The 535025-nt window shown below is 43.6% G+C and overlaps 1 protein-coding gene across 2 annotated transcripts; it reads left to right on the top strand.

Annotated features, from left to right (window-relative positions):
- The first annotated feature begins 57960 nt into the window (after positions 1-57960).
- LOC128824953 (transmembrane protein 132B-like) lies at positions 57961-425718 on the top strand. Of its 2 annotated transcripts, XM_054006928.1 has the most exons (9): positions 57961-58443; positions 166309-167197; positions 220719-220865; positions 313456-313642; positions 361518-361661; positions 404800-405005; positions 417550-417823; positions 419054-419245; positions 420736-425718. In XM_054006928.1, exons 1-9 carry the CDS (start codon positions 58362-58364, stop codon positions 421885-421887), a joined length of 3273 nt encoding a protein of 1090 aa, XP_053862903.1. In that variant the 5' UTR covers positions 57961-58361; the 3' UTR covers positions 421888-425718. The 2 variants fall into 2 exon arrangements, with proteins under 2 accessions (XP_053862903.1, XP_053862904.1); XM_054006929.1 differs by lacking the exon at positions 220719-220865.
- Positions 425719-535025: the final 109307 nt, after the last annotated feature.

Here is a 535025-nt window from a genome sequence, read left to right as displayed (position 1 = left end):
CTGGGCACGTGGCACATTACTGAGATGCGTGTTCATGCATGGGGTGTGGCGCATATGAACAATGTGGAAGCAAGCCTGCCAGGAATGTGCCCCTCTGCTTTACATCTACTGGCACTGTAGTAAAATAGTATGTCAGGCTATATTGGGGTCCCCAACGCGGTGCCCACGGGCATCTAAGTGCACCGGCAGACAAGCATCCGCCAAAATGCCTTGTTGGCGGCATTTCAGCGGATGCTCCTCTGCCGCCACGGTCCTCCGTGGCTCATCGTCTGGCGCCCGCCAGATGAAAAAGGTTGGGGACCACTGGGCTAGCACTTCACTGCAAAAAGTGTGTTACTATGGAGACAGCAAACACAATGTAAAATGCTAGTGGAGATAAGTAACTGGAGTTTTTATCTCAGTGGAGCTAGTAGAGGTCAATCCTGTCTCCCCCACATGTCTGGCATTTACCTCCCGTAGCTCTGTCCAGTATAAATTCCAGTGCCTGGTCTCCATTAGCATTTTACATTGCGTTAGCTGTCCCACTGTAAATATACACCTTCTGCAAGGAAGAACATCTCAGGTCTGTATTACTGCACCTCTCATTCGTTGTCAAGTTGTAACTTGAATTGAACTTCTAGTTAATGTGCTATCAGAGCTAACCAAAGCTTTGATCAAAAAGGGACATCATAAGGAAGATCTAGAAAAAGGTGGCTTGAGATGCTGAAGGGAGACCAGAAGAAGCTTGGTGTCAGTTTGGAAGATGTGCTTGAGATGAACAAGAACTGTTGCCCCATCTTGATGGGATAAGACAACAAAGAAGAAAACGCTTTCCAAGGGGGGGGGGATAAGATGAAGAGAAACATCATCATCCTAGGGACAGTGACTTTTTGGGGGGGGGGGTCAAATCCTTCTCCAGAGAGAGAGCCTAATAGGCAACACTGGGTGATATAGTAGGCTTGCTTCAGGGAGCTTGCTTAAGGGGTCCACACCTTTGGAGTGCTGCACAGCTTTCTCTAGGGTCTCCATCTGCCCTAGCATTCAGGGAGGTTGCAGGATCATGGCCATCTGAGACTGTATCCCTGTGTTCACCCTTGTTACAAGACTATAATGGATTTTATACAAAGTATACCTTGTGAGGTTTCATTTGAAAACTCATAATGTGCTGATCATTATTGCCCTGGTAAAATATGTGGCAACATTGTATGTTTATGATTTTTTTTAAAAGTAAAATCTTGGGTTTTTTTAAACATTTTGAGACTTTTCCAATCTAGAAAAGCAGCCACAAACCGGTTCCTCGAAGACAAAAGGCAAACTGATGCCTCAGCCAGGTGTCATCAAAATCAAATGGACCATCACCTGGTTAAGCAGCCATTCTTTGGCAGGAAAAAGGGTGAGCGTGAGAAATGTACATGTTGGCAAAGAAACAGCTGGAAGTTCCCATCTCACAGACTGTCTCGTGAACCCCAGCTGGAGATGATTCTCAAAGGGAAGAAAAAGATTTATTTATGTATTTATTTGTTTTATTATATAAAAAAAGGGGAACAGATGCTCCAAAAGATCTCTGCCTTCATCACTACTCATGGCATCAACACCACCTGAAGGACAAAGAAATTAACACTGAACTAGGAGAGGTCCTGGCTGAAAAGATTCCAGCCAGTAAGACTGCTAAAGCATATGGTGAGAGAAATCTTCGCTTTGAATTCACTTAGCTTGTTAACTGAAACGTGGTGGAATGGCAATCACGACTGGAACACAGGTATGGAGGGGTATGCGCTGTTTAGGAAAGACCGGAACAAAGGTAAAGGGGGCGGGGGTGGCATTGTATGTCAATAGTGAAATAAGCTGTAAAGAAATAATAGTGGATGGAATAGATAAGAGTCCATCTGGGCAATACTCACACTGGGTAAAAGGACTACTAGAGCCTCTCCGGGGATAGTGCTTGGGGTGTGCTATAGACCGCCGGGATCAACCCAGGATATGGATAAGGAACTGTTTAATGTATTTAGAGAAGTAAATACTAATAGAAACTGTGTAATTATGGGGGACTTTAACTTCCCGGATATAGATTGGGGAACAAACGCTAGTAGCAATAATAGGGCTCAGATGTTCCTAGATGTGCTTGCTGATCAATTCCTTCATCAAGTGGTAGCTGAACCGACGAGGGGGGGGGGCATTTTAGATTTGATTCTGGTAAGTAGTGAGGACCTCGTTGAGGAAGTGGTAGTAGGGGACAACTTGGGCTCCAGTGATCATGAGCTAATTCGGTTTAAACTAAATGGAAGGAGTAACAGAATTAAGTCAAAGACTAGGGTTTATAATTTTAAAAAGGCCAATTTTAACAAATTAAGGGGACTGGTAAGGGAAGTGGATTGGGCAAACGTATTAATGGATCTAAAGGCAGAAGAAGCCTGGGATTACTTTAAGTTAAAGATGCATGAGCTGTCAGAGGCCTGTATCCCCAAAAAGGGAAAAAGATTATTAAGCAAGAGATTTAGACCGAGCTGGATGAGCGACCGACTCAAAGGGGCAATTAGGAAAAAGCAGAAAGCGTACAAAGAGTGGAAGAGGGGAGGGATCAGTAAGGAAACTTACCTTAGTGAAGTCAGAGAATGTAGAGAGAGTGAGAAAGGCCAAAGGCCGTGTAGAGTTGGACCTAGCGAGGGGAATTAAAAGCAATAGTAAAAGGTTTTACAGCCATATAAATAGGAAGAAAGCAAAGAAAGAAGAAGTAGGACCGCTGAAGACTATAACCGGAGAGGAGATTAAAGATAATCTAGGCATAGCGCAATATCTCAATGAATATTTTGCATCGGTGTTTAATGAGGCCAATGAAGGTATTAGGGATACTAGCACCATTACAGAGGGGCACACAGGATGGGGGATTACAGTATCCGAGGTAGAAAAAAAACTTGAACACCTTAATGGGACTAAGTCGGGAGGACCGGACGATCTTCATCCGAGAATATTGAAGGAATTGGCATGGGAAATAGCAGGCCCATTAGCGATAATATTTAATGAATCTGTAAACTCGGGGGTGGTCCCGTTAGACTGGAGAATAGCTAATGTGGTTCCTATTTTCAAGAAAGGGGAAAAAAAGTGATCCGGGTAACTACAGGCCTGTTAGTTTAACCTCTGTAGTGTGCAAGGTGCTGGAGAAAATTCTGAAAGAGAAACTAGTTGAGGACCTTGAGGCAATTGCGATAAATTACAACATGGTTTTACGAAGGGCAGATCGTGCCAAACGAATCTGATCTCCTTCTTCGAGAAAGTAACGGACTTATTAGATAAGGGAAATGCGGTGGACCTAATATACCTGGATTTCAGGAAAGCATTTGATACTGTACCCCATGAGGAATTATTGGTTAAACTGGAAAACATGGGGATCGATATGAAAATCCAGAGGTGGATAAGGAATTGGTTAATGGGGAGAATGCAGCGGGTCGTATTAAAGGGTGAACTGTCAGGTTGGAGGGAGGTTACTAGTGGAGTGCCTCAAGGTTCGGTTCTGGGACCCATTTTATTTAATCTATTTATAACTGACCTCGGAACCGATTGCAGGAGTGGGCTGATAAAGTTTGCAGATGATACAAAGGTGGGAGGCGTTGCAAATTCGGAAGAGGATAGGGATATTCTGCAGGGAGACTTGAATGAGCTTGTGAATTGGAGTATCAGAAATAGGATGAAATTTAATAGTGAAAAGTGTAAGGTGATGCACTTGGGGATAACTAACAAGAATTTTAGTTACAAGATGGGGACTCATTGGTTAGAAGGAACGGAAGAGGAGAAGGACCTAGGGGTCCTTGTAGACCGCAGGATGACTATGAGTCGACAATGTGACGTGGCGGTAAAAAAAGCCAATGCGGTCTTGGGATGCATTAGGCGAGGGATATCTAGTAGGGATAAGGAGGTCCTGCTTCCGTTGTATAAGGCGCTGGTGAGACCTCATTTGGAGTACTGTGTGCAGTTCTGGTCTCCCATGTTTAAAAAAGATGAACTCAAACTGGAACAGGTGCAGAGAAGGGCGACTAGGATGATCAGAGGAATGGAAAACCTGTCGTATGAAAGGAGACTAGAAGAGCTTGGGTTGTTTAGTCTGACAAAGCGAAGGCTGAGGGGGGATATGATTGGTATCTTTAAATATATCGGAGGGATAAATACAAGGGAGGGAGAGGAACTATTCCAGCTTCGTACTAATGTGGACACGAGAACGAATGGATATAAACTGGCCGTGGGGAAGTTCAGGCTTGAAATTAGACTAAGGTTTCTGACCGTCAGAGGGGTGAAATATTGAAATGGCCTTCCGAGGGAAACGGTGGGGGCGACGGACCTGTCTGGTTTTAAGATTAAGTTAGATAAGTTTATGGAGGGAATGGTTTAATGGTAAAACATAGTAGCCAAGGAAAACCAAGCAATGGTACGTAAATAGTATAATGGCCAACAGGGGTCAGACTAGAGACTCTTGCCTACATGCTCGGGGTCTTACTGATCGCCATATTTGGGGTCGGGAAGGAATTTTCCTCCAGGGTAAATTGGCTGAGCCTCTGGAGGTTTTTCGCCTTCCTCCGCAGCATGGGGCAGGGATCGCTAGCAGGAGGGTCTCTGCCGATTGAAGTCACTAAAACACAGGATTGGGGACTTCAACGGCAGAGTCCAGGGAAGGGTTTTGTGGCCTGCAGCATGCAGGGGGTCAGACCAGATGATCATAATGGTCCCTTCTGACCTTAAAGTCTATGAGTCTATGAGTTAAGTTAGGTATTAGTTTGTGTTTTACCTTTTTATTTCTTCGTAACCTATTCTGATTTATGCCTCATTACTTGTAATCACTTAAAATCTCTCTGTAGTGAATTATACCTCTTAACGTTTTATCTAAATCAGTGTGTGTGGGGAAATGTCATTTGGGATAATATTTGTGCATATTTTCTATTAATGAAATGTCAGACTTTATCTGAGCGTGTGTTGTCCAGGAGGGTACTGAGCAGTAAAAGATGCACATTTCTGTGGCAAAGTCTGGGACTGGGAATTTGCTGGTGGTGTTCTGTAATTGAACACACTTGATGGGTTGGTGGCCAGTCTAGGGAGGGGTGATTTACATGGTGGAGGCTGTGTGGGGGGCAGGCCAGGAGTGGTTGATCTCACAGCAAAGCAGTGTAAAAGGCACCCCAGGTTGGAGAAGCGAGGACACCACTGTCCATCAGTCCAGATTATAGCCTGGGTAATGTCACACCATCCCAACACACAACCATTTGTGGAACTCTTCTGCAACTGCTAATCTAGCTCTCTTCATTTCAGGAAGATGCGGGCCTGGAAACACCTTCCCGGCTTTTGGGGGTCCATAGAGCACTATTGCTAAGCCAAATCCGTTGTCTCAGTGGAATTTTTCTTTAATGGCTTTGAAACTTTAAACAAAAAAAAGCGTAACAGGATAGTACCCCCAAAATCTTAGCCTTTGTAGCAAAGCGTTTGTGCAAGTGCTTAACCTTTATGTATAAGAACAGTCCCGCTGACTTCACCAGGGATAATGGCGCTTAAAGTTGAGTACGTGCTTGCTTGTGCCTTACACTTCAACTCCCCTAGAGCAATACATAATCCCTTTAATTGTCCGTTATGAACAAGCAAAGGGCTGTAGCAAAAATTAGTCAGGTGTTGAATATGCAGTTAGCAGTGGCTATTGTATCAGTGCCCTAATAGCCAGGCAGTCCTGTCTTCATGATTTGAACTGAACTATTGATCCCACTGTGAGGTAGCCCTTTTCTCAAACCGGCCCTGCCTGAGCTGGGTAAGTGAATAATGCAGTCATTGTGGGCAACAGCTTCAGGGCCACTGCGGATTGCAGAGATCTTTCATTGCCAAATGAGATTTTGAAACAAGCCAGTTTCCATGTGACTTTGAGCTGTGGCAGGGTAGACAGTTTGTCGTGCTAATATGATGCGCGCTTCCATATAAAGGCTATGCACCCTCTAGAAATGTAGAGAAGTGAGTTGCTGAGCTGCCAGTAACCTATGATTAAAAGTCCCTCCTATGTACTTTGAATTCCCTGCTCCTCCAGCATGCTAAATATAAATTTTATATTAACTGTGTATATGTAGTCATTAAAACTTCATTACACTGTTCTTTAATTCATGCAAAACGTCTGGAGTTTATCGAGCACACAGATCCGTATAAGTAATTTTGGACTACTTCATTTATAAAAAACAGATGGTTTGGAGACACAGATATGTTGATCACACACACACACACACACACACACACACACACACACACACACACACAATGCCTAGAGGTTGGTGTGTGTGTGTGTGTGTGTGTGTGTTCAATCATGTCTCATATCAAATGCACAGTAGAAAGTTTCTGATTAACAGATGGAATTCAATTTCTTACAAATTTCAGATTTAAAAGTAGTTTGGAAATGGCTTTAGTGCATAAACCCAACACTTGATGTAGGATAATATGCTGTTTTGCGTTTGTATAGTGCTGCTGATCTAAGGAATGCAAAGAACTCTAGAATCATTGAATTACACCCTGGCAGGTAGGCAAGTATACCTGTTTTACAAATAACCTCTTTCTGCCTCAGTCGATTTAAGGGTCTTTCATAAGGGCTGAACATCTGCAACTCCAGCACTCACAAATTCCACTGACTTCAACTGAACAGCTCTGAAAATCAAGCACTGATATAACCTACCTAAGGTCACCTAGGAGAGGCTGTGGCAGAGTTGGGAACAGATCTTCGATTTCCTGAGTCCCACTCCCTCATTCGAATAACTTTTTATTAAAACCACCACCCCCTAAAGCTAGGCAAAGGTAAATGCAAATTTCTTAAGTTAGTTACGTCTACAAGTCTGGGTGCACCGGCTACATTCCACCCTATTGGGGAAAATACAGTACCAGGATAAAGCTGGTATGTGGTGCAGGGACAGACTGACTGGCCCTTGCATGGGAATGCAGGAGGAGTAGAGGGCTCAAAGAGCTTCTTTCCTTCAGGTCTCCATCCCCCTGTGCTCCCCTCTTAGGAGCTGGTGCATTGGGAGTCTTTGCACTCTGGGAGATGAGGACAGTGCTGCCATTTGCAATAGCCTCCTTCAGTAGCCCTGTGCCCTGGGAGGAAGAATTGGCTGGACATCAAGGTGGGTTGATGCTGCAGCCTTCGCCAGGGTGGCACAGCAGCCATGTGTTCCAGAGTTTGCAGAATGATTCCTGCTGGTGCTGCAATTCTGCACTACTGTCAGCGTCTGAGCAGCAGAACAGCCTTTGCAGCAGACTCAGCTAAGCTCTTTTGACCACAGCATCATGCTGGGAGCTCATGTTCTGCTGATTATCCACCATGACTCCCAAGTTCTTTTCGGAGTCCCTGCTTCCCAGGATTGAGTCCCCCGTCCTGTAAGGTACAGCCTGCAGACTTTGTTCCTAGCTGTATAATTTTACATTTGGTCATTTAAAATGCGTATCGTTTGCTTGAGTCCAGCTTACCAAACAATCTAGATCACATTCTAATGGTGACTTGTCCTCCTCATTATTTACCATTCCCCTAGTCTTTGTGCCTTCTGCAAACTTTATCAGTAATGATTTAATGTTTTCTTCCAGGCCATTGATGAAATTAACTATCAGTGCCAAGAATTGACCCAAGGGGGACCACACCAGCAACACTCCAGCTCAGTGATGATTGGCTGCTTACAGGTACATTTGTGACCTATTAGTTAGCCATTTTTTAATCCAATTAATGTGTGCCATGTTGATTTTTGTATTCTAGTTTTTTACTCAAAATGTGTGGCACTATGTCAAATGCCTTATAGAAGTCTAAGTGTATTTCATTAACAATATTACTTTTATCAACCAAACATGTAATCTCATTTAAAAAAAAATCTTTCTTTTCTATAAACTTTAATTGGCAGTAATTATATTATTCTCCTTTTTTAATTTGTTGAGTCCCATATCAGCTACTCCATTATTTTTCTCAGGATCAGAGTCAGGCTGACAGGCCTGTAATTACCATTTACCCTTATTGGAACAACATTAACTTTTTTCCAGTCCTCTAGTGTTTCAAGACTTGTTGAAAATCAACATTAACAATCCAGAGGTCCTCGGCCAGCTCTTTTAAAACTCTTGGATGCAAGTTATTTGGAGCTGCTGATTTTAAAAACATCTAGCTTTGTTTTTAAACATCTGTTTAACAGCCTCTTTAGTTATTGTGGGAATGGAGAAAGTATTTGATCATCATAAATCATATGACTACATCACTTGTCTTTCCCCTTCTCCCCCCCCCCAACACCGAACAGAATATTTATTGAACACTTCCATCTTTGCTCCATTATTATTATTAATTCTACCATTTTCATCTAGTAATGAAGCAATGTCATTGTTAGGTTTCCTTTTGTTTCTAATAATATACATGAAAATCTCCTTCTGACTGTTAACCATAGTTTTCTCTGAGGCCTTTTGCTTCCCTTATGAATTTTCTACACTGCCTGGCTTCTGAATTTATATTCATTATTATTAACTTCCCCTTTCTTCTTTTTGTTATATATGGGGTTTCACTTCTTCCCTTCTAAGCCAGGTTGTTTTTTAACCCGGGTGGCCTTCTTTCTCAGCTGTGGGATTGTGGCTTTTTGACACATAGTAAAATGTTCTTAAACCATTCCCAATTATCATTCAGATTTTTCTGTTTAAATTCTTTCTTCCAGCTAGTTTGGTTCATAATTAATGCATAACTCATCCAGTTGTGCATTGTTGTTTTATCATGCCCCTACTTTTGAATCCCTCTGCTTTTGTCCTTTTGGTTTAAAACACGTACTTCCCCTCATGTTTACTTTTTAAAAAATTAATTTCCCTTTAGTGGAAGTTCTCCAAGAGGAAATAAAAGTAGGAACACAACAGCCCCTACTGGCTACAGCTGATAAAATTTTATTTGTATGTGCGAGAGAGAGATTGTGTGTTATCTCTTCAGTGACTTAAAAACACAGGTAGTTGCCTGATGGAGTGGACTTTCCCTGGAGCCACTATTGTCTTTCAGGTTAATACATACAATTTTAAAAGTATATTATTTACAAGGCAGCACCGTAAGGGTCGAATAGGTAAATCGGTGCTAAAATAAAACTTGAAATGCATCAGAGAGAAGTATTAACACTTTAGATATGGTTTATTATGTTATGGAGCGAGAGAATCCCAGAACACAATGGCAGTGTTAAGTTTCTTTAATGCTATTTGCTATATGGATGGCTCGAAGAGAGATCCAGCCAAGTCCTTGCTAAAGGTGCACACATGTATCATCGTCACAACCGTCACTATCTCTTACACGTGTCGGAGTCCTGGGCCTGGTCTCTTGACATAGTCGTCATACTGACAAGGTGAGGAAGTGGCATGTCTGAGTGACAAACACTCAGATTCTTTAGCGTCACCAAATATTGAGGTTATGTTGCTAACTAGCCCCATTGTTCTGGACTGTTCTTTGGCATTCAGCAATCGCACATCAGGAGCTGAAGTGAGGAGGATATAAGAACGGCCATCCTGGGTCAGACCAATGGTCCATCTAGCCCAGTATCCTGTCTTCCGACAATGGCCAATGCCAGGTGCCCCAGAGAGAATGAACAGAACAGGGTAATTTATTGAGTGATCCATCCCCTGTTGTCCAATTCCAGCTTCTGGCAGCTGGAGGTTTAGGGACAACTAGAGCATGGGGCTGCATCCCTGACCATCCTGGCTAATAGCCATCAATGGACCCATCCTCCATGAACTTCTCTAGTTCTTTTTTTAATCCAGTTACACTTTTGGCCTTCAAAACATCCCCTGTGAGGTTGACTGTGTATTGTGCAAAGAAGTACTTGCTCATGTTTGTCTTAAACCTGCTGCCTATTAATTTCATTGGGTGACCTCTGGTTCTTGGGTGACCTCTGGTTCTTGTGTTAATCAGTGGTATTTACCCATTTGCATACTTTCTCCACCCCATTCATAAGTAAGGTGGGCAGCATAGGACAGGGACATCCTCCCTGAGGAGCATTGCGTCCTTCCTATTCATTCAGGAGAAGACAAATAAACTTGTCAGACAGAACGAACAAGCCCTAATGAATTTGTTGTAGTCCGGCACTTGGACTCGATGATCTGCACTGCTAGTCACGAAGGAGAAAGTGCCTTAACACAGTGGGGTGAGGAGAGACACTGACTCTGGCACCAGCCTAGCAGGGCTGGTTTGTTTTATTTGAAAGCACTCTGTCTGCTTTGACTCAGTTTAAATGTAGATTCACCACTCTGATTGGGAGGAATTTAAGTATTTATTCAAAGTAGTATTCTCTCTCTCCTGGCACCAGCAACTCCTCTCCTCCCATTGACTGCTCTTTATTCAGTTTATAAACCATGGTGCACTCTGTGACTCTGCCCACAAAGGTTCCTGTCTGACAGAACCGATCTAGTCTGCAGTCTCTCTGCACTTGTGCTTTGTCTTCCTTTAAATTTTTTGGTCTGTGGCAAGCAGTTTGTCTGGTTCAACCTCTCATCTCGTTACTGACAAAAACAACTTCCCTCAATATTTTAGTCACCGTCTAGTTCTCAGCTGTCTCCCACAGAGCTGAGATCTTTATTTCACCTGTGCCTGATTCTCCCTCCAATTGTGCTGCCTTCTTGAAGATGGAGTATTTCTAGCTTTAAAGGACCAGAGTTTAATACATAAAGAAGATCTAATTTCCTTTTCCTCCGGTTTGTATCTTTTAGTTCTCACTAAAAAAACATCTGGTCAATTGTAACTTACTGGAAAAATATCCGTGCATGCCTGTAAATCTTCATGGAGCTACAGTCACACACTGCAAAATATGGTGGCCATAGATATTTGGAGAGTGTACATATTTTTCCTTGCTGGGAATTGGGGCCTTTTTAGATTCAAATGATAAGATAATCAACATCAGTTCAAGCATCTTTCTCTACATGATCTGTTTGAGAAGTGGAAGCGAATGTTATGCAAAGCAGAGGGCGACACTCTCTCAAATGCCACGAGGGAGTCAGAGTGGTTCAGATAGAATAATTTTAGTCACAGAACAATAAGAAGTCATCAAGTTTTGATGTAGCAGACAGCAGCCATCTGCACAAACTCTCATCATTACTTCTGATGGTGTCGGGAATTTTCCAAGCAACCCGACAGATGTATTTCACTGTACAGATGTTGGAGGGGCGATGGGGGTGGGGAATCCCTAGCATGCCATTTATAACTGGGTTATGTAGCACATTAGTGAACGTTTAATTGGATCTAGTACTTCCCAATGAGAAGATTTTAAATAAGTCACGTCTCTCTTACTACTTTAGGCAGGCGCTTTTTGCAAAGTTCAAGGGCATTATCACGGCTCAGTTTGAGGTTAAGCTGAAATCCTAGAAGATTAGGCTTAGAAGAGACCTCAGGAGGTCTAGTCCAACCCCCTGCTCAAAGCAGGACCAACCCCAAATGACTGAGTCCCTTGGAAGAACCTTAATTTACAGTAATTAACAGTACTAGACAATAGCAAATGTAACAGAACACACGTAGTCAATTAATGTAACTACTATGGAGTTTGCTCAAACTCCCCATCTTGCAGCTTAGTTCTTTCATTTGGCACTCTAGCAATAAAAAAAAAGGGGGGACAATCAAATCTACTGGGGAGAGAGGGTGGGAAGTTCTACTGGTGAAAAGTATATTCCAGCATGATTTCTGTTTTAGTTTTTACAAAGAGGCCACTTATGGCAGTACTAGGATATTAAGATTCAGGCTACAAATTATCCAGAGGTATGAAAACATTCTTTCCTTTCATCATAAATCTTCACATACAACTACAAACAATTATTTAATTATATTTGATGCTCTCCAAGATGGTACTGGGTATCCTCTCTGGTTACTGCAGTATGGAAGGAGTGAATCGGAAGGGATAGGTTCATAGCAGGCATATGCACCATGTTAGGCATGAATGTGTACAGTGACCTCTAGGCAGTAGAGGGCGAGGAGAGGTACATGTGTCTGTGTAAACAAGAAACAAAGATCATGGTGTGCTGGGTCTATGTAATCTCTGCTGCACAATGCAATCCGTGTGAACAGTGTTCACAAGGTCTCAGCTCAGCAGTAAAACCAGCTGAGGAAGGCACTCAGGTTGGTATTATTGCCGAGATCCAAGAGCAGGGTAGATAAGACATTAGCAGTGTTCCAACTCTCATGATTTTGTCATGAGTCCTTATGATGATTGTTTTCCTGAAAGTCCCAGCTCCTGGGGTCAAGTGGATATGTGATGATTTCAGCCTTTGTTCTTAAAGAACAAATAAGTTTCTAACCTTCATGGCTGTGGAGAAAGCTTCAAAATGTGACCCCAGTGGCCCCTAAAGACCCAAAAAGCAGAAGACAAATTAAAAACACCAAATCTATTTCTACATAATCTCATGATTTTTAAAGCCGATTTCATGATTTTTGGTGAGCCTGACTCATGAGTTTTTGAACACTTGGAGTTGGCAGTAAAGAGGTTGTGGGGCTCAAGCAATTAGGTGCCAGGGCTCAAGCCATTTTTAAAATTTCATAATTGATGCAGCAAGCCCAGAGCTGCCAGGGATATGAACTACCAAGCGTAGAGCTGCCGGAACTCAGCACTGGCCATACTGTGTTACTGAGAAGGATGCCCTGGCAGTAGGTCTGTGACAGGCAGGGGGTCAGAGTGGATGATGGGAGTCTGGTATTGTTCGTCCTACTGTTCTTTGACATGGTGACTTTCATATAATGTGGTTTAACTGACCTATCCCCGTAATCTTCGCCCAGTGGCTGGAGAACCCTGTTTGCTCTGACTCCGATATTTGGGAAAGCTTCTAAAGTTTTGTGAACTGTGGGGTAAAGCCTGGTCTCACTGAAGGACTAACTTTTGCTGGACTATAATAGGACCCAGAGGCAACTAGTGACATAGAGTACTCAATAACCAACCTGCCTTTGTTGGGTTTTCTGGTTACTTGCTTTGCTTTCTCTTCCTTCTCTACAGTTCACGCTCTCCTCTTTGCTTGAGTCCCTGCTCTTTCCCCTTTTCAGAACAGTTTTTACTTAAGAGTCCGTGACATCACACAGGAATTCGGTATGACGGAAGGATGCAGAGCACTATTAGGGGAGTGCAAGCACTCGAGTAGGCATTTGGAATTATACACGCACCTAGAACTTTGTCTGGGAGCTCGCCAGTGCCAGAGGTTGGCCTGAGCTCTGCAGACTCTTTGGCCAGATTTCAACTTCCCTTCCCACCTAGACTTCAAGGACACTTGGATGATCCAGAAGTTTGGCCGGGCCTATTAATATTGGCCAGCAGTGACCTTTGGATCCAGATCTGGGTTTAGAGTCTGATTTCCCCTCTCTAAAGAGCAGAAGCGTTTGGCTTAGTAGTTCTCTGCTGAGTACTCAGCTAGGGGTGATGCTAGCTAGGCGGTGAGACTCTGTTGTTAAGCTCTATCGGTTCATTGTCTGCAAAGGAGTAGGTAGGATGCTTTATACCCAGTGAAATGCTGCTGCCTAAGAGCTCATCTACATGCAGAGTTGCTTCAGTTTAAGGTGTGAGATATATATATATTTTTAAACGAATTAATTTAAACTGGTGCAACAGTCCGCATGGGCACTCTCATTTTAGTTTAAACCTGGCTTATTTAATTTAACTTAAATTGGTTAGGAAGAAGTTAAAGCTAAAATGAAATAAATTGCTCTTAAACCAAGCTAAGAATGTATACACAGAATGTTGCACTGGTTTAAATAAAGAGGTTTAAAAATAGATTTTGGTTTAAATGGGTGCAACTGTTACATGTGTAGACAAGCCATAAGGAGCCAGTCCCGAGTGTACCTAATGATATCCATCCAAGAATTTTAATTCTCCTAGTTCTCATGTCTAATAAAATATGCTAGATACATGACGCTTCAGGAATTAATGCAAGTGTATAAGGCATGAAGAGAGATTCTTATACAGGATTAGTTCTTGTAGTGCAAATTCAGAGTGAGGTTTATAAATTGACCTGGTTATCTGGGATCACAAAACCTATTTCACGCTTCGTGTTAGGAGTTTTGTTCCTGTTTCTTGAGCCATTTTATTGTCACAATGTGTGGGGTGGGCTGGGGAGGAGGGAGACGCACACTCCCGTGTGCGCACACACACACGCATGTGAACTTTTAACCCATCTAGGGTCTCAGTAGGCTATTACCAACCTGTGGAATTGTTGGAAAGTAGCGATGAGCGAGATCAATGTGTCAGATTGCTATCCTCCATCTTCAGGAAATGTGTTAGGGAAAGGCATTATTAAACTCCGCTGGTGTGAATTGGATTACAAGTGCTGCTGAGGCAGGGGAAAAGAAGGCTTGATAGCTACACTACATGTGTTTCTACCTCTCTGGCAGGGTGAGCATGCAGAGGGAGATATATATATTTTTAATTTCACCAAGGAACAAGCCCTCCCCCATCCCCCCTCCCCCCCAAAAGGGGGAAATGCCAGGGTTTGGGTAATAGGCAATGCATGTGGATTATTCTTATGAGAAAGGGCCTTTTCTTAGAGACTGCTCTGGGAAGACAAGTGCATTTCAGCTCAGTCTTGGTGGTTTTGTTCTGCAAACTCAACAGTCACTGGCTGCAGTTATGGCAAGGTGCCGGGTGCGAATGATGCTGTAGAATCAGGCCTGAAACTCGTACTCCGGTAAACCTCCTGTTGACTTCCATGGGAGTTTTGCAGGCTGAGGAGACCAACTGAATGAGTTCTAAGGCACCCAGGTTGCTTTCACAAACCGTTATGTGCTCAGTTCCCTGATCGCCTAAAGTTTAAACTACTGCACTGGCAGCACAGAATGGAGCGACAGGGGGAGACACCGGGTAAACATTGTAAAACTTCCTACCAGTTTTACCTGTACTGGCTTGGGGATGACAGATCGATTTAAAGAAAAGATACCCCTCCCACTCCCAAAATCTCCAAACAAAACAAACCCCATGGAAACGGATGAAATGAAGAGATTGCTGCATACCATTTCAAATCCACGTTGACACTAGCCTGTTCTCACATGCACGGTGAAACCTGTAATTAGATTGAAAAGACGACTTTCAATTCCCCTGTCCTAAAAATATTGAGACTTCACCACAAGAATGGAATTTTCTATTACCGTAGCTCTATTGAAATGTTGCAGGAGGCAAGTGAAGGTATTTTTTTTGTAGCCCTCAAGGCGAGCAGGTTTCCCCCCCAACTATTCCTTAGCTTGTTCACTTTAAAAATCAAACTGTAACTTAAGTGGAAAGATGAATTGGCTTAGGACTCTCTGCTGGAACTAGATCACATTGTGGTGCTGCCACAGATGTCCCATCTGATCATGGGCTAGTCACTTAATCTCTCCTTGCCTCAATCCCCATCTGTAAAATAGGTCTAGTATTTCCTTTCTCCCACCCTTCGTCTAGGCTACTTAGAATGTAAGCTCTTCAGGCCAGGGGCTGTCAGCACAATTGCTTTGCACTGATCTTGGTTAGAGCCTGCAGTTGGTACCCAATACAAATAATGTCCAGACTTTTAGAAGGGAGGCTTGAGTATTTTTCCTCTGTGAATTAGGGTGTTTGTCTTTTTTCCCTGATGCAAAACCCAACTTCCCGCCAGGTTATGTATTCCATAATTACTGTCATGTACAAACTTGAGGAAAGAACTTTTAAAACTGTGCAGATTCTGATATGACAATTCTATTAGGTTTCAGTGCGTACCTGATTGACCCTGTAAATTGAAACTCTGAAAGGTCAGTGCTTCTGTCTTATCACTGTATTTAATTTTCCTTGCCTAGACTCCGGGGAGAGAGGGGAAAGAAACTGGAAAAGGTTTATTTAAATCTGTGTATGGATTGAGTGTGGGGACAATAACACTGTTTTTTCTAAATGGCTCTAAACACAGATAGTGATGGTTTGCTTTATTTCTCCTATTTCTATCTCCCTGGGTCCTGAAATGGAAACATGGTTTTGCAATGAAAGAATAGCTCAGCAGACCAATGTGGCAATGTTGTTTTTCATTTGTTAGGATCATAAAGCCGGCTTCATATAGATTCTACATTATTTAATTATGACTGTTAAAAATATGTCTGAGCTGCATCTCTAGCAGGTATTTCCCAGAGTTAGGGGCATTGTAAGATGGTGCTGTATGTGCATTAATAGCTGAGGGAAGAAACCTCTGAGTTGACATCAGTTGGAACTAGACTACACAACAATTTCAGGTCACAGGAGACATCACTTCAAAAGAGGAGAATTTAATCATCTGCTGAAATCTTCAGGGTTCCCCCCCCTCCCCCCGCTCTAAATCTCCTGTACCATTTTTTATATCTTAAATGTTCTCACAGCATGTTTTTCCAAGGGTCTAATTATAAACTTCATTATAATTGTTCATTAGTTTTATTTTGTTCAATTAGTTTAACAAGTTGCCAAATGAAATACAAGGCAGGCAATTAGCTTGATATAATTGTAATGAGCCACTCAAATTGGGTTACCAAATATGTTCTTTTATAGCACTTTTTTTTTTCAATCCGTGAATGCTATCGTAAATGCTCAGTGTCTCCTGATCTTTCTTAGTGGAAATTTCCCTCTGCTGTTTATTAAAGTGGAGAACAAGACCAGAAGAAAAAGAGAAATGGAAACATCTGTTATCTTCAGCAGGAAAGGCTTCAGTGTTATTGGAGACCCTATAAAAATTCAATACACTGAAGACTTTAAAAAATATCTATCCTATTTTGCAGTACATGACAAACCTTACCATGCCCCTGTTATGATCTCAGAGGACCCTGACTGTGACCATTTGAGGTAGGAAAGGAAAGTTCTGGGGGGAGGGGGAGGCAGCAGGACAGATGGGTGAAATGCCCCTGTAAGTCTGAGTTAATCAAACGTAATGGTCCAACCACAGTTAGTCAAACTTGACTGTGAGCTTCTTTCCAAGAGTTAACATTATGTAGCTCCCTTAACAGGGTGGGGTGTGATCTCCATTTTACAGGGAAGTAAACTGAGGCCCAGAGCAGTCAGGGTCCTGATCCTGTCATGAGCTCTGTGCTAGTGTAGGGATCTAGAGCAATGAATAAGATTACAGGTCACTACAATTATTAGAGGTCACTTAGTCTCTCGGTGCCTCGGTTCCCCCACTGTAAAATGGGGCTAATACTATGTCCGGTCTCCCATGCTTTCTCTGTCTTGTCTGTTTGGTCTGGCAGGGACTGTCTCTCATGGTAGAGAGGGGCTCTGATTTTGGGTTGGGCCTCTTGGAGCGAATGTCCTATAAATGATTCCCATAAATATTTGGCTGGATCCATTATAGGTGTGTGAAACTTTCCACTAAGCCATGGGGAGTGGTCTCCTGCTAGAGGTAAGTTACTAGGCTTGATGGACTGACGGTCTGATCCTATTTGGGAAATGCAATATTCCTGCGCTGTAACGTAGCAATGGGAGTTGACCATGATGAACCTGGGTTCTGGGTTACTGAATGCAGCCAGTCAGTAAATCAGAGGATTAACATACAAGCTCCAGCCTTGGATCCGACTTGTTGGGACATAGCGAATGAGACCACAGCCCTTTTTCTTCCATTGCATTTGCAATTCACTGGGGGAAACCAGGAGGAAACTTCCTGTGACAGCTGAGGTCTGACTCGGGCACTTTTGGGGAGCTCTTAATTGGGGTGCGCAAAAAAAGTGCCCATTCCAGACTAAATGGTTTTGCATGTCTTGCTGAAATCACAATGGAGAATATTCTGTGTGCAGCCAAACAGAAGGTAAAGAGCCCGTTTCTGAAGAGCACAGCAGCCTTCAAATATCCATCCAGAACCATTGTATTCTTTGCCATTCCTTTCCTTTTAGAACTTGTGTGTTAGATGAATAAGTGATCTCAGTGGGAGAAAATCTGTCTAAACTCTGCGACATTAGACACTTAAAAACGCCGCCTACAGTAAGCTTTGTGTCAGCTTAGTCTGAGAGCAGGGAGAGTCACCGGCTGAGAAGAAAGAAGGGTCAGGACCACTGGGGCCACGGATATTACAGAACTGTATTTCTCTCCTTGTCCAACAAGCTTGACCTAGAGTGACACAGTAACTCCTTCCCTCCATCGAGGGAGGTGGGTAGGCTCCTGAGAGGCGTGTTGGCTTCTCTCAACATCACTTACATTGGACATGCAGGATGTTAGAAATTGGGCTCCCCGCCCCTCCAAAGGCCTTGTCTCTCTGCAAGCTGTGTTCATCCCCTTATCACAGCAATGGGCGTTCTCTCAGAATGGGTGTGGGATTCTTCGACTGCTGGTTGCTGTGTGAATTCCACATGTGGGTACACCTGTGGCCGGAAGTTTTCCCAGGCAGTGCCCGTTGAACTGCTTGTGAGCAATATCTTCCCTTGTGGGCTTGACCAAGGGTAGGGTGGGTCAACATCACTCCAGTTCCTTCTGACCGCCATGTGGCCTAAGTCAGAACCCTGTTCTCCCTCGCTCTTCTAATCTCTAAAGCAGCTGTAGATATTCGTTGTAAATAGTCATCCGGTAGTTTAGAAATTGTAGTTTACATAGTTCGGTCCAGTCTAGTCTAGTATAACATAGAAACCTCCCTGTCCCCAGTCAGGGAACCCCGTTTTTATCCTGGGGACCATGACCAGGGTCTCGGTCTTCAAGAACTGCCTCTCCTGCCCTTGCTCCTTTTCCATCAGCGATGAGCCTCCATGGTGCCTCTATTGTCTGGGTGAGGTGCACCTCTCTGCAAAACGCAGCATCTGTAAGTCCTTCCCTCCCAGAACCAGAGAGCAGTAGCGTAGCCAGGTGGAGGGAACGGGGGGAGCATAAAAAAAAAAGCACCACCCGCTGCAGTGCTTTTACTGAAGGGGCAGTGATTTTACTCACCCGGTGGTGCTCCAGGTCTTCAGCGGCACCTCGGTGGCAGGACCTTCACTCGCTCCGCAGATCTTCAGCGGCATTTCCTTCAGTGCCGCTGAAGACCCGGAGCACCGCTGGGTGAGTAAAAATTAAAAAGGCACCAAGATGCTCAGTGGGGGAGCGGCCTCTGCCCCTCTCTCCCCCAGCTACGCAACTGCCAGAGAGGCCTGATAGCTCAGGCTGAGGAAGGACCTGATGGAAGAAGCTATGAGACTTTCCTCTGATCCTGGCCAGGAAGATCTCCCACTTGACAACAGCCTCAGCCAGCCAGCAGTGCCTCTCCGAGCACAAGCCATGGAGTGGAGCCACTGGCATGGAAGCTCATTACAAGATACGGTGGTATAGTAATTGCTAGAATTAAGGATAAGGTGGTGGTTGTTAGGGGGAAGAGGAGGAGTGGTGGGATGATGGTACCTAGAGGTGTCAATTAAGATCAGGGCCCCATTGTATTAGGTGCTCTACAAACACCTAGTAAGAGACAGCCTGTACTCTGAAGGGCTTACCATCTAAATGGACAAGGCAGACAAAGGAAGTGCTAGCATCCCCATTGGACAGGTGGGGAATTGAGGCACAGAGATTCTTCAAGGTCACCGTGGGTGTCTGCACTGCAGTTAGAGGTGTAGTTGCAGCTTGGGGAGGCATATCATGCCAGCTTTAAGACCTGGCAGCCTGGGCTTTCAAGTGGGCTGGGCACACCCGCCCAAAACCCTGGGGCCCATGTCCTTGCATCCCTACTGCTAGCGCTAGCTGTGCGTGGGTCTGTCTACCGTGCAGTCCCATCTTTGATTGGAGTGTAGACCTGCCCCTACGAAGCCTGTTACAAATTCATAACTTCCCAAGACATTTCCCTTCTGGGCTGTCGTCTGTCTTGCTTGGTTTCTGCCGGGAGGGGCCACTGAAAATTGAACAAAACCTCTTCAGCAGCTTTTGAATGATGAGAAGAGTGGGGAGGCTTGGAGTGACCGTATACAATTAAAAAGGTTCTAATTTCTATTATTTCAGGAAAGGATAATGCAAAAATGGGTAAATCTTTGCTACAATGGAAAGCAGCATTAACGTTTAAGTGGCGTTCTTCAACTTGGCTGTGTGTGCATGCTGCTCCTTTCCTAGACAGGGAAATGCCTCAGCTGATCTAAACTGAGAATGACCTTTTAAAGTAGCTGGTGACAGAATCCCTGGGGTTTATGAGTCAATCTATAGGGAGGGCTGGGGAGTTTTTTCTAGCCCCGTCTTCACTGCATGCTAACTGGGAGTTAGTCAAGCCTAACCCGCGACCGTACGACCACGTTGTTGATAACGTGGTGCTGTCATGCCCCACATCCGCGGCGGAGCTGTAGCTGGCCCTCTCTGGGCAAGTATCCTGCGATTCAGAGTGTCGCAACTCACTGCCTGGCTCTGTGCTCGCATTCGTAGGGTGCGGGGGGCAGCTTGTCTGCCCATGCTTGGGATTGGGGAGGAAATGGCCTAGACCTTGGTAGGACTCAAAATGGTATGGCTGTGTGCTGCTGCGTGCTGAAGGTATGGGTCCCACTCGCCCATGCCGCTTCTCATAGAGGGAGCGCGTAACATAAGAATGGCCATACTGGGTCAGACCAAAGGTCCATCCAGCCCAGTATCCTGTCTGCCAACAGTGACCAATGCCAAGTGCCCCAGAGGGAGTGAACCTAACAGGTAATAATCAAGTGATCTCTCTCCTGCCATCCATCTCCACCCTCTGACAAATAGAGGCTAGGGACACCATTCCTTACCCATCCTGGCTAATAGCCATTGATAGACCTATCCTCCATGAATTTATCTACTTCTCTTTTAAACCCTGTTATAGTCCTAGCCTTCACAACCTCCTCAGGCAAGGAGTTCCACAGGTTGACTGTGCGCTGTGTGAAGAACTTCCTTTTGTTTTAAACCTGCTGCCCATCTTTTCCTTGCCTCTTCAGAAGCTGCTGCCAAGAGAACAGTGGCAAGTGTTTCAGAGGCAGCTTTTGGCCTGCAGAAGATGGAGACAGCGGCTTGCAAGCAGAAGCACAATAAGAGGAGGAGAGGATGAGGCAGTGGGAGCGTGGACTGAGTTGATGCTGTTTCTCATGGCAGATCCCCTGCTATGCACATGGGCTGCTTCTGGACCAGGACCACAAGCGCCCGGGTGGGACTACGCTGTGATGGAAACTTGGATGCCCTGCAGTGGGCCCAGAACTTTGCCATGAGGAAAGCCACATTCCTGGAGCTGCATGAGGAGCACGTGTATGGCAGAATAAGCTAGACAGGAGAGCCAATACTGCTCAGCAAGTGTGTTGCTATTGTGCTGTGGAAGCTGGCAACCTCAGATTGCTACAGACCCGTTGGCAATAAGTTCAGGGTTGGCAAATCCTCGGTTGGCACGGTGGCCATGGAGGTTTGCAAGGCAATTAATGCTGGGTTGTCCCACAGGGCTGCAAAAATTGGAAACGTTCCTGAAAATTGCAGTTTGAACAGATGAGGTTCCCAAGCTGTGCAGGTGTGATCGATAGCACACGCTTGAAATGGTGGCCTAGGATGCTGCAAGTCCAGTAACAGGAAAAGATAGAACTCCATTATGCAAGCTCTTGGGGACCATTGTGATGATCTAGGGGTGCACTGGTAGGGTGCATGATACCTGGTTATTCTGGAGGTCTGGCCTGTTGGAACGTGGGCAGGCTGGTATGTTGTACCCCTCACCCCTCCGCCCCCCACACCACAGCCATCAATGGGGTGTCTGTGCTAACTATGATTTTACATGACTCAGCATAGCCTCTGCTGCCCTGGATGGTGAAAGGCTTTTCCTGACTTGTGCCAGCCAGACAAGACGCAATTTAATGACATGTGGAGCAAGCGCAGCTGGCGGTGGAATAGGCAGTGATCCACTGAAAGCAAACTGGTGCTGCTTCCTGCCTCATTTGGAGGCTTCAAACTGCAGCTTGTCAAAGCAACTAGAACTTCCCTAGTATGCATCAGAACAGCCATGCAGACACTTAGTGTATGGCCTTCTGGAACTCCAGATTTACACGGCTGGCTCGCTGCATGGCAAGTGTACATGTAGACACGCCCTCACCGGCTCTCCTAGGCATGGTTGGGAATATGCATATGGATTGAGGATGCTGAACAGAGGTATATGAAGGTAGAACCCTTCTGGTCAGAGCACAGGTGGCAAGAAAGTACAAAAAAAAAGCTGCCTGGGGGGCTTGTGGGAAGGGGGTGAAGGACTATCCGGTATCCATTGTACGATTGGCCATAGCTGCATGCTTCTGCTGCAGTTACCTTGGGTTAGCATCACGCAGCATAAGCTAACCAGAGGTCTGCCCCATACCTCAGGGCATGATGGCTCTCTCGCCCTGTGGCACTAATGGAGCTGTGTGGATGGTGACCACAGAGTGTATTAAGGGGAAAGCCTGTGTTGAACCCAATTGAAGTCTGCAGTAAAGACAAGGCCCAAGACTGGATTTTACCACCAGGCAGGGCTGCCCTAGAGAGATTCTGTCCAGCTTATCCAGAGGGATTCCCTTAGGGAGAGGATGGCTCTTTGCTCTCTTAATGGGAGGCATGGATAAGGGCTACAAAGGAGTCATGGACCTTGCTGGGAAGAGTTCGGCTAAGGGAAGTCAAGAGAGGCTGGTTGTGCGGTTATCGCACTAGCCTAAGGCTCAGGGTTCAAATCCTGGCTCTGCCACAGAATTCCTGTGCGACCCTGGGGGAGGCACACTCCATGCTTCAGTCCCCTGCCTGTAAAAGGGGGTGAAAAAATGTACCACCTTTCTCCTGTGGCTGGTCTGTTTAGACTGTAATCTCTTCAGAGCAGGGTTTGACTCTGTGTCTGCTTTTTGGGCTGCTAGGTAATGCAACACTGCAGTAAAAATACTAATGAATAATAAGAGAAGCTGCCAGCAAGAGTCTGTTGTTAGTCAAGCTTCTCTCTTTGTTTGTGCTATGGTGACTCATTAGACTGTGTCAATGTTTTTGTATGAGTCTAGGAAAATGTTTAGTTAGTCAAAATCTCTTTTAATTCCTGTACTTTTGCATTTTTGAGAGGATACCAATTAAAGCACCGTGTTCTTTATAAACAGCCAATCCCTCCAAAAGGAGTAGGAATAATAATAAAAACGAGTTATTTTAACGAGTTTCAATTTGCTGACTTTAACCCTTCAAAGCTGACAGTTTCCAAATGTGGCTTGTCGATCTCAGTCAGACCTGATAACCAAGACAGCAAAGCACAAGCAGAGATACTCTGCGCGCTGTAAACTCTTTGAAAATTGGCTGCGACATTCTGGTTCGTATTGTGGTTTTACAAGGGCGATTCATAACGGTATCAACACAACCTGAAGTTTAAGGCATTAGCACAAGGGGTCGGAGATGAGGTTGATCATCCAGTCCCAATTCCGAGGGCTTGATTTGTCTGTTTGAACAGTGAAATAATGCTGGTTTTTGGCCTAGTAAAGTTACAGTGAGGTCCTATAAACTGTGCGACAGATCAAGGAATGACATGGGACTCTGTTCTGCTCTGTGGGGCAGTGAGAATCGGCCAAATCCATTTGGAAATTCTGCTGTCATGACGCCTGGTACCAATGGGGCAAACCCGATGGACCTTTCTCAGGCCAATTCCTACTGCAGGAAGCACCCAGGATTTGGGCCAGTGACAAGAGTGGGCGTGTAGGTCCCTATCCTGCAATGAACTCTGCATGGGCAGAGCCCCATTGACGTAGTTGGAATTCTGCACGGGGCCAGGGGTCCACCAATGCAGAGCGGATTGCTGAAATGGGGCTGGGCAAGGAATGCTTAATCAGCCCCCTGTCACGTCCGCTCCAATTAAGGGGAGTAGATTGGAGCAGGCTGAATAGGCCTGTGCCTGCCTGGCAACTAGCAACAGCTGCCAGCCTAATTAGCCGCGGGCTATAAAAGGGCTGGGAGGACCGGTGGCTCTGGTCGGCTGCCTGTAAAGCCTGGCTGGGAAACAAACCTGTATATAGATGGGGGACAGGGCAGGCTCCAGGCACCAGCTTAAAAAGCAGGTGCTTGGGGCGGCCAAGGGAGAGGGGTGGCACCAGCGGCAATTCGGGGGCGGCAGGTCCCTCACTCCCTCTAGGAGCAAAGGACCTGCCGCTGAACTGCCGCCGCCGATCGCGGCTTTTTTTTTGCTTGGGGCGGCAGAAATGCTGGAGCCGGCCCTGATAGCTACAAAGACAGTGCACTGGTGATTGCATCAGCCTGAGGCATCCCTGACTGGTTTGTGAGGGGCCCAGCTGTGCCTTGCTACAGGGGCCTTAAAGAATCTGTATTTCTAAGAGTTAATTAACTAACAGTTCTTCTCTTGGCAAGTCCTTCCGGAACCTCTCGCCTTCCCCTGCCCTTAGAGTATCCGTTTAAAAGGATGGGAGGGAAACGTGTAACACTTCTGCCATCAGCGGGACAGACTCGCTCCTGCAGGTACGTGCACGGTAAAGCTGCATCTCCTGTATTTTATCTCGGCAGCCGAGGCTCATCCATTAAGGTCTAGAGGGGCCAGGTTCAATCCCCACTATGAGGTGCATGGGTTGGCGGCAGCAGAGAACCCCTGGATCTAAATAGGGGAGACTTTACTGCCTGCTGGCCACGCCTGTAGCAGGATCATCAACCTCTGTCAATTGCTCATCACTAGAAGAGGTACAGCTTGCCACACTGAGCGGCTTCAGCCACTGGAGAAACTGCACCAGAGTGGGGAGGAATTCATCCTGGGGGAGGTTCAGGGGCAGCCCTGCCACCACTGGGATTTCCTCTGCTTTCAATTCCAGCTCGGGACTGCCCACCAGCTGTCTCTGCTAGGGATAGGCACTGACTCGGGGCTGGAAGGAGGAGTTTCCTTCAATTCTTCCATGTCCCTGATCTGGTGTATGCACTTGTCCTGGCCTCCATCTGGAAGCATTGCCTCTTCTGGGGGGGAAAAGGAAAATCACTGCTTGTAAGAACAAATAGGAATATTGGATCCTCTTCCTTGTTATAAATCGTTCTAAGGAAGGTTATGGATGCACGCACTCATGGAGAGCAGCTGTTTCTGCTGAGACTTTTGGATAACCAAAAAAGAGTGCAGAGATTCATTCTCCAGCTGCAGAGCTGAGGCACTCTGGTTTGTCTAGCTGCTTAGAAAAAGCTCTTGCTTGCATTGTCTGATGAAATTGCTGGGCTCTCTACCAGAAGAACAGCATGTCAAATTCCTGCAAGGTGGCTGCACGTCCGATCTGAAGAACAGAGGAGACAACACACGTGGCTTTGTTTTTTGGCCTCTCAGATAGTGGCATTTCTGTGGCTCTGTGCTGGACTTTGACTTCTCTGTGATATTGTGCTGGGTTTTACTTAATGAAAAGATGAAATATTAAACTGAGCTGAAGATGGAGAGTTGCCGGTAAGTAATTTATAAAATGGTATTTTGATGGCAAGCACAGAAAGACTTACTGCAGGGCCCCTTGGCAGGGCGAGATCACCTGGCAGCCCTGAGATGAGCGTGTGCTGCAGACCCTGGGATCAAGATTTTTCAAGAGTGACCAGTGACTGGAAGTGCCTTAAAGGGGCTTGATTTTCAGAGGGTGGGTGCTCAGTACTTTCTGAAAATGAGGCTCCTTTAAGGAGGCCTTAAATTGGGCAGACAAAGTCACTAGTTACTTTTGAAACGCTTGGCTGTAATTTTTAAGTCACATTTTTGCCACTTGGTCCCACTGTTGATCCTGATCATCCAGATGTGCAATCACAGCTCTGCTGTTCAGCTCAGTTACTCTTATTGATTAGATTTATAGAGCGTTCATGGTGCTGTACAGTCCCAGCCTTGAAAAAACAGACCATCTACAGGCCCGTTTCTGCCTGCCCATTATGTGCATGAGGGCAACGTTGTGAGGTGGGTACCAAGAGGCGTCCTCCCCACCTTGCACAGCCCTTGTCGGGCTTGGGCAGACTTCCTGCTTCCATTCCCCTGGGGGCACATAGTGCCCTAAAAGAGGGAGGAACCATTCCCCTTCCCCTCTCCACCCTGCACAGCAGGGAAAGTAAGCTGCATCCCATGAAGAGTAGCAGCACGTGCGGCGTGCTCTGGAGTGCTGCATTCCGCTCCAGGTCTCCAGCTGCTCTCCCTGGAGAGATGTGGCTCCATAATACACCCTTAAAGATATGTATCCTCAATCCAAGACCCCTCCGCCTCAGTCATCATTTCCTGTGGAAGGGGAAAATGAGGGTGTCAGTAGGTGGCGTTCCCACCCTGCTTTGTACAAATGTGGATGGTCCAACCTTCACCGTTTCCTGGGGTTTGGCCCTACTGGTAAGTCAGATTAAAGCTCCGGCTAAGCTTTCTTCCCAAGCTGGGCCCTGCAGGCCCTCTTCCGTCCTAGCTCCCTCAGCTGGTGGGAGAGGCTAATATCACACCAGTGGCTTCAATGGGTTTACGCTAATGTGAATTCAGAATCCGCCCAAGTGCCTGTGAAGTTGACAAGAGCAGGTTATTAATCTGGGGAGTGAGGCAGAAGTAAGTAGCGCTAGAGCAAAGTTCAGTCATGGAGAGTCGTGCTAGCCTAGAGAAGCAGGCATTGAAGGAGGGGATGTTATCTAGTGATTAAAGCAGGAGACTTGAAGACAGGGCTCTGTGATTCTATTCCTACCTCTGTCACTGACTCACTGTGCACCTTAGGGGCAGCCACTTGACCTGCTTTGTGCCTCAGTTTACAGTTTCCCCAAATGACTGTAATACCTGCCTCCTTGGATGAAGCAAGGCTTAATTTATGATTGTAAAGTTCTCTGAGGTGCTCTGGCAGACGGTGCTATATCAATGCAAAGTGTTATCAAAGGGAAAATCTATATTCATTCCTCATTGTTGGCACCTTTCCTCAGCGTCGCTGCCTGACAAACCCAGCGCTCTGACAGATGGATGAGTTTTGTGCTCTTTTAATGGGTTTCCTTTAAAGCTCTTATAATTTCACGTGGGGATCTTGTTCCCATGCCGAAAGGGGGAGAGAAATGATTTGTCTCATCTGAAAGACTAACACCTCCACCCAAGATAGTTTATATGCTTTTTTTTTTTTTTTTTTAAATCCCTGGCAAAACCCCTGGAAAGCGGCATTATGTCTCAGTACCGTCTCTAATTAGTCTCTGTTTTCCAGATGGAGTGCGGGCTGGTGTCAGCAATCTGTTTGCTTAGCAGGTTGAGATTAAAGACTCTGATAGCACGGGATGGAGGGAATTTCACACCTCTGCCTCTCACACTGAAAGCAGCTCTTACATCAGCTAGTCAAATATTATCTCCAGGCGTTGCTTAGCTTAATGAACACACTTGGCGTTTACTTTAAAGTCTGGGCTTCTGCCTAAACGCGTGTCCTGACGGTGCTTTTCTCCCCAGCTCCCCCTCTTCTCCTGCGTCCTCCTCAGGAATGGAGGGTGAGCCCACACCCAGGACGGAAGCCATTTTGCTCACTCTAGTTCAGAGAGCAAGGAGCACTTCTGAAGGGAAAGCCTTAGGCCTTTGCTGACGCATGCTGCGATGACGTGGAATGAGAAGGTGCTTGAACGGTTTCCGCGTTATTCCCGCGGGGAAAAGGCTTGTTTGGCTGTAAGGAGAATCCGTTCTGATGAGCCATTAGGTCCCTGGGTCGTCTCCTTCCCACGTAGGGTGGGTCTGTTGTGGAAACTGCTCCACGAAGCAGCCTGGACCTGTTAACGTGGAGCTGTTAACTAGGCAGCCTCTAGCCAGGCCTGCTCCTGTGCTTTGACAAAATGAACGTGGCCGCTATTGGTCCCTTTTGTGCACTGGGGACAGCGAGTCCGGCTGAGAGACTAAACAAGCCTGGGTCTGAAAAGGGGCAGGTCATGCGGAGAACAGCCCCCGTGGGATTCAACTTGCTTGTAATTCACTTCAAAGCTTCATTATTCTCTGTGCCCTTCCCTGCCTACGTTTGACCCCGGAGGGGCTGGCTCACTTCCTGGATCTGAGGGGTCTCAGAGCAGGGAATACCACTCGCTCCTGGTTCCCCTGAATCCAGGAGTAGCAGGATCAGGAGTCTGCCAGCACGGCTCTCAGTGCAGCGTTGAGGGCTGCAGTTTGGACAGGTCACAGTTAGGGCCTCTCTACTCTTATTTCTGTTTAAACCAGGCTTACTTCTGTTTGATCAGGGACAGGTTTAATCTAAACTGCAGTAAGCCACTCGGACTTAAGACGCTCCCCAGGGGGTTGCACTGGTTTAATGAAACCAATGCAAGTGTGTGTGATACAAGAGTGGCCATACTGGGTCAGAACAATGGTCCATCTAGCCCAGTATCCTGTCTTCTGACAATGGCCTGTGCCAGATGCTTCAGAGGAAACGAACAGAAGAGGGTAATCCTTGTGTGATCTACCCTCTGTTGTCCAATCCCAGCATCTGGCAGCTGGAGGTTTAGGGATACCCAGAGCATGGGGTTGCATCCCTGACCATTTTGGCTAATAGCCATTGGGGGACCTATCCACCTGGATCTTACCTAATTCTTTTTTGAACCCAGTTATTGAGGGAAAACGATGTGTGGATAAACCCCCAAACCGTAATTCCAGCCTTATTCTTTGAACAGAGTTTACAAATCCTGCTGAATCAGACTGAATTGTGACTGTTCTGTGCTAGGAACAAACGTCCTCCCAGTTCAGGACCATCTGACTCATTTGCCCTGGCCCTAGAAGCAGCTTTGAAGCCACACCTCCAAAGGCAGAGGGTAGTCGAGCATTCTCAGTATGGTAATTACCTGCCCGGGAGCCTGGAGGCTCCACAAGGATCTCCTTACTGAGGTCTTGGAGCATTTGTTCCCTGGGGGGAACAGGGTTTGTCCCTATCGATTTAAGTAAGAAGGTCCAGCCCACTCCCAAACCAGCAGGTTTTTGAGAGCTGCAAAGTCCCTATGTATTTACCAGGACTCCAGCTACGCCTTGTCCCCTCTGGCCCCCTGACAACACGTCTCCTCTAGAGCAGTGGTGCTCAACCTTTCCAGACTACTAGACCCCTTTCAGGAGTCTGAGTTGTCTTGCGTACCCCCAATTTTCACCTCACTTTAAAAACTACTTGCTTACAAAATCAGAGATAAAAATACAAGTGTCACAGCGCACTGTTACGGAGAGTGCTGACTTCCTCCTTTTAACCATATCATTGGAAAATAAATGGATTGGAATACAAATATTGCACTTACATTTCAGCGTACGGTATATAGAGCAGAATAAACAAGTCATTGTCTGTATGAAATTTTAGTTTGTTCTGACTTCACTAGTGCTTTTTACGTAGCCTGTTGTAAAACGAGGCAAATATCCAGATGCGTTGATGTACCCTCTGGACGACCTCTGCGTACCCCAGCGTTACACATACCCCTGGTTGAGAACCACTGCTGTGTGGGGGCTCTAACCCATGGAAGGGGAAGCTAGAGCCAAGCCAGGGCTTGCACTAACTTACCAACAAAAGACCTCTGGCCTTAGGAGGGAGGAAGAGAGTTGCAGAGAGCAGCTGTCCTTCCTGCTCCAACCTCTCCCACCCGTAGCCAGCTCCCTCCCAAGGTGTGCGGCCTGGGCTCTGTGCAAGGGCTTCTGCAAAGTCACTTGGTGGAGGAACAAGGCATCATTTCCTCCTTCCTGCACCCCAAGAAGGGAGCTGCCAGCCCCTTTCCCCAGGCACAGGTGGCGAGGACGACTTGGCCCTAATTAGTTTGTCTGGCACCAAGCCTCCATCCCCACCCCATTGTAAAGGGGCCATCGACTCCTAGGACTCTCCCCTACTTAGTGAGCTGCTCTGTGTGAATACAGCCCCCCAGCAGGTGGCGAATAGCAGAGGAGATCGTTAGTCTTCCTTTAAGGCTATTTCTTAAAGCCCCATTCCCTGAAACTCCGGCTAAGAATATCTACAGAGCGATATTGGGTGGGGAGGGAGGAGATGGTTTAAAAATAGTGGTTTTGGGAAGCCTGTCTTAATGTAAAGGTTGAGGCAAAGCAGATTTGCAGATAATTCTTCAAAGCCAAAGCATGAATGCCATTCAGGGAGTGGGTGGGTGGGGGGATGGATGTGTTCTCCATTCATTTGACTAGGAAGGCTTTTTATTTGCCGGCTTGTTCCGTTTCTGTCTGCAAGGTACCTTTGAAACAGCCTCTTTGAGGCGTTTCGCAGGAGGTGTGTGTGTGTGTGTGTGTGTGTGTGTGTGTAGAGAATGTGCAAACTTAGGAGAATCAACCTGTAAGAATGCTGTGAGTGTGTGTGTGTGTATACACACAGTAGACAGCTTAACTAAAGGGCTCCTCGGATGGAATTAGCTGATAACTTTTCAGCTGTGATGTCTGTCATGAAAACACGAGTGTTTCCCCCAAAATGCCAAGTAATCAATATGTGAAAGAAATAGACCCAGCGAGTTAATTTGGGACGGGACCGGCACTAGGAGCTAACCACCTGCGTAGCCTTTTTTGATGTGCACAATCACGAATGTCTGTGTTGACCATTGACCCACTGTTGAGAAAACCTGTGTGGAAAAGTAGATGCGGTGGGGGATCGCCAAGTCTGAAACTGCCTCTCCTGATAGGGCCTGAAAACTGAACTGCCTAGGACCAGTGCTACATACAGAATTAAAACATTTATTAAAGTTAATGTTTAAAATCAAATATACACAAGTTCAGAGGGAAGGTACTGTACCTCTGGGGTCAGGCTTGAGTTATGAGGGATTACCGGTATCAGTTACAAGGATGAAGAGAGACATATATAACCAGCATAGCCCTAGATTGGGGTGTGGGAGTTTTTAGAGTGTCAGTGGATAAGTGGGCTCGTGGCTTAATACACCCATGGAATGTATTAAGAGTCTAAGTCCGCATTGGTGTAGCGAATAAGTACATGGGTGGGGTGCGTCCCTTGGTTCGTCAGGGAAGGAAATGGGTTATTTCCCTGGTCGGCGGTCTCGATTACTCAATGTGGTATTGACGGTGTCCTGTGATGTGTTCCGTATAAATGTCTCTGGGCCACCTGATGGCATCAGACACCATGAGCTGTCTCATGAGCCGGGCGTAGCGTCGACTGACTCCGCACGCTGTCAGTACCGGCTTGTTGTGGGGGTCTCACAAGCCTGGGGCTCCCACGATCAGGGCGTGGATCTGGACCTCGTAGCCCTGGGCTCTCAGGGTCTCAGCCAGCGGGGTGTACTTCCGAGCCTTCCGTGCGCGGGCCTCGTGGAAGGCTGGTGACCTGTTTTCAAATGGCACCATGACGTCTACATGAGGACCATCTTTTCTGCATCCGTCACGACGATTATGCATCCTAGCTGCTAAAACACAAATCTTGTTTTCATAGAAAAGCTTCAGTAAAAAGGAAAAAAACACATTACTACTACTACTAATAATATTATGACAGTGCCTAGATGCCCCCGCTGAGATCTGGGCCCATCGTGCAAGGTGCTGTGCAAACAAATAGCAAGAGACCGTCCCTGCCTTGGAGATCTTACAGTCTAAATAGACAAAAGAGGGGAGAGAGAAAATACTAAGCCCATTTTAGAGATGGCTAGCTTAGGCACACAGCGCTTAAATGATTCACCCAACATCCCAAAGCCAGGAGTTAAATCCAGAACACCCCAGTGCCACTCCAAGGCCTTCTCCATAAGACCATTTTTTCCTTGATGCAAATCTTTGGCTCTTCTCTCTCACCAAACACCCTGACCCAAGTGAGTGCTGTGTACCAAAGCCTCTAGTTGTCATGTTTTCAGCAAGCGTGTGAGAGTTGCACGGAGCCAAATAAAATAAAGGCCACTCCACAAATAGCAATAACAACAAAAAGCCCATAAAATCATAATTATACACTTCCCGTCCAGCTCTGAACAGAGCTATAGTTAAAGCTTTTCAAGCAGTCTCCATCTGTCTGCCATGTTGTGAGAAAGAAGCCATTCCAGATGGCATTCAGGATTATAGCGGATGGCTTGGTGTGCTAATGACTGAAAGCTAATTCTTAATAATGATGTAGCTTTGTAAAAGGAACATCTGGATCGGCTCAAGGTGGCGTGTTAAAATGTGCCTACCTGTGTACAGAACCGGAATGACATTTTGACACTGGGACAGCTGCTGTAGTATTAGAATTAATTTTCGTCCTGAGCTCTGCTACCCTCCCTGGGAAAGCACGCTCGAGTTTAGGCAAGCTGCTTGATTTCTTTCCATTTAAAAAAAACAAAACCAAAACCACCCCAAACTTTGCATGGGGCACACAAGCCTTACCTGTCCTGGCATGTTGCAGGAAATCTTTATGCCTTGCATTAGTGCCAGCCCAGCTCTGCTGGTGGCAGCAACATTGGGAATGCAAAGGTAAGCATGGCACAGATGTTTAGACCACCATGCCGCCGAGAGGAGACCAATCAGACAACATGGCAGTAAAAATGCCCACGGCCTCTGTATGCTACCACAGCCTCAATCACTGTTGTCTGGCCAGGTGCCCTGCTGGTGGTCAACGCTGGGACTTTTCCTGAAAATGCCACTGTAAACATGAGCCCAGAAATGCTCTTTGATGCCTACAAAGGGCATGCTGGAGCCAAACTCCATGGAAAAGAGGATTTTAACCTTGACTTTAGCAGCCTATGGGCCCAGTCTGGCTAGGTTCTGAGGGGCTCTCAGCTCCCACGCACCTCAATGGGAGTGGAGGATACTCAGCACCGAGCCTGGGGCTGCTCAGGACTCTGCAGGATTGGACCCTATGTGCCCAGCTCTCCTCAGGAGAGAGGGGAGGTGACCTGTCTAGCGCTATGAGATTTCCAGCATTATTTCCTTGGCCAAAGAGGTGTGGATAAGCTACTTAACCTTTCACATGCATCCCAGAACTGAAGCAAAGATCCAAACCTGTTGCTAATTTAAATGGCTGGGTTATGAAAGCCACTGAACGCCAGAACAAGGTTAAAAGGCGTAAATGGAGAAGAGCTCAAAGAGGAGTTGTCCAGGTAAAGAGCAGCGTTTGGATTCCCAGCAGCAGAGACAAGCTTCAATTCCAGGGGGCAGTGCTGGCCGCGGCCACGCCCCCGCCACTCCGCTGCAAAAGCAGGAAAAAGACAAGCTGTGTACATCACCTATTAAAGTAAAGTGCTAACTAAAGACTGTGGGGCCAATCCTGTTCCCACTCACGTCAACGGACGTTTACTCCAAGGGGAAGAGGGATTGGGCCGTATAAACTCTGGCCCCTTAGCCTCAAGTTAATCTACAGTCCAACATTTTCAAATGCGACTTGTGATTTTGTGCCTCCCTTTCTGGGTGTCTGGCTTGAGATGCCGCAAAGGGACTCGCATTTTTTTTTTTAAAAGGGCTTTGAGCACCGGTTCTTAGAAAATCAGATTGTCTAAGATGTCTCAAGCTGGAGCAGCCAAAATCATTAGTCACTTTGGAAAACCTTGAGCACCGTATTTTATTGTACAGCACTGCTTGGTGCAAAGGAGTCAAAACCCAATGGAAAATATGCTCTGGAACACCAGAGAGCTGAGGATGGTGGAAAAAAAATTCTCTTTGAAGGCAATGGGAGCTTTGCCTGCCTAAATGGGGGGAGGGATAGCTCAGTGATTTGAGCATTGGCCTGCTAAACCCAGGTTTGTGAGTTTAATCCTTGAGGGGACCCTTTAGGGATCTTGGGCAAAAAATTGGTCCTGCTAGTGAAGGCAGGGGACTGGACTCGATGACCTTTCAAGGTCCCTTCCAGTTCTAGGAGATAAGTATATCTCCATATATATAGACTTTAAGGTCAGAAGGGACCATTATGATCATCTAGTTTGACCTCCTGCACAACGCAGGCCACAGAATCTCACCCACCCACTCCTGTAACAAACCCCTAACCTATGCCTGAGTTATTGAAGTCCTCAGATCATGGTCTAAAGACCTCAAGGTGCAGAGAATCCTCCAGCAAGTGACCCGTGCCCCACGCTGCAGAGGAAAGCGAAAAACCTCCAGGGCCTCTGCCATGTTTGGGGTCAGGAAGAAATTTTCCTCCAGGGCAATCAGTTAAACCCTGAGCATGTGGGCAAGACTTATACTAAAAAAAAAGGACTGCAGCACCAGGCTTTTCATTTGCAGCCGATCCACAGTACCATTCCATAAACAGCAATCTGATGACGAGTAAACAAACACGCCGGTTTTATCCGAACTGAGGAAGCTCGCCGTTTTGATCAGCCGAAAGCCATCAGAAAATGATGCTTTCAGAATATGGTATGAAATTATTTCCCTTTATTTTGGCAAAGCTAAGAGATAAAATCAGGTTCCCTGTAATTATGCAAATAATGGCATCTGTGTGGTATACAAGTGGTGTGTGTTTATATGCTGAATTATCTCTTTTTTTTTTTTTTTAATGGTTTTTATTTCCGGCTATTAGCAAAAATAAATAACTACTTGAAGGAGGCTTTATCTGATCAGCTTCCACAAGTCCTTGGGCTCCTATTATCTTCCTGCAGACATTGTTTTCAAGGCATATAGAACATGCTTAGAAAAGCATGCACCGCCTGCAGAAGAGTTTTGCAAATTTTATGTCTTCATATGCTGTGCAACTGCTGAGGCACCCAAAATGAATGACTGAGCCATATTTACATGTACATTTCAAGCCTGGCTATACACATTTTGCAGTAAAGATAACGTTTTCCCAATAAAAATATAATTGAAGCGGTTTCCTTTAAAGCTTTCTTTACCTACCCATAAAAATCTCTTTTCCCTAGCTGTATGTAATACAAATTTTAGAACCTAATCCTGCTCCTCTTGAAGTCAATGGTAAAATTCCCATTGATTTCAGGTGGAGCACGATCAGGTCTTTGGCTTGGTTAACAGTGTTGTTCCTTCTATAGCAGTGGCCTGCTTATAATACCAGTGTTTCCCCTCTGATGAATGATAGCAGATGCCCAGGGCCTTGTAGATGTGCTTCCCTATGGAGGAGAAATCAGCGATGCAGAGCCGTTTGGGTGTATTCTAACTGTAACTTACTTTCATGTGTACAGTCTTCCAGAAATCTCAGCCCACATCCCCATGCCTGGTTCCCAGGAAGCTGTCCCGTCTGAAGAATTGAGAGAGAGCAAACGACAAACTACAAACAACTAACAACGATACACATTTTTTTAAGTCTTTGAAGCTTACTCACACACTAAGAGCGAACTTGTAAGACTGTGTGATAGTGCCAGCTGGTGACACATGTCATAACAGAAGAACAGGAGTACTTGTGGCACCTTAGAGACTAACAAATTTATTAGAGCATAAGCTTTCGTGGACTACAGCCCACTTCTTCGGATGCATATAGAATGGAACATATAATGAGGAGATATATATACACACATACAGAGAGCATAAACAGGTGGGAGTTGTCTTACCAACTCTGAGAGGCCAATTAATTAAGAGAAAAAAAAAAAAAAAAAAAAAAAAAACTTTTGAAGTGATAATCAAGCTAGCCGAGTACAGACAGTGTGATAAGAAGTGTGAGAGTACTTACAAGGGGAGATAGTCAACGTTTGTAATGGCTCAGCCATTCCCAGTCCTTATTCAAACCGGAGTTGATTGTGTCTAGTTTGCATATCAATTCTAGCTCTGTAGTCTCTCTTTGGAGTCTGTTTTTGAAGTTTTTCTGTTGTAATATAGCCACCCGCAGGTCTGTCACTGAATGACCAGACAGGTTAAAGTGTTCTCCCACTGGTTTTTGAGTATTTTGATTCCTGATGTCAGATTTGTGTCCATTAATTCTTTTGCGTAGAGACTGTCCGGTTTGGCCAATGTACATGGCAGAGGGGCATTGCTGGCACATGATGGCATAGATCACATTGGTAGATGTGCAGGTGAACGAGCCCCTGATGGTATGGCTGATGTGATTAGGTCCTATGATGATGTCACTTGAATAGATATGTGGACAGAGTTGGCATCGGGGTTTGTTACAAGGATAGGTTCCTGGGTTAGTGGTTTTGTTCAGTGATGTGTGGTTGCTGGTGAGTATTTGCTTTAGGTTGGGGGGTTGTCTGTAAGCGAGGACAGGTCTGTCTCCCAAGATCTGTGAGAGTAAAGGATCATCTTTCAGGATAGGTTGTAGATCTCTGATGATGCGCTGGAGAGGTTTTAGTTGGGGGCTGAAGGTGACAGCTAGTGGTGTTCTGTTATTTTCTTTGTTGGGCCTGTCTTGTAGGAGGTGACTTCTGGGTACTCGTCTGGCTCTGTCAATCTGTTTTTTCACTTCAGCAGGTGGGTATTGTAGTTTTAAGAATGCTTGATAGAGATCTTGTAGGTGCTTGTCTCTATCCGAGGGATTGGAGCAAATGCGGTTATATCTTAGAGCTTGGCTGTAGACAATGGATCGTGTGGTGTGTCCTGGATGGAAGCTGGAGGCATGTAGGTAAGTGTAGCGGTCAGTAGGTTTCCGGTATAGGGTGGTATTGATGTGACCATCGCTTATTAGCACAGTAGTGTCCAGGAAATGGACCGCTTGTGTGGATTGATCTAGGCTGAGGTTGATGGTGGGATGGAAATTATTGAAATCATGGTGAAATTCCTCAAGGGCTTCTTTTCCATGGGTCCAGATGATGAAGATGTCATCAATGTAGCGCAAGTAGAGTAGGGGCGTTAGGGGACGAGAGCTAAGGAAGCGTTGTTCTAAGTCAGCCATAAAAATGTTGGCATATTGTGGGGCCATGCGGGTACCCATAGCAGTGCCGCTGACTTGAAGGTATATATTGTCCCCAAATGTGAAATAGTTGTGGGTGAGGACAAAATCACAAAGTTCAGCCACCAGGTTAGCTGTGACATTATCAGGGATACTGTTCCTGATAGCTTGTAGTCCATCTTTGTGTGGAATATTGGTGTAGAGGGCTTCTACGTCCATAGTGGCCAGGATGGTGTTTTCTGGAAGATCACCGATGGATTGTAGTTTCCTCAGGAAGTCAGTGGTGTCTCGAAGATAGCTGGGAGTGCTGGTAGCGTAGGGTCTTAGGACAGAGTCTACATAACCAGACAAGCCTGATGTTAGGGTGCCAATGCCTGAGATGATGGGGCGTCCAGGATATCCAGGTTTATGGATCTTGGGTAGCAAATAGAATACCCCTGGTCGGGGTTCTAGGCATGTGTCTGTACGGATTTGTTCCTGTGCTTTGTCAGGGAGTTTTTTTAGCAGATGGTGTAGTTTCTTTAGGTAATCCTCAGTGGGATCAGAGGATAATGGCCTGTAGAATGTGGTGTTAGAGAGCTGTCTAGCAGCCTCCTGGTCATATTCCAATTTATTCATGATGACGACAGCACCTCCTTTGTCAGCCTTTTTGATTATGATGTCAGGGTTGTTTCTGAGGCTGTAGATGGCGTTGTGTTCAGCATGGCTGAGGTTATGTGGCAAGTGATGTTGCTTTTCCACAATTTCAGCCTTTGCACGTCGACGGAAGCAATCTATGTAGAAATCCAGTCTGTTGTTTCGACCGTCCGGAGGAGTCCATGCAGAATCCTTTTTTTTGTAGTGCTGGTAGGGAGGATTCTGTGGGTTAGTATGCTGTTCAGAGGTATGTTGGAAATATTCTTTGAGTCGGAGACGTCGAAAGTAGGATTCTAGGTCACCGCAGAACTGTATCATATTCATGGGTCTGGAGGGACAAAAGGAGAGGCCCCGAGATAGGACAGACTCTTCTGCTGGGCTAAGAGTATAGCTGGAAAGATTAACAATATTGCTGGGTGGGTTAAGGAAACTACTGTTGTGGCTGCTTGTGGCATGTAGCAGTTTAGATAGTTTAGTGTCCTTTTTCCTTTGTAGAGAGGCAAAGTTTGTCTTGTAAATGGCTTGTCTAGTTTTTGTAAAGTCTATCCATGAGGAAGCCATCTACAGCCTCAGAAACAACCCTGACATCATAATCAAAAAGGCTGACAAAGGAGGTGCTGTCGTCATCATGAATAAATTGGAATATGACCAGGAGGCTGCTAGACAGCTCTCTAACACCACATTCTACAGGCCATTATCCTCTGATCCCACTGAGGATTACCTAAAGAAACTACACCATCTGCTAAAAAAACTCCCTGACAAAGCACAGGAACAAATCCGTACAGACACATGCCTAGAACCCCGACCAGGGGTATTCTATTTGCTACCCAAGATCCATAAACCTGGATATCCTGGACGCCCCATCATCTCAGGCATTGGCACCCTAACATCAGGCTTGTCTGGTTATGTAGACTCTGTCCTAAGACCCTACGCTACCAGCACTCCCAGCTATCTTCGAGACACCACTGACTTCCTGAGGAAACTACAATCCATCGGTGATCTTCCAGAAAACACCATCCTGGCCACTATGGACGTAGAAGCCCTCTACACCAATATTCCACACAAAGATGGACTACAAGCTATCAGGAACAGTATCCCTGATAATGTCACAGCTAACCTGGTGGCTGAACTTTGTGATTTTGTCCTCACCCACAACTATTTCACATTTGGGGACAATATATACCTTCAAGTCAGCGGCACTGCTATGGGTACCCGCATGGCCCCACAATATGCCAACATTTTTATGGCTGACTTAGAACAACGCTTCCTTAGCTCTCGTCCCCTAACGCCCCTACTCTACTTGCGCTACATTGATGACATCTTCATCATCTGGACCCATGGAAAAGAAGCCCTTGAGGAATTTCACCATGATTTCAATAATTTCCATCCCACCATCAACCTCAGCCTAGATCAATCCACACAAGCGGTCCATTTCCTGGACACTACTGTGCTAATAAGCGATGGTCACATCAATACCACCCTATACCGGAAACCTACTGACCGCTACACTTACCTACATGCCTCCAGCTTCCATCCAGGACACACCACACGATCCATTGTCTACAGCCAAGCTCTAAGATATAACCGCATTTGCTCCAATCCCTCGGATAGAGACAAGCACCTACAAGATCTCTATCAAGCATTCTTAAAACTACAATACCCACCTGCTGAAGTGAAAAAACAGATTGACAGAGCCAGACGAGTACCCAGAAGTCACCTCCTACAAGACAGGCCCAACAAAGAAAATAACAGAACACCACTAGCTGTCACCTTCAGCCCCCAACTAAAACCTCTCCAGCGCATCATCAGAGATCTACAACCTATCCTGAAAGATGATCCTTTACTCTCACAGATCTTGGGAGACAGACCTGTCCTCGCTTACAGACAACCCCCCAACCTAAAGCAAATACTCACCAGCAACCACACATCACTGAACAAAACCACTAACCCAGGAACCTATCCTTGTAACAAACCCCGATGCCAACTCTGTCCACATATCTATTCAAGTGACATCATCATAGGACCTAATCACATCAGCCATACCATCAGGGGCTCGTTCACCTGCACATCTACCAATGTGATCTATGCCATCATGTGCCAGCAATGCCCCTCTGCCATGTACATTGGCCAAACCGGACAGTCTCTACGCAAAAGAATTAATGGACACAAATCTGACATCAGGAATCAAAATACTCAAAAACCAGTGGGAGAACACTTTAACCTGTCTGGTCATTCAGTGACAGACCTGCGGGTGGCTATATTACAACAGAAAAACTTCAAAAACAGACTCCAAAGAGAGACTACAGAGCTAGAATTGATATGCAAACTAGACACAATCAACTCCGGTTTGAATAAGGACTGGGAATGGCTGAGCCATTACAAACGTTGACTATCTCCCCTTGTAAGTACTCTCACACTTCTTATCACACTGTCTGTACTCGGCTAGCTTGATTATCACTTCAAAAGTTTTTTTTTTTTTTTTTTTTTTTTTTTTTCTCTTAATTAATTGGCCTCTCAGAGTTGGTAAGACAACTCCCACCTGTTTATGCTCTCTGTATGTGTGTATATATATCTCCTCATTATATGTTCCATTCTATATGCATCCGAAGAAGTGGGCTGTAGTCCACGAAAGCTTATGCTCTAATAAATTTGTTAGTCTCTAAGGTGCCACAAGTACTCCTGTTCTTCTTTTTGCGGATACAGACTAACACGGCTGTTACTCTGAAACATGTCATAACAATTGCCTTTTGTCCAGTTCATATTCTGACTTTTGTGTCTGTTATGTAATTTCTTCGCCCGCTCCACTCTGTCTCTGGCAGTTTCCTGTTTTTCCCCTGCCTCTTTTATTCCACTGAGGACTAGAGTTCACTGTCCTATCTACTCCTATCAGGCATCTACAGTTTAAGGCAGGGAATATGTTTTAGAGTACTGTAGTTAAAGCAGCAGATTGTGATGTCCTGAGTTTTTTCCCAGTTTGACCACTGACTTGGTGTACAATGTTGAGCGATGACCTTGAAGGCAACGGCAGTTTTGGATGTTCAAAGAACACACGCACCAGCCCCTTATGTAAATCACTTTGAGCCAGATTTTCAGAATTGTTTAGCACCTGTAGGTCACAGGGCAACACTGGCCCTTTAAGCGGGGGGAGAGAGAGCTACCTCCCCACGGGAAGGCACCTGGGCCATAGAAATGGGGAGAGAGTGAGACAGAAGGGGCAGCCAGGACAAGGGCAGGGGAGAACTGTCAGAGCCCAGGAGATGGTAGGAAGTTCCTGGGGGAAGGTAGGAGAGCAGGAGAGGGGTTTGCTGGCTGAATTCCCCAAGCCACAGACTGCAGGTGAGAGGGCTGAAGGCCAGAGAGCTGAAGTTGAGAGCCGGAGAGGGATGAAGGCAGGGAGCAGCGGAGGCACTTAGCAGTTGATGTCTCCACTCTGCAGAGCGGGAACAGAGGGCTGAGGGCCAGGCAGAGTGAGGGGTGCTTCCCTAGTGAGGACAGGCTCCCAGGAGAAAAGCTGTGGAGGTTCCCGGTGGAGGGGCGGGGTTGCACTCCATCGGGAAGAGCTGCAGTGATTGTCCTGGTGAAAGAATAGGAGAGGGCAGGTGTGGTGGAAGATGCTAGAATGTGCTATGACGATGGGCTATGTCTGATGGGATTTTAAGGACTGGGGGGGGGGGGGGGGAGTGAGAAATGGGATATGTTTGGGACTATTTGCACTACATTTGGGTAATAAACCTGCCCCAGTGAGGGGGTCTGTTGAGGCAAGGAAGCTATTCTGGAATTACTGGGGACTCTGAAGGATGGAAACAGAGGCAGGTACATTGGCTCTGCTGTAGCCCGTGGCAGGCACCTGGCCCCTTTAAGACCGAATGGGGCCAGTCCCCTGTGATTCATTATCTACCTCTCAGTCAGGACGATGTAGCTTACCTGGGGCCAACTCCATCAGCCCCAACTGAGGATGGACTTGGAGCCTCTCCTAAAGAAACGAGCTGGGATTGGAAGGAGGCAGGGAGACTTGCTGGGTTAATGCTGCTTGGAGCAGGGGAGCTCAAGCCAGGGCAGCCAGATTCCCCAGAGGAAGGAAGAAGCAGGAGCGAGCTGCTCAGATTCCCCTGTGGCAGGCTGAGAGTTCCCTGGGAAGGGAAAGAGACATGCCATTGAGAGCCTGAGGGGGGAAAGGCTGCAGGCAATGGGCCTGCGGCTTGCTCTTCTGCATGAAGGACAGACTACCTGGGGGCAAGCCCTGGCTGGATTTAAAGAGAGGAGCCCAGGAGGTGTGGAGACTAATCCTGTGGGATTGGTGTTTAACCCTAGGATGGGGACACTGAGGCAATCTGGTGGGCCTCCTGCTGGAAAGGTGAGCTGCACGAGATGGGAGGAGAGTCTGGGTGGACAACGAATCACAAGAGTCAGGTGAAAACTCCCAAGTTGTGACACTTGGACTTTTCTTTAAAGAGGACGATGGGGTGGGGTTGAAGCTGGTATGTAAATAAAGGAGCCTTCAGCAAGGGTGGGTTGGGTTGAAAGACTGTGGAGTGGTGGGACTTGCAGGGGCACAAGAGAGTGTCAGGAGGCCCAGATATGTTCCAGGTACCTAAACTGGGAAGTGGGCTCAGTTGAAAACCTGGCTGCAATTGTGGGTGCTGAGCACTTTAAAACGCTGGGCCCATAGGTGCTGGAACTAAGGTTGCTACCACACCCGCTGGCTTGAAGTGGTTTCCATCACACACCGGGTTTACAGTTTGGTTCAATGGCTCTCCGCACCCACACTATACAAACTGTTCCAGCCCCCCTGGCTGGCCCTACGCTCTTCTGAAAGTATGACCGCCCCCCAATAGCTCTGCCTCTATTTCCTTTGCTGCACAATGGGTTTGCTAACACTTGCCTGTTTAATAGGGGGTTGTAACAAGGCTGAAGGATTGTTTGCAAATAGGCTTGCAGAATTTGTTTTTTGTTTTTATAATTTCAACAGCTAACGATGGTTTTGAAACATTTTTAATGTACACTTGCAGGAATTTTTGGGGGGAGGCTAAGACAATGGGGGTAAGACAATCATTATTTAATGACCCTTGACATAAAGCCTAAAGCTTTGACTGTTAAAACACACATTGTGAACATCTCGTGTCAAAATATACAAAGCAAATATTCTAAAAGTATAAATATACAAATCAAACGCTAATAAATTCTTAAGCAGCATATTTCTTACTTTGCCCATCTGTAAATGTGGATTATCAATGGATCTATTTGTTCATGGGCTTGCATGTATGGTAAATGTCGATTTCATCACTTAAAAATCAAATTCTTCCAAGGCTGTTAGTAATGCCCTGTGAAATTTGTGGAGGAGAGACGCCCCAAGAATTAGCCCTGTTAGTTTTGTTTTGTTATGCCTATTGAGAGTTTGTTTATATATATATATATATATATATATATATATATATATATATATATATATATATATATATATATATAAATCTGTCAGAAGAGAATAAAGCAGCAAAAAACACACCAGGAAAAAAATACAAACTGATCCTAATAATTGCTCCACATAAAAGCTAAGTGCTCCAGGCCAAATGCCAAGACATGGGCTCCCAACGAAATCAGACTGTGGGGAAAGCTAGAGAGGTTTTGGCCCTCAGAATTTATCATGCAGATGTTCTTCCATTCTGAGATGGTGATGGATGTGCTGTTTTGCCAGAAATAAAACATGAGGGCCCAGATTCTCAAAGGATTTAGGAACCAAATGCCTATTAACATCCAGGGGAGTTAGATATCTGAATACACCTCTACCCCAATATAACGCGGTCCTGGGGAGCCAAAAATCCCTTCCGTGTTATAGGTGAAACGCAATTAGATTGGGGTAGGGCGGCAGGGCTCCAGCGGTGATTTAAAGAGCCCGGGGTTCTGGTCACGGGGAACCCCGGGCCCTTTAAATCGCCGATGAGCCCCGCTGCCGCAGCCCCAGTGTAGCAGCGGCAGGGCTCCAGCGGTGATTTAAAGGGCCCGGGGCTCCCCGCTGCTACCGCGCTATATGCGAACCCATGTTACATCGGGTTGCCTTATAGCGGGGTAGAGGTGTACCTTTTGAAGATCTGGGCTCAGCTGGTTTGGGAATCATATGGGAGAGAATCCATCGCTCCAGGTCTTTGAGAACTCTCTGGTTTGGAGCTTGGAGTGCGTGACTCAATAAGGAATCTGGTCCTCTAGTCTGAGCAAGTGGTAGGAGGGGAGTTACAGGCAGGACACTTTAGGACTGAGCTCATCGGCATCCAGTTCAGTGACAGAAACCAAGCAAAATACTCAGAAGCAAATAAGCTTCTGGTGATCACAGTCCCACAGAAGGGATGGGCCGAGGGAACTGTTATGCTACTCGCTTTCTACCAGTTTATTTCGCTTTGCACTTAAGCTGATTCTCTGTCCCCTGTGAGAGCTGTTAACATGGAAGCCACATAAAAGCGAGTGCTTAGGAGAACGTGGCATGGCTGCCCTGTACGTAGGCAGAAACACTTGCACTGAGGTTTCTGTTCAATTTTTCACTGAGAACAAAAGTTCAGTTCGTGTTGACCTGTTCTTGAAGGATGGAATAATAACTCCGTCTCTCTTTGGAAACTCTGAACTGCTTATTGTCAGAACACTCGGCGTATTCCAGCTTGGTATTAATAGACCCCGCCTGTCTTATTTCGCACTTAGCGCCTGTTTGTAATTCTAAGAGCTGGCACTCATTTTTTGACAGCTCATCCAGTGGCTTTGCCTTCAGCACACTGGGCTCTTGCATCTCCTTCGGGAATCAAGGTTCACAGTCCTCAAACTAATCGGTGGACAGGCCTGGAGGCAGCGGGTGTCACTGTCTGGCTTTGTGTAGCGTGACCTTGCTTGATAGAGACTGGTTCACAGACAGGGCTATGGGACTATAAGCAGGTGAGGATGATAGCTTGCTGCAAACAGCTGCATAGTTCACGGTCCTTTGCTCAGGGCTTTATCTGACTAACTTGGAAGCAAAGATTTCAAGCCGAGCAACCCGAACAGTTTCACTGCTCTTCAGGGCTTGTTTCAGCCCTGGTCTCCAGGGCTACGCAGGCCTCTGAAGCTGGCTCCAAGTCCCTGCAGGCCTTCCCTCTTCTGTCCGCTGGGGTGAAAGCTAGATCTGAGTGGAGAATGAGAATTTTTCATAACAATTGTTGAGGTTTCAGGTTTTCGTTAAGCATTGGAACAAAACCCAAATCTTTAGAACAGCATCACAAAAGCAAAATTGCTTCAGGAAGGCAGGGGAAAGGGTGGGGGAGGAGCAGGGGAAGGTGTGCGCATGAAGGCAGGGGAAGTTGCGTTTGCATACGCATGGTTAGGGCTCTGGCCTGAAATGTTGGAGACCCAGGTTCACATCCCTGCTCTGCCTGATCCGGAGCAGAACTTTTAATTCCCGATCACTGTGTATCAGACAGAGCCGGGTTTCCAACATCCCAGGACAGGGCCTTAACCTGCCAGTCAGCAAGTCTGTCTGTCACCCTCCTTCCCAACTCCGACTTTGCCAACAAAAGTTTAATAGAAAGCGATCTGAAACTTCATTTTGTCAAAAAAGTTCCCACGTGCTCCAGTGAAAACCTCTCTCTCGATACTCGGTCTCTCATCTACTCCGATGCCTAGGAGGTGGAAAGCCTTCCGTGTGCTTTCCTGTAGGGCATGCGGCAAGGAGCAAGCATGTGCCCTCAACTACAACTGCTGGCTTTAAAGTCCCAAGGGTCATACTAAGTGTACATGTGTCCCACAAAGCCCAGTGCCCTGGTTCAAGGACCTACTAATGCCGGCAGGAGTTCAAGTGGAGACAAAGGGCCAGGAATGGGTTATACACTCCAGAGACCATAATGGAGGGGTGGGCGGCAGCTGGTCTTGACACACACTCAGTTTGTGGCAAGTTGGGGTTTAAATTTAGTCCGCTGGACACCAAGTGTCCATGGAATCCTGCTGTCGGGCAGTAACAGTTCCCTACTGCAATTTCATCTAGTCCTTGCTCTGGACACAAGGTACCACACGGCTTCCGGAAGGACGGGGCTAGTGATACCCGGACTAGAGGGCGGGCGCTGTCTGGCAGAAACAGGCTGCTGTTAGGGGTCAGAAAATACAGGTGAAAATGTGACCCAAACCATGAGATCTAACCTGCTCCTGGCCTGACCAGCCTCAGAGGAGCTGCCTCTCTCTGGTTGTATGCGGCTGAGGGGGCCCGATGGTGGAAATGGAGCCAGGCTATGCACACGCTTCTTTCTTGTAAAGATTTTATGGTGTGGTGGCGTTGAGCAGTTCTAAGGTTCTTCTCTTCTTCCCTGTGATTGTGGGCGTCGGTCAGAGAGCCTTGATCCTGAACCGTCTTATCGCTCTAATGCTCAAGCCTGAGGCAAGATGAGCATGTGTCCTCCAGCCTCTGTTTCCAGCTTGCTTTGGTGCCTGAGGAACGGGCAATCATGTTCTCTGGCTCACGGCAAGATGTTCCCTGCCAGTGCTTTCCTTGCTCACCTGCTGAGTGGTACAAACAAAGCTCTGTTGAAAACCTTCTTCCACATCTCTTCCCTGCTCAGCGTCCACTAAATAGAGCCTCATGAGCAAAGAATCTTCCCTTTCCAAAAAGGAAATAAATAAATCCCACGGGCTGGATCCTGATCTTGCTTGCTCTGGTTTCTCCACAGCCAGGAGGCTGTTGTCTATGGAATCGCTCCTAATATATGCTGACCGAACCGAATGCAGAATCTGGCTGCGTATGATGCGCCAGGACAAGGACTTTAATTCTCTTCCAAGCAATTGTGAATTACAGTTTCAAGCCGTTATGTTCTGTCTCTGTCTGTAGCTGCTTGTGTTTGCAGCAGCGGGGAAGGCAGCCGCTAACCTGAGATGGAAATATTAAAAGTGACTTTAGGGTTGGCAGGGGGTAGGAGTTGTTCATTAAGGAATCTCAAAATCCCCACCTACGTTTTTCTTAAGCTGATGATTTCTTCAGGAAGATCAATAGAGCAGTCTGAACTCTGCCTCCTTGTCAAACTGTGCCAGTAGATGGTGTAAGAGAGGGGGATATGGGAGAGGTTGGTTTTGTTGACAACTGGGACAGTGCTTTTTAAAATTGCTCTTATCTATAAATATTTGCATTTGATAACTTCTGTTTTGAACTGATATATGTGCATGGGTGCTTTGACTGATTTCTTTTTAAATTTAATCTTCTGTCAGATCTGCCTTCAACCTCTTGTATGAAACAGGTGCAGGAGGGAATGTAAATTGCAACAATATACCACCCTTTAATCTTCTCAGGCACTTCTAGCTAATCAGAGCACAGCAATTCACAGACTCCAGTTTGTTTTGGGGGCATAGAAGGTGACGTTATTAACTCTTTACCTGCTGGATTACAACACTATTCTAATCAAATATCTATCAGAGGCAGAGAGATGTCAGATTGAATAGAGTGAGGAAGGCTGATTATGGGGTTAAGGTACTTGAGAAGGACTGAAGAAATCTGGGTTCAGTTCCTGGCTCCACTATAGACTTCCTCTGTGACCTTAGGCAAGTCACTGAATCTCCCCTGGTTTCCGTTCCCCAGCTGTAAAATAGGGTTAATATTTTCCTTTGTCTATTAGATTGTAAACTCTTCAGGGCAGGGATTGTCTCACTATGTCTTGGTGCCGTGCTTAGCACGCTTGGGCCCTGTTTTCGGTGCTCCTGCAATACAAACGGACAGTGACATACCAAGAAAAAGCTTAAGAGGATTAAATATCCCCGGTCTCTCTAACTCTCAAAATGGAGGCAATGTTTTTGCATGATTTAGGCCCTCTCTCGCATGGCTCTAGCCAGCTAGCTCACGACTTGTGAGCTAACACACAGACGTGGTCTGAGGGGACCACCTGATTTAATGAAGATCTAAAATGAACCGTGGTTTCTAATGGGGACCATCTGGCACCCTGGCACAACTTCCTGCCACTATCTCTCCACAACACAGCCCTAAGGCTGCTTCTTACAAGGAAACTGGCTGACTGATTTGCAATGTCCAGTTGGTGCCTATTAACAATCCAGGTTAAACAGACTGGCAGCATTAAATGTTTTAATTCCATCAGTTCTCGGATCCCAGTGTTACATAATTGGAATGTGTTGCTAAATTGTTGCAGGGTACGAGAGACCCTGATGCTGACATGAGTCTTATGCTCCCTCTCAGTTAAGGTGGACACGGGTGATCTGATTCCAGGCACCGGAGAGGAGACATGAATAAATCCCAAACCACACCCAACTCTAGAGCAAAGTCTCTTCTTTGGTGGGGGGTGGATCCATACGGTTTAAACAAGGAAAGGCCAATGCAGTGAGGGGCCTCTTCCTTGATCCCTGTCAAATCCCCTCTCTGCCTCAAAGGTGGAAGCAAACACAGAGCCAACATCGATGAAAATGCCCATAGAGTTCTTGCAGGGCTGTGTAGCTCCAGATCCTCAAAGGTAGGTAGGCACCTGACTCCCATTGATGGCAGTGGAAGTTGGGAGCCTAAAGGTAAAGTCTGAGGAAGCGGGCCTTAGCCAAGCACAGGGCCTGAGGAGATGAGCTGGGCTGGCTTGCAGGAAGCAGTGGCTCTGAATAGCAGCAGGTCCATCAGCCCACTTCCCCCTTTCTGTCCCCATGTGAAACAGCACTCGGGGAATGGCCATGGAGCACAGATCTCCGCTCTTACTGCCTCCTGCCCTGCCTTGATCAGCAGCAGAGAACTCCACTGACTCTGGAATCGCTGCAGCGTGGACCCATCTCCTCTTGGGTGTTTTTTCTTAACCATGCAGGCTTTATATGAGAATCTTGCTTTTAAAATACAGGGAAAGTTTACAGTGCTTGGTGTTGTGGAGCAAAGCCTGAAACCGCTACTCTGAAAGGCTCAATAACCAGAAGGCAAATAAAATTGAACCCAAAGTATGTGTGTGAGAGTGTTTTGTTTTTTTGTTTTTTAAGCCAGTCTCATGACTTTTGAAGGCGTAGGGTTGGCCCAACAGAGGTAGCAGGCGTCTTCCCTCTAAAGACCATGAAAATCCTGGGCCCCAGCTTTTTAAGCTTGAAATGCTGTGTAATAAACCAAGATTTGGTCCTGCTGCTCACAATTGAATCTGATGACCAAATGCTGTAGGAAGCTTTCAACTAGTATAATGTACCTTAATGGGTAATTAAATGTTATTCTTTCCATTCGTTATGAATCAGCGGCAGAACAAAGCAGGGATGAGATAATATTCACTGGCTGCTCGCCTTACCTTACAATTTCCTAAGGTAGTGTTGTTTCTGTTCTGCTCATCAGAACTGGGGCCTGCTTGCTTTGTCAAAAGGAAACCCTCCTGAATTCTCACTAGCCATCGAAGTTCAAATACTGAAAGTAATAATTACCAGTACTACGGCTCTGCAATTCTACAGCACGCTTCCTCCAAGAATCTCAAAGCACTTTACAAACACTAGTTCCTTAGGCATCACAGGATTATCCCCATTTAAAAAAGGGGGTAAATTGAGGCACAGAGGGATTAAGTGACTTGCCCAAGGTCACATATTGACTCTGTGGCAGAACTGTGAACAGAACCCAGGAATTCTGACACCTAATCCTCTTTTCTGTCCACCCAGACAACACTATTATGATTTTGAAACTGTGGATTATGTTGAACAGGTGCAGTCCTGATCTTATACCTGAGTGCCCAAACAATGTCACTTTCCCTTTATTTTGTTCCTCCTTGCAGCTGGGCTTAGAATGAAAGCACAGAATTTAATTAGGAGCTCTGTCCTGATTATGAGAGAAAATTTTAGGCATGAGCTCTGATTGGTTCAGATCCTGGCTGGAGCCCAAAACTCAATTTGTACTTTTCTGAAGTTTGAAAAAAAGGTCCTTTTACTGTCTCCTGCCTGTTGTTGTTTTTCACTGCCATGATTCCTCCAGGTTCCAGAGGACCAGATGACGTACTGAAAGACAGAAGCATGAGGGAAGGTACTGGGTACCCTATGAGAGAGCCTTTTCTCTTTAGATTTCCGCCCCAGTTGGCAGAGCAAAGAGGGGGTGGAAGTGGATTTTTGACTGATTAGATCAGATTTTGTTCAGACACATGGTGACATTTCTCACACTCTCCCATCATTAATGATATTCAAGCTTACAGCTAGGTTCCAACATTTTCTATTTATTGGACATCCAAAGAGTGCATGAGTTTAGGCTGGGATTTTCTAAAGTGCTATGAGAATTGGTGCCTAACTCCCATTGACTTCCAATGGGACTTGGGCGCTTAACACCCTCAGCCCTACTGTTTACTTGGGGCATTCCTAAAACTATATTCTGAGATTCAAGTGAGTTAAAAACCCCAGACTTAGTGATGTTCCAAATTCTTCCCCATCATTCATATACAGTTTGCTTATGAGTGTGAAAATCACTTGGGCACAAGGAACACTCAAGCCACAGTCTACCAGCATCATTAAATAAAACTGTCTCGGGAAAAGATTTATTTCAAGAACCAGGTGTGGGAAAAGCCAGCTCATGGCAGCCACAGTTGTGTGTGTCTTGGCTGCTTCCACAGCGTCTCATCCGTGAGCTTGTGCTGCTCTCGCGCCATAAGAATGTGAAAAGACAAGACTCTCTCTAAGCCAGCCAAGGTGCTTGAAGGCAGCGCAGCCACTGATACAGAAACCAGAAGCTCAGATAAATTGAGCAGGTTCAGTCAATAAGCGTTCATTGTTTGGATGCTTTGATGAGAGTGCCCACGTTTTAGCATCTGTAACTATGTATTGCATTGATTCAGTTGCAACACTTCCTGGGGCGTTTTATTCCCCAATAATCCCCTTCTGGTGGTGTCGCTGATGTCTCACACCTACTGCTTTAGACTTAATGAGGAAAATAAATCCAGACTGCCCCTGTACTTAGTGACTCGCTGGATTCTCTCTATCACTTTGTGCTCTGATGCTGAAAATGCCTGAAACAATCCCCAATAGCCCCTATTATAGAAGTAACTTCGCTACCAGAGGATCACCAGGCACAGTGCATTCTGTGTTGAAAAGCTCTTTCATTCTGATGCCCTTTATCTCTGATAACATCTAGTTTTCATCTGTTGATTTGTACAGAATCCCTAGCGTTTGGTGACAAAATCCTCCAAGGTCTGCCTTCCTGTCATTCTTTTTCTGTTTTAAGATTTGTCTGTTGCAAGACAAATATGTTTGCCCACAAGAAAATGAAAGCGTCGTGTTAATGGGGGAAACCCATTTCACAATTTGTAAATACAAATAAGGCAATTTCCCCACTTATTAGCTAGCCGAATGGTTTTATGTTGCAGTCAAAGGTCTCTGTAGAAGAAATTTAAAATAAAAGCATTATACTTACAACAAGGAAGTTCATGACTTCTTGAGAAATCAACTTCAGGGGTAGTCAATTATTTTTTGTCAAGGTCCAAATTTCTTGGTCAAGGTATAGTGAAGGTCCCGGCTGCAGAGAAAATAACAACAATTAGTAAATAAAAATAATTAAGAGTCCATTCAAAAGCATCTGTCAGTCCAGATTTGGTCCGCGGTCCATCTATTGACTACCCCTGGCCTACATATTTAATGTTTATATTGTCCCTCAGATATGGGAAGACACAGACCAAAAGAATCATGTGTGCAACTAATGGAATCCCACTGATCACTATCAGCCAGTTACATTGTTACATATATAAGTTGGTGCTTCCTGATCAAGTCATCAGAGGTTTTCAGAATCTCTGGATCTGTCTTGCCTCTCAAATACTAGTTAGGGGTTTTTTTAGTTGAAAAATTCATAGCAATAATGGGAGGATTTCCAGATACCCTGCTCTTGTCCTGTCTTGCTATTTCTCCTATGTAAGGTCCTTGACTTATGTGGGTTACTATTTTGGAGGGGGCTGGAAAAAATGAACCTTTTAAAGGGATTTGAATAAGAAGATGAGGTGGGGTAAAAGGGGAGGTTAGAGCATTAGGATTGGAAGGTTGCTCACAATATTTTGGGCAGCATAGAACAAGGCTCAAAGATAGAATTAGGAGAAGCTAATGAAGGACGTGGAATTATGTTGGTCTTTGTAGGTAAGGGGTAGACTGTGGAGAGGTATGCTAGTAACCTCTTTGGGGCAGGGGAATGCATTTTCGTTTGTACAGCACCTAGCGCACGTGAGAGTTAATAAATAACTGTTGACTACTTCTAAGGGAAGGGGAAAAATGTTGTTGAAAGCTTTACCTTTGTAGGTGCTTCAAACAGATATTCAGGGAAGAAAGCTGATACTTAACCTAATTCCAAAGAAACAAGAATTGGTTCCTTTCTTCTCTGTTTTAACTCAAGGAAGCCTTGGTCATTGAGGGAATCCAGGTCAAGGACAATTTTACCTTAGGTCAGTAACATTAGTTTCCTTATCACCACTTGACTAGTTGCCAGCAGCTAGTCTCTTTTCTGGGAAAGAAACAGGATGTTGAACAATGTGCATCATATCCAATTAAACTTATTTGGGGTCCATTAAAGCTGAGTTAGCAGCTAAATGTGCCACATAGTATTTTATTATAGTGAGTAAAAGAGAAGAGCGCAAGGTGATCTTCATTATTGCAGTGAGTTCTTTTAATTAACCTTATGTTTCCTTAAGGAAATTTAAACCCCTGAGTTTCCTTTTACTTGCCTTGGCCTAATTCTTCCTGAATGAATTGGACTTCTTTTATTTCTCGAGTCTCACAATTACATACCATTTCATTCTCCTCTTATGAAAGATAAGCATTTATTCATGTTTCCATTTGCATGGAGCGGTAAATCAGAAGACTTAAAAATTTTATGACAATAATAGTTGTTAAGGAGGCAAACAGGATTACAGGAAGTGCTACATAAAAGCTGGCTCATGTGAAAAGGGGAAAAGAAAAAACCCAGAGACATGTTTACAAAAGCACGGAAGAACCCATGGGCATAGATTTAGTTAAACTCCTCTTTCCTTTTTCTCTCCCAGCAGTTTTGTTGTAATCGCATTAAAAACGCAATCCTTAAAGGACTCAGGTTTGCTTTTTAGTGAATATTGAAACTTTTGTTCCTGCAGCAGATTTTTGGATGCAGGGGATAGAGCCAGTGAATTTTGTTAAAGGGCAGTTCAGGAAATATCTAGTAGTTCGATTTTTTTTTTTAAATTGAAACATTTGAGGGAATTTATGATTAGTTTTAGGATTTTTTTTTTACTCTGTGTGTGTGTGTGTGTGTGTGTGTGATTTTTTTTGCACATGTATGTGAGAGTCTTTTCCCCCACAGATGTCTCAGCTTTTTTCCTCCCAGCAATAATGAGAATGACCGCAAGAGGGGAATCTTGCTCTTTCATCAATAGGCAGTAACTTGGCCAGCTGAGTAAGGACAGATGCACTGGAAAAGTTCCGGTCCTGGACTGTGACTACCCAGACGCTGCCTTTTAGCCTGCAAGAAAAAAATCATCAGTTGCTGGGGAGTCTCTAGGTAATTAAAATATTTTAAATGATAATCAAAGCAAAAATCAGGAGCTGTTTTCCCAGGACCCCTTGAGCACTGCAACTGCATCTAGGACATGTTGCAGAGGTGGTCATTTTGCCTTTTCTGCACTTAAGCAGTATGGATGGACCATTGATATTTATTCAGATGAAGAAGTGTAATCAACACACCCTATTCCCTCCCAAGGCCCCCAGCTGGACTGTGGAAATTTGCAGTGCAGGATGGACCCGTGTCTCCAGCTGTATCCCAAAGTACTTGTTAGCTTCTGAGTGTAACCTCTTATAGATAGCTACTGCATCCTGCTGGGGGAAGGGAGGGGGAACCTGTTGATCTGTATTTAGGTGCTGTGTGGGACTGAGGCGTTCTTCCATCTCCAGAAAGGGAGCCCTTGTGAAAGCAAGGAACAGGGAGGGACCCAGACCAAATGCAGAGCAAGGCAGGTTATGCAGAGCACAGCAAAGCAATACATGTGCAGAGAAACCAGTTCAGCGGCTCCATCTGGTTCCAAAGAAGATGCTGCCCTATGCCATTGAAGGGCTGCCCATTGCTTTTCTTACCTTGTGTGGCTGTACTATGTCAATAACACTCATTCCAAGACACATGACCATGCAATCCCCTCTGGCTCCAGTTTTGTAGGGGCAAATGGCGCACACATACATTATGGATCAGTCACAGGTGTGACAAATTCTGCCCGGGAACTGGGGATTCCGAATAATTGTTATATTCTCTTGCACGGAGACAAGAGTGATATTGTAGAGAACAGAGAGTTGGATCCTTAGTTTTTTTGTTGGTTTTTGTGTTTTTTTGCAGTGAAGGATGATTGCAGTGAGGATCTGCATTAGTCAGTCCAGAGCTGGAGGAGATCAGTTGCAGATGTCATCTATTGTTTCCACTATCTGAGCTAATTTTAATTTTGCATTAGGGTAGGTCATTTGGTGACCCAGTGGGCTAATGCACTAAAACCATTTTACTGCTACTGACAGGAGCTCAGTACTACTTAGGGCTCAGTGAAATCAGTTTGGTGGTCTCCACCTAGGCCCTAGGAGATGGTTGTTTCACAAACGCACCAAGTTGGCCCAGTCTGACAAAAGTGGGATTTTCTACTGGCATGGATCCAGGCTGGGATTGCACAGCCGGGCTGTCTTGCTCAGCTAAAATTTACAAAGCACCTGGCTGTGTAACCAGTGAAATCAGCACCTCCTTCTCAAGAGCATCAAATTCATAGGCAGTAGTTTTCCCCTTTTTATCCCAACTGTTAAGTATTGTTTCCAAATAGATCCCAGGAGAGGGGGATTTTGTTATATTTCCCCTTTCCGAGCAAAGCCCCTCGGAAATAAAACTCTTTATTTTATCTTGAAATAAAAATGAAGCTTTGCCAAAATGTAGCAACCCTCAGACAAAAAAATAAAAATAAAGAAAAAATGTTTAACCACAAAAGCTGTGCACAAGGAAAGGAGAATGATGTTTATGCACAAAACAGGTTGAATCAAAAATCCACACCAGTTTGCCAGCTGCTTCTTGGAAACCTCTGCTTAATTTATTGAACTGAAAAACAACCTGGCTTGGATTTAGTGACTAAAGTTAGGATTCAAAATACAATGCAGCCTATTGTATCCCTGCATCACAACCAAAATTTGTATAAGTAAATCCTGTGCTTTTAAAATTCAGACTCACTATCAGAGCCTTTCCCTCTAGTGTGTTCCTAGGTTCGCATTTGGAAGCGTTTGCAGTTTTAAATGCATGCTTAGGAAAGAGGCAACGTGCATAAATACAGCACTTCCCAAAAGCCTGTTGTCAGAAGAAGCCCTGTTTGAAACTGCAGCAAAATGATTCGTAGGGGGAGCCGTTATACGTTTTAACTGCTGTAGTTAAAAGATGGGTAAGAAATCTTCTAGCTTCATGCATAAAATGAGACTAAGTAGTAAGAATGGAATATGCAGGAGGTCAGACTCTGACTCAGAATGTAATCTCAGTTCTGTGCAGCGTTGCCTTGGGTAGTTTGGCCATCCTGCCACCAGTAGATTAGGGATGTGAGGTTTCTTGCACTGTTCTCATGGAAGGAAGCTCTTGTTTCTCTGCCTTTTCTGGGTAAATGAACATGCTTCAAAAACAAAAATCAATCAGGCGCCATTGACTGTGCTCAGCTGTCAGTGTGCTGTTAACACACATTCTCCTCCAAGTGGAGTGGCAAATTCTTTTGTCTGAAACTTAGTTGGGCATCTATTAACAGTGGCTCTGAAGATGCTCATGGCCAAATGGAGTGTTTTAATACATGGTTTAGTATTTTATGTACGGAAAGCAAAGCAATTATGCTAGCAAATGCCCCAAATTCTCTTAGAATGTAATCTGACCCTTTTTACTTTTGAAATCCACATACATATTTAGTTATAAAAAATCCAGTGGATGTCATTTCATCGGTTTGTAGGAAGGGGATGTTAATTATATTTTGGCTTGTATGGGCTGGGAGAGACCATCTGAAAAACAAAACCGCTCTTGATAACCAGCGTTATGAGCTGGGTGACACTGTGTTATGGGATTGAGGTTGATAGATATGAACTCATCCTTCAGTTATAATAACTGAAAACATAACCCCCCACCTATATACTAGGACATGTGGGCCTGCCCACAGTATAGGCCCACCCCCTCCACTGAGGGGGAGGAGCTATTGGACCTAGGCTGCAAGTGAGCACTGGGGACAACAAATGAAAAAATAGGGAGGGGACTGGGGATTAAAACTCAGGGATCCAGGGGGGGACACTGAGCAGAGAAACCCTGACAGTACGCACTTCTCCTCAAAGGTGTCTCAGGAGTCAATGGACATTGCCCCAAGGAACTCTGCCCAGGGGCATGATCGGATGAGGGATGGAAACAGGCCCCACACCTTAGACACAAGGAGTGTGTGAAGCCATGCTGGAGCTCTGATTGAATATTGTTTTGGGGGTGCGTGCAGGATGGCAGAACATGAAGAAACTGAGATCAGACAAGAAAAACAGGCAAGAGAGAGAGAAAGACTGCCTAAAGGAGCAGCTGAAAGGAGGATGGCTGACCCTGCAAGAAAACTGGGGAGAGATTTTTGTTTCAGGAGTGCAAGCTGAAAAGCATGCCCTTGCTGTAAACAAAAGACGCCATTTCCTGCTACTTGATTCTCTTTGCTTCAGAGACACAGGACTTTGTCATTTCTTTGAAAATAAACAACACTACATCAAAGAAATATCGGATTACCACCAATTTCTACTCCCAATTGGAACACCCATCAGGCCCCAAACTTTGACTGGGTGCTTGTGTCAAAAGGGGCAACGCCATAAAAATATGGCAAAATGAGCAGGTAGTTTTTAAACATAGGAGTGGCTGCTATGGATCGATGGAGTTTAGCTTGGGGTGAATTTTTCAGGGCGATGCTGATGGTGGAAAAACAACTTCAATATGTGAAAGTAGAATTCTCTCTCTCTTCTCCCTCTGGAGAAAACCCTTTGAGAATAGAAGCTTTGTGCTGTGGGCAGCCACTGTCCCTTGTTTCTCTTCCATTGTAGTGCTTGATATTCTTGCAATGAGGGTGTGCAGCTGTGAAGCCAGAGGAACCGAAAAGCGCAGAGGATTGATTTGCCATTTTGTGTAGTTCTTAAGCAACTTGCATCCATTCTACAGCGCACAAACTCGGTGGGAGCGTGGGGCACCCAAGGGAGGCAGGGAGCGTTGCCCTTTGCTTTGCTTTTGGGGGTGGAAGGCAAAGTTACGGGCTGCGGGTGGCTGCAGCTTTTGGACATTCCCTTACCATGCTCCAAAGCTGCCTTTGAATCCTTGCTGAGGTTGGCGGTGCCATGCAAAGGCCCCGTTGGCGGGTCACACCATGCACTTGATATGCCCTGTCAGGCACCCAGGAAAGGAAAGCCAGGCCCAACAGAGGCTTTGCCTTCATTCATTCTTGCTGCGCTCTGGAACATGCCATTCTACACTCCTGCACCACAGAAGCGCTGCCACACGTTTAGCTAATAAAAGGCTTCTTCAGAAACGTCAGTCCTTATCTCTGAGGCGTCCACTCAATCTAGCGTGACCACAATGAAAAGGGTGGGGGGACAGTCACCCAGAGAAATGAGAGCAAAAAACCAGTTGGGGTTAGCTCTTGGTATTTTCCATCACCTGCTGATTATTGGGTACAGATTGTATCTCTGGGGGGGCAGGGGCTGTATTTTGCTACATGTCTGTACAGCCCTATCCTGAGTGCTACTCTCCTGTTAATAAAGAATAGCTTCAATCCTTCTGCACTAAGTTCTGTTTGGCTGCAGCGAGACAGCTTGTCATGGTGGCTGAGGACCTTCTGAACAGCTAGGGACTGTTCATTATGTACAAAGAGCCAGTGTGACAAACATATCTATAATTAAGGAGGGTTCAAAGGAAGCACTGGCTCTACTCCCCTCCATTTGTTTTTAAAGCAGGACCTGCCTTAACTGCGCTCTGCCTAAGGAGCTGGTTTGAAAACAGCCCTGGGCCCAGGTGCTCTATGGCCCAGAGGAGTTTCCTGACAATAGCGGAATGGGAAAAACCTGGGCCTTGTTTGCGCCTCTCTCTTGCACCTGTTGAAACACCAGGGAGTGGCTCCTGCTGGGAGGGTATCCGGCTTTGCTGGGAAGTGGCCTGGGCCCCCACAGTAGTTTTAAGGGGACAGAGACGGGAGAAAGGCAACCTGGAGGGAAACCAGCCTCAAGCTGATACTGACTGTCCCCTAAAACCGCCTCCCGCTCCCTAAGAAATCCTCTCCTCGGTCCTGCCCTATGGATCTCAGCTCCTCAGGGGAGCCTGGGCTGGATTTGGCTTCTCCTACCGCAAACCACTCCGCACCTGCTCAGGAATCAAACCTCTCGCCCGGCAGCGAGCGGCGAAGAGCCCAGCCGGGGGCTGGTATGAAACCACCGAGCGCTGCCCTTCCTCCGGCCCGGAGCGAGCGGGTCAGAGGGAGCCCCGGCCGGGTACGGTCTATGCGCTTCCCCCCGGCAGAGGAGGCGCGCTGAGGTGTCCCCCACCCCCTGCACGGTGGAGTTGAACAACTTCCCGAGCAGCCGCTTCTCCCGGCCTCCCCACGGTTGTTCTCCTGGCTGAGATCCTCCTTCCCCCCAGGCTGCTCCTCCTTCGTACCCCCCCATCCTGCGCCCTCCTCCCGCGGGGTGAGCTAGAACCCCCCCCCCCGCTTCCCCGAGCCAGAGCCTCGTTGCCTCCCCCCCCCTCCCCTTCGGGCTGCAGCCCAGGCAGGTAAAAGCGATTCCCCGCCCCCGCAACTCCTGGGGGTTCCCGGGGTGTCCGCCCGCTGCCCCCCCCCCGCCTGTCCCGTTTCCCAGCCCACCCCCCTTCCATTGGCCCTGCCGCCTTGTCACTCGCCGCCCCCCCCGCGCTGTAGCACTGGAGTGGGGGGGGGGGAAGAGATCCTGCCGCCGCTCGCAGATGCGCCCCGCTCGGAGGTGAGACGGGCGCGCCGCGGTCCCCGGCTGGAGCGCAGCGGTCGCCCGGGCTGGGCTCCGGCCGCAGGCGGGGGAAGAAGCAGGAAGCAGCCGCCGGGGTGGAGCCGGCCGCCGGGGAGGATTTGCAAGCACTCGCGGTGCAGGAGATTCCGGCCGCGGCGCCCGGGGATGGGCGAGGGTTTCCCGCGGCGCTGGGATGAGCGGAGACCGCGGGGCCAGCCGCCTTGCGCCGAGGATGACGGGCTGCGGCGCCCCGGCCCTTCCCCAAGGGGCTCGGCTTTCCCGGGGGCTGTGATGATCGCTGGCGGGCCGGAGCCGGTTCTTCAGGGGGGGTTGGTTTAACCGCAAGGGGAAAAGAAGCGGGGGAGGGGGATCTGTTTACTCAGACCCCCCAGACACGCGCCCCTGCACATAACTCCGCACCATGACTGCTGGGGATGGAGCAGAGAGGATGGAGCCCAGGTGCCCGGTGCTGGCGCTGGCGCTGGCTGCCCTGCTGTGCAAAGGTAACTCCCCCCCCCCCCCTGCCGAAGTTTTCCTCGTTGTGGCTCCCCGAGGCTGCGGGCTGGACACAGGGGGCGCGGTGCGGGGGTTTCTCGTGTGACCCGGGGAGGATGGGGCTCGTTGGCGTGTCCATTCCCACGCGTGTCCCCAGCCTTCCGTCTCCTGGCTCGCAGCGTTGGAGAGGAAAGATCCGGGCAGCGCAAAGTTACGCAAATAAACTTAAGGCGGACCCCCCCCCCAGGTCGCAAACTGTCCGCAAGGGACTGAGGATGCTGGGTACCTGGCTGGGGGCCCCCCGATCTCTCACTCGGGGAGGGGGGGGGTTGTAGCGCCTCCCACACTGCCCACTGTGTGACAGTCCCTTCCTGGACTGGCCCTTCTTTCCCACTACGGTCCTGGGGTTCAGTCTCCTGGGGGTGTGTGCCCGAAATAGCAGCCCCCCGTTCAGGTCCCAGCTGTCAGCTCTGGGGCGACCCCACAAGCCCTGCCTGACCCCTGGCAAAGCTCGCTCCAGCTGCTGCGGGGGAGCTCCAGCTTTCCCGGTCGGGAACGAGGGGAAAGGGTTTTCTGACAGCTGCTGCCTCCACCCACCTGCTGGGCTCCCTCGCCTTCGCTCCCAGCCCTGCCTCTCTCTCCCGGCTCGGGTCATGGGAATGCTTTATAGCCTCTCCTCCCCTATGGCTAGCTGGCCGATTCCAGCTTGTGACCCCCCCCCCCCGGGACACCCACAGGCGGAGGTGGGTGGCCAGAGGAGTGCTGCCAAATGGAAAGTCTGGCGGTGCCTCCGCCAGCACTGGGGAGATGTCAGGGATGGCTGTAGAAAGTCTGAAGCCATCTGTATTTCTCCTGCTTTGCAGCCCTAGATTTGCATATCCCAGTGACAATGGGGAACTCACCGGCACGAGGTGAAATGTCACCGCAAATCCATGTGCCGGAGGGCAGCTTTCTCTCCCCGGGTTTGCACTGATTGCTCCCCGGTGCCTTCTTATGCCATGCAGTCACTCGAGATGAGCAGGTGCTCAACCAACAGGTTCCCTGATGGTCGCACAATTGCGTTTATTCCCAGGTCCTCGGCCCCTGTCCGGAACCATCCCACGGATCGGTGGGGACAGCCCCGAATCTGAGGGCTTTGCAACTTTCTGGAGGAAAACTTTACCGCTGTGTGTTTACAAGAAATCCAGGGGGAAAGTTACTCCGACTTGCTGACTTAACAGCCCTGGGGCAAGGGCAGAGTTAACAAAAAGCGAGTGAACAGAAGTGTAAAGATCCCGACTGTCCCGGGGGGGTTGTCGCTGAGTGGGAAATGCTCACCGGACACACCCCCCCCCTTTTTTTGCAGTTTCTTTGAAAGAAAATCCAGGAATTCCAAACGCGTAGGTAAAAGGATGCTAGTGCCACCTTTCCTGGATGTAAGGAGATTGGCCAGGACGCAGTGTGTTACATGCTCTTCTTGGCTTGATAAATAGCAACAGGGATTGAGGAATAGCTGGGAAAGAAAGGTCCCCGTCCCACAAACCCTGTCTTTAACTCAGGCGGACTAGTCCCCTTGGACCGTATCCCGGCATTAATAGATCTTTGCAGACAATGGGGTTCTGCTTTAAAACAACGGATGCCCTGATCGGACCCACTGAGTCTAGTGGGACCACTCTTGCAGGACTAAAGACTCTGTAGTTTCGCTGGCATATTTAGGACCTGCTCCTGCAAGCTTCACTGAGTGGGGAGTTGAGGGCTCTGAGCATCTCCCATGCGAATCTCAGCATCTTGCAGGTTATCAGGTCTATAGTAGATGAGCCAATCGAGTCATGTTTTGAAAGCAACCGATTTTAAACGATATGATATACCTGCGTTATGTTTGCAATTGAGCGCGAGAGCAGCGTTTTATTTTGGGTCTGGGGAAACGGTCCGATTTCCTCTTTAGGGCGAACATTACATCCCCTGCTCTTGCAGAAGTCTCGAAGGACCTTCTCCGGGAACATTAGAAGTCCCCACTAGGAGCGTGGGCTCCCGCCCAGCTGTTTAGAACTGAACAATGGTAGTTTAAAAACAAGTTTAATGTAGATGCGCCGGTGCTGAAATTGCGCGGTCTTGCTTCTGTTTTTATTGACCCTGGAGCAGCGTGGCTGTCACAGTTGGTTGTAGATATTTAGCTTGCGCGGAGTATGGAAACGCTCACACTGAATAGTTTGTGATTGAATGATTTCAGATTAAACACGAGTGACCCTCGTGATGTGAATTTAGTAGCCCAGTTATCACTATTAACTGGGACACCACGAGTCTTTGTATGCCGATAGGACAGATTTCAATAAAGGTCCTTAAGTTATGTGTGCAGAGAATGGAAAAAAAATGCTGCAAACTGGTAGCGAGAAAGGAGTCAATTTTCAGTCCGTCTGGATATGTCTTCGGGGGGGGAGCGGAGAATAGGAAGTGTCAGCCAGAACTCGAACCAAATAGTCCAAGAGCACAGAAAAACTCAGCAACGTTCTCCAAGGCATGTTTACCTTTCCGCATCTCTGCACTTAAACCTTCCTCTCAGTGGCCTGTCCTGGGAGAATCAGTTGGGGAATTTTTTCTAATCCCAAATCCTGCTGCCAGTGCACGGATAGCGAGGCACAAATTCCATTTCCCTCCCCAGCAACGCGAGCAAATGTGTTTTATCAGCTCGCCCTGGGGGATGTGAGAAAACAAACCTGGGACTCTCTACTTGCCAAAGCTTAACACCCCTCACCCCCATTAATAGACATAGTGCGAGTGGGGAACGCCTGGGCAGTGTCATTGTGTTTGTTGACATGCAATAGTCCTTTACAAGCTGTTGACTTTTTGAAATATTAATTGCCTGAGTAAGACCCAGCATTTGATTTCATGATAGTTAGAGCTGGAGACCAGTGGTTTGCAACCGTTTTTCATTTGTGGACGCTTTTAAAAAATTGCAAATGGAGATGTGGCTCCTTTTGGAAATCTTAGATATAGTCTGCGGACCCTCGGGGTCCGCGGACCACAGCTTGAAACCCACTGCTGCTGCGTCTGTCTAAAGTAGTAGCAATGGAGTGGGTTGTTTTTTTCTTACTCATTGTAATGTGCATCTCCTTTCTGACTTGTTTTTACTGCCTTCTCCCCCCACACTTCTGTGGGTAGCTACCATGGTGAGAGTAGGTTGTGGGTGTGATTCCTGCAACATTCTGAGTGCTTATATGTATGGAAACCCTCTTTGTTGCTGGAAATGTACCTTCTTAGCCGCCTTCTGTAATGTTCTACCTCTGCTCTTCAAACTACTCTGTGCACTTTGGGAAGGAGCAGTGCAGTTGCAGTTCGTGCTGGTGTCTGGTGAACACCTCCAGAGTCCCACTCTTCTCTTTGGCCATCTAATCTAGTGCAACTGTTCACCATGCACTAGAGCTGGCCTGTGTCATGCCCATCGAGTATGGCAGGGGTGGCCAACCTGAGCCTGAGAAGGAGCCAGAATTTACCAATGTACATTGCCAAAGAGACACAGTAATACATCAACAGCCTCGCATCCGCTCCCCAGCACCTCCCACCCACCGGCAGCCCCGCCGATCACTACCTCCCCCTCCCTCCCCACACATCCCGATCAGCTGTTTCATGGTGTGCAGGAGGCTTTGGTGGGGGGAGGAGTGAGGGCATGACAGGCTCAGGGGAGGGGCCGGGAAGGGGTGGAGTGGAGGCAGGGCCAAGGGTTGGGCAGTGAGCACCGCCTGACACATTGGAAAGTTGGCGCCTGTAGCTCCAGCCCCGGAGTTGGTGCCTATGCTAGGAGCTGCATATTAACTTCAGAAGAGCCGCATGTGTCTCCAGAGCCACAAGTTGGCCACCCCTGGAGTATTGGTTGTAGATGACAGGGCAGTGTATAGTCTGTGAGCTGAGGGGGTTAGAAAGAGTGAAAATCTACTTTAGAAATTAGAGACTAATCCAAATCCTGTCTAGTAAATGTCTTCATTCTGCATACTTGTTGTAGACTGCTAACAATACTAAGGGGTTTCCTCATCTCTTGCAGTTTGGCAATGAAGGTGGGAATGAGTGGTGGCCCCAAGTTACAAAAGTCATGTCCACTCTGGATTTCAGAGATTGCAGAGTTCAGGGCTGTTGAGATCCGGGGTTTGAGTTTGGACCATTGGGAAGACAGGAGCCATTTGTGCCTACCATACTCTGTTCTAATATAGCCATTAGTAAGCTGAATTTAGTACGCAGCCCTAGGGGAGTCTCACGTGGAGGATTCTCACTCTGTACCTTTTTTGTTTCTTGCCTGCTCTCCCCATTGGTCCCTGCGACTGAGCTTTAGAAAATGTCCTCAGAGCCCCCAATGAGGCCATTAAAACTGGTGACAACCCAAGCCAGCTCTGGGGATTTTGGAAGCTTACGGGTGGCCTGTGTACTTTACTCCTCTTGGGACTTTTCCATGTCCTCCAGTTCTCGTCTTTGCAAATGTGGTAAGTACAGGGGTGAAAGTAACTTAAAGGATTTACTGGTATGCTGGAGTCCTGAGCGGGGGCGTGGCCTCAACCAGGAGAGGCGTGGCCTCAACTGGAAGAGGCGGGGCCTTTAAATCATCCTAGATCTCCCAGCTGCAGAGGCAGTTGGGAGCTCAGGGGCGAATTAAAGGGCCCGGGGCTCCGGCCACCGCGGAGCTCCTGGCCCTTTAAATCACCGCAGGAGCCCTGCTGCTGCCATCCCGGGGCGGCAGGGCTCCAGTCGTGATTTAAAGGGCCCGGGACTCCCCATAGTGGCAGGAGCACCGGGCCCTTTAAATCACCGCCGGGGAAGCCGGTCCAGTCCGGCACAGCGTACCTGCTCTTGCCGGTACGCCAGACTGTACCGGCTTACTTTCACCTCTGGGTAAGTAGCATCGTCTGAAAATCTTGCATGGCTGATACCTTCCAGAAGCAGCACTTTCTGGGGCATCACAAAACTTCACCCAAAGTTCAAACTTTCTGTGAGGCTTTGAAATATTCAGAACTCCTCCCCCCCCTTTGTTATATCTGATGGGTATCTTTTCTTCTGCGTCTGCTGGTTCTGAGTAGAAGCAGAAGGTGAAATGCCAAAGGGCTACAAGAAAGTGGAGTTTGTGCACCTTTCTGACCTGCTCAGAAGCCAAAGGGAATTTGATGAGCAAGCCTGTCAGTCTGAGACTACCAGCCCTGGTTCTGCAGAGCCAAGAGGTTCAGATCCTGTGCTTCGGAGAAGCATGCAAAGGTTTGGGTCCTTTTGCGAAATAAACTCCCAAACTCTTTAATGTTTACCCATAATAGGGAGAATATTTTAAAATGATCCTACTCAAAGCATCTGGTGGCTCTTCTTTACTGCTAGGTAATGAGAATATTCCACATCTCCGCTCTATAATGAGGAGGCAATGCAATATGTCTGCTTGAGGGAAATCTGTTTGTCCACTCTTTGCCTTTTACCCTTGCCAGCCAGAAGATGGGGAGCATTGCAGAAATTTATTCAATTTCAGCAGCAACGTGGTTCCCCTTCCTGTTTTTCTGTTCCTCTCCTCACTTCTAATGAGCTCAGTTTATACCAGTGATACTCGGACCTCAGTGGTTCAGGAGACAAATTAGCGATTAACATTATTCAAAAGAGCCACAGTCATGTGAATTCATTGTTTCATTTACTATAGTACCATATATTCATATTTAAATATTTAGTTTTATATAAAAAGAGAGAGAGAGTGTGTGTGTGTGTGGATTTAGATATAAAATTCTCCCAGCAAAATGCCTGACCAAGTATTTTATCAACTACTGTTGGTTAATATCACAGTAAAGAACTGATTGGTTAATAACTTAGATTAGTTAATAATTAAATCACACAGTGGTTTAATATTGTGCTGCAAAGACCTGCAAGAGACACATTAAAGAGGCACTCCTTGCTCGAGAGCCGCAGTCTGAGTATTACTGACTTAGACAGTCATTCATTTGCGAGCATGGAAGTTGGCATGAGTAAGGGCCAGATCCTGCAGGTTTTATTCTATGTACAGTCTCCATTGGCCTCCAGGATACAGGTGAAGGCCCAATGAGGAGGTTTAAGGGGCTGGCAGGCTGGTGGACAGTTTGGTTTCAGGGTAGGCTCATTGCTTTCTCTTCAGGGGGAATGCTGCCCCCGCACAACCAATAGCTCCACAGGGCAGCAGCAGCAGCTTCTGTTGACCTACGCTTGAGCAGTGTTGGAATCCTACAGGGATACGCTGATTATTTCTTCCTGATTCATTAGCAAGTGTGGTATGTTAACTCTCCTCTGGATATAAGGGTGCATGGCTCTTGGTGAAAGGGAACATAAGAATGGCCATACTGGGTCATACCGATGGTCCGACAATGGCCAATGCCAGGTGCTTCGAAGGGAATGAACAGAAAAGGTATCAAGTGATCCAAGTGTCTTTCTGGGTGCAAGAGCTGAGGTCTAGGATAACATGGTCTTTGCAGGGAAGCCCTGGGAACAGCCAACCTTGAGGGAGGAAATGCTTATTCCGGTGTTATTGCTCATTGCTACTAAACTCAGCCTGTTGGAAGGGGGTCACTTTGGATGAAATACAGGGTGTGCGGTAAAGCAGCTGGAGTTCACACCCTGCTCACAAACTCCCACAACACATGTTTGCTCATCGCCTGATAGGCTTTGAGTGCATTTGCTTGTGGACCAGAGAGGTGAGGAACAGTGAAAGGCAGGGAAATCTTCCCAAGGTTTCCGTCTGCAAGGTGGTAGCATTTTAACAAGCGCCTTTCGGGAATCGTCTGTGGTACGTTACTGATCACCCCAACCATTTCATCTATTTAATACCCCCAGAGCCATGGCAACCTGGGGCTTTATTCAGACAGCTCTGTGGGCACCTCTGTGTCTCGGACCAGTTGTTCTGCTCTGTGTTCGCCTCACCCTGTTCTGGACAGCTTTCTGAAGTGCACTCGACTTGTTTGTTCTCCAGTGCGTTGCCCAAATCACGTTGTGAGGCTCCAATAGAGAGATCAGTCTCCTGTCTCTGGTGGCACAATTACTGGAGCTCATGGGGCTTTAAGCCTGGATGCTAGTGGCCCCATATGCTATGCTCTGGAGTTTATCTTCCTGGTGGTGGTCCTTGGTCAGTTGCCATGGCTCTGCCTGGCAGCAGTGAGGCTGTCTCTAAGGTTCTGTGAACAGGTATCCTATGGATGACCTGGACGAGTTACCCGACTTTTCACATGCCTGCCTGATTCCACCTGGAACCCTTCCCATCCTTAAGGCATTGCAATTAGCCTCCTTGCAGGTAGGAAGAGCTGAATGGGACTCTCTTTAGAATCCCTCCAGGTAATTTCTCAACTGGTTGTAGTGGTCACTTTTGATCAACAGGAGGTACTGTCGTCTCCTGTGCAGGTGAGCATGCATCAGTGCTGTTGTCTGCTTGTTGGGTGAGACGTGGAGAGCTCAGGGCCCTAGTTAACTCACTTTTGGTTTAATGACTTTACTGCCTTAAAAAGAAGAACAGGAGTACTTGTGGCACCTTAGAGACTAACAAATTTATTAGAGCATAAGCTTTCGTGGACTACAGCCCACTTCTTCGGATGCATATACTATGCATCCGAAGAAGTGGGCTGTAGTCCACGAAAGCTTATGCTCTAATAAATTTGTTAGTCTCTAAGGTGCCACAAGTACTCCTGTTCTTCTTTTTGCGGATACAGACTAACACGGCTGTTACTCTGAAACTTTACTGCCTTAATGGCTGTAAAATGTACACAGGCCATGAAGATCCCTGTGTGCAAAAAAAGCGCTTGGAATGGAAGAGGTGGAGGGGGATTATAGATGTGTGTATCTACCTATTACTCTAGCTACAGAATATAGGAGCATTTTTATGCAGAGCCATCTTTGAAACTAAAAACCCAGAGTATCTGTTGTACAACAAATTTCTAAAATGTGATCGCACAAGAAGTTTAAAAATGCAGATTATTTTTTACACATTAGTACAGCATCCGCTAGATTTAAATATTTCCTCTAATAAGGTTTCTTTTCACAATGGAGCTTTGTGTGTGTAGAATCATATGCTGCCTCCTGCTGAAAGATCCACTAAAGGAATGTATTTCAAACGCTCTGATTTCACATCACACCAGTATAAATCTGGTGTAGCTCCACTGAAGTAAATGGAATTACTCTGGATTTATGGCATTGTTACTGAAATCAGAATCTGGTCCAGTGAGAGTACAGTGCTGTCCTTGCTCAATAGTCTTTAGTCACTGATATGGCAGCCTGGTTTTATATATTTCAAACAGTAGAAAATCCTTCAGACTGAGCGTGTTTCAATTTTTGATCATTTTCTTCAATTTGTCAAGGTTGGTCTCAATGCTCCATTCACTGAAATCAGACTTTTTAGCTGATCGATAGTCTCTCTTTAGGTTTCGACTCCAAAATAGTTACATACAAAAATCCATACAGTACAATTAGATTTGGTGTATTTTATTACTGGGCACGATCCAGGCTTCGAGACGCTCACTCGAAACACTGCTGTCCCAGTGACTAAACCGGCGTTAACACTGCTTACTCTTTATAATGGAACCATCTAGGGCCAGACTGGCCCCGCTGCAGGAATTCCTGAGGGAAGAGGGCCTGGGGGAGGGGAAAACTCCCTGAGGTTCCACTTGCCGAGTTCCCTCCAAATGAATCTTTTGGGACATCAGGGTGACAGGATTTGCTTTCCCATGGGAGTAGCAGGGTGTCCCCAGCGTGTCATCGGCATGGAGATGTTAGGTGAAATCCTACTGGCTCTGCTGAAGTCTCCCATTGACTTCAGTGGGGCCAGGATGTCACCCTTGTGCCTCCTGTCCCATCCTCTAGCTCCCTAGACATGTGCCTGCCAAAGAAGCCATGCTGCCGCTAAGGACTTGCTTGCTGATTGTTGCCCCTGGTTGTTAAACGGGGTTGCTCGCAGGGTGGCGTGAGTGTGGGTACAGATATGTATAGCTTCAGGCTGCATTAACTCATCAAACTGCTCCCACTGATGTCAATTGTAAAGCTCTCCGGGGAAGCAGGACTGGGCACAGAATGGTATTGGCATCTGCAGATGGGTATGTGCAAAGATACAAGTTTTGTTCACGTAACTGTATTTGGCATGTGTGAAGGAGCCATGCATATTCTCAATCAGCTACGTATCAGCCACTCAATGGACCCTGTTTTCCAGAGAGACGCATGCCTGTGAATTTGCCATGTTTACTGTTTAATGAGCCACATTCTTTTCTTGCTACGTTAGTTGTAAATCTGGACTAACTCCTCTGACCTGAATTGTTTACATAGTGGTGTAACTGAGATCAGAGTCTGTGCTTGCCTGTTCTTCACTTTCTAACTTACTGATGATAGCGGGCCTGATTCTGCTCTCTCATACAAATTTTAAGTGAGGACCAACTTTGCTGAAATTGACTGTGTAAGGGAGATTAAAATCAGTCCCATTGAACTTTCACCAGACACTTGATGCTATTAATGACAGGCAGTGGCTGGAATGTTTTTTCACAGAAAGATCGCACTAACCTTTGACAATTGCTCTGCTGGTGCATTGGAATGTGATTATCGCACATCAACACTCTCCAAGTACAGCCTTCAAATATTCTCACTTTAAGGCTTTTCAGTGAGAATTACCACTTGTTAATGTCCCTCGGTGCTTTTTAGGTAGTGGAAGATGCTTCTGTTCCACATTGTCAGGAATTTTTCCAAACGGTCCCTCAGTGGAGGCTGTCGACATCTGAAAGCGAAGAGGCAAAACTGACATGCAAAGACGTCCTCTGAGGCGAGTTACAGCAGTGGGTAAAGAGCATACTGTATCTGACTCTGTCTAGGTCCTTATGTGGCTCAGATTGCTGTAAGATTTGCTGCCCTGCCTATCCTGGAGGGTGACCACTGGGGTATATTCAGAGGAAGATCTTTGGGGAAGGGGCTATATGTTTGCACCGAACGCAATGGGATCCTGACCTGGCTGGCTTCTAGGCACAAGTGCAATATATATGATAATCCAAAAATACTCTTGCAACACTTCCAATTCTTTGGTTACAGAAGTGGGTGTTAGAGCTGGGAAAACTTTGTTAATTTATGAGGTACTCCAGATTTTGTGTGGAAACTGCTTTTCTTCCAAATTTTGGTGATGAAATGAAGGCAGGTATGCATATTTCAGGAGATCAGTTATTGAAAGGCAATGTAGACACTATCTTTCACGGAAAACCAGTTTGTTCAAGTGCAAAAGCAGCTGAGACTTGCCACTTGATCAATTTGGCTGTCATTTAAGATCATTTTAAAAGTGTTGATGACACCCCTCACTGTCTCTTGCCACTTCAGGCAAAGACAGAAACTAAGTGTGGCATCAGATTTCTCACTCTCTCTCTCTCACTCACACACACACACACACACACATATTTTGCAGAGCTTGGGGAAGATGTTTCACTCACTTCTGTTCTCATGAAAGGGCTCTGCTGCGGGAGATACATATGCCAGGAGCAAACATGAGTCTTCCACTAGGCCAGAGCCTACTGCATATGCGTGGTTTTTTTTTTTCTTCCCCTTAATGCAGTTTCCAATATCTTCTATTTGTACAGCTGTGTTCCTCTCAAATTGCTTTGCAGATTCTCTGTGTGATCACTTCCCCCACCATTGAGATTGAAAACAGCAACCAGAGAGAGGTCTGATGGTTAGGGCACTACTCTGTGAGTTGGGGAAACCTGAGTTCACTTCCATGATGCTGCCACAGACTCCTGATGTGGCTGTGGGCAAGTCACTTAGGGCAGGTCTTCACTACGGGGGTGGGGGTCGATTTAAGATAGGTCAAATCCAGCTACGCTATTCGCGTAGCTGAATTTGTGTATTGGCGCCAACTTACCCCTCTGTGAGGACAGCGGCAAAATCAACCTCCGTGGCTAATTTTTAGGTACCCTGCCACCTAGTGGAATTCTCAGCTCTGCGTTAGGCCCCCTCGGTTCCCTGTACAAGGCATGGGGACAGTTAGGTGCCTATGAATGGGATTCTCAGACGCCAGCAAGCTGAGCGGGGAGTGGCCTAAGTCAGCCAGTAGGAAATGCTGAGGAGAAGGGTGGGGCTCAGGCCCCACCCCTCTAAGGTGCTCAGGTGCCTAACTCCATTTGGGATTCACAGCTGTGACGCCCCTCCTGGAGGTAGGTGCCTCACCCGGGCCTGCCCTTTCTTGGGAAGAGAGTGTGACCTCCACGCAATGATAGCCAACAGCCCACCCAGTGATTTAGTGCAGGGTCTTGATCTCCAGTTTCCCACGTCCCAAGAAGTGCCCTGACCACTGGGCTACAGCGTCAATCTTTCTCTCTGGCCCAGTGAATATTTATTTATATGAAGTAGAACAGGATCAATATGACAGACTTGCATCTGAAGAAGTGAGCTTCTTACCCACGAAAGCTTATGCTCCCAATACTTCTGTTAGTCTCAAAGGTGCCACAGGACTCTCTGTTGCTTTTTACAGTTTCAGACTAACACGGCTACCCCTCTGATACACGACAGACTGAGACACACCCTCCCCCCGCACCCAGAAAGCCAAATAGTGCAGGAGCCCGGAAGCTCCCCTGGGATGCAGGCGTCCTGGGTTCATGTCCCTGTTCGAAATCAGGCAGAGCAGGGATTTGAAAACGGGTCTCTTGCAACCTGGGGCTGTGCCCTAATCACTAGGCTATTGGGTATTCTGGGACATGCACACACCCCAGCCCCAGCAAAGTACATTGCTGAGCTGGTCACTGCTGGCTTTCTCTTGTGTAAGGCCTAGCCCAATAGGCATGCTCTGAGAACACCCGCGGGCTCAGGCCCCTCAGGCAAGATAGGCAGGGCAACCTCCAAAGCCCCTCTGGAGACTTGGGCATCAGCTAGGGTGCCAAGGAGCTCGGTGTTGTCAGGACTTAAGCAGTTTTGTGCCTGCCCACTGATAGAAATTTTGGGGCCTAGGGGCTTTAGGCACCTGCAGGGTTAAGCAGCTAAGATAAGGGTTTTGAGGGTCTGTGGCACTTCAGGTGTCAATTAGATGCCAAAGTCCCTTGGTGGATCTAGCCCTTAGTCTCTCTGTGTCTCACTTCCCTACCTGAAGATTGGGGCCCATAGAACTCCCAGTAGCCCTGCCTCACATGGGTGTTGAAGGATTAACTATAGAGGTATCTGGATGGAAATTAGGTGCCACTAGATGATGGTCCCTTCTGGCCTTAAATGCTATGAAGCTGGATACAGTAAAGAATGCGAGACCTTCAGACATTATGGTGGTATGTACCAAAGTTAGAATGGGTGTAGGGTTTTTTTTTTTTTTTTAAACAACAAACGGCAATGCTACAAAGCTATACAGAACGGGAAAGGGAGAAGAATACAATTGAAACCACTGGGAAATTTAAACAGACCAAGGTAATTACCTAAATCAGAGTCTAGTTAAGACTGAGTCTAAAATCCCTACTCCTGTGAAAAGGGCCCTGGGATCTTAAGGGATCTCCCCCAGCCTGTGGCGTGAGTAGCGCTTGCTTATTTGAGTTGGTCCCTAATGAGGGACTTTACCTCTCACAGGACAGATACTCCCTAGTATTGAACCACTGTTTTAGCCTGGTGCTAAGTTAGGGGTAGTGTGTTAAGGGAATCTCACCACCTCTAAGGGAACTCCGGGAGGAGTTTGCCTGTGGAAGATAATGTTTTTCATGCAGGAAGAAAAGTCCTTCTTCTTACCAAAGAAAGAAATCAAGATCCTTTCGAAGATTCCATTAAAGGTGCCTTTGGTCTCTTTTGCTAATATGGAAACATTTCTAAAACCGGTAGCAAAGCAGAGATTCATCTCTTGTTAAGTGCAGATGGCTGGTGCATGGGGCTCTTATCTTCTTGCTGGCCATGTAATAAACCTGCCAGCAGATGATTTTAATCTAGTTTCTCTGATTGGGAGAGCAGTGGAAGCAACAGCATTTATGATATTTATGCATTTTATGTGCAACGTTGGATTTTTAGGACACCGGCAGGATCCAGGCGTTGCCTTCTCTGAAAGAAGACTCTGACATCTTTCATAAAGAATTTCCCAAGTTGGAAAAAAGAACCATTTTACGTCATTTAGTAGACTCTTAGTTGGACTCCAGACCCCAGCCACGTGCACGAATGACACGCATGCTTAATGTATATCTTTGTTTAGGAGCTGCTATCATTTAGTTTGGCAGCTGCATGTTTGCCATGGGGTAGGAGTGGGGAGTAATTACATTTAACGGAATACGCTGCTTTGAAAGGAACAACTGTGGTACCCAGAACTTCCTACAGAAAGATACAGGCAGAGTCCATAGACTCTAGGGCAGGGAATCCTTGAGCACACTGGAAACGCAGCAGTCGCGGCTGCCAAACAGAAACAGTCTGTTTTCTACTCACTCGGGGGTGACGTTTTTGATTCGGAGAAGAGGAGAACCCCACATTAACCTTAACTGGAGGAGGGGTGTTCTGGGGCTTGAATCACAGAAGTACAAGTTGGGAGATCTGGATTGTATTCTTGCTTCTGCCATGAACTTCTCTGGTAACATTCGTCAAGTCACTGAATGCTCAGCAGCTCTGGAAATCAGGCAATGAGTGTGTCTGTTCCTCAGTTCTCCACCTGTAAAATGGGGATGCTGCTGCTGTCCCAGCTCACAGGGTGTTGAGTGTAAATGTCACAGGTGTTTGAAAAGCCCTTGGGAGGAAGAGCGCATCGAAGAGCAAAGTATTATTCAATTATTTCATGGCTTAATGGTGGAAATAAAGATGAAAATGTGCATGTGCATTAGTGAATTAGATTTTATAATTCGAGAAGTTGAAATCTAGGGTCTAAAACGTTTGATCTAATAGCAGCAGCTCTGTGGCTATGCAGACCGAGACAGATCATGGGCTTCTCTGCGCTCTCGTCGTTTTTTAATCATGGGACACTCCGCTACCCCCATGCATCAGTCACACAGAATCATAGGAATTATAGATGGAAAAGACCCATTAAGTCATCTTTTCCATTCCCTCCGACAATGCTGAATTGTTCAGTACAGGCTATTCTTAAGCACTTTTTAGTCCATTTTTAAATGACTCCAGCAATGAGGCTTCTATTGTATCCTTTGGCAGATCATTTCACAGTCTATTAGACCTCCCTGATATTCGGCCGAAATTTCCCCTTTCCCTCAGTTGCATTCCATGATTCCCAGCTCTGTCCCTTGGACGACCCTAAGCTATTCCTCTTCTTGTTCAGTGCTTACACCCTTCAGATCCTTGCATTGGCTGACGGAAGAGTCGGTAACAAAAGGAACTATTTAAATGGTGGCTGGACAGTGGCTAGAAAAATGAGTTCTGTGCAGGTGGATAAATATGATAGTTGTAAGTTATCTGTAAAATAAAGGATACTGGGAATTTAGTTGAACATGGTGAAAGCACACTCTGTGGCTCATCAAGAAGCAAAAGGAGGAAGGTATGGTCCCACTATCTCTAAAAACATCATCGTGCACTAAGACATTCTCTTCCCTGTTTTGCAATGATGGAGTATATTAGTTATCAGCATTATTATATGTTCATCTCTGGCAGCCGTTTGAATTAATATAAAAAGGTTTCTTCCTTTTTTTTTTCTTTTTAACCAAAACGATATGCTCTTATTCACTGACTGTATTTCATTTGAAAAGAATCCATTGAAATTTGTTAGCGTCAGTGAATTTGGGCCAGAAAACTCATCTCCATTAAAAACAAGTTGTATAAATGTTAATGTCGTCTGAAGTTGAGACACTTTCCCCTCCCAAATACAGTGGGCAGAGCTAGAACAATACCACCTCCTAGCTCTTATTTAATGCTTCTCCCCTGTAGATCTCAAAGTGCATTAGAAGTACGGTCATGCCCATTGTATAGCTGGCCACTGTGCACAGGTCTCCATGACTATACAGGGGGCAAGGCAGTGGAGAACTGGGATCTTGGGTGTCTCCCGTCTGGGCATCCAAAATTAGAGATCACTTCTGCATCTTTGGCCTATGGCTTTCAACCTTTTTGAGCAGTTGTACAGGATTACCAGCGCGTGCCCTGATCCCACAACCTCCTGGGAGGTACGGCATGCTCTTAACTTCTGCTGAAGTCATTGAACTGAGGGTGCTCAGTGTTTTTCAAGAGACAGTCAGCCTCTGCAGGATCAGGCCCTTGGAGCTGGGTGATTACGTGTGTGCTCTAAAATGCCGTATAGGTCATGAGGGTTTCAAGTGCACATGGCTGAATGGCAGCACTATAAATCCAGCACAGACTTACCAGCGAAGTAGGGAGGGGGAAGCCTGAAGGACCCATGGCAGGAGAGGTGTAAGCCCACTAGTGTCTGGGAATTGCTGTGTCAGGCTTTGGTACTGGGAACTTTATAATCTAAGTGGTTATCTACAAAGTGTGGTGTCAACCCTCCATTGGAAACTATCTCTTTCAGCGGCACATCCGCATTTATTTACTGCCCAGCTTTTCCCATTCGCATAATCATTACCCTTGGCCTGGTTTGAATTTGGAGCATCCAACAGTGGCACTTAAAAAAATTAATGACAGCAATGAAAGACTTCCTCTCCAGAGTTCCACGCATTGGTCTGGCTGAAGTGTTTTAGCCTTGCTTCAATTGGTGCGGCTCTTGTCAGAGGATTGTGAGAACACGCATGGGTCAGTGATTTAGATTAGACAAATTAAGTTAGGAAAAATTGATTTGATTTAGAAAGTGAGCTTTCAGATCAAGGGGAATTACCTGCGTCTTACTCTGCTGGGCTTCCTCTCTCTGAATGAAGACCGGCATAGGCAGGTGATTTAGGGTTAAAATAAATGGCTGTTTTAAAGGGTATCTCTGAAAGCTGAAGAAAAATGAGTTGACACGTTTCGTCAGATAAACAAGTATTGACCCATATATCAGAAAGTCAACTGGAGATACGGACGAGTCGGGATACTTACAAACTAGGCTGCCAGCCTATTCACAAAGCTTGCTAAGAAACGGGTGGGTAAGTACTTTGGAGTTTTAACACTGTGTTTAGCTTTGTTCAGAAATTGCTTTCATGCCTTTTGAATCTGCTTGTTGTAATCTTGGAGTTTGCTCCAGAGGTTGGCTGCAGCCAGCATGAGGCTCTGGTTTGCACTGATATATGCAGAGCCATTTTTACGACTGGGGAATTTGCTATTCACGATAGTTTCTCATGAGATCAAAATTAGTATTTCTTTTGTCTGTCCCTTTTTCCTCAGCTTGAAAGAGACGCTGTTGACTGCAATCCATTATCTTGAATGGGCTTGTGCCCCATAGCAAGCACCATGTCTGGCAGTAAATGCAGGCCAGCTCAGGCCCTAAGAAACACCATCTGAATTAATCCCACTTCCTGCAGCCGCAAGGAGCTCTTTAGAGAGGAGCTGCCCCTCCAAGTACTGGCCTAGCCCACCCTTATTTTGCTTGTGAGCGTAAAAAGGGCAGCAGAACAAGGGTTGCTGCTGATGGGCAGATCCTGAAGATGCTTGTTGCTGTACTGAGTCACTACAGCAAGTAGTCTCACTGAACTAGTCAGGGTAGTCAGTATTTCAGGATTGGGCCTTTACAAGTTTTTTTTTTTGAGAATGCAGTATTCTTTGATTTTTAAAGAAACGGATCATTTCCTTGAGAGGAAGGATGGTCTGGTGGTTGGTGCACTGACCTGGGACATGGGAGACCTGGCTTCAAGACCCTGCTTTGCCACAGACTTCCTGTGTGAGCATGGGAAAGTCACTTAGCTCTCTGTGCCTCAGTTTCCCATCTGTAAAATGAGCTGAGACTTGTGGTGGCTGGCAATCTAGGTACCAAAGCCAAGAAACCAACAGAAGCTGTCCCTACCCAACTTGGGCATTGGAAACAGGTGGTGGTGATGAGCATTTCCTTAGAATTTCAAGTTCTGCTACTTAAAAATAATACTTAATGAGACTTAAACTTGTTTTGCCTTAAAAGAGCTCCTCTAATTTCCAGTCTGCTTAGTGTCACCCATACACCAAACCTCTGCAAGACAGTGAATTTGAACAAAGAAGCGAGGCTGGAGAAATTCCCAAATCGGAGACCTCTGCCAAATTCCACACTGTACCTAGTTTAAAGTAGCAATCCATCTGCCCACTTAGTGGGAGAAATGGAGATTGTTCCGCAGTAATCCGCCCCCTAATGTTTTTTAAAAAAATGTTTTTAGCTTTAATGTGTTTTACTGGGCAGATCTGAAACACACTTGAGTGTGCTCAGAAACCATGAGGCTTTATTAATCCTTTTGGCAAATCAGAGCTACCACATCAAATTAAAAAACGTGAGGAAAAAACTGCTTGCCTTTGCTTTTTAGATACCATGTTGTAACGCCCATAATGTTTCAGAGGTATTCTTCCCTCCCTGAAACGTTCCAGTTAATTACCAGCAGAGTTATCAGCAAGTGAATATTTTTCTGACCCTCCGGTAGAGTCGGGCAGTAAACATTGTCATCTTCCCATATCTCGCAATAATACAGACTCAAGGTGATGCATTATGCAACTGTATTCCCATATGTTATAGTCACTCAGTTATATCAGCCTTTCCATTAAAATCCACAATATGCAGGGGTTTTTAATCTGGTTGTAAAAAATTTGCTCCGGGCTCTAGCTCAGATGACAAAGTCTTCGTCAGGGAGTGATTTTATTTTCTGAATGCATTTCCCAGTGTTTTGAGTTGTAAGAGTGTCAAGGAAATGAACTCCAAAGGCACTTTCAATTTTGTAAAGCAAAATTGACAGATAGTGAGCTGGACTAAATAGAGTTTCTCTTTTAATGTATGTATAAAAGATAAGAAACTAAATGCTACCCCCGCATTTAACTAATTATTCTTGGTTTTGTGTGCTCATCTCTGACATGTTGTTTCCCATCTCTGGGGCCTAACAGATGGGGCTAAATGTAGGAGTAAGGTGAGCAGCATTCAATCTTTTTGGGCTAAATTAAGACCTAGTGTGCAAACTTTTACTCTCAGGCTGAGATTTTAAAAGCCACCTATGGGATTTAGGCACTCAAGCGCCATCCAGTTTTAATGGGAATTGGGTGCCCAAATCTCCTAAGTGCCTTTGAAAATCTCAGCCTGTCTGTGTGAAAACTGTTACACAACTTAAAACGGGGAGTCATTTCTAAGGGCGAAGTTTGAGTTCTCCAGGTCTGCAGGTGCAGAGTGGTACAGGAGTCCTTAGGCAGCCTTGCTTATACAGCCCAGGAGAGGAGAGAGGGTGGGTGAAGGCAGTTTTAAGGACAGGCCTTCCTTTGCTGGAGAAACAGTAAGGAGGCTAGATAGTCCCTTGTAGCACCAGTGTCTGAGATGCTGAAATCCCAGAGATGTGTTCGTGGAGAGAGCCCCCAGTAAATGATGCAGTGGGAACATGGGCATGTTGGCACATTCAGAATGTGGGTTTCCATGTTTGTGTGTGGGGAGGAGGAAGGAGGTGGTTGATTTTTGGCACCCATAGGCTTGAACAGCGTGCACAGAAATGTCAGAATACCAGGTCTTCTGCGCATCGGGACCATAGCCACTAAATCATAGCAGATGCTTTGCCTGTGCACACCAATTTGTAATTAAAACACAACTTGCCATCCTGATTAGATTAAGCAGTTACATTCATTTGCAATAGTTTTTTCCCCCTCTGCATTGTGTAATTAGTAACATATGATGCTTACATTAGCTCAATTAAAAGTTATAATGATTAATTTGCATTTCAAAGCCTAACCATGAATCAACTGGTACAACACGCTGGAACAAGTTCAGTTATATGGTGACTGTGTGAACTGCTCACGTGAACACTTCCCTCTGCTCATGCCAGGGCGTTTATGTAGAAAGTTTCAGAGTAACAGCCGTGTTAGTCTGTATCCGCAAAAAGAAGAACAGGAGTACTTGTGACACCTTAGAGACTAACAAATTTATTAGAGCATAAGCTTTCGTGGGCTACTGCCCACTTCTTCGGATGCATAGGTTCTGTGTTCATCACTATGGTATCTGAGCGCCTTCCAACAGTGCATTAAGCAACGTGACTGATATCTGCCACATGGGGGTTCATACGTTCTTTCAGAATCAGGCTCTAGAGACTAATATTTTCAAAAGCACCCGAGTGATTTAGGAATTGATCATCATCCTATTTTCAAGGCCATGTCTCTGCTGCAGGTACTACATAGCAATGGCATGGGAGCAATGCTTGTGTAGGCTCGATGCATAGATGCAGACTACAGCCATGGAAGGGGCTTTTCCATCGCTGCAGGAACTCCGCCTCACTGAGCGATGGTAGCGAGGTTGATGGAAGCGTCTACCCCAGGGGTTAAACTGGCACAACCACGGTGCTCAGTCGTGTGGTTTATCATACCCCCGTAGTGCAGTAACTATGTTGATCTATGTTTTCCGCATAGACCGTGCCTTACACAGTTAAGAGCCCAAGTCTCATGGAAAGTCCGAGGGACTGAAGCTCCTAAATCGCAGGCGTTTTTGGAAATTTTTATCCTAGGTACTTATTCAAGCCCCGTGTATGTAAGGTATAATTCTGAAATGTTTGGGCCAAATTGAGAATGCTTTCCCCAGGCAAGTCTCCCACTGAAGCTGTAACAGGAGATTTGCCTGAGAAAAGGCTTTGGGACTTAGGCCCAAAATTATTTACATAACTTCGTTTAAAAAAATAATATTGTAGGCTAACTGTAACAAATTATTTTTCTTTACTCAGTCAAAATGTTTTCTTTTTCTCCACCTTCTGCCAAACTCTTAAAAGACAAAAAAACCCTACAAAACAATGTTTTGAGACGTTAGAAAAGTACACTCCCATCAACAATATTTCCATTTGTTTGCCGGAGACAGACTCCATAACAAAAGAGATCAGTGTTTGAAAAGTACGTCAGCCGCAGATGGTTTATACAAAATCTGCTCAAACAGCAGTGACATCGGATGAGTTATGGCTCCAAACGAAGATGAAACACAAAAGCAGTTTCCAATCTTTCCGAGAAATGGATGGGACAGGCTATAATAACGGATTGCCACTTTCACAATGTATGGGTTTTAAATAAAAAATCTTAGTGGTGAAAAGTCTGGGGGCGTTAGAATATTCATTTATTGCTTAAGTTACTGTATGAAGGCAGAGATAAGATTTCCCCCCCTCCCCCAATCTTTTTGACAGCCCTATGGGAACGATGGACACTTATATGGTGCCTCTGTGAACAGATTGCAGTGTTGCGGGAAATTAGTCCCCAGCCTTTGGGGGAGTGTGTGTGTGTGTGTGTGTGTGTGTGTGTTTATGCTGATGTTACATTGACAGGATGTTAAATGTTTTACTTTTCCAGCCATCAATTTCAATTGAATTTCATACAGCCATTAAAGTTCTATGCTGTTTTCTTCGCTGTTCCAGTGATGTGAGCTCCAGCCATTTATTCGCAATTCCTGCGGCATGATTGCTACCCAGAGCAGCAAAAGTAAATTGGTTCCCAATGTTAATTTTTTCTTTAAATGTCTCTAACTGTCCATGAGCGATATCCTGGGCTGACTACATGCCTCTTCAGCTGGTTTTTCCAAAATGCTTCTTTGACTCACCCGCTGGTAGATGGAGTGTGTTGAAGGCCCTTGAACGTAGAGTTTAATAGCTGGGTCTCTTGTTTTTTCTGATGATGGTGACAGAGCTGCCAAGCTGCTAGACATTTCCCCTCCCCTCCCCCCCCCCCCCGCCCCACCCCAGGCTTGCAATCTTGTTAAGAATTATACTTGTTTGGATAAATGAAGGATTTCTAACCGTCTCCTGCTGACCTCATTTCAGTACTAGCAGTGTGGCAAGTAGCTAAAAAGCAATCATTTTCCTGTTCTGCTCAGGGTAAAATTAGTCATTAAGATCTTTGTGCTAAAACGAAAAGTTGCACATGGCTCTTAAAAATTAAAAAAAAAATCTATAACACTTACCTTTTTAATAGCTGTGATTTTGATCCTTTCTCTCCGGTTTGCATGCTGTCCTCTTTGTTGCCAGGCTAAAAGCTAAACTCCGAGTCGGAGGGGACCTTGTAGGCTGAACTTCATTTATATTTCAGGAATCCTCTACAATGCCATGATGTAGACTGTGGTCTAAAAATAGCCAATGGCTGTAGTAGTCTATGTAATTTAAACGACTGGAATTGTGGTCTCTAGGCCACCAATAGTTTTCCTAGTGGTTAGTGGAATGAAATGCTTATTTTTTCCCTCCCCCAGAACCAAGCAGTGGGAGCCAAGGGAGTTGGAAAGGGAGATGAATACACTATTTTGATCTGTAGCGAAGTGGCTCATAAAACAGGGAAACTCTGAGATCCGCGAGGGTCCTGATTCAGCAGTTCATCCCTGTTCAGCAAAGCATCTAAGATTTGACTGGGACTAAGGCACGTGGTTAAAGTTAAGTGACTGCTTAAATACTTTGCTTAATTGGGGCCTATATGAGAGGAGTCAATATTTGCCACATGACTTAAAATAGTTAGACTAAGCCTCTTTGAAAAGTTTGCTCAGCCAAACAAATATGCTAGACTGGAGGAATAGAGCTGGGCTGCTAATTCCAGAAAACTGGCTGTGGCTACACATGGAGGGAGTTTGGCATAGCGGACAGAGCGTTGGACTGGGAGTCAAGAGAGCTTAGTTCTATTCCTGCCTTTGCCGCTGACCTGCTGGGTGACCATGGACATGTCACTTCCTTGGGGTGCCTCCATTTTCCTATTAATAAAATGGGAATTAAGATAGTGATGTCCTTTGTATAGCACATAGAGATCTAGTGATGTAGATCTAAAGGCTGGTCCACACTAAGCTCCCAGTTCGAACTAAGATAAGCAACTTCAGCTACGTGAATAACGTAGCTGAAGTCAAAGTATCTTAGTTTGAACTTAAAGGTACTTACCGCGGGTCCACACGCGGCAGGCAGGCTCCCCCGTCGACTCCATGTACTCCTCTCGCGGAGCAGGATTACCGGTGTCGACGGCGAGCACTTCCGGGATCGATTTATCGCGTCTAGACAAAACGCGATAAATCGATCCCAGAAGATCGATTGCTTGCTGCCGAACCAGCGGGTAAGTATAGACGTACCCTAAGAATGAGGTGGTATTCTAGTGGTTTATAAACACAGGAGGATGTCCACGTGTATTTTGCAGAAGTCTTACCTATTGTTCCCTTTTCTTCCTTTCCTCACTTATGCTACTGCTTATGTGAGCATGGATTCTGTGCATTTGCTTTCTCAGCCCAAAAGTTAAACTGTACGCTTAGGATTAGATGACCTACTACTCAAACTGGGGTGAAAATGCATTTGAGACACTGACAGAGTGGTTCAGGCTCTCAAAAAAACCTGTAATTCTGCATTTTTAAACATTAACCTGCATGGGTTAGTGTTTTAACTGAATTTCCTGGGGTTGTAATCCTTGTTTTGGGGAAAAAGGGTTTAAAACAAAAATGACAAGAACGTTCCAATTAAGTTACTGATACGTGTTCCTGACCGTAACTCCCGTTTAATACGGGTTTGTGTCTGGGAATAATAGTTATAAAAATGCATTGTCCTGCCTTTTAAACACATGGAGGCCGACCATACTGTACAGGCCTCATTCTTTCACAGAGGCGACGTTTCACCCCATGTCTCCAGCTATCTGGGACAAGCTCTTCCAAGGAATTTGGAAGCGGTTCCTGTGAGGCCCTCTGACTAGCAGCTATTACTGCAGGCTGTTGTATCAGCAAAGAGGGCAGGGGAACAGTTTCCTGTGTAATTACAGTTCATGCTGCCAGAGGGCCTGATTCTGTCACACTGATAGTACCTGACTGGGACTACTCGGAGAGCAAAGTGTCCCTCAGCGTGGTAGAACCCTTAGAGCTTGTTCCAGGATACATCTCCTTCCATAAGATAGAAAAACATCCCACTCATTCCATCACCTTTACGCATGATGGGTAGTTCCATTAAAGTCAATAGAGTTGCTGGCCTGAACAACAGTCCTGGCTGCGGTCTCTTTCTCTCCGTGTTTGCTAGGCAAGTCAAAGTTCTGCTGGGCTGACGTCATTTTCAGAGCCAATGGTACACAAGGGACTGATGTAGTAGCATCATGTCCCTGCCTTTGACTGCCCATTTTGCAGCAGGGTGAACTGGAGATGATCTTTCAGTGTGAGATCGAATGAGACTTTCAGGAATGCAGTCGAGTGTCTTAACTACTCTGCCACTGCGTCTCTGTCTTCTGTTCACTGTCTGCTACCTTGGCATCCGTATATTCTGGGCAGAGTGAGTGATAAAAATATGACTGTCCTCGTCCATCAGTGAGGCAACTGCTGGCTTGTGTTAAAAGAGAGAGAGGCAAAACAGCGAGACAAAGGTTTGTTACAGAATAATGAAGGTGAACTTAGAGTTTTGCCCTTTGTTTTCTAGTGGGGGGGGGGGGGGGGTTGAACCGTGATTTTGGTTCTTTAGTTGAAACCTGCCTCAAGTTGAGTCAGCTTTTGCTGACGCCAATATGTGTGTTGTTGTTGACTTCCCTGATAGCAATATTGGGTCCACTGAGTCACCTTTGTGTCTCTCTCTGAGAAGAGCCTTTTTAGCCTCCTCATAGGCATTTGCAGCTGAAATTGAGGTTTAAAAATGTGTTACTTAGTGATAAGCCAGCTTTCTGTATGTGCTCTGCTGGGCCGGGCCACTGAAATTCCAGGAGACTTAGGCAAGCCAGTGGCTTGGGAAACTTCCCACGACATCACCCGCACTTGTCTCATCTCAGATTCAGCACGATACAGTTTCATGTCAGGAAGTGATCGAGCTCGCTAGGCAATGGGGAGAAATCTCCCTGGAAAGAGCCAGTTACGGGGGTTGGGAAATCAGAGCTAGAGGAATAAATGGATTTTTATGTTGGGAGATTGAAGGCTGGATTGTGCCTGACACAGATCAGAATGCAAGGAGTAGAGGGGACAAGGAGCCTGCACTTCATACCCTGTGTTTAAGGGCCAGAGAAAATATCAATCTTTGTGCTTGTAACCCTTCTGCTAGTCAGAGTTGGCAGCAACGAGGGTCGGGTTCAGTACCTAGGGGTTCCTTTTCGATACTACAACATAAAACAGGCTTGAGCCCCACCCAGTGATCTGGGACAATTACACACCACCCCTGGGCACCTCTGAGAGGCAATACTTCCCCTCTCACAAGCACAGAGTCTGAGTGTAGCAAAAAAACTTTTAATAAAAGGAGGGAAATAATGTGGCATTAATTTGGGGAAACACTGCAAAAAGGGTTTATAAACAAACCATGAGCAAAAGACTCACCACCAAGTAAGTTGGGCCGTGTCCTTTTCCCCTCAGGGTCTTAAGTCCAGTAACCCAGAAGTCCCTTTAACGTGCCCATCCCTTCAATGCACCCCACTCACAGTTGCTGTCCTTGGACAGTGCAGACCCAGAGTTCAGAGGTGCATCTGCAGAGTTCACCTCCCATCCTTGGTGGGGGTAAGGAGGCCCTTTACTCGCTCTGCTCCTCAGGCCCTCACTCACCACGCCTTTCCGCCAGCCGCCCTGCTGGCCATGCCAAGATGGCTTCACAGCTCCCCCCTTAACACAGCTCTCAGTGATTTCAGCTGTTAGTGGGGGAGCCTCATTGCTGATGCACACTGGGCAGTCTCTTGCATCAGAGACAGTGTCCCAAAGTAGGTCTAATACTTAGACCTAGGTATCAGTGATTTCAGCTCTGCAGCGTGTAATAAGACTCTCAATTGAGTCTAATTTAACTCTGTTATTACACAGTGGAGAGAGAGGGTCAAATGGTGTCTGGGGCCCTTAGGCAGGGCCCACACCACCAGATACAAGTACCTGTCCTCACCCTCTCTCAACTGGGCTTTGGAACCCATGTTCCCTACCTAACGAGTACCATTTAGTTGAGGGTGAGTCCCTCAATCAGGAAATGCCAAGTACAGTTCTGCTGACCTTGATTCACACAACAAGGATAACAACCTGCCCCAATAACAAGGAGACTGGGGATCCCACACCAGCCCAAAGTGACCATTTGGACAGACAATCCCATCGTGCTGAGCACCGAGGCAGGGTGGGTGTGCCCATGCAAACAAGATCAGCTCCTGAAGTCCTTTTCCATAGCTCACAACTAGATGTCAGGGGAGAGCTCATTCAGACTCTGCTTACATACTCAAGGGAAATAGGGATTGCTCCCCCCAGCTCCCTGAATGGGATTATGCAAATCCAAAGGGGGTGGGTAGTAGTTGAGGCCATGGCAAGTACCTATATTGATGTTGGCCCACTAAGCAGACCAAGCATGGGGCTGTACTGTTCCAAAGAGGGTGGCGTGGAGTAAGCCATCATGTTCTTACTATACGTTCTCTTCATGCAAGTGATCCCACTGAGGTCAATGGGAGAAGTCCCATTAATAAGGCAATCAAGATTTATCACTTGCACTTCTCAGTGTGAGCATCAGCCCTGTGCTGGACTGAAGGCGGGTTGCCGTACACCTCACCACTTTGCTGCAAAGTTTAACTGGGTTACAAGAGAACACAATTTACTTTGATTCAGTCATTTCTTAAACAAGTAGATTTAATCAACATGTATTCTAAATTAATTTGATCTGGGCATGGAGCCAGCAGTGATAGGAAGTGAAGATGAATACTCAGCCTGTCGCTTCCTCCTTTTAAAAGTACATTGAAGGAGGTCAGAAGTCACGGCGGAGGCTGGCGGTGGATATTTTTCCGAGTGGCGTGTGGATGAATTCTGTTGGTTGTACACAGAGCTGCTGAAGGTAGCACTCTAACAACACCTCCCTTAACTCTAACGCTTCTAAGCAGGTTGTTTTGTAAATATCTTACTGTAAAAATTGGAGCTCTACCAAAGTTGTCATATTGTTATTTAACTGTATGCCAAATGCTCCTTCACAGCCACCTCTCTGTGTTAGGGACTGGTTTAGGGGATTGTTAAAGGCACATGGAACTCTTGACCTCCAGGTCATCAGTTTGTATCTGGCCCTAGTTGTGGCCAAAGATTGTTCTCATCTAATCACCACTCAATAGCGTACATGCGAGTTGGTGTCTACCTGTCACAAAACTTCCTATCGCTAATTGGGATCTTTAGTCAGAGAAGCCAAGAATTTAAGAACTGGATTATCTTGGCATGCTGGGAAGAGGTTTCTTCAGGCCAAAGATAGGTAGCCCTGGAGGTGGAGGTCCTACACATCTGCCATGTTTAACTGTCTTTGAAGTCACGTCATGTTAAAAATCTCTCTGGATCAGTGTTGCATGCAGGCTAATAGGCAGCTTTGGGCTTCGTATTTTTCAGCAACGTTGCGTGGCCCAGCACTTGTCATCATGAAAGGAGCCACTCCACCCTGAAGCCTTCAATTGGGCAATTTCTGGGGGAAGGGATGAACCATTTCATCCACAGCCAAAGGCTGCAAAGCCAAGTGCTGTTGGGACGAGTTCTGAAAAGAAAATCTTGTGCATGTAATTTTTCAGGCTGTTAGAGGGGCTGGGGATTAGTAAAGTACCTCATGTGCACTGGAATCTAGGAAATAATGTACCTAGAGTAGGTGGTAGCACCTACTGCCACAAAAATAATCGAAAGTACGTGAAAGGAATAATAGAGAGATTCTAATCTGAAGGGAAAAGAATGGTCCGAGTCCGGTGTCTGAAGAGCAGCTCGCAGTTAAAACGGATGGCCCATGAAGACGAGAGAGGCTGCTACAAGTCAAAAGCAGCTAAACCATGAGGCAGATCCAGTGACCGTTTTAAAGCTATAAACATAATTGCCTGAGGAGTCTGCCAAGGAGCCAGATGCTGTAAATGAAAGAATCACTTCACAGCTTGACATCTGCTTGGAATCCAAAGTGGGGGAGCAGCGGTGGTGAATGCGCGTGGAGCTGGGCCACTCTCATTCTGACAGCCAAATATATATATTTTAAATATTTGGTCTTACTGAGATTTCTGGTCTGATCATATTGACAACCGTGGATTCCTCAAAGAGAGGCAGGCGGGGGTGTTGATCGTGAGTTCGTGCGTCGTCTGGATTGTGATGCCCAAACGGGTTGTGCGTGTGTGAGGATCAACCAGTTGTTCCACTGCTGTGAAGATTTTGGTGCTGCTTTCACATAAAGAGGCTGGGGTAGTTGAGAATGATGCTTCAAATTCTAATCTTTGGGCTGGGTTTCCAATCTCCCGTGGCTCGTATCAGCATCTAACTCCAGAAAATCAGCCGCTTTCCATGCACTGTTAAACTCAGGAACTGATTTTGCGAGACAGGTGGCTATGTCTGACCTGGTGTTTACAGTCAGAAGGGCCTTTACTTTTGAAAACAGAAGAGGAAAGTTCCTTTGATCTCTCTCCAATTTATTTTTACAATTCAGAATAATCACAAACATAGTAAAATACACACCTGAGATTGCCACCATCATTTTAATCAAAACCATTAATCACTTGTTTGGTGTGAAGAGTCCACAACGAGAGACATTGTCAAGGCAGTTTTGCTTTCTTAAAAACACATACCTTAATGAGAAAAATATTTTATCAGGGATGGGGGGTGGGTGGGAATTAATCAGCTGTAGTTCCATTTTTGCACTCTGAGACCCGGCACACCTGGTTACCAACATCTGTGTTTGTAACGGAGACCTGGATCCTTTTTGTGTTTGGTTGAGCTGTCTATCCCAAAAGATGGTGGTAGTAGCAACTCTGAACTCTGCTATGGTATGTTGCATCTTCAAAGAACATAAATAGCCAATGTTTCTCAATATAACCTTCCTTCTGCACCCCAGGGAAACTGGCAGAAAGCCGTGGTTGAAGTAGACTGAAACAGCAGAGGGAGCTCTTGCCATGCCAGAGAGACATGGGGGCAGCTCTTTCCCTGCTTTGAGTATCCTCGCTTCTCTTTAATATAATCCATAGAAGAGAGGTTAAGAGAGTTGCCCAGAACTACAGAGGGGAGGCAGTGTCAAGAATGAGATTAGAACTCAGGAATTGTTAGTACCTAGTTTTCAGCTCAACCAATAGACCTGTGGCCCCCACTCGGGAAAACTTACAGCAGGTCAGGTAGAAGTAGGCGTGGCAGAATTTTTATTTATTTATTTATTTTATTTTTTAAAATAATTTCAATGGACAATATCAATGTTTATTTTGAAGCATTTTTTAGTTTGACTCAAGTTTTCAGTTGTGCAAAATTCTGGATCTTACACATTTTTTTTTTTTTCAACTTTTACCAAATGATCACAGTTGTGGGAAAGTAAAGGCGTGTCAGACAGGAATTAATGACCGACACGGAGAGTCAAAAAAGTTGACGCTTTATAACTGTTAAAGCACAAATTGTCAACATCACATCTCAAAATAGACACCGCAAATATCCTTAAATCAAACTCGATAAATTCCCAAGCAGCATTTTTTCCTACTCTGCCTATCTGTAAGTTTCAGTTATCGATAGAAATATTTCTTGTCTGTTTGTGTGCATGGTAAAATTGATATTTACTGATAATCTAATCCTTCCAAGTCGAGGTAAAAGATATTTACTGACGGGCCAGTGGAAGGTCTGTTTAAGTTAAAATGGAGGGTGGTGGCTAACACACACTTTGTCACCCCCCCCATTTTGTTGCTTTTCCTGTTGCACCTCTCCGTCCCATCCCCTCTGTGTGTAAGTTTGTGTGCATATTTATATGTGTGTGTGACATTTAGCTAATGGTCAAAAAGCATTTTAGTAAGGGATGGAAATACATCCACAGTTCAGGGTTAGAATTGCATGTAAGCTCTCTCTCTACTATCTCTTCTCTATTCTATGCTAGTTAAAATAAAAAATTGCTCTCATGACAAGCGCTACAGCATGAGTACATAGGATTCCTCTCTAACCAAACCTTTATTAATGCTTTCACCTTGGAAATCTGTCCATCACCTGTAAATTGCACTCTGTGCGCGTTAAGAACACTGAACAAGGGCTTGCGTGAGCTTTTATGCACATTGTGGCTTGGAGAACGGTGCTCTATTCTCTGTTTATGTACCCTGCTCATCACCATGGTGTCAGAGTTCCTTGGATATAGGAGGTACCAGAGTGTTGAGCCTTTTTCCCCCCTTCATTTTCAAGGTGAAATTTTATCCTGAGAAGCATTTGGACTAAGTGTTTTTCCTCAGATATGTTACATAAAGAACCATTTGTCTTATTCCCAGCTCCAGAAGCACAAGTGTGTGTGTCTGCTCCCCTCCCCCCACCCGGTAATGGAGAAATTCACCTTCCTCACCTGTGGTCTTCCACAAAAAATGAGCTCTCATGGCAGTGGAGGATTGAATTCACCCTTTGGCCATGGCAGGAGTGAACGGGGCTCTAGCCCAGCCAGAGGCTGAAGTAATGGCTGCTGTCCATCTGCACCTACTCCTTAAAGATGTTGGACCACTGGAGCTGTATAAGCACGCCTGCCGTATCCCCATCCCTGCTCTGCCCCCAAAGGATTCCTCTCACTGGTCTTTTCAGAGCTATTTGCAGAGCCTCTCCTACCAATGTGCCTAGGATGCCAGTGGTAGCAGTTTGAATGGAGGCCACTGCAGGGTTGAAAATGGTTGGATTGGCCTTTGCATGGGCCTGGTGTATCTGGGTGAATTTCACTCGCCTGGAATCTAGTGCTTGTGAGAGGCTAGCAAGTGAAATCTTTTCCTTACCCTCAGAAGAGGTACAGCACAGATAGTAGCACCATCAACACCTCCCAAGGTATCTCTGCCCTGCTGTGTAGAGGAACCACCTTTTGGTTAAAGGGGATAGACAGATAATGCCCATCTAGACTCCGTTGTGGACACTGCCAATGTAGTGACAATTGGGGTGGTACTTTTGCATGATGCAGGAACTGGACTGAGAATACCCACCTCATTATGCAGCTGCTAAATGGGGGCGAGGTTTGGTCACTACCAGCCGAGGTCACGTTTGAACTGATGATCTTGGAGGGGCATTGGAGTGGGGGCAGACAACATGTAAATAGATTGCGGGCCTGATTCTTCCTCTGTGTATGCTGATCTAAATCAGGAATCACTCCATTATAAGCAATGGAATTACCCTGGTATAGATGTGGTCTGAGAGCAGAATCAGTCCCGTGTATTTCTTTAAAATACTGTTCTGCGTGAATTACAAGAATCAATTACTGTACAAATTTTCTATTTAAAAATTTACTTGTATTTGATCTCCCTCCTTTCCTGACTGGAATCTTCCTTTCTTCACTGAGCAGTTTTGAATCTCCCTGCTTCCCCTAATAGACTTCAGGCATCTGTGTTGGGTTTAATTCTCCTAACGCAGGTGGTGTTGATTTTATATTAGTATCTCTATTGCAGAGTATTGAAATGACTCAGTTTCCATGGGGCTATTTGGTTTGGTGGCTGCTTTGTCTCTAAAAGGAAGAATATTCTAACCCAGGAAAGAAACAGAAAGAGAAGTGAAAACAATGTGAACAGAGTCCCCATCAAGATTCTTCTTAAGTGTTTTGCGTCAAACTAATGAACGTTGACTATATTAGGCTGATTCATGTTGTCTCTATCCAAAGAGGTGCTATAATGAATGAGCACGAAGGATTTAATGTTCTTCTGCTCATACTTTGCTGACTTGTGGCTAAAAATAGGACACATTTCTAGTATTTCTTAGTATTTGCTTGCCACATCTGCAGCCTTTCCCTCTAATTAGGGGCAGGGTTCAATACACAGGCTGAAATATTTTTTTGACCCACTAGGGGGGTTCCTTTAGGTTATAACTGAGACACTCATTTAACAGCAGTGTAGTGTTACCTGTGGAAAGCAGAGAGAGATTTTTTGAAGCTATTTTCAGCACAAGCTACATCTATTATAAATTAAAGAGATTGAATAATAAGGGGAACCTGATTGTTCTGGATTTTTTCCTTTTAGATATTTAAATAAGTTTTTACTCTGTACCCCCTTCCCCCACTCTCTCCAGCTCTCTCCCACCAATGCCATCTTACGTGGATGATCCTTTAATGTCACCTAACCTGCCACTGCAAGATCAATAGATGAGCAATTGTGAGTTCTTGGTTGCATCACAACAAGCAACTAAAATCCCCTTTAAATGACCCTGAAATGCAATTTACTTTTTTTAGTTAGTGTTTGAGGTTTCATTGATGTCTACAAAAAAAAATGAGAATTTATGGTAGCCCCAAATGTAATGCGACACACACCTTGAACGCTGACAAGAAATCTTTAAGGCCAAGATATGAGGATTTCCAAAAGAGGAGCAGGTTGTTCCCAATTCTCAGTTTTTCACGTCATTTTAACACAAAAAGCTTCAAACACACTTGCAATTTTTTGCATGCTCCTTTAGAGCAATACATCTTTAGGGGGTAAAATAGACCATAGAATTCTTATTTATGTTGCTCCAGTTTTAAAGATTCATCATCTTATTTCAGTAAAATACTTCAGGTGTACAGGTTTTTTTATTATTAATGATGCTTTGCTCATCTTTTTTTTTTATTTGCAAAATCTCAGTGTTTTTTTTTTAAAAAGGCAGTAAATACAATTATCCCAATTTTACAGGTGGGGAAACTGAGGCACATAAACTTGGTCAGTGGCAGAGCCAGGAATAGAACTGAAGTCCCATGATCTGTCCATTAGACCACACTACCTTTTATTTTTTTAAAGCACCTGTGATATAGTTATAGCACCTTATTAGAATGTCTCTACGCCACCTGTGGCCCTTATTCCCCATTGTGGTCTGTTAACTTTGGGTGCAGGGATCCACGTTTAATGAGATTCCATGCAGATGCGGGGGTTCACACTAGCAGATTCTCTTGCAGGGTCATGGTCCATGTTGCCTCAGGCCTAACATTAATATAAACTAGTATAAAGATGCTCACTCACCACTAACGCACTGCATCCCCTTGTGGCAGCCTCTGGGGCTAGAAATCAAGAGATTAGCTGAAATTCTCCTGTACCCTTAAAAAATGTTTTTTTCTGGCCCTCGTGATTGCAGAGGAAAGCATGACCCAACTGTGCTCTAAGGGCTCAGAAACTGGAAGGCAAATAAAATGAATCCCAAATTTATGATTTTTAAAAAGCCAATCTCATGAATTCTGGGGGGCCTGACTCATGGTTTTTGAATGCTCGTGGTTGGCAGTGTTGACAACTCTGATGCATAAATTTGCAAGCAGGAATGTATAAAAGATATGGCAACACTGTTCGACATTTACAGTTTTTGCAGTGTTGAAAATAGTTTGCAGACTGGAAATGGTAGGTGTCTTAAGATCACCCGTACTCTTCTCAGAGCCATCTCTGAAAATCAGACAAAATAAACGCTTCCATTTCCAGGGTTGTCAATCTGATGTCTATTGCCATCCACATCGAATGCACTCAAAAAAATTTGTTTTTTTTTTTGCTTTTAAAAAATTAAACACAGAGCCCAAACTTCCATGACTTTTGATTTTAAAAAAGTACGGCCCCTTTCGGCTGATCAAGGGGGGTACAATATCTATCATTATGCCTATTCTTAGACACTAATCTTGCAAACACAGTTAGGCATATGCTTAACTTTAAGCATGCACCTAAGTGTTTGCAGGATTGGAGCTGTAGACCAGTGGCTCTCAACTTTTCCAGACTACTGTACCCCTTTCAGGAGTCTGATTTGTCTTGCATACCCCCAGGTTTCACCTCACTTAAAAACTACTTGCTTACAAAATCAGACCTGAAAATGTCACAGCACATCGTTACTGAAAAATTGCTGACTTTCTCATTTTTATCATATAATTATCAAATCAACAGGAATATAAATATTGTACTTACATTTTAGTATATAGAGCAGTATAAACAAGTCATTATCTGTATGAAATTTTAGTTTGTTCTGACTTTGCTAGTGCATTTTATGTAGCCTGTTGCACAACTAGGCAAATATCTAGATGAGTTGATGTACCCTCCTGGAAGACCTCTGCGTACCCCCAAGGGGTTCATGTACCCCTGGTTGAGAGACACTGCTATGGACTGTAAGTTCCTGAGGCCAGGAAGAATGTCTGTAATGCCCCATGCGTAAATAAGTAATAGTTTCTTCAGGATTTTCAAGCAACTGGCATTATTGCACACTTTCATTTATTTAAAAACAAGTGTTCTTATTTTGCCACCTGTAGGATAAAGTTTAAAAACAACTTAAAAAATCCTCCTGTGCAGTATTGTAAGTAAATGTTGATTGACAGCTGGATGTTTCCGATATAACTGGACTGACATTCTGCTTAATGCAAAGGGATTTCCAATCAGTAACCATGAGGCATCCCTTCGCGCACTCGAGAAGACTGTCAAAACCGTCACAACACAATTGGCCACTTACTTTGTCCCCACCGGTTAACTTTAGTTCCCGGAGCAGTTCCCCAGTGGGTTTGATTTACCAGCACAGCAGAAGCCTGGAATGTGCAACAGGTCTGGACATTGTGAACTGGAAAAGCAATGGCGCATTTTAAATACACTGTGTTCCTCGTTGGGGGCTTCAGCAACACACACTAAATTAAATCCTTATTTGAAAGGTTTCATTTGGAGTGTGACCGAGAAAACAAACAGCATGTTCATATTCAGTTGCTTTGGCAGTCACCATCTCTCTCTCACCCAACCCACCAGTAGTCATTGCAGGCCAAGAAGCTCTTCTTTTCTCGCTATAAGCAGTACCTATACTGACCTATGAATTTTGGCCCCATGAGTGCTGGCTCGACCACATTCATTAACGGCTCAGTGCATGCCACGTTTAGCAATATACAACACAACTCTGAAGCACTGTCATGTCCAGCATATGTAATTTCAGCCCTTTAAAATACAATGGTTTTCATTTGTCATATCTATCAATGACCTGAGTCAATCTCCGCTCAAGTTATTCCAGCCTGAGTGGAAATTTGCTATCTGCAGACAATTTGCAAACAGAAGGAGAGACAAAACTGATAGAATATTGCAAATTATTTGCTGAGCTCTACTAACTTTGAAATATATCCCTCTCTGCAGCTCTGCTTCTGCAAGGGGATGAGCACTTATCACTGTCACTGAAGTCACTGGGGAAAACTAGGGAAATCTGTGAGGGCAGTTTTCCTCCGTAAAGCTGCGGTGAGCCATAATTACCTACCTCTTGCAATGTTATGGTGATGAAAGAGTTAAGTTTTTGTAAACTATACTGGAAATGCAAAGTATATGCGCTATTATTTACTTCTCATGCAATCACTCCTCCTCTTTCTCCTCCGCAGCATTCCTATTGCTTTTGAAAAATCTCCCTTCTCCCATGGTGGGGTAGTCAGCACTGTGTGAATTGCTTGGGCTTCATTGCTAAGCAACGCTGAGCAAGCACCGTACAGCTCAGGCTGTGTTGCAAAATGGATGTGATGTGTGTCTTCTGTGGAGCAGGCATGTTTCCTGGCCGAAGTCTTTGCTACATTTCAATCACTCAGGCGTATACTTGGTCTGCACTAGGGAGGGGGGGATCGATCTAAGATACGCAACTACAGCTACAAGAATAGCGTAGCTGAAGTCGATCTATCTTAGATTGACTTACTTTGCGTCCTCGCGGCGCGGGATCGACGGCCACCGCTCTCCCGTCGACTCTGCTTCTGCCTCTCACCCTGGTGGAGTTCCGGAGTCTACGGGGAGCGCGTTCGGGGATTAATGTATCGCGTCTAGACGAGACGCGATAAGTCGATCCCCGATGGACATATCCTCATTGATATGGGGAGATTACATTGATCGTAAAGTTAGGCAGAAAGTGGCATCGGCAGTAGCTGATGTGAGACTAACAACATCGACATGTTCTGTGTGAATTGATGCTCATGGCTATTGACTGGCATATGCTTTGCATTGAATTGAAAGTCAGTCTAGTTGGTTCATAAATGTATGGATGTCCGTTCTTCATTTGACACTAAACTTTCCTGCATCCTGTGTCATTCCTTGAAAGTTTTGACTATAGATAAGACAGAAAATATCATATTGGCCCCCTATATAAATCCATGGTATGCCCACATCTTGACTACTGTGTGCAGATGTGGTCGCCCCATCTCAAAAAAGATATAGTGGAACTGGAAAAGGAGCAACAAAAATGATTAGGGGTATGGAACCGCTTCTGTATGAGAAGAGATTAATAAGATTGGGACTTTTCAGCTTGGAAAAGAGATGTCTAAGGGGGGATATGATAGAGGTCTGTAAAATCAGGACTGGTGTGGAGAAAGTAAATAAGGAAGTGTTATTTACTACTTCTTAGAACACAAGAACTAGGGATCACCAAATGAAATGAAAAGACAGCAGGTTTAAAACAAGCAAAAGGAAGTATTTCTTCACACAATTCACAGTCAACCTGTGGAACTCTTTTCCAGAGGATGTTGTGAAGCCAAGACTATAACAGGGTTCAAAAAAGAACTAGATAAGTTCATGGAGGATAAGTCCATCCCTGGCTATTAGCCAGGATGGGCCGGGATAGAATCCCTAGCCTCTGTTTGCCAGAACCTGGGAATGGGCGACAGAGGACGGATCACTTGATGATTCCCTGTTCTATTCATTACCTCTGGGGCACCTGGAATTGGCCACTGTTGGAAGACAGGATACTGGGCTAGATGGATCTTTGGTCTGACCCAGTATGGCCATTCTTACGACTAAAATGGCAACTCAATCTGTTGTCATGAACAAAATGGAAATACGGGGATAAGATCTTGGTTGTATATTTACTCTTTTTATACCTTGGAGAGGACAGAGTTTACCACACCTATGCTTTTTAAAAAAACCACAAATTTTGCACCTATTTTTGCCATCCTGATGCAGATGACAGAAAGTGGAGTTCTGTGCTGATATCAGGATATTATTATTTGTGCAATTGCATTTGGAGGCTGTGTTATTAAGTAATTTACATTTCTTGTGCATGAATGCACAACGTTTATTTAATGCTTTGGGGACAGTTTGAGCTTTTCAAATGTAAGCCGGGTAATAGAAAACAAATGTTCGCTGCTTTAAGATCGCTTTTCACAGTAGCCATGGTGTGAAACGCTGATTTCTCCCCCCCCCAGTTTAGTATTAGTTTGCGATGAATTAAATGTTTGGATTCTTAAATCCTACCTGGCTCAGAGAGATGTGTTCATTGTCCTTTTGTTTCCAGAGATAGACAATCTAGACTCTGCACACTATAAAGTCCACAGTTAGCTCCCTCTGCATCCTGGCCACCTCCGATCAGGTGCATTCTTCACATCTCTCAGACTTTCCCAGCGGTGATTAGGTAAGCACCGTAAATAACTGGGGCTCTGCTATGGTGCTAAGAGCCTGAGTCATGCTAGTGAGGAGCTGGAGGTTCACCCAAGCAGTGGTGGTTGGTGGTGGTATGCCAGTGGTGATTGGTAGTATAGAACAAGTATAACTTGCTGCCTCCTGCACTTGACGCTGCCTTCTTTGTGGTGGGAAGGGTCCCAAGCCACATCGCCACTCTATTTGCCGTGTGCCTCTGACAGCGTCAGCATTGTCAGCAGCCCTGCCAGGGCTCAACGTTGCACTCAGGTGGCATATGCAGTCACGCTGTGGCTGTTTCTTGTGAGCACTGGGCTAATGGCTTGCCTTCACTGCAGAGTTAATGCTTCTCGCATTAGCCTCGCTCCAGTGAGAGTGCCCATGCTCGGGAATAAAACTTAAGCAGCACAGAGCGGCTGTTTTAGCAGCTGACACATTGTGCTAGCCCAAGTTTAGCTTATGCCCCCTGCAGGAGTGCCGCCAGCTTTTTTGCCACCCTAGGCAGTGAAAGGTCCCGTCCCCGAAATGCTGCCCCCGACCGGGGCGGCAGAAGATGCAGTCGCCGCCCCCCAAATGTTAGCACCCTAGGCGACCACCTAGGTCGCCTAATGGGTTGCGCCGGCCCTGGCCCCTTGATGGGCCAGCCAACTTGAGTTAAGGCACCGCCACATTCGAATGACAGGTTTATGTGTGTGGATGGGACCTTAGGGGCCACGCTTGAGTTATAAATAGAGTTAACTTTGCAGTGAAGACAAACCTTTAGATCATGATCACATTATTTCACTCGGCTTACCAAACAGTAGCTAGCTAGTAATGCCTTTCCATTACAGTTGACTTGGGTTGGATGCAGACCGATGACCTAGAGATGGACAGTGTTGTGTGTTCCATTACCAGTTCCTAGAGCAGTGGTTTTCAACCTTTTTTCATTTGCGGACCCCTAAAAAATTTCAAATGGAGCTGTGGACCCCTTTGGAAATCTTAGACATAGTCTGTGGACCCCTGGGGTCCACAACCCACAGGTTGGAAACCATTGTCCTAGAGCCATCCAAGAGTTTCCTTATTTTTCTTTATTTTCTTATTTTTGAAAACACTCCCTGTGCTGATATAGGATCAGTAAATTTACCTCTTTCTGTCTGCCAACATGGGGAGATGAGTATACTTGCACACCTTTGATTCACGGCACCTCTTTTTTGTTTCCAGCTAAACAAACCACTCCTGAAGGATAAGCTTAGACTTAATGAAGGGAGTTTAGAATGTGGTTATTCGTTGAAAAGAGAGTCTACAAATAACACCGTGAAGCTCAATGTTTTTGTGTCTGTGACATTCAGATCAAAGTTAGCCCCTTAACAGTGCAAGGATGTTTTTCGAACTGCCCTGGGAATTTAAAATCCAGCGACGTTCTTTGACTTGTCTATCATCACCAATAGTGAAGATACTGCAGTGTGACCAGCACTCAGGTGGTAATTCTGTTGGTGATATGCAAAGCAGAATAAAGTCCATCTTGCTTTCCTCGTGTTGTGCTGTCTTTTGGTGCTGCCTCAAAGAAGAAGAAATAATTAGTAAAAAGCCCTTGCTAAAGTCAGCAGTTCTGACTAAATACACATGGGTAGCAGATTGTCTGAGGAAGAAGGTGACATGTGTACATGAAATAACAGAAATTTAAGTCCTTATTGACCCTGGCCATAGTCTTTTTAGATACGCTGGGGCTCTGAGGAAGAACAACTTCCTTTGTAAGGCAGGTATACCGAGAGGCCATCCCTACTATGCTGTATAGTAATGCAAATGAAATCATTTGTAAAATAGTTAAAATGAAAAGGAGCAACTCCAACCTCTAAGATTGACCATTTCACAGGTCCAAATGAAGTCACATTTTTCCTTCAGCTGATCTTTGGGTGATGGAATCAGTCACTGATGCTTGGGCTCATTTCTGTTTGAATCCGCCCACCAGGGACTTCCTTTTACAGGAAATGGTAGGCTCCTGACTTGTCATCTTATCATAGAAATGGAAACCAATCCTGATGTCGCTTGCCCCATATCGTCAGTCTCTCTAAATTTGCTCCAGTCCAGAGTAATTCTCTAACTGGCAAGAGCAAAGTTTTTGAAAAACAATGTAACCTCTTCCTTAAAACATACAAAGCTGAAGATTCGTCCTGCTAAATAAAACCAGCAGAGACAGCTGAAAATTCAAACCACTGAATAGCTGAGATATAGACACATGCTGTTGACTCATACAAATATGTCTCCTTTGGGAGAATCCCTAGTGTAGGAAATGTCTGAGCACTCATCCTATACGGTTATTAATGAGGACTGTTTTTTACCTTAGTGGATCTATTTAAAAACTGATCTTAATTCTCCTATGATTCAAAATATGTCAAATTACACAAATCAAATATCTGACATGTTAATAGCTGAGGCGGTTCAAAGAGGTGATACTGAAAATATAACCTGAGGAAATACATTGCTTGATCAGTGGCATTTTTTTTTTCTGCTTCTGATCTATAGTACTGTAGCTTGCACTTCCTTGGTAGCAGTTTCCTATATGTCTGTTAACTGTAACCTGCATAATGCAAAATGAAGCTTGCATGCAGTAGGTGGACACCTACAGTGTGTGGAAATGAAATGTGGAGTGAGCAATTATTTTTCTTGTAAAGGACGTGTAAATACACCCTTATTTTTCAGACCATATACCCAATCTGCCACCTAACGTGCATTAAAAAAATAAGTTCCCTTCGGAATCGGCTATTCCATACTGGTTCACTATGGGATTTCTTGCATCAGTAAAAAGAAGAACAGGAGTACTTGTGGCACCTTAGAGACTAACAAATTTATTAGAGCATAAGCTTTCGTGGACTACAGCCCACTTTTGCGGATACAGACTAACACGGCTGCTACTCTGAAACCTTGCATCAGTGTTAGAGAAGATACTGGACAGGGTTCTGATACAATGTGGGAATTGTTATCATCCTGACTTTAGGGACATGGATTGCACATAGTCCTTTCCGTTAAAGGACTCTGTAGCATAGAGCTTTTGTATTTTGCTTTCTAATTGAATTATAAAATTATAACTGTCCTTGTCAGAATAGCAGCTCTAACATCTTATCCACTCAAAAAATTTGGCTCCTGAGAATCATGATCAAGGGAGAATGGATCATAATTTCAGGATATGTACCACTCCCAGTCGACCTTTCTAAAGAAATTCTGACTTCCAGCAAGGATGTGTTAGTAGAGTATTTCAGCAAAAGTTGTCAAGCGTCTGCAGACTAGATCAATATGCTGTGCTAGCGTGTGTCTGCAGGGGATGGGGCAGGAGAGGGGCTCGCTAAACTGGATTTGATCTTAGGAGGATTAGTCTAAATGAAGATGAAGCATTTCAAATCCTCAACCAAATCCATTTCTCCCCCACCCCATGCTCCCCTTCTGCCTGAGGGAATTCATCATTTTAGCAAGGCAATTTACAGCTGTTGTAGTCAATTGTGCAAGAGGATCGCTCAGCAGAGGGTTAGCTCAATGTGTGGTGTTCATGATTTTGAAGGTTCCAGTCATATGCATAGTGTTGCACAACAACAAGAAAGTTGGTTGGAGCATTAGTTGCGAAGGGCATAACAAGAGCTAAAATCCATTTAGGGTCAGCCTGAAATCCCAGTTACATATTTACCAGTGACTCGGGAGAACACAGGAACCACTGGTCCATCAAGTTTTATATCTTTCCTTCAGCAAGGCCCAATACCTTCAGAAGAAGGCTGAAAGCTCTGCATGATGCCCCTAGACCATTGTGCAATGCTGCACGTGAGTGCACCATGAGCTAACAAAGTCTTCAATCACATACAGGTAGGTCATTCCCCATTTCACATAAGATCTAAACTGGATTTCTATGGCCACTTAGTGCCTGAGCCGCCATTCTTTATGCACCCCCAGTCTCCGCGTGTGAGGTTATCAGGTGTCGAGTCTGAAAGGAATGCAGGATCAGGTGTACACCGCACAACAGATGCTGGATGTATTGCTCAAGGCCAGGCCGTATCGCTGGCCAGCGATAAGTGGCTATTCTGCGAGCCTTTTATGTTTACTTCCTTGATTTTTAACAATGTGATGCCTTTCTGGTTATGGTTTTTAAGGTATTTATAGAGAGAAGGTGGAGTCTTAACGCCGATAGAATTCCCCCTGAAGGCAAGAACTGCAAGGGAGGTTTACCTGAGTGAGGATAGTAAAGACTAAAGTCAGCATGGTGCTGACTCTCCTACTGTTCCCATTGAAACTGCCTCACAATAACTCCAAAGGCCAGATGTCCAAGGGCTCAGCACCCACCACTGGGGCCAGATTTTCCAAAGCCGCCTTCTCCTGCTTCAGCACCTAAACGAGGGCCAGAATTTCAGAAAAGTGTTCCCCACCCAGCGACTGCCACTGTGATATTTATAGTCAGAAAAGCTTGGAGTATTGGGTACATAGTGGGTGCAAAGCTCTTTTGAAAATTCTATTTCAAGAATCCACTTGCCAGAAGATAGACTTTTTGGAAGTGTAGATCTAACTTATTACAAAGCATACCCTTGCTGGATGCGTGGGTGTGGTGGATCATTAGGAAAAGGCTGTTAGTTATTCTCTTGGTTCAAATGGACAAGAAGTCTGCATGCTTTTATTTCAAGATCCGTGGCTATGTTGCTGTTCTGAGGTTATGAAAAACTGTGCAACACGCACAAATTGGAGACTTAGCAAACAATCTCTGATGCAGGAAATTCAGGTTTTGAGAGTTCTGTTAGGCAGATGGGGGTGGGGACAGTGCTGTGTTTTGCCATGGATTATGAAAGTTCGGGAATGGCAAATTTTGAGCTTTTCGCTGCAGTGTTTTATGTCGCATCATATACTTTGGCAGAACAAATTGGGTCACTGTTTTTACTGTTTGCTTGTGGAATGTGTGGGACTGAAGGGCAACATTTTAAAATTTGCACAGAAATTGGAGTTTAGCTGTCAGGATTTGAGATACTTATTTTTCTTGGATTATGCTTCTATTTATTGGCATTTGGAGGTGCTTGAGAGACCTAAAGCGGGAATAGAAAAATTGGATTCTCGGTTTTGCAGGTTTTTTTTTTTAATCCTGCTAAAATTATGTTTTCCTTTGAGAGTTGGATATTGAGTGATCTTACTCTCCTGTGTCTGTGGAAATATGTCAGGAGAAAGGTGAACTACCATATGTATTCCTAGAAGAGAAACAATAATAAAAAAAATTAGTTAAAAAGGGGTAGGGTGAACTATTCCGAATCTGCAACATTGGACTCTGACCCCAAAGAGGCGTTCTGAAACAGTTTGGATTTGTGCTTTTCTTTGTTCTTTAATAGAAAAAAAATAATTGGGCCAAACTAATGAAAATCATACTCCTTTAAAACCCCAAATCAAGAGTTGGTGGGAATTTTCCTGAATAAGGGATGTATATAATGAGCAAAGTTAGGATTTGAACCTTTGACATTGTCAGTTTGTATGATGGGAACTTTAAATATTATCCATAGCTATTCCTATTCATGTTGTTGCAAAGCATTTCATTTTCACTCTTTGTCCTTTAAATTTTAGCATTTGCTGTAGGGGAGGGCAGAGAAAATGAAGATTCTGAATTAGAAATAATGTTTGTTTTTGACAGGAACATATTTTCAGGATGATATTTTTGTGGTGGTGGGAAGGGAACTCCAATTTCCTCACCCTTTAAACTGGATTTGAAATAATTGGTGTATGCATGGTGGCTGTTGTGACCTTTATGTAATGCTGCTGTATTCCACCCTCGACTTGGCCATATTTCACTGGGGTGAAATAATTCCTGTTTTACATAAGGGCTAAATTCTTCCATCTACTATGTGCATGCGCCTCCAGTTGATATCAAAGTTGTACAGAAGAGCAGAATTTGGTGCAAAGTTTGTCAAGTATTTTGGGCTCTTTCAGAATGGACGACACTGTCACACTTGCAAGCTAATTCTTCTTCTAATTTTGTTTAATTTTTTATGTCTTATTCTACATAGACTTGGAGACTTAACTCCATCCCTAGCAATTCTAAAATCAAGATTGGATTTTTTTCCCCCTAAAAGATGTATTTTAGTTCAAAAAGGAATTTTATTTTGGGGAAGGTCTATGACCATGTTAGCCAGGAGGTCAGCCTAGATGATCAGAGTGGTCCCTTGGTATCTATGAATTTACCTTCTGTCCTGCTGGAAGGGGCTGGCTTTTTTTTTTCTGATTTTATTTTTTTTAAAGGTAGTCATGGGAAATCCCATGCAGGATAGGAAGATTTTCAAGGGTCAAGGACAATAATATTGGCTGGGAGTTCCAGCAGGAATTTCTATGGGAGTTGAGCACTCTAATCCCTTAGGGTCCTTATAAATTCTCAGGCATTGTCTGTGTCTGCTCTGAGTCTTACGGATTGGAGCATATTTCAGATTATTCAGTGTTTCCACTAAGTGGCTTCTTTTATATAAGACTGTTTATCTCAGCGCGCACACACCATTCAAGAGAAAAATGTGACTTAGTCAAATACTGGTTCTGCTCCACCACTGTTGCAAAAGAATGGTACATTTTATATGACTAGGGGCTTTGCTATTTGAATTCCTACCGTTAAAATAGGGACAGATATGTGCCTGTCAGTGATATATTGATAGGTATTGACCACAGACTGAATAGTCTGTGTGACGCAGAAGCCCCTGCAATCTTATCCCACAGTGTAATTGATTACTAAAGAGTTGTATGGCTCCCAAGCCAAAAGGAGTTGTTATCAGATCTGGACTTTAATGGCGACACAGTTACCTGAGGGCAGAATTACAATTTGACAATTCCTGAGCATTTATCCACTCCGTCCCTTCTCATTCTTTAATGCTGTTCAAGGTGACTGTCAAACCCACAGAAGTCTTTCCTAATGAAATGTAAAAAGTATGTCAATCTAGCCTTCTGTGCACAGAAGGCTCTTTCTTTTTTATCTTCTAGTAATTGTTCCCCCTAGGATTGGCTGCATGATATTAAAGAATCTTTTATTGTTGTACAATTAGTTTCAAAACAGCTTATTCTGCCTGTGCATTCGTCTTGTTATCCTGGAGGCAGGTGGCTGCGGACCAGAAAGACCTTGGCATTGGTTCCATGGCTTGTTTGGTTTTTTTTCATCCTTGCAGGGTCTGTTTTTAAACATGTGTGTTGCACAAGTCGGATTAGGGCAGGAGAAGGAGCTGCTTGGAGGAGAAATCTGTACAGGAACAACTAGTAAAAAGGCTGCTCGTTGAGGAAACATTCCAGTAGGAGTCACTAATGGGCAATTCCTATTCTCAGTGCTCAGCCCAAGGTCGGGGGAGGTCGCTGGAGGGATACAGTGGTAGCTCCACTAGCATACAGTACATCTATCTATTGAGGATATTTATATGGCCACTGTTACCATAGCAGCCAAATGTCTCACAATCTTTAAGGTGTTTAGCCTTAAGTAGGCAAGTGCTATTCTCCCCACTTTATAGATGGGGTGCTGAGTGACTTGCCTGGTGTCACACTGGAAGCCTGTGGCTAGGCAGGGTATCGAACCAAAGTGAGCACCTTAACCACTAGGCCATCCAGCCTTTCTTTTTGCTTGGGGATTATTCCAAATGGCAAAGTAGCCTCTGTGCTTCTCTTTTCACACATCAATAGCTCTCTGGGGTGGTAGATCCGCTGATCCCCCAGTAAGTCCCTACAGAACTGGATGTAGAGGTCTACTGGGGCTGCATCCCGCCTGCACCGGCTCTCAAAATCCAGTGCCCTCCACTTGTGTGGTAGAACCACAGCGTTTCTGATACAGGAAGGGCCTGGGCATTCGCACAGAAGGTCAGGTAGGGTTTAGGGCTTTACTGTGCTTACCTGATGTGCAAAAGAAATCTCCCAGCCCTATCCAAACCATGCACAGCATTGTACAAAACAAGTTGTAATGTACAAACCTTTCAGCTGTTCTGAGACATCCTATTATACATAGAAATATAGTCTAGGTATAAAAGAGTTGAATTAATTCTGATTGGCCTCTTCATACAAGTAAAACTGTGATGGAGATTTTGCCTCCGAAACACTGCACTGTCCCAGTTTGTGCGCCGAGATTGTATGTTCTTGGGGCAGGAATTCTGTCTGGGTTTTGCTGAGTATATTCTGCCTGGTGTAATGCAACCTGGCAGTGTTTAAATAACAATAATAAATGGCTCCATGTTACAATAATACAGGAAAACCGTTGCAGAACATTGTCCGCTTTCAGACTGTCAGCTACATGAACGAACAACCCACTGGTGAGTGAGTGTTATTGGTTATGTGCTATTTGTATCTTATATTTGTTTGTGAAACTGTCAAGTTAACTGTCAAGATAAAAGGTCATGAAACTTAAGAAAACATGAAACCAAACTTCCTCGCCTATATTAGAACGTTAACTTTGAAAACCTCAATGACTTTTCACTGTTTCTTTTTTGTTTGTTTCCTTTTTGAACTTCTTTCAGTTAAGATGCTGAAAATAAACTAACAACATTTCACTTTTCAAAAAAGAGAAGTCCTTTTTCCTATTTAGGTTCCCTGCATTAGCCCAACGTTCCAGTGTTTAGGTTGCAAAAACTGGAAGGGAATATTTATTTAAATCAACACAACCTCCACCACAAAATCCCTCTGTCTAGTGGACTTTCACGGAAAAGATCTATAGAACTGAATAGGTACGAAAACAACAGAGTTCTTTAGAAATTGAATACGTTTTGATAGGAATCACTCTTCAAACCTACAGAATTTAATAGAAAATAATAGGGTTTTTAATCATCCTATGGAACTCTGTAGTGCAGACCTAAATCTTTCTTAAATTTTGTAGACTGGTTTTGGGGGGGGGAACCTATGGGAAGATAACTTTCTATTAAAACCTCTAAAACTTTTCCATAAAGAGAATAAAAAGTAATTGGTTTCTTTTTGTCTTAAAAATTTTTTTTTTACAAAACCTAAATTTTGGCCATAAATCTTTCTGCCTTGACCTTCATCCATGGTTCGGGTCTTCTTTGCCCCAAGATTGAGCAGGCACTAGAAAGAGGAGACTCCATTCAAAATGAGGGTTATAATCTTGCCGAACCCCTGAGTTACTGTGATCCTATGTCTTTCACTGGACCTCCTTTTCTGCTTCGCATAATCCAAGTAGAAAACTGAGTGAAGCAGGACCTTGCTGAAAAAACCAGATCCTGAATGTGTGTCGAACTTTGCTGGATGCAGAATATAGATACACAAATGTACTTTGGCTTTCAGTTCAGAAACGGATTTGCAAGTCCTGTGCTGATGATGTCTAAGATCTCCCTTCTTCTTTGCTACCTGGCTCCTTCTGCCTGAAGAGCAAGAATCCTGATGTCGCACACAGTCTCGAGTATCCTGTCAGGTGGCATTGAGCGCTCTTGACCGGTCCACTCCACATGTTTTTAATTTGATTCAGGACTGAAGTATATAAAGGAGCCACCCCCTCTCAGTGCTCAGAAGATTCCTAGGTAATCCAAGGAGATGAATCATGCCTCTGGGAGTGTTTAATACTGAAACTGCAAGATTCCTACCAACTGTTTGAAAGATTCAATTTCTGAGGAAGGGATTAAGTTTAGACAGGGGATGAAAAATGTCTGGTCCCTCCCATCTGGTTTGATACAGATAATTAAAAGAATCAGAATGGTTCTGGCCCACAGTAAGTGAGGGGGACACTGGCCATCAGCTTTTCTTTCTCTAGAGTTGTTGGATTTGATTTGCAGTGTTTCTATAATAGCTGTAAAATGAAGTAACGAAGGAAAAACCTGAGAAAATCGCCAACCTTTTGGCCACTTGTAATTTCTCGCCAGGCTGAATTGGAGTCTTTATAATGATTGTGATCACATGGGCCATTGGATTTTTAAATGAAACTTCATTCCATGCTTTGAAAAAATACTTGGTGTTTCCTTTAGTACGAGAGAAACCAAGTCCACGGCTCCCCTGGTAAATGGTTTCAGTAATTAATCCTATGAGGCTCGTCAGAGTTGGTGGTGTCTCCATTACTAAGACACAGAAATAAAGATAAATGGCCCTGGTTAATAATCTTGGGAATGCATAAATCTTGCTTGCTTATGGTAAAAAGTAACACAAGAGGATGTTGTTAGTTTAAAGTTTTGTTCTATTTCTGGGGTGATGCCTGTTTATTTAAGATTTAAGGAGGAAATGCTTGCATGTATCCAATATCCTATCTGTGTCTTTGCTGTCTGCAGCTGCCCCCTGAACACCTCACAAAGGGAGGCTCTACAGTGTGAACGGAGAAATATGTGTTGGGGAACAGGGAGGTGAGGCCTAAGACTGTATTAACTCAGGCCAGCTTCCTCCTGTCTGGTGGTGTAGGGGGATGGAAGATAAAATCTGGAGGAGCGTGACTTTCTGCACCACTCCTTCCCATCCTTGGTCCACCCATTCAAGTCTGGAGCCTGCAGATCCACTGTGTAGGTCCTCGCAGCCCCATGGAAGAAGTATGCTTGCTAGTCTGAGCTCCTTCTCTCTTTGCAGGTATAGTCTCCTCTTTGCTTATGGACTTGGTGGGGAGCATTGGATCCTTCTGTTATCATCTTTCAGAGAAGCTTTATCTCCATTTACACCACGCCGATCCCTTCATCCCAAAGAACGTGGCTATCGGAGACATGTCTGCATCTTCCTGAATTATTATTGTGAAGTGTCATGGATGGTGCCAGCTCTCACTGTGAGAAAGTTCAAAGAGTTTGTTCAGAAAAGCTATTGGGTTGCACGTGGCCCTTCATCTTCACTATTGCTGTCTTCTTCTCCTGTGCTTTCTCCTTGTCACCCACATTGCTCCATCCCCCAGTCCATACCAAATGCATCTGGTACCCACCTGTATTGCCCGTCACTCTGGCCATATCCTCTTCCTCTTTGGATGACTCCACTGGCTCCCTGCTTTTTCCACCACATCAGCTTCAAGCTTCTTCTGATCCCCTTCCAGGCTATTTTGTAACTCTGTCCCTCCTTGCTAATCCACTCGTGCTTCAGCTCCTCTTCCACGGGACCCCCTGTTTCACCAGTGATGCCAGCCTTCATTGCCTGTTTGTCCACTTCTCCCATTGCTGTCTTGGTACCTCCCATCACTCTGCTCCTTAAGTTTGGAATGCCCTTTTCTGAACTGAGTTATAAGGCCACTGTCCTCTCCTCCTTCAAATCCTTCCTCAAGAACCGTTCCTCCTACAATGCCTAAAAGAAATCAGCCAATGAATAGTGTTGAGGGTATAGCTGATGGTTTTTGGAGGAAAAAAAATGTATATAAATACATATTGATTCTATCCCACTTCCTTGCTGTTCAGTTGTTGCTTGTCTCCTGAGATTGAAAATGCTTTGGAGTTAAGCACCTAGGTACCTGTCTGTATCTTTCGGTGCCTAAATACCTTTACAGATCTGGCTCTGAGGTGAAGATTTTTAAGGCTTGAGTGATTTTTGGATACCTCTGGTTTTTGGCTGCTCAATCTGAGGTTCCTTAAAGGGGCTGATTCTCAGCACTTCCTGAAAACCAGGCTCTTGTTACGGTGTCTGAAGTGGGCTCCCTAAAACACTAGTCACTTTTGGAAAATGGGTTTGGCTCTTCCCATGTGTGTGTCCAGACAGTGCTTAGCGCACTAGTCAGTGTTACAGCTGTGTTACTAATAATATGCAGTGCTGCATTAATAATATGGTGAAGAAGGACTTCAAGTGTTAACTGTACTGTAGCTTTTCCAAACAGTGCAGAAATAGTTGGGTAATTTCCTCTTGATTCTGAAGCAGTGAAACAAACGCTATTATCTCTGTGAGGCTTGTATTAAACAGTTGATATAATTAATGCTGCTCTTTAGTTGGGGCTGCTATTTTTATCCATCCTGAACTCACGTACTTCTGTAGTAGTGGCTCTGGGGCAGACCTCCTGTTCCTCAGAATCCCAAGTGTGAGACACAGCTTTAATAATATTTATAGTTAGTTCACAGTTCAGTGAGCAGAGCTTGGGGCCAGTTTCACAAGTGCTCATCGTCTTTATCAAACTGTTAACAAACACCGGGAAACGCTTTGAGTGAATACAAGCAACAAAAACTCTAAGGGGAGAGGAAACTCCTGTGTCATTAACTGTGCATTATGGCATCTGATGGAAGACCGCAACTAGCAGAAGGCGTGTCTAGGATGTAACTTAGAAATCAACAATCACTACAATTACATTGTACTGAAACACAATTTAACTAGCACATAAGTGTGTTTGTTTTTTTTAAACTTCCCTTTGAATCTTTAATCATTACCTAGGTATTTGTGTCTAGGAGGGAAAAGAGAGGATGTAGTTTTATATTTAAGTCACTATCCTCTGAGATTCAGGACATCTGGGTTCAATTTTGGTCTGCTACAGGGTTCCGGCATGACTCTGCCTCAGTTTTCTATCTGTAAAATAGGGATATTACTATTTCTAGAATTACTAACATCGGTTTGCATGAGTTGCAAACATGGTCATGGTTCCATTTTTCCACTGCTCCTGGTAAGCCAATTGACAGAACTCCAATATCAATGCGGCACCATCCTTAATATATCCCTTTTTATCATGCAGATTCTATAAATATATATTTAGGCGTATATCCCAAAAGTAAATGTCTTACTTTGGTTAGTCCAAGAAATTGAACATTATCCTGAATTACTAACAAGACTTTAGCATAATCTAACTCGTATAAAAAATATGGAAGGGTTTATGTTTGACTACGTGGGAAAGATTTTTCTGTATGTCCTAAGGTGTGAATCTTCTCTCTCACTCTCTAGACATTCTGACCCTAGTATAAGAATGCCGATTGCTGGTTTAGCTTATATAACTTGGAGAAGGAGTCAAGCTAAATTGGAAAAAAACAACAACCATTTTTGTATACAGGATTAAGCATCCATATGGAGAGGTTCTAATTCTGTACAACTATGTTGGTACAACTAGTAAAACTTTCCCAGGTAGACAAAGCCTAAGACATTGAGTGTCTTCAGTGCATCGCGGGGTGTGATTGCAGCTTGTGTAGACATACTTGAGTTAGCTTTTCCCTAGTTTGCTTGGGTACTGATGCCTTAAAGCCGCAGCAAAGCAGGCGTCAGCATGGGCTAGCTGTTTGAGTAATGACCCAAGGTTCTGGGTGGGCTTGTTCAGCCTGTGCTACTGTGGCTTCACTGCTCTGGCACCTGAGCTAGCTAGACAAAAACTAGCTCGGGTAGGTGTGCGCGAGCTTCAGTCACACCCTGTGACTGCAGCATAGATGTACCGTAGTTGTCATGGTTCAGGACACCTTGAGCCCCCTGTAGTCTCTCACGGTGCACTCACGCAGAGGACCGCCCCTGTGCTGTCACCTCTATCACGGTTCCAACCTGTTCTGACTGTGTCCCTGGGCGACAGCCCCATCTACCAACCATGATTATTCAGCAGGCCCGACTGGGTTCAGGTCCTGTGAGTCTTCCCTGCAGGAGCTGGGACCAGCAGTGACCCAAACCGCCTTTTCAAAACCAAGTATTATTTAATCTCAACAACAGGAACGCGGCATGACAAGAGCAAAGGGTTTGAACACCGCAAAAGGTCTACAGGCATATCTGTCTGACTGTGATGGGATGTATACCCCATATAGCAGTGAAGGGGAGCCGGAGAGGCCAGTTAGCCCATGCTGTGATACCTGGAGGGGAGACTGGTAATTAAGGATTAGACCCAGCTGGGGAGAGCTAGACTGGATGGTTCCTATAAAGGGAGGACTGCCAGGCAGTGGGGAGAGCAGGCCCAGGAGAGCACCAGTTGGGAGTTTCTACGGGCTGAGAAAGAAACCACAGAGGGGCCTGCAGGAAAGTGCCTCTACCCTGAAGGGAGAGGGCAGCTGGGGAGAAGGAGACTCCTAGAGCAGTTCTGGGAGAAGAGAGACTCCAGGGAAGAAGCCTTGCAGGGCAGTGGCTTGGAAGGAGCTGGGCCTCCAGGGAAAAGGCCCTGGGAGGCAGCGCTCTGTGATGGAGCGAGGAAGAACTCTGCAGAGCTTGGGGAGGAGCAAAGAGTCTGAGGATTAAGCTTGGGAAGAGTGGAAGAGTTTCTGTTCCTTTGAGCTGGGCCATTGTTACCCTGGAAGGGTGGGAGTCTTAGGCCAGGTCTACACTACAAACTTACATTGGTATAACTACATTGCTGGGGGTGGGAGGAGGTGAAAAATCCACGCTCCACAGTGATGTAATTACACCGACCTAACCCCTGGTGTGGACAGCGCTGTGTCAACGGGAGAGCTCTTGGTGGTGGATTAACTACGCCAATGGGAGAAGTAATGTCGTCGCTGGGCCACCGCAGCTTTTTAAGTGTAGCCCTGCCCTTAGTGTGACCTGGCTGGAGGGCCAAGTCACTCCACAGACCACCGAAGTCTGGAGGAGGGTGTGGCATAGGGGCTGCAATGCCAAAGCTCACCATGAGGAGGCGCTCTGGGATGATGATTGACACTTGCCTATAGACTTAGGTAGGCCTAGCTTACCCCAGACACCACCACCTCAGGGGACAGCGGTTCAAACTTCTCCGCCACAATCTCTGCCTCTCTTTCCCCTGTTCTTCAGTGGCTGAGCTTTTATCAACCCCAAGGTTCTTTGTTTCAATTTCAGGATCTCAAGCCCTTCCCCTCTCCCTCCCGCCCATGTTACAAGTCAGATGGTTGAACTTGAGCATGGTCAGAGGTAAGACTTCAAGCCAAATGACACCTGAATTGTCCCTATAAGAATTGATAACTGGGACAATCAGAAGTTACTGTGCACTTTCCCGTGTACGTGCTGTCAGCTCCTGCTGGAATTAACCTCTTGTAATTGTATAGCAAACAACACAATAACAGATGGAACATATAATATTCATAAAATATTCTGGGCAGCTCTCACGTCCTTCCAATAGTATATCAGGGACTACGACAGATGTAGTGAAGCCCAAAGAAGCATGTTGGAAACGTAAACAACAAGAGAACTTGAAAATGGGGAAACCGTTTCAGACACTGATTGTTTTTTTTTTTTATGTGAGTCGTTAGTACCAGATTTGAAACATGGTGCTGTTCTGCATTGTTTTTTTTCCCCAAGGATGAGCTGAGTATCTCTCAGGAGTTCGGATTTTGTTGCTGAATGACGTACCTGGGATGTATGTATCGAGGCCTTTCCATGGAGTACGAGAAGCCCTTAAAGTTATTTCATGTAGCTTGTGCTGCAAGTTTGTAGGATGATGTTTTAGTTTTAATTTTCTGTTTAGGTTATTGAACTAGTACAGAGAGAGAGAGGAAACGGGATGCAGCCAGCTACACATATGCACAATTCAGGTCAAATTCATAGCTTCAGTAGAGCTACCCCTCTTACGCGAGTGGTGAATTTGGGACTTGTCTCTGGAATTTGGAGCTGTAGTATCTGTGTCTAGTAGGCAAGTACGTTCTCCTGATTATCTGCCCTGAGGATGTGAAGCTGATGATGTTGTTTGTCAAACAGGCCAGTACAGCTGGCAGTTTTCCTTCATCTTTTAGTTATTTGTGAGAAGGAAGCCTGCTAATAGACCTTATTGCTTCCTTGTTAAAATATCCCTTCATGTGGTCAGTAGATGGGAAACAGCAAAAGTCAAAACCAGTTTGTACAATAGTCAGTGCTGTACATTCATTTTTCCTTGCTGGTAACCAGTAATTGGGACCCTTTTTCAGCCTTGTCAAATCGCTATTTGTTTTATTTATGACTCAATATTTGTATGACGGCAGCTCCCACAGGTCTGAACCAGGGAGAGCTCTATTGTGCTAGGCACTCTGTACACATGAAGAAAGACACAGGGTCAAATTTTCAAAAACACCTAAATCTCTAGTTACGTTTAATCCAAATGCGTTACCTAGGGAGGTGGTGGAATCTCCTTCCTTAGAGGTTTTTAAGGCCCAGCTTGACAAAGCCCTGGCTGGGATGATTTAGCTGGGAATTGGTCCTGCTTTGAGCAGGGGGTTGGACTAGGTGACCTCCTGAGGTCCCTACCAACCCTGATATTCTATGATTCTATGATTCACTTCCAAAGTGAATTAAGCTAATTTGGAAAATGGCGGTCTTCTTCCTGAACAAGAGTGCTCACACATGGAGTTATTCTGGAATAGCTATTCTGTTTTAAATTCACACCCCATCTTATTCCAGAATAAGTGTCCTGTGTAGACAGGCCCTTAGGCTCCTAAATCCTATTGAAAGTCTATGAAATGTAGGCTCCTAAGCATCTAAGTCACTTTTGAAAATAAGATGTAGGTTCCTCAATCACTTCATTTTGAAAATTTTATACACTGTCTCTACACTAGTCCCCTTTGATGCACATAAGAATTTGCAGGATCAGGACCTATTTGTTTAATGAACTAGCCATGACGATAATTAATGTCTCTGTCAAAAACCTCAGGCCCAGATTCTCAAAGGTATTTAGGAACCATTGATTTCAATGGGAGTTAGGTGCCTAAAATGCCTTTGAGAATCTGGACCCCAGTCCTTTCCCATTCTAAGGTAACAATGTTAGAAAACAATATCTTTCGCAGAGCTCATTAATATTTTTAGGAGGAATTAATGTGAGACTAATGGGACTAACTCATGTGAGTAAGGGGAGCAGAGTTTGACCCCATGTTTCTTTTGGAAAGAGGGAAAATAACATGAAAAATATTTTAGAGAGAAATATTCCTGCTCTTGGGGGGGTTGTAAACCTATTGTGACTGATGCACTGGGTGTGTGAGAGGGAGAGAAGGAGATTCCCCTGCTGAATGAACAAGGGGCGAATCCTAATCTTGGGGTGAGCGAGCTTGTTCGATTGTTTGGGTTTTTCTTTCTCTATCAGGTTATCTTAAAGTTACAGGGTCAGTTGGGATTCTGTGTCTGGGGACTTTTTGAGTCTTTGTTCCCTGCATCAGTCATGATCATCTTTGTCAGCCTTGTGATCATCCTCCCACTATGTGATTAACGAGGGCGTAGGGCTGACCTATGAGAGGAGGCCTTAAAAGCCACAGGCTAAGTGACCAAGGGGAGCTACAGAACAGGGGACTGCAAACAAGGGAGTTTGAGAGAGAGTCATAATATAATCGTTAGGGTTAGGCAAGGCCGCATCGCCAGTGCCAACGCTGCTCCTGTCTCCTCCACCCGCACCTGTATCCAGACAGAAAACCTGACCACGGATGCCTCTACCCAGTTCCTGATGTGGATTTGCAGAGACTGTGGCCTGCATTTCCCACTCTCAGAAAACCAGGCCGGGGGGAATGTCCAGTGTGAGAGGTGCCTGCTGGTGGAATCTCTCAGGAAGCAGGTGGGAGAGTTACAGGAGGAGGAGGGGGCCAGGCTGAGGAGCATTCGTGCCCAGGAGGAATTCATTGACAGTATTCATATGGAGATGTCCAAGGCTGAGGAAGCTATCCAGGTAGAGAAGACTGCTGTCACACCACCAGAGGAAGAGGATATGGCTCTGTCACAGGGAGGACACTGGCTGCTGGTTACTTCTGGCAGCAGGCAGTGCTCCACCCCTGCTCCCAACCCACCCACCATAGTGATGGAGAACCGTTCTACTGCCCTGGCGACGAACGATGAGGAATCACCCCCAAAGGTGGAAGAGGAGAAGCCATGTACCCCTAAGGCTGGGAGGATCACAGCCACCACTCCCAGGAGGAAACAGAGGGTAGTGGTGGTTGGTGATCCTCTTCTGAGGGGGGCGGAGGCACCCATCTGTTGGCCTGACTTGGCATCCCGGGAGGTATGCTGCCTGTCAGGGGCCAGTATGCGAGACATTACAGAGGGATTGTTGAGAATCATCAGGCCCTCTGACTACTACCCCATGCTACTCACCCATGTGGGCACTACTGATACTGCGGAGTCTGACCCTGAGTAGATCAGAAGTGACTGCAGGGCTCTGGGAGTAAGGGTGAAGGAGCTGGGGGAGCAGGTGGTGGTCTCTTCAAGGCTTCTGGTCAAGGGTAGGGGCCCAGGCAGAGACAGATGCATCCTGGATGTGAATGTCTGGCAGCGAGGTCATGGTGTCACCAGAGGGCTTTGGCTTCCTTAACCACAGGATGCTGCTCCAGAAAGGAGGACTGCTAAGCAGAGATGGGGTCCACCTATCAAGGAAGGGGAAGAGCATATTTGGATACAGACTGGATCCAAACTAGATTCAATGGGGGCAGGAGACAAAAGCCCTCAGGTATGTCAAAAACATGGGGACCTGGGAGAAGGGATGGAATCTGGGGGGAACATGGGCTGTTATAGCCGGGTTAAGGGAGAGACAAGAGAGAAGATAGGATGGAAATCAAATCCGTATCTTAGATGTCTGTATACTAATGTCAGAAGTATGGGGAATAAGCAGGAAGAACTAGAAATGCTAGTCAATAAACACAATTATGACATACATAGCATCATAGATTGACTTGGTGGGATAATACACGGCTGGAATATTGGTTTAGAAGGGTACAGCTTGCTCAGGAGGGGAAAAGGGAGGAGGTGTTGCCTTGTATATCAAAAATGTATACACTTGGACTGAGGTTGTGATGGAAATAGGAGACAGACTTGTTGAAAGTCTCTGGGTAAGGATAAAAGGGGTAAAAAACAAGGGTGATGTCATGGTAGGAGTCTACTACAGACCATCTAACCAGGAAGAAGAAGTGGATGAGTCTTTTTATAAACAACTCACAAAATCATCCAAAGCACAGGACTTGGTGGTGATAGGGGACTTCAATTACCCAGGGAAAATAACACCATAGGGCACAGATTATCCAACAAGTTATTGGAGTGTATTGGAAACAATTTTTAATTTCATATGGTGGAGAAAGCTACTAGGGGAGAGGCTGTTCTAGATTTGATTTTGACAAATAGGGAAGAACTGGTTGAGAATTTGAAATTGGAAGGCAGCTCGGGTGAAAGTGATCATGAAATGAGAGTTAATGATTCTAAGGAATGGTAGGAAAGAAAACAGCATAATAAAGAAAATGGATTTCAAGAAGGCAGACTTTAGCAAACTCAGGGAGTTGGTAGGTAAGACCCATGGGAAGCAAGTCTAAGGGGAAAAACAGTTCAAAAGAGTTGGCAGTTTTTCAGAGAGACATTAACGGCACAAGAGCAAACTATCCCTTTACGTAGGAAGGATAGGAAATCTGGCATGAGACCACCCTGGTTTAACCAGGAGATCTTCAATGATCTAAGAATAAAAAAAAAAAAAGAGTCCTAGGTGGAAACTAGGTCAAATTGCAAAGGATGAATACAAACAAATAACCCAAGAATGTGGGGACAAAATTAGACAGGCAAAGGCACAAAATGAGATTAAACCAGCTAGAGACATAAAGGGTAATAAGACATTCTACAAATACATTAGATGCAAGAGGAAGACCAAATACAGAGAACGGCTGTTACTGTTGCGCGCCCCCCAAAAAAGGGCAAACATAATTCTGGGCTGTATTAGCAGGAGTGTTGTAAGCAAGACACGAGAAGTAATTCTTCCACTTTACTCCGTGCTGTTTTGGTCTCAACAGGAGTATTGTGTCCAGTTCTGGGCACCACATTTCAGGAAAGATGTGAACAAATTAGAGAAAGTCCAGAGAAGAGCAACAAAAATAATTAAAGGTCTAGAAAACATGACCTAGGAGGGTTTTTAATAGCCTCTAAAGGTGAGTAGCCACTAGAGGATGTCGTCAATATAACATACACTCAATTAATGCTAAGGCTTCTAGTGCTTTATGTACTAAACAAACTGATATTAAAAACCGGGATCCCTGATCCAGTTTTGACACTCCCACCAGTAGAGGCCAGCAGTAAACTTACACATGACACACAAGAAATTTTCATCTCTGAGAGCTAAGCATTCCTGTAAGCCTTACTCACTTAAGAAATCCCATTGAAACTAATGGAGCTACATGCAAAGTAAGATCCTACTCACAGGAAGACAGGGTGGCAGAATCTGGCCTACAATGAGGACTTGCTTGGGAGACCTTCACAGATTCAACTAAGACAGGTTCTTGGAAAGGAATGCAAAACGGCCATGTTTGTGAGCAATCCTGAGCTAGTTTGTCTGAACAGGCTAAAGAGAAGTGATTTCATAGCAAAGGAATTGTTAATTACTGAGCTCCTGTGAATTCCTATAATTTTAAAATCACGTTGGCAACAAATCAAAAGAACATGTGGTGCCACAGTGTTAGGGTATTTTTATTTATATCTGATTCAAAATTGTCTCCATGGCAATGTGAGAGATGAAGGCGGAAGAAAGAAATGAGTTATCACATTAGTAAATGACCTAGTGGAAAAAAAAAAAACTGAGGCATGTTAATGATTAATTTAACATTATAGGGCTGCCTGGCAAGTCATTATCATTATAGTTAAGGAGTTGTTAGCATTTCTATTGTAAATGTGGTTTTCAAGTGTTTATAACTCATCTGTTTTAATTTGCATCAAGCTGCAACTTTGCATACAGGTTCTCTGCAGAGAAGCAAAATAAATTGTTGTCATTTTAAAACACCCTGCATTGGATTGCCAGTTTTTAGCTCCAGAGGAGCTCAGAATTTTGTTTCTGGCTGGGGATTATTTTTTGTTGTTGCTCTACTCTAGTAGCCAAATAATGGCCTACTTTTAAAACCCGAAATTTGGCAGGAGCTCCCGGCTGCATTTTTCAAGAGCTGGGTAGGACCAGAGCGATGCGTTAAAACACAGTGCAATACTTCGGAAATGTACCTTTCAATTCCCACTGTGCCATTATCAAAAATAAAAACCAGAGATGTTATGTAAGTGTGATAAATATCTGCAAAGGCAGAATCTTAGTCAAAATGCTGTTCTCCTCCCTTCTTTTGTTTAACAGTGCGTTTAGCAGCCATTCCCTTCATGACCCCGTAGAGATTATTCTAAATACCGCTGCGGTAAATGGAACTTTTGCATACGTATGGCCAAATTTTCAAACTTGCCATCAGTGACCTAAATAAAAAGTCTTGATTTCCAAAGGTCATGAGCATCTGCAGCTTCTAGAAACCCCAGAGTTAGTTTTGGGTGCCTAGCACATCTAATAATCAAGTTGCCTTTATCTGAGTGACTAACTTTAGACACCCAGGTCTGAAATTGTTGTCCTTGAGGACCTGCTTCAGAAGACTATCCTCCGGGAAGATCTCCCATCAGGTCCTAGTTTTTAAAAGAGAAAAGTTCCGTTCAGATTGCAAGCAGTGTCTCATGTCAGTGTGACAAGTCGAATCCTTACTAGGTGGAATGGGGGGAAAGGCATGAATGAGTTAGCGTGCAGTGAGTGTGTCACGTGTTCGCATGTCTGCACTGCTGGGATTCTGACACAGTAAGAATTCAATAGCACGCAGGGCAGGAAGATTTCACTTGCATAGTGCTGCAGTCATGTTGGAGACCATTCTCCTCTTTACCGCAGCATCTATATGGGAAAAAAATGACTATTAGGTAATTAAATGTGTAGCTAAATTGCCATTATGGTTTTAATAAAAATAGTGATTGCCATACACCTCTATAGCATGTTTCATCCTACAGCGCTTTACAAATCTGAATTGATACCAAAACAGGACTACCTAATATAAAAAGGGTTAACTTTATCCATCATGGAAAGAGTCACTTCTGGGGTGGAGCACAGCAGCTGTTTAACAGTGGGCACAGTAATACTAAAAACACTTTAGGAAGGGAAATAAGGTGTGTTTTGTCCCAATGGAAACTGCTGGGAAATGTAGGTAGGTTGAGAGCAATTACACAGGGTTGGAATTTAGCACTCCGACTTACATGAAAATGCTGTAAAGTCTTTGACTGCAAAGGCTCAGGACCTTACTTTACATTTCAGTTAAAAGACCTCATGTCCAGCAGCGCAGTGCCCCCCGCCACCAGGCTGGGGCACTGGTTCAAGGCTCACTCAGTGGAAAGACTCAGCCACACACCAATTTCCTGCAGCTTCTGCATATTCTTTGGTGGTCTCCCATCTGCCTACTGACCTCCTTTGACCCTGCCGAGCTTTCAACTTTTATTTTTTTTTAACAAGGGAACAGCGACCAAACTGTGGGCAGCGTAGAACTGCACAGGTCTTGTGATCATTAGATCTGAATTCAGTACGTGAGACGCAACTTTTACCTGTTTAAGTCCAATGACACCTCTGCAATCTGCTAACTAGCGCTCTGTAAAGTGATAGAATAACTAACTGGAGTAAAAACATCAGGTGAAATGAAATACAGACTGTAAACACCATCCTAATTAGTAGCTTTACGGGAATATTTGACTGAATGATCATGAAGCAGGTTTCTTGTTTTGCATTTTAAGACTGTTTGGACTGTTTAGTCATGGCTGAATGTTTGCCTGCGTCTTACTATCTGGGATTTAGACTATTTTCCTCTCTGTCCAGGCTGCTGAAAACTGTACTTGGCCTCAAACTGACCTCTGGTTTTGCCTCTGTGTCAGTCAAATCAACAAGGGCTCATTTGACAGCTGGCGCTGTAACTACCATCCGAGGGGCTCGATAGCTTGCTCTTTTTTTTTTTTTCCCAAGGACTCCTGACTTGATGGTTTAATTTGGAAATCTGGGAGATGAGTCGCATGTAAATGGAGGAGACAGTACAGGATTTGTAATTTCTGGTGGTCTGTTTTTCAGGAACACCAGAAAATAATGGCCAGTTTGGCCTTTGCCTTACTCATGTGAGTTGTCCACTGAAGTCAATGGGACTGTTGACATAAGTAAGATGAGAATAGGTTTTTTTTTTTTTTTTTCTGTATTGATGAGGTATTAATGTCTTCTCGGTCAAACATGGGTGGATTTATAGGAAGTGTAGGCTGATCTAGTAGTCCCAGTGAGGAAGGAATGAAATGGTTTGGGGAAAAATAACAGCTCCTCCCACCAGAACCCAACCCCAATCTGGTTGAAGTCTCTGAATGGTTTGGTTCCCTTTTGTTGCCTCTGTTCATTTTCCTGTGCCTTGGCTCATCCAGGTTTTGGCAGGGCCCGGAGAAGTGGAGGAAGTGAAGTGAGAATTGAAGCCTGGTAGCAGCGCGGAGGAAGGCTGGTCTGATGGTTAGACTATGACTTGGAAGCCCCAGGTTCGGTTCCCTGCAGACAATTCCTCTGTAGCCTTTGGCCAATCCATACTTGTCTCTGTTCTTCCCCAATTGGGGTAGTAACATCTCCCAAGAGGGAGGATGACTACATTACAGGATTGTGAGGTGCTCAGATGCCGTGAGGATGACTACATTACAGGATTGTGAGGTGCTCAGATGCCGTGGTAATGGCGTCCATATAAGTACCAAAGAGGGATAGATAGAGCCACAGCATTATGAGACAAGATTTTCTTATGGTATTTTTGGCCTGATCAAAGGTACCAAGTGGTGGAAATCTCTTGAGAGAGCCTGTTGTTTCTGATTTCCAGGCAACTTTTGCAGGCTGCAGTGGTCTGGGTAGTTAGCTCAAAGAAGCATCAAACAAGAATCCAGATTTTTGGGTTCCTATTTCGAGGAAACCTGCATTCTGAGCCTCCTGAGATAGAGATGACTCGATCCAAACACTCGTGGAACTTTGCGATGTTTAAAATCCGAATGCAGATTTGGATTTGAATGTGGTTCTGGGTGTGGAAATAGCCTGTATCTCCATGTTGGACTGATCCTAGCCCCTTATTGTGAGCGCACCTGAACTTTGGAATTGCAGGAGCCCTGGCTATGAATCTTGCAGCTTTGCCCACGTCTGCTTTTGAGTTTCACCCCATGCTGCTCCTCACTTTGGAGTCCATTATAACACCACCAGACAATCCTAGGCTGGCGAATGAGCCAAAACTTGAGTTGGAAATTTGTCAAGTCTGTTTTGCTGACAGCAAATGGGCTTAACCTATCTACGTGTAACAGGTCTCTGTGACCAGACTGGTCAGGGACGAAAATTGGGGTATAGAACATTTTGGTGATCAGGCAGGTGATGTTAGGGAGGCAGTGCCCAGAGACCCCCTTTAAAACCAGCACCCCATTGTGGTAGGTACTGTGGAGACCATGTCTAATGGATTTCATCAGTAGACATGGTCTCTGTTCTGAAGCGCTGACAGTCTAGTAGAACTCTAAAGTTCTTGACCCAACAGAAATAGCAGGAGTATCTAAAAGGCTGTTTCCATGTGCAGGGAGGAGATGTGGCGGGGCTGATTGCTGTCAGTGGGAAAAGTGACAAAGCAGGGGGTTGGTGTTTAAAGCCTTTCAAGAAAGAGTGAGCGGGAGAAAGATTTCCATGACAACAACTCAATTAGAGGGAGAAATGAAGCCTCACAGAGGGAAACCTGAAAGAAGGTGTCAGTGAAAAGAAACCAGAATGTGGGGCGGGGAGGGAGAAGAAAGAAAATGACTAAGTGGAATCAGAAACTTTAAACTCAAAAGTTTGATTATTACTTGTAAATCAACCATTTCAAAAGGAAATACACGGTTTGAAAAGCAGTCTGAAGCAAGCACATGTCAAGGTGGAGAAATCGCATGCAGCGAGAATGATAGGCAGGTTGTTTGGAATGTGTTTCATAAGACTTTGGCTTAGGGAGCTGGTAATGGGGTTTGTCCGGCATATTCTTGTTTAAATTGCACAGTTCCATTAAACATGCTCTCAATCACATAGCTCTTTATACTACAGTGATGTCTACGTGAATGTAGTGAAAGGATCTTTTAATTGAAGGAGGGCATCTGGGATCAGTTTCCAGGAGCTTGATCTCTTTCTCTGTTTACCTGACAGAGCTGCCTGCTTGTGTTCTCTGTTTTATTTTTTGCAGGCCTCTTTCTCTCTCTCTGCTCTGAAAGTTCTAGTTGCACTCGTTCGTTTCAAAGTGCTAGCAATGTCTCCCCCATGCCTCCTTATTCCTTTAACCGCCTCCTCACCCGACTTTTCCAAACGCCCGTTTCTCTGCTTGTATGCTTTCTTCCCCGGCTGGTATCAGCCCAGCTTTTCCTTCTCTTCTCTCTTAATCCCAATTCTTTTTGAAGTTGACTAGAAATGACCTGCAGTCTGCAAATTTGTATCTGGACCTGGATCCAGTTATTAAATACCCTAAAGTTTGGCGGTGGTTGGATCTGAAGGCTTGGTTCTGAACCATCAAGGACAACTGACCGTTTCAGAAGCATTGATGGGGCTTACGGAACCCATCCTGGGATGCTGGTTGGGAGACAAATGTGGAGAAGCTGCTTTGATGAAATTGAAGAACTTTCCAAATATTTTGTTTGCTGAATAAATTTGAATCACATGGGCTTGAAATATACTTGGATACATTCTCCTACTACATGCCGAGTAGGTATCCTTTTCAAGGGCATTGGATTATGACTAGTAAAAGTCAGGAAGACACGCAGTAGGGAATAAATAACCTGGCCTATAAACAATTAGTGCTAGCCATATGTCTTTGTAATGCGGTGTTTACACAGACAAGTGCACTGGAATTTCGGCTTATCAGCGTAAGAAAAATAAATGCTGTTTTCGGCCAGGCTGGGCAGCATGATGTAGTGTAATACCGTTCATTCTGCAGAAGCTTGATGGGAATGTGCTGTAGAGAGAAATCTGCATCATCATCATCATCGGTTAAAAAGACGTTTAAAATATATTTAACAAGATTGTGAAGTGCTTTGACAGTTACTGACGAAAAGTGCTAGATAAGAGCTAGTTATTGTTATCTGTAGTGACATCAGGCGTGCTGCACCGACTTATAGGAGCTGAGCATCTGATCCTGTGGGTGCTCCACAAATCTCTATCCACCTTCCTAGTAGAACAGCACTGGTTCTGCTGCTGCTTTGGAGGAGACAGCAGGACTGGGAAAGGGTTAGAAGAGCATTTCAGTTTGTGTATTATGGACGGATTATAGACGCTTCCCATTATTACCCTGTTTTCAGTTGCTTGTAAGCTTTGCCAGGCTTGACCCATTTGGGCTGAAATTCTCCATGTCTGATGTCTGCCTTGAGCTGATTTTGTTTTTTTTATTAAGAATTTCAGCCAAAACAATTTAGCCATTTCTGAGTATGAGGCTAGTGAAAAACACGTGGTTTTGCCTGTGTTAAAATATTCTGGTGACCTTTTGCTTGGGAAGCTCTGGCACCCTCGTGCTTTGGACCAGGGACTAGACATTTATCGGGGGGTTACCTTTCTGTCAGAAATGGGCCTTCTCTCATCTCCTGTGAAAATCTGCCCATATTTGGCCGTGTTATAAACCTTTGAAAAATTGCACTTGGCTCATGTACAGTAGAGACTTCCTAGAGCACAGCTAATTTCCCCAGAATCCATTGGCATCGAGCATGCTCCGGTCCAGGGCTGCAGGGGGCTGAACTGGTCTCTCCATAGGGTGACCAGATGTCCTGATTTTATAGGGACAGTCCCAATATTTGGGGCTTTTTCATAGATAGGCACCTATTGCCCCCCACACCCTGTCCTGATTTTTCACACTTGCTATCTGGTCACTCTAACCCTCCAGCACCCGTTGTTTCGGGCTAGGGCCAGGCACCAGAACTGGAAAGCAGAGAGATTCTTTCTGTGCTCTCAGTGCCCTGTCACACTCCCGCACCCACACTGCTGATGTCCAGACAACATTGGACAAGGAAGCTGCCTGATTTGAATGCAAAGGGGACACAAGCCGGACCTGGGGGGGCAGGGGGAATAGATATGGACAAGGAGCCTGATTGTGTGTGGGAGATGGGGAGAGAGGGCGGGGGACTGAGACTGGAGGCTATTTGGAGGAAGTTGGGAAACTGGGGGTGTGAGGTTGGAGTTCTGGGGAGACTAGGACTTGCTGAGCAAAGAGAATGGGACTGGGACCTGCAAGGGGATGGGTCAAAGGAGACTAGGAGCTGGCTGGGTGAGACTAAGATTGGATATGCAAGGAGACTGGGATAGGAGGAGAAACCGTGAGACAGTGGATGCAGGGGAGAGATTTAGATTGAATAAGGAGATGGGGAGACTGGGATCAGGAACCAGTGGGATGTGTGTGTGGGGTGGGAGGTGACACTGATGAGGTGCCAAGGTGCTGAAGGAGAACTGGGACTGCTGGGCAAAGAGACTGGGACAATGAGCTGGAGGGGGGGAGTGACATTGAGCTTAGATGAGGAGCCTGGGGGAGGGAGACTGGGAGCCAGTAGAAATGGAGAACCTGGATGAGGAGTGGGGTGAATTGGAGGCCAAGGGTGGTGCCAGGGAAGAGACGGGATGGATTTACTGTGGGGATGAGTTGACTTTCTGTAGTGAAACAGTGGATTTCAGGGAGTGTCAACAAACATATGTAACATTGTCTTGCTCTGGTAGCACATTTTGTGCAGCATTTGCGAGCTGCAGCCGGGCTGTAAAGTCAAATGCCCATATGGAGGGGCTGTTGACTGGAAGTTTGCTCAGACAGCTGCATGTGAGAAATCAGGCAGTGTTTCTTGCATGTTTACCAACTAAACTTTTTGGGCAGGATTGAGTTACTCGTGTCTGAAATGCTCTTTGGCATTGATGGAGGAAAAAGCCAGATCACGTCAATAAACACGAGCTCGTAGGAATGGTGGCTAAAGCACCAAGGGGCAATGTGCCACATTGTTGCTTTGATGGATAATCTCATTTTCACTTTCATTTGCTCTATTTGACTGTAGTTAAACATTTGTTGCTCTGGTTACTTTCTGCTGCAGTTTTATTGTATGTTTTTAATCACAAGACAAGAAACCTACAAAAACTTGGCACTAATTGGGTACAAAATGTTGTGCGGATTGCTGAGACGACTAACATGCAATTTGTCCAGGTTATAGCAACTGGGGCCATTAGCGTTTGATAAATAGCTTGTACAAGGCACACAAAATCAAAACACTCTTGCACTGCAGGTGAATTGCAAGAGTTTTATTCAGCAGTTGCAGGGAGTAGTTTTGTTAAATCAAAACACTCTTGCAAGGCAGGTGAATCGCAAGAGTTTTTTGAGCAGTTGCAGGGTGTAGTTTTGTTACATAAATAAAATTAGAATAAAATGCTTTTGGACTTGGAAAAATCTCAAATTTCCCAGGTTAAAACCGTGAGAACTGAAAACTGTACTAACTGGAAAATGGCTAATGCTCTGGGGCTACGTCCAACTTCCGACCCAGTTAGTAATAGATGGAATTAAAACTATTTAGAATATTGTGTGTGTTTTAAGCAATATTATGGTTATATTTAGCCCCTAACGGTCAAAGAGGAATAAACAAATGTTCAGTGTGGATTGATTGCCAGTATGTGGCTGTCTGAAAAGATAATGTGCTACAATTTGATATTTACTTTTTCTTTGCCAGTGGAATATATTAGATTATTTTTTAGAGTAAGTAAACATGGAAGGAAATTTTTTAAAAAAATTATTGGATACAGATACACTTCACTGCTTTTGATCCAAAATTAAAACTTACCTGAAATTCCTGCAGGGAAGAGGTTTGTGAAATTCTGAAGGAAGATGAGGGAAATGAGCATTACAACAAACAGTTACTGGTAGAGAAATCTCGAAGAAAATACGTTCCCTTCAACAAAGCCCCCTGCCTCATAAATTGGCAACATCTGTCCTTCCTATTTCATAGGTTTATTTCCTTTCTCAATCTACCACTTTGTCTCCCCCAAATGCCCTCACCCCAGATTTACCATTTTTGAGAGATGACCCTGGAAATATGTGAACATTTCGAAGCTCCTTCAACAAAATCAGGAACACTTGGCACTGAAAATACTTGTCACTTTACTGTACTTTGCTAATTACCTCCATGTATCATATATACCCATTTAACAGATGGGTGACTCAGGCTATGTCTAAACTACAAGCTAAGAGTTCCTCAACTTGTTTACACATACTCGGTAGCTCAGTGAGAGCCTGCATGAATATAAACACAGTGTAGCCACGGTACCATGGGCAGCAGTTGTGGTGGCACAGCTCAGCTGTGCCAAGTAAAAACACACCTGAAATTGCTGGGTATGTTCTCAGCACAGTCACTGCCACTATCCATGCTGCTGTGGTTACATTGCTATTTATACATGTGCTAGCTCTCATTGAGTTACCCCGAGTATATGCATGCGAGTTGGGGAAATCACCCCCACACCTCCTTTGTCTACACTACGGGGGGAGATGGATCTAAGACTTAAGTTATGCAACTTCAGTTACGTGAATAACATAGCTGAAGTTGACGTACTTAGATCTACTTGCCGCGGGGTCCACACTATGCAATGTCAACTGGAGACGCTCTCCCGTCGACTCCCTTTGCGCTTCTCGTTCAGGTGGAGTACAAGAGTCAAGTGTAGACGCAGCATCAGAAGGAGAGAAGTTAAGTGGCTTGACCAGAGAGTGAGTGAACGAGGGAAAATACCCAGGAGTTCCTGCCTCCGAGGGTGAAAACCTGGCCCAATTGAAATCAGTGGTAAAACTTTCATTGACTTCAATGGAGCCAGGATTTCACTCACTTTATCTACTAGTCAAGTCTCCTTGCAGCCATAGTCTTACTAGTGAACAATGTGATCAGAGCTGTGTGTGTCCTGCTGATGCTACTGTACAGGTACTGCTGTATGGAGAGACACAGAGCTGAATTTTTCAGTGCAGAACACCTACTGTTGGAACCAGACTTTCAGAAGTGCTCAACTCCCAACCTCTCGCTGTGTAATGCCTTCAGCACGCTAAATTCTTCTGAAAATCTGGCCACTAATTTTAGTGCCTAAATTTGAGCTGAGCTCTCTTGAAAATCTACCCCCTCGGGCCTCATTTTTACACTAATGTAAATTAGACTGTATTACTGGCACTACACAGTATAAAACTAATCGAAGGAAGATCAGAATCAGAGCTGTAGTTTATAATAGCTTTTGCTGCATTAGAATAAGGACAAATGCAATTTTTGCCGTATCCAGAGTGCAAAAATGGATAAGGAAAGAGATTTCAGTGCAAAGGTCACAAGAGGTTATAGAAATGCTGTGTGTTACCTCTGGAAAAAGAAACAAGTATGATGAAGTAGGTATCTCTAAGTGCTGGAGTTGAACAGTTTTCTACCTCTCTCTTTCTAAAAGCATTAAATTATCCTGGAAACTCTTCAATTCTGAGCTTGCTAAAGTGCTAAAAACCGTAATAACAGCAACCCAAACAAAGTGCAAAGCAGGGATCCTCTAAGCCTAATTCGCCTCACGGAGAAGAAGGCTCTGGTTCCATATGGCAGATGCAATTTATGCATGGCTTGCCAGTAAGGAGCACGGACTGCTGTGAAGAAGAGCTATAGGGATTTAACTCTGCAAGGGATAAATATCAAATACTTCTTGTAAACTGTTGAATCAAACTGAGAATTGACTTACGGAGTTCTAGAGTTTTGTTTAGCTAACTTGGAAGTGTTTGATTCAAGTACTGTGATGTACAATATCAGTATTTCGTTTGTATTTGTATGGGGCAGGGTTGCTATGTGATGTGTATTCTCTGCATTTTATATTCCGTGTTTATGATTTTTTAACCTCACAGAGGAAGTGGTACAATTGTAAATACACTTGGCTTGAGGCGACTCCAAAACAGTTTTGGCACAGAGGGTCAAAAGCACTAAAAGCAAATATACAGTGTCATTAGGGCATAGCTGGGAAGGACCTGATGTAATAAATTCTACCTTTTGAATTAAAAAGAAGCTTTGGAGTTAATGGGCCAAATTCTGCACTGACTTAAATCCTGTCAGCCTCGCTGGGGTTGCACAGAGTGCATGTCAACACAGAAGAAGGCTCAACTTTTTATTTGTTTTCCCCATTGCTAGTATGACAGGACTCTCCGCTACATCAACCTTTTACCCTAGTTAACTTGTATAATAGCCGTGTCAGTGTTGTTATACCGTTTAATTTCACATTAGGCCCTTGCATTTGATGACATGGTGGCAGCAAATTCAGACTCATGGCTTAACACTAAGGGTGCCAAGGAAATCAGTAATGTTGACTTAATGAGCCTGATTCTCCACAAACAAACAAAACAACTTTACCTTAATAAAAAGCTACAATAAAATGTTATCATACTACATCATACATTACTTACAGAGGATCAGGTTAATGTTCAAAGAACCTGGCTAAGGATTCTGGCTGGCTGGGGAGCCCTACTCCTCTGAGTAGGCTAAAAAGGATGACCAGATTTCTAGATTCCTGTCTTCTTTTTGGTGCTTCTCTTGTGTATGTACTTGGTGTGAAAGCTTTTACATTACAAGGACAATCCATATTTTACTCCACCGCAATTCCATAGGAGGACTCACATTTTTCCAGTATTGTGCAATACAAAGTCTAGCTGCTAGCAATAAAAAAGAAATTAATTTGTCATTCTGTTTACAATGTGGTTCCTTTACAGGAGCTTTAAGGAAGCAGGTCAGGGGATCTCTGGGAAGCTGGCATTTTGTCAGACGGCAAATCCCTTTGATAACTTCCTCCCCAAACCATTTGCTTCCTGGATATAAACACCATGTGTGCAAGTATGTTCCCCACAACCCCTCCAACAGAGCACATCCCTAATGGCAAAAATCTGTTGCCTCTTAACTGGAGTTAAATAGCATCCATACAATAATTTATACAAAAATTTCTTTATGACCTATGCAGACTGAATATATATATCCCCTTCCCATGTAGATCATTTGCTTTGTCCAAATCCAGATAATTTACTTTGTCCAAATTCCTCCCCAATCTTTTCATCTGGGTTGTTTTCTTATTAACATCTTTTTAAATCAAAATTGTATATATCTTAGAAATTAAACCTTTGTTCCAACTTTCACCTAGGTCAACTCCTCAATGTGGTTAAAGGCCTAATTAGAGCCACCTCATATTCAGGGGTCACAATAAAATCTTGACTTGTAAATATTGAAAATACAAGATAATTATTATTTACATTATTACATATCTCTTGGTATGATTTCAAATCAGAATCCAGGACCAGCTGTCTGATTTGAGTAATTGCAGCTCTTACACACAATGAAGAGTCACCTTGATATTTTCTAGGGATAAATGCCAGATTATAATGAAAGTAGCTATGACTTCCAAAATTTTACATGGAAAAACAGGCTGCTAGTGCACATACAACTTGTGTATGCAGGTATCGCGCACTGCATACAAATCAAGTATTTGAACCAAGGCAAATGTTAAGTTATACATTTAAGTCCGAAAATGTGCAATTTTGAAAAATTAGGTCCTATCGGTGACCAGAATCTACAGTGCTTCAGAATAGAGTTACAGGCAGGCTTTGGGATAACCAGATTTTTAGGAGGATGCTTAGAGTGTGTAGGACCAACTCACTGGTACCAAACCACAGAGCCTTCACTTCCTTGAATTTACGGTAATTCTTGTTCCCTTCCTTGCCTGCTTGGTTAAACTTGTTCTCTCCAGCGGTACTGAACCTCATCTAAGTCTTCTCTGGACACACAGGCTTGCAAAATGGAGCAGTTCTACTAAGTGGCTGGACTTGAACAACCTCATATGTGGGGGTATTTGAAACAAAACCCGTAGAATTAATATATGCACACCATTGCATGCTCCAAGCCCTCTTTTGAACATGTATGTAGACCAGGGATCGGCAACCTTTGGCACACGGCTCGCCAGGGTAAGCAGCCTGGCAGCCCAGGCCGGTTTGTTTACACAGCACATCCCTCATCCCGCGCTGCTTCCCGCCGCCCCCATTGGCCTGGAGTGGCAAACCATGGCCAGTGGGAGCCGTGATCCGCTGAATCTGCCGACACGGCAGGTAAACAAACTGGCCCGGCCCGCCAGGGTGCTTACCCTCACGAGTCGTGTGCCAAAGGTTGCCGATCCCTGATGTAGACACTTAATGACAGTGGCGTATTTGCATAGTGTAGCACTTCAGAGGATCCTTGTATTGCATAGTGTCAGGACTGAGATCCCCACTTTGAACTGAGATCCCCACTTTGAACAAATGTAGGGGCCTGCGTGAAAAACTTCTAAGCTTAACTACCAGCTTAGCTCTGGTTCGGCTGCCACCATTTCAATGGATTCCCTCCCTGGGAAGCCTTGAAAAACCTTCACCAAATCCCTGGTGAAAACAAATCCAAAACCCCTTGGATCTTAAAACAAGGGGAAATTAACCATTCCCCTCCTTCCTCCCACCAACTCCTGGTGAATCAGTTCCAACCCCCCCCGGGATCTACAACAGGGAGAAATTAACCATCCCCCCTCCTTCCTCCCACCAACTCCTGGTGAATCAAGATCCAAAACCCCTTTGGATCTAAAACAAGGAAAAATCAATCAGGTTCTTAAAAAGAAGGTTTTTAATTAAAGAAAAAGGTAAAAATCATCTCTGTAAAATCAGTATGGAAATAACCTTACAGGGTAATCAAACTTAAAGAGCTCAGAGGACTCCCCTCTAGTCTCAGGTTCAAAGTACAGCAAACAAAGATAAACACTCTGGTAAAAGGTACATTTACAAGTTGAGAAAAACAAAGGAAAACTAACACGCCTTGCCTGGCTATTTACTTACAAGTTTGAAATAGGAGAGACTTGCTTAGAAAGATGTGGAGAACCTGGATTGATGTCTGGTCCCTCTCAGTCCCGAGAAAGAACACACTCCCAAACAAAGAACACAAACAAAAGCCTTCCCCCCCCAAGATTTGAAAGTATCTTGTCCCCTTATTGGTCCTTTAGGTCAGATGCCAGCCAGGTTACCTGAGCTTCTTAACCCTTTACAGGGAAAAGGATTTTGGAGTCTCTGGCCAGGAGGGATTTATAGTACTGTACACAGGACAGCTATTACCCTTCCCTTTATAGTTATGACACGCCCCCCAAATCACAGATAGTGTTGGATGTTCGGTTCCACACTGGCTGTGATTTTTCCCTGGAGTTCTAGGAGAAAACAGAGTTAATAAGACACATGTACCTTTAGACATACTACTGATTATATAAAAACTAACAATATGTTTCATTCCAAAAACAATTGTTAACCAGTTAACTCTGGGAAACTTTCCCGGGAGAGTGCATCAGCCACTTTGTTAGAAGCTCCCGAAATGTGTTGTATTTCAAAATCAAAATCTTGGAGAGCTAAACTCCACCGAAGAAGTTTTTTGTTATTTCCCTTGGCGGTATGAAGCCACTGTAGCGCAGCATGGTCTGTTTGTAGTTGGAAACGCCGTCCCCAAACATATGGGCGTAGCTTTTCCAGCGCGTACACAATGGCATAGCATTCCTTTTCGCTGATTGACCAATGGCTTTCCCTCTCAGACAGTTTCTTACTGAGAAATACGACAGGATGGAATTCTTGATCCGGTCCTTCCTGCATTAAAACTGCTCCCACGCCTCGCTCGGACGCATCTGTGGTTACTTTGAACGGTTTGTCAAAGTCTGGGGCCCTTAGCACAGGGTCAGACATGAGTGTTGCCTTAAGCTGGTTAAAGGCCTTTTGACACTCATTAGTCCACTGAACTGCATTTGGCTGTTTCTTTTTGGTTAGGTCTGTCAGCGGGGCGGCGATTTGGCTGTAGTGGGGTACAAATCGCCTATAATATCCAGCCAAGCCTAAGAAGGATTGGACCTGTTTCTTAGACTTTGGAACCGGCCACTTTTGGATAGCATCCACTTTGGCCTGTATGGGATTTATAGTTCCTTGACCCACCTGGTGCCCCAGGTAAGTCACTCTGTTTTGGCCTATTTGACACTTTTTAGCCTTAACAGTTAGTCCTGCCTGCTGGATGCGCTCGAAAACTTTTTCCAGGTGCTCCATGTGCTCTGCCCATGAATCAGAAAAAATGGCCACATCATCGAGGTAGGCAACTGCAGATTCTCCCAATCCCGCTAGGAGACCATCTACAAGTCTTTGGAAGGTGGCGGGTGCATTTCGCAACCCGAAAGGGAGTACATTGAATTCATACACCCCTGCCTGGGTGACGAAGGCTGACCTTTCCTTAGCGGGTTCATCTAGTGGTACTTGCCAGTACCCCTTGGTTAAGTCTAAAGTAGAGATGAATTGGGCATGTCCCAATTTCTCCAATAGCTCATCTGTGCGTGGCATTGGATAGTTGTCAGGACGAGTTACAGCATTTAGCTTACGGTAGTCCACGCAAAAGCGTATTTCCCCATCTGGTTTGGGAACTAGAACCACTGGAGATGCCCATGCACTCTTAGAGGGGCGGATTATACCCATCTGTAGCATGTCCTGGATCTCCCTTTGTATAGCAGTTTTGGCATGAGGTGACTCCCGGTAGGGTGGGGTTCTAATAGGGTGAGCATTACCTGTGTCAATGGAGTGGTATGCCCGTTCGGTCCATCCTGGAGTGGCTGAGAAAATTGGTGCAAAGCTTGTGCACAGCTCCTTGATCTGCTGTCGCTGCAGACGTCCAAGGGTCATGGAGAGGTTCACCTCTTCCATGCCACCATCCTTTTTTCCTTCGTAGTAGACACCTTCAGGCCACTCCGCGTCATCTGTTTCCTGGGCTGTAAACTGGCAAACGTTTAATTCTCTGGAATAAAAGGGCTTAAGAGAATTAACATGGTATACTTTAGGCTTTATGTTGGAGGTGGGGGAGGCTATGAGATAGTTAACAGCTCCTAGGCGCTCCTGGACCGTGAATGGTCCTTCCCACGACGCTTCCATTTTATGGGCCTGGATTGCCTTTAAGACCATGACTTGGTCTCCTACTTTGAAGGACCGTTCTCTGGAATGTTTATCATACCAGGCCTTTTGCTCTTCCTGAGCATCCTTTAGGTTTTCTTTAGCAAGGGCCAAAGAATGTCGGAGGGTGTTTTGTAGGTTGCTTACAAAGTCTAGAATGTTTGTTCCTGGAGAAGGCGTAAACCCCTCCCATTGCTGCTTCACCAACTGTAATGGCCCCTTAACCTCACGGCCATACACAAGTTCAAATGGTGAAAACCCTAAACTGGGATGTGGTACAGCCCTGTAGGCAAAAAGCAACTGCTGCAACACTAGGTCCCAATCATTGGAGTGTTCATTTACAAATTTACGTATCATGGCCCCCAAAGTTCCATTAAACCTCTCCACCAGGCCATTGGTTTCATGGTGGTAAGGGGTGGCAACCAAGTGATTCACCCCATGAGCTTCCCACAGGTTTTCCATGGTTCCTGCCAGGAAGTTAGTTCCCGAATCTGTAAGGATGTCGGAGGGCCAACCTACCCTGGCAAAAATGTCTGTTAATGCCTGGCACACACCTTTAGCCCTGGTGTTGCTTAAGGGTACTGCTTCCGGCCATCGGGTAGCAAAATCCATGAAAGTCAGTACGTACTGCTTTCCTCTGGGTGTCTTCTTTGGGAAAGGACCCAGAGTATCCACAGCTACGCGCTGAAATGGGACCTCAATTATGGGTAGTGGCTGGAGAGGGGCTTTAACCTGGTCTTGGGGTTTTCCCACTCGTTGGCACACCTCACAAGACCGGACATAATTAGCAACGTCCTTGCCCATTCCCTCCCAGTGGAAGGACTTCCCCAACCGGTCTTTGGTTCTGTTCACCCCAGAATGGCCACTGGGATGATCATGGGCTAAGCTCAAGAGCTTTACCCGATACTTAGTGGGAACTACCAACTGCCTTTGAGGATGCCAGTCTTCCTGGTGCCCACCAGAAAGAGTCTCCTTGTATAAAAGTCCTTGTTTTACAATAAACCGGGATCGGTTAGAAGAGCTGAGAGGCGGTGGGGTGCTCCGCGCCGCCGCCCAAGCTTTCTGAAGGCTGTCATCTGCTTCCTGCTCGGCCTGGAACTGTTCCCTTGATGCTGGAGACATCAGTTCCTCCTTGGACTGTGGACTGGGGCTTGGTCCCTCTGGAAGTGATGCAGGTGCTGGGGCTGTTTCCATTGACTGTGAACCGCTGTCCGCTGGTGCACTATGTGGTAACTCAGGCTCTGGCTGAGCCTCTTGGGTAGGGTTATCTGCTGCTTCTGCCAGTTCAGGCTCGCTGGTGCCCTCTGGCATTGGAGTTGTAGACGGGTTTGCAAGCGCTGGACTCAGGGCTGGCAATGGTTCTGGTGCTGGTTGCGTTGCCAGTTCCGGTTCTGGGACTGGCTTTGGCTGGGTCTCTGGGATTGGATCCACTACGGCTGTTGCAGTCGTTGGCAGAGGATCCAGTTCCACCACCTTTGTCTGGGTCTCCGGTAACACAGACGGGGCCCTGGTGGACGGCTCAGGAACAGGGATGGGGGTGAAAGCTTGCTTAGCCTGGCTGCGGGTGACTATTCCCACCCTCTTGGCTACCTTCACATGGTTGGCCAAATCTTCCCCCAGCAGCATGGGAATGGGATAATTGTCATAGACTGCAAAAGTCCACATTCCTGACCAGCCCTTGTACTGGACATGCAACGTGGCTGTAGGCAAGGTTACAGATTGTGACACGAAGGGTTGAATTGTCACTGTAGCCTCTGGGTTGATGAGTTTGGGGTCCACTAGGGATTGGTGGATAGTTGACACTTGAGCCCCAGTGTCCCTCCAAGCGGTAACCTTCCTTCCGCCCACTCTCAAGGTTTCCCTTCGCTCCGAGGGTATGAGAGAGGCATCTGGGTTTGGGGATCTTTGGTGTGATTGGGGTGTAATGAACTGTAATCGGTTGGGGTTCTTGGGGCAGTGAGCCTTTATATGTCCCAGTCCATTACATTTAAAACATCGCCCTGCTAAGGTATCACCGGGACGAGGTTGGTTGGTGGAGACTGGTGTGGTGGGGTGAGAAGGCGTCTGGGGTTTCCCTTGGGATGTGGGTGGGGCCTTGGGTTGTCCCCGGTGGTAAGGTTTTGTTTCGGCTTGCCCCTTCTGATATTCGCTCCAACTGCTACTAGTTTTTTTCTTTTCTGCCACCTCCACCCATTGGGCTCCAATCTCCCCCGCCTCAGTTACAGTTTTGGGCTTCCTATCTAGGATGTACCTTTCTATTTCCTCAGGAACACCCTCTAAAAACTGCTCCATTTTTACTAGGGAAAGCAGATCTTCCAGAGATTTAACATTTGCTCCTGATACCCAGGCATCACAATTTTTGTCAATGTGGTAGGCATGACGGGTAAATGACACATCCGGTTTCCACTTTAGGGCTCTGAACCGCCGACGGGCATGCTCGGGTGTTAGCCCCATTCTGAGTCTGGCCTTGTTTTTAAAAAGTTCATAACTGTTCATGTGTTCCTTAGGCATTTCAGCCGCCACCTCTGCTAAGGGTCCACTGAGCTGCGGCCTCAGCTCTACCATGTACTGGTCTGCAGTGATGCTGTATCCAAGGCAGGCCCTTTCAAAATTTTCTAAGAAGGCCTCAGTATCATCGCCTGCCTTGTAGATGGGGAATTTTCTGGGATGGGAAGTGGTACCTGGAGGGGGGTTGTTAGCATTGGCTGGTGCATCCTGCTTAGCCTTTGCTACTTCCAGTTCATGCTTCCTTTCTTTTTCTCTCTCCTCCATCTCTTTTTCTTTCAGCTCCATCTCTTTTTCTTTCATCTTCATCTCTTTTTCTTTCAGCTCCATCTCTCTCTTGTGGGCCTCCTCTTTGGCTTTTTCTTCTCTTTCTCTCTGCTCTATCTCGAGTTTTGTTAATTGAAGCAGTCTCTGATGTTTTCTTTCATTTTCTTCTGCTTCTAGTTTGGCCAGTTCTATTTTGTTAGCTACTTCTTTGGTAGTCATTTTCCTGTTTTCTTGTGCTGGGTAACCCCCTTTGCAGTTGACAAACTGGGAAGCTCTCAGCTCTGGCTGCTGCAGAGTTAACAGTAACTTTCTAACTAGCTACTCCCGAGGATGTAAAAAGAAGAAAAAAAAAAAAAAAAAAACAATTCAGCTTGTAAATACCTTTTACCAGTCATTTGCTAATTGAACCCTTCTCTTAACAAAGGACCTGTAAAAAAAACTTAACACCTCTGCCTTCAGGCAAGGAGAGATAAGATATGCATCTATCTACTTCCAGCTCGGCTTTCCAAGCAGCTAGAAGGAAAAAAAAAATCTCACTGGCTTTTGGGTTTAAAATGATCCCACCGCTGATCATGTCAGGACTGAGATCCCCACTTTGAACTTTAGGGTACAAATGTAGGGGCCTGCATGAAAAACTTCTAAGCTTAACTACCAGCTTAGCTCTGGTTCGGCTGCCACCATTTCAATGGATTCCCTCCCTGGGAAGCCTTGAAAAACCTTCACCAAATCCCTGGTGAAAACAAATCCAAAACCCCTTGGATCTTAAAACAAGGGGAAATTAACCATTCCCCTCCTTCCTCCCATCAACTCCTGGTGAATCAGTTCCAACCCCCCCCTGGGATCTACAACAGGGAGAAATTAACCATCCCCCCTCCTTCCTCCCACCAACTCCTGGTGAATCAAGATCCAAAACCCCTTTGGATCTAAAACAAGGAAAAATCAATCAGGTTCTTAAAAAGAATGTTTTTAATTAAAGAAAAAGGTAAAAATCATCTCTGTAAAATCAGTATGGAAATAACCTTACAGGGTAATCAAACTTAAAGAGCTCAGAGGACTCCCCTCTAGTCTCAGGTTCAAAGTACAGCAAACAAAGATAAACACTCTGGTAAAAGGTACATTTACAAGTTGAGAAAAACAAAGGAAAACTAACACGCCTTGCCTGGCTATTTACTTACAAGTTTGAAATAGGAGAGACTTGCTTAGAAAGATGTGGAGAACCTGGATTGATGTCTGGTCCCTCTCAGTCCCGAGAAAGAACACACTCCCAAACAAAGAACACAAACAAAAGCCTTCCCCCCCCAAGATTTGAAAGTATCTTGTCCCCTTATTGGTCCTTTAGGTCAGATGCCAGCCAGGTTACCTGAGCTTCTTAACCCTTTACAGGGAAAAGGATTTTGGAGTCTCTGGCCAGGAGGGATTTATAGTACTGTACACAGGACAGCTATTACCCTTCCCTTTATAGTTATGACACATAGTATTAGAAAACCTTGGGAACCGTCTCAAAGGGCAAATGAAAGCACTTGGAAATGGAATGTAGAATTCTCGATTGGTGTTGAGCAATAATTAGGAACCAAATCCTGGAGCGCTTTAGATGTCCGCGATAACCTTTCAAAATCAATACCCAGCTGTACAGGGAGTAAATATATGTGCAGCGACACTGAAGAAATATACTGGTCTGATTTAATGCCCAGTCCAGAAGTCCTTACGCAGGCAAAATTCTCATTTATTTCTGCTTTACCGCATTAATGGGCCGTATTAGTCCATTAGTGGTAAATCCTGAGCTTTCCTCCATGCCACTGAAGGGGCCAGGTGTGCAGTGGAAGATTCTACTGATGGAGGGGAAAAGGGTCTATGGGAGGAATTGCTTTCTTTCTGCTGGGGAAGGGGCAGCACTTTAAAGGGGGTGTTCACCTCCTGCAGGGCACTGAGCCCAGCCCTGTGTGCACCTGGGGGGCGGGGTGGTTTGAAAGTGATCTGGGGGAGTTAACGGTAGCAGGGCTGATCAATCTACTTGCTATGCAGAGGCACCCACCATTGTCCCCTGCAGTGAGTGTTCTGGCAGTGGAGGGGTTACTGAAGTCTGAGTGTTACAGTAATGGCCAGGGAATAGCTTTGTGAACAGGAGGGGAAGGAATGCTGTCCTGTCTCAGTCTCCACAGTGATTACACAGGCACTGTGTGTTGAATCCCAGGACTTCATGCGTTACTGAGAGTTTTGCCTGGGGTAGAACTGAATCCACTGTTCCAGTGAGCAGCAAGGTTTTACACAACCTAGGGTAATCTTGGGTACTATCCTCCGCTGCATCCGAGCTCTGCTTGATTCTGTTGTGGAGAGGGATAGGTAGCTCAAAGCCACCTTTTGTGGTGCCCTGATGCTGTCTCTGACTGGGACCGGGGAAAACGATCGGGATTTAAGTAAGAAAAGAAACCAACTCCAAATTAACTGAAAATCCATGCTTTGTTCTTCGCGTACTGGCAATTGTAGCACTTGTAATAAATCAAAGAAAAGAGGGTGGAGAGCGTTATCTTTTAAGCTTGTAATGTATGCTAGGTTAGTCACTGAAAGGTCAGCTAGATTCCTGTACATCAGCAACAGACATAAAAATTAACGAACCGGATTGTTGCTGTGGAATTTTGTTAATGAATGAGAGTCAATTTTTATTTTATTTTAGCATAGTGTAGTGGAAATGAATTTCTGGGTTCTCATTGAGGAAAAGACCACAAGAGACGAAGCAGGAGTGAAGTATTGACTTGACTCTGTGGGTGCCTGAGGCAATACTTCCCTAACTAACCTCTTGTAAGTTGGCCCAGTCTGAGTTTGGCCTGGAGCGTCACTCCATTAGTGCTGTGAATGATCATGCTGGAATGGATCAATGATCCAGTTAGTCCGATATCTGGTCTTTGACAGTAACCGATGCTGGATGCTTCGCATGTAGGTGTAACGTACCCACGGCGTGTATGGCTTTTTGTTCCTGCTAGTGATCAATGTATGTTCTGAGGATAGAGGACCCTTGTGACTTTATCTAATACAGCCGCAGATTCTGCAAAACTCTGTCCATCCATTTTAGGTACTTTATCTGGCCCCCATTATTATAGTATCTGAGTACCTCACAACATCTAATCCTCTCAATCCCCATTTTGCAGCTGGGGAGCTGAAACACAGAGCAGCTAAGTGACTTGCCCAAGGGGACACAAAGTCTGTGGCAGAGCAGGGACTTGACTCTGGGTCCTAAACTACTGCTCTTACCACTGGACCATTCCCAGAGCACCACTCCTAGTGACAATGCTGTCAAGTATAAAGACAATCCTCGGTACCTGATCTGCCTGATATTGTATGAACAGCTTTGGGTTTAGACGGCGAAGTTTGGTTTAGAGCATCACATCTTTCTATTTTAGAAGTTGGACTAGTTTGGTCCTTCTCTGAGGTCACCCATATATTCTGGGAATGCTGCAATTAAGTGCTTGGGCAAAAATGAAGCTCAGGTTGCGTTAGTACATCATTACTGAAATGCATCTGTAAAAAAAAATGCATTTTTCCTTTTTACTTTGAGGAAAGAATTGAGGTATTTTGTTTCTAGTTCAATCTGTCCAATTAACTGCATGAAAAAAAATGCCGTAGTTCTGAAAACTAATACCCCTGAGGACAGGAGAGAACACGTTCTGTGTAAATATGATAATCTCCTATGAATCTTGCGCCTCTAATGTTCAGATGATGATCTTCCAAAGAGACCACCAGAATGGGGCAGCTCCCTCATCAGCTCTGGGGCTGAGAGGTATTAAAATACTTGCTACAAGGAAAATTTAGCTGCAGTTTATGCTAAGGGCCAGACTGACCACTGCAGCTCATGGAGATGAAATCCTGTGGATCCATACTGGGATTATGGAGGGGAGGAATGTCAGCTCACTGGCTTTGCTCGCTCCCCGCCCACTTTCTCTAGACTCTGCAGAAGCAAGTGGGGGGTTGGAAACTGAGTGTAGGGGTGAAGTCGCATTAACCCTGGTGCTTTTCCATTGTGCCCTAGAGCCGCTGTTAGTGTATTTGGGGGTGGCACTGGTACAATGGGTGTTTGTGGCAGCACTAGTGCATTGGAGTCTTGGAGCAAGGGAGGAGCTAGTGGCAGCAGGGGGCCTCTCTCTGGGCCATCTTGTGCCGAAGTGGGATCTGCTGATTTTTGAGGGGTTGAATGTACTACTTCCCTGAAGACAGGATGCCAAAGTCACTCTGGAAGGGGAACGTTGTATAGTATCCAGTGTCCTAATCTGCTAATTCCTTCAAAGACCATGATTTGGCCCTGTATCTTTACTAATTACTTTGAAAAACTATTATTTTTCTTTGGGATCACTTATTTAGAGGCCACTATGAATCTGTATTTGGTTGCAGACTTAGTTGACAGAGGCATCTTTCCGTACCGAGTGTCAGAGCATTTTTTTTTTCCAGTGCCCTTGCTCAGCAGAGCAGGTTGCTGACAACCAATCAAGTGCCAGGTTGTGACTGGCGGTCACTGCTGAGGTTAAACCGGGATTTTTTTGTGGTTTCGCATTGGATTGACAAGTTCCTACTCCTCAATTAATCTGCCCTCCCGTGTTTGAGTTTCTATCTGGCACATCTGGGACTGAAGGCTGTGAATGGGAGGATAAAAAGGGAAGTTCATTTATACTCTGTCTGTAAATATTTGCTCCTGAGCTTTATCTAAAATTCCATGGAGATGGAGAGGTAGAAAGAATACATTCTAGAGAGACACTTTTTAAACCAAATAGCTCTTATTTTACTTCTGCGATTGTTTGCCTATTGGAAGTTTGAACAGAGCCTTAAGAGTTCTCAACGGGTCTGAACAGAGGACATGCCTACGCTACAAAATGATGTTGACCGCAGTTATGCCGGCCTACAGCCGCAGCAGTAATTAAATTGCTTTTGCGTGTCCATACTACGCTCCTTGTGTCCTCGGTGCCTGTCCTCACCAGGAGCACTTGTACCGGTTGCGGGACAGCTTCTGAAAGCCAGTAACAGTCAATGCAAGCAACGCAGTGTCTACGCTGACACTGTGTCAACCTAGCTTCATTGACATTGACTCTACGCCTCTCGTGGAGGTGGAGTTTATTAAGTCGGCGTAGCGGGGCAGTTACGTCGTTGGGACTGACATTTTAGGGTAGATACTTAAGTTGACACGAGGCAGCTTACATCACCCTAACTAACCCTGTAGTGTTGACCAGGCCGCCGTAAGAATTGAGGGTGCGCCGTCTCTCACAGGAGGTGCTCAGCAACTTGTGGCGTCAGCATCAAAGGAGTCTGGCATAACCTGATGATGAAATTTCATCAGAGAGTAATAAAGGATCCATTTCTGAACCCCCTACTCACAAGGAGTAGTCTTTCCTCATGGTAGTACACCCATTGAGCTGGAAAATACCACCCAGTGTTCCTAGGGGTGGCAGAATTGGTTCCAAAATGTTACGGCAGGGGTGGCTTGTTTAAATAGATTAATATGGGCTACTGCTCCTTTGTCAAGGGTGAGGGTCAGGGAAACCTTGTTGTTTTAATACTGAAGAGCCAAAGCAGGACAGCTGCCAAGGTGAAACGATCTGAATTTGCCAGTTGCAGAGCGTGGCTGGGATGGATGAGAACACAGTGGGGTCCAATGTGGTGCTCCCAGTTATCTGAATGTACGTGATGGGCGAGTGCTGTCACCTGGGTGAGTTTGGGCACTGAAGGTTCTGGATGAATTTTCAATGCAGTGGTTGTCAGGGGGCGTTGTATCATTATTACACACGTATAGGTTGTGCCGTAGGTGCACATGGCTCTTTGTGTAGGGTCAGCATCTGCAGCCCTTACTTCCTTAGAGTAACATTTACTCAAGTGGCTAGCTCATGTATTCATGAGACTTATTTCTGAGCTGAAATAACCCCAGCGTGTGTCCCTGTGCCTCGCTTGGTCGTGGCGACATGGTTGCACGTAGCCTTATGAAGGAGCAAGAAAATGACTGGCACAAAAGCCAGGGTGGGCTGGTGTGTGGCTGTCGGCCTGACTGCTGGCAAGGCTTCGTTCAGACTCAGCTGCGTCACCAATCGCCTGACAGCAATTGAACTGTCACCGAGCGCTCTCGCTCCTTCCTTCTTCCCTTGGAGCCTGGAATCCCAGGAGCTCCAGCCCACTTCAGGCCTTGTTCTTGGAAATACTTGATATCAATGGTTCTCTACCTTTTCCATCCCGGGACTTGCAGCAGAAAAAAGTTTTGGGGACTCCTTCTCCTTTAGCCTTAGTAAAGAAAGGAGGATGGATGTGCCCCCTCTAAACTTGTTGAGACTGCCAGCGGGAGAAGTCCTGCTTTATGGATTCCCCTGGCAGAGTTGATCAGCATGATTTTTCTCCTCCTTCCAAAGTCCTTGTGGCCAACGTCCTTGCTTGTGCATCAGGCTCACAGAATAGGAAAATGGATCAGCACTGGGAATACTCTTATCCAAGCCTCGCAGAAGAGACCCTCTGCGTTTCAGTGGAGTATAGGCTAGAGAAGGTAAATGAAAAGACTCATGGCCCAGCAGTTAGGGAGCTCACCTGAGACCTGGGATCAATTCCCTGCTCCATGACGAGCTTCCTAGGTAATTGTGGGCAAGTCGGTTTTAAACGGTACCTCGGCATCACCTAAATCACATTTAAAAATCTGGCTCTTCGTGCAGATGTAAATCTGTACAATGGGATACGAGCAGTGCTGTGAAGATAAGATGGTAGGGTGCACAGATATTATGGTAATGGGGGGCCTGTGGTGGGGGAGATTACCGCCTCCCGGGCAAGAAGGGGTGAAAACTCCTGTGATCACAATCAGCCCCAACCTGCTGCACCCGTGTGGCTTGTCAGGCCTTGGGGGCGGGCCCTCAAAAGGGAGGATCTCACCCCAGGTGGGGCGGCACTCTGAGACGAGCAGCATTAGAGCTCCCCGGGCCGGGGCACTGAGGAACGGTTTGAGAGCACCGCCAGCCTGGGCCTTTTGAGGAAAGTAGCTGGTTTGTTGGCCATCCCCCAGGACTAACTCTTGGCCTTTAGCCATGCAAGTGGGCGGGAGATGAGACTATCTGCAGGGTCTGAAAGACGGCTCCCCCTCCTTTTGTGTGAGGGAGACAGACTGGCTCCTCATGGGCCACTAAACTATTTTCCTTTTTTTGTATGGCCCGTTTTACTCCCCCTGTCCCTCCCGCCGCCTCCCACTGCCGAAGGAGGTGGTATTGGTAGGAGGTACAGCTGGAGGGCTATACCCCAGGATTGGGCCACAGGACTGCTGTTGCCTGGGGAATGATGTATAAGGTAAGCGAGGCACCTGCCTTTATCCCAAGGAGGTGACCTCGAGATGCAACCTTTGACAGGGCCAGAACCTGGGCTAGAAAAGAGCAAGGGGGAAATGCAATTATTGTGTGTGCCACAAACTTGGTGGTGTGAGATTGGTGAAACTCATCAAAATAAAAAAAGATTTATTTTTAATTTTAGTGGACAATCTCCATCAGACCAGAAGGATTTTCCAGTCAATCAAATTTTGAGGCCTGCAGGCATGTAATAAATAAATATAACCTACAAGAGTTAAACCAACAGTAATTAAAGCAGAGTTTGGCTCAGTGGTCCAGAGAGAAACATCCTTTCTGCCAAACCCAAAGGAAATGCAAAATTCACAAAGGAAGAACTGTTTGTCTTCAAGGCTTGTCTGTGGCCATCCTGACCTCCCTTTAATCAAACAGCTACAGAGCAACTCTAGCAGATGTTCTCATGGATCCCTGAGACACGAAGATCCTGCTCCCAGCCTCATCCAGATGGACAGGGAGCACGGACAATCTGAGCTCCTTGCTTGGGAGGGTCCTAGGAGGAAAGTCTTTCAAGAAGCTTGTAGCTCTTTGGTGCAGGGACCATAGCCAAAATTGTCAAGCTTGGGTGCATAAAATTAGTGCAGCCAAATCCATATTTAGGCATCTGACTTAAAAGCAGGTTAATTTTTCCCCCTTGGCAGGGCTTATAATCTGCAGCTCCAACTGAAATCAATGGGGGGTGCAGGTGTTTAGCACCCTGGAAAGCAGGCAACTTTTATTTGGGTGCCAAAATATGGGATTTAGGTGCTTAATTTTAGGAACCCAAATTTGCAAATGTTGGTCCTTGTTTTGTATTTCTCTGCAGGAATATATACCTAAGGCTGAGAATTTCAAAGGGGCCAACCCACATTCAATTTCAATGGAAGTCATACACCTAACTCCCTTATGTGCCTTTGCCAATCCATTGCTAACAGTATGCTGGACCCAGATCGCTAAGAGCTTTTATTAACACACACTACAAGATCTTGAACTGAATCCTAGACTAATATTTGACTGCATCTCTTTAAATCAAGATTCAACACTCAGAGTAGAGTTGGTGGATTCCTAGCAGTTGTGAACGATCTAAATTTGGAATGCTAATGTTGCAAACAAACTTAGATCCAAATGGCTCATTATCCAGATGTAAAAAAAGTCGAATATTTTGGCTTGTAAATTTATGAGCTATCAGAGAGCGTATTATCAAAGTCAATGTTTATCTCCCCAATTTGGCAAATTTATGCACCTTAACAACTGCTTCAGATTTATGGCTACTATGCTTTGTGCTCATTACATAGAGTTTAAAAACACATGCTGTTTTGGAGTTCTGCAGTCATAGTCTGAGCCCATCTTTGACGGAAAATATAAGACCAGTTTTAATGACTTATCAACGCAATGTATGATTGCACCAACATGTCCCAAAGCCTGGGGAAACCTGTCAGTTAAAAATTAATGGAGTAGGAAGTCCCAACATAAAGTAAAGCCTTGAGTAAAACTCCATGGCTTCATGGACTGTTAATTCTTTATTAGGTTTTTCTAAGACTGAGATAAAAGGCATTTTATCTTTTTTAAGGTTTGCATTAACATGTCATTGAGTTTTATAGATACATTGATCTTCATTTGGCTAATCTGGAACGGGTAATAGAAATGTGTATGTTATATGCTATAGCAAAGACAACTCCATAACACTTCAGGATTTTAGTTTTTTTTTTTTTTTTTTTTTGTATTCTTCAAATTTTAAAATGCGGCCAGTGCTTTGACATCCTGAAATTCAGCTAGATGACTGTTTTATATTGAATGTCCATTCAAGGTTGTTCTCTTTTCTTGTTCCCTGCCTGTCTAACTTGGCAGCAAGGTTGATGTGTCTCCTCCAAAAGCCCCCCGCCACACTCTCTGCAAAAGTTTTAATATACCATCTTTCAGAAGTACGTACTATACCATATCATGTGACTGGTGTAATACTGGATTCTGTACAAACAGCATCTAGAAATAGACAGAACTCTGATACTCTTATTCCTGGGGTGAAAGCATGGCCTCACTGAATAGAGCCATGATTTTCCCTGCAGGTATTTAACAGTAACAAATAATAAATGATGATTAACTATGGGTCATTCTAAATTCTAATTTATTATCTGTTACTGTCTGTGTTGGAGCATGTAGAAGGGGAACAATGTAGCAAAAATATACCCTCAAGGTTCCACTGGAGCTATGGAATCAACTTTCTCCCAGCTCATGGTGGAGATGCAGGACAGACGGAAGGTGGGGTTGCAGAAAAAGAGAGGAAGGGTCCTGGATCTGCCCAGCTGTGCAGAGGAGCTTGTCCTCCTTGCTGCCCTGCAACTCCACCCTCCCTCGCAAGCCATGGCAGCGTGAGGATGAACAGCCATGCTGCCATTGACTTAGCTGTCCCAAGCTGCATTCAGACCATGAATGGTTTCACTCACTAAGTTGTAGGGTGGAAGGTCCTGCCTTTTTCCCGGGGAGCCTCATTTAATAGAAACTTTTTTGGGGGCCAAATTCATTGACTTTGATGGAGATATGCTCCCTTATTCCAGAGTTGCATTTGATCCTGGCATCAGCAACCAGCGTCACCAATACTGACCAGGCACTTTAGAACTTAATTCACTTCTCATAATTGTGCTCCCACTCCTGCAAATGTTCCATGCTTAACACCAGCCAGTTGTGATCCAGTTTCATTTCTGAGAGAGTAGAATAAATACGTTGTTATATCATACATGTGATTATATGATTAAATATGGTATCCCTCTGACCTTAGAAATCAAATTTTAGATTTGCATGCATGAGTACTTGTTCTGGGAGTGTTTATATACTCCTCCAGTCAGGGAAGAGAAGCAATACCATGTGACCAATCACAACTAACCAACACCGTGGGAAGGTTGAAAACTTATAGTTCACAATCAATCCGCAGTTTAAAAAAAAATTGCCAAAAAAAGTCAGTGAAAATTTTTTAACAAATGGAAGTGAGGCGATTGTTGTTGGCTTTGGCTATTCCCAGGGCAGACCAAGTAAGAAAATCCATTCATTGTAAATTATTCACTTGGCTCTCGTTCTAACTAGCAGACATAGCATATAGCTGAGGTGTTCAGTATTCTGAGTTTCCACAGCATTTTGCTCTCTGAACTACAGATGGGCAAACGGTACTGGATCTAATGAGAACTGACTTGAACTTGAATTGACTCGAATCTAAACTCTGCTTATTGTGAAACAAACTCACAGCCAGACCAGGGCTGCTCATTCAGATGCTGTAACACAGCGCAGACTCACCCCTGCGGCGCCTCCTGCTGGTCGTCCTTGGGAATTAGCTCATCCCAGCTCTGGAATGCCTCCTGCAAGCTGGTGATCCGTCTTGCCACTTGGCCCCTGTGTCCCTCCAGGACCCGGTGCCCTGTTATCCGGGAAGCTGCCCCCTGGCAGTAACCCCTCAGTCTTAGGGTTCCCTCACCGGGGAACCCCCACCCACTATCCTCACCTCGTCTCAGAATAAGGCCACTGCCAGTCACCAACTAGCCCCCGCTCCCTGGGGAAGACTGTAGTATAAGCCACTCATCATCCGCAAGGTTGGGTTTGAACCTGCTGCCTTTGCCTACCACTGGGCTGCCCTCTGCAACCCCCAGTACCCCTTGGCCTTCTGCTAGGCCACAGCCTGGGGCTTTCTAGGCTGAAGCAGTAACCCTGCGGCTGTCTTGCAGGTTTACAGACTCCCTAGGCTTCCAGTCTGCCCATGATCTGGTTCCTGTTCCTGCTCCCATCCTTGCCTGAGCCCTCTTCCAGCCTGCTTCAGCCTTGTCTGTGCCCTACCCTGACCCGCTGCAGTCCCTCACCCCGTGCTGACCCCCAAACTCTTGGACTGACTCCAAACCGGCTTTGACCCTCAGCCTGCTATGTTCCTGATTTGGCTTGTCCACAGACCCTGATCCTGGTTCTGACCCATGGCCTGTCCCCGGACCCTGGTTTCAGTGCTGCCCTTGGCCTGGTTCTGACCCTCCATCTGGCTTTGACCATCTAGAGCCCAGAGCCTGACACTCATGATATTTCCAGCCTGGTGTCTAGATATAAATATATGAAAGTTTTGGATGAACAGAAGGGAAATAGGTTTTTCTTGTGGTTCTGTTCCACTGCATGCTCATGCAGCTTTTGTAGTGCAAACCATAAAGTTCAAGTATGGTGGACTGATGTCATCCGCATCCATGAAAAATATGTGATGTATACGTGCTTGCCATATTGATGTACACAACGGGCAAAACTCTGAGCCGAGTTACACAGGAGCCAAGGAAACATGACGCTGACCTCTATGGGAGCAAGACCAGGCTGTTGGCTGAGATTGGGGTCAATGAAGTTATATTGGATTTATGCTGCTGTCATTCAAAACAGAATCTGGCCCTGTAGGTTTGTATTAATGCAAGTATTGTTGTATATAAGATAAGGACTAGCTCTTAGTATTTCTAACCTAAGTGAGAAATCATTACCCAGCCCAAAATTCTATTCAATTGACATCTCTTGAATAACTACACTTGTCTGCATGTCTTACTGCTCAGTTAGACTGATGCAGTGTGTCCTCATCTTAAACGACTGTTGTTTTGATGAACTGTAGCTTGTCAAATGATCTATATTGGTCCCAATTGTAGTCCGCTGCATACAAATGTGACCCCCTTGTCAACAGCACTGTCCTCCTGTAATTGAGGGAAGAAATAGGCCCAATTTTTTAACCTCACAGGTAGAACTGGGCAAATGATTGATTTTTGGGGGGTTCTCTGGCAGTTCCAAAAAAAAAAAAATTTCGTTTTGGGTCAAAATTTTTGGTGAATTGAAAAGTCAAAACGAAACACTTTGTTTTGATTTTGAAATGTTTTTCTTTAAAAAAAAAAAAATTAAAGGCCATTTCGAAACAAAAAGTCATTTTGAATCAAAATGTGTCATTTTGAACATAGCGACACAAAACTTTTAGACTTCCAGAATTTTTGTAGTCGTTCTTACGACCGAAACAATTTGCTGAAATCGACATGAATTCACCAAATCTCTGATAACCCAAATCTGCATTTTTGCTGAAAAATGTCAGTCCAAAACCCGGCTCTACTAACAGGTACTGGCTCTTGCAGTCTCATCCTATATCACTTAATTTTCTTGACTCTTGAAGAGTTTAGAAATGCTGTTCATTCTCCGCTCCTAATGATCATTACATTTAATTACATTATTATATCAACATAACTGAACCACACAGCATGTATGACCTAATGTGTGGAGGCCTAGGAGCTTTGTTTTGCACTTCCGAGGTACCCCCCCCCATAAATTAATAATGGTATGTCAGCAAGATAACTGTATTTGGTGCATCACAGCGTGAAAGCCATAATAAGGTTTCACTTTCTTTGTGCACCAATATTTTGACAAGATCTCTTGGAATCAGCTCCTCCAGAGCAACTGGGGATTTCCCTAGTGCTTAGGAATTGGAAGGTTAAATTGCTAATCGGCAAGAAGGAGAGAAACAAACGATGAAAGAGACCTATGTAAAGTTGCAAACTTGCTCTTCCCTTCCAGAGAAGAGCAGTGCTCCATATATAAATGGCATCTTGCCACCTTTGATCACTGTAGTAGGAGACAAGTCAGACAAAGGGAAGGTTGTTTTTTCCCTTCTGACAGCATCTGCCATGAATTTGTAAAATATGTCAAACGTATATTCTAAACATAAAATAATGCATTCATGCATGAAAAATTATGCTTTGTTCTAATCTCAGGATTGTCTCAGAATCTCAAAAAGAACAGGAGTACTTGTGGCACCTTAGAGACTAACAAATTTATTAGAGCATAAGCTTTCGTGGGCTACAGCCCACTTCTTCGGATGCCACAAGTACTCCTGTTCTTTTTGCGGATACAGACTAACATGGCTGCTACTCTGAAACCTGTCAGAATCTCAAGGGATTGTGGGGAGAAGATCAGAAGTTATCATACGAATGCAAAGATCTTTTACACAGAAGCAAATGAATGAAATTGCTAGGGGCTGTTGTTGTTTCAAAACTAAAATGTTGGGATGACGCCCCCCCAAAAAGGCAAGGAGAGCTGTCCTTTTAAAGGAAATACCTTGTGGTGGTGGTCACTGTTTCCTGAGAATAATCTATGAACTGATAACTTAATATTTATACCGAATTCAGTAAGGCTAGGCATGTGCAACTGGCTCTTAAAAGGGCCAGAGATGGCATATTGCTTTTGGATGGTACAGTGGTGTGAAGTTGGCTGCCTTAGAGAGAGATGTAAGGTGCAGATTAGAGACTGGGCACACCGAATTGTTAGGGCTAAGATGCCACCAAACTAATGGTGCGTGAACCTGTGAAGGGTTGGTGCTCTGATTTGTTTTGTTGTTTTAAGCAGCTAAAAGGTTGGATGATATCTAAGGCCCCAGTCTTGAAAATGCTCAAGTATGTGCTTAACTTTAAGCACACGAGAAGACCCATTGACTTCAATGAGACCACTCACATATTTAAAGTTAAGCTTGTGCATAAGTGTTTGCAGGACTGGGGCTCAAGTCTCATGGGGTGTGATCCAGCTCCCATTGTGAAGTAAAATGGAAAGACCTCAATGAGAGTTGACGCCTTCCTATAGGCCCTAATCCTGCAAAGATTTAAGCCTGATCTTAACTTTCTCTGCATAGTTAGTAGTCCCAACATTAAACATGTGCATAAGTCTTTGCAGGATTGGGGCCTTAGTCTGCAAACGAGGCTGGAAATGTCACAATAACACTATGACTTAGGGTACGTCTATACTTACCTCCGGGTCCGGCGGTAAGCAATCAATCTTCTGGGATCGATTTATCGCGTCTTGTCTAGACGCGATAAATCGATCCCTGAAGTGCTCGCCATCGACGCCGGTACTCCTGCTCCGCGAGAGGAGTACGCGGAGTCGACGGGGGAGCCTGCCTGCTGCGTCTGGACCCGCGGTAAGTTCGAACTAAGATACTTCGACTTCAGCTACGTTATTCACGTAGCTGAAGTTGCGTGTCTTAGTTCGAAGTGGGGGGTTAGTGTGGACCAGCCCTACCTCTTCTTACTCCCACCAGTGAGGGGAGCTGAGAGACTGGCAGGGGAGGCTAGGGGTGTGCTTCCTATACCTCCTAGAAATACAGAGTGTTTTTAGCACTGTTCCCCCATGAGAACCATGTGTGGGATGCAGAGTACGTCTACACTGCAAAAAAAAATGGTTGTTCTCTGGGGTAAGCTAATCCACGTTCGCTACCTGGGGTTGAAATAGCAGGGAAGCCATGGCAGCTGTGCTTTTGAGCTCAGCCCCAGGCTCCCCTGTATATAGGCTTTTAACTCTGGTTAGCAGCTTGAGTTAAATCTTATAGGGGAGTCTGACCCAGAAGCTGAGCTGCTGTCTTCATTGCTGGCTCGACCTGCGTTTAGCTCGTGTTGGTTAGCTAACCTGAGTTCAGAACAGACCTTTTTCTCGCAGTGTAGCTATATCCACAGTGTTCCTGGGAATACAGAGGCCGTGAGATGCGGATGAGAGCTGGCCAGCCTGAGGGTTTTGTGTACATTCAAAGCATGTGTGTTTTAAATAACCATAAGTACAGTGGTTTTATTCTGAGTTACTTTTACAATGAGCCTTAGTTTTTTGGGCCCGTCAGTTTGGAGCATGTTTGCTCTAAGGTCTGCCAAGTGACAGGGTGGGGGGCCGCTCTTCTTGGGGCTAGTTTTGGAACTCCGTTTACTTTTTTTTTGGCTAGCATGTCCAAAAAGCATGTTGCTGGCATTTTAATATCTACTTAATATCTAATAATTTTATCTCTCACTTCTGGCCCCTCTCTAGTGCCAATTTTTTCCCCCCAATACCATCAAAGGGAAAATTTCCTATGAGTAGTTTTTGCCAGGCTTACAAAATGTTGCATCGAAATAAACTGCAGCTACGGGATAAAGAAGACGTGTACAACGTCTATCTTTCACTTATCCTGTTTGGGTGATTATTTCTATAATGACCACTCAGCGGTGCCACAAGAAAGGGTTGGCGCAAATAAAACCAACCAACCAGCATAACAAATACAAATTTAAGAAACACTGAAGGAACTGGTAGAATAGAATTATCTCCAAGACCTTTAAAACACGGAATTGCTGGGTTGTACATTTTGAGCTATGGGAAAGGGGAAGAGGCCCCAACATGTAGTTTGGGCCAGTTGTAATCTTCACCACACAGGATCTAAATCTTGGGGTAAAGCTGGGGAGGGATAGCTCAGTGGTTTGAGCATTGGCTTGCTAAACTCAGGGTTGTGAGTTCAGTCCTTGAGGAGGCCATTTAGGGATTTGGGGTAAAAAGCTGTCTGGGGATTGGCCCTGCTTTGAGCGGGGGGTTGGACTAGATGACCTCTGGAGGTCCCTTCCAACCCTGATATTCTATGTGTGGTTAGTGCGGCAGACTGAAAATTCCCAGGTAGATTGAGGTGATTTAAATAAGAGGTTTTTACTGAATTGAACGTGAACATGAGTCATACAGTCAGTGCAGTGTATCTGTTTCTCTCTCCTGCAAATAAGAACTTAATCTAGAAATTATAAGCACCGATGTTGACAACCCCACCCACACTTGTGACTCCCTGGGCCAAAACAGCCTCGATGGAAGTGTTTTGTGATAAGATGGGCATTGGGAATGCAGCCTGTCCAAACCAACGCTTCATCACTATACCAATGACTAGCCGAGAGATGGCGGTGGACTGTGTATTCAACCTGAGCTGTTTAGATCAATATCTGGATGAGGAGTGTGACTTTAATAAAAGGACTCTCTCTGTTTTCCTATCTCCATGACAGATAGACCCGAGCTAACATAAATCCTAGCCTTTCTGCTGTCAGTCTCCTGGCTTAGCGTGCCATAGATATTTTGACACAGAATACAAATATTCCTGAGCTGGCTAATAGTGTTGAGCATATATTTAAGAGATTTACTTCTACAATTACTACCGGTGCCTTGAGTGAATGTGTTTCCCCGTAAAGCCCTTCTGTTGTCTGGCAAATATATACACACATTCATTTTGTGGTGTTTATGGAATATCACTGGGGGGGGAAATAGGCTGCTTTGCTTTGGATAACAGCTGCATGGAGCCCCATCCTAAATACCTCCTTAGCAACAAGCCTCTTCAGTAGCTGTGACAAATCATATTTACTGTGTCTCAGGAGAGAAGAACAGCGCTCTGAAATAATGGCAGATAGAAGCGATAACTTGTTGGAATTCAGGAGAGTTTGTTCATTGGTGCTGCACAGTAAAAGTTGGCTAAATGAGTGTCACTGGTGCAGAGTGTAGTTTAGTGGTTGGAGCAATATTGTGTGTCAGGGCTCCTAGATTCTGTGCTGAGCTCTGCCACTGACTTCCTCAGCGACCTTGGGCAAGTCATCGAGTGTGGGATTTTCACAAATGCTTTTAGCCCAAATCCTCAAAGGCATTTAAGTGCCTGACTCCCACTGAAGTCAGATACCTTTGAGGATCTGAGCCTAAGTGTCTTAGGAGGGCAAAACCCATTAGCTGTCCATGGGATTTGTGCACATACATCCCTACAGCACAGATTTTTAAAGGTATTTAGGCACTGCGGAGCACTTAAGAGCCCAAAGCCCTTTTAAAATATTTAGTCTCCTAAATCAGTTAAACATTGCAACACTGAGCACCACAACGCATAAATACCTTTAAAAATCCCCTGGGCTGCAGGGACTTTTGAAAATCCCACCATTAATCTCTATACCTCAGTTTTCTCGTGTGTAAAATGGACATAAAAATACAGGTAACAGAGGAGAGTTGTGAGCCGTAACTAATTCCTGTTTGTAAAGTGCTATGAGATCCTTGGGTGACAGCTGATGCGTCAGTGCAAAACCTTATGCATTTTAAGATTGACCCATGAAGCCTGTTTGAGCAATTTCTGTCATTTGCTAGAGGATCGTGTATTAAGGATTTGCTGTGTAGAACTTTTGCACCGTGACTATCCCTTTCACAAAAGAGCGAACAAGTGGATACTGAATTGCAGCATTAATGCAGTAGAGTAAAACTGTGTAATCAAGATGCCCCAATGGATTTACATTTGTAATATATGACTACATACGTTGTTGCAAACTACCCACAGCCAACTCTGCTGGTCTCTTGGAAACTCTCCTGTCCTCTCCTTCTGCTTGTGTCCTTGCATTTCTTGATGGCCTCTTGCTGGTCTTGGAGCAACCTCTAGCCTCTACTGTGTCAAGCAATATTGCTCTTCTCCTTCAGTCCGTTTGATGCCTTCCTCAGGTTACTATCCATCCACTCCTGTTCAGCACCTCCCCCTCATACTTCTCCAAGCTCGCATTACTATGCAAGATGTTCTCATTTTAATGAGAAAAAGTCATTAGGCTCTTGCCAAATGAAATTAGTCCTCAGTCACCCTGACTTCGGGCTGCATATCTTCACTCCGCCCCTTGGACTTTGTCAGTTTGAAACTGAAAACTCCAGGAGTCATGTGGACCAAAAATAAGGGGCGATGCTCTACCAGGCTCTGTCCACAAAACCAACTGCCCACTCTTGCTGCCAAAATCATATTGTGCTTGCAGTTGATTGTGAAGATCTTCATAATAAGAAACTCTCTCTTCTTTCTGGCATGCTATGATCAGCTGGGAAACTTAAATTGTAATCATTACACTCCAGAGTCAACATCCAGTGAGACACATGGGAGGAGTTCTCACCTCTCTCCATTACTGTTTCAGACTCTCTGCAAACTGAAGCAGATTTCATTGCATCACTTTACGCCTGGTCTACAGTGTTAATTATAAGGTCTAGTGGTTTTTTATTACTCTAGTTTTAAATTAAAGCTTACATTCTGCAGCACAAGAAGCAGTCATTAGTGAGCAGGGTGTGTGTGTGGGGGAGCTTGCTGAGCCACCAGAAACCACCATATTTCACCCCTCCCCTTCCCCCAGTAAATTATTTTGCACCAAGGATGCTGGGTTTTTTTTGCATGCCTCTAAGCTGCTATGCACAATGGTGGAGCTAAGTATTAATACTTATTCCAAACAAGTGACTGTCCCATTTGACGGCTCAGTCATGTTATTTAGGCACAACTCGTGCTGAGGAAGGTTTGGAGCTACGCAGGAGTTCTGCTTGTGCTTTCTGAAGCTCGGTGTCTGCGGCTGTAGTCCTTCCAAGGGTAGAGCAAAGCCTTCTCTGCACACTCCATCACCTATGCCATTGCTTTGCTTGTTCCCCAGCCCTTTGGGGTGCTTGCACTTCATGTGATTGTCTTGCTGCTGTGCAGGGTGAAAAAGTGTGTGTGTGTGTGTGTGTGTGTGTGTGATCCTTTTTGTCTTCTCCCGTCTCCAGGTACCAGGGTACAGTCTGGCCCTTAATCAAGTTTATTTAAAATGCTATTTAACTTATAATAATAATAATAATTAATAACAACATCTCTGTAATTCAGTTGATTCAACTGACAAATTGGTGACCTTTTGCCACTATGTTAACAATTCTAATTGTAATTGACAGGGCAATTTCCTGGTTGCTCTCCTATGAGATCAGCAGAGAACGCTAGCCAGAAGCAATCTGTGACTTTTTAACCACCATATCAACACCTCCTAACTGTAACTGAAATGACAAGTAGGCCAGCGATCATCCCAACAAAGCGGCTTGAGCAACCCTCATAGTCCCATTAAAGCAACAAAACTCTCGGGGAAACAGTATTGTGCCAGGAAAGCCGCTTTCTCCAGTTATTTGCACCTTGAGTGGCTTCTACTGTACCGTATGCGCCATTGAAGAGAACTGTGTTCCAGTAGTAAACCCAGCATGTGAGCTAGAAAACCTTAGCTCTCAAAAAGAGCTCCCTTGCGTTTGTCAGTGGAGGGAGGAATTAAAGAGGGATAGTGGGAAAAATACAAAAGGAATGTAATAATCTAAATGTCTCAGTCACGGCCGGCTCCAGGGTTTTTGCTGCCCCAAGCAGCAAAAAGGAAAAAAAAAAGAAAAGAAAAGAAGCCACGATTGTGATCCGCTCTGCCACCGCTTCAGTCTTTGGCGGCAATTCAGCAGCAGGTCTTTCGCTCCGAGAGGGAGTGAGGGACCCGCCGCCGAAGAGCTGCCCCTCTCCGTTGGCCGCCCCAAGCACCTGCTTGCTGGGCTGGTGCCTAGAGCCGGCCCTGGTCTCAGTGCATTTCTGCCTGGCTGTTTTTGGGAAAGAGAGTGTTTCTAATTTTCAAACAGGCCTCTCTACCCCACGCTTACCACCGTTCCTTTATTAAAAAGTCACCTCTACTACTTACTGTGTGCCTCATTCCCAGGTCACTCATGCATTGAAAAGGCCACTTTCATTTTAATGGGATTTTGTTGGTTTTGACCTATGAGTGTCATAGACTTTAAGTTTCAGAGTAGCAGCCGTGTTAGTCTGTATCTGCAAAAAAAACAGGAGTACTTGTGGCACCTTAGAGACTAACAAATTTATTAGAGCATAAGCTTTCGTGGGCTACAGCCCACTTCTTTGGATGCATATAGAGTGGAACATATATTAAGGAGATATATATACACACATACAGAGAGCATGAACAGGTGGGAGTTGTCTTACCAACTCTGAGAGGCCAATTAAGTAAGAGAAAAAAAACTTTTGAAGTGATAATCAAGATAGCCCAGTACAGACAGTTTGATCAGAAGTGTGAGAATACTTACATGGGGAGATAGATTCAATGTTTGTAATGGCTCAGCCATTCCCAGTCCTTATTCAATCCTAAGTTGATTGTATCTAGTTTGCATATCAATTCCAGCTCAGCAGTTTCTCATTGGAGTCTGTTTTTGAAGTTTTTCTGTTGTAAAATAGCCACCCGCAGGACTGTCATTGAGTGACCAGACAGGTTAAAGTGTTCTCCCACTGGTTTTTGAGTATTATGATTCCTGATGTCAGATTTGTGTCCATTAATTCTTTTGCGTAGAGACTGTCTGGTTTGGCCAATGTACATGGCAGAGGGGCATTGCTGGCACATGATGGCATATATCACATTGGTGGATGTGCAGGTGAACGAGCCCCTGATGGTATGGTGATTAGGTCCTATGATGATGTCACTTGAATAGACATGTGGACAGAGTTGGCATCGGGCTTTGTTACAGGTTCCTGGGTCAGTGTTTTTGTTCAGTGATGTGTGGTTGCTGGTGAGTATTTGCTTTAGGTTGGGGGTTGTCTGTAAGCGAGGACAGGTCTGTCTCCCAAGATCTGTGAGAGTGAGGGATCATCTTTCAGGATAGGTTGTAGATCTCTGATGATGCGCTGGAGAGGTTTTAGTTGGGGGCTGAAGGTGACAGCTAGTGGTGTTCTGTTATTTTCTTTGTTGGGCCTGTCTTGTAGGAGGTGACTTCTGGGTACTCGTCTGGCTCTGTCAATCTGTTTTTTCACTTCAGCAGGTGGCTATTGTAGTTTTAAGAATGCTTGATAGAGATCTTGTAGGTGCTTGTCTCTGTCTGAGGGATTGGAGCAAATGCGATTATATCTTAGAGCTTGGCTGTAGACAATGGATTGTATGGTGTGTCCTGGATGGAAGCTGGAGGCATGTAGGTAAGTGTAGCGGTCAGTAGGTTTCCGGTATAGGGTGGTATTTATGTGACCATCGCTTATTAGCACAGTAGTGTCCAGGAAATGGACCGCTTGTGTGGATTGATCTAGGCTGAGGTTGATGGTGGGATGGAAATTATTGAAATCATGGTGGAATTCCTCAAGGGCTTCTTTTCCATGGGTCCAGATGTCATCAATGTAGATGTCATCAATGTAGCGCAAGTAGAGTAGGGGCGTTAGGGGACGAGAGCTAAGGAAGCATTGTTCTAAGTCAGCCATAAAAATGTTGGCATACTGTGGGGCCATGCGGGTACCCATAGCAGTGCCACTGACTTGAAGGTATATATTGTCCCCAAATGTGAAATAGTTGTGGGTGAGGACAAAGTCCAAAGTTCAGCCACCAGGTTAGCTGTGACATTATTGGGGATACTGTTCCTGATAGCTTGTAGTCCATCTTTGTGTGGAATATTGGTGTAGAGGGCTTCTACGTCCATAGTGGCCAGGATGGTGTTTTCTGGAAGATCACTGATGGATTGTAGTTTCCTCAGGAAGTCAGTGGTGTCTCGAAGATAGCTAGGAGTGCTGGTAGCGTAGGGCCTGAGGAGAGAGTCCACATAATCAGACAAACCTGATGTTAGGGTGCCAATGCCTGAGATGATGGGGCGTCCAGGATTTCCAGGTTTATGGATCTTGAGTAGCAAATAGAATACCCCTGGTCGGGGTTCTAGGCATGTGTCTGTACAGATTTGTTCCTGTGCTTTGTCAGGGAGTTTTTTTAGCAGATGGTGTAGTTTCAGAGGATAATGGCCTGTAGAATGTGGTGTTAGAGAGCTGTCTAGCAGCCTCTTGGTCACATTCCAATTTATTCATGATGTTGCTTTTCCACAATTCCAGCCTTTGCACGTTGACGGAAGCAATCTATGTAGAAGTCCAGTCTGTTGTTTTGACCATCCGGAGGAGTCCACGCAGAATCCTTTTTTTTGTAGTGCTGATAGGGGGGATTCTGTGGGTTAGTATGCTATTCTGAGGTATGTTGGAAATATTCTTTGAGTTGGAGACATCATAATCAAAAAGGCTGACAAAGGAGGTGCTGTTGTCATCATGAATAAATTGGAATATGACCAAGAGGCTGCTAGACAGCTCTCTAACACCACATTCTACAGGCCATTATCCTCTGATCCCACTGAGGATTACCTAAAAAAACTATACCATCTGCTAAAAAAACACTTACACTTACAAATGTCACTGGTTTCATGGCCAGGATCTCAGGCTCTTCCAGAGTGTGAAGCAAGTGCACCATCGTATAGGAAAGGGGGAATCTCTCCTTCCCACTGGAATAAAGCTCCCGTCCCTAGCCTTGCCGGGATGCTAGATATCCAACTTTGCAAGTGTGACAAACTGAGGTTGAGAAAATCTGCTGATGTAGGACTGAATCTTGGGTGAGGTTAATTTTGGGTAGGGTTAATTTTGAGAGGGAATTCTACGTTTCTGAGGCTGGTTGACTTCAAAAAGAAATTTTCCCATGTAGACAAGCCCTACGTCTTTGGGGGCGAATCAGTTGAATGTTCACAATAACGTTATTTATTGCATAGCTTTGCAATTTATCTTCTGGCGAGGGTGGGTGGGAGAATAAACAATAGAAGACTAGTATCTTCCTAGACAATGCGCATGCAAATGCAGAATAATGAAGCAGTGACCTAGAGGACACAATGAACAGATTCCTTAGAGACTGTTTACCTTTCCCTGAGTCCAGAGTTCTCTGCCCTTCCTAAACTGGACTAATATGAATCATGTGCCTTGTTTCCTTCTGGTTCTCCAAACTTTTTTAACTGGTAGAGAACCTGAGTTCATCTCTGGGCCCTTTGGGTATTGGATTACAGCTATGCCTTGCTTCTCCAGTATTACTGCCAACAATGGCGGAACTGGCATGGGACGCTAATCCCACCATACCTATTCAATCAGTCATTGAAGGATGCGTATGAAAACAAATTGCTAGCCCAAGTTAAATTTAGATTTATTCAGTTGGAGTTAATTATAATCTTTATTTAGTCTCAAGCGATGCCTTCTTATCATACACTTCTTATAGCTGTGAAAATTAATTTTTATTCTACCATAAAGGTGAATGTAGTAATCTGGGTTCAGGGCGGGGATTACTTTAATAAGATTTATAGGCAGTCTTTCAACCAGTAGGGTTTTATTACAATCTGTAGGTGGCCTTGCTCTATGCACATGTCTATCAGTATGGGTGACAGTGCCAAATGTAGTACCCGCATACTAACAGTGAACACCAACTCGGAAACTTCCTGGTCCAACTTTGTGTTTTGGCTAAGCAATGCAGGCCCAATAGGTCGTGTGGTGGTAGAAATTATAATTAAACTCTCTTTACTAAACAGGTGGCTGGGCTGTGGGTTTCATCTGCCTGTGAAACTGTTGAATTTTGCACTGAAAAAAGCTCAGTAGGCAAAATATTTCTAAGGACACAGATGTTGATTTCATGTATTTTTCATGCCATAGGCGCATTAAGCAAAGATAAGCATGCAATGTAAGAACAAAAACTAAGATGGAGAAAGAGAGACTGGTAAAACAGAGACTGCCCAGATTTTTGGCACTGAAATATGGGTAATAGCGGCTGACTGACCTTCTAAAGATAGATACATTAGATACAGGCCAAAAATCAGAACCAGCTATTTTACACTTACTGCAGTTTTGGGGTTTTGGATAAAATGGATTTGTTCTTTTGTCCACGTTCCCTTTGTTGCCTTGGTTTTGCAACGCAAACGGCTGACTAGCAACGTTTTGCAATGCCAAAATCAAGACCTGAGCCTATATCCAAAGTAATCCTTGCACACTGGTTTAGAGCCCTGTTCAGTTATTTCTATCCTATCAAACTCCAGTTGAAACCAGTGGGAGTTAGGAGGGCTGAATGGGGTCCTACAGCTTCTCTTCCCCATTCCCCCCGATGGTTTATACAGCGAGTGCTACTGGACGGGCTTTAATTCAGTGTAATGAAGGTCTGCCAGCCTTTCCTAGCTATCTCTTGGAAACTCTTTCAGTATAACTTCTGCCAAAAGTTACTCAATCAGAAGTGGAAGGAATTATTGTATTAGTTTGATGTTTTAAGATTTTTTTTCTCTCTAGTGCCCATGTATTTTACTGTGGAGCTGATTCAAATACACAACAGTTTAAGATTTATATTTGAGTCAGGCTTGGTCTATTCTTAAAATTTAGGTCACTATAGCTCTGGCTCTCAGAGGTGTGAAAAATCCACACCCCGGAGTGCTGTGGCTATGCCAACCTAATCCCTGGTTTAGACACCGCTAGGTAGATGGAAGAATGCTTCTGTTGCCCTAGCTACCATCACTTGGAGAGGTGGCATTCCTACAGAGATTGGAAAAACCCGTTCTGTCACTGTAGGTTGTGTCCACGCCATGGAGTTATGCTGGTATAGCTACAGCACCATCACTATGGGGCTATCCCCATAGTGTAGTTGTGGCCTGAGTGATGCAGGTTGTACTCTTTGAGGGAAGGATGCTAGTGGAAAGGAAAAGAAGCTTTCAGAAAGCCACTAGGATAAGTCACAGGAAGGAACTCTGTAGAGTAAAATGACATGAATCCCACCACCAAATCTCTCATGGCTATCGTATTACATTTATGAATTGGCGGGGGGAGGGAGGGAGGAAGAGGGAAAGACAAGTTGTTGGTATGCTCCCAAACTCCTTAAATCCTTGTGTAACCCACACACCTCCTGGGTGTGGTGCTCTGTCCAGGGCCGGCTCCAGGGTTTTGGCCGCCCCAAGCAGCCAAAAAAAAAAAAAAAAAAAAAAGCCGCAATCGCGATCTGCAGCGGCAATTTGGCGGGAGGTCCTTTGCTCCGAGAAGGAGTGAGGGACCGTCTGCCGAATTGCCACTGAACAGCTGGACGTGCCGCCCTCTCTGAAGTGGCCGCCCCAAACACCTGCTTGGTAAGCTGGTGCCTGGAGCCGGCCCTGGCTCTGTCCCCCGCTAGTGGCACCGAGACCACTTAGAGATTAATGAGCCTGCTACAGTGTTAGCTAAAAGCCATGTGCTTTTAGCTCATGCAGTAGAGGCTCATTCACTAAGGTCAGAGGTCCTAGGTTTGATCCCACCCACCGACGACTGGGGTCTGTCGGTGTTACATTTGCACAGCCTGAACTCTTCCCACTCAAGGACGTCTCTGCTCACAGTGGGTTATGCAGATGCTCACAATACAATCATTCCTCTTCTTTCGTGCTTTGATCAGCAGTGAAATAATTAATGGTGTTAACTCCCAATTGAGGGGAGTAGGAATAATTCCCACTTCATTTGTTTAGACCAGGTCTACTCTAGAAAAGGTTTGGTGGGATAGCTATATCAGCAAACTCTCCTAGTGTGAATGCAGTTCTACTGGCAAAAATGTGCTTTTGCCATTATAGGCTAAACTATGCTGGCAGAAACACTTTCATGCCAGTATATCTGAATTACACTAGGGCTTTTGCCACACCCCTAAGCTCCATTACTATTCTGACTTTCTAAATGTTTCTAGTATAGACCTATATTGTTTCAGATAGTATGCAGATTTTGGCAGATACCAGATTTATGTTTGGTTGAGATCTGGAATATCTTCTTAACCATGATGACTTTTTTTCTTTTTTTTTTTTTTTTTTTTTTAAATGAAAGCTTGAATTTTGGAGCTCAAGATGGCTGCCAATACTCAATGGTTATATTATTTTAGTTAGGCACTCTACTCTCACAATCTCACAATATTTGGTGAAAAAGTACTGTTTGATTATATGACCATATGTGCACAAAATTTCATCAATAGACTGCTGCAAATTCATGTCAAGATGTGGCTGTCAATGAAATAACTGCTAATGAAATAACCTGCAAAATATGGCTGCAATTTTAGGTATTGTGCTATATGCACATGGGAATATACTAAACATTTAATAGTTGAGGACAAAAAAGCAAATTCATTAGAAACTAAGTGCTAGATTGTGACCAGCCCTGTGTGGCTATGGGAGACATCCAAAGAAGCCTTCCACCCAAGTGTGTACTTTTCACAGTAGATAGTCACTATCTGGGGGAGTGCTCCTACCTAGTGTCAATGGCAGTGCAGACATGTCTGTGTCCCCCTGTCTCTACACTAGACAGTTGAAGTGTGTGGTTGGGGGAAAGCTCAGTGAAAAGGTGTGATGGGGAACCACACTGACCAGGCTATAACAGGGTTAAAAAAAGAGCTAGATAAGTTCATGGAGGATAGGTCCATCAATGGCTATTAGCCAGGATGGACAGGGATGGTTCCCCTAGCCTCTGTTTGCCAGAAGCTGTGAATAGGCGACAGGGGATGGATCACTTCATGATTACCGGTTCTATTCATTCCCTCTGGGGCACCTGGCATTGGCCACTGTCTGAAGACAGGATACTGGGGTAGATGGACCTTTGGTCTGACCCAGTATGGCCGTTCTTATGTTCTAGTGGAACCAGAGATTCATGCCCAATGCCATCATGAGTTCCCGGTGGGGCAGGTTGTCTTGCATAACCCCACTGCAGAGCGGTGGCTTTGCGGCAACCATCAGGCCTGAAGTGTGTTGAGTCTTAGGCTTTGTCTACATGGGAGAAATTGACCAGTATAGCTATTTCGGAAGTGCTATTCTGGTGTAATTTAGCTATTCTGGAATACCTCCACTGTGTGGACGCTCTGTTCCAAAATAAAAGTGGCTATATTCCAGAATAATTATTTCACTTTGTCACAGGGTCCACCCTCTTGTGCCTGTGCCCTGAGTTGGCTGGTCATATAAATAGTCCTCACGCTTTCTTCAGTGCTTCACCCTTCTGTCTTTTATTTACAGTGCCACAGTGCAATCCCACTTTGTTCCCCCAACAGTTATCCACATTTAGACCCTCCCCAGGGTCTGCTGGCCCATGAGGCCCCCTTCCTTAGGTGGGGAGACAGAGATACAGCCCTCCTGTCTCCTCCCAGACTAGCCTCTTGACTGAGCATTCCTCAGGGCTTTTATAGCCTCCTTTACTCAGCCCAGCTGCTGGCATTTGACTCAAGTCGTTGCTGTGAGCCAGCCCTCATTCGGGCCTGCAGCTGGGCCTTCAGTTGGCTGCCCGAGCCCCTGCACTTGGCCTCCTTACCAAAAAGCAGGGCTTAGCCAGCATTTTAGCAGGGCATTCAAGGGGTTTACCCCTGCCCTGCCACACACTTCTAAAGCACAGTAATTCACTCTGCAGTATAGTCACTTTTATTCCAGAATAAAGTCACTCGTTTTGAGGAATAGTGTTGACAAGGAGAGTTCCTGCGGAATCGCTATATTGGTCAATTCCCCTGTATATAGACAAGCCCCTAATCTTCCAGAAGGCCAGTTGAGCCATTGACCATATCATAATGCAATGCCAGCAAGTATTACTTGAAGTTATTCCTCTTTCATGTAGCAGAGTAGCTTAACGGTCTCAAAACACCCGATCCTGATTACTTTTGTATTGAAAGGCAAAGCTCCCACTAACTTCATGAGTACGGGATTGGGCCTTCTATTTGCTTTCAGAATAATAACATTTACAAAGCTAAATATTTCAGCATTTTCCCCAGTATCTCTTCCATATCTATGAGGGCATTGCTCACAAGTTCAGAGCTCAATTTCTGGCAGGCTTCCATTTGGCTACTGGAGGATTTGCCATTTTTGTTTTATTCTAAGGAGAAATGCGTTTTGACAGACTCTTTTCAAACCAATTTAGATTCAGCGATTTACAATGCTGACATTCAGCTGCCATGATCTTACTAATGTTACAGTGGTTGTTTTGCCTGTTAATTAGAATATTATATTAAAAGTCTCGGAAATACTCTGTGAATTTCATTGGCGTCTTTGGTCTGTTTGGGAGCTTCATTTTTAATATCTTCCCCTCAGCCTGCATGATCTTCCTTTGATGAAACCTTGAGTTAGAGAAAAGTCCGATTCTCATTGCTTACTGTGATGTTCAGCTATGGATTTGCTTATGTTTTTACTGTCATGTGCTGTGTTTCATTATAGCATTGGCTCAGGGTCAAATGCTATAGCTGGATTTAAAAAAAAATAGTCTGGATAATTTAAAAACGAACAACGTGCAAAGAAGGGAGAGCGAATCTCCTTTTTTTAAAAGGCGTAAGCTGATCATGGCAAAAGTCATGAAGGAAACCTCTTCCCCATGCACAGTTGGGAAAGTGCATTAAAAGCATTGCTGTATTTATTTATTTATTTTTTTGCAAGCTTCCTCTGATGAATCAGGTATTCATCTTTGCCACATTGTACCCGGCCTCATAGTCTAGCAATCTGATGTGACAGGACAAATCCTACTTCCTTACACTGAAGAGCAGAATATTGTCACAAAAATGAAGGGCCAAGATTTTCGTAGGTGACTAGTCACTTGGGGCGCCTCATTTTTTGGGAGACCAACTTGAAACACGATAAAGGGGCCTGATTTCCAGAAAGTACTGAGCACCTGATCCAGAGGTGCTGGAATTGAGGGTGCTGCCGTGCCCCCCGACTTGAAGTTGAAATAAAATTATTCTACTTAACTGCCAGGGGGCAAATTTGTCTCACACACATGGGAAACATGCAGCGTCAGCTATCGATAATCTTAACTCAGGAAGTTCCTTCAAGAGGAAATGTAGCCAAACTCCAACTCTGCAGACAATGGAACGTTCTGTGCCTGTGTCCTGTAGATAACTAACTGCTTGGTTTGCAAAATAACGCAAGGGTGGGGGGAGGTAGATGAACAATAAGGGGGTCACAAGAGGGGCGGATACATGTAGCTTGCTAACTATGTATGCTAATGATGGCAAATTTTAGCCAATTATGGAGCAATAGATTATCATAGTCAACTGCATATAATGCTTTGGTGTGAGTGTTTTCTTTGTTCTTGCTGAGGTATGAGCTCGAACCCAATTGCAATTGAAATAAACCGATCGCCCCTCCCGGGGCTCCTTGCTTGATTAGCTGTGTCCGTCTCTCCTTATTCCTCAGCTGGAACGGACAGGAATTTCTACGACAAAGTGGTTTCCATTCTATACAGGGTTTTTCAGTTTGGTTCGATGTCTCTCAACCCCCCCACAATACAGATTATTTCAGCCCCCCTGCCCTGCCCTGTGGAAGAAAATAATCCCTTTTAAGGCATCTCAAGTTGGGCACCCAAAATCACAGCTCACTTTTGATTTTGGCCGAATGCTTGTGTGTGGTGTTTATATGCATTTCTTTTTCCCCTGGCCCCTCCCCTTTTATTAGTACCACAGTGACCTGACTCTGGCTTAGAAATAGACCATGCTCTGGGGAAGTTCCCTGCTGCTCCGCTAGTTCTCTCCCACCATTGTTCTTCTTTGTTTTATTACTTTAAATAGGACCAAATCATGTTCTTCTCTCCTGGTCTTCCTGAAGCTGTCATTTAAAGAACAGGCGATTTAATAGTTGTTTTGTCGCAACTCCTAAAGCTGGAACAAGGTCCCACTTCCGACTGCTACTGTAAAGTGATTGATGCTACGGTGCTGAATCTTGGAATTAAAACTGAGGGGTGCCGGCCCATTGTGGCATAAAGTATTTCTTTTTAGGTGTTCAGACACCATCATAAAATGCTGCTCAATTCAGATATCATATTTTGTCTCAGGCTGGTTCTGGGACAAAACCTAGCCCTGTCTACTGGTGTTTATAGCTTGCCGTATAAGCTTTCAGACAACAATTGTCTCATTTTATTTGAATTATAGCAGGATAGAATCCACGGCTTCCCACCAATGTGTTAGAAGATGCACTGACTACCACCACTATAATGAAATCAGGGAAGGGGAGAGACCTACCTTTTAAAGTTCCTGTAAATCAATATTTGAGAGAAAGAAAACATCTGGGTAAAAAGGCGATAAAACTTGCTAGAATGTAAATGCTAGTATATTAAAGCCTCACATTCTTTTCCAATTTCTCTTTAGTTCCTAGAATTGCATCACTGTCTAAATCTCCCCAAGAATCTGCTTTGTCTTGGGAGAAGGCAAAGTTTAACATCTCTGTTGGAAATCAGAGGATACCTTGCTGCTGTATGTCCTTTGCTGATTATCTGGACAGCTGGATAAATTTGATGATGAATGAGACTTTGGAAAAGTATTGCCTTCCGATTCAGCTAGATATATCTACAGTTAGTTCATCGAAGGCACTTGTCTGAAATTTGACTTTTCAGCAAAGAAACAAACAACCCTACCCCTCTGCTTTCACAAGAACAAAGTTCACTTGCAGATACTGAAAGCTGCAATTTCAGTTCCTGCCCTGGCCTGTCTTGCTGTGTCAAGGTACTCTATAAATAGCAGTGCGGTAATGGAGCTGCTAAAACATTCCTTGGGGACTAGAATAGGATTTGGAGCTACTGGCCATTTTGAACTTTTTTTTTTTTTTAATTTCCTGCTATAAATAAGACAGGTCGAATCCTGCAGCATGATCATCGAAGAGCTTTCTCGTTAGGCAAAGGAGTGACAGTATTTCTACTGTGGTAGTTGGGGTTGGGTCAACCCAAGAAGCACCAACGGGCCCTGAAATGTTTTGTGTTCCCCAATGCTTTAGCAATTGTAGGGCTCGACTGTTGCTACTGCTTGATCTCCTGGTTTTTTCACTGAACCGTCTTATTAGTTGGCTCTGTGGGTTCCCTGTGCCCACCAGACTGTCCTTGGCATTCCTCCCCCACCTTCTGATGCCTGTCTTGCTATCCCACCCCCTGGCATGACAGACAGCTGCAGATTCTCTCTTAGGCTAGCCAGCACGTAGGCAGCTGCTACACATGAACCCATGTTGCTTCTCCTTGGGTTGGCAGCTTCGCCTTTTCTGCCGGCCTCTCTTGCTCCATCTCATGCTACATTAGAATCCCTCCAAGTCCTCTCATCTCCCACAGTTGCTTTTGCACCCAGCCTAGCCTATGATTTCTCATAGAAGATTATTTTCTCCAACCACTGCATGCTTCAGGGAGCTCCTCAGCTACCCCTTGGTTCACCCCTGGATGAAGAGAAATGCAGCAGTGATGTGATTAACATGCCTTTTCTCATCCCGAGAGTGACTGACAATGGAAGAGCTAGACTGTGACCCTGGTTGTGCTCCCCCACAGGGGTTGTCAGGATCTCCTCACTCTCTGGCGTGGGCTTCCCTTCTTGTGCATTATGCCTGGAGCTGGGAGGGGATATGCTGGTTTTACCATGGGATATAATCTGTTCTATGTGTACGGTTAGTAGAGATCGCTTCATCCCAGGAGCAAGGGAGGAACCAGGAACCAGCTTGTGACTCACAATGTCCACACGGCGAGTGGGAGGTGTGATTGCAGCACATGCCGGAAAACTGAGCTCATTAAAAATAGCAACACAGCCATGGCAGCACGAGTATGTACTCAAGGTCCGGGTGGGCTAGCCCGTGCTGTTTCCTGTGCCACGGTGGCCAAGCTGCTATTTTCAGGAGCTAGTTTGATCAAAGCTAGCTTGGGTTTGCCGATGAGTGCTACCGGCGCACCTCCCAACTGCAGTGTAGACGTGTCCTCTGAGTCCCAATATGGCTCCAGAGCAGCACAACTTCACTGCTTCTTACTTGGAATTTGTAGCAAAGCCAGAATTAAATCCATAGCCTTTATATATACGCATCTACCCTGATATAACGCGACCCGATATAACACAAATTCGGATATAACGCGGTAAAGCAATGCTCGGCGGTGGGGCTGCGCACTCCGGTGGATCAAAGCAAGTTCGATATAACATGGTTTCACCTATAACGCGGTAAGATTTTTTTTGGCCCCCAAGGACAGCGTTTTATCGAGGTAGAGGGGTGCGTGTGTGTGTATATATAGTGTGTGTGTGTGTGTGTATTGCACTCATGGTGGTAGTATCTCAGCTAAACTGTGTGCAGGAGAGGGGATGCTTTTCATGAATATTGTCTTTTGCTAATGCATGTTATGATGTTTTTGTACTTTCTTGTACATGCAGGGAAAAAGCAGTTTGGTGACCACATTTAAAAAAAAAAGATATTTTATAATAAAATGGGGGAGGGATTTAAATAAGCAATAGAAAAAAAATCAAGCAATCAAAAATAAATGAGTGGAATTTTAAAAGAGAACAAGAATGAAGCAAAGTCAAGGGCGAATAGATGAAGAGATTTGCCTTATAACATATCTTCAAGAAATGTAGCCTTGTTAAATACACAACTTGAAAAGGCATCTTAAATATTACAGCTTTTATCGGTGCTAAATTTTGGCTGACAGTATCTGAGTCATCTAGCATGTAACAGGTGTAATTGTTGCTGTAGCATTGTGCATCTTCTGTAACCAACAATGACAAACGTTACATTTGCACCCTGAGATTTAGATATAGACTGTAAGTGGTTTGACCTTAGAATCTGTCATTGTTCCCACCATCTCTTCACATTATGGAACTGCTTTCTATTTAATAAGTTGGATTCTGTTTGTTTTTGGTATGATTCCCAGAGGATCAGCTTTTACTGGGCTTTTGCCATAAAATAAAAAAATGTTAGTTTAGAAGACATGATTTTTTTTTTCTTTTCTTTTAGTATTATAGTCAATTTTGACTATACTTCACTATTCATTAAAGATGGGCCCAAACTAAGACCTTGCAATCTGTCTCTCCATTTCCCTCTCTTCTCTCCCCCCGCACCCCAGGAATGTTTTGTGGTAGAAAAAAACGGAATTAGAGCTGGGTGGAGGATGACAAATCCATTTTCTGACTACTTTCAGGGTTTTGAAATTTTTTCCTTCCTCATTGGAACAAAACCAAACCCTTTAGAAGGTTTTTGTGAAATGGAATTATGTCAAAACATCTCTTTTTTTTTTTGGATCAAAAAGATCAGGCTTCATCTCTCTGTCTGGGGCCCTCCTGGACCTAAGAGACCGTCCCACTGAAACTCCCTCAAAATTCATAGATATCTGTGGAAATATTTTGATTGCAACAAGTGTTCCATCAAAAGGCTTCAAACCAGTTCTAAATGGAACCCTTGTCTGAACTGCTCCTGTTCATAGTTTGCAAAACCAAATCAGGATTGATGCAGATTTGCAATCCCTAAATGGCCTGATTTTTCCTGTTAGAGATGTTGGTCAAAACATAAAGCTTTTGTTTTATTAACTGCTCATCCCCCAAAGTGTGGTGCTTTATATACATTGGAACTAGGGTGACCAGACAGCAAATGTGAAAAATCGGGATGGGGGGTGGTGGGTAATAGCAGCCTATATTAAAACAAACAAACAAAAAAAACCCCAAAATTGGGACTGTCCCTATAAAATCGGGACATCTGGTCACCCTAATTGGAACGCGGATCTGCAGAACTCACGGGTTTGAGTTGGTTGTGCAAAATGAAAATCCAGCCAATAAGGTTTTGTAGACTCCAAAGTAGAACATGGCCTTAAGTCTGCTACTAGTGCCTGATTCAAAAGCCACTTGACTTCAGTTGGCTTTGGATCAAGGCCTTTTGGCAAACTTTATAAGGGGCACTACAGGAACCATGGAATGTTAAGTATTGGCATGTCGGGTCTAATAGTGAGCAATGTTACCTTCACGGTGACAATCTGTAAATGCTTTGTAATGGCGACTAACAATAACGATCTATAGTAAGTAATTGCTTCTGGGAGGAACTGAAGAAAAATTGCTAAGTAAATATTAGAATTCTTTTTCTGTTTTCTTTTTCTTTTTCCTTTGGTTTGCAGTGGTGGAAAGCCGAGGAGGAGTCATGGACAGCACACAGAGATTTTTAAACCTGCCGGTATATCTTCCCATGAGCTACCACATCTCCAGTGCTGATGTTTCCTTCTTCCTCAAAGAAGCCAATCAAGATATCATGAGGAACTCCAGTTTGCAGGCGAGGGTGGAGTCATTCTTTATATACAAAGCCAAGCAGCCACCTGTAGTAAATGCAACTTACGGACCTTTTTCAGTGGAACAAGTTGTTCCCGAGGACCTAATGCTGCCTTCTGCTCCTTTTGGTTTCACTAATGAATTCACATTTAATTGGAAATTAAAATCGCACATCATTGACAGCTCAATATATTCCAACAGACCTAAAGTGCAAGCCTTGTTCTATATTGCGGGAAAGGACTGGGACGACTATGATTCTGCGGAGAGATTGCCCTGTGTGAAGATGTTTGCTTTCCTGGAGACTAGAGAAGCTGTGGCCAGCTGTAGGTTGAAAGGTCATCTAGGATTATGTGTTGCAGAACTGGAATTAGCGCCGAGCTGGTTCAGCTCGCCTCCACCATTGGTTTTGGAGCATGAGCAAACAGCAGCCTTTTTGGAAGGGATTACTGTGGAGCTCTTCTATAAGATGTATGCAACAGATGGGGAGTGTTCTCCTGAGGATGCAAAATGGGAAAACAACATACATGCAGGTCAAGATCATGCATATGAGGCTTTGCCGCCGATGGAGAGGATTGGTAGCATCATTCTTTATCCAACTCAAGACAAACTAAAACAATCTGCACTGAGGCTAGATGAGAACATCGTGATCCACTTACCGCTCAACCCTGTCAAGGAAGGTGACATAGTAACCTTTCATGTGTCCCTTACCGGTGACTCCCTAGCAGATCAGTTTACCTTAAGGTAAGTGTTGTTTTTTTAAATACTTTATGTATTCAAACAATCTAGCAAACAACAGGGGCTGAGTGCATCCCAGGTATAGATCCATTGATTTCAGTGGGTGTTTGCCTGAGAAAGGACTTCAAGATTTGGCCTACCGCTTGGGAGAAAATTATAAGTGTTCTTTAAGCATCTGTGAGTATAATAGGATTTGGTACCTGGAAGCTGACTTTGAAGTCTGTGCCATTAATATTTGTATGACTTTCTTATAAAATGTGTTATTGATTATGACTAGTTTAACTGACTTTGCTTCTACTCATTATACCTTCTGTAGGCCAGCCAGAATGATTGACTATGGCTGTCCATTTTGCTAGAGAAATATTTATAATTGGCATTTCCCACTGCTTTGATGTAGCTTTAATCCATCTACTTTTATAGAACCTATTATCACAGTATCTGAGCACCTCCGAAGTATTTATTTCTTGCTCCTCACAATACTCCCACAGGGTAGGGAAATGTTATCCCCATATTTTTTACAGATGGTGAACTGACACACAGAGATTAAGATTCAGTTCAGATTACGGGGGTGTGAAGAGTGGTGCACACCAAAGTGTTGCATTGTAAATCCTTGCAGATGCTGTGGGCCTGAATTAAAAGGTTCCTAGTTTGCATTATCGTAGTCTGCAGTCCTTTTAGTTTGTGCCTGGAGCATCCACTAGGGGGAATTACAGTACAGCACTTTGGTATGCAGTGCTATTTACATCCCCTGTAGTCTGAACTGCCTGGCAGTGTAGACTTCCCCAAGGTCACGCTGGAAATGCATGGCAGAGCCAGGATTTGGAACCAGATTGTCTGAGTCCCAATTCAGTGTTTTAACAACAAGACCAACCATCCTTCCTCCCCTTAGTAGTATTTTATTTATTTTCAAGCTTAAATGATTGCTTGCTTGTGGCATGGCACGTTTCCACTGAACAGCAAAGGAGAAAATTGGAAAAAATTAACCCACCAAAAATATGTTTTTCTTTGTCTACCTCTTAAAATTGGAATCCGCTTCCTTGTTCTTGAATAGAAATGATTGGAAAACAGAAAATCTTTCTGTGAACATTTTAGTGGCAACTTCCCCTCCCCCCATTTTTTGGGGGAGTGAAACGTTGTAATTCTTGAAATTTTCCAACCAGTTTTATTAGTGAATTTCAGTTTTATCTGAGAACTGTTGAGTTGCATAGTCCTGATTTCAGGCACTCTTAACCAGCATGAGGGTTAGTGCTGTGTATTTATTGCTATGCCTTTAACTGTTAGTGTTGGTTAAGAGCTACACATAGACACAACTCAGAGAAATAGGAGCCAGACTTGAGGGCTAGAAAGGCCAAGAGGTAATTGGAAAGTGTCATACTGAGAGAGTGTTAAACACTAGGGAAAAGAGGAGTTGCAATACACACAGGCAACTTAGACACATTTTTACTCCTCACTTTTAAGTCTAAAAAGGCGCGGGTGCTAGGTGACAGAAGCATACTATCCGTGACACAGATGCAAAGTGAATGAATAACAAACCTTATGCCAGCACCTTTCTTCTTCAAAGCACTTTGTCACGCTGTCTGGATTAGCTCACGACTGTGAGTGCCTACCTCAAGGCAGACTGTCAAAAACAGGGCAGACACCCAAACTGGTGGTGTGTTCTATCATTTATATTTCACCAAGCCAGTAACACACGTGAACTCCTGGGTCACTATAACACTCTTCCCATGAAGTCACAGACGGTCCCCTTAGACTCTCCTGCCTATCTTGCCACCCAGACACTAGACTTAGTGATAAATGGTTGCTTACACCAAAAATCACACCATATTCAGGTTGCTTGCAGTCCCAAGAGACTTACCCCAGCTCAATTGGCACCCTAGATCTTACATTGAAGATAATGCCTGTATCCAATCCTGTAAAAAACTATATAAAGGTTTATTGAACTAGGAAAAAGAAATGAGTTATTTACAGATTAAACCAAGTGAACATATTCTCACCAAATGAGTTCTCTAAATCCTCTGAGTCACAGAGTTGTAGTGATCTGCCAATTCAAAGTGTCTTTCAGGGCGGACTCAGGAGATAACCACTGAGGATCTCTGGCTTCAATTTGGTGTCTCTAGTTCTGTCAGAGTTCCACCAGCAAAGAGATGGAAAATTTTCCTGTGACTTTTTGTTTTATTTCCTTCATTCAGCTTCCAAGCCCAAAGGATGAGCTTCCTTGCATGTAGCATTTCCAAGGTGTGATAGGGCCATTAACCAATCCTTTGTATTGCAATGTTCCTTGATGGCCCTTCATGGGGACGGGGGTAGGGGATAAAGGGGGAGAGGACAATTCCCATGTCTGGGTTTGCAAGGTCAGACCAAACATTTTCAAAGTTATAAAGCAAAACTTACATATTTTCTTATGGCCTGGAATACTGACATTACAAGCGAGATTAATGCATTCAGTGACTTACGAGCAATTCATAGAGTCTAAATGCTAAATATATTCTTATAAAACGAATACCTAACAAACAGGTGGACTGGCCTGGTCTCCAGCTATGAGTTTTAGTTCTTAGCTTGTGTCTGCAGTCTTGGCAAGAGCTGGCACCTGGTATGCCAGCATCACATACTTTACAAACATGAATTAAACATTTAAACATAATGTAACATCCATATTCTTATGAAACATGGATATTGCAGTCAGAATTAGTCAGTGCCTATTGTACAAACACAGTGAATGACTCTCCCCATGTTGCTAGGGTAAAAATGTCTAAAAGATATAAATTCTCATGCTTCAGGGCCTACAACAACCCTTATGCTTATGGTCAGGAAGAAACTTCCCATAAGAGCAAGTTATTCTGTAATTGTTCAGTTTTGGGTTTCTTGCATCTTCCTCTGATGCATACAGTACTGGTTAATCATCAGTGATGGAGACAGGATACTGGACTAGATGGACCAATGTCATGATGTTGGATGGCAGTTCCTATGTTTCCATGAATCTGCTCAAACTATGGGAGATATGGAGGAACCGAATCAAAGAGATTTAAGTAATTTGCCCAAGATTGCAGTGGGAGTCCATGTTAGCACTGAGATTCTTGGATCTCAGTTTGGTATTCAGCCTAGAAGACCAAAGTGGAAACTCCCCAAGGAATTAGATAATTTTTTCACATCTTAGCTAATACTCAATATCTTGTCTGGCAAATCATTTCTTTCGTTATGCTTGTAAGTCAAAGAAACAGTGGGTGCTTTATTTCAGGAAGCTAAATGCTAAAGGTAAGAGTAAGAATGCAGATCTGTTACCTGCTCACTGATGCTGCTGGGTGGAAAGAGCAGAGGCAGTTCTTGCTCTGAGTGTTTCAAATGACATTCACTCTTTGCCTATGGAGAATTTATTCAACTAAAGTTTACACAGTTAGCAGGGAATTATGCTGAGGGAAATAAAATCACTATAGCTCCTACATCTAATTTATAGCAGTTTTCCTCTGTAGGCTCTCCCTGTTTTTCAGACCATTAGTAATGTCCATAAAAACCCAGAAGGTTATTATACCTAGAGTTTCTGTGTGTTTTCACCAGAGAAAAATATATTGAAGTGAATGTTTGCCTTGGGGAAATATGTTTTTGCCCAGTATAACCGATTGTTTTAAATCGTGTCTGTTACAAGTGGAGTGTAATGTATTCCATTCTGGCTCATATGAGACTATAGATCAAAATCAAATCATTCTTAAGATTTTCACTGTGATGCAAACTTCATTGATATGACTGTATGCAAACAGAATGGATGTGTGCAATTTTATGTGCCTCTCTAGTATTTCATACACTGTTGTGCAGTGTTTTATTTTGTGCTGAATTTTGTACTAGTAAATACTAAATTTCAGTCCATAAAAAGAATCCGATTCTGCCTTTTTGGGTGAAATATTGGGATTTTAACCTAGCTCTCAAATTACAAAGCTTAACAGCTTCTTGGCCAATGGTGAGCAAAACAAATAGTAATTTGGTGATGGACACTGTTTTTTGTTTTGTTTTTTGCAACGGTATCAAGAAAGTGGTTCAGGGAATGTATCTGTATTAGAAAGCACTCAAAATGTATCCGTCATACCGAAACAGAATGTTAACCAATTCCAACCTGGAAAACTCAAACCTTTATTACCTTGCAAATGGCACCTAAATCTCTGTTGACGTTGTAGACTCAAGTTGCCAACCCAAGCTCCTTTATCGGCATGTACAAATTTTACGTTTTCCAATGAACGTGAACCATTAAGAAGTCACTGTTTGAAAGCCGGTCTCTGTGTGTCCAACAACAATTTCTTTTCCATACAGATTGCTCCTGGAACAACTATTCACTTTTTAAACCCCCTCCCATTTATTAATGCTAGCCCCCATCGTGAGTGGGATGCAACTGGAAAGTGAGCCGGAGAGACACAACATACTGCTTTCAATCATTCACCAGTTAAATATTTTTTTTGTTCTTCTTTTATGTTATGGATGCTATGTCTGAGTAATAGGAATAACCTATGGCTTTGTAATAGTCCCTTAATAAACAGAATTTAAGATTGATTAAAGGCTTTGACCATTAATCAGTCTCCGCAGACATTTATTGCTTTGTATACTGGAAAGCAGACTATGGAGTTTATGTCTGACTTGAAAGACAGGCAGATAGAGAGACGCACATCCACGCAAACTGCCAGAGTCGTTTGAACCCCAGAAAGCATAGAACTTTGGAAGTTAGTCTTGAACGTCATCCGTTAGCCCATTGCTTTGGATTCTGTAGCAAATTCTCTATGCAAAATGTTGCCGGTGTTGTGCCCGCTCCGTAGTGGTGACGTGGACTTGTTCCATATCATTGGTGAGAGCCTCCTCAGCGATGCACAATTGCATGTGATTCAGCTGCTGCAAAACTTCTACGTAGGAATAACTTTTAAATCAAGATTGAATTTGTTTTAAAAGGGATGCTGTAGTTCAAACGGGGATTATTTGGGGGTAAATTCTGTGACCTATATTATACAGGCGGTCGGACTAGATGATCACAACGCTCCCTTCTGGAGATTGTTAACATTAAGCAGTTTGGAGAACGCTACAAAGCTAGTACAAGAATTATAGGCCAAATTCTCTCTTCTGATGCATGTGATTCCTATGGATATTTACTAACATAAGTTTATGATAAATAATATCCATGGATTAGTATATAATAAATATATACAAAGTGAGAAAAAAAGGAAACTATGAAGGAGCAAAGGGGAAAAAATCTTTCTTTTTTTTTTTTTTAAACAAAAGGAATCTCCTGATATAAATGGAGAAGTTGTATAAAAATGAGAGGATAGAATGATTCTTACTTGACTGAAAAGACAGACGTCTCATCAAATAGATGCAGCCGGGGATGGTTTAACATTGCTTTTCTGGAGTGTACAGTTCTTTTAACACTAACTTGGGACAGTAAAGACATTTTGAAAGAAAAATGAAAATATTTTTGGGTCAAAGACGAGCATTTAGGGGAGTAATGGCTAATCCCTTCTTGGTTATGAGAAAAGAAGCCATGACTTTGTTTATAAAACCTTGCGGCGTATCGGTGCTATTTTCCAAGTCTCTTTTAATTGTGACTAAGAATATAGAAATAAAGCAAGGCTGAGGACTAACAAGTTCATGGCTAAAAGTAGGGTTGTTAGCATACATTACGTGTGCCTGATATGAATGACCCGTCGTTCTTTAATCCTCTGTCAGAATGGAAACCGAGACTGGAGATATTCCAATAATAAGGAAGGGACAGACCTCATGTAATGAATCCTATACTAGACAAATGAAACATGCTGTAGGTGGGATGTAATCATCACCAGGCTTAAGAGGAATGGCAGGAATATACAGAAGCTAAAAAACCTAGCAGCTATTTGGTGCCTAAGCAGCCTAAGGGAAAGGGATTATACACCTTTTTTCTCTGCCGCACTCTGCATAGTGCAGCAGTGAAAATTACTTTTTGATTTTGGATGAATTAGTACAAGGTGAAATACAGGAGTGTTAGCTTTTACTAATCACTCTCACTAGCAGAACTGATATGAAGAATTTATATTAATAAACATAAATCCATATAGATGAGGGTAAATGTCTGCCCACTAAGAGGAGAAAAATCACACAGGACATTAAAATAGACTTTACAAGACTTCTTTGTTAATAATGAAAGATCTGTAGAGACATGAATGGTAAGAGGCAGTCTCCTGCCAATAGCTGCCAAGAGCAAAAAAGGAAAAACAAAACAGGTTTTAGACCTTGAAATACATAGGAAACAAGAGAACACAGAATATTGGGAACATAGCACGGCTGAGTAGCGAGAACATGCTGAACATGGCCTTCATCATTTAAAATGAAATCATTCTGAATCACGTAGCAAGGCAGGAACAACTAAAATGACTACTGATTAAAGCCCAAGAAATAGTATAAAAATCCAGCACACGTAGAGTGGGGGGTGGAGGGAAGGACCCATCTCAAATTAATCAGACAGTTCTCTATTGTGATAGACCCAGGCCAGTTGGGTACAGCAGAAGGCAGATATACTGGCCACTGGATTAACAGTTTTCTGTTCCCTGACTGACCAGAGCAGGGGCTGCTCCAGGCTAATGAGAACACCTGATTCCAATTAACCTGCAAAGAGTCAGGTGAGGGCATTAAGCTAATGTGACCACCTGAGTCTAATTAAGGCCCCGCTGATACTATAAAAAGGGCTCACTCCAGTCAGGCAGAGGAGAGCCAAGGAGCCAGAGGAGAGGAAGTGCGGCTGAAGTGCTGGTTAATGAAGACACCCTCAAGTTATTGATAAGGGAGCCCTAAGGTAAGGGTGAAGAAGGGAGAAGCAGGAGAGCTGTGGGGAAGTGGCCCAGGGAAATGTAGCAACTCTGGCAGTGAAAGGTTGGCTGCCAACAGCTGCTACCATTAGGGTCCCTGGGCCGGAACCCGGAGTAGGGGGCGGGCCTGGGTTCCCCCCAACCCACCACTACAGGAACACTTCCTTGGAGGGGAAGTCAGGCCCCTGTTAGGACAGGAGGCTAAACTGTTCTAAAACAAGCCCTAGGGACAACAGAGACTGTGGGAGTTCTCTCACAAACCTCCTTGCTGGCTTATGATGAAAAGGGCGCAGTAGACTGTAACCCTGGCCCTAGAGAGAGAAGGGCTACGTGGAGGGTCACAGAGAGCCACTAAGGCTAGCATATACCGCCTAGAAGTGCAGGACCCACGGGGACAAGGTCAGAGCTCTGCCACACTATTAACAAATAATCAAAAAATTAAATTCTTACTGGAGACCATTATGGCAGACATGGGAATACCTGAAAAAAATTCTAAAAAACTTAAGATACAGTCAATCAATATTGGCACAAACCCTATCCCGATGAGATACATGTGAGTGCACCTGCATGTGCATGCCACACAAAACAACTACACCTCTACCCTGATATAATGCCACCCGATATAACACGAATTTGGATATAACGCAGTAAAGCAGCGCTCTGGGGTGGCGGGGCTGCACACTCCGGATCAAAGCAAGTTCGATATAACGCAGTTTCACCTATAATGTGGTAAGATTTTTTGGCTCCCAAGGACAGCATTATATCGGGGTAGAGGTGTATGTTAAAAGGACATTATTAAGGTTGGAAACTCAAGCCTTCAAAGATAGGAAATGCCAGGATTAAGGTTGACTGATGCCGTCTTTAATTGCATCATATGCTAGTTTTACACAGGACCACTGCCTTGTTCAGTGCACAGGATGGGTGGTGCTCACTTAATGTAGAGTTATTCTCACTATTTTGCCTCCTCTTCGTTGTTCAGCGTCTGCCTTATTACTGAGCATTGTTCAAAACCTGCTCTGAAGACAATAATTTGCTCATGGGTTTTTCTGTGGAGCTTATCACCGCTGTAGTGGAGTGACTCACCGATTTTTCCCATTTTCCAGCTGGGGAGTTTACGTACAGCGATATTAAGATCAAAAGTTTCCGCTAATTTTGACCAATTTGAGAGGGCTAGGACTTGTATATGTAGCATTATATGGCACTTTCTGTGTTCAAAGGTTCAAAGGGGGGAGGAATAGCTCAGTGGTTTGAGCATTAGCCTGCTAAACCCAGGGTTGTGAGTTCAATCCTTGAGGGGGCCATTTAGGCATCCAGGGCAAAAATTTGTCAGGGACGGTACTTGGTCCTGCTGCAAAGGCAGGGGACTGGATTTGACTTGATGACCAGGTTCCTTCCAGCTCTATGAGCTAAGTATATCTCCTATTGACTTTGGTTGCAGCTGTGAATGCTCAGCACTCCTGCAAATCAGACCCTAGGGTCTCAATCAGGCACCCAGAAAATGAGGAACACACAATTAGTGACCCCTGTGACTTGCTCAGTGTCACACAGGATCTCTGTGGCAGGGATTGGCATAAAATCCAGGACAGCAGTGGACTGCCTAGGACACTGTCCTTTCTCTTCGTTCAGTCCCCTGCCTCATGCACTCCACCCCTTCCAATACTTGTAAGAAATGAGGCAGGGGTCCTACAGCCAACAGCCTCCTTTACTATGCAATCCTGTATCCTCAGAGCAGGTTCTTTCTGTGCACTGAATAAGATAGGGTCCTGTGGGGAAAAATAATGTAATCCTATAGTTAAAGACTGCATCGTAATGCGTGCACACACAAGGGCTGTGAATTGAAGTTGCATAGACGATCTTAATTCTGGCATTTCCTAACTTTTGAGTGCTTGACTTTTGCCGTCTTAATATTCTTTTAATGTAGTTTTTTTGTGTGCAATTTCCGAGGTGTTTAGAAAAGCAAATGAGAAAACAGAAATCCCATTATGTAGATTCATATAGACACCAACATGATTCATCAGCAGGGTTGGAACCTTTAGATCCCCTTCACAGACTTCTGGTACTTGAGCTAACTGAGTAACTGATAGCAATAGAAGGTTGTCATCCCTTCTGTGGACTGGCACTAGAGAGGGATGAGACACATACTTTGCCAGTGGGTTTCACAGAGATTTTCTGATAGCAGAGGAACAGTGAGATTCATGAATGCTGGGTTCCGTTCCAGGCTCTGAATGGGAGTGTGTCTAGTTGGCACAGACTCTTCCACCTGTTACCCCCCAAGTTTGAACTTATCTGCCTCATCCACTCCAAACTGTCCCATTCCTAGTACTGCCTTTTTTCCACCCCAGGTTCCTTGTTCCAGTCCCCTTCTCCTTGCCTACCCAGTCTCCCCTCCTCAGGCTTCTTATCCCATTCCTCCTCTCCCCACTTCCTGGTCTCACTGTTCCAGACTCCTTGTCTAGTCAGTCCTAGTTCTCCCCCCATATCCCAGTTCCTGGTCAAATCTGTCTTCCCTGCCACCTTCGCTAATTCCTAGTCCTAAGCTCCTTGTCCAGTGAGTTCAGGTCTTCCCCTTTCCCCCTATCTTCTAGGATCTTAATGTCCTCACACATCCCTAGCCTGCTGGTGCCCAGACCCACTCTCCTTGCCCAGCCAATCCCAGTTTCTCCCTCTCCCCATCAGTCCCAGTCTTGCCAGATTCCTTGTCCCAATGTATTCCTTTCCCTTCCTCTTGTCCAGTTTTGTCCCCTCTGCATTCAGTTCAAATGGCTTCTTCCTCCAGGCTGCCTGCGTGGCACTGTGGGGTCACTGAAAGCGTGGGAGAGAGACAGGCTCTCTACTCCCAGTTACAATGCCTGGCCCCACCCAGACTGGAGCAGCCATTACAGAGAGAGTCTTTCTGAGCCCCCCGCAGCCCTGGGCTGGAGCAGTCTCAGTTGCTCTCTGGGAATGGCGCATGCAGAGTTTTGTCCAGCCATAGTAGCTGTGAGAGGCTTGAGCATGCTCAGTGAGGATGGAACCTTTGAAGAATTTAGCTGCTAAAATCGAAGTAGTCTCTGCTGAGCATGTGCAAACTGTGATTTTTTTTTTTTGAAAGGCTTATAACTTGGCCAAATTTGGGCAGATTTTCTTGGGGACAGCAAAAGCACCTCTCTGACACAAAAGCCAACCCCTACCCATTTTCAAATCCCAGCATGGAGACCCAAGAGGTTGCTATACTTTTTAAACATGGGCAAAACAATATGTTCCCCCCCCCCCAGCTTTGTTCTCTGGAATGGCTGAAACCATTTACTAACATTTTTCCAAAAAATATTCAGCCTGAGGCAGGCACCCAAGATGGAAAACTTTTAGCCTGAAGAATTAAAGTATGGCAAAGTGTAAGCAATTGAAAACAGGGCCTTATAATGGGAAGTGTCAGGCAACCATGATAAATTGCACTACCATCATCATCAAACACGCATAGTCTATGAAGGACCATTGTGCCAGCTGGGGTGACCACGATTGATGGCATTGCATCAGTCATTGTGTAGTTCCTAGAGCTGGCTCAATCTTGTGAATCCACGAATCTCTGGGGTGGCCCTGCTGGGGGTGCCAGGTAGGACCCCTTTGTGTGTCGCTGGAGAGTTTGAGAGCATGGTATGTTAGTGTTTTTTTGTCCCTCCTGATGACATGGTGGTACTATCAGCCCCTCCCATAATATATCCTGATATACAATGGTGTGGAAACATACACTACATGATGATGTGGGCCGAAAGAATTGAAGCCTGATCTTGTGGCCATTGAAGTCGATGATGATGCTCTTGCTATTTTCAGGGGTAAGAATTCAAGCCCTTTATCAGCTTCATTTGGGGATGGATATATTCCAACAAAGCATTTTTACCCACTCCCCATGTAGTCTTTTATTGCATCTTTATAAGCGTTTTTTATTTATGGGGGGGAGGGATAGCTCAGTGGTTTGAGCATTGGCCTGCTAAACCCAGCGTTGTGAGTTCAATCCTTGAAGGGGCCATTTAGGGATCTGGGGCAAAAATCTGTCTGGGGATTAGTCCTGCTTTGAGCAGGGGGTTGGACTAGATAACCTCCTGAGGTTCATTCCAGCCCTGATATTCTATGATTGCCACATGATGTACTAAAGCCCATATTTTAGAAACATTATAGAGAATTTCTTAAATATTTTATTAGAGGTTGTAGGTGGTTTTTTTTTTTTTTTTTTTGCTATCCTCTTTGTAAAGTCAGTCTCCCTCACCACTGAGGGTGGTGGTAGTGGTGGTGGTGGGGGAATTCTAAAAACTTCTGAACATGACCTGAAATAGTTTTTTCTAAACATAAGACCGTACTAAATGCTTAAATAACGATAGATGTCCAAACGAGGATAAATGACCCAGTTAATTCTATAAAATCGCAAAGGACTCACAATGCCACAGCGAGCAAAGCCATTTAATGGAATTTTAGATAAAGGGCAATGACCTGCTACAATGAGTAGGGCAGCAATCACTCTTCATATGAAAAACAGGCAGCATAGAGCAAGAGGCTGATTTCACTATTGAGTAACTGGTATGAAATAGTATCAGAAATAACCACAATGTGATGACAATGAAGCAATACGAACTGCAATAAAACTCTCTCTGTCTGACTTCGGTCCTGCAAAAGGCAAAAGCATCAGAATCTCACTGGCTTATGCAGATACAGCGCTTCCCATCTTGTTGTTCAGGTGCATATTCTATAGGAAGAAAGCCTATCTGTGCCTAAGTTTTCCCTTTGTAGAATTGGGGTTAAGAGCACTTCCCTATCCCATAGGGAAGGATAAACCATGAAAAGCCTGAGGCCGTCTGAGTACCCAAGGAAGATATTAAATAACTTAGTATACTGCATATGCGTCTAGATACGTAACTGTAGAATGGAAAGAAAAAAATTATTTATGGAAATTTAAAGGCAACCCACGTATAAGCTGGCACCTCGTATACCAGATTGCATTAGAGATAGATAAGAGGGGCCAGGCATAATCAGTTGCAGTGCATCTCCTACAATGTATCAGGCATTGGACTCTGAAGCATTTAGTTTTACATCTGAGTAGCAAACTAATGGAAAAACAAGATTTAGAACAGAAGCACTGACAACCTCTTGTCTACATTGGTGTTAGCAGGAGCTGTTATAATCAGCAAACAAGGGGAAAATGTGAAAAACGTTTCCAGTATATTCGGAAGGTGCCAATATACCCTATGGCTTGACACAAATTTATCCTTGTTGACAGTAATGGAATGAGATTTTACATTTCTAAGTAGTTGGGATTTTACAAGCCCATTCTCAGGCCTATCCTTCTCTTCCGAAGTTTTAGCATGACAGCACCGGCTAATTATCTCCAGCCAGCTTCTGCGTAACTTGATATTTTGTTTCAAAACATGTAAAGATCTGGGGAGCGATGTCAGGCAGTTGTGGCATAGCGCACATCAGGGAGCGCATACTGAGGGGGAACGCGTGAGATTCTGTTAAAAGGCTCCAGAGGCATTTCGCTTTCTAAAGCATTGTAGTTGTAAGTGTAGGCTGGGGTGCTGTGATGAGGGTGCATAGTGCTGCAGTGTGACACGCATCTAAGAACCTAGATGGAGGGAGATGTCCACCTTGGAGATGATTGGCTCAATTCTTTGGTCCAGTAAGTTCCCACTGTGCTGGTTAAGTGAAGTGAACTTAGACTGGCTGAAGATTCCTCATGGAGTGTCTTCTCCTCTGGCCGCTTCCTTCTTCTCTGGAGCGGTGGGGAGGGGGGAATGGATATGTCTGGGCAGGAAGGGGAGGCAGGGAGTAGGTTAGGGTGTAGTGGAGCAAGTTTTTGCTGCTATTAATTCTCTACTGGGGGAAGGTCTTTCACCAGCCCTGTAAGTTAAAGCTGCCTCCCTGAAGTTTATGCTGTGGCCAATCAGCTGAGAATCAGGGAACCATGTCCAGTTCACTGACCGCCTCCCTTTTCCACTTGGCCCATGTGTTGCTTTGCTCGGTCACAGTCGAGAACTGAGCCTGACTGGTTGAGGCCCTGATTCAGCAAAGTACTTAAGCATGTGCTTAACTTTAGGCATGTGTTTAAATATTTCACTGTCTAGGAATGGGAAAGTCACATGCCTAAAGTCAAATATGTGGTTGACTGTTGTGTTGAAATTAGTTCTTCCTTTTGGAGCACTAAGTAGCAGGTGATTTCTAGATGGGTGTTTATGTTAGACGTGGGGGAAACTTTGAGTTATACCCTCACCGTTGAAGGAGAAGGGGCAGGATGTTTTGGACTAATACAACAAAATCTTGGGTGAATTCCTGGCCACTTTGAAGTCAATGGGAGTTCTGGTGATGACCCCATCTTCTGGATTTCACCCTTTAACCTGGACCGTTTCCTGGGGCCACTCATTCAGGGCTCATCTAAATCTTGTCTCTTCTTCTTGTCTACAGTCTCAAAGATCTGGCCTTTTCCATCTAGACTGATTACCACCACTCTTCTCCAAACCCATATCGTCTCAAGGTTGGGACTGGGGGTGTCTTTGTTTTATTCCAGGGTGTTGTACAAAGGGGCAGCTGATTGTGCCCTGAAAATATTATGGTAATTTAAATAATAAATAATGGGAAGTAAAAGCAGCAAAAGATGGAACTAATTGGGTGAGATTTGCACATACACAACCGGCTCTGAGCTCAACAGCAACTGGAAATGAATTAAAAGCTATTTTCAATTGACAAAATTGATTAAATATTCAATAGTGCAGCGAGTGATTTAAAGGTAGCCAGTTATGAAGTAAAATTTTTATGTACCCAATTACTTCCTTAAAAAAAAAAACAACCCCTCACAAAGCGTGTGATGTATGAGGGTAGATTAAAAAGGTTCTTAGCTTGGGGAGAACATTCTAACTTGCAGAACATCTGCTGGTTTCATGCAAATTGTGTGCCCTAATGACTCTACCAACATGGGGATTGGGATGGGGATTCTTTATTTTGGAATGTGTGTTGAATGCTTCTTTTGCTGTGTGCTGCTAGCCAAGGACTACATGATCAAATCCCAATGTGGGGCTTCGTTAACTGAAAAGGCAGTACGTCTCAGTCTTGTTTAAACAAATTGGATTGCTGTAGTTAGTGGTCCTATGTGTAATGAACAGTACTAAAACAGAAAGTAGAAAGCAGGCACCTTTAAATTTGCTTTCTTTGGGCAACAGACTTTTGGGTCAGATTCTGCTGTCAGTTACACAGGTGTAAATATGGTGTAACACCATTTGAAATCAGTGAAGTTTTACTCTGATTGCATTGATTTTCATTTCAAATGCTTCATTTTCATGCTGGTGCATCTGAGCAGACATTTTGTCCCTTTGTTTCCCAGTGTGTTTTTTCACAGCTGAATGTAGGAAGGATAGTCCAGTGGGTTGGACACTATCCTCAGGCTTGGGAGACTCAGGTTCGATTTCTTGTTCTGCCACAGACTTCCTGTCTTTCTATGCCTCAGTTTCCTATCTGTAAAATGGGGCAAGAGCACTCCCCTCCCTCACAGCACTCCTGTGAGGATAAACACACACATTAAAGACTGTTTACACAGTACAGCTCACACAGTATGACAGTGGGAGCCATATAAGTGCTAATATTCAATTAGTGCATGGGTTAATTTTAATGCTTAAGAAAAGTAAAGAAATATAAGTCAGATAATTGGCTACAATCCACATTGGTAGATAAGTTGAAAGGAGGGCATTTAAATGGGCACAGTTAGGGCCAATGGGGGAAGGGGGTGCTAGGGCCCCATCTGTAGCTCCATATTATGGCATGTGAATGGAGGGAGGCCAAGTCAACCCCCAATTATGTCTCGTTTTAACTTGGCCATTGTGACAAAACTACCCCCTTCTTGCAATCACTTTCTTCTCTTCGGGTGGTCCAAGCTTTTATGTTGGATTAATGAAAGAGAGTAGTTAGAAGGCAGTTACAGTGAAAAGCCATCTCTAATTGCGCTGGTACTAGAAGGCAGTGAGTGTGTGTCGGGGAAGCAAAAAGCAAAGAAGCCAAACCAGGGTTAGATACAGGGCATTGCTTGCACATTCAAAACATCCACTCACGTTACCGAGGGTTTGGTGCAAGGAATGTAGGAGCTAGGCGGGACGTGTACAAGTTCTTTTATAGAAAATCTTTAATATAGGAGATGATAATAGAATGTACCAATTAATATTTGTAAGTTCCTGGATGTTGAGAGTTTTGGAGTTTGTCCCATGATAGAAGGGGGCTAGTAGTGAAGCTTGGACCTGGATCCAAACAAATTTTAAATTTTGGGTGGCTTTGGATCCAGGGTTTTGGCTCTGGCCCACACTGGGATAATTCCATTGATTCCAGTGAAGCTAGTTGGGGTATGAACGAATGAAAGTAACAGAATTTTGGGGGCGGGAGGTGGGGAGGCAGAGAGAGAGAGAGAGAGTGAATATTGTAAGTTCACATGCATGATAACTAATGGGAAATATGCCAATGCCCGGAGTAGATGGCCTTGTGATTTTGGTGATCTGGGCCATTCATGTATATGTTATGTGTTCTGAACCCTTATTTTTAACAGGATACACTGCCACAGCATAGTAAATCAAACACAGTCTTAGTTATGGAGTTGCTACTGTTGGCTGAGTAACAGAGCACAAGCATCTACACGTAGCTCAGTAAATTTCAGTGCTTCTTTTGCCTTTTAATTATGTTCATTTGTCTGTATTAGCACGGATACTGCCGCTTGTGTGATGCATTCTACAGATATTTTTCAAAATATAAAGAAAATGCTAACAGAACTGTGCAAAAAAAAAATCTGCTGTCTAATTCAGTCTTAAGAAGTTGTGCAAGCAATAGACATTGGAGCAATGAGCAATTATGAAATTCTAAAGCAACAGCTAGTTGTAACCAAGCAACAATTGTTTGAAGGTGGCTCTATTTATTTACCTCTGGCATGAATTACACAGTGGATTCATGCTAAAATGTTTTATATGAATTCATTCAGACTCTCCATTATTTAAAGATGCTTTAAAAAAACTAACTGCCAATGGAAATGTAGGTCAAAAGCTCCATATCCTATATTTGCTGAAAAAGTTGTGCATTGAACATTTCATGCATCTGAGGTTATTAAAGCAAGAGCTGTCCTTTGCACCTTTCCTGCATAGTACCTTTCACCTGGGAATTCCAGAGAGAGATTGATTAACATTAAGGGTCAGGGTTTGCCACCGTTGTTCACCTGGAATAGTACTTTACTCTGCAAATAGTCCCATTAAGGCCAAGGGGAAAGGTACTACTCTGTGTGAGTAAGGGTGGTAGAATCTGGCCCCACTGCAGTAAGCCTCAACAAACTTGCGAAGTAGGGAAGGGAGGTAGGGGTTACTTAGAGTCACTCTGGGTCAAAGAGCAACCCCGACCAGAATTGTAGAGTTCTGATTTGCAATACATTGCTCTAACCTCTAGACAATACTTCCTCTTTTGGTGGGAATAGGGGGGTTAGAATGCAGTCTTTGTGTTGGCTTTTAGTACATGAAATGCTAAACTTGCCCCTCAAACGAGATCACTGTACCACCTCACTGATGAAATGCACGTGTACTGTAGGGGCCTGTTTTCTTCTCGACGAATGCCTATGGAGCAGAGAATGACCTCACCACACATTAAGTGGTGGGGGTCGTTATCTGGGTTGTTGGAAAGGCTGTGTGCTCCTTTAAGGGCTAGAGAGCCAGGGTGTGGCTTTCTGCTGCAGACCAGGTCGGCGTGGGGATGCTGACCCATCCCCCCCAGGGGACTGGAAGTGGTGATGATGGGGACTATATTGGTATATGCTGGTGCAGGAAAAGCCCTCTTTTTATCTGGACTGGGTGGAGCAGCACCTCCCCTCGGACCCCCGGAAGTGGTGAAATACCAGGCCCCGCTCTGGGCCTGGCACTAATCGCTCCGTTCTTGGGGGGGCTGGGAAGGAATTTTTCCCTTGCTGCGAGATTGGCCAAGGCAAGGTGGGTTTTTTCCTCATTTTCAGCACAGCAGGTTCGGGGGAGGCTTTGTTGGGGCGAACATGAAACGGGAGTTCGGCTATGATGTTGCAACTCAATATGTAAACAGGGGGTGGATCTCTGGTGCAGGAACTCCCTAGGGAAGGATACAGTGATCAGATAGAATGGACTGGGAAAGGATTGAATGGAGATAGTCTTTAATGGAGCAGAAAGGGGAGGGCTTCAGGGCTTCTCTGACTGGTACCGCAGGGAGCCAACCCTCCTATATTTTATAGCCTCCCTTAGCCCTCATTTGGGATGGGTGGATGCTGAGGTCCCAGCAGCAGGCTGGCTGGAGACCAAGATGGGTAAGGGTGGGGCTGACAGAAGCCCCCTGGGTATATATTGAAATGATGATGGAATTACTTGCTCTGTACACTTTTATCTGCCAGGTACTCCCAGGTGTTTAAGAATTAAAGTCGTGGGCTAATAAACTACACTCAGTGTCCCCTGTCCGTCTTCCAGCATAGCTGCACAATAGGCCACTTCATCTCCAGGATGCCCTCTAGTGGACGGACACTGAGAGTTTTGACAAGGTTTCATGCCTCAGTTGCTGGATCACCCTGATGAGTATGTCGTGTGCAAAGCAGACTGCTGCATGCTCGCTTCTCTATCGTTTCCTTGTGGGTGTTTCACTGCTGCCTCTATACTAGAATAGTCAAAACTGAGCTCATCATCTGTCTGCCAAAACCTTCTCCTCCCTGAGGCCCCTCTGCCACCAATGCACAAACTAGATATTCTCTTAGATTCCTTTCTCTTCCACCCCAGCTCTTGCGATGTCCTGCCCCTTCTTCTGTAAAATCCTCCTTTCCAGCCCGAGAGACAGAACCGTGGTCTGTGTCCTTTCTTTCTCAGCTTGCTCCCTGGCACCCCCTTCTAGTTTATGCAAAATGCCTCTGTTAAAAAATCTCCTCTGACCATATCATCCCACTCCCACCCAGTTGAAATCCCTTCACTGGCTTGTCCCACTTTTTCTCCATTATGTTTAAGCTCATCCTTTAAACCATCGACCATGCCAGTGCTGCCTTAAATGCTCTCCTCACACCGTACCCCCCCGCTCAGGCTTCCTTTGCTTCTCCGTATCCTACTTCTAAACGATGCTATAAGCTGCCTAGTAACCTCACATCTCACTGAAGTTGAGGCACTCCACACCGCCCAGCGCTGGGCCCTCTCTCATCTTCTCAGCTTCACACTTCCTTTCATGAGACACCTTCTAGGCTTGGAAGTCTCTCATTTCCTTTGTGCCAAGAATTCTCCCTCACCAGCTTAAAATCCCTTTCCTTTTGTGATTCTCTTTTAAGCCGATCTGTTTACTGACAGTGCCCCATGCCTTCTAGCACCTTACCGATCCTCCTCTTTATGGCCTGTGTCTGGAAGTGCTCTAGGTCACGGTTGCTGTATTATGTGTTCCACATGATATCAAGTAAATTCACAGGGCTACATAAATGCTAAATAATACAATATGTATTTGACTCAAATATATGTTTCAAATCACACACACAAATCTAGTCTGCAGTCTTCTAAAGATAGTTTTATTCAAAGCACTGCTATTCTATGTAAAATTGCCGAGAGATAAGACTTCTGCTATTAATTGTTTTTATTTAAGTATGAAATAAAAAAATCAAAGGGAGCCTTTTTGCAAAGATGGCTTTACTTACTCAAGCTGATAACTTTTTTCCCCTAACCCTTGATATTAATTTAGTTTTCTCCAGACTGCTATCTTGGGATACCAATAGTTGTCTATTTACCTGTAGAACAGGTAAAGCACAGGAAGTTAGCAATGGCAGCTCCCTCAAATGCCCCTACTGATGTGTCTCAAACCAAGATCTCAAGTTAGATGTGGAGACTAAAGCAGCTTAATCTTTTTTCCATTTCAAAATTAAGATCGTTTTGTGACAAAATGAATCTCATTTCATCTGATAACAAATTTCTGCTTGAGTTGTTCATTGTGTTTGCAAATGTTCCTACAAAGAAGATTCAGCTTGCTTGAATTTCTTGAACCCGGCAAGCTGAAATTCAGTATTAAGTGTTTGTACTGTGGTAGCGTGTACGAGTCTTCGTCATGGACCGAGACCCCTATTGTGTTAGGCACTGTAAAAACACAGAACAAAAAGACAGCTCCTGCCCCAAAGAGTTTACAAGTACAGCTCTACCCCTATAGAACGTGATCCGATATAACATGAATTCGGCTATAACACGGTAAAGCAGTGCTCCGGGGGGACGGGACTACACACTCCAGTGGATCAAAGCAAGTTTGATATAATGCAGTTTCACCTATAACGCGGTAAGATTTTTTTTTGGCTCCCGAGGACAGCGTTCTATCGGGGTAGAGGTGTACTGAATTCCTGGAATTGTTTGCAGACAATTTGCACTGCTTTTTCCCCCAGCTCTGTAATATGAGTGTCTGAGTTATAACATGTTGTGAATTGGACACTTAGCCAGAGGGATCTGCTCACAAACTCATTTTACTTAAGCTATTTGAAAAAAGCAGATCTCGTCAGCCTAGACTTGTAAAAAGCTACTTGCCCAGGGTGAGTGAAACGTGGTACTTTTTTCCCCATTGTGATCATTATCATGGAAAAGGATGGATGAGCAGACGCTTTCATTGGGCTGGTAAATTTTCTGGACAATTTTGCAAGCTTTAGTTTATTGTAATATTTCTTTTGCTCAGTTTTTTTTAAAACACAGATGCTTCTTGATCGTTCTAATACCCTTCTCTAGGATATAGTATGCCTTCCTTCTAGGACTAAGCAAGTTCGTTGCCTGTCTCTGCTGTTATCAAGATGAATGGCATGTTGATTGACAAGAAAACTAAGATGACTTCTGTTGAAATCTGTTCTACTCTCTGAAACTACTTACATTCATTATCCCCATGATGAGTAAAAGGTTTACAGTAGTTTATAATTTGGTCTCATTTCTTTCTTCTTGGTATGCTTATTAATCACCTTGTCGTAGAGCAGCCAGGAGAACTTTGTTCATTCTGCGTGGCTTGGCCTGAGAGAGCAGTATTTTTAATATTCGGTTTTCTTGGGAAATTAAATAGATATCCTTGAATTTTGGGGACCATAAAAATAGATGAGTGATAGAATGAATAGACTTTGATTAGAAATTAGAAACCCATAAGGTGTTACAGTTAGAATGATGAAAGAAACCTATAGCCATACCACCTCAAGATGAGCTCATAAACTACGCAGGCCCGGGCTAGTCAATACTTGGATGGAAACCTCTGAAATCATAGATGCTGCAGGGCTTAGGGTTGGGGGTTAGTGATTCATTCTCCATTGTTAGTATTGAACCAATGCTCCAGTATGGCACCAGGGGGCACTGTGTTGATGGAGGTATCCTCTTGGCTAAGAGGTAAAACCAAAGTCCTGATTATTTGGTCATTTAAAGATCCCATGTTACTTTCCACAAGAGTAGAATAATTCAACCCAGCGTCCTGGCTATATTCCAAGTTCAGTAATTACAACTTGCCTACTCAAGTTCTGCCTGCCATTTCAATCCTGTGTACTGTTCTTCACTTCTTTTTTCCTAAAGTGTTGTGTTTCCGTATGCTATTATTGATGATGATAATACTTGACATTTTTATATAGCACTTTTCATCCATAAGATCTCAAAGGGTTTTACAAAATCATGGTATCATTTACAAATTATTATTTTTGACTTGTGTTCGGTCAAACCCAGAATACATTATGCTGTGTAAACTCAGGACGGCAAAATCCCTGTTTCCTAAGTGGGGAAAGTGAGGTACAGAGAGGATAAGTGAGTGTCCCAAGGTCATTATCACAGTTAGGAACAGAACGCAGATTTGCTCACTCACAGAAGCATACTGAAAGCCTTTTAAAGCAGCTGCTACATTTCACCCTGGAAATGGCCACCCTTCAGGGGATGGTGAAATGAACTAGATTGCACTCCTTTGTACAAATGCTCAGGGACACAACCAGAATTTTCCTAAGGAGGAGGCCAAGGACTGCTGATTTTTGCGAATGTCTTCCTTGGGCCGAGCATGTGATGGGGAGGGGGCCTATTGCACAGAGGGAGTTTTTTTTGTTTTGTTTTTTTTTCCCCTTATTGGGACCATCATCTCCTCAACCCCCATCAGCCCTTGGCTCCTCCCACCTTTTCCAGCCTGAGGTGCCCCTGCCTGTATCTCCAGCAGCTCTGTGTTGGGGACTCAGCTGCCTTTGTGGAAGAACCTCAGCACCCTGGCCTCTGCAGGATTCCCATACATGATGCCTGTACCATAGAGCTGCGCAGCCAGGGAAGGGACTGGGGACCACTGGGGTGCGTGTGTGTGTGCTTCTGCCAATGGAAGAGGGGTAGGGTTTGGCCCTCTTCGTTGTGTGGCCCCAGCAATCACTGGAGAAAGTGGCTTGAGGTCCGACTGGATGAAAGGCGCAGCAAAAATTTCTGTATCTTCTAAATCTGGGACAGAAACTGCCTCTGTATGTGTTGTGCAAGATGCAACCCTGTTTAATTCAGAAACTGTCAATGTTGGCAGTAATTTCACAGTATCCTTGAGGAGAGATTTATTGCATTTTCATGTGGCTTTACAGTGGTGTATGCACTAGGTAGTTGGCTTAGACATGCCTTAAAGTGTTGGGTATTTAAAAAAAGTAATGTGCAGAATGTAGTTTCTGTAATAGGCTTATGGAGAGTTGGTCGAATTTGCATCTTCAGCATTAATAGACTGCCCAACGACATGATTGTACAGTAAACAATTCTGAAAGGTTTACCAGCCCAGGGACACAACTGATTAAAAATACAAGGTGCATGTTGTGATCACTCTGTCCTGACTGGAAGGGGTGTTATTTAGTGACACATTTCATCAGCCTGTTGTCTAGGAGGAAAGGTATCCGTTTGTTTGGTCTTTTCAGCTTAGTCCCTTTATAACTTCACATTAGATACAGGACCCAGGGCCATTGGGTGCTATTGATTTTTAAGCAGAACTCCTCATTGACGTGTTTGCATGTAAAATAGGAATAGAGATTTCCTTACAAAAGCACCAAAATATTTTAAATGGCAGGTATTGGGATTGTACGGGGTTTGTTACTAGTTCTTTGCAGGGCCTGATTCCGCTCTCATGTGAACATGCACAGATAGTGTGTAACCTCACGAGTCCACAAAGAATATTTCTGTTGGGGTGTTCTGTGTGCATTCCCTTGAGAGTCTGTTAATGCTTTGATGCTCATGTTATACGACGCATCTTTCATGGCTGAGAAACCTTATATGTTCTCGTTAAAGGGAATCTCATTGACCGTAATTGAAATCCTGGCAGCACTTCAGTTTCATTAAAGGATAACTAAAAGCGATGCGTTTTTCTTCCTATGAATCAACTGCAGCCCTTGTGTGCTGTAGACATTGTACATATTCTTAATAAAACTAACTTTTGGCTTGCAGCTCTCCTGCGTGTGATGTTCATTCTTAGTTTTATATTTTGGGAGACTGCATATTTGAGTGTGGCACAGGTCCCCTGGCACAGTGCAAGGACAAGGCGTGGGGGAGAGTGGCGTTAAAGATGTGTTTAATAAGATAGGAAGGCCTTTAACAACACATGGCAAGGTTGCGGGGGTTGGGGAGTAGAGATTACTAGATGCTGTTCCCTCTTCTTCAATTGAGATGCTGCAGTTTGCTTAATGTCTTTGTGTCAGAATTTATGCACTTGTAAAAAAGGTGTTTTAATACTTGCCTACTTTGCAGGGTGGTTGGGGAGCTTTTTATTGAGATCCTCAAGGTATTCTGCAAATGCAAAGGATTGGTATTCTCGTTACTTCACGGGGCAAAATGTGCATCTGCTGCCGAAGGGGGCGTGATACCTGCGCAGAACGTAACACCATCCGACAGGCTGCAGGTGGAGTAGAACATGGAGAGGAGCAACTTTTGTTACAGCTTCTAAAAGGAGCGGGCTGCATTCTCTTCTCTGCTTGCCATGCTGAGTGGAAATGGCTGGTGCACTGCCCTCAGCCCCATGAAGATGTTTTCTGGCGCTGCTCCTTAGATCTAATCACCTAACAATTCCTAGAGCAGAGCAAAGATCCAAATTTTGGCTAATCAGGACGAAAAGTTAAAACATTGAAATTGTTCTACAGACAGAAATTAGGGTGACCAGACAGCAACTGTGAAAAATCAGGACGGGGAGTGGGGGAGGGTGAGAGGGGAGGGGTAATAGGCACCTATATAAGACAAAGCCACAAATATCGGGACTGTCCCTATAAAATCGGGACATCTGGTCACCCTAACAGAAATCCTGAAAAATTTTGATTTGGAAATGCCAAAATGTTGAGTTTAGCGTCAGTGTACATTGAACTGCAATTCTGTACATTGCCACATTGCCTTATGGGAGCTGTGGTTTGGAAACCTGGTGCCTTCCTTCTCTCCCAATAGGCTACACTACATCTCATATAAGCATGACTACTGGCATCTGTGTCACATCATGGAACACAAAATCTGACCAGGGAGCCTGGCCTATAAGTGGGGGGGGGCTTGAACTACAACTCCCATCAGGCAATTTGGCACAATAGGGAACTTGCAGTTTAATGTTGAACTGACCTGAAAAGAATGGTGTCATTTTGATTTTCCTCATAGAAAACGTGATTTTTTTTTCTGAAACTGCGTTTTCTGTTGAAAAATTATTTTAACAGAAAATTCCCCACCAGCTCTAATGATGATCCAGTTTATGAGAGTACTACAGGGAATAAACTCTGTGCACTCTTTAGCATAAGCCACACTAGAAGGGCTGTTGTTTGGCCCCAAGAGTACAGAAATGTTTACACTGTGAATTGTATGTAAATAACACTAGCAAAGTAGAGCTGGGCAAATACTTTGTAACAAATAACATATTAGAAAAATGTTGCCCCTTTCTCAGTTCATGAATTATTTGGGAACAGCTCCTGATTTTCTCAGATTTCTTAGAATTTTTTTGGCTGAATAACCTCTGTGAGCAATTCTTGGCTTGTAGTTTGTTTGCTCCAACAAACTGGAACTGTGGACTAGTGGGTTATGGATAACTGGGCTTCTAAGTTAGAGAACAGTGCTAGTGGCCCCACAGGTTCATGGCTGGATAGTTTACTGTGCACATTCAATGCTTGAACTATTTTGATTGGGCACATGGGTCATATGGTATGTTCCCTTTCCCTAAGTGGATGGGTCCAATCAGCTAGAATCAGAGTTCCGTCAGGAGCACTCAAGATTGAAAATTTTAAAATTCACTTTCTCTCTGCAGCATTTGCACCAAATTAGCTGTTTCCACGAACATTCTACCAGTGATTTTGCTTGAAAGAACACTTGCAGAAATTGAACGCAAAAGGAACATGAACCCAGCTGAAGTGAAGCTGTTTACCAATTTTAAAGAATATTCTTTTAGATTGTAAGATCTTTGGGGAAGGGACTGTCACTTATTGTATTCTTGTACCGTGCCTAGAACAATGGCTTCCTAACCTCATTGGCCTCCAGATACTACTGCAAAATACATCTGAAATACTAATATTCATAGAAAACAGTGACTGTGTTCACTCTGCTCTATACAGCAGCAGATATGTAAGACAGCACAGGTACATTTTATCCTCTCAGATCCATGGTCAGTCATGCTCGATAACGGTGTGAAAATTGGATTTGTCAACTGGTAATCCCTCAGTGATCAATAATTAGTTGTAATTATGCGCTGTTTAAGTGCTCTGGAGAAGGAAGTTTGTGGCTGTAATGGGAAATTAAGAATGGCAGATGTATCAGCCCATTTGACATAGGAGAAACTAATTTAAAGAATTGAAGTTGCACAAGGAAAATAGAGCTAAATTGCTTTTCAAAGCCGCATTATGTCACACAGCTGTAGTCCTGAAGATCAGATGCAGCATTTTAGTCAAGAAGTAGGTTAATATAAGAGTTAATTGGGTTTGCTGACCATAAGCACCATAATTTGAATGATAGAGGAGTTTGCTTTATTTATTAGTCCCCTGGTATGTTTCCTATTATGGGAATTGGGTAAGACAACCCTTCCCCCGCCGGCCCCCAAAGGGTTAGTGTGGAATGTTCTTTCGCTATTTTAGCTGTTTCACAATCAAACCCCAACATATATACGTATATGAATAACCTAGCTCACCGTACAGTCCATGAGAAATTAAGTCTCTCTTTAAATATGTAATCTTTGATCTAAGCAAATATATTAACTAGGTATGGAAGAGTCACCCAAAGAAAAGCTGGGCACGTACTATACTGTAACAGATGTCCATATGCTTGGTTTGGATTTAGATCTTCTCTCTTTATTTTCTACTAATAATCCTTAAAAAGTGAACAATGTAGACTAGATTTTCAGAGGGCCTGAGATTTATTTCAATGAGAACTGTGGGTACTCAGCACCTCTGAAAATCTAGCTCCTTGGATTTGAATGAAGGACACCCTCTTTGTCTACCACAGGTAGTTCTTCTCAACCAACGAGCTAAAGAGGATATCTGACATCCGATCGGGATAAGTTATTTCTGCTCTCCAGCCATGTCTGATCGTTGTTCTCTTTGCAGTCATTAAAATGACATGAACCATTTAACCTCAGGAAGTGGGAGTGAGAGTAGACCTATTACACAATTATATGTGAGAATGAGCTGATATAATTAATGGTATCTGAGGGATCAGTGCTTTTTAAGGTTCTTGTATTCTTGTGGTACATGGCTAAGCTTAGCAGATTGTTTTTCCATCTCCATGATGTATCCATAGTAACCTGGCTGGCATCCAGTGGAAGTGACTGACTTTTATTTTGAATGAGCCTGTGACACACAGAATTAGAGAGACGTTTTCTGTTAGAAATCCATAGCACGTCCTATGGTTTTGTCACAGAACAGGAAACTGCAAGATCTGGGCTCTACTCCTGGCTTCACCACAGATTTCGTGTATGACCTTCAGTGAGTTGTCTAACTTCTCTGTGCCTCAGTTTCACCATCCATAAAATGGGGGGGAGGGAAATAACACATTCCTTACTTATGACTATTACTGTTACTTTCTCTGTGATATTCGAGCCTGACATATGTTCCTACCATCAACTTCCATCGACTTCAATAGGAGTTGAGGATACTCAGTCCCTTCCAGAAAGGAGCCCTGCATTTTCTGGGTTCTTGTGATAAATTTAAATAATTTTGGATCTAACCATTTTGAATAATTGAAGTGAAACTGACCAGTTTATATCTTGGGAAATCTCTTCCCCCAGACCATATACTTGGTAGAAAAGACACTTTGGATCAAATTCTGCTCTGTTACACTGTTGAAAATGTAGAGTAACTCCATTGCTGTATTTGCAGATTTTGGCACTATATATGCTAAATAAAGTAGAATTGCTATATAACCAGGCATGCTATTACAACTGAGAAGAAAGATAAATTATAGCTTTATTGGTATCCCTAGATATTGGTCTCTATAATTTCTGGCACCTAAACCTGCTCCACCAAACTGAAATCTACCCTGGCCCAACCTTTTCTAAGGACCTGATTTTGATCTCACTTATATCAGTATAATTAAGAAGCAACTTAGCTGAAGTCAGTGGAGTTATACGGATGTAAGGGAGATCAGAATCTAGTCCTGTATCTCTGATTGTGCCAGAAGAATTGAGAGTAGGGGTCAGTATAAAATAACATTTTAAATACATGCTTTGGGCCTAGTATAACTGATATAATGAACTCCAAGAGCTTGATTTGCTTACAGTAGTACTGATAATCTGTCATTGTAGAGAGACAAGTAAATAATAATGCAAGATAAAAGTGATAGCAGAGGCCAGTGCAAAGAAAATCAACAGGAGACAAAATGTAACTGAAACGCTCAAGTGATGTCGTTTGGAACTACAAGTTCTACCTCTCTTGTCATGGAAACTTTTTAATGTTTTGGAAAACAGGCAGTTACAAAAATTGAATTCTATGAATCCTTAGAACAATTATGAGCATTTTAATTTGCTTAGCAAGGGCTGCAAGGAGAAGGCATCTGCATCTATTTGTCTCTGTATCATGAAGAAATAAACATAAAAAAGCAGTTCTGTTTGTTGGTGACATTTTCCACTGTGCTCTCTAAGGAACTAAGACGTGTACAGCAGAGTGGCACAGAAGCATATTTTTAGAACAATTCTCCATGTTCTAGCCAACATGGGAACTTCGCTATGCCCTCCTTTCAACAAATGATGAAGAGAATGGCTCTTTAGCGTTTACATAGCATATGGGTAGCAACTGGACACTTGTTTAGCCCTATTGGTTTGAGTTGTCTGATTTCCATAGTTGGCAAATCACTGGGATTGGCACAGAAGAGTTAATTACAATGGAATTATGGTGCTCTAAAAGGAGGACTATACAGTAGACATACATGCTGACTCTGTGGATCAGACCTTATGAGCAGTTTTGGCCAGAAAAGCTAAGGGAGTAACAAGTTGGGAAGAGGAACTGCACTCCATGTGTGAATCTGTGCAACAGCTGAGCATCTGTACTCTTAAGTTGCCAAGTCTGGAGCAGCAGAAATCTTAAGGAATGGGGCAGAGAAAGAAGAAGCATATTGCACATCTCCAGTAACACTAAAGAGATACCCAGGAGGAACTGTCAAGCAATCGAATCCTATTTCTAAACCATGCCCTGAAGTCCTTAGGAATTTTCCTAAATGAGGGCTCTCCAGCTCCTATTTTGTTTTAGATCTGACTTACTGTTTTGGAAAGAAGTCTAGATTGTATCTAGAAATGGATCTTTCTGACTTTATGGAAGCCATTTAGGAGTATAATGAAGCAGATAAAGGAAGCTCTGTGCATGTAATAATTCTAAAGCAAGTATTTTACAGAGACTACATGGATTCAGGTTTGCTTCACATTCCTGGCTCTCAGAGAAGAGGAAGCAAGGGAATAAAATGGCTTGAGAGAATGGATGTGAAACCAAAGGAACCAAATGTTATAGGGCCAATATTATTACCTGATGACTGGAGATTAGGAAATACATAGTGTATGCTGTATTCTTTTTTTGTTATAAAGGCTTGTGGTAGTATATTGTAAATTATGAAACAATGATAATACCCATGTCCATACAAGCATTCTGCTTAGAAATATGCAACCTAGTTACTTATTTAAATAAGCTCACCTCATGCAACTTCGTTTATGTGCTGAAAATATTCGAGGAATAGGGTATGTTTGTGTCAAAATCTAATAGACCTAATGGAACCTAAGAAGTCAGAGGTAGAGTTCATTCAGCAGAGTCAGAGGTAACCTGCAGTCTATTTTGTAAGCACCATGATTTATATCATGCGTTTCTCTACTTTACGGTCTATGCTCTTATTTTTAGTGAAGGATGTAAGTAAGAAAAATACAAGAAGAGGACAGAGACACAGAATTAATTTGGTAACTCAAACCCTGCCACCAAGCTTAGCAGGATGTGAGAAAGTAGCGTTAAGCAATATAAAAATTGCTACTTCTGCCTTACAAAGAAAACGAGAGATACAGCGGTGGTGAATGGTGCTTTGCACCCCTGTAGCACTTTGCAACCAAGGCTTGATGGACGTTCATGAATAAAGCTTCAATAACCCCAGTGTGGGAGGTTAGTATTTAAGAGAGACTCTCATGCGCTACCTAGCTTGGTGGTTAGTTCACTGGCCTGGAATGTGGGAGACCTGCTCCCCTGCTGGATTCAGAGCAGAGTTTTTCATCCCAACTCACTTTGAATCAGGCAGAGCTGGTCCTTGAAGTTTGGTCTCTCACATCGCAGGCCATTGCTCTAACCACCAGGCTACCTATGCACAAATCAATAAACTTAGTTGTCAGTCCAAATATGGACTTTTTGACACAATTTCATTTTTGAGGAAATGTTTGAAAATGTTTCTTTTTGTTTCAGTGAAAACAAATTTTGAAATGTTGAAGGTTGCTGTAAAATAGAATTGTCACCCTCTGGTCAGCGCTAGTATTAGCTCCGTTTTATAGCTAGGGAAACTGAGGCACACTTACTTCAAGCCTGAGTTCTGTTACTGCACTCCACCACATATCGCCTGCCTCCTAGTTCTGTGTTTTAACTGGCCGTGCTTCTTCTACAGAGGTATAGTACAGTGCACTGACACAGAAATGTCTCAAACTTTCAATCGGGTTAAACATCTAAAATGGCCATTCCACCTTTCGTGATACAAACTGTCATGGAGAATAGCATATGTGCAGCAAATGAACACTTATATAACCCTATTGGTTTATGCTGTATGATTTCCATTGTTGGCTTGCCATGAGGGTTTGGAACAGAAGAGTTAGGTAATATAAATAGAAAGATGACATCCTCAAAAGAGCACCATCCACGGATGGCCACATGGTTCAGCGCCAATAAGCAAATATGGTCTGGAAAATGAGGGTCTGTTGCAATGTTTACAGTAGCAGCAGGACAGCAGAAGAATTGGCAACATCCACAGAGGTGAACTCTGTTGATCTGCTTCTCCCATCCATCGCCAATGACTTCAACTAGTGGAGGTTGCCTCTTAGGTCAGTGGCAGAAACCTAGGGCTGAATTTAATCTTCGATTATACTTTGGGCTTATAGCTCACATTTCCTCAGTAGACCTCAGTTACAACAGACGTCTGTATCATTATTGCCATTCATTCTTATCAGCAGAGTTACTGTGAAGATGAATTGGTCCCATAAAGTGCATTGCCCAGAAGGACTCCTTCTGTTTCTTCAAAAGGTCTCTTTCAAATGATCTTTTCCCTCCTTTCAACAATTATCACGAAGGACAACCAAACACAGACATTTTGCATTTTTTAATACTGTACAAGGTTTGGATGACAGAGTTTCTCATGTCATCTTTCCATTGGCTTTTAAATGGCATCCTGGCACGCATTTGAAATGACTGTAGTAACGATCAGGGCTAAATTCTGAGGTCCTTACTCAGATGTCACTCAGGGCCAAATTCCATGCAGACATGCAAAACCCCCATTACGTATTGATTGAGTCAGGATTGTGGAATTTGACTTCACCGGAAATTGCCTAAATCAGGACAAAGTAAAAACTGAATGAGGACTTCAGGATTTGGCCCGTAATGAAATGCTATATTTTAATGACTTTCAGGTAGTTTATTAGGTGAAAATAAACTTGGCCAGTTGAAGGGCTGCAGCAAAACAGGGTGTTATTCTTTGCAGCGGTATCGGGAACCAATGTATATTCAATAAAAAAAAAAAAAGAAAGTACACTGAAGTGCACTTTTAAGCCGATTGATCCCACTGTTCTTTTCATTTCCTATTGTGAATATTCTGTGGAACTGACTGTTTGAAGGTTTCGCTCAGTTTAAGAGGAGCCCCACAGTTGTATAATAGGGACACAGAAAGTAAGGCACAGTACATGTTTAAAGAGGAGTGTTTATAGAAACCTGGGAAATTGTGCTTTGACCTAAGCTTTAAGAAAAGCTGCATGTGTTTCGCTCGCTGCAGCTCTCTGAAAGTTCACATGTAGAGAAGCACTTCTCACCACGAACAAACTGCCAAATGCATTTGAAATGAAAGTTTCTGATTAAAATGGGCAGGTTGGAGCCCCCAGTTGCTGGCAGCCATCTTGTGCAACAATTATAGCCGTTGTGATCCCTGCACAGAAGCTGTTGCTTTAACGACCAGGAGAAGTTTACATACCTAACTCCAGTGGTTAATGGTTTGAATATTCAAGAGTATTGTTTTTCTTCTGATTAACGCAGAAGGGAAACTGGTCTAGAATCAGATTGCCCGTGTCACAGATACAGATATACAAGCAATCGCTTTCAACTTCACTTCATGAGCTTAGATTGATCTGCACAGAGGGCATTTGAGAGGTCTCTGGCCCTATTTGTAAGCCATATCCTGAAATTCCTACTAAGGGAAAGATCCTGTCACGTCTCCTCTCCTCCCTTCCACATCCCATGAAAAGTCCAGAGGAGGACTGTGGGTGCAGAAAAAAAATCACCAGTTCCCTTCCATTGAGGGGTTGTTGGGTTTTATATGGGGTTCTACCATCCAGAACCGACTGATCTTGGAAGGAAGGGTGGCCCAGTGGCCCAATTCCCAGTTGGTTCTGTGTGACCTTGGGCAAGTCACTCTAACCCCTCTGTGCCTTAATTCCTCATCTGTAAAATAGAAATAATAGCACTTCTCTACCTCTTGGGGTGTTGAGAATCAAGACATTAGATTGTGAGTGTGGTAATAGGGGTAATATAAATATCTGAGAGGCAATGGGTCCCATGTCATTGCCCTGGCTTCAGTGTCCTCTGTTCTCATTCCAGGAACCCCTGCTCAAAGGAGAAGAGATTCTTTATGGCAGGAGGTGCCCTGTCCCAAAGCTAATGCAGCCAGTGATATCTTCAGATTTAGTCTATAAAATTTGCTAGAATTTCGGAATAGAAACTTGGATAACAGCCAGGTGTAAATTTGGTCTAGTTCCCCTCTAATATGTACCTGTTCAGTGACAGGTCTACACTACGGGGAGGGATCGATCTAAGTTACGTGAATAACATAGCTGAAGTTGACGTACTTAGATTTACTTACCGTGGTATCTTCACTGTGGTGTGTCGATGGGAGACGCTCTCCCATACATTCCCTTGTGCTTCTTGTTGAGGTGGAGTACCGGAGTCGACACTAGCGCGATCGGCGGTCGATTCATCGCTTCTATACTAGACACGATAAATCGACCCCCGTTGGATCGATCACTGCCTGTTGATCCAGCCGGTAGTGTAGACAAGCCCTCTGTCAAGCTCATCCATTTACTTATTCCAGATAGAGATTTTAATGTGTAACTGTTCTGCTAGTGGCAGGGAGCAGAAGAATTTCCGCAGCTCATTTGCTGGAGGGAGTAGTTAAACACACTCTCCATACCAATGTATTAATATTTTTCAGGCTATTCTCACCATTTCAGTAGCTGGAAGGACATTGCAGCTAATGCACTGATAAGCTAGAGCAAAAGCAGTAACATTTCTGACTGATTTGTTTTTTGTTTGAGTCTCAATGAGAGCTTTTTCCTTCTGTCAGTCACCATTGCCATAATCATTAACAGCATGGTTTGCAAATGGATGACGTCCTAAGAATTCGATGATTTCTCTGTAATATTTTTGTGTATCCCCTGAGAGTATTTTATTCTTGAACAACAGAATACGACGAGAGAGAAAAATGGGGCCATAATTGTGTTCAGCAAATCTCACATTGTTTAAGCAAGTAGCCTCTTGCCTTAAGTCATCCTGAAGGAAGTAGTTTTTTCAGTAAACAAAAGGGAAATTCTGCTGAGTATATTTTTGTTTTTGTTCTAAGACTAACATCCAGCGCCGCGGGCTCACCTGCTAACCTGTCTGACTGATGTAAGAATGATCACCTTTTGTGAAGCTGTAGTGCAAAATAGTTTCTGCAAATGTATTGCACCTTGCTAAATGGAAGGATTTGCAATCTGCATAGATACAGAGGCTGTTAGGGTGTCTGCCCAGCTCAGGAACCGCCTCCCCCCTCACTCCACTGTACTAGAAGGCATGTCGGTACTCCGCGTACTATAACAGATGCATCAGAATTACCTAAAGAAAGATAGATGTGTCATTGCTGTGCACAGATATTTCCCATTGGTGTCACTGTGAGTTGTTGTGCACAGTGGGATCAGTGACAGGACGTTTTGGTGAAGGAGCAGTTGAAGTACTCCCCATGCTAAACCCTCTTTGAGCCTTGTCTTACCTAAGAGATGACAAATCTATTATCCTCTCCAAGAGTTGAGGGCTTCTGGCTGCTAGATCATCAATAATACACGGCCACTTCTCAAATGAAGGTTTCCATTTCTTTCTCACATCACTTTTTATAGCAGGTTTGGTATTATCACTCAAACTTCAGCTCAACACCATCCTGGTGTGAAAGGCTTTCACACGATATTCCTGTTTCAGAGCTCAGTAGCATCAGCACATTTTGGAGCCAGAAGGAGCACCTCTCTGTGTCCCACAGTCTTCAGTGAGGACAGCCAACAGGAGTCTTAACTACGTTCTTCCTTAAGCGCCATACCTGATAATAGAGAGACAAGGTGGGTGAGGTAATAGCTTTTATTGGCCCAAATTCTGTTGGTGAAAGAGACAAGCTTCTGAGCTTACACAGACCTCTTCTTCAAGTCTGTCTGTCTCTCACCAGCAGAATTTGGTCCAATAAAAGATATTACCTCCCCCACCTTGTCTCTTTAATATCCTGGGACCGACATAGTTGCAACAACGCTGCATACCTGATAATGGCAGGGGGCCCTATTGGTGTGGCCATCTGTTGTTATGATAAAGTGTGGGATAGTGGGGCGCCAGTGGCCTGCATTCTATTTCCAGCTTTGCCACTGGCCTGCTGGGTGACCTTGTCCCAGTCACTTTACCTCCCTGGGTCTCAATTTTCCTATTTGTAAACTTACTACAACATAACTTTGAATTAAATACTTTTTAAAAATCCCATGCACTTCTATTGTCTTTTAAAACCGGATCTATTTTTCATTAACTTTCAAATTCTGTTTTCCGGATGAAGGCACATGAATGTGAGCCATCATTCACCTTTTCATTCTCTAGGCGAGCTAGGTGAACTACAAGCAGTGTATAGTATCTTTGCTGAGTTTAGTTCCTCTTTTCTGTTTGCAAATCACCTGCAAACAGACTTAGATTTTTTTTGTGTGCGCGCAAATTTGGTCACTATTTGAAATGATTCAACAGAGATGATGTGAATTTCTTTCTGTGGGTGCTTGTGAACTAGTCATTCTGACTATTGTGACTCATGTATTTGCCATTTGTAATTCAGTTTGCAAGCTGTGCTTTTGGTCACCTATGTTGTATGGCATTTTTTTCTACTCCAGGATTGGATAACTAAACTCTCAAAAGGTTTTCTAGCTGGCAATGCAAACTGTCTCAGTGCAATGGCAATCTATTTACTTGAATAACTATGATGCTTTTCTCTTTTTGGATACATTATAGTAAACTAAAATTTACTGTGATGAGTGATCATGGACACGGTCTAAAAGGGGGTAGGAGACCTTTTGACTCAAATTCATGCTCTTTATTCAAATTAACTTGTGTTACTTTCCAAAAAAATTATCTGCCCTGCCCTTTTCTGAAGTCACAATTTCTCCCATCTATTTAGTTAGTTAGTTTTCTAAAACATCCCTAATGCAGCATCTCGGGGGCACGTACAATATTTAACACAGGAAGTTTTAAAAACAAAATGACAAAACAAGACTCCTTTTGTCTAAAATAAAATTCACATCAACTCTTCCTGCTCCCAGAGAGCAGAGTTGATCGCACCCTACTCCAAAGTTCAGCAAACTTCTTTGTCACACCAGGAAGGGAAGTGAATTCGACAGACAAAGGTCACCCACTGAAAATCCTCTTTCCAGAAATTTAAATCGATCACCCATAAGTGTGAGCATCCCCTGCAGTTTTATGCCATCACGATGGTGATCTATTGCTGGTATCTTACCTTTAATTCCCAATGATCATCACAAAGGGCTTATCTACACGTACAGCACTGTAGTGGCGCAGCTGCACCGATGCACCTGTGCCACTGCAGTGTGTCTGCTCTCCCATCAGCATAATAAAACCACCTCTATGAGAGGCGGTAGCTATGTTAGCGGGAGATGCTCTCCAGCCAACATAGCGCTGTCTGCACTGGCGCTTATGTGGCTCAGGTGGGTGGTTTATTCACACATAAGTGCTGTCGACGTAAGCTGTTACGTAGTCATAGCCTTAAGGCCTTTTCTCTTTTTCTCCAAACATGCTGACTAACTATGTATCTGGCTACATCAGACTAATTTTGCCTGGATTGTCATGTTCAATGCAAGAGCATGATTGTGGAGGATGCTGACTTTTCAACTAGTGGCAGGAAATCGCATTAAATTCAATGTAATTACATTGTTCTAGAGGTGTGATTGTGTTTCGGCTACCAATCTCCCATTAAATTACTTCCAATCAGTCTCAAGCTGCAGAACGAAATCCTCCTGATGTAGATGTAAAAATGTAATACCTGTGAAGAAGTGCATTTTGCATTTATATTTTATCTTCACCTGGTGCTGCATATTACACTCTGCAGTTTCACCCTGTTCCCAAAACATATATCTCACCTGTTACACTCACATGTGTAATGTACATTGACTTCTCTCTTTATCCTGGTCTGCTCTTTGGTACATCAAGTGCAAACAGTTAGCAGTTAAATTTGATACATAAGATATCTTGGATGCATGAAGGCACTTTAAAGAAAGAGCATTTGACATGTGAAGACTGGTAAAAAGTTCCCACTAGCAAGGCAAAGTTCAACCTTCATCTTTATTATACATCTCCGATTGTATTTTCCTTGCTTTTACAGAAATATGCATGTACGTCAGTATCTCTGATCAGAAAGGCTTTAGACAATGGTTTAAAGGTCTGATTTTCAGACAGGTGCCATTTTTTCAGGCAAAGTTCTGTATCTACCTGTAATTAATTGCAGGCAGATAAGGCAGCAATAAAGACTCCATTCAGGAAAGCATTTGAGCATGTGCTTAAGTCCAATTAAAGTCAATGGGATTGAATCAATGCTTAATGTTAAGCATGTGGTTAAGTTCTTTCCTGAATAGGAATGGATGTAAGCACATACGTAAGTGCTCTGTTGAACTGGTAGCAGGAAATCTAAATGCTAGGTTTAAAAAATGGCCTGTCTTTTAGTATCCACAAACTGCAGGCAAAAATAACCTGGTGATACAATTTTGCACCAGTGATTATTTACACAGGAAGTTGCTCTTGGATGCTTGAGTACTTGACTTATGGTGCAGTCAGATAAAGTGTCAGTAATTGCTGGAGGAAATAATTGCAACCACAGTTATGAAGGGAGGGGGCGGGGGAGAGTTTAGGCAGGCTGGCCTGAAAGTTAAGCCCTAAACGTGAACATTTGTGCTGCAATTTGTGGGTGCACAATTGCAGTGTCAGTGATTTTTGTGAATGCCTGCAAAAATATAGAGCAGGTTTGAAAATTGGGCCATAAATGCATAGTTTCTAATACAGCTGTTTATTGCCCCTTCTCCGTCTCTTGACTCTTTCATGCTGAATGGGTAGAATTGCCCAGTCATATCTGAGCAGAGGGGGTATCTGTAAAACCAACATTCAATACTTGTTCCCAGTCTCAGTAGCAATTGCCTTCCGAAACAGAACTGAAAAGTGCAGGTGATTCCCAGAAAATGGAGAGTTCAAGTTTTTGGTTAGATAAAATCAAGCTCTCCAATCCAGATGAGCTCTTTATTTTTCCAAGCACAGGATAATTTTAAACCTTCCACTTCCTCAAAGAATGGGGATTCTAGGTATACAACAATCTGGTGTATCTCAGCTTTACGGTCAAAGGGACACTGGCTGTAAAGAGCCCAGGTCATTTTCTCCCCTTGTTGCCCTACTTTAGGATTAGGAGTGGGTGGACACATGGCTGCTCCCTGAAGACAGAACGCAGAAGATTGGAGGGGAGGAGCATGGCTGTCCCCTTAGAGAAATGGGGAGAGGGAGCCAGCTCACCATTCTTTGAAAATATTGGGGAGAGGAAGACTCCCTTAGAACAGGCTGAGGGAGCTGGGGTCTGCTAGGGAAGGCAGGTTCTGGTTCTGTGGCACTGAGGAGTCTCTAAAGAAGCGTGAAAGCTTATGTATTGTATCCACAAGGGCTGGGATGGTGAGGCAGCTTCAGGGCTATCTGTCCCACTGTTACTGAGGTAAGATGGGGAACTGTCCTACCCCCAGCTAAAAAGAAAGTCTGCTGTTAGGGTTGCTGTCCTCACAGCCTGGGGAGAGGGAAAATACGAAGAGAAAATCTTCGTTCCCTTCCCGGTTTGGGGCAGAGGAACCATTGAGGGATTCGTCCCTCTCCTCTCCCTGTAGCCTGGAGAGGAAGTACGGCTGTCTTTCTACCCACGTATAGCCAGTTATAATTACTTTAGCCTTTAGTTAGTTTAATTGACTCATAAGTGCAGATAGGGATTTTGGTAGAAAATCACTCTTGTGCCTTTTCTTTCCAGTCATGCCTTTTTTTTTTTTTTTTTTTTTACTGACTCCAGATTTACTAGCAGATGTTAAGAATTCCTAATGCACAGAGATTGTGTCCCCAGATGCCAAGTTGTGAGCCCATCACTTGGCACCTCTGAGTCTAGAGCACTGCAGGACGCCCCTTGTTGAAATGACTTAACAGCTGAGTTCCTTTATTGGAGATTTGGAATACCCCCTAAGCACCACAGAATCCCTTGTTGAATTAGCTTGTCTTTTCTGTGGTTATACGCCTTGTGTATCAGAACAATTTCAGTATTCAAGGCTTCTAAACAAGGCTCATTAATTGCAAATTCATGACTAACAGGGTTAGGGACGAGTTAGAATTAAAAAAGCAGCCTGTAGAACAGGAACGGAAAGTGCTTAATGCTCGGTGGGATTCCATATCTTACTGTGAATGGTTCCCACTGCAAATCTCTCCGATTATACTATAAAGGGTCATAGCCTCTCTATAGCAGGTCAACTCACCCCCACCCTTCCAAAGTGAAAACCTGTGTTTTCAAATGTTTATAACATTAAGTACCTTGTACCCTTTTTTTTTTTTAAACTCTTTCAGTTTAAAGTACTTGGCAGGCAGTGTCTGAAAATGTGTAGCCTTAATTAAATCTGTATTTTTTTTTCTCTCCCCTTTTTGTTTGTGACATTTCACAAAGCTGATTTTTAATCTGTCTTCTGAAGAGGTGTAGCGGATGAAAAATAAAGACAAGTCAAGAAAATGGAAGTCTTTTATACCATAGCATACCATACCATGGAAAAGCCAAATGAAACCATGAGGGGTGCCACAGTATGCTCTAATTCCTAAAATAATTGTGTGGCAATATTTGTTACTTGTTTTACTGTTGTTCTCAGAGGCCCTAATTAGGATCAGAGCCCCATTGTGCTAGGTACTATATCAGCAATACTTTTGATAAAACATTTGAAAAATCCCTGATTGTTAATAAATTAATGTCCTCTGCTCTCAATTTACGGGAGCAATTTATGTTCACAAATTTACCATAATTCCTTACCTAATAGCCCCCAAGATTCTGTCATCCACACAGTGGGAACAATAGTACTTTAGACAAAACTATAGTGACATAGTGTTAGTAAATGGACATCATACAGTGGGGAAGTAAAGGGAGGAGGAGCTGTAGGATAATTTAGTATTAATGACAAGAAAGAGAACTGAAGATGGAAAGCAACAGATAATAGACAGAACCTAATTCACAGGGGTCGGAAGCAGAGTGACAGAAGGACCCTTGCAAATGTGGTTAAGATTGCCTTGAATACCTATAGCTACTTTTCTTTGAGGATCTCAGGATGCTCTGCAAACCTAAGTGGGCCAGTTCTGCAACCTTTACTGTCACTAACTAGCATTTTCTCACATGAGTAGGTGCTCAGCATCTCTAGATCATCCATTATTGTCTCCTAAGTTTTGCATTGTTTGTTTGACTTCAATGGGACCTGTTCTCTGTTGCTCCTGTTCTGTCCCTCCTCCAGCTGGTATAGGAATTTGGGGCAGGTGTGTAGGGGAGGCTGGCTGCATGTTAATTCTTGCGCCTTATTGTGAGTGGTCCAAACAAATGGCTTCACTTGTTCAGGGCTCAGCATTTCTCAAGAGCTGGCCCTGTATCATCATCAAGCCATACCGATCTATCTTTGCTTTATGCTGGCAGTACCCATCGGAGCCCAACAAGAGTAATGGGGGCAAACGACCTAACTAGTTTTAAGATGGAACTTGATAAATTTCCAAATGGATTATGTGATGGGTTTCCTACAAAACCCAGGTGGTCCCTTCCAATCCTGTGATCCTATGGACCAGCATCCAGGGCTTCAGTTCAGATTAGAAATCTGGGACTGGATTTGGGCTCCAGAAACTGCTGTACTTTGTCCTCTAGCCCGAAGGACCGTACGCTTGCTAGCTACTTTTTACTCACTTTCATTGCTTTGACTGCTTGCTACCTGTCTGTGTCTGCCGCACCTGTCTTCACCCTGGAAGCACAACAGAAAACATGAGAACTCAATTTTAAAAGGGCTATAAGCCTTGCAAACTTTTTAATTGCCCAGGGTGAGTAATTTCTCTTGACAGGTAAGGAAAATGTTTTTATTAGTGTCTTTCATTTTCATTGACCCTCATGGTAACTGGAAAGTGATTTTGGGCTGTGACAGGTAAATTTTCCTGACAGTTTTGCTAGGCTGGATTAAACATACTGAGCTGATGCAGCGTTGTGAGCAGGCAGTTTTGGGTGGGTGGATCATTTTCACTTTCTGCCCATATAATACTCCTGGGCGAATTCTGCACCACTGTGCATGTACAGAATTCGTGTCCCATGCAGATTTCTTTGCTTCATCACAGAAAAATGACTCTCTGATGGGGAAGCCACAAGAGTGGTCACATGCCCCTCCCCAGCAGTGTGGGGGCATTGTTTCAGGCACCCAGAGCAGCTGGCAGAGAGGTAAATCACTGTGGGGGGCAGGGCTGGGGATGCCCCAGCTGGTGACTCCTACCCTGCATCAAGCCCAGCTGCTAGTCCCAGCAGAGCTGGGGGAGGATGGGACTTCCTCTTCCCTTGCAAGGAGTAGCCAGGGACAGGTCAGACCCACCCCCAAAAACCTCCCCTGGTCCCTTTGCTCCTCAGCTGCGGGGGGGAGGGGTCACTGTACAGGGAGCTGCTCCCCCTGCCTGCCAAACGTGCATCTGGAGGCCCCTAGACAGAGATCCCCCCCCTCCTGAGCCTCAACCCCAGCACCCAACCCCCCTCCACTTCCCCCGTACCCAATCTCCCACCCAGTCAAACCCCACCCCCTGCATCTGGACCCCAACTCCAGCACCCAGATCCTCTCTGCTGAGCCCCAAACACCTTCCACTGGACCCCTCTGCAGAGTCCCATTACCCCTGCACCCGGAACCCCACAATGAGCTCCTGTGCACCCAAGTCTCTCCTCACCCAGACCCCCCATTGAGCTGCCTGCACACAAATTTCCCCACACAGAGTCCTTTCACCCACACCAAGCCCTTCCACACTTGGATCCTGCTGGGCTGAACCTGCCTGCCTCACACTTGGTGCTCCTGGTGTGGAGGGGCAGGGCTCTGGGGTGTTTCTGGGGCAGGCCTGGCCCTTGCAATGTGTCAGGGTCAGGTACCGCCGAGTCCATGTCTCGAGGCGGGAGGGGATCTGCAGGATGATCTCTCACCTCTGTGCAGCCAGTCGCCTGTGCTCTCCATTGCAATGGCGGAGCCTCCACATTTATTTATTGACAAATGAAATTTGCACAATTTTTAAAATCTTGTGTGCAGAATTTTAATTTTTTTGGCATAGAATTCCCTCAGGAGTAATATAAGAAGGTGGATCTAGTAGGCAGGCAGCAGCTTTCAGAATGTTGCTTTGCTAAATAAGTGGCACAAGAACAGGAAGACGGGGGTTTTGTGGTCTCAGCATCGGAAGCAGAAAATGAGAAAGCTGTAGGGAAGAAACGGCCTCAACATCTTCTTGGTTTAGAAACCTTGCAGGTAAATTGAGGGAGATCCCCAATCCCAGTACCTGACCATGTACACCGATCATCTGTGGAACATTCTCTGAACTGGACATGAGGACCAAGCCCACATCTTCTGCAGAATCTTCTCAGCAGAGCTGACAAAGGAACAAAGATTGGAATCTGGGCTCAGCGAATCCTCGTGAAACTGTCAAGACCACCAGGGATTAAAGGACAGGTGTAGAAATATCAAGCTGTCCACAGGGATTCTTGAGGAGAGAAGCACCCCACAAGCACCGCCTGTAGAGAGAGACCTGGAGCATTCAAAGGGACCATGGATCTCTGGGCTGGAATCTAAAGGACATTTTTCTAGTGAGCTACAGGACCTGACTCAAGGACTTGTAGGTTGATATAATTGTTGTGAAGTACTTATTCTGTGAGAGAATCTTTCTTTAGTTGCAGACAGCACTTCTTAAAGTTTTTAAAGAAAACATAGTAAAAAAGGCTAGGATAGGCTATTCTGCCAAGAGGGCTGAAATCCCTTGGAAATCCTACATTACTACCTCACTTAGTGGTTATTGATGCATCTACTTTATGCCTGAAGTATAAATCACATACTCCTACTGGTTACTAAGGTTTTCACCAGAAGCCAAAAATACGTTTTTTATTTTTATTTTTTTTATAAGGTATGGATGGTGTCTTTTCAGAAAAAGTCTAGGTCTGAGCTACGTTGGAAATTTAATTCCATCTTGCTGAGAGAAAGGGAGATTACTTCCTGAGCTTGGCTGATTCACCGTCCTAGCACTTACGCCTCAAGGTAAAGGTACAGACCAAGATGATTGATAGGTAAACACAATAGGACTGCTGTGACGTGTTGACAAGCGTGTAAGGAATGGTATTTTTATTTTTTGACAGTGAAGGGGAAACAGCCTTACTGCAATATCAAGCCATGCACTGTGCCACCCCCACTTGCGTTGCATAGTCTATGGTGCCCTATGTCCTTTCTTCAGTCAAACAAAGGAAAAGCCCATGAAATAATCCAATTAAAAGCAACATCTGGTTCAGACAAACTGCTAGTGTCCCTTTAAAACAGGAAAGGGTTTTCACTGCGGTGACCCCGACTCAGCAATGGTTTTTCATTTTTTCCTTCAGCTGCCTGTTTTCTCTGAAGTGCCTTTGCATTTCCTTGGTTCTTTTCTTTCTCTCCTTCAGATATTGTAGTTACTGTTTCTATTTAACAATCCTTCCTCTTTTATTTTTTTTGTCCTTTAGTCTGATATGCTGAGCAGCGATGTAAAAATACATGAAACGTGCACTAAGAACCATTGGAAACAGGCAACGAATTGTCTCATGCACTTTACCATTAATGTATTCTATTGTGGTTTCTCGAACAATTCTTAAAAAAACATCCTTTAAAGACCACCTTTCGTAAATGACCTCATGTTTCTCTTATCCCTTGAGAGGTTGCTTAAAACAGGTTACACTGTAATTACAGTGTAACCTGTTTTAAGCAACCTCTGTTCACTAATTGGGAGAGCATGCTTTAAACAGTCAGAATAATACAGCAAACATAAAGGCATGTGCTAGTACCCTCTAGGTGACTGAAACCATCCTATTCTGTTGTCACCGTTTAGAAACTCCATGGTTGACCCCTTTGTAAGTAGTGGAAAAGGTAAATCGAGATTCTCTTTCCAAAGATACCATCTAATAAAAATGTATTATGTACACTAATGCAAAGGCCCCACCATTGTAGTTTTTGCTAGAACTGGTTGGAAAGTGGATTTTTCCATTCGGGGGGTAGGGGGGAGTTCATCCCAAATTGGGACAAAAATCCAACATTTCAAAATTTTTCATGAAATTAAATTTCAATCAAAATGTTTCACTTTGAAGTGGATGCTTTTTATTTATTTAATCTTTTAACATCAAATAAAGTAAATTTCTAAATGAAAAATCTAAACGTTTCATTCTGAAAAATATCGGAATGAAATGTGTTGACGCTTTCAAAATGTTTATCTCATTTTTATCAAATTCAATTCCACTTTGTAAAACAAAACCAAACCAAAACATGGTTTAGTTAAAAACAGCTTTTTTTCAATGGAAAACCTGTTCTGATTATAATTTTCCCACTAGCTGTGGTTTTAACATCATAGCTGCATTAACGCTATCTGCATTATATCCCTTTAAATTCCTAGCCTAGAAGTGCATGTACAAGTGAACTGCAGAGGTGAGCAAATTTGAATTTCTGCTGCAATACGAAGACGGGCATCATTGTGCTCCTGTACTAAAGAAAGGACTTAATTATTCCAAAATGTTCCATTCACTCAGTGAAATAAATAAATGGAATGATTTCAAAATGACACACGGGGCTCCCTTTGTAAGGTGCTACATGGAACACAGGCAGTGTAGCCTAGTGGATAGGGCATTGGGCTCAGATGCAGGAAACACTGCCACAGCTTTGCTGTGTGACCTTGGGCAAATAACTTTCCTCCCTGAGCCTCAGCTCACACATTTTTAAAATGGGGATAAAGATACTGACCTCCTTTGTAAAATGCTTTAAGATCTACTGATGCTATCGGATTGATAAGTAATACGATAAAATATGATCTAAACCCTGATAGGGCAATTATTAGCTATGTTAATGTCAATTATAATTAATACACTTCTTTCTTTATAATATGGACATTTCATAAGCAAATATTGTTCCTTAAGGGCAAGAAAATGTAAAGAAAGAGCACCAAAAATATTCTGAGCACCAAAAAAAATCAAATTTTGACAGAGAAAAACTGCAGTACTAAGTTTAATCAGTGAACAAAAATCTCCCATTTTTAATTTTCCTTAAATTTTAAGCATCCATGTGTGATCTTTTTACTAGGGAAAGTTTGACAGAGAAAGATGAACAGTTTTGCTTTTTTGGAAGTACCTAAACAACAGCAACAATGACCTTCACAGTTTTTTATTTATAAAGTTGGAAAAATAACACCTTTAATAAGACTTTTTGGTCTCCTACTAGGCCTGACATGTTTTCAGGCTACAAAAATCTTTTCAAGTTTGATTTCTGAAGGGAACATCTTTTGTAGAAAAGGAACCAGTAGGCATCTTGTCTTTGCACAAGGAAACCTATGGCTTACTTTGATATATGGCTTTCAGAGATGTGTTTCTACACGATAGTAGGAACCCCAGGTTCAAATACTTTGGGCACCTTCAGATTTGATAATGCATTTTGCTACTGTACTTCTGGGCTTTAAGAAACAGTTTCATCTACTGCAGCATTACAATGGTTTGAAGGTAAAGGACATAGATTGAGTATTTCAGATCCTTCAGAGAAAGGTTGGAGAGACTGCAGGCTTTGATTTTTGTTCTATAGACCCGTGGTATTGACAGTCACTCCAGCATTTTGTACAGAGAAGCTACACCATACAGTGTTTTATGGAAGCAGATAGGAATAAGAGGGCATATACTTGAAGTCTTCAAGATCCTTAAGAGAACTATGGGAGCAGATGCTGATAAACTCCTTGAATAATGATAAACAACATGTAGTGCCTCCTGGTACCTGGACTAAAAATGAAATAGGAAAGTAAATTAAATCTATCTTCCTCTTTTTTTGTGTTTTCTTTTCTTTTCTTAAAAAAAAAAAAAGAGATGCAGCCTGGTGAACTTGTTCAACAAATGTATTCATGGTGGCAAGAAGAAAATGTCCGGATAAGTTCTGGCCAAGAGAAATACGATAACTAGTTTGCACAAACAACCAGGAGCTAAGCTCAGGTGGCTTCTTTTGACCCATACATTCTCTACATTACCACTAGTTAGTTAATGTCTGTACAGTGCCGTGAACATGTAAAATCCTGGACAAATGCTAGGATTGATGATTTATTTATTTGTAGAGAATGAACAGTGTTCCATACATTTTTCTGGTAAAAATCAGGAATCAATGATAGCTAGTGTAGGCGAGAGCAGAGTCAAGCCTGTGCTGCCAATGTGAAGAGTTTGCAGCGTAGGTATTAGTGCACAGAACAATCCCCATACATTTATTCATAATCTAATTAAAGTAATTTGTACGTTTAAGGACCAGCAATGTTTCCTGGTGGATTGCAAATTAGAAAATCTGGAGTAGGTATTTAGCATCTTTTTTGATGAAACTAACTGGTAAAGGACTCTTAAATCCATGGTTGTTAGACTCATTTGGAGATTATAGAAATATACTGAAGTCCAATGTAAACTTTTAACTGAACAAAAGTACAGCTTCTCTGCTATACTAATAAAATGTAGCACTTTTTCTCCATAGATCTTGAGGTGGGTAAACTGTACCGTCCCCATTTTGAACTGAGACAAGGACAGGTTAAGCGGTTAACAGCCTGTGCAGTGAGTCTGTCAGGAGAAAGGGCACACAGCTAGCCTGCTTACCTGCTAGCTTAGCCATTCTGACGAGTGCAGCTGGCCCCCCAGTTGATCCACCTGATTGGCCAAAGTGCCCAGTTGGCTAACAGGACTAGCGGACGGGCTCTTAAGACCAGCAGCAGCAGAAGGTGCTGGCTGCTCAAAGCATTTGCCTACAGCTGCACTAGCTTCTGCTCTTGTCTTTTTCGAGCCCCAGTCCTACCTTTTTCCAGCACTGTTCCAACCCTGCTTCTGCCTTCCCTGACTCCATGAAATCTGGTTCTGACCCTTTGGCTTTGATTCTTGGTTCGGACTCTGTTTTGATCCTTGGCTCTGGCATCTGGCCTCTGACTCTGGTTTTGACCCTCACCTCGTTTCCCTGCTTTGGATGCCTGCTCCAACAATTATACTAGATGCCTGCTCTGACCACTAAGCCAGACTGCCCACATCCCAATCTCTAACAGTGTCCATGGAATATGACCCAAGTTTCCTGACTCACAGTCCGGAACCCAGCGACCTGCCTCCATTTAAAAATGCAAAGTTCCATTATAGATTCTTTCCCTTGGTTAACCCTGGTATTTTAAAAAATGTGAATTTTGCATTTCTGTCACAAAAAGCTCTGAGAGTGGTTCTGAATTTTCACCCTGGATCAATGTAGTAAAGACTTGTAAAAATATCAGCTTTCAGATAAGAATAGTCACAAATAAAAATTAGTAGCTCTACCTTCAAGCTGTTCAGGATGTTTCTTTTATCTTCATTGGTTTCTTCAATTCATTTACCTGTCTGATTTAGATATAGAGCTGGCCAAAACCAGCATTTCCAGCCTGCAGGAAATTTCAGGATTTTGTTTTGTTCTGAAACAGGACAAAAAGTCAAAATCTTGGAATTTCTCATGAGTGAAACACTTTGTTTTGATAGTAAAAAAGTTTCATTTGACATCATCCTTTCAACTTTTATATGGTAAATTATAAAAGTCAAAATTAAACAGTTTGATAAATTCCCATTAACTTTCAATGAAATTGATATGTTCCCACAAAACCTTTTCTTTTTGTGGAATCAGCATTTTCTGATGGTAAATTGTTCTGTCAGAAAAATTTCAAACAGATCTACTTAGAGGCTTTGCCAGGTAGTGTTGGAATGCTTGAAGTAGTTAAAATTGTCTCTGTTGATATTGTCTATGCAGCCTTATATCTAGAAAATATTTCTGAGACACACTAAGATCTCTGAGGGAGTGGTATCTCCTTGCCTCACTGCTCACTTTCTCCATTGGACATATGTTTCATAGAAGCAAAATGTAGCTTTAATATTGAGTGGGTCAGGTCAATTGAAGTCAATGAAACGATGACAATTTATACCCGTTGAGGATCTGACCCCGAATGTTTAGATTTTCTGATGAAAAATGGGGCGTTGGAAATTCCACAGTACTTCATTTGCGAAATTGTCCATGTATTTTGACCAGCTCTACAGCTGATTGGAAAAATTTGGGAGGGGAAAGGAAGCAGGGAAATTCTGTGAAAATATTCATAGGTTTTTCTCCCTGTTTTTCAACCGGCCCTATTTTGATCTTAATTCTGCTGAAGCCTTAAATGGAGTCTCTATAGAATCACAAGCAATCATACTAAAGGGTAGGTTGTATTAATTTATCTTCTCTAAGAGTTAATTTATCACATGGACAGTACTTTCAGAATCCATATTAAAATGCTGTTTACTCTTTTCATTATTCAAAATCCAATATGTTCGTGAACTTAATACTTAGCACATTTTGAAACATTTGGTGGGCTGAAAAAAAGATTGATAGCTTTACCTCTCTGAGTAGAAGAATGATAATTGTATCACTCAGGTTCTTTAGCATTCTATTCTCTCTCATACATTCTGCAAACAGTTTTGTTAGTTCATGATCCATTGACCTCTTTCATCTATTAGCCACTATGTTTATTGAGCAATTGTGTTTCCTGTCCTGTATTGTGCTGTTTGGTTTACCTCTTTTGTCTTTCCTTTCCTACCTAATGTTTTGGCATAGAGATATTCCAGTACAACACAATAATAGCTGCTTTCATACAACCTGCATCACCTAACATTTGTCAGGACAGCTACAAGAGGTTATATAAAAATGGCAGATGCGGAGAGAAATGAAGAAGTATATAGGAGGAAGGAAAGACCTGTTTTCAGATGCAGCTTGAAAGGTGATCGAGAGCTGAGGAGATGAGATACTGGTCCATGAGTTCCAGTGAGAATGCACTTGCATCAGCACTGATGAGAATACTGGGACAGAGATAGACCCAGAGGAATGCAGAGAGACACAAATAGGCAGGAGTTAATCCATGAAACTGGAGCCTGAAATGAATGGGAAGTCAGTGGAGTTGTTTCTAGGATGGAGGGGACTTGATGGTAGAACTTCAGGTAAAACTCCTGTTCTCTTTGCAACATGCTGTCTCTATCTATAGTTACTGATCTCCCTTCATCATCCCTAAGGGCAAACATCTGCTTTGGTCCCACTGTCAATTGTCAGTTACTTTGCTGATAACACCTGTTTCTAGTAGGAATATCTCAAGATCTTGTTGAGGGTTTCTTCCTGTGGTCCTTACTCAAACCCCATTCCCGGGGGTTTTGTTCAATGCATTGCAATCACTCTCAGCTCCATGTTGCCATCTGCCTACCATCTATCTTTCTCCTTTTGGATTTGTAGGCTTGTTGTTTTACTTACATGATTAAAAAAAACAACCCATGCTATTTGTGCTTCTACCATCATACTCTTTCTTGGGCAGGATTCACTTTGCCCCAGAGGCTTCATATCATATTTTACATGTATTTCAACTAAAGTTAACTTTAACGTTTTAACGATTCAATATTAATTTCAATAGAAGCATGTGCAGCTGCTATTGTATTGCTATTTTTAGGAGGCTTTGATAGAGAACCAATTTCAGTGCAAGTCTGTGATGAGCTCATTACAATATAAAAATGAAATAATCACTAAGATGATGAGGATTTAGGGCCTGATTGTGAGACTTGCTGAGCATCCCAAGGGCTGCCTCAGTACCTTGCAGGATGTGCTCAGCAGTTCATAGGCTTGGGTCCTTAATTTTTTTTTTTTTGCCTAGGTAAGTAATATCATCTTTTTCCAATGCAACAGTTAGGTAGGGCTGATTTCTGTCGGTTTCTTCGCTTAGGTAAGTACCTAGACTGCTACCCACTGCACGTGTAACCCCATTTTGTGAAGTTCTTTTTGCTCCCGCAGTGGAACATTCTATGGAAGCTTATTATTATATCTGTTGTTATTATGTAACCGAGGATGAATTCAATTCAGACCGTGTTGTACTTTTCCATAATAGCAGAGGGAAAATAAATTACCGTCTCAGAGCTATTTTGGAAATCTTCCTTTCTAATCAGTTTAAGTGAGTTCCATCTGCTCTAAGCATATTTCTGGTATAGGTTTCTAAATATCTTTTCATTCTGTTTCTATTTTAAATGTATTTTTGCTGAGGTTGTACATCACAATTATAGCTGCTTGAAAGCTATTGCCTGTGTATAGCAAGCAGACATTTACCTTTCAGCTTTCCCATTTAATTGCATGGGAGGCAGTGGAAGTGTCACTGTATCACGTCCTTTCAGTGGTCAGCAATTAAATTCCTTAAGTTCTCTTCCCCAACACAAGTGATCCCTTGCAGCTTCTCCCCTTTTGTTCTTATAATAGCTGAGAGAAAAGGTTCCGAGCTGTTGAATTCATAGGGCCACATGCTTTTAAGACGGGACTGTATTTTAAAGTAACAAGGAGTCTGGTGGCACCTCAAAGACTAACAGATTTATTTGGGCATAAGCTTTCGTGGGTAAAAACCCACTTCTTCAGATGCATGGAGTGAAAATTACAGATGCAAGGCATTATATAATGACACATGAAGAGAAGGAAGTTACCTTACAAGTGGAGAACCAGTGTTGACAGGGACAATTCAATCAGGGTGGATGTGGTCCACTCCCAATAATTGATGAGGAGGTGTCAATACCAGGAGAGGGAAAGTTGCTTTTGTAGTGAGCCAGCCACTCCCAGTCCCTATTCAAGCCCAAATTAATGGTGTTAAATTTGCAAATGAATTTTAGTTCTGCTGTTTCTATTTGAAGTCTATTTTTGAAAGTTTTTTATTCAAGTATAGCTACCTTTAAATCTGTTATAGAATGTCCAAGGAGATTGACGTGTTCTCCTACTGGCTTTTGTATGTTGCCATTCCTGATGTCCGATTTGTGTCCATTTATTCTTTTACGTAGAGACTGTCCGGAACAGAACACCACTGGCCATCATCACATACAGCCCCCAGCTAAAACCTCTCTAGCACATCATCAACGATCTACAACCTATCCTGGAAAACGATCCCTCACTCTCACAGCCCTTGGGAGGCAGGCCAGTCCTTGCTTACAGACAGCCCCCCAGCCTGAAGCAAATTCTCACACGCCACAGAAACACTAATGCAGGAACCAATCCCTGTAACAAACCTCGTTGCTTACTCTGTCCCCATATCTACTCTAGCGACACCATCAGAGGACCCAACCACATCAGCCACACCATTGGGGCTCATTCACTTGCACATCTACTAATGTGATATGTGCCAGCAATGCCCCCCTGCTATATACATTGGCCAAACTGGACAGTCTCTAAGTAAAAGAATAAATGGACACTACTAGTCCACTGTGTAACCATCACACTTCTATCAGTCTGCCCTCTGCTATTATTTCCATTGCTCTGTTCTAATTCTTCTGGAAAGAACTAAAAGGGAGCCTCAACCAGAAGTGCACAGCACCAACTCTCCTAAGTTCTGGAAAAGTTTGGATCCACTTCAGAACCATAGGTCTCAGGCCCATCAATGGGAGGTGTCAGCAAGGTCAGCAGCATCTAATTTACTTTAATAGGGTATATGTGGTTTGATTGTTACACTTCCTCAAGGTAAAGTTTGCAGTACCTGTCCTGTGGCTATGTGGTGTTCAGTCTCCAATTCTAGCTCTGGTGCCTTTCACGAGAACTAAATTCAGCAGAGAAAAGGATATACACAGTGGATGCTAAACATACCACATCCTGGATTGCATGTTGTTGGGGGTACATGGTAACCTACTTTTTAGAGAGCCCCCTCTGTTGGATGACAGTATCTATCAGTCTTAGGTACTTCACGGCCCCCGTTACAGAGTATCTAAGTAACTCGCAATGTCTGTATTAGAGCAGGTTGAAAAAATTTCAGCATAATAATTTTCCCTCCTAGGGTGCTGTTTTGTCAATATTGAAATCTGTGTGGGATCATGTTGATTTTGGTGAAAATTGGGATGGATTTAAAAAAAAAAAAAATTCTGACCACAATGAAATATTTTTGTTTAGATTTTCTCATTTCATTCCAACTTTATCTTCTAATTTTGATTTTTAATGTTTGAACTTTTAAAATACTTTAATTGAAATATTATATTTAATATCCTATATCCTGTTTTGACATGACAAATGAAATGCTTTGATAATGTCATTTCAGTGTTTCCAAAACAAAATATTGACTTCTGTCCTGATTTGGGATGAAAGGAAATTCCAAAAAGGCCAGGATTTCCTGTTAGACAGAGTTTCTATTTTCTGGCCAACTCTGGAATTTAACCTCACAACACCATTGTGGTGTAAGGAACTGGTACTATCCCTGTTTTACAGATGGGGGATTGAGGCCCAAAGAGACTAAGTGACTTGGCCAAGGTCACACAGGGGTCTCTGCCATAGTAAGGAACAGAGCCTAGGATTTCCTGAGTCTGATACTAGCAGCTTAACCATAATCAAGTCAGTAATGTCCACTTTAGAAGGAATTGCCCTTTTTTTTTCATATTCAGCTCCACCAAGTCTCACAATGGGTTTTCCATGTCCATGGAGCTATGAGACACTGTCTGAGGGATGAGAGGATCAAAATGTTCTTCTGCAGACTTGTTTAATTTGAATATTTTGCATTTCCAAGTGAGAAGCTGGATTCAATTTCCTCCCTCTCCCACCCTTCCTGGCTCTCATGATATCCAAAAAGGCCAAATGACATCTTGCAGCATTCTGAAACATTTTGAAGAGAGTAAGAGGGAGAAAGAAAGTATGAGACGTTTCCCTGATGCTAACCCAATAAGACAGCAGAAACACAGCAAATAAAATCTGCAGGAGCAGTCAACAAGGCAGCCCTGCCAAAAACCAGAAGGCTTCCTGTTAAGGGACAATACCCTAAGGGGGAGAAGCAAATGGTGAGCCAACGGGACAGAGTCATCCGGGAGTTTCATCTGCCGTCCAGATGGTCAAAAATAGCTCATAGCTGTACTCAGACACAAGAGTAGTAGGTGGCATTGCCTCCTGGCTTACAGGACTCTAGGCACCAGCAGTTGGTTCAGGCGGAAGAGAGTGTCAACGTTGTTGGGTGCAATCTATCTGGGAGAGCTAGAAAAGCGAGAACAGGATGCGGGGGTAGCACTACATGCCAACAGTATTTATGGGAGATGGATCTGAACTATATGCACCCAGACTTTGGTCAAGTTTGGATCTGGAAACCCCTAGTATGTGGTTCTCTCTCTCCTCACCAAAGAGTCTGATTACCCCCTCAGGAGATTTTTCCCTTTCCCTCTTATTCCTCTGCAGAGTCGGTTCTTCCCACATCCCATAGACTCCACCCCTTTCTGTCTTGTTCCCTGCTGGCATCTTATCTCCCTCCCTCCTGCACATCTTTCCCCCTCAGCATTCTCCCCCAGGGTCTTTTACTCCAACTTCCTTCTCCATGACTAACCCTGATATACCAAAGGTCTCTCCTCCCCCATGGTTCTGTCCGCCTCTTAGTGTCACTCATTCCCTGCTTCCATGACTCCCCCTGTATACTGCCCTCTTTCTGCTTCCCAGCATCTCTTGCTCCCTTTCCCTCCATGGCTTCTCTTGGTGTCTCGGCCTCATTCCCCTCCTTGGCGCTCTCTGTCCTTCTTAGCCATCAAAGAGCCTTCCACGCTGATGACTGCTCCTCCAACAGAGGATTAACTTGGGGCTGCGGGAGAGATGGAGGGGCATTTGAGGCTGCTGCATCCACACCAGCATCCTCTGATCCCCTCAGCATGCAGCAGTGGGATATCTGGTGGGGGAAGATGCAGAGAAGCAGGCAGGGTGCATGGAGGGGGGGACACCTGCAACACAAAACCCCACCAGGGTAAAGGCGAATCTGCAGCCCCGCGCTCTGGGGAGGCTGTGAGTGTGGAGAAGCTGTCTCCTGCATCACTGGGATATAGGATACGCCAATCAAAACAGATTCAGCTTTGAGTGCAAGAAAGTGAACACTAAGGAGTTAAGAAATCTAGTGAAACGGTTACATAAGAGGAAGCATAAAAATCAGATGTGTGGAGGAAGTCTGGTGAATCCAAAAAAGATACAGGACCAAATCCTGCTGTCCTTCTTCCTTTGCGTGACCTCTTCCCCCCCACAGTCTCAGTAATCAGATAAGGACCTGATTCTCTTCTCATTTCCATAGGTGCAAATCAGGAAGTCAATGGAGTCACAGTGCTATAAGTGAGAGGAGGATTTGGCTCAGTATAATTCATGCAAAGTAAACTAAAATTCCTCTGAAAAATGGGGGACAAGAAAGGGGCATTTTGGCTTGGTGAGAGGCTGCTCAGAGATCTGGAGAAGCACGAGGGAAACAAATCTGGCCAGATGCGTTTCCTGTTGGAATTCTTTTGCCTTCAGAGGAGTTGTACTGGGCACGGATTTGGCCTGTCACACTGGTGGAGGCTTGCAAGGGAAAAGATAAGGGTATCATAAAAGGAAAGCAGCCTCCACTGGATCTTGAAGACCCTTTGATCCAAAATCATGAACTCTGTTAGTGCTTAAAGGAGATTCGTAAATAGTTTTCAGTGTAGTGCTAGCACTAACCAGGGGTGGGGACAAACCCATCACAATTCACTGTTAAGTAACATTTCAAGCCTCAGCAGTGCTGTTTCATCCCACCATAAGACTTGGAGGTCCCTTTTGGCATTACTTGTAATTCATTAAGTCCGGTAGCAGTGCTTTCAGCTGAAGTATACTCCGAAGCACGTCTGTAGTGCTCCCATGGAAATCCCTGGATTGTTTTGCAGAATTTGAACAGTACAAATGAAGTCCCCGCTGTTACAATGGAGTTTATTTTCCATTCTTTGGCAATCCCTTTGTAGCACGGAACGGCAGCACAAATCCCCCCCCCCCCCTTTTTTTGTGGCAATCACGCAAAAAGGCGCACACACACACAAAGCCTGGCCTGTATCAACCGCTGGACTGACTATAGAATCATTGTCCTCTGCATGTGCTGAAGAAAACAAAGATTTTTCAGTTTTGCTTATTTCGGCAACAAATGGACCAGGGCAATGCTTTTTGTGATCGTATCGTCCACTAGGTTTGCTAGATCTAAATACAACTCTTGGCATTGTTTTCATTCCGCAATCCACTCACTGTGACGAGGCGATAAAAGACATGCCTCCCCCTCTCCCCTATGTGGTGCTCTTTGACCACTTGAGCATGTTCCTTGTGGTAGGTCTCCCTTGTACGTATAAGCAGCTTACTCCGAGAGCTCGACAAACATAAGGATCTATTTATACCACATCGCTATGGTTCTCACTGTTAAACTAAAGTATAAACACAACAAATTAAATCAATGTATGCTTAGTCACATCTGTTTCATTTATGTCCAACTGGTGCCACTGAGGCAGAAAGTGCTCTTATTCTTGCCACATTGTTCAAGCTGAAAATTAACTGTCTTTGCGCATAATGAAACTCATACTTGTGTCAAAGAATCGGGTCACTTCTATTGTTTTAAGGCAGAGTGACTTACAGGTCCCATGTATCAGTCTATTATAGATGCAAGGGGGAACATTTCCTATTTTATTTCCCTGGTTATTTTCATGGTGTTTCTAACTAAAACCATCTCTGTTGTTCCCCAACAGAATTAAAGCAGCACCAGGTGTGAAGATAATGGCCATCAGAGTCAGTGATGCAGACCAATGGGGAATTCAAGAGGAAGTAGACAATGGAGGGATGCAGACCACTGCCTCTGTTGTTTGTGTGCGTAATGATCCAAATATAGAGAGCAGGTAAGACATCCAAGCTATCTGATGTGTCACCATAGATGTGATGTCTAGCAAGAAAAATAATAGTACCTTTTATAAATGATGCTGCTTTTGAAAACACTGCTGACCTTTCACCACCCTCCTAAGTTCAAAAGCCTTGCGAAAGCTATAACATGATTCCATGTTATCTTACGAGAGCTTTCGTTTTTTTTTTTCAGTGCTTCATAAGTGAATAACCTAATTATACTTGATACAGCAGAAATTACCTCTCGCCTATTGTCTGTCACCTTGAGGGAATGGTAGGAATAAATGCCTGCTGCAAGAGAGCCAACAGCAAGAAGTGGATTAAAATGGGAGAAATACTACGAATAATTTAATGGCATATAGGACAATGCTCTCACTTTTATTTGAAAAGCTATAAAAGTAATAGCTACCAAGTATCATTCCTTACCACTGCAGCATACCTATGGATGTCTCAGACTTCTCATGAATGCCATATATATATATTTATGATGATGATGCTCTAACAAACTATATCCAAAGATATCAAAAGTAATGGAAATTTAAATCGTGAGTCAAAATTATGTATTTTATAATACAAGCAATTGCTCTTGCAACTACACTATATTTAGAGTACACAAAGCATATGTTAGGCCCAAATTGTATTGTAGCTAGTCACAAAACTGTGTCAGACTTTAAATTCGAGAATCCTCCTTCTGCATCTGTCCTCCTCTGAAGATCCTTTTAGGGAAGAAAAGCAGATGACCGTGTCTGTTCAGACCCAGGGAAATTATTATTGAATGTTTGGATTTCAGATTCAGTTTCTCGCCAGTTTCACATTCCATTTCTCATGCTATATTTGAGGAACAAACACTGCAGGGACATATTTAAACAAAAAGTTGTCAATGAGTTTTCTAGTGCAAAATTTCAATTGAATATTTCTATCCATACTGGGTTTCTTTAACTTCTTCTCCCCTATTTAGCCTTCTCCACTCACTCCCCCACCCCCAAAAGTGGCAAACCCAAATTTTGGGGTCTGATTTAGCTGGGTCCCATTTTGGAGGTTGAAGGGAAATTCTAGCTTTTCTTTGTAATTTGCTGCTGCTCATTTTCAGCATAACAATTATCATTACTATTCTTAGAGCTCACCTATTTCTAACACAGGGGATGTTATATAATTTGTATATTTTGTTTCTGATTCAGTTCTTTTTCAGTAAGACACCTTGTGTTTTCTGTGGCTAAAGCTACATGCTAGCTTTCTTTTAAAGCTTTGCAAGGGCTGTCTGCCAGTGCAGGGTGTTTGACTGGGAGGAGAACCACCTCTGTTATACTGGAGTTACAGTTGCCATATGCAGACTTGGGCTATGAAAACTCGAATGATTAAATTCAATCAAGGTTTTTTTTGAATGAACCCAGATTGCCAGTCAAGAGGCTTGCTCAATATTGACCTCAGATAAATGTTAGTTTAGATTTTCCATTACAATAGCTGTGACCTATGTTCCATTTAGAGCAATAAAAATTCATCATATTAAAAGGGAAATGCTGAGGTTCAAGGAAATCTTAATATACTGTAATTCTTTGCTGAAGAAGAATCTATTTAATTGAACTGAAGTTACTAATTTTTGTTTTAGTAAAGCAAAAACTAGGGAGAACACTGGAAGTTTTTGCCTTGTACATTTTTCACTAATCCATGAAATTACACCTGTCACAGTAACTTAGTTTTTATTAACACTGTTTTTTACTTTGTGTTGAACTGTTAAATTATACAAAAGCAACAAATCTCAAGTTAATTAATACTTTGACCCTTTCCTTTGTGAGATTAGTTTTAATATTTCTGGATTAATTAAAGTATGCAAATAGAAACTGCTGAAAGATCGGTTCCAGATTTGCAAATATTGTAGCGCGTAGAGTAAATATTTAACTTTGATCTTTATTTTAATTTGCTTTTTTTTTTTTGGCCTCGACACTCTTTCTTTTGAACAATGTGCAAAGTTCATATAAGGATTTTGCTATTTTGTTTATTGGTTCATTTAAATCAATAGGGGCCCAAATCCTGCTCCTATTTCAGTCAATATGGCAAAATTGCCATCGGGACTGATTCTGCATCCCTTGCTTCTGTTAGTAACTTCAAGTAGCTTCATTGAAGTCAACTGGAATTTTGCCTGAGTAAGATGTCACAAGATCATGCTCCTTAATTGTATGGCAGAAGGACAGACTGTAAATGTTGATAAATAATTTTTCCCTTGAGGGACTCAGCCAGTTCCCACAGAAGTCAGGGAGCTCAATTTTATGCCACTGACTTCCCTGGAGGGAAACCAGTATAACGCTGGAGTAACCCACTGAATTGAGCCTACTGCTTTTAGTGGAAGCATGTCATCCTGGAGGAGGAACTTGTTCTGTTTGCTAATATTTGCAGTATATACTTCTGCTCTGCTTTACAATGAAAGGGACTGATCCTGCAATCCTCACTCCAGTGGACTTCAATGGAACTGTATGGATGAGTAAGAGCTACTCATATAAGAGGGAGTTGCAGGAGCGGGCGTTCTGTTGAAATGTTCCTGACTACTTTTGGATGCCCTTACTTTACTGAGGCCTGTTTTCCACTACGTAGGCCTCAGCTGCTATTGCTTTCCCCAATGCTTGGCTCTGATAAGAGTCATGAAGGACCTTGGAGTCAGACTTTGACTACAAGAAGAACAGTGGCTTTAGACTGCAACACATTCATAATCCAGTTTCTATTCCTTTTAGCTGGCATTATCTTTCAGAGCCCTTTCAAATTTGCTTACTTTTCTAATCTTTCTCCTCCTCCTCCTCCTCTCTGCGGTATTATCCTTTATCATGAGTTTTTCATCTCCATTTTTCACATTTGTGCATGCAAATTGAGTGTTTGTTAAAATATTTTAAATTAAGACCTTTCCTCCTTTTATGCCAAGTGCATCATGCCTTTTCTCTACAACACTTAAAAAAAAATCCTTATCACAATGGCTCAGGCGGTTTATATTATATTCTATTAAAAATCCATTTTGCCTAGACTTGTCACCATTCATAGATTAAAGCTTTCCGGAGTGTGTTTTGTTAGGAATACATTCATAAATTCACCTCTTTAGAACTCCAACACATCCCATAAGCTTGTATTTCAAATCTCTTTCGATAACACACTTTAACAAAGAGCATAAAAGGGAGCAATTATTGTATTTATTTATATATATTCAGAGACCCACTGTGTATGTACATATCTATTCTATATAGGTTCGTATACCACCCTCACCACTGTAGTGTCTGAGCATCTCCCAATAGAGTATTAAGAAACATGACTAGCATCTGTCACTTGTTCTCTCTCCCATCCTCTCCACAGGGGCAGAACTCTGTGGTAGTATTTTGTGTTGGCAGCATTGTGGGTTTTTTTAAATGCCCATGCCACTCTGTGTTAATATTCATGAAGGCAAGGTCTCAGATGTGTGCTTGGCACTTGGAGCAGAAGGTGATGAAGTCTGTGATGATCCTTAGTTCCTGTGGAGTCTGGCACCAGCCCCTGAGAAAACTGTTTCCTGCACAGATGAGTTTTGCCCTTGTTGTGAATACAGGTGTGCACACCTATGCTATTCAGGAATTCTTTAATAAGCATGCCTTGTCACTTCTGAGTGGGAACTGTTTATATTTCAACCAGCTCCTGAGAGGTCAGAGCAAAGGAAACCAGAAAAGGAGAAACTAGTGTGACAGACCCAGACCAGTGGGGTACAGGCGTCTGGTAGAGGGCAAATATACTGGTCACTGGATGAGTAGTTTTCTGTTCCCTGAGTGACCAGAGAAGGGGCTGCACTAGAGTAATCAGGAACCTGCTAGAACCAGTTCAGGCAGGCAGGCTAATTAGGATACCTGGAGCCAATTAAGAAGAAGCTGCTAGAATCAATGAAGGCAGGCTAATCAAGGCACCTGGGTTTTAAAAGGAGCTCACTTCAGTTTGTGGTGTGAGTGTGAGGATCTGGGAGCAAGAGGCGCAAGGAGCTGAGAGTGAGAGGGTGTGCTGCTGGAGGACTGAGGAGCACAAGCGTTATCAGACACCAGGAGGAAGGTCCTGTGGTGAGAATAAGGAAGGTGTTTGGAGGAGGCCATGGGGAAGTAGCCCAGGGAGTTGTAGCTGTCATGCAGCTGTTACAGGAGGCACTATAGACAGCTGCAGTCCACAGGGCCCTGGGCTGGAACCCAGAGTAGAGGGCGGGCCCGGGTTCCCCCCAAACCTCCCAATTGACCTGGACTGTGGGTTCTCCCAGAGGGGAAGGTCTCTGGTCTGTTCCCCAACCCACATGGTGAATCTCTGAGGCAAGAAAATCTGCCAATAAGCACAGGACCCACCAAGATAGAGGAGGAACTTTGTCACACTAGGAAGGAAGACGTGAAAAGATTATATATTGGACAGATCTTTAAACACAGCAGGTACTTAACAAAACACTCTGGTGCTGAATGTAGTAAAAACAGAACGTTGTTCAATTTTTTTTATCTATTAAGCAAATAAAAATCCTGTCGTCATTCATGAGGATGCAGTTTCTACTCCAAACACAAACACCACTAGATTATACATATGCGTGGAGCCAGAGCCTCTCTTTTCATGGGAAAAAATGATCAGTGTGTGTGGGCCTGATCCTGTGAAGGGCTGAGTGCTGCTTGTGAAGGTTTTGTGCACTCTTATCGACCTCATTGGGAATTGAGAGTCCTCCGCATCCTATTTACAGTCCTTACCTTCATTGCAGGATCGGGTCCTTTGTCGTGTAGGAGCGTGTGGTTTAATACGTAATGGGGTAGCAAGAAATTCCTTTTGAAAACAGGTCGAATGCCAGTAATTGGGAGACTGCCAGTCACACTAGTGCTTTATAATGTCGTGAGAGCTGATCTTGTGCCCACTAAAATCAATGGACTTTTTCCTTTGAATTCAGGTGGAGCAGGATTGGGCCTTACAACTCCATTGTTCCTTTCTTCACAAAGAATCTGAAAGCGCCACTGGAATGCAGCTACCTCTGGTTGGCATGTAACTGTTGCATAGCAGCCTGTGGCGCAGTAGGGTCGGGGAGCAAAAGGTGAAAGACATTTGGGCAAATAACTACTTTGGGGAAAGTGCTGTGGGAACTCGGGGCCTAATTCTGCAAGGCACTGAGCACCATCCCTCCCACTGAAGTCAATGGGAAATGAGCACTCAGCATCTTGCAGGACTGGGTTATTTAAAGTCACTGTAGAACAGGACTTCAAAAATCCATTTATTTTTATTTAAAGGTCTCATCTGAAACACTTCCCAGTAGAGGACATTTTTTCATGGTGCTCAATTTCTCTCCCCTGGAAGGTTCAGTTAACCCTCCTGGGATTTGAATCTATGGTTTGGTGGTGACTAAGCACCTGAAATGAGATGCTTAGACCAGCAAGTGGGTGTATATTTAGTATGGGCCAACTTCTTTACTCAGACAAAACTCTGCCATTGAATTCTCTGGCACAATTGCCTGAGGGAGGAGTTTGCGATCTGACTCTAAGTCTGTGACGAACTAGCACTTTAATCAGAATGGTTATATTTATGCTAACTAGCAACATTAATTAAACTGATCCTTCCCAGCACAGGCTGAGTATAGTATTATTGACACCAAACAAATTATTTTCACTTAGGGGATTATTTCCTCTCCAGGTCTGTAATACTGCTTCCGTCTATTAGGTTATCTACCGCCGTATAAATCAAACTTACACTAAGGTAAGTCAAAGTACAGAAAAGCAGGGGGATGGTGGGGAGCAGGGAAGAAATCTATAGTGATATCTTTTAGTTTTCATCAAGAATTATTTATTCTGTCACTAGAAAGTTTTTTTCATCTGATAGAGGCTAGCCCAACTGCACATAATTTGAAGAAACTGGTCTTTAAACTTGGATAAAAGTTAGAATTAGTAGTTATCTTTCCATATTTTGCATGGGGAAAAAATATATTCTACCCCTTTTGAAAATCTTTTCCATTGAACTTGAGCTACCTAAATAGCCACACACAGCAAATCAGTCATGATAATATGTATCTTTAAACCAAAGAATACGTTAGAAGTGGTGTGTGTGTGTGTGTGTGTGTGTGTGTGTGTGTGTGTGTGTGCAAATAGATTCTTCTATTCTGAAGAGATTTTTCTGTACTTGGGAGTATCTCTAGAACTAGTAACATCACTCAAAAGGAAGGAACATTTTAAGTGTGACTGCCTGTCTGTGTGTGTTATATATTCATATGCACATTCATACAATGTGTGCATATTTATTGCATATGTATTAAATGTATGTACATATTGTTTGACTTGGCACAAAATATTGAGCAAAAACACTGTTTCTTCTTTTCTTTTTCCTGGCAGTTCCTGTCTCAAAAATCAGAGCTTGGGTTCTCTTTTGCTACACTCATCTTTGTGAAAAGGGCTGTGATGATCCCTATCCACTTTATTCTCGGAAACGTTATTTTTCCCACTAGATATTGCCAGTCCCACTCAATATTAGCAGGTAATAAACAAATGCTCACCCTGTAGCTGGAATGGCCTATCTCTTACCATATGTTTGTACAGCACAACACTGATCTTGAATGCGGGTTGGTTGTTATTGTGCTGTTAACCAAACCCATGTAAGGCTCTGGGACATGCACCACAGCACTCTAAGGACACGGTTTACTGCAAAAGAAGCTTACTAGGCCTCAAGCATATAAGAACTACACCAGGCTAACGGAAGCTCAGTTTCACCTGTTGCTTCGACACACAGCAGCAGTAACTCCTAGAGGGAGGCAAAACTTGTCTTATTTCAAGCCCATGCACATGCTGTGAGCTGGAGTCTGGCTTAGAAGCCATTAGGTTGAAATATTACTAAGAGGAGAGTGTGAAAAAATGAGCAGATGGGACAAAGAGGAAAAACATGGATGGAACTATAGGGTGAAAAATAGAGCAGAATGAAACTAAATGGAGAGGAACCGTAAAGAAAGGATTGGAGAGAACAATTCTAGTGGGAAAATAGAGAGGGCTAACTTCTGTAGAGAGTGTAAGCTCAGCTTGCATCAATTTACAAGTGACCCCTGAATTTGGCCCAATGTATGTAAACAGGGCCAGCTCCAGGCACCAGCTTGTCAAGCAGGTGCTTGGGGCGGCCACTCCGGAGAGGGGCGGCACATCCAGCTATTCGGCGGCAATTCGGCGGACAGTCCCTCACTCTGCCTCGGAGCGAAGGACCTCCCGCCGAATTGCCGCCGCAGATCGCGATCGTGGCTTTTTTTTTTTTTTTTTTTTGGGCTGCTTGGGGCAGCCAAAACCCTGGAGTCGGCCCTGTATGTAAAGCAACCATCTGTGCTCACCAGCCTTGTGCAGAGGCTTTTCTATCCCTGTCAGAGAAGCTCTGGCTTTTCTTCAGCTGGAAAAACATGTTTGTTTCGCATAGAAAGATGACTCAATTTAAAAAGAGAGTCTCAAGCTACAGAAAAAATGTTGTCAGCTCAAACAGGTTTGGAAGCCTTGTGAAGGCCAACAGTACCTTTGGTTTATTTTATGGCTGCGTGTGGGCTGAAATGGAGCGTGTGTGCAGTGGGTTTCTGTGTGCCTTGTGAATCAGATGGCACTGGGGAGGGGGGAAGGTTGAGTGTGGACTAAAGGATTTGCACAGGTCCTGTGGTCCCACCATCCAATTGGCAACGTGCTATTGCCACTACCTCACTTCACAGGGGGAAGGGTAACTACCATTGCTCCGGCCCTGAGTTTTGTTGGGAGGGGATTATTTGGATTCTATTCTAGTCTATACAGGTTCTTATACCGCGCTTATCACCATAGCATCTGAGTGCCTTCCAGTGGTTTCTTAAGCAATGGGTCTAAAATCTGTTACGTGTTTGTTCTCCCCAGTAGAATAGGATGTGCAGTAGAGTGCTGTGCAAAGTTTGTGTGTGGCAAATTTTGTGTGTGTGTGTGTGTGTGTACACACATTGCTATATGTTTGTTAGAGAAGGCAAGGTTAAAGAAATGCCTCTCGCACTTAGAATGGAAGGTTATGAGATTTGTGATGGTGCATAGGTCCCAGGGGAGTTCATTCCACAGTCTTCAGCTGGCCCCTAACAAATCTGTCTCCTGATTCGCTGGTGAAGTAGATTTTGCTCTTAATTCACCAGACTTTAGGGCAGTAACCTCGATTATGAATAATAGAATTTATTCCAATAAATAACATTGTATAAAGAGTGCTCCACAAAAGCACATCTCTTCAGTCTTGAATGATGGTATTCACAAAGAAAACATGCATTTTAAGGACAGTAACTAAGCTTTGTTTTTTACATACATGGATTAATCTTGCTGCTTTTACATATAAAAGAGCCCCAAACCTTTACAGAACAATGTTCCTGTAAAATAAAAACTTTAATGACCTCTTGCAGTTCCTTAGCGCATGTAGGAAAAAAATAGACAAATAAATAGCAATGTGAAGAATCACTTGGTGTAGAGAACTATGGTACTGGGATCAAATGATGCCTGGGACTATATAGTCTCTGGAATGGTTTTCATTCGAGGCCAGGAACAATGAAATTGTCTGTCCATCTCCTGTTGGGAATCTAATAGCCAGGTAACCACATGAATTCTCCACTAGCCCGCCAGTCATTTTAGTCTGTCGTTTCCTCCTCTTATTTAGTTAGGCTTACTGCTGCTTCAGTAAAATATCTAGTAGCTTTGGGCCATTGGGATTACTGACTGGTAGCTTCAATAATTACTTTTTGGTCCTGGTTCACCAGTCCAGGAACTTAGCAACGTAGTGACACTTGTCACTCTGTTTGTGCTGTTTTGGTTTGGTACCTTATTATGACCGAGGAAAGTGTTTACTGAACTAATAAAGCATTCCTGGTTGGAAAGAGAGAGAGACCCCATGAACAGTGCAGCAGGGAACCAGCTCAAGCTAAATGTCCTGTTGTCTTGTTAAACTTTGGAAAAGTTTGCAGCTTTCCACTGGAAAACTAGAGGGTTTGCTCATATTCAGCAAGCTATAGAGTAGGGAGATGAAAAGCAAACTGACATTGCAAACTTTTCATGTAGAGTGGTTAAAAACATGGGATCCATGTAGTGCATACTCCTGCGAGAGAGGTTGGAGAGCCCTTTGTGAGTCCAAGTGAGACTGAGGGGCAGACAAGATGCTTGGGTCAATCAAGGCTAGAAGTGGCTGGTCCCATCTCACGGTCTCAATATAGATGGGAGGAGACTTCACACAGGCAGGAGGGGAAGATGCACATATCATCTGAGAGTGAACACTCAAGAATTGCTGGATTGCTTGGCACACTGATAATTATTGAGGTCAAAATTAGATTCTCAGACCATACAGTTGATTCTGATTCTAATATTCTGCCCTCTGTGGGCCTGATTCATCTTTGATTTCTGTGGGGGTTGGATCAGGCCCTATGTAAGCTGAAATTCCATTGACATCAAAGTGAGGTCTGTGCTCACAGGTGGAGAATACTTTCTGAAAAATTATTTGTATTTATAAAATTAATCGGGGTGCAAAATTTGCAAATCAGGTTTTTCATTCTTCTTATCTTGTCCTTCCTTTCTACATTGGCAGTTTTAATGAGCACAAATCATTGTAGCCACAACCGAGTTTGTTTAGCTGGCCAACTATGTGGGTTACTAGATATCTAAATGACCTTAATTGCACCAGCAAATAATTGCAGGTGGAAAATTGCAAAATGCACTTATTTGCACCTGCAATTCACTGAGTCAGGATGGGAGGTCAGGTTTCTAAAATTTGGCCTTTCCTGTGTATCTGACTTATTTGTTCTGAATATAATTTAGGTTGGTAAGCCAAACATAGCAGCAAAGCTGGTCTTCACAACTGTGGCACGCAGGACCCGTCCCCAATTCAAAGAAAGGACTCGCATTGACTTCAGTGGGCTTTGGGTCAGGCTAAAATGAGCTATCTTGAATGTCATTTGTTTGGAGAATTGGGTCAATCGTTCCTCAATGGGTCTCGTTTTCAATTTGACCCAATTAGCTTCATTTTTGTTAACTCACATCAATATTAACATTCACATATTGGAATAACAGTGGGCAAAATTTAATTTCAGGTTGGGGAATAAGATGGGGAAAGATGAGTGGGGATTTCAAATGCACACTGAAGAGTGAATGACTGTTCAGATAGTTGTTCATCCACTGGAGACTGCATGTTCTTCTCTGCTGGATGCCAAATGGCATGATGATGAGTTCAGGAGTCACCAGAATCCTCTGAGCCTACAACAGTCTACTGCCTTTCTTTTGAAGCAATGCTTTTTTAATAGCCGTGTGCATGATCACACATGGGATTCACTGCAAAAGGTCTGCAACATTTCAAAAGCTTTACGGACATAGCTGTGTGGCAGTGGTATATGCTTCAGTTGCCTTTAAGTGATGTCTTGCAATTGAATAGTATATTCCGAGTAAGAAAGGGTGCTGAAATTACTATGGTCATAACAGGTGTTCTTGCTAAAGGAGTGAGAAGGAGAATGAAAATAGAGAGGGGTGTGTGTGTGTGTGTGCGCACTGTCACAAGGAGAATAGGAAGGAAACAAATTGAAGTAAACCTCATGGAGTTTCTAGAAAGGCTTTTTTATTCCGGATGATCAAGCCTTTAATTCAACAAAGGAGCAAAGACTCCCCTAGGAATATCCAACATACTAATATAGTCACAGTTTAAACGCTGTAGCCCTGTCCCTTCTGTTTTGGGCCACTTGGACCTTCTTTCAGAATAGCTTCCTTAATTAGGACATCACCTATGCACATGTTTAGTTGTAAGCATCTGCTTAAGTCCCATTTACATCAGTTGTAATGATAAGGAAGGTACTCAGAGTTAGCTATGTGAATCCTAGTAAAGGCAGCACCATACTGGAAATAGAAATCATGACAGTAAGACATGTTAGGGATAACTAGATGGATTTAGTCTGTTACACCTGAAAATATTGTAGAAGTCAGACGTTAACCTCTTGAACAATACTGAAAGCTTATGAGTAAATTGAATTTTTTTGCAAAGGATTTTTTTTTCTTTTTTTGGCAATCACATACAAAGGGATTTAAGGATACGGAGGCCAGAAGTGTTTTTTCTTATATTAAGAGAGGAGTGATTTAACACAAACTGAAATCGGGAAGCCTGTGTTTTAGGAAACTGTGAGGCCCATCTTACTGATTTATGATTTGTAGCCCAGCCAATTGGAAGGTCCGGCACACATTTGAATTCCATTACAGATGCATTGACTTGCTTACTTAACAATCAGTGCATTAAAGTACAAAAGCCAATAACTAGTTTATTAGGCATTTAGCCAAAATTTAAGTCCATTTTATTGTCTGGAGGTGTGATAGTTAGACTGGCAAGCATTATGTTTTTTACTTTTTGATTTATTTGAATCCTCAGTGCTAGATACTGCTAAGTTGGTTTATAACGTAACTTTACACAAATTAACTTTTGCTTGTGTTAGTATTCCTCCTCCTCCCCAGCTTAAAGGGTTTGATTGAGAAGTCAGTGATATAATGGGTATAAAATAAAAAATCAAATTGAAATGAGCTGTTAGGAGGTTCTGTGTGCAGGCATGTTTAAACATGTGTGTTGTTTTGAGAAGATATTTTGCTGGAATAAGACTAAGGACAAATCCAATGCTAATTTTGTAAACTGTGGGGTAGGGGCTGTCTTTTTTTTTGTTTTGTTTTGTTTGTACAGCACCCAGCACAGTGGGTCCTGGACCATGACTATGGAGATATACCTATCTCATAGAACTGGAAGGGACCCCGAAAGATCATCGAGTCCAGCCCCCTGCCTTCACTAGCAGGTCCAAGTACTGATTTTGCCCCAGATCCCTAAGTGGCCCCCTCAAGGATTGAACTCATAATCCTGTGTTTAGCAGGCCAATGCTCAAACCACTGAGCTATCCCTCCCAGAATTTTACAAAGTAAGGTCCTCTTAGAAGACAGCTTTGTTATTAGGTGTCTCTCGTGTGTATGTCGTCTAAAACTCCTGTGCTGAAATTCCCCAATGTAAAAACCCAAAACCACTCAACAAATGCCAGCAACATCTCCAGCCTTGAATGAGTCTTGAATCAGTTGCTGAGTCGCTTGAGTTTGGCACATTTTAGCTCCTTAGGTAACTGACTATTTTGTTTGAGTGTGCTCAATGCTGTACAAGCTGCAAAGAAAGACACGGTCCCTGCTCAGAGAAGTTTTCAGTCTGCACATGAAACTCAAGAAATTCTCCAACTTAACAGTGAATGGAGAGTAAAGATGTTTGGTCTCAAGGTACCTAGTTTTCAACTTCTTTTAGGTAATTTTTTTTCTAGGCTGATTTCATGGATACATAACCGGGGTTTCATTTCGTCAGATAAGCACTCGTCTTAATGGTGTACCATTTAATTTCTTTAGTGTCAAGAGGAAGAAATAAGTTATTCCTCTCTTTTAAAAGAGTGATTTAAGTAGGGAATAATGAATGCAAAATGCTGTAGTTAAAAATCAGCAGATAAACTGATGGATCATCTGTCACTCTCGAGCCTTGCTATAACGGGAAGGGAGATAATCATTTAAAAAAATAAAAATGCTAATGATGAATTTAGTGTACGTTGGCTGTGAATCACTTAATAATGAAAACTCTTATTTCTCAATTTATCAAGTGCTCAACACATACACAACCTGCTGACCAAACATATTGTAGGAGCAAGAAGTTATTTTCAAGGGTCTTTTAAAGGACTGAGCACATGAGAGGAGATATTTTGCAGCTTTTAGGCCTGAATTTTCTGTTGGATTATGCCAATTTTATATTCGTAGGTCTCCATTAAATTCAGTGAAAGGGCAGAGTTATTGCAATCATGCAAGAGTTTCACGTTGCGAAATAAATTATGCTATGAGATGAAAGGCTTTCATAGACACTAGCATAAAACTGGACTTAACACAGCAGAGAATCGGGCCTTTTGTGTTTTGGTAAACTGCTGCTGCCTGCTTTTATCCAGTTAGAAAAGTCATCATTTGAAGGGAGTTGTCAACAGAGTTATATGGGATACAGCAACTTTTCTCTATACTTAGAAAAGGGAATAGCTGTGTGCAGGGCCGCCCAGAGGATTCAGGGGACCTGGGGTCTTCGGCGGCGGGGGGGGCCCCCGCCGCCAAATTGCCACTGAAGACTCGGAGCTTCAGCGGCGGGTCCCGGGGCGGAAGGACCCCCCCGCCACCGCTGAATTGCTGCCGAAGACTCAGAGTGGAAGAAGCTCTGGGGGCCCGGGCCCCACGAGAGTTTTCCGGGGCCCCTGGAGCGAGTGAAGGACCCTGCTCCAGGGGCCCCGAAAAACTGTCATGGGGGCCCCTGTGGGGCCCAGGGCCTGGGGCAAATTGCCCCACTTGCCCCCCCCCCCCGGGTGGCCCTGGCTGTGTGAAGAGAACAGGAGTACTTGTGGCACCTTAGAGACTAACAAATTTATTAGAGCATAAGCTTTCGTGGACTACAGCCCACTTCTTCGGATGCATATATCGTGGGCTGTAGTCCACAAAAGCTTATGCTCTAATAAATTTGTTAGTCTCTAAGGTGCCACAAGTACTCCTGTTCTTTTTGCGGATACAGACTAACACGGCTGCTACTCTGAACCCTGGCTGTGTGGTAACTGTTGACTATGGGTGACTGTTGCCTTTATTAACTTACAAAGAGTTGCTGCCAATGCATTATTTTTTCTTTCATATAAACATATTTTAACTGTAACAAAAAGCAAATGAAGAATTAAAAAAAAATTACTATAAATTACTATCCAAAGCTTAACGCAATCCAGTTTTTTTTAAAAATTAAATAAACTTTTCCTGGGATTTCCAGAAATGTACACTAGGAAAGGGAGTCTCTGTTAAAATCAAACTTACTGGAAAAGTCTTTAAATATCTGCCACATATCAAACATACTGATCCCATTTATTATTAGCAAGAATTTTCTTAAAATTAATTGTTCATCGTTTATATTGTGGTAGCACCAAGAGGTCTCTGCCAGGTCTGGGACTGCGTTCTTGCAATGCCCAGTATACAGGCAAGATTCTTCAGAAGGGCTCAGAACCTACAACTGGGGTCAGGTTTTCAAACGATCTCATCACGGGCCTGATCCAAAGCCTGCTGAAGTCAGTGGGTGTCTTTTCACTGACTTCTGTGCCTTTAGATCCAGCCCTAAGTGAGGTCGTGAGTTGGTTTGAAAAAGCTGGTGTATCTAGGTTCTTATCCCGTGCCCATCACTACGCTACGCTGACTTGAACACCAATCTTCACTATTAATTAACAACGTTGTAGAAGGGAGAGTTTCAAGTCCATACTGCTGTATGTTTTCCAGTTTATCAAAGATATAGATCTGTTGTGTCTGTAGCTTTATAAAGTAGTGCATTCATCAGGGGTAACATCGGTCCTGGGCCTTTGCAAAGGTGTCAATGTAGACGTGTTTACCTTACCTCTTGTCTATAACAGTTCCACCCAGCAGCACTTCCTCCCTGGGATTCCCCAGGCTATTCACTGTTGATGGCCAAAAGTCGGTGAAAGTCTTTCCCCTTGTGGCTTGATTTCTTTTGCAGTGTGAAACAGAGGTGGTCACTCTTGCATGATTGCAATAACTCTGCCCTTTCATTTTAAATTGTTATAACAGCTGAACAAAACGGGTCAAACCCTTGGCTGCAGCTCCCCATCCTTGTTATGTCAGTGCACAATTAGCTAAACTTTTCCTTTCTAATTACTTGTTTCACATTATGTTGTTGCCCCAAGCCAGGTGAACAAAGGCACTTTACAGAAAGGCTGTGATGAAAAATGAGACATGAATATGTTATCAGAAGCCAAAATGACAGGCTTCGTTTTCTGTTGACTTGGCGCCTAAGCATCGTTATATTTATTCCTCATGTGACCGTTTTAAAATGCTGCATCTCACACCATTTTTTGTATCTCACAGAACACATCTACCTTTGATCTTTTAAAATTAACAATAAATATCATAAATAGCAGGAGAGCTGGGTGGACAGGAGAGAGATTTGTGTGAAGCGTTCGAGTGGAAAATATCATTGATCACCCATGGCAGAATTTGGAGGAATAGTTGTGCTTTTGCCTTTTGTAATTCAGTGAATTTGTAAGGTTTTTAGTTTGGCAGTAGGTTAGTCTCTTGCATTTCATTTATTTGATGAAGGGAATGGCTGCTGGACTATTTCCTCCCCATCTCCTACGAACTCCAGCAGAGATCCACAGAACTTATGTGGTGATGTGAACTGTAATTCTGTTTCAGCCGTGATTATATGTCAGTCTGCAGTACACTGTAAGTGGCACTTTTGGATTCCTGCTGTGGGTGGTTGATTAGATTCTGGTAGCTTTTAGTCCTGTACATAAGATTTTTTTAATTTAAATTTTATATTTTGTTTTACAAAGCAGAGAAATGCACACAAATTATGGGGATTTTTTTTTATTTTGTTTTTTTTGCTAACAGCGCTTGCTTAAATACAGAAATAAAATTTATTAGGAGAGACTGAGTTTCCATCAGAAGTCTTCCCACCTGTCTCAAACAAACAAGTAAATAAATAAATGTAAAGACTCATATTGGCCTCAGAATTGATAGGGTAGGTCAGGTCTGAGACCAAGATAGAATTTCCTTACAAAACATGACTCATACCTTGCATTTGGAACTCTCTATAATAAAATGAACTGTAACTGCAAGTGTATCTGTTGCCAGGCTTGTTACATTTTTCATTGTCAGCACAAGCTTTCTCCTCCAAATATCCTATTGAACCAAAGAAAGAAACTCTGCTCTCTGTTAATGCTGATGTCTATAATTCATCCCATTCATTTTCTGAACTGTTATTTTCTTAGTGTGCTTCTCAAACTTATATGGTGCAGCAGAACTTAATTGCTCAGGTCTGATGCACTTTTTTCTTTTCTATTCTTGGCAGAAGTGTAGGCTGCTCAAGCCATTCTGTGGGAGATGCCTTCTGGAACATGCAACGTGCCGCACTTTTGGGATATGGCAGGGTTAGGGCTTAATTCAGGAAGATCCTTTTAATTAGTTTTGGACACTTTCTTTAAAGCTGCCAATTAGACTGTCAACTCTGAGCAGCTTTTGCAAGCAGAGAACATTTATTTCTGTAGGCCTGATGCTGCAAGCTCTTTGCAGCATGAGTAGCCCCACTGGGTTTTGTGGGATTACTTGGGTGAGTAAGAGATTGACTACTGGACCCCCCAGTGAGTGCCGGCAGTGTTCATATGCCTGCAGAATTGTGTATGGTAGCTGAATGCAAAGTTAATGACTGTATATTATTATTAATTTAATAGATTAAGGTCAGAAGAGACCATTAGATCAGTTAGTCTGAGTCCTGTATAACCCAACTCTGTGGCGGAGTGTACCACCTTTTTAAGGGACAATCTGGGGCTGATAGCCAAGACAGTTTGGGTGCAATCAAGGAGCACCCTTCCCCGCCCTCAGGGCTGGGCTATATAAACAGGAAAAGAAAGCTGAGCAGGACAGAGGGGACCAGAACCATGCTGGCTGCTACAGGTTGCAGGCCCCTGGTTGCTACTCTGACCTGGGCCCTAGAGATTTTTTCTGAGTATACATTGGGTTGCTGTGGCTCAAGACAATGAGGTAAGGGCCTTATGAAGTCGGTTAAGTGGCAACATCCCAGATTTGAGGTGTAAGGAAAGAGAGAAAGTCTGCTTGCCCTCTAGACCAATAAGACAGCTAAGAACTCTGCTGGCCATGGTTGGTTTGGGGGCTTTCTTAAAGGAGACATGTGGGGAAGGGAAGCTTGTTAGTTTGGTTCTGGCCTCCCTCTTTTTGGATCCTGTAGACAGCCACAGAATTTCACTCAGTTGCCCCTATACTGAGCCCAATAACTTACGCTTGGCTAAAACTTGTCTTCCAGAAAGGCATCCACCTTTCTGGAGATTCCACCACTTCCATTGTTTGTTCCAATTGTTATTCATCCTTGCACAATTTTTTAACAGCTTTATTTATAATTTGAATTTGTCTGGCTTTAACTTCCATCCATAGGAATATTTTTTTATTTCTTTTTTTGTAAGTCATTAGCAATGTGCTTGACACTGTATAAGGCATGAACATCAAGACAATCCATGCCCCAAATTGTTGGACCCCCACCCCCAAAATTCACTGTATGTGTAATGGGCCTGATGGGTGAATTGGGGGTGTAACTGCTTGCAGGTTCAGAATTACACCTGTCAAAATGGAGGCTGTTTTCAAGCTCATGTCCAATAGATTGTAGTTTAGTACAATGCCGGAAGAAAGCAAAATGTACTACAGGTCAAGACATCATATTATTTCTATTGGATGAAATTCACAACTATACAGAGGTCCAGCACAAGGGCTACCCACCACGTAAACCCTCAAAATAGGGTTCAGGTGGGATCTGTAGCACATTGACTGTATGGTGCTCCCCTGCGCAGGGGTAAATATCACCGGCTTACTATAAGGAATACTGCCAATACAATGATAATGTTACTTATGTATAAATGGGAATGAAAAGATTTTAATGGTGACTGATTTAAAGTAAGTAAAGCAGGGTTGCCAAGTCTCACCATTTTATCATGAGTGTTGTGATATTTGGTGCTTTTCTTACAGCCCTAGCGCCGGAAGTCAAGTGATGATATATTTCATTTTAAAAGAAACATAATATTCTACCCCTCCTGGTTTCAGAGAAAATCTTGAGAATGTGTCTTGACTATCTCCTGGGGCTCAAAAACACAGTGGCAAACAAAGAAAGGCCTGACAGTTAAAATATCTCTAGATTTCTAAGAATATCTCATGATTTTTGGGGGCCTGAGTCATGATTATTGAATGCTTGGGGTTAACAATACTGGTGAAGACTTTGGTTGTTTTGCACGTTTTGAGCTGTCAGCCTGTTTCCTGCAGCATGTGGGGCTTCCAAAGCTGCCAAAATTGGTCTCTGAAAAGTGGCAGTTTCATATATGCCATCATGTGCCAGCAATGCCCCTCTGCCATGTACATTGGCCAAATCGGACAGTCTCTATGGAAAAGAATAAATGGACACAAATCAGACATCAAGAATTATAACATTCAGAAACCAGTGGGAGAACACTTCAACCTCCCTGGTCACTCAATTACAGACCTAAAAGTCGCAATATGCCAACAAAAAACCTTCAAAAACAGACTCCAATGAGAAACTGCTGAATTGGAATTAATTTGCAAACTGGATACCATTAAATTAGGCTTGAATAAAGACTGGGAGTGGATAGGTCATTACACAAAGTAAAACTATTTCCCCATGCTATTTTTTCCCCCTACTGTTGCTCACACCTTCTTGTCAACTGTTGGAAATGGGCCATCCTGATTATCGCTACAAAAGCTTTTTTTTTTTTTTCTCCTGCTGATAATAGCCCACCTTAATTGATTAGTCTCGTTATAGTTGGTATGGCAACACCCATTTTTCCATGTTCTCTCTCTCTGTGTGTGTGTGTGTGTGTGTGTGTGTGTGTATATATATATATATATATATATATATATATCTTCCTACTGTATTTTCCACTGCATGCATCCAATGAAGTGGGTTTTAGCCCACGAAAGCTTATGGCCAAATAAATTTGTTAGTCTCTAAGGTGCCACAAGGACTCCTCATTCTTTTTGCTGATCCAGACTAACACGGCTGCCACTCTGAAACCTGTAACCACGGAGTGCACACTCCTTCTACCAGGAGCGTGATGAGGTTGTAGTTAACACACCATTAACATGTACACTATCAGTTCTGTGGAGCCCTGCACTGCTAATTAGTATTACTGTGGTTTACACTAATCACTTGAACTGGGAATCGGGCCAAAACGAACAGAAGAGACTTCCAGTGCAATCCATCGTTTTAATGTTGTGGTCTGCTCTCATGCATGGGTTCAGTGTATCTGAAGGCATGGTTGGAATAGAGTCTCATTTTTCATCATTAAATATTCAAATCAGGCCTTTGCAGTCCCAGATGAAGCTACTCATCTCTTGATGTGATGCTAGCAATATGCTATCAAGAATAAAAAGCCACTAAAACTCTATTTCACCGATTAAAATGAATATTTCTTTGTAATTTACCCTAAACCTGGAGCAAATTCTGGCCCTGTGTTAAGCACCCATAACTCCCATTTGCTTGTTTCATTTATTATTGATAGAATGCTTTTGGATTCACAGCACTTTGGAAACATACATAAAAGATTGACAAGTCCCCGCCCCAATGAGCTTGAAAGTTCTGCAAGCTTAGCAGCAGTCAGAATTTGGTCCTATGTGAATTTTGCTTTTAAGCCCACTGCATAAAGTCTGCTGCTACCACAAGGAATGGCCTTCCATCGTTAGTTATAAATGTGTAGTTTTTCATGCTTGTTGAAGGGGCCAGACCGGCAGCATGAGAGGCTGGAATCCTCTCTCCACTGAACACGGGATAGAATAGGGACAGTGAAATATCCCATGATGCCCTGAGAATGTGCCTAAGCCCTAACCTGGAAAGACCACAGCTAGCTGTGAGTCGTCATGGCCCATGCAATCCTTCTCTAGAGAGACTGCCAACGAGGGAGCTGTGTAGTGCTAAATGTTGTGGTATGTTTTATGATGTGGACATATCCTCTGTGAGATGGAGAAGATCAATAACTCATTTCACATAGGTCACTGAATACCGTTCAGATGGTAATGACTCTTGGCCGCCATAGGCCTAAACTAGATTTGAACTGGCGACCTAGATTAATGAAAAGTGTCATATCCCATTATCAGTTCCCCAGAACAGACCTTTAAGTTTAAGTAGATATTTAGAGGTACCTTTTTAGCAATGCTCTCTCTAGATCTTCATACAGGTCAGCCAGTTAATTCTTCATGTGATGTATAGAAAATCATTCCTTTAAAGTTTAGGGGGCTAGGTATGTAAGGGTGTGAGAAACACCCTGCACTTACATGTACCTCTTTTCTGCAGAATACGTACCTCTGTTAGTATCTCTTTTTATCAAAAAAGCACCTTTTCCCAAAATTTATGTGGAAGTAATTGGACTTGCTTATTATAAATATTTGGGTTGTAGTTTTGCTACCTCTGGTACATTATTGCATGTAATATTAGACCTGCAAAGTTTCACTTACAGTAAAATGTGGGTAAATTTCCACTTGCACATAGGCAAAGTAAGGATTTCAAACCAGTTGTATAAGACAAAAATACATCAATACATCAATAACCTGCCCAAATAATTTAGCAGAATTATATATATAAACATAAAATTAAAAGCAATTTTCTGAGCCTCATGATTACATTGATTTTTTGTTTGCCGCACACCTGCTTGTACTGACTTATCATATTTCATCATTTATGTAGTAAACTATGTCCCACAGCATAATGTGACACATGCAAATGAATATGATGGATCACAAAATTTCCGAGCAGCAATATTTGGAAAGATACTGCTTTTCATATCAATATGTTTTGAAAGTGTATTTTATTAAATATGGATCAAGGTCCATTATTTACAACTGGGATTTTTAAAGAAACTTAAGTGAGGCCCTCAAATCCCATTGACATTCAATTGGCGTTAGTTACTTCACTTCCTTAGGCTGCTTTGAAAATACCGGCCTACATTTTTCTGGGCAATAAGCCAGTAGAATTACTCTGAGAGGCCAAGTCTTGTTTCCTCTGAAGTCCACAGCAAAACTCCCCTTAGTTGCAATGAGAACTGGAACAAGCCTTCTGCCATCGAACAGGTATATTTCTATAGGACACGACAGGAGTGGGTGCTGTTTTGTTTGTAGTCGTGAGTTGCCATAAGGAACTCTGATGCTCACCAGGTCAAAGCTGTCTAGGGTTTGGCAGGCACCCCACCTTTCTCTTTGTATAGAAATCCAGCAGCAATCTTGATGCATCTATTATTCAGAGATTTAGCAAATAGTTTCAGAGAGAGAGTCCTTCACTTAAGACTTCAGGGGTGAGATACCATTCAAAACCCACCTGTCATTCTGCAAGTGTAAGTGCTTACATCAGTGCTAATAATTTCACATGTATCAGTTCTTATATTTGCCATTATAGCACCTTCCTCTGATTTTGATTGTCCGTTGTTAGCTCTTTGATTGAAGTAAGTATTGATCTTGTTATCAAGGGGCCTGAGTCTGGAGTGAGGCAAAACTTACCTTGGCCCATATTCTGAAAATCCCTTCTTGGCTATCACTCTGTCCTTATTCAGGAGATACTCCTGCTCACTTCCAATATGATTGTGATAGGGGGGATGCAGGCCTTGATCCTAGTCTGGCGCGAGAGAATTGTAATCCTTGGTCCTCAGGAGGGTTTCAGTCAGTGTGAAGAGACTCAAGAGGGGTCATGTGACTGAGAGGGACTTGTCTGTGGGAACTGTACTAAGCAATACTCCAAGCTGAGTCTGAGGGGGGACGGATGTGTCAGGGGCTGAGTAAGACCTGATGCGGTTGTAATCTATAGAGAAGGATAACTGCCTGGGGAAAGGGCAGCAGCCCAGGGTCTGGCGTGGCCTTGTAGACTGGAGGGAGGACCCTGATAGCAAGACTAGTGAGAGACCTTACCAGGAAGAGGGGGAGAGGTCCTGGGGAAGGGCCAAAAAGAACTTGGGGAGTCAGGGTGCAAGGTGAACACTTTGTTGCTCTATATTATAAACCTGGGGCTGGAAGCTGAGACTTTCATTTGGCGCACCTGTTGCGTGGTGTTTACTTGAGCAAATGAGGGAAACTGAGGCGGTGCGGCATACCGGACAGAAATGGCACAGTGAACTGATCACTTTGATTGAGGAGGTCTGTTGTTCCTAATCAGGCATGATATTATTAGCATGAGTTCAGTGGGGTCTTTACCTGAATAAGGACCAAGTAAAAAATGCGCAAGACTTGACTCCACGTGATCACTAAAATGGCATTTATTCGCTCCCTGGAGCAGCTGGGAGCTGGCGACTCTAAATGGCACACTTCTTCGCAGGCTGCTCTAGGGACAGGGCAGCAATGTGCTCGGGCCCAGTGTTATTTTGCATTCTAGCCCATACTGGGTCAGTGCAATGGTCCATCTAGTCCAGTATCCTGTCACTGACAGTGGCCAGTGCCAGATGCTGCAGAGGGAATGAACAGAACAGGGCAATTCTCAAGTGATCCATCCCCTGTGGTCCAGTCCCAATTTCTGGCAGTTGGAGGTTTAGGGCTGCATCCCTGAGCATCTTGGCTAATTGCCATTGATGGACCTATTCTCCATGAACTTATCTAATTCTTTTTTGAACCCAGATATACTTTTGGCCTTCACAACATCCCATGGGAACAATTTCCACAGGTTGACTGTGCGTTGTGTGAAGAAGTATTTCCTTTTGTTTGTTTTAAACCTGCTGCCTATTAATTTAATTGGGTGACCCCTAGTTCTTGTGTTATGTGAAGGAGTAAATAACCCTTTTCCATTCACTTTCTGCATACCATTCATGATTTTATAGACCTCTGTCATATCCCCCCCTTATTTCTTTTTTCAAAACTGAACAATCACAGTCTTTTTAAAGTCTCCTCACATAAAAGCTGTTCCTTATCTCTAATAATTTTTGTTGCCCTCTCTGGGCCTTTTCCAATTCTAATATATCTTTTTGCGGGAATGGGACAACCAGAACTGCATGCAATATTCAAGGTATGGGTATACCATGAATTTATATAGTGGAATTATGATATTTTCTGTTTTATTATCTGCCCTTGTTTTAATAATTCCTGATTCTGTTCACTTTTTTTTTGACTGCCACTGCACATTGAGTGGATGTTTTCAGAGAACTATCCCCAGTGACCCAAGATTTCTTTCTTGGGTGGGAACTGCTAATTTAGACCCCATCATTTTGAATGTATAATTGGGATTGTGTTTCCCAACGTGCATTACTTTGTGCTTATCAACATGGAATTTCATCTGCTATTTTGTCGCCCTGTCACTCAGTTTAGTGAGATCCCTTTTAAACTCTTTGCAGTCAACTTTGGACTTACCAAACTTGAGTAATTTTGTATCGTCTGCAAATTTTGAAGCCTCGCTGTTCACCCCTTTTTTCAGATAATTACTGATTACGTTGAACAGCACAGGTCTGAGCACAGATCTTTGGGGGACCCTGCTATTGACCTCTTTCCATTATGAAAACTGACCATGTATTCATAGAATCCTAGAATATCAGGGTTGTAAGGGACCTCAGGAGGTCATCTAGTCCAACCCCCTGCTCAAAGCAGGGTCAATCCCCAACTAAATTATCCCAGCTGGGGCTTTGTCAAGCCTGACCTTAAAAACCTCTAAGGAAGGAGATTCTGCCACCTCCCTAGGTAACCCATTCCAGTGCTTCATCACCCTCCTAGTGAAAACCTTTTTCCTAATATCCAACCTAAACCTCCCCCCCACTGCAACTTGAGACCATTACTCCTTGTTCTGTCATCTGATACCACTGAGAACAGTCTAGATCTATCCTCTTTGGAACCCCCTTTCAGGTAGTTGAAAGCAGCTATCAAATCCCCCCTCATTCTTCTCTTCTGCAGACTAAATAATCCCAGTTCCCTCAGCTTCTCATAAGTCATGTGCTTCAGCCCCCTAATCATTTTTGTTGCCCTCCGTTGGACTCTTTCCAATTTTTCCACATCCTCCTTGTAGTGTGGGGCCCAAAACTGGACACAGTACTCCTGATGAGGCCTCACCAATGCCGAATAGAGGGGAATGATCACGTCCCTCGACCTGCTGGTAATGCTCCTACTTATTCAGCCCAAAATGCCATTCGCCTTCTTGGCAACAGGGGCACACTGTTGGCTCATACGCAGCTTCTTGTCCACTGTAAGCTGGAGGTCCTTTTCTGCAAAACTGCTGCCTAGCTGCTCAGTCCCTAGTCTGTAGCAGTGCATGGGATTCTTCCGTCTTAAGTGCAGGACTCTGCACTTGTCATTGTTGAACCTCATCAGATTTCTTTTCGCCCAATCCTCTAATTTCTTTAGGTCCCTCTGTATCCTATCCCTACCCTCCAGCATATCTATAACTCCTCCCAGTTTAGTGTGATCTGCAAACTTGCTGAGGGTGCTGTCCATGCCATCCTCCAGATCATTAATGAAGATATTGAATGAAACCGGCCCCAGGATCGACCCTTGGGGCACTCTGCTTGATACTGGCTGCCAACTAGACATGGAGCCATTGATCACTACCCGTTGAGCCTGACGATCTAGCCAGCTTTCTATTCACCTTATAGTCCATTCATCCAGCCCATACTTCTTTAACTTGCTGGCAAGAATACTGTGGGAGACCGTATCAAAAGCTTTGCTAAAGTCAAGGAATAACACGTCCACTGCTTTCCCCTCATCCAGAGCCAGTTATCTCATCATAGAAGGCAATTAGGTTAGTCAGGCATGACTTGCCCTTGGTGAATCCATGCTGACTGTTTCTGATCACTTTCCTCTCCTCTAAGTGCTTCAGAATTGATTCCTTGAGGACCTGCTCCATGATTTTTCCAGGGAATGAGGTGAGGCTGACTGGCCTGTAATTCCCTGGATCCTCCTTCTTCCCTTTTTTTTAAAGATGGGCACTACAATAGCCTTTTTCCAGTCATCCGGGACCTCCCCTGATCACCATGATTTTTCAGAGATAATGGCCAATGGCTCTGCAATCACATCCGCCAACTCCTTTAGCACCCTCGGATGCAGGGCATCCAGCCCCATGGACTTGTGCATGTCCAGCTTTTCTAAATAGTCCTGAACCACTTGTATCTCCACAGAGGGCTGGTCACCTCCTCCCCATACTGTGCCTACTCTTTGTTTCCTATCTTTTAACCAGTCACTGATCCATGAGATGACTTTCCCTCTTATCACAAGATTGATTAGTTTGCTTAAGAGCCTTTGGTGAGGGACCTTGTCAAAGGCTTTTGGAAAGTCCAAGTACATGTTATCAGCATGATCACCCTTGTCTTCATGCTTGTTGATACCCTCAAAGAATTCTAATAGATTGGTGAGGCACGATTTACCTTTACAAAAGCTGTGTTGATTCTTCTGCAACATATGTTTATCTATGAGTCTAACTGTATTCTTTACTATGGGTTTAATCAATTTGCCTGCTACTGGATTTCTATCTTGTAATTGCCAGGATCACCTTTGGAGCCTTTTTTAAAAAATAGGCATAACTGTACATTTTGGGAAGCACAAGTCAGGCAAACAAAACCAACTCTTCCCCCCCACCCTAAATAAGAGTTTTATGGGAGTCATATTTTCTCCTCTTAGAATATGTGAGCAAATCTGAATGGTGCTGTCTTGATTTATGTAATAATAAGGGCAGTGCAAGCTTCTCCTCTCTCTCCTACCTAAGAATCTCATTCTTGATGTGTATCAACTCAGTGAATCTAATCCTAGGTCTCTCTCTCTCTCTCTCTCTCTCTCTCTCTCTTGTTCAGAGACTGCCAGTCATGCTGAACCATATCAGGTCATGTAATGGATTTGTGATATGCACAAATGTTTTACAAGCTAAGCTTTAAACTATGGGGATCACAGGAACTGAGCCACAGAACACTGCTGGAGGGAGTTAATATCCTGACTGAGTGCATTGCCCAGAGGGACCATTTTATATATAACAGTCTAGTAGAGAGAGTCATACCATGCGGCTGAGAGGCATGGAACAAAAAAGACTAATGTGCACAATGTTAAATAGTATCTTGGGTTTTGTTGGGTCCTTATTCCTAAAACGCGACAAAGTGGCGACAAGGATAAACCTTATCAACTGAAAGAGCTGCTGGGAATAACAGAGTATGTAGTGTCTAAAACAAATCAAACTTTGAAATCCTCCCTTCCCAAGGAAAGTGCAGAGGAATTTAACTAGATTGGACAACTATATTTGCAGAAAAATTGCAGCGTTTGTTTGGGAAAGAGGAAAGAAGACTGTACAAGTAGATATTCCCTACCAGGTCAGAACATTGTTTTATTCAGTTTGGTGTGCTGCCTCCAGCAGTAGCTAAACAAGTTATGCTATAGAAGAAACATCCTTCCGAACAGTTGCAGGTGTCCATCTTATGCCCTGAAACACAAAGCTTGGCTAACCTGATTTTCTTAGCTTGCATAGCTACAAAATGTTGGTAGAGGTAATGAAACGATCAAGTCCTCTCAAAACCCCATCCTGGCTGATTTGGTGATCTCTCATTACAGGTTGACTACATGTTGTTTCCTCTGACTGTATTTGTTCTACTCAGGCTGACCTTTAATTGTATTTAGGTTGCCCTAAATTTAAGTTTTTCACAGAGTGGGTCCGTATGAGACAGGCCATGTCTATACGCACAGCGCTGCAGCTGGGGAAGACATTCTATGCTGATGGGAGAGAGCTCTCCCATCATCGGCACAATAAAACTACCTCTGCGAGCAGTAGAAGCTATGTTGGCGAGAGAAGCTCTCCCACTGACAGCGCTGTGCATATGAGAGCTTATGTCAGGGTAACTTATGTCGTGCAGGGGAGTGTTTTTTTCACACCCCGGAGTGATATAAGTTACGCCGACATAGGCTGTAGTGTAGGCATAGCCTTATTCAGTGAGAGAGACTGGTCCAGTGGTTAGCATGCTAGCCTGCAACTCAAGGGACTGCGGTTCAATTCATGCTTTCCTATAGACTCCGTTTATGGCCTTGAATAAGTCACTTAGCCTCTCTGTGCCTCAGTTCCCCATCTGTCCAATGGGCATAATAGCATTTGGATAGCTCATGAGGTGTTGTGAGGATTACCACACTAAACATTTTTATGTGCTCAATACTATGATAATGGAGACCATATAAATACCTCAGATCCCATTGTCAACACCCATTGACTTCATTGTGAGTTGGAGCAGGTCCTAGTGACTAGAGACTGGCAAACCAGTTCACACACAATAAGCATGGATTTGAATTTCCTACCAAAGCTCGGACAGAGTCTAAAGTGAATCGTATCGGGGATCCTTAGAAAGAGGAGATAAGCATGAGATGACTTTGCCCCTTAGTCAGTGATTATTTATTTCCTGACATAGTCTCTTGCTGGTATGCGCTGTAAGCCCCCAGAGCTGCACATCTGCTCAGTAATTGGAGGTACTTATAAGAACACCCCTCAGTCCTCTGCTGTAGCGCGTGGTCACTCTGTGAAATCCTCTTCTCGCTTTTCCTCTGGAGCCCCCTACTGGATAACGACTGCATTGCTTGGGGTACTGGAGCAGCTGCGAGGAATGGATCCTTTATCTGGGGTAGGGCAGTGCTCCATTACTAAATCAACAGCAGTGAATGGCATCGAAAACTGGAATGAAGGTGAACTTTATCTTCCTTTGAGTTACCTCTTCATTGTTGTGAACAGGGCAGTGTGGCAGGTATCCCTGGGCCACTGCTCTTATATGATGAAACTTATCAAAAGCTTTTGGAAAACGATGCTCACTCTCAGCTTTATCTACTATTTTATTAACCTTTGGAGAGAACTCCAGCAGCTAAGTGAGACAGTTTTTCCTTGCAGGCACTCTGCTGCCTTGACGCTATCATGTTACATGGTACTTAAAAGAAAATACTACTAGACTGTCCTTAATTAGATTCTAAGTCAGGTTCCCTGGAACAGAGGGAAGGCTCTTGGGTGTGGAGTTCTCCGGCTCTCCTTATAGACTGGAATGGCAGCCCAAGACCCTCCACGTCCATTGCGTGGGGGCGCTGCTTGGAGGTGTTACGCAGGTAACCCTGCACAGTTCCCCCCACAACAGTCCCCTGGTTTGAAGAGCTGCCTGCTGCCCTATGAGTAATTTCATCCAAATCAGGATTTCTAGTCTTTAAAAGAATACTTGTTTCGCTAGAATGCACCCGAGCATTCCTCTACTTCACCAGGCCTTTATAAATCTCCTTCTCGGACAAACCATTTGTACTGCTCTCGCGGTATTCTGAAGCAGCTCGCTGACAGGTTCTGGGTCTCATTTTCACTTTGCTCTTCAGTCTGATTTTTAACTATTTTCCTTCGCAAAATCATTCCTCTCTAGGGTTCCACGCCACTGTGTGGCCACCAGGATGGCAATCTCTTTTACGCAAATAAACCTAATTGTGCAGTGGTCACTGATACTCAGTGGTGCTAACATCCTCTCCTCCTGTATTAAGGCCTGTGTATTCTAGAAGACTGAGTGGAGACTCGCCTCTTTCAGATTATAATTGCTAATAAAATCTGCTTCAAAACCCCAGTGCTTTACAGTATCAATAAATGGTGGGCCTAATTCTCTCCTGTGTTGCGCTGTGTGTAGGCATTTACACCTGTGCAAAGGAGGAGTGGTGTCAGAGTACGAGAAGTAAGGCAGCAGAAATTTAAGCCTTGCCTTGCTGGGATATTCTTCTGTTTATTATGGGCTGTTAAAATCCGCCATTACTGCTGTTGTACTCCTAGATTGTGCATATCTTTCAATCTTCCTCTTTAACATCTGAACATGCTCCCAAAATCGCGTTGTATGGTGCCTCACCGGGACAATGGCACAGTCCCTACCCTGAGTCCACTCAGTGGAATATGGCATAGAACAATGCAGGGAAACAAGGCACCAGAGAAATAGGCAGCGGGAGCTGAGCCTTTCTCTTTTCCTTATTTATGCGTTTAAAGAAATGTGGGATGTTGAGGGTTGGTGTAGAAGTCATTGCTTATCCGCATTCTGATCTGGGATCCTGCAAAGAATTCTTAATATACTACCGATATGTCTCTAACCTTGGTAGCCAAACCGCTGCTAACCAGCAGTCACTTAGACCCTGGAACTATCATTTCTTAATATGTATAGTTTTTCTTATATAGAACTTGATGCACAGTTCTATGAGATAGGATAGCTCTGTGTATTAATCTCACCTTCCTCTCCTGACTTTCCTAAAATCATGGGCATGATCCCATCAAGTCAATGGGAATTCTGTGAGTAGAATGCCTGCAGACTCAGGCTAATTTGTAACAGAACAGCACAAATTGCCTACAAGAAATCCAGAGGAAAATTAAAACGCGAAGCTGAGCCCCCGATGTTGTCTACGTGGGGATCATTTGGAAGCTTGTGAAGGAAACCTTACATGATGGTTTTCATTTGCTTGGTCTCTGAGTACACACAAAGCTATCAAAATAGGACCATAAAAGGAGCCACTGGTTTTGGTACGTGTGTATGTTTGGCAAAAGCCAAAGCAATAAGATTTAAAACAGACTCCTTTTTGAAGTTATAGTGCCTAACATGAAGCCAGGCCAATGAATGGATGTCTGTTTTCATTGTGGCTGCAGAAATCATGAGACTGATTCATGCTATTACAGTGATACACGGTGCTGTCAGTCTAATGGACTTGGGTACTTGGCATATATAGTAGGCGTGTGAAAGCCAAGGGCGTCGTCTGAAGGCCTCTAGGGCCATGTTTTGGCATGGGGATTTTTTTTTTAATGTCTAAGATAAAGACTACTGAGTTTTTGTTATTAAGGCAAGAGCTTTTCACCCTGCCCTATTACCTCTGTCATGCCATATATGACAGTATATATCCCCCAAGGCAAGGCTCTTCTCTTCTTCACACTACAGTATTGTTTGTGAGCTTTCTGCTGTCATGCAGTTTTCCTCTTGCTGATACCCAAGCAGGTTCCCACCGCAGGAAACAAATGGAAATTAAAAAGGAGGATGGAGTGTAGACATCTTCAGATAATGACTCCCATTTCAGTTCCTTAGGAAAGGACCTTAACTATAAAGGCATTATTGGACACAGCTATTAAGGAAACTGAATCAAGGAAGTCAGATATAGACAAGGCTCCAAAGACTACGTTTATAATCCACCGAAGACTATTTCTTTTATTGGCAGCAACATTTTAAAACATCATTTAAAGACAAGTTTGAAGGGATCAGCTCTTTTGTACGATTGGTTAATGAAGTCCAAGGACTCATCTCCTGTGGTATCTACTGAAGAGCCAGGAAAAGTGTGTTTTCATTATCTAAACATTGTAATCCAGCTGGCTCGCTTAATTCTATTTTAACGAGAGGGGGAAAAATGATAAAAATGCAGATATCTGTTAAAAATGATCAAGATGAGGGATTGCTGCCTATAAAGCTTTATAAGACAAATTCTTTTACACACCTGTCTTTCTTTTACTAACTGTAATGAAATCAGAAATGGCCAGTAAAAAAGAAATATCTGCTCTAATGAGGTAATCTGACTTATAAGGCTCCATAATATTAAGTATTTGAATAATCAGATTGAAGACTTGTCTGGAGAGGGGAACATTTTGTGGAAATATAATGCTAGAACAGAGTCGAGAGATGTGGAAGAGCTGCAAGTAATGGAACACATGGAAAAACAAGTTACAGCCAAGGCAGGGCTAGACTATGTCTGGAAGAGCATACCTGGACACTATCGCTTGTTCTGCTTTCAGAGTGGAGGGAGGATGACTGCAACTTCAAATCCCCAGGAGGAGGAAATACTCCCCACCCTAAAGGTTTTGGGGTAGGAACATATTATGAGGATTAAAGACAGAACTAGGTCTACATTATGAATCAGAGAAGACTTGGTCCATTTGTATCTATGCAACGTGGACTAACGTTCATCTCATCAGAGGCCTGATCCAAAGCCCAGTGACGCCACTGGGAAAAATTCCCATTGACTTCACTGGGTTTTTGGATCAGGCCCCAGATGAGAGAAGTCTGAGATCCACAATGTTGACACAGGCCCTAATTCAGGAAAGCATTTAAGTATGCGCTTAATTTTAAGCATGTGCTAAAGTCCCATTGACATCAGGGGCATGTAGGTTGGAGCACCTTGAATCAGGGCCGTGATGGGGTTAGTTTTGCTACGACTCCAGGAGAAAACAGTATAAAGAATATTGGGATGTGCTTTTGCCAGAGGTGGAAGTGGCTGTGACTGACATTTGTCAGTGATTTATCTTGCAATGGGCGCATTGTATAAACATCAAGATACAAAATTAAAATACATTTTGAAATCAATGATAATGAGGCAGAGCTAAGGCCACAATCTTCCGTGAATGACGTTAGGATTCTAGGGACATTGTTTTTGATATTGTAAAGTTTTGTGTCAATTTTTATTATTTTTAAAATTTATTTTATGGTACTAGAGCTGCAGCTATTATATTCCAAGCTATTGTATCTATTATATGTAGATGAGGGAGGTCCTAGAAACAATTTAGAAAGTCATGAATAGTTAAAGGATTTTGACATTAATTAGCCATACAGTAACAATGACAGTATTTACTTTAAATCATGACACACTATGAAGTTGGCTTATTCAGGTAGCAATTCATTTGAAGCTAAATAAAATGCCACTTAAATAACAATGGTCATTTAGTAATCATAAGATATCGGTAATAATTCTGTGTATTTCAGTAAATTACTTGCTCAAAAGTGCAACCAAACAAATTATAGCCTACATATGGTCTTATGCCCCCTCATATTTAAGCATTTCTCCTTGGTTAAGGAATGAAAATAATTTTAAATTAGGGGAGGAAGAGTTTCCCAGGGTCAAATTTTGAACCAGACTATCAATAACAGAAAAAACTTAAATTGGAAGGAGTTAGTTGGCTGCACAATACGGTGTTAGAAGGACTTGTTGATGATTAGCTACACAGAGTTGAGTTGTGCTAACTGTAGGAAAACATGACTTTTTACCTGATGCCCTTTGACTTGAATGCTGGGAAGTGTATTCTCATACAGTTTTAACTATTGAATGTTGAGGGTCAGTTATTTTCTCTAGGCAAGAAAATCCTGAAGGTCTGGGCCCTGGGCTTATATTAGAACATCAACCTCAAATTTTATTTCCAAGGGGGAAAAAAAGGTTTCGAATTACATAATATATAATAAAGATATCTTACCGTTTAGCACTTTTCATTTTAAAGGATCCCAAAGTACCTTACAAACTCTGGACTACGTTCCCTACTCTGATCCACATGGTGGACCTCATCAGTTTTAGCTTGTTCTCCACACCTACTCTAAACTTTGATTTATTGTGCAGATTGGAGGGGAAAAGTCAGTCCTATATCTGTTGGGTCTGTGCCTTTGTATACCATATAGTACTGAATACACTGTAGATGCTTAAGGTTTTATTCTCAGTTACACCAGAGCAGTGTAAAGAGGCCTTCTACCACCTGAGAATTCAGGCTTTAGTAAATAACATAGGGTATGTCTTCATTACCGGCCGGATTGGCGGGCAGCGATCGATCCAGCGGGGATCGATTTATCGTGTGTAGTGTAGATGCGATAAATCGATCCCTGAGCGCTCTCCCGTCGACTCCTGAAAGGCACAGGCAGAGGCGATGGGGGAGCGGCAGCAGCCGACTCACTGTAGTGAAGACACCATGGTAAGTAGATCGAAGTACCTCAACATCAGCTACGTTATTCACGTAGCTGAAGTTGCGTAACTTAGATCGATTTTCCCCCCTTCCCCCAGCGTACATCAGGCCATACAGACATCGCTTCACCCACTGCTGAAATGTGCTCTGAGCCATGTTGGAATGTAACAACTCTAGAACACCACACAGGAATATCATTCATAATTTAGGATGGGAAACAAAGCAGGATACAGTAGGCCAGATCCTCAGCTAGTGTAAATCAGCATAACTCCATTGAAGCCAAAACTGTGCTGATTTCTGTTCTCTTCCGTATCGGTTCTTATATTGCACTCATCACCGTAGTATCTGAGCGCCTGATTTAGACCAGCTCAGGATCTGGCCTTATATTCCAACTCCCAATGCATCTACGTTTGACTCATAGTTTTGTATGAAACATATAATTTTTAAAATACAAAGCAGAAGCCCAGTTTTTCAGAGCTGCCTCTGTGAACGTCAGTTGGGAGGAAGTAAAATTTAATCTTTTCTAGTGGGCCCAAAGACATTGGTCATTGATCAAAATGTTAGTAAATAGAAGGAGTTTTTCTGAGAAAACAAATGGGCAGGAGAAAAGTGCTTTTCTCTTTGGAGGCTGCTGACACCCTGCCTGGGTCGCCTATATTCTGCCACCTTGATCAACCATGGTTGTCACGTAGCTCTCTTCTTGCCAAAGGAGTGATTCCGGATGGGCCCCCGCTGCAATCAGAGGTGTGACTGAGACACATCTAGACATACCAAAGCTAGCTTTGATCTAGCTAGCTCAAATAACAATAGCCACGAAGCCCTGGTGGCAGCATGGGGCAGCTGCTCAAGTATGTACCAGGGCCTTGGGTGGGTTGTACATGCTTTGCTTCACTGCTATTTGTTATTCAAGCTGGCTTCATCAAAGCTAATTTGGGCATGTCGACATGTGATGTAATCAGACCTCTGATTGCAGTGTAGACATACCCTACACATGTTAAGTTGCTCAGTGTTTGACCAGGGGGCTTTTCTCGCTGGATTGAGTCTGGGCATACAGAGCAGTTATCTGCCCTCCCCTTTTCTTGACTGCAGGGGCGGTGGGAGGGGCAAAAGAGAGCACAAACACTGCCCTAATTCTCCAGCAAAGTCAGGTATCCTCTTTTAGCCATTAAGGGGTACGTGAAAACCAGACAAATGCAGCCATCTCCTTGTGGCTAGTATTTTCAAACTTCAGTGGCTAAGTTAGGCACCTAAATCTATATTTAATCATATTGAAGCACCTAAATAAAACATGTGGCCTGATTTTCAGAGATGAGGGAGCTGTGTTCCTCAGCATCCCTGAAAATAATCAGGCTGCTGTTATATAGGTGCTGTACAGTAGGCCCTCAAGTTTGAAAATCTTGGCCTAAATAAATGTATAGGAACCCAGAGTCATTGATGGGTTGGATAAATGGCGTGGGATCTTTTTGTCACTTTTTTGGGGTGATAAATATGTTTTTGCCCATTTTATATTGTTTCCATGTAATCCATGAACCTGAGAATCTTTCCTATCTGAATTTGAAATTATTCTGACATGGTGCACCCTCCCCTTCTCCACTTATGATTATGATTTCTTTGAGAGATATACTGCATTGAAATGTCACTGTATATTTGTAGGGAAACAACAATGAAACTAACAGTCCACTATCTTAAATCCCAGATCTGTTAACATTTGCACAGTAGAAATGAGAAGGCACTCTCTCCCCTTGGCCATTGAAGTATCTCTCTTTCTGTCGTGGAAACTTTTGCAATGCAAAACTAAACTAGGCAGGCGGTTATGGGCAGGATACCTAAAAACTGACTGTTTCCAAAGGCTTTTCTGTCAGTAAGTGTAATGCATGTACACGGAAAACAGCCCTTGCTGCCTGGGAGCCCTAGGGCCTGGACTTCTCTGCACATGAATAGAACACTAGTAGAACATTGTTCATCAAGGCAGCAGCTCTGCTGGAAGAAACCGTAGCCTTACTGTGCTGGCATTTCTGTGTCTAGACAAAAATGTCAAAGGGCAGGTAGAAAGTGAACTCAGGCCACCGTGCTGTTTCACTTTCAGATAACAAGCCAGTTTTCCCACTGTGCCTATTTATGGCCTTAGCCATATGCTCTAACATGTTGATGGCTGATTTAAAAAAAAATTTGAATGATTTATATTTATGATCTGGAATGTGCGGTGTGTTAATGTAGTTGTTGTGATGTTCATTCCTGGACAGCAGCAAGCAGACACTGTAAATACAAGTCAGTAGGTATGTGGCACATAAAATGGAGTTTTAGAAATGACAGCAACAGTATCTGCCTGATGCTGCAAATTAACAATAAACCTCAAGGGCATGGTGTAATTATTTACTTTGCTAAATAACACAGAGGAGTATGGTTTAATTATAGTAGTTTAGCTATGAAATAGAATTGCAGCGATTTTAGCTTCAGTGCATTGCATTAATGAGCCTTGCTAACAGTTACTTGTAATATTGGATAATGTTTCTTTTGTTTTAAATCATCTTTTTTAAATGAGTTGCGTGCAGTTGAGAAGGAACCTTTCCAAAATATCTCGATGAAATATTTTTGTTTCCAAAGGACACAAACCAACAAGGCACTTGATAGTACAATTATACTCTATAAAGCCAGATGTGTTTGGCTCAGCTCTTCTGTCACTGACACCCCTTGCGTGCTGGCTTTTGTTGTGATTTAATCAGGAAAGGCATGTAACTGAGAATCTTTATCCAGCCGATTAGAAATCTGCATATTTCTACCTGATCACATGCAATCTCAAACTCCGTTCCAGTTAAACTGGGGGGAGGGGTGGGAAGGAGAGGGTGGGGGAAGAAGAGGAGTAACAATGCACACACATGTTTTTTCTGAAAATGTAGCTAGTCCTGGATTTTATGATGATATGGTACAAGACAACTTTAAGGTCCAGGCCTATCTTCAAAGTGAGCCATGGTTTTGTAGTGTGTGTCATGCAAAATGCATCTCCTTACTGCTACTCCTGCCCGCTCTCCACTGGTCTCCCTACATTTAACCTCTTCCCCTGCTTGTCTAGCCAACAGGCTGTTGCTAAAATCATCCCCGTCTCCCACAGTTCTGACCACCTAATGCCCCTCCTTGGACGCTGTTCTCCCATTGCAGGTACAAGAAACTTCCATTTGAGATAATGGCAGTTAGTTGCATCTTGTGCCAGGAGAACTCCTACAACCATTTGTACTGTCACTAGTTACTGTAGGCTTGAATTCTTTCATTGTCTTCTCTGCTCTTTCCTTACTAACATGAAGCTCTTTCCACCTTGTCATGGGTTCTGTATACCCCAGCCAAAGGGTTAACAAAGCAACTGCCTGCCTGCTCAGCCAGAACTGATTGGCAGCCCAACAGCGGCTGTGAGGATAAAAGGGCTGCAAGCAGGAATGTCTGCCAGAGAGACAAGGGGATTGCAGAGAGAGGATCCTTCCAGCAGACCGGTGAGAAGCTGCCACACCAACCAGTCCACCAAAGAGGGAGAATCAGGGCAAGAGCTCCTTGCCCTGATTCTCCCTCTTTGGTGGACTGGTTGGTGTGGCAGCTTCTCACCGGTCTGCTGGGGAAAAGTACAGAGATAGGCAGTAGCTCAGGGAACAGCACGGGACTGAGGAGGACCGGTTTTGGCTGTTCCAAACAAGGACCCTTAGCTGGAACCCAAAGGAGTGAGCAGCCCTGGGTTCCCTTACCTGCCCCAGGCACAGACTGTTAGAGATCTAGGGCTGATTAGCCCCTACTGGAGTCAGGGGAGCTTCTACTTCCCCGTTATCCTAAAGGAGCCAGAGACTACTGAGGACCTGGCCAGGAGGGGTCAGTCCTTGACAAGGACTTGATAACTGCAGAGTTGGGTGTGACAGTGTAGCATTTACTGACCCCATAGTGTACCCCCTCATACTTACAACTCAAAGTACAACTTACAACTTTAAATTCCTATCTTTAGTTGATTTGGGTTAATTTTCCTGAGCGCCCCCATGTAGAATGCTGAGCATTTTACAGTGAGCTGTATTGGAGAAGTATGGGTAAGCATGGAACCTGTGTTAGTTTCACACCTCACTGAGTGGATCACTTCATTCTAGTTTCAGCTACTGACCTAAACTATGCACATGAACTCAATGCTTAAGCAGAATGTGCTCTCTCCTGTCTTGCATCTCAGAAAAGGCTTCAGGACCGGCCTTAGGGAAAATGGCACCCTGAGCGAACTTGCATTTTGGTGCCCCTGGCCCGTGTGAGTGTGGTGCCCCCCATTACTCCTGGCCCCCATGGGCTCCCCAGGTTCCCCACCCTCCCTTCACCCCAAAGGCCTGCGCCCCCTCCTTCACCCTCTAATCCCTGCACCCCCTTCACTCCACCCCTCCTCCACCCCCTAATCCATGCACCCCCTTCACTCCTAACCCCTGCACCCATGTGGGGAAACTGACCTGGATGCACAAAACAGCTCTTCCCCTCCACCCCCCCCCCAACTGCTGCCCCACACACCCCTAGGGGGCCTGTGAGGGGGGGAGTGAGGAACAACATCAGGGCTCCCTGCATCCAGGTCACTTCCCCACCTGGGATGCCTAAGGAGAGGGCAGGAGAGCAGCAGCTCCTGATGTCTCACAGCCCAGCCCAGCCCGGCCCAGCCCAGGTGGGGAAAGTGACCTGGATGCAGGAAGCCCTGGTGTGTGTGTTTGGGGGACTGTGTGAGGGAGGGTGAGTAAAAACAGCTAACAAAAGCCAAAGCTGGCCAAAATACCAGCCATGTGCTGCGCCTTGTCTCATCCTTCACATTTCTCATACGAACTACCAGGGCTTGAATTAAATTGTTGTATGAAATTGGGGTGAATTTAAAAACCGTTTAAAGCGTTTTAAAAATAAAAAATACGAAAAACTTATAGTGTCATTATTCATACTTGCTGGTCCTTCCCCCGAGGCAGAGAGACTAAGATCAGGACCAGCTCTGCCCCCAAAAGACCAGGCCAACCCTCCAAATCGGACCTGACCCACATCCCTCCCTAGACCAAACTGACCCAGACCCACATCCCTCCCCAGACTGAACCCCCTGAACTGGATGTGACCCACATCCCTCCCTAGACCAGGAGCACTGGTGGGATGGTGAAGGGGGAACTGGGTCTCCCCCGGGGGCACCAGTCGGTGGATGGGACGAAGGGACTCCATTGCTCCACAGGACCCAGGCTGAGAGGCTTACCTGGAGCAAGGAGCACCCACTGGTCGGGGTGTCCGTCCACTGGGTACTGGAGCCACCTCCTGCCCAGCATGGTCTGAGACCCCCACGCTCCCTGGCCTCTGCATTCGAATAATGGCAGGGCCGGGGTGGGCGCACGGGGTGTGTGTAGGGGGGAGCTGCATGTGCAGCACCCTCCCACCAGTGCTGCCGCAGGCCCGGCAGGGGCCCGAGAGCCCAGGGAGGAGGTGCCATGGGGGAGCCCAGGGGAGCCCAGCTGTCCACGGTGCGTGGCAGCCAAAAACCTCCGGGCCTGCCGCTGAGCCTCCCCATCCCCAGCTTGCACCACCAAGTTGTACGAGCCTCTGAGAGAGGAGATGGGCTTGGAGCAGAGCTGCAGCAGCTGAGGGCTCCTCTCCACCCATGTCACTGCAGGAGCCCATAGCTGGCGGCCAGCTGGTGGAGAGGAGCAAGGGGCAGTGGCAGGGAGAAGGCAGCCCTGGGCCGTCTGGCTGAGAGGAGCTGCGGGTGGGGGGAGAGGTTGGGCTTGGGGGAGAGGAACCAGCAGCGCACAAGTGGAGCTCCGGGCAGGGTCAGTGCATATCGCCCTCTTTGGCTGGCCACTCCGGGCAACCACCCCAAAGGCCGGCCCTGAAAGGCGTATCGTAAGAAAGGTGGTAAGAAACACAAAGTGCTTAGTGTGACGAAGAGCAACGTACTTTCCATTAACATGGAAAATCAGTACACAGCTACTGCAATTTAGATCCAGGCAGGTGTCTTTTAATGGGAACTGGCAGTTCTTCATACAGACTGCTTCCCTGAGATGAGTAAACTAGAGTCTGAATGAGTTCTCCCCTGCCATCTATGGATGAACTGGGGGAAAAGACTTCAGGAGCACACCATATTTGCACAGACACACCTATTTTGCCTAGGTGATTTGCAGACAGACCTGTTTCAGTAGCGGACGCTTCCTCTGTGGGTCAATAATGAATTAAGATGTAGGGGGAGGTGCTGTAATGTGGGAGGATCTGCCCTTAGATGAGAGGCAACACCAGGGTCTTGACTATTTACATTTATAAGAGGTTTGAAGGTACTTTTCTCAAGAATAGAGACATTAGCCTCTGAGTCCTGCCTACTGAAATTCCCACCCTTGTTTCACTTATATAAAGTTATCAGTTGTTCAAAGTGAGAAAGTTACTTTTCGCTTCAAAATGCGAGGAGAATGTGAGAAGCTCCATTTGTTCCAAATGTTGTGCTCATGAAACTTGGCAAGGTAGAGCAGCCATCTTTAAAACTATTGTACAGTGTGGGCTGAGATGGAAGAGAGGGAAATTCATCATGCTGCTGCTGCTATTAATCCCATTCTGCTTTCCCAAATTTTCCCCCCTCAAAGTTAACTCAGTGGGTGCTCACTAGAGCTGCGCGACTAACTGGTTTTTTAGTTTGAATTTGAAAAATAGGAAAAAAATGTTTCAAGTTGAATAAAACATGTTGTTTTATTTCATTTAGGATTTTTTTTACTCTTTTTGGTTTCGGTTTGTGTTTTTTATTTTTATTTAAATCTAGGTAAAATTTTTTATACGAAATGTCATTTCAAAATAAATAGTCAAAACGCTTTGTTTCAAAAATGTCAAAGACAAGTTTTGTGCAGTGTTCACAAAGTGTTCACTCTATATCTAACCGATCAGTCCTCATCCTCAAAGGAAAACTGCACAACACATTCAAAAGACGGCTCTGGGAGCTTAAATTCATAACTTTGCTAGACACTAAAAATCATGTTCTTAATAAAGACAGATGGATATATGGCGTATTACAACAATCTGTAACTCACTAATCCTCTTTTTTTCCTATGACTTCAGGGTGTTAATGGGCTGCTTCACCTTGAATGATCCCTTAGAATATGTGCTAACTATTTATGTCAAACTGTCTGTTCAATCTTGTATTTAGCTGTGACACTCTGAGTATCTTTCTGTGTAGCTCAAAAGCTTGTTTCTCTCACCAATAGAAGTTGGTCCAATAAAAGATATTACCTCACCCACCTTGTCTCTAATAAAACATTTTGACTTTTTTGGATTCCCCCCCCCCCCCTTTTTTTTTTTTTGGGTGGTGGGAGAAGCAAAACTGTTTGTCAAATGTGACCCAAATTTGCGAAGAGCTTTCGTTGACCTGAAAGTGCATTTTTTTTGCGAATGAACGATCTTGCTTATCTCTAGTGCTCAAACACATGTAGCTTATTAGTCTGTTTACTGGCCCACGAGTCTGTTTTGAGATGAATTGCTTTACCTAGATGGCTCCTCAGGTCACCAAGAGAACAGCAGTTAAGAAAGAGAAAGGCCTATGGGTTGTGTACAAAAGAGCTTCAGCCAGGCAGGCAGACCACTAGAACACAGCATAGCTCAATACCAAATACAGGGCAACAGCAGGATTGAAAACACAGGCAGCATTTAAATGAGAAAGTACATGTAAAATTGCAGACATGGAACAGTCTCTTCAGCAACAGAAGCAGATAAGCCAGACTGTTTCCCACCAGGGCCCCACAGTGTATTCAGAGCATTACCCATTCTTGTGATCTATACACTGCACATCGAGAGTCACAGAAGTGGTGATCCATAAAATATAGAAGTATAATAAACTCAGACAGTAGCAGCGGAGTTAGGGGCCTCTTGCCATGATCACCTTCCTTCCAACTGTTATAAATCTGTAACCAGAGCATTGTTGAGCTGCCCAGTACACTCAAAGATATTCATATGTTGGATTGAGCATATGCTCTGAGTATACTGCACAGAGGCTGGCAAAATGCTTACTAATCTATACAACCATTTGTGTTGCCGCTGACTACTATATTCTGTTCAAATGTAAACCCCAAACTGAATTATTTGAATGATCTGAAGATTTTTGGATTGCCGTCTTACAAGAATAGCTCATGAGATTTCAGTGGTGTTGAATGTTAATTCAAATCCTAGCCATGATTTGGCCTTGAACCATCACCTCAGCTCTTCTATAGACATAAACACGTGTGTGTAATACATTAGTAGTGTGTGGAGAGTACTGGTTGGGATTAAGATGAAAAGTGCTGCATTATATAGTGTATAATATTGTGCTCTGCTGACAAGTGTGTATGTGTTTTTGCCCTCTGCTGCATGGTATCAGAACTGCACAACTCTGTGTCATAGGCGCTACACAGCTAGTAGCTAATGGGGCTTCTTCATTAGGCCAGTTGATATGGGCCTGTGCTTTAGGAGCCAAGAAAAACAAAAAAGATCTAATTTTTGTCCCTGCTTTTGCTGTGAAGTTCCGAGTGGCTGTGCTGTGCGGCAGAGTTACTAACATGAAGTTCTTTTTGGCCATGGATTTGTTACACTCTCTTTATCATCAGTGACTTACTCTTTCCAATAGAGAGAGCAGAGGTTTTGTTCTTGACACTTTTTTCCCCAGAGGCCATAAGGACTTCTTGGCTTTGAGTTGAAGCCCAGGACATGATGGTGCAAACAAACAAACTTTGCATATGGGCCACTGTGATGTTGCTGCCACTAATGTCTGCTCACCTGTAAGAGAGAATCTGTTTATAGCAGATATGGAATAGTAAGTTAGGAAATGCAGCTGGTCAAAGACAAGCTTAAACTTTAGAAGCTCCATAGGATGGCAGGGAGGGAGAGCAGAGGATGGCTAGGGAAAGAAAAGGACGGGGCTCACTGAAAGGCTGGTGTTAGGATAAAATCTTCCTCTGGTTGCATTCAGGCTACAATGGTTGGTATGGGGGGGAAGATATTGGTCACTGTGCATTTTCACTTCTGCTAGGCTGCTTATCATTCTATGAGGAAAGACTAATTGTTTAATTGTTATGTGTAGTTTTCTCCAGTCATATATGAGTGGCTCGAATCTCATTTACGTGACCTCTCCTTTGCACCACTCTGATAGGGTAAAAGGGCCTTCATGTAAATGAGAATCAGCCCCACGATCTTAAAAAACGGAATCCCCAAGCCAAAATGAGGCTTAGAATCTATTGCTCTATAAGCATTTGAAGGAGTCTGGATATTTGCCAGATGGACCGTTAGGTTTTCCCTGTTATCCCAGGTTCTTGGAAATGATGCACATGCCTCAGATCCGCAGGGGACATTCATTTGAGTTTAACAAGAGCAACACATAGGTATGGGCTTAGAGAATCAGGCATCTTGCCTGTATGTATCTATATGGGGTGTATCAACCCTGCACTGGGCAAGCGCGGGGGCTAACCAGTCACTTTGGGCCCAAAAGGCCATGCCCCCCTTGCCTCTGCTGTGCATGCTGTAGGTGGAGGAAGCAGATAAAAAAAAAAGCTGGTTAGCTCAGTCTGGGTTGTCTGAGGAGGAGGATGGACATGTGCTGCTTGCTCCTGCTGAAGAGTGGTCAGCCCTCCAGAATGCTGAAGTGGGTGTCCCTGACGACGCTATGGAGAATGCACTGGGTGCAGAGACTGATGGAGATGCCAAGCCGCGGCCCAGAGAAGACAGGCCCAAAGTGGATTTAAGCCTAGGAAATGACCTAGGGAATGTATTGGGAGCCAATATTTGAATCCTGAACAGGGAGATTGTTGGCTTCATGAGGCCCTGGGTTGGAACCCAGTGGGATAGGGTGGGCCCGGGTTCCCCTACCTTCCATTGCACACTGGAAGGTGAGCATTACTGCTGGAGACCCTACAGACTGTTCGTTGGCTCTGCCCCACCCAGAGGGCTGGAGTCTCTGATTGTGTTTGTCTGTTCCAGTTAAGTCTCTCAACGACTGTGTGATGGGGTGTATCAACCCCACACTGGGCAAGCAGGGGTGCCTCCCTCTCCATCTCCCTACCCCCTGAATGGGCAGAGTCCTGTGATAGTGCCCTTGATAAAACAGAGTTGGTGGGGTGATCCAGTTCCGATGAAATAACAACAAATCTGACTCTGGAACTTTCATCTTAATCCTGAATGTGATCTGAAAACTTGTGGAAAAACTTTTCAGATAACTTTTAAAATAAATTGCTATCGGCACTTCCAGGTTCCAGCTGGAGGCCTAGACAGGGAAAAGTCCAAATGCAATGAGAGAAGTGATTCTGAGACTCTTTCTAGTCTGATTGGAAGGAGGAACTACATCTCATAGCAGAGACTTCAAAATTGGTTTTGTAGGCCGATGGTAAGGCTCAGATATTGAGGTGACTGTTGAAGAAGTGACTACTACTATTTGCATGTAAAATTACCTATCCTGTGGCAATCACAGCATTCCTATATTCAACATGTACTTGGAGCATGGAGTACAGGGAGTACCACGTTGATATGTTGCAAATAACCTGGCAGTTGTAAATTGGCTCTCAGATTAGGGTTACCATACGTCCGGATTTTCCCGGACATGTCTGGCTTTTTGGGCTCCAAATCCCCGTCCGGGGGGAAAGCCCAAAAAGCCGGACATGTCCGGGAAAATCGGGACATGCCGGGCCGGCCGTGCGGGTGCTCGGGGGCTTGGGGGCCGGGCTGGGCCGGCGGAGCGGGGCCGGGCCGGGCCGGGGGCTTGGGGGCCGGGCTGGGCCGGCGGAGCGGGGCCGGGCCGGGCCGGGGGCTTGGGGGCCGGGCTGGGCCGGCGGAGCGGGGCCGGGCCGGGCCGGGGGCTTGGGGGCCGGGCTGGGCCGGCGGTGCGGTGCCGGGCCGGGCCGGGGGCTCCGGGGCCGGGCCGGCGGTGCGGTGCCTGGCCGGGGGCTCGGGGGCTCCGCCGGGGCCGGGCCGGCGGGGCTCGGGGGCGCCGGCGGGGCCGGGCCGGGGACTCAGAGGCCGGGCCGGCACCGGCGGCTCGGGGGCCGAGCTGGCGGTGCCAGGCCGGGGGCCGGGCTGGGGACCGGCGGTGTGGTGCCGGGGGTGCTTGGCCGGGGGCCCGGGGGCCGGGGACCGCAGTGCTGGGCAGGCCGGGGGTGGTGGGCCGGGCCCGGGGCCGGCACCCCAGGGCCGGGGCCAGCCTGGGCCGCGCCCCCTCCCCCCCACACTCCCCCTTACCTGCTTCAGGCTTCCCGCGACTCAAATGTTCGCGGGAAGCAGGGGAGGGGGCGGAGACTTTGGGGAGGGGACGGAGTTGGGGCGGGGGCGGGGCCCCGTGGAGTGTCCTCCTTTGGGAGGCACAAAATATGGTAACCCTATCTCAGATAGCATGTTGATGAGCACCATAGAAATGCCTACACGTAAATAAATGGGCAAACAAGTCCAGACCCTGCCAAATGCAACATCCCAACCACTTGAGCTTTGGCCATCACTAGACAGAACACTAGACAATGCCCAACATAAGTTCATACTGAAACATTCTGCTGAATTTTAAACAAAAGCAATTCTTTCGGATCACGGCTCCTGTTTAAGGAAAGGTACAATTAACTCTTCTGTTACATATGTTAATGAATCAAAAGAGTTAGGGACAGGGAGGGGCAACACAGTTGTTTGATTTTAATGAAGCAATTTTTGGGGGGCATTTTGTTCTGTTGAGAGAAATGTCCCATTAAGCTTCATCCAATGAAAACTCTGATAAATTGTCTTTTCAATCACCCTGTATTAGAAAAAATGAACTAATTTAATGGTGGTAGCTAAACAAAATGGACTATATTCTTTTGTTAGAAATGAAAGGGAATAAGATCTAATATCACTGCGGTTATTTGTATTTCTGATATGTAAATTAAAAGCATTCAGTGAATAGCAAGATGATCCTCAGTTTCTCTAGCCAGAGTAAAAAATGTGAACCAGTTTTTTAATATGGAAACCTGATATAATTAGAAGGCTGTTAACATTTTTTTCAGCTGTGTGAAATGAACAAGCCACAGGAGACCAGTTCTTCATAATAATTAAAGTTCAGGAATAGCTTTATAATATGTTTCAGATTTGATAGATATCTTTTTAATTTACAGTAAACATCTGCTTATTTAAAAAAAAAAATAGAACAAGGATGATGATTCCGTTTGCTTCAGATTCTCCAAAGTCTGTTATTTGCCCAGGACATACATTAGGCATCTTACTAATGAAGGGGAACATATGGGTTGCCACTTCACATGCGGGAAGACCAAACAAACGCAACAGTTTCTCTCCAGTCCTGGATGTGCACTGAGCGTAGCCCTTGGATACCGGTGGATTACATCATTTTTAAAAACTCAGAATGCCGTTCTTGCAATAAAAGGTTGATGAAGCATTGAGGACAAGCTAATGGTAAAGAAATGATACCAGAGTTAGGCCTCTTGGAATTTCATCACTTTTAATATAGCCATTATTTCCACGATGATGTTTGGGTAGCGTATGGTGAAACAAATAAGAGTCCTTGCCCCCAAAGTGCTGAGAGGCTAAGGTCTTGGTCCTGCAAGAGGCCAAGCACTCTGGCCCGGATCCAGCAAAACACTAAAGTGCAGGCTTAACTTCAAGTATGTGAGTAGTTCAATTTCAAACAATGGGACTGCTCTTTGTCAGGGGCTGGCTGGCCTTGCCTGTGACCCACCAGCTAGCCCATAGCTGGTGGTGACTTGGCAACTTAAGGATCATTAGTGATGCCAGCTGGGAAAGGGCTAGGAAAAGGCTGTACAGTAAGGGGTGAGGCTGAAGAGAAGGCAGGACTCTCCTGCCGGTAGGAGAACCCACAGGGAGCAGCTCAGGCTCCTGTGGGGGAAGCCCTGAGCTAGGACCCACAATGAGCTGCGAAATCCTTTGGGGCAGCTGCCAGAGCCCCTGGGGAAGGGAGGCAGTAAGAGGCCACTCTGCTAAAACCAGAAGCAACTGAGGAAGAACCTGAGAGAGGTTGAAGACCGATATGTTCAGCAGAGAAAGGAGGAGCTGGAAGGCTCTAGGGAGGAGCCAGTGGCCTGGGAATCAAAGGAAGGCCTTGTGAAACACAAGATGCTGGGAAGCAGCAGTAGAAGGCGTGGAGGTAGGAAATGGCCTAGGGAAACAGCAGCATGTCTGATGAAGCAGACCTAGCTGATTTCTGCAGGGTCCCTGGGCTGAAGACTGACCCCAAAGGATGGACTGAGGAATAACCCAAGGGAGGGGTCCTGATGGCTCTTTTGTGTTTGCACTTTGAGTTGGACATTTTGTCACCCTACAAGGGGATTGAACTTTGTGACTTGGCCAGTGGGCTGAGCCACAAATGATCTAGTGAGAGGCAGCCTGCCAGTGGCAGGTGCCGGAGATGATGGCCCCTTGCAACATCACACCCTGGGACAGATCCACTCTATGGGTAGTGAGTGCACTACCTTACACACACAAACTTTGGGGAGCATAGCCATTGCAAAACTCTTGCAGAGGGAGTCAGTCTGGTTCCCTTTTGTAGTGGCTATCTCTGCTCGCTGGTGTGCAGGGCGTAGGGCCATTGTTTTGGCTTGCCCTGCTCTTTTCCTACCCATTTAGGGGAGGCTAGTGTAGGCCATGGCATAAGCCTTGAGCAGTCCTTATGCTCAGGGAAGTGCTAGCATCATGTCATCCTATACCCCTGGGATGAGTGTGCAAGGTGCCCAACTCCCATTGACTTGAGCTTGAGCTGGGTGCGTGCATGGCTGCGCTTTGTACCTGTAAAAATATCCCCCCAAAATGTCTTCCACCCTCTCTTGCAACCTGTGCAGGCCTGGGCACTGCCTTTCCTGGAATGTAACATGATCTTCCTAGTTGGCATGCTGGCAGTTCTGAGAGTGAAATGTGTCTCCGTCTAGTGCCTTTAGGAACACGGTCGGCAAGATTATTCTTCTGTTGTAAGATAGGTTGCTTTTTCCAAGGCCCTAACTATTAAATCTATCTTCACTCTCATTCTGTTGGCTTACTGAGCCATTTCTTTCCATATTCAATCCTAAACCCCCCGCTTGATATATCTACAAGTTTACCTAAATCGTTGTCATGTGGATGATTTTCGGCGGACAAATAATTCAGTGCATATGAGTGTCTTCTACAATAAATAAAAAACACATCACAGATTCATGGGCACTATGGGATCTGTGTAGCAATTCCACTGCTGTTTTATTCAGATGGCCTGGAAACACAGTTCAGTTGTGTCACATATTGCAAGTTTCTGACATTTCAACGCAGACTGATTTTCCACTTTGCTTATAATGGAGAATGGGACATTCATTGTATTATTAAAAAAAAAATTCCAATGGAATCTACTTTAACTTGTAGCTATCATGCTCTATCCAGGTCCACAGCAGACTTTAAGTAACATTAGTTATGTCATGCAGACATTGCAGGAAGCCAAACATGCTGCACAAAGGCTTCCTGTACAGTTTTGCATCGCGGCTTTGGGTACAGTGTCTTGGTCCTGAAACATTGACATTCAATTTATTTCGGCTTTCAATCGGCATTTTCAACATACACATCCAGGTCAAGAATCCTATTTTCTTGATAATGCCCAGGGACATATGTGGCAGATCCAGAAGCATGTGCTACAGATTACATAACTGGAATCGAAGGGCAATCTTTCTTTATGTCACTGACCACACTTTCTAGACATGAGTTATCGCATAGAGATTCTTTATGAGCTATATCTCAATAGCATCTTTTTTGCCCTCTTGTAGATTGCAGAGGAAAGAAGAGTATAGATAGGTCATAAATAAGAGATGTAAGTTAGTGCCACCTAGAAAATGAGCAGCTGGGGAAGTGTAAATTGAGGAACCAAGGGTCGTCTGACCAGTAAATAGGGCACTTATCTGATTTATTTGTGGATCACAAGTAAGATGACAATTTGGATCCTTCCAAATTAGTCAAGCTTTATCTTCCTGCCCTGATGATGACGATGATTTATTGCTATTATTTTTAGTTCCTCTAGGAGGAAGTTAATGCACTGGACTAGCATGCAAGAGATCTGGGTTTAATTCCTGGCTCTGGCACAGATTTCAATGTGACCTTGGATCTGCCACGTTTGCACTGTTCCTCAACTTCCCATCTATAGAAAGGGGGATAATCACCCTTCCCTACACAGAGGGGGGTATTGTGAGAATACAGGAAGTGATGGTTGTGAGGTGCTCTGATGCTATGCCAATGGGTGCCAAATAAGCACTACGCTCGGAGAAGATTGTTGCAAGCAGAAGCTAACTGCAGTGTTAGAAGCACAATAAAGATAATGGATTTCAAGACAGACTTTAGCAAACTCAGGGAGTTGGTAGGTAAGATCCCATGGGATGCAAATTTAAGGGGGAAAAACAGTTTGAGAGAGTGGGCAGTTTTTCAAAGACACATTATTAAGGGCATAAGAACAAATTATCCCACTGCATAGGAAAGATATGAAGTATGACAAGAGACCCTGGCTTAACCTGGAGATCTTCAATGATCTGAAACTCAAAAACGTGGAAACTAGGTCAAATTACAAAGGATGAATAGAAACAAATAACACAAGTATGTAGGGACAAAATTGGAAAGGCGAAGACACAAAATGAGATTAAACCAGCTAGGGACATAAAGGGTATCAACATTTTACAAATACATTGGAAGCAAGAGGAAGGACGGGGTAGGTCTCTTCCTCAATGAAGGTGTGTGTGGGGAGGAAACCATAACAAAAAATGTGGAAATGTCAGAAGTGTTAAGTGATCTTTTTGTTTGTTTTCACCAAAAAGTTTAGTAGCAAGTTTAGTAGGACATCTAACTTAATGAATGCCAGTGAAAATGAGGTAGGATCAGAGGCTAAAATAGGGAAAGAACAAGTTAAAAATTATTTAAACAAGTTAATGTCTTCAGGTCACCAGGGCCTTATGAAATACACCCTGGAATACTCAAGGAGCCATTAGTGATTATCTTTGAAAAGACATGGAAGACAGGTGAGATTCCAGAAGACTGGAAAAGAGCAAATATAGTGCCCAGCTATAAAAGGGGGAATAAGGGCAACCTGGGGAATTATAGACCAATCTTCTTAACTTCAGTACCTGGGAAGATAATGGAACAAATAATTAAGCAATCAATTCGCAGATACCTAGAAGATAAGGTGATAAGTAACAGTCCACATGGATTTGTCAAGAAGAAATTATGTCAAACCAACCTAATAGATTTCTTTGACAGGGGTAACAAGCCTTGTGGATGGGGGGAATGATAGATGTAGTATATCTTGACTTTAATAAGGCTTTTGATACTGTCTAACCTGATATTCTCATAAACAAACTAGGGAAATACAACTTGGATGGAGCTACTATAAGGTGCGTGTATAGCTGGTTGGAAAACCATTCCCAGAAAGTAGTTATCAGTGGTTCACGGTCAAGCTGGAAGGGTATAACAAGTGGGGTCCTGCAGGGATCAGTTCTGGGTCCGGTTCTGTTCAATATCGTCATCAGTGATTTAGATAATGGCATAGAGAGTACACTTATAAAGTTTGTGGATGATACCAAGTTGGGAGAGATTGCAAGTGCTTTGGAGGATAGGATTAAAATTCAAAATTATCTGGGCAAACTGGAGAAATGGTCTAAAGTCAATAGGATGAAATTCAATAAGGACAGATGTAAAGTACTCCACTTAGGAAGGAACAATCAGTGGCACACCTACAAAATATGAAATGACTATCTATGAAGGAGCATTGTGGAAGAGATTTAGGGATCATAGTGGATCACAAGCTAAATATGATTCAACAGTGTATTAGCAGGAGTGTTCTAAGCAAGACACAAGAACTAATTCTTCCACTCTACTCTGCGCTGATTAGGCCTCAACAGAGTATTGTGCCCAGTTCTAGGTTCAACTTTTCAGGAAAGGTGTGGACAAATTGGAGAAAGCCCAGAGAAGAGCAACAAAAATGATTAAAGGTCTAGAAAACATGACCTATGAGGGACGACTGAAAAAAATGGGTTTGTTTAGTCTGGAAAAGCAAAGACTCGGGGGACATGATATCAGTTTTCAAGTACATGAAAGGTTGTTACAAGGAGGAAGAAGGTAAATTGTTCTCGTTAACCTCTGAGGATGGGCCAAGAAGCAATGGGCTTAAATTGCTGCAAGAGCAGTTTAGGTCAGACATTAGGAAAAACTTCCTAGCTGTTAGGGTAGTTCAGCACTGGAACAAATTGCCTTCGGAGGTTATGGAGTCTCTGTCACTGAAGGTTTTTAAGAGAAGGTTAGACAGCACCTGCTAGGGATGGTCTAGATAATACTTAGTCCTGCCAGGAGTGCAGGGCACTGGATTAGGAGACATCAAGGGGCCCCTTCCAGTCCTACGATTCTGTGATTCTAAGTGCTCATCCTGAATAACATCAAAACAAGAGAACAAGATGAGCCTGATTTACAGCAATATTACAAAGTAAGAGCGTTCTCTCCTATTCTAGAATAACTGGCATAGGAGAGGGTCAACATTGTAAGTTTCACCTACTTATTCTTCTACTGGGGAAGAGATCTGGGGTTGCCTCCACCATAGAAGAAGCCAGGGGCTCCGATGTACGGCTACGCATACACTACAAGTTAAGGGTGTGATTCCCAGCTCATGTATACGTACTCACGCTAACTTTTATTGAGCAATGTAGACATAGTAGCATAGGCAACGGCATCATGGCTTAGCCATGTCGAGTACAAACCTGCCTGACATCTAAGCCTTGCCACCACTGCTGTTGCTCATAGTGGTCTAAGAAACTATGGATTTCAGGGGATCAGCAGGAGACAAGGGGCATCATTGCAGATGTTCCTATCTCTGCTTTGTTTTTCTGGCTCCCCTGGTCCCAGGAGAGCATGACTATAGTAACTAATACACAGCTAACTGGTCATGCCCCTAACCTCTATTCTGGTCCCTTCTTCTCATTTCCACGTATGGGTCATTTCCTATGCAAGAATGATCTCTGGGAGGTCAAGGGAAGGTGAGATGGTACCACAAAGATGTCTGATTCCTCCATCCACTTCAGCACAGTCTGGGATGGCTTCCTATTTGAACATAGGAGGAATAATCCGCTCTTGATTTTACTCAGTGGGAGTTTTCCAGAGCGAGCGGTAAATAAAGATTTCAGGATTAGACTCTGTGTGTTGTTAAAAGGGAAAGATGATTATGCTGACGTGTGAGCAAATGTTTAGGGTTAAAGTCCCCTAGAATTATAGTGGCACCATTTGTGTTATTAATTAAGGTCCTGTAGATGTTTCCACTATAAATCCTTTTTATAAAATTTCACTCTAGATTAAAACTCAGCCTAGAAAGTTCCCTCCTGGGAGGTGATATCTTGAAATCTGTTACCAATGGTGTCAAGACTCGAGTCATTGATTTTGAGAGATGCCCAGTAGTCTTCTCTTCTTCTTTGCCCCCACCCACACACACAAAAAAGGGGAATTACAATTAGTTCTTTAAGGGTTTTTTTGTTGCATTTATTATATAAATAACAAACTGGCATTAAAATAATGAAGCATGTGATGGTAGAAAGCTGCAGCTGGCGCTTCCTCACGATTAACATATCTCTGAGTGGGGCTAATGACAATGGCTAGGTGCACTGTGGTGGATATCTGTATTCTGGTACTCTGTTATGACGGCATTTTCAAGGGCTCAGCACCCACCTTCAGGAACAGGTGTCAAAAATGCTTAGCACTCGACAGCTCCCATGTGTGATATGCGAGGCCATTTTTTTCAGGGAGCGCCACACCCAACATGCTGAGCAATTTTGAAAACCTGGCTCTGAGGGTGGGTGCTGAACACTTTTGAGAACCTGGCCCTGATATGCCTCCATAGGCCTCAATGGAAAATCCAGGCATGTAGGGAAACCTCAGTGTGGTTCTGAGAGGAGAAATGGACTCTGCGCCAAATCTGAGGAAAGAGGTTTGATGCAGGAAAATCCCACAGAAATAGACAGGAGGAGGCCTCCTCTTTTAGGCTTTGGAGCTGGTTCATGGCTGCAATAGTCCATGCAGCTATTGCATAGGGCCCAGGAGACCTAAATTCTGTTTACAGTCTCTCTGGGTAAATTCTGTGCCTCAGATTATCTGTCTATCATTTGCACCTACCTAGCTATCTTATTTCAGAATGATAGTCATGTTAGTCTGTATCAGCAAAAACAACGAAGAGTACTTGTGGCAACAGGGTTTGTTGCAAGGATAGGTTCCTGGGTTAGTGTTTTTGTTGTGTGATGTGTAGTTGCTGGTGAGTATTTGCTTCAGGTTGCGGGGCTGTCTGGAAGCAAGGACTGGCCTGTCTCCCAGGGTCTGTGAGAGTGAAGGATCGTCCTTCAGGATAGGTTGTATATCCTTGATGATGCGCTGGAGAGGTTTTAGTTGGGGGCTGAAGGTGACGGCTAGTGGTATTCTGTTACTGTCTTTGTTGGGCCTGTCCTGTAGTAGGTGACTTCTGGGTACTCTTCTGTCAATCTGTTTCTTCACTTCAGCAGGTGGGTATTGTAGTTTTAAGAACGCTTGGTAGAGATCCTATAGGTGTTTGTTTCCCTCTGAGGGATTGAAGCAAATGCGGTTGTATCTTAGAGCTTGACTGTAGACAATGGATTGTGTGATGTGGTCTGGATGAAAGCTGGAGGCATGTAGGTAAGTATAACAGTCAGTAGGTTTCTGGTATAGGGTGGTGTTTATGTGACCATTGCTTATTTGCACTGTAGTGTCCAGGAAGTGGATCTCTTGTGTGGACTGGTCCAGGCTGAGGTTGATGGTGGGATGGAAATTGTTGAAATCCTCGTGGAATTCCTCAAGGTCTTCTTTTCCATGGGTCCAGCTGATGAAGATGTCATCAATGTAGCACAAGTAGAGTAGGGGCGTAGAGGAAGTGTTGTTCTAAGTCAGCCATAAAAATGATGGCATACTGTGGGGCCATGCGGGTACCCATAGCAGTGCCACTGACTTGAAGGTATACATTGTCCCCAAATGTGAAATAGTTGTGGGTGAGGACAAAGTCATAAAGTTCAGTCACCAGGTTTGCTGTGACATTATCGGGAATACTGTTCCTGACGGCCTCTAGTCCATCTTTGTGTGGAATGTTGGATGTAGAAGGATGTATATGGCCCCAATTACTGTAATATAAGAGCATCTCGCAATCTTTAACATATTTACCTTCAGAGCTCCCCTGTGACTTAGGGAAATGCCGTGATCCCCACGGGGAACTGAGAAACAGCGACTTGGCCAAGGTCTGCGGTGCGCTTTTGGCAAAGCAGAGAATTGAAACGTCCAAGTCCGAAGCTAGCATCCTAACCACTGGGCCATCTTTCCTCTCATCATCGTGGTATCTGAGCATCTCATTTGAGGATAAATCTTCATACCAAACTCTCAGGGGTGTGTTGTGAGAATAAAACCTTGTCTACATTTGCCTGTACTTGCAGCAAGGTATGTGCAACTACATGCCACAGTGAAAGGCTCTAGAAGGGAGGAAGGAGGCAGTGGGAAAAGTCTCAGGCAGCAGGATGCTACACTTCTAAAAACAACCATGTAGATGGGGAAGGCGCTGCTAGGGTGTGGAGAGAGTGTGTAGGGTTCAGGCATGCAGAACATTCTACGCTACTTGCCTCAGCAAGGCCTACTGTCTGCACAGCGGTTTATGCCCAAGCTAGCTGAGCATGCAACGTCTGTAGTCTCCGTCTCACCGCAAGTGTAGACTTACCCTCAGTTCATTGTTATTTGCATAGTGTTTTGAGATCTTTGGATGGAAGGGGCTGTATTGTTATTATTTATTAATTGATTTTATTCAGACTGTAACTGGAAAAGTAAAAAGCTTGTGTGAACTAATATACACCCTCCCCACCATTCATTTTTTTTTGATCATCTCTGAATACATTAACTGCACGTATATTTTTATCAGGAGACGACTAGGTTCACATCCTGGGATTGGAAAGAGCATTACCATAATTCTGAGTTAGTGCCCACTCCCTGTTAGAACCAGGCTCTCATCAGGCACGCTTGAATGATCATTTATGTTTTAACGGGCAGAGTATTTTACTGTCCACAGGGTTCTAAACTGAGCTGAAATGTATGTCCCCCTCTTTGAAATCATGTGTATTTCACTCTCACTTGGAAATCAAAGAGCTGAATCTGCGAAGAGTGACAATCTGTCCCTGTGGTTTTACTCGGCTTTTTTTAAAGGAGTTTTTCAGTAGAAACCGGAGACAGGTGGATGCAGATTTAACAGAAATCAGCTGACTGTGCTGTCATTTACGTTTATATGAGGGTGGAGGAGGAATTGGCAGAGCAGTAGAAGAAAGCTGTCTCAGAGCTATTATCATATTGTTTTATCTCAAATTTCTTTCTTTCCTTGGCGTACAATTTTTTTTAGTTGCCTTGATGCTGTGGTTTAAATTGTAGCTTGAAGCTGCCACACGTCGTAAGGAGCTCCTGGAGGCATTGTGCTTAAGGCACACTCAGTGCCTCTGGGGCCCAGGGAGTCACTCTGATACTGTCTGAAAGGGGACAGCATGCCTTCCTGCTACTCTTGTGTGTAGGGCCTGTGGAGTGAGTCTGGGGGGGATTTTCATAAGGGTGGATAGATTAACAGGAGGAAGGAGCCTGCAGAAATATAAATAGTCCTAAAGAGACAAACCAGATTCACACAGAGATAGCAAGAGAGGGGAACTGTTGCTAGTGTCAACCAAGTCCTTTCCATGCTGCCCGTTAAAACTAGCCAGGAGTCTTCCAACAAAACCTATTTTTTTCTTCAGGAAAATGCTGTTTGTCAAAACTGAAACTTTACACAGAAGTGTATAATTTTTTATTAAACTTTGTTGGAAGGCTTCTTGGGGGCAGAATGGAATTCCTGGTTAGAGAGAGGGAGACTCCCTGCAACAGCCAATAGCCTAGTGGATAGGGCACTCCCCTGGGATTGGGAGAGCCACATTCAACTATCTGTTCTGCCTGATTGGCCAGGTAGAGCAGGGATTTGAACCAACCTATCAAGAGTCTCTTTCTTAGTGTGGAACAGCAACATCATTTTTTGGAAATCTCAAAGTTGCGCCAGATGGGGAAACCATTTTTTCACCCAGCTCTGGCTGTCTGCAGGGCCATGGCCTACTCACTCCACCTTGCCACTAGACTAGCTTCACACAGTCCTGCTGCTCCCAGATTGAGAAGACTGATCGTGCCTGATTCCTGTGCCAGGGCAGGATTTGAAAAGGGGGAGGCTCCTTGTGCCCCTTTTCTCACCTCGACCACCCACTCATTAGAGTGGTAGAGCATGTTTTCCACTGACATTCATATAGTTTTAGTCCAGTAGTTCTCAAACTTTTGTGTTGCTGACCCCTTTCACGCAGCAAGCCTCTGAGTGCAACACAAAATTAAACACACTTTTTTAGATATATATTTAACACTATTATAAATGCTGGAGACGAAGCTGGGCTTGGGGGTGGAAGCTGACAGCTTGCGACCCCCATGTAATAACCTCGTGACCCCTTGAGGGATCATGACCCCCTGTTTGAGAACCCGTGTTTTAGTCAGTGTTTAGTCAGTTTTAGTCACAAGGTGAATCTCTGCTGTCTCTCCATTACTCCTATTCAATTAGGGTGGATGTCAACTGTTGGGAATGGGCCACATCCACCCTAATTGAATTGGCCTCCTTAGCACTGACCCCTCCACTTGGTAAGGCAATTCCCATCTTTTCATGTGCTGTATATTTATACCTGCCAACTGTATTTTCCACTTGATGCATCTGATGAAGTGTGTTATAGCCCACAAAAGCTTATGCCCAAATAAATTTGTTAGTCTCTAAGGTGCCAGAAGGACTCCTCGTTGTCTTTGCTGAACCAATAGAGTGGCAGGTGTCTTTACAGCTCAAATGAAGCCCACTAGATTTTCTCAGCTTTTCAGATTTTCTCAGCCTGAAAGCTGCAGGTTACCGTTAGACTTCTGGGCTCGTGTTGTTGGTGAAATTCCCAGAGCAGCCTCACTGGTGCTCAAATGCTGCTTTCTCTTCTCAGCCTCCTGCAATCACCCAGCAAACACTGCCATAAACACTGTTTAAACTTCCTCACGAGGGGAAACTAGGAAATATGTCTTTCTTTGACTGAACCATTTTGTTTCAGTCTATCCCTAGTGAAGGGGAAAGTATGACCCCTGGAGTCTGTAAATTCTGTTTTCTTGACTATCCTAAAAGCTGGCACAGAGTTTTCCTTTTTTTGTTCTTGGGGCTGGCCCTAGACCAAATGGTGCCCCAGGCGAGGAGCGTCTTCGATGCCCTCTGCTTCATTAGTTAAACTTTTGAATACCTTATTTTTTATTGCATTTGTAGCCCATTTCACAACTTTGATGCACAATTTGCATGCATGATTATCCCTTATATACCCATGAGGGCATGGCTGACAACATTCTAGGAGGTTTGAGGAAAATGTAGTCCTCACAAAGTCTGGAAGGTTCCATGAGATTCTACAAAGGTCCAGAACTTTCTAGGAGGTTAGTGAAAAAAATGAATACCTGAAACATTTTCCTTCAAACATTCTATTTTCCCTTTTGTTCTGAACACCAAAAACAGTATCCCGAGCCCAGAATCTCCCAAGCCTGGCACCCCAGGCATCACATGGGTCACCTGCCCCTGAATCTGCCCTGCTTGTGATTAGGAAGTACAGTAAGAGGGTTTCTTATGTTTAGAGTCAGTTACAGCTTGGAGTATAATACAGGTGGAATCTGAGATGTAACGTAATCAGAAAGGACAGTTTGAGGATGATTGCAGTGATATAGGTTCTTGACAATTTTTTGACGTGTGTCAGTCACGGCTCAGAGCACTGTGAATGGAATTGTTCCTAAACTCCCTGCAACTCTCCATTTTCAGAAATCTCCAATTCTAATAAGTATCAATTACAGTTCCCAACTCCGCTTCCCTGACCATCATCCACTTTCAAATAAACTTTCCACTAGCTTCCAACTACCAGGCTCCACTTGACATTTAATTTAAATATGAAGCAGCCATATTTGAGATGCTCGGTTGCAGGAGGAGTTATTTTTGTGATTATAAAAATACATACTTCAAAATGCCACCTGGAAAGGGTCTGTTCCATTTTATTAGGGTTAGAATCGTCATCCAGGTCTTGCAGTGTCAGACTGTAGGTGACAAGAGTGTGTGTGTGTGTGTGTCTATGGGGATGGGAGTGTGTGTGTGAGAGAGAGAGAGATTTGGATATGATTTGATCAGGCTCAGAGGTTATACAATATTTTGCTAAAAAAGCAGTACAATTAAGAAATAGGTGAGAGTAAAAGATTTGGAAAGAGGAATAAAAAAGAATAGCCCTTGATAGAATGGGGAGGGAGGAGGGAATAAGATATGAAGGTGGGAAATTGGAGTGTTGGGATTAGTATTCTGACCTATATTAGCTAGCGCCTATGAAAGCCATTAAGGGTAAAGGATCCTGTGTGCTGTAGATAGCCAAGATTAAACAGATTAATGAAGAAGAAAGACAGTCCCCATCCCAGGGAGCTCAGAATCTAGGTCAGACAGGATGCAACAGGTGGACAAAATGGACAAATGAGGTGGGAGGATGAGGTAACAATAAAATGAGCAGAATTTAGCAGGAAGGCAGACATCTCAGATCACCTACCAGTGCCAGGCATCCAGGCAGAGGTTGGCTTTAAGGTGGGATTTAAGAGGAAAAGGTGGCAATTTTATGAATTTTGACAGGGAGTTTCTCCCAGGCATTATATGGAGGTGGGGCATGGCGGCATGACCGAGAGCGCAGGATGTTTGAGGGGAAAATGGACAGGCAGGCGATTGAGGCTGCCGTCACTGGGAGATCAAAAATGAGAACTTGAGTGCATAGCCCCACCTTGTTTATCAGGCCTAAGTGATGAAAGGCCTTAGAGGCTAAGACGACGAATTTGCACTTCATGTGGTGGAGGAGGGGGAGCCAGCGGAGAGAGACAGTGAAGGGGGCAGGTAAACCCTGGTTGAAGTGATGAGCTGGGAAGATGACCCTTGCAGCAATGTTTGAAAGAGACTTGAGGTGGTCAGTATGACTTGTCTGAAAGCCAGAGATTACAGTAGTTAACAGGCAAGTTGATGAGGGCCTGAACAAGAGCTTTGGCAGCCTGGACAGACAGGATATGGTTAATCTGTGAATTTTAATTTGGCTCCATCTAAGGGCGTGTCTGTAGAATGAATTAGTGCACAGCAAGCTGGGTTGTCCATCTCCAGTGCTCTGGTGCGCCATGTGAGCCCTGCTGCTGCACACGAAAAGTGCTACAGCAGTAGGTCTAAGCGCACAGGGGAACTTTTAGTGCGCAACAGCAGGGTCCAGATGGACAGCGCGTGGCATGCTGAAGTGCTGTGGATTTACGGTCCAGCTTGCCACACACTAACTTCTCATAATGACAGACCCTGAGCTGGTGTCATTTACATGCCCTGGAGGCTGGGAGAAAATGTAAGTTACACCATCCCTTCAATTCCCTTTAGATGTTAGATTCCCTTCGGTAATTTGCCTGCCCTCAGAATTGTTGGCGTAACTTGGGATGTTGCCATCGCTCGGTGTCTTGCATCACAATTGACGAGGTGCATTCAGAGTTGTTGGTTTTAATTTGCCTTTCTCTGATGCACCAGTTATTGGCCATTGCTGGAGGCTGGTTCCTGGACTGACTAGATCAGTAATCCAATAAGGTAATTCCTATGTTGCATATGATGTTGAATGATTCTTTTTTCAAGATGTGGCAACCTCTGTCATGAGATATGCCTGGCTCTGGGAATGGGAGTAACACAAATATTTCAGTTGTACTCCAGCTCAGATTTGAATTATTTTAGCAACTTCTGGGTAGATGAATTTGAAAAGCAGCAATTTCACCTTTTGAGGGTTTGTGCAAACATTTTTGCTGGCTTTGACCCATTGAGATTCACCCCCCCAATGTTAGCTTTGAGCTTCGCTTTTGAATGAAGTCAATTTTGAGATTTAAATAATATAAAACCACTTAACAGGTAACAGTTTGATTGAATAGCTGGCAAACATTAGTGAACCTTTTGACAAACCCGCTCTGATTGTTGACTTGGTAAACGAAATCTTAGACAAGGTGAGACAGGGGGTGTTGTGTTTCTTTGTGAACATTTTTTCACAGCTCTTTGTCAGAGCTGAAAATCAGATGGCTGCTCTGTGTTTTACTGGCTGGAAGGCATGGGTCACTTGCATATGACTTTGCATGCAAACCTTGTCACATTTTGTACTGATGTGTCAAAAGAGGAGATGAGCCAGTTTAAACCCGGTGGCTAATTTACTGTGGGGTTTTGTGGTGTTGTTGAGAGAACATTCTGTAGATATATTTGTGCATAAGTAACTGTTAAATCAATAATTTCCACTGAGACAGCGGGTTGAAAAGGTGGAGTTTGATTCATCCTTGAATCCAGGGAGGCAGCTGTGCCCAGGCGGAAATTCTCTGTGGGTGGACTGAGTCGTTGTGCTGTCTCCATCTGCCAGAGGCACAGATATAAAATCCATAGGAGTCCCACCAGCACAGGAGATCACAGGTATCCCATCCCCATTTCCTTTTCTTAGCAAGCCCCATCCACTTGGTGACTTTTGTTGGCTGACTGCACACCTTGTCCCTGGAGGAGCAAGGGTTGCAGGTGGCGTGTGCAACCATTGCTCTCAATGGACTTTCTGCTCTCAGGGGCCTGCACTTACTGGGGGAAGCTGGACACTCATTCTGGCTCCTTTTGCATGTGCCAAAGTTAAGGTACTTTCTTTGAAGCTGGCATTGAAAGAAACCCAAGCCTTTGTTTTGTGGCACATGATCGTGCCCTTTTACATAAAGGCATTTTACATTTACTTAATTAAAATTGCCCAGATGAATTTCTCCAATCATTTACTATGCAATATTGTTGAAAAGCTGTTAAGGGGGTTTAATTCATTTAAATTATAGCACAAGGGAACATCCACTTCACTGTAAAATTACACTACGCGGAGCACTGGAATTCCTTTATTGTAAATGCTTTGTTGAAGGCTCCCTTGGTCACAATCCAGCGTGCATTACAGGTTTCATAATATTTGGCACTTGTTGTGACTCCAGGTTATTAGAGTTGCAGTGTGAGGCCGGAGATATTCACCTCTATTTAAGAATACTAGCTTAATTTAGAAACTGGAAGGCCCAGAAGTATCCATGTGGGGAAATGTGTTTGCAAATATTTCCAGGGTAGTTACTCCTGGTAGATTTCCAAGTCTATTCAATGTGTAACATAAGACAAGCTGGTCCTTTCAATAAGACTGAATGCTCACATTATACTGCCTCCTCGCTGCTCTCCCAACACGTTGCCCAGGCTACAGTGCAAACGAGGATGCAGTCTCAGGCAGCCCTGCACTGTGGTCACAGTCGGATGGTTCTCTTCACTGTTGCGAGGGCTAGAAACTTTAACTTTCCAAAAGATGAAATCTTTATTTCTGCAGAATCATAGAATCATAGAATAATAGAATATCAGGGTTGGAAGGAACCTCAGGAGGTCATCTAGTCCAACCCCCTGCTCAAAGCAGGACCAATTCCCAACTAAATCATCCCAGCCAGGGCTTTGTCAAGCCGGGCCTTAAAAACCTCCAAGGAAGGAGACTCCACCACCTCCCTAGGTAACGCATTCCAGTGCTTCACCACCCTCCTAGTGAAATAGTGTTTCCTAATATCCAACCTAGACCTCCCCCACTGCAACTTGAGACCATTGCTCCTTGTTCTGTCATCTGCCACCACTGAGAACAGCCGAGCTCCATCCTCTTTGGAACCCCCCCCTTCAGGTAGTTGAAGGCTGCTATCAAATCCCCCCTTATTCTTCTCTTCTGGAGACTAAACAATCCCAGTTCCCTCAGCCTCTCCTCATAAGTCATGTGCTTCAGCCCCCTAATCATTTTTGTTGCCCTCCGTTGGACTCTTTCCAATTTTTCCACATCCTTCTTGTAGTGTGGGGCCCAAAACTGGACACAGTACTCCAGATGAGGCCTCACCAATGTCGAATAAAGGGGAACGATCACGTTCCTCGATCTACTGGCAATGCCCCTACTTATACAGCCCAAAATGCCATTAGCCTTTTTGGCAACAAGAGCACACTGTTGACTCATATCCAGCTTCTCGTCCACTGTGACCCCTAGGCCCTTTTCTGCAGAACTGCTACCTAGCCATTCGGTCCCTAGTCTGTAGCAGTGCATGAGATTCTTCCGTCCTAAGTGCAGGACTCTGCACTTGTCCTTGTTGAACCTCATCAGGTTTTTTTTGGCCCAATCCTCTAATTTGTCTAGGTCCCTCTGTATCCGATCCCTACCCTCTAGTGTATCTACCACGCCTCCTAGTTTAGTGTCATCTGCAAACTTGCTGAGAGTGCAGTCCACACCATCTTCCAGATCATTAATAAAGATATTAAACAAAACCGGCCCCAAGACCGACCCTTGGGGCACTCCGCTTGAAACCGGCTGCCAACTAGACATGGAGCCATTGATCACTACCCATTGAGCCCGACGATCTAGCCAGCTTTTTATCCACCTTACAGTCCATTCATCTAGCCCATACTTCTTTAACTTGCTGGCAAGAATACTGTGGGAGACCATATCAAAAGCTTTGCTAAAGTCAAGGAATAACACATCCACTGCTTTCCCCTCATCCACAGAGCCAATTATCTCATCATAGAAGGCAATTAGGTTAGTCAGGCACGACTTCCCCTTGGTGAATCCATGCAGACTGTTCCTGATCACTCCTGATCCAGAAGCTAATGGAGCCACTAGAGAAGTTTTGGTGCAGCACCCCAGAGAATATCAACTGAGGCCTTATCTAGCAGGGACTACCTGTGATTAAATGCAGGGGCGGCTCTATGGTTTTTGCCACCCCAAGCACGGCAGTCAGGCGGCTTTCGGCGGCACGCCCGCGATCACGCAGATTCAGCGGCATGTCTGCGGGAGGTCCACTGGTGCTGTGGCTTCGGCGTACCCGCCGCCGAATTACCGCCGAAACCGCAGGACCGGTGGACCTCCTGCAGGCATGCCGCCGAAAGCCGCCTGATTGCTGCCCTCACAGCAACTGGCAGGCCACCCCCCGCGGCTTGCCACCCCAGGCACGCGCTTGCTGCGCTGGTGCCTAGAGCCGCCCCGATTAAATGTAAGCAGTGCTTAAGTGCTTTGCTGGATCAGGGCCTTAGTGATCATTGTCTTCAGAGCTGCCACAGTCCCCTACTCATCAAAGTAATCTCTTGCTCCTCATTTTATGCAAGGCCCAGGTAACGCCACAGAATTTAGCTGGATCTTCTGAAATTGACAGATGTTGGAATGACTGCTTGAAATGCATATGCATTGTAAAGTAACATGCAACACGATACACTGATACTATAGAATGCGAGTTAGAGCTCGAGGTATAGTGTTTTATAAATTTGGAGGAAATTATCATTTGCTAACTGCTTAGCTAAGGAATACCATTGTGTGAATTTATTTTCCTTGAAAACTATTTATGTATTTGTTCTACTGGTTTTGTTGGCTGCATTTACCTTAAATATGAGTTAATTGTTTATTTCAGAAACGGATGATGCAAGAGTAATTAAAATTAACAGACAAAAGATTCAAATTAGCCACCAGAGAGACAGTTATTGTGCTTTTGTACTAATGGGAATTTCTTTACATGTCATTTTATTGCATAAAAATGCAACACACAGATTACTGGAAAAATTAGAAGTGAGACTATGGAAAAGCCTGTTTGACAAATGTCTTTAAATTTTAAAAATGTAAGAGTGAAATGAAAAACTTCCTTTAGATTTGTTAGGCTTCTTAGCCAGCTGAGAATTTTAAAGTGATTGGGGAAAACTGTAGAGAATAAAGTACCTCTTATCAGAAAATTATATTATGGGGGTTTGATCCTGCACCCCGCAACTCTCTGCTTCCAGTCCCAGAGGTTTCAAAAGTTTACAGAACTGGACTCTAGCACTTATTTCTCATTGTATTGGGATGAATACAGAATCCTCAAGCAGGTGTTATGGTCCAAGGGCTTGTCTAAATAAAAAGGTTATACTGCTTTAACTCTAGTGCTGTGGTTACTGTGGTATAAGTCCCTAGTGTGGACACAGTTATACCGATATAAATGTACTTTGTATGGCTACTCCTATACACTAAAGCCTGCTCTACAATGGGGGTGTGTGTGGGGGGGATCGATCTAAGTTACACAACTTCAGCTACGTGAATAACGTAGCTGAAGTCGACGTACTTAGATCTACTTACCGCGGTGTCTTCACTACAGTGAGTCGACTGATGCTGCTCCCCCGTCGACTCTGCCTGCGCCTCTCGCTGAGCTGGAGTGCAGGAGTCGACGGGAGAGCACTCGGGGATTGATTTATTGCGTCTAGATTAGATGCGATAAATCGATCCCCGCTGGATCGATTGCTGTCCGCTGATCCGGCCGGTAGTGAAGACATACCTTAAGGGGAATAACTGTGCTGCTATAAGGCATCCTTGGAACCTTTGAATCTTTATACTTGTATAACTGCATGCACATGAAGGGTTGTAGCGATATACCGGTTTAAAATCACACCCCTAACAGGAATAGTTATACGCATTCACGGTGTGTATAGGCCAGGTGTAAGATAAAAGGGGAATTTTTGTTCCTTCCATGCATGAAACAGCTGGTTTCTTAGTCATGCTCTAGACTATGGAATGAACGTTAGGGGGTGAGGGAAGGGGCAGTCCCCTCAGAACCACCAGCCATGGGAACAGAGTGCCAGCTCTGAGTCCCCAGGGAAGGGAGGCTGAAGGAGAACAGTGTTGCCATTGTTTCCCCACAGCCTGGGACTGCCCTTGCAACCTTCCTTTAAGGGGAGGGAGAGTTTACACGTGAAAGTTAACAGCTCGTTTCTGAGACTGCATTAACTTTGTTGCTCAGTCTCCCAGTTTGTGAGATCCTTTTGTAGCTCTTCACAGTCTCGCTTTGGGCTTCACTAGCTCTGCCACCACACTGTTTACCCCTTTTTCCAGATCTGGGCTTAAGGGACTGGGGGGAGGGGGTGTTATACACATTTCCCCCTTGCTCCTACCTCCAGACCACTGCCTCCTCAATCGACATGATGGAGACCTCTCAGACCCACAGTGTATCCTGTGTGGGGTCTGTCCCAGCAGACAAAAAGGCATCCTTTTAAAAACTGGACGTTGTCTTTGTCTTCTTTCGTATGGCTCGGGTAGATAGCAACGACTACAAAGACAACCTTCACGTGGTGCTTCTGTTAAGTGTTGGTGTTTTTTGTGCTCTATGTTTTGTGCAAATTCACCAATATACCAATGTCATCAACTGGCTACTGGACATCGTTTTACTGACCTCTTAGTGAACATAGCAACGATTATAAAGTGGAAATTAAATCCTAGTGAGGAAAATAGGAAGGAGCATAAACACTGACAAGTGAAGTGTAAAAATATAATTAGTAAGGCCAAATTTTTTTTGAAGAACAGCTAGCCAAAGAATCAAAAAGAAATAGCAAAAATTTTTTTAAGTACATCAGAAGCAGTACACTGCTAAACAACCAGTGGGGCCACTGAATGATCGAGATGCTAAAGGAGCACTCAAGGATGATACGGCCATTGCAGAGAAACTAAATGAATTCTTTGCATCGGTCTTCACAGCCGAGCATGTGAGGGAGGTTCCCAAACCTGAGCCATTCTTTTTAGGTGACAAATATGAGGAACTGTCCCAGATTGAGGTGTCATTAGAGGAGGTTTTGGAACAAATTAATAAACTAAACCGTAATTAGCCACGAGGACCAGATGGTATTCACCTAAGAGTTCTGAAGGAACTCAAATGTGAAATTTCAGAACTACTAACTGTGGTTTGTAACCTATCATTTAAATCAGCTTCTGTATCAAATGACTGGAGGATAGTTAATGTGACTCCAATTTTTAAAAAGGGGTCCAGAGGTGATCCCGGCAATTACAGGCCGGTAAGCCTGACTTCAGTACCGGGAAAACTGGTTGAAAATTAAGAACAAAATTGTCAGACACATAGATGAACATAATTTGTTGAGGAACAGTCAACATGGTTTTTGTAAAGGGAAATCATGCCTCACCAATCTACTAGAAATCTTTGAGGGGGTCAACAAGCATGTGGACAGGGAGATCCAGTGGATATAGTGTACTCAGATTTTCAGAAAGCTTTTGACAAGGCCCCTCACCAAAGGCTCTTAAGCAAAGTAAACAGTCATGGGATAAGAGGGAAGGTCCTTTCTTGTATCAGTAACTGGTTAAAAGATACGAAACAAAGGGTAGGAATAAATGGTCAGTTTCAAAATGGAGAGAGGTAAGTAATGGTGCCCCCCAAGGGTCTGTATTGGGACTGGTCCTATTCAACATATTCATAAATGATCTGGAAAAAGGGGTAAACAGTGAGGTGGCAAAATTTGCAGATGATAAAAAATTACTCAAGATAGTTAAGTCCCAAGCAGACAGCAAAGAACTACAAAAGGATCTCACAAAAATGGGTGACTGGGCAACAAAATGACAGATGAAATTCATTGTTGATAAATGCAAAGTAATGCACATTGGAAAACATAATCCTAACTATACATATAAAATGATGGGGTCTAAACGAGTTGTTACCACTCAAGAGAAAGATTTTGGAGTCATTGTGGATAGTTTTCTGAAAACATCTACTCAATGTGCAGCGGCAGTCAAAAAGGCGAACAGAATGTTGGGAATCATTAAGAAAGGGATAGATATTAAGACAGAAAATATCATACTGCCTCCATATAAATCCATGGTACACCCACATCTTGAATACTTGTGCAGATGTGATCGCCCCATCTCAAAAAAGATACATTGGAATTGGAAAAGGTTCAGAAAAGGTCAACAAAAATGATTAGGGGTATGGAACAGCTTCCGTATGAGGAGACATTAATAAGATTAGTCATCTCTTTTCCAAGATGAAAAGTTCCAAAGGCGGATATGATCGAGGTCTAAAAAATCATGACTGGTGTGGAGAAAGTAAATAAGGAAGTATTATTTACTCCTTCTCATAACACGAGAACAAGGGGCCACCAAATGAAATTAATAGGCAGCAGGTTTAAAACAAACAAAAGGAAGTATTTTTTCACACAACGTACAGTCAACATGTGGAACTCCTTGCCAGAAGATGTTGTGAAGGCCAAGACTATAACAGGGTTAAAAAAAAAACTAGATAAGTTCATGGAAGATAGGTCCATCAATGGCTATTAGCCAGGAAGGGGAGGGATGGTGTTCCTAGCCTCTGTTTGCCAGAAGCTGGGAGTGGACAACAGGGGATGGATCACTTGATGATTACCTGTTCTGTTCATTACCTCTGGGGCACCTGCCATTGGCCACTGTCAGAAGACAGGATACTGGGCTAGATGGACCTTTGGTCTGACCCGGTATGGCCATTCTTATGTTCTCTAGCTCCCCCACCCTGGTTCTACAATCCTTACTCAAGCTGAGTAACTCTTACTCAAGTGATTAACCCCTTGGGATGGTTTGGTGTGTATGTGCTCACCAGGAGCAAGGCCTGCAGAATCAGGATTTGTTGTTAATATTTTCTGTGATCTGATCTTTCCCAAGCACAACCATCTACATCGTACCAAAACATGGGCGGAGGGAACTGCCCTATCTAACTTAAGGCTGTGGAAATAAGGGAAAGTTTTGTTATTCCTTTTCTCCTTTGTGGTAGAGGATCCTGGAAGGAGTTGCTGTGCTAGTGATTTAACTTAAGCATCAAAATCTTAGGTTGTTGTAAAGAGTTAAACTTACAATGTGGAAGACACTGCACTTGTGTGGAGAAACTAGTCTCCATTCCCACCCCACACACCCAGCTGCACAGATAAGCAAGGTTCAGCTTGCCTTTATTTTTGGTTACAGCATTCAACTGTTTGTGCTCCCTGTTCATTTCAACAGCTAACCAGTAAACAGTCTGTTAACCACACAACGGCAGTGGCTTTAACTTGCAGCCATTGTACTTTCTCCAATAACCCTCTGCCTTACGCCCAGACTGTAAGCCCCAGTCAGAATTTCCGTCCTCAATAAGCAGGGTGAATTTCCATCCTGCACCCCTGCCACCCAGGAATTAAATTGGCAGTTGTTCTACCATCCCTGGCAAATTTTAGTCCTTGTTTTGTTCCAGAATATCTTGATCTTTCAAGAGTTTGTTAGGTAGAAGCAGAGGAGGAAAGAACAGATGGTCATTGGTATTGCTGAACAGTATCATCGATGACACCTACTCAAATTGGCAGCTGCCATTCTGGTTGGTGCCAGACTGTAGATGTACTGACATGAGTTTTAGACTCATCACTTACTGTAGAGCTAAACTTGCAACATAGGACACTTACTGCTAACCTGCTGAGACCATATGCATCACCAGAGAGTATGTAGGAGTGGGAATCTTTTGGCATGGCACAGAACAAATGTTTTAGTAGATGGAGTTCAGGTCTTAGTGGCTTTTATAGGCTAATGATGAAGGGTTAATACAGGAAGATAGACTTATTGTTAAGGTATTGGACTGGGAGCTAGGTAATCTGGGTTCTATCCCTGTTGTGCCACAGTCCCTATGTGACTTTGTGTCATTTAGGGCCATGTTCTGCAACCTTTGCTCCCACTGAGAAGCACATGGACAGTACCATGGAATGGATGAGGCAGAGTGCATGCTACAAAATGATGATGTGTCACTCTGTGAGCATCAAGGTAGTGATGGGTGAGATTGTCTCCACTTCTCTTCAGCAGCCCCAGGAGTGGTATGTGTCTGCCGGGCCCCTTTCACAGAGCACTGGGCAAATTGTGCAATCTCGCCCTCCATAATTCCTCTTTCTCCTTATTGTTTACACCCTTCAAATACGGCTAGAGTCTTTGCCCCACCTCCTCTCTCCCATAGGCAACCGATCCATAATTCATTTAAACGTTTCTCATGCCTGTCCCTAGCTATTTTTGTTGATCTGCTCCAAGCTCCTTTAAATTTGTCTGGACACATTACCAAAAAGGTACAGAGCTGAACACCACATTCCCGTGATGGCCACACCAGAACTCTCTGGAGAAGAGGGGTTGTTACCGCCTTGCTCTTTGAAATGTTGCCTTTAGAATGTAGCCCAAAGCTACACTGGCCTTTTTGCCGCCATGCTGCATAGCAAGTGCATGTCCAATTTGGTGCCTGCTCTCACCTCTGTTATAAGTCTGTTTTAAGCATTACTGCTGTGTGTGTTAGATTATTTTCCCCCACAGGTATTAGTTTGCATCCTTCCAAATGGAATCTCAGTTTGTTATTTTATGCTCGTGTATTTGATCTCTTGAGCTCTCCAGGTGATTTCTCTGTCTCAGCCGGTGCTCCAGTTCCTCCCAATTTAGTCGTGTCTGCACTCTCTGTTAGTGTGCCATTTGCTGCCTCATCCATAAATATTACCAGTCTAACACCAGTCCTGGTTGTACCCAGCTGAACACCCTCCTCAGGGCAGCATGTGTTCAACATGTTAAAGATTCTCTAAGTAAAGAAATTTCTCCTAAATTCCTTTTAATGCTCAGTCATTTCAATTTGGGCCTCTTCTGTTCCACTGGAACAGCTTTGTTACATTATCCAAGTAATGAATATATGTCTGTCATTATTATTCTTATATTTAATATCTATAATAAAATAGGACCATTTTCCAAACTGTACATATTTTACAAGAATCTTTATAGAGGTCTATGTTGCGAACGGCAAGAATCATGGTTTATCTATCACCTACACGTGCAAATCATATAAAATATTGCTGAATAAAACTCTTACATTTTTTATGCTTCTGCAATGATTTTGTTCTGTTTTGTATCCTAACAGGTGACAGAACAAAGCATAAGTGAGTTATTGAAAATAGTTTCTAGCTTTGGATGAATAGTTTGTAGTGGATGATTTATTTTACCTCTTCTTCTCTTTGTGAATTGTCCACACGCTGTTTGCAATGTGACCACCTTTATCTGTCGTTTGAAATTATTTGCCAAATATCTTCCCCAAATGATTTTTGGTCTGTAGATTTCAGGCAAGTGATTTATTGTGAGCATTCCATTCACTGCACCTCTCTGCCTTTCATCTCACCCGCTTCTGTAAAATCGTGACAATGATGCCTCCCTCCCTCTGTAAAGCACTTTGAAATTTAAGGGTATATATACCTGATGCAATTGAAGTAAAAAATTTGAGGAGTAATGAATAGATTATTCATTGTGTCTGATTCACTCACTCCTAATCTGTGAATGTATAGATATAAGTGTAACCCACACCCACTCAGAGTGATGCTGTCACCCTCTAGCCGTGGCTGGACCACAGTTTAACCTGCTGCAGCCTTGGTTAACAGAGGGGTGTCTTTTAGCTGAAGTAGGGGTGGGACATGCATTTACAACCAGAGACCTCAGGTTCAATCTCTGTTGCCAATTACCGAGGGGCATAGTCCATTATAGACTCCAATCCTGCGAATATTTACAGATGTGCTTAACTTGGTTCTCATGAATAAAGTTAAATCACGACAGTGCAAGTGTTTACAGGAATGGGCCTTGACTCCGTAGCCTATTGTAGTATGTTTCAAGCTATTCTTCAGAAGGTATTGCCGTTTAAAGATGAAGTGCCGGGGGAGTAGATATTTTTGTAATTTATGCAAAGAAATTTACTCTCAATAAATCTGTCCTAAATTTTTAATTCAAGAGTTTGTTAGTAACCCTGGCGAAGTTTTTATTGTCATTTTAATGACAATAAAAACAGTTTCCAGATCATTATGGTTATAATTAAATATATTTTCCATAAATTTATTATGGAGATTGTAAGTAGCATTATCTTCAAATATTTTTTAATTGCACAGTTTATTATTTTTTGCAAGGTTCAGGAGAACAAAGAAAAGGGAAGAAGGGAAAATCTATAATATATATATGTGTATGTATACACGTGCTCACACTCGCACACTAAAGGAGAAATGCTTTAGTGCTGCTGGTGGTTCAACAGGTGCAATTTCTCATCTGTCCCAGAACTGACCCAATGGCTCAGGATGCCACAAGGGAAACCTTTCTCGTGCGGTAGAAAATGAAGCTCCTGTCCCCATATGGTCTTTGAAGACCCCATGATGTTTTTTTTTATTGCAAGAGTAGGGCTGTCAATTCTAGTATCCTAGACAAATTTGAATTTAGTTAATTACATTCTGCCTCTCTAAATTCTCCTTGTAATTTCAAGTGACAATGTAGTTCACATCCTGTCCTAAAATAATGTGAAATGTTGAGTGACTGTTCTCTTCCACCTGTGACATGTTGTCTTTTCAGTGGAGGTGAAGTGATTCCCTGTCGATGCAATGTCTGCAGGAGCTTCCATGACTGCATAATCTAGGTCAGGATTTAGTGCATGATTCCTTGCTCATTAAAGTCAGTGGCAAAGCCCCCACTGACTTTAATGGTGCGGTATCAGGGTCTAGGTGGAAACTATATTTGGTAGGGAATTTTCAATGAGAATGATTTTCCAATGGAATAATGTTTCCAGTAGTTAGTTTGCTGAATGTGAAGGCTAATGCAAATATTTAAATTTAAATGGAGATATTCCATCTCCTAGAACTGGAAGGGACCTTGAAAGGTCATCGCGTCCAGCCCCCTGCCTTCACTAGCAGGACCCAAGTACTGATTTTGCCCAGATCCCTAAGTGGCCCCCTCAAGGATTGAGCTCACAACCCTGGGTTTAGCAGGCTAATGCTCAAACCACTGAGCTATCCCTCCCCCCTTAGGACAGCCCTTTATTGGGTGAAATATCAAATCTTCTCTGCTGTGTGAATGGAGCACATGCCCAACTTTAAGAATGTGAGTTGTCCCATTGGAGTCAAGGCCTATATGCCCACTCGAACTTATGGAGATTCTCCATTCACTCCAGGGCTGGCGTCTGTCTTTGGAGCGGCCCTGAGCTGGGTCTCTTTTGGCAGGTCCGAACATCATGCATCAATGATGACCATTACACCCTGTGTGCAATTATTCTTATTCTAACAAGATTAGTTATCCCCTTACCTCTGTCACCAGCAAAGTCACTTCATTAGGAACCCAGGGAATGCAAAAGCTTTTGTGTGGGGAAAAGTCATTTTTTTAAAGAATAATGTGTAATGTGAATCTCTCATCATATATGTGTGTCAGACAGTCAAAGTGCTACTCCAGTAAATACCCCACTCTCTTGCTGGACAGTCACTGTCACTATTATCCCTCTCATTTACTGTGCATGCATCTCAAAGATGCAGATTGAGCCTGTGTAATTGGCTTGTTGTGCTCTTAAAAAGCTCTTCATGCTTGTGCACTGTAAGCTGTGCTACACGTTCGAATGTTTTGGCATTAAATATGAATCAAAAGAACAAGAGTCTGAATTTTCAGCACCCCGATACATAGATGAATATATGGAGAAAGATGAGAGTTTGTTGTTGTTGTTTTGTTTTAAACAAAAAGAGGCTTTAAGGAAGGCCCATTATCGTGATCATCTGGGGATAGAGTCATCTGTCCTTCGCCTCATACACAATCCTTGCTATTCACCTGGGCCTCTTCATTTAAGATAAATTGTTTTAGGAATGCCACATTATCTGCTTTTTCTTTCAACGGCAAAACCACACGCCTACTTGATCTCTTTAGTGACCAGTATTTGAACAGGGGTTGGATCATAACAAAAGCCTTTTGCATACATTCGCCCCCTCACTGTTTAATGAGAGTATTGTCCGCTCTCAGCTGTGTGTGCTCCAATGTAACGCAGTACCCTGGGGAGTTAGTCAGTAGGCGTATGCCTGATTGATCTTTTGAGGGTGGTCTCCTGTAATCACTCTTTTATGACTAGAAGTCTGATTTTCCATCAGGAACTGGGTACCCAGCAAATATTATGGGATAGTGAGGTGTGCACAGAAAACATGCTGTCCCCTGAGGGGTTGAGTGCCTGGTAGACATAGTCCAGTGGAGGGCCAGAGGGAGCCCTGGGCATTTTCTACCCAGGACCATGTATGCTGCACGTCAACTGCTAGACCCTCTTTATGGGGCAGAGCTTACTACTCCTTCAAGCCAGTGTCGAGAGGGGATAGACCCCTCCTTCTTGGCCTTCCCCATGCCTTCTGGGTTAGGGAGGGGCAGTCTCTGAACTCCCTCGAGCACAGGAAATGACATTCTGCCCAGCCCTTACATGAGCTGCACCAGAGGGGAAGAAGTTTCTTGTGCCCTACCCCACACTGTGTCCACTTCCATGAGCTGGGCAAACTCTAGATCTGAGAAAGGGAGGCGATTAGGAGGACAATGGGGGCATGTTCCCCGCAGTAAAAAGAAACAGGATCCCCCAGGAAACAGCCACTCGTGCCACTTATGCAATGTAGCCCTGTTTTGTGTGGTTGGTGGAGAAGAAAGGACTTCTCATCTGTTTTCTGCTCTTTACACAACATATGTAATATGTGGGGACCCCATGGGCACAGGAGGGGGCGAGTCCAAGTGACCAAGTTCACTAATGATACACAATATGCTCTGCCTAGCTACCCTGCTGCTCTGGCAGGGTTTTCATGGCTTCTGGATCACAGATGATGGTGAGGGCCAATATAGGGCTCACAACCTATTTAAAGGGATCCTGCCCCATTCCTACAGATTCCAGAGCTATCAATACATTATCTTTTGTCAGCAGTAAAATTTACACTGTGTTTAGAGGAGGGGGGAGGGGTGCAAATCTGTACAAGCCAAAGAAAAATTACAGTTTTTTTCCCCAAAAAATAAAGCCTTGATTTTTGTCGATTTGGTTCCATGAAAGATATCCTTCTGTTCCTCATCTGAGATGCCAGCTGCAGGCAGTTTGTTAAAGGAAGCTTAGAATTGATGTGATTTAGAGTATGGTAAGAATGAATGACAATGGCTTTGTTATCTTTTTTTAATTTGTATATTTCCCCCGGAACATTTCCCATTAAGTGTAATTTAAAATTAACAGCTTACTCCAATCACTCCAAGCTACAGGTGGTGAGTAAAAGCTGCCCTTAAGACATTTTGATGAAAGCTGGGATGTTGTAGTGAGGTATTGCTCAGACTTCACAGATTGAAATCAGGCTGCTGGTTTGAGATGTTTTGCTGGTTTGGGTGTTGAATTTGCTGAAAAAAGATTTTTAGAAGAAATACAAAATCCGGAAGCCTGTACTTACCATTACTCCAGGGTCTTTCTACATTTCCCCTTTTCTTTTCACAGTCATAAAACAGATGATGTAGTAGCTGGAGCATAAAGACTACATAGAAGATGGGGGTATGGCTCCAGTACTTAGACTAAGCAGTTTTTTTAGATTGCAGAGACCCTCTTTTTCTTGTGTTTGTACAGCACCTAGGACAATGGGATCCTCGTCTGTGACCAAGGCTCCTAAGTGCTACCTCAATACAAATAATAAATGGTGATGATAATAGAAAGTAACCTAGACCCTGCTTCTACAGTCTGTTCTATCTTCATAGAGCCCCATTTATTTCAGTGGGGCTCAGAGCAGGTACAATGATCTGCCCTGTGGGGTAGCTTGCAGGAGCAGGGCTCTACAGGCAGAAACTATGAATGATAAGGGCTACTGGAAATCTGCAGGAAGTTTTGTTAAATTCTATGAATATTTTTCTCTCTGGTTCTTCAGAAAGTGCTGGAGAATCTGCAGAATTTATTCTAAAGCCACTTCACTTAAAACACACACAGAAGCACTAATAAGTTGTATAGTAAAGGAGTGTAAGAGCGAAAACATTTTAAATGTTATCATTAGGTTTCGGAGTCCATGTTACAATCAGATGTATGGTGGAATTCACCTCTGTCTTGGAGCTACTGTTTCAATGTTCTGTTTACAAACTGAGGAAAAAATCAGGAAAGTTTTCTTCACATTCACGTGGCCGATAGAGGCTGGCATCATGGGCAGATTGGAGACGGCAGCTGGCCTTTCCGTACTGAATGAGAGATGATAGGGAGAGCGACAGTAGATTGTGAAGGGCCTTGAAAGTGAAGGCAAGCCATTTGTTTGATGTGATAGAGATGGGAGGGACAGTGGGGGAATGCAAAGAGGTGGCTGATGATGTCAAAGCGCACCAGTTTTCTCTTCCCAATTTTCAAAGAGTGACATGACTGCTGTGGTTTCCTGCCAAGACATCAGAAGTTCCTTCTTTCCATTGGGTGTATGCTCTGACCCATTTAGATTTCCCCATTCGTGTTTGTTTTATATCCCTTTTCTTCAAAGGCTTCTTGCCATCATGATTTTCCTTGCCGTAAGAGACCTGGATGGGGCTCCTTCAAGAGTCCCTCAATATCCCCTAGGTAAGGGGTCTCTAGCAAAAAGCAATACCTAATTCTCTCTGTGCAGGTAGTAACGAAAGACAAGGCAAGCAGAAGGCTCAGAGACAGATGAATTTCATCTGTCAAGTATCAAACACAATGTAATCTTTGCAGGATCATCTTTTGCATTATATCCCACCAATCTCATTTGGATTAGCTGGGGTAGAGTCACCTACCATCCTGAGAATGTTCAGTGGCAGGGGTTCATCTCTGAGGAGAAAGTCTGTACAAACTGTGTTTGTACAGCACCTTGCACAGTGGGGTGCAGGTTCATGACTGGGCTTCTAGGTGCCGCATAATACAACATCATAATTAATAATACATCTCTATATAACAGACATTCAGTGAAAACATATACAAGGAGTTTTGAGTGGGATTTTCAGGAGAACCTAAGGGGGTTAGACACCCAAATCCCAGCCTTTATTATAAAGTACAGAGGGTTAAGTGAAAGCTCATTACAGTGAAGGAATAAATGGCCTTTGTTATAGCAGGCACAAAGTTTTGTAATTGGAATGCCTGAAGTGAGTTCAGGCTGTGACCTCTAGTTTCGCTTCTGATCCAAGAAGCTTTCAGAGGTGAAAGTCCAGTGCTCCATCCCACTTTCTCACCACGCTGAGGATTAATGAAGGTGCTGTGAAACATCGCGGGGTAGAAACTCATAACAGCGTGGAGAGGGATTTACAGTCAGATGCTGGGAAGAATACAGTAAATCCTTTCTTAATTGACCACTCAAAAGACCAACAAAAATTGGTTGCTTAATAGAGGTAGGCCTTCTAATAAAGGTGGATTAGAATTATACTCAGGGATACTTTTTGGCAGTCACATAAGGCAGAAGGTTGCTGAACAACGGGGGTGTATTGTACAGATTCTACTGTAATTAAAAGGAAAACGTGAAACACTTTAATTGAAATTAGAATATTAAAAGTTGAAAGCTCAGTATTCCTCTATTACTGATCATCAGTTCGGAATTGCATATGTGTAACAAACCATTGCATTTTAAAAATGGAACAATAAAAAAGCTGCTGTAATTTAAAAGCAGCCAATTTACTAGGAGTACAGTTTGCAGCTCCGTCACTTGCTAATCAGTCTGTTAAACATAATAGCCATTCTTGTCTTGAGGCAGTTAATCATGTTGTGAATGCACTTATCAGCACATATTAGAAATACAATACAAGACTTTCCGACAGAGGAATGGATGCAATTACTGCAATCAGTATACATTTAGCTACTGTCTTATCATGCTGTGCCTTTTTTTTTTTTTTTAACTAGCCCAGCAGAGATGGAATTTTCTTAGTAAATACAAGTGACGTACTTGATGGGACTGGTAGTACCAAAAGGTTGATCATGCTGCTACAAATGAGGTCAGCCGAGGTGTTTGAGATAACCCTCCCGGTATAAATGAGAAAGGGCTGCTGGCAGTGTATTCTTTGTCAGGCTTCACGGCTTTGAAATCTGATGACCTTCAGGGTTTATTGCAATGCTCATCTTTTTCCAAACTCCTCTTACCCCCAGCTATTTGACCATCTCAATATCAGAGACGATGAATTGTTTGAGTAAGAGGTGGATTAGTTGTTGGAATCTTAAATTGCTGCCTTTACTAGGCCGAGGATCATTAGCGTGTGTGGATGCGTGCTCTCTTTTTTAGCACTTCCGTAAAACTTACCAAACAAATAAGTTAGACACAAGAGATTTCAAATTCCCTGATACTCAAAAATCATGGAGGCAAATTGCTTCCAGCATAACCATCCACCATGATAGGTGTAAGTATAACTCTCCTGAAAGAAAAACTGGGACAACAAAGTCTAAAACTTTCAGCTAATCTGTTTTCCAGAGCTGAGCAATTCGTTTATGGGGGGAAAAATAGATAAAAGACAATATTCTGAAAAGAGATGCATGTAAAGAGGATGATTTTGTGACAGCTGACAGCATTTTTCATAAAGCCTGCTCTATACTTACCCTAAATGTTAGGACTCTTGATATTTTACATAATTCTTATGGGCAAAGATGAATTTACTGCCAGTGTTTAGAAGAACCTGCCGTTACATGTCAGACTGCTTTCACATGACTTGCTCCATTTTTCTTGACAGCTGGGAATGTATTTTTTTTGGTAATATAATGATTTTTTAATTATGTCAAAGGAAAACAAAAAACAGTAACAATTGCAGTAGAATAATTGTAAAGGTAAGTTCAGTATGATGTCCTAGCCATCTTTACATTGATTAATATTTGTTATTAGCGCACTGCTTTTATATTGTAAGAAGACTCCAAGGGGAAAAGGCAGAGAAAAGAGAAACAAGCCAGAGGAAAAAAGGGAGAGATGTTCCTGTGATTTAGGCTTGGATTCAGGAAGGCTGAAATTAGTGCTTTATTGTACTGGGGCCAGAGCCAATAAATTATCACATAGCATGGAGACCAGTCTATAATTATCTTCAGCACTATTTCACCAGGTCCATCAATAGTGCTCTTCCACACAGAGCCATTCTATAATCACCTGTCAATCAAATAACCAAAAGTAAAGAACAAACATTATCAAATGTGTGGAATTCTTCCTCTCCTTTCCGTGCTCCTCATCCAAGAGTGGCTATTTCAGGTAACCCATTGCATCAGTGTTCTGTCCTGGGGGATGTTGCTCTTCGATTGGTACTGTAATGTCAGATGCTTTACTGTAAGTTAGCTCCAATATAAACAACTCTGGCTGCACCTGATATTTAACTGTGCATCTTCCTAAAAGCTCTGAGGTCTGGTCCTTCTTATGCAGGTGAGTAACTTAACTCACATAAGTAATCCCACTGAATCCTGCAAAGTGTTGAGCCTCCTCAATGCCCGTTAACTTCACTGAGAGTTAAAGGTGCCCAGCTCCTTGAGGAGAGGGGAGGGGGACATTTGATCACCTCAAAGGATAAGGCCCCAAAGAGACATTATACATAGAAATGTAGGGTTGGAACAAGGACCTCTAGGGGTCATCTAGCCCAGCCCCTGTGTTGAGGTAAGTCCAAGTATTCTATCATATGGATGAAGGAATGAGAGGGAAGATGGAATGCCACTTCCCCCCCTTTCTGTTTCTAATTATGCCTTCTCCATTCCCAAGGTAATTAACCTTACTTATCACTTCTTTATGAGAATGTCCATCTATTCACAGTTGTGACCCGATCTCCCAGCAATGTCCCACTGCATCCCAACAACAGCCAGGGCATTGGAATTCATGTCACATGTTGGGGATGTTATTGTATTGTGAGTGTGACTCAGGAATGATTACCCTCTGAGAAGGTCACCTAGAGACAATGTTGCATGGGTGACCATTCTCTTGACCTCATTTTCATGCCATTATGAAATAATGGTGGAATAATTTTTGAGAGGGGAAATATTAAATTCCCTCTCTGCTGCTTAGTAGATCAGATGCAATATTTATCTTTACAGGTCTAGCAGAGTTCAGATTCATTATTTTCTCAAAAATCCAGAGACACTTTTCATAGAGTAGCTTACATGGCAAATCTTGGTTATTCTGATACTTTTGGTTGTGCAGTGAGCAATCAGGAACATAAGCTGGTATCAAATAACAAAAGAAAGCACGTGAAACTACAGTAAGTAGCTTTATTCTGTCAATATATTGAATGTGGACCCTAATCCACTCCCCTATTTGCTCAGCTGGGTTGAATTAATCTCCTTTATTAGTTAAATTATGGTAAAGCTGAGTCACACATACAGTGTCATTTTGAGGGTTTATTAAGTGCTTTGAAATCAAGAGTGGGGAAAAATCAGAATAAAATTGGTTCATAATAATTGGCCTATAAAGCCAATTTTGTGCGTGCCCTACTTAAACCAGGAGATTTTTGGGGGCGGGGTGGGGTGGGGGTGGGGTGAGGTAATCTCATTTGTTAATGGGTTAAACTCATCCCTGGTGTAACTCCATTGACTATCTTGTTATCATTACCACTTATTTTGTTAGCAGATGTGAACTATCCCTAAGACCCACATTAAGGCTATGTCTATGCTAGCAAGTTTCTGCGCAACAAGTTATACCACTTTTATTAAAGTGCTGGAATAAAACCGCTGTTGTGTGTCCACACGGCGCTCCTTGTGACGCTAGAGCGCATTCACGTTAGCAGCTCTTGTGACGGCAAAGACAGCAGTGCATTGTGGTTGCTATCCCACTGTGCAACTGGCCGCAGGGTGCTTTGGGAAGGGTTTGCAATGCCTCAGGGGCAGGCACAGTGTCACATGATGCAGGTTTCCCAATCCCGTTGTTCCATGGGCATCCTACTACATTGCCAACTGCTTTTCAACTGAAGAGGAGGGGGACAGAGTGTATGACAGGGAGTGTGTGTGTGTGTGTATGGAGGAGGGGAGATAATGTGTTTTGGGGGACAGAGAGTGTGTCAGCATGCGGTCTTATAAGTTCAGACAGTCCACATTAATGGTTTGCTTTGTGTCCCGGAGCAGATCAACACAGCATGCAAGGGCAGCCGAGTTCAAAACAATGAACGGAGCAGCCATTTGAGGGATTATGGGACACTTCCGGAGGCCAATTGATTGCTTTCTGCACTGTAGTGTGTTTACACTGCCAGTACAGCACTGGAGCCTCTGTGCTGTAAGGCTTCCGACTCTCGTTGAGCTGTTTTTTTTGCAACGCTGCAACTGAGGAGTTTCTGCGCAGTAAGTGGCTTGGCAGTGTGTACCACCTCGGCAGTTACACCGCAGAAAGCTGCTCTGCTTCGCAATAACTTGCCAGTGTAGACAAGGCCCAACTCTTGCTTTGAGCCATAACAGTAGGTGCAATAGGTTCGAAAGAAGTGATGCCCAGTTCGTTAACATTTTTAAAATGTTCAAAACTTGTACAAATCTGAAGAAAATGTAGGAGGACAAAAATAATTCTTGGTTGCATTTTTATTTTAATTTGTTCTTTGATTATTTCATCCATGGACTATTGCAGTAGTTTTCACATTGGACTCCTGGTGATTTCTATCCACCCTCAGCAAGCAGCTGAAAATCAGGTTGCTTGCTTAATTTTCCAGTGTCCTTGCTCTCCGTTATTTATTTGTTTACACTGGCTGCCCATTAAATTGAGGATTAAGTTCAAGGTGTGGTGAGAGGCTTTTAAAGTCCTCCAGCCCAGCACTCTTCTCCCTTTGTTCTTGTGTATCTGCTCCAGCACATTGGGTCCATTAGTGTCACAGTCTGCAGCTTGTCACCACATCCTTTTCATTCACAAATTCAACACGCAGAGAGCTTGCATCTTTAGATTCCCTCCGGTTGAATTGTCTCCCCAAGGAGATCCAGCTGTCAGACGAGATTGTCTCTCTAAAATCTAAATGGCAAGCTGCTTGTGAGTAACTTTTTGCTGTGTCTGAGCGTGGTGGCTTTATTTAAAAAAAACCCAACAACATTGTTTGAATTACCTTGATGGTTCTGAATGACTCAAATACTCAGGATTGCCAACTCCAAGCAGTCAGAAATCATGAGTCAGACGTTCAAAAATTATGAGATTAGCTTAAAAATCACAAGCTGTTAAAGAAATAATAAATGGCGGGTTCTTTTTATTTGCCTTCTGAATTTTGAATCTTTAGGGCACGTTCAGGTCTCATTTTCAAGCTTCTTTCTGTAACCAGGAGGGCTAGAAAGAAACTTGTTTAAAAACAATCAAAGCCAAGATTCTTATGTAATCACATGAGTCCTGGCGCTGGGGCCAAGTATCGCAAGACCCTGCAACAGTGTGTCCTGGAAATGAGACTATTATGACTTTGCTAAGTTTTATGTTATACATATAGATGAGCTAGTATCTGACACTACAAGACCTTACAATTGTAAATGGTTTGATGAGTCATGTGCATTATCTTTCTTTTTTCAGTCTCAGGTCTGTAGTTTGTAATAGAAGGTCATGGTGCTCTGAGGGTGAAATATACCAAGCAGTGCATGGGCCACGGAAGGTTCTGCATGCAGTGGAACAATGTGTGGCAGATCTGGACTATACAAAGGCTCCACATTAGTCAGTACAGTATGGTTTTGGAGAAGTGTGCACCGGGAGAGGAGTAAGGAGTGTGTGTTCCTCTGTGCACACCTAGTGGCTGCGAACTCCTGCACATGGATTCATGGAGGAGCTATTAGCAGATTGGGGATGGATTCCTTTCTCGCCAAGCCCTGCATAGATTCCTCACAACAAAGCTCATTTCCTTGGACGTTCTGTGGGTAGGTGAGTCATCCTCAGTGGGATTCCTTCTTATTTCAATATATCGAGCACATTGTGCTCACAGTGCTGGTACTGCTGTCACATCGTGGACAGACCCAGAGGCTGCCCCCTGACTTTGCAGTGTGTCTCTAGAGACTGGAATTGTAACTGTTGGCTTCTATTTCCTGGTTCTGGCATTGATTTGCCAGTTGACTATAAAGTCACTTAGGGCCTGATCTTGTTCTCTTTGAAGTCCGTTGGAATGTTTTCTGCCATCGACTTCATTGGCAGAATGGCTGGGTCATTAAATCTCCCGGTGCCTCAGTTTACCCATCTGCAACATTGGTAGGGCAATACTGGGGCATGGGGAAACTTTTCTTCTTCTTCTTCTTCTTTATTTATGGTTTATAAAGTGCTTTAAGATCCTTTGAGGATAAATGCTCTTTACAGGCCTTATTTTATATCCTCTAATACAGCTGAAATATTTTTGAACTGTAAATCATCTGTAGATTAAAACTCAGCCACTGCAGATACGCAGGCAGTAGATGTTTTATGACATATTTTACAGGCTCTGCACAACAATTTGAAAATATACTATGTTGTGATGATCTGGAAATGTTTAAGGATTTCTGAACAGGTAAAGGAAAATTACAGATAAGCTGATAAATCAAGGGCTGTTTTGGCTTCTATGTTTATTAACCATTTAAAGTTCAGCAAAATTTCTCCTTATAAATACTTTTGTCCCCTTTAAACAAAAATAGTTGCTTTTATTCAGCATCCGCTAACCCTGACTTCTGCTTCCGTCTAATTGAATGTGTTTGTTAAAATCCCCAGTATGGAGCTTTCTCATGGTGATAAGAGTTCTATTTTAAGAAATATGCAGTACAACAATAAAGAGCTTCTAAGTGGTAGTCAGAAAAATATTCTGGTTTAATTGAAATGTTCTTTTAAACCTAAAGAGCCTCCATGAAGCTTGAGCTGGGGAAAACTGAAACCAAGGACTGAATGGCGCTGTATTGTAAATGGGTGCATTGCTCTCAATGGAGCTGCTCCCAATTACACCAGAACTGACTTTGATCCGTTAAGTCCTATTTAGTAAAGGCTTGCTAAAATAGTGTCCACGGCCTCTTTTAGTAGAAGGGTTTCCTGCCTGCTGTCACAAAGAGAGAGGCAAATAAAAATAATTGTCTCAGTTGTCTCTGGAGTTGTCATGATGATGTGGATAAAATCAAATAAACGGGATGTGGTTGCAAGTGTTAGTGTGAGGCACGGTGGTGAATTGGCAGTGAAGAAAGCCGAGGAGCTTAAAATGTTTGCTCATTATCTAGATTTATTGTTTTCGGTGGGGAAATGTTGGCTAAGCAAAAATAACATGGGTAATGTCTGGTCTTGATGGTGTGCTTTGAACAAAAATAGCTCTTTTGTTATTGGGCTATAAGAAATTGCTGTGTCAATCCATACGTTATCACCAGATCATGCTGATTGGCTTCACCCTGCATTCTTTGCACTCTCAAAGCAGCGATGGAAGTCCTGAGGGTTAGAATCAGGGGGTAGCCGTGTTAGTCTGTATCCACAGATACAAATTAACACCATTAATTTGGGCTTGAATAGGGACTGGGAGTGGCTGGCTCATTACAAAAGCAGCTTTGCCTCTCCTGGAATTGACACCACCTCATCTATTATTGGGAGTGGATTACATCCACCCTGATCGAATTGGCCCAGTCAGCACTGGTTCTCCACTTGTGAGGTAACTCCCTTCTCTTCATGTGTCATTATATAATGCCTACATCTGTTACTTTCACTCCATGCATCTGAAGAAGTGTTTTTTTCTCACGAAAGCTTATGCCCAAATAAATCTGTTAGTCTTCAAGGTGCCACCGGACTCCTTGTTGTTTCTGAGGTTTAGAGTGTGCAAAAAAATCAGGATCAGGCACCATGAGAGCATCTTAGGACCAGTGATTGATTGCAATGTAAACTGGAAAAGTGAAGTATGGTACCTTCCCTGTCCCTGCTAGGTAACAGGGCACAAGACACAGTGAGTGTAAATTGGAGTTTTAAAAATCCGTCATGGGGAAATCAGTTTCCAACCACAAAGAACAAAGTTCCTTCCCTCTCCTCCCCCCTGAAACTTGCTGAGAATGTGACAATTCTGCCATCAGTCCTTTGGTCCTTCCTATTAAACACACTTGCCCTTGGTTTTTGCACAAGCCCTGGGGTTGTCAGATCTGGACTGGCGGGTGATGGAGACAAGGGTCGGATACCGTCTCTCCTTCCTTACCCCTACCAGCAGTAGAAGTGAGTCAGGCGGGTGGCTTCTTTTCAGGGCATTGTAGCTGTCTCCCAGTCCCCAAAAGAATCCTGTCATTCCCCAGGATGTGCTCATTTTGATGACTAAGCCCTAAAAGCCTGGGATAAGTTTATGAAAGATAATTAAACAGTCACTTCAGTCAATAACCCCATCTTTTGAAAGTTATGCAACATGTTTTTGTTAAACATACGCAGTGTTCACATTTCAGAAAGTGGCACTTTACAAAGCTCAACCTGCAGGATAGTGTGGAAATCCTCCTCTTGACTCAAAAATTAAGAGATTTTTCTTTGAGATTTCCATGTATGTGTAATGCTGACAGACCCCGGGCATCCGCAGGCAGGATTGAACCAGGGACCTTTGGAGCTTAGTGCATGAGCCTCTACCACATGAGCTAAAAGCCATGTAACTGTTAGCAGACTCATTTTATCTCTCTTGCTTTAAGTGGTCTCCATGCCACTAGATGGGACAGAACACCACATGCAGAAGGTGTGTGGGTTACATATGCACTGAAGAGAGGGGGAGTATGCTGAGGGCTTGATTTTCCTCCATTAGAACCTATTGGGATCTAACTATTGGGATGGCTGGAAATTTCCATTACATGCGTCTGACGAAGTGGGTATTCACCCATGAAAGCTTATGCTCCAATACATCTGTTAGTCTTAAAGGTGCCACAGGATTCTCTGTTGCTCTTTATTGGGATCTAAGTGTCTTCAATGGGAGAAGGATTTTTTTCAGAGGTGCTGATGACCAACTGCAGCTGTGATTGACTTTAGCTGGAGTTTTGGGTGCTCAGTGTTTCCAAACAGCTGTTGAAATATGGGGCCTAATCTTGTATCTCTTAACTCTTGATCAACTCTTATATATGCAAGAAGTCCCACGGCGATCAAAGCAGTAAGGCTTGGACTATTGGCATGTTCTGAACCTTACCTGTCTCAGGTCCTACTCCTTTTCACGTTGAATTCAATGGGAATTTGACATTGACTTCAGGAGGCGCAGGAGTAGGTCTTTATTAACTTTAAAATGATCCAAAATATTCTCAAGCGACATGACATCAAAGACATTTATTATTATTAACTAGTTCACACTCATTTTTTTCACAATTTCCCACTGCTGTGTGTGTGTCTTATAAACAGATTGTCATTTACTGAAAACATTGTGTCATGAATTAATGAAAAATCATGATTTGTTCTTAAAAGCCAACCCCACTAACGTAACTTTTTGGTTTTTTATGAAAACTGAATTGTTGATGGAATTTGACAACAAACTCTCAAAAATCCAGTGATGCACCTAACCGAGCTGCATTTCGGAACTTGCTCTGCTGTCATCTTCCATGGTGACATTGTGAATATTTCAATCTAGAGCTTTGTTAGAAGAATCTGAGTCGGATAGCTCTGCCTTCTTTTGTTTATAAAAGGCAACTACTAAGTAGTCAGATTTCAACTATCATTATGACATAAATCATAGTATGATATTGATCCAGTATTTAGATTGTTAATGCTATAATTCCTGTGTTCCACCTAGAGAAATGTTAAATATAAAGTGGATCCAGTCATATTTCAATAACAATAAGTGATTTTCTAATGCAGGGGTTCTCAAACTGGGGGGCAGGACCCTTCAGGGGGTCACGAGGTTATTACATGGGGCGTCACGAGCTGTCAGCCTGCACCCCAAATCCTGCTTTGCCTCCAGCATTTATAATGGTTTTAAATATATAAAAAAGTGTTTTTAATTTATAAGGGGGGGGGGTCGCACTCAGAGGCTTGCTATGTGAAAGGAGTCACCAGTACAAAAGTTTGAGAACCACTGTTCTAGTGCTTATTAATACCTTTGCATTAGAGTTGTAGTACATTTTCAAAGAAACCTATACGTTTGCTAAATGAGCCCATACAATTCATGTATTAATAATATTGATCTAATATTGTAGTGAATATACAGAGTCAAAACCTGCCATCAGTTTTTAAGAGAGAGATTTTAAAAGGTATCTTTACTGCCACTTGCATACGTTAAGGTAAAAGAGAAGTGTGTGTGTGTGTGTGTGTGTGTGTTTGAAAAAAAAAAGTACCATGACAGTCCATTGTTTTTTGGTAAAGAAGGTCAATAGAGGTAACAATTAGTTTATATATCAGGCTTGATTTCAAAAGAACCTAAGTGACTTAATAGCACAAATACTATGGATTTTTAGTGGAACTCCTGCTCTTAAGGCACTTGGGTGGGATTTTCAATATCACCGATAGTCTCTGCCTGGAGTCGTAGTCCGGGATTTGTCCCACTGGAAGACCGTTCTTGATTGGAGACATCCATTGTCTCAAGTTGGGCAAATGCTTTTTACTGCATTAATAGAACTCAGTTTTAGAAGGAAATATTTAAAGCTTCAGCCCTGCAAGTGATATTGCGTAGGAAGATGGCTGCCTCTCCATTGCTGTATCTTCATGGAGGTCCATGAAAGTCAGCAGGGCTCTGCTTGGGTACGTCAACCTGCCTGTGCAATGTGAGGTGCAGGATTGGGGCCCAAAACGTTATTCTGGAATTTAACCAGATTGTGTTGTCCAAATTAATTGCCATTAAATATATTTCTGGATCTAATTAAAATTGCATTTGGAATGTTTTTGGCATGGGTTTCTAAATCATATCCCAGAAACCATATGTTCCAGGACAAGACCACAGAGTTACACAAACCTCCCAATGATTTTGTAGTGCATGGAGCAAAGACAAGTCAGAAAATGGCCCACAGCCACTTTCTGTTGGAGATTTGGCTGAATCCATTAAATACATTTGAGGTGAGACATTTTGGGAAGTTGTGTAAAATCATCAAAATCTTGAGCGCTTCTTCATCTGTTCAGGGAAAAAGATATTGTGACAGTGCAATTACAATAGAATATAGGATTATAATACAGTGTTTTGAGGAACAAGGCCTCCTTACTTCAGGCTGTGCGAAGAAATAAAACTGAGCTATGCTTCCTTTTTCTCCTCTCCAGAATGAAAAATGTCTAATGAATGTCTCATGTCTGAAACACTGGGCTGGATTCATCAAAGGGAGTTAGTAATTACCAAATTGAGAGAATCATGAAGCGCTTTTCTAAATTTGAAAGGCTCATCAAGAATAGATCAGGAGCAGGCAAAATTAATAGTTATGAACTCATTTCCATAGAAATGGACTTATTAGCAAGCATGCCAGCTGCCTAAAATTATAAGGTCTTTTCCTCCTGCTTGCAGGAAATAATCTTTTTTTTTTTTTTTTTTGAAATAAAAGTAAGTTAGACTTTATTTTTTATTGCTCCTCTAAACTGGGTTTGGCAAAATTCTTGCAAGATGGCAGAAGCTTTGACTAGACAATAAAAATGGAGGAGAAGGAAGGGGAAGAAAACAAGAAACTTACAACCCTCGGATTCCATGAGCACCTCTCTGCTGCCAACTTGTTTAGACAAAGATGGAATGGGCTGCAAGAAAGAGTTGCCAGGTCTTTTTAGGACAGAGTTTGGTTTAATAGGATTTAATGGGTGATAACACTATTAGTTACGCTCTTCTCCTCTGCTGGTAGAATTTCAACTTTCATGGCATTTTATCTTTGCTGGACATCTAAAGAACATCAGTGACCCAGAGGATGTGAGAGCCAACTTCTCAGTATTGGTCGCAAAGTACAGAGTAGTCCAAGGAGAAATCGAAGATTTGACATGACAGGACAGAACGTCTTTAAAAAGAAAAGATGGAACAGAATGGCATGTAGATAATCCCCACTACTGAAGGTGGGAACTTTAAGACAGAGTATCATGGTTGGTAAATAGAGATTGATGAAGTTTGAAGAAAGTAATTCTCAGGGATTGATTCTGATTTATTTGAGATTTTACTCCAGCCTACTTCCAGTTGCTTCCGTGGAGTTTACTCCTGATTTGCCCCAGTTTAAATGAGAGCTGTACCAGGTCTTTAGTGCCCTAGATTTAAGAATTTCAAAGTTCCTGAATTAACTACTGAGAGGCCTGCTGACAACACACTATTATTTAGAACAGTTAATACATTGCCTTATGTATCAATACACATTAAGCGTCAACCTTCCTGCTATTGGAAACACAAGGATCTATAGATGAGGGATAGAACAAGGACTGTAGAGACAGAAGGGAGGCTATGAACTGAGGAAAAAAGAAATTGACTTTTAAAGCTTTATCATTTGTTTGCACTAGCTGTAACCCGGGATGAGACCTGGAACAAAATCTGTGGACCGATCATATGCCTCTCTGTGGGGGACTCTGTGTCCCAGATACTGTAGCACTTGGCATTGCTCTGAGGGCTAGATCTTTGTTTTGAAGAGTGAAAAAGAGAAACCATAGTTTTGGAGAAAATTCATTGACCTGCTGTTCAGAAAGTAATTTGTAGGACCGCCGATGAATAAAGTAGTACAGGGGCTTGAATGCCATTATGTGAAAGCTGTGTACTTGGTGGAGGAACTCTCTAAATGAAACCTAATTAGAACACAGCGAATCTGACACATAAGTACAGCTCTTTCAGCAGTCTTCCAAAAAAACAAAAAAAGCTGGTGCCCTGATTTGAAATGTTGACACCTTACAGTACATTTAAATTGCTTCAGAAACAAAGCAGGAAGCATTTGGCTAACAATGTTTTTTTCATTTAAGTAATGGCAGAGAATTTTCCTGGCAAACTGGATTCCACCAGCACCCATTTTTCCTGTTTTGTAGTTTCAGATTATTCATTACAAGTCAGGGAGTGTGTTTGTGTTAACTGGTCAGGAATTTTTTGACACCAGGTTTCTTTACAGAAAATGCCAAGCTGTTGAAACTTTTCATGGAAACTGTATCTGTTTTGATGAAGGTTTCACTGGGAAAGTTGCTCAGTTTGAGGATGGGATTTCTGGTTAAAATCAGAGAGTGAGAAATCATGGGAGATGGGAGAGATTCCAGAAGATTGGAAAAGGGCAAATATAGTGCCCATCTATAAAAAGGGAAATAAAAACAACCCAGGAAACTACAGACCAGTTAGTTTAACTTCTGTGCCAGGGAAGATAATGGAGCAAGTAATTAAGGAAATCATCTGCAAACACTTGGAAGGTGGTAAGGTGATAGGGAACAGCCAGCATGGATTTGTGAAGAACAAATCATGTCAAACCAATCTGATAACTTTCTTTGATAGGATAACGAGCCTTGTGGATAAGGGTGAAGCTGTGGATGTGGTATACCTAGACTTTAGTAAGGCATTTGATACGGTCTCGCATGATATTCTTATCGATAAACTAGGCAAATACAATTTAGATGAGGCTACTATAAGGTGGGTGCATAACTGGCTGGATAACCGTACTCAGAGAGTTGTTATTAATGGTTCCCAATCCTGCTGGAAAGGCATAACAAATGGGGTACCGCAGGGGTCTGTTTTGGGACCGGCTCTGTTCAATATCTTCATCAACGACTTAGATATTGGCATAGAAAGTACGCTTATTAAGTTTGCGGATGATACCAAACTGGGAGGGATTGCAACTGCTTTGGAGGACAGGGTCATAATTCAAAATGATCTGGACAAATTGGAGAAATGGGCTGAGTTAAACAGGATGAAGTTTAACAAAGACAAATGCAAAGTGCTCCACTTAGGAAGAAAAAATCAGTTTCACACATACAGAATGGGAAGAGACTGTCTAGGAAGGAGTACGGCAGAAAGGGATCTAGGGGTTATAGTGGACCACAAGCTAAATATGAGTCAACAGTGTGATGCTGTTGCAAAAAAAGCAAACATGATTCTGGGATGTATTAACAGGTGTGTTGTGAGGAAGACACGAGAAGTCATTCTTCCGCTCTACTCTGCTCTGGTTAGGCCTCAGCTGGAGTATTGTGTCCAGTTCTGGGCACCGCATTTTAAAAAAGATGTGGAGAAATTGGAAAGGGTCCAGAGAAGAGCAACAAGAATGATTAAAGGTCTTGAGAACATGACCTATGAAGGAAGGCTGAAAGAATTGGGTTTGTTTAGTTTGGAAAAGAGAAGACTGAGAGGGGACATGATAGCAGTTTTCAGGTATTTAAAAGGGTGTCATAAGGAGGAGGGAGAAAACTTGTTCACCTTAGCCTCTAAGGATAGAACAAGAAGCAATGGGTTTAAACTGCAGCAAGGGAGGTCTAGGTTGGACATTAGGAAAAAGTTCCTAACTGTCAGGGTGGTTAAACACTGGAATAAATTGCCTCGGGAGGTTGTGGAATCTCCATCTCTGGAGATATTTAAGAGTAGGTTAGATAAATGTCTATCAGGGATGGTCTAGACAGTATTTGGTCCTGCCATGCGGGCAGGGGACTGGACTCGATGACCTCTCGAGGTCCCTTCCAGTCCTAGAATCTATGAATCTCAGAATAGCCAGTGGTCTGTTGGTTAGGGTGTAGGAGACTCAGGTTCAAGTCTTTTCTCTAAATTAGGTAGAGCAGAGATTGGAACCTGCTTCTCCCCTACCCCACATGAATGTGCTGACCACTGAGATAGTAGCTATCCTGGGGTCAGGGCCCTCACTAAAATTTTTCATGAAAGGAATTCCTGATTTCCTGCCAATCCTTGTGAGTGTATCTGATGTTTTCCTTTTGTATTCTATGTCAGAATTTAAATCTGATTTCAAGCAATTGGAGTAAAAAGAGGCATCTATCTTTAAATGAAAGTTATGACGTACGTAGAAAAACTTTGCCTGCTTACAGAGGCAGCGGCCATTTTCCTCCCTGACAGTCTCTGTAGTCTGTTATATATAGGCTTGGAAGGATTAGATTTTTATTGGTAAATGTTGGTAAACATTGATTTCACAGTTCATACACAAGCCGACGAAAAAAATGTTTCCATTGATGATGATAGAAAACTACAAATAGGCAAAATAAAAAAAATGCTGCTTGAGAACTTATTGGAGTTTAATTTAAGAATATTTATATATCTGTATTTTTTTATTTGATGTTTGCAATTTGCTTTAGCGGTTATAAAGCTTTAACTTTCTGAATGTCAGTGTCTACTGTTATTAAATAATGTTATGATGCCTCCATGATTTCCTGTCAGTGTGAAAATTTAAATTGATAAAAATAGCAAAAATACTTTAAAATAAACATAGATATCATCTGTCAAAATTACAAAAAAAATGTAATTTTGCCAAGTCTAGCTATATACAGAACACACACACACTGTTCTCATCTAGAATCAGAAATATGTAGGACTGAAAGGGACCTCAAGAAGTCATCAAGTCCAGCCCCCCTGTGCTGAGGCAGGGCCAGGTAAACGTAGATGACTATGGAGACTTGTTCATTCTTGATGTTGTCTTTAACATAACATTGGCCATTTAGACTGTAAGTGTGTAGGTTTTTCTCTGGATACAGAAAAACATAAGAAGAGGATAATAGAGTTGTGGACTGAGCACAAAACAACTGTCAGCGTGACATCATGACATTGTTCTTTTAGCTCAGATTTGACTGTGCCTGTAGCACACTGAAATGCTACCTAATCTAACTACAGGTTTCAGAGTAGCAGCCGTGTTAGTCTGTATCCGCAAAAAGAACAGGAGTACTTGTGGCACCTTAGAGACTAACAAATTTATTAGAGCATAAGCTTTCGTGGGCTACAGCCCACTTCTTCGGATGCATCCAAAGAAGTGGGCAGTAGCCCACGAAAGCTTATGCTCTAATAAATGTGTTAGTCTCTAAGGTGCCACAAGTACTCCTGTTCTTTTTGCGGATACAGACTAACATGGCTGCTACTCTGAAACCTGTCATTATGCAAGGCACTGCATTTAGCCGTATGGAGTGGAAATCCATCAACTTCATGAAAAAACTCCGTACAATATGCATCCGAAGAAGTGGGCAGTAGCCCACGAAAGCTTATGCTCTAATAAATTTGTTAGTCTCTAAGGTGCCACAAGTACTCCTGTTCTTTTTGCTAATCTAACTAATTACTTTAGAGATGAATCCTAACCAGAACCATAGGTCCAAAGAATTTTTAAGAATTCTGAAACGTTCTGAATTTTTTTCAGTTGGTCCCTTTTGGTGTAATGGATTGAACCAAAACTCGAGATACAGACACACCCAAAGGGTTCAAAATTTGAATCTAGAATTTGTATCTAGGGCTGATCTCTAAATTTAATTTATGACTTATGAGTGTATTCGGTTTGTGACCAAGTGAAACAAATACACCTCTACCCCGATATAACGCTGTCCTCGGGAGCCAAAAAATCTTACTGTGTTATAGGTGAAGCCACGTTATATTGAACTTGCTTTGATCCGCAAGAATGCGCAGCCCCGCCCCCCCAGAGCACTGCTTTACCATGTTATATCCGAATTCGTGTTATATCGGGTCGCGTTATATCGGGGTAAAGGTGTAGTTAGAAGTAATGAGCAGGGGCCCGTACTGTTGAATTCTCCATTATGGTGACAATATTTTTCTGCAGAAATTGAGAAGTCTCTAATTATATCCCTGACTTTGTATGGAATAATTTGTCTTCGGCATCTTGTTGGTAGTCTGGTTGGTCACCCCGGTGATGCATTAATAGCATCTAGCCTTGCCTGAGGGTAGAGAAGATAAATGAACATTAAGGTCTCTGTACTGCACTTTCACTTCAGTGCAGCAGTATAAGAAAGTTAAACCCATGCATGGATAGACCTTTCTGCAGTATTACTGTAGACTAATTTAGTGGACTCAAACACTTTGGGCAAAAATCATCTTTAAAAAAGTAGTAGTGTGGTTGTGGAAGTGAGAGCCAGGCATTTGCAGGGGAGGTAGTGTTTCCCAGTAGATAGATCATTCAACTTGGCTTTAGGAGACCTAGGTTCCATTCCTGTCTTTGTTACTGATCTGTTGTGTGGCTGTGGGCATGTCCTTGGGCCTAAGACCTTGTTTACACTACAGAGGGAGATCGATCTAAGTTATGCAACTTCAGCTACATGAATAACGTCGCTGAAGTCAACCTACTTAGAACTGCTTACCGTGGGGACCTCACTACGCTATGTTGATGGGAGACGCTCCTCCGTTGACTCCCCTTGCACTTCTCGTTCAGATGGAGTACAGGAGTTGACAGGAGAGTGATCTGTGGTTGATTTAGCAGGTCTTCACTAGACCCACTAAATCGACCGCTGATGCATTGATCGCCGCGTGTGGATTCCCCGGTAAGTGTGAACAAGCCCTCAGTGTTGTTCTTAATAAAAGAAACATAAGTAATTCACAAACAGAGCTCGAATGCTTTGCATTACATCCACTTTTAAACTTTTATTCCCAGATGACCAAAATAAAATAATCTTCATACAATTACACGTGTGCATCAGCAACAAGCAGTATATTTTCATGAACTGAAAATAAGGATAATGTAACCCCGTGTTTTTGTCATGTATAATTAGCACAAATCCATTTTTTGCATGGAGATAAAGGCAAGTTCATGTTCGAATGAGAAAAGCTGAGAGCTCATTTCTGGTGCAACATGAGGAATGACTAAACATTCTCCTGTTTCAGAATGTCAGTATTTGCAACAACAAAATGATATTGGTACTTGAATAAACAATTTAGCAACATCTGTGCTGTATGGTGTCCGGGGCTTATATTACAGGTTCATTGAGATTACTTAGAACCAATGTCTGAGTTTAATGGGAAACATGCTTCCTTTTCAGAAAGCTAAAAGATAAATTGTCAGCTCATCTATAAAGTATAGCCATTTGCCCACTGGATTGTTTGATTTAGTCTTTTATCAACTTCTGTGGCCTATGGGTTAGCCTAGTGGTTCTCAAACTGTGGGTCAGGATCTCAAAGTGGGTCGTGACCCCTTTTTAATGGGGTCACCAGGGCTGGCATTAGACTTGCTGGGACTTGGGTCTGAAGCCAAAGTCTGAGCCTCACTGCCCAGGACTGAAGCCCTCAAGCTTCGACACCCCCCAGGGCAGCAGGGCATGTCATGTGATGAAACCTCCAGGAATACATCCAACCAAAATTGGCAGCTCTAACATGAGCAGAAACTTAACCGCAGTATTGCTATATTAACTAACTGACATATATCCTAATATATTTGAAATAATTAATATACTAACATAAAGAATAAGGACACCCCAACGTCATTAAAATGAAGAAGTGAGTTATGGGCAAAGGAGGCTGAACATTCTTGTGAATATTCATAGCAGCCATTTATGGCTAACCACGGCCTAGAGTCTAGACCATTGAGACCTCAACCGTTGGAATCGCTTGGCAGGCAGGATATAGGATTGGACTCTTGTGGACCACCACCTGTTTCTCTACCCTGGGTCTACACAAGGATTGTGTGAGTGTGCGTATTACATGGTGCTGGATGTAAAATTAATATTGCATTACTGTTATATTCTGGTTTGGATTGGAACAGGTGTGTGTTTACTAATTGTGTCAATACAACTATTAAAAAATCAGAAGCTTTTTCCTAAGTGAGTGTTGCAACTGTGCACGTTGGGGTTTCCAATTAAACCTTAACCGATTTCCAACTCTCTGGATTCTTGGAACTGAAGCCTGTCAAACCTAGGCTGTTAATTTGTCAGTTGGAGATTTTTAAATAATTAATACACAATCAATAGATCAGGCAACATTTCCTGAAGTCTGCACGTTGAATTTGATAATTCTCCTATCGGAAAGAAAAACAAAACAAAACGGTTGCAATTTATTTTGTTCTTGACATTTCGCTGATGCTTCATTTTAAATTGCACTTAATGTGCATTTTGTTTTCCAGAGCAAACATCTCCTTCTATGAGATCTTGCAGATGGACTTTGAAATTGACAATAGCAGTAGCCTGGCAGGAGCTCAGCAAATTACCTGGCAGGTGGAATACCCCAGAGAAGACTTGATGAGTGAACTGGTGGTCTCAGAGATCTTTGTCAGCCAAACAACATTTGCAGGAATTGTTCCTCTTGCAATGGTAAGAAACTGATTTTTTGTTTTTCAAATGCTTCTTTTGATTCCTTTTAGTATTCATGGAAACATGAACCATTTTTTTAATTTGCTACTTCCTATGCATCTGCTGAAAATGGTTTAAATGCAAAAACTACATTTCAATAATATTTTATTTACCTGATATACCATAATGGCTCCTTGGAAACCATTAGAGTCTATTGTGCAAATTCTTTTCTGTTTGTGGATTATTGGCCTGGTACATAGTAACAGCTCCTTTGGAGCTGTTGTCTTCTGTTGTGTTAATGCGACTGCCATGCACGCTCACTAAGGCTAAATGCTACAATTAGTTATGACATTTTCATTTAAATAAATTAGCCCACATGTGTAGAAAACTTCATTTCTAAGCCAGACAACTGGGCCATATTTTGCTTTGCTTTTCCCCAAAGCACTCAAATGCACTAGACTAAATCACCGACTAGCGGGCTGCAAAATGTCAATTTAATAAAAAACTCATTTTGAGTTATACAGTGGGGACACAAAATCGTTTCTAAAGACTTAGATTTTTCGATTTAGAGAGAGGCCCTGTTTTCAAAGCGGGTTTCAAAAAAACCTAACCCCCACTTTTTTCATGTAACTGGCTCCTTGTGTACTCAAATGCAGCTGGGTATAGAGACCTTGGGTGTGACTGTGGGATCTCTGTTTCTAAAACTTTGTGCTGGTGCAAATCAACTGCATTTAAATGTGATTACACTGGTGTAAAAGCTGGAGTAACAGAATGGTGAATTAGGCCCTGTCTGCAGAACTTTCTTTGAAAAATTGGCCTAAAGAACTTATGAAGGACTAATTCTTTTTCCGGCTTAATTTGATGAAGAAAACCCCTCAGTTTTAGACTGAGGACCTGGATGATACATTTCAATCTACTGATAAATTTTAAAGCCCCTCTTCCCTCCTTTGCAGTCCTGAGAAAGGAAGCTAATTTTTATTTTCTTGCTCCTCTACCACCTAATCAACAAAAATCCAAACATCCCTCTACACAAACATTCCTGCTCTGCTGGGAGAGAAGCAAAGGAGGAAACCAGTAAATACAGACAAGGATCTAGTCTTTTTTTGTGTGTTCTCACTGACAATGTCTAAACTTGCTGGATATCGAGTGATAGAAAAAAAATACAAGTAGGATTTTTTACAGGGTGATTTTTTGGGAGGCTTTCCTGGGGCATATAAATAAGTGGTCCATACACTTAGAGGAGACTGATCAAAACTAAAATTAACTGGATGTGACGTTGTCAATTATTAGTGATGATTCAGGTTGTAATACTAATGTATAGTGAGGGATAAACAATACAACTGTTATACATCACAGGTTGTTTGAAATGGCTCATAAGGTATTTACGCTACTAAGAGTGTGCCGGAGAAAAACACAGTTCTCACTCTTTGGTTGGGTGCAGCAAAGTCAGATACTTTATTATCTCTAGCAATTGCGTGGAGAGGGAGAGCTATACAGGTCTCTCTACAGGTAAACAATTACAGCAAGCATTTATACCTTTTGTTACATGTAATAATAAGCAACAGCTGCATTTTGTTTATACATAGGTCATCCTGATATCTTATTTTTCTTACTTATTTAGACTCTAGTCTACATTCCATATTATCTACACAAGGTCGCAACAACTTCTCACACAGTTCTTTCCCACTCACCTCACACAATCCTCACTTCTACAAGTCTCGCGTTATTAGGGTTACAGTTAGCTTGACTCTTGCCAACAGAGACTGTTTGCATTTAAAATCCCCTTCAAATCCCTGTCAGGCCTTGCTCTGCTTCCACAAGAGCTACCGGTATATAGTAGAGTTGGGTTCAAATCAGCAGCCCATGCTGAACTTTCAAAGGTGCATAATGTATGTTTGGATCGGAATTTTGCAATTGGCCCTGCTTTCTCTGTAATGGTCCCCCTCTCTCTCTAATTGCTGAATCAGCCGCTGGTGCCTATTTCTAACTCCGGATCTCCGAATGTTGGGCAGAAGGTTTGTAGTCCTGATCTGGAGTTGCATCTTAATTTTGCTGCTCATTTATTTTCACCTCTTATTTTACAGCATGATGGGGGAAAAAATTGAAATGTAAAATATATATATTTATATATTTTTGTCTCCTTTTGGGACATCTCAATGTTTCTTCACATGGCCATAGTCCTTGGTGATGTTTTTCATCAGTAATTCAGCTGTCTCCCTCTGATTGCAAGCTTGCTTGCCTGGCTGTCCCTAGGCTAACAGGCTTCACCCATTGGGAGGAGTCGCACCTGCCCAGTGTAAAGTTAAGCACTGAGATAGCAGTAGCAAGAACAACAGGTTTTATTTGCATTCCTTCCCCTCATATTTGCTAATTTATGGTGCTGCTTCACTTCACTTCAAGACAGGCTCCAGCCCGTGTTGTGGAACAGGGAACAAAAGCCAGTGCACCATGCACTGTCATGTTCTGTTCAGTGAAACCAGGTGTTACGGAAAGTTCTTGAAATAAGAAAATATATTTTAATGTTCTTTTTGAGGGGTTCCTCAACTCCTTCCATCACTAATAAGTCAATTTTATTGTCAATTTTTTCCTACCATTTCCTGAATTACACAGAATCTGTAAATAAATATCATCTCATGTGTTTTTGTCCCTTAGAAGAACACTATAAAGTATATTTTAAACTCCTCATTTCTACGTTGAATGTAAGTTACTTGGGGGTCCCTTTAATTTCCTGACCGTTCTAATTTGTCGATACAAAACGTAGAACCAAATGCAAGGTCATTCGCATGAGAGAAGTTGCATGAATGTGAAAAGAGGATTTGGTCCTTAGTTTGTGGGATCAAGTATTTTGATGACCTCAAAATCCCATGGCCAGTGAAAGATAATTAAGTCTTTGTAGTTTCCTGTACAAATTCACTTTGTGTATAAATCGGACCATAGGCACTGTGTAAAGCTAAACTGTATACTGAAAAATGTCTTGTCGGGAAATGTTTTGCAGGTGGCTACAGTTATAATTCGCTGAACACTGGAACTCCAACTCTGGTTTACATTGTTTAAGACCTCTGTATATTTGTTGAGGGAAAACTAAACAAAACAAAACCAGACTGTGAAATTGTGCAGAGCATTAGGGGCCCTTCTTAATAAAGACTTAAACTGAAGTTAAATTCCTAGATCTTTCTGTTGGTCACGATAAATATGCCTCATGCTTATGCCAGAACAGACGGGGTTTCTCTTACGCCTGGTTCAGTATCTCACTATTGTTTTCTGCTGCTGCTAGGGCCAATCATAAGTACATCTGGAACTTTTTCAAGGCTTTCCTTGAATACAAAATAAAAAGAGCTAGACCCCTCTAGGATTAACATCCCCTCATTGCATGGTTGTCAGGACCAGGATGTGGGTGGACTGACCTGACGGTTAGAACCAGAGCCCAACCTATTGGTTAGAGAAAGGGACAGGAGCCAGATCGGGAGTAAGGAACCAGGAATCAAGCCAAGGGTCAGAGCTAGAGCCAGAAATCAGTAGCTGGAGTCAGAAGCCAGGCAAGAGAGCAGAGCAGGGTGGAATGGAGCAGGACAAGGACAAGGCTGGAAAGGCTGGATACAAGGAAGAAGCAAGGCTGGGTACTGGGGCAATTGCAGATTTGCTGACCCAGTGATGAGCTGCCAAAATCGTAACAATCGGTTCCCTACCGGGTCTCCAGCGGCACTTCGGCGGCGGGTCCTTCAGTGCCGCCAAAGACCCAGAGTGAGTGAAGGACCCACCGCCGAAGTGCTGCCGAAGACTCGGCGCGCTGCCCAGTGAGTACAGGCCCCATGTGTTCTATTCCGTGTTTGTTTTTTTATTAATCCCTGCCGGGGCCCCGTTGAAACTGTTCGAATTGGGCCCCGCACTTCCTAAAGCCGGCCCTGTACATCGGGGTTGCAAAATTGTATCAGGGGCCAGGTAGGGAAGGCTGTGCCTCCCAAAACAGCCTGTCCCCCCTCCATCCGATTCCCCCCCATATCCTGCCCCCAGCTGCCCCCCTCAGAACCCGCAAGGGCCGCAAGAAACCCATCAACCCTCCCTGCTCCTTGTCCCCTGACCACGCCCTCCCGAGACCCCCCCCACCCTAACTGCCCCCCTGGACTCCACCCCCTACCCAACTCACCCCGTTCCCTGTCCCCTGACTGCCCAGACCCCATCCACCCCCACCCCGACAGACCCTGGAACTCCCATGCTTACCCAACACCCCTATTCCCCATCCCCTGACCGCCCCCCCAGAACTTCCGCCCCCTCCAACCGCTCCCTGCTCCTTATCCAACCCCTCCTCCCAGCCCCAGCCCGGCACCCTTACCATGCTGCTCAGGGCAGCATATATGGATGCCGCGCGGCCCGCTGGAGCTCGCAGCCCCACCCCCTTACCATGCTGCTCAAAGCGGCAGGAGCTGCAGAGCTGCCCAAGAACGGTCCAGAGCGCTGGTGCCGGCGGCACGGCACGCTGAGGCTCTGCGAGAGGGGGAAGGCGGGGAGCCTCTCCATCCAGGAGCTCAGGCAGGCCGGACAGGATGGTCCCGCGGCCTGGACGTGGCCCGAGGGCTGGAGTTTGCCCACCCCTTTAACAACCGGTTCTAAACCGGCTTCTAAATTTAACAACCGGTTTGTGTGAAGTGGTGTGAGCCGGCTCCAGCCCACCACTGGGGCTGTCCACTTGGGCAGGCCGGGCAAAATGTGATTCTGCTGCAGTCCATCTTGGCTCATTAACCTGCCCGAAGGCTGAACCATCTAACCCCAGGCTCAGCTGAGGAAATTCAACCCCATGGGTCCTGAGAATGATGGTGGCAGTGTTAGTGGTAGGGATCGTTTTCCATTACCTAACTTATTTTTCTTCTAGATAAAGTAGGTGTGGTAGGTCTCATGCTAGCGTTCATGTAATAGTCTGATAAAAAGAACCGATTGCTTGCTTCGGTGGGGTTTACGAATAATCTCTCATGAAATCTTATGTGTTAACATCCACATTTGATAGGAAGTTTAAGAGATTAGATGTGTGTATGTGAAAAGATACAGTTGATTTCTGCATATTATGTAGCAAAATAGGGCTCCATATCAGCAGACAATCCTGCTGTATTGTGCAGATAGGTGCTGCATGTCCCTGGCTGCAAAGAGCACTAGTCCCTTGGTTTAAAATCAGTGGTGCATTAATGAGCAGTGCTTTGAGATTGCTAACAGAGAAGGGCGTTGTGAGGCTGAAATGTAACTCACTCTTACATAGTTAATCACTTTGGGTCCCAGTAAGAAAAAGTGCAGGCTTGTAATGCAAAATGTACATTTTGATTCATTATTTGGAGGTGAGGGGGAAAGCTTATGGTACATATAATTTCCTTATTGGGTGTGGGTGGCATTAAGGTTTCAACATACAGTATCTTTATGTGAAAAGGAGATGTGGGCGTGGAGAACACTAATTATCGCACAAACGCTAACCAAGAAATCGGTATGCAAATGTCATTAGGAATTAGCTGCGAATTTATGAACAAATAAGACAGTTCCTGGTTTCTCAGAATTAAAGGAAAACCCCAACCAGGAGAACGGGTGGTAGAGTCAGCTGCTAATTCTAAAACCACCAACCCAATTGCATCTGGCATTCAACGGTAGTGCCCAAGAAGTACAAATCTACATACATCTACATGTGTATGTTCTGAACAAGTCTCGAACGTCTTCAAGTTTGTGCAAAACTAATGAACTGAAATATTTATTTATTTATTTATTATGGGCAATGGGGTAGCTTTCAAAGATTTCCTCATTGAATAATATTCCAAGTGTCCATTGGAACCATTTATTGTGACATGCATCTTCCTGGTTTATATCCAAATCACAGTTGGACCCTACTTACACAATTTGAGGAGAAGATATTTGGTTTTGCAGCTTTGAAGTGGCCCAGCCAATAGTTCTTGGTATTATTCTGTTTTACCAGTAACTATGAAATAATCTGATTTTTTTTTGAGTGGATAAGTTTGGAAGAACAAGGTTAAAATATAATTTTTGAATTCTGGGAATGCCTGAAAAACTTGAGTCTGTGTCCATTTGGAAGATCATCCATATAATTTTAACTCCAAAGCACTGTTTTTCACTTTTTGAATATTTTAAATCTAATTTTGATTAGAATAAATATGTTCATGAACAGCAGAAAATCTAAATATTTTCCTGCTGGGAAACGGAGTTTTCTCCACAATTTGAAGCAATAATTCCTTGCTCTCCTGATAATGATAAAGTCCAATTTGAATGACTGTTTAGAACAAAATAAAGTAAAATTTATTATGGAAGTGATCAGAATATTTTAGTAAATTAAGACTGGGACAGTTTAATTTTAGTTAGTAGAATTGCCTTTCTGATAGCCACATCTCTAATTCCAGATGGAACATATGCATTGTAGGGAGTAACAGAAAAGATGAGGTGGAATAGCAGGCCATCTCCAACTGATTTGGTAATGACGCGACTTCTCGTGAAATGAGAAAATAGCAAGGTGGTTGATCACAGTTGTTTATAGCCTGCACTTGACTCAAGAACTGATTTGGATGACAGCTATGACAGGCCTACTGCTGTTGCGAAAGGATATCAGTCTACCTTAAGATGAGCTGTTCTTATAAATCAGCTACCCACAGAGAGGTTTCTCTCCTGTAGTTCTTTTTATAGTGGCACATGGTGGGAATGCTCTAGTTAGGCTATATCATCATTTCCATCATCCACCTGCTAGAGAAAATATGGAAAAGGAGGTAACTTGCTGTGCATGTTCCGGCTGTGCCGTAAAGCCAAAGTTATGGGAGGTTAAAGGATGTCAGGTGAATGTAGATAGACAAATGTAATTAATCCAAACCATCTGGATGAACACTCCTGCTCTTACAAAAGTGCCATTAGCACTTCCATCTTTTTCTGATGCAAAAAGGGACGTGTTGCCTCCTAATATCCTGCTGGAACATTGGTTCAGTACTGGCTTAAATGGAAGAGTACCACTCACTAAGTCATTAGCACCACTTCCAACAGCACCTCCGCTAAATTAGGTTGTGAACACAAGATGGTATTGCTGCATGAATTTTCTACCTTTTTAGAAACACACCACAACTGTTTTGTGCAGATCTATGTATCTTCCAATTCTCTTGGCCAACATTCCCAACACAATTTTGATCTTTTTTCTTTTATGGTGAGCTTGTCAGCCTGGGAAGTGATCTTTTTTGATGTATTCGAAGGTAGGGAAGAATTTATTTCACACGATACTGAGCTATATGCATACAATTTGTAGGAGGGCAACATATAGCTTGATGGATCTGCCATGCCCTCAAGATGCCCCTTCTCCAGAGAAGTTTCAGAGTAACAGCCGTGTTAGTCTGTATCCGCAAAAAGAAGAACAGGAGTACTTGTGGCACCTTAGAGACTAACAAATTTATTAGAGCATAAGCTTTCGTGGACTACAGCCCACTTCTTCGGATGCATATAGAATGGAACATATAATGAGGAGATATATATACACACATACAGAGAGCATAAACAGGTGGGAGTTGTCTTACCAACTCTGAGAGGCCAATTAATTAAGAGAAAAAAAACTTTTGAAGTGATAATCAAGCTAGCCGAGTACAGACAGTGTGATAAGAAGTGTGAGAGTACTTACAAGGGGAGATAGAGTCAACGTTTGTAATGGCTCAGCCATTCCCAGTCCTTATTCAAACCGGAGTTGATTGTGTCTAGTTTGCATATCAATTCTAGCTCTGCAGTCTCTCTTTGGAGTCTGTTTTTGAAGTTTTTCTGTTGTAATATAGCCACCCGCAGGTCTGTCACTGAATGACCAGACAGGTTAAAGTGTTCTCCCACTGGTTTTTGAGTATTTTGATTCCTGATGTCAGATTTGTGTCCATTAATTCTATTGCGTAGAGACTGTCCGGTTTGGCCAATGTACATGGCAGAGGGGCATTGCTGGCACATGATGGCATATATCACATTGGTAGATGTGCAGGTGAACGAGATCTATTCAAGTGACATCATCATAGGACCTAATCACATCAGCCATACCATCAGGGGCTCGTTCACCTGCACATCTACCAATGTGATATATGCCATCATGTGCCAGCAATGCCCCTCTGCCATGTACATTGGCCAAACCGGACAGTCTCTACGCAATAGAATTAATGGACACAAATCTGACATCAGGAATCAAAATACTCAAAAACCAGTGGGAGAACACTTTAACCTGTCTGGTCATTCAGTGACAGACCTGCGGGTGGCTATATTACAACAGAAAAACTTCAAAAACAGACTCCAAAGAGAGACTGCAGAGCTAGAATTGATATGCAAACTAGACACAATCAACTCCGGTTTGAATAAGGACTGGGAATGGCTGAGCCATTACAAACGTTGACTCTATCTCCCCTTGTAAGTACTCTCACACTTCTTATCACACTGTCTGTACTCGGCTAGCTTGATTATCACTTCAAAGGTTTTTTTTCTCTTAATTAATTGGCCTCTCAGAGTTGGTAAGACAACTCCCACCTGTTTATGCTCTCTGTATGTGTGTATATATATCTCCTCATTATATGTTCCATTCTATATGCATCCGAAGAAGTGGGCTGTAGTCCACGAAAGCTTATGCTCTAATAAATTTGTTAGTCTCTAAGGTGCCACAAGTACTCCTGTTCTTCTTCTCCAGAGAGACACTGTTTCTGTGCATATGTCTAATTTGGGAAGTTCATTGTTTGTGAGTAAGTGTGACCAAATTGATAAGGGCTCCTAATAGGGTATATGCAAACATACATCTATGATGTATAGAGGTATATAAATAACGTATGCCATGTGTGGTGGTGAAATCGGTGTAACAAATTGCATTCATCATTTATTTGCCTGTTTCTTCTTAAAGCCATCTATTTATCCATCTCTGAGCAGGTTTCCAACATAACAAATCTCTGAGCAGCTTGAAGCAGCTATTTCATAAACATCAATTTGCCAAAATTTTTTTGCTCCAATTGTACTAAAGTTACTCCCATAATTACACTGCTCCGAGTCGCACATTTCAGTCTTTGACCAGTCCTGGTCCAATATCAGGCAAATCACACTTTCTCTTCAGTGGCATAATTTTGTAGCCTTGTAGATTTTGAGATATTAGATTGTAAAATCCCAATATTAAGTATAGAAAAGGTATTCTAAACAATTTTTGTGCTTTCTAAATTTTATGAACTATATTTATTTATTTATTCTCAGAGGCCTTTACGGTTGGATTCTTCCACTAAAGGAAACCTGTTTTGGCAGGTGGAGATTAATGGGGGGGGGGGGGAAGATTTGTATATATTTTAAAACTTTGCTTGGCAGACCACTCGTCAGGGGATGGGACCCTTTAGTGGGAGCGGGTGGAAGGAGATTGCTGAGCATGCTACAACTCACCCACTGATAGGGAATGTGACTTCCTGGGGTAGAATTGCTGTCCCAGGGACATCTCAGGGGCAAGAAGGCACTGAGGGTGGCTTGGTGATCAGTCACAAGTAAGGTTATGCTGGGGGGGGGGGGGGGGGGCTGACCCAATGGGAGTTCACCTTCTTGGTACTATTTAAGATAAGCTGAGAGGTGAATATGTGGACATATTGTCACTGTTGCACAGGAAGGTGCTGACAGAAAGTAAGCTGGGGCACAGTGAGCCGGGCAATGAAATGCCCAAGTGGCCATGGGTGTCTAGAACATGGGAAAATTGGGAAACTTCTTTCCTAATTGATGTGGTCATTATTGTAGAGGCTTACCCAGACAGAAGCCCAGTACCATCTCCAGTTCAGCTTGAGGTGTTAAGGGTTCTCCTTACCCTAACAAGATAGATTGGCATTTTTATGGGCTGGGTTTACTTTGGGGTTTAGGAACCCTTTTTCAGGGGAAAAAAGGCATGTAATGTCGACAAATTTGAAGGAGTTATTAGGAATAGGCCATACTGTAAAGAAAAAGATTATACAAGAATTAAAGGGGAATAGGGTAGCCATTCAGTCATCTCACTATACAGGACTTTCAGGTTTTTCCCCTACAGTTGGTCCCTAAGAAGGCCCCAAGTGAGTATCACGTAATTCACCACCTGCCTTACCCACGGGATAGCTCAGTTAATGATGCGATAGGCCCGTATTTGTGTTCCGTGCCCTATTCCTCCATCGATGAGGCTGAGTGCCTGGTTAGGTCTTGTAGCCAAGGGTTTTTAGGGTGGAGGTTTTGGCAGGGTCGTCTGAAAGCACCAGCCTGAGGGAGGATACATGCTGTTCCATCACTGTTATGCACAGGGATCTTGCGCGGATCCTGGATCCTGTGTGTCACTGTGGACAAGAGGTGAACTTGTTCAGGGAGACAATTCCTGGTACCATGTTTTGGAGCTTTTAGGAGCAACAAGCTAGTATTTGGGCCTTGTAGGGATTCTTCTGGGGGGGCTTTGGAATTTAGGGGTATACAGTGATGAGCTGCCAAAATCTTATCAACCGGTTCCCTCCTCACCCCATGAGGGGGTTGTGGCTGGCACCCCCGGGACTCCTGCCCCATCCCCCTCCCCGCGTTCCTTGACGCCCCCCCCCAGGACTCCTGCCCCATCCACCCTCCTTCTCTGTCCCCTGACTGCCCCCTGCCGCCCCATCCAACCCCTCCTCTCATTCCTGATGGCCCCCTGGGATCCCTGCCCCATCCAAGCACCCCTTCTCTCTGTCCCCTGACTGCCCCTGTAACCCCTGCCCCTGACTGCCTCCCACCACCCCATCCAACCCCTGCTCCTTCCTGATTGCCCCCCCCGGGACCCTTGCCCCCATTCAATCTCCCTGTTCCCTGCCCTCTGACCGCCCCGACCCCTATCTACCCCCCCGAACTCCCCTGCCCTCTATCCAACACCACCTCCCTGCTCCCTGCCCCCTTACCGCGCTGCCTGGACGTGACTGGTGGCGCTACAGCCGTGCTGCGCGGCTGGAGGCAAGCCGCGCCATGCCTGGCCGTGCGGCTGGAGCCGTGCCGGGCTGGAGCTGGGCCGGGCAGTGCCTGGAGCCGGGCCACGCTTGCTTCTCAGCCCTCCCAGGCTTCCCGTACGAACAGCTGATTTGTGGGAAGCGGGAGGTGAGGGGGCGGGAGAAGAAACAGGGCAGAGCGTTCCGGGGAGGAGGCAGAGGCAGATCAGAGGTGAGCTGGGGCTGGAGGCGGGGCGGGGAGCTGCCGGAGCTTTACCGGTTTTTAAATTTAAAAGCCCTTTTAGAACCCGTTGTCCCGTGGGACAACCGGTTCTAAAAGGGCTTCTAAATTTAACAACCGGTTCCCGCGAACCCGGTGCGAACCGGCTCCAGCTCACCACTGGGGGGTATACATTGGAAGGGGCGATCGGTGATATTAACCTTGAGGAGGTCAAAGACGGATCTTCCCTGTCGAGGCTGTGAGGGCATACATGGCAATAAAACCAGGGTGGGATGAACCCATCTTTATTCATGGTAACTGGAATCCCCTCACAACATACCCATTTATTACAGTTTTAAGACAGGTGTAATGTGCTACAAAAGAAATGAATGATCATTCTTAAAAATCATCACAAATTGACTTTTCCCCCTCAAATACTGCTCTAAATGTAACATTTATATATCATTTATATATTCAAAAAACGGTGCTGGCTTTAATTAACTAATCAATCCTGAATAAATGCATCTTGGTAAGAATGAAAAATTATATGGAAATGAAGCCACTCTTACTCAGTTTTACCTGTTCCTGAATGTTTTATGAGTCACTTTTCAGATTCCTTAAAGTGCTTTTAGAAGCACACTCAAAAGTTCCATAATAATCTGGCTTAATATCTCTAAAACTGATTTACTTAGAAAAAGTTGGGATTTGCAACTTGAAGAATAAATTTTCCCACAATACCTAGAGCCTTTATGAATGACTTTGACAATGTAAATACTGATTTATCAACTAAGATTGTCCGTAACTACTTAAGGCCTCTTTAATGCAGGCAAAATTGCCACTGTAGTCAATGGGGAATTTACCAGAGCAAGGACTAATTGTTCCCTTAAGTTGGAGTCTAGCTCAAATGCAAAATTTCTAATTTATGTTATGTTTTTGTTTTCTTTTTTCTTTTTTTTTTTTTGAATTTTCAGTGCCAGGTGAAAGACACAACCATTGAGAAATTTTGCCCACAGAAAATATGAAGTGTCCTGAATTAGACTCTCAGCATTGTCTATTCTGAATATCTGGAAAGGATGTTCAGACAGTGAGCAAAGTATCAGACCACTTGTTTAGTACAACAGAGCATGATGCATTCAGTATCGGCATCAGCTGCTTTGCTCCTGTGTAACTTATTTTGTTTTCCTTTCGGCAATAAATAGTTCTAATAATTGAGTCTTTCAACATCTGGTGTACCAATTAACATGTGCTGCTAATGTCTCAGAAAGTAGAAAGGTGATTCATTTTCATCATGTTTAATACAATAACAGAGCGAGGTGGAGAAGTAGAATGTCAAAACACTTAAATTCTTCTCGTTCAGATATTCTGGTACATTACTGAGTATTCACAAAAGAACTTGCTTTTCAGGATGACAATAATTAAATGTAAACATTGAGCCTGATTTTCAAACATAGGATACCTAGAATAGGATGCCAGTCCTTAATCTGATTACTCAAATTGTGGTTTATGGATCCAGTATGTCTTGCATATTATTATAGAGTTTTTAGTTGGATTTCTTTAGATACCTATGTCTTGATTCTATTCTCACACCAGTATACTGGAAATCAAGAGTAACTTTCCTGAGATCAATGGAGATATAATGGTATAAAACTGGTATAACTGAGGGGGAATTGTGTCCTTATTCTGCATCTCTGATCTGTTTCAAGAGTCAGCAAATAATTAGGGTTTTCAGAGAAGACCTTTAGAGACAAGTTCTTACCATACCATGACAATGTTTCCCACCTATATTTTCTTCTAATTTAGTGTAATTTTGGGAGTCTTTGTTTCCCCTTGTTCTTGTTTGGTTCTTGCTCATTTCTTTACCACCAATAGCGGCTTGAAGGAGCCATATTGACTGAAGGAGTAGGTGAACATGTGACAGACATATAATGTGATGCAGAGGCGGAATGAAAAGTGTGGCTAGTGACCTCAGTTGTAACAGAAAGACTCAAATTAAAATAAAGTGATATATAGAAGACTCAATATCTGATTCTCTTTTACACTGAAGGCCCCTGTACATAACTCAGGGCAGGGGGAACAGATCCTTAGATGGTGTACGTTGACTCAGTTGAAGTCAATGGTACTATGACAATTTGCACCAGGAGAGAATGTGCCCCTGGCACTTGCACTTATACCCATTTTCAATCCCCTTTACACTGAGACTGTGGTTTTAAGGTACCTTAGTGTAAATGGAAATCATGCCTTAAAATCTTTGAAGAACAGTTCTGCCTAGAAAAGTGACTATGCAACAATGGCCTCTTCTTACTCAACAGATCTGGTTCTTGTGTGTATTCAGGGTCCTATCTGTTTAATTTAAGTAACAAAATATTGTACATTTGTACTCCTTTCTGCTCACGTTAGTCCTGCAGAGACAACACAGCTAAGAGTATGAACTGGATTCTATTCCTTTTCGTGCATCATCAGCTGACTTATGCACTAAATGTCCATTAGTTACTCCTGTGTAGCTCCCTTGAAGACAATGGAGAGGCACAGATGTCAAAGAGCGTAATTGACAGGTGGGTGGCATGGGGCTCACTGGTATAATTGAAGTATCTAAATTCTTTATTCCTGGGTAAGATATATGAAAAGGAGAAGGACCTTTGCTTGACGCATAGATCCCAAGTGAAGTTTTCAGGGCTGGCAGGAAGAAAAACCATCTTTCTACTTAGGGTATGTCTACACTACGAAATTAGGTCGAATTTATAGAAGCCGGTTTTATAGAAATCGGTTTTATACAGTCGATTGTGTATGTCTCCACATAAAATGCTCTAAGTGCATTAAGTCGGCGGACCGCGTCCACAGTACCGAGGCTAGCGTTGACTTCCAGAGCGTTGCACTGTGGGTAGCTATCCCACAGTTCCCGGAGTCTCCGCCGCCCATTGGAATTCTGGGTTGAGATCCAATGCCTGATGATGCAAAAACAGTGTCGCGGGGGGTTCTGGGTACATGTCGTCAGGCCCCTCCCCCTCCGTCAGAGCAATGGCAGACAATCGATTCGTGCCTTTTTACCTGGGTTATCTGTGCAGACAACATACCATGGCAAGCATGGAGCCTGCTCAGCTCAGCTCAGCTGAGCTCACCGTCACCATATGTCCTCTGGGTGCCGGCAGACGTGGTACTGCATTGCTACACAGCAGCAGCTAATTGCCTTTTGGCAGTAGATGGTGCAGTATGACTGGTAGCCGTCATCGGCTATCTGGGTGCTGGCAGACGTGGGGTTGCATTGCTATACAGCAGCAGCTCCTTGCCTTTTGGCAGTACATGGTGTATTACGACTGGTATCCATCGTCGTCATATTCCTCAGTGAGTTCAATCAGAGGCACCTGGGCAGACATGCTTTGTCTCCTGGAGACTCAGTCTTGCCGACAGTCCTATTGAATCGTCTTGACGATGATGCCTAGCAGTCGGAGTACAGCATCTTCTGCCAAGCACCCAGAAGATGCCGATGGCTATCAGTCATGCTGCACCGTCTGCTGCAAGCTTAAGATGTAAAACATAAATGGACCAGATTTGTTCTGTATTCATTTGCTTCCCCCTCCCTCCGTGAAATCAACGGCCTGCTAAACCCAGGGTTTTGAGTTCAATCTTTGGGGGGGCCATTCTGTGTGACAATTGTTTGTGTTTCTCCCTGATGCACAGCCACCTTTGTTGATTTTAATTCCCTGTACCTGTAAGCCATGTCGTCACTCGCCCCTCCCTCCCTCAGTCAGACAATAGTTTTGCGCCTTTTTTCAGCCCAGACGCCATAGCACTGGGATCATGGAGCCCGCTCAGATCACCGCGGCAATTATGAGCACTATGAACACCACGCGGATTGTCCTGGAGTATATGCAGAGCCAGAACATGCCAAAGCAAAACCAGGCAAGGAGGCGATTGCAGCGCGGTGACGAGAGTGATGAGGAAATTGACATGGACATAGACCTCTCACAAAGTACAGGCCCCAGCAATGTGCAAATCATGGTGTTACTGGGGCAGGTTCATGCCGTGGAACACCGATTCTGGGCCCGGGAAACAAGCACAGACTGGTGAGACCGCATCATGTTGCAGGTGTGGGACGATTCCCAGTGGCTTCGAAACGTTCGCATGTGTAATGGCGCTTTCATGGAACTTTGTGACTTGCTTTCCCCTTCCCCGAAGCGCCAGAATACCAGGATGAGAGCAGCCCTCACAGTTGAGAAGCGAGTGGCGATAGCCCTGTGGAAGCTTGCAACGCCAGACAGCTACCGCTCAGTCAGGAATCAATTTGGAGTGGGCAAATCTACTATGGGGGCTGCTGTGATCCAAGTAGCCAATGCTATCAAAGACCTGCTGATATCAAGGGTAGTGACTCTGGGAAACGTGCAGGTCATAGTGGATGGCTTTGCTGCAATGGAATTCCCAAACTGTGGTGGGGAGATAGACGGAACCCATATCCCTATTTTGTCACCGGAGCACCAAGCCACCGAGTACATAAACTGCAAGGGGTACTTTTCAATGCTGCTGCATGCCCTGGTGGATCACAAGGGACGTTTCACTAACATCAACGTGGGATGGCCGGGAAAGGTACATGATGCTTGCGTCTTCAGGAACTCTGGTCTGTTTCAAAAGCTGGAGGAAGGGACTTTCTTCCCGGACCAGAAAATAACCGTTGGGGATGTTGAAATGCCAATCGTGATCCTTGGGGACCTACCCCTTAATGCCATGGCTCATGAAGCTGTACACAGGCAGCCTGGACAGTAGTCAGGACCTGTTCAACTATACAGGGCCGGCTTTAGCAAGAGCGGGGTCCGATTCCTGGGGGCGGGGCTTGCTGCAAGCCCCGCCCCCAGGACCCGAGCCACGCCGCGCCGCCGGGAGGGGGCCGGGGGGGCCCCGAGCCGAGCCGCCGGGGGGGGCCCCAAGCTGAGCCGCGGGGGGGCCGGGGGGGCCCCGAGCCGAGCCGCGCCGCAGGGGGGCCGGGGGGGCCCCCGAGCCCAGCTGCGCCATGCCGCAGGGGGCCCCCGAGCCCAGCTGCGCCGTGCCGCCGGGGGGCCCCCGAGCCCAGCCGCGCCGCGCCGCCGGGGGGGCCCCGAGCCCAGCCGCGCCGCGCCGCCGGGGGGGCCCCGAGCCGAGCCGCGGGGGGGGGATGGGGGGGCCCGAGCCGCGGGGACCGGGCCGGAGCCGGCCACGGGGGCCGTGCTGGGGCCTGCGGGAATGGGCCGCGCCTCCCCGGAGCCCTTCTCCCGCCCCCACCCCAGTTTACCTCATGCTGCCGGCCGGCCCGCCCCTGCTGCTTAGTCTCAGACTTCCCGCGAATCTCTGATTCGCGGGAAGCAGGGGAGGGGGCGGGGCGTGCAGGGCAGGGGAGGAGGGGGAAGTGGGCGGGGTGAACAGCTGCAGCGCGGGGCCCTCTTGGCGCGGGGCCCAATTCAGCCGAATCGGCTGAATCGGCCTAAAGCTGGCCCTGCAACTATAGGCTGAGCAAGTGCCAAATGGTGGTGGAATGTGCATTTGGACGTTTAAAAGTGCGCTGGCGCAGTTTACTATCTTGAATAGACCTCAGTGAAGCCAATATTCCAATTATTATTGCTGCTTGCTGTGCTCTCCACAATATTTGTGAGAGTAAGGGGGAGACATTTATGGCGGGGTGGGAGGTTGAGGCAAATCGCCTGGCCGCTGGATGCGCAGCCAGACACCAGGGCGGTTAGAAGAGTACAGCAGGGCGTGGTGCGCATCAGAGAAGGTTTGAAAAGCAGTTTTGTGACTGGCCAGGTGTGAAACTTCTGTTTGTTTCTCCTTGATGAACCGTCCACCCCCCACCCCTGGTTCACTCTACTTTCCTGTAAACTAACCATCCTCCCCTCCCCCCTTTGAGCACCGCTTGCAGAGGCAATAAAGTCATTGTCACTTTACATTCATGCATTCTTTATTAATTCATCACACAACTAGGGGGATAACTGCCAAGGTAGCCCGGGAAGGGTAGGGGAGTAGGGAAGGAAAAGGACACACTACAGTTTGAAACTTTAAAATTTTAATACTTATTGAAGGCCAGCCTTCTGATGCTCGGGCAATCATCTGGGGTGGAGTGACTGGGTGGTCAGAGGCCCCCCCACCGCGTTCTTGGGTGTCTGGGTGAGGAGGCTATAGAACTTGGGGAGGAGGGCTGTTGGTTATACAGGGGCTGTAGCAGCAGTGTCTGCTCCTGCTGCCTTTCCTGCAGCTCAACCCTACGCTGGAGCATATCAGTTTGATGCTCCAGCAGCCAGAGCATCGACTCTTGCCTTCTGTCAGCAAGCTGACGCCACCTATCCTCTTCAGCCCACCACTTGCTCGCTTCAGCCCGCGAGTTCAGCCCGCCACCTCTCCTCTCGTTCATATTGTGCTTTTTTGCACTCTGACATTGACTGCCTCCACGCATTCTGCTGTGCTCTGTCAGCGTGGGAGGACATCTGGAGCTCCGAGAACATATCATCCTGAGTCCGCCGTTTTCTCCTTCTAATCTTCACTAGCCTCTGTGAAGGAGAAACATTTGCAGCTGGTGGAGGAGAAGGGAGAGATGGTTAAAAAAGACACATTTTAGAGAACAATGGTTGCACTCTTTCACGTTAAATTTTGCTGTTCACATTACACAGCACATGTGCGTTCGTTACAAGGTTGCATTTTTCCTCTTATATTGAGGGCCTGCCGGTTTGGTGTGAGAGATCACTCATGCAGTGCCAGGCAACAGATTTTGGCTTGCAGGCAGCCATGGTAAGCCACAGTCTTTTGGCTTTTTTAACCTTCTTAACATGTGGGAATGGTTTCAAACAGTAGGGCCCTCATTTCCCATACCAAGCACCCGTTGGGTTGGCCATTTAAAATGGGTTTGCAATGTAAAAGGAGGGGCTGCGGTTTCCGGGTTAACATGCAGCACAAACCCAATTTCCCCCCCCTCACACACACAATTCTGTGGGATGATCACTTCACCCCTCCCCCCACCGCGTGGCTAACATCGGGGAACTTTTCTGTTCAGCCGAGCAGGAACGGGCACCTTTGAATGTCCCCTTAATAAAATCACCCCATTTCAACCAGGTGACCGTGAATGATATCACTCTCCTGAGGATAACAAAGAGAGATAAGGAATGGATGTTGTCTGCATGCCAGCAACCACCGGGACCATACGCTGCCATGCTTTGTTATGCAATGATTCCAGACTACGTGCTGCTGGCCTGGCGTGGTAAAGTGTCCTACCATGGCGGACGGGATAAGGCAGCCCTCCCCAGAAACCTTTTGCAAAGGCTTTGGGAGTACATGAAGGAGAGCTTTCTGGAGATGTCCCTGGAGGATTTCCGCTCCATCCCCATACATGTTAACAGACTTTTCCAGTAGCTGTACTGGCCGCGATTGCCAGGGCAAATTAATCATTAATCATTAAACACGCTTGCTTTTAAACCATGTGTAATATTTACAAAGGTACACTCACCAGAGGTCCTTTGTGCACCCTCAGAGTCTGGGAGCACACCTTGGGTGAGTTGCAGGGTCCAGGGTGATAAACATATCCTGGCTGTTGGGAAAACCGGTTTCTCCGCTTCCTTGCTGTGAGGTATCTTCATTGTCTTCATCATCATCTTCCTCGTACCCCGAACCCGCTTCCCTGTTGCGTGATTCTCCATTGATGGAGTCAAAGCACACGGTTGGGGTAGTAGTGGCTGCACCCCCTAGCATCGCATGCAGCTCCGCGTAGAAGCAGCATGTTTGCGGCTCTGCCCCGGACCTTCCGTTTGCCTCTCTGGCTTTGTGGTAGGCTTGCCTTAGCTCCTTAATTTTCACGCGGCACTGCTGTGCATCCCTGTTATGGCCTCTGTCCTTCATGGCCTTTGAGACTTTTTCTAATATTTTACCATTTTGTTTACTGCTATGGAGTTCAGCTAGCACTGATTCGTCTCCCCATATGGCGAGCAGATCCTGTACCTTCCGTTCTGTCCATGCTGGAGCTCTTTTGTGATCCTGGGACTCCATCATGGTTACCTGTGCTGATGAGCTCTGTGTGGTCACCTGTGCTCTCCACGCTGGGCAAACAGGAAATGAAATTCAAAAGTTCGCGGGGCTTTTCCTGTCTACCTGGTCAGTGCATCTGAGTTGAGAGTGCTGTCCAGAGCGGTCACAATGAAGCACTGTGGGAAAGCTCCTGGAGGCCAATAACGTTGAATTCCGTCCACACTACCCCAAATCCAACCCGCAAAGGCCGATTTTAGCGCTAATCCCCTCGTCGGAGGTGGAATAAAGAAACCGGTTGAAAGGGCCCTTTAAGTCGAAAAAAAGGGCTTCGTCGTGTGGACGTGTCCAGGCTTAATTCGATTTAACCCTGCTAAACTCACCTAAACTCGTAGTGTAGACCAGGCCTTAGAAACGGAGACATTGTCTATGTTAACTCATTGAGAAACAATAAATATGGAACCCCGCAATGTCATATTTACAATCACTTGGCAAAGTAGAACTCCAGTTAAAACTAAATATAGAAATTGGTGGTATAAAGATGGATCCTGTTGTATAATGATACTGCAGTTCTCCCCGCCATCTCTGTCAATCAGATAGACATCCGCAATTTTTCACAGATTGGGAAACACTGAATCGGTTGAGCTTGTTAGGGTAGCCCTACTCTGTTTCCTGGGGTAGAAGAACCCCCCCACCCACTTTATCCATTCCGGGCTTGTCACCCAGCTTTCCACCACAGAAAATGTGACGGGCTTAAATTGTCTATCTAAAGGTCAAAATCAGCCCTAACCCAACAACTTCAGAGAGTTTCTAGGCAAGCAGGAACATTGCCAATGAGAAGAGCAAGAGATGGTAGAGAGACATTGTAACTGTGTTTGCAAGAAAGCTCCAGCTGCGGCCTAGGAACAATAGTTGTTCTAATAAAAGAATATTTAGTGTTACCATATTGTCTAGAGAAATGATTTTGGTTTGTGAATGGCAGCACTGGTGTTTTATATATACAGATACAAATCCTTGGCTGTACAGTAATAGGATTGTAATTCCCAGGATGGCATCATCTTTAAAGTGTTTTTCAGATGTAATAATCAATATTTCACCAGGACAGCGAGCCCCTGGCGCTGAAACATTTTTTTGTGTATGCCGCGAGTATTTAATCTATGTCTTCTGAAATCTTGTTTCCCTCCCTAAAAATGTAAGCTGTTGGTTGACTAATGTTGTGAATCACTTAGAACCACAGATGGCCATATATACACTAGTGAGTTTTCTTTTAAATGAGAGATTGAATAATAGCATCTCCAGTTGCTGCTGGCAAACATGCTGACAGGAACACCCAGGAAAAATGGTCCTTAAAGATGCCCATTTCTATAACTCAAACTGAAAGAAAATTGCTGAGCACAACACTTTATTTGTTTTAGGATGTGCAAGAATGCAGAGGTTTTTACATGTTACTCGCTTGCTTTGCCTGCCCTATGGCTACGGGGTGATCAGAAGTTTAGAAAAGAGATGACTAAGGGGGATCGGATAGAGGTCTTTAAAATCATGAATGGTGTGGAGAAAATGAATAATGAAAAGTTATTTACTCCTTCAAATAATACAAGAACCAAGGGTCATCCAATGACATTAACAAGCAGCAGGTTTAAAACAAACAGAACAGGTACTGCTTCATACAATAGTCACCCTGTGGAAGTCAGTGCCAGGGGATGTTGTGCAGGCTAAAAGTATAACTCGGTTAAAAATAAAGAATCAGATAAGTTCATGGAGGACAAGTCTATCAATGGCTGTTAGCTAAGCTGGTCAGGGATGCAACCCCGTGCTCTGGGTGTCCCTAAACATCTGCCTGCTAGAAGCTGGGACTGGAAAACACAGGATGGGTCACTCAATAATTGTCCTGTTCTGTTCGTTCCCTCTGAAGCATCTGGCACCGGCCACTGTTGGAAGAAAAGCCAGTGGGCTAGATGCACCATTGGTCTGACCCAGTATGGCTATTCTTAAGGTAAACTCAGTTTCTAAGAAACGTTGTGAAATGTCCCACTATACAGCAGGCCACATCATCTTCCCCTTGTCGCATATTCAAAGAGCCATGTTCTAGTGTCTCTACTTCCCAGTAATTCCTGCTTGGGAACCAGCCACAGTACAGTATGCTTCTTTGTATGCTTGGTCAAGATCCTGGCTACCCTGCCTGACAGTGTCTTCAACCTATGTTGCAACAGGCACAGGAGTGAGGCATCTTTTCAAAGCAGGAGTAAAGGCTACCAAGGGAGGTCTCCAAGCACAGCAGAATGTCCCAAGCTAGCTCCACATGACTACTACAGTAGTTTTCCCCACACCAACACACCTTACCTCATTGTGCACCAAACCAGAGTCTTATGGATGGAACTGTTCCCCAGATTTTGCTGCTTATGAGTATGGATTGAAATAGGATCAATTGCAAGGAATAATATCATATAACTCTTGAAAATGTTTCTGATCAGAAGTATCTCTTTTGACTCAGTCATTGTTTCTAGTGACCCCAAAAGAACCTGTGGATCTTAAGATATGTTTAAAAGATTAGTTAAAACATATTTAAATGCAGAATACCCTCATACTGTCTGCTTCTTGGGTGAATACAGCACATGTTTTGGGTTTAAAATCAGTATGGGTTTTCGCTTTCCAGTTGCCTTTAAAATTGCATCTCTTCTCTTGGTGCATGTCTATTATTCTGAAAAGAGTCCCATTAAATGTAATACTCTACCTTTGAGGTGTAATAATAATTGTCATTACAGAGGAGAAAAATGTAGCTTCCCACCCCAGAGAATATAAATAACAGTAAGTAAAATATTATCAAAAAATGAAAACTTAAGCCCCGATTCTATACCATAAAGGTCAATTGGAGTTTTGTTATTGACTTTTGTCATAAATATAAAGGGAAAGGTAACAACCTTTATGTATGCAGTAACATCAAATCCCTCCTGGCCAGAGGTACAGAATCACTTATCTGTCAGGGGTTAATCAGTTCAATTAACCTAGTTGGCACCTGACCAGAAGGACCAATGGAGGAAAGAAGATTTTTTCAAATCTGGGCAGGGGAGGGTTTTGTTTGTGCTTTTTGTTTTTGTTGTTCCCTCTCGGGACAAAGAGAGAGACCAAGCAGGTAACCCAGCTCCTAAAAAAATCCTGAAATTATACATCTAAAATTACAGAAATTGTAAGTAATAGCAAGGAAATGTGTTAGATTATCTTTTGTTTTAGCTTGTGAATTTTCCCTATGCTAAGAGGTAATTTTATTCCTGCTGTGTAATTGGGAAGCAGAATCAGAGGGGAAGCCTCTGTGTTTTAAATCTTTTTATTTACCCTGTAAAGTTACCTTCCATCCTGATTTTGCAGGTGTGATTCTTTTATTTTTTTTTTTAAATAAAATTCTTCTTTTAATCTTGATTGATTAAATTTATTGATTGATTTTCAGTGTTCTAAAAACCAGGGATTTGGTCTGTACTCACTTCGTTAACCTATTGGTTGGTATATTATTCTCAAGCCGCCCCAGGAAAGGGGGTGAAGGAGCTTGTATCATTTTCAGCTTGTACATTGTAAAAAGTGTTTTATATACCTGTAGCAGAGTAATCATGCTTTCCTAGTATCTAATATAATTCTGACGGTCTTCAAATAAAACGTTGTTATAGGGCATAAATGATTTTATTGAGTAATACTATTATGACAATGGCCATAACATATGGCTAATAAAGAGGACATTTCTTAGTAGGAATACAAAATTTAAAAAGATTTCATATGGAGATTTGCACTGTGCCAGCCAATATAGAAGCCATTTGATCAACGTTGATCAGAGGACCAATCTGATCCTGAAATCTGCTGAGTAGAGCTGCACCAAAGACGTAAGTTCAGTTTCACAAAGGATTTTGAAATGTAGCTTTGTTCCTAAGCCAAATGAAAACAAAAAAATTCAAAATTGTTCAGTGAAGGATTTTTTTTTTAAATTTGTTCAGGTTGATTGACTTTTCAAATTGTGTATTAAATGCAAATGGAACAATAATGCAGAATTTAAAAATACATCAACACAAAAAGTTTCCAACTTTAAAAAAATTAAATGTTTTGTGGCTGAAATTGTTGAAATGGGACATTTTGGCATAGTTGGAAGTTTTTTTTCACAGTTTTCTTCTGAAACAAAATCCTGGCAAAATGGACCTGATTGTGTGAAGCTTTTCAATTTTGATGGAACGTCATATTCCGACACAATAAGGTTCCCCTGAAATGTCTTTGGCCATCTCTAAAGTAGAGCATCCCTAGTTGTTACTGGAAGTGTTCAGCATGATTCTATATCAGGTGCTAAGGTCTTTAGTGGTGTTCAGGTAGTAATTTCTTGCCATCTAAATGGTTGGAATCAAAAATAAGAAATAAAAGGAATAAGTAACCCTGGAGAACAGAGTTGGCACTCGGTGAGACAGAAGTAATTGCATTTTGAGTGTTTCGGTGGAGCAACGTGACATGACAAATTTTTCGAGGCTCTGTCAATACCATTAATATTTATAATGCACTCTAGACAACAGCTAATGTGTGCCACATCCCTCAAATATTAGTTCAGCAGAATTGTATTCAACTGTTAAACTTTGTTGGATGATGAACACTGACTTTGTTGGATGATGAACACTGAATCACAATAGCCAGAGATTATATGAAGGATTTTATGCTCCAGTTTTATACCTACTTGAGTAAAGTCATCATGTTATTCCATTGTGAGACAACCACCTTCTTTCATAAAATCAGGCATCCTTACCAATGTTTGGTACAGCCAGGGTAGTTATTATAAGTGCAAAACATTCCTGAATATACGGATCCATGCCAAGTGTATCACAGATCTGGTTGCAAGATACCCAGGATCATGTAATAAAGCCAAGATTTTCAGCTATTCCCTTCTTGGAAATCATTCTGGAACATGTCAAATTGCAATGATTTGGCTACAGACTGCCAATAGATTTCAGTTTTGATGATGGCTGATGGCTAACTATCATTACTCCATGCCACGAAAGCCAGCCTGCAAATCACCCTTCTCTCTTATTCCAAATCCCTCTTTAAAACTCACTCTTCCACAAGGCCCTCAAGAAATGGGTTTAAATTGTCCCTGCCCCTGGATTTCCCAATGCAATAATTCTAAGTATCTAGCTTTAAACTATATGTTCTTCTGGGCAGGAACTATCTTTATTTTCCTGTATTGTGGTGCACCGAGCACAGTTTTGGAGCTAATAAATAATAAACAGTTATGTATGAAGATTACATGCATTCATATTTCCACATTTGCTGTAATATACCCTCATGTCTGAGATACTAATATCCCAGCAATAAGATATTCCATTAATAGCAGTTATTCACTAAAAAGCTGGCTAATAATTGCTGATCAACTCTTCACCTGTTTGAGAAGTACCCGTGGGATCTTACGCTCAGCATGTCCAAATAAAGCTAGTTTTATATGACCATGCTCCCTATCCAGAATATGTGGGATACCCCCGTTTTCTTTGTAGGAGTGGGTGGTAGATTCACAGATTTAAATGAATAGAGGAACTGTTCCACCAGGTGAATGTTTGTTTCTGCAGAAGGGAATTTAGTACAAATATACCCAGAGATCCCCTGAGAGGATAATCAATAGTAGCGAGACCAGTTGGCGAAAGGAACTAAGCAGTCTCCTGAGAGAGAGGTTGTAAGCAGGAAGAGTCACATCAAATCCCAGGAAATCAGGCCCAGAAACACAAAGGTACTTAGGCACCTAAGTCTTGGAATTTAGTCAGCTGAGCCCTAGTTTTGTCTCCACAGTGATCCACAAAACTCCTGCCGAACCCCATAGGCGCCTAACCTCACTCAGAGCTTATATCCTCAGGGTAAAAGTTCACTAGGTACCTATATTTCTGCGCCTCTGCATCGCTGCTTCTCTAGGTGTCTGGAAACCTGTCTCCCACCTAAGCCCCAGAGCCATTCACAAACTGGGGGAAGATAGGCATTCATCCGATTTGGTAGGCATGTTCAGTGGTGTGCCCATTCAAATTTCAGTGGCTGGAGGAGTAAGCAGTGCTGTTGCCCATCTTATATGCCTCTGATAGGCATATCCCATTAGCAGCTCCCCGCCTAGCGTGCTGGCTTTTGTGACTCTGATTCTAAGGCGTCTATCTCTCCCCATTCGTTGCATAGGGAGCCCAGGCACCTAACTCGCGGTGGTGTTCCTGGGATTATCTAGGTGCCCAAAAGTTAGGTGCTGTGATGCGCAGCGTTGCAACACCTAAGTTCCTGTGTTGATCCCACCCTCATTGACCAACGCAGACTGGTAATAACCAGCGGAACTGGGAAACGTAGTACATGGGAAGCTACAATGCTCTTAGTTTGCTTACCTAAAGCGAGAACAATTAGCCAATCATTTGGGTTGAGCTCATTTATAATTTTTCCAGAATGCTCATTGCAGTTTTTATTGCCAATTAACTTAGCATTCTAGTCTCAGTCTACAGTTGATTAGCCAGTAATTTGAACTGAAGCCCTCATCAAAAGGGCATCATTTGTAAAACAGAGAAGAAATCTCAGAGATAGTGAAATTACTGTTAATTAAATCTGCATGTGCCTATACTGGCGACACGTGAACAAAATGATATTTGGTTTTGCACGGTGCTGCTAGCTGGAGAGTGAGTCTTATTAGCACTATTTAATTGTCAGGCTGTGTTCATAAAAATGCACAGCAAGCAGAGTCCCTTCTGCATGAATTAATTTTAACGGCATGTGCACGACTGATGCATATAGTGCTTAGATTATGCAAACAAAATCATGGTCTTGACAAGCAGATGTGATACCATATTTCTTATATACATATTGTTGCACTGAAATCTTTTTTTTTTTTAAACAGACCTTTGTATTTAACGCACATCTTGCTCAACACGGGTGTAACTTCATTGATCTGAGCATAGTTACCTTCTGCTTTATGCACATGTGAGATCAGAATTAGGCTCAGTAATCGTTAATTTTTTTCTGTAATTTTTTTTATTCAATTAAAATGGCATCGTAGAGATAGAGGAGAACAATAATCTGTCAGGTTTAGAAGTTGTAACCTAGACTCTAAGCTGCTGTTGAGTATAAAGCAATTACTTCCAAAGGTGTCTCTGTTCTATGGAAATGTTATGCTGTAGCATTATTAAGATAATCAAGATACTGTGTAATGTGGTGCTTTGGGAGAATCCTCTACAGCTCATATTTTATTCAATTGTGTGGTACTTGAATTATCAAAGGCTCAATTCTGCCACCCTCTCTCTCACTGAGTGATAATACAACTGTAGTCTGTGCTCGCCGGAGCTTCCGTGTGGTTTTCAAGAGTAGCCTGAAGTGACACATAATACAGTAGCTCACCCCGGAGAGGGCAAAGGCGTGGATAACTGAGATGAGGGCCACACTAAAGAGCAAGGGTCACAAGCTCAAGGCCACTTGAAAATGGTAAAAGCATTTTGTACTTCTGGTCTTACCTGAGAAAACAAGAGCAGCAGCGGATCCAGTGAGACTCAGGGGAGAAAATTCTGTGCTGTGCCTCTTACAGCCTTTATCTACCTTTAAGCCACCTTTGCGGCTTCCTGATGTGACCTGTTCCATGGGTTAGAATTGCCCCTGAATTAATTTTGGCAGTCCCAGAAAACTGTGTTATGGCAGCCTGCCTCTGGGCAGCACTGCTGTTCGGAATCTCAGTGCTGTGACCCCCAGCCCTGGCATATCTCCTATGCCAGGATTGAGAAATCCCTGGGTTGGGATCCAAAATGAGAGTCATGTGACAGCTCCTGGGGCTCCTGTCCCACGGGGCTGTCTAGGCTCACCTCACTGCTCCGGGCACTGCAACCTCTGGGGTCCCAGCGCCACTCAGGTTTGGTCTAGCTGTCATGATGACGGGAGCCCGGGCAGGCCAAATTTGAGCGAGTGGCACTGCAACTCCGTGAGCCAGGTCACAACTCCACTCACAGAAATTTGGGAAGTGTGTGTGTGTGTGTGTGTATGTGTGTGTGTGTGTATGTGTGTGAGTGAGAGAGTTCATCTGTGTTCCAGGGCCAGATGTCAGATGTAGGCAGATTGAGACATACTCTGTAGACTTGCTGTTCCTAAGGACACTGAAGCCATATGTTACCTCCGTATAAGGAAGTCTTTCCATTTTTGTCAACTGTTTACTATTGGAAGGCATTACAAAATGAAAGTAGTCTGTGTAGGCATGTGACCTCATGGGCCATTTCTCTCTCCTTGAAACAACTAATGTGAAAGCACTGCATTCCCTACAGGAGAGGGGAGGCACATGTGTGATCCAGAGTGGACTCTTGCCTAGCAGTTTAAAACAGCCCAACATCTACAGCTGTTTTCCATCTATTTTTGACAGATGCCAGAGGGCAAGAACCTTAATCAGCTGTAGTCTAATAATACAACAGTCAGTGGGCCAGATTCTCCTCTCAGTCACTGTAGTAACTCCATTGATTTCAATGGATTTACACTGGTGGAACTGAGAGCAGAACGATGGAAAACTGTATAGAGCGGTCCTGCTCTTCACAGAATGGAAAAGTCTGCAGGGATTCTTGAATTTTTTCATAGTGCGAGATGCATCTCCATTAGAATGATTGTCTCATAGACACCTCTCCTTCCCTGTGTGATCCTGCAAACCAACTCTGCCTCTACAGACAAATGAATAACATCCAGGTGGGTAATGCATCAACTGCTCACATGGGATCGTTAATGTTAGGGAAGAGTTTCATAGATCATAGAAATGTGGGACTGGTAGGGACCTCAGTAAGTTATCTAGTCCGCTCCCCTGCACTGAGGCAGGACTAAGTGTTATCTAGACCATCCCTGAGAGGTATTTGTCTAACTTGTTCTTAAAAACCTCCAATGATGAAAATTCCACAGCCACCATAGGTAATTTGTTCTATTGCTTAACTCCCCTGACAGTTAGGAAGTTTTTCCTAATGTCTAACCTAAATCTCCTTTCCTGCAATTTAAGCCCATTGCTTCTTGTCCTGTCCTCAGTGCTTAAGGAGAACAATTTATCACCCTCCTCTTTATAAGAACCTTTGGGTATGTTGAGTTGTCTTTATTGTGCTGTAGCAGCCAGAAACAAGGAGAGACAGCACCCCATGACTAGCCAGCTATGATGGGGTGGACTAAGCGCCCCCTGCTGGAAGCCTGATGGCCCTGCCACACCTCGCCCCAGAAAAGGGCAATAGGGAGGTCCTCCAAGCGGCCTAAAGCGGCTGTGTGAGAAGCAGCCAATCAGGGCCCAGCAGGTCAGTATAAGAAGAGCTGCGGGGCAAGAGTGAGTTCAGTTCCTCGCTAGAGTTGGAGGAGCATAGACGGTGTGTGGCTGGCTGAGGGAGCTGCTGGACCTCGGACGAGGTAGTGCTGCCAGAAGCCAGGGAGAGCGAGAAGGAGCCCTGAGCTGGTTGCTGGGACTCCATCTGGACAAGGCCCTGAAGTAAGAGTGAAGATGGCACAGGGCCGTGGGGAAGTGGCCCAGAGAATTCGAGCAGCAGTGCGACTTAGATAAAGGGAGACAGTGACAGCTGCTATCTACAGGGTCCCTGGGCTGGGACCCAGAGTAGTGGGTGGGCCTGGGACCCTCCTGCCCCGATTAGCCTCTGGGGGAAGTGGCCTGGGCATTGAGGCACCTCCAGAGGGGAGAACTGAACTGCTGTGGCCCAGCTGGAGAGCTGTGGCGAGAGGGTGAAGACTTTGTCACCAGGGAGGGAGCCCTGGGAACTGCTCTGTCCCGGAGCAGAGACAACTTGCGAAAGACATTACAGGGGGCACTGAGAGAGACCCCTGTTGGACTTGTACCCCCGGAAGGGGTTTTGCTTTGCTTTCATCACCCAGACAGACTGTGTGTGGCTTGGCTGGAGGGCTGAGTCATCGAAGACACACCAGAGAGAGAGAGAGAGAGAGTAGGCACACGCACTCAGCCAAGGGGGCGCTCAAAAGAGGTGAGTGTGCTCTGTTACACGAGCTCACCATGAGCCAGCAATGAACCTGCAAGGGTCTCATTTGAGGAACCACTGATATTTGTCATACATGCAAGAAAGCTTCATTCTTAAACATCTTGCGCTATTCAACAATGTGGATATCTGTCACAGTGTGCAGAAGGGCAAAGTAGGACTGGTGATCTGGCCACTCAGTCTCGTTATTTAAATCAATTAGCGCAGCAGAACAAATCACTAAACACATGCACAAAAGCTCAGACTCTTTGCTCTGAAGCGTTTCATCTGGTGTCACTCCTGATTTGCACCAGTATAAAGATATGTCCGCATTGCAATCGGAGGTGGGCTAGCAGCTCAAGTAGTTATACTCTCTCTAGCTTTAATCTAGCTAGCACAGCAGTGAAGGTGTGGCAGCAAGGTGAGTTAGCCAAGCGAGTGCATACTCAGGGTTCCAGGTGGGCTTGTGCAGTCCATGTTGAAGCCTGTGCCTCTGTGTCTTCACCGATACTTTTAGTCATGCTAGGTAGATTAAAGCTAGCATGTATATGCCTACCCAGTCACGCCCCCAATTGCAGTGTAGACGTGCATTTAGTGAGAGGAGCATCAGGTCTAGAATATTCCCACTACAAAATGTTAACATATAGGACAAACTTACCTTACGTATAAGAACAGCTGTTTCAACATATTGGCCATGAAGACTGTATCAAATACAGTATGTTGAAACAGCTGTCTGACTGTTCTGGAGGTTTAATCTACTAAGTCATTGCTCATTTATTACTTTTTTTTTCCAATTTATAGCAATGCTCATATCAGCCCCACTAGGCACCTGGACAGAACAATAACTATAAAGTTATATGCATCATCTGAGCACATGTCAGTTAATGATGATAAAAGCTCCCCCACTACAAACCCCAATCTCCTCAAAGCACCTCTTCCGAAAAACGTGAATAAATGCACTGTGCAATGCTTTGTAACCTTCTCTCACCAGCTCTTGGTTGAACACATCTAGGGACGGATGGCATGCAAGCTGGTCTCAGCTGCCCCATTAGAATACAAATGGGTGATGGTCTCTGCCAACCCAACAGGTATGTCGACATTGCAGATGGGAGCGAGATTCGCGCTAGCTCAGCTTGCGTTAGTGTGTTAAAAATAGAAGTGCTAACATTGCAGTGCGGGTGGCAGTTTGGGGTCTCAAGTCCACCCCCTCTCCTGGGTCTGCGCTCAAGTGGCTGGTCTGGGGCCTGGGGTGGGGGTGGGGATCGATCCAAGATACGCAACTTCAGCTACGTGAATAGCGTAGCTGAAGTTGAAGTATCTTAGATGGATTTACCTTGGGTCCTCATGGCATGGGATTGACGGCTGCGGCTCCTCTGTTGACTCCGCTACCGCTGCTCGCTCTGGTGGAGTTCCGGAGTCGACGGGGAGCACGTTCGGGGATCGATATATCGTGTTTTAACGAGACATAATATATCGATCCCTGATAAATCGATCGCTACCCGCCAATACAGCGGGTAGGTCTGGACGTACCCTGGGTCTCTGCCGGAGCGGCAATGTCCACACTGCTATTTTTAGAGTGCTCGCTTGAGCCGAGCAAGTGTGAGTCTGTCTACTTGGGCCAGGAGGCTTGCTCCCAGCTCTAATTTAGACATGTCTAAAGAGGGCTTTATAGAGCAAAATCAAATATCCATGTCTGTGAGCCCATCCAGTCTATAGAACAAAGAAGTTGTGTGATCCATGCATGAAGCACGGTGAAGTAAGCAGGCCGCTGCATTCTGTCCAGCTGAAGTTTCCAAGTGGTCTGAATATAGAGCATCCTGCAGTAATCCAATCAGGAGGGAACAGACTTGGATAACTGTAGTGAGGTCTGTATTTGAGGGGGAAAGGATGCAATCTAATTTCTGCAGGTAGACAGGGTGGGGGAATGCACTCTTGACCACTGTTGTTTTCTGGACATCAAGAAGTAGTTGAGGACTTCTAGCATGTGAACCTGAATAATACCAGATGGACAGAATCACCCACCTCTTAACTGAACAGGCAGATATTTCTGCTGTCCCCAGTGGTGGTTTCCTTACAGACAACCAGGATAACTTTTGTCTTATCCAGTTGGAGGGTCAGCCAGCTAACTCTCATTCAGTCTCCAGTCTCAGCTGGGCCCTGGGAATGCTGAATGTTCAAACCATCTAGGTTGGATGCAAGGAGGGTGAAGAGATGCAGGCTGTCAGCATATAGATTACAATGCAACCGAAACTGTCTCACTGTTTCCCCCGAGGCACGTCCTTAGGTACATAATGGACAGGGAAGGGTGTGTAATAGAACAGTATTTTGCATTACTCCACACGAGGGCCCTCAGGATGCTCGGGCAGTTGCATAGCACTACCTTCCTTGTGGTGTTAGAGAGAAAAGAACAAAGAGATTCATGCATGATACGAGACTTGGTCATTTTAATAATTAATAATAATCTGTAATGTGCCACTGTCCTACAGAGTTGTGCATCCTCTGAAGTGCTGGGCTGAGGAAATCTCAAACGAAAAAATGAATGCCTCTAATCTGAATAAAGTGAATAACATTTTATGAATGAAATCCTATGGATTAATTTGTTTTTCAAGCATTCACAGACACAGAATTGCAAACTAACTCACAGCAATTGCCATCAGAAAAATCCTCCAGCAGTCCATTCAGAAAAAAAGAAAAAAGCTAAAACCAAAACGCCCTTTCCAATGCTTATATAATAAATGACTGCCTCACAGGCAGTGTATCAGCAAAAGCTTTATATCAGGTCTGCCTTTTATAACAAAATCTTTATATCAAATTCGAGTTTCTTGCATGTTTTCACAAGTGAACAGCCCAGGCAAAAGAACTGGGAAGATCTCTGATAAAAGTCAGTGACTATAGAATATTCCAAAATATGTTCAAATTATACTTTAAGCCTGATCCTGCAAATTCAGACTCCCAAATATTAATTTTATTCTCATGTGAAGGTATCACTATATCATCTAGTCTGACCTAGTATTAAACATAGTGCCTAGCACAATGGGGTCTTGGTCCATGACTGGGACGATCATACATGTATGATAATACAAATGATAATTAATAGGAGTAAGGGTTTGCAGCTCCTGGTTCTGTGTGTAAGATATTTAGAGAACAAGAAAAGTCCTATTATAGAAATGCTGCCGCAGAGGGGGAAGCTGTGGCATGCATTTGCTGCCAGGTAACAACCTTGTCAAAAGAAAACATTGTGAAATGCTCATACTCAGTGAATCTTAGGTCAGCTATGTCTCAGACAGGTGTTGTTACCCTCTGGCTTCAGACCTCATCAAATGCTTCAGTCCCCATCTGGCCAGCAAAGAGACTCATGCCTTGCATTCTGTTGCATCCATGTTTCAGCCTGCTATAAGAAAGAAAGAACATCACCATTTTATTCCTGGTTCTTCTCTGTAATAGTCTTTGTCAGATTGCATTATATATAAATATCAATGAATATCAGAGTTCACTTAAAACATCACCTTAAAAAAAAAACCCTTACAATTATCTTCATGGGTAGCATAAAGAAAAAACGATGATTCCAATTTTAGATAAAAGTTACTTGTAATAGAGTATAACCTCTAGGCAACAAGTTGACTGGCCGCATCACATTAAAAAAAATCAAACCCAGATCAGCATATTTCCTATGGTTGTCATAGCTCTCTGAAGCTATTTTCATACCACTTGAAGAGTTGGTATTCGTCTGCTTAGCTTGTGTCAGACTGTCTTTGAGAAGAGCAAAAACACTTCATGTCTGACTTCCAAAATTTACCCATCGTCAAGCAGGTAAAGCGGTGTGAAATCTTTGACCAATTTTTTCAGCATCACAATGAAAGGCTAATGCAGAACGGTGATGTTACATCATAGCAAAGGGGTAAACAAAATTCCAATTCCAAAATACTTGGGCCTGATTGTTACTATGGTAGTAGGGTCTTTAGTGTGAATAAGAATGGCCAGTAAGGCCATTTTACATTACCAGAGTGATGTAAAAGGGCCTTAACATAAATGAGAACCAAGCTCTTAATCTCCTATAATCCCCATTTCCCAGCAACTCTCATCATCCAGATATTCTTTGTCCAACCATGTTCTCAAACTCATTGATTTATCATTTCTTTGGATTGCAGATACTTAGGCCAAATTTACCAGACACTTCTGCCGGCCTAGTAATATCAGTCAGGGATAATTGTTGGCAACATTGCTAGTCCGCCAATACTTACTGTAGATCCAGTTATACTGGCAACTGCCAGTGTAATTTATTTTCCTTGTTGAACCAATATAAGCTGTACCGGCAGAAGTATATTTTTGCCAGTATAAGCTGTGTCTGTTCTAGGAGTGTTCTACCAATATAGCCATACCATCATAGCTATACTGGAGAAACTTTTACAGTGTAGATCTAGCCATAGTATGTTCAGACAAATTAGTGTCATGTGAATAAACCGGTAGCTCAAAATTGTCATCACCTGAGGAAACGATTGCAGCTAAAGATCAAGTTTGGGTTTGATTTTTTTCCTACTGCCTTGCACCTTTTATATTCATTTACAGCGGTGGATAATGGGTGTTGAAATGGCACCAATGGCGTGACTGGAGAATTCAGATTTGATAGGATTTTGTACCCACTTTGCATGGGGGTAAATGATTTCCTTTCTTTAATGCACCCAGTGCTATACCTGCTCCTCCATATAGAGATATAAGCACAAGTATGCTTGACTTGCCAGATGATAGAAATTTGAGAACAGGATGCCTCCTTAATAGGCTATCCCTGCTAAACTGTGGCATAGACTGGGAGCCAGAAATTCTTGCATTCTAATCCTGGTTCTCACATCCATCCTCTTTCATGCCATGGAATCCTTCACTTTGATTTGCTTTAAAACAGTTTCCCTTTCTAGGGGCTTGTCTACATTACCTGCTGGATAGATGGGCAGCGATCGATCCAGCGGGGGTCGATTTATCGTGTCTAGTCTAGACGCGATAGATTGACCGCCGAGCACTCTCCCGTAGACTCTGGTACTCCACCAGGGCGAGAGGCACAGGCGGAGTCGACGGGAGAGCGTCAGTCGTCGACTTACCACAGTGAAGACACCACGGTAAGTAGAACTAAGTACGTCAACTTCAGTTACATTATTCACATAACTGAAGTTGCATAACTTAGATCGATCCCCTGCCTAGTGTAGACCAGGCCTAGATGAACAATACGTTGTTGTTTTTCTGCTTGTTCCCATCACTCTTACTGGAACTAAAGGAATATTTTGTTTAGTTTGGATGGAAGAGAGAGCTTTTGTGGCTGACAGGACAATCAGGAAATTGATATTTTGGAAGCCAAGATAAGAAATCTTTTTTCATCTTTGCTACTGTCCTGTTGTCAAGCTGGAAAACTAACCAAACCCCTCCTTCCAGATAACATGTAAACCGGATAAAAACAAGATTAGAACAGTTTTAAAGTCCCTTCTTGGAACAAGGCTTTGGGGCTGGTGGGTAGGATAAAGAATTCTGTTAGCAATCTTTGTCACAGAAACACACTGTGATTTTTTTTAAAGTAGACACGTGCTTTTATAGAATAACAAGACATTTGGCTCTTTGCAATATGATGATTCTATCAAAAATCAGGGGTACAGTCACTTTCTATTTTCACTTCTTAGACAGAAACGTATGTTATCAACCTGCCTACAGTTGTCTTCTCGCTCTATTGTATTACATGCCTCTTTTGAGATGACATCAGACGCCATCTCAAAATGTAACATTTTACAAGAGTTTAATTTTGTGAGGTCTTCTGTGATTTTCCCCTGAGTATATTTGGCCATCTGTGGCATGGGAGTAAATGTTGTTATCATTTTTCACTTAAGAAAGGTAACAGATGATACTCAAGGAATGAAAGACTTACCAGCCTTTTGTTTGCAGCCTACTGTGTTTTCTTACAGTTTCTGAATTAATGGCTTTCTGTACAACTGAATTTCAGCTAATCAACCAATAAATGAACTGTCTGAGAGAGATGTTAGGCATTCACTGGCTATGCAAAGAAGGCTATTCAAGAGGAAAGGAGTAGGAATCTGTATTTGAATTTTATGGAATCAATGGCTAGAGGAACGTGAGATTTGTCTAAATAAAACATTCACCATATAATTGTTAGAATAGACAACATGGTGTGATTCTGACGTCACACTGTTTCTACCTTGGTGTAACTTCATGTTCTTCAGTGGAATCACATCTGATTTATACCAGCATAGCTGAGAACAGAATCGGGCCAACAGTCTCCACAAAGATCTGGAAAAGTTCTGCAACTTTTTGAGAAACTATCTCCCAGATGCTTAAGACGCGTGGAAAAATATTGATATTCTAAAAAGAAGGGACTGAACAGTTCTGAACCACACGGATGATATTGGTTTTTTCCACAGGAAACACGTATACAACACAGGAGTTCACTGAGAAATTCAATCATGGAAATCAGGAAAGTGGAACTTCACCCTGAACTTGAACAAAATTGAGGTCATTCCTAATAAAAATGGAGAAGAAAAAGAGATAATCAGATGTAGGGACATGACGGAACAAGCAAATACTTGAGCAGGTGCAAGGTGAGGGAGTCTGCAAAAACAGAAAAAATCAGGCCAAGAAAGAATATTAGGAAGTGTAAACATCTTCATTAAATGGAATTTGAAAATTATCTTTGGGGTGCAACCAATACACAGTACAAGAAATCACATTAGAGGAGAGGAAATAATTAGTATCAGAACGAAAAGCCAGAGAAAGTCTTAGGCAAGCTTAAGGCAAACACATTGCAAGGAGGAAATTACTTTTAGCGTGTATTTCAAAGACTAGGAGATAAAATAGACAGAGAGAGAGAACATTTTGTAGCGGCATGGAGTGGCAAAACACGTGAGAGCAGCATACATTTGAAGAATGCGCCCCCCAAAAAACAATTGGTAAGATACGAGAAAGCCATTGAGTTTGCAGTGAATGGTGAAACCTGCCGCTGGTGCTGCCTGACTGGCTACAAATCTACACTACTGTTTTTTCACTATGTCAGATACAGCGATAAGCAGTTTTTTGATGTGACGCAGATGAGGAGTGCCATTGCATTACATTGGTGTACTTCTCTGAAGTCAGAGTTATTGTTAGCAAAGTCGAACGGCTTTCAAAATTCCATTTTTTAAGTCAACACAGAAAAAAGGTAATTAAAGGCAATGTATGGAATATTGTCTACTTGTGAGAGCAAGAACTGGATATGTAAGGGACGTATACTGTAGTTTGGCATTATTATCATTTTTATTTAGTTATATTACAGTTGCACTTAGAGGTCCCAGCTAAGATCAGGGCCCCATTGTGAGAAGCGCTGCACATACCTAGTAAGAGACAAAGTGGGTGAGGTATTATCTTTTATTGGACTAACTTCTGACGGTGGAAGAGACAAGCTTTTGAACTACACAGAGCTCTACAGGGCTGGGAAAGGCACTCAGAGTGTCACAGCTAAATACAAGGTGAAACAGAGTGTTTAGCATAAGTAGTTAACACTATATATATTCTATAATCTCATTCTCAAATAATGTTATTAAGAACTGACTTTTTTTCTTCACAATTTATATGCTAAGGATATGATCATTCCATTTCCTAACACAAAAGAATTGCACACTTTACTGAATACAGTTTAATTATAAAAATAATACTAATCATATTTTTTTTATGGAAGAGTGGTTGTGATTGTGGTAGATTTGGGAGATCTAAGTATATAGTTCCACACCTAGAGAGAGAATATGGCTATTTTGAGGGATTCTGACAGGCAAGATGCAGGGCATGAGCTCACGTTCTTCTTCTCAGCATTTTCAGAACTGGAGAAGATTCCTTTTCCAGTTTCCTTTGTAGTCTTCAGGGGCCTGATTCTCCCTGTGCGCTTTGGGTAGTCACTTACACCTGTGCAAAAGTGGGTGTAAAATGCTACTCTTCTGATTTGTCCCTGTTTTACACTCCCTGTGTGCAGGTGTCAATGAATCACTTGGCAATTACAGTCAGGTTGACCATGACCTCCAGCAGGTCTCCGAGCAGTCGGAAATCTGAGCTGTGAGAGAGAGAGAGCAAATGTGCCAATAGCTATTTGCTAGTGCCACTTCGCAGCTTTCTCTCTGAAGAAATGAACAGAACCAAAAAGCCTTCACAAGTATGGAACTGAATCACATAATTCTTTTTTTAAAATATATATGTGATACCTGAAGAAACATAGATAAAACCTTCCTGTTGTAACTTGTAAGAGTGAACAGAGGTTAGCTGAGTTTTTGTGCCAGTGAATGGTGGGGAAAGTGACAGTGAACTACTGTCCTGCTACCTGCTGTCATGGAACTATAAATAGCTCCATTTCTCTTCTCTGAGAGGCTTTCAGAAATGCGGTTCAAAGCAAAGATATAAGAGGAACTGAGAAACAACGAGGAGTCTGAACATTTCTGTCCCTTTTAACTTCAAGTTTTCAACCTGTTGATTTTTCCTTTTGAAACCAGGGCTGCTGAGGACTATTCAGCTGAAGAGAGCTACTCGTTGTGTGCTATATAAATATTTCGGGCTGGTGTTGGGGTCGGTACATACTCCTCCAGTGGGAGATATCATGTCTTCCAAAGTGAAGCATGCTAAACTTTAACTTGCCGGCAAGTATGGGAGGGAGGGGGGAGAAGGGGAGTTGTGGCGTACTCGGGGGATGGCGGCAGTGGAGCAGAGGTGAGCGGGGGCGGGCCGGGAAGCGGTTCCTGGCCCCCCATTACTCCCCCCGCCCGCGGGCCCTAGCTCACCTCTGGTCCACCTCCTCCGAGGGCGCTGCAACTCACTTCTCCCTCCCTCCCAGCGCGGCAAGCCTGGGAGGGAGGTGGAAGGAGGGAAGCGCGGCGCGCCTGGGGGAGGAGGGGAGCCGGGGATTTGGGGCGGAGTTGGGGAGGGGGCAAGAGTAAATTTGCCGCCCCGGCAAATTTGCCACCCTAGGCCTAGGCGATAATACGCCGCTGCCTAGGGGTTACAGTGGACGAGAAGCTGGATATGAGTCGACAGCGTGCCCTTGTTGCCAAGAAGGCTAACAGCATTTTGGGCTGTATAAATAGGAGCATTGCCAGCAGATTGAGGGACGTGATCGTTCCCCTCTATTTGACATTGGTGAGGCCTCATCTGGAGTACTGTGTCCAGTTTTGGGCTCCACACTACAAGAAGGATGTGGAAAAATTGGAAAGAGTCCAGCGGAGGGCAACAAAAATGATTAGGGGGCTGGAGCACATGACTTATGAGGAGAGGCTGAGGGAACTGGGATTGTTTAGTCTGCAGAAGAGAAGAATGAGGGGGGATTTGATAGCTGCTTTCAACTACCTGAAAGGGGGTTCCAAAGAGGATGGATCTAGATTGTTCTCAGTGGTAGCAGATGACAGAACAAGGAGTAATGGTCTCAAGTTGCAGTGGGGGAGGTGTAGGTTGGATATTAGGAAAAACTTTTTCACTAGGAGGGTGGTGAAGCACTGGAATGGGTTATCTAGGGAGGTGGTGGAATCTCCTTCCTTAGAGTTTTTTAAGGTCAGGCTTGACAAAGCCCTGGGTGGGACAATTTAGTTGGGAATTGGTCCTGCTTTGAGCAGGGGGTTGGACTAGATGACCTCCTGAGGTCCCTTCCAACCCTGATATTCTGTGATTCTATGATTCTATGAAACTGAATTAAGGCCACTTTAATTCTGAATGAGAGTGTCCACACAGGAGCTTAATCGCTTTAACAAATTCACTTTCAGTTTGCATTAACTTTCCAAGTGTCCCCATGCAGGCAAGAGAAAGGCCCTTCTAGAACTCAAGGGAGCATAAGTTGGGGGAGGGTAGACACTGCATCATCCTCTGTGAGATTGTAGCCTCTGTTCTCTTCTAGGTCCATCCAGCTCCACCATCAACTGAGGGACGGAGACAGCTGGGAAATGACCCTGCTGCCTCCCTGACTGTCTGCTCTCTTGCTAGATGCTAGCCTTTGTCCCATTGTCTGCTCCTTATGCCCCTCGGCACCAAGCCCCTATTGGACAGGGAGAGGAGGCTCCTGTTTGTGCACTGTATTGAAATGACGGTAGATATACATTGGCTGGGCTCTGGCTAAGCTATTCATTCACATTTTGAAGGGCAGCATTTGTATTTGCATGAATCATATGGCTTCACTGGATCAAGTTGCTACTGTGTTTAGAGCATCCAGCAAAAGAGCTAAATCTATAGTAACGCTTGTCCTAAGTGCATATAGCAAGCGTCTCTCATCTGAGGACCTCAGAGCACTTTGCAGAACTTCACAACAGCCCTCACAAATACCTCCCCATGTAGGTATTATTATATACCTATCTTGTGGGTGGCTTATCAAGGTCAGCTAGTAAGTGAGAAGCAGAACAGGGGATAGATAGGTCTATCTCCCAGGGGTCCTGATCGCAGATGCTTGCTGTAGCTATGAGAGAACGCTCCTCAGGGATGTGGACAATGTATATCATGCAATGTATTAATTTGTGTATTCTCCTATAACATTAAAGCGGCTGTTATTACAGAAGGATATGGATTTCTGCCCAGGTAGCAGTCATGACAGATGATGATTACACAGATGAGCAGTAAAATCATATGATAATGCAACCCTATATTTCGAGGTCTGTAGATTAGTGCTGGCTTTACTTTTCAAGCCAGTAAATTGCCAACTCTCACACTATAGCAATGATATAGTAGTCTCTCCATCCCACACAGTAAGAGACGGCTGGCTGAGAAACATTGAAAAGAAATGCTTCAAAATGGTCATCACATTTTTTTTTTTTTGGTTGGACATGCTTTCTTAAACCAGTAGCGATCAAGGTCTCTGGGCAAAATTGAAAATGGGGGCCAGAAATTAAGACCAATAACTCCTATTATAAAAGCAGATGGGATCACTGTGATCATCTACTCTGACCTCCTGTACACAGCACTGGCTTCTAATTTTCCCCGGGGGTCCTCAGCCCCAGACCCCGCCCTTCTCCCAACCCCCCACCCTGCCTCTTCCTGCCCCTGCCCCACCCCCATCCCTGCCCCCCACTCCACCCCTGACCCCAAGGCCCCACCCACCTATTCTCACTCCCGCTTCACCCCACCACTTCCCTGCCCCGTTCTGTCCCTTCCCCCCGAGCGCACCCCATTCCCGCTCCCCTTCCCTCCCTGCTGAACTGCTGTTCCATGGCGTGCAGGAGGTGCCAGGAGGGAGGGGGAGCAGTTGATCGGCAGGGGCCGCAGGTGGGCGGGAATGGGGGGGAGGGAAGCTTGGCTGCCAGTGGGTGCTAAGCACCCACTAATTTTTTGCCATGGGTGCTCCAGCCCTGGAGTACCCATGGAGTCGGTGCCTATGCTCCCTGTATAACACAGGCCATAGGACTTCAATGAATGAATTCCCATTTGAACTGGAGTCTATCTTATCATAAACTGCTTGAAAAGTTATTTCTTTATCCAGGAAAGATATAAACCTTCCTGCTTCTGGTTTTAAGACAAACTCTAACTATTAGGGATTAGGAGAAGGCTTCCCTGGAGAGAGATTATTCCATATCAGCCTAATGTGAGTCTTCTTATGTAAGCATGATGGCCACCGATGGAGACAGGATACTGGACTAGATGGACCATGGAAGTGAACCAGTGTGGCAATCCTTGTGTTCCTTAACAGAAAAGATCAATATATATTGCTTTGCCGCCTTGGGGTTTCTGAAATTGTTATTTAATTGACATTTCAAACCGAATTTATTGTGCAAGGGTGTGGATTCGGGCCCCGATACTGCAATCCACAGCATGTAGGCAGACTGCAGCAACTGGATGGAGTCCTCTTGATTTCAGTGGAGTTTCTCTGGAGTCACATGGGAGAGGAGCATCAGGTCCACGGTTCTCATAAGCTAAGTAGCGCTGTGTTACCATAAATGTCCAACACGACAATAGTTTTACTACACTGAGAGCATTCCCAATGTGTTTTATAAAGATTACCAGTCATTTACTACTGCTTACAGCCGGCATAAATCTACCAGATGACTGCTCAGATACTATGCTAGATAATTAAGCATGCTTTAAATACCTACCTAGAGAGAGAATTCGCAACGGTTTGCCATATACACGCTATGCAGAACAGGCAATTTCAAAGTAAGAGACGCAACTTTGTCGAAGGCCTGCTTCCAAAATTATTATTGATCCCCTGCTAGATTCCTCTAGCATCCCATTAAAGCTCCCAATAAAGTATCCAAACCACCGATTGGTTGGAATATCCCTTTATGGTTATTAATTCAAATGACCTACTCTAGGTAGTGGGGGAAGATGCTGAGAAAAGATAAGAAACAGCAAGAAAATTATTCAGAGAGTGCCTGCATAAATAGAGAAGAGAGATTCTAGCTCTGGCTACCTTTAGTTCTCTGACATACAGTCAGGGTCGTACAATCTTTTCACGTGTCCTCTATAGCATGGGACACAGAATAGCATTGAAGCCCAAACCCAGAGAACTCAGTGGGTTTTTCTTCCATGTGGTTTGCCAAAAGCAGACAGGTGACAAGCTTTCTCCTGCTTTGAGAATTTCCCATCCTTTTACTATCACAACCTTGAGTTTACATTTTGGAACACGAGTGTCAAGATGTTTAACACAGCTGGCTTTGTGAATAAAGTCTGTTGGGACGTTAGGGGCTGAAGCAAAACAGTGTAAGCCTATTCTCAGGCAAGGTCTCTGCTAGCAGCAGAGGATACTGGTGTTTAGCTAAAACACAGGAGACTACTTGACAGGTTGCAATTACTCCTGCCATGTGCATCAGGCTGCTTTCTGAACCTCCACTTAATGGGGTGCAGATCGGCTATTATGAGGGTTTTTTTTAAAAATGGCATCTTGCTCAGGTCACATATGGGATGTTGTTTATGCTGCTAATCAGGGTTCACCTTTGGCTGCAGGATTTGCTTATCATTCCTGGATAAACCTCAAAAAATGACCAAATTTCTTATTTATTTTTTTTAATGACATTGCAGGAGCAAGTTTGTAAAAATAATAGCAAGCATCAGAAATCTCAGCTTTAACCTCTACGAATTTCACGATAAAAATGTCACTCTAGCTGATACCTCTGAGATCCTAGCACATGCTGTGTATAGTATACAAGTTAAGGAATCAGTTTCCTCTAATATATGTTTTGTTAGGAGATAAGACAGTAAATAAAATTTCATTTTGGAATCTATGAACAAACATGTTCGCTGATATGTGTTCGTGGAGATCAAGTGTTATTGTAGTGCACACTATAATATACATCTAGAATAATATTCAATTAGGCTGATATGTGCTGCATATGAGCCACGAGAAGAATCTGCGATTAAGAACCTCTCTCCCTTTTATAGTTTAATCTACATTAACTTTGTCTGCAGGGTATGGCCTCCTGCCTCTCCTTCTTTGGGAATCCCAGTATGAATTAAATCTATTATGCAGGAAGACAAAAGTGATAAAGGATGACCTTTAACGTTGGCATAATAGCCTGCAGTATTTGCGATTTACCATCTGTCATAGTTGATCATTCTTAATAATGATACAATTTATAAAATGTTCACATGAGAAAACAGCTGGGGCCTGAGAAAAGGTAGAGGGGCAGATATATGACCTTCTAGTGACATGAATGAATGTTGGGGGCGGAGGGCAGGGCATACAGATCCTTCTGGGCCTGATTCTGCCACCCATGTACATAGAGAATCATACCTGACTGCATAAGTAGCCCCAGTGGAATCAGCAGAATTAGGCATGAATTAAGGTACTGCTCAAGGTGACTAAAGATGGCTGAATATGTAATTTAATATCTTGCAGTCCCTTCACAAGCAGAACTCCTGTTGGTTTCAGTCGTGGGCATGTGAGGACAGCAGGATCAGGCTCCCAAGTATGATCAGTGAAGAATCAGATATCGACCAAGCTAGCTGCTCTTCTACGGGCATTAAAGTGTGAGACTGGCCACTTAGCGTAAGGCAGAGTCAATGGAGTGTAACTGGATCAATGTAAGGGAAAAAAACCCTCAAAGAACAAAGAGCACTTATGGGAGATTGTAAATGTTTCCTAATCTTTAATAAACACATGATCTCAGTTGTACGTTTTCACCCTTGGGTGAGAAAGTGGCAGATTTTACCTGTGAGTCACAACAGATATGTGGTAGTGGAAAGTATAAATAGCTTTCCACCAAGTGGGGTTTGTTAATATGTATTTGAATCCTACACCACCATTCAGCTCTGAGGGAAACGTACACCAGAATTGTTTTGGATTATAATAATTTTAGCAAAGCCTCTAATTTATATATTAAGCTTGCTGAATAGCCTTACATTGCCTTTGCTCTTTGATCTGAAGCAAAAGGTGGTGAATAGTTTATCTAATGAGGTTAAAAAAACCCACGTCACAATCTGCCCTGTAATTTACATTTCTAAGAGGTGCCATTATGGGACTGGAGAATGGGTTCCAAAAGATTAGTTCCAATGTTACAAATTTCTTTTCACGAGATACACACAGGGGAAAAAATAATAATAATAAAGGAATGCAATTCTGCAGACAAACGTTTCAGCTCCATGCCTTCTTCACTAAAGACAATCATTTCAACTAAATGCCAGAAGGCATTTAGCTGTAACATTTGTCAGCAGAACAGGGTTGGCTTTAAGTTTCCCTCCTGATTTACAATTGAGTGTTTTTATTAGATTTACTGTACTGCAACATGTTTTGTTAACCTCTAAGAAATAAGCCAGCCTGTACATTAATCATTCGGATTGATATTCATCCTCATGCACAGGGCCAGCACAAGGTCCTCTGCATTACTTAAGCAACGCAGTGCAGATAGGAGTAGGATGTTTGCGGAATGGCTGCTTATGGGGAAGAAAAATGCTCTTGTGCTTAAGACGTTGGACTGGACTAAGGAGACTAAGGGTTCAATTTCTGGCTTTGTAATAGACCTTGTCTACATTGGCAGTGATGTGTAGAGTATGTATAGCTATACGCCACAGCGCTAGATGAACCACTACACTGATCTGTTGGCCAAGTACCTCCGCCACAGGTGAGGAATGCAGTTCTCAGCCCGGCGGAGCCGCTCGGCCAGGCTGTGAGCAATGAGCGTGTATTTCAGGGGAAGACACCGCGCTGTGCAGCACAGCTGTTTAAAGCCTAATTATTTGGGCTTTTCGTACCACTCTTGTGGGTTTCATAGAGTGGGTTCATTAATATCCACTACAGTCATTCCTCAATAATCCCTACTCTCAGTAACAATAGGGAGTGTTGGCAATCACAGCTTTATCATGACTTTTGACAAGTCTCCCATTCATATTTCCCCTCTCCCCCATTTGTCCAAAGCAATGAATTGTAAACATTTGCAGTAGATGCACATAGGATTTATTCATATTCAAATAAAGCCATTATCCTGGCCTGGAGTTTTGGTAGTTTTCTACTCTTCCTCTAGAGTATTTCTCTCCGTAGTGCCATCTAATCAGGTTTAGGTTTTAATTAAACAGCTGTCATTTGCTTCCTAGTTCTGTTGCGACCTGATGTTGTATTAAATTTTAATTTAGCCTAGGCTGGATAAGAAGTAGATTCCTTCAGACAACAAAGAAACACTATTAGCAGGTTACAGTTGTAATTAAGAAAAGCTCTGCTGAAGTGCTAATGCATTCAGGTACAGAGAAGGAATTAGAGATAAACACTTATATAATTATTATTCAGAGCAGAGCAGGCAATATGAATATGCAGCTCCCACCTGAGTTAATAGAATTCCATTTTTGTATGCTATCTATCCTTTTTTTTTAAAAAGCCTGAATACAGAAGCCAGACTAGGGTACTTACCATTTTACATCTGGGACGTTTTAGTCTCTGTGGTTAAAATCCTCAGGTGGTGAATCTTGGCATAGTATCATCAACTTCAGTGGAGTTCTGCCAATTTATGCCAGCTGACCTGTAAATCAGTGTTATTACCCTTCTGTAGATTTTCAGGCACTGTCAGTAATAACCACTATAGACATGTTAAATTCAGGAAATGGTTTGTCTCTAACAAGCCCTACTACAGAGATATAAAAGATACCTACTTGAGTCTTGCTGAAATGTTGTTACTTGTCAAAGATCCATTTTAAAAATATAACATATATATCTATATCTTATGGACAGGCAATTAGTTCAGTTCAGACTTCACACTCTTTCTCACAGAGGAAATATATGTTTGGAGTCTGCAAATAGTTAGCTCGGAAAAAGGTCTTAAGACAGTCTACTCTAGTTGCATAACACTGGATCTAAGCATTTGAGATATTGATTTTATATCATAACTTTTCCTCCCAGTGAAGTTTATTTTTGTGATGCAGCAACCGCTAATCAGCACGGCGAGTTTCTCAACATGCTGAGAGGAGCACAGGGCAACACTTTATGTCAAGATCAAGCTAAAAGTATTTCAGAACATCCAAAAATAAACAGGCTAGTGATGTGTCAATTCTTAGACCTATTCTCTTGTCCTCAGCTTCCCAGTTCAAATGAAGTGTACAAAAGGAATAGAAATCCTTTTGTAATCTTTGCATTGACCTTCAGCAGTGCCAAAGATGATGTCAATGTAGCCGCTAATCGCCAATTGTTTTTTAAAATGAAGTTCATTGGGCCCAATTCTCCTCTTGCTTACACTGGTGTAAAGCAACTCCTGGTTACTGGTATAATAACTGGTGCAAAACTGACATACGTGAGATCAGCCAGGCCCATTAAAGCCTGCAAAGTCAATGGGAGTCTCTCCATTAACTTCAATGGGCTTTGGATCAGGCCCTGAGTGGAGAGTTATGTGGTTCATATTCCCCTCCCCACCGGAAAGAGTTCTTAAAAGTAGGATTATTCAGCTGTACTTGTGAATTATGTCTCTTGTGGGACGTATTTTTCTACCTGATCCTTTGAAGAAAAAAGTCCTCTATGGAAGAATGGCTTGGAAAATGGCATTGTGATAAAATGGTCCAGGTGAAATGCAACTTATCACAGGAGCATCACCTCTCCATTATGTATGTGTCATATGATATATTATGCTTGTATACATACAAGCATATTACTGTGTATGTATATGCGTGTGTATATATGTCTGACTGTATATGATTTGCAGGTTGCTCACCAATGGTTTTGGCATGGATGAAGCAGCCCGAATTTGACCCTATATGTCTTCTGCAATCTAAATTTTTTTCCCCCCAAGGTGATACATTGTGGTTCTCAGTCTTGCTCGATCTACAGTCCTTGTAAGGACTTGGCAGGGTTTTTGTTTTTTTCACTTCCGCTTCTGTCATCTATTTCTTTTACCCATGCTGTCCCTCCCTACTGGAAGACAGCTGGTTATAAATGAGACTGATCAACATAAATGAACATTAAAGAGTCATTTACTGCTCAAAACATCTGGTTTATGCCTTACCTAATGTAGAACAAAGAATGTATATTTATTTCTTGAGGCCTTATTCAGGACAGCACTTAAGCATATGCTTAAATCCCTTTGAAGTAAAAGCTTTGAGTTAAGCACATGCCTTAATACTGTTCCAAATACAGATGGACTCAAGCACGTGCTTACAGGCTTTCTTGGAATCTCATTGATGGCAAAGCACTAGTATACTTTGTTCGTTAGCTAGCATTGGTGTTTAGTACTTCATTTAATTCAAGCTACTTTTTGTAAAAGTTGCCCACTATTAATATTATATCTTAGCTGCAAGTACTTATTGGTCATCTTCTGAGGTCTGTAGCTTGTGGTGTACTCCCATTGTTTCTTGTTAATTTAGCTAGCCGACAGAAGGAAATGATAGTGAATCTACCTCACTGCCTATGCAAGACAGTGTCAGATTTCTCACTTAAATCCAGTTCTGTTTCCACCCAGGCTAATTATGGACTTTAAAGTTGGATTAGTTGGAAAGCTACAGTTGATAAACAAGAAATGATTTTATGGAAGTGATAAATAAAAAGCTAATGGATTTAAATCAATAAAAAAACTGAACCGCAAGGTGCTTCTAGAAACCAGAGACTGAACCCACACAAGCATTGGTCATGCAGTGCAGCATGATGGTCTGGCTCTGGTTGCAAGCGTTTCTTATTTGTAAACCACACCGAGCCTGTTGTGTAAAGTACCTTTTGGAGGTTCTACTCCTCCAATCTGCACAGCCACCTACGCAAACGGGGGACCACAGTAACAGCTCATTTGGGGTAATTAATCATGCTGCATCCACGCCAAGGTGTAGATGAAGGCTGTGTTAATGGAGTCATTAGCGTGCCGGCTCTGTGAATCCATCACAGGAGAAGATAAATATAGCTTGATGGCCAGTAAAATGTCTCCAGGTGGGATTTTGATGGGGAAAGATTTTAAAATTTGCATTTGGCATTCTGTTGTTCTTGGCGCCACATCTCTTTCTAATGTGACATGAAAATGAAGGTTTCACTCAAGCCTCCAAAGAAGGAAACCACTTAACAGGCACATCTTTTAAGGAGAATTTGGGAAGCAATGGGAAGGAGGTGGGAATCCTTTTATCATAACACTTGGTGTCCATATCTACAACCACCGACATAAGTTGGGAGGTAGGGATGGAAAGATTTGTGTAGCTCCATAAAGATTGTGACATATGACCCCGTCTTCTGCAAAGCATTAAGAAGAATGCAGAACAAACCTGATTTATTGCAGCATGCTGGCAATATCTACTGGTGTATTTATAATTTGCTATTTTGTATTAGCAAATTACTTTAGCAGTGCACCTAATTTTTAAAATTGCAAGTCAAGGATGAAGGTCAATAAGCATCGTGACTAATTTCCAACAACACCGGAAATGTCTACATTGTGCCCGGTGGTCATGCTTATTTAACGTGCATCCCCTTTTTGTGCATGTGTTTGTATGTGCAGGATACAGAAGTCCTTAACACGGCCATTCTGACAGGGAAGACGGTGTCTGTTCCGGTGAAAGTTGTTGCTGTGCACGAGGATGGTTCCGTGATCGACGTTTCAGAGTCCACTGAATGTAAATCAGCTGACGAAGATGTCATAAAGGTAAGGGGGCTAAACTAAGGTGTGCAAGGTGAAGAGATGGAGCTTCCCCTTTCTGCCCCCCCCCATTGTGCCCCTGAACAGAAGCCAACCACGATCCCTGTCCTTGTGCTCTCTGTGGCAATTCAGGCCCCCAACTTTGCAGTCATGGAGTCCCCCCAGAAATGATCCAGTGTCAGTGTTCAAAAGGGCATTGGATTTCTGGAGGTTGTGCAGGGATAGCCTGCTCCTTCTGTACTGTGGAACTTAGCGATGCAGGTGCTGTCTATGTGCCTAGCAGAGAGGACGGTGTGAATCCCTGGATTGGACAGTCTGAATGCATGAACACGGAAAGTGCAGGGCCCTCAATGGTGCTAAACCAACCAAAGGGGGGAGAATGGAATCATGGCCCTGCCTCGTTTTTTACTGGCTAGCAGATCAATGCTGCTGAGGGGGAAGCACGTGCTGTCTGGTGTTATACTTGGGAAGCATCATTCAGGGACCCTGGTTGCCATGCAGCCCTTCTGCACCCATTATTACATAAATAGTAAGAGTTGCTAGGATTGGTATATTGCCAGGTTGCTAATACACTCCTGACCTTTTTGACCTTGTTTTTCCAGTCCAAAGCTTCTCATAAGAAAGACATTGCACTCTACCAAATTCTGATGTGGCTTTGTGATGTGTATAAGAGTGACAAAATTAGATCAAAAGTGAAATACCGGTACTATTGAAGTCAATGGCAACATTCCAATTGACTTCAGTGGGGCCAAGATTTCACCACACGGACTTGAACTGAGTTCTCCAGGGATGAAAGACTACTTGCACTGATACATTAGGCCACCTGGTACACAAGAAAGCAGATTTTTTTTTTAATAATAACTTCTTTATAGTAAGATCTATGGCTTTTTAAACCACCTTGTCCCACCTACTGTAGCAAAAGCAGACTTTCCTTTCAAATGTAATAGGTTAAATTGGTTCCCTCTACATTAACACAAATCAATGGAGAGACAAAGCCATTGTAAATATGACCTTTTCAAGTCATTGATTGTATAACTTTGCCACTGTTGTTACCATATAAAACAAAGTCATACAAATTATTATTATTATTTATTATGTAGACATAAAGGTAGAGAAGCATTTTAACTGGAATTGCGTGTCTATTATGTCTGCTTTTTGTTTGTGGTGCATAAGCATCAGATCTGAGTAGGATTATCTTGCCTTTATTCTTACCTCTATGGAGTTTTCAAAGAGTAGTCTTGGAATGGTAGTTGTTTTTTTTGCCTGAGTCATGTGGACACAGCTGTTACGGAAGATAAGGCTCTACACTTACCTCTTCCGCAAACAGAGATCCTGTGATCCAAGAACTTTAATACTAACTACCTCTGTAGCCTTTGACCAAGAACATTCCTTGTGGTCTTCTTGATAGTAATTGTGTCTTCTCTAAATACGTTTCCAGATCTGACAGACCATATTTATATGTTCTCTGTAGATTGCTATTTGAAGCACCAAAGCCTGTGTCTTAGTATTTTAACTCATCAGTGTAACCTTTTTTGTAGATAAGACCATAGAGGTCTTAGTAGATAGCACATAGTTTGTCCGAGAATTTTTCATGCTATCTTAGGAAAACAAGAAAATGTATATCATCAACCTATAATTCATTTTGAAGTATATGTACATGGATTTTCACCAGATCCAAAAATTCACCCTCTCACCTTATTTTAAAAAACATGGAATGAGTTCATTATCAGCCATTGCATCTGGAATGTGGTAAACCAAATACATTCCAATTTATCTCCAAAGACAATAAAGGGGTGTGGGAGTTAAAGAACTTATTTTGTAACTTTACTGGTGAAATTTTAGGGTGTCTATTGTCAAACCAGAGAAGGTGTTTGTAGAGGTGTTACTAGAAAAGGAGGTGTTTTCATCAGTAGCTTGTAAATCTTGATAAAAATCATAAAAAAAAACAAAACATACTTTGGCATGCTGCATTTTATGAAGTGAGCAAATTCTCTTATGCCACGTGTGAAAAAAAGGAATTGTGCTGAAATGTGTACTGGACTCAACATGTGCTTAATTCAAATTCTCTACATAAGGTAATTGATTGAAGAAATACAGTGTTCTATTGTCAAGCCTGGAAGGATCTGAACCAAATCATACTACATCACCCTCATCATCAAATTCAACACAATATTTTAGCAACAAACAATTTTTCCTGACTGCAGCTTCCTTAATTATGCTATCAGTTGAGGCTTTCACGTTCCCAGACCAATGCTAGCCGTCTTTGTGCACATTTGTTCAGGTTTGCTTGTATTTTTTGTTTCCAGTATAGCCACTGAAATAAAATCACATTTCCTTTTTGCTTTCAACCCATTTTCCTCGAAGTCTTTACCAGAGGAAACATGAATGAATATCTCCACGTGTGACCCAGCTTGATTTTCAAAGGCGCACAGTACTCCTCTATAAATTTCACTATTATTCTTTTGCTATGTACCATGATGCTGTTCTTATCTGATTAGTGGCTCTGTTATTTATCACTTCACAATTAATTCAGGTTTCAGAGGGGTAGCCGTGTTAGCCCACGAAAGCTTATGTCCAAATAAATTTGGTAGTCTCTAAGGTGCCACAAGGACTCCTTGTTGTTTTCACAGTGAATTGTTGCGCTTGTAATCTCAAGAACTGAGGTGGGTTTTTTTTTTTTCCACTTCAGAAAACCAGATACAGGTCTGTAAGACAGTGCTCATGGACTTACCTTTTGTATTAGTAAAGTTTCTACTAGTTCTAGAATTTTCTGTGGTTAGAGAAGATTGGATTAAGTTAGACATAAAAAGGTCAGGAAAAGGACTTCCTCCCTAATAAAATTAACATCTGCAGCCAGGGCTGGTGCTTCCATTTAGCTGACCTAGGCAGTCGCCTAGGGCACCAGGATTTAGGAGGGAGGCATTTTGCTGCCTTTGGCGGCAATTCGGCGGCGGGGGGTCCTTCCACGCTCCAGGTCTCGGCGGCAATTCTGCGGCGGGTCCTTCACTCGCTCTGGGACCCGCCGCCGAAGTGCCCCGAAGACCGGGAGTGTGAAAGGACCCCCCACCACAGAATTGCTGACGACGACCGGGAGCGCGGAAGGACCCCCGCCTAGGGCGCCAAGAACCCTGGTGCCGCTCCTGTCTGCAGCCTATAGGGAGGTGTTACATTTCAAAACACTGCCTGTTTAAAATCCAGCTAGTTCAAGCAGCAGCCCTCCATATGGGTACGCTGTCAAAGCTGGGCATGAAGTTGTTCTGGTTCCTGAATTTAAAAGGTCCACTGGAGCCGGCAACTAAAGAAGGCTTGACATGACCTCTAAGAAAAGAGACAAGCTTTCCAGTTGCAGTGGTGAATTTATACACATTGTGAAAGCGAGGCTCCTGCCCTTTGACTGCTTTTCTTGTCTTTTTTTCAAAATAGTTCTTCTGCCTGAGAATAAAACTCAAGGGCCTGATCCTAGGCTTATTCAAGTCAATGGGAGACTTTTCTATTGACTTGACTGGGATTTGGATCAGGCCCTAGAACAGTAGATCAAATCCAGCACCAGTGTACACCCTGTATTATCCCATCTGCGCCCGAGACTGAACAGGGTGTAAATCGGTGCTTAATTTAGTCTGCTGTGTGAAATTTTCTGGCATCAGATTGATAATTGATAGAAGAGACGCTCACCTGGGACTCTGCCTTTTGGCTAGTAGAACAGGTAGACCATTAAATTAATAATTATATAATTAACCAAAGGCAAGAAGTCTGATTCTCATTTATGCTAAGGCCACTTTACCTCACCATAGTCATGTAAAGGCGCTTAAAAGTGAGAGTAATTTAATTTTTTTTGGATAAATTCAGTTATTCAAGTAGCTGAAGTCGAACTATCTTAGTTCGAACTTACTGCGGGTCCACACGCGGCAGGCAGGCTCCCCCGTCGACTCCGTGTACTCCTTTCGTGGAGCAGGAGTACTGGAGTCGACGGCGAGCACTTCCGGGATCGATTTCTCGTGTCTAGACAAGACGCAATAAATCGATCCCAGAAGATCAATTGCTTACTGCTGGACCTGGAGGTAAGTATAGACGTACCCTTAGCACTGACACAGGGATTAGCTATCTATTTCAGAAAGAACATGTAGCTGCCCCCTTTGATAAGCACCTTTTGTAAAGTCCATATTGATTTCACTTCCAGATGTGTTTCCATGTGCTGTACAGAGTTAAACCCTCTCATAAAAGTTGTCAGCTGGCTTGGATGTAATTTACTAATTTTGTGCTTTTTTACACCATTAATTCCATCCTGTATTGTTCCTTCCTAATTGCAGAGATGTCATAGTCTGTTGGCCAGAACCAAGAGCATTGCATTCTTAACCTTTTATTTCTCTTTAGTAGCTTATGATTTAGTAGATTGTTAATGAGACAATCCTTTTTGCTCATTTCTATCCTTGCTCTGAATTACAGTGATGTAATTCCACTGAATTCAATTAAACCACTCTGGATTTACATGGATTAAATGAGCATAACCTGGCCACTTACTATATATGTGTGTTACCAAGTATGTATACATTTACAGCTACCTAGATACCATGTTGACTGGGTGCAGTATAAATACATAGGGCCCAGATCCACAAAGGTACTTAGGTGCCTTAAGGCCTGGTCCACACTAACCCCCCACTTCGAACTAAGATACGCAACTTCAGCTACGTTATTCACGTAGATGAAGTCGAAGTATCTTAGTTCGAATTTACCGCGGGTCCACACGCGGCATGCAGGCTCCCCTGTCGACTCCGCGTACTCCTCTCGCCGAGCAGGAGTACCGGCGTTGACGGCGAGCACTTCCGGGATCGATCCAGGATTGATTTATTGCGTCTAGATAAGACGCGATAAATCGAACCCAGAAGATCGATTGCTTACCGCCGGACCCGGAGGTAAGTATAGACATACCTTAAGTCTTTGAGTTTAGGTGTCTAAATCTCAGTTTTGGCTCCACTGTGATCCACAAAACTCCCGCTGAATCCTGTGGCACCTAAACTCACTAGTGACTATAATTTCTGCCTTTGGACACGCACACGGTTACGTCTCTCTTGAAGCATTCAGTTGCCTAAGTCGAGTGCAGGGCCTGATCTGGTAAGTGTGCTCAGGGAGCTACCTATTGCCCACCTTATGACTGTTAGCCCAGTGGCTGAATACTTGTCCTGGAGGTGGGAAACCCAAGTTCAGTTTCTCCCACCAGAGGGGGAGAAAGAATTTGAACAGGGGTATCCTGACTCTGGAGAATGCTGTAACCACTGAGCTATGCATATTCTCATGTGGGACTCCCTCAGTCTCTCCTGTGGAAGCTGTTCTACAGTGGATAAAGAATGAAAGAGTGATTGTAACAGGGGGACTGGACCCCGGTTCCCCCACCTCCCAAGTGGGGGCCCTAACCCCTGGACATTCTCACTGCCTCTTTCTTTCTCTCTGGCTGAATGTGACAGTGGAACAGTCATTGGGCCAAATTCATCTGTGCTATAATTCCATTTGTTTCAGTAGAGTTAAACCACCGAGGAATATAGCCCAGTTTTTCTTTACTGAATGGACTCTCAACTGCACTTACTAGATTCACCGGGCCTGATTCAGATCTCACACCCGTGTAATGCCACTGATATCAGCACAATTACTCATGATACACCCTGTACTTAGGATCAGGCTCCTTCTGCCTAGTCAGAAGCATATATTGAAAACACCGGTGTCATAACATCCTGAGGACTGTGAGAGAATGCATGTCCCTTGTTAGCTTGCCAGGGGAAAGCACTCTAATGCATTATTCCTCATTTTCTGGTAATATGCTGCCTAATTATGATGAAGGTCAAATTCAAACCATTTCTGCCCACTGCTTTAGTACCGCAAACCTTATCTTGAATCCTCCATACTAATGTTATTGTATAATTAATGTATAATTAATGTTAAAACAATAGAAGACCTAATTTCCCCTCCTCTCCCCGCACTACTTTCTGTCTAGCAGTAGCTAACAGGGCTTCATTTCTTTATCTGATATTGTAACGAGCAGTAAAGCTGGTGGTTGACATAGATTGAAACATGACGAGGGTGGGGGAGAAACCTTATAGGAGAGCAGGGGGCTCACGCTTACTCCTCCCCTCCCTGCTAGCCTGTCCTTAAGGCCTATGTCAAGATAAGGGATACATCTGGGAATGAGCCTTTCTGGAACAGGAATAAGTGTAAACACCATTTCCGGTTCTGTGTTTTACAGCACCTAGTACAATGGGGTCCTGGTCCATGACTAACCCTCCTCCCCTCCCTCCCCCCAGTTCGACTGCAGTACAACTAAATTGTAATGTCTGGATGGGCTGGGCTAACCGCCTAGGCTTATGTTTTCAAACCTGAGTCACTACAGTTATGCTCTGGAACATGACTACTGTGATTTTCAGAGGTGGGGAGACCATGGGCGCTTGGGGCATCTGAAAATCCAGGCTCCCAAATTCTGAAAATGATGGCCCTAGTGCTAAAGGCCTGAGGGGACTATTTAAATACATTCAGCCTCTCTGTTACCTACATGGTAGGTAGTCCTTTCAAGTGTCCAAGCGCAGAATGGCAACCCTGCATTAACGCTGATGAAGGGGTATGCAATCCCCACTCCCTCCCCCCCCCCCGTCCCCTCGTTCTACACTCAGAGCCAGGTGGCTGAGGCCCTTTCAGGATAGTAATTTTTCAGTGACATGCCAAGCACATGTATGACAGCTGCCATAGCAGTGATTGAAACGGGGACCTCTGGAGCTAAAAACATGAAGTGCTACCGCTTGAGCTAATGCTCCCTAGCTGGGCCTGTAACAGGGCTTGTCTACACTTCCCGCCAGATTGGTGGGCAGCGATTGATCCAGCAGGGGTCAATTTATAATTGACCACTGAGTGCTCTGCCGTCGACTCCGGTACTCCACCAGAACGAGAAGTGCAAGCGGAGAGCGTCAGCTGTCGACTTACTGCAGTGAAGACACTGTGGTAAGTAGATCTAAGTACATCGACTTCAGCTACGCTATTCAGGTAGCTGAAGTTGCGTAACTTAGATTGACCCCAGGTGCTGGTGTAGACAAGCCCACAGATTCATGTTCTCTGTGGATCAGCCACATTAAGGGGGTTTTAATTTTTTTTCAATTAGTTTTTAATTTCTTTGTTACAGAATTAAGAGTCTTTGTCCCAGTTCCACAAAGGTAGTCCAGGCTCCAAGCTTCCAATTATTGCAGTGTTTGCAGAGATGTTGTAGCTGTGTTAATCCCAGGATATGGGAGACACAAGTTGGGTGAAGTAATATTGTTTATTGGACCAGCTGCTCTGCTGGTGAAAGAGACAAACTCTTGAGCTACACAGAGCTACTTCAGGCCCAAAGAGCTCTGTGTAGCTTGAAAGCTTGTCTCTTTCACCAGCCACAGGCACCGACTTTCCAATGTGCTGGGGCGTGCTCGATCCTCAGGCCCTGCCCCCACTCTACTCATTCCCCCACGGCCCCACCCTCACCTGCCTCTTCCCACCCCTGCCCCGCTTCCACCCTGCCTCTCCCTGAGCTTGCTCCGCCCCCTCTCCTGAGCGCACCTTCCCCTCCCTCCCAGAGCCTCCTGAATGCCGCGAAACAGCTGATCGCAGGCAGCAGGCACGGGCAGGGAGGTGGAGGCACCGATCTGCAGGTCCTGCTGGTGGGTGGGAGGAGCTGGGGGGTGGGGGGAAGCTGATGGGGGGCTGCCGGTGGGTGCTCTGCACCCATAATTTTTTCCCTGTGCGTGCTCCAGCCCCGGAGCACCCACAGAGTCAGCGCCTATGTCACCAGCAGAAATCAGTCCAACAAAAGATGTTTATTTCACCCACCTTGTCTCTCTCTATTGATTTCAGCGGAAGTTAGGAGCCTAAATAGCTTTGTGGATCACATACTCACAGGGATAGCTCAGTGGTTTGAGCATTAGCCTGCTAAACCCAGGGTTGTGAGTTCAATCCTTGAGGGGGCCACTTGGGGATCTGGGGCAAAATCAGTACTTGGTCCTGCTAGTGAAGGCAGGGGGCTGGACTCGATGACCTTTCAAGGTCCCTTCCAGTTCTAGGAGATGGGATATCTGGCCTCTTGTGCCTGATTCTCCTCCTCCTTGTGCCCATTTACCCCAATATCTCTCCTGTGATTTCACTGATGTGCCGCCGGGCAAGAGGCAGAAGAACCAGGGCCAATGTTTTCACTGGGGAAATGTACCAGATTATTCAAACGGGGTTGAAACTTACTCAGCTGACCTCTGTTTAAACTCACCTGATTACAAGAAGGGTCCCGGATACTCGAGCTTGGTCTGCACTGCCTGGGAACAAGCTTGGAATTAATCTTGAATTTGGGGGGAAATTTCCGCAGAGCGAACAAAGCCTGAGTGTCTCAGTCCAGGTTAGGGAGAGAAGCTGCTGCCTGAAGTTGTTAAGATACAATTCTTTTGCCAGGAGCTCCAAAAATAGAGCTGGCGGCATTCATGATTTGCAGGCTTTGCTGTTGCTTTGTCATTAAAATCTCTGATCAAGGGTGTAACTCACTGTAAATAACATGGACCAGGAATATGAAGGCTAATCTTATCTATCAATCTGTCATTTCTATAGTGTCTGTCACCAGAGCTTTAGTCAGTGCCCAGTCATTTCCCTCAAGGAAATAGTTCATCCCAGGAGCCCCAACCCTTTCTGGAAGCAATGGAAATACTCAGATGCCAGCTTGGTTGATGGATTTACCTTGGTAGCAATTGGTTTATTACAGCATGCCTTTAGCCAGGTTTTTTTTTAAAGTCAGTTACTTTAGTGCTGTTGAAAGATTCAGGACAGACAGAACAGGAGATGCCAACACTATCTCTTCATGGAAAAGATGGTCATGAGCACCATCTTTTCCTGAAACTGCCTCAGCCAATGGGCGTGAGATGGTTCCATTTAGTGGGTTCAGACCCAAGGTCCAGTCAGCCTTTTTCAGTGCAGGCCAAAAAGGCACTAATTGGTGCCACTGGACCAGTATCACCAAGCCGTAGGATGGAAAATACTTAGTCATAGGGCCAGAGAAAATGAGAGAATGACTCTGTAGCCCAGTGCTTAAGGCATTCCCCTGCGACCTAGGAGACCCAAATTTAAGTCTCTGTTCCAATAAGTATGTAAGGGGACAGATAGCTCAGTGGTGTGAGCATTGCCTGCTTAAACGGAGGGTTGTGAGTTCAATCCTTGAGGGGGCCATTTGGGGATTGGTCCTGCTTTGAGCAGAGGGTTGGACTAGATGACCTCCTGAAGTCCCTTCTAACCCTGATATTCTATTAATTATTTTATATCAAGTGGAACCGTTTCAACAAGAGATATTGAGGGAGACCCACCCATTCCCCCAGTGATTCGGGCACTCTCCTGGGAGGAAGAGCCATGAGTTCAAATCCCTGCTCCACATCAGCCAGAGTGGGGATTTGAGCCTGGGCCCCCTCACATCCTGGGGGAGTGCTCTAACCACTGGACTAAAAGTTGGGCCGGGGCGGGGGAGAAGGCAAGAGCACCACCATTGTTCTGGGTAGGGCACGATCTGCTAGGCAGCTTTGGAAAATGCCCACCAGAATGGCCCCATCAGGTGAGATTGGTAGTGGAATGACAACCTCGAGGATCTAAATTTTGGACATAGGTGCCTAAAGTGGCAGTTAGGCACTCAGTTCCTTTGTAGAGCTAGCCATTAGCCGTGCAGTGCCTCAGCTCCCCATCTGTAAAATGGAGATGATGCTACTTCCCTACCTCAGAAGGGTGTTGTGAAGATAAATACATTAAAGCTGTAACGTAGACCTGACACTTTCATAATCCTATATAGCAAAGATTTATTAGCCTGGCACGTGTGTGTCTTCTGGAAGCTATTTTTCAATGCACAAGGTCTTCAAAGGTAGTTGGAATGTCTTGTCTGAGGGAGGAGCCATTAAGAACACATCGTGATGACGTGCAGTTACACAGCTTTTGGGAGAGATGCTGCTGAGAGGAAGACAAAACTCAGCGGCTTTAGTATTTGGCTGCCATTATAGCAAACAATGCAAAAGGGCATTAATCCTAACCCTGGGAAACGATTGCTTCAATATTTTATGTGAGTCTGAAGCGCAATATTGCTGAGGATAAACACTGAATATTTCATATTAAGAGATGAACTGAGAGAACACTGGCCAAATTAGCCATAACGAGGTTAGCAACAGCAAACTGTTGTGTGCAGAAAATGGTAAACTCTTAAAAGCTTTCACCTCCGATTCTGCAGCAGTTTAATTTTGCTTTATAAACTGTAATGCATGGGCCACTTAAACATTTTAATTAGGGATGTGTGAACCTCCTGGAGTTTGAGGCTTTATACTGCTTCAACTATTGTTCATGCTAGGAAAATGAATTCACCCTCCTGATCCCTGAGTATGTACTTGGGAAGTTCGGCCGAGCCGCCCGCTGTGCAACCACGGCCACACTGCTGTTGTCAGTGCGTTAGCTCGAGCAGAGCTAGCGCCTCAGTCTACCCACACTGGGAAGCACCATCCCAGCTGCAGTGTAGACATACCCATAGGGGTCTCAGCTACAGCCAGGCAACTGTATGGAAGACATGAAAAAGTGAATACAGCCCACTGTGGTGGAACCTGGTAGGAAGGAATGATACATACCCCTTTAGCTCCTGCTCCAATTGGGAGGGCTGTAGGGTGGAAGGTGGGAATAATGCTATGCATATGACAGAGCACCCCCTGGGGGGCGAGTAAAGATGATTTGTGCACTTCATTTTGCTACCTAGGTATATAGCAGGATGGAAGAGACGCCTTCAGCCTTAATAGCCCAATACTGAAATGTGTTGGGTGCCTGCCAAGGAGCGCTGAGGCTCTGACCTCTTGCTAAAGTCCCTGGGAATTGTGGTAGCTCTCAGAAGGTGCTCAGCATCTTGTAGGATCAGGCCCTTACTTTGTGCTCCCTTGGTTCTGCGGGCCTTAATCAGATTTTGAAAGCTGTATGTTTTTGTAGTTTAATTGATCCACACCTGCATTTTGGTAATGTGTTCCAAGATGCACTCCCTGGAGAGGTATAATTGGACTTGAAGACAGAGATGATGAGGCTGACACGCCACCATCATTTTGAAGTACCTGCAGTAAATTTATTTGACATAAAAAGCACCTGCCATTGACAGATACCAGCAACCTTTCTCCTTCAGGGGGAGAGGCCTCTTTTTTGCATTCCCGTCATGTGGAACTGGGAAACTTGAATAAAACTGATCTTGTTTTCCTCATAGGTAGAGCTGTAGGAGATGAAATGTAAAGGCAACTTGAAAGCCGTGCAGCCTTGTTGTTGGGCACAAGACTTCCTTAGAGAACTGACACCCGACTGTGTTTTGTCAGGCTTTTATTTATTTATTTATTTATTTATTTAATCCAATCAGAAAGAACATCAGCGATTTATTGGGTTGACACCAGTTGGGTAATTTAAACTAAGCATGAAAAAATAGTGTAACGAACTCTGTGATACAAGAGATGGGAAATGGATCATATTCACTCTGTGTGGCCCTTTCCCTTCTTTCTCTTGCTTCTTGGGGCTAAATCCTGGTGTCCTTATTCAGTAAATCCCCCACTGGCTTCAATGGGAACAACACCTAAGACCACGTCGAACCGATCCCGTGGGTAGTGATCAATCTATCGGGGATCGATTTATCGCGTCTGGTCTAGACGCAATAAATCGATCCCCGAATCGACGCCCGTACTCCACCTTGGCAGGAGGAGTAAGCGGAGTCGACGGGGGAGCCGTGGCGGTCGACTTGCCGCCGTGAGGACCGCCAGGTAAGTCGAACTAAGATACTTTGACTTCAGCTACGCGAATAGCGTAGCTGAAGTTGCGTATCTTAGATCGATCCCCCCACCTCCCAAGTGTAGGCCAGCCCTAAGGCTTGAATAAAGATGGCAGGATTTGGCATTTTGTTTTCCACCATGGATTCTTAGGGCCTGATTCTCATTTACATTAGCGTCACTTTATCTAGTAGTATAAAAAGGCCTTAAAGACCCACTGTCACTGCCAGAGTGGTGTAAAGTTTCCTTAGTGGTAATGAGAATCCTTAGTGCAGGGTCCATGTAGTTCTGTGAGAGACATAAGCATAAAGTAATGGCTTAAAATCCTCATTAAAATATTTATGATCAAGGTCCTTACGTTCAGCAGCAAGTGACACCTAAATTTTGCAACAAAGCCTCTGGATGTTGCAGCTCTCCAGTGTGACACATTAGAAATTCTCTGGCAGTTACTGGGGAATTAAAACATGGTGGCTTTCACTGAATTAAATACAAAAACAAATAGCCCTTCTGTTATTGATTTTGATATTGGATTCAGTTTATTTTGCTCTGCCTTTAAATTTTCAGTGTGCTACAGAATTTTGTATGGACAACATGATGTGATGTAGAAGGTGCCAGCGCGGAAGATACCATTTTGGCACCTGGGTAGGTGGATGTTGAGGCTTTTAATTACTGGGAAGGTATGGTTAGTAGTTTGTAATTGTTGGATAAGCCAGCATGGGTGCTTCTATTAAAATGATCGTCAGTGACACAGTTAACAGTGTTGGCATTTTAAATGACATTGGTAGGTTCCAGAGTCAACATCCTATGTGATGAATGGGTACTGTTCACATTTAAAGCTAGTGTTCTAGACTGTGGCAGTCAACACGATCATTTTACATTTTGTTCAGATTTGGGGCTTTTTATTTAGAACCATATGAGCTAGAAACTTAATTTTGTTTTGAGAAAATGGAGGCTTAGATTCTCCACATCAGTGGGAGCGCTTCATGCAGATTGAGGGCATTCGGTGATGCAACAGTTATAATTAGACTGGAGAAGCCTGTTGTTTAGAATAAGTACTTAATGTGTTGGTGGGTTGGTAGAATGGGTCTGAAGGCAGGCTTGTTACAACAGCGCTAATGCTTGAGGAGTTAAGTGATACGCTCAGCTTTAGCCAACAACTCATAACTTGGGAGAAATGATTCAGTTCCTTTTGGTTTCAGGGTAGGCCCCAGCCCTTTTAAGTTCTATTTTCACTTTTCCCACAGTCAATTCATAGTTGATCTCAAAGGTGTGCCGAGATGTTCTGACCAATGAACAATAATTTAAAAGATGATGAGTATTGATCTAATTTAAGGCTCGATCCTGCTAAGCTTTTACTCCCATGAGTAATCCTTGCTCATGCAAGTAGTACCATTTACCCCATAAAGTAAGGACTACTAGTGCAGAAAGCTTTGCAGGATAAGAGCCTCAAACTATGTAAAACTTGTCTTTAAATAGGATACAGCCGATCACTAAATGTTACTCTGCTGGTGCGTGCAGTGTTGTTGTATCTGTGTTGGCCCCAAGATATTAGAAAGACAAAATGGGTGAGATAATATCTTTTATTGGTCCAACTGGAGCTCTTCTTCTGCTCATGCTCTGCTGGTGTGTTTCTCTATCGACGTTCAGGTCTGCTCCTGTTAGAGGGTGCTGTGTGACTCAAGGGCAAAGGGTGACATGTCTGTCCTTACATTATAAGTTGAATTACACAGTCCTGCTACACACTGGGCCAATGCAAAGAACCCACAACCATTAATGCAAGTCTAAGGGCTGGTCTACACTGGGGAGGGGGGTCGCTCTAAGATACGCAACTTCAGCTACTTGAATAGCATAGTTGAAGTCAAAGTATCTTAGATCGATTTACCTTGGGTCCTCACGGTGTGGGATCAACGGCCGCGGCTCCCCCGTCGACTCCGCTACCATCGCTCGCTCCGGTGAAGTTCCGGAGTCGACAGGGAGCGCGTTCGGGGATCGATATATCGCATCTTAACAAGACGCGATATATCGATCCCCGATAAATCGATTGCTACCCGCCGATACGGCGGGTAGTCTGGACGTACCCTTAATCAAAAATCTGCAGTAAGCCAAAGAAAAGGGAATTAGTGCCATAAATGGAGAAGTAACGTGCAACAATACAAAGGCCCTTGCAAGTCTCAAACAAGGGTTGTGAAATGAATATACACGTTAACGAAGAGGATCTAGGCACGTATTTGCATTTTACTGCTATATTATTGGCAGAGTGCTGGCAATGAGCTTAGACCCCCCTGCACAGAACATAGTTAGACAGTCTAGCCTTGACGAGATTACAATTGAAGAAGACAACCACACTGTGGACATTCTGAACGCTAATCCCTTATTTAGTTACTAGTACAAATATGCTATCCAGCACAGCTCAAGCAGTGAGGAAGAGAATGACATTAGCCAGGGAGCACAGAATGCAGATTACCCAGCAGGACTGACAGCAAGCAGAGCGTTCTCTGCGCTAAGCTGTGTTGTCAAGTGGGATAAGCTGCTAGCAGGAAATGATCGCTCCTATTCATATGCATTATTTATTTGCTCTTTTCCAATTGGTCCTTTTGAAAATACTGTTTGGATTTAATGTGCACCCCTCCCTAATGGGTCTAACTCCTATGTTTTCACTTGAAAGACTAAATGAAAATCTAAAGACACACAGCGCTTATTTTGATCTCATACACTCCCCATTACCCACTTCAGGGTGAAGTTAATGTATGTTCTTCCTTATTGTTTTCCTTAATTCACTCCTTTCCATCAAGGCCCAGCAAGTAACAATTTTCCAAGCCAGTTTTTAACAGCATGAACCTACGGTGTTTGCTGTCTGTCATTCTAGGTGACATTTGACGCCCTCAGTCTTTTGGAATATGATGGCATTTTTTTCAGACCCAAACGCTATATGGCCAGCTGATCACACTGCCTGCTGCAAAGAAACGGAATCTATCTACAGCACTACAGATAAATGTAACCTTTGATTTTGTCAAGTCCCCAAACCAGTGCACCCAGGTGATCTCTTAAAATAGTTTCCTTCTGGAAACTGTGCAAAAAGGGATATCAGAAAAGCTATTCCGCATTTGGTTATTAAGAGCAGACGGGGCGGCCCGCTGTTCCTTGCCGGTGGAATGTTTGTTTTAGACAAGCCTTTCAAAAGTACACATTGCCACTGGAGAATGCCTCGCTGCACTTTTTATCCCCCCCTCCTGCGAATCAAAGGTTTTAATAAGTGGGAATGGCATGGTACAGCTGTATCACTGAAGAGTTAGTTAAAGAGTCCCTGTTATACACCAGCCACAGTCTTGTAGGTTTCCCCAAGCTACAGAGACCAGCCTCAGAGACTCGCTACAGAATGAGAAAATCCTTCCTGGGGATAAATAAATCATTCCCATGTTTGGACTAATACTTCATTTTATACGTTACAGAGAGCAGACATACTGCTGGTAAGAGACTAAGGAAAGATTACAGGTGCAGAGTCTCTCAGCCAGGCACAATGGCCCTGGTTCATCCCTGCTCTGGTGCTTGAAGCAGGCATGGGGAGGTGGCGGCTTGCACCTACTGTATTCTGGGGCTGCTGGGCTGGTTTCTCCCTGGAGAAAGTTATAGGATGCTCAAAGTTGCACATCGACTACAATGGCCTCTCGTACCTCTGGCGCATCCCATACTCCACCCTGTGTGAGGGCCTCCTTCTGGGGGGACCAGAGATGGCTGGGTGTTGGGTCTTTTGCTCTTTATACAATAAAACACCACTATGCAGAAACTATCCAGTAGGGTCCCAAATCACCATGTTCACTAAGCATACACAAACACGCATGGCCTAGCTACATACGCACTGCTACTGTGACTGGTTTCTAAAACATCGAACACAGTGTTAGCACCACTAGAGGGCTCAAACTCTTTAAAGGGATACTACTCTATTCTTATACATTATACTCTGCCACCTCTACAGAGGCCCTAGTGCGAGTATTCCCTGGGGGCTATCTGCAGATGTAGCGGAACATCTTTGTGTCCGCGTAACGAGCACAAAGGGGGTCACATGAATCTAGCCCACTGTCTCCAGGAGCACAAGGGAGTGGGAATATGAGCACCTGTCACTGTTCAACAGGGTGTCCACACCTTCATCCCACCTGGGGCTAGTTCCGCTGGTCGATACAGGTGTGAGACCATGGCCCTGCCCTCTCTGAGGAGTCCAGCAGCAGTGCTAGCATCATGTAGCTAGGGGCTAGGGGAGAGCAAGCGCTGTGACTGTGCCCATCCTGCTCTCCGTCCACGGAGGAGGTTGGACCAATCTAGCCCTAACATTTTAGACAAGACCGAGATAAGAATGGCCAGGCTAATCACCAGAACATTATTCCTTCACATTGTTTTGTAATAAATCAAAAGCTGAATCTGTATAAATGTTTCCCAGCATCCTTAGTGAATACCCTGTAATGATAAATATTTGGGTTACAGCCTTTTTTTTAATTGTTGTTGTTGAGTACCGTTGTGTAAAGTCTAATAGACAGCCATTTGCTAAGTCCTTCTGTTCTTCTGAAAACTGAACAGTGGGGCTTATTTAATCGCCTTATGTTATTATTGATATTCTCGTGTAGTGTAAATAATTTTACTGAGGAAAAATGTATTATTGCCAGCTTTGAGCTCCTGAATTCTTGCAATAGACAGCCTCCAGTCTCGGACTGTTTGAATTGTACAAGGAGGATCTTGCAAAGGAACATGAATCCTTTCTGACACTTTCACTGAAGTCGTGTGTGTGTTTGGGGGTGGGCTGGGAAGGGGTTGAATAATTCTGGTCACGCATGTTCACGAAAGATGAATTAAACCTGGAACAGGTGCAGAGAAGAGCTACTGGGATGACCAGGGGAATGGAGAGCCTATCTTACAGGAGAAGATTAAAAGAGCATGACTTGTTTGGTCTAGCAATAAGAAGGTTGGGTGAGGATAAACTTTATAAATACAGCTGGGGGGCCAAATTCCAAGAACTATTTGAGCTAAATGACAATGTTGACACAAGAATGAATGGTTATAAACTGGTATTGCATACATTTAGGTTGGAAATTAGAAGACGGTTTCTAATCACCAGAGGTGTGAGATTCTGGAACAGCCTTCCAGTGGGAGTAATGGGGGCAAACAACCTAACTAGTTTTAAGATGGAGCATGATACATTTATGAATGGGATTATATGACATGGCTGACTGAGCTAGCAAGAGCCTAGATTTGATGACTCAAGAGGTCTCTTCTCCTCCGATGTCCTGCAATGATCCTGAAGAATTTGTGGAGCACTTTTAAGGTTCTTTTCCCCAACTGCCTTAAGAAGGATTTCTCTGTCAATCAGTGCTGAGTTCAGAAAGTGCTTCAATGATCTCAGGGAACAGCTTGAGACACCTAAAAATAGATACGGTAGTAAGTGTCTCAGGAGGGGAAGAGTAGGTTCAAGGTAACAAATGCTAAGGAAGTATGTATGGGAAAGAAATGTCACCAGAAATATGCAGTATGTAGAAGGTGAGGCATGAGGCCCAAAGCTTCCTCTCTGCGTAAAGCCTAATTAAACAGGTTTTGCACAGGTGTATTTGCAGAGAGCAGTATCTTCCCCTGCTTCTTAGCTGCCACTGCACCCATGGATACTGCTGTAGCCTCCACGTCGCTGGATGCCAAATGGAAAGAAAAGGATGGCCAGAGCAACGGCATATTGCAGATCAACTTACCCTGCTCCTGCAACTCATGAGCCCCTGATCTCTTTCCTTTTCAGCTGTGGCTAGAGCTCCTGCAGACCCTGGTTCTATGCCTTTCCGGCTGTATCTATGCCACAGAGGGTAGGAGCTAAGCCTCACCGTATAACAAAACTGTGGAAACATTTCCAAGAATTCAAGTGTAAACGCTGAAGTGGAACCAAAAGTTTTAACTGGAAAAATGAATATGGTGGTGTTGTTTTAATTCTATTTTGAATAAAATTTCAGTGGGATAATTCCCCTCAGGCCCCGGAGCATGGCTAGAAGTGAAGTGTATTAAAGAGAGACCCGGCAGAATAGTTCTACACAAGAAAGAGTCCAACTGTGAAAGGAGGTGTTCCTTCATGTTGAATCAATACGCTGCGCTCGTGCCCCGCATCGAACATGAGTTCATTGAAAAATTGGTGACCTATAGCAATCTATAGTGCTGCAGAGGCTAAGTCATGTTAGACAACAACAAAAAGGAGCAAAATGTAGAAAAGCAAACATCTTACAACCATGAAAAAAGGTGCTCTTTCAAGTTAAATCAATAGGACTACATCTATGGCCTGCATAAAACATGAGTCTTTAATAGAGTTATTTCAGTAAACAGCGTCTAATGGCTGTAGTAGCCACAGCTGACTTCAGAGATACCTACCGCAGGAACATGGCTTGTTATTAAAAGGTGAGAACTGAGTAAATTTAGACAATGCACAAACAAAAATCAATGCCTTTAAAAACATGAGCTCTCCCTCCTTGTGAAGGTTTGGTGTGTACGCATTTAAGCTCCATGTTACGGTAGTAAGAGCCACCATTCACCCTTTGTCATTTGTATTAACACTTGTAGCACATAGAAAATAAAATTCATGGTGAGTGTAAGACGCAGGGGAATACGCTGTTTGGATGTGAGTATTCTGGCAAAAGGAAGGTTTTTGGTTTTGTTAATGACAACAACACTTTCTAGTGTATGTTAGATCTACAGTATGTCCCAAGGTAGAGATGCTTGACCTGGGTGTCATGAGCTATGGAAAGGTGAGTGGTGGGGTGCAAAGAGGTGTCAAGGGGTGCTAAATGGGAAGGACATCCCCCAACAAGGTAGGAGGAGGTTTGGGTGAGGGGGTGCCAGTATTGAAAAGATTGAGAGCCACTGTCCTAAGGAAGAATGGTTGGCTATTATTGCCGAAAGTAATAAATGAAGGCCCCAAACTAGCAAGCAGCTATGCAACCGCGAATCCTTGCACCCATGTGTCATCATTGGCAGGACTGGGGCCTTGAAGAAGTTATGGAGTGTTTCCACTACAGCTGGTAGGAAAATTTCATGCAGTTCAAAAATTTTATGAAAAAGAGGGCGGGGGGCGGGATTGTGAACATTTTCATTTTTTAACTACCTCCTAATTCCAACCAGAAATAAAAGGGGGATAAAGAGACTACCACCTCCCTGAAAATGGAAGCAGCTCATATGTTAAAAATCTTAATCAAGAGAGGAGGAATAATTGGCAATTACTAAGGGTCTAAGTCTAAAGAAAGCTATGATGGTAATATTTTTAAATAATATTGAAATAGAAGTGGTAACCTAACAATAATATAGCAATATCTCCAACTCCTGAGAGAAGGGATGGAATCAGAATTCACAGATTATTTACTGAGATGAGAATATTGAGCGGTGCTGGTAGAACCTTGTATACCATCCAGCGGGGAAAGCTCTTATATTCCTAAGCACACAGGAATTGTGATGGAAGAAGGAGTCTTCTTGCCCATACTACTCTGGGGCAGTGCAGCTGCTTCATTGCCTCAGGGCTCCTGTAGCCAACTGCAAGTGCTGTATTCCAACTACCTTGGAGAGAGATTTGATTGGTAGATCTTCATGTTCCAAGATGCCCTGGCCCTGTGCTTTCTAGACAGCAAATGGAGATGGACCCAAGGCACAAATTATTTTAATTTGAATGTTCCCTAAGCTGGGTACATTCTGGTTTGGGCCCATCTCTTGCAGAAATCAAATCACTTTTAAAAGTTATCTTGAGAAATGCAAGGGGAGTTTAGACATTTGGAACAAATGCAAACAAGGCCTAAGGAATTTTTGTGGGAGAGGAGAGGACTGGACCAGTTTAGAGTGAGTAGTTGAGGCAACGCAGAACAAACTTTTATCTTTTCACACAATATGGAAATGTAGTGTGAAAATTCTGCTCCTGGAATGTTTAACTCCTGGGCATTGTTAACATGGTGCAGCAAAACTTAGGGTGAAAATTGGACCTACCAGGGACAACTCAATTCCGTATTTGGAGCTAGGCTTGTATTTTCAAAAGAGCATACAACAACCAGTCTTTTTAAAGGTATTTATGCATTGCTCCACCTACTGGCAGAAATGTAGGCATCTAGGGCACTTTAGGTACCTACAGGGTCATGTGGCAGCTGAGGGATGGTTTTGTGGCCATCATTGATGCCTAAATGTTGGACTTAGGCACCTAACAAGGCAATTAGGCACCCAAATCCCTTTATGAATCCAACTCCTAAGTGCCTGTCAGTTTTGAAAATCAGATGTAGCCATCTAAGTTATACAGGCCTTACAACGCTGAGCTGAGAAATGTCTAAACACCTTTAAAAATCTGGGCCTTAGGCATGGAACTCCAACTGAATTTCAGTGGCATTTGGACATCCAACTCCATTAAGTACTTTTTTCGGGGGGAATGGGGGCAAGGAAGGACAAAGGAATAAGCATATATATAGTTCACAAGACCACAGGAAGTGAAAGGGAAGAATATTAAATCTATGAGACAAAGACGACCAGCAAAAATGCAGTGGGAGATTCTGGAGTAGACATAGCCAGAAATGCTAAACAAAACTTCACTACGTTCTCCATTGCCAGAGAAACAAGAGAACAATAAAAGATGATGTTTGAACATTTCTGGATGAAATGGGAAATGAAGCCACAGAGGACTGTATAACAGCTACCATATCACAGGCTCCAAAGTGTATTTACAGCCCAGAATATTAAAGAATGGGCTATGTGATAGCAGCTGAGAAGCAGCATTGAGAAAACAACTTCAAGATCAGTGAAGCAGAGAGCAAGCGAGCTCTGTAAAGGAGAGAATGGTAAAATCATCAGAGAGGCCGCACAGCTGTTAACTAAGGTTCCAAATGAACCTTGAAAGCATAACAGAGAGACGGCCATGTGATAGCATTCTGAGGCGAATGGAATCAGTGCTGGAAACCCATTTAGACAGAGAGATAGCAATCCCAATATTAAATTATACCAGCTCTACTTATTCTGTATAAATGATGTAGGAAGTGGCTCTGAGAGCAATAGTAGCTGCAAAAGGATAATATCGGTGAACTGGAAAAGGAAACTCACAACATATATTACATATGGGCCACTGCCCTTCAGGTTCTAGTAAGCTACGATAATTCCTCCCCCAGGTATGAATAAAATAAACACCTGTGATTTTTGTGTGGAAGTAATTTCTGGATTTGTGCTTGGAATAACTGGCATCTGGAATAGCCATCTTGGCTTGCCCATTCCACATGCTCTGTTTTAGGAGCAGCCACTACGCTGGCTTGTTTATTTCTTTTTCTGCTTGTTTATTTCATTTTCTGCTTCCCTTTTCACTCGCCTTTCCTGGGATTCTTTAGTATCGATCCAGCTTAAATAGGCCATTGTTTCCTTTCCTAACAATCTCAACTTACCCCTTTGTCAACAATGTCTAACTATTTATGCATTTTTTAATAATAAATAATAATGAAAGTGTAACAAGAACAGAAACATTTGCAGGTTTCTGTCTGGGTACTTACACTACTCTCATTAGCATAGCATGGAAATGCATCACAATTCTGAATGAATTTTTTCCTCACAACATTTTCATTTTCATATTCATTTTCAGATGGGGAACTGAGGCACAGAATAACTGGGTGACTTGCCCATGTCATGCAGGAAGTTAGTGGCAGACTCAGAAATTGGCCCCAACTCTTGGGTGTCAGTCCAGTGTTTTATCCACCAGACTATCCCTGCTTCTTAGAAAAAAACCCTTAAAAATTCCTCTTAACCTGCAAGGGGAGGACATTTCTTTTCTTTTCTTTTTTTTTTTAAACAGGAACTCGATGGTATTCAGGAAATGAAAAAGTTTAAAGGGCCAGATCTGTAGAACAGGGGTCTATAGAATATATTAGCATTCTATATATGGCATCATGGCAAACATGGCATCTTTGAAGCAGATATTAAAAAGGAAATGAAACAAAGCAAGCAAAGTGACCTTTCCTATTTTCCCCATTCGTTCGTCACATTGATTTAAATCAAAGATTCAATGTACTTTCTGCAAAGTCTCAATGTCCTGGTATAGGTTGCTTGAGGCCCTTTCCCTAGAAGACTTCCTCTGTAATCCCCCCTACTTCCCTCTGCACCAGAGACACAATCCACTCCTCTTATATTCTGGTTGGAATTCATAAAATGCAGCTGCCATTATGACTCAGAAGCAATTATCTTGTGTTTTTATGGAGAGATTAAGGCCCTAATATGATGAGGAGTCAAAACGTGAACCCTGCATCCCTTACCAGGGTTTTAGAATTATTAATATACTGCAACAGGCAAATAATTGTTTCTCAGCATAGTGTCACGTTGACATAACAGGGGAGAGACATCGTTTCTTAGAAAAGAAAACATTCATTCAGTTGCTTTCTACTATGCTTAAGCAGCTAGAGACTACTCACTTGGATGGCATGCTGGCTGGATTTATAAGAGACTGAAGATTAATTTTTCTTTCTAGTGCATCAGTACATTCATTTTGAAGGACTTCCCTTTGTTTCTTGAGAGATCCTTCAAGCATAGTTCCTGCGTGTAGCTGTCTGCTGGAATAAAGTTCAGCAGCACCAACACCAAGGAGACTTTGGTGTCTCTCTTTTATTTTATTGCATGCTGGATATGGTTAAAGTGTTCATCTACTACAGCAAGAAAGGGGATGGAGGGTTATGGAAAATTCTGGGGCCTCCTTTTTGATTAACCAGCTATACTGTTGGGCTTGAACCAGCTCTGTTGAAGTCAGGAGAGGTCTTACATTAGCTGTAGTGTGCCTTGGACAAGGCCCCAAATACTGCTGTACCTTTGCTGCCATTTGGTAAGCCCCGTATGGCACATATTTTAAGTGAAAACACTGTAGAGCCAATATTGCCAACCCCAACCATTCAAAAATCATGAGTCGTGCCCTCCTCCAAATCCATGGAATTGTCTTAAAAATCATGAGACATTTTAAAACAACAAGTTTTGGGGTTCTTTGTATTTGCCTTCTAATGTTTGAGCCTTTCGGGTTCACATTTTCAAGCTTTTCTCTGCACCGATGAAGGCCAGAGACTTATTTTAATTTTATAAACGAATGCTGAGTGTTTCACATAATCACATGACTCCAGGAGCTGGGGGCTTGAAGACAAACATCAAATATTGTGAGACTTGTGACAGAATTGAAAGAGTTGGCAACAGTGCTTGAAGTAATGTGATAGAACAGCCCAGCCAGGACTACATAGAAATAGCCTTGACCATCTCATTTGGGGTCAGAAAAAGAACATATCATGCCAAACTATTTAACTGAAGAACTTGCCTTTGTGGAATGTTATTCGAATGTAGGTTGTGTTGGCTGCATTTCCTTTTTAATTGTTCTATTTTACTTTTTAACTAAGCCATGAATTATTTGTATTTCTCAGGCGAAAAGCTAGCAGGGCAAATGTACATGCAGTGTACGCACCAAAATCTAGGCAGAGGACCAGCATTTTGTTTTCTGAATAAAAATATGCCCCTCTGCATTGCAAAGCTCTTTGTGGATATTTAGAAGTTTTCCCAGCAATGAACTAGAGCAGAGATGGCATATCCCCATCATCACAGGGCACAATTTGAGAACGTAGTGCCATAGCTGGCACTCCTGGTTTAAAGCATTACTCTTAATACTCCAGTAAGCCTGCAAACATTATTACTTGGCTGTCTATTCTTGCGGTAGATTAGGCTGTTATTATGCTTGCTCAGAGGTACCGACCCAAGATAAATTTAGAAGGGCGGTCTTCATTACATTGTCCTAATCAGACAAACCCCTGTTGTAATGAAAGAATATTATTTTCTTGGCAAGTAGTGTGCTAGTGGAATGCACTCCCGTGCCAGAGATGTAATTCTGAGACAACATTAGATGCGTCATTCTAAATGTAAAGGGAAAGTTTCCTCTGATGAATGTCCTGGGACTGGGCAGGAGTGCATCTAGTGGTTAGAACAGGGATATTTGGAATTGAGATTGCTGGGTTCTATTACTAGCGCTGTTGCCAATTCACCATGGGACCTTGTGTAAACCGTGTACATTGGAGGGGCAAAATTCTGCCCTTAGTCCCATACAGCCATGATGGGGGTAGGTGGCAGTGGGTTCCAGGAATAAAGCTGGCTGCAAGAGACAACTTTCTGTAGCAGGGAAGGATGTTTCCTAGGGAGCTAGCACAGTGCATGACGAGGATGATGTAACTGTTCCTCTTGGAAGGAGCAGCACACATTCCCTATGCACTGAAAGCTGGAGTTGGCTGCTGATTGCAGACAACTTGCTAGCTGGCTGGGGCAACTGTACATACCTCTCATGAAGTGAGTCTGCTACGGGAGGCTTGCATTAGCCCCCCGTGCCAGGCTTGTGTTGCTGGGGACTGTTGGAGCGAGCTCCTGACACACTTTTCTCTCCCACGTGCACTGTAGTGAACCTATTTGGAGAGGATAGACAGGATTCGGTCATAGTGAATATAGTGCACACAGACAGCACCTGGTAGTTCTCTTGTCTCTCAGACTATCTCAAAGCAGCCTGAGCTGCCTCACATCACCACACCGGGTCTAAGTCCTGCCCTAATCCAGGAAGTCATGGAAGTGACTGTGGACTACACCAGTGGAACAAAGAGCAGATTTTAGTCCTATGTGTCTCAGTTTACCCATTTGTAAATTAATTCTAATTATCCTTGATTGTCACAGAGGGGCTCGTGAGGCTTCACTGTCGGAGATCCCTGGATGACAGGCACTTACATGAAGGCAAATTATGATGACTACTCTCATTCCACAAAGAACACTTCAGGGAGCAGGCCAACAGACTGTATATCCAGCTAAACTTGTATCTGGAGAGGTGTGGGGCTGCCCTGCTGTGGGGATGGGGCAGGCACTGAGCTGCATTCTGCCTCCCACAAGTGTGCGGAGGGAGCATGCACACTCCAAAGCCCCCTTCACAGATGCAACACACTGCCCTCCTCCTGAACAGAATGGGGGCAGAGCAGAGCCACGACTCCTCTGGGACACCGTGTACCGCTGGGGAGCAATGCAGAGATTACAGTACCATCGGGGCCTCATATGGTCCCCGCATTCCACAGACATGTAAGAGTTGGGCAGAATCTCGCTCTCAGCCCTTAATCACAAAGCGGGCGACTGAGCAAACCAAGTCATTCGCAGAACTACCATGTTATAAATAAGGTTAAGACTATGCCCGCGTTTTCACTGAAAATTAAGGTTTGCTAGAAGCACATATAACTCCACAATTCAGTAAGGAGGAATCAGACAGAAAGTGTCCCTGCAAGGCTGCCAAACCTTAGATACTCCTGAGATCTTTCAGCTCAGCATGAGGCAGCATCTATAAAATCTTTGTGCCAGGATGGAAAATATGCAGATTGCCTGCACTCTACAGTAACCTGAAGAGACCCTACAGGTCCCTGGGAGCTGGTTAGCTACAGCAGTTATAACTGATGTGTGATGAGATTTTTAATTAGGCACTCTTTAGAAAACTCTGTCTCTCCCGCCTCCCGCCGCACCTTAAAATGTCATTGGCGAAACCACAGAATATACAACACATGAAATTGAATGAATACACAAGTCGTTTATTTTTTATTTCATGGAGCCTTAGATTTTAAATTTGAGTCACAGGAATTAGATCCGTGAATCACCAATACTAAATTTCTCCAGGTTTTTAAAAAACCTGTTATTTGACATAGGATTTCAGTAAAACTGAAGTATGTTACATCTGCCTGAATACTTTCCCCTCTTACTTTTCAGAATAGTGTAATAATTATCCTGTCAACCTATAACTCCATTTACTTGAGTAATTCAAGTGCAAAAGAGAAGGAAAAAAACCAAGAAGGGAACCAACCGCCATTACCTTGTAGTCCCAACATATGTGTTATTTTCACCCAATTAACACCGTTTCTCCTGAGCAGGTTCAGTGTTTGCAATTAGAATTGATGCAAGAAAGAGCTGGCACCAGATGTTGGGGTTTCACCAGATAAACAACTTCTAGGACACCAGCCACTGAATATGAAGCAAATGGATGTTTACCAAAGCTAACAAGTGTCGGTAATGCTTCTCTCTAAAAGTTTAGGGATCAAATACTTAAGTGAAAGTAGCCCTAAATAAGAATGTGCTAAAACTTTGTGCCAGTGAAAGATCTTTCAGCTCATTGTAAAACAATAAAGATGTCTGTCTGTAGACAAGCATGCTGTCTGGGAGGGATGTCAGCCCAGGAGAGGTACTCCATCATAGTGACAAGACAAACAGGAGGCATGCTGACTTACTTACCAGCATTGCTGAAAAGAACCAGTGACTCAAGGAAATGAGCAAACATGTGGAGGTTCCTACCCTGAGCCCGGGGCCATGTGTTCCCATTACCAATGGGCAAACTGGCTGGGACAAAATAAGAACCCGCCCAAGAGACTTGAACTTGCATTCATTTGAGATTTGAAAGCGCTTGGACAACTTGATAAAGGTTTCACATGCATCTGCTCCTTTCGGACTGGAAGAGCCAATATACTTGGAGACAGGCTATGCTTGCGATAGTCCAGCTCAAAGTGTGATGTAGTGGAAATTTCCAGAGAGAGCCGGTTGTGCAGAGGGGTCACTCAAATGACAATGTGTAAAATGGCTGACCAAGCTGCATCTTTATTACATACCATGCTGAAGTCTAAATCCCAGGCAGGGACGTCCTGGCACCTACAAAGGGCTTGGTCTAGTGCTCATTAAATCAATAGAAGGACTCCCCTTGACTTCACTGGGTGTTGGATGGTATCCAAAAAAGAGAGAGCCCTGCTTGCCCTTATCAGCTAATCCCTATTTCCTCACCTACACCAGGCCGGAGACCTATCTGGTCTCCCCACTCATTTCAAAGACCTTGTGTGTGCTAAGGCCAATAACACAGCTTCATGTAATGACAGTCACCTTCCCACTCTTCTGCTGACAGACTAGAGTCCTCAGTGGTCCAACCTCTTTCTGCCTGAACTAATGGTTAGGGTTAATGCCTATTTTCTGGGAGCAAACATATTCTTTTATCTCTCAACTACACCAACTCCTTAGTATAGCCATTAGTCATGACTGTTCGGACTCCTGCTGTCAGAACCATCTATTTCCTATCCGGAAAGTTGCAATGCTGAAACAAATGAGGAGTGGGGAGAGTTGGGAAAACATCTGTTCTCACAAAATTCCTCAGTACAATTTTGCAGATTTAAGAGATTTAGAAGAGCAAGTAAAATCCAGCTGATTAATAAAGCAATCTTCAAACAGTGAGGTTTACCCATCACTAGCCACTCTCTGCTGCTCAACAGAAACCAGAAAATATTTTTGCAGAAACCAAATATGGTCCTTGGCCAAAAAACATCCCCAAGCCCTTTCAAAATTCACTGCAGATAATATGTGAGGATGGAATGTTAGAATGTTGGTCCCTGCTAGCAGCTGCACAACGAGCGTGCCCGTTGAGCAATTATCGCTCCATCTGAATGATGTTAAGCCAAGCGGCAGACTGGAGGGAGTCTCTGAGCACAACCACCTTCTCTGTTCCTCCCCCTCCCACCCACACATCCACCCAAGTTGTGTCAGCTCCATCAGTCACACCCCTGCATGGTGTGCCTAGAAATGGAAAGAGAGCAGCTGCTCTGCACCTGGGACTGAAATCCTGGCAGATCGTGTGTATGGTTTAATAATTTTCCATAGATGAACAGTTTTTGAATAGTGCACACACTTCATTCAGTGCAGCAGGTTTTTAAATTCTCATTGGTACATTCATGGATCATTGCACCTTTTCTAAGCCTCTGCAATTGTTCCCATTGTTAAACCAAAATGTTAATGTCTTCCATGCTGTTCTTCCCTCTAGTTCAGTGCATTTCAACGGGGGTTAAAAGGTAAAAACACTCAGAAAATTCAAATGCCCATCCCTATAAGCTATTCCTCCCCGCCCCCCAATATCCCTCGACGCCTTATCAATAGTGTTAAATGCTGACATCTATAGGAGATAATAGAATTACAACAGTGGTTTCTCCAATAAATCAATAGGGTATCACTAATTCTGCTGTGCAAATGGCTGGTGAGGCAGTATTAAAGTGGTGTCATGTTATCAATGTACAGATTTATACATTTGTAATAAACAACTGATTGTTTTCTACAATGGCCTGTTGTTTGGGCCATCATGTGCTTTCCTTTATCCTTTGAACACACATTTAGCTTCAGTATATTCCTAAGCCAATGTCTTACTGCACCAACTCCTTACCATTCCTGGAGGAAGGAGCTCACTTTGTATCCTTTTCCGCCTCTAATTTGTTGCAGGCCTCAGTATAAATTCTAGTTCATATCTTGTAAAAATGAAAGTAATATTCTTAATGAGAGAGAGGTCCCAATCCCGCAAAGTAGAGAAAGCAATTAGGGGAATGGCTTTTGATGTGATTCTGACAAGTAGGGAGGAACTGGTTGAGAACTTGAAGGTAGAAGACTACTCATGATTCTAAGGAATGTCAGGAGGGAAAAGAGCAGAATAAAGACAATAGATTTCAAGAAGGCAGACTTTAGCCAACTCAGAGAATAGGTAGGTAAGATCATGGGGGAAGAAAATCTAACAGAAAAAAAGAGTTCAGTGAGAGTTGGCAGTTTATTTAAAGAGACATTATTAAGGGCACAAGAACTAGGTGTAGGAAAGATAGGAAGTAGGGTAAGAGATCACTCTGGCTTAGCCGGGAGATCTTCAACAACCTGAAACTCAAAAAAAAAAAAAAAAGTCATTCAAATAGTGGAAACTAGGTCGAATTACAAAGGCTGAATATAAAAAAAACAACACAAGTATGTAGGGACAACCTTAGAAAGGCCATGGCAAAAAACAAACAAACAAACAAACAAACAAAAAAAACAGATTAAACTAGCTAGAGAAATAAAGGGTGACAAGAAAGCATTAGAAGAAAGAGGAACACCACAGACGGAGTAGGCCCATTACTCAATGAGGAGGGAAAGACAACAGAAAATGCAGCAATGGCTGAAGTGTTAAATGCCTTTCTTGTTTCAGTTTTCAAAGTAGCAGCCGTGTTAGTCTGTATTAGCAAAAGGAACGAGGAGTACTTGTGGCAACTTAGAGACTAACAAATTTATTTGGGCATAAGCTTTCGTGGGCTAGAACCCACTTCAAGTAAATAAATAAATAAATAAATGTGTTAGTCTCTAAGGTGCCACAAGTACTCCTCGTTCTTTTTTCTTGTTTCAGTTTTCACCAGAAAGGTTAGCAGTGATTGGATGAGTAACAGAGTGAATATCAGTGTAAATGGGGTAGGATCTGAGACTGAAATAGGGGAAAGAACAAGTTAAGAATTACTTGGAGAAGATGGATGTCTTCAACTCAGCAGGGCCTGATGAAATACATCCTAGACTACTTAAGGAACTGGCTCAAGAGATCTCTGAGCCACTAGTGATTATCTTTGAGAACTCATGGAGGACAGGAGAGATTCCAGAGGACTGGAAAAGGACAAAATACAATACCTGTCTATAAACAGGGGAGTAAGACTAACCCAGAGAATTATAGACTAGTCAGCTTAACTTCAGTACTTGGAAAGATAACACTGGTCTACAATTTTTGAGACGTCGTCTGCTTCATAGATAAAATGTGCTATTTATTATGTATTTTGATGTGCTGAATTCAAATATGACAATTAAAACAACTGATTGGCTACTGTTTCTAAGATATTTAAGTTTTTACATTTTATGTCTATGTATATTGTGTAGATAGTAGAGTTTTAATCATAAATTGTAAACCTAGGTCTTTTCATGTGTTTATGGTTGCTTTACATGATAATATTTCACCTGTCCTGTTTATGTAACACTTTAAAAATCAGCAAGAGTTATATAAATAAAATTTATTATGAAACAAAAGGCAAAAAACTATTATGTACATAGTTTAGTCCTATTCAGTGTCTACTCGGCGCTTCTTGGCTTGTCTCTTATATTCATTAAATGGAGCATCTCTTGTCACTGTCCAGCAATAGTCTGCAAGCATTGATGGGCTCCATTTGCCCTGATAGCATTTCTCCATTGTTGCAATGTCCTGGTGAAATCGCTTGCCGGGCTCGTTGCTCACTGCTCCGCAGTTCGGTGGAAAAAAATCTAGACGAGAGTGCAAAAAATGTATCTTTAGTGACATGTTGCAACCAAGGCTTTTGTTTGCCTTGAGGAGGTTTTCCACCAACAACCTGTAGTTGTTTGCCTTGTTGTTTCCGAGAAAATTTATTGCTACTAACTGGAAGGCTTTCCATGCCGTCTTTTCCTTGCCATGCAGTGCATGGTCAGATGCATCATCTCGAAGAAGTTCACGAATCTGAGGACCAACAAAGACACCTTCCTTTATCTTAGCTTCATTTAACCTTGGAAATTTTCCACGGAGGTACTTGAAAGCTGCTTGTGTTTTGTCAATGGCCTTGACAAAGTTCTTCGTCAGACCCAGCTTGATGTGTAAGGGTGGTAAGAAAATCTTCCTTGATTCAACAAGTGGTGGATACTGAACACTTTTCCTCCCAGGCTCCAATGACTGCCGGAGTGGCCAATCTTTCTTGATGTGGTGGGAATCTCTTGCACGACTATCCCATTCGCAGAGAAAACAGCAGTACTTTGTGTATCCAGTCTGCAGACCAAGCAAGAGAGCAACAACCTTCAAATCACCACAAAGCTGCCACTGATGTTGGTCATAGTTTATGCACCTCAAAAGTTGTTTCATGTTGTCATAGGTTTCCTTCATATGGACTGCATGACCAACTGGAATTGATGGCAAAACATTGCCATTATACAATAAAACAGCTTTAAGACTCATCTTCGATGAATCAATGAACAGTCTCCACTCATCTGGATCGTGAACGATGTTGAGGGCTGCCATCACACCATCAATGTTGTTGCAGGCTACAAGATCACCTTCCATGAAGAAGAACGGGACAAGATCCTTTTGACGGTCACGGAACGTGAAAACCCTAACATCACCTGCCAGGAGATTCCACTGCTGTAGTCTGGAGCCCAACAGCTCTGCCTTACTCTTGGGTAGTTCCAAATCCCTGACAAGGTCATTCAGTTCACCTTGTGTTATGAGGTGTGGTTCAGAGGAGGAGGATGGGAGAAAATGTGGGTCCTGTGACATGGATGGTTCAGGACCAGAAGTTTCATCCTCTTCCTCGTCTGACTCAAGTGAGAATTATTCTGGTGCATCAGGAACCGGCAGTCCTTCTCCGTGGGGTACTGGGCGTATAGCTGATGGAATGTTTGGATAATGCAGTCACTTTTTCTTCTTTGACACACCTTTCCCAACTGGAGGCACCATGCAGAAGTAACAATTGCTGGTATGATCTGTTGGCTCTCTCCAAATCCTTGGCACTGCAAAAGGCATAGATTTCCTTTTCCTGTTCAACCACTGGTGAAGATTTGTTGCACAAGTGTTGCAGCATATGTGTGGAGCCCACCTCTTGTCCTGATCTCTAATTTTGCAGCCAAAATAAAGGTGATAGGCTTTCTTAACCATAGTGGTTATACTGTGCTTTTGTGATGCAAAAGTCACTTCACCACAAACATAGCAGAAGTTATCTGCACTGTTCATACAAGTACGAGGCATCTCTGCTCACTTTGGCTAAACAGAAATGTGTCCCTTTGCAAAATCAAACACTAACAAATAGGAGAGCATGACACCGTAGGATTTCTAAAGCTGATATAGGGCAGTTTGTTCAGCAGAGTGATGTAAGCTTCGTTATGATTGCATCATCCATGACTTCTAGGAATAACATGATGCAATTCATATCATGTATGACACAATACCAGCTTCAGATTGTATCATTCATTGTTTTGCCTAAAAAGCAAGTACTGTCCAAACCCAGTCATAGATTTATTCATAGATCCAGTCAAAGATGTATTTTAGTCATTTCTGGTTTAAATTGAGATCCCTTCCCTTTATAACTCACTTATCCTCCGCCATTCCCAAGTCAAGGGTCGTATATACTGACCCAATAGCATATCTTGAAAACTAGAGCCAATCAACAATTTTAAGCATCATTTTCGTTCTCAGTGACCCAGGATTAGTAAAGTTTGACTACATTTATTTCAGAAGCATTTTGGCTGTAGAGCAGTGTAATGAAGCAACTAAACAGTTTGTAGCACCTAGAAGATAAGGTGATAAGTAACAGTCAACATGGATTTGTCAGGAACAAATCATGTCAAACCAATCTAATATTCTTTTTTGACAGGGTAACAAGTCTTGCGGATGCGTGATGGGAGGAGCAGTAGATGTGATATATCTCAACTTTAGAGAGGCTTTTGTCTCACACAACCTTCTTATAAGCAAACTAGGGAAGTATAGCCTAGACATATAAGGTAGGTGCACAACGGTTTGGAAAACCATACTCCGAGAGTAGTTAGCAATGGTTCACAGTCAAGCTGGAAGGGCTCATCGAGTGGGGTCCCACAGAGATCTGTCCTATTCTATATCTTCACAAATGATTTGGATAATGGCAAAGAGAGTACACTTACAAAATCTGCGGATGAGACCAAGCTGGGAGGGGTTGCAAGTACTTTGCAGGACAGGATTACAATTCAAAATGATCTTGAGAAACTGGAGAAATGGTCCGAAATAAATAGGATGAAATTCAATAAGGACAAATGCAAAGTACTACACTTAGAAAGTAATAACCAATGCACAAATACAAAATGGGAAGTGACTGCCTAGGAAGGAATACTGCAGAAAAGGGCCTGGGGGGTATAGTAGATCACAAACTAAATATGAGTCAACAGTGTAACACTGTTGCAAAAAAAGCAAACCTCATTCTGGGATATATTAGCAGGCATGTTGTAAGCAAGGCATGGAAAGCGATTCTGCCACTCTACTCAGAACTGATAAAGCCTCAGCTAAAGTATTGTGTCCAGTTCTGGGCACCACACTGGGGACAAACTGGAGAAAGTCCAGAGGAGATTAACAAAAATTATTAAAGGTCTAGAAAACATGACCTCTGAGGAAAAATTGAAAAAACTGTTTGTTTAGTTTGCAGGAGACTGACATCGTAGCTTTCAAGTACATAACAGGTTGTTATAAAGAGGCGGGTGAATTTTTTTTCTCCTTATCTACTGAGGAGAGGACAAGAAGTAATGCGTTTAAATTGCAGCCAGGGACATTTAGATAAGACATTAGGAAAAAACTTCCTATCTGTCATGGTGGTTAAGCTCCAGAACAAATTACATAGGGAGCTTGTGGAATCTCCATCACTGGAGGTTTTTAAGAACAGGTCAGCCAAGCACCTGTCAGGGATGGTCTAGATAACACTTAGTCCTGCTTCAGTGCAGGGGACTGGACTAGATGACCTATTGAGGTCCCTGCTGATCCTACGAGACTATGAAACACTTACTTGTGAGTTTAGTTGTTGTTGGTCTTTTGGGGTGTGTTTTGGTAGCACCTACTAGGAGCCTCTGTTGTGGACCAGGATCTCATTGTGCCAGGTGCTGGTGTGCTTTCCATTGGTTACTCAGAGTAACGAGTGTTACTTTCACTAAGTACTTTTTTGCAGGGTTGAGTCCTTATTTCCAGAGACAGAATACTCTTGCGAAGTTCAGACCGCAACTTTGGACCTGCCCCCTTACTCCTTTAGAAGGCCAGGGTATTTCGTTACCTAGGTGCTTTCAAAATCCCACTAGGCACCTAATGCCCACTGGGAGTCTAGGAGACTATTTGTTTAGGTGCCTAAATAGCTTTGAAAATCTGGCCCCTAATGCCTGATCCTGCCCCATTTAAATTAATGGAAACTTTATCAATGGGCCCAGGGTCAAGCCTTAATATACTTTTTAAAAATACTACAGTATCCTACAGTAATTGCCCCAAACACAGCCGTATCCTTGCCATAAGGTGTAGTTAGTGTTTTGGACTGTCACTGTAGTACTTTTGGGGGTTGAACAAGCTTCCCCACCCCCTAAGCTTTGGGGGAGTTCTGAACATCACCCATGGCTCCTTTCTCCACAATGAGCCAAACCCTGGAACGGAGTACCCCTGTCAACTTTGGGGACGTGTAGAGCTAGTGCTGAACTTTGCCAATTTGGGCCCATCTCAGCGTGGTATATTTCTCACTTTTGCTGCATTGTAATCTGGGAATAGTGAGTTACTATTATATTCATATTCATAATTATAGTTATTAGACCTGTAAAAAGCCCTGGAGTTATTGTTCAGATGAAGCGGTGAAGGTAGTATACGGGAGGGGCCGAGGGGGAAGAAAAAGGAAAAAGCTAAAGATACAGCATGCTTCATGTTCCCTTAAACTATAGCATGTTACTTAGAGGTTCATCTGAGGTTCAAAATCTACATGTAGTCGATAGCCTCTGACTACTTTCTTGGAATCCAGCTGCTTTAAAGCCTCTACTTTAGACTGGGACCATTCACATATCCTATAGCAATATGCCCGTCTTTAATAATAATAAAAACGGAATATTATCTCGAACTCTGAATCACACAGTACCTATAGTGTTCTTACATGTAATTAGTATTAGGATAAGATTTAAACTCACAGTACCACCATTTGCTTTTGATAAGATCGCTTTGAATTGAACAATAAAGTGCACTATTTCCTAAAAACAGATATTTATTTCCAAGTAGATTTGCACAATCAGTTCCCTGCACCAAAAATAGAGACCCAGAAGGTACCAGTTTTGATTTTGCCTATTCCTCTCCATGCCCCCTAAAGCAAATATGACATTGCATAGGTCGAGGAAGGTAAGAACTTATTTGGTTAAGGTAGCAGGACTCAAGGAATTTAATACTTTCTGGTCCCAGTTCAGCAAAGCATGTGTTTAAAATCAATGGGATTGATACATGTGGCTAAGTGCTTTCTCAAGTAGGAATGATTCACTGAATTGGGCCCCCTGTGGGGTTTGGAACATCCTCCATTCCCGCTGATGCTCAGCATCTTGCACAAAGTGGTGCTTACACGTTGCTGCCTGTTTAGGGCCAGGTTTTGCCCTGACAATACCACTGGGGCTGTGTGGGAGGATCATAAACTTATTTGTAATAACTGCTTGTAACCTAGACTCTGAAATCTGTTTTGTTATTTTTACTCCTTTACGCCTGGACATAGATTGGTTACAGTGGGGTTGCCACATGAGTGCTAAACTGCCGACATAGGTTATGAAAGAAATAGCACAGAAGCTTTCTTGGATTTTTAATTCCCTGGAAAGTATAACATAAAGCTTCCTGCTTTCTTCCTTCCATTTGCAAAAGCTGACTCACTCCTTTGCATTTTATGTGTTCTGTGCTTCTATGTACAGTATGCATTATGGATCAGAGCAGAAGGTGGGGTGAATTCTGAATCCACTCCAACTTTGGGGCATGAGTGTATTTGTGGACCTGAAGTGTCTGCGAGTGTTGATGTCCTTTGAATGTGTCTGATGCTCTATGATGGCACAGTTAGCTGTGTCCTGGGGATGAAATTCTGTTAGCTAGCATTCGTGTATTTGGCTGATTTTTGTTTTTATTCCCCAGTGGGATTGTTCCTCTGCCTGCTGAACATGTAAACCCTTTCTCTACATAACTGAACAATTTGTCTATTCACGTTCTTACAACGCTCCCAACATTGTGGTAACAGAGACGGTCACCGATTTATTAATGGGAACCATTCTGTTACCTTTTGCCCTAGATGTTTTCTGTGACTCACTTTGATTAACTATAAAATTAGCATAACGACATTTACTGATCTCTCAGGCATCGGCTGAGACATTATAATGGCTGTGAAGCAACACGGGACCCTTGCATGAAGGGTCGAGAACAGTTACGTACAGTTATTAGAAGTATTTTTGACTACAGGTATTTGTGATAGGGCAATGAGACTACAACAGGATTTGGCATGCCTAGGAGGTGATGGGCTTTATTGTAAAAGGGGACAATACATATAAATCCTTTCTCCCTGAATCTTAGTCTCAGATTCTGCCAGCAACTTCTCCACCTCACTCCACTTTCTGATCCCCTCTTATAGCATGTTGGGCCAGAGAATGAATTAATTTCCCACAAAGCTGGCCCAGCTGCAAATCCCTCCAGTCCAAGCTGAGAACTATAATCCTTCCTGTCTAGAGCATTAACCCCTTCCCTGCCAGCCTCTGAATAAAGTATGCACACCTGTCTTTACCTCCAAACAGTGAAGTAATCAGTATCCAAGAATATGTGGGGCAGGGGTACTTTGGAGCAAGGACAGAATCTTTTCAATTCGATTGCTGTGACAACTTAAAGTTGCTTGGAGTGATTCATTTGAAGGACACGCTCTGATGTAATGAGATTGTTGGAGTTGGAAACTTAAGATTTCACCTACAATATTTGAATGTTTTTCCCATTTAATTAATGAAGCAACATATATTTAAAAACAAAAGTAATTGAAACCCAATGACCATGAAGAGATAATTGCAGTGTACATGCATGCGTCTCAGTGAGAGGATTTGTTTGCCCTGGAGAGATTAGTGGAGGAGCTTCTTAATACTTCTAATAAGAATGAAATCAGGTCTTACAGCTGATTCTTCCCAGTGTCTTCTGTTTTAAGGACTATCTGTTTGCAAGGAGCATATTTCCAAATGTCCAGGGTATTCCGGGGGTGGGGGGGGAGGCCCAGGCCCCGGGCCCCACAGGAATATAGTATTATATAGTATTGCAACTTTTTTTTATGGAAGGGGCCCCCGAAATTGCTTTGCCCCAGGCCCCCCTGAATCCTCTGGGTGGCCCTGGGGTATTCTGAATCTTGTTTTCCAAACAGTAAGAAAATTATACTTAAAAACCCACCAACAACACTGTAATGCATGAATGTACATTGTCTTCTGTGAAAGCTGGATAGTTTGAAAATAAACACTATGCTAACCACAGTAGGTGATTAGTACATGAATTAAATTCTTACTAACATTTTTCAATAGGAAACAAGGCTTAGGATATATCTTCTAGGTTCCCCCGAGGGAATACATACTTGTATCCTAAACTGCCTCAGGATGGTATCATTACTTCAGAGGGAAGTACTTGAAAGAGTGCTAATTTGCTAGTTTAAAAATATTAACTTGGAAAAAAGACATATAAAATGACACTTTGAGGCTATTTTGCACATGTCTAAAATTAAAAGAGTATAAACCTTCTGTTTTCATCATTTCCAGTTTCAGCATCAAGTTGCCTGGCCTCCCTTCGTCTCATGGATCACGTCATTTGTCTGAAATGGTATAGAAGACATAATTTGCAGATCCCAGTCCACGCATTCAGCCAAGGGGAATAATTAACCCTGCTTGGGAACAACCTTGGAGAAATTGCACAGATAGAAACGTATCATAAGAATAACAGACCAAATTCCTGCCCTCAAATACACACAACCTCCCTGCAACTTCTATGGAAGTTGCATCCCAGTGCAGGGTGGGGCAGCAGAATGAAGCCCTATATCTTATATTCATATGGTACCTTTAAGGCCATTGGATCCTGCTTCGCAATACAAGCTATACCCATTAGTTCCTCCGCTGCAGTCCTGCCACCTCTACGATGAAGCTTTGGAGTGGCACATTAGCACAGTGACACTACACAATAATTTAGGACAAGGAGCAAAGGAGAACATCACAGCCAGTTAAAACGTCGGGGGGAAGTTAGCATGCTACTCTGCTCCTGGGCACTAAGGGACAGGCAACTCCTGGGAAAAGCCTCACGCAGGGGTTCTCAATCTTTTTCTTTCTGGGGCCCCCCCGCAGCAGATTATAAAAACTCCACAGCCCACCCGTGCCACAACAGCAGCTTTTCTGCATATAAAAGCCAGGGCCAGTATTGGGAGGTAGGAAGCAGGATAATTGCCCCGGGCCCCATGCCCCAGGGGTCCCCACAAAGCTAAGTTGCTCAGGCTTCGGCTTCAGCCCCAGGTGGCAGGGCTAGGAGCCCTGGGCTTCAGCCCCACGCTGTGAGGCTTCAGCTTCCTACCCTGGGCCCCAGCAAGTCTAACACTGGCCCTGCTTGGTGGCCCCCCTGAAACCTGCAGGTGGCCCCCTAGGGGGCCCCAGATCTCTGGTTGAGAACCACTGGCCTAGCATATCAGGAGGTGCTGTTGCATATTTAGAAATACCCAAATTATTTAGTGTTCTTGAGCATAACTTTTATTCATCCAGATCCAAGTCAGTTTCAAAATGAGGCCCCGATTCAAGAAAGCATCTCTGTCCAGTACAGCATGCAAAGGCATGTTTAAGTCACATTGAAGTCAATAGGACTTAAGCATATGCCAGAAGACAAACATGTTCCTAAGTGCTTTCCTGTACAGAGACCTTGTTCTGGATGATTTTAACGATCAATGCCCATAGTACTTCTGTTTATGGCCACAAAGGCTAAGTACTGTTCTCTTTGAATTCTGTCCTTCCAATCAATCAGTCAAAGAAATCACACCTTGCAGAGCTTTCAGTAGGCGAAAAAGATGAGGTAGTCTGATTATGTAACTTCACCCCTTATTTTCTCCTCTACCACATTCTTTGCTTAAAGCACCATTAAAGGAATTTATTTTTTATTCCTTTTCTCCAGTTGAAGTCATTCTTTTGGAAATGGAGTAATTTTAGTTGTTTTCAGACCCATCACAAAGGGTTTGGGGCTCCCTTTGGAACAGTTCTGCGTCTTCCTCTCGCAGACTCTTTCCATCACTCCAGTCTGCTGCGCTTGGTAGAACTCACTAAGGAAGCTGAGAAACCAGTTCCAAAACAGCGTGAAGTGTTTGAATGCCCAGCTCAGTCCAGGCATTAACACTGGCAGCCAGGGAAAGTCCTCTAAGTTAACCAGCATGGCGGAGACTTTTGAGTCCACCTCTCTAAGTTCTTATTGTGTTAACCTGCTCCAGTCTCTAATGCCTCATTGAGGCTCCTGATTTAAAAGCCTGTTTCTATAGCCCTTACTCATACTAACTGCTGCTTACTCATACTAGCAGTCTCATTGCATCCAGTTGGATTCCTCCCATAAGTAAGTAGCACTCACCACAAGTCAGAGTTGCAGAATCAAGCCCTATGCAAATTCTGGCCATATGTTTTGTTAGTTGTTGTTTTAAAGTTGAAGCTTGCCCTCTGTATTGCCTCTGCCATTTAATATGGGTACAATTAATTCTGCCCACAACAGAACCCATTTAAATGTCTAACTACCTGCTGCAGGTGTGAATCGTTCAGAAAAACCACACAACGTAGGGTGTTTGAAGTAGCTCAGCAAGTTCTCCCTACTGGGATAAGAAAGACAACGCCTCTAAGAATACTGTGGAAAAAGGGGCTAAGGCTGGCATTCAAGAAATATCACAAGATTACAGTTTTTAGTTTATTACAAGAATGAGTCATTTATTCTATTTGCCTTTCACGTTGAAAGTCCCATCACTTTTGTTCTCTTTACAGCCTCAGCCAAGGTCCAGAGATTTTTGCATCCCTCACACGTTTTTTTGGAAAGCAGCAGTATACAGTGCGCCTCTGACCTTTACTGAGATCTATAATGTGCTTGGTTGGTCATTCTTATCCCCCTCTTTTATAACCTCCCCAGCCTGGGCGCGTGTGGCCAAGGTGAACTATTTTACAGAATATTTAAAAGGTTGCAGTCAGACCACAGTCCGCTCTTTCATGCAATGGAGGTTTAAGGAGAGACTGATGGCTTACTCAATGATTTTAACTGGTGTGGGTTTTGCTGTTTAATAGCACTGGTTACATAAATGTATATATTTCTCCATTTGCCTCATTCATCTTAATCTTGTGGTTCTTCTCCGAGGGTCGCCATGGGCCGCACAATACCTGTGCACCAATTAAACCCTATTTTGAGAGCCAGTGTAAATAGTTCTTAAGCAGCTCTGTACAGGAGTGAAGTTTACCCCAAGATTACAGCCCATTAGGACCTGATTCTGCTCTTACACAAGTTTTAGCTCTACTGGGGAGCAGCATAGCTTAGTGGCCAGCACCAGACAGGAGACGTGGGTTCTATTCCCACCTCAGCCACTGGATTGCTGGGTGACCTTGGGCAAGTCACTTCACCTCTCTGTACCTCAGTTTCCTCATCTATAAAAAAGGGGGATAATGATGCTCACTTCCTTTTCAAAGCGCTTTGAGATCTATGAATGAATAGCACTAGATAAGAAATAGGCATTTTTATTTTTATTTCTATTTTTATTACTGGCTCCAGCTGAGTTACTCTAAATTAAGTGAAAGGAGAATCAAATCATTCCCCCCCCCCCACTGCAAGTTGAATAACCTAGCTACAAACTTCAGTACTTGAGAGAACAACCTTCACATTTTTATGTCTAATTTTTTCATGTTTTGCCCAGACAGATTTTGTTTTGCTTTGTTTAACTATATCTAATTCAGCCTCTTTTCTAAATCACTGGCATGCTGTTGAAGTAAGTTCAGGGTCAGGTTATGGCTTTTAAAGAAAGAAACAACTGCAAATGGAAAAATTCATCACGCCAAGGGAGGGTTTTGGGTGGGATGTCTGATATCATATTTTAGCATTATTTACCCCTTTGCCTGCTCTCCTAATAGATAAGTAAATGTTCAGTGACCTGAGTTTTAAACAGCTTCCTAGTTAACCTTTTGGATTGCTAGATACTTTGGTACTTGATTAGTCTAAAATGTGGAGGCTGTGACAGCTTGTACAGAAGAAATTGTGCCTTGTAGAATTACTTGTGGGGATTGGAGCCAACCACCCGCTACACATCAGGAAAGGTTAATTACACCTCACTTTCATTTGACCTGAATCCCAGGGTGGATAGCTAGACCTCCTGCTCACCTGGTTGTAATATTTGATAGAGGAAACACTCTAAAATTGCATCTCTTAACTTTGCCAGGCAGGTGACAATGGCTAGTGTTGGGCTGTTTTAAAATATGCTTGCTTTGTGCATTTTAGAATGGAGGATGGCTGCTTTAAGCTTCAGATCAAACCCACTCTGGTGTCTTCCCACCATGAAGCATTCATGGGAGAGACAGCAGTTCTTTTAATGTCTTTTACTCTTCCTGATCGCTCGGATATTCAGCAGCAGTTCAAAAGAAACCATGCCATGCAAGACAAAAAACCAAAACCGTTCAAAATCACACAACGGCAGAGGCTCCAATGTGCAAAGAAAGCACAGTTGCATCTACTATGCCTTTTACCTGGTGCAACACGGTTCCCGCACATCTTGCTCCTCCCTTCCCCACCTGTGGGGTTTCTGGCAATACTATCAGGGCTAGAGACCCACACTTGGTGTCAGCGAGGGTGCAAAATTCACTGCTGTGCAGAGAGCCAGTTCAAGACCTCATCTATGAAATCCACGAACCAAGCCTACTGATTTTCTTATAGGTACGATGCAAATCAGCCCCTTCTTCCTTTATTTTGCACCTTTCCTGCTGAGTGAAGGAGATGCAAGAACATTTTAGGCATCTAAAAAAACAATCTAAAATATTCATTTCTGTCTTATCATAGAGTAGTTAATCCCCTGATGGGGTCTTGATGTTTATCCTTCCCTCTTCAAGTTTTCTTCATTATTTCTGTCTCACGTTAATTTGAACAATGCTCCCTAGACGTTGCCTTTATGATTTAGAATCTCAACTGCTCTTCCCATTAATGGCCTTGATTAATGTGCTTAAAAATGCCTCAAGACATTTGTGACACATTGTGAGAGGGGAACGACAAGGGTTTTGAATATGTTTGATTTAATTTGTGATACTCCTTGTGACTGTGAGCTTGGAGTCCATTTTACGTTCCTTAGCAAGTGCTTAGATGATTGTTTTTTATTCTGTTACTTTCCAGGCATTGATGCGGAAGGAGCGTGATTTCCAGACAAGTGGCTGCATTTTGTTAGCCAAACTGTGGTAACTTTGGCCAAAGCCCGTTTGGAAAAAGTCATTCATTGTAATTTCAGTCCGTTGATTGGGATTGATCAGGACACACAATTGAATGGGGATAGACACAAGGATGGGTTTTAAGTGGCAGGCTGCAACTTGACCAAAATTTAACATGGGAGAGGGGTGCTATTTGCACACTTCCCCATACCAGGCATTTAAGTGGATCCATTGTGCAGTTTATAGGGCATCTGTCATATAGCCTATAACTCAGGGTAGACTCTCCATTGCCCACCCCAAGGATTCTGCTTACTCTGCTGAAACCTCTCACCTTCCTCCCTGCAAAGGGAACAGAAGAGGGGGCCAAAGAGGGATCTCAGTCTGCAAGGAATTCAGATCTCCCTTTTGCCCATAGACCCAGAGACTGCCATCAAAATCCCATGTCTCTTATTTTCTGGTTGCTGGCCTTTTGGCCTTTTATCCATACTGGGCACAAGTTGCAACGGACATTCATTCAGTTCCTAACATTGAATTCCTAAATCCTATCCCTCTTCAACTTTCTATTCTGTGTTGCAACACAATAATGTATGGTGTGACACAAAGAAGTGCTGATGCAAGACTGATATTTATTTAGCGGTCTCAGTGGAATGACGTGGGTCATGATTACTAAAGATCACTGCCCCGCTCAAGTGGCAGAGGTCAGTGTATGCTGACTTCTTTGGCAGCTGTCACATCTTTCCCTTTATTTTAAAAAACAAATTAAAATTATTATTTATCTTGCAGCAGCAGCAGCAGGGCAGGGTTCCATTGGACACACACTTTTTAAAGCAACGGTCCTTGACTCAAAGAGTTTCCAGTCTAGGTTAAGATTGTTACAGGATAAGAGATTATAATCCAGGGGCTCAATCGTGCATCCGGATCTGTGTCAATGGAGCCAATAGGGCTCTATGAGGGCGAAGTGGAGCTATCCATACAACTCCAGTTGAAGGATGGGGCTTAGGTTCTTAGTTGCTTACATATAGTACTTGTCCTGGAAATATTTTAGTGTAACAAACATCATGAGAGTACATCAGCTCTATATTTATTTTGGTGAAAGTCCTCTTAGAAGTTCTAGAATTAATAGTTAGACTGAAGTTCTGAATGCATATTATGGACCACAAGAAGGTCTTTGGCACTGAACCTTACAGTACTCATATGAAAAGAGAAGGATTCTGTTTTATGGGTCTGAGAGTCTTTTGTTCTTATTAACATATGCCCCCTTTTTCTGGATTTTTAAGCAAGCTGTAAACAAAATTTTATGCACATGAATTTTGATTCATGGAGAATGTAATTTGTCCAGTATAAAAGACTAACACAGGTGATATAACAGCACTGAATTATATGTGTAATTTAAGTAGTATCCATTAAAGAAAGCAGAATTGTTTCCCTGGGGTCCATTTATCACTGTTTGCTACTAATTCGAAAGCTCAAGATACAATATGCATCACTCCCGTTATTAGCAATGTCTTTGTGCCGATGTATCATTCCCTCTGCGTCTTCCTGAACTTTCATCCGTTTTGTAATTAATCTTGGGATTTGTTTTAAAGGTTTCTGGCAGATGCGACTCCATCTTTGTTAATGGCAAGGAAATGAAGAGCAAAGTGGATACCATTGTGAACTTTACTTACCAGCATTTTACCACCCAGCTGGAAGTGACGGTCTGGGCTCCACGGCTTCCTTTGCAGATAGAGATCTCGGATACAGAACTTAGCCAGATCAAGGGCTGGAGGATACCTGTCACCTCCAATAAGAGGTAGGATTGCTATATTTGCATAACCTAGGTGCATGCCTATGGCCAGGGATTTTAAGGTCCAGCGGGTTCATTTGGAGGCTATTTTTCAGAAGGTAGAACATCCCATTTGCCATCAGAGTTTATAGTCTGCCTTGGGCTGAAACGGTCACTACTGTGATAACAGTAGCCCAAATGCTGTCCTCCTTTCCATCCTGTGAAAACTCCGTGAAATCAAAGCTAGCTGCGTGGATGTGAATCTGCGGAAAGAGTGTGGATCTAGCACATCAAGCAGGCAGCACTAAGTACTTAAGGACACAGGGCACGTCTACACTGCAACCACAGGGTGCAATTGCAATGTGTACAAACATACCCGAGCTCGCTTTGGCCTAGCTGTAAATCAGGCTTTTAGAGTTGAAGTCCTTGCCCCGTTTTCCTTGTGCTCCACATTAATGTAGCTCAGGAAGTCTCGTTACATCTATTACACAAAATTCTGAAGGGAATATGGCGTTTTCCGTTAGACCCCTTTTAATCTCCTCTTTCCCAGAGAATTCAGGCCCACTTTCTTTGACATTTCTGAATAGAGATGAGCTTCTCATTTCTGGGGATTATTCCATTTGACCTCTGCTGCACCTTCTCCATGACAGTAATGCAGCACAGGGCTCCAATAATAGACTCACCTTCTGTCCCCTTACTTTTCCTGAGCCTGTATCTGCTATTTCTAAAGTCACAACAAGCAGCAGAAGTGCACTTTGTTTGTGCACAGTGTTGTTTGTCATTTTGTCTCATTGGTCTAGATGATTTGATTTTACCGTTAAGACCAGCAAGCTCGGAATATAAGAATGCATTCACAAAAGCGGCTTTCAGTGACTTACAGTTTTGCCCATGGTTTGATACTTACACTGACTTACTGTTGCAATGTCATTGTGCCATGTGACACCAGACTTTAAAGAGCACGCAGTGAGTGCCTCAGTTACACAGCCTGGTTATAACACATAGATGTGAAAGAGAGGGGGAGAAACATTTCCCACAAATCATCAGCAATATCAAGAAGAGCAAGGTGGAGCGATCTGAGCCAACATAAAAGCATGTGGGTGAAAAAGGGACAAGGTGAATGAGCATTAAAGCAGCAGATCTTTTGAAGAAGCATCAAGCTTTGTACAAGCAAGTTCTACAGAGGAGCTCAAAGCAGCACTACCCAGAGCTCTGATTTAGGCAAGAAAGCATTGCGGAGTCACAAAAGATTGCGTTCTGATAAAGAGACTCTACTGGCACAAGAGCGGAGGGGGAAAAGGCTTCTTGAGGTTTTTTCTCTTGCCCCTCCCATCCTCAAAGGCCCCATGCTGGAATATCCAACATTTGGACAAGCAGCTAGATTAAGCGTTTCCAGGAATACTACTGTATTGATGAATATCAGGGATAACTTGAAAAATTCTATCGGTGAGCATGGCATGACATCAAATCAAATTTATAATGCAAATGCAAAAGGGTTTCTGGCAGCAGCGATCCTATCACTGAAAATTCTAGTAGTTCCAGCTAGGAGCCTGTTGCCAGCTGTGCTCAGTGATTAGGACACATCTTAGCTGTTGAAGAGACCAGAGAGAAACAAGCAGAATTATTTAGCACTTTACAAGGGGATGTAACTTGGGGCAATTGGATAAATTAACCAGATATTCTGGCAATGAGCTCACTACAAATGGGCAGATAAACAGACATTTTCTTTTGTCTATCTAGAACAGGGGTCGGCAACCTCTGGCATGCGGCTCGCTAGGGTAAGCACCCTGGCAGGCCGGGCCCGTTTGTTTACCTGCTGCGTCGGCTGGTTCGGCCGATTGCGGCCCCCACTGGCCGTGGTTCACCGTCCCGGGCCAATGGGGGCTGTGGGAAGCGGCGCGGGCCAAGGGATGTGCTGGCCGCCACTTCCCGCCACTCCCATTGGCCCGGGACAGCGAACCGTGGCCAGTGGGAGCCGCGATAGGCCGAACCAGCCAACGCGGCAGGTAAACAAACCGGCCCGGCCTGCCAGGGTGCTTACCCCGGCGAGCCGCGTGCCAGAGGTTGCCAACTGTTGATCTAGAAGATGCTCCTGATCAGGTGGCTGTGTCAAAAGGACAGGTACTGAAGAACTGGCACAATGGAAACTTTTCTAACTTTCACAGGTGAAGACAAAGTTGCTCTCTGTGGAGAGAGAAAACATGCTCATTGATTGAATTGGTGCCAGCTGCTACAGTAGTCCCAGAATCACTAACTTTCATTTGCTTTAGCAATCCAAAGAGATGCACCTTCTGCTGCTTTTGGGCGGGATGCTGCAGTTCTTACTTAGACGCAAATCCAACTGAAGTCAATGGGGTTTTTGCTGGAGTAAATGACTGCAGGATTGGGTTGCTGCTGTTTATTATAGGAATTGGCTTTGAACACCACGCATGGTGAGTTAGACATTCAGCAGTGGTTAACATCATGGACGTTTTGACTTTCAACCCATTACGCACAGCTTTGGACATTTCCCTCCTAGGGTCTAGTGCTGATTTATTGGGCCAGCTGAAATAAAGATAATGGTCTGAGAGCCTGCACTGTTTGCAAGCTGGCAAGCAATCTTAGTTCACTGCTGCTCAAATTACATCTGACCCATTGGCACATCTTTAGCAACCATTGTTTCCCTGAAGGGTGGAAGAAAAAGTGTGGCTGCTGTATTGCTGCAAAAATGTAACTGGTTGTTTGACACTGTGTGTCAGCTATCTATGCATATCTGACTGGAAAAGTATTTCAGGTTTCGAGTAGAAATAAATTACCCCGGGTTTATGAACCACTAGAATTTTTTTATTTACTTTTGTTCTCTATTTTAAATCAATAGGTAATCAGGGACTAGCATTAGCTATGCTAGCCTTGACATTTGCACTGTATTGGAGCTTCAAAGTTTCCTTTCCTTTTTCATGCTTTGTGTGTTTTACTCAATATTTCATTGTTTTTCCACGTTTAGAGGGGGTTTGTTTTGTTTTTCTCTCTCTGTCTAGGTGTTTATATTACAACAGCACCATGCAGTCTTTGTATCTTCCACATATTTATGGGTTTATACTCATCACCCCAGCAAGGTAGGGAAGTATTATCCCCATTTGACAAACAGACGAACTGAGGCACAGAGAGGTTAAGCGACTTGCCCAGGGTTGTGCAGGAAGAGAGTGGCAGCTTCAGGAGTTGAACTTAGGTCTCCTGCTTCTCAGCCGCGTTTTAGTTTATATTAGTCACTACTAAACTGCCCTGGAACAGTGTAATGTTGTGTGAATGCCATACATCCGAAATGTGCTCTTGTATCATCCACTGGGAATTCGTTCCAAATGGAGAAAGCTTTCATTTAACACCCAAGAACCTCCCAAAGTTCTGTGTTAGAACAATAACCTTTGTATTGTCTGAACACAAAAACAACATAAGAGTCGATATTGTCTGTCCAAAAGATCTCACGAGCTGTTCAAGAACTAGGACTGGTATTTTTTAAGAGGGCTAAAAGTTAGGCATATAGCTCCTTTTGAAATGCAATGAGAATTGCTGCCTAACTCCCTTAGATTCCTTTGAAAATCTTAGTCTATATTATTAGGAAGTCTTTAATCCTACAAAAAGCAATAGAGAGTCCTGTTGCACCTTTTAAGACTAACAGATGTATTGGAGCATAAGCTTTCGTGGGTGAATACGTCTGACGAAGTGGGTATTCACCCACGAAAGCTTATGCTCCAATACATCTGTTAGTCTTAAAGGTGCCATAGGACTCTCTGTTGCTTTTTACAGATCCAGACTAACACGGCTACCCCTCTGATACTTTAATCCTACAGTTAAGGCTATGTTTATGTCATGGAGGTCACGGAAGCCATGTCCATGACTTCCAAAGACCTCTGTGACATTCTCTGCTTCAGCCTCAGGGGCTGCGGGACTCTGGAGCTGGCAGCCAGCAGGGGCCCTGGCAGGGTTCCAGTGATAGGGGGCCTCCTGCAAGGTTCCAGCAACTGGTGACAGATACCTGAGGGGGCCTCCTCAGGGTTCCAGCAACAGGCGAAAGCCTCACGCAGGGTGGGAGGATGCCTGAGGTGAGCAGTTGGGGTTGTCCCATTTTCTCTTTGGGAAATATGGTCACCCTGTAGCTCCCAGCCACCGTGGGTGGAGGGGGACCCCCCCTGCAGCTTCCAGCTGCTGCGGGTGGAGGGGGAACCCCACAGCTCCCAGCCACCAGGGTGGTGTGGGAAACCATGGAGCCGTAGCAGCAAAAATCACAGACAGGTCACTGCTTCCGTGAATTTTTGTTTATTGCCTGTGACCTGTCCGTGACTTTTACTAAAAATAACCATGACAAAATCTTAGCCGTACCTATAATGAAAGGGTCTGTTGATACCATGTTATTGTCCACATACCATAGTAATGGAGGGCCTAAAACTGTGTGTAATAGTAAGATGTGTGTATTGATCCTTTCTTGCTTAAATATCTTCTGATGTGCAAATTTTCTCAAGGGAAAGTAGGAAGATAGGGTAAAATATAAACATAGTGGCAGACATCCTGAAGTCCTTGCTCCCTTTGGATTGGTATGACAAGTTTTCACCTGCTCCTTACTGAATTAAATGGCTTTGACTTCAGTAGAAACTGCATCAGAACTTAGTGAGGAATTTAGGATTTGGGCTATTCTAAAGAAGGGGCATATACAAAGCAGTCTCCATTGTGTATAAGCAGAAATAGGGCTTACTATGCCAATCCATAAATATAGGATGAACTTTTATACTTATCCATATGAGACAGAGAATCATAATTTAATCTATGGTGCGTGCCACTTTCAATAGTGGCAGTCAATTTTCCAGATGAAAATCTGTTCTCTAGCTAGGTATATGCTCATGACTAATGTACTGTATGGAGCCCTTGAGCAGCAGAATGCTAATAGGAAGACTGTTGGTGGAATGAACAGCAGAAAAGCCTACAATCTCAGCAAATGAAAGGAATATATTCAACTTAAAGTCAAATAATAGAGTGAGCACAAGGCCCCCATAGAGTCCGACAGTCTAACAAGAGCATTTATTTTGTTTCATTATGCACCTGGAAAATAATGATCCTTTCCTGGAAGTTCTCAGCTATTTACATGAGACGCGTTGCTTCAGCGCGCATCAATGGGAAATGCATGGCGAGAGCCTCACACTACAAGCTGAAACTATACTTCTGCAGTTTAAATCAGTGTTTGCCTACTATGATAGCACCCTATTTTCATGAGGCTCCTAGGGAAACAGCCTTAGTCTAGCTTATACTTCAGCATAAAGTAAGCAATATAATTCAAAACACCCTATTTCACCCAGCAATTATCCCTACTGCACAGTCACCAAGACTAAAGCCTGTGTAGAATCATAGTAACTTTGAAGGGGTTTAGGGCCAAATGTAATAAGAGTTTTACATAAAGAAGGCGATGGATCTAAATTCCAGTCTGTGGTGGGTGAGAGTTATTTGCTCAGAACCTGCTTGGGGCATATCTACAAGGGGACACCAGAAAAGTTAAGTTGAATTAACTAAAAGTGTGAATTTAAAGTGTATTAGTTAAAGTGCATTCAACTCGTATGTGGGAAGACATGGAGGTCCACCTGACCAAGAGGGGAAGAGCATCTTCATGCACTGGCTCACCAGCCTAGCAAGAAGGGTTAAAACTAGGTTCATAGGAGGCAGGTGAGAAACGGTTGACCTTAACAAAGGGCTGGATGTTGGCGCGGAGCGGGGATGGGACATGGAAAATCACAGTAGGGTCACAGGAGCAACAAGATGGAAACCAGTGGGAGAATCTGCTCACCATCTTATATGTCTATACAAAAATGCAAGGAGTATGGGGAATAAAACAGGAAGAACTGGAAGTATTAGTACATAATTACTTAATTGGCATCACAGACTGACTTGGTGGGATAAGACCCATGACTAGAATATTGGTATAGATAGGAAGGCCAGGCATGGAAAAAGGGAGATGTTGCAATACACAAGAATATATATACTTGTCCTGAGGTGCAGAAGGAGGTGGGTGTATTAACAGGAGCAGGGCCGGCTCTACTGTTTTTGCCATCCCAAGCAGCGCGCCGAATTGCCGCCGCGGATGGCAGGGGCAGTCCGTGTGCCGTTAGGGCGGCACGTGCGTTTCCGCGGCGGCGGCAATTAAGCGGCAGCTTCTGTCTTCAGCCAGAAGACAGAAGCCGCTGAATTGCCGCCACGGGCAGCTGAACATAGAAGTTGACACCGCCGCGAAAACGCGCGTGCCGCCTTAATGGCACATGGACTGCCCCCGCCGTCCACGGCGGCAATTCGGCGCGCTGCTTGAAGCGGCAAAAACACACAGACTGCCGCCTCTTGCAGATTGCCGCCCCAAGCACCTGCTTGGAATGCTGGTGCCTGGAGCCGGCCCTGACAGGAGTGTTGTATGTAAGACATGGGAGGTAATTGCCTTGCTCTACTCACCGGTGATGAGGCCTCAGCTAGAGTACTGTGGCCCTCTCTGGGCGCCATGCTTTAGGAAATGTGGATAAATTGGAGAGAGTCTAGAGGAGAGCAACAAAAATGACAAAAGGTTTAGAACACCTGACCTGTGAGGAAAGGTTAAAAAAAATTGGGCATGTTGAATCTTGAGAAAAAAGACTGCGGGGAAAGTCTTCAACTATGTTAAGGGCTGTTATAAAGAGGACTGCGATCAATTGTTCTCCATGTCCATTGAAGGTAGGACAAGAAGTAATGGGCTTAATCTGCATCAAAGGAGATTTAGGTTAGTTATTAGGAAAAACTTGCTAACTATAAGGGTAGTTAAGCTCTGGAATAAGTTTCCAAGGAAGGTTGTGGAATCCCCGTCATTGGAGGCTTTTAAGAACAGGTTGAACAAACACATGTGTCAGGGGATGGTCTATGTTTACTTGGTCCTGCCTCAGCATAGGAGACTGGCCTTTATGATGTCTAGTAGTCCCTTCTATCCCTACATTTCTATGATTCTATGTGTACACTTTCATTCAGAATAAAGTAGCTTTTAAAAGTGAAGTAGCCTTCCAATGTGAATTAAGCTGAAGTGAACTAAGGCCACATTACTTCTGCATCAGATCATCCACTCAGAGGTTCAACATGCTTTAAGTAATTCCCTTTAAATTAATACCATTTAGTGAATTCAGCTTAACTTCCTGTGTAGAGAGTTTGATCGGTAGATTTTATTTTTAACATCTGTGAAGATACCACATCGTATTTCTTGATGAAACAATGGGTTGAATGTGTGTAGCAGACTTGTGTGGCTTCCAGAAATCAAGGTCTAATGTTGTGAAGTTTTCTATTTGAAAAAGTCAGATTTTTCTGCATCTAGTAGTGTTGCAAAAAAGCCTTAAAAACGTAAATTTTCTTTTTTATGGCATTTCAGATTCAAATACCAGCTAAACTACATTCACTGCTTCTCTTTTTCTGTTAAAAAACCTTAGCAACCGGCTTGAGAACCTGCATGCCTAGTTTCAAATTAAAATTAAAATGAACAAGCTTAAACCACTTGTAGAACAGCTCTATAATAGAAAAGCAGACAGATCACTGATTATATCATTGCTAGCAGGCACCATTATAACAGGGTTGTTTTAACTCTACCCTCTAGCAAGGATTTTATCTGTCTGAAATGTAAATGAAATGGAATTCTGGCAACCTTGGTGCAGTCCAGACAAGCAAAAATCTTCTGAATACATTTGTAAAGGAGCAAGAAATATGGATAAGCAGAATTCTGAAAGGTATTCAAAGCACAAGGCTCACTAACCTTAGAGGTAACCAGAATAAAAAGGCAATATGAAGCAGTAGCTTGCATTTAAGAGGACACATCTTAAAATGAGCTCAAGGAAGTTCAAGGAAGGATTTTAGGCCTACTAAGATCACTAACAAGACGTTAAGGACCATGTAATGTAATGGATTTCAAACACTTTGTTGGGTCCGAGAAGGCAAAGTACTGAAAAGCTCTGTCTTATTAACTGAGTCAGGTAGTTGTGGCTTTGAAGTGGAAATGGATATAATTCGTTTAAAAACATCCTTGAATTAAAGAAGGACAACTTGAATTGGCACCTGGCAATGGAAATTTGCAAAGCATATTCTGAAACTGCCGGCACATCACTTTCTGTCTTTGCACCAACATTACGGGGCGTGTGCTTAGCCTCAGACATTCTAAGATCTAACGTACTCTCAAAACTTTTCTAACATTCTACATGTTTGTGCAACGGAAAAGTTTTAAGGTACTAAGAAATGTGGACTTGTATGTAGAAATATTCAGATGACAACAACAGTGGGCTATATTACAAAACCCTTCCCAGGAAGATGAACCCTGGTGATTCCATGCCTGGAGAGGTCTGGAGTCTGCAGTGAGAGCAATAATTGGAGTGATCTCTACTTACTGGTAGTACAGCTCCTGGGGGAGTCACTCTGCTCTGCAGATACTAGTGCTTGTTGGGGTAGCATTATCTCCCAGGGGGATACCTGTGAGCTCTAGAAAGCAGCATGTTGCAGGTAGCAGCTTCTCGTTGGCTTCACCTCCTGTGGCCAAGGACATAAACTCTTCTGACTTGTTGCAGGGCTGACCTCATGGTGTTGGAGTGGCTTCCATAGACCGCAGGTAACAGAGGGAGCATGGCATGCAACTTCCCTGTCATCTGCACAAAACTGTCCAATCTGTCTCCCCCAGCTCACATTTCTGTGGAGCAGAATGGAGCTGACTGATTCCCCCATCCCCACCCTACCCATTTTGAATGGAAACTGAATATATTTTCCCTGTGAACAATTCTAGTCATCTGCAGGTTCAATCAGCAGATTAAACTTTAATAGCGACAACACACAGGTGGGTCGGACTGAGTCAGACATTTCGTATGTGACAATAATAAGGAAAACACAAATCTATAAGCACCCATTTTAAAATTGAATTGAAGGGGACGTCCATATGGCAATCAGAGGTGTGACAGCAGCACATGTAGTTTTGATCTGGCTAGCTTGAATAACAATAGCAGTGAAGCTGAGACAGCATGGGCTAGCGGCTCAAGAACATACCCAGGGTCCGGGGGTGGGGTGCTGCTGTGGCTTCATTGCTGTTGTTATTGGAGTTAGCCGGATCAAAGTGACACGTGCTGCTGTCACACCTCTGATCTGGGTTAAAATTTTCCCAAAGTTTGGGGTTATCAGATTTTGGCTCTTTGGTTCGGGCCCATTGCTTAGTATTGATAGAACAAATCTGAATATGGCAACAAAGACAGAGCTGGGATGTTCAATGAGAACCAACAGGACGGAGTCCATCTGTCCTAACTAGAAAGGGTTGGTCTAAGAATGAGAACTCTTTGAAAGTTCATCCCTTTCTTAGTTATATCTGCCCAGCTCAATGAATGGGTAAGGGGACAAGTTCTTTTATAGTATTTTACAGCCTCCAAAGCCCTGAACTGGCTAGGGGCAGTTTAGCTCTGCTCCCATCACATTTGTTTTGCTTGACTGGGACGCATCAGCTGATGGAGGCCAGATTTCATTTTGTGATGGCAGAGGCAAGGACTCATGGTTCTGGAACAGAAAAGCCTCTAAATAAAATAAAAGTTTGAGATATTAGATATTAATTGCATCAGATAAGTAAAAGATTGCTTGTTTCCTCTCTTCTCTAAATGAGAAACAGGCCAGATTTGGGTTTTGCAAAACCTCAGTCAGGTTTTGATCTTGCAAAATCCAATCATGGCGGATTCAGATCTGGGTTACATTGTGTCTCATTTTATGGGGTCAGATTATTTAAAAAAAAAAAATTCCTAGACCAGGGGTCGGCAACGTTTGGCACGCGGCTCGCCAAGGTAAGCACCCTAGCGGGCTGGGACAGTTTATTTACCTGCTGACGCGGCAGGTTCGGCCGATCGCGGTCCCCACTGGCCACGGTTCGCCGTCCCGGGCCAATGGGGGCGGCGGATGTGCTGGCCGCAGCTTCCCGAAGGGGGTAGATTTTCAGAAGAGCTCAGCAACCAACAGCTCCTGTCCAGGAATCGAAATAACTGGTCAGATTTTCCAAAGAGCTCTTTAAGATGAGAGTTCTGAAGTGGGCGCTGAGAGTTCTGAAAATCTGCTCATTTATGTTGGTGCCTGACTGGGAATAGCTGGCCCCCACTGTGGGCTTAGAGCAATTTTGAAAATCTGCCTTGGATATTTGTTTATTTCTGCTGGCGTGAAATAAATTTCTGTGCATAGGATTTGTACTGCTTTTTGCATGGTCCTGCTCTAAGTCATTCTTCAATATCCCTTTGTTAAAATATAATGTGCCACATTCTTCCTGAGTGTAAATGCCATTGGTTTCAGTGAAGTAACTTTTCAATGATATTAGAGAAATGTATTCAATGATATTAGGCAGACAAGGGGGGGGGGGTGTGAGGTAATATCTTTTAGTGGCGCAACTTGTGCTGGTGAACGAGACAGGCTTATCAAGAGGAGGGTGATAAATTAATCTCCTTAATCACCGAGGACGGGACAAGAAGTAATGGCTTTAAATTGCAGCAAAGGAGATTTAGATTACACATTAGGAAAAAAACTTCCTAACTGTAAAGGTAGTTGAGCACTCGAACATATTACCTAGGGAGGTTGTGGAATCTCTGTCATTGGAGGTTTTTTAGAGCAGGTTAGACAAACACCTGTCAGGGATGGTCTAGATAATACTCAATCCTGCCTCACTGCAGCGGATTGAACTAGGTAACCTATCGAGGTCCCTTCCAGTCCTACATTTCTATGATTCTATGAAACTTCTCTGAGAAAGTTAATCTTATGTGAACAGTGGCTGCATTACCCACATGGATGTGTTATTAATTTGTCAGTAGGAGTGGAGCTCGTTTGCAGGATCACACGGGAGGAGAGGTGTCTATGAGACACCAATCTTTCTAATGGAGATGTAGCTCATAATGTGAAAAAATTCAAGCATCCCTGCAGACTTTTCCTTTCTGTGAAGATTCTACATGGAGTGCTTCTTCCAGCCTGATGTTACCAAGATATTACCTCACCCGCCTTTTCTCTCTAATAACCTGGGACCAACCTGGCTACAACAACACTGCAAACACTATTCAATGATGTACACTCTGGACACGTTGCTGTATACATCAGTACACTAATTTACAGAACACCAGGATTTTCCCCGTTCTAGCACGTTGAAGGATGTGGATTTTTTAGAGCCTTTTTCAACTTATTGGCTGCTAACTTTGTTGTAAGACCACTTACAACAACAATTGGGTTTTATAATAGCTTTTTCATAACTTGTGTATTTCAAAGAGATAAAAGAACAGAACAAACATGAAAATACTTCCCCAAGCCCCATGAAAAATAAGAGGATTCTTCCCCATCCCAGCTTTAGAAATGGTTACAAAAAAGGAGTGAAATCAAATATTTCTAGGCAACGAATTCCACAGCAGGAGGGCATAATGAGAGAAAGTGTGACCACCCAGTGCTTAATAGCTGACTTTCAAGACAACAACAATGGTTCAATTAGAGAATCTGTGTGCTTGTCCTAGGGTGTAAAGTGAATCAATGAAAAAACAGTGTTTAAAGCATGGAAAATGTTGCTCTGTGTATGAACAGCAGTATTAGTGTACAAGTCATTGTGATACTTTGTAGAAAGCCTATAGGAACCTTTAACTGCATAGCTGCAATTATTACAGTATGTGGGGAGATAATTAGAAAATTATAAAGCAGGTGTCTCTAATGGTACTATTGAGCATAGCTGTGAGTGATGGCACAGCCAGCCAGGAGCCTCAGTCTGTTATTTGCACATCATATGATGTTATGTATTAATTGATATGCTGATTACCTATGGAAGCGTTGGGTTCTGTTTATCTGAACTCCTGCATGGCGTTGCATTGAATTATACCTGTCCAGTTACCCACAGGAACAGGGTTATATTTAAGATTAAATAGTAATGTCATATGTTTTAAATGCACATGGCTCTGTGAGCTGGAGAGGTGGCTAAAGGAGGAGCATGATCTAAGCGGGGGTCCCTGAATGTATTGTACCTTCGCAGTACATGAGCAAAGATACCACCATGCAGATGCTACAGAACGGGTCATGCTTAAGAAGTGGCAGCTGCCACCCCGGTTATGCAGATGTAGCCTCCACTTCCCCCAAGGCCAATCTGCAACCATCAGCATGCACAGGGGGGTGGTGTGGTACCGTAGCTCCTACTGTCAAACTTTTCAGGGTGCTTTTCTTAGTCACCTTGAGGATTTGAGCATCTGATTAAAAAGTAAAACAGGTTCTAGACCCACTCAATCTTCAGCAATGATGCAAATGCCTTAAAGGGTCAGGGAGGTTCAATTTGGAAAAGCATCCAAAAATCTGACGACGATTCTCTGCTGGCCATAACGGAGTGTGGCTTCTAACTGGGACATTATAAAACAGCTGTGCAAAATTGTCATTCAAGTTTTCTTGCCAAGGCATCAAAATCTATTTTCTCACCCCTCACCAGGCTGGGAGATGATAATGAAAAGACTAATATGTTGACTTGCTACTCGGGTGGAAGTTTTGAAGGCTGTAATGTGATCCTGAGAATTAAGGATAATAAATACACATCCATTTACAGGCCTACCCGTGACAGTGATGATGAAGAGGATGATGAGAGGAAGGGAAGAGGCTGCACCCTTCAGTATCAGCATGCCATGGTGCGAGTCCTCACACAGTTTGTAGCAGAGTCTTCCAATTTTGGAGGCCAGCTGACCTATATGTTGGGCTCTGAGTGGCAGTTTGACATCACGGATCTCGTGACCGATTTCATGAAGGTGGAAGAGCCTAAGATTGCTAAATTACAGGATGGACGAGTGCTAGTTGGTCGTGAACATGGGATAACCACAGTTCAGGTAACAGCTCAAAATATACCTATATAGGTGGGGAGAATTTGGGGTGAGAGCAGTTGATTACTGGCTATAATATAAAAGGCTGTTATGTCTGGGGCAAACATTAATTTAACACAGAAGTCTGAATAGGTTTCACTTTTGTTTCCAGTCATTTTCATTGCTTGATTCTCAATTACAGCAACACAATGCAGTTTGGGCCAGTTTTTCAAAGGTATTTATGTACCTAAAGATGCAGATAGGCGGCTAATGGGGTTTTCAAAAGCACCTAAGCAGGTTAGGCATTTAACTTCTTTGAAAATGCCACCTGACAGCTATCTTTAGCTGTAGATGCTTAAATATCTTTGAAAATGTGGCATTTTGTGTTTACAAAATGGTAGCGGGAACTTAAAATTATTGATATTTAATTAAAAAATCATGAACTGTTTCTTTCGGCATTTGCTTACATAATCTCCCATTATATCCTTGTATACAAAGTCTATATTTTGGACCTAAAATAAAAGGACAGTGACATTTTGGGCATGAACCAATACTCACTGAATAGAAAGACTCACATTGACTTCATAGGCAGTGGAATCAACATCCTTGGACTAGTTTTCCAAAGGTATTTAGGCACCTACAGGTGAAGATATGCATCAACTGGGATTTAGAAGAGCACCTAAGCAAGTTAGGTAACTAACTCCCATTGAAAGTCAATGGGTGTTTAGTGCCTAATTCACTTAGGCACTGTTGTCAATCCCAATAGCATATTTAAGCACCTAAATGCCTTTGGCAACCTGGACCTCTGTCTTTTTAAAGAGATCAGCCCAGCTGAGCTCGTACAGGTATTATATTCTGAGGCCAGTAGACTGTATTTCTTGTCTGTCAAATTACAGTATCAGTATTATTCAATAGCCAGCAGTGTAATTATATTAATTGGAGATTTTACAGAAATTGTAAATGTAACTACATATTTTATAAAAAATCAAATACATTCAGTTTAGTTCATTAATCTCCATTCTGCACCATGCTGCTCAGGGATGAGGCTGTAATTTAAAAACAATGACATGTTTAATAAAACTATTTTTGGCATATATAGTAATTAAATGGCAAACGGGTGTAACGTTTTGGGAAACATCAATTATACCTTATAATGAATGCAACAAACATAGAACTGAATTGAAAATCTAGTTACTCTGTTTTAGAACATTGAGTCACTTGTTGTTTAAAACAAGAAGGCATACTTGCTTTTTGAAGGTGCTGTCGCCTCTCTCTGATTCCATCCTGGCTGAGAAGACAGTGATTGTGCTAGATGACCGCGTAACAATCACAGACCTAGGCGTACAACTAGTAGCGGGCTTGTCTCTGTCTTTACAAATAAGCAAAGGAAATAAGAGAGCTATTGTTTCCACAGCATCTGCTTGTGATATTCTTCATACCCCAAAACAGGTATGGTCCAAAATAGTATTGATAATTATAATTGGTTTGTTTACTGTGTTTTTTAGGATGCCAGACAAAGCCTCCTGTATAGCTATGCAACATGTATAACGTATGCCTGTTTGAAAAGTAGGACATCTCATGCAGCTTAAGACACGGTTCCCCCTCGTAGCTTACTCATTGCTGGCCTACTCGCACCCAAAGATCCATATCACATGTGGAACAGATTGGCCATGCATCTAGTCCAAGATTCCTAGCAATGCATGTTGCTCATGGCAGCTGGCTGACCATACACCTCCTTCCAGAGGACCACACCCCATTGGGGAAGAGGAGTGTGTCATTGTAGTGGGCATGTGTACTTCCCAAGGCACTCCAGTGTGCTATGGAAGGATCCTGGCTACTTAGCTAGGGGCAAGATTCCCATCCCTATACCTTGTTCCCCCTTGATTTGGGCCAGTATAGCCCAGGGAAGCTCTTAACTCAATGGGAACATCTCACTGATTTGCATGGCTGAAATCTTCTCTGAGGGTTTTGAGTACCTTCTATGGGTGCAACCCCTACAGCCCCTAGACAGACTAAGTAGTACGGCATTTGCATGATCAGGACCATTCATTCAGATGAGATGGATGAGATTCAGCCACCCTCTTTGTGCTCACTTTATTCTGTAAGTAGTACCAAGAGTTAAAGTGAAACTATTAAAAGGAATAGGGTATATAACTCAGTGTGAGACAGAGTGATGGAATCCTGTCCTACAGAAGCAGGTAAGATTTTTCCCTATTAATCAAAGCAGTTACGTTTTGATAGTGAGGTATGTCATGTGCAATTATGTTTGTAGCATGATTAATGCTGCTGTGAAAAACATTGAGTTTGAGCAAACTATCCTCAAAATGTAAGCAGCATATTTTTGTAAGTGTTTCTGTGGTGTCCAAAAGGAACGACAATCATTTCTATACCTTTCCCATTCCATTGCAGAATTAGAAAGACGATGATTGAAAATGTGAAATATTTCATTCAAATCTGTTTCCTAATGCATTCTGTTTAAATAGACTGAGCATGAACACCACACCTAGAGTTTATACAAGTGCATTACATTACACATAAGGTTAAGGCCAAGGAGCATTTTCAAAATGTCCCTTGTTATATGACATTTTTCTAAATGTATTAAAAATCGTGATTTTGGAAATCTGATTATTTTCATCAATGGGCTTTGATGTTGAAAAGTGACTTCTCACTTTATACCCAGAAATAACTGTGGGTATGGTTTTGCAAGCACATTTTATTAGAGTGAACCTGCAAATAACATGAATATCTAAATGGAATAGAGCACACAAAACCAGAAGCTGAATTGAAGCATTTTTGTAAAAACAAACAAACAAAAAACCCATAAACAAAGCTACACAGTATATTTATAACACTGGCGTCAAGTAAGTGTAAGCTCTCAAAACCCTAAAACGTGGTATCTTAACTTTCAAACTATTATTTCTCCCCTTTCCCTCTTATAGGAAGCCATAGTCAGTGCTTGGATTTTGTTCAGTGATGGCTCTGTGACACCTTTAGATATTTATGACTCCAAGGATTTTTCTGTCACGGTCACTTCGCTGGATGAAATGGTGGTATCTGCCCAGCAAAACCTTCAGTCAAAGTGGCCTCTGGTAGTTGCAGAGGGTGATGGGCAAGGACCCCTGATTAAAATTGAAATGGTGATCAGTGAACCTTGCCAGAAGACGAAGCGAAAGAGCATTCTGGCTGTTGGTAAAGGAAATGTCAAAGTGAAATTTGGCCAGAAAGATTCTGACCACAAAGGAAGGACCAACAACATTGATGATTTAGATAGAGAGTTTAACCATCATCTGAACAATGCTATAGAGAACACGGCAGAACAGGAGAGGACAGTGCAAGAATGGGCCAAACATGGAACCTTTATTAATCTTGAAGACAATGCTAACAAAAGCACAACTTCCAAATCTCCCATTGATCAGAACAAGGCTCATGAGGATGGCCTCCAAAATAACCCAACTGCTTTCACAAGTTTTCCTACCCAAGTAGAGGTACCAGGACAAAATAATCCCAATGACCTTGTGTTGACTTCTAGAGGGTTAACTGATTTGGAGATTGGCATGTATGCCCTGCTGTGTGTTTTCTGCCTAGCAATTTTGGTCTTCTTAATTAACTGCGTGGCATTTGCTTGGAAGTATAGACACAAAAGGTTTGCTGTGAGTGAGCAAGGCAACATCCCCCATTCTCATGACTGGGTCTGGCTTGGAAACGAGATTGAACTCTTGGAAAACCCTGTTGACATTTCGCTCCCCTCAGAGGAGTGCACTACTATGATTGACAGAGGGCTGCAGTTTGAAGAAAGCAACTTTCTCCTTAATGGGAGCTCGCAGAAGACTCTCCATAATCAGATCCTCAGATCTTGTGAGTATGCTTGTGAGAAAGAAGTTAAAAGTGAACCTATAAATCCTTCCGGGCCAAAACGGAAGCGGGTCAAGTTCACTTCCTATACCACGATACTGCCAGAGGATGGAGGTCCTTACACCAATTCAATTCTATTTGACAGTGACGATAATATTAAATGGGTATGTCAAGATATGAATCTTGGCGATTCCAAGGAACTTAGAGACTATATGGAAAGACTGCAAGACAATATGTAAAATACTTTCTTATGTTTGTATTCACCTTTATGCCTTCTGTTTTACGGATAGTGGAGCAGTCAGTCCAGTCAGCAATAGGAGGTTACAAAGGAGTCTAACTTTTGGAGGTTCTAAGACGATAACTGCACATCATCGAGCGGGTACAAGAGGCTGGCTGAGCTAATCCTGTTTCACTATAAACCAGGATGTGTCCCTGAAACAGCTACATGTAGGTGTTGGAGGTGTCGCACACGATGGCTGTTTTCATATACTGCCTGGTACTAGCTAAATGCTAATACAATTATGCTCAGACTCAGCGGAGACTACAGCTGTTTGTCAACTCATGATAAACAGTGATTCAGAAAACAAGGGATTTTTTGGTTGATTTTTCTAGTCATCATCCTTTGTAAAGCACAGTGGATATTTCTTGCATACAGCCTGAGACTAGGTTTACGTTAAAAGAGATCTGAATGAATCTGTCCAATTTTATTTGCCTATGAGCAATGCAGCCAAGTAGTCTCATTATATTTTACAGCTACAAACACCCACAGGTGGTTAATTTCTTATCTGTATTGTTTATGAAGATGGTTTGATTTAGGGAACATTAAATATTTTCTTTAGAGATTTTTTTTTTGGTTGTACCAAAGTGTTCCACAGTATATTTAGTTATTCAGGTTTTCTATTCATGTGCATCAGCTCGAAAGGATACCTCTTCATCACTGATTATCTTTCTCCTTCCCATGCAAATCTTTCATATTTGGAATGTAGAAACAAATTAGAAATCTCACACTGGAAAAGAGTTGTATCTTTTTACAGGGAACTGTATATACACACAACAATAAACCCTGGAAAATAAAAATCAAGCAGCAGCCCTGGGTTTATTTTGGTCATTGACAATATGAAAAATAACTTAAAACAAAGCAGAACACACTTCAAAGCAAAATTCCTCCAATGAAACAACACTTATGGAAATTCTTTGCGGGCAACACATGTTGTTTTGACGATAAATGCAAACGTAGTATTGAAATGCACTGAATAGGAAGCAAATTGCCTGGGAAATAAGTGAAGACCTGAAACTGGTATTACACTGTATTAAAAATATATAGATTATATTGATGCTGCAGTTTAGCAGTACATAGACATCCATCCACAATGGCTGGTGCACGCAGGCCCTGTCTAAAAGCCATCTCTAATCATATGTCTGGTACAGAGAAAACCTTTACAACAAGCTCCATAACAAAAGAAAATACTGGGCACAGTTATATAATCGCTATTCCCAGATTTGACAGGAATGCTGGAGATTCAAAGCTTCCATTCCACAAACATTATATGCATTTTTACATTGAAGTACGATTGAAGTGTGTTGAAAATTGTACCAAAGAAACCTTTTCGCATGAAATGTCTAAGAGAAGCAAAACAGTACATTGGCCCATCATGAGAAAATGTAATTGACACCTGATCCAAAGGCAACTGCCTCACATCCCCCCCACTCTCCCAAAATAATGAACATAATGGCACTTTAGTGTGAGCTCAGACGTACCACATATCTTAGTCAACTAATGCTCAAGATATTTAACATACAGTCTCTCCTTTTCCAACTGAGCAAGGATTGCTAGAGAAGTCTTGATTGCTATTGTGAACCTGATTAATAAAACCAGAAAATCTTTATAAAATTCAGCTCCTCCAGATTTTTCTGCATTTGGCTAACGCGTAAGTAGTTATCCACTCAGTTCAGCAAACTGCTTAGAGTCCATCCATATTCAGCAAAGTACTTAAGCATATTCTTAAGTCCCATTGATCCCAAAGTGACTTTAATACTTTGCTGATTCGGGACCAGTATTTTAATGTCAGACAAGAGTCAGAAGCCACACTGTTTATACTGAAAGTCTTCCTCTAAGAACAAGACTTGAAAAGAGCAAAATGGTAATTTTTGTGTGTTTCACATTAAAAGTTATGTAGCCGTGAGACCAGGATCACTAAAAGTAGAGTGTACATATTTCCATGCTGGTGTTCCATTGTGTGCACATATAAAATAAATGATGATGTGGAAAAATACAGAGAATATAAGAGGAATTTATAGTCTAGCATGGCTGTTAGCTGATCTGACAAAGAATTTCACTTAGGCCAACCCACTCTCTAGTACAGGATCTGTTTGGTTTTGGAGCCTTGATCTTTGTCCTATGCAGGAGTCACACACAGCAAGTCCACCTAGACATCAAGTCTGGTCGCCAGTTACAAAACACAAACAGTTAAAAAGAGAAGTAAAAGAACTATAGTCGTTAACAAAAACTCAGTAAACAAAAACAAAACAATGGGAACCAGAATTTAGCCTGCCACACCAATACATAGAATCTGGCAAAGATGGAAAATGCTCTGGAACTACAAAAATATATTATAGTTAAACTTTAAAAGATCTAACATGCTACATGAAAGTTCAGAAATAGAAAGTGACAATAAATAAAAATGCACAAGGCCAAAGAATTAAAAAAACAAGGACAACAAAAACTGAGAAAATGAGAATGCCCAAAGTCTTCCCCTCAGTTGCAGCAGTGTAAATGCAGAGCGACACCATTAAAAGCAGCGGAGTTACTCTGGATCTACACCAGTGTAAAAAGTACCACTCCTGTGAAATGAACATTATTTGCAGATCAAGCGAAAGAACATCAAATAAATATTTCTAAGGCTAATTATTAACCAAAGGAAGGAATGACATTTGGAGGCAGATTATATATCATCAAGAAACTTCAAATGACTACAACCCACCTGGGTCTCTCCAAAATCCTCTAATAATAATTAGATTGCTATGTCCACAACTATTAAGCTTCAGTAGCTGCAGAGATAGGAAATTCCGATGGCTCCATACAGAATAAACAACTCACATTTGTGATGCATGCTGTTCTACATAAAGAAAAGGCAATATGTTGCATAGAGGGTGTTTTTGTTTCCTCCCTTCTCTCCCCCCACCCTTTCCCTGCCAACTATCCATACAAGGGAGGATTCACTGAATATGATGATTCTTAGCAACTTTAGAACTGTAAAATGTCAGACTCTCCGCTACTGTAAATCATTGAGTGGTTAGCTCCACCAGCTGAAGATCTGGCCCATGGAGAATACTGAAGAAAGAATTCATTTCCAACTGTGCAGAACTATTATATTTCATTTGGACATTATAGACTAGCTCCATATGGCTTGTCTCTGCACACTTCCTGATTTAAATACAAATTTGGGAAAACAGGTCCCCCTACTCCTCTTGATGTAGAATGATACAGCTTCATAATGGTACCAGCTGCTGTTCCTTAATTCTTAGTGGGGAATGTAGAAGAAAATCTTCCAGCCATATGATTCAGTAGAAACAGTATATTATATAATGGGATACAATCTGTATTTCAAGGTGGAGTGCATCATGAATGGGATACCAAATAGTCATAGACGATATGCTCTTTTCTGAAATACATATTGTATACACTACATTGAAATACACTGTATAGTCTATAGTGAAATGCATACGCTAACTACTGAATCTACAACACTGAATATGTATATTCATCATGCCCCAAATATTTATACAGTATGGTAAGTCTTAGATGTATAACATAATGAAACCTGTACAAAATAAACTGTAAATGAAGACAATGACAGATGACTTTTATACCTGTGTAATTTGTATACCGATTAAGTTATTCAAGCCTCAGTTTACATCATTAAATGTGCCATTTTTTAAAGTTGTTCGTTTTCTATAGGACAGAGTTCAGAAATAAGACTTCACTCTCCAGCAAAGAAGCACTTGAGTGACATTGTGAAACCTGTGAACTCTAACATAGAAATAAACAGATTGCTCATGTGATTCTTCAATTCGACTCTACTATTTTAATCACACAAAAATGAAGGTGATGGGCCATGTGTGTGTGGGGTGTGAAGGGCTAGGGAGTTGCATGCACTATTTTGGCCAACCAATAACATGTGGGGTTTTACTCCTTTGGCACCCACTGCCCACATCGGGGTGGATTTTCAAGCTTTGATACAAATGTTTCATACAGTCCTCTGTATGATATGCCAGTCCAGCCCATTGATTCCATACTGAGGCACTGGGAAAATGGTAGTGATAGTTTGCAGGGGCTAAAATACAAAGGATCTGTAAATGGTGCACATCATCCAACGTTCCACAGTTTTAGTAAGAACACTCCTATAGTTGTGTGAAATATGCTTGTAGTTTTGGGAAGTGGGTTTAAGATTAACCCCCATGCCTGTGCATTTCCCAATGCAAATTATGGGCTAGATTCTTATTGCTACTACGCTGATGTGAATTTATTTTATGTATTTATAGGATTCCTGGGGTGCACGTGAGGATGGTATCTGAGCATCTCCTATTAATTATCCTCACAACTCACTAGTGAGGTAGATTATTAGCCCCATTTTAGAGATGGGGACCTGAGTCAGATGGCTTATGTGACTTGCCCAAGGTCCATAGCAAAGTCCAAAACATAATGCAGATCTCCTGTAGCCCAGTATGCTACCTTTAAGCATAAGACCATCCTGCCTCCCATAGTCAAAACAGTAACTGAAATCAGAGTTACATATGTGTCCAAGCCTTCTCTCATTGATCTCAATAGGAATAGATTTGGGTCCCCAGTGCATAAATTGGCAGCCACCAATGCCAAAGGGTCAACTGCGTTTGCCCTAATAGGATCCATTACTATTGCTTTCTTTATAAAAACACCTTATTTCTAATTTAATGAAATGTATCTGATAGTGAACAGGTGCCTGGGATGTAAGCTCGGATCGTCAAAGAGGCCGGATGCTGAATTTTAATGGATTTTGGGCACGTAACTCCCATCAGCCGCATTGAAAATCACAGCAGTAATAAAGGAGAAATTTTCAGAAGTGAAATATTGTTCTGAATGGTATTGATGGGGAATTACTTTGGGTCTGACATCGAGTAGCGTCTTCCTAAACAAGGCGATTCCAGGGCGATAACTCATGTTGTCGGGTTCTACTCAGTGCATCAGAACATGGACCTTTATACATAGAAAAAGTTCTTGTGTCTAACTCCAGAATCTACAGTTACATTGCCCATAATCAGCCCTACAATCAAATGATAAAAATCAACCTACCTCTCCAATGTACCTACCAAAACGATCTTTATGGGATGCCTTAACGACATGATGGAGATAGCAGGAGAAGAGTGACTCGATGACCCAGTAGGTCCCTTTCAGTCCTATGTACAAATGAAAAAAATTACATGGATCAATAAACAACTGGATGACAAGTAGGGTACAATTAGGGCCTGGTTTTCAGTTGAAGTTGTGTCTGAACCTTCCCCCCCGCCCCTGAGCCTTTAGAGTTTGACAGCAGAAAGATCTGAAGGATGATAGTTGTCAGAAGTTAAATAGGACAAATCATGAAGTCCTGATGCAGCTGAAACTCCCACTGGTGTTACCAGGAGTTGTGACCAAGACAGGAACTGAACAAGGGCTGCATGATTCTGTTGTATAGGGAAAAGGATAGATAATTACTGATCAGATCTGAGGCCTGAATAGCTTGATGTGTCTTCATATTACACAAAACAAAACCCTGCTATCTTCAATCAGTAGCACCGTCTAGCCTGCAGCAAATAGAGCAAGAAGTGGTGCTTGAGTTTATGTAAAGGTGACATATTGTGTTATATAATGTTTATGAAAGTTTGCGTTTTTGCTTTGTAAAAGTGAAGTGGCAATTTGCAAAAACTAAACATTTTTGTAAATTTCTGGGTGCCCAAGAAGTTACATTATCTTTTTAACTGAAAATGTAACTTTTATCCATAGAGTCCATTTGGCACCATACCATAATTTTTAATTATTGTAGGCAAAATAATTGAGTTGTCATGTTGATACACGGGGGCAGTTTAGCTAAAACTTAAAGGGAGGAAAATGATTTTCTGTGAGAATCATCTAGTTGTCCGACTTCAGGTGAAAATTAGTGTTACCCGCCCTTGGGCCATATATGGATGATGATGTTGGTACAGAGCACAGGCATTCTAGTTACAGCGTCTGCCTTACCAATCGCATATATAGGCATTTCAGTACTTATTACAGACGATACATGCTAGGCCACACGCTGTAGTCCTTAGTCACATAATGAGCCCGACGCTCAATGGGAATTTGATCTTGTAGAACCTGAGTAAGGAGCTCAAGATTTAGCCCACTGACTAGAGTTGAAGTCAGTAATGGACAATTTTGACCCTGCAGATCAGAACAATGCTAAGCAGGGTAGCATATGCAATGCCATAAAAACATGGTTGGCCCTAGGACCACATTTTTTCAACCCATGGGGCTAGTTTATATATTATATATAAAATAAAGGCTGCACTCTGTATGGTTGAAATCCTGATCTGACTGAAATAAAAGGCAAAATTCCTACTGACTTTATAAGGGCCTAGATTTCATTCTTTTAGTATACTTTTCCCTAAACATCCTGCAATTTCGGTTACTTCCTGTGCTCAGATACTGTGGTGATGAGTGCTATAGAAAACCCGCGACAGAGAGGAAGGGTGAAATATTGCCCCCAGTGAGATCAATGGGAGCTTTGCCATTGACTTCAATGGGGCCAAAAGCTTTTTTACCCATAAAGTATACTCTTTTCATTCCCTTTTAGCCAATAACTGACCCCTGAGGCAACAGCAGCAGTTGTACGAGTTGAGGGTTGATTCTGAATGCCCCTGAGGGGGTGTGTGTGTCAATATTTGAAGTTTATTTATATACACACAGTGCTTATAGTATTAACATGTTCAAGTGCACTCTACTCCTGTAGTCATTCATGGGCTAACTGCATTTCAATACACTGGGCACTACTTTTATTCTACAGTGTTTGCATTTTGTAGAGTGAAACTGCTGTTTTTGCCTTTTGATTTTGATGGACATTTAGACTGACAAAATAATGAAAACAAATCCATTAAAATGCACATTGCAAACTGTACTCAAAAGGTGATCCATGCCATGCTGTTTGCATAAGTCATTAACACAAAGAGCGTGCACAGGTCTAGCCCAAAGCGTCCTACTTAACCATCACTTATTCCCACCTAAGACCTCAGAGTAGTACTGCGGTGGAACTCAGTAGTGCCTAGATCTTGTACTGAATTTCACCCATTGTGAATAAATTATTTGAAAGTGGGGGAGGGGGAATGAGGCATGAATTTGTTAATTTTTTTTAAAGCATGTTGAGATTCCAAAATGAACAACACTTGTGATAAGTGCAAGGTGACATTATTAGCCATTATGAATCAACACGTTTTTAAAATATTCAAAAATGTATAACAGCTACTGTATAAACAGATGCCATTTAATGCATCATAGTCTAAAAATGAACCTTTAATTTCAGAGATAAAATATTCCGCCTTCAATGGCAAATTAATTTTGACAGCATGCTTTATTTTATTTCCAATAGATGGTTTAACAGTGTGGTTTATTTCCACAATTTAATTCAATTTTGGAATACAGTGACAGGCCAGAGCCAAAATCCAGTTGTTGTTGGTGGTGGTTTTGCTGGGGATAGAATGAAGAAGAGAAATCGTATTTGTCTGATTTTAGTTATGACCTTGTTAGCTTCGCCCCTTGGATTTTGTGACTTGGGTGAAGGTGCCTATATTAATGTCAGCTATTGTAAACAAGGCTAGTTTCTATGCCTGTGTGTGTAGATGTACTTTCACTGTGTGATGTATGTGTTATAGGTGGTTTAAGGACATGATATGCAGCGTATTCCACAGCATGATTAACATCTTTCTAATAGCATCACCTCCAATTGGAAGAGCGGGAGATAAAATGTGTTAGGTGATATCCTCTGATGCTGAAAATCCCCCAGTAACTCATATTTTTATAGGCAGACTATAGGGTTCCTTTCCTGGAGAAGCTCACCGAAGGCAGGGAGATTTATACGCTGCAGATGTGGTTAGGCAGTAGTACCAAGGCTACGGACTTGATCCAAAACCCACAGAAGTTAATGGGAATCTTTCCATTGGCTTCAGTGGCCTTTGGATTAGGACTTAAGTCGAACAGATCACCTAGCACGCTGCCATTATTAATGGGATGGGCACAGTATGTGCAGGGCCAGATTCTGCCACCTTTATTCACCTTGAGTAATGCCTTACTGCAGGAATAGTCTGACTCATTTTGATACTGAGTGAGCTATTACTCAAGGGTGGCAGACTTTGCTGCATAGGAAAAAGGCAGCAGAGGGGAACCACACCTGTGAAATGTTCGCCCACTCTACCCTCCAGCTCTTCAACCCCACCCCACTTCTTCCCATGTGACAGATGGGCCATGTGACAAAGGGGGAGCAGGGAAGAGTCAGGGAACAGCAACTCTGCAGCTTTTCCAGTGTCTGCAAGCCCCAACAGCAGAAAAGCAGCATTAAATCACCCTCAGCATTAAATCTACACTGGAGATGTCACATAATACAGCCCCACCCTCGGAGCCACTGGTCACATGGCTAAGGGACTTGCCAGGCTGCCTCTGCTCATGGCAGGGCCTGAGAGGAGGGCCGATACACGGACAGCATCCACAGGGTGCCAGCGAGTTTTCTCTCTGGCTGCCCAGCCTGTGGGTTTCACTCTGGTCTCCATCCTTTCCCACGTTTGTGGACCAGGTGCACGTGGCCGTGATGCAGCCACTACAGGCGGACGTGACTTTGGGGCGTAGTGTTATTTGTATGATATATCTGCTGAGTGGCAGTGACATGCTCCGTGCTGTGCAGACATGGAGGAAGATCTTCTCTGTGCTCTCAGGGGCTTCCTTTCCCAGGCCTTCACACTAGAGGGGAGAACAGAGGCACCAGGGCATTGAGTCACCTTGAAAGTTCACCTGCCACTTTGGTCTCGTTTTCACATGCAAGTAGTTTTGGACTCAAATCTTGTTATATGAAAACTTACTCGGCCATGGGGGCATTCTCAAAGTACTGCACATTCAAAGCTTACTACAAAATCAAAGGTTTGCGCACACATCCAGACAGGAGACTTGGGACTAATGGCCCATCTAGTCTGGTTTCCTCTCACTGGCAATAGCCGATATCAGAGGATTCACTGAACGATGAAACGCTCCAGAATAGACAATTAAGCACTAACATACACAACTTTGCCCATCAATTTGACAAGGGCCAGGTTGCCACAGCTCTGGGTAAATAGAGGCTATGAGTCAGCAAAGCAGATTCTGTTATTTTTTTGAATCATTTTAATAAGGGGAAAAAAAACGCAGTGAGATGAACGTACCCATTTCATTTACAGGCATGACTTCTGGAGATTTCAGGACACCAATGCGCGCCCAGTGAGAAATCTCTATTCAGTGCATCAGCTTCAGGGAACAAAGAGTGGGTACAAAGCATACAGTTGGATCTGAATTTGTATTTCACCAGAGTTTGAGCTGGGTTTTGATTTGGCTCATTACAGAGGGAGAGGGTGGCTTAAGGCTGCAGTGTGGATTTGAACTTCGAGGGTGTTGCTCTTTGTTATTATTTGAATTTAGCAAACACCGTGTCACCAGTAAATCAAGCCAGGATTAATGTTGATTCCAGGTATTTAGTGTTTGTGCCAGTAGATGCTGGGAGCATAATTAAGGGATTTTCAGTCACTATTCAGCAGAAGGGGTGTTGCTGCATGGCGATAGATAAGGGTTACGAGCTGTCCTGATTTTTAATGGCAAGCCATGATTTGGAAAGAGTTCAGCTCAGGCTCACCATATTTCCATTCTCACTAGCTGTGCAAGGTGTGTTGAAAAAAGGTTGGCAGACCACCTGCTAACAACAGGGATATAATGAGACACTTTGGGACTGCCTGTGCTTTCTGTCAGGCTGAAAACCGTGCGACTGCACCACCTGCTGGATCACATTTGAAGCGCAACAGGAATCAAGGCTTCTACAGGGATCTAGCTGTAAGGTCACCTGCCATTCAAGCAAGAGGAGGGAATGCAGATATACAAGACCCCGGGAAAGCGATCGTGCTAGTATATTAAAAAAAAAAAAAACAACCCCACAAATCCTTTCTGGTAAACACAGAAGTATTATGTGCCTTCAATAACAGAAGGAGTTTTTCAAACTTTTCTCAACAAGCCCAAGTTTACTATAACCCTAAACCAGTGGTGCTGGAACACTTTTAATAGTGGGGGTGCTGAAAGCGAGCCCCCTTACCCTTATCCACCCACCCCCCTGAGCTGGGAGCAGGCCCATGTCTCCGGGAGTGGGGGACCCGCACAGGGGTAAAGGGGCTGAGACTGGGGCCACAGCTGGGGACCGGCACGGGGCCAGGAGCAGAATCCTGGGCACGAGGCCATCAGCTGGGACCCTGGGGGCAGGAGGGTGTGGGGCTGGGAGCCCGCGTGTGGGGCCGTGAGCAGAGTTCCGCATAAAATCTGGGGGTGCTGCAGCATACCCCGCCCCCCCCCCCCCGGTTCCCGCGCCTATGCCCTAAACCCACTGTCTCATCTTTAAGACAACTGAATCCATTTAAAACTAAGCTTGATTTTTAAAAAGGACAACTGCTGGTGGATGGACTTTGTCCTCACCCACAACTGAAATAGTGTTTTCCAAGGAAAACAAAGATTCGATTGAGGATTGTATGGTACATTCTGCAGCTATCTGACTGTGCCCTCTTTTGCTACTATAGCTGATTATTTAGTTCCTTAGTTGCTTATATCATGAGTATTTTTTAAAAATGAGATCTACCCAAACTTATGATTCAGGTGTTTTGGGTATAGTATGTGCTGAACAACATATGAAGGAAATTTTTATCTGTAAATATTATCCATATTGTATCTGTATTGTAAACCAACCAGATTAATGGACTTGATTAAAATCAACACTCCATCATTAACAGTTCATAAAAGTGCATGCATGCTGCCTTCGGACTAAATTTTCTGTCATTTTAAAATGCTAGAATTTCAAGATTACTTCATGCAAGTACTCTGAACCTTTCAACACATAACTTGGAAAGGCTTTTAAAATGAATAAGCATTTACCTGTTTTAACAGGCTGGTTTCCCAGGACGGTGGCAAAACATTGGCTCTTTTTTTTAACCCCCTCTGTCTTCAAGTTGCCAGACTAGGGGGCAGGGGGGCAAGAAGGGGGGAACATACACACCCACCCGCACACACACACACACACACACACACACACACACCCTTAGCTGCAGAAACTAACTAAGCTCCCCAGCTGATGTAACTCGGCATTGCTTCTTTGACTTGAATGGAGCAATGCCAAGTTACATTAGTCGAGGATCTGCCTCTGCATGATCCATAAACATCTACCCCCCATCCCCACTACTCAGTCCTTCTGGTGATCTCACGCACAGTACGGGGACACGAGTATCTTCTGAGATAAGTCAGCAAACTTTAATGAAGACGTATTTAGCAGTATGGTTTGCCTGCCCCACCGTAGCTCAGCTGAGCTGAGAGCAGTGTGCGGAATAGAGGTGACGTGTGATGAGAAGACAGGAAAAAGGCATTCCATTGATATCTTTTTAAATGGTTTTCTGCTGACCATGATCCTTGCTTGCCAAACCATCCATAAGATGCATGGAGTTTCCTCATCACTACTCAAAATAGATGGATGGACAGAGACAGGGTCACATACTTCCAGAGGCAGATTCTTTGAGCTGAAAGTAAATCTTCCCTCCCCCTCCCCCCCCAGGGCCAGAGCTGCTCTCAGTTACTCCGATGTAACTCCACTGAATTCTTCCAGCAATACAAAGATATTAAGTTCTTTGAGCAAAAATAGGACACAAAAAGCACATTGGCAAGATATACTGTAATGCAAAACCCAGAGGGACTGAATACAAAGGAAACATTCATGCCTAGCGCTGCACAGAGATCCAGTTTTGCTCAGTTCACCTTACCTGCATATTTTACAGTTCCAAAGAACCAGCAGTAAACATGGTTATCCAGGCTGTGTGATTCCGCTATGAAAGTAAAGTGCATGGGGCCTGTGCTAGCCCCTATTCACTAGTACACCCTACATTATGGGTTCACGTTGGATATTGAACCTAGTTACAGCTCAGGACTAGAATTAATTACATCTAAATGCATTACAATTGCAGGTGACACAGGTACAGAGTAGCTCGGAAGGCGAATGACGGACACTTTGAATTATTCATGGGAAGAAGTGTTTTCTAACATCATTCCTGGAAATACCATCAACAGAGAAATAGCCCAGTGTGGGAATAGCAGTTATGCTGCTACTCTAGGAATGTCACAGGAGAACCGGGTGACACCTGAGGGCTCCATAGTACAGTAGGTTGTATTCCAATAACAGTAGCACGTATTCCAGATGTGAGACACCAAGCTTCTGTCTTTATAGAGTGAAAGGAGAAGGCCAGATGAGAGATGAAAAATGTTTCTTGCTCTTTCTGTACTAAGGCTCAGTTGTTTAAAGTACTGTAAATTTCTTAATCCTCTCAAAATGATGTGCTTTTTACTGATGCCATTTCTGCCTGTTTTTTGATCTTTCTTAATACATGTGAAACAGATTGAACTGCTCTAGGTCCCCTTCCATGGAAGCAAAAATGTTTCCACAAAGGAACGATACGCTCAGAGAGCCCTCCAAGTATACAAAGGGGGGAGGGAAAAAAATCAGTGAAACACTAGGATGCAAATGCTGTGCAGAACAATTAACGCGCCTGGATTCACTGACTTCAATGGAGCTATGACAATTTCCACTAGGCATGAATCCTAAATGGCCTCTGGCCTCTGTTGAAACTACACCCTAGTTTTTGGTGGGACAAGGTGTGGGCTCTCACCCTTGATCTTTAGTGGTGGGCCACACAGGCGGGGGGAGAGGGGGTTGGAGACACACTGGTGAGACAGCTTGTTCTGTAGCTGCCTGCATTGCACTTGTTCTTTGAATAAGAAGCCATATAAGAGGCCCAGATCAATGGGAATTAGGTACCCAAATCCCTTTGATGGTCTGGGCCTAAACCCCACCCCTTTCCACTGCATTTTGCTCCAGGCTGGCTTAGACATGGAACTTGTTGGCTCCTGAGAATCCCTCTCTTAGGTGTGTGGGGGGGAGGTTTCGAATTAAGATACGCAACTTCAGCTACACTATTCACAGAGCTGAAGTCAAAGTATCTAAGTTTGACTTACCTGGCCATCCTCACAGTGGCAAGTCGACCACCACGACTCCCCCGTCAACTCCGCTTACTCCTCCTGCCGAGGTGGAGTCCGGGTGTCGATTTGGGGATCGATTTATCGCGTCTAGACGAGACGCGATAAATCGATCCCCGATACATCGAACACTACCCGCCGATCCGGCGGATAGTATAGACGTACCCTTAGGCGCCTAACTCAGGGCTGTGAACCCCACTAGGAATTAGGCATTGTAATGCCTGAGTTCCTTTGTGAATCTAGCCCTTTGGTGCTTTTGAAAAATCCCACTAGGCACCTATCTACTTTTTTAGACATCTAAAAACCTGGCCCTTAGGCATATTGGAGCCTAAATCGTATTGAAAAATCAATGGGGTTTGAGCAACTCAGGCCCAGCTTTTAAAGGTATTGGTGCACTCAGTGTTGCAATGCCTAAGTGATTTAGGGTCTAAATCTTATTTTCCAAAGAAATTTAGGCATTTAGGAGCCTAAATCCCATCAGTCAATGACATTTAGGTTCCTAAGTGCCGAAACCATTATGAAAACAATGCTCCTAAATCAGTTAGATGCTGCAACACTGAGCACAGCAATACCAAAATACCTTTGAAAATCTGGGCCTACGTGGCTTAGGGGCCTACGCCTCATTTAAAGTAAATGCAATTTGGGCTCCTAAATTATGTCGGCACTTTTGAACGTTTTACCCAAAGGTTCTGACACCAGAAGTAACATTAGGAACACAATGCCGGGTGCCTGTCACTCAGACAGGTAACTTTACAGAAAATTGATTTTCCCCAGGCTTTTCAGATACTGAGCAGTGCCAGCTTTATCCTCCATGCTGCAGGGGGAAAAAACAAACAAACAAAAAAACACCCTTTTGGTGCTCAAGTGCACTTCTCCAACTCGGTGAATTAGAAAACACACACTCTTGTCATTTCTATTGTAGTCACAATTTAGTGACCCAGTGAATCTGAACCAGTTCATTGAACAGATGAGCTAAACTGAAAAACAAAACCAAAATTAGTAAAAAAACAGGCCAGGGGCAACAGCGTTTTAGTTTCCACTCCCATCTCATCCGATGTCTTCGCTTAGTTACAAAACAAGATACATCTGCATGCATCGCTGCCTCCTTTTCCTTTTCTTCCTCCTTTGGATCAGGGACAGCCTTTGGGGAAAAAATGTCTTTCCTTTTGGTGAATGGCAGTTTTTCCAGTATTAGTGGCAGAAATGAAGAGTCCTTTGCTTATTTACCATAGACCTAGTTTGACAAATCCATGGTGTGCTGCTGATATCCATGTACCAATGCTTTTAGCTATTTCACAAACAAGGATAAAGCCTGGATCCGTCTTCCCCACAGAAATAGGCCATGACTTCATAAGCTAAGGAAGCTACTAATTATGAGCTATACCATCCATCAGTCAGCCAGTAGGGGGCAGTGGCAAACATACATGCATGCACATACCTTAGACCAGTTGGTGTCTGGCCATTCCAAGCTGTGTGCACTCAGGGGAAAAGTGTTTACAATAAGCCAATCAAGTTACAAAGCAGCATTAAATGACTTGAAGGAACTTCCCCAACGGTCACAAATGCGCAGTGCAATGCACTTTTCTCTGTCCGGCAAGGGAATCTGAAGTGAGAAAAGGGGTCGCAAATACATGCCATTAAGGGGTGCAGCAGGAGGGGCGAGTTGTGCAGCATCATCTCCAGTGCAACAGACATACAGCACACATGGAAGCAGGTGAACATGCTGGGAGCAACCTTAAGATTTGCTCCCCAGTGTTGAAATGAGGGAAAACTTCACTATACATGATCCTGCTGTCATCAGATGCTTTGTTTTCCAATGCATATTTCTGAAAACAAAAGCAATCAACGGATTGCCAAAAGCAGAGGGGTTTTGTGTCCTCCTGCCCTGCACTATGGGTAAGGGTCCCCACACAAGCAAAGGTTTGTTTCCTTAACTATTGCCATATAGTGCCAGATACTTTACAGATGGTTTGAAGACAAAAGCTCAAAAACTAAAGTACATTTAGAAACAAGTCGTTTCCAATTGAAAAATGAAAGCATTTCATTTGGAAAATGTCTAAACAAAGCATATTGGCTTTTTCCGAATTTTTGAAAAACGTTTCAGCCAAAATGTTTCACCTGCTCTAAACAGGACCTGGTGCAGCTCCTGCTAATGCTAGCAGAGAAGAGGTTCAATGGGTTGCATTCCACACCTATTCCCCATGTGGGTCATGGTGCTACAGGGATCCTGGGTGGCCTATTTTTGACTGCCACCTCCTTGAAATGCTTTCTATCCTTCCTCTTCAGACATACACCAGTGCCAGGAGAGCAGCAGTGGAGTGGCTGTCCACTAGCCATCAGTCCTCCCTTGGCTGAAGATCCCAGGACTGCAGCACTCAGATTTGACTCATTGGTTCTCCACCCAGTGTTTCCAAGGATTGCCCTATTTCAAGATGCTTTTGTGGCTTTTCGGACACCATCCTTTATTCCCATGTCACAGTGCAGTACTACGCTGCCTCCTGTGCATGGTGCTTAATTAGCCCAGCTCCACTGGGAGACTCGGGGCGTGTCTACACTTGAAATGCTAGAGTGTGCCTCTGTAGTGACCCTACCTATGCTGAAGGGCAGGGTTGTCCCATCGGCGTAGGTAATCCATCTCTCTGAGAGGCTGTAACTAGATTGACAGAAGAATTCTTCCATGGACCTAGCACTGTCTACACCAGGGGTTAGGTTGGCTTAACTGCCAGTCAGGGGTGTGGATTTTTCACACCCTGAGCTTGATAAATTTATGGAGTGGATGGTATGATGGGATAGCCTAATTTTGGCAATTCATTGATCTTTGAGTATTAGCAGGTAAATATGCCCAATGGTCTGTGATGGGATGTTAGATGGGGTGGGATCTGAGTGACTACAGAGAATTCTTTCCTGGGTGTCTGGCTGGTGAGTCTTGCCCACATGCTCAGGGTTTAACTGATCACCATATTTGGGGTCGGGAAGGAATTTTCCTCCAGGGCAGATTGGTTTGAGGCCCTGGAGGTTTTTCGCCTTTCTCTGCAGCGTGGGGCACGGGTCACTTGCTGGAGGATTCTCTGCGCCTTGAGGTCTTTAGACCACGATCTGAGGACTTCAATAACTCAGACATAGGTTAGGGGTTTGTTACAGGAGTGGGTGGGTGAGATTCTGTGGCCTGCGTTGTGCAGGAGGTCAGACTAGATGATCATAATGGTCCCTTCTGACCTTAAAGTCTATGAGATGTAGTTGAGCTGACAATTTTCTCCTCTAGACCAAGCTTATATGTGGCCTGCCCTCTGTCTTTCTGCAGTGCAATTTTAGGGCAGGAGAAAAGGTTACATAGGGTAGTTACCTATCTAGCTATTAGGAGAGGACACAAGGAGAGAAGACATACCCTGGTCAAATCCTTACTGCTGAGCGCTGGGCTGAGGTATATCACTGGGAGACCACTTTTCTACATCTCACCTAGCCATGCAGTTTCACTGTCTCAAGTGCTAAACCATACCCAGCATACTCAGGAAGCCAAAGTGGTTTGTTTTTTTTACCACTTTAAATCTTTTTACGCCATTTCAGTTGGGATAAGGGGTCTTTTATCTCCACCTTCACTTGTCTTCTTCAACTACTGTAAAAGGGGTAGCAACTTTACTAATTTATTTGCAGAAGCCATTGAAGATTACATCTACTGTGATCAAATCCCCTTAAGTAAAATATAAACCTCCACTTCACTGAATTTAAAGCCTAAATCAATAATGGACATGAAATCATCAAGTTTAATCTCAAACGCTGTGAACCCAAGTAATCACTCTTCTTGATATAAAACTAATTCCGTTTGACAATAAAATACTACTAGCCGGTGCCATAAACCAATAGAACAAATAACTTTCTTAACCCTGACAGTCGCTGTCCAGAATCATTACGACAATCTTTCCTGAACTATCAAGCATTTTGCGGTGGTACGGTCTTTAGCAGGACTCTTTAAAAAAAAAAAACCATGCCATAGCCGCAAGAGTTGAGAGAGAATTTATTTTAAAAGCAAAGAGCTACAATATTTCCCCCTCTTGCCATTAGCCAAAGCAGTGCTGTTTGTGCACAGCAGCTACAAAACTAATGCCATCAGCGAAAGCTGCTAGTACCGGCATAAGGAAATATTAGGATTTTTTCCTCTTTTGGAGTTCTCAAGAAAAGTCTTTTATCTGAGCGGTGTTGACGTGATGGACTACAACACCGCAGAGCAGTTATGGTCGAGCATGTCAGTGCCAGCTGTATTTTGGGACTCTAATTCATGCATCATTGACACAATAGTCTATAATGGCTCCTTTGGAAACTTTTTGGACTATCTTGTCAATATGTACCTAGGTAGTTCTTAATACACTGTTACAGTCTCAAGTATCATAGTACCGCCCGCATGCTAATACACTTATATAGTATCGATAACATGTAGCTGCTGGGCATATGCAGTGATGGTTTTTCGAAGCTAAAGTGAAATTGACAGGTTGATTTAGGCCCAAAATTTAGGTTTGGCAAAACCTACGATCAGTAGGAATGTGCCTGTAATTTCCTTGAAATATGCATTGCTACAGTCGGTTGAGGAGTTAAACATTTCCCTACTGTGTTTGCAGATGAAGGACCCTTGAATTCAATGGGGCTGGGCAAAGGATGCACTCAGATAGAACTCATTGCCAGATCGGAACCTAGAATGTCGCAGCATTGTAATAGTGCACAGGAGCGGGAAGTGTACATGTACGCACAAGCCGGGACATATGGACATCTTTATAGCGAAGCTCGCAGGCACAGACTAATGGCACCTGGCCATGCTCTTGTTAGGGTTTTCGAATATAGACCTCATTGTGTAATCTTGACATCAAACCCTTATGTTCCGAATTCCTAATGTCATGGATAAATAATATGCCAAGCATCTGAGACGTGACATCTGTCCTGAATGCCCAAACACTCGGAGTTCTACTTGTAATTACAAAAGACCATGTCCTGTTGATCCTTTGAGAGATAGCCGACTAAATATAAAAACACTATTACTCCAGGATACAGGAGTGTTATCTCAGTAATAACTTGTCCTTGTAATAAAGTGTGAGTCAGGCAAACAGAACAGGAACAATGAATGAATGAACATAAACATCCAGCCAGGGCTAAAACAGAGACAAAACCTCCCTACCGCTTCTGAGAGATGAGTACCATTTGTAATACATTATACATCAGTGTTTGCGATGGAAAGGATAATCCTTATGGCAGAATGCATGACTCCGGCAATGTTAGAAAGTCTGCGGAACCTCAATTCGTTGTTATATACAGAAATTTCTGACTCAAAACTGATTGAACCAGGAGATGAAATTCTACTGACTATGAATTAGCACAGTGTCATTTATAGCACTGTTGGAACTAAGGGCCACATTTTTCAAATATGTTTAGGCACCTGCTTCTAAAAGTACCTAGCTCCCATCAATAGGAGTAAGGTCCTAGGCATGTTTGATAATCCTACTAGGCACCTATCCACATCTTTAAGCATCTAAAATAACTTTGAAAATGCAGCCTTAAGTGACTTCACAATTTATGGACAGGTCTTCCTGCCTTCCTAGCAATATCCAAACAGCTATGGAACACTCTTATGAGAATGGCCTTTCAAGAACCTTTCTCAATATGCGGTAGTAAAATTTCAAGTCTATAATGCCTGTTAAATGACCACAGAGTGCTAAGACTTACAACTTTGCAAACATTCAGTAAGCCACAACACATCCCGTTAAAGTAGCCCTATCCCCAATTGACAAGAACCTGAGGGACAGACGGGTTCACACTGAGATCAGGGGCAGAGTTTACTCATGCTGAGTTCGTACATCGCGTAGCTCCAAAGAAATCAATGGGCTGGATTTTCAAAAGAGCTCAGCTCCCATTTAGGCACCATGGATGCTGAGCATTTGAAAATCTGGCCTTGGGCTCTTTCAACAATCTCACTCAATGGGACTAACAAAGTAGTAACTCATCATAATATCAGGGTCAACGCATTCTGCACACACTAGGGTCTGATTCTGCTCCCATCGAAGACTGAGGAGGCTTGCTCATCAATCTGTCAGATCCTTGGATGGAAAACAGTAAACCAGAGCAAATGCATATTGTTATTTTCTTTTTAATACCCAAGCCCCATTTTTTCCTTTCAATATTTCTGTCACTTAATATCTTGTCATGTTTCTTGATTGTACTTCGGCATCTCTGGAACTGATCGAACATTTAAAATGATCTTACCCAGGCTCTTCAAACAAACAAACAAACCTTCATTGATACAGTCATTGCAACAACAGCTAAGGAATAGGTATAAGTTACTGTGTGAGTGAAAGACATTTCAAATGAGAGTTGTAATTTTATAATCATAACTTTTTGGGATAACTGCTACTTTAATGACAATTAATAGTTTCAAAGCACAATGCAGTCTGTAGATAGCGAAGACATGATTTTTTTGCTTGATCTCTGTCACTCATATTTAATTAAAACGAGAAAAACAATATTCCAACCTATCATGGTGAAAAAAATAATGAAGATTCCTTACACATGCAAATATATTCAAAGTGATATTTTAGATTTATAATTATAAGATTCCAGAAGATAATGAATTTAATGTTGTAAATAACATGCCAGATTTTAAATGACAATTATGGCTTTTTGTGGTTCAAGAATCAACATGCTGTTTTTGTTCTGTTGGATAAATACTCATCAGCACTGCAATAACATTCTGGCTGTAATTATTTAGAGCTTAGTCAGAAATAGATTTCCATTATTACCTGTCACTGAAGGTACAGGAATCTGTGCGGCTGAAGCATGGAGCCTGATCCAACTTCTCTGCTCAAAAATCTTCAGCCACATTCCTCCCTCACCTGGCTATCTATCACACATTGCATGGTAGTGGAAGGATTGGTATCTATCTCAAGGACTTCCATAGCACCCACAAATTGCCTCCCTAAAAACTTAGGGTGGCTACTAACACATTCCCAGAACATCAGACATTCCAGTACCTCCAGGAAAAGCGAAGGCAGGCGTGAACTTGCAGACACAGTGTGTATGAGGTCATGCCACACAAAGGATGCCATTTTGAAGAGCATGCCACTCGAACTCCACCAGCATAACTTCACTCAGCTATGTGTGGGGGGGGCGGAGCAGCCCACCCTTCAAAAATGGTGTCCCCCATCTGATACCAGACAAAACTATGTTTGGTTTTGTCTCAGTACCAGACAGAGGAAAAAACATCCCAAAGAAGATGGTCTGGTTTAATACTGGACGCATGGCCAACATATTTAAACTCAGATTTGTTTCTACAGGGCTAAGTTTACAACCGTGCTCTGTAAATACATGGCCAGATTCACAGAGAAAGACTGTAAATAGATGGCCAGATTCACAGAGAAAGACTGGCAAGAGAAGATGTGTACTGTTTCTTTAAAATTGTAGCAGGAAGCCAGACGAGGAGGGCCCTGGAGAAGGTTCTAGAGAAGCAGAGAGAGACACACTCCAGGGATAAGATTGTTTTCCTTAATTTAATCAAGTTCCTTGTTCAATATTAGAAGAAGGCAGCTTGTTCCATGACCCTTCATTATTGACATGACAAGCACTTTGGCTAGAAACCTGTAAAATGCAACACCAGCATCTTTCACAGGGCTCAGAAACTAAGTTTTTCAGATTCCAGCTAACCACCCTCCCACCCCCCAAAACAACCACCAATGTTTCCCCTCCTGTATTTGTTCCAAAGAGCGGTTCTTCCTTATGCTAACCTATTGTAGCACATTCCTATGCACTATCCTTTTATACGAAGCTTAGTATGGAAATCTAAGCACTGGTTCCTCTAGCTTCCAGATGTGGCCCAACTATTAGTGATCGTGCGTAGAAATTACACATACAAATTTTGCAGAAAAAGCGGCATGTGCAGACATGAGGCCAGGCCCTTTTAAGGCATATACCTCAATGCATATGGTAGCAGACAATTGAAGTATGGTTAGTACATATGAGGTGCATGATTGTCACACTCATCAGGACCTCTTGAGTGGAGAAAAAATAACAGGTGTGCCTTGACCACACAGCAAGAGCATGTATTTGCTCATTCATATGGATGAACAAACCACATGGGATAGAGTTACAACTAGAACTGGTAGAAAAGATTGTCGGAAAATTTTCAATCGAAAGTGCTGTTTCATCAAAATCAAAATGTTTTGCAGAAATGTGTCATTTTGATGTCAAGACATTATCAGAGTGAGATATTCTGATTTTTCATCTTGAAACCATTTTTTCATTTTTGATTTTTTTTACATAGCTGAAATTGAAAGGAAACACTTCAATTGTATTGAAAAGAAATGTTCAACTTGACCCACAATGAAATGTTAGTGAAAAAAAATCATTTTGCAGAAAGTTTCAAAATTGCTTCTTTTTCTTCCAATTTGGAATGAAAACAAATTTTGAAACGTCAGAATTTTCTGTTGCATGGAAATTCTGATGTTTGGCCAGCTCCAGTTACAACCTTCGCTTCCTTCCACCAGGGAAAATGTGACCTAGAATGTGACATAGAATCACAATGTTGAGTTCCTTAAATGTCTGCAAAAAAGTCCAGGAGCCAGAAAACAAACAAACGCAGACACCTCCCAATAAGGGTTGGTCTCATGTTATTTCCAGACCATTTTTGCAGGCTCATGATGTGAGATGATACGGACACGCTTTGGAGAAGCAATCACAATTTTGGCGTTCCATCTCAGTTTGGATAAGCATCCTGATCTTTACGGGTAGTTGTACATCTCTAAACATACAGTATTACCACGACACCCCACTTCTGTCCAGCAAGTGTGGCAGTGCTGGAGGGAACCAAATTCATTCAGTGGGATTCAGTTGCCAGCGAGCACCAATATTATTTAACCACTAGCACTAAGACAAATCTGAAACAAGCCCTCCCTAAAAAATATCATTGATGACGTACCTGCAGCAATTATTGTCCATTATTGTCATGCTCCCTTACCATGAAGTCAGTGCGCTTTTAATTATTGGGCCAAATGCATAGCCTGGTGTAAACAAGCAGACAAATTGTCCCTTTCACTTTCTAAAGTTGAATTTTATGCAACTTTGTGCCTGCGTCCAATGCTAGTTTAGCATTTGGGAATTAATGTACACATTGGACAGAAAGCTCATTGGCTTGAGTCTGAGGGTCTAGATTCCCAATGGTAGCCTCGGGAGAGGTCACCCACCTATGATTTACTGGGTTCTAGCACCTGCTGAAGGCTATGCTGAAAATAGGATTAATTTTTAATTTCCCAGATTTGACTTTGGCAGTGTAGGAGGTTTCTCTTTCTTTTCTAAAATATTGATGAGTCAGGAGCAATGTTCTGCAGGGGAAAGATCAGAATTCAAATGAAATCTCTGGCCCATAAGCAGCTACTGTTTTCAGGAGAGTTATTTATGGCTCTCCATGAGCCGGCTAATTTTTCTGCCAAATATTTTGGCTAACTATGGAGATGACATCTGCATCCTTCTGTGGGCTGCCAGGCTAAGAAAACATATGCAAAACATCTAGATTAGATGGGGAGAGGCAGTAACTTACTGCGCCAAATTCTGCTCTCAGTTATGCTGTAAATCCAGAATTACTACAGATTTCAATGTTTTTCTTCAAGAATATTGGTTCAGATTTGGCTCCGATTTACACCTTCATTCCCATCGATTGCATTGAATTAGATGGATATAAGCCAGGCAGGAGTGAAAGTAACTTAAAGGATTTACCAGTACGTGGGAGTCCTGAGCCGGGCGTGGCCTCAACTGGAAGAGGCGGGGCCTCATCCGGAAGAACCGGGGCCTTTCAAGATTTAAAGGCCCTGGGGCTCCGGCTGTGGCTGGGAGCTCCAGAACCTTTAAATCACCGTGGGAGCCCTGCCACTGCTACCCCGGGGTGGCAGGGCTCGGGCTAGGGCTGGGGTAGTGGTGGCAGGACTCGGGCGGGAATTTAAAGGGCCCGGTGCTCCTACCACTGCGGGGAGCCCTGGACCCTTTAAATCGCCTCCGGAGCCCTGCCGCCACTGGGGTAGCGGCAGCAGGGCTCCAGTGGGGATTTAAAGAACCTGGGGCTCTGGCCGCTGTCTACCTGAATGCCAGGCAAATTGCACCCCAAGATATTTTTCCAGTCAAAGCCACTGGTTTTTTTTTCCAATCCTCTCATTACAGCACTGGTCAGGGGCATCAACCAAGCTGCATTGTGCTATATGCTGGACATACACATAGTAAAGGGTCAGTCCCTGCCCAGAAGTGCTTACATTCTAACTAGACAAGAGTGGGCGAAAGTAAGTATTATTATCCCCATTGTACAGATGGGGAACAGAGACCAAGAGAAATAGTCTTGCCTAAGATCACACATAGGGAGTCTATGTCAGAGCAGGCAACTGAATCAAAAACTCTCCTGAATCCATCTTTCCTCACAATTATAATCTATTTTTCCAACATCAGTGTTGTCAAAATGATATCAAACTATCAGCAGGCTTAAGAACAACCTCACCGATATTTCATTGCTGGTTTTGTTATCTGGTCTATTTCCCTTTGCTGTCAGAGCTCTGTTGCCTTTACTGCTCTGTCAGACATCACATTCTTTGCTTTAAAACAAAACATCTTATTGCTTGTGATGAACTGGTTTGGAGAAAATGAGAAATGACCTCCACCACCATTTTCTTCTCCTTCTTTTCTGACGTTAGATACAAATATAGCTAATATATTTTCCCTAAGTAGCTGATTAGATTTTATTTTTAATTTTAAAAAAATCAGGACTTTTTCTGAGCAACTGTAGAATTGGTTCCAATTTTGAAGTTACAAATAAAAAAAAAATCAAATACATTTTCTAAAAATGTCCACAAAATTTTCCTCTTCCTTTCAGCTTTATTCTCAATTCTCAAATTCCATTTTTCATTTTGGACTAGATGACCTCTGGAGGGTTCCAGTTCTATGATTCTATTATTCTAATATTATTATTGAAGTAATACTTCACACTTTTGGTTCCAGGTACTTTAATCCAAGAATATCCAAGTGTTTGTGAGATGTGTAACCTGAGGTTCAGGAGAAGTTAAAAGTAGTATCAACAGAACATTTTCTGTTAAAACTGGTTTTGGATGGAAAATTGGTTCTCCGACAAAATGAAATTTTCTGTAGAACATTTTGATTTCTTGTTGAAATACTGAATGTACAAAACCAAAAATATTTTGATTCTGAACTATTGCTGCTGTGCCTTGAGGAACTGTAGTTTGGATGCAATGTTCTTATTCTCCTCTATGAGCTGGACGCTGAGCTGGGCTCCATCTCCTATGATGCACCACTGCCATCTGACTACCATGATGCAGTCACCAAGAGGGGAGACTGTGGTGCAACATGGGAGATGCTATTCGCCCAGGGAGGGTGACCTATAGAGGAGAATGGGTGCATGAGGCACCCGAACTACAACTTCCGTAAGATACTATGGCAACATCTTTAAATATGTTGTTTTCGGGCTGAAATATTTTGGATTTCATTTTTCATCAAAAATGCAAACATTTTAACCAGCTCTAGCTAAGAGTCTTGATTAAGATCATGAAATAAATCCGGAGCAGAGTCAGGACTAGAATTCAGGGGTGAAATTCTGGCTCCATTGAAGTCAATAAGCATTTTGCTATGGACTCTGATGTGGGCTGGATTTCACCCCATGTTTCCCACCCCTCTCCCCTTTAAGCTAACAACTAAAATACGCTGCCATCTCTTAGAAAGAAAAAAAGTAGCAACTGAATTTTACTCAGCAGTAATTTAAGGGGAAGTGTCAAATATACAAGCAATTGCTGCCCACTAAAAGAAACATTATGCTATTCCATTTATTTTATTTAACAGCGGGCTCCGATAATCTGCTTTGAAGGTAAAGTGGCCACCTGGGCTCCAATGAATGTAGACTGGAACTTCACTCTTTTCTGACATCTGATGCACTGGTGTTACCATCTTTGACACTGACCAAACTTTTCCTTAATCCACTCTGGCCAAAGGAGAACAATTTCAGTCAAATGTAGATCTTTGTTTGAATACTGCTGCTCAATCATCTGACTCAGTTGAGCCTGGTTCTGAATTTACGTATCAGTGGAAATTTTAACATTCATTCTGTTAACATTATGTAGTTGCTACTTGCTTGTGTGTTAATTGTTCAAAGACTAAATGATCCCCCATAGTTAATATCACAGTCTGGATTTCTGCTCCTCATCAGGAAAAAATGCCCTGTGCAGTTAAAGGATTAAAACAGACAGAGCCAAATTATGTCACCTTCATTATCTACTGTTAACAGACACCTGACCAAAGCAACTGTTTCAAACAAAAACCAGACATGTTTTCTTCATTCCTGAGCCCATCACAACATTTAGAGGAACAAAAGCAACAGCTATACACCTCTTGGAAATACAGGAGTTGTTCCATTCTACTGGGACAATAGAACCCTGGCACCCTCTTATAGCCCCGATATGGCAAAGGACGTAAGCACATGTTTAATTTTAGCAAGTGAGTAGTCCCACTGATCTAATCTGGTACCTTGACTTCAATGGGACTATTCACATGTCCTTTAGCACTTTGCTGCATTGGTGCATTTACTGCATTCCCCCAGGATATACGGCAGGAGGAGGAGGAAGGCGGGAGGGGAGGCACTACCTGGGTCCCAGTTTCCCCACAGCATGGGGGGGGTGGTGTGTGTCTCTTCCGTGCACTGTTCTGAGTCCAGGGGGATGCTCTGGGGAGGAGTGGCCACAGCTGGGCCCCATTTTATCCCTCTATGGCTCAGTGCAGCAGCGCCTGCTCTGACTACTTCTGCAGGTGTTCCTACCAGCTGGACTCTATGAGGTTTGCTATACCAGATTCACAGTTTTGCAGATTAAAATGGAAAACCTTTGGGGCCTTCCACTGAACAGAGTCTCATGCTATCTTGAAAATCATGGTAAATAGGTTCCACTGTCTAACCAACAACAAAACCAACTTGTGCAATGATTCACACACAGCATGGGGGGAGAAAGGGTTTTTTCTTGGTTTGGAAAGATGGTCAACAGGACCGAGCGCCAAGTCTCCTCAGCAGTTACTGAGGGTCTGATCCAACCTGTCAGTGGAAAGACTCCCATTGATTACACTGGGCTTTGGATCAAGGACTAAATGCTTGAGCAGGTGAGATGCCAAGTGTTCCATTCCCCTAGGTTCACAGCAAGCTGAGGGCACTCATCTCACATTATAAATTACAGTAACAACTAGAGGGCTCAGCTGAGATCAGGGCCCCACTGTGCCAGGTACTGTCCATAATGAGAGACCATTCCTAGCGCAGACAGCTTACAGAGCCACAGAAAGGTAAAATGACTTGTCCAAGGTCATACAGCAAGTCAGTGGCAGCAGAGAATAAACTGCTGAGTCCCAGTCTAATGTACTATCCTTTGGACCATATGCCTCTCATGGAGCAACGTGAACATGTGCAATCAAATTCTGTATCTGAAAAGCAGGTGACAGATGATTTTTCCTTTCAGCTCATAGAGGTTACTCCCAATGTTTCCTTCTTGCTCTCCACAAGTCCTCTACCAATGGCAGGGTTCCTGTTTAGAGCTGGTCTGAAAACAGAATTTCCGTTCAGCAGAAAATGCCAACATTTCGAACTCGGTTTACGTTCCAAACCGAAATGAAAAACCCAAACATTTTCAAGCAATGAAAATATTATCAATATTTTAATATAACACTAAAGTCAAAATGAAATTAATCTACATGTTTCAACATTATCAACACAATGAGAAAGTTGAAATAATTCATTTTTACTTTGTCCTGTCAAAAATTGCATTGAAAATGACACTTGCCATGAAATATGTAAATTTTGACAAAAACTGCTTTTTCTGATGAAAAACTCTTCCATCAATTTTCTTTTGTCCAGCTCTAGTCCTGTTGCTTTTTGGAGTCATATTGCAGCATCAGTGCCACCCACTGGTCACAGAAATGTCATCCATACATAAGTCCCTTATTCAAGAGAACTAATCAGCTCCTTTGATTGTCCCAACTTATGGGAGGGGGGTGTACCATTTTGGTTCTTGCCTCCTGCAATCCGCACTAACCACAGACTGTAGCTGAACAGTCTCACCTGTATTCCAGACCTTACTAACCAATAAAAGGGCACTGTAGTTACAATCATAATAATACAGCAACACACAGGCACATACCATTTAGCTAACCTCCACCTCACCACCCTGATAGAAGAGTGGTCCACCTCATCTGCTATCTATACTCCATGATTCAGAAGAACATAAAATGCAGAAATCTGTGCTCTACATCAATTGTGCGGTAATTGTTGGGACATTTCTTCCTGACCACCAATGGTGGTGAGTTCACGCCCTGAATCTTGAGGATGGATAGGTCATGTAATTTAGTAATGTTAAGTAGCATCCTCTTATCAACATACATCTAGTTGTCTTAGGGAGTGCTGTACAGTCACATCATAGAAGAAAAAATTTGGAGATTATACTATTTTGATTTACAACCAATACCTGCAAAACCTTGGAGTCATCTTCCATATCCTAGAGAAATAAATTTCACTGGCATTTACAACAAAACTGTTTAGCAATAGTTTGTTGGAATTTAATGCAACAGTTACTGCTAACAAACAACAGTAGCATAGGTGTGTCGTTGGTAGCCCAAGCAAAGCATAAGTGCAATTTGATAGGTATATTTGATAAAGGTTTGTTATTTGTATACAATTGCAGAACTACAGCTGACGGACATTTTAAGATGGAACAGTCTTCTGTCGGAAAATGCGGATTCAAGTAAATCAAAATGTTTTGCAAGAACATAATGATTTTGTTGAAATTTTTGATGAAAAATTATTGAAGTGTTTCATTTTAATAAGGTTGAATTTGGACGTCACTATTTCAAATACATCATAGAGCACAGCTGACGTGAAGCACAGTGGTAGTAAGCGTGTGCTGTATCAGAGCATAATTTGCAGCCATATGGTGACGATTGTTTTACTAAAGCAATCCATTACAAGAGGAGGAGTGCACCAACTGACTTTTTTTAATGGCTCATTGTTTTGATGCATGCTTTGTTTGTTAACAATTTGATAATTGACCACAAGGCAGCAGAGTTCCCCAAAACTTACTACTAATAAATGTTATTTTGCTACCTTCACCCCACACTTAACTAACTCTGTGGGGTGCCTGTATGTAACACATCACAGTCTGGTTTCTCCCCTATTAGAGCACCATAGACAAGTATTGTTTGCTAGAGGCCCAGGGAATTCACTGGATCAGTTTCACCCTCATTGGAAGTCCATTTACTGTAACGGAGATACACCAGAGATGAAGACTGGCCCAGTCTTTCCAGCAGGTTAAGATGCTGTTGCCACCGTAAGATTTTATGTTATATTTACAAAGCTACATATTTGGCTTTGACTTTGGGGGCTGGCAACTGTTCCCCTCATTGTTTAACATTTTTCCTTGTATGCAGTATGTTTGTTTATTTCATGGAAAGGGAAATTTGCCACAAATTTAAGTCAGCCCAACTTTGGGGCTGCTACTGATAGATCTTACTGGCTTTACAAAATTGTGCTATTTCTTCCTTTCCTATCTTATTTGGGTTTCTTCTTTTTTGGGGCGGCATAGTCAAACAACGGCAGAAGCTAATCTGTATTTTGCCTCTCTCCTGTAGCTTGCTGTATATCCCAGAACCATGGCTGTGTGGCAGTCCTGTTTCAGTCTGTTGTTGCTGTGGACGACCCTGTTTCACTCCAGAATGGTTTAGGCGGCTCTGAAGCAAATCTTCAGAAGGGCTCTGGCAGCTCCTGCTTGTTATGTATTCTACAGGCATTTATTAAAATGATCTCACGGGTCTCACGGTGGAAATATTGTGGTGGATTATTTAGTTTCCCTTCTGTCACATAAAAAAAAAATCATAGGGCAGATTCAGAAGCAAGACACAGCGCAGTGGTGACGTGAGTTACGTGTTGGTAAATTAAAAAGGCAAAGTCCCAGCTTCGTCCTTAGCTCCTGCTAGTTGCTTTTCCTGCTGGAGTTCTGCCCGTCCATTCCGTGATTTCGTAACTTACACCACCGTTGATGTCACCTATGACTGCAGCTCAGACTCGTCCCCTAGGGAGGTTATCAGTGAAGATTTTGTGCATCTGCCATCACTTCATTGTTATTACTATTAAATTATTTGTATTATGATCGTGCCTAGAAGCCCTAACTGAAAGCAGGGCCGTATTGTGCTAGGTACAGCAACTCCTCACTTAATGTTGTAGTTACGTTCCTGAAAAATGCAACTTTAAGCAAAATAATGTTAAGCAAATCCAATTTCCCCATAAGAATTAATGTAAATGAGGGGGTTAGGTTACAGGGAAATTTTTTTCACCAGACAAAAAGAGAGATATACATATATATATATAATTATATATATACACACACATACACACACACACACACACACACACACTATAAGTTTTAAACAAACAATTTAATACTGGTACACAGTGATGATGATTGTGAAGCTTGGTTGAGGTGGAGGAGTCAGAGGGTGGGATATTTCCCTTACTGCTAAATGATGAACTAGCAATTGGCTGAGCCCTCAAAGGTTAACTCTCTCACTCTACAAGGCAGCAGGAATGGAGGGAGATATGCGCATTTCCCCTTTAAGTACACTGAGTGCCTTGTTAATTAGATCAGCTTGCTGAGACCACAGCTGCTGCAAGCTCCGTCCATCTTGAGCCCTAGTGTGTCCCCTCTACTCTATGGAAGATGGGGTAAGCGGGGTGCAGGAGCAGGGGGGTGGGGGACACCCTGACATTAGCCCCCCTCTTCCTTCCCTCTCCCCCCCACAGCAAGCAGGAGTCTCGGGGATCAGCTCAAAGGCAGAGGGCAGGAGCAGCACATGGCAGTGGGGGGGAGGGACATCTGCAATTGCTAGCCTGCTGGGTGGCTGCTGCATAGGGAACTTAGGGGAGCGAGGAGCTGATGGGGGGCGGCTGGTCCACCCTGGTTCCAAGCCCCCACCAGCTAGCTGCAATGGGCTGCTCTTCCTGCAAGAGGTAGACAAAGCAGGCGGCTGCCAAACGACATTAGAAGGGAGCATTGCACAACTTTAAATGAGCATGTTCCCTAATTGATCAGCAATGTAACAACGAAACAACGTTAACCGAGACGACTTTAAGTGAGGAGCTACTGTACCACACACACACACACACACACACACACACACACACACACACACACACAGAGAGAGTCCCTGCCCCCTGCAGCGCTTTAGAATCTAAGCTGATGAGACAGATGAAGGGCGAAAGAGGAAACAGAAATAGGAAGCAACTTGCCCAAGGACCCACAGCAGGTCTGTGTCTGAGCCCGGAATAGAACCTAGGTCTCTTGAGTCTATGTCCAGAGCCTTCTTCTCTAGCACATGCTGCCTCCCCTCTGATTGCTATTGTGCAACCCACCCTTGCGCCCACTGAAGTCACCTGCAGATTTGCCATTGTTTTAATAGAAGCAGGATCAGACCCTTTAAGATTTGAAACTCGGAAGTGCCTAGCTTCCTGTCTGAAGGGTGCTAAGCACTTTGCACCTCTCAAGATCAAGGCCTCACGTAGTGGGTTTAACGCCGAGAACATAGGTGATGGTTTCAATGTCTGTGCAGAAGCCTGGCAATGCCTCTTAGGTGACACTTCTTTGGAACGCAAACAGAAGGCAGCCCCGATCGCCTAGTGCAGATTTGTTTGGTGCAGAGTCCTCCCATATATGTATTTCCCCCCATTAATGAGATTCTGCTGTCAGGTTGAGAAAGCTCTTTAGAGTCATTGCACAGAGGAGAGGGGACACTTTTGCTGACAGCCTAGATTCTACCCGTCTCTTCAAAATGGAAGGCATTAATATTAGATACATACAGATAACTCTAACGCTCCCTCTGTCATGGGAGCCCACTCCAGTGACATCTTTAGGAGACCCATTGCTGGCAGATTCTTCCAACGCTTGCTATGTCGTCCTGTAAAGCAGGGGGAAACTGCACCGTTGCAGCCCGCTTTGAGAAAGAGTCTCTGAAGACAATCATTGGACCATCAGCTTAGACTCTCTTATGCTCCCTAAATCAGAGGCGGTAGTAGCCATTCCATTCAATACAGTGCTGGGGGAGTGTATTGCACTCCAAAGTATAAATCATTCAGGACGTGGTGGATGCATAAGGATCTATTGTTATCAACAGATTATACTAAATAATGCCTTAGTCTATGCTGCAAAAAAATACCCCATGGCAGAATATTTCAGAGCCCGGCTCAACCAACTTAGGCTCCCGCTATAGGGTGAAAAATAGCGGTGTAGACATCCCTATTTGGGCTGGACTTGAGCTCGGCTCTGAAACCTGGCAAGGGGGGAAATGGCCTCAGAGCTGGGCTGCAGCCTGAGGAGGAATGTCTACAGTGCTAGTTTTAGCCCAGTCAAGCAAGCTGAGTCAGATGTCCTGGGCTCGGAGACTGGCTGCCATGGGTTTTTGTTTTGTTTATTTTGCAGCATAGATGTATCCTGGCCTCATCAACAGACTGTCTCCCATTGTCACTCCACCAACACACCAATCCTGCATCCCCTCCGCTCTGAGTGCGGGAAAAGGGTAACCTGCACTGGGGCTGCACACAGAGCCTTGTAGGTCATAGATCCTAGCTCTGGAGACACTCCCTCTGCAGCAGTGCCCAATGGGAGTTTGAGGGTGAGTCAAGGGAGGAGCTGAGCTGTAGACTCCATCCCTGTTAAGGGCTTCTGGTTCTTCTTACCCCCTTCCCCACAAGGAGTGTGGCTTCTACTCCAGCCTCAAAGAATGGAGGAGGAGCTACAAGGTAGCTCAGCCTCTGAAGTCTTGTGGGGAGAATTGACTTCATGAAGCCCCCCAACAAGGTCCTAGTCTGGATGTTGGGAGCAGGATTCAGCCCACTATGAATAGCTACAGAAAGATCATTATTTTACTGCAGCGATGGATGGAGAACAAAGGGCCAGATTTTCAAACCTGCTTGGCTCCTATTTCGATGAGCTGATTTTCATAAGAGTACGTTGGGGGCCGATCTCTTCTGACAAGCTATCCCAATTCAGGGTGCTGAGCACTTGAAAAAAATCTGACCCCAACACTTCGAGAAGGAAAAAGCTTTAAGAGTCCCGATAGCTCGAGAGCTGCTAAAACGTACCAGAGAGCCATCCATTTCAACACGCTCGCACATAGCGAGAGTCAAAAGGCAGACCCAGGAAGTCACGGACAGAGAAATTTTGCAGGAAATAAATGACATCATTATTGAAAAAATAATGGTGGTGGGGAAAAAAAAAGTAGTTTCTATATTATGCGAGACAGGGAAAATTGCCGGCATAAAAAGCAAATACTGTGCTGCCTTTCAGAAGCTAGGGACATTTGTCTCCGCTAAGTTTAGCACAAGTGACTTCAACTAGCATACTCTGTTTCTGAGCCACAAAGAATCAGTATTTAATTGGAAGCATTATATTGCTGGCACTGTCATGGAGAGGCGCGACACAGATTTTCAAAACATTGCAGAGGGAATAAACGGGGGTGTTGACCCTGGGTCCTTGGTTTAGTTTTATTCCCCTCTTTAAAATTAATCATATATCCCCAATGCCCTGAATGGAATGGTGTTAACAGAATGTAACCAAGGAATATATAACTGTTTCTCACCATTTCCTTGCTATACAGAGCACATCACCAATTTTCACCTTCAATCTTCCCATTAACTGCCACACAGCTTAAAAATTATGCGCTCATTTTCCGTGCTGTCAGCTCACATTGGTATATTTACTATATAGTCTTAGGATGATAATTGCATTAGAGTTACAGGGCTCCATATTGCTTCAGTTGAGATGAATGGGAAAATGCTCCCATTGAAAACAATGGACAAGAATAGGCCTGTTGAATGCTAATGTGCATTTCACATCGCTCGCTCGAATGTTCCATCACGGGAAAAGCACTGCCTACTTCCAATATGGAGACCAAACACTACACGTGCAGTCTGATTATGCAGCCTTGCAAAGTCATCATTGTGGATGTTTCATTAGCCTAACCACAATACCTGTGCTCACCTCCTCTCATCATAAAGATGAAGGGGAACAAACATGCACATACCAAACTAATGATATTTTAATCTGACATTAGAAGAAAAATTTGCCCCAGCTAGCCAAGCAAGTAGAATTTAGTAAGGCAGTGATAATAGATATTATTGAAAACCATTATTGAAAAAGGGGAAATGTTCATGTGAAAAAACAAATGTATCCTTTTATGATAACAACAAAAATTAGCTCCACTGTAGGAAATTATAGGCTGGCATTCATTTAGCCATTTATGGAGTAATATACTGTAGACTTTAAATGCACACAATATAATTACTCTAACACAGTGATTAGCCAGCAATTAGTGTCTGCCCATCTTACATTAGAATCCTCGCTTTTTTTAAAATACATCTTTTTATCTCTACCTATGTTCACGAGTACAAAAGCTTAGACATGTTCACAGCATTGCAAATAATTAGCACAACTCAGATGTTTCAACAATGCACCACAGTTCACTAACCAGAATGGAAGTCGGTGTGTAACGTAAGGACTAATTCACATCATCTGTACGCTAATTATTCATTTGTTTGCATATTGCTAATTACAGTGTTAACTGTAAGATATTGCTGTCTGTGGACAAACTGTGGGCCTCCCCTTATTCTACAGAACAATGCTGCTGGTTATCTGCCAGCCACCTCTTGACACATTTGGAATAGGGGCCATTCTTAGGGAAGAAAATGAAGAAAAAAAGACAGAATTTGAGTGGATTTGCAAGAACCAACTACAGACACATTGGCACAGAGAAGCTGATTGCACGGTGGCAATTTTGTCTTTGACATTGAGGCATCGCCATGGGCAACAGTGCTGAGAAAAAGCAAACACGCCGGGACTCTAGAGAGCTAAGAAGTGGAAAATTGGGACTAGATGAGTAATGAAAGCCAAAGTCTCATGCGATGAGCGGAGTTTGATAGGGTTGTGATTTATCACAAACTCCCTGCAATTTATTATTAACAAAAACCAAAAAATAAAATAAAAAGATGGAGACAAACTTTCAAACTTAATCAATGAGTTTCCAAATTTCTGTTTGGATCTTTTTGAAGTTGCTAACCAGGGCTTAGGGGTTCTGACTTTTTCCCTGCTTGATCTGTCCAGATTTTAAAGCGATACAAAATAGGTTTTGTCTCAAGAGGAGAAGATTGAGTAGTGACATGACAACAGTCTTGAAATATGTAAATGGTTGTTATAAAGAGAGTTGTTCTCTATGTCTATTGAGGAGAGGACAAAAAAGAATGGGCTTAATCTACAGCAAGGGAGATTTAAGTTAGATATTAGGAAAAACTTTCAAATGATAAGGACAGTTAAGTACTGGAACAGATTACCTAGGTTCCAGGGAGGTTGTGGAATCCTGGTCATTGGAGGTTTTTAAGAACTGATTGGACAAACACCTATCTGTGATGGTTTAGGTATACTTGGTCTTGCCTCGGCACAGGGGGCTGGATTAGATGACCTCTTGAGGTCCCTTCCAGTCCTACATTTCTATGCTTCTACGAAATACAAGAGGATGGGAGTATTATATTAAACGAAAAATTATTAAGACATGCTCAACACTGAAATATTTTCATAGCGGCAGACCTTCGCTTGGAGCAAATTGTCATAGCTCCATCAACTTCATCATTTATACTAGCTGCGTTCCTGCCTCACTGATCTAAGGTCAGAGGGGACACATTGGGAGCATTTGAGTTTGCCTTTCTGCAGAGCAGGGCTGTATAATTTTACCCAGTGACTTTTATTTTTTTATTGGGTTGGTTCAAAATGGTTTTGGCGGCTGCGAATGCATGAAGTACACCCTCTCTGCAGTCCTTCTGCCCAAAGAGAACTAGCCTATTCTGCTGCCACTGCAAGGTTTGAAGACGCTATCCCTGCAGCACTCCCAGCCCCTGTTCACTCAGAAAATGAGAAACCGTGACTGAGAAATTATCCCTGGTCTCAGTAATGATAAATGATAAAAACGCCATGTCCTGTTCGTGGACTCAGCAGCACTCGATAGCCCATATATTTGCTAAATGCTTACAGGGAGTTTCTTTTTGCTCAAGTGGTAGAGGCCTGTCCTTGCTTTCAGAAAAGGAGGCTCTCAGCTCGCTCCCCAGCCTTAGCATACAGCTCTGAGTGGCTGTGGTATGCAGCAGCATGAGAATCTAGAAGTCCCAGGTTTGTTGCTGTATTTTGTACTTCCATAGCCCTTGGCATTTCAAAGTGCAGTACAAACACTACCGCTTGGCCAACAAGACAATTGAGTCAAACACTGTACCAGGATGTAGCCATTCTCCCTCTCTTTTGTGATATGTGGGTCACAGTTGCTCTGCTCTGCTTAGTGGTCCTTTTACCCATCTGACCTATCGTGAGCAATGAGACTTACGATAAAACCCTGATTCATTCTATTGATTTACCCAAGCAACAAAAGTTAGCAACCCTCAGAATTAACTATCAGAGACCAACAAATCCTCCCAACCTACTCATCCTCCTAATTGGGGTTCCCCTAAGAATACAGCATTATTGAAAACAAATTCTGCCAATTTGCTTTCCAAACGTTTCCAGCTCAAGTTTGGAATCCAGAAGCATTTGCACTCAAGGGTTAGTTTCAACTGTACCGTCAAAATAGATGCATCCAGGGGAATGGTAGAAAAGATGTCTGCAGGAAGAGCTAATGAGTATCAGCATCACGATATAAAGAAGCTGATTATGGAGATAACGGGCTCGGCTAATGATGAATATTTCCTATTCACATGTCAGCAGCAATCAAATTACTCTTAACTGCTGTAATATGATTGGAATTTATTTTCGAGGCCGTGTTTGAATATTTGACATCAGGACTTTCCATTACGTTGCTAAAGAAAACATTCTTGCTGTGATAAATCTGACACTTTTGATGACAGTCTTTAATTTCCATTCTGCCTTGGCAATGTTTATCTTCACAAACACCACGTGCATCGTTCACTCACCCCACTTTACATTTTCGAAACACTTTTTCTTTAATGATAAAATGGCTGATAAGAGGGAGAAAGAAAAAACTGCAGTATGTTGCCATGAAAGCATTTTATTTTCCCCAAAGAGAAGGAATAAAAACCCAACTTTACCTAGCAGGATCATTTTTGCTCAGGAAAGTCAAAGTTGTGATTGCTTCACTGGTATCAGTGAAAATCACATGGACATCCCTGGCTGGAAACTCATGTTGACATCTCTTGCCGGGAACAAGGATTTCATAAGTGTTTGAAATAACTGGAAAATTAGAATCAGGACAACGTATGTGATTTCAAGGATTCTGTGGGGACAAAAAGCAGTGCCAGGCCATTAACTGCAAAGCTGGGACTCTCCCTTCCAAGTGGTTTCTGGGATTGCACTGAGCATTGCAAGAATCCAGCCACCTCACTATAAAAGAACTGCTGATTGAATGAGCGCTCACTATGATGAGCAAACAGGTACTCCCTGCTGTAACCTAGGCAATATGCTAATCACTAGGCTGAAATTAAGGCCTCTCATTGGCTTTAGCAGATGCTCTGCACCTCTCGGAATCAAGTTCCTGAGCTCTGAACACATGAAGCAGCTTCTACAGCCTGTTTTAGCCTGATGTAGCTGCCTCTTTGCCTGGCTCTGAACAAAGGCGCTTGCCTGCACTAACTCAGACAATGACAGACCTACAAGAAAAATGATATAAATGAACTACTACTTTGACTAGGAAGATATTGACTAATCAGACCTTACTTGTTTGGTACTATAAGCATGCATGGGCTTCATGTCACTGCTGGCCCTGACCCTGAAAGCTGATCCCTGAGAGTAAACCTCAGCACCTGCACTGAGCCCCATTAACAAGGCTCTACATGGGCACAGATTCACCCACATGGATCAGCTTGCAAGACTGGGGCCTTAGGGTGGGACCATGTTTTGTAGAAGGACTGCTCAGTTTAAACAAAAGAAAAATAACACTTCATCTACAGGATGCTAGGCTGGGAACTTACTGCTGTATTCCACTGCATTAAACAGAAGGGGGGTGGGGGTGGGAATGACTCCTACTTACAAAACAGGAAGGGAGGTGCTCCATGCCATAATACTCTGGGGAACCTAGTTAACTATCAGAATTCCCGAAAATTTTTGCTCATGGCGTAGTAAAGAACTTACTTGTGATTTTGGAAGGCTCAATATTCTGGGTGATACACTGTAAGGGAGCCTGATTTTCACAGGCTGGGTCCTCTACACTTTCTGAAAGTTGGCCTCCATTAAGGTGTCTCCACTTGGGCACGCAAAAATCCAAGTACTCCAAATCTCTAGTTCTTTGGAAAATCTTGGTTCATGTCTTGGAAGTTCAGCCTTAAGTCTTTGTTCTGAATTTTCACCACTGAGAAACTTTTTTACACCGTTCCTCTCTTGGCATCTGAATAAATATTCAGATAAGGAGGTGGGGAGAAATTTTGGCTGCTCCCAGAACCACATTAGCAAATTCTGATTTGGCTCGAATGCCTTTTAGGCATGGCAACATTGTTTTGTTACAGCCAATTTAGCACGCAAGCTGTAGGAAAACAGGCCCAGGAAGTTCACCATCATTAGGATCCTGCTTGAAAATATTTGGAAGAAGTTCTGAAATAATTACAGTTGAATGAGAAGAATAATACTAGTAACGCGAACATGTTTGGGTGTTTTTTCTACTAGCTTTTAAAACAGCAGATAACAGCTCTGTCTGTTAAGTATCTCGAGCGTTCCGACCTGTCAGTCAATATGATGTAAAATTAAAAGCATTATTCTCATCTGCCCATTATTAAATATATACATGTAGAACATTACGTAGGAGTCATTATCTCGCTCACAATAGCATCACTTCTCCGGTGTAGCATATTTCAGTTATTTTGACATCGCTTATTGCTTTAAATATGATAAACATCTAAAACCCAGCCCAGCTCATCTCACTAAATTATACCCTATTCATTCATCGTGCAGCCATTGTTTAATGGAATCTGCACTTTTTAAGCATTTAAGGATTGCCAAACTGTGACTGATGGATTCTTATTGGATATATGAACGTAACACAAAGCCCAGCAGAAGTGAATGCTAAGCAGTGGAGTGGGGTCCAATTTCCCAAATGATCCCACCTTTGCCCTTATGCAAATTTTTCATAATGATGAGGGCATGCAAGTAGCTTTACCCCTACCTTAGATAGCCCACGAAGGCAGGCCAGACTGCAACTCCTGTGTTAAATGTAGTACAGGGACCGATTCCTTCTGGCTTCTCAGCCAGAGCTGGTGCTAGGCATAAGCAGAGTAAGGAATTGCCTAGGGCCTCAAGGAGGCCTCCTATTAATTATCTGTAGGTGTATGGTGACCAGATAGCAAGTGTGAAAAATCAGCACAGGGTGTGTGTGTGTGTGTGTGTGTGTGTGTGAGAAACAGAGCCCCATATAAAACAAAGCCCCAAATATCGTGACTGTCCCTATAAAATTGGGACATCTGGTCAGTGTGTGTGTGTGTGTGTGTGTAAGTAATATTCCTGCGCAGGGCCCCTAATGGACTAGCAGCATTGTTCCCAGCACACAGCTATCAAAAAGGGTAAGAAAAAGACAAAGCATCAGAGGGGAAAAATGAAGGTGCAGCACATAAAGAAAGGGGTAGCTGTGGGTGAGCTCCCCCCATTTGCCAAGGTGCATTTAGAATGGCTCCGATTGGAAAGGTAACAGTCTTGCTGTACTGCGGGCTGTGCCTTAGAGGTAGTGAAACATATGTTTTTACTGCTGGTTCAAAGAAGGAATGGAGGTTTTTGACCTAGGAAACAATTCTCTATTTACAAGCCACTTCTTTGGAGGCTGCAGTTCTTTACAATGCCATTTACAATGCTGACAAATTAAGGGTTACTTTTGTAGCTGTCACATGAGATTTGGCACTGGATGGTGGTAATGGGCAGGGCAGCAGTCTCTAGATCATGGGACAGCTAGTGAGTATCTCACAACGTGACAGTATCAGCAAACAGTTTTAGTGCATGTGATCATCATTCTCCCTCATGCCTTCCAATCGTTTGCCCCGGAATTCCCAGGGATGGATGACGACAACTATTACTGTGCCCAGAAGCAGGCTGGAAAATACTCACACATGGGCACGCAAACCAATCGTTGCAGGTGCGAAAACTGCATTTCTAACACTGGGAAAATTAAAGGGGAGAAAGCAACAGAGGGTCCTGTGGCACCTTTAAGACTAACAGAAGTATTGGGAGCATAAGCTTTCGTGGGTAAGAACCTCACTTCTTCAGATGCAAGTAATGGAAATTTCCAGAGGCAGGTATAAATCAGTATGGAGATAACGAGGTTAGTTCAATCAGGGAGGGTGAGGTGCAAGCCCCTGTGGGATTTGGGCACACAAACCAAACAAAGTCAATGTCATCTGTGTGCCAAATTCAACTGGGCCATTTGGAAAATCTCCCTCTCAGCCCATTAGGTCATCTAGTCCCCATGAAGTCGCAGTGGCCCCTGGACACAGTGGAAACAGACCCCTGTCCTACCCAATCACTAACAATGAAAAAAAACACCACCACCCAGAGTAGCAAATACAGGCCAGAAGGGGTGGAGCCTCATCAGCAGCTCAATGACACTGATTGTCATCAGCATTGGTTTGTGGCCATCAGGGCCGGCTCTAGGCACCAGCAAAACAAGCTGGTGCTTGGGGCGGCACATTTTTAGGGGCGGCATGGCTGGCACCAGAATGCCGCCCCTAAAAATGTGCCCCGGCCGCCCTAGCTCACCTCCGCTGCTGCTGCCACGGCGCACGAAACAGCTGATTCGTGCGCTGCTACTCGCCCTCCCTCCCAGGCTCTCAAACCTGGGAGGGAGGGGGAGATCCCGAGCGGCCGTTTCGCGCGCCGCTGCTCCCCCTCCCTCCCAGACTTGAGAGCCTGGGAGGGAGGGGGAGAAGCGGCGCCCGCGCCACGGCCACTCGGAGTCTCCCCCTCCCTCCCAGGCTCTCAAACCTGGGAGGGAGGGGGAGACTCCGAGTGGCCGCGGTACGACGCCGCTTCTCCCCCTCCCTCCCTCCCTCCTAGGCTTGAGAGCCTGGGGGGAGGAGGCAGGGCTGGGGATTTGGGGAAGGGGCGGAGTTGAGGCGGGGCCGGGGGTGCGGTAATTAAATAAGGGGGGGGGGCGGCCAAAATAGTTTTTGCTTTGGGCGGCAAAAATCCTAGAGCCGGCCCTGGTGGCCATTATTTTTTGCGCTAATGCTTTATTTTCATTTGATTACCAATGGGGGGGGGAAAGGAGAGAAAAGAGTTTGAACAACACCTATGACATTGGCCTCTAGGGTAACACGAATAATAATGTAGCAGTGGCCACTGGAGTTAATGCATACTGACCCCCAGCTGCTGACAGTGTCACTGTGCCCCAGTCAGGAGGCAGACATAGAGTATAGTTTCTTATCAGCACTTCAGAGCATCAGAGCCTTATTATACTCGGATCGTTATTTATACTATGATAGCTCTGAAAGGCCCCACTCCAGATTGGATTCCCATTGTGTTGGGTGCTGTGCAGAACACACAAGACGACACATCCCTGCAGATCTTACAATCTTTGATCACTTCTATTGTGCTAACTAGGAACGAGGGGACTGGCTGAAGAAATGTGAATGCAAAAAAGCTATTGAAGTATATGCAAACCTTTCTAGGAAGTAAATCATCTCTTGATAATGGATTGCCTAAATCCAGTTATCTATTAATAACATCATTGCACAAACAGCACAGGGCTATGCACTTAACTTCATGCTACAGTAATCCTGGTAGTCAAAATCAACTCTTCCTCTGAGCTACTTGATGTCTGGATACTGTTCCAAATGTAGAAACAGGCAGCCAAGAAGCAGATGAAAAAGGAAATGAAGACCACAGCTGGGCAAACAATAGAGCCAATCGTTTAATTGATTTTGCCTCATTTTCAGTTTGCAGATTCTACTGTGGACAGATCACAATGTAAAAACATGCATCTATCTTCAAAGCAATTCAATAAATAATTCCTGTGTGACTAACTCTTGATCGTTAGTGTCTTAGCAAGAAGCCAGTCACTTTTGACATTCAAAATTAAAGCTAGATTTTATTGGCCACATAGGTCACATGGTGTGTTTGCATTCCCGTGACTGGACAACTCAGCATAGTGTCAGAAACCCAATTCTGGTTTAATTCTTCTGATTAGGAATGCAACATTTTTTATTCACATATTCTCCAATATTTGCTTAAAACTTTCCTGTGTCCATAAGTATTCCTACCAGCAAATTCAGTTGGTAGAATAATCACAGAAAGTTAACACAGAAGGGGTGGAAACAAAGTTGAAACAAATTGGTTTAAAAATTCAAATATAGCCAAGTTGATTTTTTTTTTTTTGCTTTGCTCTAGTTCACCGTCAATGGGGGAGAGGGTGGTGGAACAGAAGCCATGATTTGCAGCCGGTGCTGCAACACTGAAGCATGGCTTGGGTTGAGCTTAAATTGCTGTTTGACTTGCAAAAAGCCGCCCAGAGCTCCCATGCTGGGCTGGGGGAGGATGGAGCAACATGTTACTACCCCTTCCATATCCAGCTAATTCTGCAGCACCAGGAAGAGTTCATAGATTTCCAATGTATGGGCAGAGAGGACGGAAATGGTGCTTTAGGCCAAGTCCTCAGCTGGTATAAATTAGAGCGACTCCACTGGAATCAAATGGAGCGATGCTGATTTACACCAGCTAAGGATCTGGCTCGTCATGTTTATCATTGTTGCAAAGAGCAACCTAGATTATCAAAGCAGATCAGGAGTCCATGAAGGAGGATTTTTTAAGACGCGGTCTTTCATCTGAAGGAAGCTGTAATAGAGTCTTGCTGGATGAATGGTACGAATTACTGGCTGGAGCCCAAGTGTTGGTGTCACTAGGCATAGCTACCAGGTAACTCGGGGGAGTGGAAGGCCATAAGTGCCGATGAAACTCCTTTGCTCTGGGTCTAAGTGAGCCACAGTGACTCCATCTTGTGAACTTTCACCTACTTCTATGCTAACTGCTTATATGCTGAAGCAGGCTGAAGCAGAAATGTAAGGGTCAGCTTTTCCACCAGATAGCTGTAGTTTCACTAGCAAACGCTGTAGTGATACGTGCGGGGGAATGTAGGGGGGGAAAGACTGCGTGCGCATGAATCTACAAGGCCATAGATAAGCAGGCGAAGGGAAAGTTTCTAACATGCACAATGTGTACCTGCTGTAACTGCTATTGGGTAGGGAGGGGTATGAGGGAGAAACCAGAACAAAAGGCTTACAGAAACTGCTTGGAATATAAAAGGGAAAACTTGCTTATATGTGCTGTGCTTGATTTGAGACGTGCCTGTCTCTCTGCACCACTTTGAGATCTCAAATAAACTTGGTTTACTTCTCCACACCTGGTGTGTCTATTAATGCGGCGCACACCAGGCAACGAACCCCGCTGCTGCCTCCTCGGGCCCTTTTGGGCTGGCAACACAAGTACTGCATGGTTGTGATGCATTCGCTGTTTAGTAAATGTTAACAAGTAAGGTGCATCACCACCATGATGTTTTAATAATTTTTTTTTAAAATTATCAGTTTGCACCATGTTCCATCATTTAAGTTCTAAATCCCAGGCAAGAAATCAATACACTGAGTAGTGACCTTGATTATATCAACCAATAGAAACAAAAGCAATTGTGACAATACCTGATAAAAAGAAAAAAACGCCCATGCTTTGCCACTCTTCTCACTAAAGCAAGGAGCCCCTGTACTGAATATTCAACAATTAAGTAATTTTCTGCTTCCTTTATATACATTGAACACCACAGAAACCAGAACCTCCTATTTGCTGCAGGTTCCATCCCTCTGCTCTACTGAGCAGCTACAGAGCTCTGCAATGCAACATTGCGCATGACGCTTGCACCTCTGCAGCCACCTCCCACAATAATTGCTCCGTACAGTTGTGACATGAAGACCTAAGATATGCCTCCCCCTGGAATAGATCTCCAGGGAGCCCCTCCTCTCCCCAGTTCATGCACAGCTAGAAGGAATCATTGCTTTGGCTTGCAGAATGTCTCCTAAAGATGGAGAGTGCAAAGAAGCCTGGTCATGGTTATTGTTATGGAATGTTAAATTGTATTATATTGTTCAGCCACTAGGTGTCACTGAGTGTAAAATACCTTATGGAAACTATACCTAGCCATATCAGGCACAGCATTCAAGGATCTGATGATGAACATATCTGGGGTATAAGCAAGCTCTATAGCCAGTCCATATCTGGTACAGGGACATGACATGGTGTCAGAAGTAAACTAAGAACAAAAACAGAAGGTACCAAAACAGCAAAGTACAAAAAGTTGCAGGAGCTCATCAACATGCCACTTTTCAATGCCCCAGAGAACTTCAGCTTTGACAAAAGTTCAGATAGTACAAACTGAAAACAATATGTTGCAAGATTTTGCATTGCTGCCAAGCTCCACAAAGAAACTGGAGATAGGCAGGTATCTTCTTTAATTTATGCGATGGGGAAGCCAGCAGAGCATATCTTTAAATCTTCTGGCTTTACTGAAGACAGTCACAAAGACGACAAAGAAAAGGTTCTGGTTATGTTTGATGCATACTTTATACCTCAGAGAAATATGATTTATGAAACAGCATGTTTTTACCAGAGAATTGAAGGACCAGGGGAAAATGTTGAATGTTTCATAAGAGCTCTGCATACATTGGCTGAAAACTGTGATTTTGGGAATGCAAAACATGAAAATATCACAGACAGGCTGGTTTACTGGGTTAACAGATAAAAGCCTTTCACAACAGCTACAATTGAAAGGAGATTTAACCATAGCCACAGCTAGCTAAAGAGTAAAACAGTCTGAACTGGTGAAACAGGAAAACCTAGAGAAACCTGAAACTAGCTTAGAAACTGTAAGCAGACACTTTAAAATCAGCATCACAACCCCTGAGGCAAGGCGACAGAACTCCCTGGCTAAGAGGGACAAAGTCCAGCCTACATGCCCAAGATGGGGAAAAAGTCCTATCCCAAGAGATGAGGCACATACAGCCAAAGGCTCATGGTGTAATACATGCATGAAATATGGACATTTTGCAGCTGTTTGCCCCACCAAAGCAGTCAGGGAGTTGACTCATATTACAGACGGACAATCAAGAGCCATTGTTTCGGGGATCTGTCGCTTGTGATGACACAGAGTGTGCTTGGAGAATGAAACTGAATATTCATGGGTAGACTATTAAAAGACTATTGACTTTAAAGTTGACTCAAGAGCAGATGTCACAGTCATCTCAGAAGGAATTTACAATCACCTTTAGCCCCTCCCAGAGCTGAAATCACCTGACACAGCTCTGACTGGCCCTGGAGGTATTCTGAACGGTGGTTCACCGCAGAAGCAACTTACAGGCAAAAGTTATGAGTGTATGCGACCAAAGACCAACATCCTTCTCAGAGGCAGAACGGCAGCCATGACGGGCCTACTGAGGAAGGTGGAAGAACTTGTCAGAGGATTTGAGATTTGACTTTTGAAAGGAGATCCAGGACAGATCCCTTTAAGAGACAATGCTGAACTATACAGTGTAACATATGTTCAGCCATTAGGTGGCACCATGTAAAAAACCCTATTTAAGCTAACCTCAGCCATACTGGGCACAGCAGTAAGAGATCTTATGAAAGACACATCTGGTGTGTATCAGCAAGTTCTGTAGCCGATACATGAGCATGACAGCTGTAGTTGCTGGCAGTGCTTCCGGACCTAAGATGAGGTATGTTTCTGGGAGCAACATGAGCAAGGTTACAGCTCTGTTCCCTGGATGTAGAAGTACTTTTTATATGTGTGCTTCCCTCAGTATCCAAGAGGTATTCTTCTTTTCATTTTTATTCATTCGAACTGATGGTGTTAGCTGAGGCAAGAAGGGAAGTGACTTACTGAAAGTATCTGTGAACTCATAATATCCCAGACTGGACTATCTGAATACACTGTCCCCCCGACTTAGAATTTTGCATTTTATGGCCTGTGCTTTCAAACAGGCATGCAATAAAGTGTGCATGTGCTGGAATACATTTGAAAATGGGGGCCCAGATGTGTTAAATATGTCTCTCATGTACCCATCGCCATGGTATCTGCGGAAGCAGGGGTGGTTCCAGGCACCAGTGCACCAAGCGTATGCCTGGGGTGGCAAGCCGTGGGGGGCGGCCTGCTGGTCGCCATGAGGGCGGCAGTCAGGCTGCCTTCAGTGGCGTGCCTGCGGGAGGTCCGCCGGTCCCACGGCTTCGGTGGCGGGTATGCCAAATCCACGTTACCAGCAGACCGCCTGCACGTGTGCCACTGAAGGCTGCCTGACTGCTGTGCTTGGGGTGGCAAAATACATAGAGCCACCCCTGTGCGGAGGGATGCTGTTTCTGCATTTTCTTGGCCTGCAGCCCTGGGGTCAGCAATAGTCAAGCTAAAACCTCACAAGAAAGACAGTTCTCAGAACTTTCCAGCACAGATGGCCACACCCAGAAGACACGGATCGTTTAAATGCTTTTATGAACTGAACCCCTAATATCCCTTATCAGACATATAAAAAGATCTTAGTCAGTTGTTTTTATGTGACCAGCTCACATGACCACAGCCCGGGGATGCATTGAATGGACTTGTTCTGTTAATCCATGAAGATATGTAGCCTTCTGAGTCATACAAGAGCGTGGATCTCATCTTAGTGGCCTGTTGAATGGTTAACTGGGGAAAAAGTTACCACACTGCAGAAACCTTAACTGTTCCTACTGTGTGGACAGGCCTAGCCCGCAGAGAGAGGCTAATAAGGGAAGACTTGCTCAGCACAGCTCTAGGGGCACAAAGCAGCCCAACTAGCCCCTTAAGAATTTCCCCTGCATTAGTGGTAAAGATTCCTCTGTGGACCTTGGTGCAGGGCCGGTGTCCAGGGGGAAGGGCCTGTGGTGCTATGTCCTGGTGAGGCTGGGCTGCAGGAATAGCCCTTTAGGGGCCATGGGCAGCCAGCAGAAGTTAAGGGGCCCACTAAGTATTCTGACTTGCGTCAGGGATCCAGGCCAGCTGCCTCTCCCCACCTCACTTCCAATTTTCATAGTATCATAGAATCATAGAACTGGAAGGGACCTCGAGAGATCATCTAGTGCCGTCCCCCGCACTCAAGGCAGGACTAAGTATTATCTTACCCCAAGTGCGGGTTGTTGAGCTAGAGGATCTGGCTTAAGCACATTACGGGCCCCATCATGCAGACTTTGCTGTATTGAACCTCCTTTCCCAACAAGGAATTGTATTCCTATGGGTACGTCTGTACTTACTTCCTGGTCCGGATGTAAGCGATCGATCTTCTGGGATCGATTTATCGCATCTTGTCTAGACGCGATAAATCGATCCCGGAAGTGCTCGCCGTCGACACCGGTACTCCAGCTCCGCGAGAGGAGTACGCGGAGTCGACGGGGGAGCCTGCCTGCCGCGTCTGGACCCGCGGTAAGTTCGGACTAAGGTACTTCGAATTCAGCTACATTATTAACGTAGCTGAATTTGCGTACCTTAGTCCAAAATGGGGGGTTACTGTGGACCAGGCCTAATTCATGCTACACAAAACTTGGATCTCCATGGCCACCTATGCAGCTTCCAAATGCTTCGTTACCCCGTAGCTAGAGTAAATGCCAAGGAGTCCCTGCAAGGGCAGCCAAGTGCCACTATCCAGCTGGCTGAAATCTTTTTATTTTAAATAAATTAACTGGCTCCCTTCCCGTAGAGGCTAGTGGGAGGAGAGGGAGCATTCATGCAAGTGCCCTCTGCCCTCAATCCCCTTTTTGTGTTCAGATTTGCATGACTGTTCTATGAGCCCTCACAGAGGCCCTCTGGCTTGTTGACAGCTATACAATAACACAGCTAGAAGGATCAGATGCAAGAAATGAGGTTCTTACCCACGAAAGCTTATGCTCCCAATACTTCTGTTAGTCTTAAAGGTGCCACAGGACCCTCTGTTGCTTTTTACAGATTCAGACTAACACGGCTACCCCTCTGATACTTGACAGCTAGAAGGGTGCGTGCACGGCTGAGCGATACCAAAGAACTAGCTTTGAATTTCAGAAGTGGAACTTTTCTTAAGGCCAAATTTGTAAGTTAGTACCTCTAAAAATTACTGCAAAACCTAAGTGCTTATTCCAGTAACACCGGGAGAGAAAAATGCTATACTCTGTTCAAGGAAGACCTGGGAACCAATAGTCAGGCCTCCGTGGGACTATCCCTGGCTCTGCACCTGATTAGCTTTGGGAGCTTGAGTAAGTCACTCAACGTTTCCGTGCCTCAGTTTATCCATATATGCGATGGTATCTGACAAGTCTTAATGCTTCCAGGGAGCGTTGTGATCCTGCAATGATGGCCTCTCGATTAGTGCAAAGTAACCGCATCAATTTTATTGTCTTTATTTTTCTTCTCTTCCACTTTTGGGCTGCGTGTAGCATAAATTACTTGAGGAACACGAGTAGCTGTTAAAAGAATCACACTGTCCTTGTGACGATCATCGATGGGTGATAAACATCCAGAAAGTATTTTATAAATGTGACAGTGGAAGGTAATTTTCCATGCTATAGCGGAGATAAAAGGCAATGACGACGATAATGCATTTCTCTAAGTTTTAAAGTATGAGCAAAGTAAATATAAATCACAGCGGCTGTTCGTGTGTTTGGTTTGACTGTTTTACTGTTTCAGTTTACTGACTCCTGCAGCAAAGATCTGTATTTATGTTTGGATTAAATTGACATAGGAGGCACCACTAGAGAGAGCTACTTCTCTCATATAAATGTTATGTGCGTCATAATGAATGTTTGGGTTCCTAAAGGTTTTTACTTTTGCTGCTATGTGACACAAAGAAATGGGGGGAGGGGGAAATGGGGGAATACAATGAAGAAAAAAACGTCGCATCCCCAGGGAGAATTGGGAAGCTTCTATCATTTACTAGATCAGGTATGGAACTTAACTTAAAACCTGCAATATTTGTTTTGCTGGTGCCAAAATGCTATGCCAAGGGAGACCTCCATAGACATTCACCTTCATTTCTCCTCTCTTCTTATACCGCTGGAAGGATTTTGCCACTCCAAGACAGAAATTAATATCACACACATATAATAACAGAAACAAGACCTAGGATATGAACTGGAGACATTTTGGCCTCCAAACAATAACTTTGCTGGCTGAGTTAAATGCATTTGATTCAGTCAATAGAACATTTCTATCTACAGTGGATAATCACACCCTACAGCACAAAATGATTACAGATGCCATGTCTGAGCTGGGACTCGAGCCACTGGGAAAGTGGACCTACCAAATTATGTTGCTTTAATACACTGGTTTGCTGCTGTTCGGTTGAAATTGACAAAAATTGACACTGAGAATGCATAGCGTAGTATAGTTAAAAGAAAAGAGAGGATTTCATTATAGATTTTCCAGGTGCAGAACACATATTTCCTCCCCGTTGGATTCAGCCGCCCCTCCTTCAGGATATTGACTGGGCATTACAGCAAATACTGTTCTAGAACATATTGCCTCTCTAATGACATCAACAGTTAGAGCTGCCAGTTAAGGATGAGCCAGGCAATTCACTTCTTCTTGGTTTTAAAGAACACTCTGACTATCCGAGGTCAGAAGATGCATAGGGCTAGACTGCAGCCCATAGCGACAGCCCTGCAGTGAGGTTGCCCCCGCAGGAGATCTGGGAAGCATCGTGCCCGATCGCTGCTCCAGGGAGCACAGCTGCTGAATTCCCTCTTGGAGAGGGCGCAGCATTTAGTTCCATCTGCACCTGGCCAGCGTGTCTGGCTGCTGCAGGGGGAGAAAGGCAGGGCTATGCAACTACCTACAGCACACTAGTCTGGCAGAGACTTTGCGCTCTCTGAGCTCAAGGGCTGCCACTGTGGTGAGCCCAGGCATGCTGCAAGAGAAAGGAGTTTCTTTTACCGCCCCTCTTACCCCCTGCCACCTATGCTCCGGGGCTGCATGTGATCTGGCCCTTTTCTTTTCAAGGGTCTTAGGAGATTCCCTCGATGTTTCCTCCTTTGAATTCTTCTCTGATGCCGTGGCCAAGGAGGGATGGACACAGTTCCTGTTGGAACCTATCAACACTGCTCTGTCTGTCAATGCAAGGTTCCTATGCAGAAAGTGAGGAAGCTGCCTCAGTTAGATCGCTGCCAGTGGAGAGTTGGTATCTTAGTTGGGCAGCTCCGGCTGCTTTAAGCCAGTGACCTAAGTAGCCTGGACAATCCAGCCCAATATATTGGTTCTGATCCATCAGTTATTAAAATAAGTAGAAAGAATTCCATTGAGTTCAGTTTTATTTGGACCGGGCACTACGTGCTTACTGCCTACTTTGGACAAATACATTCTAATAACGCTCTGTCTGCGGGAAAGTTTGGGAGACGAAGCAATGATGACATGCACTTTATACAAATAATTTCATAGCCTGATGGACAGCAATAGTCTTTGGATCAGGCCCCTAGGCAGGAAAGATGGTCTTGTGGTTAATGCATGGGGCTAAGGGTATGTCTACACTTAAAATGCTACAGAGGCACAGCTCCAGTGTGTTTTACCACATGCTGGTAAAGTGCGATAAAGTGATTTGACAGGCAGCATTAGAACTGGGAAAAGAGATTTTAAACTAATAATACTCTGCCTTTTCTTTTATATCAGCCTCTCATCCAAATGGTTTGCAAACACACATTAAGTCTCATAACCACCCTGTGAAGTAGATACACATTTCCCCAATAGAGTTTGGGAAACATACACAGAGAGGTGAAGTTACTTGTCCAAGGGTTCACAGAAAAGTCAACGGCATTACTAGGAATAGAAGCCAGGTATCCGGATTCCTAGTCCCTTGTTCTCACTATTTGACAACACTCCCTCACTTTGAGGCAAGGAAAGTATATTAAATAAATACTTTGGTCTGCAGAAGTGTGTGATAAGCAACCAACCAGTGGGCATCTCGCTGATACATGTGTGACAGAAGTAGAGAGGAATGGCAGGCAGTGTTACAAAAAAGCAAATGAAGCACTTTGAACATGAATGCCAAGTTATAAAAGTGTGTTAACAGCCCCAATGTTCAGGGAACAGTATGACAACTGAGAATGCATCACAATAGTAAAGAGAAGCACAATTCATATAAGCCAGAAAGATGACCGATCACAGCAGTTGGGGCATACAGAAGGACTTTGACAGAGGCAGTCTGGCAGCAAAGAAGGGAGAAAATAAAGCTGCATCATGTGAAAAGATGTAACAAATATAGAAAGATGATCTGGTTTCTAAGGGTATGTCTACGCTGCAATCACGGGATGTGACTGTAGCTCATGTAGACGCACTCAAGCTAGTTTGAAACTAGCTAGCTGAGGTACTGGAGCGGTGGAGGCCACCCAGAATCCTGTAGTTACTTGTGCAGCTAGCCCACACTACAGCTCGGGCTGCACTGTTCTGGTATCCACACTAGCTAGATTAAAGCTAGCTTGGGTATGTGTAACACAAGCCGCAGTACACCCTGTGACTGCAGTGTAGATATACTCTGAGAGGGACAGAATTTAGCAGAGGAAAGAAAGGAGTCATTGTACTGGGAGCAGAGTGAGGTGGCTTGCAGACAGCCGCATGAGGCAGGAGCCTATTAAAAGAGACAAGATCTGGGGGATGAATTGAAGATGACATGGCGAGGTGAAAGCAAAGAAAATAAGGAACCCAAAGGAAGAAAACAATAGACAAGAAGAGTAAACAAGGTTAGAGAACCTGGAGGAGAGAGAAAGGGGGCAGGAGACGGGCACAGGAAATCAGTTTCAAGAAGAGAAAACTGTTGGAAGTTGTTTTAATGTAGATCCCCAACCAAAATTTTGGACCTAAAGTTTACTAATGGAGCAGATATTCACTTCAACTTTCAAAGAGGATTATTCCAAACAAGAGGGAGAGATGGGGGTGGGGGGCGGGGGATGTTTTGGTTCAGTAAGGCTGTGATCAAGGGGTGGCAGGGAAAGAATGTGAATAAGAGCCCTGGAAGCCAAAAGGCATTTACACACCCTGATTGGCTTTGTGCATTTTGGCTGGATTCCTAGGACTTATGAAACCAGACTACATATTGAAGTGTAACAGGAGTGCCCTGAGAGGAAGGATAGCCCAATGGTTAAGGCACTAACCTAGGACTTCGGAGAGCTGAGTCCAAGTCTGTGTTCTGCCACAGATTTCCTATGTGACCTTCGGCCAGTCATTTAGACATTTTGTGCCTCGGTTCCCCATCTTGTAAAATGGGGCCAATCGCATTTCCCTACCTCACAGAGGTGTTGTGAGAATGAATACATTAAAGAATGTGAGACAATGGGAGTCATCTAAGTAGTTTAGAGCATGTCTATACTGCAGCTGGGAGCATGCCTCCCACCTGGGTAGGCAGACTTGAGCTAGTGTACCCAAAATAGCCATGGAGATGTTGCGGCACGGGTGGCAATTTGGGCTAGCCACCTGAGCTCAGTCCCGGGGGGCTGGGCAGAGTTGGACTCAGGGGCCACAATGTCCATGCTGCTATTTTTAGCAAGCTAGTTTGAGCAGAGCCAGTCTGTCTGGGCTGGGAGGCTTGCTCCTAGTTGCAGTGCTGGAATGGCACATAGGAAGTGCCATGAAATGTCAGACCAATGGGCTTTCTGGTTCAGTGTCGGGTACTAGAATGCTTCAGAGAAAGATGTAAAATACCCATGAACAACAATTACTTATTAATAATCTTATACCCCATTGAGGAAGTTTCTTCCTAACTCCACGTGGTTAGTAGTTGGCTGATGGCCTAAAGCATGAGGGTTTATACCCCTTTCTAGATTTGTATTCTATTTAAAGTAATTGCAGATATTCTTATTATTTATAATAACATCTGTTTTTCTATCCCTACCTTGCCTCAGTAATATCTTGTGGCAGTGAGTTCCACTGGTTACTTATGCCTTGTGTATATTTTTTAAACCTCCTTATTGGCCTTGCTTTTATTACCTTTACATCACTACTTATTCCTTTCCTCTCTAATCCAAAGAAACCTAATAATTTACATTTCCTATGTGGAAGACTTTCCACATCTCATCATTGACCTCTTGAGGGCCCTTCCAATCCAACATTTCTTCGACTGTGTGATTTGCATTGATCGTCTGAGACTTTTCAATTTTTGCTGTATCTTTTGAAAAGCAGTGACCAGGACTGAACACAGCATCGAAACAATGAGCGCATTATGATATTTTCAGTATTATTTTGTATCCTTTTCTGAATAGAATTCAACTCATTGTTGGCTTTTTTTTTTTTTTTTTTTTTTTTACGCAGTACTGCATACGTCTTCACTGAGATGTCCACCCAATGATGTATGGGTCTTTTCCTGAGCGGTTACAATTAATTTAGAAGTCATCAGTGTGTATGATTAATGTGGAAGAACACTTGCCTACAATGAATTTCATCTGCCACCATGTTGCCCAATCAATCACCCAGCTTTAAATCAAGTCAGTTTGGAATTCTTCATAATCCCCTCCAGGCTTGACTGGCCTAAATAATTGTCATCCACACCTTTGCCACCAACTGTTCACTCCCTTTCACTATTTAGGATATTAGCTAATAACGGCTAGATTAGATCCCTGGGCATCCATCTTCCATGTTGAAGACTGAAGTGAATAAAATTTAGAAAATACCTTGGCAGTGCCCATAATTTATGGGCAAATTTTGCCCTCAGATGTGCACGCTTGGACCTAAGGTTTATGTTCCTTTCAAAGATCGTCCATAAATCTCTATAAACAGTATGATTGGTACTCACAGATTTTTGTTGGGAGGCCTTCATAAAAGTCATCTCACTTAAGGGTTTTAGATTAGATGTTATTGTCCCTGTCGCCTTTTCCTGAACTACTGAGCTTTTACTGTTCTAGCAGGAAAGAACAGGTTTTCCTTCCCGTTTGCCACCTGTGGTAATTTGACAAATAGTAAAAGGACATTAAAAATATCCTCAATCTTTCATATAAAATGAAAAGTCAATACTTTTAATTGGAAGTTTTATTTTTAACGTTCCTCATTTATCTCTTCCCTCTTTTTCTATTTGCTTTTCAGGATCTGAGCCCCTGGCATAATCTACAGGCGGTGTTGAAATTGTAATGCTATGGCAAGTTTATTTCAGTGGAGTTCTTCTAATGTTTGCTCTTGATAAAACAGCATGCAGTTCTCATAATTGCCTTTCTCTATTCTCTCCCCAGCTCAAGGGGATTTCTACTCTCGGGAGTGCCTTTTTATCTGCCTACTGAAATCTGATAACATGCTGCTGGAATTTGGTTATGTAGTTTTCAACTCAACTAGGCACTGCTTAGAAAAAAGTGAGGGAGCCTGATTCTGGTCTAACTTACATTGCTATAAATGAGGCGTAGCTTCATTAAAGTGAGTGGAAGTACAAAACTGATGTGAGATCAAGATGAGACCCTCTGTAGTATTGTTTTTTCTTAGCGCAACAAATAATACTCAAAGGTTACTTAATAAACATGCGTATTCAGAAATCAACATACTGAGTATGCTTCACTGGACAAGCTAAATTTTCTTATTTCTGTGTAAGAAGACTCCCATCCCAGATGGTGTAAACTGGCATAGCTTAGACTCATAGAATACCAGGGTTGGAAGGGACCTCAGGAGGGCATCTAGTCCAACCCCCTGCTCAAAGCAGGGCCAATCCCCAGACAGATTTTTAACCTTGTTCCCTAAATGGCCCCCTTAAGAATTAAACTCATAACACTGGGTTTAGCAGGTCAATGCTCAAACCACTGAGCTATCCCTCCCCCCGCAGCTGCCATAAAGCTATGTTGATTTACCTCAAATGAAGATCTGCCATATAGCATATAAATCATCATAAACTGCACTTAAAACAGCCACAATCTTTGAAAGAATTCTCAGGTGGCTTCGTTTTCTGCAAAGCCATTTTTACATACACTGCTACCAAAACAGAATAGTAGAATTCTACCCCCACTCTGAACTCATAAAAATGACTGCACAAGGGACAAAGAAGTTGAAAAGAATCAGGCCCTATTATGATTACAGCTGGACTTTTTTGGTTCAGTGGCAAAAAACAAAACAAAACCAAAGAAGCCCACCTCTCCAATTCAAACAGAAATAATATTTTTTGTCAAATCAAAAACTAAACCAAAAAAAAAAGTTCATTTTGAATCATCTGAAATGTTTCAACCCAAATAGTTTTTGACCTCCAAAAAATTCATTTTTGGCAAAAAAAATTGTCAGAAAAAAATTCACCCAGCTCTACTTATGAGGACTACAGCAGTAGAAGAAAGATGGTCCCTTGCCTTTGAATGATCACACAATCACTCATTGTTACTTTTATCCTTCCTCCTTATATCTCGGATAATATGGAGTTCCAGTTTACACTGATTAAAATCCCAGTTCCCCTTCTCATTCTAAACTTTCTACCTCCGCTATGAATGTTCTGGCAACTATTAATGAGATGCAGCATTGAGAAAGCACTATGAATGCATGGTGCAGAGCTCAATTATTATAAGGTGGCATCCGGAAATATGGCCTTCTACATTTATATTCAAATGCATCAGTTATAAGGGAGCAGACAGTATTTGTTATTTTAAATTCACGGGTATATGGGTAATATTCAGTTAAAGATATTCAGATTATTTGGCACTGTGTGTGACTGCTTTATATGGGAAATTACTACTTTTCATACAAGAATGCTGGCACATAATTAACTTGTCACTGCAATAATTCTGCTTGATTCCTTCAAGAAATATCTCAGCTGGAAAATAAAAGGCAGTTTCCTAACACGCTCGTGAGGAAGGGCCCTATTTTTCAAATTTCGCTCAAGCAAGTAGTCCTTACTCATGTACACGGTCCCATTGAACTGGACGAGAAATTGTAGAAATACAAAGTATAGGATCAGCCTTAAAGTATTATCATGATATGGCCTAATTTGATTCCATAAAGATCTCTTTATGTCTCTAAGTGTCAGATGTGAATTCTTATAAATATCAATTTTAAATGATTTGTATTACTGGGAGAAGTAGACGGAACTGGCTCCTTCTAACCTGCACTGAGAACCTATCTGCTACCAGTGGCCAAGTCTCCCGTCTCCACCAGGCCCTCAGAGAGCACGGCTAGGTTGGCTCAGAGAATCTGGCTTGAACTGTTTTAAACAGAGCTGGTCAGGAATTTATCAAAATGGTTTATAAACGAAAAATGTGATTTTTTTTGGTCAAAATCAAAAAGGTTCAAAAACACGTTGAGATTTTGACAACGTTGTTTTAAAAACCAAAATGAAAGTATTTCAGAATGGAATGTTTTGATTTTTTCATTTTCAAACAACTTTTCCAAACAAATCTGATTTTCTATTTTAAAAAAGAATTAAAGGTTGAAATCTGAATGAAATTATTTGAGGTTATTGAAACAAAACCAGTTGATTGACCCACAACTATTTGCAGGGGGGAGAAGGGGAGATTTCATTTTGTGGAATCACTTTCCACAGCATTTTGTTTTTCTTCCATTTTGGAACAGAAATGAATGTCAAAAAAGCAGAATTTCCTGCAAAATGGAAAATTCAGCTCTAAATGTAAAGAGTCAGACTAACAGTCCCTTCTCTTGTCAATTACTGGCATTTAATTTTGTCATGTCATAATCCTATTAGCTCACCACATCTCCATTGTCTCCCCCTGAATAAATAGGGCAGACATGACCTTCATTTCTATTATAAAAAAAAAAGAAAAGAAAACAAGCCCTTAAGAAAACCTTTGAAATACTTTTTACATCATAAAGAAGCAATAAATACCAGAAACATCATGTTTCACATGTTCATCTAGTCCTCAAACATATCTCCCCTGGCTCGGGATTTATAAATCACTCGGACAAGAAATGCAACCCATTCCACCACTGATAGGAGAGAAGTGTCCTTTCAGTGTCTTAGAGATCATTGCCTTGTCCAGTCTGGTTTGCATTTTTCTTTGGCCACCATACCAAGGACTGAACCCTGGACTTCAGAGCACAAGCTGCTACATAGTGAGTGATAGAGCCCAGATACTGTAGCTGAGAACAACAGCGACTCATAACCTGTGCAGATTGGCATAAAGGGAAAACTGGAACACGCCTTCATTAGTGTGTTACAGTATGATTCACCCAATTGAATACTAAAGTCCAGCTTCAGATCCCACCTAACATCTTTGAACCCAGAGTCCCATAGCATGTAGATATTGGCCCAAATTTTCTATTGTGTAAAATGGTGCACTTCCATTGACTTTGGTAGAGCTGTCCCAGTGTGAAAATTTGATCCCCAGTGGCTTCAATGCATTCCTTAAAATGAAGTCTTTAATTTTCATTTTAAACTGGAAAAAAATACTTGGCTGAATAGTAAAAGCAAAAGACACAGTCTTGCACTGGGCTTTCAAAGGAGTTTTGCTTGAGTAAGATGTGTAAGACTGGGCTCAATGCATTCCAGCTACTTAGAATGTATTTGTTGGTCATAATAGATAATTGCAATGCCAGGATTGCATCAGTAGTCGCAATTTGGACTGAGTCCACCTCCCCTTTCATGGCTTGAAATGTGTGAAACTCAATTGCTCTGGTGAAGTCTTAATTTTATACCAATTTACTTACAAACGTTGAAAGGAAAATAAAATTTAAAATGTGCAAAAGATTAAAGCACTCTTGCGCTAATGAGTGCCATCTGTTTATTTCTTTTCTTTTAAAAGCATTTTCAATAGGTAGAAATGAAAGACTTCAGACACATTTTCACATCTTGAGCCTCAGGAAAAAAAACAACCCACACAGACTCATCATCTTCAGTTAGCAAACTCGTACTAAGGAAAGAAAAAAAAAAATCACGCCGCAGTGCCAATCACTCCTAGGCCCAGCTTTTAACTCTGCCATGAACTCAGGGGTGGTATGGCTATCAAAAAGCATGGTCCTTGCACAGCTAAAATTCACAGATTAGTTATATGGACAATCACTCTTCTAGTTGTCCACACATTGCCTGTATCACTCTATGTGCCCAACTTGTTGGCACTCTATCCTCTGGGTAATTAGGTATCCCAGGGGCTGACTTGGCCATGTTACCTGGAAGCCATGGACATATTGAAGTGACATACTGAAGCTTATTTGGCTTGGTGGGATTACTCATAATGCTGTGTGGACAGATACTTCTGTCGAGAGAGGCATGGCTCTATTAGTCAACCATATCTCAGAAACCAAGGCCCCAGAGGAATCTCAGGATCTGTTCTGACTATCTGGAGTGGGGAGACAAACAGGTCAAGGTGAGTAAAATCTCATGGAATCAAAGTGTGTAGCCATGGGTCACTGATCACCTGGATGAGAAAAAGAGCCAGCAAACTGCTATTCAAGGGGAAACATAAAGCCAATGAAAGTACAATACTTTTGAATGAAGAACTCCGATAAAGACCCCAGTCACTAGAATACCACGTCCCCATTGCAACACAGGCAAGATTATCATGCTCATTTTATCCAGAAACAGACACATGCTGTGTTTAAGTGACTTACCAAAGGACCCAAAGTGAAACAGTAGCAGAAACAGGAATCCCAATTCCTAGTGCCTTGCTTTACGCAGACAACAACCCTTCCCCCAACTCTGAAACCTAGAGTTTCCCACAGGAAAACCAAGAGGTGAATTGGCAACAGGTCCCTAGAGCTGCATGAAACTTCTATTCATCACTTCATACAATTTTTCCTAACATTTTCCATATCTGGTTATATTTCTAGCATCTGCCAAGATTACAACAGAATAGGTATCTAATAAATCTACATTCAGATAGTCTCTATTCTGGCACATGCTGCAGGAACTGAATGGGCAACAGAAGTCTGAATTATCAACCAAAGAGATGGCACTGGCCAAACCTGATTGGCTAGTGCAGAACCACGCTGGATGGTCAATGTTGAGAGAAAGCAAGAGTGAAGACAATGAGAACTTTGATCAAATACAGAATCAATCTTACCCAAAGGAAGAAGAAAAAAAAGGAAAGCATATATGTTTACTGCAAAAGGAATTTCCCCTCTAGATTTATATATAACAAAAGGTTTAATAAAACAGTACACCTATATAAACACAGATTCAAAGAGTGCAAACATCACTATGTTTTGTATTACAACTGTTAACTATATACCGCCACACAACTGGAGTTGCAGGCTTTAGGGCTTTTGATCACAAAGTTCTCAATGCATCATAATTACAGAAGCATCTATGCTAATTATCCATGTGCTGCTGCTCCAGCAGAATTAGCAGTGTATTCAATCGCCTTCACATTCCTGACTTCCTGTCCACATCCAGTTGGATAGCATTACAAGACTCACCATCTCCGAGTGACCCCTCACAGCGAGGCCCAGCATTGCAATGGTCTGCCTTAATTTCCTCACAATGATCTTCAGCCTACTCCCACCACAGAGGTAACATGGCCTTCTGGCCAAGGCACTTTATTAAAATGTTCAACACCTTCCAGAATATCAAGGTCCCTTAGTCCAAGTCTGAAACAACAATAAAAGAAGAGCATCTTCATCCAGCCCTACAGGGCTCAGCTTTTAGCCTCCTACCTTAGAGGTGGGCTCCCATGGCAACAGCCTGTCTCATTGCCAGTTCCTGGGCTCCTGTCATCTGGGTCAGATTTATACTCCTACCAAGGGCCTCTGGGAGGCCACATCCCTCAGCCAATTCCCAGTTCCTTGGCTCATATCAGAGCACTGTCCTCCTCAGCCAGCATTCAACTGCTGGGCTTTCCTCCTTTTAAGTCCCATGCCCTGCACTGGTGGAGTAGGGTGGGGCTAATTGGCTCAAGACCTCATGGCTCTTAAAGGGGCAGGTCACCCTGTTCCAGATAGTATAAAGACATGGTCACAGTGGACTGCAGCATAACAGATGGAAGGATACAGTAACCAGCGATCTTGAGTAGACCTTTGTATATAACAGATTGTTTGGCTCGCTGTCAGTTCCAAACAATAGGGAAGAGCGACGGAGGAATAGTTTTTGGTTGACTAAAATAATTTTTTTTCAGGTAAAGCTACACATTTTCCTGTGATTTGGAGCTTTTTAAAATGTTTTGGAATTTTGTTTTTAAAATAAAAAATTGTCAGAAATTTCAAATTTCAAAACAGTCTTTTTGCTACCCCCCGCAAATTGGAACATTTTGTTTCTAAAACATCAAAATGAAAGATTTTGACTTTTTCAGAATTTTTTTTCTTTTTGGCCGAAACTATTGGGAAACTGACACGAATTGGCAAAATGTTGTGGTGTTGCCCAATCTGCATTTTTCAAAAAAGGTTTTAGAGAATTTTTTTTTTGCCTGGCTCCACAGTACATGCTGCTGCAACATCTTATTTGATTTAGAAATCAATAGTTGATAGCTTCTGCTATGGTAGTTAGCACATGCAGAGAGGGTCTGAACACCGGTATTGGAGATGGTGCCGAAGAGAAAGTTAAGTATCCGAGGGGGAGCCGTGTTAGTCTGGATCTGTAAAAAAGTAACAAAGAGTCCTGTGGCACCTTATAGACTAACAGACGCAGTGGAGCATAAGCTTTCGTGGGTGAATATCCACTTCGTCAGACACATGTGCAAAGAGAAGAGAAAGTTGGAATCTTTCTTCCCGGCTCTTTGAGCTCTGGTCAAGTGAAAAATTCTTTAACTTAGCACCTAAATCCCTCCTGAGATTGGGATCACATCTGCTAGACACTGGATAGTAGATGGCCGCTCCTATCCAGAGGAATTTATAATCTAGATAGACAAGACAAAGAGTGTGTGAGGGGATAAAAAAGCACATAGATAAACTGACACGTCCAAGGTCACACAACAGATCAGTGGCAGTTCTCTCACACTAGTACAGAGCCCTAGTCACTAGAATACCCTCCTTTTCAAAAAGAGTGCACAGAATGATTCAGAAGAGATCCAGGGTTCACTTTGGAACTTCCAAGCTGCAAACCAGGAATTTCTGTTAAACACCTGTAACTTGTTGACAAACAGCTGAATGCATACTGGGCAAAATCCTGATGTTCTCACTCCAATGTCACCGATGGGAGTTCACCAAAATAGCCACCATGTAAGGACCTTAGGCTGTCTATCGTCCATTGTGAGGAGTCTAACTGACAGATAAACAAGCCTCCAGCACAGATATCAGGTCAGCGATGTTTCTTTGTTCCTGAAAGCACATGAATATTTTCCAGTGATCCACCGCCCCAAAAAAAGATTGAATATTTGTAATAGCATTTCAGCTTTTATCCTCCTCCCTCCTCATTTAACTTGCCAAGATCAGTTGTCTAATAAATTAATACAACCTTGATTTGACAAGCTTTTCCCCAGTCGCATTACAATGTCAAATACCAGGGCCACTGCCTTCAGCACAGCCTTGACCATTTGTCATCTCCTTATAATTAATTACAGCTCTTTCAGCCAAGGCTGCTACAGAAAATGATAAGCGTATTATACAGCTTTCTTCATTCACTGTAATGGGGATTTTCACTTTCCCATTGTTCTCTAAAGATGCAATGCCAGGGGGCTCTGGATGCAAAATGCCTGCTGTTGTTATCAGGAGTGTTAAGCCTCTTTCCTTGTGCAGGATTTTGTGCCTCTGTATCCACCTATCATCTTGCACGACAAATAATGCTATGGATATTGTCCCTGGCATGCATGGAGCATCAACGGTTAGTTGGATCACTGTCAATATTTTCTCAGGTGCTGTTCACCTGAAATAATTCTTTCAGTTGTAATGAGCCAAAATGTACTCAAAGATTGCACCTGAAGTAGTTTAACGAGTGAGCCCTTTAAAATCGAGGATAGTTTGTGTACGGGACACCTAGGATTGAATCAAAAGCCCGCACAGTTAAATGCCTGAGTCTCTCCAGCTTGAACTAAAGAGCCCAGGTGCTCTCTTTGAAGACTGTAACAGACCCTGCATCGTCTGTGGAAAGAGCATAGAGGAGAACATGTCACACACACACATACACACACACAGTCTAATGTGTTACATACACACAACTGACTGTGGACCACATTCATCCCTGGAGTAATTCCCTTGAAATTAGTAGTTGCACCAGGGATGCCTAGGGCCCTATATTAAGTTTTCAATCCTATTAATTTAAATCCCTTTAGCCACTTAAAAAACCCATGCTTAGCCTCTTACAAATTCTGGTGCATTACAAAAGTGTCACACTGATTCTCTGCTAATACTTTAACAAAGGCCCCCTCCCCCCAAATAAAAGATTAGCCTACGATAAACCCTCTGACCCAAGGATATCCATGCTGCAGGGAAGAACTGAAATATCTAGTCATTTGTTTTCTTATTTATACAATAATCCCTTGAAATTTGGGCATGGATTTCTCAGTCTATGCTTAAGTATAGGCGGTAAATGAAAAGCCGATATTTCTGTCTCTTTGTTATCTATGATTTTCATTACAAGCAACTGTTTATTCTACAATAGCACTAACCAAGAATAGGGCCACATTGCTCTGCACAAGCCCAGAGAGAGAGAGAGAGAGGGAGAGAAAGTCTCACAATCTACACCCGACAGACAAAAAAGTCCCGGGGGAAGCAGCGGTACAGCAAGACGAAGTAAGACGAAGTCACTTGCCCATTGTTGCACAGCAGGTCAATGAAAGAGTGGGGAATAGAATCCCAGTTTTCTGACCCCCAGTTAAATGCTCTACGTATTAGACCACACAGCCAGACATGACCTTCAATCAGAGAGGATCTGGCAGCTAGTTTTCTAAGGGCATAATTGTACCACCATTTTCCCCCGTCACATAGCCCACTGCTTTGAATATTTTGTGCACGAACTTCCAGTGCCACTACTTTAAGATGTAAAATTTCTTTTATTTTTATTACACAATTAGGTAAATTGGACAGATGTTCTACTTTATTTTCGCACTCTTTAGTGCTGGCATCTATCTGTGTCATCCCTTCCTCAGCCTCCTCCACTGAACTTCCCATGTTACTCACTTGGGTTACTAATTGTTACATTTTTGCTTAAATGGCGGCTGTTATTGATTGTGCATGGTAAGAATCTTTGATTGAGTTCTGCAGCAATGCAAACAACGAATCCGTCTAAGAAGGCATCTCTGTCTTAGGACAGTATCCTGCCCTGGGTAAGTGGGGATATGTGAGTTCAATAAGTTACATACTTATTCCGTGACTGAATTTGACATCATAAGTATTTGGCATGAACATGATAAGGTCCCTATACTTTTAGAGTGAAGGATGGATGTTTCTTGTTGTGCTGATTTAGGACCACCATGAAGAAATTTACATTCAGCCAGATCAGCTGTATACAGCATAGTATAAATTGCCAGAAGCAATTGCAAAAACAGATGTCAACTCAGCTTGATTTTATTAGTTATATTTTAAATTCTATTTTATGCAGAGATGCTTCTAAGGTCTCAAGGCATCTCCAGGGTGCTGCCAGAGTGTTCACTGAGAAGCATCGGGCCGGATACAAGAAAAGCCGTAAATGTATGATTTGAAACCTACACACACTTACACAGGCCTCCAGTGAACTATTAAAATCTAATGTGAACATTGACCCTGATTGTGCAAATATCACCATTTCTAATCCCATGCCTGGAAAAGTACATCTGTGCTCCCTTACTGATTAATATAGATGGTCGAAAAGTGGGCACTACTTTCCCAGGGAAATTTCTAAACCATCTCCACTGAAAGTATTTTGTGTTTTTTTTATGGAAAACCAAAACTAAACACTGAAAATATTTGGCTTTTGAGAAACAATTTTTTAATGAATATTTACAAAAAAAAATCTGGTTTCCAGTTTTCCAATGAAAAGCCAGAAAATTTCAACCAAAATGAAAAATGCTTGCGTTAGTCCAAAAAGCCATTTGCTGTCGTCAAAAATGATTATTTCACAATGCAGACAAACTATGAGAGATAGCCAACCGACTTGGACAGAGTCAGAGAAAGTGAGAGTTTTTATCTTATTTATCCCTCCTTTCTGGAGGAGTGTTCACAAAGGTAGAGTCACTCTTTCACCCCATTTTCATCGGCACTTGGCTTTTCCTTTTTCTGGTCAAGACAGATATAGGAAGCACTGGAATGCTGTGGGAAAGATTCCTCTTGGAGAATTCCATCCCAATCAGGGAAGTCCATTCCTGTGAGATTCCCAATCCAGTTCTGCAGACTCAAGACATTCAGTTCAGCACTCAGACTTCTTGTGTCTTTAACCAAACTAAGCCTCCAAACCTTTCGATGCTCAGTCTTTGGTAGCAATTATATTGGAAACATATGTGTATTGGTTAGAGCAAAGGACGGAGAGCCATGACTCTTGGGTCTATTCCCTATGCTGATATGGACATGGGACCCAGTCCTGCTGTCACTGAATTAAAATGTCACTAGAATCATTTGGAACAGGGTCAGGTCTTTGATGTTTAACCTTGGGCAATTCACTTCTCAGAGCCAAATTTCTGCTGGTGCAAATGGATGCAATTCCATTTACTTCAATGAAGCTTCTTCCATTGACACCAGTGGCATATATGGCCCTTTGTTGGTTTTCCCATTAGTAAAATGGTAGTAATAATACCTCTCTCAAGAAAGAGGGGTAGCTGTGTTAGTCTGAACACTTAATAATATGTGGAGATATACCTATCTCATAGAACTGGAAGGGACCTGGAAAGGTCATTGAGTCCAGCCCCTTGCCTTCACCAGCAGGACCAAGTACTGATTTTGCCCCAGATCCTTAAGTAGCCCCCTCAAGGCTTAAACTCACAACTCTGGGTTTAAGCAGGCCAATACTCAAACCACTGAGCTATCCCTCACCCACAAAAATTTATGCTCCAATACATCTGTTAGTCTATAAGGTGCCACAGGACTCTGTTGCTATCTCATAAGGATGCCGAGAAACTTTAAGCATTGGGCATGCATTTATTGAAAACCCTAGCAAATTAATCTACCAATCCATAATTACCAGAGAAATATGTCAATGGAAAAATTAAAGTGTGGGGGATTTATATTTTAAGCTAAGACTGTCTCATTTGACATTGATTGTGTGTGGGATGCATTTGCATTGTCAAAGTATCCATCTGATGTTGAAAGAAAGGAGACAGTAGGATTGGAAGAGATGGTGATAGCATGCTAGCAGTCAGGAATCTCTGCTTTTATTTAGTGTCCCCAAGGGTAAGTCATTTGAATTTTAAGGCACAGTTAAACCTGACACTAAATTATAGTTACTAATGGTTACAGAAGCATTTTCACAATAATTAAAGCGCTGTTCCTCTTTATTTGCCAAATTGTCACTAACACAGCCATTAAAGTAATATGAGTTTCATCTTGTAAGTATATAAGTAGGCTTGGAAGGATTAAATTTTTATTGATGAACATTGGTTTCACGGTTCACCCAAATGAAAAAATATTTCCATAGATAATAATCAAAATTTACAGATAGCCAAAGTAGAAAAATGCTGCTTGAGAACTTAGAGTTTGATTTAGCATATTTACTTTGTATATTTTGACATGTGATGTAGTCAATTTGCATTTTAGTGGTTATAAAGCTTTAACATTTTTAAATCAACATCTACTGTCATTAAATAATTATTGTCTGATCTGCCTGGTTGTCTGGCCACCACCCCCGATTTCCTGTAATTGTGAAAATTTAAATTGATGAAAGTCACTTAAAATAAACATCGATATTATCAGTCAAAATAAAAATCAGATTCTTCCAAGCGTATATGTAAGTGTGAACTGTTAAAGAGAGTAAGGATATTTATACAGAGACGAAAATTGAAATACATATGTTGGTATGATGAAAAGCATACATATCTCCCCACTTGGGATTTTTCAGCTCCTGGAGCTCCAAACTGAGCCTCTAGGGGGCCCTAGCAAAAAAATTACAACTATGATGGCTGCCAGAACCCCTTAACCCCGCTTCCTTCTGTCCCCACCCCTGACTCCAAGCATGCTGAGGAACTATAAACCCCTGCTGAGGGGAATAGGGAGATTTCACATATTGGTGATAGCTAGCACCAAGGAGAGAAAAGGGCTTATGGCATATCCAGAGCGGGGTGTTATGAGCATGCGCACAAACACACACACACATACCCACAAGAAGGCTAAAGGAAGTGGCAGAGTCTCAAAAATACAACACTAGATAAAACAAAGATCAGAACAGAGAATTTCATTTCTCTTTACATCAAACTAGCCTTATTGGGTGGCAGTGTGGCCTAGTGGATAGGGCAAGGGCCTAGCACTCAGGAGACTTAGGTACAATGCTGAGCTCTGCCATGAGCCTTTGGGGTGACCCTATGCAAGTCACCTCACCTCCCTGTGCTTCAGTTTCCCCATTTGTAAATGGGGCTAATAACACTGACCTCTTCCGTAAAGCACTTTGAGATCTATGTATTAACAGGGTGGGAAGATGTCAATCTACCACTAAGTAATGAATGACACCAGAAAAATTCAACCCACCACACAATAAAAGCCTGAATAGTGCCTCAAGTACCCACTCTGCATGTGTGTATTTTATATATGTATATTTAGTACTTATGGTAATTCAGAGACATCTGTTAACTATGGTATGACCTGATTCACCAGTTGGCGGTTATTCCACAGCCACAAAGATCTTACTGTGAGAAAGATTTTCCTGATGTGCAGCCTAGAGTTTCATCCCATTACACCTAATTATACTCACTTTAATTAGGCAGAATTCCCCTCCATCCTTGGTTTTTAGGCCTTTCAAATATTTGCATGCTGTTCTGTCTCCCCATAGCCATCGCTCAGCCAAACTATACGGTTCACTCTTTTAATCTTTCCTTTTATATCAAGTCCCTACAACCCCCTCCTCTCTCTGAACTCTCTCCAACTTTCAGTGCCTTACTGGTTCCAAAAAACCTGACAACGTTTGAGTTGGATTCTCTCTTCTGCAGCCAGGAACATTCTATATTCAAGTGACCCTTGTCATCTAAACTAGCTCTATGAATACATTTTAAAATGTAATTTCATGTAAGTCTTTTTGATACCAAGCTAAAGTTGAGGGGAGGGGGGGGGGAATTGACCAGTGATTTCTTTAAATTACCCATTCTAGATGTGTCAAATAGAAGGCTGGATTTGGTGCTATGCCAACTATTCATTGAGTGCAGTGGTGGTGGGTGGAAGGAAAGAAGCAGGTTGCTCTCCAATTCTGAGGGTGGTTTTGCACAAGCCCTCAAATATGTCCATCTGCCTGAATAGAATATGCAGGAAGTGCCCTGTGTAGTATTCCACTGTAGTATAGTCTATTTCATCATCAGCTTCTCCTGATGGGAGGCTAGGGACCTAGGGAGGCTCATTTTGGTGACTGGCAGACATGTTGGTCAGTCTGTCTGGGAGCTAGAGAGAAGAGCAAGGTCTGTGCACAAGGCTTCAGTGAATAATCCACTTCATGTTCATTACAACCAAATTCCGTTTCTATGACACGGCACTATTTTGGCTACCTCTGTCTAGTTAAAACCTATGCCATCTTTATATTTAGGGTCTCCTACTCAGCTATGTGTGCTCAACACCGCTCAGGATCAGGCAATAAAAATATGTGTGTGTATATATATATATATATATATATATATATATATATATATGTGTGTGTGTGTGTGTGTGTGTGTGTGTGTGATACATACACACGGTGTGTAATAATCCATCTTCCATATTAGTGTCTGATAGCTGGCAAATCATAATAAAACAAATCAAACGTATTAGTCATGGCTAGAACAAGCTGGATCCACTATCTACATTGTTTGAGTGTTATAACAGAATCAGATGGGTAAATAGCACCTCTTAAGACTGGCTTACCATTATTTTTGGCTGATTGAACCATCTCTTATTACACTTACTTCTGCTAACCCTGATTAAAATATAAAGACAGCCATGGATATTATTCTGCGTGATTGCCATTCTATTGATACTCCCACTCACCCATGCTGTCAATACATTGCTGATAGACTGAAGCATTTTGACTCCACGCTGATACACAATGGTAGTAATTTTAGTAGGGCTGAAAATCAGAATTGCTTAATGACAGATACAATCACAGACGGTATTTTGTAAGGTTTCCTTAGAAACTACATTAAGAAGCTCAGAAAATGTGGAGAACAAAATGTTTGAATACAATGAAAGACCAATAATACAATCAAAACCTTTCCGATATAATCAGAAACAAAGCTGGAACAAGAGGGGAAAATATATTTTTCCCTAGCTCACTAAGATGCTTAATCAAGGGCAGGAGCGCACAATCGTTTCTGAAGGTCTGGCATATGCCTGTTTCATTCGGAGACGGACCTAAACCAAAGCCCGTGGTTTTTTCCTTCTTCCCCTGAATTCTGGTGGGGCCCAGCTTAGGAGTCAGCTAAGACTCAAGGATAACCTTTAAGGAACATTACCACATCTTTCCACAAGAAGAGCAGCTAGTCTGAGAATGGATCTCCAGAATTCTCAGCCCCTCGACAGGTGTACTACAAAAGAGTAAGAATAATGGTCTAGATGTTCAAGAGCCCAGCTCCCATTTAGGCAGGGGATTTCCTGGGTGCTTTGGAAAAATCTGATCACTTCCTCTAGGTGCCTACATGGGATTTGAGCTCTTCTGAAAACCTGGCCCCCAAATGTCATTCAGCCCCCAAGGATATCAAACCTCTTCATAAGTTCTGCATAAAGGCATTATTTGCCCAACCGTGAAATGCAGCCATCCCTGAGGTGGAATGTGAGCGCTGCTTAACAGCTCAAAGCAGCGTCAGACATAAATGTAGGACAGAAAATGCCAATGAATACTGTATTCAATTGAGACTAAGAGCAACAGACTGTAACTACTCGTGCTGGAATGTTGACAGGACACTGGGGCTAAGAGAGATGCCCCCATTATAGTAATAAAATATCATGAGAGTTAATTGCCACAAGCAGTCAGGACCTCAATTTTACATCTCATCTGAAAGAGAGAAAGACGAAACAAGGAAATAAATAGAGCAGAAAGTCACAATCTTGGAAAGCAAGGAGCGACTGAAAGGAACTCTGCATGTGACAAACTAATAGCAAAGGGAAATGGTTTGGAGGAACTCTGTGTGGAGTCTGTTCTGTGTAGGTTGCTTAAGAGTAAGTCATGCTATCTGGGCAGATGCCTCATACTACAAACAGAAGAGTTGTGCAAACGCAGATGCAAAACAGTGTTGAGACATACAGTGAGCCAACACCAGTTTCCATTACAAGACAGTGCCTTATCTTGAAGTTATATTCTTTGATGCTAGAATGGATGGTATTTGTCAGGAGAAAGGTTTCTTGGGTTAAACAACTGGAGGACATAAAAGGAATGTCAAGGACTTTGCACAAAAAGTCAAACTGTGACTAGCTAGTGTAAATTGGCTTGACTTCAATGGAGTTTAAACCAGCTGAGAATCCATCCCTATAATAATTTGGGTTTAATACACAAAAAAGGGAAAAGGTTGGAATTTGGTAATTACTTACTGGTGAATTAAGTTTTTCAGTGCATGTTTCTCAAGCTTCATTCACATGGTCATGCCCATTCCTCTGAACTAAACTAAGACAGAAATCCTGCTTCTCAGAGTGGAAAGATGATGCACATTCTAAGTCATCCCAGGTTTGCCCATCTCTATCATACGACTATTTATAGGAATACAGAACTAGTCAAATATATATCTAAGATCAATACAAATAAACCAAGCCAGCCTGACCCTCACAAATCTGATGATCCTGGTGCTTTAGTGTATAAAATCACAAAGGCCTCCAGAACCCTTAGGAGACAGTCAAAATCCTTTATGAAATTAATCAAAAGAAACTAATTCTACAGAAATACTAATGAAATTCAAAATGCTTCCACTTCAACAGCTAATATACTTTTAATACTTGTTGAAAGGTTATTAAGTTTAGTTGCTTTAGTTAAAGGATAGTACAAAGTGTTATAAAACAATCCAATAAATATCCACTTCAGTGGTTTCAAATGCAGCATCACTGACCCAAGAAAATTAATGTCTACCTGTGGGTAGTTCATATATCTGCTCCAGTGCCTGGTTTTCGCTGTTGGATTTATGCAGAGGAACTGTTGATTAAAGCAATAAAAAAAAAGAAAGAAAGAAAGAAAGAAAGAAAGAAAGAGACAAAGAAATAAAGTTGCACAGCTTCCACAAAGATTTCTACATCAGTTTTTCATGTCTAACTTAAAGTCCAAATCAGCATTAACTATCTGCAAAAAGATAGAGGGGTAGAAATGAGGAAGGTAACTGCTCTTTAATTATATCAGAAAGATTCTCAGACAACATTGCCAGAAATCTTCTATATGACCACACCATGTGAAAAAGGTAAAACATAATGACCCCTATCTGAAAAGTTGTAGTTTAGTAATTCTAGATTTGCCTAAATCCTGTAGTGGCATCAACTAGCCATATGCAGTAGTATTTGGGAGCTCTTGCAACATGCTAGAGAAGAGTGAAAAATAAGCAAGACAGGAGATTTGTTTCCGGCTTTCTGCCCTTCGAAGAGCTTCTGAGAGCTCCTCAGTGAGGAGAAAGGGTTACTTCTGAACTACCCCTCTCTCTGTGCAGGTAACATGGGCTAGTGGATTGAACACAGACCTGGGAGCTAGCATCCTCCTGAGTTTTAATCCTGGCTCTGCCACTGACTTGCTGTGTTGCCTCAGACAAGTCACTTCACCTCTCAGTGTCTGTTTCCCCACCTGTTCACTGAGGAGGAGGAGATATATTGAAGAACCAAATCTGATTTCAGTTACACTGCTGTAAATCTGGGCAGCTCCATTCAAATGAGGAGACTACTAGCTCAAGTGTCTGATGAGTCAAAACTGCCGCAGAGTGATATGAGACACGAGAGAGAGAGAGAGAGACATGGAAGAGGCCTTCTCACAGGCACTTCCCTCCACAGGGCCTTTCCCTTTAATACTGCCCCCAAACCATTACCCAGAGGGAGGATGAAGGGGAAGCTTTACTCTCTCTGCTATTTGGAAATTTCCCTCATATATAAATCCCCTCTTTGGTCTCAAGATTCAAAGTTAAACGGAAGTCCTGTAGGGCTTACCGCAGCCAAACCAAGAGAAGCAAAAGGGCAAGGCAATTGGGCCTGTTCCAGGTACCCCCCTCTCCACAGATGTCTGTTACCTGCAGTGAAAATCTCTAGCCCAGCCACTTGCAGAGTCCTTAGGGTCATGTGCCTTGAGCCCTCTTCTCAGGAAACATTTGCCTCACTTACTCTCAGCCTGGGCCAGCTCCAGGGTTTTGACCACCCCAAGTAGCCCAAAAAAAAAAAAAAAAAGCTGCGATCACAATCTGCGGTGGCAATTTGGTGGGAGGTCCTTCGCTCTGAGCGGGAGTGAGGGACCATCCGCCGAATTGCCGCCGAATAGCTGGACATGCCGCCCCTCTCCGGAGTAGCCGCCCCAAGCACCTGCTTGCGAGGCTGGTGCCTGGAGCCGGCCCTGCTCTCAGCCCCAGGTACTCTGACAGCAAGTAATGGAGCTGCAACTGAGCCCAATTGGTTCAACACCTTCCATAGCTTCCATTCCTTGCTCTCAGGTTGCATGAGGTTTATACACCTGTCTTTAGGTAGACACAATCCAAACCATGAAAGAGTTTATAGCAATGGTGGGCAACCTGGCCTGCGGGCTGCATACGCCCCATCAGGGTAATCTGATTGTGGGCCACGAGACATTTTGCTGACGTTGACCGTCCACAGGTACTACCCCCGCAGCTCCCAGTGGCTGCGGTTCACCGTTCCCGGCCAACGGGAGCTGTAGGAAGCGGTGGGCCATGGCCACTGGGAGCTGCGGGGGGCCATGCCTGCGGACGGTCAACGTCAGGAAAATGTCTTGCGGCCCTCAATCAGATTATCCTGGTAGGCCACAGGTTGCCCACCACTGGTTTATAGGCTTCACAGAACTGGATTTTTTTAAAATAAACATTGACATTATCCATCAATATTATTTTAAAATATTTTCCCCTATTTTTATCCATTTAAATTTCCACAGTTGAGGGAAATCACAGAGAAGGTGAGACAACAGCACTGGTCAGACAATTATATAATGAGAGGAGGCATTAATTTCAAAATGTTAAGGCTTGATAACCGTACAAAACACAAATGGTCAACATCACATGTCAAAATATACAAAGTAAACATCCTTAAATCAAACTCTAATAAGTTCTCTCAAGCAGCATTTTTCTCTGTATAAAATTCGATCATCATCGATGGAAATAATTTTGTCAGTTTGTGTGCGTCTGGTGAAACCAACATTTACCGATAAAAATCTTCCAAGCCTAGTTAAAACCAACACCTTACACTTCATATGAAAACTAGATGGCAGCCAAAACAGATCACAGAACAAAGACGTAAAGTGCTCCTGTAGCGGGGTGGACACCCGCTCCTGCCTGGAAGGGCTTGAAAGCAGCCCTGCAGAGGGCTGCAGCTCTAAAAGCTGGGCTGATTGGGGAAATGGCTGTAGCTGGGCCACGCCCCAATCAGGTCACAGCTGGCCCTATATAAAAGGCTGGGAGCCAGGAGCTAACAGTCTCCCTCTGCCTGTAGAGGGAGAAGGGCCTGGCTGCAGGGAGCTAGAGACAGGGTACCTGAGTGGAGCAGGGCTGGGGGAAAGGCAGAGGAGCTGTGGAGCTCCAGCCTGGAAAGCCCCAGGCTGCGGCCTAGCATTGGACTAAAAAGTACTGGGGGTTGCAGAGGGCAGCCCAGGGGTAGGCAAAGGCAGCAGGTCCAAACTCAACCTTGCCAGTGATGAGTAGGCTGGCACTGCAGTCTGCCCCAGGGCATGGGGGCTAGACAATGACTGGCAGTAGCCGTATACTGAGGCGAGGTGAGGATAGTGGGTGAGGGTTCCCTGGGGAGTGGAGACCCTAAGACTGAGGGGTTACTGCCAGGGGGCAGCACCCAGAGAAAAGGGGCACCGGGGTCCTGGGAGGGACACGAGGCCAGCGGCAAGGCGAATCACCGGCCTGCAGAGGGTGCTCCAAGGCTGGCAGAGCTAATTCCCAACAGAGACCAGCAGGAGGCACCACAGGGGTGAGTCCCGCACTGCTACAGCTCCCCATGGGAAAGGTCATTGAAGAAGCGGGCAGAAACATTATGAACTAATACAGGAATTAGTAATACCAAAAGGACTAAAGTTTAAGGGCTGGTCCACATAGATCATATCATGGCACTCCATCCTTGAGCTAACAAAGCACAGAAAAATCTACATCTGAAAGGAAAGGCCCACGCATGACCTTGCAGTCAAATGCAAATAGTGGAAACCATCCTTGGAATATGCCTATATATGAACAACCTCTTCAGCCAGAGATTCAAAAAGAACCTTATCGTGTGAACTGCATAATAGAGAGCAGACATCCCCTTTGATCAAAGATGCTCGCCTTGGAAATCTCCATGTGTTTGAAGCTGACATGTGAGGTTGATACTTGGAGATTGAAAACATGTGTACATTGAAAATAAATAAAATGTTTACATGAGAAAGTGATACTTTTGATTTTGATATGAAACCACATCTATTTAAAGAACAAACATTTTACACAGATATACTATTATGAGCAGCGTAGAGAAGAAATGCCAAACCTTTTCCTCTTCTTGCTATCCTAACACACTGGAAAATTAATGACCCATAAAAATGGGACTGAAGATTTTCTTTCACAAGAAAAGGTTTATAATATGCAAATACTTCAACATCTAATCATGCACATAATACAATGGTGTTGTGCAACTCTTGATAGCCAGTTTCAATGGACTTTGTCAGGGTTTTAGTTAATGCATGATGTTTAACATCTTGTTCTACAGCAGAGCAGAAGTTGTTTTTCTGATTACATTCAGTACACAGTACAGTATATTTGACATCTCCACGAGAGTGCTCTAACCCAAATTTAACAGTAATCTTTAAACTGGATGTCTGACTCCAGTATTTTTGCTGCAGTGTGCCTTGCTAGGCAGCAGTCCCTGCCTTGTCCGGAATACAAACTCTATCCCACTGTAGCAGGTACACATTTATTATTTTCAGGGGCTTAGATTTGTTTCAGTCCCTGTGTGCCTGTTAATATGGAGTAGATAATGCGTTTCATCTATCCATATTTCTTCTAGATTTTGTGCTGTGGAATTCAATCGTAAGCTCGGTAACATTTGAATGTCCCCTTTAATAAGCAGAGCTGAAAATTCCAGCTCTTCTAGATCCCAAACTGTGGTCCAAGAGCCATGGAGAGCTCGCTAGTGTTTGCGGAGAGTTGGCTAGTTTCACAATGCTAGCTTTTCCTTCTTTCTCGCTGCTAGGCAGTATTCAGGCAAGAAAAAAAAAATTCAGCAAATACTTTCCTAAAGTCATTTATTTGTTCACATAAGCCATTGCTGCAGTTGTCACAAGTTATTCCATCTCCAGTGGAAGGCGAGGTGGTCTGCACTAAGATGAATGAGAGAGATTATGGTCCAGGAAACACACACACTGCTATGGTGTGGCCCACACTATGAAAAGTTGAGGAACCCTGTTCTAGATCTTAAGGCACAGTAGGGATGGAGTGAAGAAATGAGACACAAGTTTTTTTTAAAAATGGATGCCCAAATGTAGGTGACTAAAACATTGGCCTGATTTTCAAAATTGTTTTCTGACCTTGTCTTTGAAGTAAAGATCAGGGTCAGGACTTCCTCAAAGTTCAAGGGGATTTGGATGTGGAGTTCCAGTTTAAGCCCAGGACTCCTTGATACTCCATCCAGTTTTTCCAAAAAGTATGCTTATATTTCAATGAACCTGAATTTCGGGTTGATAACGAACACCCAAGCAGGCAACTGCCACCAGGTTTTGTATTTTGTTATGCACATTGTGCAGAGAGCTAGTAACTAGCATGGACAAATCGCTGACAGCTAATGTTTCTACTTAGAAATATGGACTGTTTATGAATGAACTTGGATCTTCCAGCCAAAAGAAATGAACCTCACAGGCCTTTTTTTGGCAGGATTTTACCATTTGAGAAGATGTGGGATTGAACTCCACTTTATTTTATATAATAGTCAATAATAGCTAAGCACATATTTCCCTTTTAACTTGGGGAAATTGATCTTATTATGTCTGGTTATGATCTCCAGTGATTCATGGGACTCAGTAACTGGAAGGCTTCCAAGTGAGTGACTGTATTTTGATAAATCTGACCTCTTTTTACATAATCCTATAAAATATATCCTTCCTGATGTCTGGCTGGTAAGCACCACTACATATACAATGCGTCATTTTTAGCCAGCCTAAACGGACAGTCATTGGATTAATATTGTAGTGTCTTAAAATACTGCTCTGGAATAAGTAATTTAAGGCCTACTGTAAAGTAAGTGAAATCGCATTAAAAAAAATCCACATGTTCTATAGCCCAAAGGCCTGATGTTGTTTTTTCCTCCTTCTCTCCATCCATTGATTTCTATAGGCATTTTACCTGATGTTGCCTGATCCTTTGTGAGGTGAATAATGTTGGATTAATGGCCAATTGATCTGACTGTGATAAGGTTCTTCCCCCAGAATCAGGCTACACAGAATTCACACTATGGAGTTCAATATTTTGTGGAGAATCTCTGGATGGATGACAAGGACACCCACAGAGGAGGGCTCTACCTTCATGTCACCTTTCCAACTCCAAACAACATTTACCACTGCATTAATACTGGGAAAGAGTCCACTGAAGCATTGGCTAATGGATTGGCATGCAGTTGCAAAATAACCTTGCAGCCTGGATTGATTAAAACAGTTCGATCCATTTCTTCCCGATGTGCATTTCATCTTCGGTGTTCAAATAGTTGAGCATTCACCTGTCATGATGTGTCATGACCTTAGACAACTTCTTGTATCTTTTGCAATACACGAGTCCCAATTCTTGATTTTGTCTCAGTCTTACACTTAAAGCATTGATAAGGGAGTAATAAATTAGAAGTAGCAATGTCCATTTCGTAGTTGCGACCTGTCAGATTCCAGCTGTGGCAATTCCACAGAGTGCTGTTCAGCTAGTTCCGGGGAAGGAAGTTGGTCCTGGGACCTGGATGATCGATACAGCTTTAACTGATTAGCATGATAAAGTCTGTCTTTGTTACGCTTGCCTCCTGTCACCCTGATTTTATACACTGATGAACTGAGTTTGTCAATGATACAGAAAGGTCCAATCCATTGATTACATAACCCATGCTCTGGCACTTTTTAAGATAACAACATTACCTGGTCGCCAACCTTCCAGGTATTCTCTTTCTGGCCTTTATCAAAGTAGGCTTTTGCCTTTCATCTGGGATTTCCCCAGTTTAGCAGACAGCAATAGAAGAGACCCAGGAAAGAACAGTCCTGGATCACATGGTGACTTCCCTGTTATAGGGCCGGAGGATCATCTGCCCATGCTCAGTCCTCCATGCTCATATTTAGCTTTTTCACCAATATAATACTGAGGTCTACTTATTCCATAGGTTACATATCGATACGTATAACTACCATTTCAGCACATGATCATACCATCACCCTTTGCTTAAGTGGATTTGCATTTATTACTTCCATGTTTCTTGCAGTAGCACTTACTGGAACATTCTAATGCCTACCAAGCAAGCTCCTCTTAGTTCTAAAGGTAACCGTTGATCTGTGCCAACGGTTATGGCCTACTTAATCACACTTATGCTTACTTATGCTCCAGCTAATATCTTACAGGCTAAAGGCCTGTAGGTTTCTTGTGTTACAGCTGAATATAATTGAAGGCAAGCCAGTGAATATCATAGGGTGAATATAATGGGCAAACTTGCCCTGTGGGCTACACTGACTAAAGACTTCATCACTGGGCCCTTAGGGGGAAATTTTCAAAGGCAAAAATGGGAGTTAGGCAGCCAACCCCCATTGGGTTGGGAATTGGACGCCAGACTCATTTGTACCTTTGAAAGTCTTCCCCTTACTGCTTATTTAAAATATTTTTGACACAAGAGGCTATGGTATACATATCCTACCAGTAAGTAAACAATCATTATCTCCTTTGATGAAACTTGACAAAAAAACTCTTTTCTTTTGCCAACTTAAGCCAACCATTCAATGCACTGGAAACTGTATGAACCTTCCTTTACTTATACTACATGCTAGATGGACTTTGGCTTCAAGTTGACCAGAAGGGAATTTGCTATCTATTTGACCAGTGACATGCTTTTAGGCAGTTAAATAAATACTAGAGAGACAAAGTGGGTGAGGTAATATCTTTTATTGGACCAATGTTTTCCAGACCTGAAGAAAAGCTCTGTGTAGCTCAAAAATGTTGTCATTTCCACCAACATAAGTTGGTCCAATAAAAGATATTACTTCACCCACTTTGTCTCTCACATATCCTGAGACCAACCTGGCTACAACCACACTGCAAATAAATTCCCGGCATGTTGCTAATAAGCTTATCTTCATTGCCTGCTCTTCCTCTTTGACCAAGAATCTTTTTAATAACTGATTTCCCTTCACCTGGACACAGTCATTAACTTTCATCAATACATTGAATGAAATCCTGGTTCCATTGAAGACAATGGAAAAACTGCCCTTTGCCTTCATTTGGGAGTTGTGGGGGGGATCAGCATTTCTGAAAAAAATTCACCGGACACATGTTTGAAGCAGGGCAACCAAAAAATGGAGGCACCCAAAATCAGAATCCTCATGTAAAGACTACAAAGAGTCTGGTGGCACCTTAAAGACTAACAGATTTATTTGGGCATAAGCTTTCGTGAGTAAAAACCTCACTTCTTCGGATGCATAGCATCCGAAGAAGTGAGGTTTTTACTCACGAAAGCTTATGCCCAAATAAATCTGTTAGTCTTTAAGGTGCCACCAGACTCTTTGTTGTTTTTGTAGATACAGACTAACACGGCTACCCCCTGATACTTGACAACATGTAAAGACTTTGTCCCAAGATCACACAGGAAGTCTGTAATGACCTCGAAATATGATCCAGACCCTAATCTCATGCTTTAACCAAAGGAGACACACTTCTGCCTGCTCGTTTGATGTCAATATAATTTCCTTACTTACAAAACTACTGAATGTTGAATGCTTTTCTATTTGAGCATCAGACCTACCAGGGGAATGTCTGTATGATTTCTTCACCCCATAGTGAAGCAATCTTCATTTTCTCCAGTCCAGTTTGGAAGTGACCAAAGGATGGGCATAGCAGCAAGTGTCTTTATTTGGCTGAGCCGCTAGATTTTATTTAATGCATGATTTAAATATATTTTGGATGGGTCACAATATCTTTATTGTCTATGCCACTGATATACACACTGAAACACCTTGGGACTAGGTTCTTTAGATTCGAAATTCTTTTCCACTTTTTTTTTTTACCATCACATAGTTTATCTGAGAGCTCAGTATTCACTCAGTGCATTATAGTATTTGTATTACAGTAGCACCTCAAGCAAGATCAGAGTCCCTCCATGCTAGCCATGTAACAAGAGAGTCCTTGCCATGACAATCTCACAATCTAAATAGACAAAGGGTGGTAGAAAGTCTTGTTATCTCCATTTTACACATGGGAAGCTGAGACACGGAGAAATGAAGGCCCAGATCCTACACCTATTCAAGCCAATGACAAAACTCTCATTGATTTCAGCAGGGAAGGATCAGGCTCTAAGCGACTTGTCCAAAGTCACAGAGGGAGTCTACGGCAGAACCAGAAATTGAACCCTGGTTTCCAGATTCCCAGTCCTTAATCACAAGACCATCTTTTCCTCCCTGTCTGAGACATCCTTCTAGGTATTCCTATCACCCACATTCATTACTAGCATCTCCCAAGCTTTGAATGAAGTTATTGCTGGCCCTTCTTGGGTGTCTAGGCAGAATTACTTTCTTAACACAATCATAATGTTGAGCCCAGTTTGACAATGACACAAGAAGTCCCAGTGGCTTATTGCTTCTATTTTTGAGTACTCTAAACTGCATATGCCTTTTGGTGTCTGAGCCTAGCCAAGTCAACATGCTGTGATTCCTTTAGGATTCCCTGCTGGGTCATTTTACAGATTGATTGCCTGAAATAAGATTTTGACAATAGATATATTATACTTATTTCTGGTACTCCCTATCTTTCTCCTTTCTAGCTTAATAGTGGTGTGGTGGTGACCAAAGAGCTCAAAGGAGCAGAGTCTACAAGGAGTTGGAATGAGTAAGACTTGCAACTGCTACAATGGCTCAAAAAATATTGACCTCAATTTTGGGTCAATTTGGAATCCTAAAGTATTTTTGAAAAGAACGCGTTGCTGGGAGCTGAGAGAGAGATTTCTAAGGCTTTGCTATTGTATATAACTTTGGGCCACGTTGAACTTCAGTGCCACGCACGTATGGCTCTTTAGAGTAGTTTGTAGTACAGCTGGTTGTTTCCTAAGCCCTAGCTTGCATTTAATATTATCAGAAATATTTCCTTGGTTTGAGAGAACTTTATAACTTCCCTTTCCCACACTTTAGCTGTAACTATTCTTTGTACTTGCTCATGTATAGTGCATGGTCAGATGACCTCGCCTAAGACCAAATGTAATTCATCACTAATTATTTTTAGAAGTAGGTTTTCCATTTTATCAGTTCAAGACAAGTGTGTTTACTGATGCTCACTCATCCATATAATTCACATGTTGCAACCAAAATCACTTTGCTTTAACAACGAGATTTTAGAAAGCCCTTTGCTGGTTTTGCATATGTTCACAGACAATACTACAGTGGCACAATTACATGTTAATTAACATCATGTCCTTTTCACATTTAACATTGGGCTGGTAGCTGTAAGATGCTCTTCATTGAGAATGTAACTTAACATTTGGGTTCGGTTGTTGAAGATAAGCTTGTTCATATTCTTCAAATCTCCGAGCTTCATACAAAGTCTTTTTTAGATTTTAATACCTTTGGTCAGGGCCGGCTCTACCTTTTTTGCCGCCCCAAGCGGCGAAGCAAAGAGAGAAAGAAAAAACAAAAGCTGCTGCCGAACTGCTGCCGAAGAAGAAAAAAAAAAAAAAGGAAAAGCTACCGCCGAAGTGCCGCCGAAGAAGGGAAAAAAAAAAAGTCGGAGTGCCGCCCCAAGAATGGACGAAGTGCCGCCCCTTCGGATTTGCTGCCCCAGGCACCTGCTTCCTTAGCTGGTGCCTAGAGCCGGCCCTGCCTTTGGTCCAGTTTAAAAAAAGACAAATTGCATAATTTCTTTAACATTGTAGGAACACAGGAACTGCTATACCAAATGACCAAACCTGGTCTGTATCTTGTCTCTGATGGTGGCCATTAACAGATGATTCATAGTAAAGTATAAGAAACCCCTGTAATGAAGAATTGTATAGTATCCTGCCATAGAAGTTTCTTCCTAAACGTAGGCAGTTACTGGTAGGATTACACCCTGCAGCGTTAGGCTTTATGCCACTGATCATGAAGAAATCTTAAGCACACATTAAAGTTTAAGCAGTGCCAATGACTTTAGTGAAACTACTCATGTGCTTAAAGTTAAGCATGTGGGCGTGAGAGGGTCCCTTTCAGGTGTCTCATATGAGACACCCAAATTCTCTAGCTGGTTTTGAAAATGTATGTCCTTGTATAATGCAGCGGTTGAAGCCACAGATCATTTATCATAAGGTATATGAACCTGTTTCTTAAAATGCCACATTACCACTATGCTTTTCTGTTTTTAAAGAGATCTAGCATTGACTTAATTGGCCAGTATTTCACCCATATAGAACTTCCTCTTATTTATGGTTTCCAAATGCTCCTATCGCCATGCTATATGGACACCAATGCATTTTTGTAAGACCTGTACCCATGTGCAAAGATCACACAAGATATGGGGATGAAACAGTGGGTTCTCATTCTGACTTCTCGTATTATTTTAACTTTGCAATCACATATATCAAATTGGTCTCATTTGATCTGCCCGGCCTTTGTCCTAGAGCTATCACTTTTGTCCTTTTTCCACACACCCCTGAAAACTAGGGGGGGTGAATTGGGGAAAAGAGATAAACCTTAATGTTAAATAGTCTTTGACTGCTGTATATTCCCATCAGAAGCGTGTTGCTTGAGGACCGAAAGTGGTATTGATGTGGGAAGAGGATGAAACTAGATGTGGGAACACTTGTGAGGGACTTTAAATTCTGTTGCAATTCAGTCACTGGCAAGAAGTTGCTTCTTAAACCATTCTATGCACTTAAAAATATTTTGAAATTTAGAACTTCCCTCTCCTCTTTCCTGATGAGACCCAGCTGAAACTGCAATTTTCAAGCAGCCCTCATCTGAAAAGCATGCAATTCAATGTTTTTAATCTGGCTCCATGGTCCAGATGGCTATTTAGAGCCATAGACGCAGCCTCTGGCTAAGTGACATCTGTTCTTCTTAGGCAGATGTTTCACCACTAATCAAGAAACCATCTCTTACGCACATGACCTACTTATCAAATGTACCCTGTCTTGCCCAGTGTCTGGAGAAGATAATAGAGCTAGGAAATCCTTGCTCAGAGATTTCTGGTTACTCCCGCATATAGACATCAGTGATGCTTTGAAAGGACCTTAATTTGGCTACAGACAATGGGCCTGGCTCTCTTCCCACTTGTGGCAGCTCTACAGCAATGTCAATTCATAGATAATAATGGAGCCGCTTCTGATTTACACTGGTGAGAATAGTAACTAGACCCAGTGGTTCAGATCCGCCTCCATTGCCCTGATTTTGTCTCCTGCTGCTGATCAAGCTCTTGTTTAATGCTTGGAGTTGCATTCTGGCTCAGCTATGCCTGGAGCTGTTAAGCTGAGTTTCTAATCTGTCTAAATCAACCGGGCCAGTTTGTTTCCAGGGGTGATAATTAACTGTGGCAAGATTTCTAGGGGCTGTTAACACTGGCTATGGGTATGCTTCACTGTCTACTTAAGGCTCAGATTTTCTAAGGTGTTTAAGGGAGTGTAATGGTTCTCATTCAGGGATTGGTTGGGAAGCACAGCTTAGTGGTCAGAACGCAACCCATGGCCAGCAGGAAGTTGTGGGTAGCGGAGCCCTGGCCCTTCCATTCCACTGGGCTCCAATGCAGAGCTCTTTGGGCTACAAGCGGTCTGGAAATCGAGGTTTAGGCTGCTCTCCCTGCGCCACTTCCACCCGCCGCATGAGCTTAGTCCAAGGCTTTCCCCTGCTGGGGGAGCCCAAATCAAGAAAATAAGAGGGGATTACCAATGTCCAGGGTCCACAAGAAGGGGAGAAGGGGAATACTTCCCTCTCTGATCGTTTCTGGGGTGGGTCCTCCATTCCCTCAGGGAAGACGCTTTTGGGGCAGCTGTGTCAGAGACTTCAGCCTTCCCTCTGCGCTGCTGGAGCTGTGGGCTGCAGGTCTGCCACCAAAGCAGCTGTTTCCCTCCCTTTTAATTCCTCCACCAGATGGAGCATTTACTGCAGGTGTGGCAAATAACCCCTCGTTGCTCAGTGTGGGGTTTGTACACCTATTGAGCGTATCCTGCTGCTTGGTAAATCTATGGGAATGTAAGAACTATGCAAATAGCGCACATACATAGCTGTATCTTTCCCTGTGTTATCCATTTCTGCATGTTACAAGTAATGTGACATCTATCAGCCTATAAATCCACCAAATTATACTGCAGTGACATTCAGATACCTTGGCGAAGGCACTGAAATACCTCTTTGATGAGAATGGTATAAATGCCTTGATAATGTAGCAAGATAGGATTTTAACTGATACAAAGACTTCTTCATTGAAGTATCCATATAACTAGAACTTCAGGGCACAAAATGTGTACCAAGTTTAGTGAACTTGTCATCATTTCCTAAGGCTGAAAACTAGAGCCATTCTAGGTTCAGAAGTGATCTCTGATTAGAGAAATAGGCCGAATTACCTGAAAATGACCATGATACTAACAGAAGATATAAAATCAATGCACATATGAATATTCCTGATACGTAGCAACACATTTTCCACCTTGATGCCAACCACCATGATACTAGGGGGTGATGGATATAACTGACTTAAAGGACTAACTCAGGAATGCGTTTCATTCATTAACAAAATATTGTCAGTGAATGTAATTCTCATGACTATGTGGGTTCAACCATGCATAATGCGTAATGCAGGCAGGTGCTGTGTAAGTGTTTCAGTTTGGCTCCAGACCTAAGCATCACCCCCCATCCCGCAGCAATTCCAGACCTAAGCCCCCTTGAGCAGAAACTTACAGTCAAGCAAGTTTGCTCCAGACTTTGTAACAGAGGCATAACACAGGTATTTACTTTTTGGATTACAACAGGCACCAAATGAGATTAGGAGCCCCTTGTCCTAGGTGCTGTACAAACTCATAGTCCCTGCCTTGAAGAGCTCACAACTAAACAAGTAAAATCCCACACGGGAAACAGAGGCACAGAGAGATGAAATGACTTGTCCAAGGGCACACAGCAGGTCAGTGTCAGAGCAAGAATATAACCCAGCTCTTTTTGACTCCCAGTCTAGTTTCATTAGACTACACTGCCTCTCTTGAAATACATGACACAAACAAACAAACAAACAAACAAACAAAAAACAGCACTAGGATACGACCACCAAACTCATTTTTAATTTGGAGTTGAGAGAAAGCTGAACCTCCAAGTCCAGGGGGCAAAGACAGTTGGATTAGGAATCTAGTTTACACATGGGGGTTATGGACTGTCACTGAGCCGCTTCCTCTCCATATCCACAGAGTCACAGAATTTAGATAAGCTGGATTTATCCCCAAAACATATGATATATGGTTCCATTTGATCTATAGGCTTCATCAGCATCCTTAATTGTTTCCTCATTTCATAACTGAATACAGGCCCGAAATATGATTAATTGGAGGATTTCAAATGTGTCAGCTTATCTGCCATTTGCTGCGTTTGGCATACAGTGAGCGAGAGCATAGAGTTTCCCATTTTTCCTTATCCTTCACTCATGTCAGAAATGCCAGCCTACTGAGATGTATCATCAGAGAGAAAATAACTGAAATGTCCCTGCTTGAATCAATCATCTCTCTGCTGACATGGCAAGGCATCACAAAACCCCAAAGATGAAAAATTGCTTACGATACACTGGAGCAAGTTAACAACATCACAAAGAGAGTGGCCAAATCCTGAAGGCCTTACTCAGACCTAGCGTGCGTTGACTCCAGTTGACGCTTTGTCTGGCCTGGTAATACCCTAGGCCTTGCTCTGCAGGCACTCATCCATCTGAGTGAGTCCATTAGGTATTTGCAGTACTAGTATAGAGCGAAATTCACCCTTGTGCAGAGGCTCTGCACAGAGCCCCTCCGAATAAGGCTTTACACGGTGCATAGCCTGTGGGTGGGATTTTCAGAAGCGCTCAGAGCTGGCCTAACTCTGCTTCCTTTGACATGAGTGGGAAAACTCTCATTGACTTCCACAGGAGCAGAGCTGGGCCAAAGCTGAGCACTTCCGAAAACCCCAATCCTCGTGTGAGCTATTTGCAAAGGGGTGATGTTCAACCATTAACTTCTGTGGTGCAGGCTTATTCCTACTTGCCACAACCACAACCTACAGGCCACAAGCAAGATCAGTGGCCCGTTAGCTAGGAAGAGAGTAAGAGAGAATCTCTACCCTGAGGAGCTTCCTATCTAACTAGACAAAGGATGGGAGCAAAGGCAAGTCCCAATTTTACAGATGGGAGAACGAGGCATGGAGAAGTTAAGTGACTTGCCCAGGGTCAGACAGGAAGCTAGTAGCAGAGCTCCTGCATTCCAGTTCCCCATCTAGTGCCATAACATGATGATCCTTCCTCTCCAAGATCATTCTCTGGACAATAGATCTATTTATGAGTAGAGACTGCACGATTGGGACCTCGTGGCCCATTACTGCTTCCATCAGAGTCAACAAGAGTTTTGCTGCTGAATTCACTGAGAGGAGGCTCTAACCTTAAATGGAAGTAGTACAGGCGGAGATGGGGAGGGAAAAATATTCAAGCAAAAAAGATTGTATGTTTATAACCAATACATGTCTTGTTAGCTCCTGTTTCTCCTCCTTTCCCCTCCCCAATTTTTATTATAAAATTAACTAAGTAAATTTGATAAATAACCAGATCCTAAAATTGTGATGCCTTGTTTATAGAAAGCTGCTTTCAATCATTTTCAGAGATCTTATAAATTCAATGTTTTCTTGCTAACTACAGCAACTGGGTTTTATGAGGCTGGAGGGCACAAAGCTAGGTTAATACAAAAGATGAAAGCCTAAATAAAAAGTTCTATGATAACTTTTATGTCAAATGTGACAAATAAAGACACCTGATGGTGAGAAATAGTATCCAGGGCTTTTCTGGGACTAAACAAAGCTGATACCAGTTTGCGATGGCTGCATTGGTGCAAAAGTGGTGGAAAGACACAAAAGTAAAACTACATTACCACACTATAGACACTGGGCTGGTCTACATTGGGGGGAGGGGGAGATCGATCTAAGATACTCAACTTCAGCTACGAGAATAGCGTAGCTGAAGTCGACATATCTTAGATCGACTTACCTCCCGTCCTCATGGCTGCGGCTCCCCCGTCGACTCTGCTTCTGCCTCTCACCCTGGTGGAGTTCCGAAGTTGACAGGGAGCACGTTCGGGGATTGATTTATCACGTCTAGACGAGACGCAATAAATCGATATGCGATAAATTGATCCCCAATAGATTGATTGCTACCTGCCGATCCGGCGGGTAGTGAAGACATACCCACTGACTCAACACAGAATAATTGCAAACAATACTAAATGGCTTGCTGATTATTATGTATCAAACAATAGGCCCTTCATGCAAGTTTACATATGTTTATGCAGTCACACAATAGACTGATAGAAAAAAGTTATCGTTTGTATTGTGGTAGCGCCTAGGTAACAGACTAGGACTGCATTGTGCTAGGCGCTGTACAAACACAGAACAAAACGACAGTTTCTGCCCCAAAGAGCTGGGAAAATCATTGACCTTTCAATATGCTGGCGATTCCAGAAAAAAAAAGAAAAAAAATCTGTTTTGGGTTGAACAAAATGTTTCGTTTTGATCATTTTAAAATCTTTTATGTTTTAAAAGGAAAGGAAAGGAAATTTTGAAACGGAAAGTCCTTTTGAACCTAAAATCAGAATGTTTTGTTTCAAAAATGTCAAATCAAAACATTTTGACATTCAGGGCTTTAAAAAAAAAAATGTTCATCCCACTTGTCAACAGAAACAATTTGGCAAAATAGACACGAATTCACAAACTCTTCTGATGTCACCAAATCTGCATGTTTTACTGAAAACTCTTTCCTGTGAACAATGTCAACCAGCTCTACTTACAAGCTAAGGGGTGGGTCTTTCCCAGAAAATAAATTAACTTGAGAGTTAGTGCTGAACCAGACCGCCAAACAATCGGCGAGGTCCACTCATTAAGTAGCGCAGCATAGGTCAGATTGTCCACTGCTTTTGTTATTTGGTCTTCTGTACAAAGTTGAACTAGGTACATAACACAGTTTTTGGTAAATGCATTTTTGCATCCTCATACTTACTCAATCAGCAGAGGGCATTTAATTGACTCTGTCATTGGATTTTTAACCAATATACACCACAAGTAGATGCTCAACAGATTAAATGATTTGTTAGAGGAGATTGAGCCCTCCCCCACCCCATATAAAAATGTGCTAAATTCAAAGCTAATAAAAAAGCTGAGAACCTCACTGAAACGTTTATTTTTCTCTCTTTCACTGTTTCCATTTTCGGCAGCAGAACAATGCTGTACAGCAAACAAGGCCCAGGAGACAGAGAGAGAGAGATGCATGCCTAGAAACTGGCAATCAGTTTAACTACTGGTTCTCTGCACATTCAGCTGAAAATCCAAGCTGGAAGACTTTGCAAACTCATTCAATAGATTTTGATTTTATAATGAGGGAGGAAAGGTCTAACACTCCACCGTATTATAGTCCTCTTAACACAGGGTCATCACTCTTGCAAGCCTCACAGGCAGGATTTTCCTATTAACTTCCTTTTTTTCAACTCTGCTTCTACTTGTCTGCCTTGGAAGGGGTTAACTTGCAAAGTTATTTTGAGATGCTTATCCCACCTGTCAATAAATGGTGTGAAGCATTTCACAGCTGCAGAGAAACTGGCAAAGTTAGTCATTTTGCTGTCTTTATGTTACCAGGAAGAACACTTTCACTTTTCATCTCTGGAAGTTTCCCCAAACTTTCCCAATAAGCAAAAACACTTGTCACTTAAAAACACTGAGACCCAGTCAGGTAGCAGCTTTGTACACAGGCCTTTTATTCCAACCACTGCATGAAGTGTGACAGCAGGAGTGAATCCACATGGAGCTGCAGATTGAAAATGACATTCATTCAACGTGGGATCAGCAATTAAATGTGGACAGACCAGAACTCTGACTTTTTGTCCAAGCACCTGAACTTTTATTGAGACTCAAGAGAGTTTTGGCTGTCCAGTTCTGCACAACTCAGTGTCTTCCAGAAGCAAGCCTGCCCCACAGCTTCTCTGCAGGGGATTTCAATTAGCTGGGTGACATTTTCCACGCAAAACCTTTTTTTTTTTTGGGTGAAAAAACGTAGATTTGGATCAACCGAAACAATTTGTAACTTCAGGTCGATTTTGGAGAATTGTTTTAGTTGAAAAAAGAATGGAAATGTCAACACTGTTCATTTTGGCATTTCTGAAACTAAGCGTTGCAATTTTTTGTTTTGGAAAGATGTTTCATTTTCAATATTTTTTGACATTTCCATTCACTAACATTTTCAAATACATTTTTGTTTTGAATTGACCCCAAATGATTTTTTCCCCCAGACCTGCACCTCAGCAGGATATTCAATTATTCACACAGCCCTAGCTCCAGCACTTCTGCTTCTGAATGCAACCAGGAAGTACAAAAAAGTGAGAAGATTGGGAGTCTGTTTGTCTCTGTTATTTGAACCAGTTCATCCATCCTTAGACAAAACTGTCCAAAAGGAATCATGGTTTAAGGGTGAAACTTACCCCCTGTGCAGAGGGCCACAACAAGGCTTAAACACCACTTAAGTCCTATTTAAGTCCTTAATTGGGATTTGCACTGTGTATAGACCTGGCCCTGGTCCTCAGCATACGCTCACAGGTTAAAACATACTCCGAAGGCTTTAAACAAAACAATAATTATAATGCAATAATACAGAGACCCTTTGTCATTTTGTTTCCCCAGGGGCAGTAACCATTTTTAGTGAGGTCCTGATTTTTATCAATCAACATATATAGTGCCATAAATTTACACGACACTGCAAAAACAAGACATGTATGCATCTGGGCTGAGGAAGGATTTTAAATCCTACGCGCTTACATAAGACGATCCAGATCAGAACTCAGGCTCCCAGTTCTTTGCTATATCACAAAGCCACCTTGCCATGAAGCACTGACTACTCATCAAAACCAGCTCAGCTTTGCCTTACACCGTTCAAACAGGAAGCACCAAGTAGCGTTTCAGAGACCATGCAGTATTCCCAGAGGGTCGTGTCGGTGTTGGACAATCTTCTGGAGAGCCTTAGAACTATCCTGGAGAAGGTCTCAGTAGCGGCATTGACTTTAATCTCAGCCAAACCATCCCTCATTTACCTGCTGGAGAAAAATGTGGCCAGAGAACTAGGAAGTGACTGATGATGTTGTTTCTGCGGTGCATTTATCAGACAGCGCGGTAGCCACAACAGAAGTGCATCTCTTGCATAAAGCACATTAAGGAATCAAAGCACTGCATCCTCCCTCCGTTCTCAGATCACTGATTAAAAGACGCCGTGCATGCTTTTCTGTCATGGGATGAGGCTGACCTTGAATACTAAAGGAAAAAAATCACCCGCTATATGTCAGAGATGATTAATGAGAAAGAAAAAAGGGCTCCTTCCGAACGGCATTAGTGATCAGGTAGGGGAAAAGTGCAAGAAAAAAGCTGAAACACATCAGTGCACAAGTCAGGAGAGCGCACAGCGGTTCCAGTCCTGCTGAAGCTTCCTGCTTTGCTTTTTAATTTAATCTGTACCACATTCATCTCCGCCACCACAAGAGTTCCTCAGAGGCTCTCTTCCAGGACACGGTCTGAGGAGTATGGCAGAATAGGCTACAGGGCAAGGAAAATCCACCATTTTGCATCTCAAAGAGCAAACAGAAAGTTATCAAATGAAAACAGGAGCAAATCTGCACTTCCGTCATGAGGAAGCATGGCCAGAAATGTGAATGCCAGGTATGGACTATAGTACTGGCTGTAGTCCGGCCTTTGATCCACAGACAATCACAGGCCTTGTTAAAGCTAGCGGCTGTGCCATGCACTCTTTCAGGCTCAGAGCAGCATTCAAGCCCCTTTATGTAGCAAACACAGCGGCAGACAATGGTGGCACAGGCCAGCGCTACCTGGGTAGTTTAACAGGGGTTTACCAGGCTATAAACACAGGGGCTAGGATATCAGTTGCAGGCTGTGTGTGTTGGAGGCAGAGAACGTCTGGAGAAGGAGTTGTGAGCATGATCCTGAGATAGGGTGACCAGATAACACGTGTGAAAAATCGGGACGGGGGTGGGGGGTAATAGGTGCCTATATAAGACAAAGCCGCTAATATCAGGACTGTCTCTATAAAATCGGGACATCTGGTCACCCTATCCTGAGAGGAAGCAAAGGAACAGAGCTAAGACACAGAACTTGCTGGAGTGGCAGTCTGAGCATGGAAATTGCCTGCTCTCGGTTTCCACTGTGTTTGGGAATACAGGACTTTGTGGACATTTTTTGTAAATAAACAAGATTCCATCAAGAAGATATCTGGCGAGTTTCCCTGATTTCTTATCCTCTAACGGAAACAACCTTCAAGGCCCTGAATTTTGGCTAGCCACTCTGGCCAAAGGGGCAATTGTATACTGGCTTGTAATTCTGGTAATTTCATTCTGAGTGTGTTCTGAGTGGTACTGACTGAACATTTTGATCATGTATTGAAGCCAAGAAAATGACTTCCATGAAAGTAAACAAAAACAGAGTCTGAACAATGGGGAACGAACTGCAATTCGGGTACAAAGAAGAACAATTGGGGGGAAATAATTAGGTGACCAGGAGGACATAGTAGAAATAAAAAAAATCTGAACCAACATCTACAACCTCAGCCAGGCTTTCATTATTTTGAATTTGATTGTATGGGTTCAATCATGATGTGTGACAAGATTAAGCATGGTCACTTTACTTTGAATGGCCTCGTCCAACATGTGTTAACTACTTATGCTAAACAATCTGTTCCACCTTGTACTTAGCTGTGACTCTGGCCTGGTCTACGCTACGAGTTTAGGTCGAATTTAGCAGCGTTAAATTGAATTAAGCCTAGACACGTCCACACGACGAAGCCCTTTTTTTCGACTTAAAGGGCCCTTTAAACCGGTTTCTTTACTCCACCTCGATGAGGGGATTAATGCTGAAATCGGCCTTTGCGGGTTGGATTTGGGGTAGTGTGGACGGAATTCGAAGTTATTGGCCTCCGGGAGCTATCCCACAGTGCTTTATTGTGACCGCTCTGGACAGCACTCTCAATTCAGATGCACTGACCAGGTAGACAGGAAAAGCCCCGTGAACTTTTGAATTTCATTTCCTGTTTGCTCAGCGTGGAGAGCACAGGTGACCACGCATTGCTCATCAGCACAGGTAACCATGATGGAGTCCCAGGATCGTAAAAGAGCTCCAGCATGGACAGAACGGGAGGTACAGGATCTGCTCACCATATGGGGAGACAAATCAGTGCTAGCTGAACTCCGTAGCAGTAAAGGAAATGGCAAAATATTAGAAAAAGTCTCAAAGGCCATGAAGGACAGAGGCCATAACAGGGACGCACAGCAGTGCTGCGTGAAAATTAAGGAGCTAAGGCAAGCCTACCACAAAGCCAGAGAGACAAACGGAAGGTCCAGGGCAGAGCCGCAAACATGCCACTTCTATGCGGAGCTGCATGCCATGCTAGGGGGTGCAGCCACCACTACCCCAACCATGTGCTTTGACTCCATCAATGAAGAATCACGCAACAGGGAAACTGGTTTGGGGTACGAGGAAGATGATGATGAAGACAATGAAGACAGCTCACAGCAAGGAAGCGGAGAAACCGGTTTCCCCAACAGCCAGGATATGTTTATCACCCTGGACCTGGAACCAGTAACCCCCAAACTCACCCAAGGCATGCTCCCAGACCCTGAGGGCACACAAGGGACCTCTGGTGAGTGTACCTTTGTAAATATTACACATGGTTTAAAATCAAGCGTGTTTAATGATTAATTTGCCCTGGCAATCGTGGCCAATACAGCTACTGGAAAAGTCTGTTAACGTGTATGGGGATGGAGCGGAAATCCTCCAGGGACATCTCCAGAAAGCTCTCCTTCATGTACTCCCAAAGCCTTTGCAAAAGGTTTCTGGGGAGGGCTGCCTTATGCCGTCCGCCATGGTAGGATACTTTACCACACCAGGCCAGTAGCACGTAGTCTGGAATCATTGCATAACAAAGCATGGCAGCGTATGGTCCCGGTGGTTGCTGGCATGCAGACAACATCCATTCCTTATCTCTCTTTATTATCCTCAGGAGAGTGATATCATTCGTGGTCACCTGGTTGAAATGGGGTGATTTTATTAAGGGGACATTCAGAGGTGCCCGTTCCTGCTCGGCTGAGGGGGAGAGGTGAAGTGATCATCCCAGAGAATTGTGTGTGTGGGGTAGTTGGGTTTGTGCTGCATGTTAACCCGGAAACCGCAGCCCCTCCTTTTACATTGCAAACCCATTTTAAATGGCCAACACAATGGGTGCTTGGTATGGGAAATGAGGGCGCTGCTGTTTGAAACCATTCCCACATGTTACGGAGGTTAAAAAAGCCAAAAGACTGTGGCTTACCATGGCTGCCTGCAAGCTGAATTCTGTTGCCTGGCACTGCGTGAGTGATCTCTCACACCAAACCGGCAGGCCCTCAATATAAGAGGAAAAATGCGACCTTGTAATGAAAGCACATGTGCTGTGTAATATGAACAGCAAAATTTAACGTGGAAGAGTGTACCCATTGTTCTCTAAAATGTGTCTTTTTTAACCACCTCTCCCTTCTCCTCCACCAGCTGCAAATGTTTCTCCTTCGCAGAGGCTAGCGAAGATGAGAAGGAGAAAACAGTGGACTCGGGATGATATGTTCACGGAGCTCCAGATGTCCTCCCACACTGAAAGAGCACAGCAGAATGTGTGGAGGCAGTCTATGGCAGAGTGCAAAAAAGCACAATATGAATGAGAGAAGAGGTGGCAGGATGAATCGCGGGCTGAACAGAGCAAGTGGCGGGCTGAAGATGATAGGTTGCGTCAGCTTGCAGACAGAAGGCAAGAGTCGATGCTCCGGCTGCTGGAGCATCAAACTGATATGCTCCAGCGCATGGTTGAGCTGCAGGAAAGGCAGCAGGAGCAGAGACCGCCGCTACAGCCCCTGTGTAACCAACAGCCCTCCTCCCCAAGTCCCATTGCCTCCTCACCCAGATGCCCAAGAACACGGTGGGGGGGCCTCCGGCCACCCAGTCACTCCACCCCAGATGATTGCCCAAGCATCGGAAGGCTGGCCTTCAATAAGTGTTAAAGTTTTAAACTACAGTGTGTCCTTTTCCTTCCCTCCTCTCCCACCCATCCCGGGCTACCTTGGCAATTATCCCCCCAGTTGTGTGATGAATTAATAAAGAATGCATGAATGTGAAGTAACAATGACTTTATTGCCTCTGCAAGCGGTGCTCGAAGGGGGGAGGGGAAGGTGGTTAGTTTACAGGGAAGTAGAGTGAACCGGGGGAGGGCGGAGGGTTCATCAAGGAGAAACAAACAGAAGTTTCACACCGTAGCCTGCCAGTCACAAAACTGGTTTTCAAAGCTTCTCTGATGTGCACCGCACCCTGCTGTACTCTTCTAACCGCCCTGGTGTCTGGCTGCGCGTAATCAGCGGCCAGGCGATTTGCCTCAACCTCCCACCCCACCATAAATGTCTCCCCCTTACTCTCACAGATATTGTTAGTCTCTAAGGTGCCACAAGTACTCCTGTCTTCTTTTTGCGGATACAGACTAACACGGCTGCTACTCTGAAACCAGATATTGTGGAGCGCACAGCAAGCACCAATAACAGTTGGAATATTGGCTTCGCTGAGGTCTATCCGAGTCAGTAAACTGCACCAGCGTGCTTTTAGATGTCCAAATGCACATTCTACCACATTCGGCACTTGCTCAGCCTATAGTTGAACAGGTCCTGACTACTGTCCAGGCTGTATGAGCTATGGCATTAAGGGGTAGGCTGGGTCCCCAAGGATAACGATAGGCATTTCAACATCCCCAACGGTTATTTTCTGGTCCGGGAAGAAAGTCCCTTCCTCCAGCTTTTGAAACAGACCAGAGTTCCTGAAGACGCGAGCATCATGTACCTTTCCCGGCCATCCCACGTTGATGTTAGTGAAACGTCCCTTGTGATCCACCAGGGCTTGCAGCAGCATTGAAAAGTACCCCTTGCGGTTTATGTACTCGGTGGCTTGGTGCTCCAGTGACAAGATAGGGATATGGGGTCCGTCTATCGCCCCACCACAGTTTGGGAATCCCATTGCAGCAAAGCCATCCACTATGACCTGCACGTTTTCCAGAGTCACTACCCTTGATATCAGCAGGTCTTTGATTGCGTTGGCTACTTGGATCACAGCAGCCCCAACAGTAGATTTGCCCACTCCAAATTGATTCCCGACTGACTGGTAGCTGTCTGACGTTGCAAGCTTCCACAGGGCTAACGCCACTCGCTTCTCAACTGTGAGGGCTGCTCTCATCCTGGTATTCTGACGCTTCAGGGCAGGGGAAAGCAAGTCACAAAGTTCCATGAAAGTGCCCTTACGCATTTGAAAGTTTTGCAGCCACTGGGAATCGTCCCACACCTGCAACACGATGCGGTCCCTCTGTGCTTGTTTCCCGGGCCCAGAATCGGCATTCCACGGCATGAACCTGCCCCAGTAACACCATGATTTGCATATTGCTGGGGCCTGTACTTTGTGAGTGGTCTATGTCCATGTCAATTTCCTCATCACTCTCGTCGCCGCGCTGCAATCGCCTCCTCGCCTGGTTTTGCTTTGGCATGTTCTGGTTCTGCATATACTCCAGGACAATGCGCGTGGTGTTCATAGTGCTCATAATTGCCGCGGTGATCTGAGCGGGCTCCATGATCCCAGTGCTATGGCGTCTGGGCTGAAAAAAGGCACGAAACTATTGTCTGACGGCGGGAGGGAGGAAGGGTCGAGTGACGACATGGCTTACAGGGAATTAAAATCAACAAAGGTGGCTGTGCATAAGGGAGAAACACAAACAACCGTCACACAGAATGCCCCCCCCAAAGATTGAACTCAAAACCCTGGGTTTAGCAGGCCGTTGATTTCACAGAGGGAGGGGGAAGCAAATGAATACAGAACAAATCTGGTCCATCTATTTTTTACATCTTAAGCTGGCAGCAGACGGTGCAGCATGACTGATAGCCATCGGCATCTTCTGGGTGCTTGGCAGAAGATGCTGTATTACGACTGCTAGCCATCATCGTCAAGACGGTTCAATAGGACTGCCGGCAGGACTGAGTCTCCAGGAGACAAAACATGTCTGCCCAGGTGCCTCTGATCGAACTCACTGAGGAATATGACGACGATGGATACCAGTCGTAATACACCATGTACTGCCAAAAGGCAAGGAGCTGCTGCTGTATAGCAATGCAGCCCCACGTCTGCCAGCACCCAGATAGCTGATGATGGCTACCAGTCATACTGCACCATCTACTGCCAAAAGGCAATTAGCTGCTGCTGTGTAGCAATGCAGTACCACGTCTGCCGGCACCCAGATGACATATGGTGACGGTGAGCTGAGCTGAATGGGCTCCGTGCTTGCCGTGGTATGTTGTCTGCACAGGTAACCCAGGTAAAAAGGCGCGAATCGATTGTCTGCCGTTGCTCTGACGGAGGGGGAGGGGCCTGATGACATGTACCCAGAACCCCCCATGACACTGTTTTTGCATCATCAGGCATTGGGATCTCAACCCAGAATTCCAATGGGCGGCGGAGACTGCGGGAACTGTGGGATAGCTACCCACAGTGCAACGCTCTGGAAGTTGACGTTAGCCTCGGTACTGTGGACGCGGTCCGCTGACTTAATGCACTTAGAGCATTTTATGTGGGACACACACAATCGACTGTATAAAACCGATTTCTATAAATTCAACCTAATTTCGTAGTGTAGACATACCCTCTGAGTACCTTTCCCAGACCTGAAGAAGAGCTTTGTGTAAGCTCTAAAGTTCGTCTCTTTCACCAACAGAAGCTGGTCCAATAAAAGATATTACCTCACCCAGTTTGCCTCTCTAATATCCTGGGACCAACACAACTACAACAGCATTGCAAACAAAGCTTAAGAATCAACATTAGGTTTCTCTGATCTTATAGGACTTGCTCCCCTATCAGCTGTTTCTTTTACATAATACTGCTGCTTGCCTTTAGCGTCCTTAATTTAATCTTGCCTGAGACAGTCATTTTCTGTGGGTCATACTCTCCTGTGCCTAGCACAATTAAAATAAGAACTTGTGAGAAAGCCTGCCTTCAAAACCCTATGGACCAACCAAAGTGTCACAGGAGGTAGTTGTCATGCTATTTTATAACTGCAGATGGACCAAGGAAGCAGAGTTTAGATTTGGATTAGAGTTGGGCTAGAATTCCACTTCGGGGTTTGAGGATGAATCCAGGTTAGATTTGGGCTTGGATTCAACAGCACAACTCCCATGGGTGCAACTCACAGTAGAGGGAGCCATACATGACTGGCAGGATCCAGTATCTCACTTTGACTATCGTAAAGGACTAACTCCAGAAGAGAAAACACCACAAGAATCAGCAGATGTTTAAATCACGTTTTTGAGGCCAACATTGGTTTCCTTGTGTTGTTTTACATTCTGCATCCATTGACCTTCATCTCTTCTTCCTCACAACTGCACAGCACACATTAGACAATTATAATTCTCTGACTTTGCTGATTTGTGTGCACATTACCCTACCATGGACTTTCAGCCAAGTTTCTAGACTTTCACCTTCAGATTGCAACACTGAAATCCCATAATTTTCACAAACATTTGTGGGCTTGGTTTTGGCCAAAATCATGACATTCACTACCTTGGATGGATGATTTCTTCACAAAAGCCAGGTGCTAACCAGCAAAATACTAGCTGTGATTCCTGCAAAGCAGCAAGTGGACCCTTACCAAGTGTTCCACTACCCTGTCTCCAGTGGTGCAAAATTGCATGATTTTTTTTAAAAAAACACTTCCATTGAAGATAATGGTGATACCTTTAGATGATGCAGGGTTATGGAATTTTTCCAGTCAATGGCATAGAGTACATTTGGCCCTTAGGAAAAACTTCCTGGCAGGGTGGTTAAGCACTGGAAGAAATTTCCTAGGGAGGTTGTGGAATCTCCATCATTGGAGATTTTTAAGAGCCAAGGTTAGAGAAACACCTGTCAGGGAGGATCTAGACCAGGGGTTCTTAAACTTCATTGCACCGTGACTCCCCCTTCTGACAATAAAATTACTACATGGCCCCTGGGGAGGGGGGTGTCAGTGCCCGAGCCCTGCCACCCTGGGTGGGGGGTGAGGGGACTGCAGCCCCAACCCCACCGCCCCGGATGGGGGTGGAGTTCGGGCTTCAGCTTCAACCCTGGGTCCCAGCAAGTCTAGTGCTGGCCTGGGTGACCTCATTAAAACGGGGTCCCAACCCACAGTTTCAGAACCGCTGCTCTAGATAATACTTGTCCCCTGCACTCACAGCAGGGCTCTGAACTAGAAGACCTCTCGAGGTCCCTTCCATTCCTATGATTCTATGATTCTACACATAAAAACAAATCTTCCCTCAGCTTGAAACTTACCTTCTTTCTCATTACTACGTGGAGATGCTGAAGTTTGTTGTAAATACCTGCTGTTGCAAGAGCCAATAGCACTGGTAATAAGAGAACTGAAACTAATATCTTTTGGCTGAATTAAGAAACATGAATTCTCCCGGCAGCTCAGAGAGCTGCCGACAGCCATTAGACTTATTCCTCCAGGCATTGTTTCTGCCAGTGTGTATTTTTTTTTAATCCTTTTTTTCTTATTGCCAGGCGTGTTTCAAGCTATGCCATGCAACGTAGAGCAGTAAATTGAAATTAACATTATCTAAACCTGCAATTAAGGGGGAATTAATTTTTCTTCATTGAAAATTAAAGGGAAAGAAAGCCCGCACCCCGGCACTTCACAAAGAAAATGCATTGTCACATTTTTAAGTCAAAGTTAATTATGAATTATGGATCATTTGCAAGGAAGCAATACAAAAGGACCCACCGGGCCTGGATCCAAAGATGAAATGAATTTATGATAAAGTTGATATTGACCCATTATTTATAAAGTCAGTTAAATTCATCTTAGGCGGGGGCTGCTAGTGAAAAATGATTTATTATACAAAGCAATATAAAATGTAATGAAATAGATAGTCTCTTTTTGAAATAAATTTACCAGATCTAATGGATAACAATAAGTCTATTTCAACATGAAATGCCACTTTAGCTCCTAACTAAATGTGGGGGTTGCTAATGCATTTGAGCTCTTGTGTTGAAAAGTTTTGTCAGGAGAATAGATGGAGATACTGATTTTATTTTTGGCCTTTAAATTAACTGCAGTTATGATATTGCAGCATTTGCCATTCCCCTCTCCCTTCCCCCGACCCACAAACGAATACAGACTATTTTCTAATTGAGATGCCGTGGATTCGACCACTGCAAGCTGTGCAAGCGTTTCTCTGGAGTAAACACAACTTGGAGCTGTGCGAGTCATGAGACCAAGCAAGGTGATCTGGGGTCAGCCCCCTCCCCCAACTAGATTTCAGAATATCTCACATCCTGTTTGACATGAAAATAAAGCTAGGCAACAAGCGAATGAAAAACATCACCGTGCCACCGTGCTAAAGAGCCACAGAACTGACTGACAAGTGCCTCTCTCTCTGTTCAAAGCTTGAACTGTTTTATTTATGTGTAAGGGTGGGGCGGGAAGAGTCCGCCCCTCCCCAATCCAACCCACCCCTGGATTGCTTGAAAACCACAGAAAAACCAACAAAGCTGGCAGAGTGGGTTTGATCCTGTTCCAGTTGAAATCAATGGCAAAACTCCCTCCTACTGCAGAGTTATCAGGCTCTTAAGATTTTGATTACTGAAGTGTCTCTCAATGCCATTAAGTTGGGGAGCAATCCACACTATAGGCAATTAACCCTGCCCACTTTTGTGGTTGAGTCTGACCTAGGACTTCTTTGCACTGGCTCAGTGCTTTTCACGTATTCACCATGCCTCACCACCCCAACCTGTATGAGGTTAGCAAGTATTATGCCCCAGTTTACAGATGGATAAACTAAGTTACAGGGCGATTATGGGCCAGATGCTACTCTCCACATGTTGTGTAATACCTTACTCTGTCAGTGGTCTCAGGGAAATCAATAGGACTGTCTGTGGAGGAGTATGTGTAAGGGTGGCAGGATGTAGTGCTGTGTTTTGTTCAAGGGAACATAGCGATTTAGTAGCAGTGCCAGGAAGAGAACCGAGTATCTCAGGCCCCAAGCCAGCAAGACATTTAAGCACATGCTCATGTTTAAGCACATGACTAGTCCCACTGAACTCAGCAGGCCTCCTTTACAAAGCTCTGGCAGTGTCATGCAGCCTTAAAATAGCTGAAGATTACCCTTACTCCAAATTTAAGGCCCCTTTACATTGTTAGAGTGTCAGACCTTATTGTCAGTCAGAATCAAACCCCAATGGTGTTTTGAGCAGGTCCTTTGCTGGATCAGGGCTCTATGAATCTGCTGCTCTAACCACTAGACAGACATCACTTCTTGCAATCACTCTCCAGAGTGTACGTCCTTACCCAGAGCAGCCTGCTCCTAGATGAGGGGACAAGCCGGCACGTCTCACAACATTAATTCTATTGTAATGACTGCTGTAAAGACATCATTTGAATTGTAATGTTTTATCAGTTTTACTTTTTCTCTGTTTTAGTTTCCAGAATAATCCATTCTCTTATCTCACTTTTACTTTTTAGACTTTGAACATTTCTAAGCTTTAGTATTTGTGCATAATGCAAAAAATCTCATTGCCACAGGAAAAGCTGTTTCTCTCTCTTCTTTTTTTTAATTTATTCATAATTAAAACTCCCCTGTTAGTGACAGTTTTCAAATCTGACATGACATTTTTATAATCTAGTTAATATCGCAAAAGGTTTCATTGCATTGCAGTCTGGGAAATATGTAAAATAAGATGACAAGAAGAAACATTGCCTCAGTAGTGTTTAATCATAAAGCTATGACTGAAGAATGATTGTTTTTATTATAGGAAAACTACATAACAGGGTTTGTTTTTGCCAAAAGCGAGTGATAGCTCAATACATTTTGCTCTATGAGAATTCTCTCATCATCACAGCTTCTCTGTGCAGACAGGAAGATATGGTGATATTCACTAACATTGCAAACATACATGGGTCTCAATCCAAAATCCATAGTGAAGCCCACAGAAAAATTACAAAGTCCATTGATGTCAATGGGCTTGGGATGAGGCCCTATATGACTATATCCCTCTTCTCCTACCTTCCGTATGTCACTTGCCATCTTGTATTATAAACTCTGAGGCACCGAGCATGTCTTCAGATATGTCTGCACAACCTTCAGCAGGCTGTGAACTCAATCCTGGTTGGCACCCCAGGTGCTAGTGTAATATAGATATTATAGCAAATGTATGTTTACATGAACTATATATTTTTATTATCGTATCTGTACAATTATTCCCAGGGCCACCCAGAGGATTTGGGGGCCTGGGGCAAAGCGGGGGTGCTCTGAGTCTGCGGCGGCAGCATTTCAGCGGCGGGGGGCCCTTCAGTCGCTCCACGTCTTTGGCAGCACTGAAGGACCCGCTGCCGAAATTCCGCCAAAGACCGGGAGCGACTGAAGGGCCCCCCGCTGCCGAAATGCCGCCGCCGCAGACTCGGAGCGCCGCTGGGTGAGGAAAGGGATTCTCGGCCAGGGCTTGCAGGGCCCCTGCGGGGTCCGGGGCAAATTACCCCACTTGCCCCCCCCCGGGCGGCCCTGATTATTCCTGAATTCACATGTAGGTCCCCAGCCTGAATACAGCAAGGCTGGGTGGTGAGTGACACAATGGATGAAGGAACTCTCCCTCAGAAGCTGGGAAGCCCCTCCGTGGAAGCAATACATGCTTCCTATTTGCCTCCTGCCACAGGTGGAGGGATGAAGGATCTATGCAATGGTGGGTTCCCTGACTGCACTTGGCAGAACCCTATGTGGCTGCAAAGGCAGGGGGCAAGATTTCCCCAGGTGCATGATGTCGCTCTCCTATCACATACCCAACACCGTATACAAGAAAAAATGACTCAACGCATTCAGCCAGCAAATTGGACTGAAAATCAACCACAATAAGACAGATATCATGTCCTTTAATATTGCTTCACCATCACCAGGATGGATAGAGGATTATGTTCTCACCAATGTAGAAACATTCACATACTTGGGCAGCACCATCAGCCAGGACGGTGGACCAAGCCAAGACACCCAGAACAAAATCAATAAAGCCAGGAACACCTTCAGGAACTTAAATACAGTCTGGAAATCATCAAAATACAACACCAAAACCAAACTCAAGATTTATCAGAGCTGTGAACTTTCAATACTACTTTATAGTGCAGAATGCTGGGGAATGAGAAAGTAGGACATGTCCAAACTGTCTTCATTCCATACAACCTGCCTCAGAAAAATCCTCGGTATCTTTTGGCCCAGAAAAATCTCAAACCCAGCTCTATTGACACAGTGCAGCCAAGAAGACCTGAGCCCCATCATTGCCAGGAGGCCTTGGAGATGGATCGGTCATGTGCTTTGGATGGAAACTGATTCCATCACCAGAGTAGCAATAAGATGGACACCTGAAGGCAAGTGAAAATGAGGCCACCTGAAAACAACATGGCGAAGAGCTGTGGAAGCCAAGCTGAAAAACCTGGGGCACAGCTGGGGAACCATTGAAAGACTTGCCAGAAACAGACAGGAGTGGCTCCAGAGGCTCGCTGCTTGCCACTTCTTAGTGAGGAGCTATTTAACCAACAACATTGGCTAATTCGGGGGATACTCATAGGATTGGTGAGGGGCAATGCTAAACAAGGCATTCAGCTGCATTCAGACTACTCCCTCCCCTCCTGGAGCCACATCCCTATTCACACAGGGGACCCCATCGAGCATGGGGAAGAGCAGGGAATGCCACAGACATGTCACTCTCCCTCCCTTCTGCACCTTCCCAAACTCTGTTCCAACATGTTTTGTCACATCCATCCAGAGGGGGCAGGAAGGACAATTTGCCTCTGACTTCATCTGGGTGGCAGCATATGCAGTCGTGTTACAGTCTCCATTCCGTGCACAGAAATCCCTAATGACCTCAATGGGAAAAATACTGGACAAAGACCAAAGATAGCCCTACAAATCTACGCAACAACTTTTTGGAAGAAGGGCGTTTGACTGAGTGATATGAGTCAATTGCAGCCAAGAGCTGGACAGAAGCTTTCTCTACAAATGAAAAATAAATAGCAAAATGAGTGCATAAGCTTTGAAGCGTGCATAGAGCCGGACTTCCATAGCCAAATGATTGATCCTGCGTTTACTTTTCTGGTCATTGTCTGAGGCAGTGACACTTGACTTGTAAGATCTTTGGGGCAAGATAGCTTTTTTGGGGAGGTTGGGCGGGAGGAGGAAGAGGGAGAGAAGGAGTGAGAATATGTATACCCAAGTGCAGGGCCCTGTTTGCTGATTCCCAATTGGGTCCTTTAGATGCTATTGCAGTAATAAACTAAAATAAATAGATAAATAAATAAATAAATGATGCATATTAATGGGGAAATAATTTAGCATGTATATTACACCATTTCTGCATACAGAATAAGTTTGAATTCATGGTACTGTCGTTTACACACAACCCTTAATTGCACAGTATGAAACCCATATATATTCAGCTTTAACACAGTTTTCAAAGAGTTAAAGACAGTGCCTCATTTACGTACAAGGATAACTTTCTTATATAACACACAAATGCCTCTGGTTTAATTTATGAAAGTTGTTTAGCTGATATTTACAGCTGCTACAATGCATGCAAGATACAGCTTCAAACAATTCACAGTAACATCCCTAAGATGTAACCTAATACTGCCAGCATGAGTCAGCTTTAAACAAATAACACAACGGTGTCATAATCTTTACTTAGTACAACCTAGTGCTGATCTTCAAACTTCAGATGTTTAGGCACAACTGTCTGCATTTCATTAGCAACAGAAGCTGGACTAGAAAGTGAGTGAGTTTGTGTGTCTTAAGCATGTTTTTCCTCTCCAAATTTCCCCCAAAGTCTCACTATGGAAATCATGTGACCAGTTGTCATGGTTCTACACATTTAAAGAGGCAGGAAGAATAAGAAGACATTCAAATGTTAGTAAAATAAATACTGGTAACTTCCTTTCTACTGGCAAATACCATCAAATGTAAAAGTAAAATAACTTTTGGGTTAATTCTATGATAAAATCCAGTGGAGGAACTTATGACCCTAAGAGTCAATAATCACATCATTCTCTTATATTTGTTCCTCCTTTCAGAGTGGGCCATCAGCTTTCTTGTTTCTTTTCCTGCATCCTTCTTCCATATCTCTATTTCCATATATTAGTTGTACAATATTACAGTAATGCCTACAGACCTCAAACAAAATTCAGCCCCATTGTGCTAGGCACTGTACATGTTCCCTGGCATCACAAGCATACTTTCTAAATAATAACCAAGACAGGTAAAGGATGGGAGGGGAGAACAGAAGCACAGATAGACAAAGTGATTTGGCTAAGGTCACATAGCAAGTCAGTAGAAGAGCCAGGACTAGAACCCAGGTTTTTTAAGTCCCAGTGTTCTATCCACTAGACCATCCTGTCACCAGAAACATACCCACTGGGTGACTGGTGACATGCAGTAATAGAAGATGTGTGGTTATAAAGGAGACAGCTGGCACAATAAGCCTTCTGCCCCTGTATAAGGACAGGAATGATGAGGAAGTGTTAGGGAAAAGCCTACCTTTGTCAGCAGCATTGTGTTTGGAGGTGGAGAGAAGAGGGAGAAAAAAGGGGATTGTCTCCATTATATTACAACAGAGGTGCAAGTAGGGTGGTCTAGTCCAGAACGCCGTACCAGTAAGATATTTATAGCCGGCACTGGAAAGACACAGGAGAGCAGAATGTGGGGCCGCTGGGCAGTCCCATGCCAACAGCTCCTCCGGCGCGGCTGTACCACCCCCCAGCCCTTCCACACAGCTGGGTCTAGCATCTCCTGTCTGGGGTCTGTACAGCAGCCCCGACGGAGGACAGGGCGGGGGGTGAGGCTTCACCACAGAGCTTCCAGAGAGCCTTGCAGTTCAGAAGTCTCTGGTGCAGTGGGAGTACAGAGACCCCTCCCGGTAATGTGGGATGGATCATGGGGATGGCAGAGGGAGAGCGCGAGGTCCCAGGCTGGGGGCGGTCACGTGAGAAGTCATATGGGGGGTCATATGGGGAGGTCACGTGCCCCCCCTTTAGCTGGTGCAGGGTACTGGTAAGAAATGAATTCTACTTGCACCACTGCATTCCACTCCACAAAAAGCTACAGATTTGGGAAAGGGGAGTTCTAGTATTAAGGGGTCTGGTCAACGTTCTTCATTCTAAAAAAATTAAAAAATTCTCAGTGGGAAACAGAAATAACTTGGGTTTTCAGAGACTGAAAATTCCCCCCTCACCACCACCAGTTTCATCATTCCCTTTCTCCATTTTTTTAAAAGTTTTGCAGCTGGAATCGGTGTGGAAAATAGGAGAGGAAGGAAAAGGGAGAATGAGTTTCTTTAGTTTTTAAATTTTTAGATGAAAAACGTTTAATAAAAAAATGAATTTTCTGTTAACGTTCCACCAAAACAATTACCATTTTCCAAACAGCTCTCGTATCAATATAAGAGAAGGCACTGGAGCACTGAATTGTTCTAGCATAACACTTTTCAATTGGACAACAGCCAGTACGTCAGTAAGGGAAGACACAGAAGGAGGAGAGATTATAGCAATGCAACATGCGCTTCAGAACTCAGTATCAGATGATTTTACAGAACAAAAGCAGCCTGTGGCGCTCGGAGCTACCACCATGCTTGATGCCACTCATTCTCTGATTTTTCCTTCTCTGTGCTCCAATATTACACAGAACACTAAGATATGTGCTGCACAGTCTTAGAGCCTTACGTTTCCATCTGCCTTTCACATGGATTTCCTGCCCTGCAGGCTGAAGTCTGAAAAGACAGTCCCTTTCTTTCAGGAAGGAAAAGGCTAAAAATCTCCAGGATTCTCCACAGGTGCTCAGTTAGAGACAACCAATGAATCTCTCCACCAGCATCTATCAGCATGGCAGTTACCTTCTAATTATCTGCCTGCCTTCTTTCTAAATGGCTCACTTTCCTTTACTCGCCTGCTGCAAACAAGTTTCATCAACGTATCTCCCCATTTATTTTTATTGTTCTCCATTCCAGCATGCAGCATTCCTACATGCCACGGGCTGCCACAGCATGCTATCATGGGCATTACAACCAACATGTGAGATTCTCCCTTGGGTCTCATTTACTATTCTGTCCTGTACGCGCAAATCCGAACCCAAAGCCCAAGCAGTGGACAGTCATCCTGCCTCCCCCTTTCCCATTTAAAGCTGAAAGACAAAACCAGTCGAATCAGCAGCACCTATGCTGAAAACGCAGTGACAAAACAAGCACAAGCTGCTACATTTTTGTCATGGAAAAGGAAATCTCCTGTTATATTCAGAGGAAAAACACTCCACGCTCATTTTCCAAAAGCATGTGATAGAATCATAGAATATCAGGGCTGGAAGGGACCTCAGGAGGTCATCGAGTTCAACCCCCTGCTCAAAGCAGGAAACTTTGAGTCCAACCAAACTTCAAAGGCAGTCAAAGCGCACGCACCCAAGTCAGGAAAACAAAGATGCTGCCAACTGTACAAAAACGAAGGGGAACAGCGAACACTTTGCTGCCTTATTGCAGGTTTCATCTTTCTGCCGGTGATGAGCAATGGACTCAGATGCTGGCATCTGCTTTGCCAGTCGCAAAAAAGATAGCGTTGGTTCCAACAGGATGGGACCACACCCAAGCAATAACATGGGGCCTGATGGGTGGAGAAGAGGAGTTGATGGCAGCTGTATTATTGCAGAACTCCTCTGTACAGCCCAACAGGGCATCAGCGTTCTGCAGCCTGGCAAGGGGTTTACTTAGAACCACATCATGCTTCCCCTCAAAACCTTCTGATTGGAGGTAGCAGGGCAGGCGTAGAGGGAGAAGTAATGGCTGCACAGTTGTGGGGGTGGGAGGGAGCTGAGGAATAGCATGAGAGACCCAGAAGCCACAGGCATGGAACCCCGTTTCCTCCTGGAACAGGCTCTGCAGCCCCATACATGGTCCCCCAGGAATCCTGCCACCCCCACCCCTCTCACACAGCTGAACTGTTATGATTTTTTGGCCAATGGAGCATCACTTGCCACTTATGGCCAAATCCCGCCTCCAAGTAGGTTCCCATTGTAACCAATATTGTATCCAGTGCTTGGATTTCATGTTCTTGTTTCCCCTCCCACTCAAACCTTATTTAGTAATAATAAAAAAGTAAAGCCCCCCCACTCAACAGGAAAAAAAAAGTTAAACTGAGTCATTGGAAAAAATAAATCCTTTAAATAATAATCCTCACCCCTTCTTCCCCCATTCAGTGGAAGATGACCTTTTCCTTCTGAACTGGGATTTTTTCTCTTTTTCCTTGTCCAGAGGCAGCATTTCCAGAAAGTCTTTCTTCCGCATTTGTATTTGCATAAATACAATTAATTGGGTGGTTGTTTTGAGAAAGTTATTGAAGGCCAAGGCTGCCAGGATCAAGAGAGGCCCACTGCACAATCAACAGACCCTATTTTCCTTCTCATCACAGCTCCACTCCTTGTCAGGATTCTGTTTTACAGCCTTTCATGGTGCTGGCAGTGAAGGTTGATGAGTCAACATTTGCTCCAGAGCAAGACATAATGGAAAGATAATCACTTGAAGTTGGACTACAGCAACAAACCCAACCCATGCTTTCGAGGTACCTGGCAGACTGGCTTACCTCTTACCCTTCAGATACATGCCATTTTTTACTGGTTTTCCTTAAGTGCTTAGAATAAGGACCCCTCTTAAAGACAGTGATGAGAATCAGGAATAACTCCACTCAAGTCAATGGAGTCATAACTGGTAGAAGAGTGGATTCATCCCATTCTCTCTCTCTCCACATTTTTCTTTATCTCCCCTTATTATTATTACTAGCTATTTGTGTTACATAAGGCCCTAAAGGACTCAACCGACAGCAGGGCCGCATTGTGTTAGTTGCTGCACATGCACATATTAATACAACCACATATAGATTACACTCTAAACGAAAGAGTGGGGAAGGGAAGAGGTGAAGTGAGTTGCCTAAGATCATACAGCAGGTTAATGGTAGAGGCAAGAATAGAACCAGAACACCCAGATCAATGCCCTGTTCACTGGACCACACTGCATCTCCATTTCAGTAACTCTTTCTATGAGGAAGAAACAATTCTTCAGGATTCCTTTCCAGAGCAGGTAAGTCCTGTCTAATCTTGGGCATCATTATACCAGTAAAAACCATCACTCCACATAACGTTTGGGCAGTTAGAAGACTGAACATCTGAATCCTTCCTGCGTGGTCAAATTTTAGAGCATAAACAAGGCTCTGCCATCTCTGCCTATCTTGGGCTGCCTAAGCTGGTGAATGCAGCTGCCATCTTCTCAGTTTGAGACATTATTTCCTTCTGGGCATCCCTATTGGATTGCATGATGCTGCCAAGTTCTGTGACTTGATTCACCTCTTGCATTCCTTTTGCCTGTTGCTGTAAAGCTTGGGTTGGGAGGTGCCAGGATTCTCATTAGATTTGTTTTTTTCATAACTCATTACCCACATCTTTTCTGCAGTGCTGAACAGCCTTTCAGTCTTTGCTTGCCTATTGGTTAAGATGTCATTTAGAAGAGCTATGTCAACAGCAAAATCTAATGTTATTGAGCGACATGATGCCTGCGTTGCATCCATCTACTCTTCCTCCTAATAAAGTCAACAACAAGGCCAGACCTGAGAGGTGAGAAAATGCAGCCTCGTTTGACACCAATGTCTCTATCAAACCACGTTCTCAAGTCTGTACTTAAACTGTGCAAGCTGCACCTTGAAAATGATGACGACGACGATGTTTGTTGATATACCATAACACTTCAAGATTGCCAGAGTGAGTCATGATGGAGGCTGTCAAATGCTTCCTTGAAACCCATGAAGTTTATAGTAAGTGGGTTTTGCCATTTGATGCTTTCTTTGGTGATTATTCTTAGGGAGAAAATCTGGTTCACCCAGGAACTTCTGGGTCAGAATTCAGCCTGCCCTTCCCTTAGCTTTGCCGCAATTACTTTCTTTACTCTGCTTAAGGTGATACTGCAGAAGACTTTGCCTCTCACTGAAAACAGCGTAACTCCTTGCCACCTATTCGTGTCGCTTAAGTCACCTTCTTTGGTACCGTGATTGAGCCGACAGTTTACAAAAAGAAAAAAAAGAGAGTGTCCAAAGGGCTTGTCTACACTGGCACTTTACAGAGCTGCAACTTTCTCACTCAGGGGTGTGAAAAAACACCCCCCTGAGCACAGCAAGTTACAGCGCTGTAAAGCGCCAGTGTAGACAGTGCCCCAGCGCTGGGAGCTATGTCCCTCGTGGAGGTGGGTTTTTTAGAGCGCTGGTGCCGCGACCACTCACCGCTTTAATGTTGCTAGTGAAGACATGCCCTCCTGGAAAGAACATGCAGCTCACACACCTTGATTGTAAGTTACGTGAAACAGGTGTGTCGTGTCCCTCTGTTCAAGTGTACAAACATCTCCCTAATAAAGCAGGGCCGCCCAGGGTGGGGGGCAAGTGGGGCAATTTGCCCCAGGCCCCGGTCCCTGCAGGGGCCCCCACGAGAGTTTTTTGGGGCCCCTGGAGCGGGGTCCTTCACTCGCTCTGGGGGCCCTGGAAAACTCTCGCGGGGCCCGGGCCCCTGGAGCTTCTTCCGCTCCAGGTCTTCAGCGGCAATTCGGCAGAGGGGGGTCCTTCCGTTCCGGGACCCGCCGCCGAAGTGCCCCGAAGACCCGCGACGGGGGGTCCTTCCGCCCCGGGACCTGCCACCGTAGTGCCGGGTCTTTGGCGGCGGGGGCCCCCCACCGCCGAAGACCCCAGACCCCCTGAATCCTCTGTAATAAAGACACAAAAGCTGAAAAGGGAAATGGTTAGAGTTTTCAAGCGAGAATAAACTTTGATTTGTGTGTGAAAAAAATTAGCATTGAAGCAATACATTATTAACTAAACCAGGTGTCTAGAGAGACCAAATTCTGATGTCAGTGACTCTGGTGTAAATAGAAATCACTGCAGTGACTCCTGATGTACAGTGGTGTAAATGAACCCAGGATCCAGCTCTACTTCACTAGGCCACTGAACCCCAGTGGTGCCTGGATTTTCATTTGTTTTTACAAATATTCCCAGTTCTCTGCCTTCTCAATTCAGCGTCACAGGTATTGTTAAGATGTCCCACTGCATGTACATAAAGTACCACCAATTTCACACTCGGTGACTATGGCATATAAGGCAACTTGCTGTTCCAGAAGATACTCTAGTACAGGGATTCTCAAACTGGGGATCGGGACCCCTCAGGGAGTCGCGAGCTGCCAGCCTCCACCCCAACCCCCGCTTTGCCTCCAGCATTTATAATGGTGTTAAATATACAAAAAAGTGTTTTTTAATTGATAAAGGGGGGTCGCACTAGGAGTCTTGCTACGTGAAAGCGGTCACCAGTACAAAAGTTTGAGCATCCCTGCTCTAGTATGTAAACTGTACAGGTTAAAGAGGGACAGATTACTAAGCAGTACCTAGTGGAGTGGAGTTTTTTGTTTCTTTGTCAGCTGGGAACTGTTGCTTTGGGTTGATCATTGATTTTCACCGTGAAAAAACATACCTGCATGCACACACTCCTAAACAAACAGGCACACACGTCAATTACAGCATGATTCTGCAATAATGTGAGTGAACAAGAATGCCTAGTCTCCAGTCTCCCCAGCAAATGCTCTGCCAGCGAAGCGACCCTATTCGCTCCAGCCAGTACAGTGCTTTCAGAACTGATCATGTAAAAATGCTGAAGATTTCAGGAGCTCTGGAATTATATCCCTTCTTCTCGATGCTACCTGAAAATTTTGGATTCAAGTGTATCCCACCCTCATTAGCAGGTGATGTATTTCAACAGTCAGTTTGATATCAAATTGCTTTCCATTTGTCCATGCTACATTAAGCCATGATAATTGCCCTTATGCTTAAGTCACACCTTTTTATACCACTTAAAACGCTTGGCTTGGGGAGATGGTATTTTAAAGAGGATGAAGTGTAATAAGCTGCAAAGTACATTATTATTGCACATGGAATGGCGTAGGTAAGTAATTTGCATTTTGCTTTAAATCAAGACATGGTATAAATCAAAGACGACTCCTCATGTTGTGGCAACAAAGTTACCCCAATAAAACTCCCGAGGTCTGTGGGGGGGAAAGATTACCACCCATCCTGTTCTATTTTTTATCTTGTATTTAGTTTTACTGTCCTTGCCTTGTAAAAAAGAAAGTGACTTTTCAGCCGAATGGAATTTCTGATGGAATGTAATGGATTGTAACAACTTTATCAATCTAGCCACTATCTTCCCTCACCGAAAAAATAAAAAAGGCGAGTTGGGCAAGTGCTATCATTTCAGCTGTCGGAGTCATTACATTTTCATCTTTAGGGAGCTGAGCGTGTATGCACTGTCTGGACTCAAATGACTGCGTAATGGTTGATTGCTTCCAGTTCCTTAGGTAGGTTGGTGTTCTGCTGAAGATATTATTGGCTAAGTAATTGGGACACTATCTTGTGCAGAAATTGTTAACCTAACACTTAGCAGGATTAGTGGAATAATTAATCATATATACATGAGATAAATGGCTGGTCTATAGGGAAGATTTTTTTCCCCCAGGGTAGGGTGAAGAGATAATTGAGCACCAACCTTGCTATGATTTAACCACCGAAAAGATAGTTTTTATTATTTTGAGTGATGCTCACCAGAATGCTTATAGCTGAAAGGCAAGTGAATGCAATGGGGTCTCCCACTGAGTTACAGAGTTACTCTGGAAAATGTATTCTACCAAGACTTTTGGGAGAAGGAATATTATCTTTGAAAGTGGTTTACCAGCCATTAACTGAAAGCAGGATTGGGAATTAAAACTAAGCCTGGATTATATTTGTGGGGAGCGCGTTGGATATGCCCCTCCTTATGGGGTACCACTCAGATGCCATTACATCAGATTGGCGACTTTCTGGAAACACCAGAAAGAATGGACTAAAACAGCAACAAAACTCTTTCAGGCAGGTAGCAAGAAAAATGTTTCAACAATTTCATTCTCAGATACCAGTACTGATCGTGTTAATTGTGGATATATATATAAATATGGCCTAAAGTTGATGATAAAGAGGTAAGTTTATGCCTGATGACAAGCTCTGTGGGATGAAGGAAGAAGATAAAACAGACATTCAAAGCACTTCTAATTTGCATCAAGTTCTGAAACCAAAAGATCCCTTCAGTCTAACTAAGTTTTGTTAGTCTTTATGAACTCCATAGACCCTTGTAAATCTATTCTTTCCAAGAAACAGGCAAGAGCTTGGCGTAGGTAAAAAACTCAGCCATCAAATCATATGTGGACCAATGTTCAAACTGAGTAAAATGAATAATTCAACATGTAAAGAGAAAAATAAATCTATCGGCTCATCAACATCTGTTTCCATTCTTGTGTTACTATTATTGGCATTATTCTCCATCTCATCCTTCTAGTATTTCTGTAAACAGCACATTATGCCCTGTGAAAATATTTTGTTAAGGTCAGTAATTTGCATCATGTCCTTCATTTTTCACGCCAAGTCCTGCATACTCTCTGTTTTCTTTGCTGTGGTCCCCCTGACTAAGGTTAGACACTAGTGACCAGATTTTCAGAAGTTCTCAGCCCCACCATCATTGGAAATAGCTTTCCCTCAAAGAACTCAGCTCGTATTCAGGCATTGAAACATGTGGCCAGGTTTCTCAGGAGACCTCCATGTTTTTTGATTTGTTTGAGATTAAAATAATTACACATATAAAAGCTCTGAGCTTCCAGCAGCACAAATATTAATATACAAGTGAATTAACAAAACCAGCAGCAGTAAAGAATCAAATTGAAAAATAATTTACCTCAACCAACCAATAAGAACAGAAAAGCTCTAGAAGGCTTTTACCCCAATCCTGTCCAGAAAAGGCTCTTCCATCCAATTCTACCCAGAAAGTTGGATGCTGATCTTTTTAGGGCCAAATCCTCAGCCCCCTAAGACACAAGAGGAGACATAAAGCTGTCTTAAAAGAGGTAGCTGAGGATTTACCTCTGGGATGAATTTGGTATAATTATTCTGTTCTGGATATACGCCAAACATTTGGCCATAGCACTCTTAACCTATTGTGTTCTAAATCAATGCCTCTACAGTGAAGGAAGAAGTCCCACCAGGTTTCTGATCCTACAAAATGGATTTTAAAAGTGGCATCTACACAAGTACTTGGCTTTGACTCAGGCAAATGAACCATATTTCAGCCGGTGACCTAACATCCCTCCCACAATGCAAGTAAGGAAAAGCAAGTAAAAGTACAACGGTGGGTGTGAAGTTGTTTGTAAAAAAAAAAAATAGGTTTCAGATAACAGTAAACTATTGTCTGAATTCTAGAGAGGGGTACATATTGGGGTGGTGGAGTGACCCTGGAAACTTGTGGATGAAAAGATTTCCAAAGAATTTTTGGAAGTAACCTCAAGGACCAGGGCTTAAATCCTAGGGCCCAAGACTATGACATGTGTCCCATTTCCTAGAATGCACTCAATAGTTCCTACTGAAGGCGGTTTAAAGGGCATGAAGACACAACCGTGGTCATCCTAAGAAAGGATTCCTAAGGTGGCACGGGACCCCTTTGGCCGAGCAGTGATGGGAGCCTGCCCAAGTGGTGTCCATGTGATATGGTCTGAATTAATAAAGAACTTGAGGGGCGTGGGTGTGTGTGCGTGAGAGAGAGAGAGAGAGAGAGAGGCCTCTCTCCAGTGACTGGCCCACTGAAAATATAAGGAACCCACTACTATAAGCCACCACAGGAGATTTTTTTAGATTAGCGGTAGAGCCCTTTGTTTGAGGTGCTGAATAGGCAAAGTCCTAGTCTGGATTTCCTGTGTGTGTAACATCTCTCATTGTGGATGCCTTTTACAGGACCTGGATATGCTGCACAGTATCGTCATAACATCTGTCACAAGCACAATCTTTCAAGCCTTACTCTGGCAAAGCTCCCATGGTCTTTAATGCACTTCTTGCCTGAGTGGAGATTGCCGGATTGGACTCATTAAAAGAGAAAATATTTTGGAGACCTCAGTCCTCCTTAACTGCGATAAACAATATTAGAGAAAGGAAGAAAAAAGGGAAAAAAATTAAAAAAACCAACAATCACCCTTTTCAACCTTGATGCTCTGGGAGGGAAAAAAAGGGACCCCTCGGCTAATGCTGCATTAAACACTTTACATAATTACTCTCTGCTTCAAAGAAGCTCTATTTTAAGATTTTTAAACTTCGTTCAGCAATTTTCAGGATAAAGAATGTTGATTGTAATGATGGCTCAGAGTCTATTGGAGGAAAGTGACACAAGACTTGAATACAAAGCCGTCCCTTTCTTCCTTGTCCACAGATTCCTCTGATATATGGCGCGCCAGAAAACTGAAAGTTAAAACAACGAATAAGCCTGTTGTTAATTTCAGATTTGGTTCCAAAAGGATTAAAAACAAATGTCAAAGGTCAACATTTAAGAGTAAAATTCAACTCTTTTTATACACCAGCAATTTTTTTTTTAAAAGAACTATCAGTAGTGAACTGGGAAAAGCTCCAGTCATAACAAGCAGATCAAAATTTAATTTTATATAAATTGCAGCCACCTGCTTACTCAGTTTCCAAAAGAAAGCCTTTTGTGGGCTATAAAATCAATTTCTTTAGATAACAGAACCTCAGGGAGCTTTGGCTAGTCTTCTGTCTTTTGCCTCGAACTCTATGCATTATTAAAAGTTTAGTAAGCAGTTGCCTTAAACTAACCAACCATTAGCTCTCCCAATACAACCAGATATGTACATTAGAAGTGACAATACACGTAAAAGATTTGGAAAGGTAGGGAATCCCACTGCACTAATGAAATATCGATTGCTAAAGTAGAGAACCGCATGAAGGTGCCATTGGCTATGCAGCACGAACCTGAAATGCCATCCGAGGAGTTGTTGCTTTATGCAGCATTGCACACAGATCTTTGCTGGTTTTAAATGCTTCCACTAGGTGGGGTTTTTTGTTTGTTTGAACAGTGGCAAATGGCCATGTTAATGTGGGTAAGGAGGAAGACGAAGGTAAAGGGGTATAAAAACAGATTTATGGCCCCAGTTCAGGAAAGCACTTAAGCACATGTGTAACACCACCCCTGGATGCCCCAAAGAGGCGATACTTTTCCACCCGCAAGCACTGAGTCGGTGTGTTACAAAAATCAAACTTATTAAAAGCGGGGGAAAGAGGATCCAACATTAATTTGGGAAAACGCCACAGTTCAAAATCAAAACATCCACCCCACAGTGCACTGGGCACTGTCCTTTGCCTCAGTGTCTCACCTTGTGTTGTGAAAGTCCAACAAACGAATGTCACTTAACACACCACTCCCCTTTCCCTCCACTGCACCCCACTCACAGGTCCAGTCCTTGGTTAGCGATAGGGTGACCAGACAGCAAATGTGAAAAGTTGGGATGGGGAGGGGAGGGGAGGTAAT

The sequence above is a fragment of the Malaclemys terrapin genome, chromosome 16 (genome assembly GCF_027887155.1).
Source record: "Malaclemys terrapin pileata isolate rMalTer1 chromosome 16, rMalTer1.hap1, whole genome shotgun sequence".
Taxonomy (NCBI): Eukaryota; Metazoa; Chordata; order Testudines; family Emydidae; genus Malaclemys; species Malaclemys terrapin.
Note: the sequence above shows the minus strand (reverse complement) of the source record. Positions and strands in the feature narration are given on the sequence as shown.

Coding starts and splice junctions, on each gene's coding strand:
- LOC128824953 (XM_054006928.1), top strand. CDS start 58,362: ATGACTGCTGGGGATGGAGCAGAGAGGATGGAGCCCAGGTGCCCGGTG. Junction 58,444..166,308: donor GGCTGCCCTGCTGTGCAAAG/GTAACTCCCCCC, acceptor TTTGGTTTGCAG/TGGTGGAAAGCCGAGGAGGA. Junction 417,824..419,053: donor ATGGGATAACCACAGTTCAG/GTAACAGCTCAA, acceptor TGCTTTTTGAAG/GTGCTGTCGCCTCTCTCTGA.